At 38.7% G+C, this 576,716-nt stretch overlaps 14 protein-coding genes and 4 long non-coding RNA genes across 32 annotated transcripts; 7 read left to right on the top strand and 11 right to left on the bottom strand.

Moving 5' to 3' along the window:
- Window positions 1-3,148: 3,148 nt before the first annotated feature.
- Window positions 3,149-24,025, bottom strand: hmgcll1 (3-hydroxymethyl-3-methylglutaryl-CoA lyase like 1). Of its 2 annotated transcripts, XM_067609922.1 has the most exons (9): window positions 23,314-24,025; window positions 20,997-21,074; window positions 19,602-19,709; window positions 19,106-19,201; window positions 18,770-18,918; window positions 12,872-12,935; window positions 11,929-12,117; window positions 5,085-5,210; window positions 3,149-4,681 (listed from the first exon to the last, which is right to left on the bottom strand). In XM_067609922.1, the coding sequence occupies exons 1-9, from the start codon at window positions 23,407-23,409 to the stop codon at window positions 4,577-4,579; spliced, it is 1,011 nt and encodes a 336-aa protein (XP_067466023.1). In that variant the 5' UTR covers window positions 23,410-24,025; the 3' UTR covers window positions 3,149-4,576. The 2 variants fall into 2 exon arrangements, with proteins under 2 accessions (XP_067466023.1, XP_067466024.1); XM_067609923.1 differs by lacking the exons at window positions 3,149-4,681; window positions 5,085-5,210 and adding an exon at window positions 6,213-7,427.
- A 7,759-nt stretch (window positions 24,026-31,784) lies between these two features.
- bmp5 (bone morphogenetic protein 5) lies at window positions 31,785-40,657 on the bottom strand. The gene is made up of 7 exons (XM_067609921.1): window positions 40,131-40,657; window positions 37,342-37,534; window positions 34,698-34,846; window positions 34,171-34,368; window positions 33,339-33,415; window positions 33,076-33,186; window positions 31,785-32,930 (listed from the first exon to the last, which is right to left on the bottom strand). Exons 1-7 carry the CDS (start codon window positions 40,642-40,644, stop codon window positions 32,781-32,783), a joined length of 1,392 nt encoding a protein of 463 aa, XP_067466022.1. The 5' UTR covers window positions 40,645-40,657; the 3' UTR covers window positions 31,785-32,780.
- Window positions 40,658-40,790: 133 nt separating this feature from the next.
- col21a1 (collagen, type XXI, alpha 1) lies at window positions 40,791-70,703 on the bottom strand. Of its 2 annotated transcripts, XM_067609919.1 has the most exons (29): window positions 70,476-70,701; window positions 64,786-64,913; window positions 64,040-64,600; window positions 63,700-63,865; window positions 63,392-63,620; window positions 60,535-60,708; window positions 58,854-58,931; window positions 57,838-57,921; window positions 56,429-56,491; window positions 55,967-56,020; window positions 55,812-55,865; window positions 55,663-55,716; window positions 51,264-51,317; window positions 51,112-51,165; window positions 50,975-51,028; window positions 50,365-50,418; window positions 48,562-48,606; window positions 48,391-48,444; window positions 48,243-48,296; window positions 47,061-47,114; window positions 46,811-46,882; window positions 46,361-46,396; window positions 45,506-45,550; window positions 44,462-44,494; window positions 44,225-44,371; window positions 44,060-44,114; window positions 43,782-43,973; window positions 43,625-43,702; window positions 40,791-43,461 (listed from the first exon to the last, which is right to left on the bottom strand). In XM_067609919.1, the coding sequence occupies exons 2-29, from the start codon at window positions 64,880-64,882 to the stop codon at window positions 43,274-43,276; spliced, it is 2,883 nt and encodes a 960-aa protein (XP_067466020.1). In that variant the 5' UTR covers window positions 64,883-64,913; window positions 70,476-70,701; the 3' UTR covers window positions 40,791-43,273. The 2 variants fall into 2 exon arrangements, with proteins under 2 accessions (XP_067466020.1, XP_067466021.1); XM_067609920.1 differs by lacking the exons at window positions 40,791-43,461; window positions 43,625-43,702 and having other exon boundaries at window positions 43,804-43,973; window positions 44,225-44,367; window positions 70,476-70,703.
- Window positions 70,704-74,820: 4,117 nt separating this feature from the next.
- On the bottom strand, window positions 74,821-91,157 carry zmp:0000000760 (collagen alpha-1(IX) chain). Its single transcript, XM_067609918.1, has 27 exons — window positions 91,028-91,157; window positions 90,419-90,530; window positions 89,101-89,224; window positions 88,069-88,462; window positions 87,897-87,974; window positions 87,708-87,803; window positions 87,568-87,621; window positions 84,993-85,046; window positions 84,845-84,898; window positions 84,711-84,764; window positions 84,488-84,541; window positions 84,347-84,400; window positions 84,208-84,261; window positions 83,779-83,832; window positions 83,575-83,619; window positions 83,422-83,475; window positions 83,281-83,334; window positions 83,136-83,189; window positions 82,921-82,992; window positions 82,800-82,835; window positions 81,179-81,223; window positions 81,057-81,089; window positions 79,843-79,989; window positions 79,179-79,355; window positions 78,291-78,381; window positions 75,673-75,750; window positions 74,821-75,360 (listed from the first exon to the last, which is right to left on the bottom strand). The coding sequence occupies exons 2-27, from the start codon at window positions 90,495-90,497 to the stop codon at window positions 75,158-75,160; spliced, it is 2,292 nt and encodes a 763-aa protein (XP_067466019.1). The 5' UTR covers window positions 90,498-90,530; window positions 91,028-91,157; the 3' UTR covers window positions 74,821-75,157.
- Window positions 91,158-92,334: 1,177 nt separating this feature from the next.
- On the bottom strand, window positions 92,335-200,207 carry dst (dystonin). 5 transcript variants are annotated; one of them, XM_067609903.1, is made up of 105 exons: window positions 199,886-200,207; window positions 199,539-199,570; window positions 198,030-198,218; window positions 193,870-194,083; window positions 178,149-178,210; window positions 175,223-175,312; window positions 172,945-173,043; window positions 170,941-171,018; window positions 169,536-169,628; window positions 163,802-163,968; window positions 163,466-163,578; window positions 163,175-163,281; window positions 162,967-163,086; window positions 162,464-162,559; window positions 162,221-162,348; window positions 160,709-160,802; window positions 160,445-160,599; window positions 159,911-160,355; window positions 159,697-159,825; window positions 159,451-159,528; window positions 159,202-159,363; window positions 158,790-158,894; window positions 158,473-158,568; window positions 158,264-158,389; window positions 158,011-158,163; window positions 157,740-157,894; window positions 157,477-157,603; window positions 157,185-157,368; window positions 156,308-156,465; window positions 156,039-156,217; window positions 155,791-155,929; window positions 155,510-155,703; window positions 155,230-155,392; window positions 155,062-155,145; window positions 154,728-154,835; window positions 154,534-154,632; window positions 148,086-148,232; window positions 146,377-146,465; window positions 146,181-146,289; window positions 141,236-145,549; window positions 140,995-141,141; window positions 140,685-140,900; window positions 140,459-140,602; window positions 140,121-140,357; window positions 138,982-139,134; window positions 138,619-138,852; window positions 138,187-138,468; window positions 136,981-137,529; window positions 136,546-136,722; window positions 135,267-135,390; window positions 134,486-134,694; window positions 134,038-134,355; window positions 133,348-133,514; window positions 133,080-133,236; window positions 132,441-132,567; window positions 132,211-132,261; window positions 131,451-131,686; window positions 131,184-131,313; window positions 130,629-130,828; window positions 130,023-130,521; window positions 128,172-129,640; window positions 120,242-120,403; window positions 119,880-120,050; window positions 119,428-119,594; window positions 118,367-118,526; window positions 117,814-118,140; window positions 117,565-117,649; window positions 116,852-117,093; window positions 116,470-116,676; window positions 116,169-116,288; window positions 115,938-116,045; window positions 115,631-115,849; window positions 115,330-115,533; window positions 114,325-114,556; window positions 113,814-114,040; window positions 113,590-113,712; window positions 113,346-113,447; window positions 112,682-112,783; window positions 112,116-112,289; window positions 111,489-111,644; window positions 110,970-111,167; window positions 110,154-110,282; window positions 109,383-109,553; window positions 108,098-108,253; window positions 107,472-107,678; window positions 107,082-107,201; window positions 106,275-106,444; window positions 106,005-106,164; window positions 103,136-103,330; window positions 102,932-103,060; window positions 102,424-102,567; window positions 102,007-102,195; window positions 101,718-101,847; window positions 101,364-101,527; window positions 101,092-101,254; window positions 100,843-100,997; window positions 100,679-100,753; window positions 100,446-100,463; window positions 99,499-99,615; window positions 97,715-97,832; window positions 96,742-96,855; window positions 95,689-95,879; window positions 95,365-95,475; window positions 94,679-94,805; window positions 92,335-93,427 (listed from the first exon to the last, which is right to left on the bottom strand). In XM_067609903.1, exons 1-105 carry the CDS (start codon window positions 200,067-200,069, stop codon window positions 93,171-93,173), a joined length of 22,386 nt encoding a protein of 7,461 aa, XP_067466004.1. In that variant the 5' UTR covers window positions 200,070-200,207; the 3' UTR covers window positions 92,335-93,170. The 5 variants fall into 5 exon arrangements, with proteins under 5 accessions (XP_067466004.1, XP_067466005.1, XP_067466006.1 ...); XM_067609904.1 differs by lacking the exons at window positions 140,121-140,357; window positions 140,459-140,602; window positions 140,685-140,900; window positions 140,995-141,141; window positions 141,236-145,549 and having other exon boundaries at window positions 199,886-200,182; XM_067609905.1 differs by lacking the exons at window positions 95,365-95,475; window positions 99,499-99,615; window positions 172,945-173,043; ... (2 more) ...; window positions 199,539-199,570; window positions 199,886-200,207 and adding an exon at window positions 192,558-192,731 and having other exon boundaries at window positions 96,790-96,855.
- On the bottom strand, window positions 148,239-154,515 carry LOC137196920 (desmoplakin-like). The gene is made up of 2 exons (XM_067609908.1): window positions 150,798-154,515; window positions 148,239-150,626 (listed from the first exon to the last, which is right to left on the bottom strand). Exons 1-2 carry the CDS (start codon window positions 153,618-153,620, stop codon window positions 148,563-148,565), a joined length of 4,887 nt encoding a protein of 1,628 aa, XP_067466009.1. The 5' UTR covers window positions 153,621-154,515; the 3' UTR covers window positions 148,239-148,562.
- Window positions 200,208-202,211: 2,004 nt separating the features above from the next.
- Window positions 202,212-211,270, top strand: znf451 (zinc finger protein 451). 4 transcript variants are annotated; one of them, XM_067609910.1, is made up of 13 exons: window positions 202,212-202,302; window positions 203,477-203,540; window positions 203,962-204,045; window positions 204,165-204,278; window positions 206,050-206,161; window positions 206,353-206,503; window positions 206,607-206,733; window positions 206,849-207,008; window positions 207,502-207,649; window positions 207,767-209,274; window positions 209,354-209,425; window positions 209,779-209,841; window positions 210,565-211,270. In XM_067609910.1, exons 2-13 carry the CDS (start codon window positions 203,481-203,483, stop codon window positions 210,603-210,605), a joined length of 2,640 nt encoding a protein of 879 aa, XP_067466011.1. In that variant the 5' UTR covers window positions 202,212-202,302; window positions 203,477-203,480; the 3' UTR covers window positions 210,606-211,270. The 4 variants fall into 4 exon arrangements, with proteins under 4 accessions (XP_067466011.1, XP_067466013.1, XP_067466012.1 ...); XM_067609912.1 differs by lacking the exon at window positions 202,212-202,302 and adding an exon at window positions 202,857-202,879; XM_067609911.1 differs by lacking the exon at window positions 202,212-202,302 and adding an exon at window positions 202,889-202,957.
- Window positions 211,271-212,129: 859 nt separating this feature from the next.
- On the top strand, window positions 212,130-215,169 carry bag2 (BCL2 associated athanogene 2). The gene is made up of 3 exons (XM_067609916.1): window positions 212,130-212,386; window positions 212,961-213,070; window positions 214,124-215,169. Exons 1-3 carry the CDS (start codon window positions 212,265-212,267, stop codon window positions 214,516-214,518), a joined length of 627 nt encoding a protein of 208 aa, XP_067466017.1. The 5' UTR covers window positions 212,130-212,264; the 3' UTR covers window positions 214,519-215,169.
- A 568-nt stretch (window positions 215,170-215,737) lies between these two features.
- Window positions 215,738-223,123, bottom strand: rab23 (RAB23, member RAS oncogene family). 2 transcript variants are annotated; one of them, XM_067609914.1, is made up of 7 exons: window positions 222,989-223,123; window positions 219,851-220,084; window positions 219,360-219,445; window positions 218,934-219,090; window positions 218,692-218,774; window positions 218,501-218,593; window positions 215,738-218,417 (listed from the first exon to the last, which is right to left on the bottom strand). In XM_067609914.1, the coding sequence occupies exons 2-7, from the start codon at window positions 220,003-220,005 to the stop codon at window positions 218,284-218,286; spliced, it is 708 nt and encodes a 235-aa protein (XP_067466015.1). In that variant the 5' UTR covers window positions 220,006-220,084; window positions 222,989-223,123; the 3' UTR covers window positions 215,738-218,283. The 2 variants fall into 2 exon arrangements, with proteins under 2 accessions (XP_067466015.1, XP_067466016.1); XM_067609915.1 differs by lacking the exon at window positions 222,989-223,123 and adding an exon at window positions 222,347-222,608.
- LOC137196924 (uncharacterized) lies at window positions 223,022-229,005 on the top strand. 3 transcript variants are annotated; one of them, XR_010931335.1, is made up of 6 exons: window positions 223,022-223,144; window positions 223,990-224,093; window positions 227,379-227,528; window positions 227,663-227,775; window positions 228,679-228,773; window positions 228,866-229,005. It is a non-coding gene; the product is annotated as an uncharacterized lncRNA (long non-coding RNA). The 3 variants fall into 3 exon arrangements; XR_010931334.1 differs by lacking the exons at window positions 223,022-223,144; window positions 223,990-224,093 and adding an exon at window positions 226,202-226,353 and having other exon boundaries at window positions 228,866-229,004; XR_010931336.1 differs by lacking the exons at window positions 223,022-223,144; window positions 223,990-224,093 and adding an exon at window positions 226,440-226,457 and having other exon boundaries at window positions 228,866-229,004.
- Window positions 229,006-231,411: 2,406 nt separating this feature from the next.
- prim2 (DNA primase subunit 2) lies at window positions 231,412-257,867 on the top strand. Of its 2 annotated transcripts, none has more exons than XM_067609901.1 (14): window positions 231,412-231,562; window positions 232,588-232,737; window positions 232,872-232,984; window positions 233,888-233,982; window positions 234,075-234,195; window positions 235,241-235,336; window positions 236,228-236,365; window positions 240,767-240,834; window positions 241,973-242,045; window positions 242,400-242,585; window positions 252,222-252,348; window positions 252,611-252,693; window positions 254,241-254,309; window positions 257,110-257,867. In XM_067609901.1, exons 2-14 carry the CDS (start codon window positions 232,593-232,595, stop codon window positions 257,335-257,337), a joined length of 1,542 nt encoding a protein of 513 aa, XP_067466002.1. In that variant the 5' UTR covers window positions 231,412-231,562; window positions 232,588-232,592; the 3' UTR covers window positions 257,338-257,867. The 2 variants fall into 2 exon arrangements, with proteins under 2 accessions (XP_067466002.1, XP_067466003.1); XM_067609902.1 differs by lacking the exon at window positions 231,412-231,562 and adding an exon at window positions 231,649-231,666.
- Window positions 257,868-273,689: 15,822 nt separating this feature from the next.
- LOC137197616 (uncharacterized) lies at window positions 273,690-276,744 on the bottom strand. Its single transcript, XR_010931483.1, has 3 exons — window positions 276,692-276,744; window positions 274,896-274,979; window positions 273,690-273,757 (listed from the first exon to the last, which is right to left on the bottom strand). It is a non-coding gene; the product is annotated as an uncharacterized lncRNA (long non-coding RNA).
- A 985-nt stretch (window positions 276,745-277,729) lies between these two features.
- On the bottom strand, window positions 277,730-348,010 carry khdrbs2 (KH domain containing, RNA binding, signal transduction associated 2). The gene is made up of 9 exons (XM_067609900.1): window positions 346,968-348,010; window positions 327,502-327,629; window positions 309,684-309,800; window positions 304,142-304,288; window positions 295,472-295,599; window positions 293,629-293,812; window positions 281,572-281,654; window positions 280,897-280,955; window positions 277,730-279,229 (listed from the first exon to the last, which is right to left on the bottom strand). The coding sequence occupies exons 1-9, from the start codon at window positions 347,056-347,058 to the stop codon at window positions 279,135-279,137; spliced, it is 1,032 nt and encodes a 343-aa protein (XP_067466001.1). The 5' UTR covers window positions 347,059-348,010; the 3' UTR covers window positions 277,730-279,134.
- Window positions 348,011-351,639: 3,629 nt separating this feature from the next.
- si:dkey-103j14.5 (isoaspartyl peptidase/L-asparaginase) lies at window positions 351,640-358,963 on the top strand. Its single transcript, XM_067609899.1, has 7 exons — window positions 351,640-351,773; window positions 352,679-352,875; window positions 354,174-354,316; window positions 354,721-354,884; window positions 355,459-355,577; window positions 356,247-356,357; window positions 356,547-358,963. Exons 2-7 carry the CDS (start codon window positions 352,689-352,691, stop codon window positions 356,753-356,755), a joined length of 933 nt encoding a protein of 310 aa, XP_067466000.1. The 5' UTR covers window positions 351,640-351,773; window positions 352,679-352,688; the 3' UTR covers window positions 356,756-358,963.
- A 237-nt stretch (window positions 358,964-359,200) lies between these two features.
- phf3 (PHD finger protein 3) lies at window positions 359,201-375,296 on the top strand. The gene is made up of 16 exons (XM_067609898.1): window positions 359,201-359,342; window positions 360,637-360,887; window positions 361,572-361,688; window positions 361,795-363,112; window positions 363,900-364,176; window positions 364,608-364,659; window positions 365,501-365,621; window positions 365,736-365,892; window positions 366,010-366,126; window positions 369,370-369,492; window positions 369,589-369,733; window positions 369,830-370,016; window positions 370,104-370,251; window positions 370,358-370,447; window positions 372,089-372,284; window positions 372,374-375,296. The coding sequence occupies exons 2-16, from the start codon at window positions 360,653-360,655 to the stop codon at window positions 374,161-374,163; spliced, it is 5,073 nt and encodes a 1,690-aa protein (XP_067465999.1). The 5' UTR covers window positions 359,201-359,342; window positions 360,637-360,652; the 3' UTR covers window positions 374,164-375,296.
- Window positions 375,297-375,375: 79 nt separating this feature from the next.
- eys (eyes shut homolog) lies at window positions 375,376-545,714 on the bottom strand. Of its 2 annotated transcripts, XM_067609895.1 has the most exons (52): window positions 545,199-545,714; window positions 537,494-538,390; window positions 536,838-536,954; window positions 530,514-530,707; window positions 529,548-529,675; window positions 527,988-528,102; window positions 524,905-525,064; window positions 519,901-520,005; window positions 516,281-516,420; window positions 514,345-514,508; window positions 513,936-514,189; window positions 512,244-512,348; window positions 508,578-508,700; window positions 506,369-506,482; window positions 504,058-504,180; window positions 502,889-503,002; window positions 501,394-501,627; window positions 499,666-499,788; window positions 499,463-499,576; window positions 496,029-496,142; window positions 494,694-494,807; window positions 487,541-487,552; window positions 486,257-486,454; window positions 481,439-481,560; window positions 474,959-475,080; window positions 473,832-474,091; window positions 454,169-454,265; window positions 453,545-453,652; window positions 451,929-452,074; window positions 444,961-445,132; window positions 444,515-444,593; window positions 443,853-444,052; window positions 439,460-439,584; window positions 438,728-438,852; window positions 437,986-438,199; window positions 432,601-432,791; window positions 432,413-432,504; window positions 429,690-429,840; window positions 429,377-429,489; window positions 428,707-428,948; window positions 421,067-421,243; window positions 411,240-411,390; window positions 401,659-401,767; window positions 396,983-397,206; window positions 387,298-387,470; window positions 383,119-383,301; window positions 381,945-382,111; window positions 380,776-380,920; window positions 378,616-378,790; window positions 378,181-378,353; window positions 377,909-378,070; window positions 375,376-376,917 (listed from the first exon to the last, which is right to left on the bottom strand). In XM_067609895.1, exons 2-52 carry the CDS (start codon window positions 538,242-538,244, stop codon window positions 375,725-375,727), a joined length of 9,207 nt encoding a protein of 3,068 aa, XP_067465996.1. In that variant the 5' UTR covers window positions 538,245-538,390; window positions 545,199-545,714; the 3' UTR covers window positions 375,376-375,724. The 2 variants fall into 2 exon arrangements, with proteins under 2 accessions (XP_067465996.1, XP_067465997.1); XM_067609896.1 differs by lacking the exon at window positions 487,541-487,552.
- A 7,614-nt stretch (window positions 545,715-553,328) lies between these two features.
- On the bottom strand, window positions 553,329-553,763 carry LOC137197615 (uncharacterized). The gene is made up of 2 exons (XR_010931482.1): window positions 553,682-553,763; window positions 553,329-553,583 (listed from the first exon to the last, which is right to left on the bottom strand). It is a non-coding gene; the product is annotated as an uncharacterized lncRNA (long non-coding RNA).
- Window positions 553,764-553,824: 61 nt separating this feature from the next.
- Window positions 553,825-558,165, top strand: LOC137197614 (uncharacterized). Its single transcript, XR_010931481.1, has 3 exons — window positions 553,825-553,983; window positions 556,902-556,975; window positions 557,460-558,165. It is a non-coding gene; the product is annotated as an uncharacterized lncRNA (long non-coding RNA).
- Window positions 558,166-576,716: the final 18,551 nt, after the last annotated feature.

Raw genomic sequence — 576,716 nt, 5'->3', positions numbered from 1 at the left:
AGAAGTTTGCTATTTTTATCTTGTATTGTTAACATTGATTATAGACCGTAAATTGCCAGTATTAAGTGCTTTAATGAACAGGTAGCGTTTTCTTCTTCATGCTAATATCTGAGAGCTAACATCACTATAACAGGAAGACCTGAGTGAAATCAATCGACAGGACTGTGTTTCAAGTGTATAGAACTGAATTCAGATCTGCATAATTATTGATACTGATTATAACCAACTGATTAAAACTTGATCAACTTTATTTTTGTAATCATGTTTGTATTATCCATACTGGTTAACCTGATTTATGTTTATTCGTGTGTACTTTAGATACAGTAGATGTGATTGGAGGAGAGTATTACCCATAGAGTCCATTAGAAGGGTCCACCTGTGCTTATAGAACTAAATTTACAATATTGTAACCTTTGTTTTTAACTAGCCTGGAAAATAACCTTCATATTAAATGTACACCAAGTGTAGCACATTTAGGTATGTGCCTGCTAGCCAAATAAGTGATGCATATCTTAGTATATGTGGAAAAAAAGAAAGGAATCAGAGCAGGTCACTGCTATAATTACTAAAAAAGTAAATGAGCAGTTAATTGTATTATCTGTATTGTATTGTCTGTATAAAGTACTAACAACTTGAATTTGAACAAACTATTATCAGTATTTACAAGAATGCAGGTGAAGTTGAACTGGCTTCACAGCTTTTCTAAATGTGCTGTTTAGATTCAACTTTTGACCTGAGTGGCTTGTCTGGACTGTGGGAGGCAGCTGCAGCAGAGGAAACCCACACAGACACAAGGAGAGACCGTGACTGTAAGTGAACATACACCACATACAAACACATGCTATCTGCACACAGAAAGACCTGCATTGGTTGGAAGCCAGGACATTCCTGCTGTGAGGCCACCACAATGCTAAACACTGAGCTGAGCATGGTGACGAGGGAAGAAGATGTCAATATAGAAGAGGAAGAGTTTAAGGGGTAGTAGCTTTGCTGCTGAACCTTTTTCCTCTTCTCCTTCATCCTCTTTGTGTAGTGAGTTCTTGAGTTCTTCTGAGGAAGTCCCTTGTCTTCTATTTGAGTAATCCAACAAACCAATAAATCAAAAGCAAAACAATCTGAAGGCAATGTACCTAAAGCTGAGTGTAAGCGATTGAGGAGTCCCTTCCATCTACTTCTGTTTCTCCTCTTGCTTTAGATTCTTTTTCTTCCTCTCATCTGTCTCTCCATATTCTGCACCAACTCTACTTTTTATGAGATTTTAAGGTTGGTGGTTTCTGATAGCCTTCACACAGTTTTTGAATATCCTTGTGATCACTGAACAACTTTCTCTTATTTCTTATATCTGATAAGTTGAACCCTATTAGGGTGAACCTGCCCGTCTCCTGCTACTTCTTGACACTTTCAAAGTCACTCGGGGCTTTGCTCCCTCTGACACTAGAGTTTCCTAGGAGGGCCTCAGAGGTACCACTGAGCTCTTTGTTGGTCTGTCCCACATTTTTACTCCCAGAGGGTCATGTTCAGAGGCCACATTATTGCTCTCTCAGCTTTAACTGAAAAAGTATTTTTTCTAAGTGCCTACAGGACTGAACTGGAAGTCTCCCACTATCTTGCATCACTTGTTTCTGCCATAAGTGCTGCTGGCAGCTTGTGTGTCCATTTTTATTTTATGGCCTTTGGGCAGAAAAACAGAAATATTCAAGTGGTCTTTTGCTAGTCCAGCCTGGACAATTGATGTAATTATTACACTTGGAAACTTTGCACATATTTACACAACTTAATGAAATGTAGCTTTTCAGCCATGCTAGCAGAGTGGCTCTAGCGATGGCAATGATGGTCAGTCGTTCCACCACTTCAGTTCAAAATGAATTATTTCAACAACTACTGGATGGGTTGACAAGGAATTTGGTATAGATATCCATGGTTATCAGAGAATGAATCCTAATCACTTGGTGATTCCCTAACTTTTAATCCAGCACAGCCAGCAGGTGAAAGTTTTCACTTATCTAGTGAAATATTTTAAAATCTATCAGATGCACTGGTACCAAAATTTGGTACATATATCTATGTCCCCTCAGTATAAACTGTTATAACTCTGGTGACTTTTCATATAGGGCCATCCTCAGGTCAAGTTTTAAATTTGTCCAATACTTATAATCAAATACCTGCTAAATCACACCTCCAGTGATCTGTTTTATCCCAGTGAGGAAGTAGTTTCTTCATTTCCATATCAATCTGAACACCAATGTGGAGAATTTAGTGTCAAAATGCTATCCTTGCATCTCCCAAAAAAGATAAAAGTGCATGAACTTTTAAAAAACTTCCCAATACAGCAGACAGGAAATCAAAACCCTTTGACTCCACAAATGACTCCACATTGAATCACTATTGCATTATAGCGTAGCAATCAGCAACTGAGAAGTAAATAGGCAAGTTCTATAAAATTGCTGCAGATTTTAACTGCATTACCAGTAAGAAAGGGTATTTTAAGTGCCTTATCCTTCAAATTATTCATTCTACTGAATCTTCGATCTTGCAAAGTTTCACTCACAAGATTGCTCATTATGTGATTGCTATCATCTAATTTCCCTTTGTCTACCAGCAGATCTGTGTAAACACCATTTGTAAAGTGACGGGGGGCAAGTGGAGAGGCAAAACTTTCCCCAAAACATTTTTCTGAACATGTGTGACTGCACTCGAATGCATAATTTTTTGATGGATAGTTGTTTGCATATGTGATGAAGATGGGCCATTGTGGGAAGGCAATTATCACATGTTAATACATTTATGCAAATGTACAGTTTCCTCCTAAATATGTTCATTAGAGTGGAGATGTTTTCAGTCCCAATTCGCACCCAAAGTCCTGCCAGCTTTCACTCCGGTATTCTAATTAGTTTGGTTTACAATTGGGATATATGGTGAATGCAATTGATGACAATTAACTAACTTGATAGAGCAACAGATGTACCTTGAATGCTGAGGACAAGATTGGAGACAGGTACAATAGATGGTCTCTCTTTTGGTCTTTTTCTTTCTTTTGGATTTTCTTAGTCCTACAGTATACGTGAACATAAAAGTCATATATTTTTCCCAAGCACAATTTCTGTGCTTATTTGCTTCAGATAAAATGAAAAAACTCAGTGACACAAACCAGTTTCATTGTTTTTATTTGACATTATACAGCACAGTAGATTGTAAACAGTAGAGGCAGGAGAGAAAAGCAACCACATTTGACAGTACTCGCACAGATGATCCTCCCAGAACACTTCTATATACAGACACTGAATCAGTAGCTTATGTCATGGTGAAGGTTTTTTGTCATGGCAAAAAACTATCAAGGGGCACTTTTTAAACGATCTTTGGCAATCCTGAGAGCAAATGGCTGCTGTGTTATTTTTGTAGTTTTGTAGGTTTTCGAGAGGAACCTTCTTTGAAATTCCTTTTCATACATGGTCTAGCCAGGTAGGAAAAGCTGAAAAGGTCTTCGGAGAAGTAAATGCTTTGAGAGAATTTCCAGGGCAGCAGGAGGGAGTTTTTTCTTTTGCAGTTTGTCCTCTCTATTTATACAAATCAAACACCTGTGGTGATAGTAAATTGAGTTCAGCAAGTAGCCAAAGCAGACTAAATTCTTATTCTGTTGCTTTATTTTTATAAGGCCACTGAGCTATGCAAAGTTGAAAAGTAATAAGAGTGGCTGACCTTTTCTTGTTGTAAAGTTGTAAAATAAAAATGAATACTCATCTTGATAGAATTAGTCATTTGCGTCTAGTCATTTTCCAGCTGATCTGTCCTTGCTCCTTCGTACTGTCGAACCATACCAACCAAAAAAATACACAACTCAGAATATCACACCTGAATTAGGTGATTCAGTGGATCATAATGGTCCTTCAAATCCTAACAGCCTCCATGTGGGAAAATGACATTGAAAGAGGTGGTTTGGAAACAGAATCTTTCTCATGATATTATTTAGTTGAGATACCTCTGACATTTCCAGCAGAAATATAAACAAGGAAAAATGTACTTCAAATACAGTAGCATAGGCAACAACTCTAAAGGCAGCAACAACAGGGAAAGCACTTGAAAGTAATAATCTCAAAGATTTTCATTTACATAAATGTCTGTTAAGTCACTCCCTATCGCCGAATGAGGTAACACTATAGTGATTGAGCCTATGGCTCACTGATGAAAGCCATTGCATTTGCAGTATTATGAGTATTACGAACTGGGTGTCGGTGGTGACATTCAAGCAGCGCATACTTAGTGATGCGTTTTCCATCACCCAGCAGTGGTTGGTCTGCCAAAGAGGGTAAGCGGAGCTAACACGACAGACTCGCTCTTCAACTCATTTGTGTGTGAAGCGGCATACTGTTTTTTCCGGTCTCTGCTAGCACTGTGAATAAACAGTTACTGACGTCACACAGGCGACACTGTTCCCTGGGAAGTAAGGTCCAAAAACACACCTGCAATTACCGTTTATCGCCATAGGTGTCAGCAAAGAGAACGAAACAGAGATCTTCGAGATTGTTACTTTAAAGGGAACAGAGTCAAATATTTAAATTTATTTCTTTGCTGAAACACATCACAGTGTCCTGCTACTTGCCTGGGCAACCCTGGAGTTTGTCTTGCAACATAAAGCCCTGCAGATGAAGTCACCAGCCTCTATAACTTTGGCAAGGTTTACTCCCTGAAAAAAAAAAGCAATATCAATTCATTTCAAAATGTAATTTCTATGAGGTGATTTTGCCTGTTTGCAATATAATGAGGATCAAAAAGAGGCAACCAAATATCCTCAGGGTGTCAGAAATAGATGTGTGCAACAGGTGATGTAGTGAAATGGTTCCACCAGCAGGGGTAGGGATTGTTAAATAAATTGTTCCTGGGTCAGGACATGCAATAATGTGGGCTCAGGCAAGCTGTGTTAAACCACTGATATTATAAAATAAACATTCACAGAGCAGTATGTTTGCAGAACGAACTGTTTATGTTAATGAGCTCTGAAAGATTGTATGAGTTGGTTTGATGAGATGGGATTATTAAGACATAAACTACAGCAGCTCTGTCCAAGTGCACTGTGAAGACATACTTACAGTTTCAATGCCCATGCCATGGAGCATGTAGAGTACATCCTCTGTTGAAACATTGCCAGATGAACCCTGAGCATACGGGCAACCTCCCAGGCCAGCTACTGCAGAATCCACCACACAGACCCCCATCTGCAAGGACAAACAGCACACAGAGACATTCAGCGCCTCCACACATGCTTCAACCTCAGGTAAAATCCAGGAACAAAGATCCTTGTTCTGTTAGATTGTTCTGCGTGGTGCAGTGTGCCTTGCCAGGCCTGTGGTCGTGTTTTACAGCTGTTTAGGAGAACTGTAGGCTTATGTCTTGAAGATGAGTGGGCACAGAATGTCCCACAGTATGGCTTAGTCATCCTCTTTGTCAGCTTAAACCACCAGCACCACATAATTATGGCCTTGTTCATATGAGAGGAACATTATAAATGCTGAACAGAACATTTCATATGTTTCTGATTCTCCTGGTTACTCATGTTTTTACAGCACTACTCTGCCCTTAACCATGGGGATTCACTTTCTTGCCACATTGAGAAGACATTTTTTCCTCGGCTGGATGGTGTCTTTTTACACTGTGCCAACAATACAGGAACTGTAACATTAATACACAAATGCGCAGTTGCTGCAAACTATTATCATTAGTGTCATAATGATGTCTTTGGTTAAAATGTTCTATTATGTTTTATGGGGGTCTTTGTACTAGGCTGTCTTTGTACAAAGACATACAAACTCATGTTATATTTACACCTGCAAGAGATACATTTTAAGTGTTTACTTTGTGCATGTTTGGCTCATATGGCTGTTTACAGTCAACATAATTGTTATATTTTGTGGGGAAATGTTCTTTTTTTATTACTTACAATAAAGAAAAGTGTCTGGCGTTTTCAGTTGTTTTTCCGAATATCAATGCTTTTGTTGGACATCTTACAAACATCCAAAAATGCTGCTTAGCAAATATTAGGACACTGATTTTATTTTGATGCAAGAAGAATTCATAGTAATATATAATATTTTACAGTTTCTAAGAATGAATGTATTACATAAAGAGACAAACCTTCACTGCTTGCCGTGTAAGCGTATACTTAACTATGAGTATAACCTTTGTTTTCACACCAAAAAATGACGAAGCCAGACCTTCAGTTTTCAAAGTCATTACTGATGAAGGTCTCGGGATGTTTTCCACATGTCCCTGGGATTGTCATGAGAATATTAAAGATGTTTTCCAGCTTCCGTGGCAGAGCCAGATGTCAGAGGATCCCACAGTGAGAGAAAATTAACACGCTGATCCTCTCAGTGGCATTGGGTCATGAAGGACTTTCACCCTGTGGAGCAAGACCAAGCAAGCAAAATTAAAAGAATCTCTATTGCTTTTTTTTTAACAATGCTACTAATTGGTTGCTTTTCCTCCAGACAAGAACCTACTTCTTTCAGGGGCTGTCTGAGCCAGCCGTAATTGCTGTTTGTGTTGGCAAGGAGAGAGGAGGAGGTGGGGTAGAAGGAGGAGATCTACTCCGGTGTGTGCAGTGCACGAGATTTCCAGACCTTGGTCAAAGCCAGAGCAGGATATTGTACTAGGCAGAATTTTTTTGTTGTATAAACACAGAGTTGTAATCTACCATGCCAATCCTCTCGCTTTCAGCTGCTAACCGTGTAAGGCCAGGGGTCTTCAGCATACTGTTTCCGAGAGAAACAAAACGAACCCTTCAGCAGCATGCCCTGTTTCTCTGGACACTAATCACGCAGGAATTGGTGGTCAGCAGCTTGAGCTTGCCAGCGCTCAGTTAGGTTCACACTGCCCAGAAACCAGATGTGCACTTAGTGTTAAAAAGCCATATTCAGTGAGCTGTGGCTATATAAAAACAATACATTCCTGTATAAAGACACAGTGCATTTTGAAACTTGCATGATTTGGGATAAGCTTGTTGACATTCTACACTCTTAGTGGACGAGGCTGAAGATGGACATGCTCCCATTTTGGTTTTATAACTGCGTCAGAGAGAGAGAGAAAGAGAGAGAGTGTATTCACTGAAGGATATGAAGCAGTGATGCTTTACCCACTGCTACATAAACTGGGAAGCTGACAGAAACTGTCACAGATCCACTGCTGACACATATATCACCTCTTTACAAGAACACACAAATACGCTTGCCATGGGAAAGCAATTCCCAGATATTGGTGGGCAGCTAGGTGATAGACAAAACAAACCTATAAAGAATAAATAAATGACATTTTTACTTCATGGTTTATTTAAATGTAGAAATTCTGAACTATATAATCAATCCATTCACCTTCTGTACCTTTGTTGCATGTCTCTCTCTGTCTCTCTCATTTCCTGACATCTCTCTTCTGACTGTCTGAAATAAAGGTTTAAAAGGTTTAAAAAAAAACAAAACAAAACAAAAAATTCATTAATTTAATAAGAGGTGGCAAAAATACACAAATATAAAAAAACTATCCATGGACTATCCATTTAAAAAAATATATGTATAATAACTACTAATCGGCTGACAAAGGCAACACGAACCGTACTGAATGCACCTGTTTATACTGTATGCTTATTGACTCTGAGTCTTAGATTTAGTAAAAATATCCACAAAAAGGGGCCTTATTGGGAACACTGTCGTAGTGCCAACTACAGTTATTATTCATTCACCTGCAAAACCTTCTACAATTTTGCCACTGTAAAAAGACCAGAAAGATTTTAACTATGAAAAGCAGCACATATCTTGGATAACGTCATAATACTCTAATAATCTGATATATAATATACTGTGCATGTACAGTGCCAGTCAAAAGTTTGGACACACCTTCCCATTCACTTGAATGCAAAAGTATATCCAGACTTTTGACTGGTACTGTATGTGTGTGTTCATCTTTTTAAAACAGCTTTTAATGTTTGATTTATGTCCTGTTTTATTTAAACATTCAGCACTTGCATTGTGTTTTAGCTTTTTAGGGGTTTTTTTGTAAAAGCATCTTTGAGTATCTATAAAATGGCTCTGAAATAAAATGTTTTACTTATTATTACTATTAATATGTAATTTGATTCCATCATTGTTTATTTAAGCATTATGATTATTTATTATTGGCTTTGATGCTGTGGGTTTTTCTTCTGAAGAACAGCACTTCACCACTGACCAAAAAGTGACAACTGTCAGAGGTGATGATGACTATAATGACAATCATGGTGATGGTGATGATGAAGATCATGATGGTGATGATATAATAATAAATAATAAATTTGAAAGATAACATCATCATCATCATCTCAGCGTCTGTCAATTATCAATCAAGGAATTTCACAAAATCTGGCCAACGTAAAGGGTAACATACAATGAAACGATCAATACACTAGTCCACATTAGAGAAGATCTCAGCATATTAGTTACACAGTTACAGTCCTGGTCAAACAGGGTATCTGCTGTTCAACTACAAAAAGCTCTTCATGGAAAGACACAAAAGAAAAAAACTGCAAATGAATGTTATTGTTGGTGGAGAGCTCAAGTGTGAGCACATACAGGTTATACTGTATTCCCCAGCTGCAGCAGTACACAATACACTGAAATTGCGGGTAAGAATAAATAATTTTCCTTGCCAAGCCTGTGAAATCTAAGTACATACATTGTCATTGTGTGACCTGCCAGGAGTAGGTTTTTAACAAAGCCCCCCCAGACCTCCTAGAAAAAAAAGAAAAGGTACAAAGACAGAGGAATGTCTTTATCAAGAACAAAAGAGGTGACTCAGGGCTGACAGCGTCGGGGGAATTCATTTCTCTCCCAGTTGGTGGTGTGGACTTCTGGCACACAGTAATGAAAAGCTATGATAAAATCTTTCATTTCCATCTTGTTTATGGGTGAGCAAATGGTAGGCTAAATATCCCTGGCTGCTATTATTTTCTGTGGCCACGGGGCAGCTGTGATGAATCATTCTAAATATAATCCACATAGGAATTCCACCATCCCTCTGCGCTTTTTCACTACAGCATCCAAAATCAAGGTTAACCTTAAAAATATTTGTTACCTTACACATGGATACTATTGAGCTTTTTCTGCAGCACTGTGCTGCAGTGTTGAGGATACAGATGAACAGCACAGAAGATGACGCTCAGAAAAGCATCGATTTAGACTGTAAAATAATGACATTCTCACACTAGTTTTGTTGTAACTGACACAAACTAAAAGTCACAAGGAATAATTATCTTCTGCACACCAGATATTTGTCCTGTAAAACAAAAGTGCTACTGAAGTTTCACTCTGCTTCAGAGTTGGGGCTGCAGCTGCAGGACCGTTCATCACATGCACAGCAGAGAGCGACTGAAAGGATCGTTTTCCACCGGCCTTTAAGCACAGCATTGTCAGAGAGTTCAACAGCCAAGCGACAGATGAGTTAGGAGCCCCCCAGGGCCCTTCTATCCACCTAGCTCTCAGTTGCTTTGTCCAACAGATACTGAATAGGTGAGCCTTTGTACAGACCCCTTCACATCTGTTGACCCACCCAGCCCCCAATGAGCTTCCTACCCCACAATGACAATGTGCCCCAGAGAACTGATACAGCCATACCTGCATTACCTCTGTTTTATGTTTGGATTTATGTCAGTTTAACGTTTGCTAAGGGCAAGTGCTGAAAAACAACCCGACGAGACCTCCTCCACAGAGCTTTACAACCTAATTATATTTTTGTGAGCTGTGAGTATTTTACTATAATAGTACATGGAGTTTTTTTTTTCTTCACTACAATGCATGTGTACTCTGAAGGGAGGGTCCACTGGAAATATCTTGTGTTCATTAAGATTCTGGGATTTTTTTTTTCAGTGGGCAGTTTGTGAATCATCTCGCTTTGTGGGGAGGCTTAGATCATGTTTCTTAATGCCCCTCTTCCTTGTTGACTGATGGTTCCTGGTTTTCTGTGTGTCCCATTGTGACCTACACATTTGTTTTGTGCCTTCTCAATACTCGCCAAACAGAGGATACATTCATAATTTCGTAAACTGACACATTATCATTAAATATTCAGGTTTACAGTGAGTTTCAGAAACATTTAGGCGACATGTTGTTTTATACTTAAGCTCCACACTGACTTTTTTGGATGTAAAATGTTTAAGAGGGGACTGTCAGCTGTAATTTGAGATTTATATTACATGGACATTTATTTTATGTGATTATATTCTATTAAGGTCAAAGATAGCTTGAACTTGATTTCAAACTACCTTAAAAGGCCATAGGCCTAGATATTGATGGGAACCTGCTTTTGCCTGATTCCAGTGGAAGATAAACACTACTAATCCTTTGTTCTTTGTAAAAACTGCACAAAATATATTTTAATGTAACTCAGAGTGCCTTGAAATTTGTCTAAAAAGATGTATTGAGAGCAGCTTAACATGTCATTATCCGCAGCAGGAATAATGATTTAAAGCCTCAGAAAAGACTTGTGATCTCCACAATGTTGGCAGTCAGTCAAGGAAGTTGAAAGATATCCTGGAACAAGTATTGCCACCTCAACTTTGCTTCCACATCTGGTTGCTTGTCTTCATGTCATCATGAGTAACATCGCTGATTTATGCAAAGGTCGGGAATATATCCACAATCGGCCTTCGGTTTCTCCAAAAGAATATTCATATTCATCAAAAGGAGAAGGATGCATGTGAAGGCGAAGGTGTCCAAAACAATCCTTGCCAAGCCAGTGGGAAAGCAGAAAGTAAAGCTGTCAAACACTTTAACATGAGAGGCTGTGAGGATCAAGAGGATGATGCAACCCCATCTTGTTCTTGTACAGAGGAGACTCAACACTTAAAATTCTGAGGTAAATGGGCCTCATCTTCACCAGTATTGGCAAACCCTACACAGACTTTTGCAAGAGCCATTTTTCACATCTATCACACAAAGATCAGGATGTTTAATCATACCTTTCTCCCCTGGAAGACAGGTGTGAATGAAAGGTGTGAGTGACCTCCACTAGTTATCAGAGCTCCCTTCTTCCTTTTCCTCTAAGAGTCCAGAGAGTTTTTTCAACCTCCCTCCCTTTTTGACATCCTGCATTACTCCATCAAGGCAGAGATGTCAGGTCTCACCATCACTCTGTTTTCAAAGATGTCTGATATCTGCCAGGTTCAGAGAATTTTCAAGCTCCGTCCCAGAATCTACAAGTCTCTCCATCCAACGTTTAGAGCAATCTTGTCCTCTCCTTCATTTCAAGAACTCCCAGAAATTCAAGCAGCCTTCAGTGATGCTTCCCCAGAGTAAAGCAGCATTCTCCAGCCATGGAGAGCAACACTCATAAAACTTTACAACAGTTTCTTTTAGACAACTAGATAGAAAGAATACTTATTATAATTTTGGATTTCATATTTTTTATTTTGTTATCTTTTTGTCCTTCAGTTTTTCTTTGGCTTTAATTTTTAATGTTCATGTATTTTGTGTCTCAGGAAACTCTTAAAAACAAGATGGAGCATAACCAGGGGTGTATCTTTGAATTTTTAAGTACATTGATAATGGATATTTTTGGGTGTGTTCATCTTCATTTTTACTATTGTCTTTTGCATTGTAAAAGTGCGTACACAAACAACTATCAGGATACAGAGGGTCAAAGTTGATTTGTTGTAGTTGTAGTTTTTTTTTGCAAAATGCAGTAAATGTTTTTAATGGATGATAAAAACCAATGTCTGTTTTTGTTGTCAAAACCATGAAATATAACTTCTAATAGGTGGAAAATATTTTCTGTTGCTATTTCTACTACTAAAGTGCTACCTAAAAGCACTATTTACTCTACTAATGGTGATAATAATCATAGTAATAATAATGATTATAACATAATCATTCATTATGGTGAGTAGTCTTGGGATGACTGGTCAGTTCTTACCTGAAGTGCAGTAAGGATGTTCGGCAGTGCTTGCCCATAGGTGTCATGGCAGTGAACTGCTAGAGCGCTGGTGGGCACCTCCTTCATCACACTCTGCAGCATCTTAAACATGGAACCTGGAGTGCCAACGCCGATGGTGTCCCCGAGAGAAACCTCATAGCATCCCATTTCATATAACCTCTTTGCCACCTAAAGAATAGTGAAATATACAGTAAAATGAGCTGATGACATTGAGAGAAAGACATAAAGGGAAGAGACTACTAACTCTAATCAAATATGCAAGAATCATTACAACTTTTGTTCAGCATTGAAATAGCAAAGACATTTCAATTTGACAATTCTTTTATCCCTATTTTTTATAATAAATGACAGTCCAATCTGTTGCTACAGTGGCAACTTGATCATAGTGCTTGAAAACAAAAGGCCTCAACTCAACTCAGTGATGCACGTAGGATGCTGGGGCAGTAAATTGACAATAACCATGGAGTGGACTTTTGAGCTGAAACATATTTACCCAAAGCTTTTGTATCAAAATGAAGATTTATTAATGCTAAAGAAAACAAAAAACAAAAACCACCTAATCCCCAGACAATTATAAATGCTGCTGAGAAGAAAGGATGCTTTCCTGGAGTCTTTTTTTAAATGAGCATAATCTTGTAAATTCATGAAGGTGAGAAAATATGCAATCACACTATGACGGATTACAAAGAAGAGGCATGATTAGAAACTGGCAGTAGTAGTACTTAACTTTAACTAATATCACCTTCCATTGTTTATTGTCTAGAAAACCTATATTTAGTAAATGTTAATTATAGTTATGTCACTGACAGTATCAACATCTTCAATAACTGTTGTCAGCAATAACATTTCAAGATGACTCTATTAATTGCAGTCTTACTGAATGTTTTAGAAAATATGAAAGGATCCATAAGATTGATCTCACCTCAGCAACTTTGGAAGGTTCAATGTGTCCCTCATGTGGGCATCCGACAACACAAGAAACATATCTGTAAAAGGACAATTCTGTTTTAATGTGTTCATGAAAAATAAGATTGTTTTGGATGTTGAAGAAAAAACGAAAGTTATGATATTGTAACCCTAGTTCTATAAGCACAGGTGGAGCCCTCTACTGGACTCTATAGATTCTATGGGTAATACTCTCCTCCAATCACACACACGTAATTGCCCACTGAAATTTGCATGTACGTAGCCAGCCAATCAGGGCTAACCTACTGATTACATGTGTCTCAGTATATAAGACAGTGTCTTGCTGCTGCTTACTATCCAGAAACCGCCTCAGCGGACTGTGTAGGAGCGGCAGGGTCCATGGGTAGAGGGCTCCGCCTGTGCTTATAGAACATAACCTTCATTCTATCTCACACAGGCCTGATGAATGTTCACCCCACCGCAACATGTCATCAGACAGCCTCACTGAGCCCGACCAGAAGTTAGTCGATGCAGCCAACCTACTATGTTATAATCCAAGCCACTTAAGCAGAGCAGTAGGGTGCCCAACCCAGCCCAGTTAACATGAACATTAAGTGGGTGAAAACATGGCCTAACCTCGCAGGGGTCACAGATCATACAACAGACACCCTGCACACCTCATTCCCCAAGTCATCTTAGATCACAGGAGAATGCAGGTGTATCATCCAGATTCTGACACTCAGACTACCCTTTTAACAAGTCCTGAGTCGCTCCTGAAAACAAAAACCTTGAAAAGGAGCCTGACATGTCCAAGAGACAAAACCTTATGAACGGACAAGGCAAAGACCAAGACACTGCCGTGCACATGTCCTTGACACTCACCCCACTGAACAAGGCTGTTGCTACGCCATGTGTGGAATTCACTTGGACCATGGTGGGGGGCGTCCTTACCCACCTGCCTGTAGGCTTGGGAGATGCATTCACAAAGCCAACTAGCTAGGTGCTTCTTGGATAGGCTTTACCAGCCACTCCCTCTCCATAGCACACGAACAGCTGTTCAGTGCGCCGAAAGGGGGCCGTTTGTTCAACATAACATGCCAACGCATGTACTGAGCACAAGAAATTCAGTTTTGCCTCCCTAGCATCTCCATGAGGTGGAGGACAAAATGCCTCAAGCTGAATAGTTCTCGACCTAAATGAAGTCCTTATATTCTTAAGAACAAGGGGTTCGGTCTGAGAGTAGCACCTCTGTGGTCACCATGAAGCAGCAAACAGCTGAGGTGAACCGACAGGTGCACAATTCAGACATGCATCACTGGGCGTTGTCTCCTAACCCCCTGTAAGAAATGTTTCATGAGGGGACAGGCGAAGACAGGTCTGCCGCCAAAGCCCTCAGGAAGACAGGAAGAAACAGAAGCTGCATACACTTTAACAGTGGCATGAGACAGCCCCTTTTCCACCAGATATTGTAGAATGTCAGGGGGTCACATGTCAGGGGGTCTAATCTCCTTTACTAGCACCAGTGTTGGAATCCCAACCACTTTGCTTTGTAGCAAGCAATGGTGGATCCTGCTCTGTCTGCTTGGATGGTCTGCACCACCTGTGCAGACAGTCCAGCCCACATCAGCCTGTCCCTCTCAAGAGCCAGGACTGGAGAGAGGTTGGCCCAACATGGCCAGCATGCCTATTAAGCCCGCCTCCTGGGCCAGAGCCCCCAACATTTGAGGAATGGTCCTGGGCTGGGCCACCAACATCTGGGTCATCTCTGCATGCCATGGTGCCAAACGGCGGTCTGAGGCTATCAGGATGACCAACAATCACTCCTGTCTCACTCTCTCCAGCAGAGGGAGTGTGAGACGAAGAGAAGGAAAGGTGTAAAGCAGCCTATTTGGCCATGGCGCATGTGCAAATGCGTCCACTCCCAGGGATAGATCATCTTGCGGCATCAGGGAGAAACAGAGCAGGTAGTGGATGCTGCTTTGACTGGCGAACAGGTCCATTTCCGCTTTGACGAACCAGGTCCACCTCGGCACCCATTCGTCTGCCAGAGACCCGCCCCTTGACATGAGGTCAGCACCCCTGTTTTCTGGACCTGGAATGTGAAGGGCTGTCAGAGACAGATGTTCTGAGGCCCACAACAACAGGTTCTCTGCCATCTTCAATAGGACAGCGGACCGAACTCCACCCTGCCTGTTGATGTAGGTGGCTGTGGTGCGGTTGTCTGTTCTCACCAACACATGTTTCACCAGAACTAGTCAGGAAGTTTTGGAGAACAAAGAGCAATGCCTGAAGTTCGAGGAGGTTGTTGTGTCAGTTTTCCCCTGAAGGCCACATACCACTTATCACTCTCCCCAGACAGGTGTCTGCATGCATCTGTGAACATCGCTATGTAGGAAGTCACTTGACCCAGCGGTGTCTCCATCGACAGATGCTGTGGGGACCCCCAATAACGCAGGTCCTCTTGCCTGGGATCCAAGCACAGGCTGGCGAACCACCTCTTCAGGCAGCACTTGCGCAGGAATTCCAGTGGAACCACTGGATGGCCCACCGCAATGAGCCCCAACACCTACATGACACACTTGCTGAATGTGTGGAGAGCCAGGGAGTAGCCAAATGATAGCCTATTGTACTTGTACGCTATCCCCTGAAAGACGAAATGCAGGAACTTCCTGTGTTTTGGTGCCACCTCAACAAGAAAGTATGCATCTTTCAGGTCGATGGTGGTGAACAAGTTGCCCGGTTTAATCAGTTCCAGCAAACTCCTGATGGTTAGTATGCGGAACGTCTCTCAGGCAATGCACTGCCTCAGGATGCAGAGATCCAAAATTGGTCTGAAACCTCCCATCTTCTTAGGAACCAGGAAGTACACAGAGTAAAACCTCCTCTGTCGTGAATGGGAACAATCGAGATAGCCTGTTTCAGCAACAGGCCCTGCATCTCCTTGGAGAGAGAATCTGTCTCCTCCTGGGAGGATAGATTATCTCCTTGATGCCCAAAAATGGTGGAGGAACACAGCAGAACTGGAGTGAACAACTCAGTCTCTGTGCTTTATCCATCCACTCCGTCAACACACAGCTGTGATGCCATGCCTTGTAAAACTGTGTCAGAGGGCAACCAGCCAGCTGGGGAGCAGCCGATATCGAAAGGGCCTCAACACAGCGTTAGATGTTGTGTCCGTGTGTCTGTTTTTGACAGCCATGCTATCATTAACCCGAGAGACAAGTTATGCATGCTGATCCTGTGAAGGATAGTGGCAAAAACAGCAGGAGACAGTGTTGACACTAAGCAGACATGAAGTGTCCTTTCCCCAGCCAGTGTGTGAGCACGAGGCGTTATTCCTCAGTGAGAAAATAATGCCACTCGCTGCATCACCGTCAGCTGCAGAGGCAAGTTGTGCTGGCTGGTCCAATAGATAACAGTACCAGTGAGCACGGTGAGAGACAGATCTTCTCTGTGTTGCTATGTCGGGTGGGATGTGTTTCTTTCTCACCACATTGCGCCTAACATAGCTCTCATGAGGGGGCTCAGTGCTGAGCTTTTTTCAGCTAGCACAGCCTGCAGCTGAATGAGGCCGCCCGCCATCTGTTTCCCTAACTAAGGGAAGAGAGGCAGGGGCGCTAGCTGAGTGAGTGCATACTGCAGTATCAGCCTCTGTGAGCAGCTGGATGAAACGGGCTGGGCCGCTGTCATCACAGCGTCAAGGAGGGCTGGAGAGGTGGAAGAGGGGAGGGTGGAGGATTTTCCTCTTCGGTGGAAAATGTAACTTGTTTTTATTAAAACATTTTCAACACACAGTGAGTTTTTCAACCCAGCATGGGAGGGCCAGTGCTGCGGTGTCTCCTTCAAGATGGTCTGGGAGGAGGCTGATGCGGTGGGGGCTGGCAATGCTCTGTCCTTCCTGTGCGCTCTTCTCCTCACTGCCTTTGACCTTAAAAGCCTGTCCAAAGCTATGGGATCTCCCAGGATGTCTTACCTGTCCTTTCTCTGTATGGCGGTTAGTCCCAGCCACACATGACGTGAGCCCACCGTGGCAAGCGATATCACATGCCCTGCAGCAGTAGCAACACCCAGACTTATTAGTCTGGCCGATGATGCAGCCCAGAAAATCGACCTGTTCTGCTGTGGGGGGAGGCACGTAACAGTGTATTAGCTGCGTGCCCAGTCAGAATATTTTTCCTGAAATATTCCAGCATGTCCCTATCCTCCTCCAGTGGAAGCTGCGGCTTCCTGCTTGCTGACCAGAGAGCTGAGTGAGGAATTGGGAGGGCTGCGAGGGCCTCTTCCAGGGGGGCACACCGGGACAGCCTGTCTCCGTGTGGCCCTCTACTCTCAGGAAGGAAATCAGTCCCATGACTGGTGACTTTGTTTTCCTTCCAGGACATTTCGACACACTGCCAAATGTCCAGGAGAGGAGGCGAAACAAAGGCAGATTGAGCTGGATGAGCCAGGCTGTAAATGCCTTCACATAGTTGACTAACCGGATTGGGCGGGACAGACAGGGGCAGTGAGAGCCCTATGCGCTCTGCCACCAGGGCCATAACCTTCAGAAGACAGAGGTGGATTTCCAAAGGTCAGCAATGATGTCAACACAGATGAGAGGTTGTCATCATCGTTCATTGATGAAGCTGCCAAGACAGCCTTAGCCGAGGTGTCTGACGGCGGCAGAACTCCAGACGATGCAGGGGACTCATAATCGATGCGGTACTCTGGGTTGCTCTCAACGCAGTGGAGCTGAAAATGGTCCCACCATTGCTGGCGTTGAATCAAAGGAAGTCTTCGGCAGTGAACGCAGGGCAGTGGATGCATCAAGCCGCTCTGTGCATGGTCCCGTCCAAAGTACTCGAAGCTGAAGAGATGCCTGTTGACAGCAGCACGACGGCAGAAATGAGCTTGCTGGAGCGGCGAGTCCTTCCATGGAGAGGTAAGATCACTGAGCAGATTCGTCGTCGCTGAAGTGAGAAGGATAGTGAACAGCAACAAGACACTGCCTTATATACTGTGTGAGACACACATAATCAGCAGGTGTGTCCTGATTTGCCAGCTACAGTACGTACATGCAAATTTCAGTGGGTGATTGCATGCATGTAATTGGAGAAGAGAATCACCCATAGAGTCCATAGAGTCCACAGAGTCCACTAGAGGGCGGAGCCTGTGTGACATAGAACTGAGCAACTGCTGTGGATGTAGAAGCAATTCACTGTAACATAGAGAACTTAACTGTGCTTTTGGTCTTGTGGTGTCTGTACTTTTAACAGCTTTATATGTAGGATATACTCAGTGAAACAGAGAGCCACTCTGTTTTTGTTGCTACTCGGTGGAAGAGTATATAAATTACAGTGTATAAGAAACTTCTGGACACGTCAGTGCTGTTTTGGCTGTTCATCTGTATCTCTTTGTCAGCTGGATATCTCAAAGGCTTCCAGAAAGATCCACATTAGATTTGGTTAACATATCTGTGATTAGAGTTTGGTGGTGATCCAGACCTAAATTCTAAGCCATTTGTTAATCATTATCAAACAGCATTTGGCACATGGAGCAATGTTTCCACTAATCCACTGCTGTTCTGGTTCTGTGTTTATCTTTAACCAGATTTAAACCTTTATGTACAGTGAAATGTTGATCTAATCTAATCTAAGTAAACATGCATTGCCATTGCAGTGGCTCGTATTTCCATATATGATAAAAGGCGCAACTACTGTATATCCAGTATATTAAACTGTTTGGTTTGCTTTAATGTACATCCAGACTTGTGGTTTACTAATGCATTGATATAACCTAGTGACCATCTGGAACTTTTGTGTAAAGGTATCATTACCTTTAGTAACAAATAAATGTGACAAAATCTGAGTGAATAAAATGCTTTGTGTGTGTTTTCTCTCATTCTAAGTGACAATTTAATATATAGAATACTAACCCACGGACTGGAATTTGTCGCTCTTTGGCAGCGTTAATGACTTCCTCAAACCTCAGCATGCTTTCATCAATAGAGCAGTTAATATTTTTTTTACTGAAGCTTTCAGACGCTGACCCAAACACCGCCACTTCTGTAGCGCCAGCTGCAACCTTAAACAGGGGAGAAAAATGAACTTGTAAAACCACTTTGAACACTGTGTTGGAGTCACACTTACGTAAGTGCAGGAATCATCTGGCATAAAAAAATGTGGTGCCAACAATTAACTCAAATTGACAAGCATGGGTAATTATGGTTTTCAGCAGGGATCATTATGCTGAATTGAAAATTAATGCTTACAGCATCCTGGAAGCCCTGCATGTTAGGTGTCAAAACCGGGTACTGAACATGAGGTGCTCTCTGGATTCCTCTGAGCACATCAGTGTGGTCCGCCATCTAAATGACGAGGAGGAAAACATATGATGTAGAAAAATAAACCTTTAACTTCAATCTGAACATGTTGCTAAGAATACATCACCCTCCATCAATGTTTTCACATAGGCAGCACACAATCCATAAAGGACAGAATTACTTTTTCATGTCATGTTTTTTCAGATTAAACAAAACATGGGGCTTGAACATGTTTGCTCCCACTCGTGAAGTAAATAAATACAATTTATGACAGGTAATGAAAGGTCAACTTCATGAAGAATATTTAAAAATATTCCTTAAAAAACATCTGTGGGACCAACAAGGATGCTGGAGGAGCAGACTTCCTCAGTAGTTGTGCAGACAAGAAAGAGAGCTTAATAAATCACTCAGCACTCTTTTTCTGTGCACAAAGAAGAGTTATTACCTGCGGTACCCACTTTGAAGACACAAAGCTGGTGGCCTCGATCACAGGCAGGCCTGTTCCTGAGAGCATGTCTATCAGCTGGATTTTCACCCGTGTCGGAACAATTTCCTAGGGAACAATGAAACTGAAACAGCTCTTTCTGGATTTGATTCCTCTCAAGATGGGAGGTACAACAAGTACATATCTGGCTGTAGGCACACTGGGCCTCATTCACTAATATGTGCGCAGAAATGTTCTTACTTTGCACACAAAATACCGTCCGTCATGATGTGCACACCGACATATTTTGTTCTTACCACTGTACGTATGTTAGTGAATCAGACTCATTCTAAATTGACAGGCACGTGCACGCTATCGGTAATTAGCATACTACCACACCCCCATTTCTCTATATAAGGAAAGCTCTGTTGGAGCAGTGGAACAGTGGCGAGAGCTGTCACTCAAAGAGGGCCATGATGGTAAAAATGTAGAGAAACTTTACTGCACATCGTGTTTCGTCTCTTTCCACAACAGGCCATGATGTAGCGAAAGCATAGCGCCCCTCACTGTGCTAATACTGAACGGAACAGGCTGCTGGTTAACAAGCTGCATGTATCACGGCCAAATCTGATGGGGAAATTAATCGAGGTCACATTCCAATATGGAAATTACAGTATATAAGCTATTTTCAACTAAAAGTGGGAACAGGAAAATTTTAATATATTAATAATTTCATTACATTTGTGATGATGATTTATGGATTACTACGTCTTAGCTATTCATTTTATAATTAGTAAATAAGTTGTGTATAATTAGCAATTTCAACTTTTAAATGTTGTATATTTGGGTCCAATCATTTTTTAAATAATACGCATGATCTAAGGCATTTCTAAATTTGTTCACAGAGTGAGAACAAATTCAAGTAAGAACATGTTAATGAATCCTGGATTTGTGCTTAAAACATTCATTCGGTTTAAGCAAAGATTTGTGTGTGCACACTGTTTGTGAATGAGGCCCATTGCTATCTACATTCACATGCTGAACCTTGCACCTGCTGGATATTTTGAGATCTCTCAAAATATAAAATATCTCTTATCACACATTGTGGTAAATAAAATGATCTCTGCATCCAGTGCAGTCTGTAAAACCACTGGCGTGCAATAAGGAAATGATACAGCTGTGACATGCTAAGAAGAGTAAACTGAGCCAGAAGCCGTGTCATCTTTTCTGTTGAATTTCAAAGAAAATGTAAAACATATGCTCCTGGCAATTACGGCACACAACCCATATGTTATTGCTTTATGTATGAAAGATACAGGAAAAAATGGGTTTTCCAGGGATGATCATGTATGTTTAGTAGTACAAAACAAGGGTGCATATGAATATAAATGAAATTTGTGACTGAAATGACAGTACCTTTTCATTTTGAAGTCCATCTCTAGGACCAACTTCAACTATTTTAACAAACTCAGGATACTCATGTCCTGTAATGGTCTGGAAAGATAAACAGAGCAGAGAATAAATAGAGGAATACCACTCAAGAAGACATTCAACACAAACACTCAAGTCATCCTTTCAGCCAGGACATGTTATTTCTAACATGAACGACTCTGTATACCTCAAAGCTAGATGATACCTGATAACCAAAACATAAGCCTGTCGTGCAATTAGGATGTAAACCCAAGAGATGTGTCATAGAGACAAGACTGGGAAAGAAGGGAAGGGTAACTCCACAACAACCACAAGGGATATTCTGAGGATCAGGTTATTTTTATGGCTTGAACCAGATAATAATTATAGAGAAAAAAAATCCTTGTTGAACTTTAATGTACAACCTCCAAAGACATTAAAGATTGTAGAATTTATAAACATCTTTATCCTTAACTCCTAAAAGAAGTATATGTGTCTCTGGTGCCATGCCATTGGTCCAACGGCTCATTATTCCGAAACCCCAATAGTTCTAAAAACATCCCATTGGACCAAAAGCCCATTAGTCCGACAGCCCGTTACTCCAAAAACAAAAGCCCACTTCTCCAAAGGCCTGTTGCTCCGAAAATATACACTCTCCCTGGAGTTTTTTGCCCTTAATATCTTAGTGTATAAATAATGGTAATGCGTCCGTCACCCCCCACCGCCCCCACCACCACCACCATGGACAGGGCCAGCAGTTACTGAACTCCAACAACTCTAGAGTGTGTATTTTCAGAGCAATGGGCCTTTGGAGTAATGGGCATTTGTTTTCGGGATAACGAACCATCAGACTAATGGGCTTTCGGTCCAATTGGACATTTTTCAAACTATTGGGGTTTCGGAATAATGGGCCTTTGGACCAATGCAATTCAATTCAATTTTATTTATATAGTACCAAATCGCAACAAAAGTCATCTCCGGGCACTTTTCACATACAGCATGTATAGCACATACTCTTTAATTTACAGAGACCCAACAATTCCCCCATGAGCAAGCGCTACAGTGGTAAGGAAAAACTCCCCTTTAACAGGAAGAAACCATTTGACTGTCTTCACCAACTGGATGCTAACCTTTACTTTTGGAGCTGAGCAGTTAACTGTTAGCTAGATGACAGTAACCATTAGTTAAGCATTGGTGGAATGTAGCTGACGTTAATTAGCTAACAGCTAAGCTAGGTTAAGTGCATTTAGCAAATGGTTACTTAGATAGCTACTTAGTGTATGTTGCTGTTCATTTTATGAAAATTTCTACTCTGCCTCACTACATTTCAGGGAGAAAATAATACTTTTTAAGACACATTCATTTAGAAAAGATGATGTATTGTCCTAGATTAACTACCCAAGAGTATATAAAGTGGTTAAGACTACTGTAAGCTAACTCCATTAAATATAATGCTATCATTTAAAATTATGCTAACGAGTTAATGCATCAGTAATACAATTATAATTCATTAATATAATATATGATAACACAATAGGCTATTTTACAGCATAATAATACTTAAACCTCTGATACCTAAAGTACATTTTGCTTATAGTACTCAGAATCAGAAACAGGTTTATTGAATGTGCAGACCTACTTGGCAATAAATTGTACAAAATGTACTTTAATTATCAGAGGTATTATTATGCTAGTTATGTACTTTTGTGTAATATTTGCAATGCATGATTCTTACTTGTAATGAGTAAGGGAGTATTATAATAGGAGTATTTTTACATAGTGTTTCTTGCTACTTTTTGAGCATAACAATTGAAAATAAAAGGAAACAATGAGTTACAAGAGGCCAAAAATATCTATAGATGCTTCTTGTGTCATTCAATTCCATTTAAATATCACATCTATTATTTAATTCAAGCTTAGTACATGATCAATGTATTTGAATGTAAAGAACCACTACAGTTAGCGCATCAGTCCATTTTCAATAAACAAATATTCTTCTTATCAAATTACTAAATAATCCTGTTGAAGTATCCTTGTGGAGAGACACAACACAGACAAAGCTAAATTTAGTCTGCGTATTTTGTCACATATAGTCAGTTCAGAGAGCTGGAAACATTTTTTATTTAGAGAGAATAACCTCCATTCTCAAAATTACAGTAATATGTGAAAGAGGAATAGAATTTGAATTGAAGAGGACCATTATATAAGCACCATGCAGTATCAGCGCTGTCATCAGTGGCTGGCTGCTGTGTAGTCTCTGTGTCATGAGAGTCATGTGGCAGAGCATGTGCAGCAGATTAGAAACAAGTAAAAGGACGCCCACCTTTTCCTCCAGCAGCCAGCGTCTCAGCCATGGGTAGTCCTGGATGACTTGTTCATAGCTCAAGCAGTGCTTCACTGTTGTGGGTACGTTACCCATCCGAAGGGCTGCTGTTCAGCCTGCCGCACCTCTGTGTCCTCTGGGACTCACCTGCTCACACCGCTGCAACAAATGTAGCAAATTGAAGCGTCAAATCAATATTCTAATGCAGGCCTGGATGATGGAGGGCCTTGCTGCAGGAGGAGATAGGATTAGAGGACGGCTGCAGACGGTAGAGTATGACTCAGCAGTTGCCATGGCACCCACATCCCTGGCAGGGAGGGGATCAAAACAGAGACGGACGGGGGAGATGGAGACTGCGCGAGGAAATGGTGTGAAGCAAAGTGGGAAATGGAGCGATATGGGAGATTAGAGCTGCACTTTGGACTGGAATTCTTGTGGAAGCATTTTGAGGAAAGATATAATTTGTGCATCCAAAAAAGGGAATGCAGGTGCAGAGCAGGAAAACTGAACAATAAGGGAAGAAGAGTTTGTACAGCCACAAATCAGCTCCAAATGGTTTATTCACAGGCTGAATACTGAGTGCTTGCTTTATAGTAGAAGCATTTAACAGTATTCACTAAAAATCTCACAGCTGATATTTTTTAGATTCAGCAACTAGATTAGATGAATATTCACCTCCCTCTTCGAGTGAGAATTGAAGGCTTCAGGGAAACAGGCTGCTTTGATTGATCTCCTGTGACCTAAACAGTTGAGGGGTTTCCATTGCCAGACGTGCCACTGCTGCCAATGTCAACTGCATGGTGTAATAAAATCCCTTGTTAAGCCAGGGCAACATTTACCAGAGAAAGAGCCATTCTTCTGAACCCAGATGTTAACAATAGAGGGGCTTAATGAAGTCCTCGCATTCAACCATCTCACCACGCTAAACTGCTCTGTGATGAGAGACCTCTGCCCCTCTCTCAGGGGACGGAGGCGACTCATATGATCAGCCCTTTGTAGCAGACTTCAAGGTTGATGTCTATCAGTTGCCACCCCCTAAAATTTAAAATGCCTTTTTTTGGTGTATTGCCTCTAACTGCTTATTCATGGACCTCCAAGGCACAGAAAAACAAGAGGCAGTTATTGAACTTTGAAGTTATATGACTTTAAATTGAAAAATTCAAACTTAAAATTAAACATTTTATTTATCTTTTACACATCAAACCAAATCTGTGCTGATTCTTATTTGTGCCAATATGAATAAAGTCAAAATAAATGATTTCATGGTTTTAGAGGTTTGTTGGGTTTTAAATTATTTTCAGATGTGCTGTAAATCTGGGCTTTAAAGCAGAGACAGGAAGTAAGGATATCAGAGAAGCACTAAATTAGTGCAAATTATTGCTGTCATAATTCTGCTACTTATGCAAAGCACATATTGTTTGTTTTATATATGTAGAACCTTTTAAATAAATATGTTATGGAACTAAATATATTGTAATAAATCTTTGTATTATGACAAAGTATGGTTGAGAAATCTGTTTTCATTAACACTAAAACACATGTAATCCATCATTTGCATTGTCAGGAAAATGTTTCTGACTTTAGAAGGAAAAGTTTCTTTGACTCTGTCGATGATAACTGCATCAATCACTTAACCCTAACTGGCCTTTTAACATTTCTATTTTCAAGGAAACTGCAGCGGTGGTTTATCTTGACAAATACCAGCTGCAGAGAGTAACTTAAAAGAACTGGCCTTCAGGGGCTTTCCTGCTTTTAGGTATCAATGTAATGCAGGTGAGGAGAAACTTTAAAGTTTAAGATGGTATGGAAGTAGAGGAGGTTTTGACATATAATAAAATCAAAAATAGTTTTTTAACGATATTAGAAAAATGTTAAGAGTTGGATGTGGTCAGTAATATAGGTGAACAGCGATATGCAAAACAAGGACAATAAACTTTTCATGTAGTACATATATTTATAAGGTATAAATTGTATTAGAATAGCACAAATTTCAGCTTACAATTATTTGGTCTCACTTTTTCAAAATCCTCTTTAATAAAAGGGATGCAGCAATTTTGATTAAATTATGTAAATTCCTTTTATTTAAGTAGACATAGGATGGAGGATTATCTGTGTCAGAGTTTCGCATTTCGCACAATCAAATCAAATGTTAGATTTTTGTAGGATAACATCATTAACAAATTAGCCCAATGGTTCAAGACCTCTAAATCGCTGCACACATGTTTAGATTTCCTCAGCAATTTAAACAGAAAGGAGTAATGAAGTTAAACAAAATGGCAGTTCAGTCTAATCATCAGTCATAGACACAACTGAACAAACTGTACAAACTTAAGAAATTTCCTACTAGATTAAACTCTACTGCAAAGGGACAATACTTTTTTAGATTAGGCAAACAGATATGCCTTGACAGGAAAAGGGATGTCTCTGTGCTAGTTTGTAAGCTGCCTCCTGAGAACAATATGTTTTACACATGAGGATTTTGGAGACCATGAATGGCTCTAAATATTAAATAAAAATCAAACAGTGCAAATGTCTCAACATGTTTTTGAACTGGAAAAAGTTGCAAAAAAGAAAGGGGCTATTTTTTTGTACTAAGAAAGAAACAGATGTGAAAAACAGCACTTTATAGAGTACAGGTTTCGGCATGACATGAAGGAAGTTTTAAGCTCTCAGATATATACTGAAAACAAAGTGGAAGAAAGAAAAACAGGAACCAGATTAAATCAATTTTCATCCTCCATCCGTCTTCAATTTCAACATCATGGATTTAACTGAACTGTAACAACATGAGAGTCCTGGTGCTGAGCGAGTAGCACATTATGATCACCCTGAAAGCAATAATCATGACATACTGTAGTCTTTCATACCTGAGGAAAATGGAAGGATACAAGGTATGATTACATCCACAACAGACCACTTGCTGTTGTATAATTGAACTTGAATGTTGCATAACAGATGCTGCACAGAAACAGCAAACATTGATTTAGAATAAATCCATTTGTGTCAGGAAGAACATCAATATCCCACTGCATTTCCATTATATTCAACTATATACCAAAAGAAAAAAATAGACCACAAACACTTTTATGAATAAAATATAAAGCCTTCATAAAAATAGCAGCCTACCTTACAGTTCTTTCAGGAAGGCTAGCCGCTCTGAGCCAACTTTCCACAGCTCCCCTTAGAGACAGCATGTGTGTTAAAGATTATCCTCACAGTAATCACACTGAAGAGCGCCCTGTGGCTTTTAGTCACAAAAGCCACTGACCTGTGTTGGGTTTGTGTCCACACATGATCATATACAGGACTGTTGAGTGTTGATTTATAAAACACAATTTCTCTTGCTCTGCACATGCCGCTTATGATGTGCGCCCTGTTTGTTCAGAATGAAGAACAGCAGCATATTTGATAAGGAGAATGATCAAAAACACGCAAATCCTCTCCTGTTAATAATGAATTGGCTACAAAAACTATACAATAGATACTGACATGCTAAAAATCTCTTGGGTTTTTTTTTTGTTTTGTTTTTTCAAAGGCTCTATTTAACACAGTGTTTTGCACGGATACCTCCCAAGCGGATGTTTCTAGGCAGCCAGATATTTCCTTAAGTATATCCATATTGTTGGTGAGAGAAATTGAATTTCACAGCAAAAAATACAACAGTCAAAATACACATGAACTGGGTTAAGTGGTGGCTGTTGACATCTCTGTTTTCTTTCTAAATAGGCACAGTAGCACGTTTAGTTCATTATTTTTATGGTGGTGTGAGGAGATGACAGGACAGATAAACCATCCTGGTAAAGTTAAATGCATTTTGATCATGAGACTACCAGAGCTAGGTATCGTTTTTTATAATATAGAAACTTTTTTTTATATATGTTACTTTTTTTGAAGAATACAAACATATTTTCAATAAAATCCTGTTTTTCATTTAACCAAAGAGTTCTCAAATGTACAGACTTGTTTCAACACAAGCTATCATACAACGAATAAAATAGTATAAAATTGTTTTCAAATCAGAAACTGTTTATTCAAAAAAACAAGAAAGCAAGATTTTGCATCTGAGCTATAAATACATTTCAGTGGGTACCAAAAAATATTACAACTTAGAAAATACTTGACTGAAGGTAATAACATGAATCTACACTGTAAGTATGAAAATCTGTATGGCTGTGGACAATGTGTGTGTGTGCCATCCTTCCAATCACCTTTTTCCTGACATTAGTTCAGTGTACTGTGCAAAAAAGACCAAAAAAAAAAAAAAAAAACCTGAAAAATGACCTTCAAATAAACCAGAATATTGGCTCACATATGGGTTCTTAATCATGAGCAATTTATGATTATCTTTGTGTGACATCTACCCAATTTAAGACCCTACATGGAAGCAAAGAATGATTGCTTTTAATATTGAAACTCTTGGACTATATAAGAGGTTTTCAAATAACCATCCAAAAGCAATTGAATCAAGAGGTTCTTGAAAGAATAGTGAAAGATGTGCTATTGTCTTTTCTTTAATCAACTGCGGAGAGGTTGCTAAGATACACTTGTAGTTGCAGTTCTGCTGAGGAAATTACCTCCAATCTACAGTATAAACACAACTAGATACATTTAATTGTCTTGGCTACTACAGTGATGATGATTAACTCAGGGCATGTCAATACCTTTAAAGCATTTGAAGCCTTGGACAAAAATGCTTTTTTGGAGTGTTTTCATTTTGGAGACAATGGGCCAGCAGGTTTTGATAGAAGAGTTTATAGAGTAAATTGTGTTTTTTCTTACTTGCTTACATTGTTTCTTTCTTTTTGTTCTTTAGTTCATAATTGTGCCCAGATAAGCAATTCTAGTGTACCCTGTTTTGGCAGCGTATTAAACATTGGTTTGAAAACTCGGTGATAAAGTAAATCAGAATGATTAATACAGGATAGAGACATCTTTGGCCTTAGAAACAGGTTAATATCCTGCACATCTGCTTTGGTTTGTATTTTTCTTTTAAACCTTTTTTTTAATCTTTTTTTTATGTGTTTTTTGACATAAATTGTACAGTGGATGGGCAACAGGAGGACATAAGTAACCTCTTTAACTAGAGAATAACAACATGGAACCTGGACAAAAAAAGAAGAGAGCGGACATTGTTAGCATATTATGTCAGAAGCTTTTATTGCTACTGAGACAAAACCACAAAAGAATCTTAAAATGTTTTTCTGGATTCTCATGGAAAATATTTTTCATAATGTTGCATGCAATATAAAAAAAATAAAAAAGAATCAAATGGAAAGCCTGATCAGAATAAAAACAACTGTGTGTAAATTCATTATATATAGTTATGTAAAATAAATAGGTTTAAGTTTATGTTTCTAGTATATTTGTTAAATGGGCTTAAAACAGCACTGCTCAGACAGTTTCATGCACAGGTGCCACCTTTAATGGTAATGGGAAGTGACAGTTGAGCTCACAAACAGTCTGTTGTAACTCTGAGAACCCATAACCCTCTTTTCTTGGGAAGCTAATGTGCATATGTGAATAACAAGCAAACATAACTGTGTTTCTGCGTTGCCCTCTGTGAGGACACATTCCTAGCTGGTCCTGCTGCAGCCTTGTCATACCAAACAACATGTAAAAATGTGACCCATATGGTCTCCCTTTTCAAGAGGGACTGATTGAGCTGTATGGAAGTCAGAGCCCACCCACAGAATACAAATAAGGAGAACCATATGTGTGGAGATGAATTAGGTAAACTGCACAACATTTTTATTAGATACAATTTCACTTGCCTTGTGGATGGACTGCAAGGTGACACTTTGAAAATAAACTTTGAGCCACAGAAAGAAAAAGACCTCTGGTTAACAGAGTGTAAATCGATAAAACCAGGAATTACTAAACCATATGAACAAAAACAGTATGCTTTCCAGTTTTATTGGGTTGACCAAAATATGATAAAAATAAGCATCATGTTCGGCATTATGGAACTGCCTGCTTTAGAGGTGGCTGTATCAGTGAATGAGCATATTAACGATAATCAGAGTCACAAATATTTCTCACACTAGAAGTGTGGCCTACCTGATTTATTAAACTCCACTAAGAACTTGAACAAATGTTTAGTTTCACAGTTTATGGATGTGTTTGTGTAAAATCTAACTTTTCTTTCATGGATGACAGACCACATTTGATTTTAATTTCAACACACAAATGTTCTCATTCAGAACACTTGTTTACAAAACGGATAACTGCTCAAAATACTTTAAATACACTCTTTAACTATACACCAAATCCTGCAAACAAACAAGTTAATATCCTTAAATAAATCATTAAAGTAACAATGCCCAACAAGGCTGTAGAGTTTTTAAGAGGTTTAGGAGCCATTGACATAGAAAAATACACATTATGTTGAAAATATGAAGTGAGGTTATTATTCTTGGTTGCCCATACAAAATAAGGAAAAGATACTTTTCCCTTTCCATATTTCTAAAACTGTTTTTGAAATATGCTTTCACATACTTAGAAACTGTTGTTGATTATCTTAGTTTGTTTGTAGTTTATTGACTTTAATGTGGATGGCTAAGTCTGAGCTTTTATCAATAACAGACAATAAATCATGCTATTACACACTGCACACTGCAGCTTCTGTGATTTAATCTGTGATTCTCATATTCTTAGAGGCTGCCTTTGCATTTTCTGTACACCTCTGTGGTTGGTCCGACAAGATCAGTGACTTGTTAAGTCAGCATTATGTTATTGTTTTGCAACATTTGACAATGAAGTACTTCCTGCTGGTGATGGTTTAGATTAGATTTAAAAAAAAAAAAAAAAATGACCAGAATCATAAAGCATTTTCAACTTCTGACAGACAGCCAGTCCCAGCCCGCTAAGAGCTTCAAGATGATCTCTCTCCACTAAATATATCACATTTGCTGAACAAAAGAGCATATTCTTAACAGCCTCTCACGTGGACATGTCTGTTTTCTCAATCAGGCTAAGGGAATAAACATGTTTGTGGTAGAAGAAAACTTAATATCAGCACCTGGAAAGACATCTTGACATTATCGAACTGTGTTTATGTAAACCCAACAGTATGTTGTGACTTATCCTATAAACCTAACAGCATGATGCATGAATAATTTTAAAAAACCCTTCATGAAAAGTAAGCTGCGATGGGTGGTGACCTTCTACCAGCGTGTTTCAGAAGTGGCCACTACAAGTGACCACTGATCTGATGAATGTCAAAGCACCTCTGACTCACTGCAGGCTGTTTGTAACCGCGGGGGTCTCAGAGGAAAAGGGGCCACTATATTAATCTGCCTTGAGTATGGCAATTGTTACCTTTTCCTTTCATGTGGTCAGGAGGTTGCTGTCGAGAGGGCTGTTTAGTTTTGGAGGACTTAAAGAGGAGCTCATTCATAGCAGGTCCTGCGTTACAGAAAAGGAAGAAATGTAGTTGTATTGGAAAGAATCCATGATATTAAACAGTAGATGGGATTGTGAAGTGCTAGGAGTAATCATGCCAGGCAACAGGCCGCAGGAATGCAAATCACCCCTCAAGCCAAGAGTTAAGTTAGCAGGTGGCCTCTTCTATTCACTGAATGTCAACACTCCTTTTAGATGGAGTCCACATAACATCTGGGCAGGCCAGCCACTGCTTTTAATTAAGTGAAATACAGTCACTCAATGTTCTGCCATGTCAGAGAAAAAAATGTTATAAAAGTGGGAGAGTGGGAGGAGAAAAAGTGCAACAGTACATATCCTGTGTTCAGTGAAGGTCAACACAGTTGTGTAAATAAATATTAATCCTTAACCTAATCCCTACATTTCCAAGACCATTGAAAATCCCTGCGTAACCAGAGTACTTCTCTGGAAATAGCACGTTCTCTTGCACTTTTCTGGAAGTTCTGCTTATCCTGAGGGAAATGCAACAACACTGGCTCGGTTTAGTTTACGGTCTCCACTTTGTTTCCAAAGGTGAATTCTGAGCTCTGAGCAGATGATAGCTTCCAAAATATTATTTTACAGAATGCAAGTAAGCAAAGATCTGCCATACAGTACATATCACATAAATCAACGTGATGTATGTTATCTTTCCCGCATAATTGGAAGGAATTGCTTAAAAAAATGATCTGCTGGCAGCCTCATGATAATCACCCTGGCTGGCTTTGGAGGTCACAGCACTGCTTTACTGCAGGCACTGTACCACTAGAGTTACCACTCCCCAAGACCATGTCAACAGCCTCCATGGGTGGACCCCTAGTTTATATCATACTTGTCAAACATTTATAAATCTCAGACGGTAGTCCGGCAACAGTGTGTAAAACATCCGTAGCTTTCCAAAAACAAATACAAAAGGACAACTTGAATTTGAAGGGCTGGAGGACTTGCAGCTGTAGGAGGGGGAAAAGATTGAATGTATTTCTGCATATAGTTTAGGTTGATGAATGGAGAAAAAAAACTTTAAAGGTCAAGTAAAGGCAAAGCAAAAGATAAGAGTTTTCAAGTGGTACATTTATTAAAATACACAACACTCTACATTAAGATATACTTTCCCCAAACGTAAACTAGAATTAGTGTGGAGAGAGATGTTTGCAGCTATGATAAAGTCCACAGAGGAATGAGAAACAGTGTTTATGGGAGGGATTTGCATAAACATTGTGTAGAAATGACATAATTTGCAAAGCATTCATATGTGAACACTCAACATTGTAAGGATTTAATTCCACACTGACATAATCCCCTTCTGAGAAAACACTCTCTTATATAAAAAACCAAACAAAACAACTAAACAAAAAAAGTTGACGTGGAAAAGGTGAAACCATATCAGAGCTGAAAGATGGTGACAGCTTTGGGCAGCTTGGTTTATATTAGACAATAGTCATATTTTTTTTCCTTCCAGTGATCCAATTTGATTTAGAATATTTCCAACAGCCTGTTCAAGTTGTGATGTTAGTCCTAATGGCATCACCTACATTTTTCATTAAATTAATAAGTGACATTGGAATATATTTCTTGTATATCAGTAATTCATAATTGTTGGTCCATTACAGGAACAAATTAATCACAAAATTAGCACAGAAGAAAAAAATACACTCAGTTCCAAGTATAATGCTACACAGTTCAGTAAACATTTATAGCACATTTTATAGTGTATTGGAAAGGGAAAAACAAGCAGAGGGGGAAGCAATCTTATGTATCATGATGACTCCAGTGAATAGTTTACTCATAAAAGTTATACAGACGTAACTAAGAGGGAGTATATGCCAATGGACACAAACGTTAAGTAATAGCTGACATAAGGTAAAACCGACATTTTTCCTAATCATTTAAATATCACAATATTCAGTGCTATTAAAAAAAAACAAAAGAAAATAAATTAGGTAATAAAGCTTTATATACATAATACTGTACATCACATCACACCTGCAGCAGATGTGTTTTCCAGCGATTCCTTTACCAGATAGCATAAATTAAAGTTAGCCAGGCCACTAATGGCAGCCACAAGACCGAACTACCATATTTCTATATTTCTTAAGGATAACGTTTGAGCTGTCATCAAAGTAAAGAACTGATATTGCGTTCAGCTTGGTTGGGGCACAGCATGGCTTTGGCACATTGTCAGGAAACATTAAATGGACCTATAAATGAGAGCATAAAGCAGGTTTAAAAGAGGCACAAAAGTAGTGAGTTTCAAATGAATTATAACTGCTAGGAACATTATGGTAGCTTATAACATGATTTTACTGCAGTACACATATGCAATACACTCCAGTGAATACTTACCAGGGTTTGCACAATTGCATGATTCGTTGCGTTCATGTGCGCATTGAGTGGAAACGAGCATTCTCCGTCACAGTAAAAAGCAGCATAGCCCTCAGGTGCGATGATCCAATCCTTGACCAAAAGAGGACAATTAACTGCCTTTATTTATGACATATGGTGAAAGGTTTTCTTAGTGTCTCAGACCAATCTGATTACAAAATGTATCATTCATTGTGATCTTTCCATTAATGTTTTGTTCAATAAATATATATAATTTGTCTTACCTGCCAACCCAAATCTCGAAAGCTGACATAAAGTTCGTGTTTCTTGCAGGCTTGCTTCTGTTCACTTGTGTTATAATCTGAAAAGTAAAAGGTTATTCTTATTATGGGAGTAGAAAGTAATGCTTGTTCATATCTGGCTGTTTGCTTACTGCAGACACTAAAGAACTTGAAAACAATTACAGTGCATATATACAGTGTGTTTTTTATTTTTTTTATGCTGATTTGTTTGAGCTAGTCCCAGTGCATTGTTGATCAGTAAATTATCACGCTAAATAGAAAATATTTCCAATAAATCTACTATTAACAAACATAAATGGTAAAAAAAAAAAAGATGTTGAACTGTGGTTATTACTTTCCCACATCAGGGTGAGCCACTTTCAGGGCCATAAATCTTCATTACTGGCAAATTAACCATGTAGATGTAACAGTAATGCATCCAAAAGCCTTTGCTGGATCATCAATTATCCCTTGAAATAATTCATAATAATGATAAGAGCATTACCGTATATGACAGAGCTGCTATTCATTATATTTTACAGTCACTCCCCTAAATCAGTGCTAATGTAGTTGCAGTAATGTTATTCCAGTGTAATACAATTGACATGCAGATCAGAACATAAAGAAGAATCTGACCTTTTTCAAATAACAGATTTAACAAAATGTTGTTTTTAAATCTACACTTAAGAAAATTTTGCAGGAGTTATATAACAAATTATTTTTAGTTTCATGGCAATCTGGCCTGTAGCTGACCACACACACACAACCAAAGCCCCATTCATTAGAAGGACAAAAAGCTGTGAATTGTTTTACTACATACTAAGAGCACACTGACCTCCACTTTTTGGTGCACGAGATGATTCTTGTTGATTAGCAGATTTATTGCGATTGTGATTCTTTTTCTTCCCACCAGCGGCCCTGACAGAGCGAAGCAACACCCCACTGGCCTTGAAGAAAGCAACCAGGAACGGCTGCTTGGACTGGGCCCCATTCCTTCCAACGATTCCAGCAGATTTTATGTTGATACTTCGTCCTTCGACAAAAGGTAAATAAAGAAGACATAATTTTCATTGCAAAACTAAAGCAGCTTGTAAATATAAAGAAGAAGAAATAGATCAGTTTATTATTTTATGATTGCTTTCAAGGTGAGTGTGAAGGCCAGCGTCTTTACCAATACAAAGAATAGTTCAAGCCATTAATCTTTTGTGTGGCTTTATGGCTGTTATTTGTTGGTGGTAAACAATCACAGTTTACAGATTATCAGATATACAAGTCACATTTGTCCTGAGTCCCTAAAAAAATAAGGTTGCAACTAAAAAACAAATGTCAGGTTATTAGTAAAGAAAACTGAGCTTCACTTGCCATCTATAGTCTCCACACAGAGCTGCAGGCCCAAGTTCTGCTGCGGGTTCATCACCCAGTGATTACTGGTGGCTGTGATGTCAAACACTAGCCAACCACCATCAGATGCCTGGACCTTTTTGGAGTCGAGCAAGAACGTCTCTGCATCTCTGAAGGTAAAAGCAAACAATGAAAAAAACACCTGCATTACACCAACGCACTGAAAAGAAATGCTTTAATACAGCCGGTACACACACAGTATACACAACAAAAACACGTCTTCTAATAATTCAGAATACTTTATCATTCAGTGAAAATTCATTTAAATTTTGGTCTCTGCGGTTGAGTTGGTTTTCAAGATTACTACTCCAGCTTTTCAGGCGGTGAAATGAATGCGGCCACTTTAACGCTGCATTACAAACAAATTACAAACCTCCAGTGCCTGCTACGGTGCTTTAAGCTCTAGAACAAACAAAAACTGTCTGCACACCTAAACGTTGCAAAATCTCAGTGGAACACAGAAAAGAAACCATATGGCTCTTTGACAGCATTTTCGATCCTGAATCCAAGAGGTCTTAAACAGTTAGAACAGATAAACGAGGTATCGCTGACTGATCACTAATGGATGGAGTGGCTTTTATTAGTTTCTTTATCTCTGCCACTTTTACTGTATCCTTGTCTAAACCAAACATTCTCCCCTAAAAAGACCTTCAATAAAGAGTCATGTGGTTGCTTTTGTATGCTTTGTACTGCAAATAAAAAGAAAGCAACGTCGCTATTGTCGAGCAAGCTGTGACTCCTAATAAAGTGCTTGGCAGTGTGGTAAAACATGTGCCAAGATTTCAGCTATTTGATGGGCAAAACATTTCAGGAGTTATGAATCATGTATATCAGCCCTTGTATATTTTTAACATGAGCCTGACATAAGGCATCAATCAAGCCAAAGTTGAAAAAGTCCCGCTTTGCAATTTGCATTGGATTCCTTTCAAGGGACAGATCGGATAAGGCAGCGCCTGTTCAGCTTTTGTGGTTACATGGTGCTGGTCAGACGGAAACAAGATTTTCCATGTGGCCCCAATAGTGTTTATTACAGGTGTAATAAAACTTAAACATGTGGAATTCCACATGAGGTTAATCCTTATGAGTGACATACCGCTGAACTTCCTCTTTGAAATGAACAGTATTAAACTTCTGTCCTGTGATAATTTAGTTTGTGTAGGTAAGAATTCACTATTCTCATAGCCATATCCAAGAGGAAAAATGTTTATCCTGACCCTTAATCTGTGATATTGCAGGATGTACTGTTCCCCAGAAAATGAGTTAAAGGAGGAAAATACCATGAATAGAGGTAGTTTGTCTGTCTTCTAAATTATGTTCATATGTCACTATTCTCCATTAGCAATGTATGTTCAATGGCAAAGTTCAGTACCAGTGCAATACGTAGTATGATATTAAAATGGTGGAGTGAGAAGTAAGCCTCTGGAGGTCGGCTTCAACACAAGCATCACCAGCAAGTCCAGTCTCATACTAGAAGTGAGTGTTGAAAGTTATTTTACAATGACCACACCCTTTACTGAACCCTAAAAAAGTGGTTTTAATTGACTACTGAACCATACCATAACCTTTTCTTTTGGTTGTTGCACACATGGATTTTTTTTGGAATAACCAACCAAAAAACATTTTGGAGATGCGTGCAATAATAGCATTCTGTCTGATAAGTTGAAGAAAAACATAAAAGGACATGTATGTAGAATATGGTTTACTAACTAATAGTGCTCATATATGAATTCATTATGGCTTTTTACATTCAGAAAAAAATGGTGTACGCCTTTTTTCACTGTCAGTTTGTTCTATGGTTGTTTTAAAATCACATATTCCAACATCGTTTGTAAGATTTCTAGCATTGGGAAAGAATTGTTTGTGAAAACCAAACTAAAACAAACTACTCCCTATGAAAAAGTATGTGAAAACTTGCAGTCGAGCAGTCTTCCCCTTTAAGATGGCAGAGTCCATTGACTTGGACCTTTTCAAAGCCCAGGAGGGCCATATCTCCCCTTCAATCACCCACACACATTTTTGGCAAGCAAATGTGGGGCCACTTCTGAGTACACCCTTGTGTATTCAGCTATGTCATGCTTTAAACTTCCGGAATATTGTTAAGACAGGCAGGTGGTGGGCATAACAGTGACCACGGGAGCACCCAAGGGAGCCCCCTCCCCCTGATATGGGCCCTCATGGTTTCATCTGGGCTGCAGCCAGCTTGGCAAGCAACACAAGACGAGTGATAACTGATGGACCTTCCAAGCTTCATAAGTGGCCAACTTGCTAATGGAGTTCTCTTTATCCGAGAACTATATTTGTAAGGCAGACATGGTGCGAATGAAGGAGAACAGAGTCGGCGACAGAAGGACGTTCTGCGCGAGTGGAAAGTTTCAGCAGCACAAGACAATAGCTGTGAAATAAGATTACTGCAAATGCAACACATTTGTTTAGTTTCACCTTTATTATAGTGAAGTAACAACTATTTTTATTTTCTTTCCATAAATTTGCAATTGCAAACAGGGAAGGTGTTGATGATAGCTCGACTGCATGCATACCAAAGCATCCTGAATAAATGGCAGTAATATATCTTTTAATGTTTGGATTTGCTTGATTAGGTACTTACTTGTTTTGATATTCCTTGATGACTTGATATATGGTGACCTTCAGAGTAATATTGTCATAGCGGGCATGACTGCGGTCCTTATAGATGCGAAACTCTGCTGCAGTCACTGCTTCACCATCTGGGATCTGAGTCAGATCAAACCGGAACTCCTTGTAGTGTCTTCGTTGGTGAGAAAAATCTTTATCTTTCTCCACTGGGAAAGAAAATATTTTATGATGAATTTCATTTTTACTGGCAGCAGTTTCATTTTTACATTCACCAATCACAAAATATGACTTCACCTCCTGAACCGCTGCGTGTGTTGCTCAAATGAGAAAACATGCCAGCATGCACGCACAGAAAAAGAGTAATTTATCACATCTTCTTTTACATTCCAGGTCCAATCCAAACATTTTGACTACCAACAAAAGCACTTTCCAGTTCATTAAATCAGTCAACTGAATACAGGTAGCAGTTCCCAGACAGGCCCTCTACTGTGTGCCTAACTGCATTCTCTGGCCATGATGAATGGGCTGTCAGTTAAGAAAAACAGGCTGATTTCAATTAAAGACACTTTCGTCTGCTCCTCAAGTGAGAGAAAAGACCAGACAGGATTCTTCAACGTCATGTGAGCGTCTACTCTGACCTCATTTCCGACCTTGTACTGACCTCCTGTAGGTTTCATACAATACGCTAAGAGTTTTTAATGACCCTTAACCTTTAAAACTAAGTATTTGTACTATAATGAGTAACATGAGATATATATTTTAGATGTATGATTTTTTTTAAAGTTAATCAAATTAGAATGCATTAATTTTTCTGCATGTATATTAATAAAAGATGAATAGCTCTTGATTTTCCAAGAGGTTAACATGTATTATTGAGGATAAAATAAAGCCCCTCATTGCAGCAGCTTTATTAATAGCCTCAAAGACTCCGTATCAACCGTATCAACATTATGAACAACTGACAAAACTTTGATGCTGCTAAAAAAGTGACCGCCAACTGTCTCACACCCCTGCTTGGCCGCAGAAAAGGGCCATGTGGCTGAGGTTAGTAGATTTTCTGACATCCGTGGTGATATCATGCAGTGCATTTTCCCTGATATTTTATCGAGAGAGAGCGCCTGTAGTTACTTAGCACAAACAGGTCAGAGGTCAGGTCTGACTTTTACCCACTGAGCGTGTTCCATTATATTAGCCACAGGCAGTAATCTGAAGCAGAAGTGCCACTGACAGCATAGAGCATTTAACTTTTAAATAGCTAAAGATTAAATAATAATGACTTTACTTGCTGGTTAGGGTGAGCCATGTGCATTCTTGATGTGATGCATATTAATTGAATTATCTTCTGCCAGGACAGTTTCCATATTTTGTTATTAATATTAATACATAACTGTTGTGTTTCATTGTTACATATTTACTCCTTTTACACTCATATATTTTGATTTTCAACAGCTGACTTATCATTTATGCATATAAAGTTCAAATGGTTACAGTAAGCATATTAAACTGCACAAAATACCTCATAGCTGTTTTTAAAACAGTTGAGATCAGTAGCTGTATTTGAGTGTACTGTAATAAAGACAGAGACCCGTTGAACACTTCACTGACAGTCCCCAGAATGAGAGCTGAGCTTTCAAGGCTGACAGTGTACATGCCCTGGTATAGTGGTAAGTGGAAACAGATGGGCTCAGGCCAAGGTGAGGGATTATACTTCCAGCCAACTCTACACAAATTCACTTTTACATGTTTTGCTCTATAATTTAAAAAATGAAACTCTTAGCACTACAGTAACAATGTTTTGTAATGTCTTTTATGGTGATTTTTATCATTCATTTACCGCTACCATATTCCATTTTTTAGTAACTTTCCATGTGGAATGCTTAGTATTTTAATTTTTGATAAAGAACAATTAATTCTATAAATAACACAAGTATGTAGAACAGGGCTACTGCTTTCTCTTATAGTGACACAACCTCAAGAAATATCACTGCCCTTTTAACAACAGGAAATAATTTAGACCAATTTTCTCAAGGTCAGACAGTCATCTGATAAGTTGCTCTGAACTGCTGGGTCAAGGGTCGCGGCTACTGAACAAACACAATCATTATACACATCAGCTGCTTTTTAATGGAGAGCAGCACAAATTGATGAGGTCAAAATGTTGGGCTTTATTCTGTTAAATGCGAAATATTTCACACGAGGCCAAAGCTGCTGAACACTTCAGGCCTGATGACTGATGTCGAAATATATGACATTAACATTTAGACGTAGAAATTCCAAAAGAAAAAAATAGCTAAATAAAAGGAAGAAAACAACTCAATAACTAAACTTAGATGTTCAGCGCTATTTAGGGTTTTTTAGGAACATAATAGATTATTTAAAGATAACCTACATGTGTCAAATTTTACAAAATTGATAACTGCGTGTCATGATTGCAACACATCCGACATGCCCAGCCTAGATCATGAATTTAAATAATTTTAATCTTGAAAAACATGAAAAAGCCTTACATCTCTTTAAATGTCCTTCTCTACGTCGTCTAGAAAATTGCACTAAATGTGGAAAGTATTAGACCTTTCATTGAGTACACAGATAAAGTGAATCCAGGTAAAAACCCTTATTAATTTTCCTTTATAGGCAATGAAGATTAATGAAAACATGAGTTGGGGAGGGATTCTTAAACGTTAAGATGTAGATTTTGCAACTATATTTCTGCACCTGCAGGCTAATTTCGATTAGACATAATTAATCATTTTCGATTTAATAAAACCTGTTGATGAATGAGCCTGCTTTAAAGCCACTTACCTAAATTGACAAAACTCATAACCATGTCTGCATCATTGAGAAAGTTGGTGTCGTGCGCTGAGGTGAGTGCGGGGCTGTGGCCTAACAGAGGGGCCGCTCGGTAAGGCTGTGCCACACGGGAGTACCCAACATGCTGGGGGCTGTAGTAACCTTTCCTGGAGTGCCCTTGAGCCTTGGCACTGAAGCTCTTCCCTGCGCCCTGCTGCTGCTGCGCTCCCACTTCCTCCTCCTCCTCATCTTCCTCCACGGCCATGGCGTTGTACAGGTCGAGCATGAACAGCGGGGCGGAGGATGCCTGCTTCCCGGGAGAGAAGGGCCTCGGACGGTGAGGCAAGCCCAGGATGGAGAGGATCTCTCTCTGGATCTCCCTGCGTTCGTGATTGCGCAACCTCCTGTAAATAAAACTGGAGTGCACATGGTTGTCACTTAACCCACAATGAGCGCAGGATAGAAAACTCAAGCAGCTCCACGCAAGTCCAAGTACAGCACGGTTCAAAGGTGTAAGCGCTGTCATCTTGACAAATAGCTCACTTTGGGGTGTGAAGTTGAACTACATCGCACTCTGTGGAAAAAATATAATAATATATATCTCTGCCAATACGGAATCATAGACTCTCCATATTAGCCAGAGGCACCACAACTTTCACGGTGGTAACAGAGGAGGGTTTTTTTTTTTTTTTTTTTTTTTTTTTTAAACCAGTCAGCCCTTCTACAAATGAGGTATCAACTTGCAGTAAAGTCGGCGCTCCCGTCCTGTGTGCGAGTGGTCCTGGTTCCTCCAGCAAGTATTTACTCCTCCAGGGTCCATCCAAATTCTCGGCTACACCAAGTATTTATGGAGTTATGACCCCTTCCCTCACCTCACTCCTCTGTGATGAAAAAACACGTAGGTACGCCCATAACGTCGAGGGATAACCCGGAGTTTCCAGTGGATGAAAAGTGTTGAACTGTGTTAAAAAAGAGCAGAGAAGAGCACTCGACTCATGCCCCGGCGCGCATTTTTTCCCCCCTTCTCAGAGAGTGTATTGGGGCTAGTTGCCCTCTGAGTCCATCCCACACTCAACTTTTTGTTTTTGCATCCACCTCTAGCGGCCGCAATAAAACTTCAGCCCGGTCCCATGATGAATGTGGCGGCTCAGGAGTGTAAAAGGAGACACTTGAAATCCGAGAGCCCGTCTTAACGAGTGAAAGAATAATGACAGAGCCTTTTAATCACCTCAAGTTATTGAAGTCTGCGTGTTTGGAGGAGAGGGCTCCAGCTTCATTCACCGACAACAAAAAGGATCCTGTTTTTGCACTACATTGGCTTAAACACGATCCACAGAGATGCTGTAATTTTTTTTTTTAAATACACCAACAAACAAAGCTGTAAGTGAACCAGTCTGCAAATTATACTTTAAAACAGTAACACCATAATTCCCATATAGGAACATTGAGATTGCAAGAGGTATATACATATATACCACAAAGATTGATAAGCACATGGCAAAGTCACTACACTTCTGTGCAGGCTACAATGATTTCCATCTGCTTAATTATCTGAATTCCTTTAAGAGCAAAAACTGACTTTGAGTATATGAAAAGTTAATTTAAAGCAAAGAGCCTTAATGCAGAAAGCTCCATTCTCAAAGGAGCAGTGAGTAAACAATATGTTGAAGTATGGATGCTGGGATAATTAAAAACATAAATAGTCAGAGGTTTCCATGGGATGGATGGCTGCTGTCCAAAATGAAAAAAGGAGGCCTTCTTCCTTGGTAAAGCAACTCCTGCTCCTACCACATGGCGCCATCTAGTGTACTATGATTGAATTGTTATTTCTGAGGTCTCACACTCTCTCTCTCTCTCTCTCTCTCTCTCTCTCTCTCTCTCTCACACACACACACACACAAACACACACACACAAACACACTGTCTACAGACACTTTCTAGCACTTGTATCCAAATTTCCTAGTGCTGTGCCCTTTGTGTGAAGACCCAGGTGATGATCTCTCTTTTTTTTTGTTCCATCACACATCGTCCTTTTTTTGACACTTCAGTCAAATTGGAAATGTTCACAGCACACACACCACACCCAAAACTTCCAGTGGAAAGAGGAGACAGATGATGTGATGGAGTCCTGGAATAAACCAGAAACTTTGAAAGTCTGAAGCACAAAAAACAAAAATAACTTCAATCAATAAATCATTAAGATGTTTTAATTCTAGTAAAAAAAAAAAAAAAAAAAAAAAGGAAAAAAAAAGAGTCATACAAATGTCACCTTAACACAAAATAATAAAATTACAAAAGCTGTTTAAAACATGTCAATGCTAAAATACACAGTTATGACTCAGTTTCATAAATAACAATAAAATAACTGCTACAGTAATGAAAGGTAAGCCTTTTAGGGGACATAAAGGACATAATTTAAAACTGAAATCAGTGGCTTCTTGACGCTAAAACATTTTATTTACTAACTGGAAAAAAATTGGATGAATGGGTATTGTGATAGATGATTAGTTTAATCATTTATCTTGGGTGATACATAACATTAGCTGTGGTAAAAAGTTTTCATAGAGAATTAAGTCAAACATTGCTTTAGGAACAGGCTTACTGCAGCTCATAATCAGCTACAGGAAATCAAACAGTTTTGTGCTGAAACATGCCAATTTCAGATATAATTTAAGGTGAAATTATTCACTGAACATGGAATTTATAGATTACAGATGTTGTATCTTTACTGAACCTACTCAATGTACAGTGAAAATTTAGAGAGCGACATGCAACGAAGCAACACCAGGGGGCAATATGGGAAAATGTACCAGCCACACTGCCCAGAGAGAGATCCAAACCACATACATGTACTGTAGTAGATGAGTTCATGGTGATCAGATGAGAGGTATTAAATGGAACCAATGATGAATTCTCTTAACACCACTAAAAACTCAGAGCTTGTTCAAAGACATTTGGATAACAATACAAAATAACAACAGAGACAATGTGATAGGATGTAGCTCTGCTGATTGTCTGAGATCACATGAAACGTGTTAAAAGAGGTCTGTTTTGTTTCCGCGACAGAGAGAAACTGTAAAGATGAGATCTTCCTGAGAATGGCTGTTTGTTCCACATCAGCTTTAGACTGGTGCCTGCACTGATGTTGCATGACGTCAATAGCTTGGGCCTTTGCTGTAAGGATCCCGCCTCATCATGCTACCATAGCACATGGATGGATCACACACCCCAGGCTGGCCAGGGATGCCAGGATTACCACTTTTACCATCTGCTCCATTTAGACCAGGGGATCCAGGAGTACCTGGATTACCTGGCTTGCCGTATCCCTGGGGACCCATTGGACCTGTAGAAAGAAAAGCCATGATCAGTTCAAAAGAACAATATAGTAAAAGGTGACATTGAATATGAGACATCTTTTTATATACCTCAGCCAATTAGAATCCATGTGGCTTTCTGTAAATTAAGCAAAAGATTGATTAAACTGAATAAAAAGTCTAATTGTTCACCTGGAGGCCCAGCTGGCCCTTGGTCTCCAATCGTGGTTCGACCAAGACTCCCCTTCTCACCCTTGAAACCTGGATCTCCTACAAACATAAGTGTCATTGTACGAATATCCTGCAAAATAGCTTTGGTAACATATTGATGACTTGACGCTGACTTTACCTTTCATCCCATTAATACCAGGGTGCCCCGGCCTACCAGGAAGGCCTGGCTGTCCTCTGGACCCAGACAGGCCAGGAAAACCCCTGAGGCCCTGGGGCCCAGTTGGACCTGGTAGACCAGGTGATCCAGGACGACTTTGGCATCTGGTACAGCTACTCTGCTGGTGGCTCAGCATCAGTAAAGGCAGCTCAGCTAGGATGATTGACAATAAAAAAATATTTCAGATATGTTTTGAGAACACAGATAAACAGATTATGAGTCAGTCACAAGATACTCACACTGAATAATCTCCCTGCAAATTTGACGAATGTGCACCTCAGACATTTCACTTGCCTGTAATAAAAAGTGATGGATTGTATGGATTTCCACTGAATGCCATAATCAGTCAATATCAGATATAAAAATGCTTTAAAAAGAATAATAGTCTTCTGTATGACACATACAGATCTTCCTTCAGGTCCAGGTGGGCCAGGAAGACCAGTTTCCCCCCGCAGCCCCTGGGGGCCGGATGGGCCTGTTTGGCCTGGCTGTCCAGGCCGTCCCATTTGACCTTCTTGACCTCTCTGACCCATATCCCCTGTTGTCCCTTTCTGGCAAAAATACAAGCCCAGTGTTAGCAGTACATACAATATTTCAGTTTGGCTGGAGGTTCATGGAATGATGCATTAAGCTTGACATACCTCTCCTTTTAGTCCAGCTGGACCAGTTGCACCCTGTCAATCAAAATCAGGACAATCAGGATAAGACTCCTCAGTATGTGTTATTTTGATTATATAAAATTTGCCTCAAAATGCACAGTGGTAGATGATCATACAGATGTTTGAAGAATGGCTAAATGCTATTAAACGACTAGGGACAGTAACGCAGTCAGACATAACTCATCCCTTAAAACCAATGTGTTTCGACCATCTATAAATATTTGATTTTGCTGTGGCACCACCAATAGGCTAAACAGGATACAGTTGTAAAATGTGTTGAAAAATGATTGTAATTTGAGTCAAATAGGCTGTGCCTTCAAGAACTTGGCAGCAAGTTGTGGGAAAGGGTATGAAACATTGATTATAAATATGTACCAAATCTGGTGAAGATTAGATGAAATTTGAAGGAAGATGTTTTGCAATAAAAAATAAATGATAGAAAATCACTGTAAATGAAAATGGTTATGGAATAGGTGAATAGATTAAATATCAATCGTTCCAAGGAATCCAGGAGAAAGTTATGTCATTTAAGTCTCACTGTACAAGAGTTATGTGTGAAAATTTGAAGTGCTTCATAATTGGCCACATGGTGGCGCTAACCACATTTAAGACCAATAAGTTCTTGTTTGGCCCATGACCTGACTTTTCACCAAGTTCCATTGAAATTGCTGATATCTAACAGACAAATAGAAAGATAAGTGAAGTTAAGCCAAATCTTATATCTTCAATCTTTGCTTTGGAAAAGGTTTGTACAATGTGACACCCATGTTTTAAAATGTATTTCTCAATCTCTTCCTTTATGAACTGCAAACTTGCACATAATTAAAGAAAAGGTGCATTTTTATTTCAAAGCAGTAGAATATTTATTGGCAATATCTTAGTGATTCAGTTTTTTGTTTGTTTGTTTTTGCTTTTTTAGTACCCAAACGTGTCAAAGGAAGCATGAGAGACATACTGTATATTTTCACTGGTTCCCATGTTTTGTAAGTTTTCAACATAAAACAGAACACATTAAATTAAACTCACGTGATCCCCCGGCCAACCATGCTCTCCTTTTTCACCTTTCATTCCCTGGTGAGAAAATAATCAGATTAACCTCATGAAAGCACACAAAATCAGTGTTTCAGACTCTATATTATACTTTATGTGCAGTATATCCTACAGGAGATATACTGTAGATTGGAACATGGACTCAAAGCATGACATAACTGGCATTTAAAGCAGAGTGCACTTTTAAAACACATAACACATTGATGCCCAATTACTGTGATTTCATGATATGAAAACCAATCCAGGTTTAATTCTCTGAATACCACAGTAGATTTTGTTTTCATGTTATAAAATTAATCCAATAAATGGGGCAAACCATGTTGGAAGCCTGTAGAACAGCAAATATCCAGTTATACTTCCAAAAGGAACAATAACATGCGATTGTGATAAATGAGGGTTTATTGTCACTGTATTTAAAAAAATATTTCTTAGTCAAATGAGATAAAGACAATGTATTTCCCCACCAACAGAGGTACATTACTTACAGACTCATTACTTACAATGTCGAATATAATCTTACAACAATTATTGGATTATTGGAAGTTTCACACTGTGAATCACAGACCAATCATAGTGATTAGTTTTTGTCAGTATGTAGCTGGATATGCTTTTCCATGTGCTTCTGACTTTTCTGTTGCCAAACCAAAATCTAACTCTCAGTAATCCAACACCCAATGGTAATAAATTACACTCATGTTGATTCAAATATACTCTCAGTCCTTTGAGTTATTATTTTATATTAGCATTACAGATGTCAAAAGGATCATAGCATGATCTGCTTATGTGACTAATTAAGTGGTGACGGCAGTGTAATTTTGTCTCCAACCTTACCATCTCTCCTCTTTCACCTGAATATCCTCTTTGCCCCTGATAAAAAAAGACATGGATTATACCTCAAACACAAGGTCCAAATGATTTACTGAAAATAAAATAGAGTCAGAATATGTTGTTATGCTTGGTGTTACAGAGAAGATTTAACTCACTTCTGCCTTGTTTAAGTGTCTTTTATACAAATCCTCAAAATAATATTCAATGATGACATTGCCTAGAAAACAACTACAATTCTTGTCTTATAAACATTGAGTCATTATTGGAGGAGATGAGTCTGTAAATAAATATAAATGCACATTGGTCATCTAATTGTTTAACCCTGCCTTGTAAACAATGACAAATAATACATGTTTATGATCAATAATCATATATCTGTAAATATGTCAACTGGATGCAGCTGAAGAAACAATGGTGTCACAGTACTGGCCAAAAAAATTACAGAGGAAATACCTTGCTGCCCTTCAGGCCTGGCATGCCTGGGTGCCCTGGCTGACCTGCTTGCCCTGGTTCCCCTGCTCTTCCCTGTAAAATAATTCAGTTAAACATTAAAATCAAGAACACACTTTACTTTCACTGTAGGGTACCATTACGGATAAACACTAGTTGAATATTCACTTGCAGCTTTAATGAAATAGTAAATGATTACAGTATTTTGAATTAGAGATAATGCTGCCAAGTTCACATTAAATAAAAAACATACCGCAGGCCCTGGTGTCCCCTGTATTCCTGGACTTCCATTTTCACCCTGATTCCCCTTGATTAGGAAATAAAACATGTCTTATGTTACAGAAAACATACAATGAAATAAAATCCAAACCATATTATATTACTGACTGGAGTGCAGTTGGAATTTTCACTCACTTATCATAATTCATTTTCTCTGATGCATGCAATAACCATACTTTTGTGAGCTTTTGGTGTATTACAGCTTAAAGTTTAATTGTGTCTAGTCATATGCTTTCTTTTCCAGTTGAGCAAGCCTCAGTAATTGCAGTCTGAAGCTCAGCCATAAAATCAAAATATTGCCTGCCTGTCCATAAACTAGGTTTTCACTTGTGTGCCATTCACCAATACACATTGGCTTGTTAAAGGCAGATCAGCTAATGAAAAGTGATTAGGAGACAGCGCGTCCAGACCAAACAAGTGCAGACTGCTTACATTTCCACCAAAATTCCACTGACGAAAGCAATAAGACCGGATCATCGCTTAATTTAGCACTGTCGCTATGGCCAAGAGATCGTCACTTTTGCTGAAATGTCTTTTTGAATAACTGACCAAACAAAACATGTAATTTTGCTGATCCAAGAAGCTTTCTTTATGTTTCTTTAGTAAGAAAGCTTCAACAATTTAACCTTATCCAAACTAATGTCATTCTGTATTGTAATGCATTTGGTATAAGCTGGATGATATACTGTAAGGCTTTGGAAAGGGATGGCGTGTGATGTCATGCTGTGCAGCTCCGCAGCAAATGTTGGCAGCTGGTTAACTTAAATCATGACATGGCTCGGCCTGCAACTTGTTGGTTGCTGATGCCAGCTTGTGTGGACTGATCTGTACAGTTGACTTTTTTGGGCTGCAGTTTCAGCCAGTGCAACTAAACAAGGTGGTCAGTCTGATGTGACAAATAAACTGGATAAAATAAGTCACATGGCCAGCCATTTTCTCTCACAGCCCCAGTGATGGAAAGTGTATAAACCCACATTTTTATTTAGTGTTTACCCAGTTTACCCATTTTAAGGCTGTGCTACATCTTATTTATGTCTGTTGGTAAGATGAAAGTCAGCCAGTGTTTCTGCAAACATTATGTACAGTAGCTATGCATCACTAACACAGCAATTTGAATAAGCTGGAAGTGACTTTTTAAAAAGGCATAAATGATTACCTTGGGTCCAGTTGCTCCTTTTAAACCAGGTGCACCAGGTAAACCCATCTCACCCTGCAGGAGAGTGAGAAAATAATTTTTGTTCAGTATTAACATTTCAATGTGCATTGAACCTATTAACAAATTGTCATAATAGCTATGAACTCACAGGTGGTCCGGTCAATCCTTTGAAGCCCCTTAGTCCAGGCAAACCAACCTCCCCCTTAGATAAGAAACATATCGGTCAAACATAATCTCAAAGAGTGATGCAAAAATCATTGATCAGTTTCTCTTATACATATACAGTATTAAGGAGTTTGTTACCAAGACAGGGGCTCACCTTTTGTCCACTCGCACCTGCTGCTCCTGGCAAGCCAGGCATACCCTAGTAACAAGGAAAGAGATTCACTGTATTGCAGATCATCACTATATTTAAGAATGGCAAAAAATGACAAAAAAAAACCAAAAAAAAACACAACCAATATGCTAAATTTAGGTACAGTATATAATTAAGATCATGGAAATTTAATTGTTTGTAATGTTTTTTCCTTTTCTATAAAGAAGATCTGTATAATGTCTTCATATTTTGAGCCTGGTCTACTGTATGCGCTCAAATTATTTACAGTCAGAGATTTAAATGATATAACAGAAATAGCATTTTTAATGCAGTGCTGCTGAATTGAATCTAAAAACAGTGTGAAGTACTAGAGGTTCCAATTTACTTTCTGTCACAGAAGTGAGACAATGACTTTACTGTGTCAGTGACAATTATAGCCAAATGCTCTATAGAAACAACTGACTGGACTAAGATTGGCTAGTTGTACACGGGAAGAGTGGAGAAACATGGTTTTCAGTTTTTCAGGCTAAATTCAATGATACATTTGCAAATGTAGGTTATATAAAAAATAATGTTTCATTTCATTCCTTTGAACTACAAGGATTTGTACAATAGTAGAGCACTGTCTAAGGTTTCATTTCCATGTCATATGATATGATCTTAAAATGTTGCAAGTGGGCTTTGCAAACATATTTTAATTGCTGGTACATGCAATAAGAAAGGTAGTTGCTATTTAAAATGCACTGAGGAAAAAAAAAGCATATACAAATTTATTTTTAAAAAAACATGTAATACATTGGAAGTCAACACGTGCAGCAAAATTACCCTGGAAAGCCTCTTTAGTTTTTTTGTTTGAGTTATTTTCTTCTGACATAAATGCTTGCAGATGCTTAGTGGTTGCCTCAGACTGAAGTTTTTTGTAACACATGAGCAAAGTGAACAGACTGGTTAGGCAGACAGACAGATAGAGCCACCTGAACATGTACACTCAACATATAGGTGAAGAAATCCTTACACTGATGTGTTAACTGCTCTTGTTTTAACTTGAGGAAGTGCAGTACTAATCCTGTCTCCTTTGACACATTGCTAACTCTATTGTTCTTGTGAGGGAAAATAGCTTACAGCCTTGTGGAGCAACTGAGTCATCTTTTGTAGACCCATCACAAACTTTTGGACGACACTTAACACAATCATGATCAGTGGGGTGGTTGCCCAGTTGAAACACTTTCTTCCTAAAACAGATTTGCCAAAGCACCACAACATTCCCTCGATGAGTTAGTTTCACTGCCTTAGATTATGGCCTGAGTCTGCTTGTTGCATAACAGGGTTACCCTGGGATGAACTACAGGGGAAATACCCTTAAATTTCTGGCTACCAGGAGTGCTCTGTGTACTCGTGACAGTATGTTAACACACTGCAGTACTTACTACAGTAAAAGCATAATGCATGCAAATCTGTGTGATCTATCAAATCAACTCTTCTATTTGTCTATTTCACTCTTCTGTTACATATTAATTTATGTTAACTACAATTTGTATGCATTTGACTGTGAAGAACTTTAAACCATATCACTCTAAGTACCACACACACAAAAGTTCCTCTTCTTGCTGCAAAATGCTTTGCTCAGAAGTTCTAATCTTAACAAGGCCATATATTGTAGTAATTGATTGCACATTTCACTTGATATTACACATCAGAACCTCACTTTCTTGGAGTCCATGTAAAGATGTAAGCCAATGCCTGAAGCACAAGAAATCTACAAAATACCAAACATGTTTAATGAGTACTGTCTGTGTTATGACTCACAGGATGGCCTGCCCTTCCATCAGCACCAGGGATACCACTGGCCCCAGCTTCTCCCTTAATACATTGGAGAAAAAAAAATGGTGAAGTGACAGATGATGAGCTATAAATAGAAGAGACACATGAGCAGGAAAACACAAGTAATAATGACCTCAAAGCCAGATAATTATGTAATACCCAAAACACAAACAGCAAAACTAAAAGCATATTAAATAGACCAGCTCAATGGCTTTTACATGAAAAACACATTTTATTTTCATCCAAATTGATAGTTATGAGATCTAAATTTGACATGAAGGCACCATTGTCTCATATATTTTACATTTCGTGTTGAGTTAGACATCTATCTAAAAAATGAAGAACACTTTATTTTTTAAGTTGAAGAACTTTTATGTTTACGAAAGCTGTCAGATAGAATTTGGAAAAAGACAAGGGGGACACCAGCTCTGTATGACTACATTTGCATGGTTGCCAAACATCAAAAACAGAACTTTTGGGAACAGTAAAGTCTTTTAAGAATGTGCACGCTTATCCAACTTCATTCCTCTATTATTCCCCTAATCCCTGAATGAGTTTTGTAACATACTGTTCTGTATTGTCACAACAAACAGACCTTTTGACCAGGTTGCCCTGGAAATCCATCCTTTCCATCTCTCCCAGGTAGACCCTGAAAGGACAGAAAGGGGTTTTTACTCACTATTATAATGACACATGAGGTCTGGCTTTGGTTACAAATTGTTTGATACCTACGGGTTTTCCTGGATAACCTGATGGCCCAGGAGGTCCCAAACTTCCTTTTTCTCCCTGGAAATAACATGCCATCCAATTAAAATAACTATATTTCTTGCGTCATGATCAGTGACTCAGTAGTGTTTCGCCATTAGGATCGTCTAAATTCTCACCACTTGGCCATCTTTTCCCGGCAACCCTGCCATCCCTGGGGATCCTGTTGAGCCCTGAGAACAGTAAAAATGTTTAGAGAGACCATGAGAAGTGATGTAAAAATAGCTTTTGTATATCATTCTATTTCTAAGCTGACCTTGCTTATTTCAACTTTCCAGTTGTGATCACAATGTATTAGAATCTTGTCACTCATTTGACAATATCCTGGTTTTAAATATACAGTAAGTAGTTAGCCAAAATCTTAAACAAGTCTTTGTCAGTCAGAACAGGAGACAAGTGTAGGACAAGAGCACTTCACAGACAGTCTACCCTTTCATAAATGTGCAGTCAGTGCTTGATGTTAGTCAGCAATGGTCTTGTTTTTCTGGGATAGACAATCCATTTAAGCATTTGGACTGAAACGTAAGGTACATGTTTCATTGCATCATTCTGGCATTTTCAGAGTTGCACTGGTTGACCTAAAAGAGAGTGCTGGTTAAGTGCTGTATCTGTAGAATTTTGCCAAAATATGGAGGAATGATGCACTGCATTTTCACATTTTTGGGAGGGAAAAAAAACATAGATTTGGAAACAGCTGGGACATTACTTCATCTGCTTTCACAGATTCTACATGCCATCATTCAAAATTATATTAATCACCTCATGAGGGAAAAATTATATGATGTATTTATTACTGATTTGCTCAGGGATTTTTGTGGGTGACATTTTTACTATGGACTTGACTGTAGGATGCATTCCCCCAAAAAACTGTATTAAAAAAGAGAATGAAGTCAAAGTATAATTCAATCAGCAGTGAACAAACAGGTCCTTTGTATTCATGCTCCATTGCTTTTAACAGCACATCCTTATCTTACCAAGAATCTACACCTATGCTATTGGCTCTGTGAGGCTGTACTAAGGTTCAATGGTGCTTTAAGCTAAATGCTAACGTCGCCATGCTAACATGTTTATAATGGCAATTTTAATATGCTGACGTTAAGCAGGTATAATGTCTAATATGTTCACCGCTTTAGATTAGTATGCTAACATTTGCTAATTAGCATAAAAAGTAGGCTACAACAGAGGCTGGTGAAAAATGTCACTAGTTTTGCAGGTATTTGGCAATAAACTAAAATATTTGACTAAGTGAAAACTTGGCTTGGTGATTGCATTTAATGAAAAGTCAAATCCAAATATAGCTGTTGAGACATCTTGGAACCATGAAAGTTAAAACTTAGTACCAATCCATCTAGTAGATGCTGAGATATTTAACAGAATAAGTGATGGCAATGATGACAAATCAGGGATCACCAAAGTTATTGGGCACCATAAATGTCTGTGCAGGATTTTATGGTAATCCATCTGAGTTGTTATCAGTTTGGACCAAAGTGGTGGACTGACCAATCCCTAGAGTTATGCATCTAGCATGGCTAAAAATATTTCAGAGCATGACAGAAAAACTTGGACCTCTGTCATGGAAAGCAAAGTCACACGGCTTCTCTGTTGATGAAAGCCAAGGAGGTAATTATAGTGTTAATGAACTACATAGATCGATAGCACAGACTGGATACCCACATAATTAGCAGTGAAATGTTCCTTCAAAGATGATGAATGACTGTGATCATGATCACGTATTGCAGACTGAATACACAAACATAGCCACTTTTTTGGAAGCTGCTAACAGTCTTTCTTCCTTCTGTGTCCTTGAATCATGTTCTTCTGACTTAATACAGCAGACATCTCATGTTTCCATTCGCCAGATCATGTGCCAGGAAAATAAAACTTCTGCACACCCATGGGTGGTCTTTCAATATTGGAAAAATTTGGAAAGGTAGATGTAAATTTGTTTTGTATGTGTGGAGAGAAGGTAGTGTGAATTCTCTCTAACTTTAAGTGAATCTTAAGCGGCTATCTGCTGGTCGAAGTCATCTTTGTCCTTGGAAAGTGTTTTGTGTTGCATGAAGGACCTTTGACTTTCCTTGAGAGCAAACACCTCTTGACTCAGACATGAGGGAAATTACCCAGTCTAAAGTTTTGGAGTCTTTTCACTTGGCCTCAACAAGAAATAATTTAGACGTTTAATGCCAAATGGATACAGTTTGAATGTGAGCAAAAGGCATCTGAGCCCTTTACTGTTTCATATAAAAGTGGTGCTTTACATACACAGCATTTTAGATATGTAGAAGGTACTTTTACTGATCCATTTATTGCTGTTATTCAAGTTGTTTTTGGATCAGACATGCTGGCTTAATGTGGCAGTGATGTGTAAAAACTGATTCTGTGTTAGTAGAAGTTGAGATCAAGCACTATTTCTGTGTATCGTGTGTGTCTATGTGTGTGACATATCTTGCATTACTGTAGAAGTATTTCACTGATGTATTGACGTAATGTCTTGAAATCACCCTTGTTTGGTTTGCATAAGAGGAAACACAGCCTCTAAAAGATGATGGTTTAACAGTTAGATTACAGGTAATTCTGAGCTCAATTTGACTACATTTAACAAGTTATAGGAAAATATTGACCTTTTTATATACCATGATCACATCAAATGGGATCTACAAATAGGTAAAATTATCTTTTTTATGTTATTCACTTTATGCAAAAGTTCTGTATAAATGGAAATGAGATAGATACAGTAAATCCTCTTGATCATTAGCAGATCAGGCCCCTACAATATTCGCCTCTTTGTGTTTTTGTATGGCCAAAATCCAAAGTATTTAACCTAATCAAAGAAAGTTGAGAAGACAGTCCAAGCACTAGTAAAAACTTAATTTGATACATCCTGGATTTGTGAGTGAAACAGTTGGGGTAGATGGTACAGCAGACTTTGCTCCAGGTGCAGACATGTGTCTGTGTCCAGCTGAGACAATTTTCAAAATGACATTAACTGCTTCAATTGTTCTCCACTTCAGCCAACTGGCAGGGGATGTTAATTGCAAGGTAGGATGATATGACAGATGTGATGCAGTTTAGAGAGGGTGCATTACATCACTGCACTTCAAAATAACGCTAAAAGCAAAAAGTTGTTTAGACAAACATCAAAGTGATCAGAGCAAAAAAAATTCTAGACAAAGCTGTAGGACTGTCAGGCTTCTGCTCGAGTGCTGTGCCTGTGGTTGATGTCTTTCTACTACTGTTGGATCGCTTAGGCAATGCTTACTTTTATTTGACACTGCCTTTTTCCAGGGAATACTGGCAGATTCCCTTAAAGAGTCTCCATTTTGTATGGTTTATTGTATCAGTTTGACCTGATTTGAGCTGCTGACACATTTCAGCTCACAGGTGCTTTCTCTTTGTGGCTCACATGGGTATGGCTTCTTTGACATTGTTAAATATCATGACAACTAATACTAACATGTGGCACTAACTGTATTCAGTCTAATCATGTATATATATTTTCTAGTCTGTGTGACTGAACAGTGGAAGGGGCAGTTCTTAAGGCAACACTCACTGTGGGTTGATCTGACTTCAGATAGTGTACTAATTTCTTAACATCTCAATACTTTGGAGTAGTTTTGTTGTCACCTAAGGCTTCTGTGTAGAGATTCTCACCCTAGCGTTGAATGTGAAAGAGATTGAGCTGACAGGTTTTAAAACGGTAAGAAAAGATTAATCCAAGATGTGCCTGCTATATAAAAGAACAAGGTTTTATTTCAAACTGATGGCCTCCAAGGTGGAACATATTATATGATCCCCTCTGTGATAAGTAATTTATATGTATCTGAGGATATCACAATGTAGTGGTGACTAAAAAAGAATTATACATGTTGCCTTGATTCCTCTATCTTCACATCTTGTCTTTGGATCTGCACCTCATATTTGAACTGGGAACCTAAGGAGTAGAGATGGATGCAAGTGAGGGTGAAAATACAACTAAAAGTGAAAAGAGATACACCTCTGGCTCCCTAAAAATAGAGAAGACTGTTTAAGCTTTCTAACGAAAGGGCAGAAATGAAGTCAGGAAATATGAACACTTTTAAAAAGTCTCTGATGGCCCTCATGCTCTCTTTGCAAAGTGCTCTTGTCCCACAGTATAGAAGTTGTATTTTTTACCCTCTCGAGGGAGCTGGCTTTATATTCATAACATATGGTTACCAGAGTGATTGATGCAACGATGTTCAAACGGTTCAAGTTGATGTGTCTAGCAGGGATTTCCTGTTAATCCTACAGTTTATCTCATAAAAAGAAGATTTACTCTTGGTAATTCAGTGTGGGTTTTGTACTTTTTAACTATCACTCGTTTGTTCTACAGAAATCATTCTCTTTCATTCATTCTCATTTTGACTCATCTTTCATGCCTTAATTTAAGTAATATCTTTGATAATGTGAAAAAACATCTAAAATATGAACATTTTGACAAAGACATTGTTTTATTGAGCAAAAACACAAGTGTCATATTTGAATAATTAATATCCCCACCTTCTCTCCTGGTTGTCCAGGTGCTCCTGGTAATCCAGGAATACCTCTGTCACCCTGAATGAACAGAAATGCATAACAAAATATGTTTTTAGTGGTCATAATTTAGTGCTATCGATTGTGCCACAAATTGTGCTTTTTGACCTTCCTACCGAAACACCGGGACTCCCTTGCTCCCCCTTGTACCCATCGGGCCCACGTGGACCCTGGCAGAAGGAAGAGGGAAAAAAAACAGCTTTAAAATTTCCACATTTGATGCTCATTAGTGAATTTAATGATACAGTAGATGAAATAATAATCACTTTACCTCTACTCCTGGCGGACCTGGCACCCCTGGACTTCCTCTACTGCCAGGGATACCCTTAATTGTTAAAAAAAAAAAAGATGGGAGATACACAAACTTGGTTAAACATTTGAATCCCCTCAACTGTGTGCATGTTGTCTGAATAAGTCTAGGCTATGTGGTTCACTTTTAAACCATCCAAAAATCATCGCCCAGATAATCACTGTGCTGCCACCATTAGTATAATCAAACATGTTATTTTTTTACCCATTGGAAAAATAAGTACATATGTATATTTACCACTATGTTTGAGCATTCTGAGGCAATCTTGACCACATGCAATTAACAAGCATGAATTGTCATAACCTAATGGCTACATGAACTCAAACAGGTTTTGACATTTTCTGAGATGCTGTTGTTGGATATGCTGTGACAGTGTAGCAGTTATGTTCTGTATGTTTGTATATTGAACTATGTAGTACTCACAGGCTTACCATCAGCACCAACAGGTCCATGCTGACCAGGTTTGCCAGCATTTCCTTGTTCCCCCTAAAGAAAACAGAATGAGGTAATTGAATCATGTGTAACTCAAACAAGTTGTTTTTATGTCTTTGTCAGTCGTATACAGGCGCCAACCTCAAAGCAGCATAAATGGATAAATCGAAAACATGGTAACAATATGCCTTCTCAGGGGTAGAGTGTTGATTTAATTTATCTATAAACTGTGCCGAGCGAGCTAGTTTTCCTAATCTAAGAGCACTATGTGGGGTTATAAGGACCATCTGCAAGCCAGCAACAGTCCCAACATTTTGGATCTATTAGTAAATGTAGTAAAAGCATAGTGGTGACCTTATAAACACAAACATGCCCGAAACCATGTAGGTTTTATTAACAAAGAGTTTTGTTGCTAAGGTAATATCTCTCTGAGGTACTTGTATAAAGGCTTTTATGACCTGCGTTGCCATTTTTGGTTAATACCCTGTGATCAATAAAGACGGACATGCAGGTTTTATTCCCTTTCAGTAAATTTCCATTTTAACCAGTATTTATCTAAGGCAGTGGTCTGGTTTGCTTTAGCAAACAGTACAGTCCAACAGGATCTAACAGGACTAACCACAACTTACGCACAATGGCAAGCCTCAATTTGCCTTACTGGAGAAAAGAGGCTTTTTGCCGCATCCGTAATTCATTAAACAGTAAGCAGATCAGCAGGTACCTGTGTATATTTGGGTTGGAAAAGAGATAAAAGTGCTAAAACCTCCCACACAGCACAAAGGAAATCTGTGTTTACAGGCTGTGATGATTGTACTTGGTTTTGACCTATTGGTAAAGTGCAACCTCATGTGCTCATCACATAATGATCCGACACGGACAGCAGCATTCGGACATCACCGGGGAATTCAGCACACATCTCCTCAAGGCTAGGCCATAAGAGGGAGAAAGTTTGTGCTCTGGCTCCCAACAGAAGCTGATTAGTGTCTTTGTCATTTCTAAGTTTACACATAGTTAGTTATCTTCTCTTATTTAATCTCCATCACTGTTTAAAGTAAATATTTAACCAACTGTCTGAACATTGGGGAGCTGGATGACATAGAGCTCTGTGCTGAAGCAATAACAGACTCATTGTTAGCACAGAGTGTGTTGTTGTGTTGGAATTTATATTAGTCACATTGTGGGGATATTAGTCACCTTATAGGGACTTCCCTCCTATTTAGGCACAGCAAGGTGGTTCCCATAATTAACCTTTACATTTTACAGCTAAGCAGGTATGTAGTGGTTACTATTTAACGTCAGGTTAGTCTCCAGGTTACACCTGTACGTCAATTTGCCAAAGTGTGTAAGGAAAATTTTGCTTGTGACATGAGACAACAGAGAAAAAAAATGGAATAACTGACCTTTGTGCCTGGAAGTCCAGGGGCTCCAGGAGGACAAACACAAGGTTCTTGAGTTGGTTCAGTATAATCAGGGCTGTTGGAGCACTGTATGAACAAAACAAGACTCTTATTCAGTAGGCAAGACATTACGTGCACATACAGAATTATGCATATAGTGTACAAAAGGATTTACTTTTATCCAACACAGCGATTTCCAAGCCATACCTCTCTCTTTTATCAATCTAATGTTAAATAAATTTCACAAAATCTAATAAGATACCTGAAACCCTGTTAATAGATTAAAAAAAAGAAATATAGCGACCAATTTAACATTTTTTAAATCTGTATTTAGTTCTGAATATGTTCAGATCTTTTTGGTAAAATGTACATCGTAAAATGGATACCCTTTTGCTTTGAAATCAAATGCTATGAGATTTTTCCAGAAAGTTATCTGATCCTCCATTCAAAAGGAAATTGATAACTGAACTTGGATATTTTATTATAAATAAAGCCTTGAGATGCGGACAGAGAGAGAGAGGGGAGAAGCAGTGGTACTTGGCAAACATCTTGTCTCTTTTGATATTTTTATCCAAGAGCTTTGCATTAAAAACAGTAATTTGGCTCTGGCTTTGCGGTTACAGCGATTTCCAAGCCAACATAACAATGGGCCACTGCTTCACAAACACAGTCAGAGCCAGCAGATAATAAAAAAAATATACTGAGTGCAAAATGTTTGAAGCGGAGCCATGGGTCCTCCTCCAACATATTATTTTATTCATAAACAGATGTGATTTCAAATGAATTTCTGCTGAGTTTACACTTTCACAACAAAATACCACAGTGCACTGTACTGATGAAATATAAGACAAAAGATCATTTTATGCCATGCAGTAATAAGGTGTGGAGTTAACTGATGATGACATTGTGCAGTGTGTTTCAGAGTGGAAACAGATGTAGTTGGACAAGGTGAGAAGAAGTTTATCTATGTTGCTTTTGGACTGAAAAACATCCAGAGTCAAGCAGGATCTTGTACTTACAACTCCAGGTATTTCACATGCAGTCTCTCGGTTATTCTGCTCGGGGTCACAGTAGATGCGCAGTTTCTGAATTTCAAACTGAACAAAATTTAAAAAATCATGAAAATCATGTTAAAGAGAAAACTTCCTCTGTTGGAGATTCCAAGCAAGCTAACAAAGCAACAATTGGTAATATGGGGGTAATTTATAACATTTACTTCAGCTTTATCAGTACTTTGTTAATTTATTGAAATTGCTATTGCATAACTGCCAAACTAAAAGAAAAGATAAGTGCCCCAGTTGGGCACTGAGCTACACGTTGCCAGACCTCCCTCAGTATTTGGAAGTGTTCTGAAGCGACATGGCACTATTCTTCCATTAGAAAATCTTTATTTGGTATTTTGTTGATGTTGGTGTTAAAATGGCTCCAGAATGTCCCAAAGACTGTTTTACTTCAGTTACCATGTGAGCAGAAAGATGATGAAAGATGATTTATATTGTTTCCAGCCTCATGAAAACATTAGTGCGTCTGTGTGGCTGGGAGCACTGATCAACTTAAAACAATAGCATCTACATTTTGTTAATAATAACACCAACTTGTATTTAGGTTTAAACATGATTGAAGATGGTCTGATGGTTCATGTTAATTAATGTAAAAGTATTTAAAATTGCATTATACCCCATTCTGGTGTGCTTTTAGGGGTCCAATAACAAAAATTTGTTTCCACTTACAAGTGTTTATCCAGAGATGATACTGACTTACAAGTACATTCAGTTTGTTAAATGGCACAGAATTACATGATCCTTGGAACAGGGGATCAGTAAACACCATAACATTCACTGCCAAGCTGTGGTTCAGGTTAATATCCACACCTACAATAATGTGTCAACATTCTTTTCAATTAAAGGATTTTCTGCACAGACCTTCTCATATTATCTCTGCTGTTTGTGAATAAATCATACTTTTCTTTCTTTATCATGTGCGGCTTGTTGTACCAAGGATCTTTGTTTTAAAAAGTGACTATTATTTTCTTTTATTTTAAATTAATTTTATTCCATTGGCTATAATTATGGCCACAAATGCAGTAATGCCCAACCTGCCTAATTGCTTACATATGTGTATAACGCATGTTGAATGGTCAGTTTATGCTATTGTTTCATAATAAAATGTGTTACATCAAATTGACAATTAGTATAAAAGGATGTATTGTGCAAAAAGCAGTTATTCCTCTTTTCCATAACTTTATTACATAAAAATATTTAATTATGTTTGCAGGGATGCCTTTGCATCAATGTTCAAGAAAAAGCACATTATATAATCTTCTGCAAAGAAAATTATAACGTAGCACAATTATGATTTATTACAAATACAGCATTTTGGCACAGATAGTGCCAACTGAGACAAATAAAACAAAGACTAATAAGACCTTGTGGATGAAAATGCTCATTTTTGCCAGAGATTTATTATCCACAGAGTTAAGCATGTCTCTAAGGAGGCAGCAATAAACTATGTTTTGCTGTGTGATGCTGTTAAAGACATACTGTATATCAGTAATGAGCTCAACTGCTCATTAAACAAATTGTTCCCTCTTTCTATAGTTAGGTTGACTTACTTTTGTATTTTTCTCCCACATGCCTGAATAAATGAAGTAACCAAACGACGTGTACTTTCTGACAATAGGGTCGTTGATGTTGAACTTACTGGCGCTGTTGTTTCTTTACTGACATATTTTCCAACTTGGGTTTTTCCATTGATGAAAATGCCGACAGGGGGATCCAAGGACAGAGTTTCAATTTCCAGGTCATCAACATAAAGTGTAACATCTTCCTCAGTGACCAGCAGGCGCAGCTGGTGCCATGTCTCATCAAAGAGTTTCTTTTGTCATAAAAAAAAAAACAGGAAATAGTCATTAATGTGATGGTACTGGCAGTGTACTGATAAAAGATAAAAGACAGAGAGAACAATAGTCTGTCCTCTTGGAGTAAGTAACGTGTATAGTGCTATATCTTGTTCCACAGCAGGAAGCAGGATGGACCACTATGTATCTGACTGGGGCAGTGTTATACTGTAAGTTTGAACCTGGGCAATACACACTAATCAGAGTTACATTTTATGAAGCATTTATCACAAAATATTATGGACTTTTTAAGGCAAAACCACCCCTGACTCAGAAAAAGCTACACTGATCACACTCACTGTCACAGTTTGCAATCTGATCACATGACTGATGCATATATATATATATATATATATATATATATATATATATATATATATATATATATATATATATATATACAATGGATAATATACAGTCATCTGGCTTGGGACTGTCAGGAAACAGTGACAGAAAAACTGCCACACAAGCCAATAGGAAATAACTTTAAATGATGTCTGTGAAAGGGAATCCTGATTTTGTAATACTATGTAAGCCCACTTTGATTCATTTTTCACCTGTTCTTGCTACATCTATATACATTTCTGGTAGAGATGGGGTTCGACAGTATTTTGGCAAAATCAAATCCAATATCAAATCTGAATCCTTTTGAATCTTTTATTGAATCTTATTAGATTTACCTTTCAACATTTGCAAGTAACTAAAGGCTAAAATATTTGGGACTGTTAATCATGTGTATACCACATATTGAAGAGCTGTAGACCACTGTACTTAAAGGTGCAATAAATGACACTGAGCCTCACTGGATGTCAATTTTGCAAATAACTATTTGCTATGTAAAGATATAGTGGAGTAATGGCAACCTGAGCAGTGAATGAAGTCACACTCTCTCTGTGTGTGTTATTATCTGAGCTTCTCTGTTCTTTGTTTCGGTAGCTGCACCAGCTGCCATGCATGTTAGTGCATGTGAGTCCCTCCATGTCCTCCACGTCTGTTTCCAAGATGGCGACTGCGTCACAAACTTTCTCAAATTACAGCTAAAAGTACACTAAAATAGTGTGACATCTAGTGGCTGAATGTTGTTTATTGCAATTTTAACTACTTTACTTACAGGTTCCTGATTCAGAACTATTGAGTAGATCAGATTAATCAAATTTTAACTGGAAAATTCTTAAATTGATGTATGGTGATCAGGGATTAATTTCTCTAGACAAGAGTCAAACTCTGTTGGTCCCTATTGAACTACAAAAACACACTATCTAGTCATGGTTGCACATTGGTGTCACAGAGTGATGTGTCTTTTCAATCATGAATAATCCTTGGCTGGATACAGCGACCAGAGAACAGTCATTTTCATTTGGCAACATTTAGGTTTTCTATTGCTCTTTGCCAATAAAAAAAGAGTGAGGAGAGATGAAAGTTTTGATACGAGATTTGTTGAGATTAGCAAAATGTCACTTTGAGATTTCATTTGACCTAATGTTGAGAGTTACAGTCATCATGGTCTTACAAATGACGCATACTTTTGCGTTGCTGCAATTTTTGAATTATTTACTAAGACTACCGATGTAAATGAGCCCAGCCGAAATTCATTTGATGAAGTGTACTGTACATGTCTGGAAAGGAATGGCATGCAAACGAAAGTGTTTTCTGCTGATTTTCCACCTTTTTTTCCAAGACATTAAAATTCAGACGCAATTTCCTCTGCACAGTGGCTATTTATGAATTCCCATTCTCTCCTCCCATTGTTTATGCTTCTAAACAGGAACGCCTTAAAATACATATTGTATGAGCCCAAATACACCATTTTCAGCGCCTTCAGTAAATGAGGAGAAACACAATTCTGGGTTTAAGTGCCTCAAAAAAGGCCGCAAAAGTCAAAGTCTTTTGTTTCCTACAAACAACTTTTTATATACCTGCTGCAACTATTAAATAAACTTCACTGCAAATCTCTTTTTAGTCTGTCTGAAACGGTTCAGTTTTATGGTGGTGCTACTTTTTCGGGGGCAGGGACATAATCTGCTATTCGCTCTGACTTGTACGTGTAAAGGTTACTGCAGGTTTACACATGCCATGTGAGAATAAGAGGATTATGGGTGAGTGGTTATATAACAAGTATTGTATGTGTGGCTTAAAGAAAAATTCTTAAACCTTGAAGGTGCATTGCTTTAAAACAGTTTTGCCAGAGTTGTCACTTATACAAAATAATAATGATAAGAAACAGGGAACTATTGTACCCTGATGTGGCCAGCTTATCCTCCAACATGTATTTAGAGTCTGCAGGTTTTCCCTTGAACAGGCAATGAGCAATAACATTGAGAATTTTGTTGTATACATAGTGTATGTACAGACCATTAAATGTGTACTCCGGCAATTTAGTATTGCACTTTCATAAAGATGGCCAATTCATAAGAGATAGATTAAAAACAGAAAATTGAAGCAGCAGAGGCTGAGATATCCTGACTTGTAGTCTCTAGTATCCTAGTATCTAGTCTAGAATCCTGGATCCTACATTTCCCACAAAGTGACTAACTCAACTTCCACAACCCCAGTTTGTAACGACTTGTCCCTGTTCAAAATGTAAAGAAATCATTACACAAATGTTATCATAGACCGTAAAGTAAGACCCTCTCAAACTGATAATACAGAGTGTTAACATACCCTTGCTGTCTGTTGTGAAAATGCGACAGTTTGAGTTCCACTTGGTGCTTCACTGGTTGTGGTGAACTTGACGGTGCGGTCCATTCCATTTAGAGTCACCGCCATCTGAGGTCTCCCTTCAGGTGTCTGTATTCTCCACAAGTCCCAGTCCTCCATTACCAGTGATCCCTTATACCTCAGCGTGGCCACAAACACATACGATGGAGGCAGGCCATCAGGAAAAAGGTTCCTGTATGTCCAAATATGAAAGTCAGTCAACTCTGTATACAGTGATGATGAAGAGGAAAGAATAAAAGCAAGATGATTACCTTGTAGCTTCACTCAAGTCGACACGAGGTGTCACCTCATAGGCCTTAGTGCCATAAAATGCCCCCTGTGTCTTCTTCGCTTTTTTTGCCAAATTTAAATGTACAAGAATATCGAAGCCCTTCTCATCACGGGAATCTACAGGAATTCTTGCTGAGCAGACAATCTCTGCAAACGACAAACATAGCAAAACAGAAAAAGTGATATTTGATCTCATAATATTTGAGCTCATTATCAACCATAACTTTACACCTGCAGCTTTTTCCTTCTAACTCCTAATCTTGTCAACAAAACTCAATACGGCTTGAAAAATCAAGCAACATTTGATCAGTAGCTGCTTACCTTCACACAGTTTCTGTCGTATGACCTGTATGATCTTGGAAATAGCTTTGTAGTCTTCAACAGAGAAGACATAAGTCGAAAATGGCTTGTTTGCAATTTCCTTCAACTCGGCCTCCTCTGTCTGTGACCCAACACCAATTGCAAACAGAATTACTCCTTTTTTCCTTGCTGCCTCTGCTGCTTTCAAAACCTCATCTTGAGACTTCCCATCTGTGAGGACAACAGCTATTCTGGATATGCCCTTTGGGCCACGCTCAGAGAGGCCAAACAGTTTGTCTAGAGCAAACTTAATGGCGGTCCCTGTCCTTGTGTTTCCCCCCATGTATTCAATGGATTCCATCGCTTTGATGAGTTCTTTATTAGAGTTGTACTTCCCCAGAGGTATTTCTAAAACAGGGTCATCGCTGTATTGGACAACTCCAACCTGGGTAAACTTCTGTCCGATATTGAAGCTTTCAGTTATATTGACAAGCCATCGCTTCACTATTTCAAAATTGACATCCTCAACACTCCAAGAGCCATCTAGAATAAAGACCAAATCAGATGGTGCAGTCCTACAACCTGAAGCAGACAGAAAATAAAACATTAGTGGTGTCAAATAATTGGTTATATAAATGATATCTAGTTTGGTGGAAGACATTTACAGTGCATGAATTCACCTTTGCCAGTTGAATGCATTTGACAGTTTAATGTATGGACAACAAGCATAACAAAGTGTGAGAAAATGAAGACAGAAGCATTCTTACTTCTTAGGTCTTCATCTTGTGCTGCATTAAACAAATGGAGAAGCATGAAGCACAGACATCTTAAGAGACAATGCAGGGATGTCGCTTTGTAACCCATTATGCAGCAGTACCAAGTTCCAATTGTGCACCTATAGGGAAAAGGAGAAACATGCTTTGTATTGCAATGAAAAAGAAAAGGACAATGGGAGCATTTGTGACCTGTGTTATTCTTGCCTTGACAGAAGTGAATACCTGAGACTTTTTTCCATTATTGAGATGGCTGGTTGCCATTTTTCTGCCTCTGTCTCATTCCTTCCATAGGTTTTAAGATCAAAAACTGTTTTAAGATCAAAACCTGCAACACAAATCTACCCTACTACTGACAGTTTCACACATTTAGAAAGGGTGTATGTTACCTTGAGTGATATGTATTTTTTGTGTCTACTGTTTGTGACCATGCTCTCAACTAGGCTCTTCAAACTGTGCATTAGTTCAAAAGACCAATGATTCAAGTAATTCGTAGACCCTGTTCATGTTGTCTCTTTAGATGATGCATCAATAATGAACCAAGTGTGAGATGTAGATGCCAGCTTTGTTAGTGACTCAAGGCATGGCAGCAGAAAGTCTGTGCATACATGCACACTGTAAGCATGTATGTATATATGTATGTAACCATTTAACTTTGTGACATTTTTAGCATTCATGTTAAAGTTACTAGATTTTGTTGGTTAGGTTTCAAGACTCCACAGTGCATGTCCTGACTGAGGTAGTTGATACGATTTATATAAATTATATAGTGCAGAGATTTGTTGTTTTACAGTGGGAATGGATAGAAGTGTTATAGACATACAGTGTTGCTGGTGGACATTCACCCTCAAGTGTGATTTTTTTAGAAGGCAGAGAGTATCTTTAAGATTGAATTAATGCAGAGGAGTGTGCACATACAAGCTTACTTGGTGCATCTTTGCAAATCATGGCACTTGCCAAGTCAAGCACAAGACAAACAGGACAGTCTGTTCATTGTTTGTGACCATAGTGACTGATGTTTGTTTAAAGATTTAAGAAAATCCTGAAAAAGGCTTACAGGACTAAAATAATGGAGAAAGATATAGTATAGTTTGACTTTTTTGACAGAAAATGTGAATTTCTTCCTTAAATTCCTACCATTTTAAAAAAAATAATAGCACAGACATACAGTATATAGCATAAATTATTTGTATAAACTTTATTATACCATACCATTATATATTGATCGATTGTGAGTTTTGGTACGTCACTGGGGTTATCAAGTGCATTTCCCAGTAACAGCCACCAACTACCTCCCACTGCTCAGACATTACTGCCAACAAATCCCTAATTCACTTACTTGTACCACTAAGTGTATCCATCCTTCATCTTTCCAATGCTGCTGCTCAGCTTCTACGGCCTTAGTACACCAAAGCATTTTCCTTTCAAGCCTCATCTACCACATCCTCACATGGCACTGTTAGCTTTACTAAGTAAACAATTCACTGGACCCCTGGCCACAACTGCCCTTAAACTAGTGCTCACTATTTCCTGTGGGATTATCAGCTGTTTCCTCAAATCTGTTGCCTTTTGCCAATCTCTGCCCACCCTTGGCTCAGCTACAATATGCCTGCCCAGAAAAGCTTCATTTCCCACTCATGGATAAAACCTATTGTAATATCTTCCTTCCCATCAACAGATTTTTAACCAGTTACTTTCAAATGATGCTACAGCAGTTATAGTAGTAGTGGCACCAGGTGTGTCATTGGAGTAGGATTATTTTACACCAAAGTGTAGGCATGCCTGAACATACGGTATGGGAAACTGATATTTTGGGAAGATGTTAGCTTAACAGTTTGGTTTGTATCCATATTCCCTCCAGCTCTTCTTTTATATTTTTCTAATTCATTCACTGTGCCAGCTCTGCTAAGACAGCCTCCACTGTGCTGATGTTTTGCCCTACAACCATCTGTCTTTTACCTTACTAATTGACTCAATCCGTAGTCATTTCACTGTGCCCAGCCTTAAGGCTCCTCACTCTACACCACCACAAACAGTATCACTACCGTATGGCTGAGTGCCAAGTTTTGAAATGCTTTATGATGGGTTGAGTTTTAGGCTGCTAATACAGAAAGCGCTATACTCCTATTCCTGACTCTAGACTGTAAGTGTCATCTAAAATAATTTTTTCACATATGTATGGGGAAGTGACTTCAGATCTACCTATAGGTCCAAAATGACTTTCCCATACAAAGCCACTCTCCTGGGACTCGACTCAAAACAAACAGATTTCCAAATATAAGAGTTAGTGTGCTAATCTAATCTTTACTTTAGGTGGTTGTCAGATTTGAATAATGGTACTTTGAAGCCCTTGATGTATATTAGCTATCTGATATAGATATCCTACAAGTTCATACACAGAAACAACACAATAGGTCTTCTGTCAATGCATTCCACAACAGCCTACATTTTCCTAATCTCGTACCCAATCGATGCAATGAAGACACATTAGCTGTACTTTGTTTTTTAAATTTAGAATCTGAAACAACTTCGTATAAGGCTAGGTAAAGCATGAGGTTCTGGTTAAAAAAAACCAATATTAAATGTTAGGAAGAGGCAGGATGCGAACCATGGTCTCGAGTGTCAAAGTCAGATACTTTTTATATCCCTCTTTTCATTGTGTTTTAAGAAAGTCATGCATTGCTACATAGGTTTGAGAAAATTACCAGTATTGCAGTTTTTAGCCATGTTAGCAGTGTGGCTATATGGCAATGTCAGTCAATCAATCAATTGGTCCAAACTGAATTATCTCAAAAACTATAATAACAGCAGGTCACAATTTTACTTTCACCAATACTTTGGTTTATGACCAAATTCTTTATGCCAATTTTCAAATGTTAGCATGCTAACACATGAAACTGTGATGATGAGCATGATGAATTTTACCTCCTGAACATCAGCATGTTAGCATTGTCATTTTGACCATGTTAGCATACTGATGTTAGCATTTAGCTCTGTTGTGCCTAAGTACAGTTTCATGGAGCTGCTAGTGTGGCTGTAGCCTCTTAAATTCTGTTATGAAGAAGACAATCAATTGTGCATGACGAATAGATCACTTGTCAAAACATAGTCATGGGTCATTTTAAGCAATAAATGCTGTTGTTTTTCTGGTGAGGACTCAGATACTCTTGGATATCAAGATGTTAAAATTGCCACCAACTCAGAAATGGCAAACAAATCCCAATGAAGCAATGTCAAGGCAAGTGTAACACATGACAAAATGCTGGGTTTGTCCTTTAACATCAGTTAATGTCAAATACAAAACAATGATATGTTACATAAATGCATGCGGTTTATCAAATGAATTTCAGTAATATTTAAACTCCAATATCATCGCATGTGCTGCAAGCAAGATGTAGCAGAATATTGCGGTTTAATGATGTCCATGCTCATGAAATTAGAGATGAAATGAGATTTTAAGTACCGAGTAAAACAATGAATAGAGTCATATTTACATTTGGCGATAATCGGCTAGTGAGCTCCATGTGAGCAGACGGCATTTGATTGTATGTTGTTTCTGTGGCCGCTCTATTAAATTATCTTTTACAGTGGTTTCCAACACGTGAAAGAAAGAAACTGCTGACATCCTAAAAGGAAGCAGTTGCAAATGAGGACCAGATATTCCTCATATACTGTAAGAAGCAGGACTTGTGGAAGGAATTTGATAGGAAGGAACTGACCATACACCTTATTCTTAGCTGTTTCGGACACATAAAGGTCAACAAAACAGTCGCCAGGATGTAACCCTTGGCCTTCCCCAAGTGCCTTTATTCCTGTGCAGCCAAAGAGGGGTCACGACTTTGACATGACAGCATTTTTCCACCATGTTAACTCTGCGTTGAAGTAACACAGTTGAACGAGGCGCTAAGCCGTCGCAGTTGTGCAAGCCATTCCATTTTCTTCAGAATTTTCCCCACTAGAGAGCTGGAGGAGGTTGCTGGAAAACCCCCTCATTGGCAAGGTCCAGCAAGGATGACTTTCCCCTCGACTGACTTTCTCCAAACTGAGTATTTCTACACCTCTGCTTGAGCCACATGGAATTCATTTACACCATCAGACAGTGAAATTCCGGCTGTGGACAGTGACCAAACACATGTAGTCATGATGAAGGGAAGCAACTTTCATCCAGGAATAAAAACGCAACATTACACGTGCTGTGCTATAATGCCTAGAGTCGGACTGCATGCATAATGTAGTAAAACTAACAGGTGCGCTTGTCTTGCATGTTAGTACCAGACTCCACTGATGTCTGATGTCATTAGGGTAAATACTTTGTAGCTCCAGGTTTCGGTCACGATGACTGAAACCTGGAGCAGAACTGTAACATTCGCATGCAAAGTATCAAACAAAACCTACTTCAAAATTTTAAGGAAGACATTCTTGCTCTGAACACAACTACAACATGACATGAATTCTGCATTGAGTATTGTAAAGCCTGTTTGCTGCAATACTTTGCAAACTTGATCAGATTTATGTGAGTCTTCGGTTAGTGGCAGTTTGGTTCCAGCTGAACATGATGTTCAGGAAGTTGCTGAATAAATGATTTCTCACATTTCACCAGATAATATTTCAGCTGTTGAAGGTGGGCGACTGAGTCATTATTCAGATTTTGTCCACAGTATCAGACCACAGATTAAAATTTGACATTTTTTTTTGCAGAAACTGTAATACATTGTTTGAATTATTGGACTCAGAAAGAAAAACATGTTTCTTATGTTTAGTGTCTGCAGTTTATGAAATGCAACTGCAGGCTTCAACTCCACTTGCACTGGTGAAGTTATAGTTATCTGCTGTAAATTTGGCAAAAGGAAGTTGTTCCATTCCAGAAACAACAACTGCTGTTCAGCGTGAACAGCAGTTGCCAAGATCAGGGGAATTTATTACTGCCAAATTCTTCAAGCAACAAGGGAAAGCCAAGCCCTATCAGTTGTTCCCCCGGAGAAAACTGTTCAACTAATCCAAAGAGTTAAATAATGTCTTGTAAACCGCCAGCTGAAGGGGTCTTGTCACTTTTCAGCCAACATGTCCACTTTTAGATTCTTTAATATTTCCTGCTCTTTTCACAAAGATTATTGTTCTTCATATACTGCACATATAATGCTTACATCTGTCAAAATTGTATGAGTACAATACATACACTGTGGTGCACTAGACATATGCCTGCACAGATTCAAAAAATGCGAAAGAAAAATCCATTTACGAGAAGTGAAATGGCCAGGAAAAAATCTTGAGATGATTCCATTCATTCTTTGCATGACAGTAGCACAAACAAGGGACTGATAACTGCACTTAATGTCTTCAATATGCAACTGCTGCAGCACAGAGTAAAGGACACTAAAGTCAATGTTGAAGTAGTGCTGGATTATTACAAATCTCAACAGTGTTACTGCATCGTAACACACTGCACACTGAAAAATAAATTATATACACTAAAATCAGTCTAACAGCTTTTGCACTTGAATGAGCAAAAACAGCTTCCATAGAATTTAATACTCTAATATTTGCTGTCTGATGATAAAAGACATGATATATGTATCTTCATGCATAAAAACACCAAACATGTGTAACTGCAAAACAGCATGTGTTAATATCAGAAATACAGTAAGCTTTCTCACAAAAGTGACACAAAGTAAGCAAAAAGTTACCGGTAAGCGTCCAAGCCCTTGTGTGAATTTCCGTTAATCCTCTCATTGAGAGCCAGTGATCAATACTGTTCACAGCCCTGGGTTTACAGAAACTGAATTTGGGGAGAGGTGCACATGTTTCTCTGGTGAATGAAAGCCTGCCCTTTCCAGCAGCTCCCTCTGTCTCCTCTGTTTCTGTCCTTCTTCTTCCTCTCCACCCCCCTCACTCCGGACTTTTACTGGCCTACAGCCACCTTCAATTACCATGGGTGGAAAGAGAAGCAGATAAGGAGAGCATGAAATAGTGAAACAGACAGCCCATCTCTGACAGTCCAAAAGGAAAATAATAGTAATGAGCACAACCTCCTTCCAAGTGTTGAGGGTTTGGATCGTGTGTGGGTTGCTATGGGCATAACCAGAGAACATGGAGTTTTCTGGATCCAGGACAAGAACTGGATCAGCGACAAGTTTTAGTATACTGAGACACACATAATGTACACTGTACCTTCAACAGGACCTGAAGTGCTCTTTGAATTTCTCCACCATGCCACATTTAAAAACCCATTCCACTTTATCACCAAATGGACAGCAGATTATGGTCTACAAGTCAGCAATGAACAAGGTGCGAAAAAGCTACTGCAGTCCTTTCTCTGCACGAACAGCTGGAAGTCGTTAGAAATGCAGAGCTGAATCTGTTATCTGCAGAGCAGGCAGATCTCAGTTTGATCCACTCTAACAAGTTTTATCATGTTTATACTTGGTGGTAGGCTGCTCTGCATCAACTGACAACAGCCTCACTGTTTGCAGGCTCTCCTCGAGTGTCTAGAAAGCACAACAGTGTTCTGCAGACTGTGAAACTTATTTATTCACTTTAAAATGAAAACAAGGTTATATAGTTGTAATTTTGTTGCAGGCTGTGAGTTGTGTTGCTACATTATCATATAGTATAGTAGAGTGTATGAGATTAATATTGTAATGTTGTTGTAAAGTCATCTAAAACATTGCAAAAGAAGCCGTGGGGGGTACTAATTTTGACAAGTCATGGTGTCATTGAACAGGTGCTGATGTCATCAGACGTCATCCTATGCTGAGATGGAGCAGCAGTGGTTTTTCTGATCACGGCCTGGTTGACCCTGAGCCTCAGCACACTCTGCTGGATCGCACATGCAAATACTGAGCTGGTGTTTGGAGCCTGGGAGTGGCCAACCTGCTGATGAGACTAGACTTTCCAATGCTGAGTAATCCTCAGTCTCTAGACTGGTGTCTGGTTTGTAACCAACAGGAGGTGCACAGCGATCAAAACCCTGGGGCAGAAAATCTGTGTCCTTATTTTGTGTGTCCTTCAAGAAGCAACAGTATTTCAGTGAATTCTGTTGTCTTCTGGGGATTATTGACAAATATGACCATGGGTGGTGGCCATATTTGGAAATGTGACATTGATTATATTTAGCAATGAGATGATTAGGGTTACATAATAAATTTGTTTGAGGTAGGATAAGAGGGCACACTGGTTTTATTGCTATATATCAAATTGCACCGAAAACAACTGCAGCAAATTTGATGTAATTAAAATAAATTGCCACAATACAATCAAGTAAATAAAACTGCGTGCCAAGTGGGTAAAGTCAGTTTGAAACAAAACATTGGGCACGGTTTATTACATCAAATTGTGGGAATAGGTGAAATAATTTGTTTACAGAAATTATGTAATTGTGTGCTTAAAATAATGAAAGTGAGGGAACTATTCACATCTAAACAAGGGCATGAGATCTATTAAATGTGCACACAACATCACATGTGCAGTTGTGGCTTCTAAAATATTTTCTATCCTTCAGTTGCTGCTGGACCCTGTTATACAGTGGTGGCCCACAGCCGTGCTCCCAGACCTTTCATGCTTGTGACCCCTTAATACAAAGCAACGTGTTACCCCTTTTGTCAGGACATTATATTAGTTTATGCATACCACATGCTTTTGTGTGTGTGACATATAAACTGTGCACTCCTCTGGCATAACACTCAAATAGTTATGTTCAGAGACAGGATGTTAAAGAGCTCTGGGTGTTGCCAGAAACCCACGCACCTGATAACTACAAACTTTTGACTTCCATATAGATAACAAATTGGCCCTCAGGCAATCTTATGAGAAAAAGGCAGATCAAAGATGCTCAAATGTCAGTTAAAGGCCTCCTCTCTACTTGGCTATTCATAACTGCAAGTTGATAACTGCTCCCATGGTATTGCCCCGCAGCCTCAAACAAAAGGAATAAAGACCTTTTAAAAGATTCTTGCATTGCCCTTTAACTCTTTTCCCCTCATGATCATCAGGGGACCTGTTTTGTGCCAGAATTTTTAACATTTGTGGAAAAAAAGCAGAGCAAATATGAATTCCAGTCTCATGTCACTTTTGCAAAAGAGTGAAATCATTTTGAAGCCATTTAATAAGCTGAATTTTTAAAACAAACATGCAATTGGTTTGCACAAATGCTAAAAATTGTGCATACAAATAATGAGGACGCAAATGAACCAGAATGAGGTTTATCTGCCCACACAGCAGCTTCTCATTCTGCCAATTATGTTACAATGTGTGAATGTGGTAAAAACTTCTGTCAGTAGACTTAATGAAATCTAGAGTTGGACCTAACAGCACTCTGCTCACTTTCACTTTTACATAACACAATAACACATTTGGCTTATTAACTATCAACTACAATTTAGTGTCTGGCAGTTCTCTGAAACTTTTTAAATAACTGTGTTAGGACAACATAAAACCTCTCTCTCTCTAATAACCTCTGATTCTGTGCCATCACTTTGAAGCTAAACTGTACTGGGTCTTTTAATCAACTCACATGCATTAAAGCGTATTTATCGTGATCACATGTATGGTTTGCCACAGAAATAAATAGTGAGCTTGTCTCAGGCAAGTGGTTAAGCCCAGAAAGAACATTTCGGAGGATAATCATGGATTAGTAATAGTTTCCATGACAGAGGTGGCCATAGCATCCTTTGATGGAACAAAACAGAGCAGGGAATGGCACACATGATGCTGCAGTCGCAGAGGAGGTGGAGGATGACGATCTACAGTCGATGGGCTTCTCAGAGGAAACAAACATGAGCCAGGAAAGACACTAAGAAGAGCTACATGCTGAGCTCCTCCTGTGTTTCCCCCTTAAACGTGTTTCTCCATTAGATTTTAGTTGTGGAAAACACTCATTCATTATATTTTCACCTCATTAAGTCCTTTTGTGTGCTGCAGGATGGGTGGAGCTTTCCCCAGGGTACATTGATCACAAAGCAGGGAAATCCCCCAGACAGCGTCAGTCTATTGCAGGGCTAATACAGATAGATAAACATGGCACCTCATACCTAAAACAATTTGGAGTCTCAATTCCACTTGACCAGCACATTTTTGGGCTGGAAAGTCCACACAGGAAAGCTCAGGCCAGCTCTTTGTTGCTGTGAAGCAACAGTGCCACAACAATATCCGAAGAGTCACCATATTGGAAATGTTGCTATTTGTGACATTGTTTGTTCTCATTGCTACAACAACCTCGTGTCAGCATGGAGAGTACTGTAGGTCATTAACTTTTCCGTTAACAGCCAAACTCATGTTGTAATCACTGAAGTCAAAGGAAATATAATTAAGATTTGGAAAACACTTTTTTGCAACCAAGAATAAGTAGAGGTTGGATTTCTAATCATTGGGAACAACATCTTTACAGCACTACAGTACTCCTAAAATCTGGACAGATTTTAAAGCCACTATGAGCAAAATTTCAATGTGATTATAGCATTTTTGCCATTTGGATTGCATTAGTTTTGGTCCATAGAAAATTGAGACCATATATAAACTGGTGCCACCATGTTCCATTCTCAGTGTCTCCCGTTCAGATTATGTGGGGGGGGCAGCAAATGTCAAAAGCACTGCCACAGTGTCTTTTTTGATATAACCACTGGGATGTGGTTATATCAAGTTGGACATTTTCCAATCCTGTAAATAGAGGCTTTAAGGAATATATGGATTTCTATATACAACATCTGTACTGTGTAACATCCAGGTTATGATGAATGTTTTAATTTTAATAAATGCTCAAGTGTCTTATAAAATCTGTCACAATACAATCAGTAGGACTACAGACAACTCTAAGCTGTACTATTCTTGATACTTTTAAATATTCTACCATTTTGTCCTCATCTGAAAAACTACCATATCAGGTAAACAAACACATTACCATCGTTTTTCCTGCCTTTGCTCCAGTAATTACACTGACTCTCAATGTGCATGACAGATATGGCTGTGATCATGAGTCTGAACCATTGACTCACTCATGAATTTCTAAAAAAAAAAGCATTAGTCTGATCACAAAAGTTGATACCATTTTTTGGGTTTTATTATAAAGAACAGATGTTTAAAGAAAATTCAGACTTGTGAAATCATTTTAAATAAAACTATCACATAAAGATGGTATTTTTGTACAAATATATACTGTTACCGCTCTCTGTAGGTGTTGTTTGCGGTAACCTGCTTTGTTGATCCTAGAAGTTCAAATTTTGTATTTGCGTTTCGTCAGGTTTCAGTTGGAATGCATATTTACATAGAAAATTCAATTTATTTGGCCAAACACATATTAACAAAACAATCAATTCAGCACCTTTTACTCCTTTAAACTCAATATTCAACCGTCCACATAGACTTTTTTTTCCCTCTATGGGCGATTCCTCAACCTCCGGGGTGCTGGCTGAGGTGTCCCAGTGGTGGCGTTGAGCTGAGCACACCCAGAAGTGACGCAGACACCTGGTGGTCCTCTGAGACCTGGGTGGCCCCTGAGTCCTGGCCGGCCTACATGTCCCCTCTCACCCTGCTTCCCTGGCTGGCCGTTAAAGGCCCTTCCAGAACGTCCACGCTGACCTGTGATTGAGGCAAAAATGTTGTTTAGTCTTTGCGCCTCCCAGTCTGCTCAGCTATCTGTTTTCACAGATTCCAAGAACTGTACATTTACAGAGAAAAATCATTTCTTTTTTGGCAACAACACATCCCTCTTACAGTAAGGCAACACCACCCCCCTTTTCCTGGGATTTGAAGCACAGACTCAGCTGAATACAATTTTTACGCACAGGCACAGATGTGGACATCAACTGAACTTTTCAAAAAGAAAAAAAAAACCCATCTAATTTGAACCAAGTCACCAAACAACATTAAAATTTTGGAAGATTAACTTACCCTTTGGTCCCTGGTCTCCAGTGTAACCAGGTAGACCGTAACCCTTGGCTCCTTTATCACCTTGTTCCCCTCTGTCACCTGGACACCAGACACACACACACTTTTTTCTTAGGAGGAATGACAGCAGACAGGCCAAAATACTATTCTCCCAGGAATGAGCTGTACTCAAGAACACGCCGTTCATGTTGATTAAAGACCATATGTGTTACTGAGATCATTGTTAAATAAATGTTTAAAATACCTTGTAAATATTCTTCGATTTCATTGGCTTGGCATGGGAATATACCATCAGTATGACATCATGCTAGGGCCTCTAACCATGAATTAGAGCTGAGAACGTACATGTTAGCCTACAAGTTTTACAACGCTGTACTGTACTTAATTCAGCAGTTTTACACAGAGTGGTTCTTAATGAATGGTGGTCAAGTGTTTTTTACCAATGATGGAAAGTATCGAGGTATATTTATTCATGTAGTGTACTTAAAGGTGCAGTGTGTAAGATTTAGTGGCATCTAGCAGTGAGGTTGCAGATTGCAACCAACTGAACACCCAAACCTCTCCCTCTCCAAGCGTGTAGGAGAATCTATGGTGGCCGCGAAAAACGCGAAAGCCCCCCTCTAGAGCCAGTGTTTGGTTTGTCCATTCTGGGCTACTGTAGAAACATGGCGGTGCAACATGGCAGGCTCCATGTAAGAGGACCCGCTCCCTCTGTAGATATAAAGTGCACAGTCTAAGGTAGTGAAAACACAATGATTCTTATTTTCAGGTGATTATACACTTATTAAAACACACTTATGGATATTATATTCCATTTCTGCCAAATCCGTTGCACTAGATGCCACTAAGTTCTACACACTTCGCCTTTAAGTCCAATGTTGAGGCATTATACTTGAGTATTTCCATTTTACACTACTTAATATTTTCAGTCCAACACAGTTCAGAGGGAAATATGTACTCTTACTCCAATACATTTATTTGACTATTAGTTACTAGTTTCTTTTGTTGTTAATATTTTACGCACAAAATATGATGAGCTGTATTCCAGCGATTTAATATTGTTCTTCCATAAAGTTGAGGGACTTGTGAGAGACAGATTTTAAAAAATAAAGGTCAAAATTGACGCAGCAACGGCTAATGTATCCTGACTGTTAGTCTCAACTACTAACCCAGCTCCCAAAATCCTGGAAACTACACTACCCATAATTCAACCTGATGACATTTTTCATGAAAACCTTCCTGCCTGGTACATGCCCACATCTTTCAAATTCCACACCCCAGTTTTTAACACAGGCTTTCTGTTAAAATGTTTTAACAAATGATTTTAACAGGCTGAGTTTTACTTTCTTTGAAAAAGTAACCTGAACAATTTGGAATTTTTTTTAATGCATAAATACATGCTTTTACTTGTGATGTAGTATTTCTACTTGGTGGTATTGATCATAGTTAAACACATCCCACGACTCTCTAAATCCGGTGCTTGGACGTTGTGCTCATAAGTTTACATACCCTGGTAGAATTTGTGAAATATTGGCCATTTTTTGGAAAATATGACTGATGATGCTGAATTTTTCTTTTTTTATTTAGGGATAGTTGTCAGGTGAAGCCATTTATTTTCACATAATTGTGTTTGCCCTTTTTAAATCATAATGATAACTGAAATCACCAAAATGGCCCTGATCAAAAGTTTACAAACCCTTGAATGTTTGGCCTGATAATAAACACACAAGTCGACACACACAGGTTTAAATGGCTATGAACGGTAAGTTTCCACACCTGTGAGAGACCCTGCACATTTCATCCAGGGCTGCTCTGACTTTCCTGGATAGTGAGCCATGAGGTAAGCAAAAGAACTGTCAAGGACCTCCGAGAAAAGGGAGTTGAACTTTATAAATCAGGAAAAGGATATAAAAACATATCCAAAGATTTGAAAATGCCAATCAGTAGTGTTCAAGCTCTGATGAAGAAGTGGAAAATTAATGGTTCTGTTGATACCAAGCCACAGTCAGGTGGAACAACAAAGATTTCAGCCACAATTGCCAGGAAAATTGTTCAGATTGCAAAGAAAAACCAACATGCAACTTCAGCTGAAAGTTGCATGTGGCTGTTTCAAGATGCACAGTTCCCAGAAAAAAGCCGTTACTGCACCAGTGCCACAAAACAGCCCACTTACAATATGCCAAACAGCACCTAGACAAGCCTCAAAACTTGTGGAACAAAGTTATTTGGAGTGATGAGACCAAAATTGAGTTTTATGGTCACAACTATAGACACTATGAATGCTAAATGTCTTGCAGATTCTGCCAGGGTACGTAAACTTATGAGCACAACTCTATGCAACACCACCTTTTTCCAACAAAGTCCCATCTACGTCAAACCAGTGAGAAAAACACAAATATAGAAATCTGTCATGTGAAAAAAACAAAACCATTTTAACTTTGGCAGAAAGTTTTGTGTTCAGATTGGACGCCATCAATCATAGTAAGAAGATGATTAAGAAAAGAAGTTTTCAGGGCCCTCAAGTAAAGAGTCTTGTTCTCCCTAAAACAAGCACAGGTGAATTATAGTTATGACGACAATCACATTCATAAATGTAATCCATCAGTTTTGTTTTTCCACACCTGTTTCTCCTTGTCGGCCCGGATCTCCAGCTTCTCCGTAGAATCCCTGCTGGCCCACTTCTCCATCAACACCATCATTACCAGGGTCACCCTGACAACATCATCAATAGGAAAAATATATTGTTAATCTTTTCTATGTTTTCAGTGAAAACCTTGCAATGTTTTTTTCTTCTTAGATGCTTTTTCAAGTCATGAATTAAGGTTCCACTCTCCTCGGACCAGCGCTGTGCACAAAAACTGGAAAGATTTATTGGGCTGATCACTCATACTCTGCTTGGAAAACACTGTACAGTACTGGTACATCACTACTCTTGGTTTGGCATTAAAAACCACAACATGAGGCTTACTAACCATAATCTAATATAGTGGAATATTTTTTATATAGTCATGGCTTCAAGATCATTTATCAGCATGAGAGTCATTGTGATTAAAGAAGTTGTGGAACATGAACCGCTTCTACACTGCATAATAATGTGAAAAAGCCTTTCCAATCCAAGGCCAGACTTGATACTCTCCAAAAACCATTCAACACAGACCAAGTGTCTAGTCTGTGACTCCTTATTTGTCCTCATGGAGACGTGGAAAATCGTAATGTTTTCATTCCAAGCTGTTCTGCCAAATACTTCAGCTCGCTTAGTCCAGTCCAGACCCTTGCAATGTGTTTGCATTTTACTTAGCCAGAGAGACAGAAACAAACAATGTATGGAGAATAGACTGTGCTCCAGCTGTACCACTATCTAGAGATCAAACTGATAATACTGTAAAACAAAAACAAAAAACAAACATACGTACACACACACACACACACACACACATACACACAAAAGAGTGTGTCTATAGACTGGTGTATTATAGTTTGATCATGATCAATGGAAAACCCAAACTCACAGGAGGTCCAGGTGGTCCTTTCTGTCCAGGTGGACCTGGAGGACCCATAGGCACATCCCCATAGAGAGGACAAACAGCAGCACACGTCCTTTTCACTGAGTTGGCAAAGGTGGACATCTGCTCCAGGACCACTTTCTTACAGACCTCAATCACGTGTTGAGCGGGAAGGGTCGGGCCCTGTGTAACAAATCATTACCACATCCATCACTGGAAGTGACCCAACTCTGGGACATGTAATATGGAATATTGCAGGACAGGACATGCTGAAGCAATGGCAGCCCCTCAGAGGAAATGCAGCGAACAAATGAAGCCAAGAATATTTCCTTAGGCTCATTATGGATTTATAGCCACACTAAATGAAACCCTTGCTGTGAGTCACAACTAACTACAGGCTAATGAGAAGCTGTTTAAATGTGTTCTTGACACCAAAGTTGTTACCAAACTCTGCGTGTGTGCCAGTCAGTCAAATTACTTGTACAAATGATTACTTTGCTGTTACTGTGCTATCATTCATATAGATGAAGTGCTAGTTATAGTAGAGACTGAAGAGCCATGCTTTGCATCATGATTACAGTGTTGATTACATCAAATACTATACTGTAGCACTATAAAGTTTGTGGTATGAGCCAAAAAACAAAAATTCAGATGCTTGTATTTTACTTACTGGTGGGCCTGGGGGCCCCTGAAAGCCATCTGGTCCTCCTTCACCTCGAACTCCTTTGACTCCAATGGGACCTGAACGTCCAGGTGGGCCAGCCGGGCCGCGCTTACCCCGTCCTCCCTGAGGACCCTGCTCACCCCTGTCTCCAGCCTACAGAACAGATTAACAATATTGGTCATATCAAGTGCATCCATCAGAAAAAAAATGAGAAATAGGTCATGTGCGCAAGGGCACAAACTTTATGGACAGCAGTAACAACTCAAAAAGCTAATTATATCATAGTAACTAACAGTAACACAGTAAACAAACAACAGTGACATTCTGCAAACTAGCAAGTAACCAAATGCCAGTGGTTTAAGTAAATATTAGCAGACATGCAAAGTGCTAGCAAAATTTTAAATGTGGAAATACACAAAAAATACAATAGAGGCATAATATATTATTGAATAAACTCTCTGGAGAGTTTCATTTAAATGTCAGAATGAGATTAAAACATGACCGAGAACTATGTTTGATGTTGAAATGAGGAGGATTCAGTTTTGTACAATTCTGGGTGATACCACTCTTCTCCTATCTTAATGGTCCAGTGTTTAGAATTTAGAATATAATATTCATAAGTATGTTTTAATTAGTGTATAATCACCTGAAAATAAGAATTGTTGTGTTTTTGTTAGCTAAGAATGAGCCCTTTATATCTTCCACGGAGCCTGCCATGTTGCACCGCCATGTTTCTACAGTAGCCCAGAACGGACAAACAAAACATTGGCCCTAGAGAGGGCATTTTGCATTTTTCGAGTTTCATGGCCACCCTAAGTTCTTCTGCATGCTTGGAAGGGGAGTGAACAGGGGTCGTAATCTGCAACCTCACCGCTAGATGCAACTAAATCTTACACGCTGGTTCTTTAATATGTTGGTAATGTTTTGAATGTTATTCAATGGACTGATTATACTTTTCAAGCCAGTAAAGGTTATGTAATCTTGCAGCAATACCAAATTCATTCAGGTGTTCTCATCAGTGGAAACTGGTCATGATCTCTCTTTTAATTAAATTGGAGGACTGGAGTGGAATTTTAGTGAAGTATATGGGGTATACCAAAACTCTTAAGTAGTAGTTAAGTGCTTTTTTCAGTTGTTACTGTTATTAGTTAATTATAACACCTTTTAAATACAAGCACATTTTCTGTAACTGAAACTCTAACAACAAAATCACACCTCACCTTTCCTTTTGGGCCCTTTACTGCTTTTTCTCCCTGTAAAAAAAGAACTAATTAATGTAATGAAGAAAAACATGTGGAGGTGTATAAAGATGAGCAGACAGGATAAATATTTAAGGCAGTACCTGTGCACCTTTAACTCCTTGGATTCCCTGGATTCCTGTGCTACCCTTTACAAGGCAAATGAAAAATAAAACATTTTTAGAAGCTTGCAAATATTTGAAATATGTGAATTTTTAAATTGACCAGTCAACAAGAGCATCTGTCAAACTGCCACAGTGATTGTAAAAGTAATATCAGGATTATAAGTATAGCTTTAAGCTGTATAGTTTTTTTGTCTGTTTATTTCTTCTAGTTTGTTGTGTGTGTTATGGCTGATGACATGTCCAAATAAGATCAAATTTAGATTTCGGCATGCAATGTTGTCTGTCCATGTGACTTTTTTTGGCACCACCAAATCCTATACATAGGGGCTTTAAAATTGTACATTTTGTTAGTCAACTTTAGGTGTTTTAGAGTTCAGTCTCTCTAATCTGTTTATTTGCTTCTTCATCTCGTGCTGTATTTTGATAACTACATTCTATATGTATGATTTATCGATTCTATATGTTAATTAATGTTTTGGAGTGGTGGATTATGGTGCACGCGTGATTTTTGTTTTGATGCATTTTTTCTCAGTGACTTTGGCTCATTGTTGAAATCCATTATAACTGCTGTAAGTCCCAGCTCATTGTAGCTGCCATCCTCTACAAAAAAGTATGTTACAAACATTTCATTTTTAAAGCCCCCTTTCAAGTCTACATGGGTAAGTGCTTATTACTCGTACTGTAGGTTTTCAATGAAGAATTTAGGTCCTGTGTGGGATTCTTAGACCAAACCTGATGATGTACAATATCCTAAATAATTGACACAACAATTAATAATTAGGACAAGGTGACATTGCCTATTCTGTGTTCAGCAAATTAATCATTTCTCCTACATCAACCCTGTTTCATTCATCATCACACATAAAAGTCTACGTGAGTCATAAGACAAAGGCCTTCCCTTTCACACTAATGTTCATCCAACATCAGCTGTGGGTTAACAGCTTGGTGTGGAGGAGGTATCAGAGATGAGGGCTAAAAGGAAATCTGGTAAATATTTCAGTATACTGTACCTCAAACATGATTTCTTATTTTCTTAATTTCCCTCACTAGATAATAACCCTGGGAACTGTCATATTCAATTTTTCTACAAATTAAAATGCTTCTGAACATTGCGAACATTTGTTTGCTTTATGGCATGCCACAAAAACATAAACAGCTGAAAAGCGGTTTCTGCAGAAATATCTGTCTCTGTAATTGGCGTGGAATGTTCTGTAAACACAAAGACCAGGTCCTGAGGGGGAGTTTAGCGCTGGTCATGACCTTCTGTCCAGATGGGGAGAATAGGACACACTCAGCCAATATCCTACAAGAGAAAGCACTCTGGATATCTAACTGAATTACTTGCTGAATTGCTTGTTCTGTCTTCTCATGGTTTTTTTTTCAATTATTTATCATGAGTTTTGTGATTGATATGGCGATCAAACCTTTCTAACAGGTCTGCCCTAAAAGGGTGCAGGAATTTGAGGAATGGATTTGTAATACAAAACTTTCACAAATTGTTTAACCCAGAAAATACTTCCTGAATGGCTGATGGCAGCATTAAACAGTAATTTTACCTTCATTTTCTATTTCTAATGGGAAATGGATGAGGATGTATTACCTTGGTTCCTGGTTTTCCAGGCACACCCACGTGTCCCTGTGAAGATATGCCATGGTTTAATGGCTCGAGGAAAATGAACTAGTATTTGGAGGAGTTTAGAAAATTCATCTGGAGTACTTACAGTAGGTCCCGGTGGGCCGATAAATCCAGGTCTTCCTGGCTTCCCTGCAGAACCCTTGTAACCTCTTGGGCCCTCAAGAATAAAACATTTATTAAACCGACCTAAGGGACTGCTTTATTCTTTGTCGTTTTCCTTTAAGATGGTAAACTACTTTACCTACAAAATGTATTATGTGCTTGTCTTCAGTGATTGAAATGCCTGAAAAAGTGACTTACAGTTTGGCCTTGGGGACCCATTTCTCCTGCTGCCCCCAGGGTGCCTTTCTCTCCCTGTAAAAGACACAAACCGCAACAAATAAATCTTCCAAAAACAACACAATTGTACATTTATTTACAAAACCAAACAAGATCAGTCATTTACCTTTGCTCCACTTCGTCCGAGTTTTCCACTGAGGCCTTGTGGTCCTTGATAAGCCTGTGTAGAAACGATGACACTTAGAAATACAAGTGGATTGCTTCCATAATTCATCATTAAGATATCAATGTCAACAGTATACGATACCTCTATTCCCGGGTCACCATCTCTGCCTGTTAACCCCGGATCTCCAATAATGCCCTGAGGAAACACTATCGTTAGTATAAAACAGTCAAATTATTTTGGTAGTGTAAGTGAGCGTTCAGGTGTGAGGTTGTGGGTGTGTCCGCAGTGAATTACCTTTGGTCCAATGGTGCCAGCTCTGCCCACAGGTCCTTGGACCCCCTAGTTTTCACAAGTTCAGACAAAAAACATATCCATCAACTTTAAAATGCAAATAATTCACTTTCAGATATTTGTGATGTTTGAAATATTGGTGGAAAACAAAGCAAACAGAAGGGAAACATCATGATCATACTATTGCAATCAATTTGTGATACATACAGGCTTCCCTTTCTCTCCAGGAGTTCCCCTCTCTCCAGGATCTCCCACAATACCCTGTTAAACACCATTTGAAACAAAAATTACATTTATGCACCCCATTTCATCCAAGAAGCAACATGGTGTACCAAGGAGCCCTCCTTCATATACAATAGAGTAGGTGATCGTTGCGGTTGAGGTTCCTCTTTCAGTGACTCACCAGTTTATGTTGATATAGTTCAGGCCCTCAGATCTCAGCCAGAATCCAGCCACATGAACTAATGTTGTTTATGGAGACGGCACATAAACCAAAAACATAGCTCTATTCCAGTGTATTACCACATTAAAAATGATTTACTGGCTCTCCGTGCACGCATGAGGGGATTTTGAAGGTAGACAAAGAATTAAGAGTGTCTTATTATGGATCATGGAACAGGGAATCCCACAACCCACCTGCTTTCCTTGGGGCCCAGAGCGCCCAGCTGCACCAGTGGTCCCTTTTTCTCCCTACAAATTAAATAAAACCATGATGTCAACAAATCATAATATCTAGATGATAAAAAACAGACAAATGGGAAGGAAAGATCAATACCTTAACTCCTTGAAACCCAGGAATTCCTTCGTATCCTATTTCACCTTTAGCGCCCTTCAAGGAGGCCAAAATGTTAATTATACAGCAATTACATGATCACTTGCAAAAGAGCTCACCGCTGTGTCTGAAAGGTTAACGTACAACTTCTCCTGGTTTCCCAGTCTCTCCAATGTCTCCAGGTGGCCCCCGAACTCCCTTTAATTACAGGCAGAATGTCAAGCCTTTGAGTTATCTATAAAGTTGTACAACTGCAACAACAAACTGCACAAAAATCCAATGAAAAGTCTGTAACTTCATTAGCTGGCTGCAGAATGCATCATTAAAGTCGTCCAATTAAAGCTTTAAACCCAGCAGAGGAGTTTACCTTGAAGCCTGCTGCCCCTTTTAATCCTTTCAGTCCCTTAGGGCCTCTGTCTCCCTGTTAATACAACATCTCGTTAATATAGATTTGCAACATTTCAGGGTAAAGAAAATAATCATCTGAGAGTAATAAATTACCACTTGGCCCCAGAGTCCTCTCATTCCTTTCTCGCCTTTGATTCCCTCTTCACCCTGAGGATGTGTGTGTGTGAGGTTTCATTAATGGATATTGAGAACAGGCCAAACTGAAGTGTAATCCTGATACGAGCATATAAACAGATCTTACCTTTGGGCCTGGCTCACCAACGTTGCCATAGTCTCCTGTGTTTCCCCTGATCCCCTGTAATACAAGTTTGACTTAATCACAAGTGAGACTTGTTGCACTGCAACTATCAGTTTATGAATCAACTAGCTTGAGAAATAGAGCGTAAAATGTGAACATGATGAACTGTTTCCACTGAGAGACGTCTCTAATAAGTTATGGGAAATTAAACTTTGGACGCATCAGCCACACAAACTGTTTAGTTATGACAGCATTTGCTCCTTAATTAAACACATGGGAAGTAGCAGCTGACTTTTCTGGGAAACTACTGACCCAGCATTTCACCTGTGCTGTGACGTGGTCATTTGTTTGTTTCTGTTTTAACAGAAGTGTGTATTTTGTTTAAAGCATCCAAGTAGGGCTAATTGAACTGTCCTGTCTAAACTTCAAGCTGATACTATAGGCACCAAAGATGTATAGCCTACAGCTGGTCTTTCTTGCCAAATGCAATTAGGATGCTGGATTCAAGGCTGCTTTGAATTTCACTTCTCCCATTTTGTTTTATCATAATGTATTTTCTACTGTATTTATGTATTTTAATATTTCTTCCCATCACTTGTACTGTATTGTCAATCATTTTGTATTTTTTTAACGCTATGTGGTGAAGCCAAAGATAATCTTCCATAACATGGACATTAAAGTTGCTAACTAACTAATAGTTTGACGTTTTGGGAAATACACATTTACTTTCTTGCTGAGAGTTAGAGGAAAAGATCAAAACCATTTTTATTTCTCATTTCTCATCTAACTCTGGGCAAGAATGGGGAAGTGTGTTTCTCAAAATGTTGAACTATTCCTTTTGCATAAGCTTTAAAGCTCATATTACAAATAAAGGCTATATAAAGGTTCATATAAGCTTATTACAAGACAAGTATTGCATTCGATAAATTTCAGTCAAACTCAAATTAGCCACATTAGTGGAAAATTTATACATGCATATTCAGCAGGATTTAGGAAATATTACTCATAAATATAACAAAATGGACAACTATCATTTGCACAGATGCTGACTTCCTCAGTAGTAGAAAGAAAACTGTTTTCCACTTGGCTCCGTTTCACTGAGTCAACAAACACGTTAAACAAGGCCAGGATGCCTTTGTGTTGTCGGTTTATTTGATCATCTCACCTAAGACTGTTTTTAAGCAAAGTCAGCTGGGCGGAGGTTAACCTCAGAGATGGCCGACAGAACGGCGAGAGTCATGAGCGTGAACTTTACGACATTTCTAGGGCGGTATAGCTCCGACAAACGAAGGACCACACATGAGATGGACAGTTCATATATCTGTGCCAGGAAATGCCCTCCTCAGATGCCAGCAGGGGAAGAGATAAACATGTTGAGGCTCTTATGATTCACAAGCTGGCAAGAGGTCAAAACTCTAACGAGTCACACAAGACAGATGTTTACTCCCAGATGAGCTACAGCTGCAATCCAGGACATGAATATGTAGCATGAACAGCTCTGGAATTGTGCTCTGTGTGTACGTGTGTCTACCGGTGGACATATGTCTGTGCAGGCAGCATGGGGGATTTCCTTGAGTGCAAAGGGCATGTTAAACGCCAAACCATCACATAAGTATATAAAAAAAACACTCCTTCTTTAAACACATGTTCTCTGGACTTTGTTTAACAGACACTCAGATCTGCTCCAACATAACAGTGACTGCTAAGCATCAAAGAGATTAACAAATCGTAAATTTAAAGTGGAAATAATCACGTCTGCAGCTCCCTGAAGAATATGAATGTGAGTGTATTTGTTCATTCACTGATCCATGTGTAGCTGGCTCCTGCAGCAGAACACTTTTCTTCTTCTTCATTATCATTTTCAACCCTCTTCCTCTCTTTCCTAATATGGTCTTCCGGTGGTGAACAGGGTTAGCCTTATCCACAAAAATAAAGCATTTACAAAAGAAAACATTTGACAAATTTCACACAGCAGTTACGCAGACTAATGCCACTCATTACAGACACTTGGAGGGTGGTTATTGCTCAACTGCCTGTTTTTCCTGTGTGTGTGGGATTCATTACATTTGGCTCCGTTTCTTCCAAATGGAAAAGCAAAACCATTAGGAATCTTGTGATCTTTTGCCAGTTAAATCCTATATTCTAAAGCAAAAGGGCCTGTGTTTTAAGATGCAAATGGCTATTTCAGAACAACGAAAACAAATTTATTGTCACATCCGTATTGGTTCGTGTTTATCTTGGCTTCCCTCTAAATCTTTAGCAAAGCAGACATGAGTTTTGAAACTATGAAAGGAGCCCCTGTGTTTACTATCGCTAAGCGCTTCTGCTTCCAGATCTGTTTCCATCCTGTCGTGTCTCAGTTGTGCTTCTATTGCCATTTTCCACAGCTTTGCTGCTGTCTCACGAATGAGTTTTACAATGTCATTTACCCACAATTCAGTTTAACTCTTTCTTGTGCAGCCAGAGGAAGCGGGTGCTGCTCACGCAAAGAACACAATGACTAAACACACCAGAGCACTCACGTATCCAGTGTGACATAACTTTTTATCACTGAGAGACATATTGTACATTTATTTACCCAGTTTCCTTGTCTTCCCTGGTCTCCGGTGTTTCCTGGAAGACCTTCGTGACCCTGCAGAAGAATTTTTAAAAAGTCAACATGTCTCAACTTGCCTTATTAATATGTTCAGCCAATTTTCACTGCATATGTGCACTCACCTTTGGCCCCGGAGGGCCCTGAATTCCAGGTTGTCCATGCATACATTTGCAAGACGCTCTTCCAGCTGTCAGGCCAATCTCTGCGTACCCTCCACACTGCCACAGTGAGAAAGGTGAGAGAATGGTTTTAAACTAGAAAAACATCTCTAACAGAGGGAATGAATATCTGCCAAATGGGAGCTGACTCACCACGTTGGAGAGCTCACAGCAGCCCTCTGAATAGGCCTGCTCTGGGTCACATGACACCTCCATCTGCTGGAGGTCCACCTGCAATGAGGTTGGAGATAATACAAGAAATTAAAGTTGCATCCTCAGTTGCAATATTAATTTAGAAATAGAGAAATCCGAGCTGTGAACGTACAGACACTGAGCGGTCTCCTGCAGCCCGCTTGACGATGGAGGTGTATCCTCGGCGGATGACTGGCCTCGGCTCATCAATGGACTCCACACTGACCTCTTCACAGTCTATCAGCAGCTTCACCTGGCTGCCCTTCACACTCAGCGCCAACTTGTGCCACTCGCCATCAAACAGCTTTTCCACACCATGGAAGGTCCTCAGCATCTGGCTCCCACGGGGGCTGGTGTAGAAGAAGTCCAAGGAGTGCGTGTCACCCTGGAAATGCAGGCCGACTTGCTCTCGTCCCTCGGGGTCACTGACCTGCCACAGGTTCCAGGATTTCTTAGCCGTGTCCTTGGTCACTTTAAACGTTGCGATGACGGAGTAGTCGGAGGGAAGACCATCTGGGTACACATCACTGTGACGCAAGAGTGAGGTTTAGAGGGATGGAAAACACCAAACTGTAGCTGCTTTCTTCACAAAACAACAATTAAAGGCTTTCTGTGGGAAGGGTTTTATTTATAGTAAGTAGAAACAGAGCTTTTTTAACTTTATGCTTAAATTCCACATTAGCATATGACTTGGTACATTAGTTTCAACACCCACATTTCTGTGTGACAATTTTTTGATGATGCACTGCTTAGAAAACCCTTCTTTGTGTCTTTAATTTGACCAAAGTACATTGTTACTGAACTCAAAAGGCAATGCTGCATTGATTACCAAGCAAGAAGGGTTAAAAAAAAAAAAAAAAACCCAAAACTTAGAGTCTACAGCCATGCTAGCTGCTCTGTGAGGCTGTACTTAGGCAGTGCTTTGCGTATAGCTAAATGCAAATGCCAGCATGCAAACATCCGTGCGATGCTACCACGCTGATGTACATCAGGGTACCATGACATCACTGCTGCATGAACACTACAGGGTGTGGTCAGAGGTGAGACAGACTTTAGAGTTTCAACCAGAGAGGGCAGTAAAACGCTCCATTATGATTTTAAGTTACTCTGTGATCATATTCAGCTTCATTGAAATGAACCTGGCTCATTGAGACCAGTACTGTACCTCATGGTCCTGCGTAGATGGATGGAGGGATTGACGCGGTAGGCCACCGCCTCAGGTTTAGAGCCATCCACTCGCCTCACTCCTCTCGACTCAGGCACATGAAACTCCTCCAGGAGATCAAAACCTCAAACACACACACACACCAAGCTTAGTCTGACGTCACACTGATTCAGCATCAAAGGTGCTGGATTACTTCTAAATCTTACGTCAGCGCTGATATCACTGATGTTTTAAATAGTCACATTACTCATTTTCATTAATAATACCATCTCCTCACAGGTACGATGAGATCATTTATTAAACCCATTAACACGAGGAGGCACACGGGTGGATTTGGTGACTAAATTCTAAACACTGGAAGTTTTGTGCTGCAATGAGATCAGTATGGATGAGGTGTTTTTTTGTGAAGTTAAATGTGTAGATGAAATCTGATTCCAAAAGTAATGACTCCAGTAGAAAAAAAGGTAAAAATTTGCATGAAACAAGACATAGTGGCATCTTCACATGATATCTTTAGTTGAAACCCTCAGGCTCTTGGTGAATAGCAAGAAAGGAAGACTGGTGTGTGATCGATATGTGTTGATTTTGTTTTTAATCATGTAGCCATGGCAATAAATACCAGAGCATCAGGAGATTTTAGTTTCACCCCTTGTTTGTTTTGGCATATATAATAAATTTGCGTGCAGTCAGTCAGTAGACCTACAGTATATATTAAATTTGACATAAGAATGAAAATAAGTAGTTGGAATGATTATTATTATTATTTATTTCACATATTTAGGAGTCAGTTTCTGCTTGCACATGAAGGAAAGATGTCTAATCTGTTTCGCATTTGACATAAAACATTGTGTGAACTGGTTTATGTGCTGTAGCGGGAAACTCAGTCGCAGAGTTTCAAAGGCTTATATACACAACTTAACCCCAGTGTGACCTCTTGACCTGTGAGTATCCACATAGGCACTGAGAGCAGGAAATATGACACCTCGTCCACTGCTGTGAAGCCAAATATGGACTACGAACTGACAAACACTGACATCTGCTGGTCATGATGTGGTAGGAAAGTGTTCAACCCAGAGAATTACAGTAAGAGCAGGTAAATAAATTATATTATATGAATATATATTAACTTTATTTGACCAGAAAATGCCTTGCTAAGATTAAAAACCTCCTTTTAAAGGAATGTACCAGCTAACACGTCCACCACTGGACAACTATACACAACCAGCGCATTATATTGGTGACGATTCAGTGTTAGTGTTCATTTTTATGCAGTAGTATATTCTAGTCATCAAATAAGCATGCAAAAAGTAAAACTTACTTGGCAACTTTTGACTTTGGGTGAATCCCGAGATGGCAAAGAGTGCTGCAAACACCAGCATATCTTTGTAGGCTGGCATTTTCAAATTTTGAAAGTCAGAGGCTATAAGTGCCTGCAGTAAAGCAATCAGATGAATGGATATATGAGTATAAGTTGTTAATTAGGAGTCAGTCCTCTTGCATTTATTTCGTTCCAATACCATCAACCTGTACACTTAATTGTTAAAGATTTTGGCAGATAACAATAATGATAATTAGTAAACAGGAAAAAAAAAATCAAAACATAGTATTAAAGTTCTAGGCCTGACCTATATGAATATAAAATCAAAATTGGTTAACAAATTTCCCCTAAACTCCCAATAAGATTTAAAGATTTAACAGGATTATCTTTCTACTTCATTGCTTTGTCCATGAAAACCTTTTTAAGATTCAACAAACTGGAGGACACAATTATCACTAAATACTAAATCAGATTCAGTACTGATCAAACAACTTTGTCCTGTTTCATTCTCTGAATCATCAGCAACCTCTACTTATTTCATTCACCTCCATAAAAACTACTTGCAATAAAAGATCAAATAAAATATCAGCGAATATTGTAGTTACTCACATATTCCTGAAAAACAAGGTGACAGGGCTCCTGCAGATGGGTCTATTCCAGTCCCTTGTGTGAGGATATATCCCCTCTAAAGTGCCATGCCCAGGCCAGACTTTGAGCTGAACAGGAGGACCATTCAAACTAGAAGCTCTGGGTCTCAGAGGAGCCTGACCCCTGTGCTCCACTCCACCTTTGGTCCCAAGGGGATCTGTCTTCTCTCATAGGCCAGTTAGATATTCAGTCACCACGAGGTAACACCGTCCGGCAAACAGAGTCATCATGTGAAGGAAATGTAGGTGAACATACCAGGAGTCTTCATGTGGGTTAAAGCTATTGTGAAAGGGGACAATAACAGAAGTATTGAAGGATATATATGTTGTTTGAGTAGGCCATGTTTACTCATCATAGCTCTCCAAGAAAGCTTTGTAGTGTTTCTGTAAATGTAAAAAAAACTGTTTATCGTACTTTTACAAATCCACCAACACAATTAGAAAGTGGACTTTTGTAGGAACATAGCCAATAATTGCTTTAGAAAACAGTCACAGGGGTTTAGTGTGTGTTCACCCAAGACAGTGTTTCACCATCTGCAGTCTCTCTGAGATACAGATGTAGTATGTCACAGCCAAACACAAGATGCTCTGCAAACATTCCACCAAGAGGAGACCGCAACTTCAGTCTAAACCACCACACTGCATCCAACAGATAGGCTGCAGGGAAAGACTGCTGATAAACACAAATGAACAGTCAATGAATATGATGAATGTGATCATAAGGGGGAAAATGTACAAAATATTCCAAGTAAAGTGTTGAAATTCACGCCAATAACGCCAATGCAAATTGTTTTGTTTTGTAAGAGCTATTGATTCTATTCATCCAGTAACTGCTTTAGGGCCGCAACTAACTATTTTTTTTCATTATGATTAATCTACTGATTATTTTCTTGATTAATCATTTTGTCTATAAATTAAAATTATAAATCAGAATATAGTGACAATTGCCAATCATATTTTCCTTAAGCCCAAGGTGATGTCTTCAAATTGCTGAATTTGTCCAACAACAGTACAAAACTGTATGAGATCAAGTTTATTATCACAAAAGACAAAGAAAAGCAGCAAATCCTAACAATCAATAAGTTGTGAACTAGGCAATGTTTGCTTAAACAAATTAATCAATTATTGGAGATAATTGCAGCTCGTAATTCCTTACAACTTTCTTAAACTTAACCTTTCGTGAATATTAAACTACTTTAATGCAGCAGTATGAAAGAGAGAAGGAGTCGTGAGAGAAAGATGAAGAGAGAAAGTGAGCAGGGACACCTCTGTGGTCCACACCAGTCTCTGGTGGCTTTCTGCAAGCAGGTTTATTACAAAGTAATGTTACAGTAACAATTTCAGCTCTACCGAAATTAACCATACATTGACATGGATGCACAAGAGAATGTCTACATGAGGTGGCACCTCTTCAAGGCCAATGCACACACCGCTGTGAGGTGGTCAAAAAAAACAAGGACTGCAGCTGCTGACATACAAACAGGACTTGAAAGCTTCATTATCACGAGATTTCTGCTACTTGTCTTAAATAGTGTTTTCAAAGGTTTCTGCAGTGCTCACTGGGGTTTATTGTAGTTATATTGCATTGCCCTTTAAATGCATGTTGACAGTATATCATAGCACTTAAATAGATAATTGCAGTGCCTCAAATGGTGCCATAATGCACCATCTACTCCAAACATCAGCATACATAAATTACAGTACATTCAGTAACTCTCAGAGCGCAATCCTGCGTGTTGTCCTTCATTAGTGTGTAGAAATGTTAGTTCACCATACAACGTTGTCATTCCCAGGTTTTTCTAGTGTTCATCAAACCTCTAAAGGTTTTGCCTCAATAAAATAAAATACAATAAAAACAATTTGACATTTTTCACAAAAAATAAAATACATTAAAAACAAATACACAAGGCCATTAACATTCCATTCTCACATAATATTAAACCATATTGCCTCTCAACAGAATATTTTACATCTTGCAACAATTTAAATAACACTCAACACATTAGCAGTCTTTAAGTTAGATATCTTCAGTGTCCATTACGTGTTCGGGGTGCAACTAGCTTCTGGGTTGTTTTTTTTGTTGTTGTTGTTTTCAAGGCCACTGACTATCGCTTGGATCCCTTGGCCAGTTTGCTTGTGGGAGTGGTTCTTCTCTGAGGAGTGGGGATCTTGGAGGGTTTTCCTCTGTGTTGGCGGGACGCAGAGCGCGGCGTCGCTCGGGCAGAGTCGCCGACCGTCTCGGACATGTCTGAGCACACAGACTGGATGTCTGAGATGTCGAAGTCGGAGGCGTCGCTTCCCCTGCGGCTGCTCCCTCGGCTGCCAGCTTTACTTCCAGGTCGGCTTGAGCTTCTCCTCGATTCTAGGACCAAACAATTACAGACAATATTTAATTAACTACTAAAGAAAAAGCCCAACCCTGCTGGTACAGCTGCGTATCAGTTGCTTTTTAACTGACATTGTTACAAACACCATTTTGTCAGATATGTGACCAAACAAATATTGACAGCCATCTTTTTCCTACTTCTCAAATACCCTTTCTGGACCATTATCTGTATAAACTTATGTTCTTATATCTATTTTGTGACTGCTGTTTGTAATTTGCAGGATGGAAAATGTTACTAATTTAGTCTATTATGTGAATCTAGTTTTCTTGTGACTATACAAACTTCTTTTTCCAGTTGCTTTGGAAAATTGTATCTTTTGTCTATGGTGTCTTTCTTCTGATTTGTAATTACTATACTATACTATTGAAGTTTTGTTTTATATAACAACATTTATTGGATACTGCATTTTGGGGGCAGAAGAAGAAAAGACAGAACTTCTATTGTCCTCATCCCACATTAGCTCTACCCTGTTTTCGTAGATTTGGACTTTTTGGTTTCAGTATCTGTACAAATGGCAGGAAGCTGTAAACCCAACTCCTGGCTTCAAACAGACTACAACTACTACAGACTAGAATTCAATCTTTAAAGATCCCCTCCAGATATATTTTAAGACATAAGAATACTGAGCTTTGAATGATAATTTGTACCTGATGTGTTTTTCCATGAAAAAAAGAGCAATTGCCTGGTTAGAAGTTCATAAAAATGAATCTACTCCTTCCAACTAGTTAAAAATCCAGAATCTATGAATATGCAAATACTTTTAATTTCAAAAGTTTAACTGGGGGACTCAAGATTTCTCTTATGTCATTGTAAAGTCCATTCTCAGTGTATGTGTACTGGAGGCTTCACATTTTTACATCACACTTGTGTAAGTTGCACATTGGACCAGGACTGGCTTCCAAACGCACCGTTTTGATGTCACAAATAATGCTCTTAAGGGTACATGTCTTAAACTCAAGTTTTCTGTGAGCAGAGAGAGACTTTCCAGCCTTTTAGTGTCAAACTCTGCACATAATCATTCTGCACAGTGAAGGTCAAACATTCAAGTAAAGAAACAATGAGCAAAACACATTTTTGAGCGTAGTGGGACTTAAAACCCAGAAAAAGCTTACTGCAATGAAACTATTTTCATTCCTTTAATTCTCTCTGAGTCACACACTTGTGAGGAAACAACAGTAAAACAGTCCTCTTCAAAATATACAGAAAGCAGGTGGCTCTCCACTCACCACCTAGTGTCTGTGCTCGGGCCTTGAGCACAGCAGCACTGATCAACGTTCCCTCCTCACCAGACTGGAAGCCTTTGCCTGACAAGTATCCAGGAAGACGCAATTTGCTGCCTTGAACTGGTGTACTCTGTAATAGACAGAATTTCAATTACTGTCATTTGTAATCAACAGTTGTTGCACTGCATATTAGGACAGTCTTCATCAAGTTATACATAAGTTGCACCAAACTTCTTCATTTATATCATTAAGTTAGTTTTAATTTTTTTTAAAAATGTGTTAAAATTTCCACAGCAACTTTGGCACTCTGCTATTAGCGGTTAGTGTTTGAATTATATGTTTAAACTTGTACAGTTATAGGCAATCACACTTGCATTTATTACAAGTGGAGCTGATCATATTGTAGTGACATTAATCAGGCAACCATTAACTGTTCAGCACATTAGTAAATAAAGAAGCTTACAGACCCAACTGAAATATCAAAGTTTCAGGTTTCTCATCACAGAACTGAAATCAGTACGATCACAAATATATAATGATAAAATAATAAAAATACATCTTTTATAAACTAGGAGCTTTATTTAGGCCCACTGGTAATACATTTTCATTGTCTCTGTTTTCATAAATATGTAATAGATTTCAGTTGGGTCAGAAATGTGAAGCGTTCCACATCATGTTTGTGACTATACCTCTGAAGATGACCCTTGGCTCCCAAAGGAGTCGGATGATTTAAGAGGAGTGGAGGGTTTGCTGTTTGTAAGCCATGGCTTATCATAATTGCGGGTTATGTGTTGGCAAGTCTGGGAAACAATGGCAAATCAAAAACACAAACATGGATTCACAAATCAAAAACTACGAGGAATACTAGATGGAAGAGGAGAAAAACAACAGGAAATAAACAACAAAATGATCAAATAATGCAAAACAAATAAACAAGAGAAGGAAATCATGATGGGGAGTGATCAACCTACGGCATGACAGACAACTACAGACTAGTGTGTTAGAGCTCTCACCTTGGGTGTGCCGGTCACTGCTGGGCCTGTTGGGATGGCACAGCTCTGACTGGAGGTGGATCTGTTGGGAGACGCTCCTCTAGACGACGGCCGAGATCTGCGGCCTCTGTAGCGGAAACTGGCCATCACCTGAGTGGTGCCCTCTGGGAGGATGAACTTCTCTCGCAGCTCCATGTTGGTCCTGCCTTTCGCTAAAAAAAAAACCCCACACACTCCCAATGAGTTGCTCTGCATAGCTGCATAGATACACTCATGATTTGTGATTGTGCTGATGGTCATGACTGTCTGCTTTTAAATATTTAAAATGAATCAACATAAAAGTTGTGGATGAATGAAAATAAAGTACGATGGCAACATAAAATCTCATGCGGTTTCACACAGAAGTCCAAAGACTGCTGCAACAGTAGTGGAATTAAGTGATTTTTAACCAAACAAATAGTGCTTCTGTTTGGTTGAACGCTAAACAAATGTTGAAAAGAATGTATGCTTAAACTCTCTTGCACAATTTATAAGAATAACAAAATAGAGAAAACAAACTGCATTGAATAAACCAAACAGTGCTTGCACCAGTTGTGTTAAAACAAACTTACATGCAGTTTTAATCACTAAACCACATCGTCAAACAACGTAAACAAATTCTGTTTCAGTTTTGTTGAGTTTTTTTTTCAAAAGGCCCATGGAGACAACGCGTCACTTTCCCCAATAACCTGGTTAGAAAGTTTTATGTTTAATCTCTTAAACCTTTTACACGGTTTCCAAAAATACTTGTTTGTTTGATTGTCAAGCAAACCTGAAAACTGCAAAAGAAGCTCGGCTCAGAAGTGCTTTGCTACATGCTGAGAGAGACAAAGAGCTAATTTAGAGCCTCAGAGAAAAGTAAGAGCAGCTGATGTGACTCACACGAACTCCTGCATGCATGAAAACCAGCCGGAGCTGAATTGTGAGTGGGAGCCGGTTTATGAGAATGCCATTCATGATGAGTGCTCAACACAGCTGGTACACACACCAGGACCAACACAAGCGTCACACACTCAGATGTGCAGACACACATACCACTGGTGGGTTCATGGAGCAAGGTGAGAAAGTTTGAGATTTGCCAACCTATAGGAGACTGAGTAATCGAAGAGTTTGATTCCGAGCGCAACATTTTGCTCCCGTGGTGATGAACTAGAAGAAATGATATCATGTTCAGCAGGAGGAAAGAAACTGATAATTGATACAGAAGACAGAAGAAACAAGCAGAGCACATCGAGCTTTAGCAGTAGACGTGGGCACAGAAAGGAAGAGTTCATATTGATATATGCTTGTAGGCGGCAGATCTTCAATTTTGCACACTAATTTTTAAATTTTTATTTGTTAATCTGATTCTTGCTGCGTTATACTGTACCTGTCATGTTTGCGGAGCTCTGTGTCGTGTTAAGATGACAAACACAGACTTTAACTAGAAAGTAAATATTATAACATTATGTTTAAAAATACTGATATTCAACATCATCAGTAATGTACGTAAGTTCATGTGTAGTTACAGGAGCACAAACTAAAACCTTTCATTGTCTATTGAAATGCCATTAAGTTTTCTTATTTCTAATCAGTCCACATTAAATAGTAATTGGACAGTTTTATTTACTGCGGTAAGGCCTGTAATAGCCTGGATGCATTATTTTCACTCTGTCTCACTGTTAGAAAAATATAATGATAGTAAAATAATCTTTATCAGGAGTAAATATCACTACGTGTACAAGTAGTAAATGGAAATGTTTTGTGAATAAACTGGACAAACAAAATAGGATTGTTGGACGCCTCAGCAATATTCACCTCCCTGAAACTCATAAAAATGGGTAATGATTGTAGCTGTACACATTCGATTTATCCTCTTTTAGTACCAAACTGTTTTACCCCACTTTAAAAAAACAGAACAAATTAATACTAATTTGGACATTTAACAATATTGGATGTAGTAAAAATTGGATGTGCAACTTTTTCAGTATTTTCAAGCTGACTTGTTGTGATGAACTTTTGAACTCACCTCGACAGGGGTCGTTCTTCACCAGAAACTCATCCAGAGCCATCCAGCCTCCTCCCACCCGCACCATCACAGTGCTGCGTAAAATGCGGACGAGGCGAAGCTGTTGAGAGTCTCCAAACTACAGCGGGAGGAGGGGGGGAAGGAAAACAGAGAGAGGATGTGTGAAAACACTGAACCTCGTATGTATAAGCAGTTTCTCACTGCAGGCTTTAACCTGAGCAACACTGGAAACCAGACTGGTTAGCAGAATCAAACTTATTCCAAAGAACTTATTTATTTTTGTGTGAATTTAGATTGTTTTGGTCATTTTTTTCAATTAAGTGCAAAAATGAAACATCCATTAAAATTCCTTTTTGTCTACTCCAGAGCTGATTTTCCTTTTCATGTTGCACAGGTTTACACAAACAGGATTTTGACGCACCAACATTGATTTTCAACAAAGACACAAATTACACAAAGGTCAATCCAACTGGTTTTCTCCCATTAGTGTGTGCTGGTGTGTGTGATTCAATTTCAGTATTTGTGATTGTTATGAGGTAATTTAAATCAAAGTGGTTATCCTTAGATGTAGAGCCTGATTGATTTATTGCAGGGTCAAAATTACTAGCTAGTATTGGCTTACTGCAGATGTATTAGTGTTAGTGTATATTTTTTAGCCAGTAAGAATAAAGAAAAATGAATTTGAGATTGTTGAGATCATTTTGAAACGGTGTCATCATCACATATTGTAGTTTGATGCACCTCTGACTCTTTGCAACATTTTAGTGCCCAAGTTAACAATCAGCTGATATTTCATCATCTAATATCATACAGTTAATATTTAGTTTCAGCCAAACAACTCCTGTATCAGTCAGGCTCTATATTAATGTCTGTTAAAGCAAAATAATGAATGAATTTTTATGAACTACTATATTGCAATATAAAGCAGCAGCACAAATGTGTTTTCTGCAGTGATGACATTATCAGTTTTATAAACTGGTGGCAGTAAACAGCAAGATCAGCAAAGAACTTTTCATTCAAATAATATTTCAGCTAATTTGCTGTTTTCAGACTTTAATGATTATATTCTATCGCTGTCCGGCTTCAGTTTGCTGCCATTACTGCAGGTTGAGCCTGTAAAAAAGAAATTAACTGAAGGCACATCATCACACCACCAGGAGGCACTGCTGTATAATAATTTGCCTTCATCTGACCGACCACACATACCAAACATCAGGACACTGAAAGTCAAGCTTTGTGATGAGCCTGATATGGAGGTGAATGGTTTCAAGCTTTATGAGGAGATGTGAGCCAGAAGTCAGCCAGTTGGATGTGACCGTGACAGCATTAGCACAATAATTCACAAAGGACAACCACAGCCGCATGCTTCTTGATCAAAAACAATTTCACATCATAGTCAGACGGACAAACAGCAATCTCCTGTAATCGAGCACTTTGTTGCACTTTCTACAACTACAACTCAGGATGCATTGACACCGATGCAGAACCAATGCAGCTATCTCTGACGACACACTGAGAACAACATGAGGAATGGTTCAAATCATTTCTGTCTAATCCACCACGGTGTAGCACGCAGACATGACCAAACACTGATGACCCTCCACTAAGTGCCTGTCACATTATATTATCTCTCAAACTGGTACAAATCTTGCAGTCTGTATGATAATCTGAATGATTCAATGCCACTGGTGATTTTAGTGATCAGATACATTAAAGGTGATGGAGTTTGAATAATGATCTGGAGGAAAAAAGGCACAAGAAACACTTTAAGAATAACCATTTACCAGAATACAGCTTTCCAAAACTGCAACGTGTAGGTGAGGGGTAAGATTTTGATTTTCCCTGTTTGCTATTGTCTCATCGCCGATTAAGGAGTCATGTAAGCAGTGAACCAGACCAAACTGTCAAAAGAATTATTTCAATTCATTGTTGTGTGATACATCAATACAAACTGTAAACCACCACTATCCCATCTCACTTGCACTTCCCGTTATTCATCTTTAAGCCAACAAGCTTCAGAAAGCATGTGGCGTGTGAACCCATATCAGTAATAACGTTTACATTGCAACATGCACTTTTTCAAGACATATTAACTTAGTAGGCAAAATGAAATGCAAAGAATTCATTGAAACCATCAAGGTTGCCCAGCTATGAAAATAAATTAATAAACAGTGTCAGTTACACAAAAAGTATGTCAGCCAATGTTGTAAATCATTCCCATGATACTGAAGCGCCAAAGGCAAGCACACATAAAGCATTATTCTCCAAACTGCCCAGCAGATGAATTTATGCCTGTGGACCAATAAAAAATATGGGCTGGAATGGTATTGGCACATTAATACTGTATTTTCTGAAACTCAAAAGCAGACATATAGACAGATTTTAGGTTTTCTATGGACAAAAACTTATCAGAATAATTTGAAAAATGCTCATATTACATAAAATGTCTACTGTACACACTAAAACTAATTTTAATTCTGATAATTTCCATCTACCATTGATTTTACTGAAACATAGTTTGTTGTATCAAAAGCACATTAACTTTGATTTTAATAAGAAAAGGCCACAGATCTTTATTTCTTTCTACTTCTGAGTTCCAGTCTGTAAACATCAGCCAGGGATCTGGGCAGAGTGTTAATTGGAAAGCAAACATGGTAAATGAAAAAGCACATAAGGCTTGATAAGGCACAGAAACAGAAAAATAGAAAAGGAAGAGTTCGTTCATATGTACCTGGTTTCCAAGGTAGAACTGGTGATGTGAGGAACAATAAAAATATATAAAGGTTAGCATGTTTGGCAAGGACTGACTGTGACACTTTTTGCAGCACATTCAAACACTTACCTTCCACTGGATCTGCCCATGAAATTAAACTTCAGTGTTTAAAATATTTTATAATCATGGCATTTGTTCAAACATATGAGTTGTCTCTTTTCTCTTAATAATACAGGTTAAAATCTGCTTACCCGGTATTTGTTGGCACCGATTTGCTCCACTTGGAATCGTTTTGGACATTTGCATTTCGCCACTTGACGTGTCACCTACAAACAGATTTTATTTAACCATAATTCTATAAACATATTTTTCCACGTTGAGAATTTGGAATTCAGGGCATGATTGTTCGTATTACCTCATCTTCAATTTTGTCTGCATCTGTTAGTGGTTTGTAAGCATCCTTGTTGGGATGAAGAGCAGCAACAAACTCATAGTAGTCGATGTAGCCATCACCGTCTCTGTCAAATATGTCTGCCACAGCGCTCATCTCCAGACGACTGGTAGGGAATTCTAGGGAGGAAACCATTAAGTGTTAAAAAAAATGAGTGTTTTCCTGGCTGGAGTACATGCTGTTCAGTTGTGTTTTTGTACAGTGGACACTTACTGGAGGAGAGAATGCCCTCTATGAACTCCTGTCGGGTCACCTTGCCATCCTGATCTTTGTCGATGCGGCGGAAGAAGTCCATGACACGAGACTTTTTATGGTTCATCCAGCGCATGTAGCGCTTCCGCCACACATCAAAGTCAAAGTTGGCAAATTCCTTCAGCTGGACATATATATAAAGATGTTATAGTTGGACAGAAAAGCAGAAGTTTGTGGAGAAAATGTGTGAAAACCTGTATGCAGTTTTGAATTAAATGTGAGAGTTGCATTACCTCCTCCAGCCTGTCCAAAGCATCATTGAGTTTCCTCCTCCTGTCCAGAGCCAGCAGCCACACGTGCTGCCACTTTGTGACCAGCAGGTTAACCCGGGGGTTCTTGGTTTCAATGGGAGCTTGTGTTGCTGATGCGTACATCGTTTGTGTGGGAGAACGTTTTCCTGTAAGTGAAAGACAAAAACCTTCAAAATGTTTTTTTAACCACCAAACCCAAAGGAACAGATTGGCAATGACATCATTCCAGGTGCTAAAATGCCCAAGATGAGGATGTCGCGTCACCCTGCAGTGACTCAACACTTGGCCAGATGGCTCGGGTCACGCTCTGCAAGGGAGTATTTGTGGGATACATACTTCCAGCTCTTCCTTTGTCGAGCACAGGGATCTGAGACTGGATTTGGGGTTCCACTGCAGCCTTCCTTTTGTGTGTCTTTGTGATTTTGTCAACATCTGGTTGCTTCCTGGTCATTTCCTCCATGAATGCCTGCGGGGTAAAGCAACAAGCATGTTTCTAGTTTGCATCATGTACTCTGAAGGCATTACTACTGTGGTATAGTTTGTTAATCTAAAAATAAAAACCAAACATCTTCCATTATTGTAAAATAACTATGCCAGAATTATGTTCAGCTGTAATTTTATTTACCTGGTGTTCAGCTATGAGGCTTTTGACCTCCTCGATCTCCTGCGGCAGTGACTCCTTGTCCTTTTCGTTGAGGTTGGACTCGGCCCACTGCAGCCAGGTCAGCAGATTCTCCAGCAGTTCCTGAGTGGCTAACAGCTCACTGAGGGCCGCAGCCAGTCGCTGCTGGTGCTGTCTGGCCCAAGCTTGCACCTGCAACAGCAACATTACACACATTACTCATATTAAATATAGACAGAACATTTCCTTTTGTGTGATCATGCACACACATATGATCACAAGAGAGAGAGAAAGAGAGAAGAGGAGAGTCTTCTATGTTGTGTAGCTTTAAACATACTGTGTAACTGTGCTCTGTCATTCCTGTGGATATGACAGAGCAGAAAGGCATGTACGTATACTGGCAGGCAGCTGCTAACTGACCTCTTCAAACCGGGCTTTAATGATGGTGTTCCAGTGTTTGATGGTTGTGATAGAGTCTGGATGGCAGATAGTCAGAATAGCCTCCCCCATACTGGTTGCTTTATTTAAAGCCACTCGCTTTTCCTCCAGTTTCTTCATGAACTCCTTAAAATAGAACACAGAAAAGAGTTTAGATATGCAATTGGAATATCTTCAGAAAACATAAAAATAAAATGTTGCTCATAAGGTGGTTTTAATATTGGAGCTATAGAGCTGTTTCAACCAGATGAAATCATTCTTCAGTTTGGCATGTAAGATAACACGGCATTACACTGCTTGCAGACATGCTGCATTTACAGATTTAGGATAAAGTGGATCTTTACTGTTTACTCAATCAGAAGGCTTAATCAGAGAAGAATGTAAGCATGTTTCATTTCTATATTGAAATCTAAACTGCCAAAATATTCTGTTTAAGTGTAAACTGATAGGTGATCTTAAGATAAGAAATATAAATATCTGCATTGCTTGCCTTGTGTTGGTCGATAAGTGCACGCAGTGCCTCCTCATCATCAGGCAGGCTGCCATGGAAACGCAAACTCTGCTCTGCCTCAGCCAGCCACTCCAGCAGGATGTGAACTGTAGAGTGAAACTCCTCAGCCTAGAGCCAGAGGACACACATCAGTCAGACTCATTGACTCAGTTTAACATAGTTACTGTAGGGGCTACACAGTACCTGACACAGGGCCTGCTCCAGACGGGCCTGCTTGGACACTGAGAGGTTGCACACCGTCTCCCATCGAGTGCTCAGCTCCTGCATCTGGACTTTGACCCAGGAGGAGTCATCATGACTGCTCTCAATCAACTCCTTGGCTGAGCGTTTAAGGGCCTGAACACTGACCGTCCTCTTTCCCAACTCCTTCTGGAAAACCTGCAGAGCACAGTCAGTGACGGACACGGTCAAAAACAACAATAACCCACATACAGTCCAGCATACTGAACTGAGTTTTATATCAAACGATATCCATTATCCAGATGCTTTGAAAATTACTTAAATAAATAACAAAAACTTTTTCTTTTGTCAGTTTTTCCTAGTGATGATGATTAGATTAAGTAGAAATGGTTGCTTTTTTTTCCATCATGTATGATTTTTCTTAACCTTTATTTATTCTTTATTTATTTATTCATTCAGTTTGCGACTTCCCTATCGATGCTATAAATAAAAATGAATAAGGTAAAAATAGAACGACAAATAAGATAAAATAGCAATAGAGTGGCAATAAAGTAACAAACAGTATAACAGTATGAACAGTGACTGGCAGTAGTACAGTAAGTAGTGCAATAACTCAGATGTGCAATGCAGCAACAGAACCCATACAGTACGGAAAAGTAGCAATGTAGCAATTAAGTAACAAACAGTCTAAACAGTCTGCACAGTATAAACAGAATATAACAGTATAAATAGTGTGCCAAAACCAAAGCAGAATGGAAATGTAGATATAGTTTTCATAAAAACACTGTATGGGTGAATGTATTAGTCCTTGTACACTGAGGTTATTAATTACAGCAGCTGTCACTGTGTTGTATATACAGATATTGGACACAATATACAGACAGTAACACAGAATGGATGAGTGGACTCCTGTGTACCATATAGCTTATTTGGTGGCATAGTGTAATATATGTGTGTGTATGTGAAGTCAGTTGTGCCAGACAATAATGCGGGCAGTCAGACAGATTATGGGGGGTATTTAGTGGACTGATTTAGAGCAGTTATAGCTCTGTGGAAAAAGCTATTTCTCAGTCTGGAGGTGCGGGTGTAGAAGCCCTTATAACGTCTGCCAGATGGAAGGAGTTCAAACAGATGATGGCATGGGTGTGTGGAGTCCTTACAGATGCTGGTAGCCTTCCTGAGGCAGCATGAGCTGTAGATGTCCTCCAGGGCTGGGAGCTGTATCACAATGATCTTCTGTGCACTGGAGACGACCCGCTTAAAAGCTTTCCTATCATCTGCTGTGCAGCTGAGATACCACACAGACATGCAGTATGTTAGGATGTTCTCTGTGGTGCAGCGGTAGAAAGTCACCAGTATCTGTTGGGGCAGACCAGTTTTCTTCAGCGTCCTCAGGAAAAACAGCCATTGTTGTGCTTTCTTGACCAGTGCAGTGGTGTTAGTGGACCATGTGAGGTCCTCTGAGATGTGTATGCCCAGAAACCTGAAGCTGGACACTCTGTCCACTCTGTCTCCTTCCAAAGTTGATGATTAGTTCCTTGGTCTTTTCTGTATTAAGGGAAAGGTTGTTCTCTGAGCACCAGCTCGCCAAGCTCTGCATCTCTGCTCTGCAGGCTGATTTATTGCTGTTGGAGATCAGCCCGATCACCATTGTGTCATATGCAAATGATGGTGTTAGTTGCGAATGCAGGAACACATTCGTGTGTGAAGAGGGAGTTTAGGATAGGGCTCAGTACACATCCATGTGGTGTGCCAGTACTCAGACTTATAGTGGGGGACAGGAAATTAAGGATCCAGTTGGGTAGTGATGAGCTGAGGCCTAGCTGGTGGAGTTTGAAGGTGAGCTTGCTGGGGATAACAGTATTGAAAGCAGAGCTGTAGTCTACAAATAGCAACCTCACGTATGTGCCCTGTCTCTCCAGGTGAGCCATGACAGTGTGAAGAGCCAGAGAGATGGCGTCCTCTGTGGACCTGTCAGCTCTGTAAGCGAAGTGGTCTGAGTCCAGTGAGGCAGGGATGATGCTTTTGATGTGGGAGAGGAGCAACCTTTCAAAGCACTTCATTATTGTTGGTGTGAGGGGAACCTGACGATAGTCGTTCAGATTGATGATGTTTGTTTTTTTCGGTACCGACACTATGATGGCTGACTTGCCAGAGATAGAAACAGGTTGAAGATTCTTGTCTGTTAAACTAAGTTACTAAGTTAAGTTTTGTGAAATTTTATTGAAGATTTAAAATGTATAATAATTAAAAAAAACATAGTATGTTAAATGACAATTACAGTATTTAGCTTTTTGTCTTTAAGAACTGAATGATTGGTTTTTTATTGTGATAAATGACAAAGGGCTTAATAATTGTCATTTACCATAATGTTTTTATGACACAGTAAATGCATACATTTTAAGGAAATACATACTACAATGTTTATTGTATTTCACTTTATGTCATACTTTGATTTGTTTGTATGTAGGCATTTTAAATCTTCCATAAAATCTTAGCATATTTCTGCTATTCATAATTTCAATGAACAATGTACAAAGGCAATTTTTTTATTGTAGAGTAAAAAAATACATTCAACTTTAACAGACTCTCAGCTGTAAGTGCAACAAAGAAAAATTTGTTCTGTTGCTGATATTGTGCAGTGATTAATGATAATAACATTGGAAATAAGTGAACATAGCATCAGTTTTCCAGTCATCCTAGCTAGACAGAGAGCTTCAAAGAACAGGGACTCTTAATATAAAGGTATTACAATTCTGGTCCTTTTGTTGCTGTATTTCTAATCCACCCCTGGTGTATTTTAAGTGTCCAGGAATTCACTAGCAGACAAACAAAGGTGGGACATTGTGTGTGGTCTGGTGGTGTTTTCTACCTTGTGGTTGTCTATCAGGTTGAGAACCAGATCTATGTCTCCATGAACTGGCTGGTCCTCAGCCAGCTGAGGTTCCACTCTGTACAGCCAGTCGATGAGAGCCTGGAGAGCGTCTGTAAACTGGCCGGAGAACAAGAGGGCCTCCTCAAGCTTGTTTTGTCTGCAGAGGAGCACATATCAATGACAGTGAATGAAGAGGTCCTCAGAAGTACTGCCACGTCTAGTTATTGAGGTGAAAACAGGAACAAACATGGGGATATGTATCCTTACCTTTCTATTGACTTTCCACAGACAGTGTCCCATTTGTCCCTCAGTTCGCTCAGCATGTCGTCCAGCTTCTGCTTATCATCCTGAAGAGAGGTCTTGTCTTTTAGGGCGCGTCCTGTTCGAACGGTGGTGTCATACACTGAGTGTTTGCTCCCCAGAGCTTTCTGGAACTCCTGCATATGAAAATATTGTCATCAGAAAGCTCATCGTATTTATTGACCATCTGCATGAAGAATACTAATATATATGTATAATTGTACAATAAGTTCAGTAGACTGTCTATATCTTTGGATGTACAGGGTTACAGGGATTTTCTTCTTACTGTTGGCATGTCAGATAGTATCCTAATCTGTGTGTGTGTGTTTTGTGATTAAGAAGACATAATTCTGCGAGGGAAACAAAAAAACGGGTCAAAACTCAAGAGCCACTACTCTACAGAGATTAAAAGTATCCAAAAGCAAGGTCACCCCTAATACATTTGGCCCATCCCGGGATTATGATAGGATTAGTACAATCTCCCTTAACAACACTGCAGAGACAACAAGAGGGGAGTGGGTAGCCTGTGACGCAAGCAAAAGCACGACTAATGCATTCTGCATACTGTAATTCTTATTAATAGCTTTCACTGTTGCCTGCTTCCACCCTTCATTCATTACAAGTAAAGGCGAAAATATGGTTCCTTAAATGGCTGTCTCATAGTCCAGATTAATGAAAAAATGGTTTGGATGCAGCCATTGTTAAACTCTGCTGTAGATAGTTTAAACTTTCCTTCTCTGTCCAATAAGCTGTGATAAGTCGATGCTCCCTCACCTTGTGCTGCGACAGCTGTGTCTTGATTTTGTCTGGATCGTTGGCAATTTCCACCTCGGAGTCCAGACTCTTCTCAGACTCTTCCAACCATTCCATCAGTTTATTCCAAGTTTCATGGAACTAATGAAGGATAAAGAAATAAACACAGTGTAGAATGTTTTGAAAAAGGTATGATTTCACTTGATTTATCGCCCAGTCCTGTTTAACGTTCACATGATTAGGTTTTAGAGGCTCACACGAATGAAAATGCTATAATAGGCTGCACACAGAATATGAAACAGGCTTAATATACTATTTCCAGAGCAGTCCAATGATAATAAAAAGCCCCAACAGTGGTGAAACAATGCCTATTTGACTCATTTTACTATAAAATATGGACACATGCAGTACCTGTTTCGCCCTCTTCCTGGCGTCATCCAGCAGACGACCTCGCTCAACGGACCGTTGCACCAGCTTCTCCCAGCGGCCTTGCACGCTGAGCAGCAGGTTCTTGATCAGCACTACATCCTGTTTCTGGCTGAAGTACTTCAAATGTGTGCCAGTCTTGTCCAGTTCAATGATGTGATCCCTGTGGGAGTTCACCTCCGTCACAAACATCTGCACGCACACAAAGGAGAGGTGCGAGTCAGATCAAAAGGCAACATCACCATCATCAGTGATCATCAGCAGAGGTAATGTAATTCATGTGATCAACGTGCTAATGAGCTTCTGAATGAGAAACAGGTGGACGCATTATGTTGTTGGTGGCTTGATGACAAGCTGGATGGTGAGATATTAAACAACATTGTATACATAATACTGACATTTATAATTACTCACTGAATGAAGAAATTAAACACAATCATAGCAGCTGAATACAACAAAAGTTGCATGAAAACGCTTCTGCTTGGAATCTTAAACAGTTTTTTTTTCTAATCATGTACAAACATAAATAAATAGGCATGTTTCTTGCCATCAGCATTTCATTTCACTTCACTTCAGACGCTGCGTGGCCCTCTTCTCTGTACAAATATTACCTTATGCTCATCAATCTGGAACATGATGGTCTCCAGTATGAGGGAAGCAGGGGAAACCATGTTGAGCGTCTGCTCCGCTTGGGTTAACCAGTTAATGAAGTCCTGCAGAGAGTTGTGGAAATCTGTGGCCAGTGTCAAGGCTTCTTCTAGTTTCCCCTGTGGACACAAAACATCAATGTTTAGCGAAGAAAATAATCCTGTTTTCTTTTTCTCTCTGCATTATATGACCGTACTATTTCTACACTTTAATTGGACGGTGAAACCAGAGTTCTATTATAACCTGTATCGTACCAGACAATGCTGAAAACAAACCGCTTGGTTGCTACAACACAAGATAAAGAGGGAAAAAAAAACAATTACACTTCACTTGTGCCAAACATGACCTCTATTTAAACAGAGGAAGTTAACATCTCTGGAGAGGCTGATGGTGAAGCAGAAATGGAATGATGAGCTTTTAATTGAATGACAGAAACATCCACAGAAGCTCCGTCGCTGAAAAACATCCGTTTGCCAAAGCCAGTGATGCAAGCTCATCACATGAAATTACAAACCTAATGAGAGTTATGGTTTATAATGTGTTCCCCTCATATATTGTCGGGGACCTTGCTGAAAATGAAATCATAGTATAATTGTGAGTACCTCTTTTTTTATTATTAGAATACTGCTTTCTGCTTGAAAGATTAGAGAAGTGTCACAATGCTGCATAGTGTTTGGCCACCAGCTGTAACTCTGTGCAGCTCTAAGATTCACCAGACACTGAAGTTCTGGGAACAGGACCAAAGTAAATAGGAAGCAAAATGTTACAGCAAAACCAAGCAGCCAGAATGAGGAGCTCCATATCTGGAGTGAGAGTGGCAAGGGAGAGAGGATTTATCTTTCCGTCATGTGAGATGATGTTTATTCATCGGAAGTGACAAAAGTGAGAAAATATTGTTCCAACGGATGCAGTAAATAAAGATTTTAAAAGTGGCTCAATTATTACTTTAGCTTTGTTATTTATTTTATGCACTTGCCAACTGTTTGCGATGTCAATGTGAGAGACACAGTTGTTCCTTGCTGACTCAGACAGCAACGCGCCCGCTGTGTTCTACAGTGTAACCACATCCTGTATGTCCTTGCCAGCACTCTGTCTTTACACCATTCATTATCGGCACTGGGATTAGAGGCTTACACATACAGAGTCATGGCTCAAGTGCATGTCAGCGATCTCTCACTGGCACCTAGGACTGAATCACTAACCCTAGAACAGTGAAAGCTATTCGGTGTATGTCTACCAACTCCATACCTTTCTTTCAGCCACCTTTGCCTGCACCCCTTCCCATTTCTCCTTCAGGTTGGCGAGGTCCTGCTCTGTGTTGCTGTCAGGACCCTCAGGCGTCAAGATGAGGAGCTGCTGACCCTTGTTCATCAGCTCCTTATACAGCTCCTCCTTCCCCTCGAAGGCAGAACACAACTCCTGCAAGAAAACAGAAACAGTGACAATGAGGAGAGTGATGCCCCCGTCAAACAGTTAAAAACAGCTTTACTTTAGTTTTTCTGTAATATTTTTAGAGTCTGAATTGTCTAAAGTGTATGCAGTGAATTTGTCATTCGATAGTCCAAATCTCGTCCAAAAATGGTGAAAGAATGATGATGGTGACACAGGCTGAGACTCAATGGCATGTTCCCACGAACATTTAAACAGTATAATGTTACTAAAAAAAATGAATGATAAAAGTTATTGCTTTCAAGTAATCATTCTATTTTTGGTTCCATAAAAATGTCACTACTGGTGCTGCTTCGGGGGCAAGCATGCTGTGAAAGTGCCTTCACTTTCTCCATTAGAGAAAGAGAAAACAAAAGAAAAAAAACATTCCTAGATTCATTATAGTCAGACATGGCTGAATCAATTTGAAACACTTTCAAGGTTTTTTGTCATTTTCTGCAGGGGGATGCAAGTAGTGTATTTTGCAGTGTCATTTAATTTTCACGCTTGAGATAAAACACAGAAAAGACATAGTGGTCTCCTTACAAGCCTGCCATCTGTATGCGGCCTTTCATATTGTTAAACACATACCAGATGGGCGTTAAGCTGCTCCCGGGCCGTGTCTGGTAAGCCTCCCACAGCCTTTGATGCCAACAGCTGACGTTCTGTGTCTTTCAGCCATTGCTGCATATCTTCTATCTCACCATGGAAACCTTGAGCCTACAACACAATACAACCTGAGTCAGGACAAAAGGTGTCATACACACTCATTGTTAGAACCTATGGCTCAGAGAGGAGGATGTCAGAGTTATTAATTCCTTGGATTCATTTAACTACCAAAATTTGGTGTCCAACATATTTAACAGTATACATGAAAAAGCCAGAAATTTAATTAATTAATTGATTGATAATCATTCAGTAGTTTTTGTTTTCATTTAACTGTTAGAATTGAGCTTTTTAAATTCACTGGGTATCAAAATGAAAAATGAACCTGTGTAGGATTGTAGGATTGGATCTTTTGCCCCTACCCCCCAAAAAATTGGGACTTTTTTCCTTTAAAATACTCCTGACTCTCATCGACGAAAACCTCTCTCAACTGGGACGGATTATGTGTTTGAAGAAACTCTTCAAAGATTTCTTGAATAAAAATCTATATCCAGGAGATTTTTATGTTCCTTAAATCCCGCTCACATCAAAGCACCCCCTTAAATGTCAAAGCTATGAATAGAAACTTGACAGGATGCATAAGGAGTGAGGAGGGGGGAGAGATAGGAATCAGTCCTCCAAAAGAACTTTATGACTTTGACATAACATACCTGCTCCCCTTGGAGAGGAGAATCAATCACAGCTTCAACCAGCAATACTAAACAATAAGGAATAACTTGTGTTGATTTTTTTTTTTCATACCTGAATCAGAGCACTTTCCAGCTGCTGCTTCCTCTGCGCTGCCTTCTCCTGGATGGCTTTCCATCGCTGGTTCAGGTTCTCCAGCTTGCTCTGCAGAGCAGAGGCTTCCTCTCCAGCGCTGGATTCCACCAGATCATTACCTGCTTTGTTCACGGTCTCAACTGTCGATTTATGAGCCAGCACATCAATTTGGAGAACCTGAAGAGATGATAACGACAGAAAAGTTGAGATGTTGGGTTGATAGATCTGAAGCACAAAGGACAAAACTGAATCTACATAGATGTGCTAGAAACATGATAAAACAGATGACAATCCTAACCGTTTTAAGTTGTTATATACTGATTAATACTTAAGGTTGAGTAAAAGCTCATATTGGAATAACTGATACAACAAGGGAGGATGAATCTGCTCCGTTCTTGTTCTATTTTCAAGGATTAAATTATGAAGTGTGGTCAGATGCTCATTTGGGATTAGAGTGAGAGGAAAGCAACAACTGAGGTGAGAAAAGGTTTGTCGTACATGGTGCTTGGCGAGCTCTATCTCGATGGCTTTGGGGTCTCCTCCAGTCTTCCTCTGCTCATTGAGCAGCTCCTCGGTGTGGCTCATCCAGGCCAGCAGTTCATCCAGTGCGTGCTGGAACTGGCCCAGAGCCAGAAGGCCTCCCTCCAGTTTGTGCTGGATTAATGACAGATTAAACCATTAGATGTTGCAGAGAGGGAAATCACTTGACATGCACACAGCACAACACATCCAACAGCCTTTTTGAGTCTCTGTTGATGTTTTTGTTTTGAATGTTAGTTTTTTTTTAAAATTAGAAATAAACTGCAGTGGTGGGTAAGGGTTATTATATACTGTATTTAAAATAAATGTGACCAAATTGTATTTGAAATGATCAAATGTATTTTTTTCATAATGTTTAGTTTGTAGAAATGTAAATAAAAGTGCAGTCAGCTGTAAAAAAAAAAATTAAAAAAGGACATTGGCATCCACAGAGGAAAATGATATTAAGATGAACTTAATAACAACTTTTTAATAACACTTAACTATCAGCATATTCTTACTGTGAATACTTCATGTGATCACAAAACATTTAAATATCTCATTTTTGGAGTGAAACTTTCCCACTGTGTGTCATCTTTGTCTGACCTGTCGGCTGATAATCTTTTCATCCAGGTTGTCCCAAAGCATTTTGAGTTCAGACATGGGCTCCTGGATGGTGCAGCGATCGGCCTCCTCTGTCACCTTCTTCAGCAGGAGGCCCGCCTGGTGGTTCAGACGCTCCATCTCGATCTGCAGCTGGTACGCCTCTCCTTTGAACTCCTAACACACCAGCACATACACATGTACATGCATGTACACCCAATCAGTCAACATAAATACAAAGTCATACAGACAATATATCTGACCCTACCAGCTACGTCTTTTCTGCACAATATTTGTCTTATTGTACATCAAAGCAACTTTGACTACCCTGTGAAGCTATTTTTAATAGAGCTTTTGTACTTGCACAAAACAGGCCGCCTAGGCCAGTTTCTGCACTAAGCACTCAATGTAAACACAGCTGTTATTCGACACAGTAGATACTGCAGTAAAGTAGATGAATAATTCAGAGCAGAAGTTAATTGTCATGTCTTAAGTATATACTGAAAGAAGATTCTGCTTCTGCATGTAAGCTGTGTTACGGTTATACAGAAATAAATACAAGACTGTACCTTGAGTTCTACAATCTGCTGCTTGACAGTTTCCAGGTCTGTACCCACAGGTGACATTGAATCCAGTTTGCCGTCCAGAATATCCACCCAGTCAAACATACCCTGCGTACAAGGCGGGGAAACCATTGTTACAGGGACAAAACAATGCTTAGTGCACAGGGAGTCGTGTTTCACATTTTTAGTGTCATGTTATCTTCCAAGTGGTCTGCGGTAAATCCAAGATTTATTAAAGGGATTCTTAAAGTTTAAGCAGCTATATAGATGAGAGAAGATTTTAGAAACACTTTACACACATGAGTTAAAGTTAAATCCAAATATAGCAAAGTACTGTGGCTGGTGTTTATTGTTTCAAAATGAATAGGTCTCTCATAAAACACTGCATCACTTCAGTCAACTGCAATAAAAGGCACCGTAATCTGTGTTTAATTTCAAGGCCTTAAAAAAATGTCTGACTCATTTTTGTGTGTGTGTTTAACTTTTAAATGCATTAGCACCTCTCAGTTAACAAGTGTGTTCTCCTATAAGTCATGCATTAAAATAAGTAAAACATAACTATAATTTAAAAAGTCTGTTGTTTAGGTCTGTTCACCACCTTGTGGTTTTTAAACTTTAAAAGCATCTTATTATGTGACCATTTGTCATTGTGTTTAGATGATTATTTCACCTGCAGGCCATCCTGGAACTGCACAGCAGCCTGCATGGCTTCTTCCAGTCTCTCTACCCTCTCCTTCCATGTCTTGTTAAGATTTTCCCACGCTGAGTTCACCTGGAAAAGTAACAGTAGTGCCTCGCCATGAGTCACATGCAGTATGAACACTCAAAAGAATTCAGCCAGTAAAACCTTTGCAAAGGACCACATGAAGAAAAAAAAAGTCTTTGTAAAGATGATTTTAAATGTAATCAGTTACCTCATCAATGCTTTTCTTTATCACAGGTTTATCAGGTTCTCCACAGGCAGTCATAAGCTCTTCTCCCTGGTTTCGAACTGCATCAAGCTCCTCCTGAAGCCCGTCAATCTCCTCCTTAAAACCCTGCAGAGATAAAAGGCAGTTTTAAACCTGCAAAATGCTCACAGTCATTCTCAATTATCCATTAGCTGGTTTGATTATTTCATCTTTGGAATCTATCTGACCTCCACAAACTCTTGCTGCTGTTTGACCACTGAAGGATCGACTCCAGGTTCCTCCAGCTCCCTCAGCAGGTCCTGGCTGTCTTTGATGGTGGCGATAAGAGCGCAGTGGTCACACCAGAACTTGTCGGCCAGGTCCATCACATCCAGAAGCTTCGCCTCCCGTTCCTCCAGCAAGGCCTGGATGTCGTTCCAGAGGAAGACCATCTGGTCCAGTTTGTCTTGTACGGCTTGTGGGTAAAAGGAACAGTGACAGTTACTATGAATACATAATAAATCAAACACACTTCTCACACACTTACATTGACAGGTTTAATGGGAAAACATGTGTTCTATTTCTTTTGATTCTTTCTTGTACCTGGAAAAAAGAAAAGCTTTCCCTTAAAAGCTGGTGCAATTCAGTGCAGGAAAACTGAATTCAAGATCAGAATTTAAGATCTTGATAATTGCTTTATTGTATAAAAAAAGGAAAGAAAATGAAATAAAATTAAACAAATAAAATGACAATATGTACCTTTGGCAGATATGTCCTTGTCTGCACCTTCAGATCGTGCGATCATCTCTTCACCTCGCTGCCTCAGCATCTCATAAGAAGGCTGCAGTTTCTCCAAGTCCACAGACACGGCCTTATTTTCAGTGATCTGCTCCTTGATTTTGTCCACCTCCACTGAGATGGAGGGAGGCTGACGCAGGCGCTCAGCGATACGCTCCAGGGATTCCAGCATCGGGTGAATTTTATCATGGAACTGGCGGGGAACGAGAAAAGGAAATATCTCAGTTTGTAGTTATATATAGTAACATGTTTAAAGAAAGCTGGAAAAATGTTTGTCTCTCCTGTTACTCGAAGACCCCCAGGTAGCAGATGTACTGTATCTATAATACGACACAATCCTATCAAACTAGTTTGTGAAATCTAATCAGAGAGACATCCTTTCTCAAACAAATTCCTGTATGCAAAGCAGAGCTGAAACGATTAGTTGAATAATCTATTAGATGATCGACTGAAAATTATCTTACTGTTTACAAAGATAATTTCCCACAACATGAAAAATGAAGTTACTAACTAACTTACTGCCTAAAAAACTAACATTGTTCAAGCCTTCTGTTTCTAGTCTCTTAAATGTGAAGATTTGCTGTGTTTTTCTGATTTATATCATTCTAAATTTTATAGGACAAAACAATTTTCAACAAGAAAATAATTGCTAAAGAATGAATGAGATTCATTGATAATAACAATACACATTAGTGGCCTTAGTTATCACTGAATTAATTTTAGTAGTTAGTAAATTAGTATTTTTCAAAAAATTGCAAAAAGGTTGAATTTTATCAGACAAATTTAGTTTATGGAAGATGTATTTCTCTAAAATGTTATTATGGATGGACAAGGCACTGAACACTGTCAGGAAGCACCAATTTCTTTAAACTTTATTATAACATTCATTGAAAATATATATTTTTTAAAACTATTAAAAATTGCCAAGATGAATAAAATATGTCCTAGTAAAGAACTGCTCCACACCTGAGTGGATTTGGAGATGGCTTCGTCCAGTGTCGCAGCTCTCTGCTTGACGTCGGCCTTCAGTTGGGTGTAAAGCTGGTCAGTAACCGTGTACTTCTCTCTGATGGGCTCTCCCTCCACTGGGCTCAGTTCCAGTAACTGAGGCCCAGTCTTATTCATCTTGTCAATGTGCGGCTTGTGCTCGGCAATCAGTTCTCGCATTTGCTGTAGAGGACACGACACATTCAGTTTCTCATAAGTTGCTGCCAAAGCTTTTGAATAAAGGTGTTGAACTGAGCGTCTGCTCCTGTTGGCTTCTTACCCGGAGCTCCTCCTGCTGCTGTCTGAGTGTCTCGTACTCGATGGCAGGTGGGGGCAGCTGACTGAAGGTGCTTAAGGTTTCTTGAAGCCATGGCGACAACTCTTCATAGGTCTCCCAGAACTGGCTTGCCAGAGACTGAGCGCGCTCCAGCTGCAGACAGCGCTCTGAGTTCAGCTGACTGACGACACCGTATTTCTCCAAGAGAGTCTGGGTCTTGGCCTGATAGAAAACCAAGAAGATATTTCAACTTAAGGGATGGTATTAACTAAATAGCCAAACATCAAATTTGAAATACATCTTTTTTCACCTTCACGACTTCTTTTTCCTCTGGGTTTTTGATGTTCATGATGGCCTTTCCTGTTTTCACGATTTCATCCACAGCATCTTTGTGCCTCATGATATCCATAGAGAAGATCTGGAAAACCGGTAGAGTGAGATTGGCTGGTCATTACAAAACAAGTTGCTCTATTTACTATGCTTTGTTTGAATGGAGGCCTGTGTGTATCCATACACACATAGTATTGTATGACGAGCTAACCTTCTGTGCTTGGAGTTGGGCTGTGGTTTGGTCTTGCTCCAGCCTGATCTCACCCACCGACAGCAACTTCTTCTCAGCATCAGTCAGCCAAGCCAGTTCGGTATCTGCAGCCTGTTCAAACTGGAAACAGACAAAAACACTTGGTCACTGATGTTTTCCATTTTTGAAAACCTAGTTTAGTGTGAGTTATGCAGAATGATTTCTAATTAGGAAATATCTCCATTTAAGCAGAGAAAGGATACATAACAAAACAGAGAAAAGCCAAACGAGAAAAAGCTGTTTATTTATGTATCTGGTTCACCTGCTGTGACTTGAGTATGTCGGCGTTGATCTGGTCAACCTGCTGGGTGATGGAGTCACAGACGGCTCTGTACTGCTCATTATCTTCTGTCACCAGCTTGTCCAGACCCTCTCGAGTGTGCCAGGGGATGAGATCCAAGAGAGAACTGCTCAACTCATTCAGCTTGTCTATCACAGGTTTTTGGTCTTTGGTCTCTTTCAACAAGGCCTGGACAAGATTGTACAACACGCAGAGGGCACAAATTTCAGCATAATGGATGTGGATGCTAATCACTCTATGTTAGTGGTAGGATTTGTTAAGCATCACATTTGATATTTTTTTTTTAGTACAAATACAGTCTGCATGGCATTCTTCACTTTTCTTCTTCACTATGAACTCTTACCTTCTGCCTGTTTTGTGCCTGAATGAGCTGCTCGCCGACTGGCTCCTGATCAGCAAAAGCAGAAATCTCAGCATCTGCTTTCTCTAGCCAGGATCTCAGCTCCTCGTGGGTATTCTGCAGCTTCGTAGAGAGACTCAAAACCCGCTCCAGTGTGTTCAAAACGTTGTTACTCATAGAATTGATCTCGGCGTACTTTGTTTTTATTCCATCTAGTTTGCCTTGGATAACAACCACCTCGTCACCTACAAAAAGAGAGTGAATTATGATACATTAAATAAAGGTAGAGTTTTATTTCTGCTTTAAAATAAGTATAGTATGCTGCTAACTTGGCTGTACATAGAGACCAAGAGAACATGCGTCATATAAACAAATAAGTTGGCATCCTGTACAATTCTGTCAGTGATGAGACATGTTACTCCCTAAGAGGACAAAACTGTGTTTGAGATTACACATTTCCGCACCACATGGACTTTGCAAATAAGAGTGAATGAAAGTTTCTAAACTGATTTTAACAAATGATACACTTTGTGTCCAATTATGAATCCTTTGACAGGAAAATGGGTTGCCGCTTTCTGAAAATTAGATTTCAGCAAATTTTGTCATTTGCTCCCTAAATAAGAGCTAGACATCTTATGATGTGTATTACAGAGCCAGAATTGTATGCTGAGATTCTTCTTTGTGCTGTGATAAGAAGATCATAAAGTCAAACATGCCTGTTGTTTGCTTCAGTAGCTCCATCCCATTAGAGATGGCTTGGTCAACATTCTTCTTCCTCAACTCAATATCACTTTGTAGCGCCTGAAAAGGAAAACCACAACCTTAAAAAGTCATAGAAAGTGAAAAACTTTCCACTGTAAACAAAGCATGACATGGACAGCAAATCACTAAAATCAACTGAAACATGATTGATGCAACTTAAATGGAAGGACAACATAATGATAGGCCTGAGGAGGAGTGTGTACCCGTTGTTCTGCCAGCTGATTTTCAAGAATGTCTATTTTGTAGTCCTCCACGGACACTTCATTCAGCCGTGTGTGTGCCTCGTTGAGCCAGTTCATGAGGGCCACTTCATCCTCTCCAAACAGCTGGGCGTTCACCAGAGCTTGCTGCAGCATCTCAGCTTTCCTCCTGCAGCGCTCCTGGAGCTCTATGTAACTGGCCTGGGTGGCGTCCAGCTTAGACTGGACAAAGTCCTTATTGTCCACTGAGCTCACAGTTTTGAGCATTTGACCCAGACTGACAACCTGAAACAGGTCTTTACTGTGATTCATAATCTCCTCCTCTAAGGCCTGACCACAGGGGATGGGAAACAAACCAAGGAAAAACGACACACAACAGAAAAGACAAACATAAAACAAAAAATATGAAACAGAAATTAATGAAAAACGGAATGGGAAATAATGAAAAGCAAAAACTGGAAATCACAAGCAGGATGAATAAAACTGAATTCAGCTGAACGTAATTAATGAAAAGATCTGAAAGCATATGGTAATGATATAAGATGATGGATATTACCTTATGTTGAGAGATCTGATCTTCCAGCTTAGACGTCTCTGTGCCAATTGGTTCGGAGTTGGAAAGGTGTTTCTCTGTGGCAGCGAGCCACTCGCTCAGGGGCTCCAGGGTCTCGTGGAACTGCTGAGTGACCACTAAAATGCTCTCTAGTTGCTTGTGCCTGACACATTTATGAGGATAACATCAGTAGTGAGTTAGGAACAAAGTACAGTCATCACCTTTTAATGGACAGACTGACAAGAAAGTTTATTTCAACCAAACATAAAAATATGTTATGCAGCCTCATTTACTGGATACAAATATCGCTTTAAAACCCTAATATTTGTCTATTTTCATCATTAAGTGTCATAATGTTGTTTGCAGTGAGAGAACGTGCAACTTGTGTGAAAATATTCTAGACTTTGATCTCCTTGCTGTGCACTATGGACCTACCAACTTTGAAGGAATAGTTTGACATTTTGGGAAATATGCTTATTTACTTTCTTACCAACAGTTAGATAAGAACTTTAACACCACTCTCGTGTCTGTAGGAAGCTACCGCTAGCAGCTGGTTAACTTAGCTTAGCACAAAGACTGGAAACAGGGGGGAACTGCTAGCCTGCCTCTTTCCAAAGTTAACAAAATCTGCCTACCAAGCACCTCTAAAGCTCGCAAATGAACATCTTATACTGTACCATGGTTGTTTCATCAGTACAGAAAGCGAAGTGTATGTGCTAAGCTAAGCAAACCGGCTGCTGGCTTTAGCTTCATATTTATTGTACAGACATGAGAATAGCATCAATCTTTTCATCTAACTCTGGGCAAGAAAGCGAATAAGTATATGTCCCAAAATGTCAAACTATTCCTATAAGCTTTACCAGGAGGAAAGTAGAAGTGAATTTGGGAGTTTTACCTACGTTTTAAATATTTCCACATCAAAATCCAGGCAAATACACAGCATTTGATTAGGTGAAACAAATCACAATGCGTTAGATCTTTAGCAAACTTTTCAATAGCGACATTTAAGCGCAGTGAAGCAGTGCATTTAGAAGGGTGTTTAACATTACAGTATTTATACAGACCTGTTTTCAGCCTTCTTGAGCAGAGTGTCCCACCTCTGCCCCAGGCATTCGATCTCTTTTGCAACCTTCTCCTTATCCACAGACTCTGCCAGTTCTGCAACCTTCCCTCCCTCTTTTTTTATCAGCTCCACCGTCGGCTTACGGTCATCCAGCAGTCTCTGTAAGAGCTGTCAAAGGCAAACAATTTATTTGGCGCCTTTAACGTGCTCTCACTGCGAGCGTTGCTTGGTGGCGAAAAACAGTAAATCTAACAGCCGCAAATTGAGTAACCATTAATCTCAAAGCTTTGTGTACCACATTCATGTTTCACAATGGGTGCCAATTAAATAAGATGAATGGTGAAGTCATAAGGTCTTGTGAATTTTGTAGTGTTGAAGTGGAAAGACAAAAATAGAATTACTGGTGTGTTTTATGCACGTGTTTATGTCTTTTTACCACATGATATGGCTTACTTTCTGCTCTTGTATCTGTGCCTTGACCACTTTGAACTCTGCAGAGGGAGGTTTTTGATTGGCAATGAGCTCCTCCGTGTCGGTCAACCAGCTGAGCAGTGACTCCAGAGCATCCTGGAACCTCCCACAATGCAATAGGGCTTCGTGCAGCTGGGCTGAACGCTCAGCGATCTGCAGACCACATGGTAAATATAGATGTCACCTGTTTTAAAGCCAACTTAAACTCCTCAAAGAATAACAATAAAACAAATAGCAAGAATGAATGACTCATCATACTGCCACTCCTTCTTTGTATTTTTACTAATGAGCTCTACTCAAAAGTAAACATCAACCAGTTGGACTGGTAGTGTATTACAAATAACCTTTTTATTGAGGGTATTCCACTTTGTGTTGACATCCTCCAGGTCATCCTCAAGCTTCTTAGTGTTGGTGCCCTTGGCAGCGTTTTGGATCAGGCCTTGGCCTAGGGAGCTGATGTCTTGAAGTTGTGTCTGCAATGGATCAATCTCCTCTTTCTGGAAAGCCTACAATCAACAAATCAGAACAAATATTGTATAAGTGCTCAACTTTCAATATAATCAGTCTTATTTTGAGGTATTTTTTTGCAAGTTGGAAATGATTGTTCAAAAATTAAGGATTGCTTTTGTTATTAGATTTTTTAAAACTGGGCGGAATTAAGTATTTGAAACAATGTGTTGAATTACAACATCTCTCACTGTCATGATTGTATAATCTAAAAATTTATTTTTGTGTATTTTTAGATCTAGATTTCAAAAGTTATGCCAGGAAGTCCCAGTTCCTGAGAGACAACTGCCATGACATCACCTCAGGTTTACTGTTCACATACAGCTGACATTAACACCTTGCTGACCTGTCAGAATCTTTTTTAAGAGCAGAGCACATCTAACAGTTAAACACAGTTGTACATGCTCGCACAGTCAGACTTCCAGGCAGGCTAGTGAGCAAAACCGAATTTACTCATGTAATCAGATATGTAAAATAAATACCAAGCCAGCAGCCAGGAAAAGCTCATCTAAAGAGGCGTTTCATCTAGTGAAACATGTGATCCACCGGCTAATGAGCAAAAACTTGGAAATGAAGGAAGAGGCTATTTTTGGGCACCTGTGGGGCAAAATAACCCAAAGGGTCCATTTCAGGACATGCAGTGATGGCATTCAGAAAGGCCTCTATCTCGTGCGCTCCTGCATGTTGGAATGCCTGTAAATTTTTAGGCAGACAGGCCTCCACCGATTGCAGAAACTCCTCCAGCTCCTCCATGTTGTATTTGGATGCTCCTTGTTGCACAGTACATGGTTTAGTGTGTTGGCGGCAATCTATGGGTAGAGTTACAGAGTTTCCATATGTCTCAGGCTGTGTCACCACCACACTAACCAACTCGCAGTCCTCCTGAGATGACACATCCTCTAACAGCTCAGCTGTGGACAGCTCATCATAGTCTGTTAATGTCCTAGAACGCCATCCAGAGCTCTCATTTTGAGTCCTAGATGCTGACCCTAAAGATGACCTCCCTGTGGAGTATTTGTATTCTCCGTTGCTCAGGGTATCCTTTTCATTCAGGTCCACCACACCAGACTGTGCCTGTCGCCGCTCCTGGACCAGGCTGCTACTGTGGTAAAGAGACCGGTTATCCCGAGCAGGTGAGAAGGGGAACTCTTCCTGCCCTGAGCTAAGAGATCGCCCTGTTTTCAGGTCCCCGGACATATGCATCGCCTCTGAAGATGAGAGGCTTCTTGTTCCGGGGCCTCCTCTCTTGTGGGATCGATGGGCGTGACGCTCCCTCTCCACAGTGGGGCTGTAAAGACCTGAATCCTCCTCAGACGTCAGTGAGCTGGTCATACTCTGTCCTCTCCTGCCATTGATCAACCCTGGCCTCTCCACACTCCCGGAGCACAAAGTTCCACTGCGGCTGGCGTACTCGCCCAGATGTGTGGGGGCAAAAGTCCGCCATGAGCGTCGATGATGAGGATGCTCCCTCTTCTCTCCTCCCTGCAGACGTGACTTAGGCAGCACTGTATCAGTCGCTCTGATTATGTTCCCATTGAGTTTCAGTCCATCAAAGACGGCGCGCTCATCCAGCATGGCAGGTTTTCGGGTTTGGAACTCAAATGAACTGGAAGTGGAGAGAACCCCGTTTCCACACAGGCTGCTGAGGTCCAACGTGCGGTGTGTGTAAGGAAGGGTGCTTGTGAAGTGCCGGGAAGAAAGGCTGCCTTTAGAGCCTGAATCTATCTGCTCGTTGAGCCTGACAGTGTCATAAATGGATCTCTGGGGCACATAGCAGTCATCAATGTTCAGGTCCTCCTCCTCCCCCTTCCCCACACAGGAAGGGTTTTGTCTGAGGCAATCTGGTCTGCTCAGCGGTTTCCCCATGCTAAAACAATTGTCTCTATTTACTACAAAGAAAAGACTAAGATTGTGGTGAAATGCTTTGAGGTATACGTTGCTTTAGTGCACGCCAATTACTGAAAAAAAGAAAAAAGTGGTGAACCATTTACACAAGGAGCAACTGTGTGCAAAATAATAGTTTTTCTCCTCCCTTAAATGAGAAGTTAACAAATAAATACTGAAAATGTTTCACTTATGCAAAATAAAATCTCTAATTGCTCCTGGTAATTTTCTCTTATATATTATGGTGCATGATTAACAAGTCACATAAAAAAATTAAAGGCTTCAGAAATACAAATATGTCAAACAATATAAAAAATCCCAAAGAAATTTTAGGACTGTCTAGCAGCTTCAAAGTCAGCATCAGGAATGAAAATTCAGTCTTTCAATACAGTCACCTATCCCAACAATATTCCTCCAGGCTCTTCTCCTTGCATTGCCAAAACTTAATCACATTTCCTCTGGTCCAAAGTGCTTCTTTTTCCCTGAAATCCTTGCAGCATCCATGCGAGCTAAAGGACAATGTTCAGTGCAAAGTAGTAAAATATCCACAGACAAATCCGGCAGGCTCCGCAAAAACTGGGCAGTACTGAAGAGAGCTGGTACTCCTAGATAAACAAAAAAGCCTACCCTTTCTCTCTCATTGCTCCCCTCGCAATGACAGACACCCTCCTGGCAGAGGGTTTCATGCCCCGCCCCCGCTCATTATTCAGACAACATCTGCCACAACTCCATTTGTGCTTAGAGCCGCTCCGGCACATGTTGATTGGTAGACACATGACCCCCCCCCCCATCCCCCCCTTCTAATTCCCCCTTATGTCTGCATGGTCCATATGACTTCACTTCTAAGCCATCTTCTGCATCCTGACACAATCACTCACTTTTCCTCTTTTTTTTTTTCTTTCAGTGACTGAGGGAATGGGGAGGGGAAGTGATACATACTACTTCACAGAAAAAAAAAAAAAAAAACATAGACCAGCAGGCAGCAGCAGCTCCCACTCTGATGACATCACACTGTGCTGAAATAGATACATATTTTTCCTTTTTTTCCCCCTTTTTGTCCTCTGTTTTCTTCCTGCGGATGGTTGCTGTGGACCCTGCAGATATTCTTAATTACTGTGGAATGCTGCGGGAGGCACAGGTCCCAGGTAATTTAACACCAAGGGCTCTGCCAAGTGCATGAAGGGGCTTTTTATGTCCAGTGACCGGAGTAGGAGAAGAAAGGCGAATAGAGGAGATAATGAAAGGAATTTATTTTTGTTTCCTGGATTGCCTACACCGCAGTAGCTCGGTAAGGAGCTGAACAATCCCAACTTCTTTGTCCAGTTCTGCACGCATGACTGGAGACGGAAAGAGGACGTTGGCAGAGATAAATAAGCAGTTAAGATCTGGTGGGATTTAAAAAAAGGATGTTCAGCCACTGAAACCCATACTTTTTAAATATTCTGGCTTTTGAATGAATCTCCGGGCTGCTGCAGGTCCTTTTGTCCGCACTGCCCCATCTCTGATACTTTCTGAACTTATAAATGATAAAATCTGCATTTCGTTTTAGACCAAGGACTGAAAAGAATACACCCTTTTCAGTTAAACAAGTGACTAAAGTTCTTTGAACAGCAGCACTCATCAGCCTCCCCAAACCATCAAGGACAGAGGAACTTCTATGACAGTGCAGACAGTCAAGAACCAAACTCAAATCAGGCAAAGGGAAGAACTTCTTCCTGCACCTTCACCAGTGATAAATAATATATATATATATATATATATATATTTTATTTTCTCTTTTACAATTTTGTTTGTATTGAGCTGTAACTTTTAATAAAATGAAGTAAAACTTGGAGGAGAACTCTTCTGGATTATTGACTAAAATACAAAAACGTTTGTCACCATGTAGACCAGGCCTGCAACTAATTAATTATCAATAAATGCCAATTATTTTCTTTATTAAAAATATCCATTACAAATTCCCAGAGACCATGTCAACATATTTAAATTGCTTGCTAAATTGCAAAGTTGTTAAGTTTACTATCATAGAATACCAAGAAAACCAGCAAATTATTAACATTTGCGAAGCTAAAACCAGAGAATTTGGGGCAGTTTTGCTTAAAAAAGTGACTTAAATGATTAATTGATTGTGACATTTTCTGCAGATCCACAAATCGGAATCATTTCATCTCTAACAGATAATACCGGTTATGATTGTGACAACACAAACAGGCTGACTCTGTTGTATCCACTATAAACAATGTGAAGTCAGCTAATTAACTGTTCTGAAACAGCATTCAACTGCTAGTTATTGGATGTTTTATGTCACTGCCATAAATGTAGTGTGGGAGTGTCTAAAGTATTGTTTGGCCTCCTGGTATTAAGGTTCATTTGAAGATTGCTTTAACAGTTAAGATGTAAGCCTACATCGAACACAAAGGCTAAAAACCTTTGATGAATTGAAAACTCAACATAATCACCTAAGAGCAAAACAATGTGAACTCCTTCACCTGTATAGCAACCAGCTCACAGGAGTTTCATGTTTCACTTTAAGAAGAGCGTATTCTTGTTATGTGGCAGTGAGTGAGCAATACTACGTGGTCCAAGTGACACTTTTTTACCATCAAGCATGTTAGCTACAGTATGATTCAGAAGGTAGAAATTCCATTTTGACTTTCAAGAGGCACTGATGTAATGTCTGAACAGTGAGAAAAGACACCCACGCCAACCCCCAGTGGTGTTGAGTCACTGATCTGTCCTTTAGGGTACACGTAAAGATATACATGCACCAGGACTTACTTCTTCAGTAAAGCTTCCACCAATCTCATGTGAAAAACAAGAGTAAACACACGAAGTCAGGCGTGTCTCTTTCAAAACTTGACCTAAAATGGTAACAGCACATGAAAGAGACAAACCCAAGCGCTTGTCTTTCTCTGTTTATTTCTTTCTCACCGGCTGCCAATAAAGCCCACTTACCTACAGTCAAGTATGACACAATCATGTAATGTTTTCTTGGCGTTAAAACTGCTGCAACTAAATAAAGAAACAACACGAGTTCCAACACGGACTTGCTGTTTTTGACTATCCCTCCCTTGATGAAGTATTGGTACGCATTAATACAAAGGGGATTTTCCACTAGCAGCTGAGGCCGTACATGCCCTCTCAACCCGGAATGGTGACAAGACTAAGAGGGGGTAAAAACATGCACCATGACAACGCTGCTCAGCAACAATTTGAATCAATCACTTCTTTAATAGTTATCCTGCAGGGCCTTTAGACTAAACTCCACACAAAATACTAACACCCCCTACTCCTGCCACCCCGGATATATTAATCCATGTAACTCAACTGAAGGTTTGAGTTGAGGTTCACATGAGTGCAGCACCCCCTTAATTGAAAAAAAAAAAAATCCCTTGACCTACATCTCTAGACAGATCTGTGTCGATTGCTTATACACATCTGTTTACATTGTTTTATTGTGAAGAAGTGTTTCAGAATTTCACCTCTGAATATAGGTTAATCCTCTTTTGAAAAACTCCACAGGAGGCTTTTAAAATATTTTGCATCTGTCTGTAAATCTTGCTAATGGTTACCTCTTGTTTTATCCCTCACTGATACCAATAAAGACCTCTACGATTTTATAGACTATATAGAGAGGCAGATGAATTGACAATGGACCATTAGGACAATTAGGAAGCTGTTCAGTGTGTCTATAGTACCGCATATGTGATTATCTGTATGAAATCTGCATATTTAGCCAATATATTTGTAATACAATAAAGGAGTAACAGCTCTTGGGATTATTATCAATCAATTATGGGCAATAAAATGTACTACTAGTGTCTACAACATTTTCAAAAATGCACAAAGAAGCCATAAAGGCAGTTTTACACAGCAGCTATAGTTGTTTATTTAAACCATCAGACTGCATTTTGCTTGTTCAATGATATATAATCACCATGAACGAATGAAAACGAAATGGTAGGCTAAATAATGCAGTGTGTACAACATTCACATCCTTCTTACACTGCATTTAGAATGACCTGACTTCATCTTAGAAAAAGCCATAATTTACCAAATACTGCAGGGTTTGAGGCCATTTGAAAGCTCACTAACCATCACTTCACTGATTGGTGTCTGAGTCAGAAAAGCCAAATTAACACAGACCTACTCTAAGCATAGAGTTAGAGATAATTCCAGGCTGCGAAGGTTCAAAAGTGCCCAAATGTTAATGTTAAGACATCAGGATACAGGCCCAGCTCCATCATTGGGAGCATTGAATCAAGCGACGCCCTGCTGGCAACCACCTGGCTGTGACGGTCCTTCCCTCTTGCACCATCACTGCATATGGGCCGCAGCTCTTTTGTTAACACCAGATGCCCCGAATGAACCGGCAGTCCCTAGAGGATTGCCATGTTTGTAGCAAGTGTGTTCAGTATAGAGCCTGCTGGTAATCTCTGCTCCACTGCAAGGTTTTGTGGAAATTATTTGTAAATTTGTGAAATTTTGGAAACATTTTAGAGATTTTATATGAACCTAGGATATATAAAGCTTTTAGATAATTCATAGTAACAATAAAAGACGCATTTCTCTGTTATTGCCATAGTGACCAGCAAGGGAGGCATTTAATCCACTGGTGACAATGTTTGCACTGAGAAAGATGTTACTTAAAGATCAAACTTATGTGCATGTTGCACCGTTTATTATCTTATTTTATCCATTTGTTTCAACTTTGCTATGCTGTACTGTATGTGAACAAATTAAATAGTGAAAAGTGTTAATTATTGTATCTGTGCATGTTTTGCCAAAGAAGGTATTACTATAAAGAAATATTCAACAAATATCTGAGATTTCTACTATCCTAACTACAATCATCTGCTAATTATCTTAAATCTGGTAATGTTTTGTCGGTAATGTTTCACAATTTAGCATTTATGAGCAGCATGCAAATGTTTAATTAATAGTTTACACACACTATAATGTAGTTGCTAGCAGATATAAGCATTCGTTTCTGTATTTATGGACATCTATACCTCTTCCTGTGGTCACTCATAAGTGGAGGCTGGTGTAACTCCTTAATGACTGAAAATACTGTAAAATCCAGTTGTAATAATATGAAATATGCCCTCATAGGAGGAACTATAATTGTTGACAAATACTGTACATGAATTTACATTTAAAATGTCCTTATATCGGCTTATAACTACATTATATTGTTCTATCAACCTTTTAATAAACGTTTGTGTGATGCTTACAAATGCTAACTTCAAGTAGTGTTACCATTGGGCCAGTTAAAAAAGGGATAGCAGTGTCACATAGCTGTTATATGTACAAAAATATAGTTCAGGCAAAAACAGCTAACACAAAGGTAGCACAGTGAATGTTACTCTACACACTCGCCTGGGACAAATGACAAATATCAAATACGTACCCTATTGCCACAGATACAATACATGCTGTAGCTACACTGTGGAACTGTGTAAGTTTAAGCCCTGAGGGTTAAATAAATTCAAGCCCTGAGGATTATTATACACTAAAATTGTACCAAATTGATGTACACAATAATGTTTTGGGACGACAGCACCAGTACAGCTCATGATCACAGGTTCATGTAGCAGACAAATGAAACAAGACTTGCTGTATGAAGATGTACACAGTCCCTTTGGAACAATAGCATCAAGTTCACCACTGTAGCAATGCAAACTGATCCCCTAAGATCACAAAACAGTGCAAATATCACATGGAGCAAGCCAACAACTTAGGACTACTGGACAGTGTCTGCTACAGTGATTTCACATACACTCAATCATTCATCTTAATCACTTCTCACTGTTTAACCTGAGGAATGAAAATAAAGTTATCTGAAGTTCTGTATTTGTGCCTATAAAACAAGATAAAAGTTACCTTAAAGGACTCCAGCTGTTGATTGATGATGTCTGTCTCCATGCCGACCGCCTCTTGGGACGCCTCCTTTTCCACAGCTCTGCAAAGTTTATCTTCCACTTGGTGAAGTTTACCGTACAGCTCCTCTAGTTTGGTGAGAGTGCTCTGCACCTGTGTCTCCCTGCCTTTAGCTCTGTCCATCAGTTTGCCACACTGCTTACTTAGAGTATCCAGATCTCTCTTCAGGCCTAGCAGGTCCGGTGAGGATTCTGTCTCTAGCATCTTCTTACAGCTGTCCCCGGCGTTGGCCGTGTTGGCCATCAGCTCTTGCAACTTTGTAACAAAGCTCTCAATGCTGTCCTGCTGCTCCTTAAGAACAGCCAAGTCGAGATCCACTGGAGCCATGCTGTCCAACTCGTCATCCAGGTCTGTGAATCTGCTGAACATCTCACGAATGTTGTTTTGAAACTGCCCGATACCCTGCAGTTTACCCTCCAGGACTTGGCATGTCTTCTCTAGTTTATTGTTGAGGGTGCTGTAGTCTTTTTCTATGCTGTCAGCTTGCAGTAAGAGGTCTGTCACTCCATCAGCATCTGGAACATCTACTACAAGGTCCTTAGCTAAACTTTTCAAGTGTTCTACTTGGTTCTGCACTCCCTCTAAACTCTTATGTTGGGCTTTCATGTTGGTTAAGTTCTTATTGCTGTGTGCCTGCACTCCCTGTGATTCATAAGCATCCACTTGCTTTTTCGCTCCCTCTAGCTGACCCTTTGCCTCTTTGTAGGCATCATTAAATTCCTTAATTGTATGTGAGATCTTCTCCAGTGATTCCCTTTTGTTCTGCAGACCCTCCACTACATTATCCACTCTTTTGCCAATGATATCCTTCTCCTCTTTTATAGCTTCAGTGTCTGTATTGGCCACATCCAGAAGGCTATCTGCAGCTGTGTTGAGCTGTTCCATCATCCCTCTGTGCTTGTCAACATCCTTCTGAAGAGCTTTCACCTGAGAAATGGAGCTCTCCACGGCAACGGGATCAACAGTGAGTTTGACTCGGCCCTCGCTGGCTTCACACTCCTGAATCCAGGTGTTGAGCTTTTCTGCGTGCTCCTGATACTTCTGAGATCTCTGCAGAGCAGTCTGAAGTTTGTCAGCCTGTTCCACCGAGTTCTTCTTCACCTCCTGCCAGTTAGATGAGAGGGTATTGAGCTGCCCCTGTAGTGCCAACTTTTCTGCACCGTCAGTGTTCTGCAGAAGTGTCTCCCCTTCCCCAATGATTGTGTTATAAGCCTCCTCATGTTCATTAAGAGCCTTCTGGAGTTTACTGTGCTCCTCCACAGCCTGTTGTAGGGTCTCCACTTTGGCAGAGATAGATTGAGGCTTAGACTGGTCCTGGAGCTTCTCACCCAGCCATGACTGGAAGTCTTTGGAGGTCTGATGGAACTGCTGAGAGCTGGCAAAGGTGGAGCTCAGCTGCTCGATCTGTTTTGCTACAATATCAAAAAAAAAAATTGTTAGTGAGTTAAATGCTGCAACATTAATTATGTTAAAAGTGGAGCCTAAAGGTAGGCGGGAAAATGGATGCAGATGACTTTTTAAATCATTCTACATTTCTGATGTAATTTAGTCTCAAAACAGCATTTCTAGATGCCAAATAAAGAATTGTTGTAAAAATCTTGACCCTTCATCAAACATAGAACAGAATTTTGAACAGAGTTTATATTTCAGTCTTGATACTCTACTGCAATTTAGCCAGATGGGAAGCTGTTGTCATAGAATAAATATGTTCCACAATGATTCAACACAAACAGAATGGTTCCTTCTTTCCAAACATTACAACCTTACATTATTAAGTTAAATTAAAAGACAAACCTGCTTTCTCTTCCAGCTGTTTGAAAGGCTTGCTGACACTCTCCAGCTGTCTGGCTAAGTCTGCTTTGAGATAGTCCTCAGTCACCATTGCTGTGAGTTCTGCATTGATGGTCTCAGCCTCCTTCAGCTTCTTCCTCTCCTCTCTCAGCTGAGCTGAGATGTTCTGGACATCCTCCAACTGTTTCTTCACAGCGTCGGGCTGGGTACTATGGGCCTGATGGTTGGTGAGTTGATTCTCCAGCTGAGTGGCGGTCTGGCTGAGACTCCTCAGTAACCCCTGAAACTGCCCTGTCTTCACCATGGCCTGGTCAATGAGGCTGTCTCGCTGGTCTAGCTGCCCTGTAAGGCCTTGCCACTTCTGAGTGACAGCAGTGAGCTGCTCTCTCACGAGCTTCCCGTCTGAGGGGTCCTGGTTGCCTGAGGAGCTTAGGATGGCAGAGGCAGCTTCATCAAGTTGCTCATATTGAGGTTTTCGGCTCTTGAATTCGTTCTGGAGGATCTGGAGGGAAGAAATCAGTCAAGATGAACATTTCATTACAAAACCAGAGGAAATACATCTCCTAAAGAAAGCAGCAAACTTCAATTTTTTCCCAACATCATGCTTACCTGAACTTGTTGCTTCTGCATTTTAAGCATGTTTGGGTCTATCGAGAGGGGTCCAAGGACACTCATCATCAGCTCTTTCTCTGAGAGCCACTGGCCAAGCTGCAGCTCAGTGGTTTGGAAGATGTCCAGGTTTTTGTTGGACTGCTCCAGGTGCTGCTTCCTCTCCTCGACAGAGCCACTGATATCTGCCCAAGCAGCATCTAAGCAGGAGATCAAATCACACCAGTTTGCATTAGTCAGCACCTTTCTATCCACTGTCCTACTGTTCTGCTGAAAACCACCAACTGCGCGGGACTTGGCACTATGAATGTGTTAAATTAACTGGAGTAGCAGAGTGCAGGTACTGTGACAGACTCATACTCTGTTTACATGCGTGTGTGTGGTAGGTAGATTACTAGAACGACATCAGTAAAATAGTTGGTTTATGCCATTTTGTAAAAGCCTTTATTCAAAGGCCAGTGCAGTAATGAGATCAGAGCCATTTAACATACTTCTGACAGTTTTCAGTGACATAAATTACCCAGGGCCATCTGGAAACAGCACCTTGGTGCATACCTATTTCTGCCAGCATCTGCTTCCATTTTGCTGCCTCTGGGGAGTTTGGATGAGCCTCAATCAAGTTGAGGAGCTTCTCTCTTAGCTTCTGGAGCTGCTCTTGCTTTTGCTTCATGTCATCTTCAAAGGCCTGAAAGAAGGAAACAAATTATGAATGCTGAATCCTTTGATTTTCAAACTTGAATGTCATGACTATCTCATTTACAATGGTAGTTTTGTGCAGTTTTAGAACAGCCCATTTGGTGAGTGACAGCAACACTTTTGTACCTTCTGCTGTTCAAGCTGTGTTTTCACAGAATCTTTCTCTGTAGTGGCATTGTTCCAGGACGCTGCTGTCTTTTTCATGTCCTTCAGCCATGTCTTCATGTCATCAACTTCCTTTTGGGCCCCTTTCACCTCTTCCACTGAACTACTCAACTCTGCTGCTCGATTCTTCAGCGTTTCCCCCAGGCTTGTGTATCCCTCATTGACGAATGACATGTTCTGCTGAATTACCATCAGCTCTGAGGACATCAAAACATATTTTATCAAGTCTCCTCTGTTTTTATAGTTGCAATGTCATTATGAGGTTACAGTATGCTCACAATATGGCATTATTAATATAGTAGCCTTATGGTACAATATGTTCAGAATATGAGTGAGGAAAATATAACCAAACACATTAAAATGATGAATTCAGTGGCGTATACTTCCCATATCATCTTATCATATGTCCCCCTGTGTGTTTGAAAGGAACTTAGAGCCTTTAAATTTTGAGAAAAGTTTCTGTTCAGTTTGGTTGATGCTTAATCGCCTACTTTGGGCATTAACAAAAATGTACAAATAAACTGAACTTACACTCACACACAACACTGAAATCTCTCTCTTTGTTGCTCAAAATCTGAACATACTGTTAAAATGATTTTCAAAAGTTGCTATTTGTCTGGCATAGAGCCACATAGCAGTGTTTTGAAAACCAACAATAGTAATGACACAGCAGACCGCAAACAGTGTGTTTACACAGCAGCATCCACACACACTTGATTACCTTTATTGGTTAGGTAGGAATGGCTCGCTGGACCACCACCATTAGTAAGAGCTGATGCAAAGACATAAGACAAAGCTTGTGTAAAGGACAGGCAGACTGTCTGGGATTGTTGGCACAAGATCTTTCCATGATCTCTAACGGTTAGTGATTATACAATACTCTGAAGTGCACCCAAACACCATGCTTCCCATTCCTTTGAATGATTCAGACGTATACGGTTAAGTGTTTACCTGACTTGTTAGGGGTCTTTGTTTTGGCAGGGGATGTGAGGAAAGTGATGAGGCTGCATAGTGATGACCCTTTACTGTTCAGGTCTTGGACAGCAGGGCCTTTGGATGTCCATTCTTCTAATAATCCCTGATGAAAGAAGACTCAGTCAGATAAATTATACATATTGTAGGATATATGACAGCTAGCATTCATAACACGTGTCTGAAATGTTATTTGAGAAATGGGATACGTAAAGAAATGAATGAATTCTATTCATTTTCGCTTTCAGAGTGATTTTTACATTTTAGGATCTTCCTATTTCTGTGATCTTTTCAGTAAGATCCTATGAAGAAAAATGTGTCTCCACTGGACATTGTAGTCTTGGACTCCCTGATCTGTCCTGTGGAAACACTTTCCATTCATCTTTCATTAGTTGGCAGAGAAAGCATGATGAGATGTCAGGGAGTTTGGGGAGGATGGGCTGTGAGCTATTAAAACACATTTACATCTATCTATTGCAAAACACTTAAGCTCCAAACTGCAGTGTCAGATGTAAAATATCAGTGGCTTCTGTTCCAACACTTTAAGTGCAGTTAGATAAAACATGTATGGGAATAACACTGTCTACATACAGACTTTCTATTTATCTGATGACTCACAGTGACTATCTGCAGGTCCTTCTCCAGACTTTTCTCACTGCTACTTGGCTGAATCACAGGTACTTTCTCAGTGGTCTCCTCCAGCCACTTGGTGAGGGCGTTGGCTGCAGACCTGAACTCACCCAGCTGGTCCTGGCAGGCTGATACCTCCTCTTCCCTGCAGTAAACAAGAATATCACGAATACATCTGTACATTGCCAACATCATATTGACAGATTTTTTGTAAATTAAGAAATCTTTTTCCTACCTACAGAAAGTCCCAACTTACTTTTCTTTGACAGTGTCTTTGAAGGTGGTAAAAATATTCAAAAGATTGTCCATCTTGCTCTGAATCTGGGCTTTATTCCCATCAGGGCTTAATTCAGACAGCTCCTTGGACAAAGTCTGCAGCTTCTCCAAATCACTGGCATGTTCAGCCATCTCAGCTTTAGTGTTCTAAATCACAATCATAACAGTCTGTCATTCTTTGCACTCTAAAATTATGTTTTTGATTTAAAGGACCAGTGTATAAGATGTAGGGGGATCAATTGGCAGAAATGGAATATAATATTCAAAGTATTTTTTAACTAGTGCATAATTACCTGAAAATAAGGATTGTTGTGTTTTTGTTACCTTAAAATGAGCCCTTTATATCTACATAGGGATCGGGTCCTCTTCCACGGAGCCCGCCATGTTGCACCACAATGTTTCTACAGTAGCCCAGAATGGACAAACCAAATACTGGCTCCAGACAGGGCCTGTCATGTTTTTTTGTGGGTTTTGCAGCCACCATAGGTTTTCCTACATGCTTGAAAGGGAGGGTTTGAGGGGTGGCGTATTCAGTTTGTTGCAATCTGCAACCTCACCACTAGATGCCACTAAATCCTACACAATGGTCCTTTAAAAACACTAAAAAATATTACTGAAAGACACCAAGATGTACATTTATGGTAGTAAATACCACTAGTAGTATACTTACCTCCATTAGCTGAGACAGTTCATTGAATGTTTTCCCTGGCCCGTCTGTCTCATGTAGATCTTGTGAACGCTTCACAACAAACTGCTGAACTTTATCGGCGACATTCTCAAACTCTTCCACCTTCTCCTTCAGCTGCTCCAGTTGGGATACTTTTTGCTTATGCTTGTCACAGGCATCAGAGAAGCGCTGTGAGAGAGCATCCATCTTAGATTGGAGAAGTGCTGCAGCAGAGGGATCTGCTGTCTCCACAAACTTCTTCACTTTGGCCTTCATGGCTGAAATGCTGCTCTGGCGACTTGCTATGTCCTGCTCTAAGGCCTTAAAAAACACAAAATGGACAACAGCAAAGATTTAATAGCTAAACAGAGTGAGCAAAAGGTTGGTAAGAAGCAAAACTAACCATTAACAGCGTATCATGGAGAGTATAGTTATTAGAATGAACACTCACTGCTTCTTTGCTGAGAATATCTCCAATGGATGCAGAGTCTAGGAGTATTTGTCCTTTCTCTTTCACACTGGCCTCCACTCCCTCCATCCATCCCATCATCTCATCCAAACCATCCTGGACACTCATGGAGCGTGTCAGGGTGATCTGCAGTTTCTCATTTCGATCACTTACAGACTTGGACACGTTGTCATACCGCTCCACTATGTCATCTGCGATGCATGGAAACAAATCAGGTTATGTTTAAAACTCTCTAGTTGCTTAAGACAAGTCAAGTAAACATTTCAAACCAAAGCAGAAATTTATTCTGCATTTATGAGTTTATCAGTTTGTTAAGGCTACACTTCTGGCAAAGGACTGCAGTCCTACAGTTCTGGTATAATAAAAGCTTTGAAAAATGTAAACCAAAAAAAAGGGGGAACACAAATAAGAAATCCAACAGCCATATTTCACTTTAGATAACTTTTTGTAAATTTTAGAAAAGGAATGATGGACACTACTATGTTGATATCTTTTCGTTGCTTCTATCTATTTTTCAGGACTGTGAAGTTAAGAAATTTCAGGCTGAACTTTCAATTAATTAATTTTAAGTGTAGTAAAAGTGTATTTCAACATGTCAAAACATTTCACATGAATTTCAATGCCCAACATCTAGCATATTTAGCATATTTAAAGGCCTAAATTCTAATCCCATTATTTGAGTGTCAGTGAGGACACATAATTTAAATCCGAAAATATGAGTAAACAGCACAAAACCTCGACCCTGGTTCGTTTTTTCTCTCACCTACTGTCTCCTGGATCTCATCTGGGTTGCTCAACAGGTCTCCTTCAGATGTTATCAAAGACTCAGTTGTTTTACAAAGCGTGTCAACAGCAGTCTGGTGTCCAGTCATCTGACCTTGTAAAGTCTGTGGATCAATAAGTGTAAGTCAGAAAATAGAAATGGACTGCACTTATTTTATATTCACCCATTCACACACACACACACACACACACACACACACACACACACCAATGGTAGCTGGTCTGACCATTGGAAGGAATTTGGTGTTCAGTGTGCTGCTCAAGAACATTTCAACATGTGGACAGAAGGTGCCGGGGATCGAACCACCAACCATGTGATAAGTGGACAACCTGCTCTACCTTCTGAGTGCGTGTATACAAACACATACATGTCCTCTCTCTACATATACTGAACTGTACATACTGTCATTCTACCAGTGTGGTGAAGAGAAGATAAAAACAAAGAAATGATGATGTGCAAGACTGTCTGGATGTAATATTGGGTCATTCCATAGATATAATTAAGTATGTACCAGTCTTTCCTTACTGCTATACTCATAGAAGAGATTAGGATTTATGCAATGATTTGTAACCAAAGCCAAAAGTACAGTGTTCCTTGGTTGGCTCACAGGCGCCTCTTATCTTGGCATATCTATGCTGTAAGTCACTTCCTCCCTAAAGAGAAATGTTCAGCTCGCTGCAGCCAAAAGCTCTGACAGAGACAGTTCTGTCAGCCTTGTTTCTTATCCTCTTGTAGGAGTACGTAAGCTACAAATAACCAGGGTTAAACTATTCACATGTGGGTTTGAATTTGGAACACAAGAGCTAAAAATAACTATGTTGTACTTAAGTCAGTGGAAACACTGTATATGGTAAGGCAGGTCTATTGAGGCACAACCTTGTTGTAACTCAGGCAATGCTCCAAGTGCTGCATGAAGCTTTTTTTCTTCACTTTCTTTTCAAAATTAGGACCAAACATCCATGATAGTTTGCAGAGTTGATGAAGGTTAACAGACAAATTCATTGTTAGTCTCACTGGCTCAGGCTATACCGGACTTTTTGAACTTTAACTGTAAAAATTAATTTTCATCAATATGTTATGCATTACATGGGAAGAATGATCAAAGGGGCATTTTCATATGACTCCATGTCGGCGTCAAGAATTAAGAGGCCAAGACACCAAGATAAAAAAAGACTTTGAGCTTTTTTAAACAAAATTCTGAGGTTGGTTTTGATACTAGACTATGCTTAAACCAAGCCTGGCTTGCAGTGTTTCTTGCCTTGGTCTCCTCCAGCTGTTTCTGCAGTGTTTGTGGGTCAGCTGCGATGGCCTCTGATTGCTGCTTTCTGGCCTCCTCCTCAGAGCTGTTGAGCCACTTCAAAAGACTAGCACTGGAGTCTTCATACTTCTTGTACTTGTCTACCACATCTTTGAGGTTGTTGCCAAGCTGATTGCACTGAAACAATTAAAAAGAGAAATTATACTGTGTGAAACACAGAAACCAGATAATTAACAGCACAGGCTCAACAGATGAAAAAAAAATTGAATCAGAAGATGCACACGTCACTTTCTCTGACATTTTCACAATGCTTACAGAGGATAGTGTAATACTATTATGTGGCATTACACAGCTTTTCTATGAAGACAAATGCTTCCACCTAGTGGACAGAATAAGTCATTGCAACCTGTGTCTGCTCAGGGACAGATTTAATACCTGTGAGTGCAGTGTTTTGTATCGACTGGCTGCTGAGTCCAATTTATCCTTGACAGCAGAGCAGGTTCCTGAGGTATCCACATGCAGAGGGGCATTTTTAGCCGCAGGGTCGGCCAATCCACAGGCTTTAGCCACATCCAGTACCTTCTGACCTGAAATGGTGATGAAGCGAAGGTCCCCTTTGTGAGAGATCACATCCTCTGAGAAGCTCTTCTGTCGCTGGAGTTTATCACTGAGAATATTGAGGGAGGCTGCAGGAGCCCCCAGCTCCTCCATCTCTCCCTCCGCCTGTTTTAACCAGCCCTCAAACTCCTCACAATCATCCTGGAACTTCTTCAGCTCCTCCTGGACACACTGAACCTGCTTCATCTGCTGTTCAGCCTGCGTCAGAGAGGCTTCATAGCGCCCCTTCAGTTCTTGGATATTCTTCTGCAGTTTTTCCTTCTCCTCTGGAGAGAGCACATTGGCTTGCTTGTCCAGCAGAGCCTGGGCTGACTGGGTGGCCATGATCAGATCCTCCTGCTGGGAGAGAATCTTCTGATGATAAGCCTGTGGGAAAAATAAAGAGTAGAGGGCACAATATCAATAGCAATGGCAATTTTTTAAACATTTAAACATTACTTATGCTCATTTTCTCTTTGCTATTTCTTACTTTTTCTCTTTATTGGCTTTAGATACTGTTCTGCAAGTATTTAAACAAGGATTAGCTTTAAGATTTCCCCCTTTCTGTTTCTTTAAACTCTAATCTTAAATTTGATTGATACTGTTAGTATTATATTCTTATCTTTGTTTTGACATACGTGACACATTTTACAAGATAATCCATCTATTCACTGACACAGAATTTATGTGTTTAGAAAATGTGCACATAATGACATGTTTCATGCCAAAAGTAATCTCATAAATGTCATTTTTAATTTTAGTCAAATCTAAACTGAACATTTTCCATATAACAAGATCAAATTAACCATTGACCATTTGACTTTTTTGACATTGGAGCTTTTATAGTTGTTGGCACTATTCTTTACACAGATCATTTTATTTGTACTTTAAATATTTCTGCAAATCTCATTACTCCTTGTGTCTTAAAACCTTAGAGTTTACCACGATGATCTGCCTCAACTAATGCAATGTGGAGAAAAGAGACCCCAAAGATCCTACATGAAAGTATAAAATACTGTTGAACATTTTTGCAGCAAACTATACCTTGACTCTGTCATACTGTTTATCCAGGTCTAGGGAGGCGTCGTTCTTCCCGTCGGTCTCCCTTCCAAAATCACTTTCAGTGGTCTGTAAAGCGTTTCCATTGGCATCGTCATCCTCTATCAGTCCCTTGGCTGATTTTTCCTCTGGCAGGTTTCCATTCTCTTTGCTTATACGGTCAGTTTGATCAAGACCAGTCTCGTTTTCATTCCCTATGTTGGATATCCAGTCCAGGAGATCTTCAATTTTGTTTTTGCTTTCTTCAAGCCGCTCAACAGCTGCTGCCTGAACAGACCACACATAAAAACAAAGATGAATACCAAACAAAATTAATAGAATGTGCTGAAATTAAGTTTTGCATTGCAACTAATAATTTCAATTTTGATGCATTTCATAGCTTCTCCAGAAACATATGGAGGTGATCTGAACTCTAACCTTTTCACTCTCCTGTTTTATGGCTGTGGTCACAACCTTCTCCAAGTCTTTCCTGGACTCCTCAGCTCGCTGGTTGATGAGCTTGGCTTTGCTTTTCGCCTCTTCCAACTTACTCTCGATGCTGGCAACTTGATCTGGCGTCAGCTTGCTCCGATTTTCTTCCAGAAACTTTTTAGTACTGGTGATGACCTCATTCAAGGCACTGGCGTTTGTCAATACGTCTTTTTGCAGAGCCTGGAGATCAGACAGCAATAAATAGGGAGGAACAGCGGGGTCATGGAATAAAACAGATTTTAATTGATACAAATCTGATTGGACACATACTGTTTGTCTGATAAAGCCAAGAAAACTAGTCTGACAAACCTGATGCTCCTGCTGGTACTGCTGCAGGTCTGTGACGCACTCTGCATTGTCAGCCTGTTGCTGATGACCAATCAGACGGTTCTCTGTCAGAGTGAGATTATCACACACTTCCTCCAACTTCTCTGTAAACTCCTTGTGTCTCTCCAATAAAGACTGACAGAAAGAATAAACAACACCAAGTTAAAACTATTACTTTACAGCACATTCACATTTACATTCAATAAAACACACATGAAACAAACCTCCAAACCTTAGGGTTATTCCTAAAATCTGAAAAGTTCAGTGAACATTTGGGAACATGGACATAGAAAAACAAGCAAGCTCAAATAGGTAACATGCAAATTCTCTTTTAGGATAGATTTCCTTTGACATAACAATAGCGTAAAAATCCGGTATGCTGTAAACATGCTAGCCATTCACCACTTTGGTCTTATGATGGTAATAAGGACAGGGGGACATTATGTATAGTGCGTTAGTGCATTTGTTGTGTGTGAAAGTGTTCCAACAGAGAAGGTGCATTTGTCCACTGTTAAATTTTCACTGGTGTCTTGAGGCCTGTAGAACACAACCAGCACAAAGGTTAGTCTGCAGCAGTGATCGAGCATGCAATGCTGTTACTGGGAAAGGAATCCATAAATTCAAATAGAATATACTGAACATAACACACTGAAATATTGGGGTAAAAATGCTGCATACAGTTGAATATTCCTTAAATTCACATAAAAACAACAGAGAATTTCAATATTTGTACATATTAAACTCTATTTTTGCAGTGAAACTACTCGTCTAGTCATTCATTCATTTTTCTGATGCTTGACGTTCAGATGTCTTATTCCAAAGTAAAAATATGTGTTCCAAGTAATGTAAATCCAAATAAATTATACAGTGTACTTGCCTGTATTAAATGTTTTTGTTGTTGACTCTCACAATATAGCATTTTGCCATAATATGCTCAATAACTATTAGGTTGTTGTAGGTAGTGTGTGGGCTAATCTACTTTTAAGTCTGTTTCTGCATGTTTTAATTTGTACAACATAGCTTACACAACCTACCTACACACACTATAAACATTCACTATCAACACTGTTGTTTTATCAGGAAAGCATCTGTGATATTTTATGGCATATCCGTAGGCAGACCTTCTTCTGGTTTTCCTTCTCTCTGGTGTCCAGTAGGACATCTAAGGTGCATCTCTGGGTAACAAGTCTCTCTGTCTGGTCTCTGAATGCTCGCTGAGTGGTACTGAGGTACTTGAGGAGGTAGCTGCTCTGAGCTGGACTCAGGAACTGAGCGTGCTCAGAAATGAAACACTGGATATCAAATGTGACATCCTCTAACTTGAGCCTGGCCTCTTTAAGCAGCTGGTTCTCCATGTCCTGGAACAAGAACAATAAAATATAGGAAAAGTACTGTAAGTATGTTTCCGTAACTGTAGATACTGAATATTTTTTTTTAACTTTTTTTAATTTTAGGGTACCTTGTTTCGCTGAATCAAATGTTTCAATGTCTCAACATCACATGTGTTCACATCCACGTCCCACATTTCAGAGTTATTTTGCATGAGGCCTGCTAGTTCATCAAGATCACTGAGATGCTTCTGGTATGTTGATTCCAAATGTACCTACAATCACATCAAAAACATTTAATTATGCTGATGCAGCTGTCACATCATTGTATTTTAATTACAAGCTATAAACACTGACCTTTTCTGTTTCCATTGCTTGAAGCAGGGAGTGATTCCTTTCTGCACACATTTGGGAAACAGCAGTAAAATTTGGCTCCAACTCCAGATATGTTGAAGCCAGATCTTGGTGGATTTGTATGGGAATGTTCTCATCAGCAGAGTTTACGAGCTGTTTGGCTTTCTCCAAATCTGCTGTCAGAGCAACAGCCAGTCGGGAAAGTTGGGACTCCAGTGACTGGAAAAAAGTAGATTTAGTCAGGAAACTAATGCATACATGTAGTATATTGTGCAAAAATGAAGTTTTAAGCATTGATTTATTGATTTCTAACCTGACATTCCTCTACTTGGATCTGCAGTTCTTCCATGGTGTTGCCCATGGGTGCCTGAGTTAAAAGGTCTTTTCTGACATCATCTAAAACATCAGCGTGATCCTGCAGTCTTCCGACACACTCCAAGTAATCCTGGATGGAGAACAGCTGCAGGAAAATAAAACAACAGTTGAGCAGATGTTCGTTATGACAAAAGTAAAGGGAGGGGGTTATCCCAACACTGAAACAATGGAAAAATTACCATATTTTTGACCTCCTCAACTTTGCAGACATCTGAGTTGGCAGACAACTGAGGAGATGATCGGTGACTGCCTCCAGGAGAGTGACAGTGACCCAAGTCATCTCCTGTTAACCCCTCATCCTCTCCCTCTGAACTCTCCTCTTTGATGCTTTCAAGGGTGTGTTGCCGCTGCTCCTCCGGAGAGTCGCCCCCCAGAGCACTGTTCAGGGTGTCCATCACTTCCTGAAGCATTGAAAGGTCTTCGCTTGAAGAAACGGTCTTAAGAACCTGCAGCAGTTGCAGCTGGATATTTGGAGCATCAGACTGCTCTGTCTTTTCATGGACTTTTTCCTCTTGTAGTATCAGTTCTGGGGTTTCTATGTCTTTGTTGTTCAAACTGAGGGTGTTTTGCCTCATTACATCTATGAGAAGATCTGGGTGACTGCTCTCTATAAGTCCATGAGGAGTGTCACTCTCATGAAAAACACCTTTGTCTGAGGGTCGTGAAGTATTCTGATCTTCAGTAACAACTCTGCTTTCAGCGTCTTGAGTTTCTGCCTTTTCTAAACCTCTGACATCAGCCCCCACTCTCATCACTTCCTCCTGACCATCTACATGTGTCCCTACAGCATTAGAAAACACTGATGGAGCTGAAGAGGCAACATCAGATGCAATGCCGCTGTGTGGCAGGAAATCAGTATCTACTTGGGTATTTTCATTCTCATACACATCCAATCCATTTCTGCCTGGCTGAATATGAAAGTCTGACCCTTCTCTCATTCTACTTTCAGACTGCCCTGAGTTAATTTCTGATGCAGAGGACGGATTTGAACAGGGTACCTTTCCAACAATATCTCCATTTTGTTTATCACTTGTCTCTAATGTCTGTGCATTACTTGACACAGAGATCTGCTCAGTATCTCTGCTGTCTTTGAAAATCTCCCCGTGTTGCCTCTCTGGGGAAATCCTCTCTGTGCTTAATGCACCGTCATCTGCTGCACTGTGCTTTGAACCTGACAAATCTTTATCAGTCATTGCTGGATCTGGAGAAACTCTGATGGCTGTTGGAGTATAATATTCTAAATCTTCCACATCATAGCTCTCATGATTGACAGTATTTGTTGCAGTGTCTTCATAGGAAGCATCAGGCAAAGGAGAGGAGGGGTTCGACTGTTGCGTCTGTCTCTCATCAACAAGCATACTCTGACCATTTTGAGAGTGTCTAGGCTCTGATTCAGCACTAAAATCACTTTCTGAAAGAAGCACTGCTTGCTGAGGTAATGTAATTCTGCTGCCATCTTCTGTAATGTTTTTGTCATAGTTACCATTAGGACCGGAAACTGAGGTAATTGCACTTTCAACTAAATCTCTGGACGGTGAGTAATCTATACTCGGAGTTGGCTGACTGTCCAAAGGTGACTGAACAGCACTTGTGTCATTCTTCATTCTCGTTTCCTCAGGCAACACATCGCGATGCGATGAGAACATGTCTAATTCACTCTCACTCTCTGCTTGATTTCCCACTTGGGTGTCAAATCCAGTGATGAAAAAATCAATGGGTGAGCTGTCAGTTTTATAAGAGTGATGAGCAGACGTAGTATATTGAGTTTGGCTTTCTAGCTCAGGACTGCTGTCAAACGTTCTGTCACTCAGACTAGATGGACGTGACTGGATAGTTGGAGCAGCAATTTCTATCACAGCACTGGATAATTTGGCTGTATCTGTCAGCTGGCTATTGATTACGCCCTGTGCGTCATCAGTCAGTAAAGATGATTCGTCCGTGTGATGAATACACTCTGCTATAACCTGATTCCTTGGGGAGGGTGAGATCATCAGAGGCTCATGACCACTAACTGAGGGAGGGGAATGACGCAGATAATCACTCATCTCTGTCTTACAATCTCCCGCTGCACCTTCATTCTCATTTTCTATCCATATCTTGTCATCCTCCTCATCTGTGAGATCAAGCACCATGACAGCAATCTTCCTCTCATCTGGCTGCTGCTGCGTGTTTTCTGCTTCATCGATGTTAATAAAACCAAGATTGCAATCATCAGGGATGGAGTGGCTGTAAATTTCCTCTTGATAAATGGTGACTGTGGGGTCCAAATTCAGGATTTTATCATCATCAATAAGTACTCCAGACTGAAATGATTCACTCATACTGATGGTGCAAGCAGACTGGAACTGGCTCTGCTGTTGCATTTCACACAGAGGAGTACTTGAGGATATGGATCCATCTGACACTGCCAGTTCTAAAACAGACATTGTGTCATCCTCATCTCCAGGGGCACTTTTTTCATCTAGCTGTAGAGCAAGCAGCTCCAGACCTGTCTTATCATCTAATAGGCCCCCTCTGAGAGCTGCCTCCGGGTCGTAATGTCTCCCAGAGGTCACATCCAAAATGTCCCCTTCCTCTACTTGGGCTTTCAGAAGATGAACTGCATAGTCTCCCTCACACAAGTCCTTTGAACAGAGACCCTCAGATGGGGGAATATCAATATGTCTTGATGCACTAAACAGTGACTCAGCATTTAAGTGTGGCTGTGGCTGATTGCTAGATTTTACTGAACAGTGAGACTCGGACATCCTTGATGGTGAGTCAACATTTGTCCTGTTCACAGAAAATATTGCAGGAAGTACTGGGATCCCTGGAAAATCAAGATCTCCACTACAAGCACCTCCAACTGCAAAATGGAAACTGTTTCCACAAGGTCTTTCCTCAAATTCACCTGACTCGGTGCAATTTGTGGTGTTTTGAAACACGTCTTGCTCAGCTACAACAGGCTCTGTGTTATCCCAAGCTATATTAACATATTCTGAAAACATCTCGTCAGGGTCTTGCTTTAGAGCCTTGTCATTTACATCTGTTTTGTCATCAAAAGTAATTCTCTCATTGACAGAGGAAACAAAATGATGAGGATCAAGTGTGTGTTGCATGTTTTTCATAAACTCTTTTGTTTCCTCACTTATGTGCAACGGTGACTCTAAATCATCCTGTGCTGAAAGGTCACCAACATTTAAACTCAGGTAAGTCATATTTTGCTGAGTGTTTCCAGAAAATACTGGATCTTCAAGAAAAAATTTAATCATTTTAGTCAACTGTCTATCGAGTATTAGGACCCTCTGTTCTGACTGGGGATCGATGTAACTGTTCATCATTAGGTAGGAAATGAATAACTGCGTTGCCTCTGTGGGAGTAGGGATGTTAACTTCTAAGTCATCTGCAGCATCGTGGTATCCGTCAACTCTGAGTTTTTTATACATAAGCCAAGATGAAAACTTTTCACTTAGGTGATCAACATCAAGAAACACATCAGAAATTTCTACAGATTTCAAAACCTCAGCTGTGTGAGTGTCAATCAAACCATTTTGAATGGCAGTATTGATGTCTACTACCTCTGAATTTTCTGGAATGTAAAAAGCTGCTATTTTTTCACAATTACTGAACAGACTGCTGCTAAACTTGTTGGTGATGATCTCTTGATCATACTGCGATGATTTGGACACAGTTTGGATTTCCCCAGAGTCAGGCAACACAAGTCCCATAAACTGCTGCTGATTTCCAAGCACAACAAGTGAACTGCTGGAGCTCATCAAATCACACTGAACACCTGCATCCACCTTTAGCCTATCTCCACTTTGGAGGTTCTCAATGCTACTCATAACATCCCCTGCATTTTGACTTTCTCCTTTTGATGAGGTCTCCTGATCACTTAAATCATCATAGAAAGACTTCAGAGTATTAACATCCCTCCCTGGTGTTTGTGATTTATTCCTGCTAAGGCATTTTAATATCAGTCTACTGACCTCACAAGTTTCTCCCCCCTGCACAGGCTCTAAGAGTGACACATTTTCAGCAGTGCTGTGATCTAGAATATCCTGACAGTTCTTTTGCCTCTGAAGAATCTCGACATAGACAGCAGCAGGAATTAAACCACACTGAAATGCCCTCTCTAGGGTCAGTGTATCTCCTGTGTAGCCCACATTCAATCCATCACTGACTGGTTTGACCTCTATCATCTTGATGACCAGGTCTTCATGTGTGGACCCTTCCCTTGCTGCTGCTATGTCAGAGAGGGACAGAGATGAAACAGGTGAACTCAGTATGAGCTTGCTTGCTTCATTCAGCCTCAGCAAGTGGCTCAGTGTGGATTTATGAACTGGATCTTGTTTGAGAGCATCATCCTCGTCCATAGAGATATGTGGCTCAGACTGAGAGAGGTCGGAGATCATGAGTTGGGCCTCTGGGAGACTGACTCCAGCTGTCTGATCAATCAGGCCACCCATGGTTCCAGTCTGAATCCCGTGAATGCCATCAATGGATTTGAAATCCTACAGAAAATTGAAATATCACAAATTACCAAACTGGTTTCCTTTTCAAAATCTGTATCAAAGTCTGTATTGTCTATGTCAAATTTGCAATTAAAAGTATTCAAAAGCAAGACAAAATGCATACTCACCACCAGACAAACATGTGCATGTTAAAACATCATGTGCACAAGTGCATGACTGCTTCAGAGTTGCAGCAGGAAAGTGACGGACAACACATTGAAAGCTATCATGCATCTGGGAATAAAATATCCAGCATCTTGCAAAAAGAGGGTAGTTAGTCACATGACATACAGTATGTAAAGGGTTATGCGTCATATCTGTTATCCTGTTGAACTCTTAAAGGACACGAGCACATTGACGATGGTGGAATGTCAGACCAAAGCTGGGCACAACTAAGCATGTTTACAGCATACTGATTTTCTGAGTCAATTTTCTTTTTCAAGAAACTTTCCCTAATGATCCAGTGTAAGAGGATAACTAAGAGTGATGCAAGAGCAGTCTGCTCACACTGTGCTAGGGATAAGAGGAAAAAGGTTAGTCATGCAATTGAACATCAGGTGGCACTCTTTTCTAACACATTATAAGACACAAATGCAATCCTCTCAAGAGGAGAAATAGCACAATGTCCGACCTCTTCTTCAGAGGTCGTCTGCTCTGAACAATGCTGGGAGAGTTCATTGTAGGCCTGATTGAGTGCCTTCATCTGCTCCTGGGCCTTTTCTCTTTCCTCTTCTGTCATCCTGTAAGACAGAATACAACGAATGAGACTTAGATCTTAAAGAATGGAAAAAGTCTTTTGCATGTTGCTTTAGGACAACTCAACTTACTTTTCACTGTGTTTGTTCAGCATCATTTGTGTGGCCCTCAGTGCTTCTGCAATTTGTTCCTTCTTTGTTACCATTTCCTCAACTGATGCCTAGAACATCAAATAGTAATGTGTCAATATTTTATATGCAGTACAATGACTACTCAAAGAGTACATGTATAGTTAACAGGGACACAAAGCACACAAATACTCACACACATGCACACACTGGAATTATTTGAAAGATGAAATGACTTATTTATATAAAATATATCAATTAATGAATTAGGAAATACACTGCAGGGACAAGAATGTTTTTTTTTAATATATATTGTGAGAATACCCTGTACAAAATAATGCAATCCAATAAAACAACTGTGCAATAAATATCTTTGTAAAACTAACAATGTTCAATTTTTGTTGAGGACTTGATTAAATTCTATGGTCATTTCTGAGGACATAATTTCTGATATTGTGGTACTGGAGTGCACTGTGTCTACAGTAATTATTTATTCACTCCCTTACATGGAGGGGTGACAATTTAGAAACACTTCTCCATACAACGTAGTGACTGAGATGGCTTCATAATTTGACAAATACATAAATAAATAAAACATGAAAATAGGACGGTCAAAGTTGCCATTATCCCGTTGTAACTGTTGAATTTTAATTTCATTTCTACTTTAATTTACTATACAAAAAATTTGACAAGAAATTATTTTGTTCCAAATCCATGATGGTTGCCAAAATAAACCAGTCCTTATTGACGTGTTTTCTATATGTATTAAAATAATAACAATTCATAATTATTAATAATGTACAGGAATCAAATATTTCATAATAAAAATAAAAATAAATGTCCACATCCAGTATTCATGGTGCAGATGGCAGGACTTGATCGTTAACATTTATTAAAAGGATTATGTAAATACTTTTACAATGTATACATATTAGTTTAATTCATAAACTGGCAGCAAAGAAGCAAACCAACCTCTACGTATATAAAGAGTAAAATGTAAAATAGATCAGCGCTTTAATATTACATTTTTGGCAGGTGATCATAGTACATGTTAATGATACTCTGAACTCCTTAAATGCATCTATCCGTTCAGTTTTCTAATATTTTATATTGGATAGATTGAATTCTGTCAAACCACCAACGAAAATCTGTTCTTTCAGGATCATCAACTGTGTCCCATCTAGCACTACTTTACCACAATTGCAATGCCATTGTGATATACTGCATGTTAAACTCATAAAAAATAAAATTGCAATTTGATTTTTGATTAATTTCAATTTCAGTGAAATAATGGCAGCTTTGGAATGTATGTATAGTGCACCATATGTTTTTTGAGACACACAGGGACAAAAATCTGAAATGTGAACCTGCAGGGCTGATGTCATTTATTACTAATTGTGGTTATAATGTGTGCTTGTGCAACAGATATATTTGGTTTTGGTGTTTCTGATTCACCTGAGAGCAAAGTGAACGGGAGATGTGATAAACTAATCATAACTACCACTTATAGTGTAAAATGTATGGATTAAATGGATCAGAAAGTAGGTACTGTATTTTTATTAGAAATCATACACTGTGACAGTAAAAGGCTGTCGAATTAAAAAGTACTCTTCACCAATAAAGCAAAGCATTATCTCACAAACAAAAAATCTGTGGCAGCATATAAAAAATAAGACACACCACAAACATAAAAAACAATACACATTAGTTACCTGGGGCTTATTAGAAGCGTCTGTGTTGGCATTACTATCTTTCAGAACATTCCCATCATTGTTCAGGTTCTGTTTCACATTGGACACCCAGTGCAATAGTTTGCTAACTTTATCACCATGCTCTCTCTTCTCCTCATCAACAGATCTCTAGAATCAGAACAGATGGGGTTTCAACAAGATTGTTACTTTGTCTTAAAAGATATAGACTAAAACACTTGAATCATAAAAAAGGGTGCCCATGTAATCAGACTGAAAACACCTTAACTCCACAAATCTGTATCAATTGCATCAACTTGTAATAAAGCACGGTAGCAACACATTTAAGTAAACCAAAAACAATGTTACACAGTGGAATAAAGATTACCTCACAGGTAAGAAATAAATACCTGATGTGCTATAAAGCAAAACACAAAACCAAAAGAAATCCGATTTTCAGGTTTTGTTTTTTTATATGAACAAGCATATATTTATGAAGGTTTATTGCTTATATGCCCAAACATAATGGAATCCAAAACCATGAACTTTTGTAGCCTCCAGTAACCTTAACCCAGTGTGGCAATCATAAACACTTCTTTCAAGCGCCTCTCTGAATGTGATTCTTCTCTTAGTCTTTGGGCAGGTGAGACTTTTGCTCTGGAATTTCTCATCTTTGAGAACAGAAGCAGTGGCTTTGTCAACAAGGCCGCTCTGGATGACTTCCTCAAGTGAGACTCTATCATGAGTGTCAGGGTTTATAAATCCCCCAGTCAGAAGCTGGAACTCAATACAGCGAAAACCGGCATCCTTCGGGAACAGACATTCCTGAACAGCCTGGGGAATAGACAAAGTCTTTGCTGTCTTGGGGTGACTTATGCCATTAAACGCTTGCTCAAACTGCTGGAGCTTCTGAGCCAATGCCTCATCTAAAAGACCTCTTTTGAGAGCATTTGTGACTGTAACTTTCTCCCCAGAAGAGGGGTCACAAATACCTCCAGTGCAGGCCTGGGCCTCCAACAATCTTAAGGCAGTATCCCTATCAGTAAAGCCCTGTTGAATACCCTGAAGAACCGACAGCCGCTTTCTCTGAGTGATGTCCCAGAGACCAGCTATGGGACTGTTAACATCCTCCACTACAACCATTCTTGAAAATATGATGTCTGCAATTTCATAGATGCTAAGAAGCCCACTGCTGTAGCTTTCAAGTTCGGATATTTCAAGGAACCTCTGACTCAGAGCGGACTCTAGACAAAGCTGTCGGCCACTTTTGACATCAGTGATGATGTGACGAGGACTTCCACTGGTGTCAACTATGGACTTTTCCTGCCAGTCACATTCCTGCTGTGACAGAAACAGATATGTTCTCTTGTCAATGAGTTTCCCCTTGAATGCTTCGTATGCTGACATTTCGATGCCACAGCTGCTGCTGACAACAGACACTCTATGAGAACTTGTGGGAGAAGTATTCGTTAGATGTCTGTCACCAAATGGGAAGAGAAAGACACCGCCATCGATATCAAAAAGGCATGTCCTCAGTATTTCAGAGTAGTATGCCTTCTGTCCAGTGTCAGGGTTGTGGAAACCTTTGGGGTTACTGGTTGGATCGTACAGACTCTGTAGAGTCTCCCTGTTCAAAAGACCCTGATCGACAGCAATGCTAGCCGGCACCCTGACACCAATCTCTGGGTTGATCAGTCCTCCGGTGGCCACCTGGACCTCAAGTATCTTCTTGCCTTTAAATCTATCAAGAATCCTTTCCTCAATTGCCTGAAACACAGACAGCTTTTTGCCAGCGTGGATGTAGCCACTAACAGCTTTCTCAGCCTCCAGCAGTTTATCTTTCATGCCTGTTTCTATTATACCTCTCTCAAGAGCCTCAAGAACTGAGTATGTTTTTCCTGTGCCCAGATCTGTGAGGCTTCCTGTTGCAGCCTGAGTCTCCAGGAACTCAAGAGCATACGTCTTTGCTAAGAAGCCCTTCTCAGCAGCTTCTAAGAAGGATATCTTCTCTTTACTAGACTCCACATAAACGCCAGCAATAGCAGTTGGTTTGCTGACATATTGAGCAAGCGATGCTTGCACCTCTTCCATTGTGATAAGACCCATTTCCAACTTGCGCAAAATCTCTTCATCCAAGAGCTTAAACTTGATTAAGTTTTGAATATTTGTGCTGCTTTTGAGATCAGTGAGCTTTAGTGAAGTTGAATATATCACACTCAGGTTCCCGCCTCTGTCTGTTGTACTCCTCTCTGATGTGTTTTCAGTTTCACAAGTTTCTGTGATCTGATGCGTTCCTGTCTTAGAGAAGCTATGTTTTTCATTTGGTATTTTCTCTGTTAGTCCACACAGAGCCATGTATCCCTGTGTTGTCATGGTCATAAACTCATCAGGTTTGATCTGGCTCTTGTCTTTTTGTAGGAGCATGTGAGCTTGATAAGTAGAACTATTCAAAGTTTTCTTTGTTGGTGAATCAAGCTGAAGGCCTTGACTGTGAATGACTTCCATTTTATCTTGTTTCACTTGTTTGAGTCCTTCAAGAATGTTTTCTTTCTCTGTTGTTGTGATCTGTAGATGTGACATTGGGAGAACCTTTAAGTTACGAATGACTACAGTTCAGTTTCAGATATTTTACAGATATAAAAGAACAACGTATTAATAAAATGAATAGATTAAAATAAAGTATATTTGTTAATAAATATGACTATTTTAATAATATTAAACTGACTTCATCCATACCTCTGAGGACCCTTTCATTTTGAGAATCTCGTCCTCCATGCTGCATTTTGCATTTTCATATGAGGGCATGACCTTCTGCATCACTCTAACTTCTGTCTTCAACAAAGCAGCTTCGCTGTCTTTCACATACTGCCGACTGCTTTCACTGATTTCCTGTTTGTTCATCCTCTGGATTTCAGTCTTCCTGAACCCCTGTGTCAAAAGCTTTTCCTGAAGACTTTTAACCTCTTTAATATATGACTCTATTTGCTCATGAAGAGATCTCGATTCATTTTCCTTTAGTGTCAGTTTCCACTCACTTTCTGTCAACAGCTGTTTAAACTTAGTTAAGTCCTTTGACTGCTCATTGCAAAGGCTTTGTAAAGCACTTATTTTTGAGTTAAGTTTAAGTTTGTCTTCCTCAAGTTGAGCATTTTGCGATTTTGTCTTTGACAATTCTTGTCCAAGCTTTGTCTTTTCGTGCTGCAATTTGTCCATTTTGATCTGCAGCTGTTGGTCCATTTGTTGCTTTGGTCCCACTAATAACAACTGCCTCTCATAGCCTTCTTTCTGAAGTTCTAGTTTACGTTTCAACTCCTCTAGCATTTTCTTGCACTTCTCAAGTTGTTCTTCCATCTGCTGGGACCTCACCTTAAGGACAGCGTTTTCTTTTTGCTTTTGTTCAGCTTCTGTTTGGGCACGCTGCAGCTTTTCTTTCAGCATTCTGATTTCAGATCCCAACGAGATGCTTTTCTCCATTGCCTCAGCTTTCTCCCTCTTAAGGATCGTATTTTCATGTTGTAGATTTGATCGGGATTTGTCTGAACTAGACACGACTTCTTTCATTGTTACTTTATTTTTCTGAAGCTCAGTCTCTAGCTGCCTTATTTTTGACTCTTTGACATTTTTTTCTCTGGTATCTTTAGCCAATTCATCTTTTGCTCTTTGCAGGGATGAACTTAACTCAGAAAGTTTAACATTCAGGTTTTCGACATTCTTGTCTGCAGCTTTCTTGTCATTCTGAAGAGCATGAATCTCTAGCTTTAAATTTCCGGTTATTTTCTCTGAGTTGCTAGTTAATACTGTAATATTTTGCTTACATTTGAAAAGCTCATCTTCTAATGCATTGACTTTATCGAGATGTTTTTTAATCTCAGCAGATTCTTTTTGCAGTTCTGCATTTTTTGTCTTCAGCATCACATTCAAATTGTTAATTTCAGCATTTTGCATGTGGACCTTCTGATCTGCTAAATTCTTCTCAGCAAACGCTGACCTCAGCTCTGATTTCAGAGTCGTTATTTCTCTCTGATCATGTTCAATATTTGAGTTAAGTGTTTTGTTTTTCTGCTTTAGTTCAGTCAATTTCCTCACTTCCTCGCTGTAATCCTGTAATTTAATTTGAAGCTCATGGGAGGTCTGGGATTTCTTATTTAGTTCCTCCTCAATAATTCTGACCTGTGATTTGGTGCCCTCCACCTGACACTTGAAGATTTTAATTTGCTGATCCTTGCTGTCCATTTCCATCGTCACCTGATCAAGTTTAGCTCTTGCGTTCCTCAAATTCTTTTCCACCTCCATATTTATTTGTTTTAACTCATCTACTTCCTTCTGCAATTGAGAAGCAACTAATTCACTTTTTTGAATCTCTGTTTCTAGGTTTTTACATTTGAGTTGTGATGCCTGCTCAGATCTCTTCATTAAGGTATGTTCCTCCTTAGCTGTTTGAAGCTGCTGTTTCCAGCTCTCTATCTCACTCTTTAGAGACTTGATCTTCTGTTCAGAGAATGATCTCTCTTTTTCAAGTGACTCTGTATGGATCTGAAGACCTCTAATGTCACTGTCAGACAACACATTTACTCTTGTAAGCTCATCGCATTTAAACTTCAGCTGATCTATTACTGCCTGCTTGGATGCTACGTCTTCCTCTAAATTGTTAAGCTTAAAAATGTTGTCCTGCTCCATGGAGCTCTTCTTGAGCAGTTCTCCTTGAGAGATCCTCAACTGCTCTTTAAGGCCTTCAACCTCGGTGTTGTGGAAAAACACATTTTGTTCCAGTGAGGATTTTGCCCTTTGGAGAGATCTGATTTCCTCCTGAAGTTCATTGATGGATTTCTTCATGGTCTGTGTTTCCTGCTGAAGATCCTCTGATTTCTGTCTCATGTTGATCCTTTCAGTTTCCATTTCCATCTGAACTTTTGTCAGTCTGTTATTGCTGTCATCCAACAGCTTTTTATAACTTTGTGCTTTCTCCTCAGCCATTTCTGCTCTTTCCTGGACCATGACCAGTTCCTCAAGTTTCTGCTTTAGGACATCCACTTCTTCCACCAATTCTCTAACTGCAGATGACTGTGGCTCACTGTCAACTGTCAACTGACTGTCATTTGCCAAAGGCTCCTGAGCTAGATCATCTTCCTTAGCCTCAACTTGACTTTCCAACTCTTCCTCAGTATCTTCCTCCACCTTTATTTTTCTCTGAAGTTTGGGACTTTGTTTCGTAAGATCTTGGCTATCATTTGTTTGCTTTAATAGGTCCTCTAGTTTCTTCTGAGCCAAAGACCACTTGGCCTCTGACTGCTCAATTAACTGTTTTGTGTGACTTAATTCCTGCTCGCCAGCAGCTCTGTCTTTTACTGCTATCTCTAATTTGGTGCGATACTGATGAACGTCATGCTCAAGCTGTGATTTCTGAAAGATTAGATCATCAATTGTCTTCTGTCGTGTTTCTACTTCTCCTTCCAACTTTTCCAACTGTGTTTGTCTTTCAACCAGCAAGGCCTCCTGTTCATGGACCTGTTGCTTAAGTTGACTAATCTCTACTTCCCCTGCAGCTTTTTGGAGCTCCATGCTCTCTGTCCTTTTGGCATTCTCTGCTCTTTCAAAAGCCTTTCTGCTCTAAAATGCAAAACAATAAGTCATCCACCAATTCATGTTTATTTAGAAATTATAAAATTAATTGCATTGATATTTTTCCTCTTACCAGAGTGCTTGTGCAATGTTAAGCAATCTCTCCAGGAATTTGCAATTTCAAGACTACATGTTTTGTTTTTTCATATAAAAAATTTGCCAGGATTATTGGGAAGGATTAAAAAGTTTTACATTCACCACATTTTTCACCAACAACTGTTATTTTTAACATTTAAAGTGGTGAAAAAAAGAACTTATCACTGACTTGATCACTGCACCTTTGCCCTTTGATCCCCAACTTGTAACACTCAAGTTTTCTAGCTCCAATAATCGTAAACCACTAAACAAACTCCTGGAGAGGCTTTATTTTCCCCAGAAAGGCCAACACAAGAAGAAGTGTCTGTCAAAGAATAAAACAGCCAGCTCCTCCCAGCAAGTCACCATCACCAGCAACAAGGAGTTATCGTATATGCAGACATGCACTGCATTTCCACATTTCCTTTGCTTCTTTTGAGCACTGAAGCAAATATTTTCATTCACGAAGAGCTGAAAATACTGAAAAAATACAAACCTTGGTAGAAGCCATGAACACAAAAAGAGGTAAGGTGTAATAAATGTAGGTGTTTTTGTCTGTTTATATTGACTTATATACTACTTTTTGGAGTGAGGTAGTAAAATATGTTGATGCAAAATCAGAAGACCTAGAAAACATGCAAACATACAGTAAGAAAGTAAAGGTTGTGCAGCTTTATAGGGTCAAGCTACCACATAGCCCCAAATGTCTAAACTGCTAGTGCTGCATAAGCTATCGTATATGTAGAAAGCCAAAGAGTTTTAAAATATGATCTCTCACCTCCTCTTCTTCAGTTCTCTTCAGTGTTTCACTGGCAAACTTCACATACTGTGTCATGAGAGTCACAAGAGCAGTGTAGCGAGTTCGAAGATCCATAAACTGTTTGAAATTAAACAAAGAAAAACAAGTATAGTTGTGATTGAGATGTACTGCACATAATTTCCTCTAGTTCAAAAGTTAAATCATAGGTTTACCTCCTGTTGGATGGCATCAGAGGAGCTCTGCATCCTCCGTTTCTTGAGAGGAGATTTGTGTTGGGAGTCAACCATCGCTCTGAAGGTCATCAGCTGAAGTTCATAATCCTAAAAAAGGGATTTATGTGTTAAGAAACAAGGTTGTTGTTTTTTTCTTTTCAAACACAGCAATTTTCAGTTTAGATCATTGCTCAGTCCCTGCCCAACAAAGCTGGGATGAAAGTGAAACCAACTGTTAATTTCATAAATCAGAAAATCCTGCAAATTATTTACATAACAGAATTCAGAAGTTAAATTTGAACTGTTTAAAAGGAAATGAAATAAATTAGCTTACCTTGATGGCAGATGAGTACTGCTCTGAGTACTTCTGGCACTCATCAATGCTGCTCTGTTTTTGTTCAATTTCAGCAACAAGGACCTGAAAAACAAAAATGTTTCAAATATACAGTATATCTCTACATCTCTACTATTTTTATCTTATTGTGAGGACATCTGTTCTTACCTTCTGCTTGTTTAACAGTTCAGCGAGTGCCTTGCTGTCTTCGGGTTTGTTTTCTTGGGCTTTTAGCTGTGCTGCTTCCATTTCTGTAACCCATTCATCAAGACTACTATAAGAGTCTCTGTAGTGTTTCAGAGATTTGCTGATACCATCCAGGTCCCGAAGCCTGAAATTGAATGGATAACATTAATGAACATTACTTACACTTACAATGTTTGCACAGAAATATTGTAATTTTATTCTTACAGTGCAAAAAAAAATAAAAATCTGAAACAACACTAACCTGCTATCAACCTGGGAGTGAATGTTATGCCACCTCTCATTCAGTTGATCAGCCTTCTCCTTGTGCCAGTCTAGGTCAAAGTCACGCTCGTTGTGGGCCTTAAACATGCGGTCACTGATGACTCGTGCTTTCTGCAGCTCATCCTCCATGTCATGGAACACCTCTTGTTTCTCATCAATCTCTGTCCGCCATTGCTACGATCAGAGGGAGCGATACTTACTCAAGATGAACTAAAAATGTTGTCAATGTAGGCAAAATGTTGAATCCAAATTATGTCTTACCTTGAGTGTAGATATGACTGTTTCAATGGACTTGAGGTCAGAGTTCATAGCATCTTCCTCGTAGAGTTTAGATTCGTAGGCCTTCACCAGTGCCTCTGCACTCTGGCTGTGCTTCACCACTAAGCTCAATGTTTTCAGTCTGTAAGAAAGACGAAACATGTCTTGAATTCAGGTACTTTTATCGCTATTGCTAATATCCATCTAGATGCCACCATGATTACTGCAAGACAATGATGGGAATGTCTTACTTGTCCATATAAATTGAAGACATGGAGTACACTTGGCTCATGCTCTGAACGAGGACGGTGAGTTCAGAGGAAAGGGTCGGCGCAGATGGAGAACCTGTGGCCTGTCTGAGGAACAGCTCACACTTCTCCTTCATGACATCAAGGTCCTCCTTCAATTTATTCAGCTCTGCTGTCTTCTTCTGCAGCGGCACATGGAAAACCATGATTAAAATAAAAACACCAATAAGTTCTTCAATATGTTTGAATATTTCAGACACTCAGATGTGTACCTCATGCTCTGTGATGCGCTGGAGACTCTGCTCCAGGTCGTCTCTCTCCAGTGGCGTGCGGATTTGCCTGATCAGGTGTTCTTCATGGGCCTCCAGATGCATCCGGAAGTTGCGTATTTCTGAGATGTAATTATTGTACACAGACTCCTCGTGTTCCTCTGTTTACCAGACAAATATAAATAATAAGAGCATAAAATATGTGTAAGTTTCAAACACTAAAGTTTTGTTTTGTTGCATTTTTTGAAACACACTTTCAGCATTTTCAATGAAAAAATGCAAAAATTAAAAGTTTACTTTCATTTTAGAATTAAAACTATGCAATTCTACACAATAAAATTAAAGTATGTTTAACCTGCACACTCTGAAACATTCACTGAAAGCACTTAAAAGCACCTCTAGGTGGCATTATTATTACATTATAAGGCCAAGTAGGACCTGTTGCAATGCAGCTAAATCAATGACACTCTGTAGACTGTGAACTGGAAGTCATAGCCTACAAAAATTAGGAAAATGCTCTCAATAAGATTAAGAAACTTATTTTAAATGGTTTTGGTTACATGTATGTAGATTAATGTGTATACATGTGTATATGGAACCCTGTTTATCTACACAGTCCTATGAAACATTCTGTATATTTTTTATTCTGACATTACACCTTGTTTAAAACCCACAGTCATACCAGTGTTTATGTTTTTCACTAACAGCAAAGCTATCCACCTCTTAATTCAGTTTGAAAAAAAAAGAAAACATAATTCCGAAAGGCATTAACGTAAGGCTTAAAAGGCTTATGGAGCCATGTGTTTCCCTCGCGGTATGGTGTTGAATGTACACCAGCAGCTCTCTGTTGGTGGGGCCTGGAAGGGAAGTTGAGCCTTGCCTCTTTCTGCAGATCTGAGTAGTTCCTGGTAGTATTCCTTGCAGGCCTCAACGTCTCTCTCTAACTGGGCACAGTCTGCTACTGTGAATACCTCAGACTCTTCACTGTCTTCCAAGAATTCATCAAAGTGGGACTGCAGGTTGCTCAAGACCTGCTGATGCTCACCCGGTAGCATGGTCTTTATCTGCAGTGGTTAGAGAAATAAAGAAACAGAATGATCATCAGAACTGAAATTATCATGATTATCAGCTGGTGTTGTTTAGTGTGATCAATAATGATAACTCAAACATACTGAGGCCACATTCCAGTTGCGGATGGCTCGTATGTCAGCCATTAGATAATGCCACGACACCACACTCTTCATGTTGATGTGGGAGTGGTGCCACAGTGCCAGGACATTCTGGTATAACTGCTCAATTCTGCAGGAAAAGAAAGTCAGGTCAGGTCACCAGAGCTCATGCATTCCTTGTTTGAACAAGAATACTTTTTATTTTCAGTGAATGTTTAAGTGCAGTGTAGGAAAATCCAGACACAAAATAAATCCTGTCTTCTCACCTTGTAGCCATATCAACAGCCTCTTTGTTGGGTGGAGGTACAGTGAAACAGACAGAGGGCACCATGGCTTCATTCCCTGCTGGGTTGATGACTTTCCATTTGGCCCTGTGAGAGTTACTGGCCAGTACGCACTCATCGTCTTTATAAATAGTTATCTGAAAGAGTTGTGATATAAACATGGCACAGATTTACTATAAAACCTTCAAAACATTTATAAATTTTAGTATAAACTGGAATTAAATGTGGTGAAATTTGGCATAGTGAACAATACCTCAATCTGTCTATAATCACAGATGGCTTTTACAGGGATGGAGGATCTCACAGGGCTGTCAGGGTTTCTGGGTTTGAGCTGCACAATATTTTTGGCCCTGCCCACTAACCCGGCTACAGTGCTTCGGTACTGAAGAAGCTGCTCTTTCTCATCCTGGAGACACACAACACCAATACAATGTTGTTATCCTCTTTGTTTTTATTCACAACTACCTCCACATGCACACACACTTCACATTTTCACATCAGTGTACCATGGACTCTTGGATGAGATCCTCCAGTCTGTGCAGGCTGCTCGTTCGATCACAGCTGTACTTCCTTTGAATGGTATCTTGCAGGCTCTTAAGGTAGTCCATAGACTCTTTGGCATCACTGAAAAACTGCAAAAGGGAAAAGAATGAGACATTAGCAATGACCAAGCGATACATTTGCTGTAGTGATTGAAAAATAAGTAGAAATTCACCTCAAAATAAACAGCATTTTCCTTAAGATGCTGTTCTACACATGAGCAGAGCTGTAAAATCCAGCTCCACTGCGTCTGCATGGCAGCCTTGTATGCCTGGAAGTGAAACAACACAGGAATGAAACACACAATATTCAGGTATAATAGCTGGAAAAGAACAAGCTGAAACAGCACTCCTAAATCTCTTAATAATTGTGGCAGGTGAATGCAGGGTGGAGACACTACTGCTATTCCAAATTTTGGAATCATATCAAATGTCATACTGACTGCAGAACTGAGTATACAGAAAAAAGACACAGTCAATCATCTGGGCTTACTTCAATAGTTAGCCTGGCTGGGTGGTTCTTGAGCAGGAGGCGTTCTGCCTTGTCCTGCACAGACTTGATGACTTCCTCCTTTTCATCCAGCTCTCTCATCAGATCCTGTTTAAAAGACATTAAGCTGAGTATTCCTGGCTTTCAGCCAAGGCAAAAGACCAGTCACTCCATCCTCTCACACAATCTCACATCCTGTCTCACAATGCTGAGTATTCATTTGTGCCACAATACACACACATCCCTTCACTGAAATTATTGTTTTATCAAATGAATAAGGTTGTAAGAAAGCCAAACCTGTAAGACCTAAAGAACTGCCTGAACAAGCCGCTGTTATTCTGTCTGCATTTACAGCATTACAGATGTAACAGAAGTTACAGTTGACTTAAAAGGCTGTTGAAACAAAACAACTTACAGCATGGTAGTCTCTTTTCTTGGATACGTTGCTGTTGCGATCACTCCAGTCAAAGGCAACCTCTTCTTCCTCCTTCTCATTCAGCCAGATAAGCTCCTGAGTTGCCAGTGACACAAAGTCGTGCAGGCTTTCCAGATGGCTTTGTCGCTCCCTTGAACAGCTCTGAAAAGAGCAAGCATTCATAAATTCAGATGACAAAGCAGATAAATAATTTATAGCCTTCAAAGCTGCACAGTTTCAGACTCTTACCAATAGCCTTTCATACTGCTTCTCTAGTTTGTTCAGTTTTTCTGAGTAACTTATTTTCAGGGGTATGTTCATCTGAATCTGTGAAAAATCAGCACAAAACACAAAACAGCTATTTAACGAGTGAATGATGTTAATGCAGGCAACTGTAGCAGCATTTCAGACATTTAGATGGCTGATTATCTAGGATTGTTGATGTTTCCAGATTAAGATTATAAACAAGACAGAGTGAAACTCCAAAACACTTACCTCACTAAGTTTGGCCTCTTTAAGACTCATTTGAAATTCTTCAATAGCTCTATGTACAGTTTTGTGGTTCTCTAAATGCATTTCCACACTTGGCAAATCAGATCCCCACTCTGAACGGTCCAATTGCAACTTTAAAACAGAAAAAAAGCAAAAATTCAGATATTCAGTTATCTTATGCATAATTAAAGCTGTGTGATATGCTGTGACTGCTTACCTGCATCTCTTCTACCCAGTTCAAAAGGTCCTGAACAAATTTCATGTTGACCTCTTCTTCTGTCATGTTGGGGTCTGCCAGTGAGGATTTCTGTAAGGGCTTGCGGATCTGCATGTGTTTCAAATGCTTGAGGCTGCCTGGGTCTATGCCACCCACGTAGGCCTGTGGACCGGGGGTCAAGGCAGGGGTCAAGGACGGGGTCAGGCACGGTGTAAGGCTAGAGGTGAATGTGGACCCAGGGGTACCTAACCCTCCTGGGGTGAGTGCAGGGGTAAGGGCTGGTGTGAGGCTAGTGTTTATGTTCTGGGAGAAGCCAGAGTTCAGGCTTTGTGTGATGCCTGAGATCATCATTTTGGTTTGTTCTGTTGTCAAGGTGCGACCTTTGCTGTACACTGAAGAACACTCGGCTCTCAGGGCTAGAAGGTCATCCCGCAGTTTTGACACCCTGTATTCAAAAAGGAACAACAACATGAGATGACTTAATATGTGAGAAAATTCAGTGTGTCATTATTTGTAAGATTATCTGCTTTGTACCTTTGTACCAGTTGATCTGCAAAGGGGAATTTTCCATCCAGAAGAATTTGGATATCCACCACTTGTTGTCTGAGGATATTCTCACACTCCAAAAGGTAGCCAGCAATCTCAGCTTCGTTTAGGAACTGAATACCGGACTCAAGACGCTTTGCATCCTTAGCGGAGAGAAAAAAAAGAGACTTACGACCCAAGACAAAGAATGTATAATCAATGTTGTTTTAACACAAATTACATTAAGTCAAACAGAGCTTGCACAAAACTTACAGACTGTAGGGAAGTTCTTGCTAATGCCAGCTTGTCCTCCCCGTTGACACAGTCCCGTTGGACCCTGTTGGCAATCTGCTGCAACATCTCAAGCCTACAAAAACAAAATGATCATGTTGTTAACACTTCAATAAAACTAAAAAAGGCTTCACAAAACCCAGCATGCACACTGTAATCTCACCTGGATCCATAAGCAATGCTGTTATTGAGAAAGACTGAGCTGTTAATTTGTAAAGGTTCCGATCCGGTGAGGACAATGTCACTGGAACCAAAGCTGGTGACACTACTATTGCTAACAGATGAGAACCCTCTCAAATATGCCATGTTACTTTGCATGGTAGACCGTTACTTCCATTCCCACATCACGGTAACATTTCTCATCCTAATCATCCTCTGTAAGGATCCCAGCCTCGACCTAACCTTGAAAGTTTGACGGCAAGCATTCGCAGACCCAACTGATGGAACGGCTTTCAACTTGCTCATATTTATAGTGCTAAAGCCAGGTGAGGAGTGTGTAAAATGAAACCCACCCTGACATAATATGCTGCCTTTAGGGGATAAAAATTAAAGAGCAGGTTGAGACAGTGCACTTTCATAAGAACTGCGACTGTATAAAGCACTGCCAATCTGTTATAATTACTGTTCCAGAAAGTTTTTTACCACACCCAAGATTAATGCGGTAAATATTGTTGTGTTTACAGACCATGAAGGCAGGAATGGATGTGTCAACTTGTCTAAACCACTGTCAACAAAATTTTTAAGCACAAAAAGAGTTTCCAGAGTTGAGATCCACTCTGCAAACAAACACTGATGGAAAAAGAACGCCAGATAAAGCTCTAAAGCTTGACTGAACTTGCCATCAAAAGCAGTCACTGCACAATATTATCAGAACATATCTTAACTGACATTAAACATAAATTCTATCTCTTTATCCTCTTAACATTTGCAAACATTTGGAAGTTTAGCCATAATTTACTGGAGAACATAAAGCCTTTATGATCTGCGGTTTATGTAAAGATTCATTGGTTTCCTTTTAATTTTGCAAATCACTGGATCATCTGTTAAAGCACAACAAAATTCAACCTCATAGTGCACAGTGCACTTTGGCTGCAGTGAATTTGGTCAAGAGTGCAATGGTTTAGCAAGGGAATTTCTACTTCAATAAAGAAAATGAAACCCTGACATTAAACACACTGGCTCTCAGTGTAAAGACATCAGTGTGCTTGCAATATGATGCTGGAGCATTTTGCCTGTACAAACCCAAGAGACTGTTATGCTGACTCATGCAGCATCTTTGCTCCTTTGAAAAACTGAAAAGCAGCAACTCAAACAGCCATGAATTTTGTCGTATCAAACACCAGCTATCTCTTAAACAGTGTTAAATACTTAAAATTGTGATAAGACATGACTTTGGCTGACAATTAATCCATAATATTAGATTAAAAAGAATATAAAGATTAAACTTTAATCCAGGCCAGTCAAAGTATTAATACGCTTAGTGCCTCCACATACCTTTCCACTTCAGGCCTCAGACTCTTCTCTCTTTCGAGCATGGCGACAATTAATTTACCCCATTCCTTCTCCACATCATTCGGGTGATGACCCGGGGGTAACTGAATACGTCCAAATTCGATCCACATCTGTCAGATACACCACAAACACACACACAGATATATTATCCCTGCAATATGTAGGACTAGAAATACTGCAGCATGTGATCATATTCATGCACTGTGCTCTTTTGCACGTGTGTACCTCAAGCATTTTGTAGAGATTTTTGATTTTTGTCTTCTCGTTTTCTTTCAGTGGGATTTCATGTTCCTTAAACTGTAGATATTGTGTATAAAGTGCCTGTAAAAGAAAGCAGAATAAAATGTAGTCTTTCTACACATAACATGCAGCAAAGCATCAAAACAAAGATTAACCTGCAGAATGATCTTTAAGCTTTTGTCCATACTCTCTACATGTCTTTAAAAAACTGCATGAAAGTGCCTTCCCTATTAGAGGCCATCGACTTGCAGCAAATGGATGCTGCTGCTCTCTTATATCCATCAATATCATTTTCAGAATCAGTTACAGCAGATACACACTACATGTAGGATATTTGAAGCAGGCAATTATCCTTTATAATCAGATTCTATACACTATGCAGATCTGAAGCACTCTGTTAAATGAGACAGCTGGAGTTATGCCAGGTAAAAAGCTAATAAGAAAGACTAAAATCTTCAAAGTGACGTTTACTCGTTGTAGTACGATACCTTGAGTTCCACAGGGTTGTTGGGGAATGATCTATCTGACATTACGACCACATTATGTTTGATCCACTGGCTGAGGTATTTGATCATGTTCTGGTACTCCACCCATTTGATATCAACATCCTGTTCAGAGGAAACGAATCATCAGCAATACAGCAATTTTTTATTGGGATTGAGTGGAGTTACTGGTGGACCGATGCCACTGACTTACATTTGGACTGATTCCATCAACACCGTCGGGTACTTTGGGGAAGGCATCATACAGTGTTGAGACATACGTGATGACTGATTTTTCATCAGGAGACTGAACGTCGACGTCTGGTGAGGGAAGGGAAAACCAAAAGGTCAGAAACGCAACAGATGAAAATGAGCTGAACTCAGTGGAATTATTCCCTGAAGCCAAAATCTTCACTCGGCATGATTTACAGCACAAAGTGTTCAGATGGTTTTTTTTTTTTTTTTTTAGAGTCAAATCCATCATGACAGTGTGTATGGATCTCACCCTCGGGATCCAGCAGTCTGGCCACCCCCAGTTGTTCAGCTACACCAAACGCGTTCTCTAAATTTGATCGGTTGGTCTGTGTCGACACACGGCTCATGTCAACCAGGTCTGGTCTGTAATAGAGTGAGAGAAAGAAAGAATAGATACTTATAAAATAAACAGAAACAACAGAGCATTACAGCTAAAAAGAACAAAAATTAAATCAGGATATAAAGCCAATAAAATCAACATTTATTATTTCATCAGAGCAAATAGTCACAAAATACCACTAAACCCACCTGCATTCTTAATTGCTAATGAGCTAAAAAAAGAGCACTTCTTTGTGTGTTACGCTACCTGTATTTATGAATGATGGCGTTAAATAGCCTCCCATCCCTCCAGGAGGTTGTGAAGTTGTCACATCTTACACCTACGTAGCCCTCTGTTATCTGCTTTGACCAGAGCAGCAGCCTCTCCTTGGCTGTCATGTCCTCGGACTCCCCTGTCACGTGGATCTCCGAGATCTGTAACATAAGGAAAAAGAAAAATCATTTTTAAATTGTCGCTAAATTGTTAAATGTGCAGTTGAGGATATGTGGTTCAGCAACACAGAAAATCCCTCCCACAAACCTGTGAAAAAAAACTCTTTGACACTAAAGCTTCATCACTACTCATATCTCTATTTTATAATATAATAAAACAAGATATGCAGGACTGGTAACAATAACAGCAACACCACAATCAAATGCAACAACACCACATTACAGATTTAAAAAACACTGCCGTAAATCAACACCTTTTTGGCTTCACAAAGACTGAACATTTTAAGCTTCAAGATATTATTTATTGTACAGAGAGGATGCTCCTGTAAATAACAAAAAACACATATTTTATTTCATATTCGACAACAACCAAGTACAAAGTGTGAATGAGTCAAAGGTTTCCTTATCTAGCTCATTAAAAGAATTTTAGACACGGAAACTCTCAGCAGACGAGCAGTAGAAGATAGAGTTGGGTAATAAATTACTCAATAGTTTTATAACACAAAATACAGAAGAGCATGATGACCAACAGGTAAAACAAACCCTGTCATTTCATAGGTTGAGTTCCACTGTACTGCTGCCACACCAGCTTTAAACACATTTATGATATGTGAACAAGAGTTTCAATCTACAGTTCACACACAGTCATAACAATCATCTTGCATCAGTTTGCCTCAGAAAAGGCGAACATTTTCAAAGGAGTTTCTATTTTACATGACAATTTTAGCTGACAACATACCATATCACCACAATATCAAACATTACCAGTTGTTCTGATCACTAACTAGGATAATGCAAACAATAAAGGCACAAGCCATGTTCTAAATGCACTCAACAAAACTGAAGCTACAACAACAAAACTAAAAACACAAGAGGCTGCTATAGCTCCAAAATGGAAAACCATAGTTTTTGTTTTTCTCTGTTAAACTGCTGTTAAACATCTATATCATCAATTATGATCAACTGTGAAGAACCAAATACTGTTTTTTTGTGAATACAGATTTAGTTTATATGTTCACCCAGTACTGATACCACTGATGGGCAGATATTTCAGTGTCAGCATACTGTACTTGTCTTTACAAACATATGAGCAAAACTAATGGCAACACTAGTTTTAAAAAGTGCTAATTTAATAGGTGTCTGCTCTAAATACAACATTTCATTCGTGAATAGTTGTAGAACTTCTGTGTTTACAAGGATGTCTGCTAACAATGACAGAAAGATACCACAGTGATGACACAGAGCTCTACAGTCTAAACCATAGACCACACTGAAATGATAAACAATGACGTGATGACATAACAAAATAAATCAATGCTGCTCTAAAGAACTATTTTATTTAAGCATATATTTCACTGTATTTCTCAGGCAAGTCCATCATCTAAAGATCACCTTGGCAATGTTCACGTTACATTATAGCCCAATCAAAGAACCCCCTTATTAATCCACCATAAATGACACCACATTGACTATAAATAACATGTTCTTGTTTACCTCGTGTTGGGTAGAAACACATTTGGCAGGAGCTGGAAGATGTTCTACGTAACCAGAGCAGGTGTAGGCCCTCCGTCTCCTCCTCCTGTGTGCTTGAGAGCCCCATACAATCTTGGCAAACGTTTCCTCACTCCCAGGTCTGTCATTACCCCTCAGAGTCCGTAACATGTGCTCCACTGCTCCAAAGCTAACAGCCCTTCTTAACTGTCGCTGAATTAGCTTCTTAACAAGCAGACCATCCTTAGCTGAGACGCCTCCAGAAGTTGAGTTAATGCAACGAAGCTTTGTATCTACAGCGGACCTGCTTCTATCACCATCTACCTGGTCTGTAGGAAACCTTCCGAACTTGCAAGCTAACTTCTTTCCAAGAGATTGATTAGAGGGATTTCTGGGAATAAAAACAGGCACTTCTCCAACATAGACACCTGTGCTGATGCTGCCTTGCCTGGATCGATGTTCCTCCACCTCCAAAGGTTTATCCAGCCCTGCATGGTTCTCTGTGTCCCCATCTGGGCTGTCCTGGAGCTCTGCATTACCACAGATTCCCCCACTTGCAATGACCTCACTTACAGGACTCCTGAGAGATCCAACAGGCTGAAATTCCTGTGATTTCCTCTTCTTTCTCTGAAAATAGCGACGACCTTTGAGCTCTTTGGATTCAGGGCTCAGTGGGGCTTTCTTAGGGTCAACATAATATTCCTCTTTTGGGCCCCGGACACAGCCACAGATGTTTCCCATGGCTTTCAGTTATACAGTATCCTCCCCATCGACAGTGTTGAGCTCCCAACAGTGAGCTGGTTTCAAGCAAAGTATCCAGTGAGCCACGCTTGATCTGAAGAGCCACTATCCCACCGACGGAAAGCCATTTTCACGCTGGGCAACTGGCAAACAATAAGCGGTGACAGACAACCTGGCAGCCTGACATAAATCTCGCTCCACTCTGAGCAGAGTTAACTTTTCCTTTCATTGACTCCCAGAGACTCATCTGAGAACTGGTCAGCCTCTCTCTCTCTCTCTCTCTGTCTGTCTCTCTCTCTCTCTCTCTCTCTCTCTCTCACTCTGCATGTCTCTCCTGCTCTCTTGCTCTCTCCTCTGACACTGGAATCCTTTCCGACCTTTGAAACATTTCTCTGGCTTTGCTAATCCAGTGCAAACGCCATAAATGCACACACAGACATGGCCCACGTGCTTGTAGCTCTCAGCTGAGCAAGAATGGAAAGAGACTTGTGCACAGACCTGTTTTGGGCTGGTTGGTCTACTTCGTCTGCACAGTAAACATATACACATCACAGCTGCCTCTTGGGTTTCCTAATATTTGTGTAACGAGGCCACATATAAGGGTGAAGGGTGGACAAGGTTTAAACTGCAAGAGGATGCCAGCTGATGGCCACCTATTATGTTGTGAGAAATTTTGGCTCAGCAAGTTTGTCTGCTCGGACAGGCAGCATGAGCCAGACAGAGTCCCAGCCGCTCAGAAAGGCTTTGAAAAACAGACCAGCGTAGGTCAACGAGAGCAGCAGAGGCAAATCCGAGCTGGACAACAAAGTGCTTTCACTTTGTCTATTAATCAAGCTACGTACAATGGCAGAGCCAGAGGTGGGGCTTCAGCCCAATGGTTTAAACAAACACTATTATCTGAACAGATCACCACCATGGCAGTTCACAAGGGGGCATATGCTCTGACTAGGACGTGATTCACTATATAAAACCATTGCAACAATTATAAGGTAATACTGGAATAAAAACCCACTGTAGAGGAATCTATTCATATGATTATTATGGAGCAAAAACAGAAATAAGAAGCATGTGAAAGAGTAAATATAATGTCACCACACAGCTCGACTAAAAATAACTCTGTGCCACTGTGTGCTTACAATATCTGAACGCCAGTGAAGTTTCCCTGAAGGTCAAAGTCACCTGACAGCCAACACAGTTCAGACTACAAAGTACTCATTTCTCCTGCTACTACTCATGGGCAGCTTAAGGTCAAACTATTACGCATGATTATGTGTATCATTTCATTAGCAAGTTATTTTTTAGTAAATTATTTTTTATGACATTAAATATACTTATAGGCTCAGTCGTTATTGTGTTGTCTTTGTTTGTGTTCAGTAACTCACAGACAGCATTTTGGACAACACACATACAGATAGTGAGAGTCAATCAGGGCAAAACAAACCAGCTAGCAACACCTGATAACAGTGTATACACAAACAAATATTACAGTGTAGGTTGGCCCAGGTCAAAATACAGTGTAGTCCCAATTGTGAAGAATACAATAGCGGCAGCCGTGTGTGATGAAATCAACTTCTTATCTGCACAAACTTGATTACACAATGGATAGTGTCTGGAATACCTTAACAAAACCTCAGTAGTGAAACAGTAAACCACCTATGAGCAGGAAAGTTGAGGTAAACCTAAGATGACACAAACTCTATCAATATTCACAGTTTATACATGTTTATAAAAAAAAATAGCCTACAGCAATAAGAAAAGCACGTACAGCATGTCCCCAAATCAACCTCTGTCCTTTAGACAGGAACTGATCCTGGATACTTAAGGCAAAAACAGCCATACAAAAGCATTTACTATAAAAACAAAGTCGGGTCCACACATGTCAGTCTGCTGTCAGCAATGCTTTTATAATAAAGTGTATACTTTGACTGAAGCTCTACATTTTCTCCTGAAGTGCCTTGCTATCCTTCTAAATCAAGAAGAAACAGGCCCATTGCTGCTGGATAGACTGCTCAAGGGCTTGCGTGAGACTGACAGCAGCAGGTGTTGGAATCATCACCGACGCTACCTGTCAGCATGTTTGAGTCCAGGCAAAATTATATTACCTAATTATTTCACTAATGGCATTAGTCAGACAGATGCATGCTTGTTCTAAAATCATATACTAACTTGCTTACATCTCAATTAAAGCTGTGTGTTTTGCTTTTACAATATTCCTGCCCCTAACCAACTGAATCCTGAGACATGTGCCAAAGATATTAATAATCCAACCCAAGACAGTCAGAGAGAAGGAGAGAGGGAGAGTTGGAAAGAGAGTGAGTGAGAAGTAGTCAAATTTTGAAGTTTCTGGATGCTATTGGATTTTGGACAGTTCTACTGGACATCTGGATTCCTGGCATGCACCCACAGACTAACTCATTTTGACATGATTTGTGTCACACCAGCAATAAAAATGATAAGTATTCCCCAAGAGAACATTTTTGAGAACATCAAGGGAGAAATATAAAATCAGCATAGAGCGCACAAGAAGCTTAAAAACTATCACAACTCTCCAAATTGGGAAGCTTTCTCTAAGTGTAACTGCACACTAATGCTTTGTGCACAGGCACAAATATTCACAAGGTAATGAACTGAAACAGATGTTTTGACCTGTGAAAAAACTAGACCAAGTATATTTGAGGACATAAGAAATTACACATCACACAATACTTTTCTTTTGTTGAAAATGTATGGGTTGCCAGTTTCTCTCTATTTAGACACAGATTTGAGATACTAGAAGCTACCTGAGGTTTACTTGTCAAGTTACAACTTGAGCTGAATTAAACATGACCTAGAGTAAACCACATGAATATGAGTTTCATCTATTACATTGTAATCTGCAATGAGTAAGATATTCAGCATGATATGTGCTTCACAGCTTTGACACCTTGTGGTCAAAAGTAGAAACATCTATGTTGTGGGTGTGAACACATCTGAAAAGTATTAATCTGGAGGGCATTTGACAAGCTACTATATAACTCAATCCCAAAACAGGAAACATGCCAGTTTCCCTATTGCATTAATATATCTTTAAACTATATATAGATGAAAGACACTCTGCTGAAAATACATTGCATTAAAAATGTCTTAAGTATACAACAGATCAAGATGTTATGGTTCATACAGGCTTAAAATTAACACTCATTATCGGTGTGAACTCCTCTGTTACATCTAACACAAGGAAGTCAAAGTACGTAATAATCAGTTATCACGGTAATAAATCTTAATTACTTGACTACTGAATATATGAATTAATAAACCATAAAATAATAAAAACTGACCTGAAAGTGCAGTATTATGGTCCAGATCAATCCCAGGGTCAGTTTTGGGTTGCCATCTGTGATGTCGTCATTCCTGATATTTACAAGTTTGACCTGATGACAAGAAATATCTGATCAATATACAGTATTGCATATTTAAAATATCTCAATGTGTTCAAAAGCTGTTCTTGAAATTCTTAATGATGATATTTACTGTTAGATTTATGTGGTTTACTTATCAAATAAAAAATATGAGCCCATGGTGTCTCATTTCTCAGGCACCACAAGGTGGCACAATAGTCATTACATTATGTGAAGAAACACTGTTAACGTAATCACAGTGTGGACTAAGGTGACAGAGAAAATAATTACATCCTGCTGGGACTGTTTTAACAACCATATATCGGAGTGAAAAAAAATTAATGATTTCCTTGAAACATGAAGCAGAGAGCAGAGTCTAGACACCGTCTTGGTTTAATACAGCTGTAATCCAGAAGCATTTCTTCCTCCATTGCCCCCTTGATCATCTTTAATAATTGTGATCAATCAGCCACATGTGGAGATTTTAGGAAGTTTAAACTGTTCAAATCATTTTTAATATATACAGAGGGACCATAGATGTGTGTAGCATGTAGATAAAACAATAGAACAGCTCATCTGTGAGCATCTATGCGTCCTTTGTCTCAAGTCTTACGTCACATCTGGCTTGAGCTCAGCCAGGCTGTGTTCTTCATCATATCCTGACTCTGGTGGGGGAAGGGAGGGCAATCACAGCTCTTTGAAACCCTGCTGATGGGATTTGTAGTCAACCGCTCCTTTAAATGCTGCCATTACTGTTTGTGGCAACTGAATTGTAATTTTCATTCAGAAAGATAGACAAAGCCACGAGTAGTTACCACTGAGAGTGGCCGTCCCACACAATGCACAACACTGTGTCTATATCAATATATATGTATGTGTAAATTAATTCAATTAATTCAAATCCCACTACAATTATATGCCTTTGCTTGCATTTGTCTGGATAAGTGGTAACGAATGAATAAATCTCTGTTAATGTAATGCAACTGCCAAGACAAAACGCAACTGCATACATGAACTGAAACATAAATATAACTCAACTGTAACTTTTTATATATTTTGCAGACCTTGTGCTTCAAAGTGTGCAGGTTCCTAAATATTTATGTGGGTTTTTAGCTAGTAACTGTAATGCTATGAATGCTATGAGAGAACAGAAGAGGCAGAAAAGTGTCTTTTTGTGTTTTTGCATCACTGCATGATGGATTTTGTCTCCAGGCTGATTTCCAGTAACTTAATCCAGTAGTTTAAACTTGAAAAGGTTTATACCAGTGTGTCAGCTTTTTCCTGTACTGAATCAAAAGTGTGACATAACAAGAGTTTGAAAATTGTACCTGGATTGATTTCTTACCTGCCGCCTCTTTAAATAATCCAGTGCTATTTGTACATTCTGGAGTCTGTGGAAGCGCATCCTTCCTCTCTCCCGAGGCTGCGGACATAAAGAGGGAAGAGGAGTCTTGTATGGTAATCAGATTCTCCTCAATATCAGCGGGCAAACTAATGAAATGTTTAGTAGCATGTAGGACACAGGACATGCTTCCAGACTCTTACCCGCTGATGTGGTGAGGCAAAGGCATAAAATAACACACAAAAAACTACCCATGACAAGAGCAGCCATTTCAAGTCCACTCAAAATCTGTGCATACTATCCATATAGGCTACATATACAGAACATTTTCCATCATTTCCACCTCTAGGAATGTGCTCTTAACGTGAAATAAGTAACCATGTAATCCTGACAGTTAACCCACTCTTACAGCCAAAGGTGCACCTACATATATTCAGTTCGCTGTGGTGTCAACACTAAATGTAAATATTAGCAGAATGCAGTTTTTTGCAAGCAAGTATCCAATCCCTTGTGGCAAATGTGTGACATGGACATTCAGGGGCCACGGCATGAGGTAATGAAATGGAAAATGCGATGAAGCCAAGATGCAGCAATAGCATAAAACTTGTGCTGCATTCAGCCATCTTTCAGCTGACAATAGTGAGATCCTGCTTATCTCAGTGGCAAAGCAACATTTAATAAACCCATCTCCTACAACTTTCATTTAGTGAATCTTATTCAGCAGTGAAAAATGTCCTGATCCTCACACAGGTTTGGAATGTTTTGATTGTAATGATGCACAAAGCTAGTGAAATGGATATAAAGACCCAAGCTTTATGGCGATATCCTTCATAATTTATTTCATCATTTTAATGTATTCGCAGGGTCAATGTGCCAAATGTTTTATTAGGTCCTTTCTCTTTGTCTTGCATATACTGTATGTCAGAGGTGGAAACTAAATAAGTACATTTACTCAAGTTCTGTACTTAAGCACAATTTTGAGGTACTTCTACTATTCCCATTTTTTGCTACTTTATAATTCCACTCCACTACATTTAAAAGGGAAATATTGTACTTTCTGCTCCACTACATTTATTTGACAGCTTTAGTAACTTTTCAGATGAAGATTTGACACAATGGATAAAATAACAAGCTTTCAAAATACAACACATTGTTAAAGATGAAACCAGTGGTTTCCAAACTTTTTGGCTTTTGATGTTTTACAAAAATCAGTGTGTAGTCGGGGTCACATTTCAAATGTCTATGAGTTGTTAACAGCTCCACTAAATAGTAATTTTTCTCTCTAAACTTCTATCATGGTTTATCATGGGGACCCTGGTCTGACCCCTAGGTTGGGAACCACTGGACTAAACTAGCTAACTGTATATAAAGTAGTTCAAACTAGCTCCACCTAAAGCAGCTTCAACAGTAACATGCTGCTCTAACACTGATGCTTCAGTATTAATAATCTAATGATGTCATACATAATAATATATCAGTCAGAGGGACCAAACCACTACTTTTACTGCAATACTTTAAGTACAGTTTGCTGCTAATACATATGTAATTTTACTTAAGTAGGATTTTTCATGCAGGACTTTTACTTGTAATGGAGTATCTTTACATTGTGATATTGGTACTTTTACTTAAGTGAAGGATCTGAATACTTTTTCCACCACTGCTGTATGTTGAAAAAGGAAAATCTGAGCATGAAGCTGGGTCTTTGGATCATGTGCACATTTCTCTACATCAGCAGTATGATTGGTTGAAAACAAGGATTCTGATTTCTGATCACAAAACTATTTAACTAGTGTTGCACAGAAATAATTAAGGTTGGGAAAGGGGAAAACAATACTCTATAAGCATGTAGAAAAACTACAATATCTGCTAACGCAATCATGTAAGACTACAATAAGACAAATCATACAGTGATTTTTTTTGTATGATTCCCACTGTATGCCTGGTAACTGGCCACAGCACGCTTTAAATTAGTTTGTTACAAGGGGGTGGGGCGCAATCCACACGTACCCCCTTATCATCATCCAACGTGTCTCCATGCTGCTCAACTGCACATGCTTCTGTCCCACTCACCAACCGCAATGTCTTCAGAAAATCACGTTCCCTTGGCTTATCACCGAAAAGGCAACACATGGGGAAGAAAGGAAGACATGGACACACACACACACACATACAGCGGGCAAATCAAAGGAAGTAGGACAATGGACAGAAACCAATCAAAGAGTGGAGAACAGAGGAGGAGGAGGAAAGTAGAAGGGAAACACAATGTAAACAGAAAATAGATAGCCACTCAGAGGATGACAGCTAGTCACACTGGAGGGGGAGTAACTGCTGTGGGGCACCTTGCACAGGAATACATGCAGTTTAAATATACAGTGAGGCACATCACAGCATGATAACATTATGTAACTCAGGGCTGCACAAAGACTGTATCAATACACTTTGATATAAGATGAAAGAATGACAACACTGCTGACAACACTGACAGAAATGAAACACTGCTGTAAATAGTCTGCTTGCTTCAGTAGCCCTGCATTTAGGACAAAGAAACTACATCTAAATACATTAGTCTTCAGCTACATTACACATTTTCTATATGTTTTATATGTAAGGTTTTACACATCCAGCATACTGAACTATAAAAAAAAGTAAGTAAGTCAAACTGGCCTTCCCATGATCAATTTGTATAAATATTATTATAGCAAAGCCACATACCAAAGACTGAAAAATCACCTATTTTTAGTTAAAACCACTTATGATTTGGCTTAATAATAGTATAGTATAGTATATAATAGTATTCCTTTACACTTCATGTAAATGTAGCAGTGTTGTGTTGCAAACTATGTGGTCCCTCAGGAAGTTTCACAGGTTCCTGCTCCTTGCATTTGGTTTCATACATTTTTTTCTTTGTTTTCATAATATAATGCATTTAATTATTTTATGAAAATGGACCTTCAATTCTGTTTCACACTTATACAAATGAAATTTGACATATACTGTATAGCATTGACCTATGACATATAGCACAATCTCCACAATCCTTATTTTTTAGGATGTGAACAATTACGTTAAGTTGTTGTGTTTAGGGATTAACACATTACAATTGATAACCATGACTATAAACTCATTTTAATTGCTATATGTCAAAGCTATTAGTTACTCAGAGTGTACAGAACTTGTCTGGGGCTGTAAAGAATCAACTTGTCTGTCATTTCCTGGTCCAGGATTTGTCTCACATTGGAAATCAATTACACAACCTGTTACTGTGATCACTCCAGTTAATCACCATAACAGCACAGGTTCCTGTACTCGAAAGAAACGCTGCTCGCTGATGACTGTAATATTACTCCATCACAATATAATTTTATAGAAACAAAGTTAACATTTTCATGCTGGCTGGGTTTCAAGTGCAGTGATGTTTATCCTCTGAGTCGGGTCAGGAGTTCAAAGAGGTCAGAGCCGTCTCATTACTAGCAGAGAAATCATGTGATCTTGGTGTACAGAAGTTTAAACAACTGCTCATATTATTGTGGTACTTGAATAAAGGGTCTGGGCAGGTCTGTAGACCAGCAATTGGATTATTATGTCTTGTACAAACTGATACATTGTTCCTGTTTTTACATAAATATACCGCACTACTCAGTGAAATGTAATAACTTACTTAAAGGTATTGTAGCCTTTGGCAGTTAGTGAGTTAAAAAAGCTAGTTAGGAAGTTAAACTTTGTTAATTACTGGGAAAGAACTTGCTGCAAACAAAGCTGGTTTTCCACTTGCTAGCTTTCCCCTGATGTGTTTAGGTTTTGTTATCTGAGAGACAGCAAGTGATGACCACATCAATCAGTTTCTTATAGATATCCCGAAAGGGAAAAATAAAAAGAAACTCCCTTGCGATATATTGGAAACTTGCATACAATTGACCAAAAATGCTATCAACAAAAAAACCTTAACTTTCTACTTCAAGAGCAGATTATTGTGGACGCAGAATCAATGTAGATCTGATTACAGGAAATCAAATCCCAGAGGAAGGGGGAAGAGCAGGTGCATCAGTTATGCAGAGGCGTGACCGACTCCACAGGAACAAGAAATGTTCTCTCACTTTCTTTATTCATGTCTAATGACAATCTAAAGGTATTGTGATTTCTTGAAATTTCTCTGAGAACTCAATAGGATTATGAAACTTGCCCAGTTCCACATGTACCAAAAAAAATCAGTATTTCATAACTATGCTTGTATTATCTCTTTTAGAAACATCATAAATATTAAAATAACAGAAAAATGTTAACTCACCAGTGTGTCTCCAGACAAGACCTCCAGCAGCGAGATCAGGTTATGTCCATCTCGCAAGTCTTCATACAGGTCATTTATATGTTTCCGTACCTGTGGACACAGAGGCAAGCAAATTATGAGCAAACTACTAATATCATGTTGTTATAACACACCTGTTCAGTGATGGTTATAACACAACTACTGTAAATGAAATCAAAAATGGCTTCTGACCATTATTGAACCATCATAACCTCAATTTCCAAAGAACAGATCTTCCTCTTTGAGGATTATACCAGACAGGCACAACATTCTCCCACATTATCACACTTGGTATAACTATCATTAAACCTTTGATGTTTCTTCCGAATGCCATTCAATCAACTTGGTGTTCAGTTTCAGCAGAAGCAAAACCTCTTTTGTTCATATTTTACAACAAACTTGTTTTTGTTTCTTGCATTTCTCACTAAACTGGAATAATTGTAGCATAAAACATTGAATAATAGCATCATCAGCACACTGTATCATTGTGACACCTTATCAACAGTCCACTAAGCACTTGAGCTAGGCACTTAACAACTACAGTCCGAGGCCTTCTCCTTCCAGCAGGCCCATCTCTCCTTCCTGTCCTAAATACCGCGCCTCTGAAATCACCCTCCTGCCCGTTGACCTGCTTTGACACGGGGCTTTCAGCACTGTAATCCCAGATAGCTGCCACAGCTGTGAAGCCAAAATAGACCTGCACACTTATGTTATTGGGTCAGCCAAGCAGATTCCCAACTATTACTCAGCACCTCTGATTTCTAATGGACCATGTGTAATGCCAGCTGTAAAAGAAATGACAATTTGCTAAAAGGGGCGACTGACTCTTCTGTGATCAATTCAAATATCTAAAATCAAATAAAATGCAAAGGTTCCAATTAAATCATTACCACAAGTTTAGCTGGTTCAAAAAAAGAAAGTACACAGTCTTAATATACCTTACATGTTGCTGTTTGTCTCTGAAGCTTCACTGCATGTGCCACGTCTTATTTCAGTAAAATAGATAAAATATTATTTCTTTCCTTCATCTGCCAAGATTGTAACAGAGTTTTCATAATGTTTCTCTCACGAGACAGAGTAAGCAAGAGCTGGCGTTTCCTCAGGGCAAAACTGGAAGTAGAAGCTCCTTAGGGCCTCGTTCTTCCCTCAAATGATTTTCCAACTGAAAACAATAACTATATTTTATGTTTGAAAACATCACATGCAAGTGAACATAAAACCAGTCTTCAGCACTGATCCACGAGCAGCCCATACCCCATCAAGTAAGGACTGATCTTATTGGCAGAGACCCTTGAATTGACCCTCCAGGGCAGGTTTTTGTCACACACAACACTTAGAAGATGACGATCACAGAAAACACTCCCTCGATAAATACAACATGGTAGGAGAAGAGTGGGAGTGTGAGAGTGGACCACCAATCATGTAATCATAAACAATATGTTAAAGGGGTGGGTATGCTTCAAACAAAGTGCTTATTGGATCAACAAACAGCATCTTACATTGTCTCACCCCACACCTTTCTGATGTCAGAATTTGGATTGCTGCAATTTTTGTAGCTAAAACAGGAAACCTGGCAAGCTTGCTGACTTCACACTGCGATTGCCAGCCAGATGTGTGGTGGTGAGGCAGGGTTTGCACTTCTCTCTCAAGCTCTATTTTCGCACTCTTCAAACAACTATTTCCGTCACTTTCCAGTATGTGTGCGTGACCGAGCAATAGTATGAATGCATGCAGGAAAGATTGTCCTCAAGTGTGCACAGTTAGATCTACTGAAACAAACAATTACCACATCTCAGCCTCAATGCTTTTCAACTCACTTGTGTGTGTGGTTGTTCAGTGCAGCTATAAACACTTATGTCAAACACTGTGGCCTTTCCTTCATGTTGAGGAAGCAAAATAAGGGGGTAGCTACTATACAATTATGTTACCGGTTACGTTACTAGTTGCAGTTTTGCACATTCACATTACCGCAGGCATACCATTACCTTTAGACTGATTTGCTTCCTTACATTCACGTCAATATGGTATGAAAATCTACTTGCACATACAAGTCTGGCTTGAGATACGAAATTTAATGTCAGTGTTTTCAGCAGAATTACTGTCACAGTTTCTGAGAACTCCTTGTTGGTACATTAAGGAATTTTACTTTGATTTGTGGGACTTGTGCAAAAACATCCAAACTTATGTTATTGCTTTTCATATTTATATGGCAAACCACTGACTCCCTACAAGGTCTCCGTTTCACAGGACTACCAGCATCAACTTATGCATCTATATCAGTACCAGTTAGTTGCTCATACCATCTCATGTCAGAAAATGTTGTTTTTCTTTTTATGCACTTAATAATATTGAAGTAAATGAATTATTTTTCCCTTAATTTCCATATCAGAGGACAGAGAAATTAGTGTAATTTTTAGTGATGGTCGTTATTAGCATAGCACTGCTGCATGAACCCTATAAAATATAATATTCCATATGATTCGTAGGTAGTGATTCGTTTTAACAAAGGCACATTAGATGAGACATGCCAGCGCTTGTCTGTCTGCTAAAGTGTTTCATTAAATTCCACAGACAGATGAAATGCCACAGTAGGCGACTCACATTCCTGAGTCCACAAAAGACAGCCTGTTACAACAGCAGTGCAACAGGGCATGTCATGCTAAATGACTTTTAACAAGTGTTAATAATATCTGGGGAGGAATCTATGCATGTTAGGACCCAACATGGAGAGTGCTGATTAATATTATTGCTAATATCTCTGTAGCAGAGTGTCTATGTTAGAGGAAAATTGTTGGCTGGCCACTGTGGGAAAAAACTGTCAGAATTCAAACTATTATTTATGTTTCATACCTGCATGAAAACAGAAAGAGCAAACACTGGCGAGCAAATGTCACAAATTAGTTCTTACCTTCAGCAGATGCTGATTTATCCATTTTGTAAACGTCTTCTTCTGCACTCTGTCTCTTTCATCTGAAGAAGAGAAAAAAAATACATCAGTGATTTTTTTTTTTTCACATTACAAAGCAATCGCCACAGAGATGTTCAGGCAACACAGATGTCTTTTGAAGACAGCTGTCATTAGACCAGCCTAAATCTGCTTTGTATGAGCCTGTTTCGTTGCCTATTAGGTTGCATTAATGGTAACTGAGAACAGAAACGAATGCTGGGCAAATTACACTGTGCCTGGCCTCAAATAAAAAGTCTTGAAAGACATGTAGAGAGACAGGAAACCGCAGTGTTCTTTTCTGAATTTTTAAGCATTTAGCAATTCATTTTTGTAGCTTAATATTCTGCTTCCTGATGCACACAGTCAATTTGTAAGGATATTTTTGGATTTACAGTTTCAGTGAAAGTGATGCAGAAAAGAAAGAACATATGAAGACCAAAAGTTCCAGTGGCTGAAAAGAAGGATGTCATTTTCCCAGAGACTGAAACTGCATCACTCTCTACCGCTGACCACATGTTTTTTTGTTTCCCATCTCCATAGCAACTAGACTTCCAGCAGCCGGTGAGATATGTGAGACCGGGACACAACCGGATGCAAATAAAAAGGGAAAGGAAACAGATTTTTTGTTTTTTTCCATTGCTTGTAGTATTACAAGGAAAAAGAAAATCAACTCTCGCCTTATTATGTTTTTGCAAAATGAACACCTTGTATTTTTTCATTGCTGTGTTTTTCCTATCCTGTGTCAGAGCCAGTCACCACAGCTGGAACTCATTTCACTGCTTCCAGTTTGCCAGTCACAACCGCACTAGCCTACATTTTCCTCACAAAAAAAGCTCACATGCACTGATGATAACACGTGAAACAAGTACAATCAATGACTTCAAAACAGCGTCTTCCCGACAGCTCACATTCAGTCCTCCGCTAACAACAACACTGCAGATGATAATCAGCATTTTCCTGAACATTGACCACAGGACTGACAACACAGATAACCTCCTCCCTTTGATAATCGTTAGTGTGGATTACAAAATACGTTTTCGCTCGAGGACATCCTACCTACGATTAGTCAGGAGCAAGCACAGACATGACTAAACGTGGAAGGAAATAACAAGTAGCATTAAGAGAAATACTGACCCATGCAGCACATTAGAGCTATCAGGTGAGCTGAATGCTCCCTCTCGGTCTTAAGCGGGTACTTCATCCTGTTTATGAGCTCCTGAGGACCGTCAAGAAGATCGTGGTCAGGTAGATGAATGCCATGTGAATGAGAATCTGTAGAAGCAGTACAGTCTCCTTCTTCTTGCCTTGCCTGCCTACCAGCCTCTAGGGCAGCCGTGACTCCCTTTCTAACGAGTCCTATCAGGTTTTCCATGGCTACTCGCTATATTTTGAGTTCTGTTCAGTGTTTATCTAGCGGCAGCACTCAACCACAGAAGAAATTAGACCTTCTTATAAAAAGAGAGAGAAAAAAAAAGAAGAGAAGTTCCTTGTTAACATGCTCCGGGATGGTTACAGTGGCAGGATACAGCCAGTTTATTTTTTAGTGCAGTAATTTAAGAGCAATGTACCATCATTTTCTGCTGACTGCATGCGTCACTTGATTATTGCACATATCTTATCAAATATACCTTGACCATAAATGTGTTCAGGTAATCAATCATCTTTCTAGTGTGCAGCTGCCTCGACTCACCACAGAAACAAATGAGAACACATTCAAGCAAATGACAATCAACACCTTTCATGATGCAGTCTTTCCATGAAAGATGTTCAGTTCAGAGCTTTTAGTGGAATTTCACGTGTTTTCTGATTGTATTGAGCATAGCAGTTACATAAGATAGTTACATAATGTAGTAACAAAAAGAAAATAAAGGACAAACTACACTCAGATAACATTAGTTCCACTTTCAGTTTAACTACATTATTTTCATTTGAAGGTAGTAGCATAAAAAAGCTGATGGTTGTCATTCTTACATACTGTAGGCTTTTTTTTTAAAGCCTGAAACACAAATTTCCAAGATATTGGAGGTACCTTAAGAGCCCTATGACTGTACTCTGCAGATTCTTACATTTAGTTCATCTAAAAATAGTGCACATGTAAAAGCTTCCGAGAATTAGAAACTGGGTTAATGTGGTAATTATTTTGTATGATGGTCTACATACATCCAGATCAAGGCATCAAATACAGGAAGGAACACATCAGTCCATCACATCAGTTTTAGACTAAAATGAGCCAATAAATCAATGAAATAATCCTAAGAATTAAGAAAAATAGTGTGTTAATATAGGTAATACAGGAAGTGTGATGCAGTGGGAGACTTTTGCCGACAAAGCTGCTGTGTCATTGATGATGTATTTGTCCTTGTGACTCCACAGCTGAATCACAAAGAAATAAAGTGGTGCCGCCTGCAGCAGGACACCATTTTGGATTTTAATGCCCATGTCTAGGGCTCTTTGATGCATAATATATAAACCTTTCACGAAAAAACTCATTAATATAGATTGGGTGGGCAAGTATTCCGGGAAACTCTCCGGCTCAGAGCAAAGGACAAGCTGAAACGATCAACCAGCTATTGGACATGGTCAGGCTACTGTACTGCACATATTATTACACAGATTACTGATAACAGACAAGATAATACAGTCTCAGATAAACGTCATCCACTGTCACATGGTGTCAAAAACACTTTTCATCATATTTGCCCTTCAGGTTAAAGTGCTTTAATATTAGAAACATGAGCAGAAACACAACTAAAGGAAGCAAACCTCAATATACTCTGGTAAAGTGGTAATTATGTACCTGTGCTGCAAAATTTGAGAGTGTAATATTATGGTGCCCTCTTGAGGATCTTATGAGGAAAAACAATATGCATGTACTACTGATCTCAGTCCAAAAGACACTGAATTTTCCAAACCTTTAAAACAGTAGTTGGATATTACTTAGAGATGATATGAATGAACACAGAGGTAAATAATAGTAAAGATCAGAGGGTGGAGGCTCTCTTTTCCTCCGTCCAAAACTCTGCCATTTCGATCAGCTGACAGTTTGCTGACTTGACCAGCTGACTTCGCTACAAACCGATTGGCTGTTGAAACAGGTGACGTGCCTTACGTTCTAAAATCAGCCACTGGCGACTTGACAAGCTGAATCGCAGGTGACGCCATCTGCCGGTTTCAGTCGAGCTGAGACGGGCCAGTTCACACCGCTGTAACTTTTCCCTGCAATGTTCTGAAACTTTTCAAATCTAATAAATTGTTTTATTTTACTTTCACAGCATTTGTCCGTTTCACTCCATATCTGATTATTCTCAGCTATATGTCCGATTCCTACAATACTGTTGATTTTTGAGAAGTTGTATTCAGTAACTTGTTTCATTATTTACATTTATTTCATACACCTACTAAATACATTTCTCATACAGCCACATCAGAGTTCTCATCCTATTTCATCGACAAGCAAAAACAACATGGTTGTGAAGTTATTTCTGGCAGTTAACTGTGAATTTAACACAAAAACACATAATTGTAAGACAAAAATTAACCTCAAAACTTGTAAGGCCCAAATACAAAGTTCAGCTACTATCATTAGCAAGTTTGATATCTCAGGTCAGAAGGTTTGAAGGGAAAATCCCACGATAAAACAAATCACATGACTTTTCTTGCATTAACAGTAGATTCATTTACATAAAAAAGCCTCTTAAAAAACCCCTCAAACAAAGACAGGAGAGGTTCCTTTACGGTCACTGAACAGTTTGATCTATTAATAATATTAAAAAACAATCTCACACTTAATAACAGTAAAAATATAATGTTCATTTTATTGTAAAAGTTTTCTTATACCATAAAAAACCTCCAAATCGTAATCATTTGGAAAACTTGCATTAATTTCCTTATTAGACAACAACTACAGCCATATACAATATGTGATTTCGCTGAAAACACAAATTTATTCACCGATAGTGCTTGAAGTATTTATGAATAACCTGTATATTTTCTTTTTGGTGTTTCAATGTCCTCACTTTAAAATCAGGTGGTTAAATGGTAAATATCTACCAGAGGTCTGGGAACAGTTTAGAAATGTGCTAACCAAAAGCTTGTGACCTCTGACTTTAATGGGTTGATGTTTAAAGGAGCACGATAGCCTGACTAACTACCTCTCTCTCACATTACAGTTGAACTTCTTGACATTTAAAACAAACCTTGAGTGCTGCCTAGAAAAAGTTGTCATTAAAGCCTTCTTCAGAAGTGTAAATTTACACTGATAATTACATGCAGTAGCCAGTGTTATATAAATGTAGACAGTCTGCAGGTTCGCTGTCTACAGTCTGAGCCCTGCTAGCCAAGAATCCACCACAGCCTTCACACAGACAGCCATAGAGCTCCTGAGACACGTATTTGTAGACCTCAGCAAAGCACATGTGCATGGCTATAAATAGCTACAACCCTAAACCATGCTGCCCCTGCAACTGCAGGCCACATAATCTGTGCCACTAAGGTGACGTCCTTCATTCCCTGTATGCAATGAAGATGATTTGAAGAAAATGCTTGTAGTAGAGCTGAAAGAAGTTTTATGTATTTATGAGTCAGACTTGAAGTCTGTTTCCTACTTTGATCCTGTGTTTTCTGAATCTGATTTATCCAAAGGAAAGTTTAATAGATGTCATGATATCCTGCCCAGGATTTATTTATACTCAAAAACTAGAGATTTAAGACATGACTACGTCTGTGCAAGTGATAGTTACTGAACTGTTTCCAACAACATGAACTTCAGACTCTTGGGAATTCAACCAGCAGCAGGACCGTCTCCAGCACTTCACACTAGCCTTTCACTTCTACATTTTCACAAGCTTCTTTGAGCAGAAGAATGCATAAATAGTTGTTTTCCCGAGAATGTCCGACACAGGGGGCCTGTGACACCCTTTGGCATCTTGTTACGTCAGTGTGCTTAAAATATCCCCATATTCTGAGCTGGGCAGAGTCAAAAAGTCCTAGCAATCAAAATCCAGCTTACATAATCCTCTTGACCTCATATCAGAGGGAAATCAAAACAGACATAGAAGCTAAACTGCAAAGCCCTCAACCCTCCAACCCACAAGGACTCGCCAAACATTCTTGCTAAACAGCTCTCATTTCACATATCATGTGTCCCAACCAGCTCAGTAAGCAAAGGCATATGTATCTTAGCTTTGTTTTGAGTACAAGGCTGTGTGTTGAGTAGCAGACATTTTGAAATATAGGTCTTTGTCACTGTGTAGTTCATCCGAAGTTAACATCTTGTACCTCTAATTTAAAAGGATGCACTTAAAAAGAATAATACAATTCTGAAAATGCACCTTAAAGGGGACATATTATGCTTTTTGTGGTTATCTGTTATTTATATACTGTTAAGATGTTTGATATCTATGTTAAACATGGTAAAAGTTCCAAATCTTGAGGTTAATGTATGTAGAAATGATCTCTGCAAGTCAAAAGCCCAGGCTTCAAACTGCCTTCGAACGCTTTGTTTGCAAAGTTTTTTTCTACCTTGCAGATGAGCTGATGTCAGTTCGCCAGCATGCCCATAAACGGCTGTCCATTCCATAGCCTTGGTTGCTAAGGTTGTTGCTAAGGTTTTTCCAAGTATTGTTTACGTTGTCCACTCTCATATTTTGTCTCCAATACTGGCTCAAACATGTACAGATGTATTTGAGAAGTTGATATTTCGGGTAAAGAACAAGAAAAAGTAGTGAAATCCTATTACTATAGTTTGTTTAATGGTTTGTTGACGTAGCCTCCTGAGCAGCTAGAGGTTGGCTGTGACTCAGCTTCTGGAAGCTAACCAATCACAACAGAGTGGGCTCATTGGGAGGGGGGCCTTAAAGAGACAGGAACTAAAACTGCTTGTTGTTTCAGACAGAGGCTGAACTGAGAGGCTACATAAAGGGTCAGTATAAGATAAATAAGGAGTGTTCTGAATTGTAAATCATGCAAAGATATTCCAGTAGAGCCCAAGAATAAAAATGTAGAGCTGAAAATGTGCATAATATGTCCCCTTTAAAAAACAACAATGACAGGATATGAACCTGCACAGTAGTGCAATTTAGCCTGATCTTGGTCACACACAGAATGACAAAAGGTTTGCTGTACCCTAAAGCTCAGTTCTAGACCCACTTAATGCTTCATGATTAGGATAAACAACAGGTCCCAACATGTGTAGTTGGCTCTTCCAGTACATACATTTGCTTTTGTAAAGTGGGTACAGTTCGTGTGTGACAAGCCTTCTTTATTTAGGACTCATATTGTTTTTTTAAAAATGCTTTGTTGCTAAAAGCAATTACAACAGAGGCCCGCTGAAATGATGACTCAGCTCAAGATGGCTACCTTCTTCCACAGCACTTTAGTAGGCATGTCACCTGGAGGTGGTAAACAAAAATACAAGTGAGACGATGGTGGAGGTGGTGGTGGTGGGAGGGGGTGGAGGGGTGCTTGAGGAAGCATTTTTGTCATTCTTTGTAAGTGAGACTACTACAGCCAGTCTTCACAGAAGGGCAGGGTAGCATCTGAAATATGTGACTGGAACAGCTCAGTATCTGAAACAAGTTGCCAAGCCTTCAAAGCAGCTCTTCCAGTCAGTCTCTACTTTACTCTCCAGACTTAAAAGCAGATCCAAGACAAAGACAGGAAGGAACAGAGATCGTTATTATCTTGTCTACAGCTCTTCTCTGAAAAGCGCTATTGAGAAGATGTAAGCAGAGTATACATGGAAGAGGTAGGAGACACTGCTGCACACGGTTATCAACATTCTTATTGTCCATATTTTCATCTTAAAGCACATTAGGCAGCCAATTATGGCTTATGGCTAATAAAATAAATAAATCAGCACAATAACCAGGCCTTAGTGTGCAGTACAATCGAGTGGTGTCTTCTTAATTAATGATATTACTGATATTTGTAACATTAGGTTTCAGGTATGTAAAGCTACCTACTACTGAAGTTGAAACATTGTATGACCCATCATGAAAAGTAAATGCAAGATGTGATGGTAAAGTTGGCAAAGTGCCATCAGGCATGAGCAATCACTGCAGAAGCACTCAGCAAAGTCAAGTAGAGGGAAGGAGGAAGCATTAATGACGGCAGCTAATGGAGCATACATACACATTGATATGAACACACACATACACATTTACTTAGGTCACATTAGATAGTCTTACATTCATTTCCTGGAGACTTACCCTAACCCTAACCATAAGCACTACTTGCCTCACGCTAACCCTTACCCTAACCTTAACCTAACCACTGACCCAAAAAATTTGCTTTTCTCTAATTGGGGATACGGCTTTTGTCCCCAGTTGGACAAGCCATCCCCAATTAACTGGTCTGAAGTCTGAAATTTGTCCCCAAAAGCAGGCTATGGCAGACACACACACACACACAAACACACGCACACACACAGAGTTGCTAATTCTCCAATATAAGCCTCCATATGTGCAACAGCTGCAACTGTCACATTTAAGTGAGAGTATTTGTGCATGTGGGGAAATCTGTTTTCCTCCCCAGACTCTCCCTCAGATTATGGAGAATCCTGATTAAGACTAATGACTAAAGACAATCCTGTGACATTTTCATCTATATAAACTCTTAGTTGTGCCACATTTACCCTGATTGATGTGATTTAACACATGCAAAGCTCATTTCAAGTTGAAGTATGAAGTAATGATTGCTTAGACATTTCATTGTCAGCCACTTTTCATATAAAAGAAGTGAAGGCTTATGACTTTTTTTCACTGTCATCCTAGATTAAGGTACACTTTTCTGTCATATTGCATTATTTTGGATAGCGCTTAAACAGTTGATCGATTAGTTGATCAATAGAAAGCTTTTCTGTGTTTTATATAATCATAAACTGAATATATTTGAGTTTTTGACTGTTGGTCGGACAAAACAACACATCTGAGGATGTTACCTTGGGTTTAAGGAAAATGTGATGGGTCTTTGTCACTATTTTCTAACATTTCATTGACCACTGAATTAAATTGAGATAGTAATTAGCAGACTAATTGATAACCAAAATAATTATTAGTTGCAGCCTTAATTTTCACTCTCTAACCAGAAAAGACTCCTATGCATAGATTCTCAGAGTCTCTGTGGCACCACTGAAGGGATCAAAAAACATTATTCCAAAAGCTATTCCATCATTGGGTGTTTTGTTTTGATGATTATTGGGTGGTACAAAACCACTGTGTAACAAGTTGTTCCAAAATCTACCACTGGTGGTTAACTGGGTTTCGATCTGGTGACTGCTGAGGCCAGAGTTCATGATTTACATAATTTTCCTCAAACCAATAGGAGGCACCTGCATTTGTTGTGTTTTATTTTTCCTTTAATTCGTCACTGGTCTGTATCTTCACACTGTTCCTCGCTGATTCTGCTCTCAACTGCAGACAAGTTCACCTTGTGATTTGTCATGTATTTCACAAGTTGTGTCTGATATAAGACAATTCATCTGAGTATAGCAATAGTTTTTTTTAAAAAATAGCTAGAGTTAACACAAAAATAGAGGGAATTGCTCATGCCTTGGCCACCTATGAAACAAAAGAGAAAGGAAATGTGTTTCATCCTGTGATGATGGAATTGCTTTCCAGCATCTGCTGCATTTGGGGGAAAAGGGTGGTGCTGCTGGAGTGGGAGCGGCATGGCTACAGAGCCTGAATCAGGGGTGGGACAGAGACTCAAAAGATGATCTCATGTAAGAGGAGCTAAGCACAGCAATGGAATGAGGTTCAGTCATTCTGGTCTTCCCATCACCATGACAGCATATAAATACAACATTTGGAAATAAAACAGCAAGCAGGCATAACACTCAGACACAGAGGTAATGCAACTGCATGGGACTGCATGAAAGGCATATTTCATATAACTTCATATCAATATGAAGAATATTAATCAAATGTATTCCAGAAGCATAATGTGTGTATATCTATAAATGGCAGACCTTGGAATATATAATTAAAATTTTAATATTTTATAGACACAAAAAATGCAGACATGATTTCCTAACCACAGACAGATGGAGCAGTAAAATCTCTCTAAGAGCTCTGCTGGTTTGGATTAAACCACCCATTTTAAATGAAGTCTATTGATTAGATCAATGAAAGGCTTGGCCAGAAAACAACAATGTCATGCTTTCAAGTACATACAGCGTATGTACAGCGTGTATTTACTGTGGTATGTTTTCTTGTTTTCCCCATAAAACCTTTTCAAACAGATGGACAATAACAACAAACGATCAGATATTACATTTCTGATAGCAGATGTGATCTCACATACTGATCTGAGAACATATCTTGGTGAAACCTGTAAAATGAAAGCACAAGGACCCGTATTAATGGGTTCAAAGCAGTTCCTGTTAGATGTTACTGTGAGAGCACTATGTTGAGCTTGAAACTGATCCCAAAATCTAATGCACTTAATTAGCCATTAGCACTTAGCACTTAGGATTTTGGGTGCAGCAGCTGTGAAATGGCCCTTCATAATTAGATAGCTCAGTGATCTAAATCGTATTTGTTCACATATTTGCTAAACTGAATCCACTGTAGGTTACTTTCAAGAAGTTAGTTCCAATTGTCCTGCTATCAGATAGATGATAAGCAGATGCCAAGCCAAATCTTATTTTTCCTCAAAATCACCTAGTATGGAAATTTTTTAAAAAGAAATCGCCCTTGCTTTAAAATAGTTCATTTTATTGGAAAATGATTGGTTTGCAAGCATGCAAGTGTATATACTCCATGTTATATGTTTGTGTATTCTCTCTCTTCTCTCACCATGATTCACAGATCTGGAAAACTAAGTTCAATTTAGACCGATGAAGTACAGTATGTTCCTATTGTGTGTGAACAAGATAAGTTAGTGGGTCAGTGCTCAGTTTTTGGGAAGCTACAAAAGCCCTCTGTGCACACACAAATTTCAGTAACGGGATGTTAATCTGTTGAAGTTAGACGGGTAGAGACCACCTTCAAAGTGTGGCTCCTCAACATTTAAATCTCAATGAAAAGCCAAAAAGAGTGTCACGACACCATCAGCTTGACACATGAACAAGTCTCTGGAACTTGGATGCTGCTCCCATAAAAACAAAGTGTCTTTTGTACAGTAGCAGACAGTCTCCATAGAGGGAGTTGTGTGTTTGAGCTGTGTGTGTGTGGGCCACTAGGCCATTTGAATGTGATGAGTGGGCTGTCGACATAGAGCCGAGGGGTTGGGCTGGGCATGGCCCAGGAGGATGGACAAAGGCAGTGACTGTGCAAAAAACACAATGCTCCCTCACTCATTGCTGTGTGATAATATAAAGTAATACATGTACAAAATGCAGATTTTACAAATAATAGTAAGGTATTCCTTAATGGATCTACAGAAATCCTGCCCATAATAAGAGATTTAGTCATGATGCAGCCTGCATGAGTCACAGACAGAAATGTCAGACAGACTCTGACAGACCACACCCTCCAATAGCACAAATGTACAGCTGTAGCCGGCATCCTAAAGACTGCTTATGCGCTGTACACGTCAGTCTTTTTATTTTCCTTGAAGAAATAAAATCCTTAACATTCAATAAGTTGTATATGTCTATGATTTGATCAGTGAAAAAAACTATACTTTTTTCAAGGAAGACCTCAAATTTAGCAGCAGTCTGGCAAAAAGCATGATATCTATCACATTACATTCAGGACATTATCTTAATGAATGTTTTGATGATAGTGTAAATGTATTTTTTGGTGCACCTTCAATATTTTTTCACATTTAGCTTGTAAGAAACTGGCATACTACTAGAGCCAATAAGTCAATTAATCAATTAGTTGCCCTCTTTAAATTAATTGCCACCTATTTTGATAATTGATTAATCATTTTGAGTCATTTTTTAAGAAAAGAAACTCTGATCCCAGTTTCTCAAATGTGAATATTTTCTGTTTTTTTTTGTAGTCTTCTATGACAGTAAATTAAAATATCTTTGCGTTGTGAACTGTTAGTTGGGACAAAAGAAGAAATCCGAGGATATCACCTTGGACTTTGGGAAACAACAGTCGATATTTTTCATGATTTTCTGACATGTTATTGACCAAACATCTAATCGATTGATCGAAAAAATAATTGACAGATTAACTGATAATGAAAACAATGGTTAGTTGCAGCCCCACATGGTACCCTATTCAATCAAATTTTAGTGTACACTTTGATCTTCTAGTAGTCTTTATTAAGAACACCACTCAAAAATGTATTTGGCCACGAATAAAAAAGCACAGAAAAGCAAGTCACCGACTTGGAAAACAACATGTTTCTCCTGCTTGAATTAAAAATTTCCAGGTGTTTTCCACAAGACAGTCGGTACTCTCAGGAAGCAAAACATGTTCAATCGGGTTCAGCTTTAGAAAAATACTGTCCTTCCAATCTAATGAAACCATTTACACCATATGGCATCTTGAAAACGAAATGAACTGCAGGAAGAGCTGACTGGACCACCAAATGTTTAATCCATTAAATCTTTCCTGATGTCAGAGGATGATCAACTGTCGGGTGACTAAAACGGCCCCTTCATGCTGACGGCCTGTCAAGCAGGCTTTGCTAGAACAGTGTGATCCTATACAGCCACTGCCCTGTGCCATTAGTGTTGTTGTGTGTGTCTAAGAAACCACGTCTTTAGTTCATTCCTCAAGTTTACAGTCTTTTGTAAAGCCTGCGTTGAATTTCAGCCCAACTCAAAGCAATTCCACCGTTAAGTGTATTATTAACTCTAATACCTAATTAGTGTGGCATTCTTACTGGAGCAGTGAGAACTACATGCACGCTCCCAGTCGATGGGGTTTGTTATGCTTAGTCACAAATAAATCCTTAACTCGTATTTCTCTCACAGATCAGAACTTCATACAGTATTTCCCTTGTTCTTGAAAACTGTCAATTTATTATTTAGGTGTTCACTAAACTTCACTAATCACTCAATGAAGCTTGTACATCTTTTTCTCCAGTTTATCTCTTCTCTGAAATTGGTGACTGACATTATGTTAGAGGTGTTTGATGAATCTGGAATCAAGCCAGACAACAAGTGACAAGCGCTAACATAAACATACACTCAACAGCATTCAAATGTGGTTAATTATGTATGTACAATTGCTTAAATGTGCAGTTAAATATGAAAATGATCTTGATTTGCAGAGACAAAGAAACATTGTTTGCTACTTTACAGTTGGCCCACTGGCTGTTCTGTTTTTGGTTCTGTTTGGTTGTGTTTATTTGGTTACTGTTGATGATTTTGCTATGAAAATGTGTCCCTTTGATACTCTATTCATCACATGGGGAGAGGCCTGAGGCTCTGGCTGATCACATCAACTGCAAATAAAAATAAATAAGAAATGATAAAGGGATTTTTCAAGCACTTGGCCAGCGCCCTAAAGAAAAAAAATTATCAATTGTGGAAGAGCAAACAAACTTTTGATGGAAATAATAAATACAGTTTTAAGCTATTTTCAAGGCTGGGGGATTGAATTTATGTTGAGAACTGAACTGTTTTGAGTAGACGGTATTTGGTACTGATGATAAAGATACATTTCTCAGCCTTATCATTCACTCATATATACTCAAATACATTGCTTACTATGGTACTGTATATAATAAATTCTCCATCAGAAGATCTAAAGCCTAATATAAAGCTTAATAAGTTTTATTAGATTCATTTTTTGTAGATCTTAAGATGTGAAAATGTTCATTATCTGACTCATCACTTGCCACCATTTTCAGAGACAAGCAGTCGACAACATTGCAAAGAAATTATGATTACATTATGTTTATAAACTTAAAGCCTGCCGTCTCTCTGTTTAACTGAATCTGCTTAAAAAAGTAAATGTTGATAAAGTCTTGCTGCTTCAAAAGTCCAAGCTGGAACATTTTTTTTCTGCAATGAAGAGAGTGATGTAAACAAAGCTGATGGGAACAGGGTTGTGAGTGACTTTGCTACAAGTAATGATTAGCTCACCGGTCCGATTTCAAGTTTCTACCTGAATCATGGCATGGTCACACATTTCTTTGCAGACTATTAATGATAAGCCACAAAATACACTGAATTCGGTCAATTTTACTTAAAAAACATATAATGTGATGAACTGATTCAATTAAGACTTTTTGTAGCCTCAAAACATTAGCATTATTTTGAGGCTACAAAACTCACATAAACTTGAAACTTGTTGGTAAAATTATCAAATAAAAACACGTCTTACCCTTTCTTGATAAGTTCATTGTTCATGCAAAAACTGGCAGGGAGTCAAATACCCCCCAAAAACCAATGTGCAACATGCAAAAACTGATCACCAAGTGGTAGTTATTGATAGCAGGAAATACAGGAAATAAGTAAGCTCATTGTCTGTCTCAGCTCCTCTGCCTCAGAACAACAGCAACAGATTCCTAATGATGCTACATCATATGATCCCATTAGAGTCAAGTCAGGGCGTTTAAGCCTTAATACCACAGCTGACTGGCCCTGCTGGCTACAATACTCAACAGCTGAGAGAACACATACAATAGTGCACACTGTATGTTATTTATTGTTCTGCTGTTTTACTGTGGTAGCTTGTGTGGAGAGGACACACAGGGGTTAAAACCGCTGCTGTCAGTTTGAATTCAGCTCCACCGGATCCTCCACAGGCCTGGCCCGACAACGCATGTGTATGATTTTGTCAACGAGCTCTAGCTGTCACACAGACACTCAATGATATAGACCTCTCTCCACAGATGTGTGATGGATTTGCTCTAATTAGTCACATAGACCCAAACGGAGCAGCTACATGAAAGGACTTGAACCACTGATATGAGCTAACGCCTCATCCTGCTATGTCATTGTCCTGTCTGCCTCGAGACACCACACAGGTCACCTCAGCACCATTCGATCAATGATATTTCCACAGGTGATCGCATTAAAAGCATACAAATAGATATTTTACGCTGTGAAAGTATGATTTACTCAAATCACACACTGTTTAGACCTTTGAATTTGACAATAAACAATGTCGACACTGTGATCGCCTGTCTTGATTAAATGTTTTCCTAACATATTCCAAGCTGAATATTTCCATCTAACAGCTAAACAAAAGAAATAATCCTCTAATCTAATAATCAACTGAGATCATAAAAACCCTTATAATAAAGCCTTTGTCTTAGCTACTAAAATTTAGCCTAAATGTGATGTCATGCAGGAAATATTCCCACTTTTCCACAGCAGGGATAAAGACACCAAGACCAGCCAGTGACTAGAGAGAAAGGGGGCAGGCTGACATTTATTGAACTGTCAAGCAGCAATCGGGGCAATATCTTCATCGTCCCGAAGCCTAAATATTATCCAATCAGCATTGATCCTACCTTTGTATTTTTCCAAAACATCCTCATAGGCTTGGAGATATTCCTGTTCGTCCGAGAGCACATAAGCCTGCGGTGCGTACTGAGCCATAACCCGGGCTCCACAAACTGGACATTCACCAGCGGCTGACAGGGACACAGCGTGTGTGTGTGTGTATGTATGTGTGTGTTTGAGTGCATGTGTGTGTATGTGTGTGTGCTGAGAGTGATCGGCGCTGTTGTTGCACTAAAGGAAACGCCCTACATCCCTCCCTTGTCTAAGGTCTGTCCAATAAGAGACACTTCCTCTCCGGAGCTCACTAGATTGATAGGAAGCACTGCCGGACCTGCTGCGCTGCAAAAAATGTCGCTCTTAACAAGTCAATTAGTCCAAGACTGAATCTTCAGTGCGATTACAATACAATCAAAATCCTATTTTCTTAACCCATGAGGTTAAATCTCTCCTAGTCTCACCTGATTTGCACGAATCCGCTTTAACAGGCCTAAGTAAAATAAGATGTTAAAACCAGACTGGATGAAATGTTTATTTTTTGCAGTGTAAAATTATAAACACTTTCCTTGTCAGGCGTCTCTGTACCGGTTCGTAACATGGTGCACGTTACTTCATTGTTGTCCACCTGCCAAAGACTTACAATGGCTTTGACAGAGTTACAAAACCGTTTGAAGTTATGTTTGGGTAGTATTTGCTTTCAGTAAACAATAAGTTGTCACTGTCACACAGATTCCTGTAAATTTCACCCACAACAGTCCACATATCGATTAAAGGATACCTGATCCGGCACACTGTATCTGACAGGGATTTTACAATGTCAAATAGTGCCAAAGTACCATTATAAAACGTTATAGTGCTGTAAAACCTTTTGATAACAGTGTCATCAAGTGTGAAACAAACAAGAGAACATGACAGAAGCATCTACGTGTTTTGGCCTGTTATTTCATGTCTGACCCTGAATAACATCATTAAACTTTTCCGCGTATGTAAGCGATGTTTACGAAATAATTTACATTTAAATTTAAATAATATCTTTTTTAAGTTCAATTATTTAATTAAAAGTAACGTAAAGTGAGACGCCACATCCGATCACCCTCACAGCTATTCTGAATGAGACAAAAATACCATCACGTGCAACAACACCACTGCACGGACCCTGATGTCCACAAATAAAACGAGGGTACCAGAATAACATACGCCCTAATAAACCATTATTAACACATGAGGACTGTAGTCCTTATATGCACCGTATATTCCAGCACATTCACGCATTCTACATCATTATGTGATGACTGTCTGGACAACAAGGGGGCTGTCTCTCACCTGCGATCCTGAGCACGGCTCTCTCCGCTGGATCCAGCACGGATCCACCCTGGATTTTCCTCTTAGATCTCTCATGTCTGGGCAGGTTCCAGGGTAAAGTGTCCCCGGGTGCCGGTGATGCCGATCCAGATTTAACACTGTAATCATCCTCGTCCGAGAAATCCGCCGAGGAAGACATGGAGCAGTGTAGGGAAGGGTTCCCCGAACTGGAGCTCTGGGAGACAAAAGAAAACGGGGATAAAAAAAAAAACAATGCTATTCTTGATCTCACACACACACACAACCAAAATGAATGAGAACACATCACAGCAACGCTGGCGGCGAATAACACGCATATATCACATTATTTCTCACCATCGCGGGTCAAAGTGCGTAATGTGAGCGCATGTTAGGTGTGAGCAGTCACCCTGATATCAGCCACCAGCTCGCAATGATCCATAACAAAAGATTAAGCCAAATGAAGGCAATGTGAAATCGATAGTATCTGGCTCCCCCGCCAGGTCAACAATAAGACTTACCACTGTATACATGGAGACCTGTCAGCTGAGGGATAAAAAAAAAACAATCCTGTTTGCTCGTTATTAGCTTCCACCCTTCAGTCACACATTTCTTGCGTCAATTTCAAAGGGTGCCACGCCCTTTGAAGGATGCTCCGGCCACGAGTTTATCCCTTTCCGAGCATTAAGGATGCGAGGTGATGTCAGATCTCCAGAGGGCTTGATGGGATGGTACGCTGTGTGCTGTCGAGGCAGAGGTGGACTGTGATGGGAGAGCAGACTGCATGCGTCTCCGCGTCATACCCGGTAGCCAACAACAGCATCAGCTCCGACAGCGACGGTGGTGTTAGAGCGCCATCCCTGCACAAAAGGTGCTGGGTGGCAACAAATACCTCAAAAGCGGGGATAACAAGAGAACACTGGCTCCCACAGACTCTCATGGCAATGATCCCACAACACATGCACACTAGATCACCCTGCTGAGAGGACTTTGTACACAATTACACAACTGCCTACGCTGTAGATAGGGTGTTAACCACAGAGGGTACAATGAGAGCATTCACATCCATTGTGCTTATTACCTGGGAGGATGGAGAGGACCCATAGGTGCACAGAAAAGTATTGCTCTTTGTTGTCAGTTTAAATTTGAACCAGGCTAAACCTATTCAGCCAGAAAAAAAATCTATAAAAGCATCTTTGCCAGGATTATCTCTGATTTCCTGAACCTTTGCAGACATTTTCTTAATCTAACTAAAACTGCTAATAGAGACAGTTATGGATGTTGCAATTTCCTGCTGCACTCTGACACACCTGAGATTGAGCAACAGAAGAACAAATGCTGGTTAAGACGTGTTGACATTACCTGATGGAAGCAGAAAAGGGAAAAAAGGTGTGGCTACATAAAATACCTGTATGATGAGGCTTAAGTTACTTGATGATAAAACAGTACTTAAAGGGGAAATGCAACCTCAAACAGACCTGCTGTGATCCTGAAGAGTTCAGTAAAGATTTGTCAACATTTTAGAGGGAGTCTCTGCTCTTAAAGGAGCAAGAAAGACATGATTGGCCTAGTATTATCACAAGGTCAACCTGGAGCCGCTGTAAATATGGAGAACTAACTTTGAGGTCTCTGACAGTGTTTTTACACAGATACAGACATGATTTCTGGTTTAAAATAGTTGTTATGGGAATCTATTCTTAGCGCTGGGTCGGTGTTAAATAAGCAGAGCTGATAAAAATAACATGCTGTTAATATTAGCAGCCTTTTCATCATTGCATCACTTTTCATCAGGATAAAACTCAGTGCTGAAAAGGCAGCTTAGTGTTGCAGTTTTTATCAGCATAAATCCTCTCACTAAAAGGGGAAAAAAGATCCATGAAACGAGGAAAGTTAAAGCTCAATATTATGAAATAATTATTAGTTGGGCTGCTATAGGAATAAGTATATGTCATCCTGAGTCAGTCTTAACCACTCTCTTTCATGTAAGGAGCAAACTGCACAGGGGATAAGAATAGATTGGAGGTCCTTCCCACATCATAGGTTTATCCTCTCCATTCACTCTTTATTAATACCCAATATTCTTGGCTTGGGAGCTGTTACTGTTAAAAAAAAAAAAATCTTTATTTCTTGTTTAAAACGCCTTCTTCTGTCAGTAAAATGTGCAGTTACTGTAAAAGTGAGAGAGGACCACACATCAAGATGCATGTATATAATATTGCTTTCAAAACCAGATTCATGTGGGCATTCAGTACTTATGATGCCAAATGCTTCCATCTTTCTTGTTGTGGTGTTCATACAATAAAAACAGCAGTTACTTGGTAACCTGTTAATAGAATCTGTGAAGTCATTAGTTCCCTTAGTTTAGAGATTTTCTGTTAAAAACACACAAAAGCATGGCTTCACAAATACCAGGCATACATTCTGGATTATTCATTTTGCACAGTTTAGTGTCAGCTGTTCATGCAAAAATATTAAGGATGCATTGTGAGCAGATATAGGCCTGAACTAGTTTATGTTGATCTATTACATATTAAAGACTACTCCCTAATAGGAGATTTCGAAGGTGAAATAATTTAATAAGCCTCCAAATTTGTAAAGTCTGTCTGCCTTTTGTGTTATTACAATGGCAGTATTATCAAAAACAGGTTGTCTTTTGCTCACTCAGCTGCATACCAAACACTGTATCAATAAAATTTGAAACACTGAGTGTATTTTCTTTTATCCATGCCGACAAAATATGATTTAGAGGTATCAGAAACAATATGTAACATATTGATATAACTCTGTGGCTCTGGTCAAGTTGATATGTAGTTGTTTTTCATGCTTGTCAATAAGAAAAAAACAATAAACTGTGTCTGTTATCTACGTTATTGCAACACAGCTAATGGAGGCAGGAAGTTGCAATAGCTCAGCAAAGATCAATTGATTCCTGTGAACATAGTCAATCTCAATATCAGTGTCATGTCAGGTCTTGTACTACATTTTGTATTTTATACAGCAGTAACAGTGACAGCCAGAGACATTTTCAGTAGGGATAGAAGTTGCCAAAGATCATCCAGGGACTTGGGGATTTGATTAATATGATACTGTGTCTCTTCAGCTCTATGTTCCTGCAGTCTTATGTTCCCCTCCATTAAAAAAAATCAATATATAGGTTTTAAACTGATAAAAAAAAATACTGTAGGATGTTGAGCACACTGTCATTTTGAAGCAGTGCTGTGTGCTAATTCGAGAGGTAAAATAAAGATGCAGAAATGAGAAGCTGAAGGAACATGTAGTGTCTAAAACAGTCAACAAAGAGCTTAGCAGTTAATCCATATGAAGACATATATTATGTTCCCATGCCAAAATGGTAAATTGTTAACAGATTTAGAATGGATTAGAAACAACATGTAGCAGCGTGCCAAGACAAACTGAATATAAATCATTGAACCTGTTAAAAATGAGAGATCATCGTTTAAAATTCAAACTCAAAATCAGTCATTAACAGCAAAGTAGTGTGAAAGATGCACAGATTAATGATTTTTTAAATAAGTTAAACGCTCTGTGATTTGTGTGTGTAAGATATTTATTACAGCTTTTTTTTTTTTAACATCGAGGCTGCAGCACCTTTTGAAATGTTAATGTAGAAAAACTAGTGGAGCACTGTGGTCCACTTAAAATAGATTTTAATATCAGAGGAGTTCATTGTTTCCTTTGTTCATCAACAAATTGTCCTTATAAGACAAATTTTGTATTAGCTTAACATAGTTTAATTGATTCTGTTTAACTAATCAAGGCAAAATTAGATCAGTTGGGCTAATATCTGCTGTTAAGGGTCCGTGGTGAGCAGATCCTACCTTCTTTTGTGCTCAACCTGTAGGTGAGTGTATGATCACATGTGAATGCATTTGTAGTCCATATTTGTCATCTAATGATCAATAAACAAACAATACAACCTGGAACAATACAAGGTAACAAGACAGTAACTTTTCATTTCATGAGACTGATCAAGAGACCATGCTTCAGCAGCACGCCCTGGGTTCAAGCCCTGTAGATAAACATTTGCCCTGTGTGACTGAATCCTTACCAGGTAGATAGGCACCCTTGTGTCCCTGTGGAGGGAAGAAAGTATCACCTTATCATCAGTATTAATCATGACTACAGCTAAATGGAATACCTACAGGTTTGCGTGTAGGGGTGACTTGTACAGACTGGTAAAATTCAGGCAGAACTCTCTTCTTCACTTTGCGTTTTCTTAGAGTGGATGATGAATCTGGATCGCTCTCAGGAACCTCAACCAGATTGGGCTTTTCCTCTGCTGCTCGAGCATGTATGCTCCTTCTTGCGTGACGTGGACTGTGTCTGAAGCCCTGTGAAACATGAATAAATGTCAAGCAAGCTGACAGCAGATTCAGGCAGTAGCAGATTTAGCAGGAGGAATGAAAAAAAAAGCTTTGTCATCATATCAATTTTATTGGATTTGGGGGGTTTTAAGCTGGGGAGGCGCTGTTGTGTTTTGCTGACCTATATAGGTGAACATGTGGATTTCAAAATCTACGAGACCAAACAAAGAGGGTGACCGAGTTTGAGAGATGATACAGCAACTCAAAATCATTGCACTAGAAGAAAAGCAAACCTTGCGCTGTAGGATTTTTCCACCTTCTTTAGTCTCTATCAAGGAGTTTTTTCAGCCATTTATTGTTGGACTGGATTTGTTTTAAAGTATAGGAAGACTGCTGTTCAACATTAAAGCTGTAGTGTCCTTGAAAATGATATTGAATCCCTACCAGCTACAGTGCTGAGCTGCCTGATGGGGATTCAGTGTCCTGTCGTTCAATAACATAACCTGCTATGAGAGGCAAACAAGAGACTGTCTGCTTTTCTTTTGGAGATTCAAAACTATGGAGACTCACAAAAGCTAAAAGGAATGAAATGTAATTAGTCTACAGTACATGCACATTACTACAGCCTAGTTCAATCTTACAGCATGATTAAGCAACAATGTTAGAAAGAGAAATATATTTAGCTACTTATAACTTATAGAGTATTGACTTATTTTAACTTTTGGACAAAATGATTTTATTTATAAACACCAGAGAATGAAATAAAATGCAATCTAACAATAAAATGTGACATTCTCCAAAAATTGCGCAAAAACATGATGTATTAGAAATAGACCTACTTTTCACCAACCTTTGTTGATGGTGGTGGTTTTTACATTGTTTTCATGCATTTTGTTTCATTTCAAAAGCGTTTTTAAAACGTTGAAAACAAAGTCCGTAAAACGGAAACAGACTGAAGCTCTGCTGGACGCTTTAAACATGATGACACAGCTCATAAATTATAGAGGTTTCTTACGATTCTTCGGACTTCACTTTTAATTCATGCATGTCTGAGAATACAGAGTAATAAGCTTTAACCTTCTTCAAAGAATGAAACTGCAAAATCACCTACATTATTTATTGATGACACATGCGCACTGCGCACAATATGGTCCTTAAAATAGTCATGCAGTCCTCTATAATAAAGTCAAGGAAATAGGATTTTGGGTGAAGCATTTGTCAAATTATAGGCCTACTTGGAAAAATCCGAAGGGCTGCATAAAGCTTGCACACATTTAACTCCTGGTTGATCCTTCTGTTAGATATTACTGACTGACTCAAACCCATAATGAAAAAAGTTCATCCTACCTCTGATCGAAAATGATGCGTTCGGAGGCCAACTACAGGACAGATAACAGATGTTAGAATGAGATATTAGGATCTAACATTTATTGGTAAGCATGACATGTCAAATATCAGCTGTTTATCCATTTAAAAGACTAATAATAATATAATTCAGGCTGCACTCAGCCTGATTTGTCTTTACACACATTAACACCTTCATGAGTCAAGTGTTAGTTTCTTCTTACAGCCCATACTGCAGATGTGCTGACTTTATTTCTAGCTAAAACAAATAAAAACAGACTATGAATAACATGCAGTATACAGACATGAGCTGACAGGATGAGGAGAGGCGGCTGGCCTGCGCTACTCACCGCGGCTCTTGGAGCGTCCAGAGAGCACAGATTTCATAGGATGCTTTCCATTACGAAGCCTGCGATGCCAGCAGCAAAAAAACAAAATTGTCGCAATAGTCCCGAGCAAAAGCAACAATAATAGCAGCACACATTGAATACTGTACGGCTTTAACAGCACCAAAAACGCCGCAGCGATCATCATAGAGCGATATGTAGGACAGTTTCCCGCAGCCGCAGACAGCTGGCTCCTCTCCCGCAGTTACACCGCTGAGAGCTCAAGATGCGAATAAAGACAGTGGCTGACATACGTGAATCGTTGCAGAACTGCCACGTTTAAGCCTCTGGGTACAAAGTGGACAGCCCAGACTATTTCTATCATTGTTGTGAGGTATAATGCATGACTCAGCAGACACGCAAGTTTTATTTATTTATTTCTTTTTCCTAACAGGGGCAGGGAGAGTCAGCAGATTCATCTGAGCATCGCAGTAATCTGCTGCGGAGTCTGCTGCCTCAACGAATGGTGGTGTAATAGTAACAGTAGTATAAAGGAGTCATACAGGCTATGATGTTATTTTACATTTGTATCCAATGATATCCATGCAATGTTACTTTAACATTATTAGTGATACAACATATCGATCTGTTATAGGTTATTAAAGGTAATAGGCTATTTTGCTGTATACTTACTTGTTAGGTGGCTCTTTTACTGACAGGCATTGAAATGAGACATCATGCACAGACATGTTCAGGAGTAAACAACCTCAAACCTAATCCAACCATGATTACGTAATTTTGGATGTACTGATATCATTCAGAGCTTTTCTTGAGTCAGATGAAAGAAGAGTCACGCAAGGCAATATGAGGAAAGAAAGGGGTTTTATTTGAAACTTTACAAGGTAACATAGGACAAAAAAAATCTCACAGAAATAAAGCTTGTCAAACCATATGATCACATCTGTATGCACCTATACACTACATTCTTAATCTTGGGATGTATACTGTGTACTTTATCTGAAAAGGAAAAGAACCTACATGATTAATACCCCATACAGTGCTCATAGAAGCAATAGCCAGTTATTGTAAGTGCATGTCAAAAAGTGTCAATTTATGCTGTAAATCTATATAGCATATATTGCATGTGTCACTATGTATTTTTACATGATGGATAAATAGTTATTTTATGTCATATATAAATTAAATGAAGGTTTTTGTTATGGTAAGGAAGGCTACTCTAAAATACCATATATTCAGTACAATTAATGCACATAAAGTATATTTTCATACAAACAGTAAACAAATACTATGTATGTATCTTAGTATGAATACTTACAGTCTATGTGGTAGACCTATTATTCATATATGTCAACAAATTTTCAGTTAAGGAATATATATAGTAATTAAATTCCAACTTTTACACTACACAAATAATTGCCATTTATGGTTTTGAGTATGTCAACATATGTAGGCCTACTTATGTGCAAAAAATATAGAAATGTTTACTTTACATGTCAACATATGTTAATGAAAGAGATGTATGTTTATAGCCATTGCAATAAATGTAAAATAAGCTTGCATAAATGGTATTTGTATACTCACATCTCCAGAGGCAATCCGCTACATGCATGGGGTTGAAATGTTTGGCACCAATGCCCCCTTGAAGAAGCTGTTGCCCTGGGTTGTACACTAGTCATTTCTGAATCTTCCTGTGTACACACTGGTTACAACCCATAGTCCAAAACTAAAAAAATTACATATACCTATGAATGTTTTGACTAAAGTATATATTTACAGCATATATCCATATAAGAACAATACATTAAACATTTTTGCACATATAGTGATTACTCCAGCATGTTCACACATTTTTGTTGTGTTTTTGTGTTATATTCTGTGCATATAACTGTACATTGTCATCATGTCAATGTCACGTATGCATTTACCAATAATTTCAAATATGCAACAAATGATTGCACTTTCCCATATTATAGCTGATAACGTTGATAAATATGCATGTCCTTTCTAATGCATACATATTCTGCCTTCCACATGAGTAGCAGAGCCCCCCCTGTGCACGCCACAGCTGCTGTTTACTCATCTTGGTATGAATAATTCAACAAGCATATCTGTGAACTTGTAAGTTATAATCAATTCATCTTGTGAATGATGGGAATCATCATATAAGTATACATATGAATCCGACTGAGGAAATAGCGATGGAGTGATAGTTTCACATTTTCAACCCGTGGAGAGTGAGCAGAGCAGACGGGCGGAGTTCATTCTAGTTCTCTCCCAACAGCGATAAACTCCGCACCGGCGGCACACTCCGCGTGAAAAAGGAGCGCTTCAGATTTGCACATGACGTTGCAGACGTTTCGGGATGCCGTAGCTAAAAACAGGAAAGAGCAGAAGTCAACTGAGGGGTGAAGAACGAGCAGGTAATATGACGCTCAGCTTCATTCGTGTGTTGACTCCAACCCTACGTGATTGACAGCAAACCATGCCCAACGTAAAGCGTATTTACATTGCATTCGTTTCGCGACTAATGCCCGTTGCACCCGCAAACACAGAGCTAGTTAGCTTAACGTTACTTTTAGCTTGAGGTTAAGGGGTGTGTCTTGGACTGCAACCCAAGCGAAGCAACATGTTCACGATTTTGGTGCTAATTAAGTTGCATTACGGACAACGGTTGATGTTACGAACCCATCTGATGGCTGGTGAACTTCTCAGTGACAAACTGGGAGACTTCTGGTCTATGTCAAGTTTGTTTAAAGTACCTAAAATACAATTTAAACCAGCGGACTGCAGGCAAGTGCCTTTTACAAAATAACCCAAAATCTCTGTATGGCGCGTAAATCAGTTTCTTCTTCGCTCAACTATTAAAGCTCTGCTCCGCCGCTCAGTGCTGCCACCGGTGGACGGGAGCTATACTGCAGCAACACAACAGTGCTAAAGCATAGTTCACTGCAATCCAACTTCCACCCATCGGTGGCAGCACAGAGGAGAGGCTCTCTGGTAGGTGAGCGATGAAGAAATTATACTTTGCATGGTTTGCATTGAGTTTAGTGGGTTTGAGTTGAACTCCACCGGAGAGTAAGTCGTGTTTTTGTTGCTTTAGACACGCCTGGCATCGACGTGAATGCTGCTGAACAGTTTGTAAATATTTCAGCTGCTCTCCGATGTGTTTTACAACATTTTAACGTTAGTCCGTTATGAAACTTTACCAACGTTAGCACCGAGTATATGAGAGCTGTACGAGGAGAGCTACTCAAGCCGATATATCACAGTAACTGTCTCATTTTTATTGATATATTACAACTACTGTAACTAAATAATAATGAGCAGTTTGCGTGCTGTTAGTTAGCTAACAGCTGAACCATCATTTCACACGTAAGAGACGTATTGAAGAAACGGTTACGGTTGTTAATTTCTTAATTTCGACTAATCTCGAGTTAGCAGGCCTAAAGCTAAAGTTAAAATTGGAGGCGCTTTACAGTTAAGGCACATGTCTGTCTGGTGTATGTTTACTGGTGCACACCCCCTCCCCTACATGAATGTTCAAAGTTAGAGCTGCAGCTGCAAAAGTTACATTAGCTTGTTGTTTTTCCTCAGATAAATGTCTTCTCCAATTCAAGCAGACGAAGATGAGGTGGAGGAAGAAGTGGAATTTGTATCAGTAAGTCATGTGTAGGCTTATATATCTATTAAAAAATCAATAGGTTCAAAGGATAAGATAACCAGTACACACAGCATTGTCAATGACACTGCTTACTTTATCCTTTGGTATTGACTGGACTCTGGTTATTCAATGCATTAACATCTTGACCAAGAATCAGACTGAGTTGCCATTTAGATTCACTTCAGTCATAAGTATATAAATTTTGTATCACTACGCAAGCAGCATCCCCAAGAAAAATCTATATTTTAGAGGGTCTTCATATACTACTCTGCCAAAGCTAGAAAATGGTGTGTCGAATAGCTATGGATTATTTTTCATCACTGTTTCAATTGGTATATTAAAATTAAGTAATCACTTTTTAAAGGTTATGCAGGAATTGCAATCTTTTATAACACTAATGACACGATGTCTTGTACAGGAGGCTCCTCTCAGACCAGTATTGGACTGTATTGATCTGCTGAGCGATAGTGAGGATGAGGGATGTTCATCATATGCAGACACGGTGAGAGGCTAAACAGAGCAGCACTAACTAGTAATCCTATAAATTTCTAATTTCTGTTAGATAAAATGGATACTTGTCTAGAATTTTCATAAATTGCTGTGATTTTTCTTTTCCCGTAGCTGGAAGATAAAATCGACCGACATAAAGCGCATGTTACATCTACTCTGGATAGACTCGCACAGCAGGTGGCCCAAGAGAAACGGGCAAGAGAAGACAAATGTAAAGCTTTCAAGGTAAGTTAACTTTAATTAAAATGACCCTCTTTCGTTTTGTTGCTTGTCAGACTTTCATTCCTATTTCACTTAGTGCCAGTATCATCTGTAATCTTTCTCATTAGTCTCCATTTACAAGCAAAATGACTTGTGCTTCCTCCCAAGGGCACTTTTTGTTACACTAAATAATACTAAACTTAATTGTCTGTCACATAGTAACAGAAATTCCTCTTTGACACGGCTCAATCAAAAACAACGGTAGACAAATGTAACATAAACAAAGTAGAAACAGTAAAACATCACAGTAAAACTATGTTATGAATGTTTACATGCTAACAGTACTGTTAAAGGACGAGTTTAGATATGAATATCTATGTGCAAAAAAAGTTGTGATGCATATTTGATAGTTCTGACTAAATATAAAATATATTTGGTAGTGAGACACACTTCATTCTAATAGTGTTTCTATTGAAACACTCACATTTATGCATCTATAACAGCAAAGGAAAATAGACAATTCCTCATCTATTCTGTGGAATTTCTAGCCTACCTTGACTCAAAACTATACAGTAACATGAGTAGTATAGATAAAGTATGGTGTGACAATAATGTGATAATTGATACGCTTAAACTAGAGACAGAGCGCAAAATGTCATTGAAAACTACGCCCACCAGAGTGGAAAACAGTCAGCGTCATAATATGCAACCAAGGACTGCAACGTTAACAGAATGTCTGTATCTAGCTAAAACATTAGATTTCAGCATGCCAGAGGACTATTTTAGCACCATATGTCTACCAGAGAGGAAAAGTTATATTGACAATGATAAACTCAATATTGTCTGTCTGTCTGTCTCAGTGTCCCTTCTCCTTACCTTGCTTTTCTTGGAGAAATAATCCCACTGAATGGTAAACTCAAACATAATACTGCATAGCTTACTGATTTATCCACAATCCACTATAACACAAGTTGAATACTGTCAAAATGCTTTAGCTGAACTTACAGAAATATAGTTAGCCTAAAACTGACATTTGGATGTTTGACTTACCAGTGACAAAATGCTGGCTGCACATATAGGGATCCCGAGTGTCAGGATCCCAGTTTTCCCATTCGTCCTGCAGATGCCTCACATCGTATTGCCTGTATCCACTTATGCCTTCTTAAAGGCTCAGTTTTCCGGTTCGGTAGCTTATAAAAACTTAGTTATGGGTTCTTTACCCTGTTGGTAGTGCATCCCACCACACAGCAGCTTTTAGGCATTTTTCTGTTATTTGCTAGCAGACTTAATTGGACTTAATTGCACTCTGTCTCTATCATATACTTTGCAAAAATTTAGTTGGTATTCATTCATAGCAGAAAAATCCAAAGGATGCTGGTACAATCTCATCTTTGAACAGCTGTTAATGGAGATTTTTTCTTTTTCTTTTCTTTTTTTTTTTTCAAATTTAGGGATAACATTCCAACACAACGCTCAGGAGGAATTTTCTTTGTGTATTGTGTTGGTATGCACAGATGCACACAGTATATGTGGGGTCAGTTAAGGTCATTTGTAGCAGCAACAGTGCCACCCTGTGGGCAGAATGGAAATAACTGTAGCAACTTATTAAAATGAGTAGTGACTCAACACAACAACATAATACTGTTCATCATTTAGGAAATTAACATTATTACCGTCTGTTGGTTTCCACTCACATCTAGCTTACCTTTTTGTAATTAATTGCGAGGCAGGTTTAAAAATTATGGTTTAAAGATTATTTTCTATTATTGTTGATCTCTTCATGTCTCTCTTTCAGGAGAAACAAATCTTACAAAAAGCACATGGACAGCAGGAGCTGGCTTTCAGTTCCACAAATGGAAGCCATCAGGAAGCAAAGCGTTGTGTAGATATGTGGTTAAAGATGCCAGGTACGTTTGTAATATGAATTAGAAGTCAGTTGTATTATAACACTCACATGTTAAACCTGCAATGATTGAGTTCAATCAAGTGTTGTTCTGTTGTATGTATTGCCCCTGTACTATAACTTTTTTGGGGGGTGGGGGGGTTGTCAGCTGACTGACTGTGCAACTTATTGTACTTTGTCTCTATGTTTACTGAGGTCTTAAACCTGGAGTGATCAGTGCTGGTTCTGGACGGAGACACAGACCTGCTCCTTTCCCCCTAAATACTTCAACTAAACACACTTGTCCAGTTATCAACTGTGGTCGAGTGTATGACCATGCGTCTCTCCTCGACGGTCACTTAAAAAGGTAATTCTTTTCTGTTCATGTCCAGTGCAAGTGTAGTGCTTTAAACCATTTTCCTGAGCACCAATGGGCATATTTTTCAGTAAAATATATATCATGTGTTTAGATTTGACCACTCCCCTTGCGATCCAACCGTCAATCTTAAAGGAAGTCCATCTGAGCTCTTTGCCTGTGAGGCCTGTGGTCAGTATTTTCAGACTAAAGAAGCGTGGAGGAAACATCTTGAATCTAAGGTTTTTGCCCTTTTCCAACTGTTTAATTAAATAGTCCTGCTCTTTTAATATTTCATTAATTAGTTGATTTATTTGTGAAGAGAAACGTTTTGCATCATGTTGTTTCGATTCCTAGGTGTCCTCATCTAGTGCTGAGGGTCACAGCATCACACAGACCTATCAGCGGATTGTGTGTTTCGCCTGTCCTGCATGCTACCTCCTCTTCAACCTCCGGGATGAGTGTCTTCAGCACATGTCAGCCAAAAACCACTTCACAGAGTCGCTCACAATGAGTGGTAAGGATTATTGCAACTGAACTGTGCCTTGTCTGTTGATTATACATTTCAGACCATAATGACATCTGAATAATGTCATATTTTTTGTATGAGGGGAATATTTTGTGTGGTTATGTACACATTTTCATCAGAACCTCACTTACCCGAATCTCCAAAATTAATGTTCATAGAGAAGTGAAAATGTTGTTATTAACCATCAATATTTAACAATTTTCTAATTAATTTGTGTAATTATACAAATTTCTTGTGCAGGAGACTCCTTACTGTAGTATGAACACTTTAATACCCAAACTTGTCCAAAAAGTGACAACAACCTGTCCCTGAAGGAGCTGGATATGTAGGTTTCCTGTGCATATTAGATAGGGGAAATATTCTAAATAACTTGGTTGTCATTTTAGGGTTATTATACATAAGGCTGTCTTAAAGAAAGTGCTGATTAGGTGTTGTATTGACATAATTGAGATTACTTTTCTACTTTTCTCTTCTTGTAAAGAACCCAGAGGAAGAGCACTGCCAGTTCCCGTCCCACAACGTGCTAAGAATCGTCTCATCACTTTGTGCAAGGATACAGCGTTCAATGTCCGGTGCTCTTTATGTCACAAAGTACTTACCTCACATCAGGCTGCTCAAGCTCACTTTAAGTAAGTTTCATTATGACTGCTCTGCAATTAATGTATTAATATATATTGATATTACTGCTGATGCTGCTTTTGTTCAAATTTTCATGGAACTGGTTTTTCCTTTCTTTTCTCCTTCAGTGTGCACTGCAGACAGGGCTGTGCGGTAGCCAAGGCTGATAAAACCATAGTGCAGGTAATGAAACAGCTGCAAGTGCGAGGGCAGTGCTCCCTCTGCTGTAAAATCTTCCTCAGCCAAGCTGAAATGGAGAAACACAAAGAATCGACCCAGCATGACGTGGAGGTCAACAAAACAATGGTGAGAGCACTTCTTCAGTTCTGCAGGTTTAGTGAAATTCAACGCACCCAGAGGGCTAAAGAGACTCAGGAGAAGAGGCAGTCCGCTGGCTTTGAAACAGCTTTTCAAAAGAGAAACAAGAAGAGGAGTGAGTTTGAAGAATTTCCAGCCAAACGGCAGAGACTAGGTTTGAACGGCATCACCAGCAGAAACTCAACAACAGCATGGTACTGCGAGTGTGGTCTGCAGTTCTCAGAGGAAGCCACAGCCAGCAAGCATCTCTTGGCCGTGAACCAGATTTTCCATCAGTGCGGTGTGTGCGGCAAACACATGGGAGAGTCTTCAATTACCCGCCTGCATATGAGTCGCTTTCACGGGGGGGCTCATCTGTCCAACTTCCTTTTCTACTGCCGCAAGTGCAAAGTGGAAATGCCTCGTTACGAAGATATCCTCTCGCACGTGTCGCAAGTGCACAGCGGACACACCTTCTTCACCGAACAAGAAGTTCCCGAGGAGCTCACCACCGTCATCGACGACAAGCCGTCCACCAGCGGCGAAGTCACCCTGCACTCATCCTCTAAGACAACGGTTCAACCTGACACAGTAGAGGCACGTCCCTCAACAGCAGCTAAGACTTGGATGTGCAGGATGTGCGAGGACATCTTTGACTCGGAAGCAGCCGTCCGGAAACACTGCAGAGACGTGAGCAGTCACAGCTTTCAGAGATTCATCTGCGGCCACTGCCCACAGAAGTTCTTTAAAGAGTCCACCGTACGCAGACATTGTACGAATGAACACGACGGGCAGATAAAGAGCTCCCACTTCTGCGGCCTCTGCGACAGCATGCAGTTCGAATCGGAAGGTGAGTTCTTGGAGCACTACAAGAGTCTTCACAGTAAGGACTACTACTGCATGGATGACGCCGAAGTCGTTCAGCCTACTGTCGCTGAAAGCAGCAGTCAGCCTACTTGCTCGTGCCCATGCATGGGTTCAGAGAAGAGCAAAGAAGAAATGAAAGCTATGTATACACAGTGTATGAGGAATCTGGCCGCTGATGGAAGATGTCAGTATGTGTGCGCTCCTTGTAGTCTATCTGTGCCCTCCTACGCGCAGATGAAGACTCACGTCCACACAAAACACACAGCCTTAAACCTGGACAAGACCTTCGATGTAGAATGCAAAACTTGCCAGGAGAGTTTTACAGACGTTCCAAGTTTCCATAAACACTATCACTCCCGACACTGTACGCTGGAACCTTGCATGAGCTCCAGGACCTGCAGGAAAGACATGAAAGCAGAACCCACTGCTGTCAAAATACTCAACGCTGTGGAGATCAAACCAGAAACTAATGGTAAATCAGTTCAAATCTTGACATTTATTATCTACTTTCGCTTGCAGCATTTAATTCTGTTTTCACATTGTTATTGCAGAGATTGAAGACGAAACACTGGTGAAGTTTTTGAACATGGAGCAGGAAGAGAAAGAGAGTGAAGCCAATGAAAGTAGGCTATATTCTGTATATAGCCCTCGTGTAACTTGCGCCTTGTAGAAAAATAGATACTGTAGTTTTTACAGGTACTATATTAAATTTTAGTCTGTGTGTTTTCATTCTTTTTTTTTAAAGCTGGAAAATTGATGCCATCTGGAAAATTGTAATCATTTTGTCAAAGACTAATCTGCTTAATTGTCAGTAAAATTAAAACTTGGCATACTGTAGAGCTGTAATTTGATTGTTTATGAAATACGTTCTATAAACAGTACAAAAAATAGTATTTAATATGTTTGAGTGTCTAATTATCTTATTGCTTATTACTAATTTTAATGAACCAGCTCTTCATTCATTATTCCATTACAGATGAGTCTAATGACGAGATGGATCAGGCACTGGCTGTGAGTGCAGAGGAAAGAGAGTCAGCAGGTATGTGTGTATGTGGATGCACATGTAGTTAAGGTCAGCAGCTAGAAGAGTGATTGCATTTTCACAATGTATGCAGTATTTTAAAGATGGTCTAGTTTGTTCCCAGAGGTAATGTTGACTGTGCGCCTGTGCTGTGTTCTTCTCTCCTTTGCTGAATCTTTATCCATTTGTGTATTTTTTTACTGACAGTGAAGTATTCTGCAGTAATTGAGTCTGATAAACATTCACTGTGTGTGTTTAGTCTTGGTAGTTGGGTGGCTGTTATGAAGTTTTCAAAGCAACTGTTGAGTTTCCCACAAAAGCACAATATTTGAAACAGAGTTGGTTCCATGCAAATAAAGAATGTCTGTCACGTTTTGCTTTGCAGGTAACAAAAAATAAAGATGAAAATGTGTTTTAAGATGAGGTTAGATTTGGAGATAATGCTAATGAATAATAAAATTAAAGACAGTAGGTTTGTTTGCAGTGACAATATATACCTGGATATTAAAGCTGTAAGATAACGTAACTGAAGATGTTAGAGGGGATTTAATTGTGCTTTATAAGATGGATCAAAAGTAATAAAATAAAAAATCAAATGTGAACAAATGGATAAAAACTAACACATAGATTATATATATATATTATATAAGTTAGTATAAGTTGTCTCCTAGTATGCATTTGATTGTCTTGCAGTTTGCAGTGTAAGCTGGATCCTAATATTCCCTTTTTCATCATTTACAGAGTTGGAAGAAGCTCTTAAAAGAAGCCTTTTGGAATTCTGAGGATATGAAAAGATTGTTTTTTTGTTGTTTTTTTTGTGACACAGTGTTCATCAGATATTAATAGTAAGATTTATGTTGAGAATATGTTAAATAAATGTTACTCGTTATTTTACTTCTTTTGCTGTGATTTTAATCATTTTAAAATCAACACAGGAGATCACCACTGGTCAGAGTCGGAAGTTCTCATGTTTTGGAAGGCTAGTTTGTGGCTGTTGCTTACACACTGTCCTCTCTTGTGAAGACTCGACACTTCAGTGTGTCGACACATGTGCTATAGATGGCACTGATGACACTGCAAGATGCCGTAGCTGAACTAGTGACACCACGCTGCTAACTGCGTCTCCGGTTACCTTCTCTGTTCCATTGCAGACTTGAAATCCAATGTATTGTACGCACCTTAAGGAGTAGTTCTAACTATGTGGCCCAAGGAAAGTTTCAGTGTTTGCTGGACTGCTGCAATCCCAGTCCTCAACTGTATATGATGGAATATTCAACCGTTTCCCTAAAATGAAAACCATAAAGTGTTAATTGTGTTGTTCAGGACTCGACAGTATCAAAAGGGACATTATTGATCTGTGCTACAGAAATATGGTATAACACCTTGGAGCTCAGAGTACACAGCACACTTACACTCATCTGGATGAAAATAAAAGAAACTAAAGAGACATTCTACCGGGGGTCTGCTTTGTGCTTTTTACACCAAACTGATTTTGTGAACTGGCTTGGATATAAACAGTTATCCAACTGAAGTCATGTCTAATTACAGCTACAATACTGGCAACACCTCTGTTAGTTTCCTCATGTTGCTTTGAAAACATTAGCAGGTGACTGACAGATTCCAGTGGGTACTGCAAATTGGCATTCAATTATTTTGTGTGTGTTTCTGCCTTTGTAACAGATATATTATAACCTTCAGCAGGTTGAATAGAGCATGGAAGTTGGATCTGGAAACATTTATAATAATTTACTCTTTGGTAGAGGCACTCTAGCATTTTAAGAGCAAGAGTTTTGAGCCCTATCACTAGGCCAGCCATTTAATCTAGAGGCACTAAAAAGTTTGACTTTATGAACCCTTTATGAACCCTTGACCCAGCTTTACACTGATGTTTGAACAGGTGCATACATTCTATGTATCCATGAACTCTGTTATGCTGCCGTTATGCCATTGACCTCACATATCTGTTTTTTTCAGGTATCTTTGTCAGGTTCTTTTTTTGCCAACTATATTAAAAATTAAACAAGTCAAAAAGAAAACCCAGCCATCTAAGCCAGGGTTTGTTGAAAATGTAATGAGTGCTAAAATATTTTAGGCTACAAAAGCCTCACCTGCAGATATGTTGAATGTAGTACAATAATAATAAGTGACATGAAGTAAAACTGATATTTGAAGGGCTCAAAATGTGTAGAGAATGAAATTATTCTGGGGATCCACTGGACCTTCTCAGCGACCTCTCTTGGGTCCTCGGACCAGACTTTGGGAACCCATGCTCTAGACTCCTCGGGAAACTTCTGTGAGGACTGAGGAAAGGAAGTTGCAGCCCATGTTTGGAAATGTTCTCCCTGGGGCGCCGCTGCTACAGCCAGAGGGGAGACAGTCACACTGTTGATCGCACAGGATTTCTCTCCGGGACGAGATCTAAACATTAATCCTTCACCAGTATGGCTCAAGCAAAAATACAGTCGAAAATGAACGAACCTCCCTGCAGCAAGTTCAGCAGGACACTGTCCATGGCAGACCGCTCCGGGCGACTGCTTGAGCATTTGGATCAGCTGGAAATAAGGTACAGTAAGGTTACAGGCCTTACCATGTGCGCTACACTGTACATTTTATGATCAGTACATTCAATGGCTGCTCACATTCTTTATGGTAAAGAGAATCTATTTTTAATCGACTAACCAGCTGTTTAATAATCCTAAATAAGAGTGAGAGAAAGTGGTTTCACCCGATTAGAAGGAAGAAAATACATGAAGTGGGTGTAGTTTTGTATCTTATTCATTATGCAGTATTCAACATGTGGATTGAATATGGTTTAGTCAGTTTATTACAACAACTCGTGATTTTTTTTTTGTGAAAGGAAGTGTCTGTAAATGGATGGGAGTGGTCATGTATTGCAGTGGTTCCCCTAAACTGACACAAACGAGACCACGGACCCCCAGTTTGATAAGATTAAGTCCCGTAGCCCCCCATCTGATAAGTTTTCTGCTTTTAGATGTTTTATGATAGAAAGTGTATGAAATCCACAACCACAACAGTCACATTCTGTCATTGTGTTATTATCTTATTGATAGAATTATAGTGAAAATAAATGATTGCTTTGAGAACCACTGATGTTTTGTTGTCTCTGTGTCTGTCAGGGTGGAGTCTTTGCGAGAAGCAGCATCAGCCTTGGAGCAGGAAAGGGAGTGCATCCTGGAAATGATTCAGTCCACTCTAAATAGCCAAGAAATACTCAACATCTGTGCTGGTGAGACAATGTTACTGAGCTTGTAACAGCAAACTTTGTTTCCTGACAATGACTTTACAGAAAAAAGCCACAGTATGTCTGATACATCTGGTTTGTCTGTATAGGAATCAGTGCTGTGTCTTTGTAGCTTTAACATTGTGATCTAGTGAGGTTATTCTCTGAGTGATACGTTGTGGTTGGCTGGTGGTGCTCAAGAAACTCAGGGGATTTGAAAAAGAACCAGGCAACATGATAGTTTTTGTACTCCACCCAGCTGCAAGTTTACAGCAGACTCACAGTATTCATTCTGCCACAGGCAATTTAGTTGTCCTGTATAATATACTGTAGAATAAGATAAAGATATTTAATTAAAATCATCATACAGTCTTTATCTGATTACATGCATCCCAATTTCCTGATTTCGCCATAAATTATCCCTAAAAATAAAACCTTAAAAGTAGGCTGAATTATACATTAATACATAGCCTATGACTATAACAGGTGGTTATAGGTGGTTGGAAAGAACTTGAACACTGTGTACACTTTGTACAGTCCATTACAAAAATTAATATTATGTGTAATGTATCACTTATATAAAAAATATCAATTTTGTAGCAACTGTAGTTTGTGTTGAATGTATTGCTACATTACATTATATTGTAAGGCAATTGTGTTATTTTTCACCTGCTGGACAAAGTAACAAATCTGTAAGTTGACCCAAAATTGCAGATTTAAAATGAAGTTAAATCAATACCTCTGTGACACAGTCGTAAAAATGAACTTTAAAAGCTTCACAAGTGCAGTTTTTATTGCAGGGCTGTTTTATTGGATTACATTGCATTAAATTAGGCTTTATCCTACCTACTCTAGTACCCCACCATGCTTTAGGACAATGCTATTCACCTGAGCTGTGTGTCTTTTGATGGTGGAAGGAAACTGGAGCATAAAGAAGAAACACACACGGAGAACAGAGTCAAAATTCTGCCACTTACAGTAGAGTTTATTAATGTTCTACTGCATTTATGTCATTGAAGATGCAGCATTGATTTCTTTAATTTTTTTTGTATCTTCTAGGAGAGAGAGAAGAGTTAACTTTAACTGCGAACCGTCTAATGGGGCGTACACTGTGTGTGGAGGTCTCTGTTGGTACAATTAGAAACTCCCAGCAGGAGGAGGCTCTGCGCAAGGCCACATCTATGATAGACGAAATTGTTAAGAAGTTAATGGATAACATGGACGGCGCAAGACACCAGCTGCTGGCCCTGCACTCGGCCTGTGTGACCGAGGCACCGCCTGTCCCCATCGACCAGAAGTTTCAGGCCATAGTGATCAGCTGCGCTCTGGAGGACCAGAAGAAGATCAAGCGGAGGCTGGAGACTTTGATGAGGAATGTTGAAAATGCTGAAAAGAACATCAAGATCCTGGATCACCAAAAACTGGAGGACCCAAAAGCCAACGGCAGTCAATAAGACTCATCACAGAAGCATGAAATGCGTCTTAAAAACCACTAAACTCACTAAGAACTGTTCTAATCCTGTACTAACTGAAGAAGGACTCTACATGTTGCAGCAAGACCAGTCCCTATGGGAAGATTACCTTACCTTAGGGTCAAAAATAGAGTAAAGAACAAAAATTCACTGATACTAAATGTGTGGTCACATATGCACAAAGGTGAGACAGAAAAAGATACCGCCACAAAGGTATAGTGCTCATTGGTTGCAGATTTATTAGAGGGCCAGTGCTGACAATCAACTCATAATAAAGTCACTATAATGCATCAATAGATAGTCTACCAAGGTTTACGTAATAAAACAGTGTAAAACCTGACTGAACGTCTGCACTATACACAAATAAAGACAGAATAAGGTCAGGAAATTGGCTCAAACTATTAAGGTTTCTCCAATTTGACACTCAATCCAATGTTTATGTATCTTTTCCTGTTTCACCGTCTCACTTTTTAAATCAGTCACTTAGGATTTTGGATGTGCACACACTACCTCTTTGTGTGAAGGCAACACAAATCACATTAAGCTCTGGATTTCAGCTCGTATTTGCACAAAGCTATTTTTACGACAGATTATGTGAAATAAGTAAATAAAAAACACACTGTGTAACAAGCATTTGGTAGAGAAGTTCGTGAGTAGGTTACGGCCTGTTGCTGTAACATCATAACTTTCACAGCAGCAGATCAGGTTGGTTTTCAGGGGATTTATTGACTTAAGTTTTAAGAGCCTGAAGAAAAGCTTGTTTCTTGGGTTTTTTTTTTTTCTTCACCATCCTCAACCACACACATTCACTCACTGACACACCAACTTACACACAAATACACTATGGTAAATAAAGCAGGTATCTTTATTTATTTATTGCTAGACTGCACTGCACAAACACTGTGGTTGAAAGTTCTGGAAAAAACTAGTAATTAGACCATGAGTTAAGATTTCCTTGTCGAACGACTGTTTCCAAAGTCAAGAATGAACACCAATCTTGGTAAGATAATTACTGTTTATGTGAAGACTGTCATGGGTGAACACAACACTATCTTTTAGAAAGTAGTTTTGAGATTGTATCTGGTCTCTATTAGCATTGTAAACACACTGAACAACTACAGAAAATGTTTTTTAATTCTAGATTGTGGGTAAAGATCATATTAGCAGAAGAGTACTGTCAGTTGAAATCACACGCTGCAAGCCCAAGAAAAAAAGTAAACTTTTATTTCAGATAACCACCAACTTTCTCCCAACCGTAACATATCAGGTGCACAGCTGTGTGGCACACTTCAAGTCATGATATATTTGTAAGTGTTAAAACAAAAATCCAACAATGACTGTTGTTTTTGTCAGAGGCCGAAAGCACACATATGTTGTTTTTTTTTAATGAATGTGTGAAACTAGTTTATGAAGTCATGTGAAAATTAGAAAGTCAATAAGACACAATGATTATTATTACAACACCTGAGTGACAGCACATAAGTATGGTCAGTTTTAACTTATGGTTCTTTAAGATTATATGCCATCTTACTGATAAAGTGCGCTAAATCCATTCAGTCAAAAAGCAAAAAAGGCAAAAAATAAAAACACAATGTTACAAATAAGAGAAGGTTCAAGAAATCATTATTTACAAAGTTACCATGCAAGCAAATTCAAACAGACAGCAAGAGGCAATAAAATGCTTACTGGTGATCAATGGAGGAGAATGTAAACAGGGACAAGGCATTGTGGCATTGCAACCATGATTCAACATTCACTGATATGGAGAAGGAAAAAAAAAAGGGCTTGCATGCAATACAGTTATACCACACTTCCTTTTTTTTTCTTTCGATACAGCACTGTCTACTTACAACCAAATGAAAAATCTGAAACAATCTTAGTACCAATGGTATGACTGTGGAGAAAAGCACCTGTTACGATTTTCACATCAGACTATGAGATGGAAAAAAAAAATGTAAGTCACCATTTAGTTCAGTACAACTTTTTCCATCTCTTCATAAAGTTCATTTGAATGGGTGAACAACTGCTACCACAGATCTGAGAATCAGTTACAAAATGTTTTTAAAAGACTAAAACATGCATGTATTCCTAAATGTCCTCTGTATTCTATTTCCATGTAAAATATTTAGATCTGTGACTATTAATAAGGACGTTTAATAATAATAATTTCACACAGGAGATTTAATATAAGACTTTTCCACATCACCATGTACTTCTTTGTGCTTGGTAGACCGTTGTGTAATTCAGTTTTTGGAATCTATTCTACATTTTAAAAAAAAAGCTTGATGCAGACAAGACGTTAACATACAGCACACAGCTAGCTGTATCGAGGAATGAGCATCAGTTTAGATCTTTTCCGGAGTACCATCATGTAATTAGAACAAATTGAATTTTCTTGCATAATCAGGCACACAACGGCAAACATCCGGTCCTGACTGACGGTCGACTTTTTGCAGCACACCTTCAGATACTGAGGGTTTACATCCTGCTTAAGACTCCATATCACAGGGAGACACTGCTGAACTTTTTTTTTTTTTTTGGGAGGTCAAAAAGGAGCAGGATGATATTTACAAAATAGAAAATGATAAGTTAATACGAGAGCAAAACTAAGAAGGTCAAAACCAAAACCTTGTACCATGATTAGTGTTTGGTAGGTTACAAATATAGTGAAATCTGAAACTCAAAGTTGTACCAAAGTTAAAGAAAAGCACAGTTAAATATGACGCTATGTAAATAACTGCAATCAAAACATAAACCTATAGCTGATTGTGATTTGAGGTACTATGACTCAAAGAGCAGAGTATCATTATCTAAACTCATGTTTTACATCACAGAGTCCTAGAATTTGGTTAACAAATCTGCAAGTGGAGTGTAAGCAGACATATAGAAGACTATGCCAATGGTTACTGATATTTGGTTATACATAAGGACACATTCTATTAATTTCATGTTACATCCAAATCACTGCAGTGTTAGTATTTCACTACAGTTCGGAAAGAAGAAATTTGGCACTATGTCAACATTAAGGTGTTAACACTTCTGTGAAATTACCACTCAACACTTGATTTGTACAAAAATACTTCTGCACAGAGAATTCACTCTGAATTCAATAGTATTTTATCCACGATAAACAGTGTAGTTTGAACCATATTCTGTCGAAAGTTAGAAAAATATGGTACAAAATAATCTGTGTATCTTCTACAATACATACAAACATATTGCACAGTTGAAATGTAAAGCACACGGGAACAGGGTGACGGTAAAAATCATGTACACGAGCAAATGTTTTCAAAGAGCCAGAGTGCAAACTTTGCTGTTACATATTTTGTTGAGAGGATTGTGTGTCAAGTCATAATGGAAAAAAAACAAATATTCAGCCATGATGAGACAATATCACTACTTTTTTTTTTTTTTTTGGAAACATTAAGTTCATGACATACTGTAGCTGCAGCTGTTAGTGTTACTTAAGGCAACCACAAGGAGGACCCAGGAGTGTACAGGTGTTGACAGGTATTATGTGCACAATATTATGGAGATCCAAGGCTGAATCAAAGAAAATTCAACCATGAGTGTGGGGAAACAACTTAGGATTTATAGATTAAACATCAGGTTATCAAAGTAGTACAGAGTAGTATTTCCCAGTCTTTATGGGCTTTGGTCTCTAAATGTGGCTACCTCCATTAGAATACAACAATGACCATCTAGTCTTAAGAGCAATAGTCAGTCGCTAAAATGAAATGATTTTATCTAGAGCAGGCTGCAGCTTCCGAAGGGATTTTTACTCTTCTTGGTCCTTTGTTTGTTAGGTCGCAGAGTGATGACTTCTCTGCCATTGCTGGAGCTCTGGTTGCAGACATTACTACTTGTAGTATTAAAAACACCTTTGGAAAAATAAGATTAGAAGTGATGTCAGAAAACTTTAAAATGTGTCATAAAAGAAGTGATGTGCAGACAGATTCCTCACCTATTTTATTGCTTGTTGTATGGACCACCTCCGTCTCCTCTGCTGTTTGCTGTTTGAGTCGCTGAAGATACTTCTCAGCCAAGTACTTAAAAACTGACCAAAGAGAGAAACCGCAGAAATGTTATGACAGCAATATCCAGAATGAGACTGTTTGACTTGCATTGGATCATTTCACATTTTCAGTGACTCACCCTCGTTGACGTTAAGGTCCTCCTTCACCGAAGCTCGGTAAAATCTCAGCTTAAGCCTTTTAGCCAAAGACTCTGCCTCCTCGCTGCAATGCAAAGTTAAGGAAATACTCAATTACTACAATTCACGGCAAATTATACTGCTTTACTATTTAGTTATCACACTTTGTTCTTAACATTATACTGATTTACTGCTATAATGTTAATTTGCAAAAAAAAAAAAAAAAAGAGAAACAGTTACTTACTTTTTAATAACAGTCTCTTCCAGTAGGTCAATTTTGTTCTGCACTAGAACCGTGGGAATATCTCCGACCTCTGCTTCAACCTTCTCCCTCCAGCTGTCGATGGCCTGAAACGACTCCCTGTCTGTGGTGGAGAAGACTAGCACACATGCTTGGGCACCTGCGATGAAAAACAACACACCAGTGAATATGATACATAATTAATTTGCCTCAATGTTGTAAAAACACTGGATCAACTTCACAACAGGCACACAGGAGAGTCACTTTTTAGATGAGAGTCGTGTCAGCAGGGCTACACGTGTAACAGTGTGTGCTTTGCTACGCTGACCATTAAATCTATGATAAATAAAAAAACGTAACCTCAGAGGTCATGGAGGTCAGTGTCCAAAAGGCAGCAGTGTTATATTTGTCACATTAGTAGGGTCTTACCACGGTAGTAGGCCTTGGTAATAGCGTCAAACTCCTCCTGCCCAGCAGTGTCCCACAGCATTAGTCGGACCTCTTCGTCATTGACACTGAAACAATGAGCAGGTTTTAATAGTTTGTCTTCAGTCAGTGTAACAATGTCCTACAAGGCACATTCTACTAGTTTTATGGTAATATTATTAAAGTGAGGAAAACACAGGTGCTACCTGTAACATTTGTTTCACCAACAGAAATTATCCTGAAATATCACTGACATCAGGATCATTCATTTCATAGAGAATGTCATATTCATCAGTAAGCTCAGATTATGCATCTAATGAGATTTTTATTATTGTACACCAAAAAATCTTTTAAATGTATGAAGTTCAAGTTGTATAAATGTTGTCAGTAAACTTTGCAATAAGATGAGGAAAAATTAGTCGCACCCCAGAGCCCTGCAGTGTCTTTAAATAGAGGCTATAATTAAGAAAACATCTGTGAAACAGGTTGCTTACAATATTTGCCTTTCGAGAAAGTCCACTCCGATGGTCTTTTTGTAGTCTTTAGTGAAGATGCCCTTGCAATAGCGTTGGATCATACTGGACTTGCCAACTGCTCCGTTGCCCACCACGACCACCTTGATGGCCACTTCCATGTCCTCCTCCAACATGGTGGTGACGTCTGGTTGGTTGTCTCAGTGCCACTGATCCTGGGTACTTTTAGTGATGTGACGCAAGCACATATACCTCCTAAAAGCATAAAATAAATATACTGTAAACAGACTGTGACGGTCATGTGTGACACATGGTAAGAGAGGGAAACTGTGACTTTAAACATGCTTAACTTGAAGCTTGTTACTGTATGATGGCTCAAATGAGGATCAACAGCTGTCATTGAAAGAAGGCTGTTAAATCATAAGTGAATACTGGAGTTGCACCCAAAAGGTGGTAAGACAGATGACTCATGTTGCCGTTTCTGCTCAAGAAGAGTTGTAAACTTTAAAACACATTTGCCTTAAGAACTTAATATCAAGGCTTGTTGCTGTGAGTTTGTTTTATAATCAACCTTCTGCCCTCTAGTTGTATAAAATCACTTAATGCATATTTTTTAAAAGAAAATAAGCACTCAGCTGTGAATAGATAGCATATCCTCTCCACTGATCTATAACATTATTTTACTACAGATAGCAGTTGTCCAGTCAATCAAGTCAAGTCAATTTTTATTTGTGTAGTCCAATATCACAAATCACAAATAATCTACCTCAGGGGGATTTATAATCTGTACAGCAATACAACATCCTCTATCCTTAGACCCTCAATTCAAATAAGGAAAAACCTTTAACAGGTGAACAGACAAAAGATCTCTCCCCCAGGACAGACAGACATGCAACAGATATGAGTACAGAATAGACCAAGCAAGCTAAATTACAGAAATACAGCATAAACAAAGAAGATGACAAAATTATAGATTGATTGATAACATATATTAGCCATGAAGGAAACCATTCTTTACGGCTAAGGACACAGCATTTCTCCACCTAAAAGTAGTTCTAAAGAAACTAAATAAAGTAGTAAACTTTTATTAAACAATATATTGGAAACTAAATCTGTCGGATGTAGTGATGACATGAGACACTTTTTTCTTATCTAATACAACTAAAAATTGTAGAACCTGTCAGTTCATCTAATTTTTTAATTAATATGTTTGTATATGTGGAAATTGTGACAAATCATTTCAATTTACCAGACTGAGAAGCCTAAAGCAATTTCTTCCAATACCAATTTGCATGGCTTGTAAAATGTAATTAATTTTAGCACTACAGGTTAACACAAGAATTTAATTGAGGAGGGAGTGCACTCTAATAAATGGTCATACACACGTAGCTGTAATTGACCGACTATTATGTCCGCTTATGTTGAACTAACTGTTGTAAATTTTACAGGGAACTTGTTTGGAGAAGCTGTGCGATGTGTTTATTCTTCCATTAGCAGCAGTGGACTCCACATAGCAACTTGGTCTTCCACAGCTACGACGTATGCGTGTAGCTGCTGAGTGCGAGGCTAAACAACATATTGTGGGAAAGCTGTTCCCAGTGGACACTGACAACCTACTGTGTGACTGTGCCGTCCAACAGCCTGTCAGGATTTGACTCACAATATGTATCACACTAGAAGATATTTATTTATCAGCTATAATTGTAATGCATGACGCAGTAGTTGTTAAACAAGCAGGCAAAATAGGGATTACAAATTTTTTTAAAAGTGCCCTTAATTTCTGCACTCTTTGATGTTTTACACTAGTTTACACTTCAGTTTTCCACTCATCTCTGTGTTATTTACAGATGTGTGGTTCAACTCTGTTCTGGGGTCACAGAAACTGAGTCAGAGTGGGGGGTCATGAAGCTGGCTACACACTCGCAGCAGGCTGTAGCTTTGTGTCAGCACCTGTAAACCACAGGACAACATGATTTCTGTTTGGAGACTAGTGCGAGACTGTTTTCTCACACTGAATGAGTGAATTTAAAATATTATGCTGAATAACACAGCGATTTATCAGGATTGATCTGGATGTTATGATATGGCTGTTATCATGTTTAATATCTTTTATTGACTATACAAATGCTGTACAACCTAACAAAACAAAGCAGTTACTAAAACAGATTTCTCCCACACTGACTAAAATACTTGAGAATGACAGTTCCTGTTTGACTCCCCATTACCATCAACTCCAGTGTGGTAAACATCAATTAGACAACTGGTAATTTTCCATACTTACACATAACTACATGATCTCATCTACAGAGGGTCTTTGGATTAACATGCTTTTCCATTTTTAGTGTGATCATTACCCCATTCAGACCACACAGACAAGATGTGACAGATAACCTGAAATAAATACCAGTTTTAAACAGCAGATTTTCTTGTGGTGGGCCTTATAATGCACATATAACGTCACATAAACTCAGTTCAAGCATACAAATGAACTTGGTTAAGATAAGACACTCCCCTCACCTTCATACCAGACTGACCATCAGGCCTCAAGGCGCGGCACCGTTAACGCGAATATTTTTGGGGCACAGAGAGAATAAAAATATTATAACGCCATGAGATGGAACTTCCGCTTTCTCTCGCTGTTTACTCTTGGTGTGTATAGTAACTACTGCCAAAGTCTATGAGGGGAATAAAGTTTTAGTCAACTTTTCGTCCGTTTTATTCTCCCACATCAGACTCCCTCGCCTTGGTCAAGACATGACCTGTTGAACGGTCTTGTCTAGATGGTAACCCCAGAAACTCTCGCGAGATTGATCATTTTAACCCAAACCATGATCTTTCACTAACCCTAACCAAGTGTTTTTTTACGTGCCTAAACCTAACCAGACCTTAACCACGGTGTTGTCACATCATAAAATATAATTATTTTGTACACTGACAAACAAAGAACACGATGAAGAAACAATGCATACAAGTCTCGCGAGAGTTTCGCAAATCTTGTGTGTCCATCTAGACACATCCCTGTTGAATAGCTGGCAGGAGGGTGTCTAAGTACAGAGCAGCTGGTGGTGCAGTAGTCCATTAAAAGGCTGAGCGGAGCAAACAGTGCTGTTCAAGAAGGATAAAAAGCTAGAAAACCCATACAACTGTTAAATTTCTTACCTGTTAAATACCGTTACAACTTATCCAGTGTCCGCCAACATTAGATGAGCTAACCAGCCAGCTAACCCGCAATCACATATCTCCAATCTGCCTCTGTTCTTCACTGAGGCAAGAGGAGACGCTAGTGGACTCGGGGGCTAAGGATACCGAGCTAAGGTTAGCTCCTTTTCCCAGAGAGAAGAACCTTCAGCTCCACCCGTTAACAGTGTCCAGCGAATGACCGCACAGGCCGAATATGCCCCGCTTCACAAAGGCAGATAAAGTTTCATAGCGTCGACAACTGATTAAAATATGTTACATTTGCAGGATGAAAATACATCGCTGTCTATGCCGCGACCCTGCGTTGCAGCTAACTACGTTGCGCATGAGAGTAGCTGAGCTAACCAGCTCGCTAATGTTTGTTGCCTAGCAGCAGAGTCAAAGAGAGTACGAGGCAAGATAGTTACTGTTGATACAAGCGTCTTCGCTCAGGACTCTTGGGTACATCTGTAGTTTCAAAGTCACAACTGAGAAGAATGTTGAAGTTATTCAATTTCATTGCGTCTATAATAACTCCTTGCTGATATCGATCATTTCATCAACAACTATCATATCTTTTATTATTGTTTTATCTCAGTGGCTGATGGACCAAATCGACCAGTAAATATGCATTCACTTATGAACATGAAACCATTGTAGCTAGACCTATAATTCCACACCATAGCACATTTTACAGAGATATGCATTTTTCTGTGCAATTATAGCCCATAAACACTGTTCTTTGCTCAGTGAAGTTATGCCTATATTTACCTGTCTATACCGATTTGGTACAACTTGATTTGGTCAGACAACATACTAACATATATACATATAAGCTATTATTAGATTCAGAAGGTGAGCATAAAACTATAAGCAATGTTTTTGCACCCTTCTGCATGCATGCATAATCTCTGCTGTTGTGAAATACACTATGGTAAATCCTGACTTTTTATTTGCCATGTCATCTTTTAATGTTACTGCAGTGCCGAAGACCATTGAGAATCTGGGAGTGAAACAGTCAGACCAGTACAAAAAGAAACTGGAGGCTGAGTCTAAAAACTTCAACTTTCCTTACAGACCAGAGGCTGTGAGTATGTTTAGCATTACATGCATCTCAACACTTTTAAGATTTAGCAATGCTGCATTTTCAAACAGTTATGAATTACCATGTAGCGAAACACCAATATTTAAACTTTCTCACACAGTGATTTCACACTGACTATATACCAGGTGTTAGCTTTCAGAAGAGCATACAGGGCTTGGGAACATGTCATCATGTTATTTTAACCTGTTACAATGTTTGTTTGTTTTTTTTTTGCATCGTCCCTGACAAAAAAACTAATAAATAAAATGTAGAAAAATATGAATGAAATGACCAGTAAAATAGAAACACTTGTGCAAAATAATAAAATCTTTGTAAAATTTAGAGTTACATATTTGTTCGTGGAGTTTTGGAGTCGTTTGATAAATCTTTACATGGAGACTGTGTCTATACTTTGTTCAATAAAGGTATGATTATGTTTATCTGTCCATACCGATTTGTTATCATTTGATTTGGTCAAACAACATACTAATATATAGGATACTGAAGGTGAGCATAAAACTATAAGCAGTGCTTTTTGCACCCCTCTGCACGCATATATTTCCTCAACACAGACTGTAGATGTGATGTCTTAAAGCCTGTGAGGGTCCATTCCTCATTGGGATTTGATTAACACAAGGCCTATAGGGGGCCAGAAAGGTTCAGGTTCACCTTTTGGCATTTATGGTGATTTGATTAATTACACATTCGTTTGCCAGTACTGCCAGGGGTTAAGGTGACAGCTGCATTATTCCATCATCCTGAGGCCCCATCTCGTACAGGGGCCCTGGGTTACAATCTATATTAAAGCTGTCATTATTTCAGTTTATCTTGTGCTTATATGTCACATATTCCTAAATTAATTTATGATTATAATAAGCTAATTAACAATGCTCAGTCAGTGGGAGAAATGAGGGTCAACAGGGGCCCACAGCCCATTTTTGTGCTGCACATCCAGACGGTTAATCGAGCCTTGGGTTAATTTTAATTACCAAACATTGAACTGAAATGTCCCTATCTTCAGTGGAGGAAGAAGTTCCGTATCCTTTACTTAAATAAAAGTACCAATATAACATTCCTGTACAAATAGTCCTTCATTCATACATTATCAATAAAAATGTCCTTGAAGTATCAAAGTTATTCTAGAGAAAAATGGCCCATGTAAGTGATAATTATACGTTAGATCATTAGAATGTTAATTCTGATGCATCAATGTGTAAGATGCATTTTAATGTGGTATTTGGTTGGGGTGAAGCTGCTGTAATTTAAACTGTAAATGCACTGTGTATACGTATGTTTGAGCTATATCAATGCATTGTATTTTATAAGCTCGTTATGTTTTTTTATGTAAAATCTTAAAAAACGAGAATGAGAAGTATGTCTGATAAGTGGAGTAACAAATACAATATTCCCTTCTGAAATATAGTGGAGTAGAAGCAGCATAAAATGTAAATACTCAAGTAAAGTACTTCAATTGGACTGTAATACAGTACTTGAGTACACTCATCACAGAACAACTAGGATAATAGTTTTCCAATGTCTGTATTAACTTCTATCTATCTTCTCGAAAAGAAAATCAGCATCTCAATCTATAAGGCAAGGCAACCCATGCGTTCTGGGTGCGTTTGATATGTGTTACAGACAACCCTGTAAGTCCCTGTTGTATCCAGCCAGGTCGACGGTAAAAAAAAAAAAAAAAAAAAAAAAAAAAGGATATTAAAAAGGCCATGGCTCATTTTCAAGCGGAACGTCTTCGGCTACACGTCTCAAATGGAAAAAAAAGTTAAGTCTCTTCTTGTCCCCGCAGAGGTCATGTAGATGTAGATACGGCGGATCGGGCGGAACAACAAATCGAACGCCCACACATTATGACAGCCAGCCGGTCGTGTCAAGATGATAACCCTAGATTTGGGAAAGATCTCGCGAGATTGATCATTTTCACCCAAACCATGCTCTTTCCTTAACCCTAACCAAGTTTTTTTCTGTGCCTAAACCTACCCAGACCTTAACCATTGTCACATCATAAAACATAATTATTTTTGTACAGTGACAAACAACGCACACAGTGAAGGAACGATGCGTGCAAATCTCGCGAGATCGTTTCGCAAATCTAGGGTTACCATCTAGACACGACCATGCGAGGCGGATATACAATCTGTTTCCCTTCCTGAGATAGCTGAAACGTCATCTTTTACCCGCGTTTGTTGAACGACCCACTTTGTTTGGCGGGCTTCAGCTGACAAGGAGCGACTCCATCGTCTAATAGGTAATGTAAATATGATAAATACGGTTTAGTTGTTATCTCGGTTACACATTTTAGCTCTTTCTATAACTTTCCGCCGAGCTTGTCGAGCGATGTGTGCTGCTAAAGTAACTGCTAACCAACATACAAAGCTTGCTATTCAATGTTTGTGTCATGTATTGTTGACTGACGTTATTGAGCTACGACGACACTGACGTTATACTTAGCAAAACCGTCTCAGTTCAACGCCGAATTAAGTCTCCGTCGGAGGTTTATTAGCTTGCTTTCTAGACGAAAAGAGCGAAACTGGTGCTGTGCTAAAATCTCTATGGGAATCATTTCCACCTTTTATCAAATGTAAAGACACAGGACAAGGAGAAAACTTAAAAAATTACTTCCCTCTCCATACTTCACACAGTTTGGAGTATAATGAAATGTTCTTAAAAGTATACAAATAATAACTTAAGAGTCCTATTTAGTGAATGCTGCTTTTTAGCCCCTGTTATGGCAAATTAACCCATTTTGACAAGATGAGAATCAATTCAGACTGCCTATTAATGGTTTGTGGGCTGTTTACACATTCTTAACAAGTTTAGTGAGACGACACTTGTTGCCTATGTTATGAGGGCCTCAAGTTATGCAGGCAGCTACCTACACATAATCTTAATGGCATAAATTAAGTAACACAAGGTAAAGAGGCAGTAATTGTTTCTGTGAAGAAGGTCACAGCACCCTCTGATATGTCATTGGGTGGCTACTTGTTGGCAGTGCCACCTTAACTCCATGAAAACATAACAAGGCACACAGTTCTTCTCCAATAGATCATGTTATATTACACAGATGTCCCTGCTGATGGCAAGGTTGTGGACACCACTTGTGGAATTAAGCATGGTATAGAGAGGAGTTTGGTGCCTTGGTTCATTTTGATGCAGCTGCATCGAAACAAATACTGGTCTGCACCTAACTGTGTGAGATTGTTAGCGCAGTGACTACTGCCCTGTTATCTGGAACTGGAAGTAGTGTTAATATACTTTTCGCTTCACCATCAGGCACCATGCAGTTTATCAGCAGGAGAAAGAAGTTCAATACCAACCCTCAGGCGGAGCTCTATGGACTTCCTCTACAGTTCTACGGGCAGCCTCCTCTTGAGAACATCTCTCTCAACGAATTTGAGACGTTTGCCGTGGAGAGACTGAAATGTAAGACCTTGGTCTCATGCCAATCTTATGATTTTGAAATAATTTAATTTGCATATTTTTATCTGCTGTTGTGAAATACACTGTGGTAAATCCTGACTTTTTATTTGCTATGTCATCTTTTAATGTCACTGCAGTGTTGAAGACCACTGAGAATTTGGGAGTGAGCTATGTGAAACAGTCAGACCAGTACACAAATAAAATGGAGAGTGAGTTAAGAAACCTCAACTTTCCTTACAGATCAGATGCGGTGAGTATGTTTTGCACGACATGCATCACAAGTTTTATGCTGCATTTCCAAACAGTGATTTCACACAGACGTATTTACCAGGTGTTGGCTTTCAGAAGATCATTAAGGGCTTGGGAAACATGTCGTCATATAATGCCACTTTGCGCTGGATGTATGGATTGATTTGCAGTTTTCTGACTTGTAGTTGGAGCTTGTACAGACAAAAAAGTCTTTTGTGTGAAGGTTCAACTGCATAAATGAGAGGTGTTTTAACAGGTGGCCACCAGTGCAGGCATGAAGAGAGGGCTAAAGGCATGTATTAGGTCCTGCTGACACAAAATTCCTAGTTAACATCTTTGTAAAAGGGTCGGTGCCTCCATTTTCTACATGTGTAACAGTAATTGTTTCTTAATATTTATAACTTGTAAACATAGCTGATGTAAAGCCTACAATTATATGCTCCTATCTCGTATAGAGAGGAAGTCACTGAACATCCTTTAAAAGTCTTGAATCCATCCAGAGATGTTAGTAGATTCTGGTGAATTCAGCATTAAAGAGAAAACATTAAGTTTAAGTTGATTTTAAGAAACACTTGAAATATGTTTTAATGTCTTACAGTTTGTCATTGTTACTGTTCTTCCTTGCCTGAATGCCAGCCTTTCCTTGGCATTTAAGTTTATCCCAGTATGGTACCTCCTCTTGCGATTGTTCGCTAGTCATTTTTCAAATAGCAGGTTAGAGTGCAGCCTGACATGATATTATATTCCGAGCCCTTGTCACACTGCTAGATAGAATATAAACACATTACACATGTTCAAGTTTGGTCCACAATTACCAAAAAGCCCTATGATAACAAAATCTGAGATGAAGCTGTTAGAAATGTAAACTAACGTCATTAAAAAATACTTATTTGAACTTGTTAAGGATGACAGAAAAGTTGTGCAAGGACCAACTGAATACGAGAAACGAAGAAAGGACCATATCTCTCACTTCATTCTCAGACTCGCCTACTGCCAAACGTAAGTGGAGTTTGTCATTTGTTGCGTTGTAATTAATGGGTGTGTTTCAAATGCAACTAAAAAAAATGTTTATTTCCCATGGAATGTCAAAGGGAGGATCTAAGGAGATGGTTTATACAACAGGAAGTTGATCTGTTTCGCCACCGCTTCAATGACCTGCAAGCACCACAAAAGCTTGAATTTCTGCACAGAAATAATCTGCAATATGATACGGTAAGGATGAAATTGTTTAGATGTTTTGCTACACTTTTAATTTTAATGTAGCATTTTTTGCCCCTTCAGTCATTTTCCAGTCAAAAAATGTATTAATTATACAACACAATATAACAATAATAATAATAACAATATACACAATTATAGTTTTTTCAGTGACAATAACTTTATATAATTTTTTACCAGTCATTTCTACCTGTTCACTACTGTCCACATTTGTGACTAATCTGAACAGTAGAATAAGGATTTTCATGTTTACTTGTAAACATGAACAGAGGGGACTGTGTTTAAACGTTAAAAATAGCAAATAGAGTCTAGATTCTATATCACACTCTTTAGTAATTAAAGAATAATTCCCAAGAAGACTTGCAGAGACAGAAATGTATTAGTGCATATTAGGAGAGAAAAGTGGAACAAGTTGATGAGGTTGTAATTGAAAAAGGCGCCTCTACTCTCTGCTTTTAATTATATTGTGCATTACATTTCCAACTCAAGTGCTCATTATGTATTGAGACAAGAAGCTGCACAAGCTGACATGCTCACTAGATGGTGCTGTTTGATCATAATAACAGGGCTTATGAATGTTTCTGGAAATAGGAGTTCCCCTCAAGAGTGATTATAGTTTTAAATGTTTAAAGATGTTTTTGCCCACAATATTAACGTTTTTTTTTTAAAAATAAAAGACTTTGTTGAACAAATGATATATCAGAGTTGACGTTCATTTTTATAGTTGGTACACTGTAGACTATGTAGATTAAACTGTATGTGTATTTGGTTTGTGTTTGGTCAAACAACATACTAATATATAGGATACTGAAGGTGAGCATAAAACTATAAGCAGTGCTTTTTGCACCCCTCTGCACGCATATATTTCCTCAACACAGACTGTAGATGTGATGTCTTAAAGCCTGTGAGGGTCCATTCCTCATTGGGATTTGATTAACACAAGGCCTATAGGGGGCCAGAAAGGTTCAGGTTCACCTTTTGGCATTTATGGTGATTTGATTAATTACACATTCGTTTGCCAGTACTGCCAGGGGTTAAGGTGACAGCTGCATTATTCCATCATCCTGAGGCCCCATCTCGTACAGGGGCCCTGGGTTACAATCTATATTAAAGCTGTCATTATTTCAGTTTATCTTGTGCTTATATGTCACATATTCCTAAATTAATTTATGATTATAATAAGCTAATTAACAATGCTCAGTCAGTGGGAGAAATGAGGGTCAACAGGGGCCCACAGCCCATTTTTGTGCTGCACATCCAGACGGTTAATCGAGCCTTGGGTTAATTTTAATTACCAAACATTGAACTGAAATGTCCCTATCTTCAGTGGAGGAAGAAGTTCCGTATCCTTTACTTAAATAAAAGTACCAATATAACATTCCTGTACAAATAGTCCTTCATTCATACATTATCAATAAAAATGTCCTTGAAGTATCAAAGTTATTCTAGAGAAAAATGGCCCATGTAAGTGATAATTATACGTTAGATCATTAGAATGTTAATTCTGATGCATCAATGTGTAAGATGCATTTTAATGTGGTATTTGGTTGGGGTGAAGCTGCTGTAATTTAAACTGTAAATGCACTGTGTATACGTATGTTTGAGCTATATCAATGCATTGTATTTTATAAGCTCGTTATGTTTTTTTATGTAAAATCTTAAAAAACGAGAATGAGAAGTATGTCTGATAAGTGGAGTAACAAATACAATATTCCCTTCTGAAATATAGTGGAGTAGAAGCAGCATAAAATGTAAATACTCAAGTAAAGTACTTCAATTGGACTGTAATACAGTACTTGAGTACACTCATCACAGAACAACTAGGATAATAGTTTTCCAATGTCTGTATTAACTTCTATCTATCTTCTCGAAAAGAAAATCAGCATCTCAATCTATAAGGCAAGGCAACCCATGCGTTCTGGGTGCGTTTGATATGTGTTACAGACAACCCTGTAAGTCCCTGTTGTATCCAGCCAGGTCGACGGTAAAAAAAAAAAAAAAAAAAAAAAAAAAAAGGATATTAAAAAGGCCATGGCTCATTTTCAAGCGGAACGTCTTCGGCTACACGTCTCAAATGGAAAAAAAAGTTAAGTCTCTTCTTGTCCCCGCAGAGGTCATGTAGATGTAGATACGGCGGATCGGGCGGAACAACAAATCGAACGCCCACACATTATGACAGCCAGCCGGTCGTGTCAAGATGATAACCCTAGATTTGGGAAAGATCTCGCGAGATTGATCATTTTCACCCAAACCATGCTCTTTCCTTAACCCTAACCAAGTTTTTTTCTGTGCCTAAACCTACCCAGACCTTAACCATTGTCACATCATAAAACATAATTATTTTTGTACAGTGACAAACAACGCACACAGTGAAGGAACGATGCGTGCAAATCTCGCGAGATCGTTTCGCAAATCTAGGGTTACCATCTAGACACGACCATGCGAGGCGGATATACAATCTGTTTCCCTTCCTGAGATAGCTGAAACGTCATCTTTTACCCGCGTTTGTTGAACGACCCACTTTGTTTGGCGGGCTTCAGCTGACAAGGAGCGACTCCATCGTCTAATAGGTAATGTAAATATGATAAATACGGTTTAGTTGTTATCTCGGTTACACATTTTAGCTCTTTCTATAACTTTCCGCCGAGCTTGTCGAGCGATGTGTGCTGCTAAAGTAACTGCTAACCAACATACAAAGCTTGCTATTCAATGTTTGTGTCATGTATTGTTGACTGACGTTATTGAGCTACGACGACACTGACGTTATACTTAGCAAAACCGTCTCAGTTCAACGCCGAATTAAGTCTCCGTCGGAGGTTTATTAGCTTGCTTTCTAGACGAAAAGAGCGAAACTGGTGCTGTGCTAAAATCTCTATGGGAATCATTTCCACCTTTTATCAAATGTAAAGACACAGGACAAGGAGAAAACTTAAAAAATTACTTCCCTCTCCATACTTCACACAGTTTGGAGTATAATGAAATGTTCTTAAAAGTATACAAATAATAACTTAAGAGTCCTATTTAGTGAATGCTGCTTTTTAGCCCCTGTTATGGCAAATTAACCCATTTTGACAAGATGAGAATCAATTCAGACTGCCTATTAATGGTTTGTGGGCTGTTTACACATTCTTAACAAGTTTAGTGAGACGACACTTGTTGCCTATGTTATGAGGGCCTCAAGTTATGCAGGCAGCTACCTACACATAATCTTAATGGCATAAATTAAGTAACACAAGGTAAAGAGGCAGTAATTGTTTCTGTGAAGAAGGTCACAGCACCCTCTGATATGTCATTGGGTGGCTACTTGTTGGCAGTGCCACCTTAACTCCATGAAAACATAACAAGGCACACAGTTCTTCTCCAATAGATCATGTTATATTACACAGATGTCCCTGCTGATGGCAAGGTTGTGGACACCACTTGTGGAATTAAGCATGGTATAGAGAGGAGTTTGGTGCCTTGGTTCATTTTGATGCAGCTGCATCGAAACAAATACTGGTCTGCACCTAACTGTGTGAGATTGTTAGCGCAGTGACTACTGCCCTGTTATCTGGAACTGGAAGTAGTGTTAATATACTTTTCGCTTCACCATCAGGCACCATGCAGTTTATCAGCAGGAGAAAGAAGTTCAATACCAACCCTCAGGCGGAGCTCTATGGACTTCCTCTACAGTTCTACGGGCAGCCTCCTCTTGAGAACATCTCTCTCAACGAATTTGAGACGTTTGCCGTGGAGAGACTGAAATGTAAGACCTTGGTCTCATGCCAATCTTATGATTTTGAAATAATTTAATTTGCATATTTTTATCTGCTGTTGTGAAATACACTGTGGTAAATCCTGACTTTTTATTTGCTATGTCATCTTTTAATGTCACTGCAGTGTTGAAGACCACTGAGAATTTGGGAGTGAGCTATGTGAAACAGTCAGACCAGTACACAAATAAAATGGAGAGTGAGTTAAGAAACCTCAACTTTCCTTACAGATCAGATGCGGTGAGTATGTTTTGCACGACATGCATCACAAGTTTTATGCTGCATTTCCAAACAGTGATTTCACACAGACGTATTTACCAGGTGTTGGCTTTCAGAAGATCATTAAGGGCTTGGGAAACATGTCGTCATATAATGCCACTTTGCGCTGGATGTATGGATTGATTTGCAGTTTTCTGACTTGTAGTTGGAGCTTGTACAGACAAAAAAGTCTTTTGTGTGAAGGTTCAACTGCATAAATGAGAGGTGTTTTAACAGGTGGCCACCAGTGCAGGCATGAAGAGAGGGCTAAAGGCATGTATTAGGTCCTGCTGACACAAAATTCCTAGTTAACATCTTTGTAAAAGGGTCGGTGCCTCCATTTTCTACATGTGTAACAGTAATTGTTTCTTAATATTTATAACTTGTAAACATAGCTGATGTAAAGCCTACAATTATATGCTCCTATCTCGTATAGAGAGGAAGTCACTGAACATCCTTTAAAAGTCTTGAATCCATCCAGAGATGTTAGTAGATTCTGGTGAATTCAGCATTAAAGAGAAAACATTAAGTTTAAGTTGATTTTAAGAAACACTTGAAATATGTTTTAATGTCTTACAGTTTGTCATTGTTACTGTTCTTCCTTGCCTGAATGCCAGCCTTTCCTTGGCATTTAAGTTTATCCCAGTATGGTACCTCCTCTTGCGATTGTTCGCTAGTCATTTTTCAAATAGCAGGTTAGAGTGCAGCCTGACATGATATTATATTCCGAGCCCTTGTCACACTGCTAGATAGAATATAAACACATTACACATGTTCAAGTTTGGTCCACAATTACCAAAAAGCCCTATGATAACAAAATCTGAGATGAAGCTGTTAGAAATGTAAACTAACGTCATTAAAAAATACTTATTTGAACTTGTTAAGGATGACAGAAAAGTTGTGCAAGGACCAACTGAATACGAGAAACGAAGAAAGGACCATATCTCTCACTTCATTCTCAGACTCGCCTACTGCCAAACGTAAGTGGAGTTTGTCATTTGTTGCGTTGTAATTAATGGGTGTGTTTCAAATGCAACTAAAAAAAATGTTTATTTCCCATGGAATGTCAAAGGGAGGATCTAAGGAGATGGTTTATACAACAGGAAGTTGATCTGTTTCGCCACCGCTTCAATGACCTGCAAGCACCACAAAAGCTTGAATTTCTGCACAGAAATAATCTGCAATATGATACGGTAAGGATGAAATTGTTTAGATGTTTTGCTACACTTTTAATTTTAATGTAGCATTTTTTGCCCCTTCAGTCATTTTCCAGTCAAAAAATGTATTAATTATACAACACAATATAACAATAATAATAATAACAATATACACAATTATAGTTTTTTCAGTGACAATAACTTTATATAATTTTTTACCAGTCATTTCTACCTGTTCACTACTGTCCACATTTGTGACTAATCTGAACAGTAGAATAAGGATTTTCATGTTTACTTGTAAACATGAACAGAGGGGACTGTGTTTAAACGTTAAAAATAGCAAATAGAGTCTAGATTCTATATCACACTCTTTAGTAATTAAAGAATAATTCCCAAGAAGACTTGCAGAGACAGAAATGTATTAGTGCATATTAGGAGAGAAAAGTGGAACAAGTTGATGAGGTTGTAATTGAAAAAGGCGCCTCTACTCTCTGCTTTTAATTATATTGTGCATTACATTTCCAACTCAAGTGCTCATTATGTATTGAGACAAGAAGCTGCACAAGCTGACATGCTCACTAGATGGTGCTGTTTGATCATAATAACAGGGCTTATGAATGTTTCTGGAAATAGGAGTTCCCCTCAAGAGTGATTATAGTTTTAAATGTTTAAAGATGTTTTTGCCCACAATATTAACGTTTTTTTTTTAAAAATAAAAGACTTTGTTGAACAAATGATATATCAGAGTTGACGTTCATTTTTATAGTTGGTACACTGTAGACTATGTAGATTAAACTGTATGTGTATTTGGTTTGTGTTTTACTTGTGTGTCCTTAGACCTACATAAGGAAACCACTGTTGCAGGTTTTCATTGAATGGAGATGAATACTTAAAGGAAAAATTGAGAAACTATTTAAGTAAATAAATAAGGTATCTAAATAATAACAGAGCATTCATTTGATATCTTTATCTTCCCCTGGACCAAAACCATCTATGTATTAACACAGTATTTGTATGTATCAACAGTTGTGCCTTTGCAGCTCTTGACTGAAATTCATCATCCTCATCAATAACTTTTCAGACTAGTGTCGAAGAGAAGACGGCTCTGAAGCGTGAACTTCTCAACTCCAGTAACACCGTCAGTGGAATCACTGTGGAGGGTCAGGACTTCTACAAAGTGAGTTACTCATCTCTCTCTCTCTCTCTCTCTCTCTCTCTATCACTTGCTGTTAAGCTCTTATGCCTCTATAAAATATTTTCTCATGTTAACCTTTCAAAGTGTGCCAGTCAACTCTCTTTTTGACAATAAAACATTGATTACAGTGAAGTAAACCACAGATTTGTCGGCTCAGTTCTATTTTTAATTCAGCTCCTCTACCTCCGGGCCAATATTTTGCCAGATAGAGACAGAGCATCTTATGATGTGAAATAAATTAGCAAATATTCATCCCTGAGGCTGTTTGAATCAACTTATTGGAGAATTCATGCTCTCAGAAACGTACAACTTCTACTCGCCGTCTTCTTGGCAATGCATTGACATAGTCGAGTGGTTAGTGAACTTGAGCATCTATTTTATCAGTTAGCTGTGGTGCATTTTATTATTTGACAGCAATATCCTTTTCTGGTGACCACAAGTTAATGTGGAATCTCTTTAAATCTGTGTGGATGGAGGGCTCGAAAAAATTATTGGCTGATTGATAGATCACCGTCATAACCTTTCACAGTTGAATGGATTTAGGTCTATAGTTTTCCCATTCACGAAAATGAAAAGGAATGGGGGAAAATGTCATGGCCTTCTACTTGGCTGTAAATTTACATTTTAGGAATGTTGCTGACAGTCTATTCATCAAGAGAATGCAAATCATCACATTTGCTATATTGAACATCACGAGAATAAATGTAAATCATTGGGTCACCTTAAAATTTTAAGCAGCCAAAACTACAAAGGGCAAAGGGTTGGCCTTAACATCCTGACACTCACCAGGCATGCAAGTGGAATATTAGCATACATCTTTTTAAATGCATTAATTATTCAAAACTTTCTTCCATTCTTGTTTTTATTTTAAAGGTTCCTTTTCAAGATGCCCTGGATCTAGTGCGAACAAGAAAAGTGTACCTCAAAGCAGGCTATGTGTACATCCCACACCAGGACATCGTCACGATTGTTCTCAATGATTTCCGTACAAGACTGTCTAAAGCACTTGCAGTAAGTGTTTGTTACTCTTCGCTGTTACAGAGAGGATGAACATGGAGGTTATGCACCTGAGATCCTGTATTTGAGAGGAACATGACAGCATTCAGGCGTACTTTGCTACAGTTCACGACACACTTAAACATATAGCACAAGTTTACCACTACATATATATAGTATGTGAATGTACAGGACTTTAAATCAATAATGGAAGCAACTTAAAGTATAATGCAATCCAATACAACAACAACAACTATGAGCAAAAAAATAATCACACTTTTCTGACTCAACATAGCTTCACATCGCATTTTATAGTACATGTTTCTGCTGTTGTGTCCACTCACTGTGCATGTGGCTTAAGTTAATATACTGCATGTAGCAAATTATTAAACTTCAGCTGTGGTTGTTCCCATCAGTGCCTTGAGCGATACTGGAGAAATGCAGGGTTCAAACGAGGGAAACAAGTATGCACATATGACATAAAATGTCTGCAGGGAAGACTAGGGACAGCTAGTATGAAAGTACTTATTATCCCTCAGGGCATAATATGTTTTTTTTAAAGCTGTGGTAAGGGGTCTGTGAAGGCGCAATATTGGAATACTTGTGCACCGCATTGAATGCCCCGAGGAACATGGAACATGATGTTTTGGGAAACCAGAGGCATCCTTTATAATACATGTGAGGAGACATCCAAGGTTCGGTTACACAATGGTTAAGGGTCCTTACTGGGGCACAGGCACAAACGTGTTTAACAACCATAGGAAAGATGCGCTGTATGGTTTAAGAATAGACTTCGTCTATTAGCACGGTGCAAGAAATCTCTAATAAAGGTGACTTATAGCTGGAGGTATAATTGTCTAGATTGAAAATGCAGGATTTTAATAAAGTTTGATCCTGTGTAATCTTCTGATTGCATGTGTTAATAGCTAGTATAACGTATTAATTCTGTACCTGAAGTAACTGTGTTTAGATTGCGCTTTACTTTGTGATGAGTGGTAACAATGGTGGCAAAGAGAAGGTTTGCTTTGGCAAAACGGTTGTATACTGTATACGCATTATTCTAGTATTCATAGATCTCTGAAGAAAGTCATGAAACTGCTTTTGAGTTTGTCTACTATGGTGGAGAAAATGTGGGATCAATATGAGAGATAAGTATCTACATAACTGTGTCCAACTTCTGATGAAAACATGCCTCATAATTCCTTACTGTTATAGCGTTCATTCACTTTCTTAAATATCACAATACAAATATATAAAACAACTTAACATTGTCAAATAAAAACATAATTTCCAAACAGTATTCCATACACAATACAATCCTGTCAACACATCAATAAAAATAACATTATTAACTTTACCCAACAACATGCCAGTACAGAGAGTTCAAGGTTTTGTTTTATTTTTTATTTGCCATAAAAACGTGGAAATTATAGCACACTTCTCATATTTTAATCAACCAACACTGATTACAAAAACATAGAGGACAAATACACATAAAATGAAACAAGGTAAAAAAAAAAAAAAAAAAGTATTATATAACTAAGATTAAATTTGGATTCTAATTAGTTTACGACATTAGACCCGATGGCCATTGACTTATCATTCCAGATCCTCAGTCGGCAACAGACGGTCTTTTTCAAAAGTGAACCTGTCTGCTATAAAGAAAGTATATCAGATTTAATTACTTATGTATTGGTCATGAATGTGTTTAATTCAGTGCCTAGGGATTTTTACTTAAGAGAGCACCAGTCTCGTAAATTACAGTTTTGAAAATGTTCTCAGGAACCACAGACTATGTGCAAGTATTTAACCTTCTTCACATTGGTTTTGAATAAATGCCCATAATCCTATATACATGTTTACATAAGTATTCCTATCAATTTCTTGTAATAGACCCTACAATGGGCCAATCAAGGGTCAGATACTGTAGCGTTAGCGTTGCAGCCGGCCTTGGTTCCATAACAACCAGAAACTCTATATGCTCCAGTATGGAATAGCTACCACCAACTATTACTTTTCCTCACTCTGGTATTTGTTGTCACAGACTTTCATCTATCCATGTACACATACCTTTGCACATATATGCCAAGTGTCCTCCTTTAAGTGTTTGTTTTTTCCAACTAAGAAGCACTTTGTCAAAGAAAACACCAGACACAATGCCTCACCAAAGCAGCTGTTTGAGTCTCTTTGGAGCTCAGTCCTCATGGCTTTGTGCATATAAATTGCATTGGCAGTTTGAACAAGGGTCTGTTTCTGTGTAGTGGTTGTGTTACATTGTCCTCCTCTTGTACTTAACGGAGTAGTCACTTTCAATCAAGTGCACTTCCACATAATGCCTGTGTTCATGACAAAGAGCGAGCTGTGCTTAGCCAGTGATCTGAAATGCATATTGGCAAATTGAAGGACTTATTTAAAACTTACTAGCATACTAGAATGTGTACGACTATCAGAATTATGCAATAGTGATTTCTGAGAGGAGATTTGATGTGCTTCACTAGTCTCAGAATGCACAAGAAGTAACTTGTGCCTGTCCTTTCTCAGAAATGGTAAACAATTTGTCCTGTGCAAGTTAAGAGAGAAGTTGGAAAACTGGTTTGTATGCGGCTGAGTACTAGCTTTCTAATCATGAATGTATGTTGTACCTATTGCAGAAAGTCATTGGCATAGTGGGCAACATGTACTTGGTTTGGTTTAAACTGAACATGTGTCCTCCATCATGGGACAGGCTTGCCATATTTTCCTGTTTGGGGGGAAAAACAAATAAAAAGAACAACTTGGTCCAGTTCAGTCATTCCCACCCATTTCCTGGTAATTATCCGGACCGCTAACTGTTGGAATGGAGTAATGCTCCAAAACAATTTTTCTTGTAACTGTGCCATTGTGGCTGTGTCTGTGTTACTATAATGTTTATTCTCCTCCGCTGGCTACAGCTAAGGGACATCGCAGAGAAAAGATGTATCATTAAAAAGGCATGAAATTGAAAGCTGCTTCTCCATATGACAGCCGTTATTGGTTGGATGTTCACTTGAACAGACAGAAATGTTGCATATTAAGCTTTTTGTGTTTGTGTAAAGCAAATGGTTTAGACTCTCTGTGTTGGTGATTTGAATTGTGTTTATGAAGCAATTAGTGGACAAGTATTATTAAATCTTTCTCTTAGGGAGGGATGTGCATACATCTGAAAGTTTAAGTATAAAATTCAATCCTGTAGCACTCTTGAGGGACATGCAAACCATGCTTTGGGTCTAGACAGTATTGAGAGAAATCACCTGACAAAAAAGGCCCATTATAATTTTGTAGAGCTCAAGGTGATGTCTTCAAATGTCTTGTTTTGTCTGATCAACAGTCCCAGATCCAAAGATATTCAGTTTACTATCATGTCTAACACAGAAAAGCATCAAATCCTTGAGAAGCTGCAACCAGCAAAGCTTTGACTAAAACTATTATTCAATCATCAAAATACAGTCGTTGCTGATTAATTTTCTGCTGATTGATTTAACCTTTCATGCTCTGGTTGTTTCATATGTTACAGATGTTTCAGGATGATGTAGGGCTGTGTGATATGACGGACCGACTATTTATTCATTGAATTAAATAAAATGTGCTATATTGGGATAGGTATTGTTATCAGGATATGAGATTTTGGTCATATCGCTCCACCCCAGGCTAACGTAATAATGTATGAATTCAATAAGTTGTAGTCCTGTTCTCACAAGTTGAAGCAAGATCAATAGACTTGCAGCTGAGGGAATTTCAAGGCAGAGGTCTCAACATGATCCCTTTTAAGATCCCTCACACACCAAGCTGACGGCTGGCTTTTGGGTACCACCAGCAGAAATTCAATAACATAATTTCAGATAGGAGAAACTAACTGAGATAATTATTAAGAAACAAATATATTAAATATATTTTACACAATAGAGAAAGTTTAGGAGATATGGGAGGAGTCTTAAGCAATCAGGGGTTACAGCTGTACTCACACCATAAGCATGAAAACATATCCTTGTGATGCATTTAATGGTAGTAAATGTTGTGAATACTCACAGCTTTAACAAGTGACCAATTAATTACCAACTGTGGAAAATTACACCATACATTAAGCTACTCATGATAAAGCTGATTCCCAATAGATATGACTGTGTATTTACCCATTTTGTCAAAGTTTCCATGTTTCTGATGAATTTGGATAACTTTTGAGTCTTTATTAACTGATTGTGTAAGCTTCCTCAAGTTTTATGTGCTTTAAAGTTACAGCTTCATACTACCTGCTTAAATTACAAAGCCATGGCCTCGTTTTTTAATTATTGTTCTGTGTAGCATTCAATCTTTGCACTGATCTTGCAGTGTGTTCGGCTGTTGTAAGCCTTTGACCTGCACTATTTACCATTACTCATGTGATGCCCATCTCCTCTGCAGTTGACGGCCCGCTCACTACCAGCAGTGCATTCTGATGAACGGCTCCAACCTCTCCTTAACCACCTCAGGTAAGCAGCAGGATTAATAACTTTAGCTGCCATTTTGCCAGGACGCTGTTGAAAAAGAGATTTTGCAGGATTGATCTTTGGCACTGAGAAGGGTCTGGGGCTTCTGGCTGGTCTGAGGTGACCTCAGTCTGTCCCTGCAGACAAGTCCAGATGTTTTGCACACACATATAGAGCCTAGCTAAGTTTGCAGCATCAACTTTTACTGTTGTTGAAGTTACTCAGTCCTGAAGTAATTAGGTCTATGCAAGTGTAGCCTGGTTGTAGACCTACGATTCACTTGAAACATTATTCATTTGAATTACTGATAAAATAGAGGTGAAATGAAACGGCAAGGCTTGTGCGTGGCATGTACATTATTTCTCAAACTGTATGGATAGGAAATATTAGTTGTTGAATTGTGGGGGTCTCGTTTCACCCCATTCCTCCCTTTGCAGTATTTAAAACGTATCCACCAACCAAAAAGCACCTAAAATATAGTTATTACGTCTTATCGAACAGTAGCACAGCCTCTAAACTGTGTATCAAAGGCTTCACCTCCTGTAGGTGCCCAAAAATTAAAACCTTCCACTCGTTCACCAATAAAACACTTTTGATGTGAATTAGCAGCAGACTTCATTGCAGCTTCAATAGCAAAGTAGAGCGGCTCAGAACACAGTGAGGGTGTTATCAGTTAGATAAAAGGAAGAACATTAATCTAAGGGTGGAAGAAGTCATGTTGCCTGATTGTTGATGGGGATTAGTGGGCAGGTTGTTGAGATTAGTGGGCAGGAAGCTAATCTCTCTGGTAGGGGGAACACAATGTGATGTAAAGCACTGCCACATGGGACTTGCCAAAGTCATCAGACTCAAAAATCTACTGATAGCAGCTCAGTGGCTTTAGGTTTGTTTGGCTACAGGGGATGTATTATATACACGTTTTTAAACTACAGTCAAATTTTCATTATTTTAGCTGTGTCTGATCTTTAATTTAATCATATTGTCTATCAATTTGACTTGATTACATTGATGAAACATGTCTCAGAAAACATGATCAGTTTTCATGGCAGCCTTCATTGCTCCTAATATGATTAATATTGCTAAAGAATTAATTCTTATTTATCATTTTTCTGATATTTTTTCCTATTTTCTTTCTTATTAGTCATGCCTATGTGGGACAAGATTACAGCATCCAGAAGAATGTTGGAAAAATCTCCTTGGAACAAATTGATTCAGTAAGTTTCATCGAATCTCCTCTTGAAATGTCAAATTCAAGGTGCTATTTTGCTTGTGATGGGTGGTTAAAGGGGAGTAATTAGATTTGTATAGCAATTCTGGTGGCCGAGAGCTAGGAATTAATATAAAAATATGTTAAATGCCAGATTAGGTTTTAATCAGTCAGTTCACATTATGATGGACACATGACCCTAAGGGGGAAAAAAGGGATAAAACACAAGAAGAGAAAGATAAAAGTATAAAAATAAGAAATTTACAGGCATAGAGACTGATAATGTATCACAACCAGTGTATGGGTTAAGCTAAAACATTCCATATCTGTATGTTAGTCATTAATTATTGTCTGCTTCCAGCTTTCAGGGAAGTCGTACCCACTGTGTATGAGGCAGCTCCACCAGGCCCTGAGAGAGAACCACCATCTCCGCCACGGTGGCCGTATGCAGTACGGCCTCTTCCTCAAAGGTATCGGCCTCTCTCTGGAGCAGGCGCTGCAGTTCTGGAGGTCGGAGTTCGTGAGGGGAAAAGTGGATGCAGACAAGGTAATGTTGGCAACATTAGTACTGTGGTATTTTTACTTTTTTGAGTTGCAAGAATTCATTCAAATTCATTTATATAATAAAATCTTTGTTTATATATGCACTTAACTGAATTCAACAATATATATAAACTGAAATGGCCACATTATACTGTAATTGCACTAAAAGCATTTAAAATGTATTAAAAAAAAACAGTGTTTTTAACAGTTGGAACACATTTCCTCTCCAGAGAGCTGCTCAGCACTCTAATGGGTAGTGCCGTTTTATTGGTGATGTAGCGACCCCATCAAAGCTGTATTGATTAAAAGAAAGTTCACTGCTATCATTATTTGCGTGCAGTGCTGTGATGAGGCTAATGGAGACTTAAGCGGTTGTGGGTCCATTTATTGTCTCTCAATAGAAGACACATTTCAGAGACACAGTAAAGACACAGAAATTTTTTTGCATGAGAACAACAACACTCTTCATCTGAATAAGTTACAGGAGACTCAACATGACGTCCTTTTTGATGTTTCTCTAAAGTAACCTAGGAAATATGGCAGCCATATTTTAATATAAAAGTTAAAGTTACTATAAACAAACCAGGATTCACCAACATCTATTTAACAGACCGACACTATTTGCGTTTCAGTAATTAAAGCTATAATATGTAACTATTCCGCATTAAAATGTCTAAAAACTAGACCTATGTTATATATTTTGTTGAGTTGTGTACTTGCATTATCCCAAATGTTTCCAACAATTTTCAAGCCCAGAGAAATCTGTAATTTTAATCAAGGTAACGGTCCGTTTCATTTGGTCACCTGTCAATGGCATCATACCCCTCTACCAAAGAGTATACGTGCACAAGATGCATGCGTCGGCATTGTGTTTGTCCACTACAATTGTGTCTACCACCTACATTGTGGCTGTTTGCCTTAATGGCGTCTAACAAAGATCATATGCCTCCAAGATAATTTGTCGGCGTTGTGGTTGTTCAACAGAAACTGTTGTAAATGGGCTTTTATTCAGTTTTAAGCCACATTTTAATGATAAACTTTAGATCTTGTTTGTTTTTAACTATATCTTTTGACCAGATGAAGGATTTTAGTCATCGGACGTCTGGATCTTAAGTTATCAGAGAAACAAGCTGAGCAAACGTTAGCAGCGGCTCAGCTAACAGCCCCCACTGGACATCCGGTACCACCCAAACATCGTCAGAGAAACGCTGATTTTTTTTTTTAAACATGAAATTGTTTTATTCAGTGTTTTTACCCGTTTAATCACTGGGTCTGTTTGTTCTGGAGATGAGGAGACCTCTGCGGATATTTTGGCTCCCGGTAAAAACATCCTGAACAATGAATACTGGAGTAATCCTAACCCGAAGAAGCTGGTTGTTAAACAATGAAGACAACAACTGCCATGATCCCTTCCATGATATTGTGCGTTTAACAGCTACAGCATGATGTTTTATTTACTCAATTAGATCGTTAAATAGCTGCAAATACATTGTTTCAAGAAAATAGGCAGAAAATATCTGCCTGTTAAATTGATAACTGCTTGGATTGCATTGATTTTACTTTAGCAGATACAACTATACACTAAAGGCTCTTTTAACATCCCATTGGCCTCTCCCTCTGGAAGTGAGATATGGCCAATTCAGACACAGACTTCTCTGTTATTTTAAATATGTTTTTTATGTATTATTGAGATACTAATACTCACATAAGAGATACTCATATAAGAGAGACTCCTTAGTTCATTAAACATGAAAATGAGATTACATTTCAAGTGAGTCTGGTGTCATGGTCTATTGTGGTAGAAGCTATAAATTGCATTAAAAAGTAAAATCCATCTACAATTTATGGATTGTGACTTCAACTAAAAATGGTTTGCATGTGCATTTTTCAGCCAAACTCTTTAATATTTCAGTGATCTTGCTCTCAATGGATCCCTGAATACAAATCAAAAACAACCCAATGAATTTTGTTTTAAAAATTTATAAGACAAGTACAATATGGATGGTCACATCTAGGGCTGTGATAATTCTCATTATCGATTTATCTACCGATTATTTTTTTTTGATTAATCGTTTTGTCTGTGAAATGTCAGAAAGTAGAGAAAAATGCCTGTTATAATTTCTTAATGGTCAAAATGACATTTTCACATCTTGTATTGCCAGACCAACAGTCTAAAATCTAAAGACATTCATTTTACTATCATTTATGACACAGAAAAGATTCAAATTTCCACCTTTTAAGAAATTTACACCACTAAATATTTGGAATTTTTGCTTAAAAAAAAAAGACTAAAACGATTAGTTGATTATTGAAGTATTTGTTGATTTAATTTCTGTTGATTGATAACCAATTGATTAATTAACTAACCATTACATCTCTAGTCACATCCCACATGGAGCAGTTTGGACTGAAAATAAAATTCAGTCAGATATGTAATGTATTGTCTTAAAAGCATCTAAAGTATAAAAAAGTACTATGTATTGTTTACTGAAGTTACAATCTCTCGAATTTTTTTTCACCCACTCCTACCCCACAGCAGGGGTATTCTTTAACCTGTATTCAAAATATCAAATAATATTTTACTTATTTTAAATGCCTAACTATCTGACCATGTTTGATGTATCATTTATTCACCTGAGCTACAGCCACCTGATTGATTTTTTTTTTTTTTTTTAAATCATACAACTGCACCTATAGATGGAGTTATAAAGATGCAACACTATTATTGTTATATGATTGTTTGCTGCCCAACCCCAGCGAAAAAGTACTGGACAGGTACTATAGATCAAACCAGCATAGTCTGATTTCACCATGACACATGAGAAAATTGTCTTATCAGCCAGCCTGGTGAGCTCTTTTGACATGTTTGTGATAATTTTGTAATTGAAAGCTTCAAAAATACTGTCCCTATGCCTCAGACCCATGCTGATAAACACCCATACACAGCTTAATCTCACACTCAAGTGCATTTCTGAGTGCTCATCAAAAGACGAGGTATTACCAGCGTGTAAGATGAGTGCCAGGAAATCATTTAATTGTGCTGAGTTGAATAGACACCCAGTGCAGCAATCTGGCACAGCAGTGCACGTGGAGGGGCCTTGATCCCCAAGCTGTGTTGTCTTTGAATAATGATTTGTAGTAGTTGATCACATGGCTGGCATCCCCACCATGTCACTCCAGGTTGCTTGTAACCTTTCCAGTCTCGTGAGACGTATTGCATCGGCCAGACATACAGACAATACATCCGAACATTTTATGGGAATATCTAGAACCTCGGTTTCTGTCCATTGCCATAGTTTTAGTAGTAATAAGGAGACAAATTAAAGACAATGCAGTATATTCTGGCCAGACTCTGATGCACAAAGATACGCAGAAAATCCTTTATGTTGTTATTTTGAAATTTAGATACTATGGTATTTGTGAGGTTGTTCCCATCTCTTTACAGGAGGCATAAGAACAGCTTTGTATAGAGAAATAGGGAAAATAAAAGTGTGTAAATGTGTACTTAAGAGACGAATGAAATTTCTGCAATACTGATGTGAAGGACAAAAAGGTTAAGATATTGAAAGCACTTGTGTACAACCTAAGCCATGCCCAAAATCCTCAGTGAACATGGTGTGAATAGGAACAAATTCAGGAGTTTGGTATCACCATTTTTTTAATATTAAGAATTTTAGCAAGTCTAATGTGTAAACTCAACAAAACACACACAAAATGGAAATTAAACTAGGTGATGGATATTGAAAAAAATGTATCTAAATGGTATCTAATTTAAATCTTTTTCCTTTCACAACTTTTAATTCAATTCAATTTACATAATAACATAACGTGTTTAATATTTAAAGACAACACATAGGGCTCGTAAAAATCAGCATCCTGCTGTTTTAGTTATTGTTAGTTTGCACCTGCGTTAATCTAATACTGGTGGTAGGAACAATACAGAGAACTAACAAGGTTGCATAACTCACCAGAGATTAACAGTGAACAGAAATATCACCAGTAGTTTGTTTAGCTCTGACATAGTTTTGCACTGCAGCACCAGAAGTCAGGACATCTATTTGTGAGTTGTGGTTTTCCCCACTTCCTAAAGATTTAATTCAGTATGAGTGCCTACACTTAAAAACATATTATTCTCAGTTGAGTTTAGAGCTGCGGTGATTAGTCAACTAATCAATTTGAGTCATTTTTTGAAGAAAATGTCCAAATTCTCTGCTTCTCCGCTTCTCAAATATGAATGAATGAATGAACGTTCTGGTTTATTTAGTCTTCTATGATGGTGAACTGAATATCTTTGGGTTGTGGTCTGTTGGCTGGCACAAAACAAGACGTTTGTGGATGTCACCTTTTGGAAACATAGGTCAAAATTTTCCTCCGTTTTCGGACATTTTATAGACCAAGCAACTAATCAATTAATCAAGAATATGATCAACAGATTAATCGATAATGAAAATAATTGTTAGTTGCAGCCCTAGTTGAGTTATCCAAAGATTTCCTATCATCTTTTTAAGGAATGCAACTAACAATTATTTTCATTATCGATTAATCTGACGGTTATTTTCTCTATTAATCGATTAGTTTAGTATATATAATGTCCAAAAATGGTGATCACCGTCTCCCAAAGCCCAAGGTGCAACCCAAAATGTCTGTTTTGTTTTGACCAACAGTCAAAGATATTCAGTTTACTGTCATAGAGGACTAAAGAAACCAGAAAATATTGACATTTGAGAAGCTTGAATCATAGAATTCGTACGCTTTTCTCTTAAAGAACAACTCCAAACAATTAATTGATTATCAAAATAGTTGCCAATTAATTTAATAGTTGGCAACTAATCGATTAATCAACCAATTGTTGCAGCTTTAACCTTTTTGTGTTGTTACAAAAACACAACAACTTATTCTACCGTCTCCCCTGTTCTAGTATATGTCACTGGCCCTCAGTATGAGCCTCATGGTAGCTATATATTATACTGCGTTCATGTTACAGCACTCTTTGGTGCCCCATTTCCGAGGTGGCTCAGTTCCCAAGTACAAGCTCCCATGGAAAGTGTGCTGGGCTACGCACAAAGTCCAGCTCTTGTTCCACAGCAGCGGCAGCACAATGGTGCTGACCACACCGCAGCTCTCACAGTGATGTATGTGTTGTGTCAGGGACTGCACTTTGTGGCAGGCTGCACAAAGCCTGCTCATTAGTATGCGACAGGCACAGAGAAAAAGATGGGAGCCAGCGATGCCGAAAGGGAGGCCTGGAGGAAGAGGCAATGTAATATTAGACTAGAGGGAGAGAGAAAATTGATGAAATCAAGTTGATCTATCCATTTTTCTTGCCACCGAAGTCAGCCTATTCATTGGGAAGAGTGTCTGTTTGTACCACATTTTGCTGCGTTGTATTGCCTTGGGGCAGGACTGCGTTTCAATTGCTTGTTTTACAGATGTTAACTTCAAGTTAATTAATTTCCACTAACTGACACCATTTCTCACATCTTAGGTATGGTTTTCTCTGAGGTCTTTTTCCAACTGTGGAAAAGATTCACTAGATGACATTTCATATTCACCGCAGTTAAAGTTTGGTTACAAATGTAGCTATACCATATTTTTAATACTTGTATTTTCAGTACACTGACATTTCAAAATTAGCCCCTAGACCTTTCTTTATGAGCCCTAGACAACATATATGAATGAAGCCAGAATCTTAGTTATGTTTTAGCTCTGCCTTTCTTTAGAAAAATACCTCTTGTAGAGATCCTAGAGGGACAATTATTTTGTCAGCGATTTCTCCCTCCCCCCCTTTTTCTTGTAAGTCTTGTACAAGTCAGCAACCTTCAATTAGATAGTAGGGCCATTCTTTCATTTAGGATGTAGGAGTTCATTATAGAGCCGCAACAATTAGTCGATAAACAGCAAATTCATAGTCAACTATGTTTGAAATCGAAGAGTAGTTTTAGTGATACCTTAAACAAAAATGCCAACAATTTGCTATTTCTAGCTTCTCGGACGATACAATTTGAGGCTTTTCTGTGTCATACATGATAGTAAACTGAATGTCTTTTGGACTGTTGATCAGACAAAACATAACATTTGAAAACATCACCAGGAGCTCGATGAAAGTTTAACAGGCATTTTTTACTATTTTCTGATATTTTATAGACAAATCGATTAATTGAGAAAATAATCTACAGATTATTCGATAACATAAATAATCGTCAGTTGCAGCCCTATTTTACGCTTACTAAAATAAAGTAATACATCCCATCTTTTATGGTTTGTAAAGTTTATCTTACCAAATAAGTGCTACTTTTACAACAGCTTGACACATATGATCCCTCAGCTTCAGAAACAGACTGATATCATTTTGTCCTGTGTGATATGACGATATATATCATGTGATGAGAGAAAAACGTCTATTGTGTCATATTATGCTCTATCGTTTATTTTGACCATCTTTTGTGTGGATTACATTGATAAATTACTCCTCTTGGCTTTTTATTCACAAAGCTTTTATTGCACTTACAGTAATGTAACGAGTGTCTTCAACTCTCCAACTCTATACTGTCAGTCTCTCCTCTGCTGCGCTGCACACACACGGAGGGCACGGCCGCGCCCACGCTGAGAAAGATCAGAGAAGCAGTGAGACGGTGACCATGAATGACAGCAAAATGCAGTAGAGACTGTGTTTATATATTTAGTTATGTACTAAATTTGTGTGCACCTGTTTAATTTCAGCCCAGTGTGAGAGTCTCTGCTGCATTTTGCTATCATTTATGTTCGCACTACCCTCTTCTGCTCTCTATGGTTCACCACGGGCGGGGCTGAGCCCTCCGTGCATGTGCTGCACACACAGGAGAGACTTTGAACCAGGTGAGGTACTCATGTTGACAACAACTACACTTGTTACGTTACTGTAAGTACAATAAAAGCCTTGGTAGTAAAAAAAAACAGGGTGAGTAATTTAATTTAATTTGCACAAATGATGGACAGACACCTTGGGGGCACGGACCAACTATTTATTCATTGAATTAAAATGTGCTGTATTGGGATATGAAATGACCTGTATCGGCATATGAGATTTTGGTCATATCGCCCAGCCCTAATATCATGAAATTCTAATCTTTTTTAAAAAGTCTTGAATTGCACTTTTACAGCACATGTTGAGTGTACAAGTCATCTTTCTGCTTTTGATTTATGAAAAAAAAAACAATGTGGGACAAAAACAGGTTTTCTTTTTTCCACCAAAATGGGGCCAGAGAATTTAAAAGCATATACTGTATGTTTTGTAATTGTGTAACAACAATTAAAATTTACAGAGCAAAAATGTGAATTAAATTATCAGAATGTTGTATTCATTTTTTGCAGTAACATTTGGCTGTTTTACAGAGTGTGACTGAAAAACGTCAGCAGCTAGGGGATTTGCAGCAAGTCTTCCAGCGTTTAGCCTTGTTTCTATGTTGTCGGGACTTTGCAGTTCTAGTTTGTCGCCATTGCCTTTTACTTTAAAACCTTCTTTGTGCATTGTGTACAAATGACCTTTTTAAATAGCGGTCAGTTTCTTCTCTCTGCAACATCAAACTTCCTAACTTTTGTGCACTTGTAGTGTTTTACAGTCCCTCACCTTTTTATTGTTTCAGAGTGTGAAAAGGCCTGTAGTGCAGATTAAAAAGGAAAGTATTTTAATGGTATTGCATATAAGAGGGATTGGAGCTACAGGCACATCAGTCACTGTGGACTGAGCTTAAGAAGCCATGCCAAGTTTACACACACACATACGTACTTAATCCCTTTGATTGTGTCCTATTTCTCTGTCTCCACTGCCGCAGGTTTTTGTGAATGTGTCCTAGAGTGTGGGGGGAAGTTACAGTGATGTAGCCTCATGAGCCAAAATGTGCACTAGAAGAGCTGTGGCTCTTTTTCTTTTAATGCATCTTTTGTACTTAGATTTTCTGAATTCCCTCAGTTTGGAGGTCAGCTGTATTAAGGAGGATCCAGGATTATCTAAAGTGTAGGTTGAAGTATAGAAACACAGTTGGCGATTAAAAGAAACACTCAAAATATGTTATTAAGCCCAAACTGCACTGTATGACAGAATCCGACTTGTTTTTAAGGCAGTCAAATGCAATCTTGTCTTGAGAAAACACCATGTCAAAAAAACTCTAATCTGTTTAAGGTTTAGCTTTGGGCTGTTTGTGGTTAATCTCAGGAAGAAAGAGCTAGTTTAAAATCTGTTGTTCATGTGAAGATGCTGCATATCTTTCTTTTAGAAAAAACTTCAGACCTCAGTCTTACCTGGAAGTAGTAAAAGTTTAATGTCATATCATTTCAAAGTCTTTGTATCACTTTTTTTGACCACAGGATCTTTTTTATGTCCTAATTATTTCACATAATACATATTAAACACACTTTAGTGCCAATGGAGTTCCAGAGTTCGTTTTAATAGAGTTGGGGGGGTTGGGGGGGGTCTTAAAACTGGAAACGGCTTCTTGAATCCTCAGAAGCTCTCCATAATTAATATTTCATTTATTGTACTTAAAGAAGATTTTATGGGTTTTTAAATTGCTACTGCAGCTTGTCACATTAGCAAGTTCAAGGGTTTTATTGCAACATTAATGTGTTATGATGGGTGCAGTCATGCCGAATGTATTCTGCCACTGTTGAAGCACACTGTGTATTTTATTGTTTGATTTTCAGAGGCAGGGAACGCGTAATTCATTTTTAAAGGTTGCACCAAAGTACTGTACATATAAAAGGAGTTCACTGTGGAGACTGTAGACTCAACCCCATCAAAGAGTGTGAAGGGGTTTCTGGTCAGAAGATGTGAAGTGGGTTTGCAGAAGTCTTACACTTATTGATACATTTCATTTGTGTCCTGGTTTTTAATGTTTTGCTTTTTTTTCCAGATATTAAATCAGGGATTCTCATTGTTTGATAGAATTCAAATCCCATTTTTGATTAATTGTTAAGTGTTACAATAGTGACAACAGTCCACAACCCAAAGATACTCAAATTACTATCACATAAGAGAAAAAACAGCAAACACTCACAAGTAAAAGGCTGTAACAAGGTATAGTTTAGCATTTTTACTGTAAAAAAAATAGTTGTTGGTTAAGTTAGTTGAGTGTATCATTGATTAATCTACCTCTATACAACCCCATATTAATACAGCTCTTATACACACCCATACACATTTAACAGTGACCCATGAATATTGAATTGCTACATTTTTATGTAGTGGACACACACCTTTATCGCACTGAATACCACTATATTGTATTGGGATTTCCCACATCTAGGTTTTGTCATTGCACATTTCATAAATAAATAAATATGTTTTCTTTATAAAGAACCAAAAAAAAACCATACTATTCCTCATGTTGTATCAAAGAACTCTTGAGGACAAAGGGCAAAAGCAATGAGAGGGAAAGCTGGCCATATTACGGTATCCATAATTCAGCTATCTGGAGTGTGGCGACACCTCTACAGCAGGTTCTCTCTAATAGCTCTATATTTCATTGAGGAAAACTCCCTGTCAAAACTGACATGATGTATGACAATGTCTCTTTTCACCCCAACCTTGTCCCTCTTACACTCTCATCCTAACTAATGCCTTCCTCTCCCTTCTTCTCCGTTCTCCCTCTCTTTCTCTCTGTAGTTTGACAAAGCATATGCCTACAGCATCCGCCACATGTTTGGCAAAGAAGGCAAGCGAACAGACTACACCCCCTACAGTTGCATGAAGGTGATTTTGTCAAACGCACCCAGCCAAGGCGACCATCATGGTGAGTTGACGGCTGTTTAAAGAAGCTATTATGCATGTGATAAGCCACTCAGCTGTCATTATCAGGTTTTTTTAGACTAAGTACTTTGCTCTGAAACAGTAACGTGACTGTGGACGTTTTCATTACCAAATTCCCTGCATATATATTTTTCACATGGTTAATATATTAATGAGTCTTTATATCAGTGCAGCAAATCATACTTATTTTAATGTAGATATTGAATGTATTTTTATTACACTTAATATTCATTTCATGTTTGCAGGATGTCCGTTCCGTCACAGTGACCCAGAGCTGATGAAGCAGAAGCTTCAGTTCTACAAGGTGTCTCCCAGTGGAATCAGTCAGGTGGGTGCCGTCCACAATGGTCTCATAATCCTCAAGCCACCAGTGCCTGCTAACTGGCAACATTTCCTCCATTATATGTCTCCCCTGATCTCATGAAATTCGGCAAATTTAAAAAAAAAAAAAAAAAAAAAAAAGAATTCAGAAACAGTCTTAGTCATCACACCCTCAGAAATATGTCATATACAGTATCTCTGTAAGCGCAAAATACGTAAGCACTGGAGAACAGAGGGCACACACCAACCTATGACTGACGTCTTCTTACAATATACATGCAACAGAATGCTGACAATGGTTTTGTCATACAAAATACAGCCTAAAATGACAAAGAGTCTGCTGCCATGCTAGCAGCTCTGTGAAGCTGCACTTATTCACCATGGTGCTTTGAGCTTAATAATCACATGCATACAAAGTAACATGCTCATAATAAGGGGAAGATGTTATTTGATGATATTTCACTGAATAAGTGAGAACGTATGAAGATAGATGAAAAGTCAGGAGATCAACAAAGTCATTAGTTTTCATTCTCTGGATGAACTGAATTTCATGGCAGTACATCAAATAATACAGAAAAAAATTGCCAAAAAACATGTCAACCTTATGGTGGTGCTTCACACAATAGTTATTTTTTCTAAAGGATCTGAATTGTAAAGATACACTACAGTAGTAAAGTCAGTTATTGTATGATCAGGGACTTACAGATGTTTCTCTAATCCCCTTGGAAACTTCTAGAGTAAAGCTCACTGATAGGAAGTTGAAGTACTAATGTCACATCAGTGTGATTTTTGCACTTTCATATGAGCAAAAAATGGAAATAAAACTAACAGCAGCTAGTACCAGTCTTTTTGTTTTCCTTATGTTTCACTGAACAAAATAAAACTGTAATAAAAACAGCAATCTCTGGCTGAAACCAAGCACCGCTCCTTACTGATCTAATGCCAACACCAGTGTTGAGCATGCTGGTGGCAGTATCACGCTGGAGGCGGCCTCCAGGAACATAAGGAATAATGAAGGAGCCAAATTCACATTCCTCAGAAGAGTCTCTCTTAGTGAATGGTGAAGACCTTGGATTTATTTTTCAGTAGGTCAGTTACCCGGAGTACGCCATCACGCTAACACTACAGCAGTTTTAGTATAAGAACGTCAGAGTCCTCATGTGACCTGACCAAAGCTCGAACTTTGAAATATCTGCTCCCTTTTTCAACTTTAGAAAACCAGAAAGGGTTTTTTTTCTTTCTACAAAGAGATGACTACAGGCATGAGTATTTAAATTAGCCCAAATAATCATGTGATCTGTTTTCATTATGTTTGCAAAGATTTTTTGAAGGATGTGTTCACTGTTGCTGTTATGATTTATGAGGGATTTTTGTGTAGGTTGTTGATTTTGAATGGAGGGTTGCAACACCACAAAATGTTGACAGTATCTTCTGTAAATGTACTGTGTCAGTATCTACTGAACAGTTTGAAAAAAAAAGGGAAATTTGTCATGTAAAGTATGATAACTTATCTTTCTATCCTATAATTATGGAATTTCTTCCTTTTTCTTGTAGATCCTGGAGCTGGTTAAAGGGATGCACTATCAGCTGGCGTGCCAGAAGTACTTTGAGCTGACACACAATGTAAGTGCAGATTTCATTTCAGCCTGGAGGTAACTGGGGCCACCTGTGTCAGAGGAAGGGGTTTGTCCTCACATCTCACGCATAAAGGCTCAGGAGAGACCCAGAACTGTCATCACATCCATCCATTAGTTGGCTGTCAGAGCCACTTTTTATTTTTACAGGGTTATTGTCGCATTTGGATCTTTTTTTGGCCCCTGTTGATACTTATTTAATTTAATCTGTTTCAGTGTGGATGCTTGAGTCATCATCCCTTTCAGTCACACTCAAGGTCCTCGTTTTAAAGAAAAGCAGTGGAAAAAAAACATCTTAAACTCTCAACATATTTTGACTAGGAATGCATGTTGCTCAGCTGGGTTTGGCACACACATGCATGCACACTAATCAGTTAAACACATGCTGTGGTCTTTATTTTACTTCGCTTCATCACATTCACACGTCTTGGTGTATAGGTGGCTGTTAACTGTTCAATCTCAAGAGTAAAGCATCTGTGGAATCAATTTAGGAAGAATTCATAATATTTTAGCTTTAGTAAAGTAGAAATATTGCTAGAGATGGAGTTCATATCCTTGATATTTCAAAGACAGGGACTGAATACAAAGAATTCTTACAACATGAAGAATACTTCACTTGTCACAGTGTTTGGCCTTTCGCATCAGTTGTTCATTCTACCCCACAATATTAACCTCTTCCACTCCTCAAGGACGCCGGTGTCTGCGGGTGACATTACTGTATTTCAGAGGCTGTAGCAGGCTCAGTTTTAATGCTACATTGAAGATACTGCTATCATACGAAACTAGATGACCTACCAATGGTACCAACCATGTCATGCTAGCTTGTCGGTAAGGGAGCTAAGTAACGCTCCAGAGTGAAGCTAAATTTTGGCAAGGGAGAAACTGGCATGGCCATTTTCAAAGGGGTCCCTTGACCTCTCACCTCTAGATATCTGAATGAAAATGGGTTCTTTGGGTACCCACGAGTCACCCCTTCACAGACATGCCGGACTTTATGCTAATCCCATGCTGTTTTGGGCAAAAACCTTGCAGTTTTTTGCATGCAGTATAAATGTATTATTTTCTAAAGAAGGTGTATTTGAATATTTCTGCATACTGGGGTCCCTAAACAGTCTTGAAATTGCATAAATTTGGTATGAATGAAAAGCTCAGACTCTTGTGGATTCAATGAGCCCAATTGTATTCGTGTGTGATAATGTTAGTCCCCATAGTAGCCATTTCATTGTAATGAGACCATTTTTTCAAACTTGACCTCACTCTATAAAATGACCTATTGTGACCTCTAGGATAATCACAGCCTCATGAAACTTTACAACCACAAACTAGAGATGTAGAGCATTCAGAGGATGTATGGCTTCCCTAGGTGTATTGACTGTAAGTGGGTGTCTGAGCAATTTTCAGAACAGAAGTGCTTGTAATCCAATTGCCGAAAAATGCAATTCTTACAGAAATCTCCAAATGTCAAAAGTTTTTGATACCAAATCACAGCATGAATTTTTCTATGGTGTTCCTCAAGGTCTTGGTGTCTTAATGCGGTATTTTGGAGGGATTTTTGACCATTTTTATCAATTCTTGAGTGGTCAAAAATAGTTATATTTTGCACCAAATCTGTGGAACAAATGGTATCAAGCCAAAAATTGCTGCAACAACTTATGAGACGTAATTGAGTAAGGGGACGGACATCATATACTCATAATGTTCCAAGCCCTTACACACACACACAAAATGGGCCTTTGATAGGGGGGAAGGAGTGGAAAAGGTTAAAGCAATATAACAAAAACACATAATACCATCATGTTACTCTGATTGCTTTGAAAATCTACAAAGTGTATGTGCTGTCACAACTGAGTTTAACGGTTCAATACGTTTTGATAAGACTGTGATCCATGTCACTAGTTGAACATCTGCTTTGAGCTAGTCTATAGAGGACATGCTGTAGTAACGCTAGGCTTCTTGACTCACAAGTTAATGAGTTTAATGAAAAATAATCCCACTCATGTATTTTGCTTACAGTCATTATTTGAACATTTATTTAGTTCATGCAAACAATTGAAGAAGAAGAAAAAAAACAAAGATGTTTTGTTCTGCAGTCTTGTGTAAAATTAATTGACTTGCTTTGCAGGACAATTCATAATAAGCATTAAATTCACATTGTTGAAATAGTAATCGGGAAGTGACCAGAGCTTATCAACAACCCTTCCACTCCCTGGCTGATATCTTATATCAGATATTTTCTTTTTAATGAAGCAGTAAAATCCCCTTTTTAAAGTATATATTGCTTAAAAACATATACAGGTGTAATAGAAAAGTGAGTTGTCTTCTTACTTAGCTTAATTTGGTATTTGGAAGTCAATGATGCTGTTGTGTATAAATCTGTTATAGTAATATTAGAGGCTGTGAAAGCATATATCACAATTACATAATTATTGTTTAAAAAAAACATGGAAAAGGTCACTCGAACTTCACCTGTTAATTGATTCTTACTGTAAGTTTTTACTCATCATGAGTGATTTTGACATTTTATTTTCCTGAAAGGGCATTTCATCTTTCCACTGTCTTCTGACGGGATAGTTTGCTGGTGATATAGCTCACTAATGTGGCCATGAGAGCCTGCTGTCATCATTATTGTTAATAAATTGTTAAATAAGCATTCCACATCAACCCCAACAAAGGAGTTGTTACAAGATCATCTTGTAAACGGAGAAAACTTTGAATCAGTGTAACCAATATGCCGTCTATATTTTCTCTTGACCTTCCTTTCCCTGTCTTTTCCTGTTTTGTGATACCAGATTGAGGACTCCAATTTCTCGCTCAGTCACCCCAACCAGTACTTTGTAGAGAGCCAGAGAATTTTGGGCGGAGGCAAGGACATAAAGCGAGAGACGGACACTCCGAAGAGGCCGCAGGAAAACTCTGTTGCCAAAGGATCCACCGCAGCTCGCGAGACATCAGCAAACGCCTCCCAGGATTTGCCTGAGATGCAAGAGGATCTAGACTCTTTCTTTCAAGATGCCTAATTTTTTTTATTTTTTTTTTTAAATACTTTTGTACATGTAGAAATAAATGTATGTTTGTTTTTTCTATGGGGGGCTGAAGCTGGGGAATCGTCCATATTCTGAGTTTTTAAAGCTATCTGGCATGACTGATAACTATTAAAGTTGCCTATCAGTAATCTCGTAATGATTTGTTAGTCTGTTCTCAATATAGACTGAGTTAACCTTGATGGAACATTATTCTAACCTCAACATCAGACCAAAGCTGAGTTTTCTACCTTATAAAATTCTTTGTTAATATGTGACACTGCATGATTCATTTTGCTGTTTAACCCAGGTGTTAAAAGTTCCCTGTCTTTGTTTTCACTCCGATCTGAACTCACACAGCTTATACCCAGTCTCAGAGCACAGTGTTTTGGCAAGGATGTGGTTTTGGGCTGATGACTAGAACATTTCCCAGCTGTCTCAGAAACAATGTCATTGTATTAGCTGGCAGGAGTGTGGATAAATGGTGGCAGGAGGGTGGATGAAAATAAACAATTTTCACAGTTGTATTATGCTGCTTTGGAATATTGCCTCAATGTGCACAATGCAATTTATCCACAGCATACGTGGTCAGGAGACATTTTCTCTCTTCTCTCAAAACGTCTGTCTGCTCAATAATTTGTGGAAAAATGGTAGCTGTCTGAAAGGCAAGAACCTTTTTGTACTGCAGAGTATCTGTGGCATTGGCCACACGGGTTGTTCCTCTAATCTTGCCTCTTCAGGAAGTAGTTTTGTGCTCCTATCTCCTCTCTGACGATGCATTCTGACAAGATTACTAACTTCAGATCCAATTAGAGGCACAGAAGAGTCAGCCCTTAATTATATGAAGACAAATAGCAGGAGGCCAAAGGAAAGAAGTAGTGACTTGAATGATTGATCAATTGAAGGCTTGATGATTTTTGAATTTTAAATTCAATTTGCTGGCCTACATGGTGTTAAAAAAATCACAGCATTTATGCACATTTTCTCTACAGGCTTCTCTGTTTCAAGACTTTTTGACATATTCAGAAAACAGTTGATCACTGTCTCACTCCTGTAACATCAGTGCACAAACACACGGCCTGCACCAAGGCTGCAAAGGGCTGGAATTAAATTAGGGTTTAAAATCCAGGCATGGTGGTTGACATAGAGAGGATTTATTCAATATAATAAGGCAACTGGATAACCGTGCACAGCCGGGCTGCTGTCAGCAAGAGAACCTTGATGTTTAATATTTGGTAGAGCATGAATGCGTTTGACAAAGCTGGCACTTTCTTAGACTGTGGGCAGGCAGTTGACTATAGACAGTGTTGATCTCTTCCGAATGGATTTACAATCATTAGTCATGAACTTGCTTGCTTTGGTCGTGCGATTTGTTCGCTTCCTGTATTCATTACATGGACGAGAGGTGTTCTGGGGAATGGCGCATTATCCGAGAGAGTGAGAAATATAATCCAGGACGTAAGCACATTGGTTTCATGAGCCTCGTATGGAAGCTGACATACGTAGTGAATGTGCAGTATAGCTGAAGTAAAGCTGCAACAAAAAGATGACATTCTCAAGCAGCATTTTGTCTATAGAGGAATATTCAGTGAAATATTTCTTAAAAATCAGGGTGTAATATAGAAAAGTTGAAAGTTTACACTACTTTGCTGCCTTTTGATGTGAAAGTGCAGTAAAATAAAACAGTTCATCAGCAAGATTCAATACTCAACATTGACTCTATTTTACATTTCTATTCTTTCTATTCATCTTTGTCTTCTTGCTAATATAATTTCTCCCAGGGGACCAAATGTGCAGCAGTTTGATTTGTTTTCTTTTTATATGCTTCACAAGTGGCAGCTTTAATTTGGGGGTTAGTGAGTGTGTTTTGTCTTCTATTTGTTTTTAAGGATTAGATAACGTACTTCTACAGAACTTCTCCAGTCTTGTCTCTCAAGCTTTAAATATGAGCACAATTTATTTGATAACTGACTCATTCCAGATCTCATGAAGTGTTCTGTAGTTATGATGGAGTATTAGCTTTTCAGTGGGAGGATGAACAGATTATATTGGGTGTTTAGTTGATTCTTCTCAAATTAGCTGTACAGCACACCGACTTCATTCTCACTGGCGTCGCTGCCTGCCACACTTGGAAGAAATTAATCTTTTTATTTCAAGATTAAAAAAAAAAGTTTGAGCAGATCTGAGGCAAAGCTTGATGAAGGTTACATAAATTGTATTAGGAATACATTTCTGTAGAGCTTGGAATTATATATGTTGCTTTTTTTATTTGTATTATTATTATTATGGGTGGTGTGGGGAAAACATAACTGTCCATTGAAAAAATAAATCTATAGTCCTTGAAACAAACAAAAACTTAGTCTGAAACCTGGGAATTTCATCATTAATCTTGAAAGATCTGAACAATTAGGCAAACTCATCTGCTGATGAAAACATGCGTTTAAAAGTTCACAAAAAAGCAAGATAACCTTGAAATGGCTCTGACAAAATTCAAAGTTGCTGCGTTGCACAATAATATTGAATCACAAGAGGAAATCATGCACAATTACATTCAACTGTTAAATGCTTTAAATATGTTTTGGAGTCATAGAATTCTAAAATAATGCACATTCAGGTCATCTGTTTACTTTAGGGTTGAATTTTCTACTCACTGGTGATTTAAGGTGTAAATGTGGTCAAAGGCATCAGATTTAAGATGTGAGTTGACAGGAGATATTTGATATTTAAAATGTTAATAATTGTAAGATATTTAAAACATTTCTTCCAAGCATTTTGATGAATAAGGGTAAATGCGCAAACAGTCTGACCAACTGAAAACAATGATCTGAAATTAAAATGTCTTAAAGTTGTTTTGTTGTATTAAATGCTCCACTTAAATGCATCTATGTTTAAACGGCAAGAGGGTGACATTTCATTCCTTTATTCTTCATATACACTCAAATGTCATGCGTTAGTATATTCCATATATTCTGAGTCAACTCTGCACCCCAAAGTCCCATTGGGATGCATTAAACACAACTCTTGGATGTTTACTTTGCCGACAAAGAAGGCAGGATAAAAACAATTTTACCATGTAAAATGCTGCTCCTATCTGCTAACAGCAGCCTGAAGAGTGTACTCAGACAAATATGGAAAATAACAATTCTGCTGTCTAATACACCAGCAGACCCTTTAGAAAAGTATTGTTCAATTTCAATTTCCCCAGAGCAGACATGACTCACAAAAAATGTGACATTTATTAGAGAACTTAGCAAAGGTGAACATAAGAATAGTGTGACTGTATCTTGGCAGGTTGCAAAACTGATAATGACATTTGTATTAAAAGTCTTTTTTAGTGTGAAGCACTGTTGCTAAGACCAAGGCCCTTGGTTACCATTTTGCTTTGATTTTTTCTATACACTGGCATCCAGCTGAAGTAAAAATAATTGCATTTTATTGTGTCATAAAACATCTGAAACTCATGAAAAGCATCAATTTAAGAACTCACATACATTTGTTTGGCACTGATTTCTGCTGAGCTGATTCTCCTTTGACTGATATTACTTTAATTGTTGTCTAAATATATGACTTGTACAAATAGAACCATGAAACATCAGAGATGAACATGCATGAGGCAAGAAACTATTTTTTTGTTCTTGCTGCAGGGAAACATTGATGCTGCTCCTATAAATGGTAGTGGGTGTGTTCCCCACTGCATTTAAGCAAGCTCGGATCACCCTGCTGCTCAAAAAACCTACACTCAATAGACAATCAGCTGCGTCGTAAACGTAATTGTTCATATACTTGCCTATGTACTTTGCACGTTACTGGAGGATTCCACTAGAGGGCACACCAGAGAACTAAATATATCTTATATCTAATATCTTATAAATAGAACTTCTGGATTTGCATAGTGTAAAATCTGCAAGAAGAAGAAGCATGATGTAAAACATAAACATGGTGACACTCAAGGAGATTACTACTTTGATAATTCAAGCATATTTGTCACTGTGCAACGGCAATGACACATCGTACAGATGTGGGTAATTGCACGCTTTGTCTATCAACTTTTTTTTATATATACTCTATTTTTATTGCTTTTCCATTACAGAAAGATCACATATACACAAAAACTCAAGAAAAAGAACAAACCAACAAACAACAACAACAACAACAAAGGGTGGGGGGGGGATCTGGATTGCCCTGTCTCCACAGAACCTATTTATTCCTGTGACATGTTCAGTAATTCATTCTCCTATCTTGTCGTTGACGTGTAAACATCGTCCCTTTCTCCCATTTCTCTCGACATTGTTCCTCTTGTACCCTTATCCTATGAGTAAACATTTCCATACCATATATTTCATTCACAATTTTCAGCCATTCATCTAGTGTTGGTGTTTCCGCCTTGTACCATCTCTTCATAATAGCCTTTTTACAAGCTGCCAACAAAACTTTCAGCAAATATCTGTCTTCTCTTAACATAATATATCCTGTCATATTACCAAAGTACAGTACTATACATGACCTTGGTGTATCATAGCCCAGAATTTTGATAATAGCCATATGAACATTTTCCTAAAACTGTACAATTTGAGGACACAGCCAAAATACATGGGAATGATCTACATTTATTGCCCCAAGTTGTCTCCAACATGGGTGTTCTATAGACAGAAGTATTTGCTCTTAATTTTGGGTGTAATAAAGAATCTAATTACATTCTTCCAATAATGTTCTCTCCAAGTACGTGAGGATGTTGTGTTCTCCCAATATTCAACCAATCATCCTCTGTAATATTGAGACATAGTTCTTTTTCCCATTTCAGCTTTACATATCCTCTTCTCTCCATTAGGTGCTGTTATAGATATTATTCTATATTTCTTTGACTTGTAAACTCCAATTATGGTTCTAATTATTCCATTTTCATCTTATTAACTTGTCTTTAAAACTTTCCACAATTGTCTCTGCTTTCATGCCTACTGACCCCTGACCCAGTCACATTACCATATTGCCCTTAAACTGCTCCCACTGGTCATGTGTGTGTTGCATCTTGCAGACGCAGGGCATTAATTTCTGAGGACATGCACAGCCAACACTCCAAATGGACACAGGATACATGAGGCAGCCATCATGCACACACAAACGCATAGTTAAAAGCATGTATATTTCTGGCCTAAGTCACTAGCCAGACTCTTCTGTAGTCCCCTGGTGGTGGAACGAGTTACCAAACTCCATTTGACCTGCAGAGTCCCTCTCGAGTTTTAAGGAAAAGTCCAGCTCTTTTGCAAAAACACCTCCACACCTGATGGGCTTTAAAAAAAGGGGAGCAGAGGAGGGTCCTCCACAGGGCGGGATCTCCTACATCAATTTAATGTACTTCATTTTTTTTCATGCTAATCTGTTATTAGCCAAGACACGTAAAATGATGCTCTAAGGGAGGACGTCTTCCCTAACCAATTAACAACCAGAATGCAATATTGACAGTGCGTTGTTTCAACGACAGTTTCATCTTCAACTCTCTACCACTGTAACGTACATGAGTGTAATGAACTGGTAAAAGAAGACCGGAAAGATATAGATAAATTGATAGAGTAGCGTATTAAAAAATAAATAACGCAAATTGTGAACTATATGTTTAAACACATCAGTAAAACATTACATCTTATTTAGGCCCTTTCAACAACCAAATGTCGTTTTAGAGAGTTAGAGATTACGTTTCACTTCTTTTATCGAGCAGTAGAAAGCTGCTTCCGTTAGTCAACAGTTAGCTTGTTGTAGCAGCCTGAAGGAGTCTTTATACATCCATGGAAGGACTGTTGTTAAGCTAACGGGAGAATGGATTTGGACTGTGCGGTGCAGCAGTGGCAGGATGCCACCGAGGAGGCTGGAGAGAGAAGCAACCGGAGAAACAACCAGGAGAGTTACCTTGTTTGTCTTTGTTACTAATGATATCAGACTGGTTAACCAGCAGCCAGACAAAGTTCTGTTAACTAACAAACAAGATGACCAACAGCGACAAATGGACGTTATGACATGGATACTTCATCTCCATGAAAGACATCAGATAATGTGAGTCAGATACACCTTCTCTCTCTCAGTCTCTTTGGTCACTAATTTCTTCTCTGATGGTTAATGTCTTGTGGCTGTTTTATGAATTTATCTCCTTAACAAGAATGCAGCAGAGATCATATAATGTGTTGTGGGTAGTTGAAGTTACAGTGAGCTATCTGGACTCACTAATTCATTTAGAATTGATCCAATTTTAATTGAGTGGTTGTTCAGTCACCTGTTGATGTTGTATGATTAGTGAATGAGTGTGCAGGAGATCTGGCTGCTTGCTTGTGACAATTTCTTCAGTTGGTTTTTAAGCTGAGTTGTATATTGAGTAATAAGCTTAAAATAACTAGAATAACAAGTGTTAACATGTCAGCTTTGTAGACTATATTTTGTATGTGGTGCATATAGATAACACCAGACGGGTGCATCAGTTACACTCCCATCAGCAATTTTGTCCAATTCATGTCAAATCTGGCAGTTCTTGTTATGAAGCAGAGTGTGATGTCAGTGTATTCTTAAAAAAAAAAAAAGCATCCATGTTGTCAAACAAAACATTCATCATCGAGTCCTCTCTCTAAACACAAAATTAGCCGTGAGATGTGACAACCCTGTTGATTGTAAAATTGGAGGCAACCTTCCTGCAGCTGTATGTAAACTCATTATTACTCCCCCGGGTGTTGTCTCATTAACCTGACAGATGTGTGAGCTGCTGCTCGTGTGATTAACTTCTCTCACAAACTCTTCACTGTCTCTAACTGCAGCCATACTGTCGCATCGTATTAAACTTTATGTCGGACAAAAGCTGTGAAAGAGGAGAGTTAGCTGTTAAAACACCCCTGCTTCTACTCGCTTTGGTAAACAGGTTTTAATCCCTTCAGCACACATGCAGGTTGGTTTTGCCCTTCTTCACATTGTTGTGGATCAAATTACTGAAGTAAACTCTGACCACTTGAGTCCTATATAGAGTTTCCCTGACTGAGGAAGCTTATACATACATCTTTCTCTCAAAAATTATTTTCCCCCATGAGTTATCTGAGCTTTGAAGGCAGGATTTAACAAGATCACATTTATATCCACATTTGATTTGAAAAATGAATGCTGCATCTACTAACTGTGTTTACTCTCCCTCCTCATTGCTTGTGTGGACTTGGTGGTTGGATTACTGTACGCCCAGACTGTGGAAATGATCAGTCTGATCAAGTCAAGTCTGACTACATTTAATTCTCAAGACCCATTTTGTTTACATTCAAAGTCTTTCAATGAGGTGATGTCAGAGAAAGTAAATCAAATACAGATCTTTAACATCCAGAGTTAACGTAAACATGGTTTAATACCTAGGCTACTTGATTGTGAATGAAATCCCAAAAAAATATGAAAAGAATAGTACCAACTTGGAGCTCTGTGTTAAGCAGAGACGTCTCTGGCTAGCTGGCCTTACAGCTGCCAAGCAACTAATAGCCTGTAGATGGAAAGCTCCCCGTTCTGTCAATATACAAAGATGGCTTCTTGACTTCATAGACATAGCAAGAGTGGAACACTGGGCTGCTAACATGCATACAGAAAATATTTCACACTGGAAACAAGCAATTACTACTATAAAAATCTTTAATATAATTGATCTGCTTGTTCCTAGGATCCAGAGTGGGTGGAAGGGAGGGATATGGGGGGGGGGGGGGGGGGGGGGGGGGGTGTAAAACAGATTCTCTTATTTCTAGATTTTTGTCTGTTTGTCAATCTTATTTTGGATAATGCATGGACATTTATGATCACATTAATTTACTTTCTTCGTGGTCTATCAAACTTGTAACTCCAGCCCTATATAATTAAGCTTAAATACCAATAAAAAATGTATTACAAAAAAGAATACATTTTGGGAAATACACCAAGGCTATTCGATGTCCTGCCAAGAGAAGAACGATACGACTTTCGTGATTGTGAATCGAATGATGGTAAATATGAAGCTACCGCCAGCAGCCGATTAGCTTGGCTTACTGTAGCATCTGCCCCCCTTCTAAAGCTCACTAATTATGTCCTGTTTGTTTAATCTGTACAGAAACCAAAGTAAAAAAAAAAGATAAATTACAGTTTAATGGTCATGACAAGACTCCAGGAAGTACACCTGGCCAAGAAACAGTCCAGCGCAAATCCCTAAAACCATATCTTGTTTTTATAGTTCTATTTCTGTACTGATTCAACAAAAAACATGTTAATAAGTGTGATTTAGATGTGCTGGTAGGGAGCAGGTAGATTTTAAAAACTTCTACAGAGCCAGGCTGTACTGGCTAGTTTCATATTTAACAGACAGGTACAGTATGAGAGTGGTATCCATCTTCTTATCTAATTATCAGGAGGAAAGCGAATAAGTGTATTTACTGAAATGTCAAACTGTTCTTTTAAGTAAAAACACAGAAGATCTGTTGAGGGCTGGTTTATTCAGATTGTCCCGTCTGTGCGCAACACACTGTTGATTATATGGATTAATGGCTGTCATTCTGGTGATGATTCATCTATAATTAGTTGTGGATTAAAGTAACACTTAGCAACTAGACTAGAATGTGAAATAAATGACGGGTCTTGAATGGCTGCTGTTGCTCCACAGTCCTCTCACTTCCTCTCACTACCAGTTAAGTGGATTCTGTCACACATATTAAAAACAAATCTGCAGCAGAGTGTGACACATCAAAGGGGAAATGGAAAGCAAACCCCCTTGTTAATGGAGGGAATTGTGGAAGCAGGGGACTGTGGGATGTTGGGAGGACATAATGGCCCTGACAATCAACCAGCTGAGTGCCCGTCCTTTTTCCCTGCAGGGGGTGTTGGGGAGACAGAGCGCTAGAGCTTGCTGATGCGTCATGAGCTGACACAGAGTTAGCGGTCTGAACAGACGAGAGATAAGAATCCGAAAGATGGTATTGAGGAACCAGAGTTAAGAGCAATCCCCTGGATTTCCTCTTTGACTTTGATAGATTGATGAGCCGGAGCTTGCAGCAGTCCACCAGATTGCCCCCTTGAGATTGATGGATATAAAATAAGTTTTTCCCTCTTATTTTTCCATGTTGATACCCTCCTAAAGGAGTACATCTTGGTGAGTTTCAGCCAGATAAAAGGCTGTGAAAGTGCAGTTTGTTTCACACCATCCATTCCCTTTTGAAGTAAATGTAAATCATATCCTCTTTTGGTTGGAGCTTAGAAGTTATTACTAGTACTAGAGCCTGTGTGGCTGCTTCAGTTTCATGCTGTTGCTTCATCCCTGTCATGTCTGTAGACTGATAAAAGGTGATGCAATAACAAAGGAATGTAATACTCATTTTTATAGGTATAACCATGAGGCATGCTTAATGACAAAAACATGTCATAAAATGAAATATCAATGTTTTGTTAGACACATTTGTTTCTGAGCTTCTTTGCTTCAAAAGCGTTGAAATTATCGTTGCGAGAACAGCCTGTCCTTTGGGCCCTTCAAATTGACACAAATTATTTGCTCCATTAAATCACACCTGTCACTGAACATTTATTAAAAAATGAATCATTTTAGAAATGATCTGTTTGAGAGGGAGAGTGGGGGAGAACAAGGAGCTCACCTCTCTCACACAGCTGCATTGGTTAATCTCCTCTTCTTGTGGTTCATAGCTTCAGCACCCCTCAGGGAGCAGGGATTTTTCACTACAGACATGCATTTTTCATCTTCACAGGGTCTCCAGCAGCTCTCGCTATAGAATTGCAGTTTTCCCAAGCCCAATAATTGTCTGTAGTTTGATGTCTTAGCTGCGGTACGCTGCACACGTGTACTGCTTTGAGCCAGTGACTTCAGAGCAAGCTGCAAAAAGACTTTCTTTGACTTGCTTTCGGAATTACATCAGAGTGACCCCACAGCATAATGTCAACACCTAACAGGTCTTAGATGGTTTACACACTGACAAATGAGTTCATATTTTTCATAACCGTGTTTCATAAAGGGTTGCCACCAAACCACAGAATATACTTTTGGCCTTTATAAAGTGAAGAATTTGTAGAAGATAATCAAATAAGACAAAAAGAGACCTGAAAAAATTGACCTTTTAAAATAATCCATCAAGCGATTGTATTCATATCAAAATATATTTCCTCTTAAAGGTCCATTAACATTTTCCTCACATTCACATAATCACATCATGGTCATCATGGTCAAAACTAAGTCTGAAGTGAGGGACTGAGAAGAGTGTCCATCAGAAAATGTCAAAGTGACTCTGTATGCAGTTCTTGCATCGTTTCCTTTTATTCGATCCTGAAAACGATGTGGACTTCTTTCACTTGAGACAAAGCACTAATACAGCCCCACGGGTTGCCACACTGATAAGGTTAGGTCAGTGTAAGCTCGTAATCGACTTCAACAGCTTACTGCTGCAGCCCTTCGGGGCATTTTACCAGAGAAACAAAGCAGCAGTGAAGAAATAATTCAGTAATATTTAAACTGTGGCTGCGGACTGTTGACGCTGTTAACGATTCTATCAAAGGTATGGTTACTGTGGAATCCTAAAACTGAAAGATTATCAGAGAAATCAAAAGAATTTAATTGAATATGATACTATTGTTAATGTAATAATTAAAATGGAGTATGAAAAGAAATATAAAGCTATACATTTGCTTTGACTTCCAATCAGCTGGTAAAAAAAAACAAAAACATTATTGAAACATTATTTTGTCCTTTACTACCAATAAGTTAATAAAATAAATTAAAACTTTGCTTCTCTATTTATCGTTAAGTAGTTAATTTTATTGTTCAACTTTTTTTTTTCTTTTTTGGGCAGCACTAATCATTTATAAACTGTATATCTCTGCAACTGTTTAGCTTGCTAACACTAGTTAGAAGTTTTTAGTTTAGTTTGTTTGATATTATGAGAAAAGAAACATTCAATCCTCCAATTTAGATACTTGAACTTCAAGCATTCTCCTATTACATGTACTCACACGCTGAATGTGAAAGAGATAACACATGAACTCATTTGAGCATTCAATGATTATTCACTGTTGCTCTACTGTTGACACTGAAATCATTCCTGTTTGCTTATATTATGTTAGCATAAAGTACCCATTACTGTCAGTCATTCATGTGAACCACTGGCTGTTCTTTGTGGAGGTGTGACAGGTCTAACTGTTTTCACTCGTTTGGTTGCAAAGAATTCCTTATAGAAAGTGCGGACTCTTGTCATATGCTCTTCATAAAAGTACCAAGGGACAAAGACTCCAACATGACCTTGACTGACAATCAACCTCTGAATCAATAGTCAGCTGCTCTTGTGTGGGCTAGATGGACCACCTTGCCCTCTGAGCAATAGCTGCTGTTGGTGCTGTTGTCATCCAGATCAAATACAACAACCGTGTATTATTTCCTCGGCTGTGCAACAAAATACAATCCAGGCAAAACAAAAAAGGTTTCATTGGGGACGTCTGTGACTCTTGACAGCTACATCACAGTCTCACTTGTCGGAGGTATTTATTTATCTGACATGTCATTGCATTGTGCTCATGGGGGCACATACAGCATAAAAGAGCTGAAAAACAGACTACTGAAACCTCTTCTACAGCAATATTACATGCAGTTTGAAAGCTGATTGGACTGTTGGATTTCCATGATTGGAACAGCTCACCTGAAATAATAACTTGAATTTAGTTTAACAGGCGGCAGTGAATTAGACGGAAACGGCATACAGAATATGAAGAGCATGTAATAGTGAACAACTGCTGAAGATTGAAGTGAGACTCAGTTATTTAGTGAAGCCATGACAATTTAGAGAGCATACAGATAAAAAGGGAGAACAATAACACATTTTTTGTGGTTTAGAGATGAAAAAAAAACTTCTGCAACTTCCTCTATTAGAAGCAGCAGGTTTTTTTTTTCTTTTTAATTTTACAGTAGATGTTCAAAACAAGCATAACATTTCACAGCTGGTTTTATGTTGACCCAGGGTGAACTACTTCACATAGACGGCGGTTATGAGTGAGAGGTAGCGACAATGAGGAAAAGGCTGTTTGAGTACACTTGACTAAATATAATTTAGATACACTAGAGGTATAATAAAGAGAATTGTAGCTACAAGCTCTCATTGAACCTGTCAAATGTGTATTATCAAAATGAGTGGTTTTGTTTGAATCTATAAGATGTATTTTGTACGCTGTTGACAGCATCACAGAGATGAGCTTTAGTGTAGGATGAGAATAAATAAACAGCCTCTATGTAACCTTAATATTACTCTAAATCCTATTTAGATTTGGTATTACATATACATATATTTGTGTTGCTGTTTTGGTGGAAAACATACCTTCATTAGCCAGCATACTGAGGCATATTAACACCTCATCCTCTTTACCTCTGCATTTTGTGGTTCACTGAAGCCCCGGTTGCCAAGGAAATATTATGTTTATTCATAAATAGCTATTTGTAATCTGAATATGGAGATGTATTAGCAGCTTGTATTTGCATTATGCATGAAAACACTCTCATTGGGAAGAGATTCAGTCTCCACTGTTTGTTTGAAGACATTATTCAGGGGGAATTGGTTTAGGTTTCATTGAGAAAGCCCTGTGCAGGTTCACACCTTGAGCATTAACCGTTAAAACCACAATAATAGATGCAGATTTTGTTTTTATTGGGTGGAATATTATATTTCATAGCGTTTATTTGCTCCGTACCGAAAAAATATCTTGTGCATCAGACCAGCACTTTATTAGTAAAGATGTTTTGTGTACTAGATGACTTCATCACTAGAAAACATAGTAAACCCAGTGTACTTGCTGCTTAGTGCAACACAACATGTCAAAACTCATCACTCCAAAAATATCTCTAATGAGCTGAGGGGGTAGGCAAAAGGGAACTAAGATCAGATATAGTAGTCACAACTTTGCACACAACTTCCAAAAAATTGCAGCTCAAGCTATACATCCTCACCTTCTGTCACCTGGCTTAGATCCCAGCCTGCTGTCGCAAGGGAAACAACATGAAAATCATCAAAACACGTCAAGGACTCTGACTCTACACACCGTTTCATCACAAGAGCAACACTGGTGAAGAGGCCCTTTCAGACTCGGGTGATTATAAGCCCTCGTTTTCTATTCTGGCTCATCAAGCAGCTGTCTAAACAGAGCTGAGTTTGCTCAGGTACTCGTCCCTGGCTGGGGGGGGGAAACGCTGTGTGTTAGAGTTATTACCATGCACTGTTTTGCATCATTCAACATTTCTGGGTACTCGCCTAGATCCTGACCCACTTTGGTGTCTTTGTGTTTCCAATATTTAGATCAAGTGATATCGAGGAAGATAAATGCCATGCTGTCTGACAGGCTGTGCAGGGTGTATGTCACGGAGCAAATGAATTAAACAAACGCCAGAATCAGGGGTGGATGTTTTGATGAAATGAGTGTGCCATACAATTGAGCAGATTCATGAAAGCCCTTTCCATCCAAGAAGATAAGAAACGGATAATCTTCTGCATCAAATCTGACTTGTTTGCAGTGCAAGCATTTCAAGTTGAACATCATGCGAGAAACTGCGATGTGATGTGCCTGGTTTACAATGATATCGATTTATTGTTTTGTAAATCGAATACAAACAAACTAAATTCAGAAAGAAGACATTCGTGAACATTTTATTTGAACAGCGTCCATATTGCTTCTATCAATCTCAAGCGTTAATCACTGCGTGCCATATGTAGAGCTGCAGACGGCACCATTCATTATGACTACCACTCAGAAAATGACACAAGGTGTGAGCTGTGACCGGCTGCTGAAATATATTCCGGCAGCAGTGACGGGTTGGGCTCGTAAAGTAGCTGTGACATTTGGCCAGAACGCCAGCAGTGGGCCCGACTTGCTTAATGAACTAACATGTTCATGTTGGCAGCACTAAGTGAACCATTTATTAGTGATCTGGGAACAGACGCAGGGTGTACTCAGGTTGGTAATGACAGCAGCCGCCAGATGATACCACCTCTCAGCGCGGTTAAAATAAGGTTTAGTTGTGTTGTGATTTTCTTACATGTTGAGTTACTTTTACTTTAAGCCACAAGAATGGCCAAATAAAATATATTTCTATGATAAAACTGAGCAGAAAGAACGTTACTCTAAAACATTTCTATTGCATGGTAAAAACCCAAGGACTTCGGCAGCAGGATGAATCATCTTGTGTAAATTTTGGTTGAAATGATCATTTGCTAACCAGAGGACAGAAAACAAAAAGAAAACACCATCTTGCTTTGGCTTTACGAGTTTTATTGTCCACCAGAAATTCAATTTAGTGTTTGGTTTGCTGGTCTTCATAGCAACCTGCAACACAGAAAACAGAAGAGACAAAACAAACATTGCATACTGAAAGTCAAAAAATAAATGCAAATTTGAACAGTTTGACATTTTAGGAAATGTGCTTATTCGCTTTCTTGCTTGGATGAGAAGATTGAAACCACATTTACACATGAGACTGGTATCGATCTTCTCATCTTTACTCTCGACAAGAAAGTGAATAAGTGTATTTCCCAATCTAATCTGAAGAGCTATTCATGTGAAAAGTACATCCTCATCTGTCTAAATTGATTCTATAAATGTATGACAAATGACACTTGTGTCCTTGCTGCGCAGTAGTTTCTATATGCAGCAGGCCTTTGAGCCCTCACTCTGACATTTTGGCTGGTTGTGCATCAAATGCGGTACGGCAATTCTCCTCGATCCACTGGCTGTCTCTTTATGAATCCCGCAGTTATAATCTGTCAACATGCGTCTGACATCCAGGGTGATGCTCTGTATGGAAATGCAGCTTTTAGCAAGAGACAATCAGCTCGTCCTTGAGATAGAGATGGAAAGAGATTGACCTCCTCTCTCCCACCTCAACCTTTTCAAATGAGCTTTTATTGTCTCGTTAAGGACAAATAGGTGCAATTATTCAAGAAAATAAGGCACTAAGCATGACAATTGGCATGAGTGAACAAGCAGCCATCATTTATTTGTTCACACATCCCTTGACTGAATTAGTGAGTACAGCATGCTGCATATCTGAGGATGTCTCTCTCTCTCTCTCAGCCAATTTTGAACATAAGCAGATGGTATCATTACGTCACCGCAGGATGCGTGTTGGTAACTCAAGATGTACAACATGTATATTCAGACATACATGTATACATACATATGTATATGTATGTGTGTAAATATTTATGCATTCTTTTTCTTTTCCCGTCTCATTACTAAGTCGGTGACACCAGCAGAGAAAGATTTAGGACACTTTCGTGGGAATAGTTTGACATTTGGTGAAATGTGGTTACTTGCTTTCTCACCCAGAGTAGATGAGAAGAGCAATACCACTTTTTATATCTGTATTGCAAATATGAAGATACTGCCAGCAGCTTCTGACTAGTTCATGCCAACGTCCAAGTTGCAATTATGACTTTCTGAGAGCTCCGATATATATCTGATTTGGAGCTTCATAATACAGAAAAAATCAAGCAAAGAGGGACACCTCGCATCAGCCTCATGTCAGCCAAAGTTCTTTATATAAGTTGATTGAATGTAAATTTACAGTATTTTTAACCCTCACTCAATCAACTCTGTAATCACACAACTACCTTGGGCTGTCTGATGACATGAACGTTCACAAGTCGTAAACATGGGAATTTTTCCTATCTATTCTATGATCTTTACTATGATCTTTACGGCATAAGCACAAAGACCAGACACATGAAGAGACAGCTAGCCTGGCTCTGTCCAAATGTAACATAATCTGATTAAAAAGGTTAGGTGTTTCCCCTTGTTTCCTGTGTTTGTGCTAAGCTAAAGCTAACTGGCTACTGCGGCTTTAGCTTCATATTTACTTTACAAACCTAAAAGAGTATTTACCAAAATATTTAACTATTCCTTTAAATAAAAGTTCTGGTTTTGAAAACCTTTTGGCCAATGTTAACCCCAGTTAGCATAGGAATTGTAAGAATGGTGAACACAAGCTCTGCTGGAACACATTTCTAATGTATGAGGTTAAGGAAATAGTATCCCAAATGGGTTTTAAACAGTCCAAACATTATTTGATGGCCTTAATGAATGATGCCATTAACTGTTTGATGGTCCAAAACTAAGCAAAGAAAGTGCTTTTGATCTTGAAAGAACTTGTTCATGGCTTTATTTCTTTAACCACGCTGGTCTGGATGATAACTGTTTCCAGCAGAGTGCTCAAGTATTTTTGCAAAAACAAGAGCCAGACTTTAAATACAGAACAAATAAAATGCAAATTCATAGTCAAAGATTAATTGTGCGAAGGTTTTTCTAATGGTGAAAAGTAACAGCTGACACACACAATCACCTGCTTACCTGTGAGTAATCTTTCCCATCATGTTTCATGTTTCATCATCTTTTCTCTCCAAGTCCAAATTTATCTCTGTGTGCAATAAATAACCGTTGATATAAACACAATGTAGTTTTCACAGAAACAGATGCATAATCAGAGAGTGTTCACTAAATAGACTAATATGTATTCTATTAAGAAAGTTGTGGATGCATAAACAATGTTGCCAAAGGTGATAAACTTGGCAAACCAACAAAACAAACAGCTGCCACTTTTTTTTTTTATGATGCCCGAGGCTGCGGCCCAAGACTGCTTAATGGACAAGAATCACTGTGGATTCATGTGTGGATTAACGGCAAAGAGATGTGAAGACAGCTGCAAAGTCTTTAAGCACCTTAGACTCCATTCTTTGTGCAAAACAAGAAAAAAGTACAATGAGTAATGATCCTTTTTTATGAAATCCTTTTTTGTAATCTCGTAATGTGAGGGGAGTTATATCAGTGGCATTCACTTTAAGAAATGCATCAACATCCATAGCAGGCTTTGGGATTTTGGCTGTTCTTGGCTGGATTCGAGCTGGCGACGGGCTTGTTATGAAAATGGATCTGAAAATGCCTTTGGCAGAGGCTGCTTGAACATCACTGGCACACACCGAGTTTCCAGCAACACTGATGACTTCCAACTCATAGGTGCAAGTAAACACGAGAGTTAGTCATAAACAACAAGTCACAGAGCAAACTTAGGAGGGAAAGTGGGGTTGAAAATAGGGAATTTACATTTATTTAATTATAGCTGTTAAACCATAATGCAACACTGAAATTTCCACAACTAGACATACAATATTTTTTAGTTCTTTGGCAGTTTTATAACCTCTCCAGGTATAACAAAACTGGACATGGATTTGTTCAATAACCATCCAGGAATGACTAAATCTGTCTGAACTGCTGAAAAGACGCCTCAGAACATGTTGTTTCCTGTAGATTCTTTAAATAAATAGCACATTGCTGAAACTCCCCACAGATTAAGCCTTGAGAAACATATTACAATGTGATCATTTTGTCATATTACACAGTATCTATTGTCTGCCTTCACTTGATTGTCAAACTGGAAACATCTTGTTCGTTTTGGATCGAGATGACACAATAATTCTTCATGTAACCTCAAGAACTAAACGTTTCCAACTCGGTGCTGTGGAAAAATGGCTTGATGGAGAACAATCTGAGATACGTACCGAGCTGCTCTCCAGACTGACGGCGGAGCTGAAGATGTCTTACAGTCTTCAGTCCTCTGGGAGCAGATTCGTGCGCCTTCTGCTCTGAAAAGAAGCCCGAGTAGAAAGTAAGTAGAAAATTGGAAAAAGGCAACGGAAGCATGATGTGTTACAGTACAGCACAGCCGAATGAGAATATATATCGCAACGAGTCTAGTAATTGTACAATACCACTAAACAGCAGTTCAGCACAGTATCATTTACACAACACTTGTAGCATCGTATAAATAAGCCAAACACTTTCAATTCCTATTATTTTGGTCACCATTTGGGAGGTTCAGTAGAAGCCAATAACTTACTGAGACACCAAATTTAAGATACAGTAAAATGCTAATTGCAATAGTTCATGCTGCCTTCATCTAAAGTTTGCACAAGCTGTTGTTCAGGCAACTGGCCTGTCACTGCATGATAACATGGTGTGTGAAAGAGAAAGGTGCAGCTTTTCATTAAGTCTTCAGTTTTCAGCCAAAAACAGAATGTTCCTGCTGAACTTCATTGATTAGGAGGATGTTAGGAGGATGTGGAAAAATGAGCTCTACTTGTTTCACGAGGTGTCAAAGCTGAGAATAACTACTGCTCGTGACTGACTTTGTTCTTGATTAAACATTATAATGTATCTAAAGCCTGCTGTAACAAGGACATTTGACTAATTTCTTTATTATGAAAGCTGATCCAATTACATTGTTTGAAAAGAAATTCTCTCAGCTCTGGAGATTTGCTCTGTCTGTTTCCATCCATTCATGAAGATGCTTTTAAATATTAATTGAGTGTGATACAAACTTGTGGGCTTTTTGATTAAAATCAACAAATTTGCTGTAGCATATTTCATTTTAGGAAAAAAATTATGACAATATTGTGAGCAAAGGGAACATCACAGCTTATTGTAGCCTTATAGGAGAAATCTAACATAATTCTGCAACACCGAACAACTAATGATGTTGTATATTGCATTTGTGGGCCAATTTTGTTCACAAATCTAGTTATGTATTATCAGCGCAAGTGTGCAATTAAGTCAGCAGGTATCTGTCCGTAGGGATTATGTGTAATTGTATTTAAACAGATTGGAGAGTGTAACACACATACTCAGTGATAAAATAAACAAAGTTCTTCAGTTTAGTTCTCTATATTAATCTCAAATTGCGGCCTCTTGAAGCCAACCTCATATAGCCACTACTCTGCTGTTCTACTTATCGGATGATTAATGATTTCTAATCACATTGCAGTTTTAGTAAGATTTTGTTTCCTTTATCCCTCTTGTTTCCATTATTTTAATTGCATGCTTTGCTGTTTTTTTAATGAGCTGTCAGAGTTATAAAAACTGCGCGCTGTAACATTTTGTAAATGGTGTTAATTGTGAATTCATGAGAATGCGCAGCGAGATGGAAATTACGTTTTAATCCTTTATGAACAGTACGCACACACAGTGAGTCACAAAGAATGTTACTCTTAATCGTAAAACACAAATGGACACATTCAGTATGATTGAGCACTCAGTTGCAAACTTACTCCTTCACATAGACTGCAGCTGGAGGTTTATTCTGTTAGAAACTGTTTGCTATGAGTGAAATTCTGTTTGGAAAATAAAGTCAGCCATGGAGGCCAAACGCACTAAACCTACTGATTTTCTGTTAATTGTGTCTCATTTAAATGCTACTGGAAAGTACATGTAAGTCACTACTGACCACTGATAAATAATTCTCTTTTTTTTGTGAAGCCGTCACAGTGTTACTACATTCCTGGTGAATATATCCACTCACCTGTTTCATTCCTCTCTGCTTTGACCAGATCACACTACAGTGCTTCTATATCTATAAGGAAAAACAAGACAGTATGATAAAGAAAATGTCAATCTCATGTTGCATCAGTAATAAACAGACTAAATTACAAACTGCATGCCATATATGTAGTCATTACATTTCATCACTGTGAAAAAAGTAAACCAATTCAAGGTAAATTTCATGAAATTTTATGCAGGAGTTTGAACAAATTTGGGGATTTTATTCATATCACTGATTAGTTTAGCTCGCCGAACATTATTTTAGTGTCGTTTATTGAAATTTATTATTTCTTTTATAATAATTTAGCTGAATTCTTTCTGGAGTATCTAGTTAGAGATACTAAGGGGTTTTTAAATCATCAGTGCATTTATTTGGGGTTAAACAGGGCAGGTTTACTTTTTTTTAAGTGGAAGTTAGATTTGAGTATTAAATTAGTATTATTATTATTGTTACCTGCTTAGTGTTTAGTCTTCCTTTGAGTCCCATGATCTACACTCTTAATGAGAGCCAGGCTTCAGGTGTACTAATCACAAAAGAGAATTCAAATTGCTAAATGGACTTCAGCTTTGATGTTTAAAGCACGTAAAATTACAGTGCATATACAGCTCTCTCAGGTTAAATGACAGGAATGCAAAAAGAGGTTAGCAGAGACATTGATGAGTTGCAGATAAAAGACACTGCACAAAGTGCGCTGTTTTTCCACTCAGCAATAACACACTACCAAGAGGGTGAATAACGACAATGTCGACATCCTGTATGGCTCCATTATGCTCTGCACGAGCCGACTTCAAACTCTGAGTGTATTTAAGGCATTATGATGGTAATATATGAGGATTTCTTACCTCTTTTAACTCCATATCATTCTCAGACTCAATCAGAGTGTCTGTTTAATGATGTAAAACTTCAGAGGATGGATTAAGAAAAGAAATTTATTAGTTTCTAAATAAGAAATTCAAGGACGATTGAGCAGGAATATAAATTGTTTAACAAATGATTCATTTGGGACAGGCTGGCGGGCTTTCTTTATGAAACGAGTTAGCTGTGACCTGAAATCATGCAGATGTTAAGTTTTAAAAACAAGAACGGTAAATGGTCGTGGTGACAGTTACGTTAACACACTGCAGAAAAAATACAAATTTAAGGCTCCATAGCAACCTATTTAGAGAGTCTTACACATGGTGTTGTGGTTTATGCTGTTTTTATTAAATGCTTTATGTACAAATACAGATTACACACAAGAACAAAGCACTCATTATAAATTACACACTGTACATTGCTGATTGCTTTCAACCCAAAAAAAAAAAAAAAAAAAAATGTTTTGCACGAGTACGATCTCACATCTTAGAATATTTAAAATCACGTTACGCTAACTTTAGTCTGCGTTATCAACTCAGTTTTAACATGATGTCATCAGAGTTTCATATAGCAATTGTGGGGAAACTTGAAGATTGATTTAGTTTACTGAACATTAAACATTTTTTGGAGAGATGTGTTGGTCCGTTAGTCACTTTGTATTCAGGTCTTCAATTCTGGGAAATGTAAGGTTTCCATCTGTTGCCTTTAATGGAGTTCATGAGTTCATTTGTGTTCAGAGCAGTGTGTGGTTCCTCTTTTTGCAAAACCATGCAACAAGTTAACGCCACCACTGGAGTTATACAAAGCTAAGCTTCTCAGACCGATCTGCGGAAGCTTCAAGCCACAAATTAACCACACACCTGCCCTTGATTTATTTTCACTGGGCAAAATAATGAATACATTTACGGAGAGAAATTTGACGTGTAGAAGCCAGTCAGAATCTCATGAGGTTACCTTTTCGCTCTGAGGTATTAGTCTGGAAAACATCCACTTAAAACTGTCTGAGCCCCAAAGCCAAACCAATCAGCGAACTGCAGGGAAAGGGGATTGAGGTTGAAAACCGATGATTTTAAATTTTAAATGAGCGCCACATTTGCTCACCACGAAGGCAAAAATATTGTGTAGTCTGATCCCGGCATTATGGTGGTTGGCTTGTAAACTTTGATTATTGTGGCATTAAAGGCAATAAATGGAAATAGTTTTAAAATAACTAACAGGAGAAAAAAAATCTGCAGTTTAATGTCAAAAAACTGAAATGACCACAGTTTTTTGGGCAGACAGCGGTGGAATGAATGGCATTTAGACAACCAATTTTAAGGACATCCTTCCCGTTTCTTTTCATTTCCTCTCTGTACAGTATTTTTCCAAAAAATTACTCCATCTGTCATAAATAAAAAACATACTGCAACAATGCTAAATTTTGTGGATTTATGTGCTTTATGGGGTTATTTTTTTGTTTCAGTTTCTAAGGGAGACGGGCAAAAAAATGCTGTTACAACATTTTATGAGTAATTTAAAAAAAAATTATAAATAGTCTGAAATCGGAGGTCACATATGTGGAGCACCTTCAGTATCTACCATAGGGATGTTTTCTGTAGCCCCCTCTTGTCAGCCGTAGAATTGGGGCTTTGAGACTGGGTCGGGTAGTTGGCCACTCCTCCTCTGCAAACACAATATAAAAAAAACACACACACACATTGCAGAAAGCTGCATTCACTGCACTGAGAAAGCTGATGTCACAATGTCAAACTGAGAGCACAGCTATTGTATACTATCCTCCCACAATCCATTTAACCAAAGACAAGAAAATTCAGGGAAGTAAATTCCATCTCAGGTACTACAGAGGCTTCTCTCCACAGAAAATTAATTTTATAAGCTCTTTGCCCTCTGTTGGACCAATACTGAGATCTGACTGTCAGCAGCACCTTCCTCAGAGCCAAATTACATAAAGATGGCCACCTCTGCTGCATGGCACATTGCACCGCGTCCAAATAAGAAAGTGTTTATGGAGCAGAAAATCAAATCATTGCCCTCTTGGTTTTGGTTTGGTCCGACCTCAACACCTCAGTGCACAATTCATTGTGCTGAAAATGAATGAGCCTGCAAACCCACACTGGCAACCAGCTTATTGCCGCTATCATGTGACAACATAGTAACTCCACTTTTGGTGATTTTAATGTTTTTGCTTAAGTTGAATGGTTTAAAAAAGGGCTGACGACTCATCGGCTTATGAAATCCGTTAAAAAAAGTCTTACCATTAAAAAAATAATGTTAAAATGAAGCAATTTGAGCAGCTGGTGTTATGGGGATACCGTTTTTTTTTTTTTTTTACCTGACAGCAGTGTTGTGTGCACAGCAGAGGTTACTCAGCCAATAGTAACAGCTTTTCTGGACTAAGCCTATGAGGGCACATATCCAAAAGGCAAAACACACACAAAAAAAAACACCTTTACAATGGGCAACGGTTAGTCCCCTGAGCTTCTACTGGCACATTTACTGTTCTAGTCAAATGCAGCTTGTAGCCAGGAAGGTAGGAGGGGTGATGCATGCAGGAGTGGCTCCCTGGGCGAGGATGATTAGAAGTGGGCCGGAACCACAAGGCTTTTCCTTTATTCCTCTGCTGTGAAACATCTTTTAAATATCAGCACAGCAGCAGCAGCAAGGATTGTGTGGCCAAGACTTTTTTTTCTTTGTCAGGAATGAATCAAAACAAGGTCCAAAGATGTTTGTTAATAAGTTATTTTTAAAATCTTACACCGTGTCCATGAATTCAGCTAATTACCTTTAAAATAATAGAGGCAAATAACTGTTGGGCTTTTTTTGAAATATCACTGGCTTAAACTGAAGTGCAAGGATAGCCGTGGAATACATTTCAGCAGAGGAGTTGTTATTACACAGTGAATGTGTTGAAGATCTGACTGTGACAGTAATTAGATGCAAATGAACTGTAATGATGCCATAGATATTGCACAACCTAATGCTGGACTCTCTTAAAGAGCGTGTAAGGCTGCAACCAACTATTATTTTCATTATCGATTCATCTTGTCTGGTCTAGAAAAAAAAATCAAGATATCTTACAATCACAATTTCATAAAGTCCAAGGTAACATCTTCAAAATGCTTGTTTTGTCTGACCAACAGCCCAAAAATCCAAAGATATTAATTTTATTTTTTTTTATATAAAACAGAGAAAAGCAGAAAGCGTTTTGATACATTAGACAGTTTAGACAATTTGTTTCACAAGAAAGAGTGTGAGTCACATTTGGATCAGTTATGTTTGTAGTAGCTCCGAACAACAGTTGGCAACTCATTAAAACAGGTTGTACTTACCATAGTTGTTGTAGGATTCATCACTGGTTCCATGTCCATACTCATAATATTCTGAAATGCTAAATCAGACAGAGTGGAAATATCACAGTCAAAATAAAGAATGTATTTAGATATTTTTGTTTCTGTTGGATGTGGAAAGTTAATTCCACATCCAACTCAACTTCTCTACCCTGTCTCTGGCTTTCAGCTCAACTTTACTTAAGATGTAATACTTTAAAAACAGGATACAAATACATACTTTTGTTTCTAAAAAAAAATGCTAAGTAATTTCCTAAAACATCTGGGCACTGTAGCTTTTAGCAAAGGTTTCTCAAACAAGAGTAAATAGTACATTTGCTGGGGACTATTTTCAGCAGCAGATTAATACACATCTACTGCGCTAGTGAGTATTTATAGCAGCAGGACAGTGTATGTGGGGCTGACTAAAAAAAAATTACAGTGCCCATGTTCATCATAATGAAGGAACATGTCACCCTGTGCAGCGGTGTGACTCATTGATGTGTTTTTAATAGTTTTTGGACAACACTGGAGTTTTATGGCACACAGAGTGATGACCCGTAAGACAGTTATTGACAGTGGATCTTTCACAGGCTAAATAACAGTAGACGAATGGTGACTGAAAAAGCTTTTTTTGTTTATCCAGCATTTGTGTGTTTGCATGTGTGTAAACATCACCTTTTTGATGGATTGCTGTAGTTATCTTCATAGGCTTCGTAACTCTCATCATCATATTCTCCACCGTATCCATCATCGTAGCCCTGCGAGGGAGGAACGCTGTAAGCATTAAAGTTGCCTTGTCTCCTCATCTCTATCCAGTCGGACTGGTTAGAGATTAATATAAAAACAATCAATACTTAGTTCCACAAGCAAAGTCCATTACTTTGTGTCCATAACAGGAGAGGAAACGGGGAAAAATTCATGTCCAACAGAGATTATTGATTAAGGTTTGCAGGGGAACATGTCTCACTAGTGGAGCCTAATGGACACCTTCTGAGTCTTAAACTGCGATATGGATCTCAACTATTGATAAGTAGCTACTCAGGAAACAGGCACAAAAATCCAGCAAGTAACTACAGTAATGTTCAATAAAAATAAAGACAGCATATAGTAAAGACTTCTTAAATGTATATACAGTACAATAGTGTAGTTCAAAAATTAAAAAAGCCCATTCTGTTGTAAAGCAGGTAAAACATAATACTCTTGTTTGTATATTTCTCATAAACACATAGCAAGCACTGCTCTCCTCTTCGAACACAGATCCTTCCGAGAAAGGCCTCTATTGTGAGGAAAACACCAGCATGAGGAAACTGATAGTGTCAGGATTTCATTTACAATGACATTATGCAATGTAATGTAATTATGTAATGACAATAAGCTGTCAAAATGTAATTTTTTTCTTGTCAAAGGTACAAAAATCTCTGCAGTGAAGAGGCTACTCCTATTACAAATCTCTGTGTTGAGCCTCAGCCTCTTTCCTCCACTTTGTTAATCCAGTTAGTGACAGTTTATATCTACAGAGGACTCTGTTCTCAACCTAGTTATGCAAGTAACCTCATTTTGGATCAATTCAAGTAAACATCATAACTCAGTTAGAAGAACAAACCACAGGAGAGCTGGCTAAGAAGCCTCTAATATTAAATACTCTGATATTAAATGGGTTACTGGGGCATGTGAACATCTAACTTCAGTACGTTGTCATCTGCAAAAACCCTCCAGTGTTCATATAATATTTCACAGATTAGCAGATTAGCAAAATGATCATCAATTCCTTCTTGTGTTTTAAACATAGCTGGACACTCAGAGGCTTGTTGCAAGTGGACTGATCTATCTGACAAAGTACTCCACATAATATTCTGTTAAATGGTTTAGCCATAACAGCTTAACCTAAATAAAATGTTACCTGGAGTAAGGCCAAAGTGTGTGTTGAACAGTAAATTTAGCTTTTGTCTGGTCTGTTTAATTGTTCGATCTTGCTCATTCAGAAGAGATTTAGTGAGGTTTAAAGGACGGGTTCACAATTTTTCAAGTCTGTCTTAAAATAACAGTCAGGTTAATGAACATCGAAATAGGTTTTAGGTTAGTAAATAGGTTAATCTTTCTATAATCATTCCCCCTGTTCAAACTGACCATTAGAAGATCCCTTCATAATGCACTTACAATGTAAGAGATAGGGGCCAAAATTCACAAGACTCCTTCTGCGAAAAAATGTATTTAAAAGTTTATCTGAAGCTAATATGAAGTTTCAGCGTCCAAATTAGTCAAATCAAGTAGATATCTTTCAACATTACAGTCTTTTTAGTGCTTAAGTCCCTCTTTTTATTACAATACTTCCAGCACAGCTCAACAGGGAAACATTGTCCAACGAAACACAAAGAAGTAATTTTATGCTAAAAAGACTGCAAATGTGGCAGATATCCACTTGATAGGACTAACTCAGACTGCTGAAGCCTCATATAAGCTTCAGATAAACTTTTAAATGCCTTTTTGCAGAAAATGACAGTTTGGACACATTGTGGATTTTTTTCTCTGGATTTTGGATCCCATCACTTACATTGAAAGCACATTTGAAGGGGATATTTTAATAGCCAGTATGAACAGGAGGAATGATTACGGCGAGGAAAAACTTCCTTCAGTGTTCATGTGGGCACCTGACTGACCTGAAAAACCATGAAACTATCCTTTAAAGTGCAGGTTTTTCATCATGATCCAAAAGCTTCTACGCCTTTCCAATTTCAAATCAAGCTCTACTATGACATGTTTCTTCTACTCATCAAATGCATTTCAAAGCAGCAGGATACATTTAAAGCCTCTCTGAAGGTGATTTATGCCAGACATGGTCTCAACAATGCATTGCTCTGCCATGTCTGCCTGTAACAATTGACTAATATCATCTTGCATTAGGTGTGGCTGCTTTTGGTAATGCTTTGTGACACAAAAGCAGACACATCAGTGTGAAGGACATCAAGTGCAGCAACGCATTACAAAATCATTTAAGGCACTAACACACTCTCCTGTCGGGTAATGCTGATTCAAACAGCTCTGGTTCCTGTGTAGCTTTATTTGTGCAAGCATGAATTTGACTAAATTAAAGTTAGGGATTATGTCAAGGATTAAGTTGTTCAGGGGATCCAATACTCCTTCTTTTCATACACGAGTCTTTCCCCACAAAGGCAGAGTCAGAGACCTGCGTATCTCAGTAATTGACCATTTTGTTGGCAATCCCATATGACAGAACTCTCCACACTGGCCCATAACAGTAAAGCAATCAGTGGATTAATTTCAGTAATGTTTTATGAAAATAAAACCTCCCTACATTAGAAAAAATTATAGGAATGTGAAGGTACAGTATGTAATATTTCAGTTATTTCCACTGTATTTATTAAAGGAGGGATGTCAACCAATGGACCTTAATATTTGAATACCTTCGAGCATACAAAAAATACCAGTGTTGTTCTTGGTGAATTGAATATACAAAATAAATAACTGTTCAAACGATAACAAGGCTGAATTCATCTGAACACATCAGAGCCCAGTTTACAGTTGTTGGTTGTTTACTGGAAAGATATGTGTGTGCTCATCTCACTGTGAGGCAGCAGGCTATTGATAAAGTTATCTTGGTGTCATGCTGCTGTTTACATTTCCTAACACAGCAATTGTATGTCTAGTTTGTGCTTTTTCACCTAGAAATGTTTTTTTTTAAACATAGTCTCTAAAAAATATTCTCCTTGACTGGTGCTCTGGGTCATCACTTACTGTTAATTGACTGCTCTGTAAACCCCTCCCGCTGTCCAATCATAGCTCAGCAGCCGTAACTATGCTAGAGGCAAACTAGGGTGTTTTGCTATTTATACTTGGTGAGGCAGCTGATATACAAAATAGACCTCAGAGTCCGAACTGAACTTCAAATCAAAGCAGACACACACAAGCTAAAGCAGAAAAAAGTTTTTAGGCACAATATGTGTTGAAAAGATCACCAATATTAACATAATATGCCAACAAGCATCTATGTGATGTTGTGTTCAACACAAAAAAGGCCGGTGTCTTTTTTTTTTGTCTTTCCAAAAACTAAAACCCAAGGAAGAATAAGTAAGGAATACATTAAACAGTGTGTTTGTCTGCTCTTATGTGGCTTTACAAATGTTAGCATGCCCAGCTAACTATCTTACGCTTGCAGTGATGACCTAGTGTAACTTCCAAAGGAGCATATTTTTAGCTAACTGTGTTATTTTGTAGGGTTACATGATATGTTAGAACAAAAAACACATACAGGGTCGACAAAGCCATATCAAAAATACAATTCAATTCAATACAATTCAATTTTATTTATATAGCGCCAAATCACAACAAAAGTCATCTCAGGGCACTTTTCACATGGAGCAGGTCTAGACCGTACTCTTTATATTTATAAATACAGAGTAAACCAAATCCAAGTTTGAATTTGCTAGCTAGAGCTGATAACATCTGCTAGCGCCATTTGTAACTTCAGCTGACAAAATTGATGGCCGTCACCTAGAAATGAGAACCCTCAGCTCTGTGTGAAATGAATTTCAAGTGCTACATCTGCTATTGTAAACTGTGTGAAAGACTGGAAAGCTTGGCAGGCATAGAAGTAACAAGGGGGCATGGAGCTTATGAATGTCTGCTTGCTTTTATAGGCTGCAGTACTTTTTGAACAAAAAATGGCTAATAGAGCCAAAATCCAGGCATCATGTCCAGGCAAGCATCTGTTAAAAAAAAAAAAAAAAAAAAATCTTCCTGGTGTTAACTGTCCATATTCTAAGACAAACTGGCATTCACTACAGCAACATACCTTCATGATTTTAATGAGTTAAGTTAAATGATTACTTTTTGAGCATACAACTCCCATGAAAATTTACCAGCATGGCAGCGTGGGCACTTAAATCATTATAACTTGGTTGCGTCTATACCCATAAAGTTCACCAAAAGTCTCTTCTCAGGTAATTTCCCCGACTTTTTCGCTGTAAAATCTGCTATACATGTACGGTTCTAACTGACAGGATTTGTATAGCAATACCGAAATGTTCATGACATTAATCATTACTCTGACTTATCTGTAAGCTGACCTCAGTGTTAGTTTGATACACAAAACAAGCTGTGTTCAGATTAGACAAGGTAGTATGTGTATATATTCCAGCCCCTAATTAATGAGGCTTGATTCTTCCAGTTTGACACTCGTCTGTAAAAACAATTAACACTGGTCCTTCTTAACAAGGCAGAGGAAATAAATCAAATGTTAACACAAGGGTGGAGAGTCCTCGCTCAGTGTAATTAGGACAGCAAGAACCTAAAGGCCCTTAGCACTGTGCTTCATTATCAATTGACAAGCTGTATGTCCCTTGACAGTGACGGATCTTCATAGGGAGCTGCCTGTGAATGCCTCTCCACACAGCAGAATGGGGAGGAAAATGAGATTTGCAGCCTTTTGTCTCAATGAATAGATGCCTGCTCTTCATTGTATTCTACCTTTGCAAATTTAATCAGCGTGCACCTTTTTGTTGTAGGTTATAGTCTTAATTTATGAGTTTACCTTTGAATATATTTAGTCAAATTGTGTCATGGTTACTCACCAAAAAAACCTTGGTTTCATTCAAGATTAATGGCATCATACAATATTGTTGTATTGGTTGAAGAGACATTAAAAACTAGAAATGAGATATGTATTTCTGATTCTAAATGTTATTGTACTTGTGCTTGTAGAGTTTAACATTAGATGTAGCTGCATCTGTGTGATTCTGCCCTCACAGGCAGCTTCAGTCCCTGATGATACAGCTGGAGCCATTATGCATTCAACCTGAGTTTTTCTTCTATTAAATAATCAAGTGGAAGTAGTGGAAGTGTGTGTGTCATACATCTGTTTTAATAAACAGGAAAGTTCTGCTTGGAGAATTTCCATAATTAATCTAACAAATGTGAACTCAGCAGTGTATCCGAACCTATTGTTACAAAGCAATTACAGCAGATATGCATGTCGTCCTTAAAGGTGGCCTGAGAAACTGCTCTCCTTCCAGAAATATACAGAACTTCACGAATCTCACGCATCTTTTATGCTCATGAAAAAGATGATATGGGAAGATTTTTTTTCCCCGTTTCAAAAGGGTGTCCTTTTGCTTTTTCCACAGTAGATAGATTAGACTTTTTTTTTTTCTTCAAAGCCTCCCAAAGCTCTGTGTTTAATCACATTATGGCATTTCCCGCACAGCCTTGGTATGGTTGCAGGGCTCAGGTTTTAAAAAAACCAAGCTATGCGTTTCAAATTTTACCAGCCATTTGTACAATTCATGGTCTGCTGTCAGGGACAGAATCCTGTATCACTCTCAGATTCCTCTCTTCTATCATCAGCTCTGACATTAAAAGATAAGATTTGATCCAGATGGGATTTGATCTTTAACATTAAACTGAGGCCATGGTCCCAGTCTATACAAAATGCCATCAATCACTCTTTAATCTCCCTCTGCTCTCATTTTGCACTTTTCACACGGAGGAACTTACACTGATTACAGTGAAAGGTCTTGCTTCTGCTCTTTCTACGGGGATCAGAAACATTCATTCGTTATTGCTCGTTTAAAAAGTCACAAAATCATGGTTATTAGTGGTAATTTCAGTACACATTATATCACATACTGTAAGAGCCCAGTAGTAAGAACAATTTTATGATAGATTTAATAAAAAATTTTTAAACTGAAGACATCGGCTGCACACAGAAAAAGTGGATAACTTATCACTGGAAAACAGGCCTCTTTTGACTGGATAAGAAATCTGTATTTTAAGCTCTTTCACATTATAGTACAGATGGAGGATTCATTTTGCAGCTTAATGCAGATGGGTGGCTGATTGCTCAGTTTCTTGATGTGATAAGTATGACAAATAATTGCCAAAGAATATAAAAATTCCAGCCCATCATTAACTGTTTGAATTTTCAGTTATGCTTGGCTCAAAATGTGTTTAGCAAATGTGCCTAAAGCCATTTGAGAGCACAGTGGGATGACTTTACCCAAAGGAAAACATATAAGGAATGAAAAAAACCTTGTTAAGGCTGACCACCAAATATTTGGGAGTGTATCTGATGTGCTGTCAATGTGCATATAGGGGATCAAATGATGAAATGAAGAAATATTACACTTCCCCTTTATAGGACCAGACTGGACTTTTTGTCAAACTGGCCCATTGGCCAATCGATCCTTTATGGATTTCTGAATTAATGAAGGGTGTATCAAATTTAGTGACACTTAAAGGACAACACTGGCAATTTTCTGCATTTTTCTTATTGTCAACAAATTTCATGTGCAGAGCCAAACCAACAATGAATTGATCCTACTTACAGATATTGTGTGTGTATCCAAAGCCTGATATATCTTATTCTTTAGTACTGAAGATCTATGAGAAATTTACACTTTAGTACAATGAAGTTGTACATCTTTAGTCAAGAGGTTGAGATATGTAGCACAACAAGCCAGTGAATCTCTGTAAACAGAAACATGTTCCTGTGCACACACAGTGGCGTCTGCCTTACACGGAACTACTCTCTGGAGACCGAAAACGTGATCACTGTTATTAGTCTTTGGAGCTTTTTCTAAACAAGCTACCATCACCATACTCTTTGTAATAAAGGACCATGTCACCCACTGCAACAATGTGGCTCATTGACATGTTTTTAATGGCTTTTAGACAACAACTGAGGTCTACGGCACAGAGGAATACAATCTATATCAGACTTTGGATACACACACAATTAAAATACTTACAATACTTGTAAGTTGGATCAGTTAATTGCTGATCTGGCTCTGCAGATAAGATTTGTTGACAATAAAAAAAATACAGAAAATTGCCAGTCATATCCCTAAATGTATACTAATACATTAGCATACAAACTAGACAGATAAATCCACCAGACAAACAACAGATGATATGGTGGCACTTCTGCTGTAATATCTTTCAAGCAAAATGGACAGCCTGACAATCATCAATCCTGGGAGGATTTCATATGACAACACGTGAAGAATCTGCTACAAAACTGTGTGAAGAATGATGAAACACATCAGTGCTGACTTGAACATGTAAAGGCATTTGTAGCTCAATGCATGGATGCTTAAATTTATGCAGACTAACCCCACCCCCCCGCCCCTTCAACCCGCCACCACGGTGAAGCACTGCAATCCACTTCACTTCTGAATCGTTGTTATCCTTTAAGAGGTACAATAATGGTCACTGTCACTGTATTAGTTTTATGACACTGACAGCATGACAGGGTCCATTAATCACTATAGTCTCGAGAGGAATCCCTGGTGCATGATGACCTGCTCCACAGCAGAAACACAGGAACTATTTGCAGGAACTCACCCCAAATAGAGGAGAAAAACAAAGGTGTGTCATTTATTCACTAAACAGAATGACTGTAAACTACAGGATGCATGCATAACTACATGTGTACGTGCTGGTTATGAATAAGCAATCATATGCAAATTGGTTTCTGCCAGAAGATTGTGCAGTGGTGTTAATAACTTAGCATTAAAGGATGAGGGACGATGCAAATAAGAAATGCTGTGATGCAGGAAACAAAACAATGGCTGCATTAAGGATTTAGGCGTGTGATTGACAGATCTCTGTAATACTGTGTTGTTGTTTTTTTCCATTTTATTTGAATTTACCCTTATATATTTATGAAGGCTCATAGTAAAATAGTATCCCTAACTGTAACACATTGTAACAGAGAGATTTTTAAAAATGTATTCCTAATGTAAATCTCCAAGTGTCGGAAATAATATTGGCATGTCATGTAAGTGATGGAAAATCTCATTACAGAAAATTTCTCGCCCAATTTACAGACTAACAACAGCATATTTGGATTCATGCAAAAAACATATTTACTGGTATTCAATCAGTGTGCTTGTACAATATTTTAATAAAACTGGATTTACCTTAACAACTTAACCTTAATACCATACTTAACTGTGATTCTGTCACATTGAACAGGTAGCTTGTTTTGTCAAGAAGTTCAAAATAAAGAGCAGAACCGACTATACTGACTTTACTAATCTGTTTTTTAATACTTTGTGACTTCCCTTCCCTGCAGCCCTGTAGTCCCAAGCCCATACTGAAAATGAAAATCTTTAAACAAGGGTCACAACTATATCGTTTCACTTTTAAAAAAGGCTAAATAAGCTGGGCACTGCAGTTTTTCACAATTGTTTTTCAAACTGGAGTAAACAGCACATTTGAGGGACTATTTTTCAGCTGAGGATTAATACACATTTGGCACTCCAGTAGTATTTACGGCAGCAGAACAGTGTATGTAGGGTGCACTAAAATAAACTACAGTGCCCATGTTCATCTTAATAAAGGAACACGTCACCCAGTGCAGCGGCAAAGCTTAGTAATGTGCTTTTAATAGTTTTAAAACAACAATGGAGGTCTATGGCACAGAGGAATAAGCTACAGTATATCAGGCTTTGGATACACACATACAACACTTGTAAACAGGATCAAATCATTGTTGGTTTTGGTCTATTCATGGGATTTGTGTACTGTTAGACAAATATGAAATATTAGCAGCCTTAACCTTTAACATCCTGAATAAAACGAGAGATCTCAGTCAATTTGGCCTCAAATTCCTTCACAGAATAACATTCAAACAATACTAAACTATGCCAATCTATTTTTGCTTTTGGCAGGCCTTCTTTATATGGTGTCAGTGAGTGATGGGAAAGTGAGGTATCACAGCATTCTTGTACACCTGACTAGCAAAAGCGAACACAAGCTTTTGTACAAAGAGCTGTAATCTGGGAGGAACAAAGAAAATGGAGTTGTAGTGTAAAGGATACAGCAAGATGAGATTTGTGGGAGAAAGATAAAGAGAAAATGTTGAGTTCATCAATTATAAAGCAAACAATGATACATGATAACCACCAGCTTCCTCACGCTTTCTACTAACGTTTTAAATCAATACCACCCTCGATTAGGTACAATTATGGACATTCTCACAGTATCACTTTTATGAGACAGACTGACAGTTTGACAGAGTCCATCAATCCACAGTCTCAGGAGACATCTACACGATACCCATACATAAAATGGTGCATGTCTTCCCAAAGACAAACACAGGATGCAGCAACAAAGATGCATCTACAGCTGCTGTGTTTCATTAGATTGTATTGTGCAGGATTCTTGTAGTGGAATGACAACAAGCATTACAGCATCTTGTATAGTCAGTGATTGAAAAAACAAACAAACAGCTAAACAAACCTGGACCTTTGTATAAAGAGGTCTTGCTACATTCTGGAAACATGCTCAAAGAAAATTGTGTAATGTAGTAGAAAAAATTGCAAAGTGAGATATGAGGGAAGAAAATGTTCAGGACAAACTCATCTTTCCATAATCCCCTAGTCTCTGTGCTCCCACCCTCCTTTCCAACCTCCAATTACAAAGAGAAGAAATGCCTCGCCTTTTCACTCCTCAGAAATACACAGGCTCTACATCAGAACTCAATTTGGTTTGGTAATGAGACTGCGCTTGTGCATTTCCCCATGCAGACAGCCCAATCTTCAACTGCCAACACACATGGGGGCTTTGCTTAGCAGGAAGGCTCTGAGGAAATAGACTGGTAAAAGTGTTGCCTTTTTCATTTGGATGAAACTTAGAGCTCACCTAGTGTAGTCTTTCAAAATGACCTTGAGAAATTTCCAAGATCTGAAGACAAACATACTTTTAACCAGGGCTTTGAAAATGTTTACAGTCGAATCCCTGCCCTATTTTGAGTGATGTGAGAAAAGATTTTACCGACCATTGGTCAAGGACTTGCCTACACCTCTGAGTGGAATGGTGCAGCTATTCACAATGTATGGACTTGAAGTAACATCAAATTTATAACCAATTATTTTTTATCTCAAGGTCACCTGTTAGCGCATGTTACCTATAGCACATGTTATATGTCCATGTCTAATAGTATATCTGTTTCAGGGAATAGTGTAACATTTTGGGAAATATGCATATTTGCTTCATTGCCAAGTTAGAGGAAAATATCAATACCACTTTCATATCTGTCCTTTCAACATAAGCCTACAGCAAGAAGTCAGTTACCTTAGCTAAGAACAATGACTGTTCCTTTATTCTTTCTTTTCGGGGAGCCATTGGTTTCCATTCATTTTGCTGCAGAATGAAAATGTACTTGAAACGTGCTTGAAACAGGTAATCCATCACAGAGGATAAGTTGTTACCTTTTTTTAATTAACTTTGCTAAGGGTTGTGTGTTCTGTTGCTGCAAGCAGGCACTGATTTGGAAAAAAAAACTCTCCCCAGGCTTTGACATCTGAGGACATTGTGCAATGCACAAATAACAAAATCACATTATACTTTTCACAAAGTCCAAGTTTGCTCTTCATTTTAACCATGAGGATGTCTGACATTATAATGTGATTATTTGTGGTCAACTCCAAACTTCTTCTTTGGATTGGAATTTAAAAGTTAAGGCTAGCATGATTTTATATTTTTCTTATTGTCAACAAATCCCAAGAAAAGACCAAAACCAACAATGTGTTAGTCCGTCTCTAAATACCTTCCAATTAGTCTAAAGCCCATTTGTTCCTGAAGACATAAATCTATAAAAACAGGTCACAGACATGTAGTTTGATTTTTTAAAAAGGCAAAATTGTTTCCTAAAATGGCTGAGCACTGTAGTTTTAACAAATGTTACTCAAAAAAGGGGTGCATATGTTGGGGGACTATTTCAAGCTGCGGATTAATACACTTTTAGTGCTTTAGGCCACATTCACACCAAAACAGGCAGTGAAAAAATGAAGCCCTCCCATTTATTTGAATGGGGGCATTGCATTTATGCAGTGGGGGGCACATTCCTGGTGGATTACTTTGTAACGTGAATGCCATGTTCAAGCATTTACCTCACGATCGTCTTGACAAAAGATAAAACATTTGCCGCCATGATAACTTTCCAGAGTTGTAAAATCCTGTCTGTGAGTATTACAAACCGCTTTGAAGTTTTTTGGCTTCTGATAAGTCCTTAAACGCAATTAATCTGTAACTCCCAACTCGACTTCCTGGATCGTATTTCATTGTCTCACCGGTACCTCAAACAACATGCCCCCACCACCATAGACTCCTGCACCGTAGTGCCACACGGCTGGTTTCGCTCTGAATGCAGCCTTGGTGTTTACAGCAGCAGGATGGGGAATGTGGGATTAACTCAAAATAAACTACAGTGCTCATGTTTATGGTAATGAAGGAATATGTCACCCAGTGCAACGGTGTGGCTTATTGATGTGTTTTTAATTTTTTGAACAATGGAGCTCTATGGCACACAATAATAATATCTGCTTGCATTCGACACAGTGATACCTAACTTAATAACAATAGATAAAGGTGATTATTTATTCTAAGAAACTTCTAATTTAAGCAAGTTGATTTTTAATATTCTGCTGATACAAATGGAAACCCAGGAGCTGCCAAGAAGATGCAAAATCATTCTTGAATTATATTTTGCTTTTAAAAAGTTGTAGTTAATATAAAAAAAATGTTGTTTGTAATAATTTCCTGCCTGCCCTAATTTTTCAAACATGTCTCTGTTTGCCCTACCTCTCCATGTGAAGCAAGACTCATCCAGATCACATGAAAAGGGATTAAACCCAGTCTGATTTACACACAGTTCAAGTAAAATTACTATCAGCTATACTTTCCACTGTGTGCAAAGAGGATTGGACTTACATAGTCGTCGTATGATTCATGTGTGACTGCTAACAGCGGGGGCCTGTATCCAGCACTCCCTGCTGCCCCCCTGGCTCTCGGAGCTTGTACTTCCCTCGTTAAAACAGTCGTGGGAAGTTTGCCGTGCGTCGCCGCCGCTGTCCCCCGAGGCGCTCCTGCACTCCTTCCTGTGCCTCTGTGGCCCCTGGTAAAGCAAAAAAGTGGACAAACATGACAACAATTTGCCTTAGGAATCTCACTCCACAAGTTCTGCAAATAAGCTGTACAGATTTCAGTGAAATCAGTTAAACCCTTCTTATCGCCGCAAATGCGCAGGCTGCCTCAGTTGGTGGTTGTTGTACAGTATACGCCTGGGTGAAACACAAGATAAGCATAACCTCCGCTGGCACTGAGGTAGATCTTGTAATGATCACAGAGCTGAAAAGTGTCACTTTGTGTCTTTTTTCTCCTCAGCAAACATGCCTGTGGGACACGGCATGGTTATTTCAATAACACGATGGAGCAGTGCTATGCCTGTGTTTGTACAAAATCACATCTCCATCTGCCTGAAGCTGCTGAAAACACTCAGGTTGTAGGCTTACCTGCACTAAGGCAGGTACGGTTTTTAAAGGGGAGCAAGGAGTGATTTGGCTTAAGGGGCCGATTGTTGCTTGCCACTGTCCAGCAGCAGGACTACAGGAACACCGCAGGGATTGCAGGGTGGATTTAACATCGCAAAGCCGTCTATTGTCTGCTAACTTACATTTTAACAGCGGCATGATGTAGGTGGGCTAGGATACCCTTTCTTCCTCTGGCACATCCCTCGCTAGGGAGCAGCCTATTGTGATCCAAAAATACAGACACTCAAACGGGAATTACTGGTGCATATTTTTCATGGAGATTTACAATAATCGCTTATCGGGGTGCCATAAGGAGGAAATCTGGGAAGTGGTGGTGGTGACTTTAAATTGGGAGCATCCCGTGTTACTGCTGGAATTAGCTCATCTACATGGGCTGCCTGAATTAGGCCAGGCTGTCATGGCAAACTGTACCTGCTTACTCCTGTGGGAACGCCACGGCTCAGGTAGATTATGGACAATTTGTTCTAAAAACGAAGTTAAAAGGAGACCAGAGAGGCAGGCGTTTCACACAAGTAGCTGCATGTATGGCTAAGCCAAACAAATGCTCTGTAATATGAAGTTTTTCTGTAGCTGGTTGGTCTACATCCTAAAGTTCCCTTGAGCTGTATTTGAGTTTGTAAGACAACAACCATAAGTGAAAAAAAACAAGGGAAAATACTGCTTCAAATTATTAACTCCAACCTGAGGAAGAGATGCAAGTATGTTTATATGAAAATATATAATATGTTTGCAAGTAAACCAATTAATCAGAAAATTCACCGTGGAGATGGTTATTCCATTTTCATTATGAATATATTAATTTGACATCCACTACCCAATATATGGCACTGAATAATAAGATGCGTATAAAGTGAAAGCTTTGGGGCTTCTGCACAGTTGAATTAAGTTTTCTCATTATGTTTATGTCATGTGCAGCAGAAAACTACCTGTAGGAGGAAATTTCCAATCATCTGTGTACAAAATAAAAACCAGTTTAATACTATTTATAATCTTTCGATTTAACTATAGAACCAACATAGCTTAGGAGAGAATGTGGGCTTTCACAGCAGAAGTGTTTTGAAGATTGTCACTGTGCTTTCAGAAATCTTTCATGAAAAAAGAAAATACTAACCTTCGAATTTTCCAAACATCAAGAAGCCTTGATTATTGCACTGACACAAACAAACACTCAACTTCTTTCAGAGACCTTGTCTTTTTTTACACACTCATAATTAGCACTTTACCTTGTGGATGCTGTGGTTGCCGGTCGCGTGCTCCTTCCCTGCGCACTCCTCCCTCTGCTCGACTCGTCAGAGCCGTTCAACAGGGAGAGCTCTCTCAGCTGCTCCTGTCTGATCTCGTCATTGTAGTCCTGCGGGAACAAAATGCGGCATGCCTCATATATTAAAAAAAAAAAGGAAAAAAAAGAGAAAAACAAGAGCATTTGTCTTACGACTGCAACAGATGCTGGCAACAGCAGCAAAATGTCATCAAATTAAAATTATCTTGACACACACAGGAAACACATGGCGTGGCTCAGCATTGAATACTCAATGAAGAATGTGATGTTTTTGGATACAAAATGCAGAGGAGGGATTACTAAAGTAGAAAATAAATATTTCACAAAAGAGCTGTGGATTCATTGTTAGCGGTACGATTAAGAAAAGAGGAAAGGAGACCAATTATTATTTTTTTCTGTTAAGGGTTTACAGAAGTGTGCAGTTTTGCTTCCAAATGGGCTTCTGAATGGCAGGCAGACCCACAAAATCAGGACAAGATTTCTAAATAATTTCACAAACCTGTACAGAAGAGGTAGGACATAAAAAAGGAAATTAAACCAAGGAAACTCCTCTTCTTCTCACTGAAAAAGTTCCTTATTTTGTCAGCACACACAACCTGTAATTGACAGTCTCAACAACTTTTTGTGGAATATGGTTATCTTGTCATTCTGAACCACTTTTCTCAACCCATATCAAACATGATATGGATCATTACACAGCAGATAAGGGAGTGGACAAAGCAGTATTCATTATCTTGTCATTGCTGATAGATAAACAGGCTTATTTCCAAGAAACACTTACACCAAACCCACAAGACTTGGCACCCCAGGCAAAATGTTTTTGCAATGACGACAAACCGGTGGAGGAAGCAACCTATTTCTTTGGCTGGCTGTGTGTTTTTGACACACGTTACATATGTTTTTGCTAAACTTTGTTTCGTCTTTCTGACTGTATATGTGTCACGCACTGAAAGCAGAGCACAAAATCCCCCCAAAAAACTTCTGTCAGCTAGAGCAAAATTTGAAAATAAATGGAGGTTGTTACAAACATATTAAAATGATGTCAACTTTGACCCAGTTTGCTCTTGGAATGTCATAAATGTGATACAATATTAGAGTTGAAAATCATTTCTCCTGGTCTACATTAATCATCACTCTTAAGCCATTTTATAATCTTTATAACAGCAGAGTCAATGACATCTTTGTGAGCATTAATCCAACCAGTAAATTAACTGCACATTGATATATGAGATATGATTCTGTCCAGAGCGCATAGATAACTAAAGGACTGGATAACATTAATGGGTGTGCAAGCTCTGTGCAAGTTAGATTACAGCTCACACATATAATCTAATATTCTGCTTTTTTATTTTTTTTACATCCTACTTTGTGTATTTCTTCTTCTTATATATATAAACCCACCTACACCACACTTAGTCATGAGGATATCACAGCAGATGTCTTTAGATGTATTTGCCCACTCTGTACAGTAATTTGCATTTGTTTTAACACCGAATATAATCAGAACTACAAAAAAACTATTATTGGATTAAAATGATTCTGTGTGAACACCCAAAAATTCAGAAAATAATTTATTTTCTAAATGTGTGAAAACTTGTAGACTCCTTATTAGATGTCACCTTTAGAAGCATTCACACTGTAACAATTTTCTCTCTTTTTCTTTACAGCTCAATAACATTCGTGGGATTTTTTTTTAGACTAGATTATACCATCTTCAGTCATCCAGTTATTGATTTTTGCATGTGTGTTTCAGGTCATTCTGTTGTTGCTGTTGTTGCTTCATGACCAAAGATGATTTGATATTCCCAAATACAGAGCAGAATCATGGTTCAATGATAGCAAAGTATTCAGAACCTGATGCAGCAACGCGTCACCAAACATCATGAATTCACCTGCTTATACTTTGACAAACATGAGCATTTCTTATTTGTACTCTTTAAACTTTGTTACATCAAACTTCTGTGTCATTTTTCTCTCATGTGTCATACAGGGACCATATGACGAACAGATTTTTGACACTAACATGTCATGGAAGAAGGAAAAAAAAAAACTTCTCGCGGTAGATTTCCAAAACATTTGACACACCGCACACGTGTGCTTCTCTTGTTAATGAATTAATGTGGCCAACAGCGTTCTGTTGGTTTGAAGGAGACTGGCAGAGCTTTTAATTGGAAAGCTGGCAGCTGATCCAAAGCACAATAAATCTGCCAGAGCTTGTAAAAGTTGACTGTTGACAGAGGTGTTAGCATGAGTATACAGAGATAAACCCATGCTGTGGCTTCTCTGGTCAGACTGTTTGCTCACTGAGATTTATTCTGACCATGCGTGACCTTGTACACACGACGCCCTTCACAGAGCTGAAGTTTGATTGTTAAGGGGTCAACATGTGAAGCATGGTGCTGCCAATCACGTTTAGTTAACACAATAAGATGGCTTTTATAATCTGAAGCGCTAGGCTGGTTATGCTCAGATCTATCTGCTATTGTCACTAGCTGTTTCCAATACTGCAACTCCTGCTGTTCTAGTTTCTTATGACCATACTTGGTGATGGCATATCTTGCCTTGTGTATTTTGTCTATCTTATATCTCGGTGATATGAGCTTGGCTAAGGGAGCATTTATGAAAGAACTGATGCTTGGACATGTCTCTGGCAAACAATACACATAAAATCAATTCTGTATTGTCGAATAATAAAACTCGAGCTGGCCTTCCTTTGAGGCCTTGAGGCATCAAGTGATATAGTTTTACTTAGTAAATACTTTTCTCCAACAGAAACAAAATATTAAAGAGATGAACAAGCAAATAAAACAAATCAACCACAGCTTTGAAATAAATCTTGTGGTCTGTATTGAATTACTAACATGGTGTAAGATTGTTGTATTCCCTTATATGGGGCATTTTGGGTAAACTACCAGTAGCTACAGGGACTATTTCATCTATACTAACTTTTTAGATGGCTATTATCACAGATGAAGATGTCAGATGTATGTATGTCAGAATATATGTTGGTTTCTTTGCATGAAAGAGTTAAAAAGTCAGTGGTAATCAGAAGGGAACCCTCTGGGCCTTCAAGGTAATCAGAGAAGGAAAAGAAAAAATGTTGAAAAAGTGTTTGTACTCCTAATAATTTTTTTTTTTTAATTATTCTTATTCACTGAAATAATAGTAATAATTTCTAGATTATCATTATTAACTTGGGCTAATATGTCTTGGCAAACAGTGGGTTAATATAACAGAACGATAAATGGACCAATCACAATTTTTTCTTCTGATGGTATCTGGGTGAATCAGTGACTCCCCCCCGCCAGGACCTTCAGTAGCTGTAATGAATGTCTGTGCAATTGAAGTCAATGTGGGCATGAATTTGATATTGACAGCTGTCTCAGCCAATCATATTTTGTTGAGTTGTTGGCGGGACAATATCCCGACATCTTCCGGGCATTTGCGAATACTTAGTGGATAAGCGACCCATGAAAGTAGCCAGTGAGTGAGCGAGGGGGAAAAAGAGACGACAGAATGAGAAGGAATGGTAACTCAGTAACCCAGTAACTCCCGGTTCAATCTCTCTGCTGAATGAAAAACATGAATTTACTTGTTGCCTTAATCTGGGCAAAATGTGACAAGAACACTGCAGAATATTTGGTTGAAGATGTTTCTGAAAATATCTGCTCCAAAACTCCAAACTGGCCATGATGGCTTCACTTAGGAAGCAAAAAGTCATTGATTGCTTTATGGGCACAAGTTGCTGGTTGGTAACTGGTCTCATGGTGAGCATTGTCAATCTGTGGGCATTTGGATGGTTAAAACTGTAACTCTGAAATTGTTCAATTTTGTGTCTTAAATTTTGCTGTGTTTGAATTTTAGTTAGGTACTGCATGCAGTGTTCAGGCACAGAAGTCAACTAGCCTGCAGTCAAGACACATTTCAGTGAGAAATAAACAAATTCATTTTTATCATTTTTTATCTCTTATGATAATCGCCATTTTCTATGCTAGTTGTAAGAAGTATATGTAAACCTACAATTTGCATCTCTAGTTAGTAAATGGTTTAATTCAGGCCAGTGAAAAATGGCTGAGCATAGTTTACAAAGAGCTTGTACCTTTTCCCATTTCACCTCAGGAGGTGTTGGCTGGTCAGTATGACACATTTAACTTGTTTGTATGGCATTACTGCCTTTACATCTGGCAGAGAGATATTAAATCTACATTGAAATTCAAGTAAAACACAAAAACATTGGATTAGCATTGGATCCATCTTTAGTTGTTGAACAGTAACTAATGATTATTCTAGATATTTTACTTTCATTCCAGCTAAACAAATATATGAGATAAATCAATATGATTTTCTTGTTTCATGTATTTTCACAAAGTTTGATTTTTTTTGCCACATGTGGTCCTGTTGAAGGCCCAGGATCGAGGGTCCAAGGCCACAGTTTGCCACTTGTGGTAATATCCTGTTTATGAAGTGACAGAGCAGATTTATGGCACATGGTGATGTTGAATGGGCCACATAAATGTGTGTATCTTGTGTTAGATCAGCTGATGCAAAGGAATCACACCATCATCATCCATCCAGATGACCTCACAACCCTCCCATTTCTCAGACAGTTCAGGCCGTGTCGTGTCCACCGTGCTGGATGGGCAGAATTTGTTTGGGTGCCTGATTCATCATGTTCCAAACAGAAGGAACACAAGTCAACATCAACATGCAGTACAGTTTCACAAACGTGGACTCATATTGCAAAAAAATGGCACTCTGAGAAGATGAATGTGTCTCATTCTTTAAAAACGATTTTCTCTGTGGCAATGCCGAAATACATCCCATTGTTTCTGACCAATATTATCACAGGAAACAATTTATTTATACTATTTCAAAGCAGTAGGAGGGGTGATCTCAAGAAAGAGCAGCACACAACGAGTGGATTGTTTATAGGATGTAGTTTGCAATAAAATCTATAGAAAATCTGATTTTACTTTTAAATCAAGCTCATTCAAAGTGCACCTCTCTCATTTCCACAGAAAAATTGGCGCCACATGGTAAAGAACACCTGCAAAATGTGGGTCTGTGCTCAGGATACGATAGATAGATGACATAGATGATGTGCATAAGTGCTCGCCTCTGCAACCAGTCTTCAGTGTTGCAGCTACTGTCCCTGCTCCTTCACTGAGATCATATGGATCAAAGAAATTACATTAAAATAAAACACGAATAGGCCTGTGTGTGTTTTAATACCAGTCAAATATTTTGTTTGACTTCACATTTGATTTTTATGCAAACAACAAACCACTACCACATATCTTGTTCAAGCATCTGTGCCACCCTCTTTTTTTTGCCAAAATGCTCCCCGCTGCAGTTTGGCCCGAGATGAAGGCCACACGCTCATCCAGCTGAGAGCAGGATCGCCTGTCCTTCCCCACCGCTTCTCACTCTCAGCCAGTATATACTTATCTAGTCCACTGATTAGGTTCCTGTTTGCATTTCTTTCCTTATCCAGGGTGCATACAGTAACTCTGAGCTGACAGCACTGACAGCATTTCTGTAGTCAGATTTTGCTTCACGGCAGATCTAAGGCTCCAGTGAAGACAAGCTTTCTCCTCCCAATCGCTTTAAAGACTGCTAAAACTCTCAGTCTGACAAACTGTACTTCTTGGTGGCCTGCGTGTTCTATTTCTGCTCAGGGCTACACGAATGAAAACATATACAGTAATTATATACACTCATCTGTTAATTACGGACATGGTCATGCAGCTTGTTCATTTGAATGTAATTTCTGAATAACTGTGATTTAAACGGAAAAAAAGTGTGGAGGGTTTTTCATATCAGATGAAAAGAATGTGTATTCTTTTTTTTCCTGTTTTGTGGATGAGAGCTCAGTGGGGAGCAGGCTTTGTTAAATAAATAGATAAGAACGGAGAACGTTCATGTCTTTGTTCGAAGACGGGTGAGAGAAAAGAAGAGAAGGTGAGTAGGAAGAAAGGAATGACTGAAGTGCTGCACAAGTCACTCGGCTCAGCTCACTTGCTCTGATTCATACCTAGATTTTCAGCTGCAACCGGCAGTTTAAGCCACTTAACTACACATGTGGCAGTGTGGGAAACAGCTACATGTCTCTGCTGCATCACTTGGAGTTCAGTTTGGTTTGTGAAGCTTAATGTCACACCAGCAGGAATAGATTGGCCACTGGAGCAGTGGGAGTTTTCCTGGTTCGCTAGCAGAGAGAAAGAATAGTGTTGCACACCAGCTGGCTGGATACAGCCATGTTTGTAGCAAGATCATACATTCAGTCCATCTTTCCTCCTGAGCCAACGTTCCTTCAGTAAATCTCACCTTTTTCATGCTGAGCTGAAAACAAACTGATGTGTTGTGTTTTCCAACCGAAGAAAAAAAAAACAGAATTAAGTTAAGAGACAGACTTAACAATAACAAGTGGTTGCTGATTATTAACATCAAACCGATGCCCACTTCAGCACTTCACATGAAGTGACACTCTAACAACACACTAGCAATCACTCTTAATGCATAGTGCAGCATCATAAAAAACCCCAAAAGGTTAACAGCAGGACGCACTTGCCACTCTGCACCAGAGGCAGGAAACATCCGTCACCATAGATACTGACAGATGCCTGTTGTGTTACATTATGTGCTGTTTATCTGAAAATCCATAGCATTGCTTGAAACAGAAAGCGTGCACTAGAAAATATATAGTTTCTATTTCTCTGCTCTTTACTTTGATGTTTTTACTGATGTGTGGATGTTGTACAAGCCGAATTAAGGGTCAAGGTGACATTTTCCCTTTCTTAACCTAACAAAATGTTCTGTGATTTTGCCCAAACCCACCATGGGAAGACAAATTCGAAAGGAAATGTAAGTTCTGATTAGGCTTCAAGATATAACTCAAATTATTATGATGTTTTGTTCACATAAATATGGCAAACCCTGCATCCTCATCCTCACTGATTATTTTTAGCCTCTGTGTCACTCATTAAAATCTCACTGAATTGGTTCCTCCCTGTTTACCCTGCATCGTTAGTTCTGCTGGCAGATTTTCATAAAACATTCAAACAACCTAAACTATCTTATTGAATGTGTGCACCTATTTAAAAAGAAATTTATTACAGGCAATCTTGTGTGTACACTATTAAAAAACCAGGCTTCATTTCTTTACATATATTTGGTAACACTTTATAATACAGCCCATGATTTACAGTGTCATTTTGTTGTATAAATAAAGTATAAAATACGTTTTGATTTCTGAGGCACAAGTATTTTATTTGTACTTGATTCATACATTGAATTTACACTGTAAATTCTGGGCTGTATTATAAAGTGTTACCTACCTCGTCTTTTCACAAGGTACCGCAACAAAGCGAGAGCTGAGACTCTGTCGGCTTTATATTTACAGTCTTGGAAAGAATCTGTATGGAAATAAAGCATCAAACTCAGTGCAGTTTATACTGTGAACCCAAAAATACATAAAAGCCCCCGCTGATGTGAGAGGAGCAAGAGAAGCCCGCTGACCCTTTTATTATCAGAACAGGCTGGTGTGGATCGCACAGCGCAAAGTACAGCCAGGCACAAATGTGACACTGAAGCAAATGAGAATTTCTGTACTCAGTGTAGATGAAAAAGGATATTACACAACTTGTTTTAACATACTAACACGTTAATAGACTCATATGTGAACTAGATGCATATGCTATAGCAGGTACCGGCTCATTATGAGGCCTCATTGTTCATACAGATTACTCCAACAAATACCAACTCAAGTGGTCACAAGTTGATGTAAAGAGGAGCAGGAAGGCATTGAGGGATGGAAACAAGAATGAGGCAAACTCTGATGGTGTCATCACTGTCGGCACCAGTCGTACCAGCTACTGATAACTAGGAAACAGACCGCAAACAAGCAAACAAAAGCATCCAGCTCCACCAGGACTTCCCATGATACATAGATATAAGTTATTATATAGAGTATTTTAAATATTTTGACATTGTGACAGTTCTGTGTCTGTTTTGAGACAGAAAAAAATAATAACTCTGTATTTCTTTTCTTTTTTTTTTTCTATTTTGGCTGATGCTCTTTAGTAATCATTTGTATTTGGAAGGATATGAACTGCTCGGTACAGCTGCGGTATCATCATCCTCCTGGCTCAGTGAGCAGACATGCTCGTAAGAACATCGGCCTCGGTGTAGGAAAAAGCATGAACTACATAAAGCAGACTCATGCAGCACGACTCCTCCATTAAGCTTATCACATTTGCAAAGCTTGATTAATATTTACAGCTTATACTCAGCAAGAGTACACAACATGCACATTAATTATTGCTAATTTGCAGAGTTCTGCAGGCTATACAGTGCTAGAGACTTGCAAGTTGTTCCATACTGCACTTTAATTGCTGAATACATTATTTTTTATTCGTAAGGGCATGTAGTGTGGGGCAGTGAGTGTAATGCAGAGGAAAACTTCACACTTATATCTTACTTTTATGTAAATAACCTGTAAGCTCAGAAACAGATTGTTTTGTGTTCATTAGCCTGGTAGAGAAATGATCAAGTCAGCTGTGGTGACTGACGACTTCTACAAGGAATAAAGATTAGGTTGAAAAAATAAACTTACCGGAACTAGGAATTTTTTAATCTCCTCTAAGGCATGACTCATGCGGGAATAGGCCTCTCCAGGTGGGGCAAAGACTTCAATTAAAACATGAAGATCATTACTCAGATGGGCGTATTTGGCTTCGCCACTTTTCCTCAATTCTTCTTCCTGTTAAAAAAAAAGAGAGCAGGTTCAGGTATTCAGACTTAGATTAAACTTGTTTGTACAAATGCATCATAAAGGTATAAACTAAACGGATTGACAAAGCACAAGAGGTAAAATGTGCTAATATTGAGTGAAAAGAAGATGGATAAAACATACTTTTGTAATTTAATTGCATGTATACCTGATTATTTTATTGATCAGAGATGTTTTTGGAAAGATTTGGGTTTTAGAAGTAGCAGTCCCTTCCCAAAATGCTCCACCTGTCAAAGGTTCCCACTGAAGACACTTAAATGAAGCTACTTCTGCTCAAACATGGTTAAGAGAATGAAAAGTCTTTGAAAAGTTGGAGCTGTGACACACAAACTCCAACTTTTCCCTCTTCTCATCATAAGCATCTCTTGGACATGCAGGCTACAATCTACAGTCACATTTATGATTTTGTTTCAAGGTGAAGAGACACTTGAGCAATCACTACATTCATCAGCAGGAAGACACTTGTATCATGTAAAAAAAACATTTCTCAATGATATGTGGCCTTTTCCTCTCTTGTGCAAGGAATAACAACTTCTAGAGAATAATTACTTCTCATCTAACAACCACACAAAAAAGTAAAGCGGAGTAGAGTTAATAGTGGAGCTTGTAGAGTCATAGATTCTGGCACCAGGGATGCTCTTAGTGAATGTTTTTCCGATAGCATCTTGTGATTTGTTGATGTTGGGGAAAATGCTCTGTGGGCCCAGCTCCAAAAGAGCTCCAGGAAACGTTTAAATGGATTGAGATCCTGTGACCCAGACATGGAATATAGTTCAAGTCGTCTTGATGGTCTGTAAATGATTGGGTGACTGCTTGTGTCAAATGGATGTGAGGATCTTTAAGAAAAAAAAAATCAAGGAGAAAAAGACAGACAGGCTGCACAGACAGGGGACACCTAAGGAAATTGACATCATAAACATCTGTTCAGACAGGCTCTGAGTCACCAACGGGCAAGAAAAAAATCAAGCAAACAGTAAGAGACGGAAAAAGCTGAAAACACACAGGGAGGCAGGAAAAGAGGAAATGTAACAGTAACAAAACAGAAGCTCAGGCAACCTGACAAGATAAAGTGAAAGTGTCAACCATATGTACAAAAAAAAATTAATGAGGGAACGAGGTGCAGCTGGAGTGGCAGGAGACTGATTTGCGAGACTGTCCTCTCAAGAGAAATGACAGCATCAGTCGTTAAAGCAAATTCCTAAAAATGACACGTTTACGTTCAAGTGACAAAGCCCTCTATCTGATGTAGTAATTATCACTCTTTGCCGTCTGGAGCAAAGGAGGAAGTAGTGTGATGTTGTTATAAAGCCACATAGTCTTCAGAGGGAGGAGATGGTGATAAGAAGATGAAGAATAGGTGTGCAGGGCAGGGAGACTCACTGAGGACGCCTGGTGGGCAGGTGCGTGCGTGCGTGTTTTTCATCTACAGAGTGAGAGGGGGTGAGGGAGAGGGACATGATGCAGACATGACCATGACGATACCAAATATATTAAAGCAGCGGGTGCGGTGAAATCTCTTTGTCAAATTAAAAATTTCCATAATTGTCACCACAAATGGTGCTAAACAAGTGCTTTCAGTAAGTATACGAAATGTCCAGTTATAATATATCTATGAAGTTGATAAAGAAGCATTCATTATTACTTTTGGGCCACTTGGAGTGAGCAGGAACAGTTGTAAACACAACAATTACATATTATTAACTTAACAAAGATTTGCCTGCACATCCAGCACCTGGGGAGCAAAATAAACACGAATTTTTAGTCATGTCTCTGTCCTCCTGATGAATGTAATTCAAATATTCACTCTCTTTTTAGATTTGTTTTTGTCTCCACTGACTTCTGAGGGATGTATCTGGCTCTTTAGCTGCTAACTACCCCACTATGATCACCAACTAATTATCACTAAGTTTGTCTGTCTGCTGTTTGGTGATAGCAGGTAGCATACAGTGGATTTATCAGAGCTATCTCACTGAAAACAGCTGCCTGCTGCATTTGGAAACGTGGTGGATGAGAGAGCTGAGAATGAACCAACAAGTTAAGTTGCAGACCAGAAACCCCAAACAATGAGCTGAGGAGTGAACTGCAGAATCTATGAGTGACCCCTTTCAGATTGCATATAGTATTGCACAACTGATCCATTGTAAATGTCAAAATATTGACTAGTGCATCTTTAACAAGAGAGGGCTTTAACAAAAACGAGAGGGCTCCACAAGACAAATAAAAAAGCACAAGCAAAAAAAAGCGTCTGTAAGAAGGTGCTGAAGTAAACAGAAGATATCAGTCCAGGGTCCTTAATGCAAACTGCTCCAAACTCTGATGAGGAGAAAAACCCAATCACCTTTTAGTCTTAAGCCAGGCCCAGAGGGCCCCTGCCTGAGGCTGCATTAAGGCCTTAAAGGCTTAAAAGATCTGTAATATAGCTTGGGGCTAGTCCTAACGGTGTTTTAAAAGGAATCTGCTAAATCATAAAATCAATTTGACACTGAACAAATAATCAGAAAAGATGCTAGACCAAGAGTGGAGGCATTTTGTCTGCTTGTACCAGTTAAAAATGCAACACAATCTAGGGATGATTCTCTTATGCCCCAAAACAGAGATAGTTCAGGAGTTTCTTCACCCTTCATTCATCCAACACTGCAACAGGTGGCTCTTAAGAGCTTCATTCAAGGACACCTTGATGGTGGCTATTAAGAGAGAAGAGTGCCACTCACACACACTTTACTCACTCATGCAGCCAAGATTCAAACTTTCGTCCTTGCATCACAGGCCTGTTCCCTGCCCTCTGTGAGAAGTCAGCTCTAATTAAAAGATCCCTCCTAAAATTTCAGCTGGCTTCACATTTTCTGTCAGCGAGCCAAGGTCATTAAAGATGAGATCAAAAACGTGCATGTAGGCAGATCCTGTCTCTGAGTTGGTTGTAACATCCGACACTTTGTCTGTGAAATGTTCCTACAGAGCAGCTGGACACTTTGAGAGGCTGGTTTACAAAAGGAGGAGCATACACAGAGCTATACACGAGATACCGTGACTGCAGTACGGCTGTGTCATTATCAATCAGTGTATGTTGCTCTACTATAAGGAATTTGGGATGTCAGTGATTAAATTCTCTCTAACCATGCTGTGAGTCAGAGAGGTGAAGTGTGGCCTCTCTGTGACTCAGCACAGTGTTAACCAGGCTAATCTGAGGGCACATAGTGTATTATTGGCCATATGGTCTAATATGAGTGGGTGGGCTGCTCTGCTGAGAATTTCAAACCTGAGATATTACCTTTGTGCCGAGCTGATGCACCCTACCTGGGGAACTGGATGAGATGGCAGAAATGTGTGACGACAAAGTGCTTCAGCGTGTAATGGGACTTTGGTTATGTCTGCACCACACTGCCTTATGCTTAGGTGCCTCAATTGGCAGTCAGTCTTTCAGACGTGACCTTTAGGCTGATCACAGAGTCCTTCAGAGTATTGCAGACTGTACACAAAATCAATATCACAAACACAAAACACCAAGCTAAATCTGCATAGCCTAACCCTAACCTTTTGGTAAGAGACAGTGTATTATTTTTTTCCACCATGAATCTGCCTCAGACTGAAAATCCAGGTAAAACAAACAAACAATATTGAAACTTATGCATTGGATGCATATTTGTGAACAAATTACGTTTTGCTCATGCCTGTTATTAACATTTTAGCGCCTCTTTACTTAATTCAACACTCTGACAACAAGTTAATGCAGCACATGAGTAAACAGAATGGACTTGGTGGCAGGAAGCCAACATTTTAAATGAACTATTGCACCGGCCAAGGCACATCCAAAAATGGGACAGCAATGAAACGTCTCAGTGCCTTCAGTCTTTGTCAGAGTGAAGACTTTGCCTCGCAATCAGGCATGACTGGAATTCCCTATGAAAGGTATTAGTTTCTAATTATAAAGCCATGAAATTACTGAGGAGTTTTGAGTTTTATTTAGTTAACTTGTCTGAAAGCTTGGTCCTCCTCCACAATACTACTGATTAAAATTGCACCTTGTTACAGGCACATACAGTAATTAACAGGATTGGATGTTGGGTAGGATTTCACCACTACAGTATTTTAAGTATGAATGTTCACTTATAAATATAAATAAACTAAATAACTGCTGCTTCCTGCTGTTGAAACTAACATGGACAAGAAGTCTTTAAACTTTTGAACTTTGAACATTTCCATTTGAACATTTTCTTTTTTTCCCCATTTCCATGTGAACTAGGCAACTCCATCTGCTGAGGAAGATAATATGATATAGTCGAAAGGTCCAGAATAGCTCAGAAATTATCTTTGAATTTCAAGGTCCTCCTGATGTTGTTCATTAAGTAAAACAATGTTTGTTATTTTTTGAAAAAAATGATCAATTTTGTTTTTGTTTCCATTTACTAATGAAGATAATGTGATGGTTGAAAGCCCCAGAACAGCTACTAAATGTGGTGAGATTGCTTTTCAATCAATCAATCAATCACATTTTTGTGCAGAATCACCATGTAGCATGGTCCCAATACACTTTACAGTTAAAAAGAATACATAGGACAAAACATACAGCAACCAATTTACAGTAATAAAAATTAAAAATGAAACAACCGCATTAAAAACATCAATGTTAAATGGATGTTAAAAGGTGATGGGCCTGGATATGTTTTAGGAGAGGCTGTAATGAAGTGAGTAAAGGTAGGTTTACAGTCTTGATTTAAAGATTTCAACTGAACGTGCTTCTTTAATATAATTTGTTGTTAACTTTTTGTTTTCAGCTAAATCAACTAATATGTACAGATAACTAGAGCCAACCTAATATGTTTAAAGCATTTTACCTTCACCTTGTTCTTGATGTATTAAAATTCAGTGCAAGTTTCATTAGAGAGGTGGTAAGACTGCAAGTCTTTTGTCATGTCTTGATGTCTGAATCGCAGGCTACAGTAATAATAGCGATGTAACTCTACAGCAGCACACTGAGAGCTGTTATGAGCATGAATAGCAGATCCAGTAGGCTGTCTGTGTTCACGCTCGGATAAGTTTGGCTCCGGGGGACCACAAGTCAGCAGGATAAATGACTTTGGCAAAGAGATTCATTACTTTGCATCCATAATTGACTATTACAGAATACGCTATTAAACAACACACAGAAAAACATTCCCATTTTCTCCTACATATGTTTGTCAACTGCAAAACGATTAATTTGACACTTGGTGTTATTCATCTCAGTTACTGTTCAGATGCTGTTTGGTTAGAATATTCTTCTGTGCTTTGTTTGAATTTTAAGCACTTTGTTTCTGTAAATATTTCCATTTGATCAATATCTTAGACCGGCCAAACAGCCATATTTCAACACAAATTGATTTCTTACCTTGCCTTTATCCCTCATGGACCCTTTGCCGAGGATGGACATCTTCACTCCTGTTTCCTCTTGTAATCGTTTCATGGAATTTCCCCGCGGTCCCAGCAGCTTTCCAACAAAATTAAACTGTGACACAGCAGTTTAAAAAAAAGAAATTAGACACCTTATCAATGCTTGTAACATATATTACAAGATGACAAATACTGAAAAAGCTATTAGTTTCATGATCTATATATGAGAACAAATATTTCTGTGCTTTGAGGTAAAAGGAATTTGATCCATTTGGGGAAAAGGTTAACCATAAACGATGTTTGCCAGCCATTAGTCATCTGTTATCAATATAATCTCACATTCCATTCACCATTTATCATATGAGAAAAAACTGTAATATAACCTGTAATAAATCAATATAGTTGTGCTTTGTGTGTAGAATATTAAAGGTGAATGGGACTCTCATCTGTGGCCCAGTATAAAGTATGCAGATATCCTTTGCTTCAACTGTTCCCTCGCTAGTCATGTATCTTATTGGCGTTTATGGTCATCCGTGTCATGCAGGGGTAAAAAAAAAAAAAAAAAAAAGGTGAGGGTTGGGGGGGAATATAAAGTCAGAAATAATGAGGTTTCTTCCCAGTGGGAAATTAAGTAATACTATCCAGATGACAAACTATCAGATTCAAGCCTCAGGGCTCTGACTATCATTTCCCTCTTGCTGTGCACCAGCCAGTGTTCATGTTGAGAAAAGTAGCTCAGGGTTGTTGCAGGCACAACACTGCTGAGATTAGTGGTGATTAATCCGAGAGCTGAAACTCACATCACAACTGTAGTCAAGTGGGTAATTTTGGGAGAAAATATGAGCAGAGGATCAATTAGAAAATTAGAAAAAAGGACAATTAATCTTTTCATTCTTTAAACAACCCCATGAAAGGCTCATTATAATTTACACACTAGTTTTTTAAAAAATTGTAACAAATGATTCGACCTTCAAATGTTTGCTGTTGGATGAGATGATAAGAGACCACCTCCAGAGCTGAACAGGTGGTCAGCCGCCCACCACAACATACTCTGGCCAACCCTAAAATGATATTAACCTTTTCGCAAAGCAGCTTCTCCTACTGTGGCTGAGCTACTAATAACTTCACTGCCAGCTGTGTGGCTGCTGCAACTCAACTCCGACAAATGCACACTCAGCTTATTTCATGAACATCATTATTATCATGAGTGAACGCTACATTTCAGGTTAGGAAGGCGCCAGGGGGCGCATAGATGAAATCATCTTTAAAAAAAAAACAAAAAAAACATCCCTACTGTCCTTGCCTGTCCTCTGCTCTGAATGATTAAGGCACCTTTGTGGATGCCTTTCTTCACAGGGGTTGCTTTGACAGGACTATCCTATAGCTGGCAGGGAGCTTGAGAGCAGATGGTAGTTGCAGCTACGTCGAGAACACGCTCTCTGGGCGGTGGAAGAAGAGTGGCCTGTTTTCATTAAGCTAATGAATGTCTGGAGCCACTATGCTGCTCCATGGCGAGCAATTTAGGCTTTAGAAAGGGGCATGGTTTGGTGTTAAATGAGGTTTGAAATGATGCAATGTGCCCCCTGTTGTCTCAACATTGATAGCTATGCAGATATTAGAGGGAAGGGTGTTGTGAATGCAACAATTATGCACAAAGACATTTTAGACATTAAACAAAATTCAGTGACAAAATGGGCATGTTGATATACTTATTTGTATTTCACAAACATGACCGACAAATATTTAATTTGGAGCTCTTGTGCAAGATGAACTAACATATGAATTTCCATGTTAATTCAGAAAAGTCACACAGGAGGTGCAGTTTGGGTCGCACTAATGTGAATCTGCAAATCATTTTCTACAAGAACCTCAGTGACTGAGGCCTGGTCTCACCCCTACTTTTGAGCAAAATAATTTCTAAAAATCTTCTGACAAGATCTGTCACATGGTACAGTTAAGTCCTGTGTAGCTATATGTCATCCAAATGTAGATTCTTTATAAAAAAGAATGGTTTCATAAGACAGTCTCCCAAACTTTTTAATCTTGTGGTGACAGGCAGCAGTGACATTGAGTGTTACAGGTGAACTATTTAAAGATTTTGGCACAACTCTTGTAAACTTATGTAAAAAAGAAAAAGTAATATTTTCAAAGTTCTGTCCTCACTGCTTGTGGAATCTGACATTAGCTGCAACTGAGACTGATTTGGGTCTCGCTGCACAGTAGCTGGCACAAAGATATGTAATCTCAGGCATAAAAATGTGTTTTCTACAATGGGAAAACCTAAACACGACTAAGACAAAACATGTACAACTTGTTGGGAACAACAGTGACTGATGGGTACTGTTGAGATCCTCCTGAGCCCAAATTTTTTTTTTTTATAAATGATACAGTGTAATATAATGTTCCTGAGCTTAATACTGTAAATGGACAGTAGTTCTTTTCAGAGGCATGACAGTGGAAAATTTATGGAGGAAAAGATTTTTGCACCTGTAATGCAACACAACATCCCTGGACATGAAGTTGTTTTTTTTTAATTGGAATAAAATAACCACTGTCCTGTATAAAATGACACGATTTCTGTTAATCTCATACCATGTCACTGGTGTCCCCTACAAGGCCTATAAACACACAATAACATCCCAGCTCAGTGTCAGAGTAGATGGAGAGTCAGGCAGCACACAGGAAGATACACAAATATACAGTATTTTGCCATGAATTCATAATAATGTTTGTTTGAGAAGTATTTTACACTTTCATGACCTTGATTTTTTAATGCAGCCATAAAAAACAGCCCAGTTAAAATGTGATAGTCATTAAAGCAAGGCTTTAAAGCAAGCTCAGGATGATTTTATGTACAGAAACAGCATTTTTCTAGGCTTTAGTATGAGGCCAGTTCCATGTAAAGTATAAAAATATTGAAATTTAACAACTCACAAGGTGCTGTCTCACTGCCGATCTAATGACAAAAAAAAACTTTTCAGCTTTTAGGTTGGAAAATTGTGCATGGTGGGCGCCCTTTAATGCAGTGCACCGGAGCCAGTTAAGATTTGCAGATGTCCTGAGGCATTTACTGCCAGGTTAGCGAGCTGTGCTATTGGGGAAATCCAGGTTGTGTCAGATAGGAGGATTAAAGCCTTAGGTAGAGGTTATGCTTTAATGACAGCCAGGGATGAACGGGCTGTGAGCGTGTCAGAGGAGTGTGTCCTATCAGCCCCACAGACATTAAAGAAAGCAGATGAGTGGTTGTTTGGTGTGTGTATGTGTGTGTGTGTGTGTGTGTGTGTGTGTGTGTGTGTGTGTGTGTGTGTGTGTGTGTGTGTGACAGACAGAGGGGATTTACTGTTCACCTGGTGAGCTTTTCAGAGAGGGATCCAAATTATCTGAATGTCTGAAGAGAGGTTGTCTGTCAATGTTAATGCCTAATAGTATCAATCATCAAGTTATGAATTCACTGTACAACTGTTTTCGTAGTAGAGGAACAAGGGCATAAGTTTGGTTTTAACTTTGGTAGGGACATTTTTTTTATGTGCACTTGCTCTCTATCTTTCTTTTCTCTTTCATATGCACACATGCTCACACACATAAAGAGCCTGATTAGAAAATTTTTACTTTATTGAATATGTATTTGCGGCATTGCCTGAAACCAGACCTGTATCGTGAATTTTTCACACATTTTATTTTATTGATATAAACCTGAGACCAAAATTAATATTTAAAATTGACATTTCATAGACCGTCAAAATAAAAGTTACAAAAGTAAATGTATAAGAGCCTGTAGGTAATGTGTTACTCTGTTTAAACCAACTATCTGCTGCAAGGTTTTCAAACCTCACCTGAGATTCTGTAGCTCCGTCCTTCTTTCAGTTTGTTGACTGATATCTTTGAATCATCTCCTAAACTTCTATTTGTATTATTTTTCATTCAACTCCTGAACTTATGGCTAGTTCATGTCACACAGGCTTTGCCCTCTACTGGACTCTGTGGGTAATACTCTCCTCCAATCACATGCATGCAATCGCTCACTGAAATTTGCATGTATGTAGCCAGCCAACTAGGACGTGCCTACCGATTACATGTGTCTCACACAGTAAATAAGGCAGCGTCACTACCGCTTTCATCCTTCTCACTTCAGTGACAACGATCTGCTCACTGATCTTACCTGTCCATGGAAGGAGTCGCTGCTACAAGCTCATTCCTGCCTGTCATGCCCCGGCCTCATTGCCGCCGCTGGTGCCGCCGGGCATCTCTTCTGCTTTGAGTGCCTTGGACAGGACCACGCAGAGAGTGGCATGATGCAGCCACTACCCTAGGTTCACTGCAGAGGACTTCCTATGACTCAACGCTGGCAATGGTGGGACCATTTTTGGTTGTGTGACGTCTCACTCCACTGCAATGAGAGTGACCCGGAGCTTGAGATAGATCCCTGCATCAATGAGTCTCCCGCTTCATCCGGTGCCCTGCCGCTGCAGCCGCTGCTGCCAGACGCCAAGGCTGTCTCAGTACCTTTGCTAACGGATGATGAAGACAACATCTCGTCTGTGTCTACAAAATCGCTGACCTTCGGGAATCCACCTCTTACTTCAGTTCGCCATGATTCCCCAAAGGTTATGGCCATGGCTGTGGAACATGTAGGGCTCTCTTTGCCATCTATATCCCGCCTGGACATTTGACAGCGTGTCGAAGTGTCCTGGAAGGAGCCGCTGAAAATGAAGTCACCAGTGGGGGGACTGGTTTCCTTCCTGAGAGTGCAGAGCCACACGGGGACAGGCTGTCCTGGTGTGCCCCCCTTGGAAGAGGTCCTTGCAACCCTCGTGATTCCTCACTCAGCTGAGTGGGCAGTGAGCAGGATGCTGCAGCCTCTGCTGATGCAGGATATAGACATGCTGGAATATTTTGAGGCTGGCCACGCAGCTGGCCGCAGCAGCAAACAACATGGGAGTGTAAACCGCTAGACGTCCCCTGCACAGTGGAACAGGCCAACTTTCTGGACCGTGCCATCAGCCAGATGAATAACCTGATTCTGAGTGCTGTTACTGCTGCAGGGCATGTGATGTTGATTGCCACAGTGGGCTCACATCACGTGTGGCTGGAACTTGCCCTACAGAGGAAGGACAGAGAAGACCTCCTGGGAGCTCCCATAGCTTCAGACGGGCTTCTCGGGTCCATTTTCTCTTTCACTCAGTGCTTTAAGAGGCGTTTAAAAGGCGTTATCATTCAAGACAGCTTTGCTGCTTCCACTGACTTCAGCTAAGATAGTGAGCGAGCTGTGTGTCCTGTTGGTTCAACCCAATTGTTTGCTGCTTCGTGGTGACCACAGTGGTGCTACTCTTGGACCGAACCCCTACTTTGTTGCTAAGAACATAAGGAGTTCTTTTAGGTCAGGAATTATTCAGCCAGAGGCATTATGTCCTCCACCCCATGGGGACATCAGGAAGGAAAAATTGCATCTATTGTGCCCATTGCATGCATTGGCATGTTATGTTGCCCCCTTTTGGTGCACTGAACCGCTGTTGTGCTATGGAGAGGGAGTGGCCGGTAAAGCCCTATCCAAGAAGTGCCTAGCTGGTTGGCTTTGTGAGAGCATCTCCCAAGCCTACTGGCAGGTGGGTAAGGACCCTCCTGCAGTGGACCGAGCATATTCCACACGTGGTGTAGCAGCATCAACGACCTTACTCAGTGGGGTGAGTGTTGAGAACATATGCATGGCAGCGCCCTGGTCTATGCCTTGTCCATTCATAAGGTTCTATCTCTTGGACATGACGGGCTCCTTTTCAAGGTCTGTGCTCACAGGGGCAACTCAGGACATGTGAAAAGGGTGGTGTGAGTGCCAGCTGTGGAACACCTAATGACCCCTGGGCAATATACGCCTGCATTCTCCCATGATCCAAGAGGACTCGGGGAATGAGGTGTGCAGGGTGTCTTTTTTATGGTTTTTGACCCCTGCGAGGTTAGGCCATGGTTACAAACTGGCTTGGGCCCCCTACAGCTCTACTGAAGCAGCTGGGATTATAAAGTAGTAGGAGGGCTGCGGTGACTAACCCATGGCTGGTTGGGCTAAGTGAGGCAGTCTGATGACCTGTTGTGGCAGGGCAAACATTCATCGAGCTACTGTGCCCATAGAGTCTGGCAGAGGGCAAAGCCTGTGTGAGATAGAATGAAGGTTACGATATTGTAAACCTAGCTCTATAAGCACAGGTGGAACCCTCTAACTATGGACCCTGCTGCTCCTATGCTGTCTGCTGAAGTGGTTTCAGGATAGGAGCTGCAGCAAGACACCGCCTTTTATACTGTGTGGGACACATGTAATCAGTAGGTGCGTCCTCAATGGCCGACCACGTACATGCAAATTTCAGTGGGCAATCGCGTGTGTGTGATTGGAAGAGAATATTACCCATAGAGTCCAGTAGAGGACTCCGCCTGTGCTTATAGAACTAGGGTTACAATATCGTAACCTTCGATCTTTCACTATGACATCAGAGCTCAGCTGGGAGGCTGCAGCTCACCTGTCTGTGTGTCTCTGTGCTGCTCAGGCTGCTGCTGACAGGATTTTCATAAGAAAATGATGTCTGACTGTCACAAACAGATCAGTTGGACAAGCTGTGACTAATTTAATTTTATAAATAGTTTTCATGACATACATAATAACTCTGCTCCTGATCAACTCTTTCAAAAGGGATGGATGGTATTAATTAGTTAATATCTCCCACTAATTTAAAATAAGATTAATGTTTGGATTAAATACAGAACAATTTTATTAGCCAAGCGCAGCTGTCATTGACACTTTAGTCCCTCTTTAAAAAGGACCTGAAATCACTTTGAGAGGCATTTTCACCCACAGTAATTGACTTGTTTAATTTAATGACATGTCTGTGCAAAGATCACAAATGAGCTCACACTTAACACCTGAAATTTAAATATGATATCAACTGACTGATGTTAGTTTTGTCCAGTGAAGTCATTTTCAATTCTGTGAGGTTTGAAAATGTAAATACTAACTATTTTAGATTCTATACCTCACTGACTCCACTACTGCTGCTGCTGCCGGGCTAGTCGACAATGTGTAACTCAGTTTGAAGTTGATGGTTGCCAGGTAATCAAGTCAAATATCCCGTCTTTCACTTGGGGGTGATCTCCAAACAATTCTTCTCTGAGTAGAATCACTTGCTCCAGCCTGCTGCCGCATGCATGCATTTTATCTAGTCTGTTTCTACACTGCATTCAGACTCAGAGAAAATAAACAGGTACGTTGATGCTGAAAACCTGTGTAGGCCTACTTTTTTTCCACACAGAAAATTGATCAGGAACCAACAAGGGAATTGAAAAAGAATTGGGCCAATAAGCAGAATCGATAATTGCACTGGTATCAATAAAATCTTATCAATTCCCATCCCTACACAGGTCTTACCGTTAACATTATGTGGAGTGAAAATGGCAAGATGGTTCTACATCGGTAGAAATATTGGTTGGGACAATTCAGCTACACCTTGACATTGGTAGGGACACGCCCCTACCCTTCATCCCAAATCAACGCCCATGTTGAGGAAGGTGACAAAATGACCTTAGTTACTGTATAAACATCATCACAAAACATGAGAATTTTGTAATAGAAATAAAACATTTCTAATTAATATGTAAACCCTGAACTGTTGCCCAGATGGTCTACTCACACAGATGACAAAAAAACATGATTCTTGTAAAATCTAATAGGTGACAAACAACTTGAGCCAAGATCAATACAGACAAGCAGCCAGCGATGCCAAAGTGACGCAGCGCAACAAAAGCTGTTTAAGACCATAAAACTGTTCCAGACAGGCTGTGTTTTGCTGTCAGAGCAGCAGCTACATTGCTTTCCTGGTAGAGCAAAAAAAAAAAATCAATTCATACAATCTGAGCTCTGTTCTTGCAAGTCTCTAACAAGCCAAACTTTTTTTTTTTATTTTTTTTTTTTTACAATGAATCTCTTTTCAGTTTTTTTAAAAACAAATGGAGAATCTGAGCCTTATAATTCCTGCTCAAAATGAAATAAAAGTGAAGTAAAAGTCAACACCAATGGAGGCTGGTCCATAGAGGCAGAGGAGGTTGATCCTCTATTTTTTGAGAGGCAAAAGGGAGATCAAAATATAAAAGAATATTTGGTTGAAATAAACCATCACAAATCTCAGTATCTCCTCTCAGCGGGAGGAGAAAGGGCAGTGTGTGAAGTGGTGGTGGTGGTGGGGTGGGGGTGGGGTGGAGGACGGTTGCCTGCTGTCCTCCGCAGGGCGGGATCTCTTACATTGGACTTAATGTATTTCATTTTTTTTCATGCTAATCTGTGATTGGCCATGACACGTAAAATGACGCTCCAAGGGAGGCTGTCCTCCCTTACCAATCAACAACCAGAATGCAATATTGACATCGAGTTGGTCCAATGATAGTTTCCAGATTTCATCTTCAATTCTCTCCACTGTAAGGCAGAGTAGCAGCAGTAGATAGCTTCTTGCGTTAGCCAATGCAACAGCTGGCTTGTTGTAGCAGCCTGAAGAACTCTTTATACATCCATGGAAGGACTATTAAGGACTGTTGTTAAGCTAATGGGAGAAATTATCTGGACTGGGCAGTGCAGCAGCAGCAGGACGCTGCCGGGGAGGCTGGAGAGAGAAGCAACTGGAGAAACAACCAGGAGAGTTAGCTTGTTTGTCATTGTTGCTAATGATATCAGACTGGTTAAGCAGCAGCCATATAGTTCTGTTAACTAACAAACAAGATGACAAACAGTCACAAATGGATGTTATAACATGGATACTTCATCTCCATGAAAGAAAGAAGAAGACGTCAGATACAGCTTCTCTCTCTCTGTCTCTTTGGTTGCTAATTTCATCTCTGATGGTTAAATGTCTCTGTGTGGCTGTTGTGTGAATTTATCTCCTTAACAAGAATGCAGCAGAGATCATATAATGTGTTGTGGGTAACGTTAGTTTGCTTGTTGAAGTTACAGTGAGCTGTATGGACTCACTCACTCATTTGTTTTTAATTGAGTGGTTGTTCAGTCACCTGATGATTAGTGAATGAGTGCAAGAGGTCTGGCTGCTTGCTTCTGACAGTTTCTTTAGTTCAATTTTAAGCTGAGCCATATATTGAGTAATAAGCTTAAAGTAACTAGAATAACAAGTGTTAACTAGTGGTGTAACAGATTGTAGTTGATCCGTGATCCGTACGGATCTCCCCCCACGGTTCGGCAGGCATATGAACTGCGGATTAATTGCAAAATTTAATGTCTCATTTAAGACAAAGTAAACAAATTGCTGTAAGTACAAGTCATGGGCAGACAGCATGTCGCTAACATTAACAGGGATTTTGAAGAGCAACGATCAAACCAGCATCTAACGGTTCTGAAGTGACATTTGAGTTATGTTTACCTGCTGTTTAATGTGCTGCAGCTGAGCAACTTATTAGCATCTAGCTGCTAACTGACGTTAGTGGTGAATGTTTGTTATCAAGTTTTGATGATGTGGACAGAGGCTGTTTCACTCACTGTTTAAAAGAGGAAGGTATCATGCCTCATATTGCAATAACTGAGCATTGAATATTTTATATATTTTATTTTATTTAAACTTTGGACATCTTAAATGTTGTTTTCATTTAAGACCATGGGCAAAAGTTCCTTGCTGTTTCTGGCTGTAAGTGTGTCATAGAATAAATGGAAAACAAAGTTTTATTTGTCTCCCTCTTTTTTTCGCTGATCCTAATAATGATCTGATCCGTGACTCAAATCCGTGATACGATCTGAACTGTGAGTTTTGTGTTCATATTAACACCCCTAGTATTAACATGTCAGCTTTGTAGACTATATTTTGTATGTCGTGCACATAGATAAGAGTGTGTAAGTCAAGTATTTGATACATGCATTAATACTTTCTGATGTGAACCTATACTTTTAGATCTGTGAGTATTTTTAGTGTTCAATCTTTCTAGTATTCAGCACTGATCTGAACCTGTATCACATTATAAGCTTTGTGCTACTTTATATATTACTGTATACTGAGGAAATATAAAGGAAACACGTGTAAATCATGTGATATGTTGTCTGTTTTTGATGAGAACATAAATTTGTTTTCACAATAAAACAATACTATAAATTTGAATTTCACTTTGTTGGTAAAATGACACATTTGAATCACTCCATGGCTAAAATGAGCACTTCTTTGTTTAGAGACAATATTTACATGCTAAATGTCTTTAAAGAAGCAGCCTTTTCACCACTCAAGCAAATTGTTTTATTGGCATATAAAATTGCCCCCCACCCCTCCAATTTCATCAGGTGGGACAATGATATAGTTTGATGCGGTTTGTTGTAAGATTCCATGTTGGTTTTCCTCCTGTCCTCCCCAATTTTTTGAGTCACCAGCTGCCACTGGTTAACACTATTAGTGTCTTAATTTCACACTTCATGCTAATGCTACACATTTTTGTAGCACACTGTTGTGGCAGTTTGTAAACAGTACAAGAAATGAATGCACTTTATAGTTTTGCTCTAAAAATACATAAGTTAGTATGTACAGATATATGTCAATCTTACTGTGAATGAAAAAAGCCACTTCTTCAAATTTGGAAAATTAACTGGGCTTTTTTTTTGGCCACTTGGGGGCAGCAGAACAAGCTGTGAACACAACAGTGCCACATTATTATCTTATAAAATTGATATAGCAAACATATTAGTGAACAATTTCCTATTTACCAGTGGCGTGGTGTGATTTTTCCACTAGGTGGGGCTATAGCCCTAGATAGCTCTGTGTATTTTGGCTGTGAACATGTGCCATACAATGTAGCATGGGGCCAGCTGCTGGTGGCTAGTGGCTAGGCTAGCGGTTTCTAAAAGTTTAAAAAAGTATCTTTTGGTGGCCACTTAGCAACTGCTTTCAATTTACAATTATCACCACAGTACCACAATGATCCATGTATGTTTTTCCTGCCTTTAAGGGGTAAATGTTATCTAATCAGGAAGCAGCAATTGGGCGTAAAAATTTTCACCCCACATCCAGTTATTTTCGGCATGTGGTGTCAACTAATCAGGGGCCACCATGACGCGCCGAACATATTACAAACCTACCGCCGTCAACTGGGGAAAAGTACGCCCTTCAGCACACAGACAAAGATTGTGGGCAGTGTTTTTTCATTAGTCATCACCGTTTCTGTAATTATGTATGATTTATGTGAGAGTAACAACTGAAATGCACCCTTAATGGACCACATACTCCTGCTATATTTACACATCCTGCAGATACAAAGCAACATTAGCATTCATTTTGAATTATGTTTGTGTCCACTGGATGAATGTAAATCTAGTATTCACTCTTCTTCTAGCTCTTTTTTTGGTCACTACCAACTCCTGGCTCCAAGCTATCTTTGTTTGTTGTTTGTTGTTTGCTGCGCATGTACTGTACAGTGGATTTATCAGGACCTTTCAGCTGAAAACAGCTGCCTGTTGCTGCTGGATATGAGGTTGATGAGAGTGGTTAGAGAGAAACAAAACAGTTAAGTTGCTGTAAAAAACAAATGCATTTGTCTCTATGAGTGACACCTCTCATATTACTCGTAGTTGTTTGATATTTGAATATAAAAATAATGATCAGAGCAATTTTAAACCTGCATTGAATAGTTTGGTTTGGGGCAGCGGAAACAGACTGTGAACACAATATTGTCATATCATCAACTTTTAAGGTAATATGTTGAACTTGTTAGCAAACAATTGCTTATTTAAACATCCAGCAGTTACAGGCTACATTAGCAGTTATTTGGAGTTGTGTTTCTGTCCACCTATGTGTAGTCCAATATTCATTCTCTTTTAGCTCTGTCTGTGGCCTCTATCAACTCCTGAGAGAAATATTTTTACACTTTAGCAGCTTGATAATTCTCTGTAGGTTCATCACTATGAGAGATGGCTCTGACATTGCTATTTTACACATTGTTATTAAAAGATATTGACTGTAGCTGCTTTAAAGACAAACCAAAATGCGTGTCTAAGTATTTATATTTTATTTTTATTTTCCCAGGTCTTCTTGGAGCTGTCTCACCATTAGTTGCAATTTGCTTGAATTTTTTTTCCAGCTGTGAGCAGCTACACAATTTTTGTGAAGTGCTGCATTGTGGGACAATAGTGTCAATCAGCAACATACTCAAAAAAATCAAGTGAATGTAGTCCGCATACTGACATATTACTTGATTCCTGAGTGACTGCACTACATACTGAAAATTTGTTTTCAGTATAGAGTTGGATCATTGTATATGTGGGAAGGTTTTTAACATTTGGAGGCAATTTATCTTTATTATATCTCATGAGCAGCATTGTGGCAGACAAAGTCATACAAACACTAACTCAGTGGGATCCCAAAGTGGGACTGTGATGCTATCGTACAAGTGCTTAATTTTAATTCACACTCTGTACGCCTCTACTATATTCAGCACTTATCTAAGCAAAACACCTTTCCACATGATAGGCCTTTCTTTGGGACACTGACATCTCTGGGTGGACAAAAAATTGAATTTCTCTATGGGCAGAGCACAGCCGCAGCACTATTTAAAGGTCACAATAACCTAAGACTGATAAGCTCAAAATTGTGGTGCCCACAAGGACAAAATACAATTGAATGTGTTGTGGGTTGTGTATGTACCTGCAGAATAGTTAAAACAATCACTCTGCCGAGGTAAAACTAGCTAGTCAATGTTTGACAAGACCAGAAACGTGTCCATGTTGTTTTTAAATAAATCAAATTTATTCAGTAAGAGGCCACCAATCATTTTGGTAACATTCTCACATGCAGACATGCAGAATAGTCCCAGCACTATACTAACAGACAGCATCCACCATTGAAAATCCATTTCATGCCCCAAGGTTATGAGATGCTAATCAAGCTGTCTCATTAAACAGTAGAATATAAATTCTAGTTAAGCGATAATTAAAATGACTTTGCTGATTATCTTAATCATATTTTTTGCTGAGTAAATAGTGATTTCTGCATACAATTTCAAAACTTCCGTTAGAGCCCTGTTGTTTGCATGTCAAAACAGGACAGGTACAGATGTACCTCCTCTTCTCCCATTAACCAAGGTCAACCCTGTTTTCAAGGTTTCATCACTTTTTCAGAGATCAAAGATAAAAAGTGATGGTAAGGTTATTGGAGGAAGGCCTCAAGGGCAAATTCCTTTATCTTGTCAGGCTGTAAAATGACAGCAAACTAATGTAGATTTTACAGTGGTGCACAAAACACACAAGTCCTCGCATATGAATGATATATACAGCCAGGGCCAGTCTGTAACAAGATGCATTATCCCTCCAGGTTTTATCCAAATAGAACAGCAGTGTAGCAGCTGCAGCTTTCCCAAGTTTGAAATTTAAACCAATTACAGAACCCTGTAAGCCAAACTCAAACAGCGTGCACACCGCCAAAGCATATCTTTGATTACAGTTTCATGAAATTTAACTCAAAAGTTTCTTTACTTACATATGTACTGATATATAGAAGTTGGGGTAAAATAATCCTACGGTTTTACTGACAGCAGCAAGGTTGCAAATGCATGAATCCTATTTTTTGAGCAAATATGTTTCTTTGTCAGCTCTCCAGCATTTCAGATGCTGACATTAAAATGTATAGCCCAATCTATGAGTTTGGTTTACAGATTGGTTTGGGGTGGTCGATATAACAATATATACTGTGATATAATTTATCTAGTCAGAGATTTTGCCATACCTATATCTATCTCTTTAACAGAGGTATTAAGGTAGGGCTGTAGGTAAAATGTTTTATTATTATGCCAATTATATTTTCAATTAATTGGTTAATTGTTTAGTCTATAAGATGTCAGAAAATAGTTAAATAATGGTCACCATAATTTTCCAGAGCTCAAATGGTTGGTTTTGTCCAACCAATAGTCCAAAACCAAAAGATAATCAAACTTTACTATATCATAATATATATCAATATCATGACATACATGTATATATACTGTGATAAAGGACATATTTCATATATCATATTTCTAATTAAACATAGAAAAAGACAAAACAGCCTTATTCACAGTAGATATTTAGACTTGTCATAGCAGGAGAAGCACAGGTGGAACAAATAACATTAATGATGGCTGTTTTCTCTTTTCTTTTCATTAAGGCAGTGGCTCTCAAAGTGGGGTCCAGCGACCTACAGGGGTCCTTGATGTGAAAAAGTTTGAGAACCACTGTATTAAGGAGTGTCAGTGAGCCAGCATGCACAATAGGCCTTTTTCACAACAGACATTTTGATTTGTCATAGCAGGAGAAGCACAGCTGGAACTGATAACATTAACGATGGCTCAGTTCCATTCCAACACGTCCTCATAATTAAACGACCACATAGGTCGATTGTACCTGCACCCCAGAACAACCCATAGGAGCATTTTCAGAACAACCCATAGGAGCGTAATATGCTGCTTTCCAAAACCGTTACAAGTCACTGTTAAAAAATAATTATATAAATAATTATTTAATGTGTGAAAATGCTATGGTTAAGGTCTGGTTAGGTTTAGGCACAAAAACCACTTGGTTAGGGTTGGGAAAAGATCATAGTTTGGGTTAAAATGATCACTTGAAACGTTGTTTCTGGAATTCAGTCATAATTAATTATTATTATTCATTAATTGCATCTGTGCCTTTCCTGCTTTAACATGTCAAAATTTCTGCAGTGAAAACGGCTTACAATGTGTGTCTGTCAGTACACTATATAGAATGATTTCATCAGCACTGGTTGTTTCACTGTTAGATGACATTAATCTTCCAAGCGTCACTTCGTCAAATCTGAAACCGTCCAGAAGAATTCTCCCAAGTAATAATTTAATTACTTTGCATTTAATCACTTTCCAGCATGATGGCAGCTGTAAGCACGAATGAGCACTGTTAGCCTGCTGAAATGTGAAAGAGCAGATTAATAATGTTTCATACTTTATTCTGCCACCAGTGATGGAAAAAAAGACATTATTGAATACTAGACATGAGAAAACAGCTGTGACAAAAAATGAGGTTCCAGTGTGAAACAAAATAAAACCAGTTAGTTTGAGTCTCTTGGTAGGACCACATGTCATCGGAATAAAAAGTCAAATATATTGATCAGTGAAAAGTGGCAGGAATTAATGCCTGTGGAGCCACAGTGTACATAACATTTTTCATAGCAGTAAAGCCAATATTGATATGTTGTATTTGATTGTTTATCTCTGATGAAGCCCTAAACAAGTGTATTTCTTTGTACAAAAGCTTAAAGAAGGAAAACTGAAATAACAATTAATGTGTTCTCTAATTTCTCGTGCAACTGTTCCCGTCTGAAAACTTTTAGTTGTATGTTGTGTGAATCATCTTTAATTTCATCTTTATCAAGTCTGCATTATGTTTTGTTTTTCCTCATCCTTCACTGGGCATGCTCTTGATCAAAGAGTTGCTTCATGTGGCTAATTATCATTAACTGAAAGTGCAGTGTTACCAAGATGTTTAAGATAGTGACACTGCAGTCCTGTGGGGTGCTGACTGTGCAATTAGGTCACAAAGGCTGTTGTTGGACAACCGCTCTGTCCCTCTGGACTGCACTGCTTTGCTTACTTTGCAGGGCTGGCCCTATTATGTTCATTATCCAGAACCAGGTTCCTGAGGCTCTGTATTGTACCTGTGATTTTATTTGTTTATGATCATAATGTGGTTTCACACTATATTTTATATCTCATTTATCTACCTCAGTAGATAATACTGATACTGTTCTCAGTACTGGCCCTTTCTTTATCTTTATTATTCACATTACAAACCGTATCTTTGCTGCAAATTCAATGTTCAGTACTTTTTAATAAGAAATTCTACAACAAACGGACAGAAAAAATGCAATTTAATGAGGAAAGAAGAGAAAGATGTCCCTGAGTCATTGTAGGTTTTCTGTTCTCTGGCTCAATTGGTATTTTTTATAGATTTGAAATCAATTTAATAGAGTGAGGAGTTCCTGAACACAGCTGAATTACTTTCTCAACACTGATCCCGAGAAGGAAACAGCAAATTGATTTCTATGGAGTGTCCTGAGGGGCTCACTGGACTAAAGTACATCGCCTGGGCTCCTGAGGTGAAGTTAAATGTTCCTCTATACCTCCTGACATCCTCTGTTCTCTAGTCCTTCTCTAATAACACAGACAATAAAGTAAACTAAATGTGGAGCTGCTTTGAGATCATGAAACAGGATGTTGGGATAGAACTTGACCTGAGAGTATGCAGGACAAAGACTGAAAAATGGACACTGACAGTGTTTTGTTGGGGATCAATCATTAACCCGCTTTACTATGAACACTCACACCAGCAGTGACAACAAGAGACAAAGTGACAAAGTGACCAGAAGTGATTCATTATAAATGAGCGCTTGAGGGAGTGTCAGAAAGTGAAGAGACTGTGTGGAGCAATGGTTGAACATATATGTTTGAGCTCTTTGGAGAGGGGACCGCTGATGATGGAATTAATGTTGCAAAGTGACAGTGAAGTACACACATATTTGATAGTGTTGGTTTAAAGAAGAAAGGAGCCTGCAGGCTTTATGTGATGGGAGGCTTTGGCTTTGTCACTCCAAAAGCTATGATCAGATTTTGTGGAAGGAAGTTGAGTTTGCACCACTCAAAACAAGGTGCACCAGCCAGATTCGTGAGATCACAACATCACGCTAGAATCCATCTTGTCAGGCTTCAAGTTATGTGCTTGTGTCTTGTGAACTACCAGAGCATTTTTGTGTGATCTCACGATCTTGCAAATCCAGCTGCCTCGCAAGGTAAGACGGTGATAGACGGTGATAGACAGATGGTTCATCCAATTACCTGCCAAGTATATTTTGAAAGTACCTGCCCTTTTCCAAACAGTTTCCAAGGACAACTTCTCAGATGGTTCCGTGTAACAAACCATCTGGCGCGTCAGGTTATAGTGAAATGTTTAACCCAGGGAATGGCATTTTTGTTTTATGGAATCTTAATATTTAGCTCTTACTGTATATCATCATGGGTGTTATGAATGATGGCATTTGTTATCAAAATGGAAGTTGTATTGTTAAAAGAAAAAAAAATGATAAAGACAGTAAAGCACAGGGGGAAAAAATACTTACAAAAATGTTACCTACTCACTAAATGCATGTACCAGTGATCTGATACTTGAATTGATCTGTGTTTGTTTACAGATAGTATATAAAATGTATATATACTGTACTTGAAGAGCAGAACAAATAATCAATATAGTATTGAAATATACTCTTCTGCACTCTATACTGCTATATTGACACCACTATTGTTAGCCGCCTGTTGCATGAATGTGTTGATGTCAGTGGAGCAGTTTTCCTTGATTACAGTGGCAGTAAAGCCTTCAGGTTCACCACGAGCAGCTGTGTGTTGCCGCCTCATTAGGCTACATTTCAAACTCTGTCAGTACTGACATTGCATAACTCAGAATAGTGAGTACTGTGTCATACAATGATTTATGGTCATTGTTCTTTACTGTACCCTTGAGTGCTTTAATGCACTAAAAACTTTGTTTTTTGATGACTACATCAAAATAAACAGACACTGCCCAATGACTTTCTATTAGCCTGCTTGAGCTCAGTGGGATTGTTAGTGCCAGAAGTATATGTGCAAAGGGTGAAGCAAGCCCAGACTAGGAAGCCCCATTCACCGCCTGACAGCTAAAATTAATGAAACAATGTCTCTCAGTGTCCATTGTCCATTCTCATGTCTCAACAATGTCCATTTTTCAGGAAATAATACCCAAAAGAGGTGCAGTGTGATTGGTTAGGGCTGCTGCGTCTTACCTTTGGATACTGTTGGACTGGAATGAGAACTCTTTCAGAGAGCTTGATATTTTTATTGCTGATGATATCTAGGTATTTCTTCACGTCACCATCTTTTCTCGATTCATCGCCCTCATACTTTTCAATTTCTGCAGCAAAACAAAATAAAAAAAGATAAAACAGATCATTAGTTAATTATGTAACTTTGTAAAAAGAGCATCAGTCAACATTTTCTAGTCTGATTTGCAGCCAACTGCAGCATGACAACCAAATAGTCTGAGGCTGGGGACACATTATGAGAAACTTAACTATGCATTGCATCACACAATGAATATTCTGCTGATTAATTTGTGTCTCAGCTGTAAATATGCTCAAATTGCAAACTTGATGATATGAGATTATCCCACTGACTCCTGATACGTCCTTACATCAGGCCCTGTAATCTCATGATCCAATAATTCCAATCAAAATAACAACAGAGGCAAACAGTCACACTCAGCTCTCTGAGCCTCACTTCACTGCAAACAGAGCTCTCATGGGCTGTTAGCAGTCTCTGATCCCTGCACAGCACAGGATTTACGCTGATGTCGGATTAAACATACAGTATAAAACGCCTGATGTTATCGGGGAAGAGTCATTTGGGGTGGTTAAGATTAGATCTGTGAACTCTCACATTAAGATCATATTTGCAGATGACTGGTTCCAATTAAACCGCAGTATGTCTTTTTACAATTTGCAGGATGGGCAAATCTTGTGCAAATTGGCCCAATAGTCCTCTCATGTGTCCCCAGCCTTATTGAAATAAGATGAGAGATGAGAGGTGGATATTAACTGTCTAGTTCAGCGTACTGTATCAGCAGGACAAGAGCAACACAGTCCCAGAACACCCTGAACAGTGATATTTCATGAATGGTGCATTTTATAGCACTTGAGCAAGAACACACAATACATTTAAGGGTCGAGAGACGAAGCTATGTGTTGTTCACCTCAGACGGGTGTTGCTAATTAATACTCAGTGGATTTACAGTTATCGGCCTTGTAACACACTTGCTGGGCAATAAAACTCAAACCTGAACAAGACTGAGAATAAGTCACTGACCACTCCTTAGTCCCTATATTGAAACTCAAGAGTTCATTTAGACTGGAGCACTTCACCCTTTTTTGAGCTGTCAACAGTGTAGTGGACAAAGCTGTGCGGTTAAAACCAGCTCTGGCCAGTTGGACATTTCATTATAGAGCAGAGGGCCAGACAAAGAAATTACTTAAAGGATATGGCTGGTGATTTTTTTTTTGCAGTAGACTACCGATGTTGTCCAAAAACTATTAAAAACACGTCATTCAGCCAAACTATTGCACTGGTTGACATGTTCTTTGACCATGAAGATTATGGGTCTCATTAGTTTATTTAGAAATGGCTCTAAAGACCAATAATAGTGATCACAGTTTCAGTCTCAAAGTAGTTCCTTGTAAGGCAGAGTGTGCATGAGCGCGTTCCATTTACAGAGCTTCGCTAGCTTGTTATATAGCATATCACAACCTCTTGACTTTGGATTATATTGTACATCATAAAGAACTTTAGAATAAAGTCAAGAGGTTGTGATATGTAGCACAACAAGCTAGCAAAGCTCTGTAAATGGAACCACGTTCCTGTGCATGCGCAGTGGCGTCTGTCTTACATGGAACAGCTCTTAGAGACTTAAAACATGATCACTGTTTCTAAACAAAGTACTGTGACCGTAATCTTTGGGGCCAAGGAATATGTTACCCAGTGCAACAATGTGGCACATTTTTTAATAGTTTTTGGACACAGAGGAATAAGATATATCAGGCTTTGGATACACAAAGAACACTTGCAAGTTCATTGTTGGTTTGGCTCTGTATATGAGATTTGTTGACAATAAGAAAAATATAGAAAGTTTTAAGTACCAAGAAAGATTTTATTTTGCCCTCCCTGTGCAGCATTTCTCTCTTCTTGCCAGTTTTGACAAAGGAAGGAATTGGACTAATGACTGAAAGCTCTAAAGAATGAATGCACCTCAAAATCCATGTTAAAAGTATCTGAATTTGACCATTTAACAGTTTCTGTGAGGAAATTGTATTGCCATGATGGAATAATGTTCTGGTTTATTTTCCCAGTTAAGAGTCCTTCTGAGACTGTTCCTCAGCATGATCTTCTGGACATCCATAACTCCAGCTTAATGATCCCTTTGTTCCAAGCTGTTCCAGCATTCACTCATTACAATTTCTAATGGCCAGTGGTTTTAGTTTTACACAGAAAATGTGAGAATGTCATTTGTTCGATATTGCTGTTGTCTGTTAAATCACACAAGTTACTCCAAAAGCCTGAAATGCACTGATTTCTACCAGCCTGACACAATCTCTCTGATTGTGCCTGATAGTCCGAGAAAGATCATTTAAATTGGGACACGCTTTCCCTGCTTTTTTCGCAGTTTGTCTCAGATGACTCACATTAAAGCTACAAAGTTGTCTCAAAATTAGAGGTCGTCTAAATGAAAGAGTGCAAATGAATGTTTCAAAATGTCACTGAGGTTATTAAGCAAACTGTATGTGAGATTGTATGTCAGCGCCAGATGGAAGAATCAATCAGATCAAATCAGACACCATATTATACATATCGTTTAGACTCATGTCAAAAACATTCACAAGTGTATTTTTCCCAGTCAAGTTGTAATAGAAAGGATTGTATCATTTAAACCCAGTGAAATCTGTGAACAGGTAAAGCTTACTCACAACAACATCGCCTACCACTGTGTACAGGCTGTGCCTGAAAACCTCTTGCTGAAACCACAAGTAAACAGATTGAACCCCTTTAACCTCTTATTCCAGTCAACACGGCTGAGTCATGCCTCCTTATGTGACACTTTACACAAGAGGGGTCCCAGGATAGCAGGAGCTTACAAAATATGCCTGTTAAAAATAGCATTTATGTGGCTTGCCTGAGGTGATTAATCAAACACAACCTGTCTTGTGCAAACACATGCATATTTTGAACTAGCTGTGCTTTACAGTATATACAGTAGACAGGGTACAGTACAATGACAATGACAATATGAAATATAAAGTATACATATGGAGGAGAATATCCTGTGAAATATGTTTACACTGAAATGATGGATTGGCACAAAATTTTTTACAGACATTCTTGATTCCCAGATGATTAATTCTACTGACTTTGGTGATCCCCTTTACTTTTCCGCTAGCACCAACATAAGGTTGAAATTTTTGGTCCAGAGTCAATATTTCTACAATTATTGGATGGATTGCCATGACATTTGGTACAGACATTAAAGTCCAACTGAAATCACATTCAATCACCCCTCTTTGCAGTCAAAAATAACGTCAACATGTTTTTTAAATGTATTGTTAATAGTTTTGTATTAATAGCCTGGCAGCCTAACAGTATTACTCCAAACTGAATGGAGACAGAGTAAACAAACAGCTGTAAATACAAGTCATGGGCAGACAGTGTGTTGCTAACAGGGATTTTGAAGTGCAATGACCAAACCAGTATCTAACTGGACCAAAGTGACATTTTCAGGTATGTTAACATGCTGTTTACTGTGATGCAGCTGAGCAGCTAATTAGCTGTCTAGTCTGCTAACTGACATTAGTACTGCACTTTTCCCCAGTGAATATTTGTTTGGTGGCTTGTTCAACAAGCTGAGGTGCAGAACAAGGTGTGTGTTCATGTTTTTAAGTTAGATAAGGACACTTTAGCAGGAAAGCTAATGTGGGTTGTTGTTCAGAGTCTGTGGCTCTTGTGTTGTGTAGCAGGAAGCTATCAGGCTCAGTGTGACCGTCTGCCTATTATCAAACGCCATGTTATCGCTTTATTCAAGACTTGATTTGTTGTATCAAAAAAAAAAGGACTCCAGCTGTGCATGTGGATGGCGGAACAGTATTTCATCAAAATAATGTAAAACTATGGGGTACAATCATTAAATCAAATCATTTAAAATATAAATTTCTCTCTTTTGGTTTCTGATTTTTTTCTCAAAGGAGAACACAGTACATGTGATTTACAGAGCAGATATGTGTGCTGTAGTAGACATAAAGAGTCGTTTAATGAAAAGTTTAATTTCAGTTTGACTTAAATGCTACCCTCAGGGTGAATTGTAACTTTGGTGATCCCCTTGACTGTTCATCTAGTGCCACCATCAGGTCAAAATGTCGGTTTCTCCAATACTTTATGACCAAATGCAAACCAATGACATTCCCATCAGCTTCATCTCTATTTTGTGTTTAGTGCTAATTAGCAAATGTTCACATGATAACAAGCTAAATTAAGATATTGAACATGGTAAACATTATAACTGTTAAACATCAGCATGTTACCATGCATACCATTGTGAGCATGTTGCCATGCTGATGTATAAAAGTACATTTTCATGTGTATTTGGTAAAGTCATACCACATCAAATAAAGCTCATCTGGATTTAAATGTGCTTTTCATGCTTGTAGTAGATTCTCAGTCCCAGCTAGCTTTCATCAAGGATTTGTTTCTTGATATCTTCACAGATTAGTTCTGGTCTTTTGCATGTGGAAGAGAATTTGTCTTGGGTTATGTTTTCATTGTGTTTCACTTTCCAACGGGCATAGTGTTCATTTCATTTGTATAAAGTAATGATGTTTTTATGTACCATGAGGATGATTATCCTCTGGAACAGTGTATAATGGGAAACACCTTTATTCTGGTCCGCAGCCTGCCAGTGAACTCAGAAGAAGATTGTGTTTGTGTGACAGAGAGAGAAGGAGGGGGGGAAAGGGAGAGGAAAAGGAGCTTACAATGTATGAATGCTGAGAAACGTTCACACTAGCATCATCTTTGTCAGATATGTGGTAGGGAGTGACAGGAGCCTAAAGATCAGAGACACAAGAATGTGCTTTGAAGGTCACTGCTTTCAGTCCTCACACAGGATGAAAAAAATCTCACTGGGCGAAGTGAATGAGTAAAACACACTCAGCGACTATTCTGGTGCTCTTGATCCCCTCTGTTGCTCTGCCCAAACTGCTTCGGCGGAGCTGCTCAGAAGCCAAGGATGAAAAAAGAAAACTGTGGTTTAGCTGGGCAGCTACCAGATAAATGTGTGCAACTGTTCAAGTCAGAGGACAAGGTTTTTGCTGAAAAAGAGAAAAAGTGCTCAGTCAGCCTACCATAGCTTAAGGTTAAATACATCTGCTTTGGGTCTGTATGCAGCAACACAGAGCATTAACACAAACTGAGGAACAGTTTGAAGTTCATTTATCCTGGATACCATTAAAAATTCAATAAGTTTACTATTTTAAATTGTGACAAAACTGTATTCATAATTAAATAAGCACTGGCTTCTATTAGAAAATATTAGAAATTCCGACATCAGATTTTTTAGCATTACAACTAACTGAGATGTTTCTTCGAGCCCCCCCTTTGTACATTCAGGTACTGAAGAAAAAATGTATTTTTCCAGCAATCCAAAAATTATTAGAAACTCTGCCATAGTTATCTGAAAAGAAAATATCAAAAGCGTAATCCGACATTGTTTGAGCCACTGTCATTAAAAAGTAGCATGTATGCAATTCAATAGCATGTTGTTTCATATAAAACTCTTAAACGGGAGCTGCCTCTATTTGTTGAGATAATATGTTTACTATTCGGCTGTTTCCTTTGAACTGTTTATCCTCACATCATTGCTTTATTGGATTTCAGTTGTTGTTTGCTATTAAAGTCTGCACTACTAAAGCATGCAGTCTGTTCTGCTTCTTAATAAGAGTGGTTTGTAAAATGTGTGTGCTTTCAAGACATCTCATTTTCTCCATACAGTACTAAAATGCTGAGGTTATTATTTTTTTCCTAGTCAACAGAGAAACATCAATCAAAAGAAAACTTCACATTGAAATACAGCAACACATTTTATCATCATGAACCCAATCAAAAAATTAATTTCCTTACCCAACATGCTGTAGGTTTCATTAATCTCCTGTCCAGCTCCACAGACATTTGATTTGATAAAAACAGAGCACATCATAACACCAGACAGAGCTGGATGTCCTAGAATCTGACATGTGCTTTGTGTCGACAAATAATGCACACAGTAAGCATCCCTCCCTTTTAACTCTGCTCAGTTTTTGTTTTGCAAAGCTGGCTGACAGACCAGAAATCTTGAATAACCTGCAAAACCAGCGAACGAACATTACAGAATAACTGCAGATACCAAATTACTGGATAAAATAACTTCAAACTTCTGCTAGTTTAAGATGCAGGTAGGAGCTGACATACAAATAAAAAAGGTCTACATTAAACAAAAATGACACAGCAGTCACCATTTCATATTAATATTAGTGATGCACCGATTGCAATTTTCTTGGCTGATTCTGATTTCCAATTTTTTAAAAGTTTGACCTACCGATTCCGATTCTGATTTTCTTTCTTTATAAGAATTAAATATGAGGGTTTTTTTTATTTTTGGACTTTTATTTTTGCCACTGTGTGCGTGACATGAACCATAGTGAAGAAAATTTGACAATATATATAATATTTGGCAATATATGACACAGATCTGCCAGTCACAGATGTCCGATTAGCTGAAAACTGTCCGTTTTAGATTAGTGGATGATCAATCAGTGCATCTCTAATTGATATAGCTAATATCTTATGCCAAATTAGAAGGGCCTATTACCAAAGAACTAACAAAAACAAACAAACAAACAAAACTTTTACTTCTTTATCAATTAACAAGCCTGAGTCCTTGTCTCCAACTTCCAGGTCCGTATGCAGTTGATACTTGAGTCCAAGTCCGAGTCCCAGTCATCATTGCTCAAGTCCGAGTTGAGTCACAAGTCCTGAAAATCAGGACTTGAGTCAGACTCGAGTCCGAGTCCTGGACTCAAGCACTACAACACTGCGTTATGCATTGCTGCCAGGTCTCTCCCTGTTCTGTCATATAGAGCCTTCTCTCTTTGCTTTTGTGTCTCCATTACCCTGCAAACCTCCTTGTTCGTCTTGTGTATCCTTGGCAAAAGATGTCTCTCCCAACATATGTATGAATTAGGGCTGTAGTCAACCAAAGAAAATCTTGGTCGACTAAAATCGTACATAATCTTCAACTAATCGATAAGTTGTTCCCACTCACTATGCAAACATACTACGCAATGCCGTATTACTTACCAGAGTTACGCTACCAATACTTTTCCAGGCAACGACACAGAGGTTGACTCACATACCGAACAAGGCTGCACAGAGGCTCCCGAACACTAATGATTTCCAAATGAATGGATATTTGGCGTTAATTCTGGCATTAAAAAATATTTTTTTGGCCTGACGGGGGTTCTCAATGTTATACTTGTGAGAGAAACACTGATTCAGCAAACGTTCAGTGCGTTCAGTAAACGTTTGGTAAACGTTGAGTACAGTTTGACCCAGCAGTCTCCATTAGTTTGGGCGAGTTCAAAGTTATGAAAACAACGGGGAGGACAACGCTGCAGGAAATAATGGATTAATCCTAGAAAGCTATTGATGTAGCACTTTCTCATTATGAAAGTAACACGGAGATTATTCGACCAATGAGAATTTAGTCGGACGAGAGCATATCGACCAACTAATCAACTAGTCGACCAAGAGACTACAACCCTAGTATGAATGACTTCAAATATCTGCCCATTACCATCTGAGCAGGTGATCCACAGTCTCCTATGGGTGAGTTACGATACTCCAGAAATCCCACATATGGGTCTGAGCCATCCGTCCATCCATCAAAGTCTGTTCTGTTCAGTATTCTTTTGATTGTTTGCATACTCTTCTCTACAAGTCCATTTGACTGAGCATGTCTCGGGGACACAGTTTTATGCTTAAAGTTCCATTCTTGGCTGCATTTCTTGTACTCTTGTGAGTATTGGGGTCCATTGTCTGATTTGATCTCATCTGGGATTCCATGTCTGGCCAATATAGACTTTGTGAATCGAATCACAGTGGCTGCCTTTGTGTCTGGTAGCTGTGCCATCTCCCAGTATTGAGAGTAGTAATCTGTCGCAATCAGAAAATCATGTCCGGGCCATAAGAACAAGTCTGTCCCCAGAATCTGTCACGGTCTTTGCAGTGTTTCATGTGGAATGAGTGTGTCTTTCTGCTGTGTGTTTCTGTGAAGAAATAGGAGCTCCCTAGCCCAGAGTTTTCATTTTTCAATGCCAAAATGACCAGCGTGAATTGCCTTCAGCACGTCTCTCCTTAGTGTTTGTGGTACTGTTATCTCAACACTTTTCATCATGATGCCCCCCCTTTCACACAACTCTTCTCTATAGTTTCAGTACTCCCTGATTTGTGCTGGAGCATCCTTTCTCTCCCCAGGCCAGCCCTGTTTTAGCATTGTTCTCAGTGCTGATAGCATGGTGTCCCTCTGTGTTACTTTGTATATTGTCTCCATTTTGTTTTCACTCACCGGTAGTTGACTCATGTTGTGGTGTACTTGAGCTTCCTCCTCCAGTTTGTCACCAGGGTCTGAGTCATCATCTGTGACTAAGGTGCGCCCTGGAAAGTGTGTCGGCCACGTACATTTCTTTTTCTGGCTTGTGTATGACATTTAGCTGGTAGGGTTGTAGTTTCAGAAGGATTCTCTGTATCCTTGGTGAGGCACTTCCAGTTGGTTTCTTGAATATGGACACTAGTGGCTTGTGATCTGTTTTAACCTCTGTTATTTTGACATATATGAACTGGTGGCATCCAAACACAATAGCAAGCGTTTCCTCAATTTGAACATAGTTGACTTGCGCCTTGGTCAATGCTTTTGAAGCATATGTGACTGCTGTGCCATTCTGCATTAGCAAATCACCTAGCCTTGATGCGTCGACCAATAGTTTCACTGGCTGCCTGACATCATAGTTTCTGATTGATGTTTGTCCCCTATTCATAAGAGTCTCTTTGATGTTGTTCATTGCTTCTTCATGCCTTTCCGTTCCAGTGTCATACCGCCTCTTTCCGCAGCAGTTCTCTCAGTGGTTCAGTAAGTGTTGAGAGGTGTGGTATGAATTTTGTTATGGTATGTTACCATACCCAGAAACCTCTCCAGTGCAGGTCTGTCTTCTGGTGTCTCCATCTTCGTGGCAGCCTGTACTTAGCTGGGGTCAGGTTTGATTCTGTCTTGGTTTAGAATGTGATCCAGGTATTTCATTTCCTGGATGCCTATCTGGCTCTTCTCCCTGTTGAACCTCGGGTTTATTTTTCTGGCTCTCTCCAGCACTTGTCTTAGTCTCCTGTCATATTTATCTTTGTCGCAAGTTTCTCTATCTTCCAAATGGCGTGATGAAGGTGGTTAGATATGACGAGTCCTCTGTGAGTGGTATTTGCCAGTATCCACAACTGTCTCCATATGGCAGTACTTTGCTCTTTTGGGTCCACACAGGTTCGTAGGCTGCCATTGGGTTTTTCCATCATTATCATGGAATTCATCCACTCTGTTGGTTTGTCTACTTTTGCAATGACTTCCATCTTTGTGGGTGACACAGATATCTTCCTTGGGGAATATATGACAGGGGTAGCATCTGGTTTGATTTCTATGTGGTATGGTTCTTTCAGGCATCCTGGGCCATTGAATACATCCTGATACTCCACCAGAATGGCATGGCTGCTGTCTGTCATCCCCACACTCCTTATCAGTTTCACTAGATTCAGTCCTTAAGGCCCAGTATATGCTCTGTGACTGGTAGGTTCACATTTGAGAATTCACACATGCATTTGCCTGCTACGGGTATTTGTCAAACAGATCCAAGAGCGAATGGCAGATGCCAAGTGGACTCACTGTTTCTTACATAGGGAAAAACTAGCAACAAAGCAGCTGTCACCAGAACTGCATGAAGTCATGAACGTGACTGTGAAAACGGTGAACTATATTAACAAAAATGCACTCAACTCAAGGTGTTCTGCTGTTTTGTGTGAAAGACTTGATGCAGTTCATTTGCAGCACCACAGTGAAGTGAGATGACTTTTAAGAGGATGTGTGCTTAATTGCCCTTTGGAACTGAGAAAAGAAGTGCACACATTTCTGGAAGAGCAGCACTCCCCTCTTGCTGAGCATTACACTGATGGCAACTTTTGTGCAAAACTGGCCTACTTATCAGATATATTTGACCAGTTAAATCAGCTCAATATATCAATGCATGGCAGCAACAGCACAGTGTTTTTGATTTCAAACAAGATTGAGGGCTTCAAGAAAAAACGTATCTTTTGGAACAGGAAAGTCAAGGAGGGACGATTTGACATGTTTTCACTCCTAAGTGAATCTTTGGAGGCCTCCTCATGTCAACATATCCAGTGCTATAACCCAGCATTTGACTCAGTTGTCACAAAAGTTTGCAGACTACTTTCCAGAGGACCCACAACATGGAAACCTTTGGATTTTGGACCCTTTCTCCGTTGATCTTGCTTCAGAAGACATGCCTCTGTCCGCTGTGTTGGAAAATGAACTGATGGAGCTATCAGCAGACAGCAGCCTGAAGCTTCAGCTCACTCAAGTTGACCTTGCATCATTCTGGATACTGGCTGTAAGTCAATATCCCTCTCTGTCAAAACGAGCAATCAAATTTCTGTTGCCTTTCACCACCACCTATTTATGTGAGTCAGGGTTTTCCATTGTGACTGTCACAAAATCCAAGGCAAGGAACAAACTGAAAGCAACTTTGACTGCTACACTGCATGTCAGCCTCTCACCCATCCCACCATGACTTGATCTCATTATTTCCCAAAAGCAAGCCCAAGTGTCTCACTGAGGGTAAGCAGAATATTTATTTTGGTCATTACAGCTGGCAGTGATAAAACAAATATTTACAGCCCAGTTTATTTTTTCTCCTTTTTTGTCACGTTATGTTTTTTTCTCATTTATTTGGGAAGTTGGTCCTCGGAAATTTTTTAACAATCAGAGGTGGGCCTTAAAGTAATAATCTCGAAGATTTTCATTTAAATAAATGTCTGTTAAGTCACTATATATTGCCAAATGAGGTAACACGATGGTGATTGAGCCTATGGCCTACTGATGAAAGCCCCTCCATTTGTAGTATTACGAACTGGTGTTGGTGGAGACATTCCCAGGAAAAATCACAAGTGGCGCACAGTCAGTGACGCATTTTCCATCACCCAGCAGTGGTTGGTCTGCCAGAGAGGGTAGGCGGAGCTAATGCACCAGATTTGCGCGTCTTCAACTCATGTCAACACATGTCACTACTATCCATACCCAAATCTGCGCCCATGTTGAGAACCCCTGCTTTATTGCACTGTAGGCATTTACATCAACTGCAGTAAAGGGACAAAAAACAAAGCCTTTGTCGAGTGATGCCATTAGCCCGTAGACAGCTTAATTATTCATTTAATTTCTTCTACCTACTGAATAGTATATCTATAATAATGGCTTCACAATGGGAGCAAAAATTAATCCATCTAATTACTCTCCGATAACTGATTGTTTGTTCACATCAAACACAGAGAGAGGTAATGGCACTCTGCTCTGCATAGTGAACCTGGTGGGGGAATGGACTGTGAGACGTGCAATTAGCTTTAGCCTTTTCCACTCTGGACTGATGAATGTAAATGCGTGAGGTTGGAAATATGTGCCACTGTTTGGCCACATGCTGTTTGTGTGTTTTTAACCAAGCTGCACTGAAGCAAACTGCATTCAGCTGTTGAAACTGTGATAAAGTATTAAATCTTAAATCTAATTATAATGCTGTCTTCAAATACTCTGCTTAATGTGTGATGAAAAGTGAAGTGAAAACGTAATTAGTATTCATACCAATTACATATTAAAAATCAAGCAAATTATACACATTTTAATCATGATGGTGTTTCAATAATCATATTTATTAAAGTTACTTACAGTCCAAACAGGGAGAAAACATCCACCAAAAATTCAGCTATGGTAGACAACATGGTCCTTACCTGATAGATGTCATATACATACAGTAATACTTTATAGGTTCAGTTTCTCTTTTATATATACATTATAACTGTAAAAATATACATATAATATACTAATCTAACACACCTATATTATAATAGTGTAGGGGGACAAAACTCAGGAATAGAGGAAAAGTTTAATTCTTTCAAAAACATTATGATTCCTTTTGGCCTAACAGTCTGTCAGTGTAGGTGCAGGGCGCACACACACACAAACACACACACAAACACACACACACACAGACCCAATGACCTCTGACCTAAAAGCATAAGGATGTCAAGGAAACATTGGACAGAACTAAAAACCGAGCCTTCTCACCACCACTCATGGAGAGAAAATTGAATTGGAAATTAACAACTTCGCTTTTCTTTTCAGATACAAACAGACTGCCCAAACCTGGATGGGCCACCGTTTCTTCCTCTGCTATCTAACTATCTCTTAGGTTGTAAATTTTGGGAGGAGCCATAATCCTTTGAGTGGCTCTCTCTCCTCCTCTCCTTTTTCCTTAATGCACAGTAAATGTCTGAATTGGTCAGAAATGCCACTAAATGTGTAAAAATATGTAACTGAACTTATCTAACCAATGCTCACTTTTACTGTATTTTAGAACTATTAATTAGATTGATTGAAGTTGAAGTTGATTGAAATTTAAACTCTGCTTCAAAATGTGTTAATTATAAGTCACATATATTATTGCATTGGATTTATTTGATATTAACCGGTGTGTGTTATTTAGATATGGTTTGCTTGCTGGGATAATGCAGATTTAATTACAGATTAGGAAATTAAGGTTTATTGGTTTTATTCTGTATTTTATGTGGTTAATCAATACTGCAACTTCTCAGTGTTTCCTCATTGGTTCATGACGTGTTGATGAGATTGGCATTGGCAACAGAAATGAGTGAATGTTCAATTTATAAGCGCATAATTTTCAGATATTCGATAGGAATAAAATTATCTCCCTTTTTTTTAAAGGTCAGTTTTTCTCTACACACAAAGGAATTAATTAGTAATCAATGTGGTCCCTCAAAAGAGCGCCAAGGATCCTTATGACTGAAAGCTGAAAGCTCCAGAAAGAGGCTCAACTAAGAAGCAAAAGACTGTAAAGATGCCTAAGCTACAAGCCATGCCACACCGTTTTCCATTTGAATGTATATTATCTTAATAATCTCCTATTTTTATCTTGTAGTTAAACTTTTATAGACTTTTCCGAGGACGCTTCTGATTAATCCATGTATCCAACTCTGCAGCCTGCCACTGAATGCACCGAGACCAGGACAACTCCCTGCTGTGTGTGTCTACTATGTGGCCTCAACTAAGTCTGAGACTGGATTCACCCTCCTGAAAGCAGTGAACCAAAGTGCTTCACTTAACCTGCTGCAGCTTTCTCATCTGGCTGTCACTCTGGCAACCCAAGGATCCCCAAGTCTGCTTCGCCTTGTTCAGCGCTTTCGGGGAAGTTCGTCTCCCCATCAGCCATTCATCACCACAGAAACAGTAGGAAAACTATCTACTATGGTTCTGTCTCAGAGTTGATGCAAGAGCTATTTAAAAATTAAATTTTTATAGCTAGTATAGATAGAGTCTTGGCCCATCATTGCAATTTTGACTCATTATTGATAACATTCATGTTAATTCAGTCATTCTGTCAGCAATAACTTGTTTATTTACCCATTCATTCATGTATCCATCCATTCATTCATTTTAGTTGTATATATGTATATATGTGAAGTTATTTATGCTTAGTTTTCCCCATTAATCCCTCTTCCTTGGTTGTTAATTTTGATTTATAGCCAAGTCGTTGTATTTGTCTTTTCCTTTATATCAGAAATGGAGATCACTGTATTTAGAGTTCATGACAGAGTGCATGTTTTATATGTAATATGTTGACTTGTGGTCCAATTTTGGCCCATTGTCATTATACAGAAGCACAGTTACTACTACTTCTACATATTTTCTTACATTTTGATGAGGAAGAATTGACATTGATTAGAGGTGGATGGAGGGACAGGAAGGATATATCTTAAAAACCAGGAGATCAACTGATATTTAAATGATAGACGAGCAGAGTGCCTCCCAGAAAAAGGACAGAGGCATTGTTGCAGTTTCAAGCTTTCGGGACCAAGTAAAGGTGTCAGGAAACAACAGCAAATAAATACCACGAGTGCCAGCTGATTGCTTTATATTTTTGCATTCTTGGCCCTTTTTCTGTTTAATTTTCTTGAAGAAAATTTAATAAAAAGATTTCATTTTGGGTGCAAAAAAAGAACCATTTTAAGCTTTTTATTATAGACAGTGGAGGGAAGACAGGAAATGATTGAGAAAGAGATGCAAGAACAGTCCCTGGCTGAACTCAAATGGGGATGTTGTGGTTCATGGTCAGTGTGTTAACCCTTAAGCTTCAAGCGCAGCCCATAAAAAGATTTTAAAAGAAAGAGAACATGGATCATCACAATTAAATGGGTAGTTTTTGTAGTTGCCCCCCACCCCAATATGTTGAGTGTAGTTGTGATGTTTTGTTGCATTAAAGGATCAAATATACTGGAGGTCACTTCAAATTTGCACCTAACAACTGAATTGAAAGTGATTTACCAAATATATTCCAATGAACCCACAGAATATGAAAAGGCTTGTATAATGAACATCATAAAGATAATAATTTAACTCCTTTCTGAAATACCTGATGCCACTGTTACTCCTGTATTTGTCTCTGATTTTGCTTATTTTGAAAATCCCATTTCTGTCTATCTAATATTTCTTTATTTAGAACTTCCCTATTATATGTGAACATTCAAGAGGCACAGAAATATAATCTGATATCTAATATCTTTTGTCTGAGTGCTGCGGCTATGGCTCAGCCACTCATTTCTATTGCTCGAAATGCTTGTGACCTTGGAATTTAATTGTATTCGACCCATGCACTCATTGTAAGTCACTCTTGATAAGAGTCTTGGCGAAACGCTGAAAATGTAATGCAACGTCTCACTTTCCTGAAATGTAATTTTTGTGTCCTTTTGATAGGTCGTACCACATGGGGTGGTGTTTATCTGTCGCTACGAGTTGAGTCATTGCCGGGTACTGAGCAGGCCATTCTATAATGGACAAGATGGAAATGTGATCAACAATTTATAAACAAGAGAGAGAGATTAAGTCGAAATCAATTCTTAGAGTTTAGGGAGGGTGAAGCACCATCCAGATCAAATTTATGAATAAAAGGTAAGACATGCTTCTTTTTTTAAAGTTATATTTTCAGATTTGGCTGACAAACACTGAGCAGGCTACTTGTGTGTGTCTGATTATGTGTTCAGGAAAGCCTGTGCTCTTGCAATATGTATTTGACATTAATTGTATTCTGTACCGTGCAAAAAGCAGCAACCCAAGTCTCACATATTCACAGTATGAGTACAACTGCTATCACCTTCACAGTAGGGCTGCAACTAACAATTATTATCATTAACGATTTGTCGTTTGGTGTATAAAATGTCAGAAAATGGTGAAAAATGTCGATCAATGTTTCCCAAAGCTCAAGGTGCAAACTAAAATGTCTTGTTTTGTCCCCACCAACAGTCCACAACCCAAAGATATTCAGTTTACTACAACAGAAGCCTAAATAAACCTGGAAATATTCACATTTAAGAAGCTGCAATCAGAGGATTTCAGTATTTTTCCCTAACAAATGACTCAAAATGATTCATTGATTATCAAAATGATTAATTTTGTCAACTGGCTAATTGATTACTCAACTAATCGTTGCATCTCTACATTATAGTCTCTCATTGAAGCTTACCATTTCAATATCTAATTATATCTCTCCATTACTGACTGAGTATAACTAAAACTGTGACAGTACATTGCACAGGTTTCTGCATTACCTCATTTATTTTAATCACTGTTAAGTGAAAGGGTCAAGTGAAAGGATTTGAGCATCAGTGTCACAGAATTAACTTTATTCTAGTCTAATCTGTTATATTCTTGTCTAGCATAGACTATACTAGGTAAAGAAAATAACCTAATTTGTTTATTGGTCCATTCACATGTAAAGTAGTGGGTGAAATATTGATATACAATTCATGCAGGCAGAATATTCTCATTAACTGCTGCTTACCTCACCTTTTCTAAGGATGTGTCCTCCCTGTGTAAACATGACAACCACAGGAAAGTGTAGCTCAGTGTTTAAGTGTTAGTTTGAGTGTTCAACAGAAGAATGACTAAATGTAGGGAGAGAACAAGCATGACGGTTCCAAAGATGTGGTGTTTCACATCAAAGTCAGTTTAAGCTGAGATCCAAAGGACATTAAACTGGCAAAATCATCAAATCCCTTGAAGTTAAAACACTGTAGTAAAGTTAATAGATGAAAGGCGTTTCTAATGCTCTTGCTTTCTTATGCTTTACCTGAAATGTGCCATGATGTTGGTTCTCCGTATATACTCATTTTTATTCAGAGATGCCTATCATGCAGATTTATTTGTATTGTTATTGTGTCTGCCATTTCTGAGGGCACAATGAGCAAAAATGTCATCCTCACCCTGAAAATCAGAATAGCACACTTGCCAAATTGGATTAATGTTCCCCTCCTTGTCCATCAATTGCCTCCACTCTCTCTGTCTGCTTTGCTTTTTACCTTATTAGAAATTCCTTTGGTTGTCTGGGCAGGACTGGGCTATTTGGCATGTAGGCGAACATCTCAGAAAGAAAACCACTGGGATCTGTTAAAGGGTTCCTTTTCTTGTCTCCAACTTCAACCTGCTTTTTAAACAACTACGCTTTTCTTCAGTCACAGGCGAAGTAAAGAAACACATGAAGGAGCTGACTTTCATCTGTTAATCTGAGCAAATGGGTTCATATGTAATTTAAATGAGCCTACTTAGTGTCCAATAAGGAACAGTTTTGGGTGGATCATATGATTGCCTTAAGGGAAAACTGGTTGACAGCTAAAGTTATATCAATTTTGTTTGAATGTATTTGACTAAAGTTCACTATTACTATTACTTTCACTTTAAAATAAAACAAGACGCTTACAGTCCCATCTAAAAAATCATTTTCCTCAGCCACCCTCTTGTGTCCAAGGAAAGAGCTTTGTCCCAAACAGCTTTAAATCTGCTCAAATAAAGAGACACACAAATTTTAGAGGCAACATCATTTAAATACCTAAGTAATTCATTTCATAAATATGGAGCTGATAACTGAGACTGCAGTAAATCCATGCTATGCTGTTTACGATTGTGCGCGATGTGAATAATGCAGGATTACATGCTGTGCTATTCAGTGATAAATCGCTGTGAATCTATAAATCTGCAAATGCAGTTTATCTTGCTGTCCACTGATATGCATGATTGTGCATTATCCATGGGCATAGACTGACAAAACGATAACAAAAGTGGATAAAATTATGAACATTATTTCACATGCTGCCCACGGCTGATTATGTTGAACATTTTCAGTGTTGACATTATGACACTGACAGTTTATTATACTGATTGTCCCCTGTTGTGTGTGATGCATACAATGTTCTGTCTTGACTTTGCAAAGTGAATTCTTTTCACAGATACAGACGTTAATCTATTGTAGTGTATTACAGTGTATTATACTGTATTGTTGACTGCGCTGTATTGTATATTATGGGGAACTGTAAGTGAGGTGAACACCCAACTATGCATAAAATGAACCATACGCAACCTAAATCTGGATAATATCTGTTATCAATCTATAACAATTCACTAAAAACTGCTTTAACTGACTGAAATAAACAAATAAATAACAAAACATGACAGTAAGCGAATAAATGCGTAACACCATTTTACACACTAATTGCCGTACACTCTGCCAGGTATGATAAGGACATCATTTTTGTTTGTATCCTGGCTATGTGAGTCGGCCTTCAGTAAATTTGGCACTAGTGCACCGTGTGACAGATGATTCCATTTGCATCACAGTTAGCGACAAGAGCAGAACTGTCAGGTGTCTCATCAACACATTTCAACAGGAAATTGGACACTTCCATTCAGTCCCAGAGGAGGACCGAAAGTGTTAACTTGTCTGTGTGAAATGCTCTTTATATTTTACTGTCCAAATAATCATGATATTTGAGTTAAGCTCTGCTCATGATGATATATGTAGAGTACATGTTAACATACTGTACAGACTTAACGTTTTTCTTGAAGGCTTACAGTCAACATATAGAAGAAATGTATGTTTAATACATTTAATTGTACGTTCAAATGTACGTAAGTTTATACTTTGTTTTGACACATGGATTGGCTTGCCTGTATGTGAGCTGAGCAGCTTTGCGTGTATGGTGACAGCAAGTATTTATTCATTCATTCATTCACCAAAGTGAAATGTTACGCAAACCTTTATTGGTGCTACTTTAGGATTATTTCTACCCACCATGTGCAATCAGGGCATAAAAGAGGAAAAATTGTGAATTTACACTGGTGAGTGCAGAAGGTACATCCTCATTCTGAATAAGCCGAGCTGAGCTCTTGTGTTCTCTTCACAATGACAAGTTCCCCATCAAAAGTCACACATTCTCAGTATGTGAATGAGACCAAGGCTACCTGCAGTATGAAGAAGTACTTTAAATGCTGCACGCTCAAGCTGATTACACAGCCCTGCAAGACATAACGTTAAGTCAGAGGAACGACTGTAGAACATCTGTCTCCGTGGCATTTAGTCCCTTCTGTGTTCTTCATGACAGTTATCAGCTTATTGATGTAGAGAGGAGATTCTGATGCTTAACTATGGTTATCTAAATACTGTATTAAACAGATTTCTTAAGCATACTAGAATCTTTGACTCCTGCTATAAAATTCCTTACATGTCAGCCTGCACTGCATCTCTCAGAGGGACTTGTAAAAATATCAACTGTTTATGATATTTGATTATTATGCTTCATTTATGATGAAGAAAAGTCATGGAGGATGTCAAGTTTGCCAGAAAACAAGTCCTTTCTGACAATATGCAGTTTGTTTTAATCTGATAAGGAGATGAAACTACACTCATCTGATATGAAGTAACAGTGTTTACAAATAGACAACAGCTGGCAGGGCTATTTATCTAACAGCACAGTGTAAAACTAATCAATCATACAATTAGGGCAATTAGTGCTTTCACCATTTTCATCCTGAGGCCATACAGCACTGCTCTGTGAACATTTCCAATTTGTTTTATGTGTGTAGCGTGCCAATGCTTGACCTTGGAGGGCAGTGGGGGTTAGGAGCCACAGAGGAGGGGGGAAGATGTCTCTATGAATTTACCCACACTTTACTTCCTGTGCCCACTATATAGTAAAGGTCCACACTTGATGGTGAAAAAGTTCTACACAGGAGCCAAAAGGCAATTCACCCATTAAACAAGGCACAGTGTATTCACTGCCACCCAGCAAGCGTTAGGAGTCAAGGACAATGTTTCAAAATAAGCTTTCACTATAGGTCATTGTACTTCCCCAATAGGCTAGGCAATAGTGTTTTTGTTCGCAGGGAATATGGTGAATCACTGGTAAACAAATATTTAACGCTCAGAGTAGATTTGCTTTAGAAAAAGATACTTACCTTCTGCAAGCAGGCGCACCGCATGCACAAAGGAGGGGTCCAAGCTGTTTTTCTCGGCCACCAGTTCAGGTAAGTGCTTATCTGGATGCATTATTATTAATACAGCGGACCTCTTCACCGGCCGTGCAGGTGAGACGACAGGAGTGCTGAGCGTCGGAATGCAACTATGAACCTTCCCGCTCCTGCTGTCGGTTTGCTGTAGTCTACCAGTCCTTATGAGCACCACGAGCAAAGCCCCTCAAAAAAAAAGAAAGAAAGAAAAAAAAAAAAGAAAACTAGTCGTCCCAGGTCTCCAAGATGCTTGAGTGGAGGTTGAGTTGTGGTTCAGAGGTGTGAGCCCATCTCTGCCACCGCTGCCTGCTGCCTCTCCTCGGCACCCCGCCAGACTGGGTCTGCAGACCGCGCTGCTCCCCGCCCCACAGCAACATTATTGGCCATGCTCTGGGACTGGCGCTGCTGGAAATCAAAGAGGCTCCCCGCCGAGCGCATACCAATCAAACCACGTGCTTGGAGGGAATGAATAAAAAAAAAGTTAAGGTTACACCTGTCAGGGCTCTGTTGTAGATTCAATTGATTTTATGAAAGTATTATGCAGCTTATGTTTCAAACACTCCCTTATGAGAAAATACATGTTAGACTCCTACAATAAGCAATAGCAGTGAGTATAAGTATTGTATGTTACATCCTAGCTATATAAGTCACTGTAGTCACACTATAAGTCCCTTAAAGAGCATACTATAAGGCTATCATTTTAGTTACGGGGTTTTATAGGCTGTCAGCAGAGCTTGAATTATAGCTGACTTTGATAAGATATAGTTTAATTATAGCTAAATAAGTAATGTCATACCAGTAAAGAGATAACACCTTATCAGCAGCAAACGTTTCTTATCCAATTATTTTCTCAAGGCAAACTATAATGTAATGTTGTTGCCTGTGAGTTCCTTGAATCCCAGAGTTTTCAAAGTTCATCACAGTGTAACTTGTTCTTCTGGCAAACTGTGAAAAAATGTTTTATATATACATCTGCAGTGGAGCCTGCGGGACAGAAACGCTGTCCAGCTTTCTGTGTCGCTGTCCATGGTACTGAACCCTGCCTACGTGCCTGAGATATACTGTAGGCCTATATATCTGCATGATGGTGCATACGTGTTCATTTCTGAAGCTCAAGATATTGTTTTTTCATTACATGTGGCCTAGATTAAAGTGAACAATGAAGATAAACAACATAAAATATCTTATTTCTATTATCTATTTCCCCAACATATCTGTTTAACAGTCCAAAAATAAGTTATATGTGCCTTTTTGAATGATGTATGGGAAGGGAGGGATACAATGTCAGTGCTTTCATTTCTTGTTTCCTGTTTGCTGTGGATTGTACTTTGGTTAATATATGAGTATTTGAGTTTTTACTCATTTGTTTTGTCTCAGTGTGTCTTTGTAACCCAATCCCAATTATTGTTGAATTATTTGGTACCATACAGTCGCAGCATTGTGTGCTCCTCTGAGACAATGAAGTCTATTTTATCTTATCAATTTAGTTTTAAATCTCAATTTAAAAAAAAAAAAACAACACAAAAGACAGTTGTTTTTTTTCCCCAAATGTTGCATCATGGCTTTATTTTTTATTTTTTATTTTTATCCCTAAGCAAATATGTATACTATAGCTATACAGAGTATTTTGATACAAGAAGATTTATTCAACTTACCTTATTATTTGTTGGCTAATAAAAGAGCAGAGCTGCAGCTCCTGATAACATTAAACAACACTGAGTCCCAGACAGCATGAGAGACAGGATAATGTTTTAAGATAAGATTATCAACTCCTGTCCTCTAAATTAAGTGGGATGGTCTAATTGAGGTTAAATGGGGTCAAGTTTTTTCTTGCTTGTAAAGTGAATAACATGACAGTAACTTTGGAAGCAATGCCAGTGGTGTCAGAAATGTAAGCGTGGACACTTTCGGAGACAGCATCTCATATGAACTGCCTCTCTTATACACTAGCTATAATATTGACTTGAGCCCTAAAGCAATATGCAGCGCAGCATGCGGGCTGCTTTACAAACTCACAAATGAGTTTTGAGCAGAAGAGGCTGGCAAATGACCAATTCTAGTCTATTTGACCTTTAGAGTCGATACCGGCTGCACTGATCAGAATCATAAAGACTGTGGCTGAATTACAGACACTGGTGTTAACTGAATAAAAAATCATTATGATATTATGTGGGTTCATTTTTTCTTTATATGCACTAATTTGTTAGAATGATTTATGGTTCAAAATACAAATCTTTAAAGTCATTGTCCAGTAATAAGACACAATTATATTTGTCTGTAAATATTGTTCTTTTAGAGGTGTTCAACACAGTAAGAACTGATCATAAACAGGAGAATTATATAATTTCAAAATTTGCTATGGATGTGCGTAGAACTTTATTCATTCTAAATGTAATTGTAGCTGTCTTTCATTCAACCCATAAGGTGTCATGGGATTAAAGATGAGTATTAAGTATTACATTAGTTTGTTTGGGAGATTAAAAGAGACCTTTTCTCTGTACATCTGTACACATATTTAGAAAACATTATTATCTGATTTGATGCTGTAGCTTTTGCTAATTGCTGTTGCTGCCTATTTCTGAAATACCAAGCAGGACTATATTGATTATAGTCCTGCTTGATTGTAGTGTCTTCATCACTTTTTTGATTGGCAATTTATGTCTTTCTCAAATGAGAAACAACTTTATTTTTCTTCCGCTTGATAGCCTAAAACAACGATTAGGCTATTGGTGGCCTGTACTGTCTGTGCATTTCATGCTTGCTGAACCTTCACTGATTTAATTCTGTCCCATGAAATGATTTATGACGATGATGATGATAATCCTGCTGCTGTTACAGAGGCTACTAATGGTGATGATGACTGTTAATGTGTTTTAATCTTGCATTCATGTGTGGCTGTATCTTTAAAGTAAAGCATGCAGACTGAAATAAACCAACATACAAACACATATAAACCATGGCATTGAAGAAATTCAAGAGTCATATATAGCTACATATATATAAACAGTGAGAAAAAATACTTTTGTCATAGCTGAGAGCAGAAGACTTCAATAAGAAACAGACTATTGTAAACACATATAAAATACTGAAACTATTTTCCAGGTGTTGCAGTTGATTTGATAGATTCTTACTGCTCTCTAGTGGTCAAAGTGCAGCAGTGCACATTTCACTGCTGTTTTTCAAGGATATCATTTCTAATAGTGAAAAAATAGTGAAATTCCAGTTTGATAGGCCCACTTTATTTAAAATGTGTGTTCCTTTCATTTGTAATACTTAAGTTAGAGTTTAAAAGGGATGTTATTTTACATGTATACACATTTGTTTGCATTATTCTTTGTGAAGTAACATTGAGGGTGATGATGATGACTGTTGATTTATTTATTGTTTACACAATTAAGGAGTTAGTTTGCATTGTCCACCCCTGTTTGTGTGTACTAAGGTTTGTATCTTTGAAAAACATCTTTTTTCTGTCTAACACTCCTTTTTTACGCCAGTCAGCTGTTCTGCCAGAAGCCCCACTGTCAGATCAATGATTAACAAGATCAGCAATAAGGTTAGGCATTCATAAATCATTAATGATGTATTTATTATTTACAGATGACTTGAAGGTGGGGGAAACCTGCCACTATGCACTTTGTGATTGCTCAGATAGAAACAGAAAACAAAGCTCAGAAAACATTGATAATGGCTGAATACCATGTTGTTTTTCCATGCTGTTTATGAACTCTGTGGACACTTGAATGGAAGTGAGTCATTGTTATTATTTCCACCAGTGCATTTCTGCTTCAACAAATCAAAATATCTGATATGACAAGGGTCAATTGTTTACTCTGCCCTCTTTTTGACCCCTTTTAGCTCCCCCTTCGTCAAGCACATTAAAAATAATCATAAACTATGTTTCCAAACTAAGTGTTCAGAATAAAACACACACACACACACGGTACAAAGGAAAAACAAAAAGGTTTTTGTTTGTTTATGTTTTTAGCACCCTTCAATGCTCATAAAGACAATAAATGATAGTAAATGAAATGTCCTCTGGTTACCTGACACTACAATGCACGGTTATCTATTTTGGTGATGCATATTTGTCACACATTCAGAAAATGGACAATAGTGACTCTTGAACTTGGACAAGAAGGGGAAAATCATTGTAATTATCTAATGGTTAACTTTTCCCCTCTTTCAAAACATAGACATCTTGTTTTGACGTCACTTCCGTTGTGTACTTGCAGCCTGTACGATGAACACTTGATCGATATCAACCGTTTTTAAGCACTTTCATCTTGAACTATACAATATCCAAAGCTGAATGTCTGAATATTCGGAATGTTTAATAAAGAAGTTTAAAAAACCTTTATTTCAAGATTTTAATTATCATTGTTCAGGCTTTTATTTTGAAAGGTTTTACCGGACGTACTTGATATGAGTTTGTGGCATGGATGGTTCGCGGGCGCGTGAGGCTTTGTCAATACATCCAGGGGCTTTGCTTAGGTGGCGAAGTCTTGACCCGCCCTGCTCTGCCTCTGATTCGCTAGTACTTGTTGCCTTCGTTGGTGTGATTGGTTAGGGTTAGGCTAAGAATATCGGGGTAAGCCAATCAGAGGCAGAGTAGAGTGAGCCATGACTTCGCCATTCTAGGAAAAAAAAAAAAGTTGGCGAAGTGTACACTTGTCTAACTTCCATGAATCACGTGACTATGGCGAGGACATTCTCCCACGGGAAGACGTGATTATCAGTAGAAGATCAGTGAGAAAGGTAAGACCATATTTCATCCCCATCAATACATGTTGATTCAAACAGGTGTATAACATGAATAACAGACAGCTGCGGTGTGGTTCACATGTATGCAGTCTGATCAGTTTAATACACAGTTTAAAAAGTGTGTTTATGTATTACTGAGTGAGAGAGGCAGAGCAGGGGAGAGTTACCAAAGTATTCTTTACCATGACAAGTTAATTATGAGGGCTTGAAAAGACGCAATGCCTTTTGATGGGAATAAAGTGGAAGGGGAGAGAAAAACTATAATGGTAAGTAATACAGTAATAGTAGGTTAATTGGAGAGAATTATGAAGGTGTTCATTTTGCAGAGGAAAACAATGATGGGACAATAAAGGTATGATTCAAAGTAATCAAATAAAAGCACTTTGATGACTTCTTGTCCATGTTAGCTTAAAAGTTTTTAAAAATGAATTCCTGACCTTGGAAACAGTAGCTGACAAAACAGTCTCACCTCAATGTCCATTAAGTAGCTCCCACTCTGGAGCTTTTGATCAGATTTTGCTATCTTGATCTTGAAGTGTGAGTCTGTTTCCATGGTGAAGAATAGAGTCTGAGTTAAACTATAACTGACACACATGGCACAAAATTACCATTAAAAATCATTCAACCTTACCCCTGAGACAAAGGCACAGAGGTTTTATCATTATCTTATAAAGGCTTTCCACATTCATTCCTACAATCATTAAAAATGACTCATTTTGAATTACCAGTACAGTTTTGAATTAAATATTTGACATGAAATGGAACACTACAAATTGAAGGTCTTGGACAAGTGTAACTAAACCTGGAAGACACAGAAAATATTGTGTAGATATCAGTAAACCCAGTTTGTCTTTTCGAATGAACTTGTGTCCATAACCTGCTTTGCCTTTTTCTTGCAGGAATGTAAAGATGACAGCCGTCATAGTTGTACACGGTGGAGCTTGGGCCATACCGGATCATCTCGCCAAGGCCTCCGTTGATGGTGTGAAGGCTGCAGCATGTGAAGGGTTTTCTGTGCTGAAAAGAGGAGGAAGTGCACTGGATGCTGTTGAGACAGGCGTGAAGGCGCTGGAAGACAACGCTGTGTTTAATGCAGGTATACACAATTATTCTGTCTGAATAGCAGCAACTTTCTGTTTCACTCCGATAAATGAAGGAAACATTCTGCTGTCCACACGGCAGCCAATCACCAGCCTTTTTTGTAATGAATTAAATAAACTTAATATGCAGCACACTGTCTCCATCTCCTGGTGCTGACGCAAAACTCTGCACACCACCACCCACCTCTGGGTGAGGGGAGGTTATGTTGCTGACTTAATATGGGACTCATCCTCGTAATCTGGTATTATCCCAGATGGAGTCTGCACTAAAATCTAATCTACATTTTAGATTATGTCTGGAAACTATGCTGCCCTGCCCCAACTGTATTTCCTCCCTAAACAACATTTTCCCTAGACATGAACAACCTGAACTGTTGAACAAAATAACACACTGCTGGTGTTTTAATTAATGTTTGATCTTTTGGGGATGAGTCCAAAAGCCTGCATGTGGCTTTTTCTGCCTGAGTCCAGGACTGACAAAGACAACAACATAATTACAGAGTCCATGTATCCCACCCCCATCTCAAATAAACGACCTCTTGGCAAAAGTTAATCCCTCGCCCACATGTCACAACAGGCTAAAATAAGTTAAAAGTTGAACCTAAAATAAAGTATGTATGAGCCTTAAATATTTTTCAGTCAAGGTTTTTTCTTTACTAATACTTTACATAGTGATACATACCCTCCCCCTAACAAATACAGTTATGTCAGTGCAAATACAAAACAAATACTGTCAACATTCACCAACCTGAGTGTTAAAATATTAAATAAAACTTACTACATTTTTAGAAAATTAAGCTTCCTGAGAACTACAACATGATATATTACATAATCAGAAACTACCCACATCCCAAGTACTGTGCTGTGTTGCTGCTTCAGTATTGTTTTGTCACCACCCTGTGGACTTGTGAGGATGTATGCATGCAGCATACAATTGAATACATGGAAAGTGAGGAAAAGTTAGAATGTGATACATTTTTAAAGCGTTTTTGGCCATTTTAAGCCTTTATTACAGACAGTGGACAGAGGAGAATAAGACATACAACAAAGATCCCCTGGCCAGACTGGAAACAGGGTGGTTGCATGTTTGGTGGTTCAACCCCTGAGCTACGATGGCACCCTCCCAAAAAATGTGACTAATTGTGGCAAAGGTTTGCACTCCATCATGTGTCTTACAGTTCACAGTGGTTCTAAACACTTTACTGGCTCCAACAGCTGCACACTGAATAACTGTATCAAACATTAGTCTGAGCTGTTGTTTAAGTTAGTGACTAAATGTGACATGTAATTACAGGGCATGGAGCAGCACTAAATATGGAGGGGGAAGTGGAGCTGGATGCCATCATCATGGATGGAAAGACACTTGCCAGTGGTGCTGTGTCGTCAGTGAAGAACATTGCCAACCCTGTGTCACTGGCACGGGCAGTGATGGAAAAGGTGTTGTCTTAAATAATTGACTTTTGTCTCTATTTAAAAGAAACATTAGTAGATTACTAATGGTTAGAAAGGAAGTGATATGGATCATTTTTATAAATGTTTATAATGGCCAACAGTATTTGAATCCAACAGTCCGTTTACCATTCATAAAAGAAATCTTAATTCCATAGACCATTGTACTTTCACTAAGAAAATGAAATTGTTGTGTATCAAAAATTACCAAAAAAGTAATTATTTTTTTATCTGAAAAATATGTTATGTTTATGGATCTTAAACTGAATTGAATCTTAGGGGAACTGTGTGGCAGAGAAAAATAGCAAAGTCTCATTGATTCTTGTTATTTGAAGAGTTATATTATCTGTTCTAATTTTCCCTCACATATTTGCTGCCATGGAAAATCTCAGACTCACCACAGCATGCTGACAAGCAGAGGTGCAAACCTGTTTGCAGAGGGCATCGGCGTGGTCACAGTTCCCACTGATACGCTGGTTACCGAGTATGAGAGAAAAGAATGGGAGAAGCATGAGAGTTATGTTACTGGCGTGTTGGAAGATTTCAACTCTAAGTGGTAGGTTGTGACTTTATTTTGACCTGTTCCTGCCTGCACTTAAATTTCTTCATAAATCTCAAGACAACACCCTTTCAGCCTGAATAGTGTTGACAATATCCTGAAATATATAAACTCACTCCCTTTTCAGAGAATGCAGTGGGTGTATAAAAAACATGATTACATGTGGTCCTCTTCAAACCAGATGAACTGGATTTTTATGTTTACTTTGCCCAAAATCACACAATGTTACAATGTGACTTTGACACTATTAGGCTGATAATGACTTCTAGGTAAATGCCTGCTCAATTTTAAACAGCCCCTGTATTCTGAAAAGCTTGATGCTTTTATATTGAGCCATAGTGAATGAGAGGACCTATCAGCTACAGTAGTAATAAAATATATCCACTTGTAGTTTACAGCATTGCATCCCTTCCTGACAGTCTATCACTCTGTTCCTTAAAGTTGATATAGAAAAGGTGCATTGTCTAGTTAAAATGCTCATTTTATAACGTAACCTATGTACACGTCAAACATGGTGGATGTACATATATGTGCATTCTGTATTTGATAATATAACCTTTCTTCATTCCAGGGCACATGATACTGTTGGTGCAGTTGCTGTGGATTGTGATGGAAATGTTGCATGTGCTACATCAACTGGAGGGATCCGAAATAAAATGGTCGGCAGAGTAGGAGACTCTCCGATTATCGGTATGATTTAATTCACTTGCACTTATTGGACTCTTAAACACGTCTCTACAAAAGTTTTTGTGGGATGAATGTATCTGTCATACCATCTTATCTGTCATTTCTCTGTCGTCTATCTGTCATCACTCCCTGCCACCGTGTGGCCATTCAGAATGAATGATACTACTAACCACATCAATACATCTGAAAGAACAGCTGCTACATAGCTGTTATGTGAGAAGGTTATTGATCAACTAACATTTGGAAGAACTGTTGAACATCATCAATGGTAGGTGACTGTTTTTAGCAGTTTAGAAAAATGCATTAATTGAAGCCAGAGAACTGTGATGAATGTTGCAGGGCCAGTTGCCATTTAAGTTATGTTGAATAATAAATACTGACACACCAGTGATAACTTAAATGAAAAATGAAAAACAGAGTTGTGATAATACACAGAGCTTACTAAATAATGGGCTTAACTTTTTATGAATCAGATCACATTTTATGAAGTCATAAATTGCTTATTAAAACAGGTTAAGATTAAATTTATCAATTGAATTATCTCTCAACTCTGTTATCATTCAATGTTTGTTGAGTTTCACTCCGTTAGAGGATAATAATGTGTGAAAATTCCTTATACAGATTAAAAATAGTTGATTTAATGTCCTTTTCATGTTCTCTCTTGTGAATAAGGCTCTGGAGGATACGCAGACAACTTGAGTGGTGCAGTGTCTTGTACCGGCCATGGAGAGTCCATCCTTAAAATCACACTGGCCAGACTCATTCTTTCACATATTGAACAAGGTTAAGTATCACATTTGGTGAATTTCTTCTGAATATTTAACCACATGTACAGTCTTTGGGGTTATTTCACTGCTTTTGCCAAATGAAATGATCTTGAGGTTTTTAGAATATCATGACATGCCCACATATTCACTTTCTAAATGTCATTTGTTAGTTGACTATTTCATATTTCCATTTCCCCCTGCTCAGGTAAATCAGTTGCAGATGCTTCACAGTTGTCTCTGAGCTACATGGGAGACCGCGTCAAAGGTGCAGGAGGAGCTATCGTAGTTTCTCCATCAGGGCAGTGGGCAGCCACGTTTTCAACAGAGCGAATGGCTTGGGCAGCTGTGGAACAAGATGTTCTGTGGTATGGATTAGACCAAAATGAAAGATTTAAAGAGCAGCTGTCCCAGTAACCATTTTAACAGTCTTTATCCTTATCAGTCATAGTATTGATCCATGCAATAGAGAAACATAAATCAAATAATGCCCATTTTCTTCTTTCTAATTTGTGATATCCAAGCTTCATGTGTTTAGTGACACATACATTGTAAAAGATGGAGATCATGAATGTTACACTATACAAGTCTCAACATCTGAGTCATGTTAACATTTAGTCTATACAATTGATAGCTGAATTCTGATTGCATATGACATATGCACATAGGTAAAATCAGAGCAAAGAACTGCAGCATTGGTGGATCACTCTTTAGAGACTGTATTAAAGGTACATTATATAAGATCAGACTGTGAACAATATAATTGAATGAAAGTAATCAGAAATGTATCTGTAAAAGTTATTTCTCAAATTTGATAGACTGTTAATTTATGTCAGTATTCAAAGTCCTTGTATGAAGTTGATTCTGGTCATATTGTACCTTCTTAAATTCAACTTAAAGAACTTCTATGATTCGTGTTTTTTAATTCTGAGCCTTGGAATGAAGAAGTCTACTAGTTTTCAGTGCTGCCGTATGCTGAAAGCAGTTAACTAGTGGATAGGATAGAAAACCAGCTGTCATCCTGAGAGACGCTCCCGTTTTTAGTAATTATTTATTTGATTAGTTGGCATTCAATAACAAACACTGAGTTTAAAGCTGAGCCAATTAATTGATACTGTGTGTCTGTGAAATGTGTCTGAGGGTTTTTCTCACCAAATGTTTTTCAGTGTCATAAATAGCTGTTTTTGATGCTCTTCAAGCACCTTTAGTGAAATGGACTGTTACCGGGTTGTTAACATAACAATGGCCTTATTCATCAGCCTCTACTTCATTTGGCCTGCAGTATTGTTGGCCTCGCTTCATCCTTTGAAACAATGGCTGCTCAACTAGGAACAAAACTCTTGCTGTTAACGAATGTGATTCAGAATTATAATTAGATAGGATGATCATTTGCTCCCATTGTGACTGAAGATAGAGGGGCAGCTCTGAATGACTGAGCTGCCCCTTTATTTAAAAACTAGTCAAAGAGAAAAGTACCAGTTTCATGTTTTTATAACACTGACAGTGATGTCACATCCTAAACTGGACAGTTTATTTTTTGTAGAATTTGTAGTAACATTTTCATCAATATAGCATAAAAATAATATAGGTAAACACAAAAATAATGTACATAGACACTAACAACATTATCAGAACCTTGATTTGGTTCATTAATTATTGTTATCTGGAGAAATTTAACATGAAATTCCATCAGCAACAGTTGTCTTTTATGAATCTATTGTTCTTCCCATGCAATATTTAGAAAATATATCCTAATCTTACTTAAGAAAGAATATTTTTCTATTTTCTTAGGAGGGTGAGGTATGATGTAACCTTAAGGGGAAGATTAATATTGGTCTGAAAACAACAAACAGTTTACGAAAAAAAAAATGCTATAAATCTGTGTTCTGTTGACAGTAGCTTCAAGGGATAAAAAACAATTTCAATCCTCATTCTTTTTGGTTCTCAGAGTAGGCTGAGTTATTTCTGTTGCTCATATTGTCACAGAATCCTTTATGTAAAATTAATTCACGTGCATGTACAATTTTAGTGATGGTACTGTATTCTGTGTAACTGAAAAAATGTCTGATTGTGTGATTTCCTAAAATGATAATAAAGGATAAGTAAGTCAGATAGTCAGGTGCTCATGTAAACGTTGAAACTCGTTTCCTCGTTTTGAGCAAAAGTGTATTTAGAAGTTTATCTGAAGCTAATATGAGGCTTCAGCTGTCTGAGTGAGTCAGATAAAGTGGAAATCCTCCACATTTGCAGACTTTTTAGTGAAACTGCAGATGTACAGGGTTTTCCTGTTCAGCTGCAGTGGAAGGATTGTAACAAAAAGAGGGAATTTGGCACAAAAAAGTCTAACTTTAAAAGATATTGAACAGGACGAACAATGATTGGCCAGTATGAACAGGACGAATGATTATGATCGGAAAAGCATGTGTCAATTTGTACACCTTAGTTATTTTAGGATGGACTTGGAAAACTGTGAACCTATACCATATTTGTCTTATTTTACATGAGGGGGAGAAATTACAGTAGTATTTTGAACAATGTAGAAATGATTTAACTCCAGGCAAGAAAATGTTAAATGTTTCTCCTTATTTCACTTTGTCACGGAAATAAACTCAACAGTTGAGCACACAGGGAGCCTCTTCTTTGTCAGTGTGTGAGCGTTTTCTCCCATATGGTCATTTCCAGGTGATGAATGCTTTTGAAAAGTGGACCAAAAACAACACATTTTGCCCTTAAATACAATAAACCTCCCTGAAGTCTTTCTACAAAGGTGTAAAGATTGAAAATCCTAATGTATATGTGTGTGTCGTGTGTTTTTGTGTGTGTATGTGTCTACAATCAGTTGCTGTGCTACCTATAAACACTAGCCACGTGACAAGCAGCGCTGCCTGTCAGGGGCTTTGCAGCAGCGGGGCGAATGACGGCAGAGTTAGGGGAAGTTACTGGGAGCTGCTGTGCTAGTATGTAACCTTACATGAACTGGATACAGCGTTGCAGTGAGAAAGAGGTAAGAGACTTATACATATGAAAGCTCGTAAATATCCATACAGCAAAAGTTAGAGCATATGCATGTGGGCGTGATCATCTAACTAGCAGCAACCAGGCTACAAGCAAACTTGGTATCTAAGGCCTGTGCTAACGCGAGCTAGCCAGCCTGGCTGACAGATTTAACACCGAGCTGTCTTGACTTCATATTTAACGCATTTTATGCAACATATTTCAGCGTTTCTGGCACACGTATTTGTTGTGTATATATAGAAACAGAGCTAACGTAGTCTGTTTAGGTGTAGAGTTGCCTTGGGTGGTAACTTCCTCCACAAGTTACCGTTAGCCTGCTAACATATGAGCGTGTTGTTGTTAGCCGTGCAACGTTAGCAAGCTAACCAGCAAACAACTCTCTGGCACCAGCAGAAACTGGTCGCTTCTATATGGACATGAAGTAATATAAGGTGATATTAAATTGTGCCGTCAAGTGACCTGTACTAGACTAAATTAATATAGTGTAGGTTGTTTTTATGCACTATTCACTTCTGGCCTGTTTCAGGTTGTGCAACTTATTTGATCAGCAAATGTTACACTGCGGGTCATTTAACATGAAGTTGGCAAAAAAGAAGAATTCACTAGCACTTATAAAAACAGATGTTTGGCAGTGCTCAAATTTCTACTAAACCTTGTTGTCTGACGGAAATTGTTCAAACTGTGATGCTGTCAACGTTGTTTTAACGTTGCAGGAGGTCAGTAAACCATTTAGCATATGGAGCTGATGCGGGAAGCCCAGAAGAGAAGTTTTTAGCTTTAAGTCAAGCTATGTTTAACAACTGTAACATATACTTAATGCACAGATATTTAATCTAATGTGACAGCTATCCTCTACAGATGATACACAGACACTTGTTGTAACTTAATTAACGCTGTAACATTATTAATACTGTATGCTTCACTGTAGTTCACACTGTTTCTTGAACAGTAGTTTTGCCTCAGATACAATAGAAGCACACAGTGGTCCCCTGAGCCCAGTGAAGTGCACTCTGTGCTGCTGGGATGATGGTACATAGTAGCTTGTAGTCTTGAAGCATTAAAAAAAAAAAAGGTTATTAGAGCCTGCTTCTCATGCAGTCACGCTCAGTAGTTTCACCTGTTTATAAACATTTCTTGTTTATCTTTCTGAGGATTGTTGTGTTGTGCTGTGTTCGAATACACTAAGAGAAACTAAACCGGAGTCACATTCCTTGTATGCGTAAACATACTCGGCCAGTAAAGATTGTTGTGATTCTGATTCTGCCTGTGTTGTTTCCATACAGGAAGGCAGCAGCATTCATGGATATTGTGGACACCTTTAACCATTTAATACCCAGTGACCAGTTGGATGACTCCCTGATAATAGGCCAGAACTTGGAATGTGAAGCCAGTAATGAGTTTGGGCCAGGACTCGGACTGGAAGATTCACTGAAGAACATGCTCAGTGACAAAGATCCCATGTTTGGATGTGCAAGCGCTCAATTCAATCTGCTGGACAATGAGGACTCCACTTTTCCAATTGCTAGCTCAACAGGTATGTCTGCAGACAGCAGTGTGTAAAAATAACACACATGTGGTTTCAAATCAGGACTAAATTCAAAAGCAAAGTAACATATTCTATCATGTAAGACTTTATTATAAAAAGCTATTCATAATGAACTGGTATAAAAAGCATATACAGCTAGTGTTGGGCGTGAAATGGCTCATTCATTCTTCAGCAGTGATGGTTTTCTGTGATGTTTGTGCTTAGTTTTCAATTTTACTTTTTAGGTGGTTGAAAAAGAAAACCATGTAGGTCACCTAGGTCTCCTTAGATTTAGATATGCAGGCAAAATCCTGACCTTGTTATAAATGCCTGTATGTACACAACCATTTTAATTTCATTGTAAAGAAATAAAACCACAGTTAGATATTACAAAATTTAAACAGTGTTTGTTTTACTTGAGCATTTGTGTTTTTAAAAAATCATGACACTGGTTCTTGGTCAATATATTTTGTATTGCTGAAGGATGAAACAGCTGAGGGAAATTCTATTCTAATAATTAGTTTGTTGATTTTTGTTTTTTTAATGAGTTTTTTATGTGCCAGTGTCAGTCAAATTACTTGTCAACCGTTGTAATTGACTATTGCTGTTGAAGAATGTTTTTGAGTTGATAATTTTGCCCTTACACTGATACATTAAAAGATAAACTTCATTTATTTGTTTTTGTCGTGGCAGGTCTTGATGACGGTTCAGCATCCACAGGCCTCAGCAGTGAACTGACAGTTGCAGAGACCACAAAAGTCAAGCGGCCTGTCGGCAGGCCGAAGAAACGTCCTTGTAATTTAGAATTAGGTAAGCCTGTGCTCATCTAGATCTCTATTTCCACCATATGACACCTTTTTAAATTAGATATGAAGTGACACATTTTTCTATGTTTTGCTTCCTCTTGTTAAAACAGAAAATAGTGGCGGTCCACAACCTGCTAACACACCCGCCAACATCATGACCAGAGGACGACCAGGAAGGAAACCAGCCAACAGGCTACAGAGGTCTTTTCTGATCGAGAAAGGAGTTAAAGGCGCCCAGCTGAAGAAAGAATTAAATCTGGGAGGGCGTATCAATGTTAATGATCTTGATGGTGGATTATGGCTAAAGCCTTCAGTTGTATTAAGACGATTGACTGTTACAATTGGAGGATTTAAGATCGAGTTACTTCCAGGACCCTCTTACACACAAAATATTGATGTAAGCTTTGAGGATGGTTTGACGTACGGTGGGGACATTGGATACGCCGTGTTGCCTGATGATACTGTCAACGTTCAGAATCCCGTACCGGAGAATGCGGCAGAGACGGATGTAAGTGAGAAGAGCTCTGCTGATGATGCACCTCTTGGGCTGGGCCCGTATGTGAATCCTAATGACGTGCAGACAGCCAACGGGACTGTAACGGGGAGCGGCTGCACGCAAGAGACAACACTTGACAGTCAGAGTGTGTCTGAAAAGCACAATCCAGCCAATAAAGAAAAAGATGGCATCAAACCACCACAAAACAATGAGAACAATGGAACTACTGTTAGTAATGAGATGGATGTTAAGGAAAAGCAACAGACTGTGGACAAAAATCTGCTTAAGTCTAAACAAGGACTGACTTCTAATAAGAACAAGAGCTTGGTTTCATGTAAACCAAGCAACGCGATTAAGGGATCTAAAGTTTCCCAAAATATGCCATCCAAAGTTATCCAAAGAGGAGATCTGCACAAAATTAAATCTCTGAAGGAAAAGAAAAGCATTGCACCTTTAAAAAGGCCTGGAGATAACACACAAAGTGAGCCTGCTACTAAAGTGCAAAAGATACAAGGCACAGGAGATCTTAAAGTGAAGCCAAAGTTGCCAAGTACCCCCAGTCCCACAGGCAAGAAGATCCCATCAGCTGTCAACCGTGTTAATGATCAGCAGGGTCCAACCAAACCTGCTCATTCTCACAACAGCGCCAAAGTTGAGACCGCTCAGCCGACACACGGCCGTCCAGGCCATTCTTTAAAAACACCTGAAGAAGGAGGGCAGGAAAAAGCTAAAATGAAAAAGCCAGAAAAGATCCTTCAAAGACAAAAAAGTAAAAACGCAAGAAGCATCTCTGTGGACGAGCCGCAGCTGTTTATTCCGGATAATGCCCCTGTTGTGAAGAGGGAAAGTGCTGATGAGCAACCTGCTAACAGTGAGACTGTATGGGATGGAAACAACTGCTGTGGTCTGTGCAAGAAACACCATAACAACATGTAAGTGTTGCACTTCACCTAAATATACAGAAGTACATATTGTAGGTTTAACTTGACAGAAAAAGATATTTAATTTGACAGCTGTTTTTTTTCTTTCTGTTTGTAACAAAACTGAACAACACTGAGTTACATTTTCTCATGGCAGCATCGAATATTTGAGCGGTTTTAAGAATTAAGACAAAAGATGTGATTAAAGCTGAAACTAAAAATGATTTTCATTATCAGTTAATCTGCAGGTTACTTCCCTGATTAAAGGGTTAATCATTTTGTCTGTAAAACATCAGGAAACTGAAAAATACCCATTACAATTTCTTAAAATTGCTTTGTTGATGTGACAAACACTTCAAAACCTAAAGATTTTCATGTAAGACACGGAAAAGTGTCACATTTAAGAAGCAATAACCGTGCAACGTTTTGCATTTTGTGCTTGAAAAATTACATAAACGATTAATTAAGCATCAGAATACTAAACAGATTAATTTTCTGTTTATCAACTAATCAGTGAATTGCAGCTCTAATGATGATAATGACGATGAAGGGGAAGTGAAAGCCAGTGAGCCACAGCATTTACACAACGGAGGAGGAAATCTCTTTTTATTAAACAAAGACCATGGGAATGCGTTACAGTCAAATGCTCTGTTGTCTGGTTAAAACAAGCAGCTGTTTGAATAAACAAAAAAGGAATTTAAATATCGCTCTCAGTTTTGGTTCTATGGCAGAGTGCACTCAGGTGCTCACAACGATCATTTGCAAACACACCTTTTTACAATGGAACGGCTCTTTCTAGGTTCATGGTAGGCTGCGGTCGCTGTGACGACTGGTTCCACGGTGACTGCGTTGGCCTCGACCTGACGAAAGTACGTGAAATGGAGGAGGAGGACCAGATGTACGTGTGCTTGAAGTGCTGCGAGGAGGAAAGCAAAAAAGTGGAGCCCGAGGCCCAGAGCGCAGCCAAGCCAGAAATAAAGACTGAAGTACAGGATCATAAGCTGCCACCCAAGCCCAAGCCCAAGCCAGGACCCCCCCAGACACTCACATCAGGGGGGGTCAGACCAGTAAGAAAGGTAAGTCATGTCATTTTTTTTTTTTTTTAATAAAGCTGTTTGATTGTGTATTAAATAAATGTAAATCTTTTATTCATAAAGGATATGTTGTTATTTGTTTCCCCCAGCTAATTCATCCTCTGATATTAATCATAGCCAGTGTTACCAGTACATAAGGGTTTGTTGTGTTTTTTGCTTTTTGCTCTGCCCGCACACAAGGCTTACACAATGGTGTGTGGTTAACATGGTGTACTCACTAAGCTTATGTTCTCACGTAAAACTCACTTGTTTTCCTAAGATCTCATTCTGGGTTGTTTTTTTTTAACTTTGGCAGTGAGGTATTGACAATTCATATGTAATATTTTCATGTTATCATTTTTGTTTATAATATGCTTTCTAAATATGTGGCAGTATTAATAATTGGGCCTTTTTTAATTTCTTTCCTAAAATAGGAATCTGATAGAAGGCAGTCCATGGACCTGAAAGAAGCAGCTCATAAAACAGGTATTTTTTGTAAGGGTTTTAAATGTAAATAATTACATAATTCATATTTTTGTTTTTTTCTAATACCCTGAGGTGGCTTAATGGCCAGACTGAGTATACTGGTCTCATGGTTCAATGTTGCTACGATATGATAAACAAAATCAGAATGAAGACAAAATATGACTAAAAATTGTTTTGTTTTTTAAGAGTACACATAAGGTTGCTATAGGTGTCTGTTACTTAGCTTGGAAACTTTTGAAGACCTTTTTATAGCGGCAGTTCAGATAAGACATATGACAAATTTCCTCATCAAACATGCCTCAAGACTACAGTTAATTATACAGTGTATCTGCACATGATTGGAAAAGAAGAACATAAACTACATTTCTGAAACCAGTGTAATCATTTGTTGGTGACAGGTTTGAAACTTGACACAGTCTGATTTTGTCATAACCTCCCCAAAACCTTGACACTGTTGATATTTTGAAATATAACACAGTTCACAGAAAATGGCAACAGAGAGTGAGGAGGACATTTTCAGACTTTGAAATACTGTTGGACATAATTAAAAAACATAAATAAATAAGGGAGTGTGTCTGTAGGGTCTCTTAAAATAGCTGTAATCTATGTTGTGTCAGTTCTGTTGTTCTGTTTTAGTTGTGATGAACCCCACCTGCAACTTGATTTGTTCACATTCTTTGTTCAATTCAGAATAATAAAAAATACCAATGTCCTTTTGTTAGAGATTAGAAAACAGCAGAAAATTCAAACATCTCAACCATATATGTCACATGTGTGTGTGTCATGGAATAACTCTGCATTGAAACTCAATACTGAATCTCAGTACATATTGTCTTCTCAGGTGTTCACATGAAACTAGAGACAAGAAGTAAGACTCCATCTTCAGCTTCAAAGAAACCTGCATCTGTGGAAGAAATCAGGCGGAGTGTGCGTGAATCTCTCAAAGAAATCCTTATTCAGAGGTAAGAATGATTTAACATTGTTCGAATGCTAAAATGTACATTTGCCTTTTTATTCTAAAGCTTTACAAATAATTACCCAAGCATACCAAATATGTGATGCTTTCTACTTTTTAGGTTGAAGGAGTCTGATTTGAATGTCTCAGTGGAGAGGGCCTCTGAAGTTGCCAAGAAGACAGAGAGAGAGCTTTTTCACTTGTATAAAGACACTGAAAACAAATACAAGAACAAGTATAGAAGCTTAATGTTTAACCTCAAAGATACTAAAAATAATGTAAGTACAGTTTTGTACTATTTCCATGCAAAATCAGTTTCTCAGTGTTGCATTTCAAATTCAATACAAAGTACTCACACTTGTTTTGCCTTTATTTATTTTAATTGTATTGTTTAGGTCCTGTTTAAGAGGGTTCTCAAGGGGGAGATATCTCCTGCTAATCTAATCCGAATGAGTCCTGAGGAACTGGCCTCAAAGGAGCTGGCTGCCTGGCGACAAAGAGAGAACCGACATGTGAGTAATGTTCAAATCATTTCTGTAGTTTTCTTCCAATTCTGTTTCAGAAATTCACCACAATAGCTCACAATGGGCCTCATTCACTAATATGTGCGTAGAAATGTTCTTACTTTGCGCGCAAAATAAGAGTCCATGCGAAATTACCGTCAGATTCAAGACACGTCGACAGGTGCTCGCCCGCAATTTGCAATCAGCATACTGCTACGCCCCCATTTCTCGATATAAGGAAATACATTTGCTTGGTGTATCATAGAGGAAGTGGTGAAGTTGTTGTTAAAGAGAAGCATGGCTCCCAAAGCAAAAAAGCAGAAGAATTTTACGACTGAAGAAATTTAAACAATAGTGTCTGAGATGGAAGCCAGAACAGGTACACTTTTCTAAATTGTTTCCTTGAGAGTGATGATGATAAAAAAAACAACAACAATGCGGTTTAGGCTGCAATAACCGAGGTGGTGAATGTTGTGTCCCCTGAGATACGCACTGTGGCTCAGGTAAAAAAAGAAATGGTTTGACATTAAAGTTGATGCGAAAAAAAGAATAATAAACCAGAAGAAAAGAAGCAAACAGCCGGAGGACAAGGACCACCTGATCTGTCAGCCCGAGATGAGACTCACTGTAATTATTGGACAGACATCCATAAGTGGGATACTTCCAAGAAATGAGGGTGAAAGTGATGACATGCACCACAGACTTTCACCCAGAGGTTATTTATTTCATAAATAAAATAAGATATTTGCAATTGACTGTTTTTGTAAATAGCAAGTACAATGCTATCAGGATAACATTTCCATTTTAGTCAAATGAAAACAGCAATGCAAACAAAACTTCAAATTTGAATTGTAGTCCCAGATGATGCTGGAGTGTAGGATGACGTGCCGTCAACATCTCACTCCCAGCTGCCAGCCACACAGTCCACTTCCCAAAGCATGCCTCAGGAATCTCGTCGGCATGCCAGCGTCCTGACTACCAGCTGTCCACAACCAGCAGGCTCTCCTGGATGCCGTAGCGTCAGGCATGAAAGACATCATGAAACATTGGAACAATTATTGGATGTCCTCACTTATAAATAAGTGCATATTTTGAAGTGTTGTGTGTTTCATCTGCTTCAGAAAAATGTAGATATGCTTAAGATACAGTATGGTATCCTACGTGTTTGTGTCCAACATGGAAAAGCCAGTTATTTCGTAACAGTATTACTCAGTTTGCCATTTTAAAATTAGGCTTTTTAACTTACCATCATTAGAGATGCTGCATTAAGTCATGGTGAGCCTGAACTGGAGCCCTGCGGGGAGATCCCACATTTGGTTGTGCGTCATGTGGCCTGCAGTCTAGTTGCGGCTCTCATCCAGGTGATAGGGGAACGCCATGAGCCATTGCAATGTTGTGAAGGACACAGCATGCCAGAATGATCCCGTACACCTTCTCTGGGGTATAAAGGAGCTTGCCCCAGCTGTGTCCAAACACATCTGACGGCCCACGGGCAGCCCAAAGGTGCGCTCTATTACAGCGTGTGTGGAGGGGCCTGCACATGGCACCTCTTGAGGGGTTAAGGGATTGGCAAATGGGGTCATCGGCCATGTTTTTAGGCCATAGTCACAGTCACCTAAACAATATAAAATATTTTAACATAAAGAGTGTTTAGATTTAATAGCCTACATAAAAGATGCTCACCAACAAGCCATCACATCGTTTCTCACAGCTCCTGCCTCCAAATACATTCCTTCTGTGCTGTTGTGTAAAATGAAGGAGTCATGGGTACCTCCTGGCTAGTGGGCCTCAGCGTTGAGTATGGGGCAGTCAGCATCACAGATTACCTGCACGTTGATGGAATGGTAATTTTTACGGTTCATAAATTGGATGGAGTTGGTAGCTTTGATGCGCTCGTGGGTGCAGTCTATTGCTCCAGTAGTGTTTGGCATTCCAGCAGTGCCATGGAACCCCCTCTCCACACTACTCTTGATATTGTTCATCATAAGGGAATTTAACATGGTTGGGCATTAGCCTTATGATGGGTTGGCACAGCTCAGAGAAGGTTGTGAAATCCCACCCTGATCTGCTGTTTCCCTCTGAAATGTCCCTGTAGCCAGAAAACGGATAGTGGACTTGAACCTAAGAAGGTAAGAGCGGTGTGTCTGATGACTTAGATGCTGCTCCAGGGCAGCTGCAGCAAAACTTGTCTCAGCAGTTGGAAACGGCTGATAAGCCATTTGTCACTCCCTTCAAACTTGTGTCGGTCTCTGAAGATGCGCTCTCTCCTGAAGGCAGGGGCTGTAATATCTTCCAGCAAGGCTAGATATGCCATCTTAAAGGCTTTTACACCGGGGGTGTGACGAATAAACGACACAGAAATGCAAAATACTCACCTGCAAATATTTGCATCAAAACTAATCACACCAGCAGTGATATAAATTTGTGACAGAAACACAAATCAGCGACAGCTCATTCTTCTGTCAGTCAGCCTGGTGAAGGCAGTTTGTCCGGCCGCTGTCCTCTCAGCTCCCCAAGAGCTGCACCTGACAGACGGCTGCTTCTGTGGACAGAGACACTGAACGCAGATCGGAGTTGGTGTGGATTGAACAGATATAATGCTCTCTTCTTCTTTTGTCATGAGGAGGAGGAGGAGGACAAGATCATCATCACTGGATGATGTCAGCATTGATGATCCAATTGGTGGGAGTAGCTGATCATTTAAGGCCAACTCAGTAAAAACGATGAAAACCAAAACTGTTACATTTCAATATGGACATTCTCATATACTCTATTGTAAGCTAGGACTGGGGCACTCAGTTTTTATAGTTGAATATTTTGAATTATGACAATAATTGATGAGGATGAAAGGGCATCAATTTCATGGTTATTTAATGCATTCGCAGTTTAATATGCTATGCATTTAGTTAAAAGGTCTGTGTTTACATTTTCTAAGACAGCTAGGTTTCATCATTTTTGCATACACATGGTCTGAGGCAGTTCTAAATTCAGGTGAGAAAATATTGATGAATCCCAGATTTGTGAGTAAAATGTTCATACGCATGATGTTTGTGAATGAGGCCCAATAATTCTGAAGTGAAAGTTAAGATCAAGTTACTTGCCCTTTTAAGTTCTTAGTAAACAAAAAAATGAAATATTTTACTTCAATATCTTTCCTGTTGTTGATATTATTGTTAAAATGGATGCCTGTATTTTGAAATGGAAACATTTTAGTGGCCCTCAAAAAAACAAATTTTGTTTTTCATTTTACAGACTATTGAAATGATTGAAAAAGAGCAAAGAGAGGCAGAGAGACGGCCGATCACTAAGATCACACACAAAGGGGAAATTGAAATTGAGAGCCAAGAACCAGTGAAAGCACCTGAGCCTGCAGAGGTAAGACTAAACATGAACACTGCATTATATTTACACAGAAAAGTAAAGGAGGATGAGGTGTCTAATTGAATTTCTTTTTTTCCCCCCTTTTTCCAGCTTGAGCCTCCCCCCAAAGCGACAGAAGTCTCAGCAGAACCTCCAAAAACCCCAGAGAAGAAAGAAGAGAGTACCAAGACAGAGAAAGACACTACCAACCAACACAAATCTCACTTATTTGACCTACACTGCAAAATCTGCACAGGTATAAACCTGATCTCAGTCACTAAGCTCCTCTTTAATGCCATGTCATTACCTTCAGTTACCGACTTGCTGCATCTTTTAAAATTATCCTTATAAGGTCGTATGGCACCCCCTGTGGAAGAATCACCAACCAAAGTGGTCAAAGTTGCTACTACTGTGGTTAGGAGGCAGTCCACCAAAGCAGACGAGACAAAGAGCACAAATCCACCTGCAATCGACGACGACCTGCACCTCACCGTTTTAGAGGAGAGCTTCCGGAGTGCTCAATCAGGCTACGACGGAAGGTAAGCAGTCATTTCTGACACTTTGTATGGTTCTTGTGTGCCACTTATTTTTGGACAGATGCTTCATTGCTGCTATAATCGTCACAGATCGGATCATAAAGCCGGAAGAGATGAAGAGGCTGCTTTCCTTTCCAACTTGAAGTCCCTATGGCGAGGTTTCATTCATATGCACGCTGTGGCAAAGCTTGTGACCAAAGCTTTCCCTGTATCAGGCATTCTGGACAACTTGACTCAGGTAAGGTGGACACAATTGAACAAGTTTAGAGTTTGAACAGCTGCTGCAAAGTATTGTACATCATAAGTATGTAAGTAAGTAAAGTTTGTTTTCAATTTTTCAATAGGACCTTCCAGACAGCATTCAAGTTGGCGGGAGGATAAGTCCACAGACAGTGTGGGACTACTTGGAGAAGATCCGTGCAACTGGAACTAAAGTGAGTTTTTGGCAGCTTTCTTTTTGAAGGGATTATCCACCCAACTGTAATTAGGACTGTGCGATATGACGATATACAGACGGGTGACAAATTAAAGGAAACGCCAACATAAAGTGTCTTAGTAAGGTGTTGGGCCACCACGTGCCACCAGAACAGCTTCAGAGCACCTTGGCATTGATTCTACAAGTCTCTGAACACTACTGGAGGGATGAGCACCATTGTTCCAAAAGATATTCCCTCATTTGGTGTTTTGATGATGGTGGTGGAGAGTTCAATTGGGTTCAGATCTGGTGACTGTGAAGGTCATAGCATATGATTCACATCATTTTCATACTCATCAAACCATTCAGTGACCCCTCGCGCCCTATGGATGGGGGGCATTGTCATCTTGGAAGAGACCACTCCCATCAGGATAGAAATGTTTCATCATAGGATAAAGGTGATCACTCAGAACATTTTTGTATTGATTTGCAGTGACCCTTCCCTCTAAGGGGACAAGTGGACCAAAACCATGCCAGCAAAATGCCCCCCACAAAATAATAGACCCACCAGATCCCCTCACTGTAGGGGTCGAAAAGAGTTGCTCTTCTGTTTTTCCCTACATATCACACTAATGCATGAGCAGTACATTCATCAAATGTGTGCTGTCAACCACAATTTCCCTATTTACTGATGTCTTTCCCATAGATATAAATACAGATGTGAATTTAGTCACTGTTCGTATTGAAACACAACAGCCAGTTGAACAGTCTTTATGATCGCAGCTCCTTCCATCCATGCCCCAACAATGAACCCTCTTTCAATGTCACTTAGATCTTATCCTCTTGCCATCTTGATACAATATCAGAATCAACTGGGCCTGCTCAGCATTTTTATACATGCCACAGAGCATGATTGGATGTTAATAGCTTAATTGTACCATGCAGTTCACCTGTGTGGAAGCATCTGCATTTGTTATGTTTCTTCAGTCATTTATTCAGGTTTTTCCTTTAATTTGTCATCCGTCTCTATATCGTGTGACGACACAAAAACATCTATTGTTTCATATTATGCTCTATTGTTTTCGTTGTATCGCAAGTTACTCTCTTTACGGCAATATTTTCATCATTTGGACTTACAGTAACATAACCAGTGTAGTCGTCTTCAACTCTCCACTGCTTACTGTCTCTCCTCCACTCCGCTGAGCCCACTGAGCCCCTCCCGAGGTGGAACAGAGAGCAGATGTTAACTAACACAACCATAAATGATGCAGTAGAGACTATGTTTACTTGTTATTTACCTAATTTATGTGCACTCCTTTCATTTTAGCTTAGTGCTAGAGTTTCTACTTCATTTCTACGTCATTTATGATCACGCTACTCACCTCCGTGCTCTGTGGTTCAGCAAGGGCGGGGCTGCTCCTCCACACACATACCATGTGCACACTCTTGGTGGGCACAGACTAGAAACTATTTATTCATTGAATTCACAGAAAGTGTGCTGTATCATGATATGCATCTGTAATGCAATGTAATCGTAATGTAGAATTCAGATATTAAATGCTTTCATCTATAATTATATATGATTTTTTACTATAACTATTAAAACTCTTCTCCATAGAGAACTATTTTTACTGACACTATGCTTTTTCTTTTATTAAAGGAGGTGTGCCTGATTCGCTTCGCCCCTGAGACAGAGGAAGATGAGATCTCTTACACTCTTCTATATGCCTACTTCAGCAGTCGTAGGCGTTTTGGGGTGGTGTCCAACAACTTGAAACAAGTGAAGGACATGTATCTCATTCCCTTAGGTGCCACTGAAAAAGTACCACACCAGCTTGTTCCCTTTGATGGGCCAGGTAACCTGAACTCTCGTCTCTTATAATTACTTTCTCTCTGTGAATTAAACATTTCTGATCTTTCAAATTTAAATCTTATGATTTGACAGGTTTGGAAAACAACCGTGCCAACCTTCTCCTCGGACTGATCATTCGCCAGAGACCGAAAAGGGATTTCCTTCCTGTGGAAATAAACAAAACTGCAAGGAGTATTCCTGAAATCACACCAATCACTGTTTCCACAAAAGATACACAAGTGACGGAGGAGGAGGATGAGAAATTTTACCTCACTTCCTTGACAGCTGCACATAAAAAAGAGAAGGACAAACCACTTAACACTACTGAAGATGTCGATGAGCCAATTACAGAGTCTTTTGAAGAACCATCTGCATCAGAGGAGACCAACAGTCAGGAAGCCCAAAAACCTTTGCGCTTTCTTCCTGGTGTGTTAGTTGGTTGGGGTGGGGAATTACCACTTCCACCAGATGTCGGAGGAAAGCCTCCAACAACAGGAGATGACACCCAGAAAACCCAACCAGCTCCAAAAACAGAAGCATCCACTGGTGGGAACTCGAAAAGTACAACAGCTGCTGCACCACGAGAGCGCTTTGTCATTAAGAAGAAAGAAGCTAAACCTGTTAAAGCTGAACCGGAGCTCTCCATCCAGACTGATACATCTGCTGCTAACAAGCCATCAGGAAAAGACGCTGCAGCGGCGCCACACAGCGCGTCCGTCTCTCTGAAAGATAAGCCTCCAGATGTATCGACTGAAGCATTCCTGGCAAGCTTGTCAACAGCTCCAAGTGGGACTGAAACTAGTAGCAGTGCTGCAGCAAACAAAGGTGACTCCTGCCTTTTGTCTGAAACTGAAAAAGGAACGACTGAAGGGAATTCTTTGTTGCAGGCAGATTCCCAGACTGCTTCAGATAACACAAATAGGTCAAAACCCCCTTTAAGTGGAATATTGAAAAAATCTTCTGCTTATTCCAGTGTGAATGAAGATAAAACAATGGTGCTACAAAAGGATAAAACCAGCCACCCAGCTCCTTTGAGTCCTAAACCTGTTCCTGTGTTGAGCAGCAGCAGACATGATCCAGTTACACCATTTCACCAAGGATTTTTACAGATTTCTCAGGCAGAGAAAAAACCTGAGCAACAAAACCAAACTATTCGATCATTCCTGAGTGAGAAGGAAGATCCTGGCATGTCTCAATCTGGTGCTATGGTAACTCCGACTGTATACCCTCCCACAGTCCAAGGACCACAAACAGTGTGTTACCCAGAAGCCTCTCAGCTCCAACATAACTCAATAACAGAACCAGCTCTCCCAGTATACAACAGCGCTGCACCTTTCCCACTGCAGCAGCAACAGCCTCAGGTACCTGGCAGCTATAATTACCCATCTGGTCCTCCTCCTAACACTTTCTCCACCACACAACCCCAGGATCAGAACCATGGTACACCGTGGGCTCAGGATAGCGCTTCACATGCTCTTCCTGGACCTGAGTCACAGTACCCCGAGAGTTACCCCGAACCATCTGGCCGACCTCCCTCCCTGGCCAAAGTCAACAAGCGTCTAGAGGAGCGATACAGTGACCCGTGGGAGAGGCCACGAAGCACAGAGGACAGAGACCATGGGAGGCACAGCCACCACAGAGACTCCCATCACGGGAAAAAGAGCAGACACCACGACCGGGAGAAAAAACACGACCGCAGCCACAACGACAAGTACAGAGAGAGGAGTAGGCATCACGGACACTCAGACGACCGCTACGGTGAGAAGAGGAAAGAGAGGCACCACAGCGACGACTATAGCAGCCGTCACAAGGACAGACACAGACATCGACGGGACTCTGATTATGAGAATGGACGGAGAAGTTCAAAAGACAGTTACTCATAATTATGTTTTTTTTTTTTTTTTAAGTCCTGCTAGAGAGTGTTCGGAGCTCTAAGAAAGAGACTTTCAGCTTGTTGATCACTTGGCTGGTTCAAACCACTTCAGCTACTTGGGTTGCTAGTGGAGTTTTTTTGTTGTTTTATTCACCGATCTGCAGCTTATATGCCATTTCCCTCATAGAAGTTCCATTTTATGTTATTTACAGTGCAGCCAAAATGAGCTATCATTTCAGTGGGATTATGAAGATCATTATGTTCTCTTCAGACCAACTCAATATTGGAACATTTTCAATTTCAAATTTTTAACCTTTTTATTGTATATATCGTGTTCATATTGAGCTGCTGCACTGACCACAGATGATCAGTTAATGTTTTCAGTCTCATGGTAACATACAACTCAAGTGTGGATCATTTGGTGAAAAGTTTTAAGTTCAGACATTTGGCATGAATGTAACACATAAAACTTTTAAAGGACCAGTGTGTAGGCTTTAGTGGCATCTAGTGGTGAGGTTGCAGATTGCAACCAACTGAATACCCTTTCCCCCCTCAACCCCTCCCCTTCAAAGTGTGTAGGAGAACCAACGGTGGCTGTGAAAAACGCCAAAGGCCCTCTCTAGAACCAGTGTTTGGTTTGTCCGTTCTGGGCTACTGTAGAAACATGGCGGTGCAACATGGCAGGCTCAGTGGAAGAGAACCTGCTCTCTATGTCGATAAAAAGGGCTCATTCTAAGGTAACGAAAACACAATGATTCTTATTTTCAGGTGATTATACACTAATTAAAACATACTTATGAATATTATATTTCATTTCTGCCAAGTCTGTTCCGCTGCCACTAAATCTTACACACTGCACCTTTAACTGAGGACAGAGATCTAAACAGTAGCTTTGTTTTTTTTTTCAAACTGAGTTTGTTTTAAATTGCTTAAATATTTTATTTTATTTTACTTACTTTCTATTGAAGAGGTATGTATATTTTGGCTTGTAATATACATTAGAAATGAAGTGTGCCTTTGCACTGTGTGTTTATGTACAGTTCGTAATAAAGCTAATCTTTTTTTATTGTTGATTATAAAAAAAACACTTCTCATATTTCTTTGTACAGTAAATGTATTAAAGATAAAACCCTCTGAATACTGGATTTACTTTGTACTATTCTAATGATTTTTAGACTGTAAAGTCAATATCTTCTAAAACAGACAATCAGAGCACAGAGACATGAATTTGTGTCAGATGACATGTTTGTGAAATGTGTCCATTCACATTGAACTAGTGAGTGACTCTTTGGGATTTTGTGTTTGAGATATTATATCCAAATGATTGTATTTTATGCAGCTCCGACTGTCACTGTGATCCTTCAGAAAGTCACAAATTGACTGAGCTATACAGTGTAAAAACAATTAGTGAAATATGTTTTAGAGTGAACTTTCCCTTAAAAAACTACTGCCAAGTGTTAAAACACCTCAAAGACTAGTTTGACATCATAAAACACAACTAATAAGTTTTAGATCAAGTCACAAAGGAACTTTTCAAGTATTACAGCTGAAATGATTTACATTTTCTTCTACTATTCATTGCCTTCATAAACATTAAAGCCCTCACTATTTTTAAGAAACAGCAGTGGCCTGGTATCTTCAAACAAATAAACATTTCTGAGATTTCCTTCGAAACCTTTTGAAAAAATCCCAGATGTCACTATCGATACATTTCTGTACAGTTCAAATCCTCCAAAGTAAAGCTGCCCCCCATAGTTTAGGGCTACGTATCGCTCGAACGGGTCCACGTCTTCAATAAGGATCCTCTTATTGTTCACGAAAACCTGCATAATTGTGCTGTTAAAAGATATGGTGACGTCATGCCACATGTTGCAGCATAGAGTCAGATTTCTGAACATTAACGGGAGGGTAAGTCTCTCTCCGAGATTGACTGCAATTTTGAGGTGGCCTCTCTCAAGTCCAACTGCGAGGTAGTCGTCATCTTCCTGTTCTGCCTTTCCCATCCACGTGATCAAACTGTCATTTGTGCTCGTGCGAAAGCTGAAAGAAACCCGTGTGTATTTCAAATTTCTCATGTTGTATCTTGGGTCCCAGTATTTCACATATGAGTTTCCCACAAACTTGAGAATATCTGTGGGTATTTCAGTGTCACAGTATCTCCCTCCCCATCCTAAGGGACATATGCAGCTGTATGATGTCACATTAGATGCAGCGCATAAGGAACCGTGTTTGCAGATGTTGCTCACACAGTTTACAGACTGGTTACACACAGGGCCGGTCCATGATGGTGGACATATACATGTGAATGAGTCACTTCCTGTTGCCCTGCAGCGACCTCCCTTTTGGCACACCTTGTATCCGCAGGCAGTTCCGTCCCAATCCCCTATGTTTGCTCCGCTTACAGCCCCCTTCTCATTTAACTCAAACTCTTTCCCGTTGAGAATCAGTTCTCTAAGGCCGCCAGTGAAGCCCACCGGCTCCCCTTCAGTTGCGTCTGTGGAGACTGAGCTCAGAGTGGACACGCCCCCGACAAAGATGTCTGTAGCAACATCGAGGGTGGTCATCCCCTCAGTCACGTTCTGTCTGGCCTCCTTGTTGTCCAGACTTAGGAAGCCTCTGTGACCAATACGGCCGGCCTTCACTGTGTGCCAGGTCCCGCCGCGCGAGTCCACTCTCTCAGCAGACTGCAGGACATGGGTGCCGTCCCCCAGATTGTATCGCAGCTGCACAAACCCAGACGTCAAGGAGAGGCAGAAGAAGTCTCCTGTAGGAAGAAAATAAAACAGCATTGCAGTAATGCATTTTATTAGTAAAAGTATTTTTACAGGGTTGGTTCGCACCTTATTTCTTCAGTAGAAAGTATAAAACTGTTGACAGCAGGGTCTGAATTATCAGAAAAACCATTACTTCTTGTTACTGTTTTTTTTTTTTTTTTTTTTTTACAAATTGTAAATGCAATGACAATTACGAACAAATCCCTACTGCAGAACCTGGAGAAATAAAATCAGGTTGAATATGTCTGTGAGTTGTGATTTTCTCCACTAAAGCTCTCAGATTGTTTCATTTGAATAACTGTTAAAGGCCTAAAGAGGTAAAACTGTCTGTTTTACAAGGATTAAGCAAAGATTAGAGAAAATGTTCTTAAAAAAATCTAAATTTGATGATCAAAACAATATTTTTTCATCTCGATAGCCCTCATATTTATCTTTGAATGCTCAGACTCTTTAATTTTACTTGATGTTGGCATCATTTTTTATGTCTGTCAGTAGAATACTGCCTGACGTTTACTATAATCCCTGTAAACAACACACATTACATTAAGTTATGCTAATGAGGTCAACGCAGATCCAGTATCAATTACAAAATAATTTTAAGTCGACATATTACTGTAGTCTTCACCTGACATACTGGTGCTATTAATGCACAACTTACTGTACAGTTTCATGCCTTTCAGCATGAAATAGATACAATTTAAAGAATAATTTTCCAATGAATGTACAGATTTCTGAAAGCTGCTCCAACTTTGCATCACATCATCTACTTTTTTTTGAGTCACTGTGTCTGAACAAAGAAGCCACCGGGGTTACATTTTGTGACTTGATTGTTCTGTATAACATGTACCATGGTGGCAGGACAGGGAGAGATGATGGTGACACTGGTACTTCCATTTCAACACATTGACATTCTGCACACTGAACACAATATTTTATTTATTCAAACATAGCTGCCTCCAGATATGGAACTGAATGTCCTACCAGCTCTGGCACCGAGATGCTGTGCGGCGTAGACGAGGATGCCATCAGGTGATAAAGGCTGGAACTGCATCTGCACAACAGTCCTGTGTCTGATATTCATAGGTGAGAATGACATCCAGGAGGACTGGTTTCCACTGAAGAATGGATCACTGATGGTCACAGCTGAGCGGGGGAAACAATATAGCAGTTAAATAATTGAATAGTGAAAGTCTTGTCTTATCAAATAAAAAAAAAAAACATTTAATGATACAGTTTGAGTTCAACTATGTGACCTTTCTCGCAGTAGAGTCCCACTGTCCCCAGGGGGCACTGGCAGGTATATCCATTCGGGAGAGGGATGCAGGTGGAGCCGTGGGCGCACAGAGGAGGGGGACTGTGCTCCACATCACACACAGACACGGTCTCAGAACAGAGCGCTCCCTTCCATCCAAATGGGCACTGGCAACTGCAGACAGACACGGTCAGACGCTGGGAAAAAGCTTGTAAACACTGTCATTTCCTTTCGCTGCACTTGCACTGTGTAACTGATTTCCCAGAGGTTATGAGTGCGTGGTCACAATACATGCAACACATTTTTATAATGCAACATAGTCGGGTGCATTCAGCTCAACAATAAGGCCCGTGTGTGTATTTCATGAGTGGAATCATAACACCAGAAAATAAGAAAATAAAAAAAATCCAGAAAATGGTTATTTTTTTTCACTTACTACACAGATGAGCCAGAGTCTACGCATGTTCCTCCGTTCTTGCAGTGAACATGAACACACGGCGTGACTCCGCATTGACCCACGCTGCGCCCGAAGGCTGGATGTCCCGCAGGCTGTCCCAGCGCTTGGAACTTTCTGTCTCTTCCTGTTCGAAACTGCACATCAAAAATGCACCCTTTGAATAAGAACAAACAGACATATAAAATGCATGTTAGAGGCAAACCTTTCATTTCACTGTTAGAGGATTATCAGAGGAAACACAAAATGCTTTATTTTACCCTGTATGAAGATCAATGGTGCGTAAATTAAAACGTGATTAAAATCTGAATCGTGCTCAAATTAAACTGAAAACACCTCTTGGAATGTGTTCAGTGATTGAAATGAATTTCTTTGATGGTTATTTATTTTAATCACATGACAACAGATGGTTTCCTATCAAGCATTACACACCTAAATCCGCACATCTTTATTAAAAAGTAGGTCTTGAATTGGATGTACTAAAAACTCTGCAGTCTCTCCAGTTCACACCCAAGATGTCCGAGTTTTAAAATCCAGGTTTTGTTCCCTCTGTCATCATGCATCTCCCTCATCGTGTTTGCTTTTTTGCTTTTGTAATTCAATTTCATCAAGACAATATTTGCTTTGGCCTGTACCTGCAGAGCACAGGGCCTTCTATAAATATAATGCCTCATAGTCATCTGCACATGCAGACTCCCTTCTCTCTGCCGCCTTAGTCATTGGCATAAACAGGATGCAGGGGGAAAACATCATGCTCGTTCATGAATATTCATGGCATGATGCTGTCTACTTGGCAGACTCAAGTGATGGTTGCGGTACTGCAAACATAGACCCGCCGAAAAGCGAGGCAGATTCATAAGGAAGATTATAAAAGGTTGGTTATTTGTGTGTTTGCTGCACTCGCTGACTCTTCTAGCAGAGCCAAGAAACCTGAGAAGTTATGTAGCAATAAACCTTCCTCAGAAAAAAAAAAGCTGAAAGTAAAATTTGCAGTAGTTTTTGCAGCAAACCTTTTCTTATAATACTGTCAAATCGTTTTAGAGTAAATTATCTGAAGAGTTATTGTGCTAATCTTAACATATAAAAGAAATAGTGGGGTTCAAATGGAAGTGAATGAGCCGAAGTCTGATAAAAAAATGTCTGACTCAAAGCAACATGACATCATAGCTTTTAATAGACAAGCTCCTCAGACACAAACTTCCTCCATTTCTTGTTATTTGATCAACAGCTTAAATTGAGACTGATTTTTTTCAGCAGCCACAGTACCTCCTCTGCCACCTTTCCACAGGGGAGTGTGGATCTGTTGATAACTGGGAGTGAAGTGCATTATCAGTGTGTTCACTGCCAGCCATCATGATTAGGGCTCGAGGAAGGTCACACAGATCTGATTAGACGCTCATGAGTTCTCATTACATCCTGAGCAGAAAGGTTATGGTTCCGCCAGTGTCGCCTGGCTCAGATAGTGCTTACCAATACTGGGGGGGGGGGGACTGTGACGGTCTGAAACAGCATGGACAAACTGATGCTTTACCATTGCTGATTTGATTTTGGAAGCTTTATTTGGTAGGATGAAAAATAAATTATATGATCATGAATAAGAATACACAAAATCGCTCCAGTCCTTAGACATAAAAAGGCTCTTGTTCACCTCAAATGGATCTGCCATGACATTTTATAATAACAAGCCTCATTGCTATAGTGGAGAGACTGCTGAATATGGTTATGATGATATTCATAGCTGTTGTCATCATTACTGTTATGGCAATTTTGTCCCACAGCTCCGCACATTAGCAGGCACGATGAATGCTCTCACGGGGTCACCTGAGAGAAAGCATAAATGATGTTGATGATGACAAAGATTATTTGCATGGCACCCTCGTTCGACTGACTTATCAGCAGTGGAATGGATTCGCAGACAGCGCACAACTGGGGTGTGAAGTGATTATTAAGGGAACAGATACAATCAGCCTCAAAGCTCCGTTCTGGCCTCATACACACTTAGTCCAGGCCTGTAACTCCCTTTTTATTACGCACCTCCCCTCTGCTTACAAAGACAAAGAGATCCTGGGAGAAACTCCAAGCTCCAACGCTCTTAAATGCAGACAGCAGTGTTGGGTTGTAATGAAGCCATAGCAGTCTTACCCTGAAAGCCATGACGGAACCTGGAGCCAAGTGGCAGTAGCTCAGGGGTGTACTCATTATATCCACCTACAAAGAGATGGTTGAAAACATTGAGGCCCACCAGGGGTCCTGGGGATGAGCCTGTCCTGTTGCGTTGTCCGTCAACCTGAGGAAGACAAGCGAAAATGTCAATACTCAAGCAACAGTCTTACATCTGTAGGTGTCAGTTGTGGGAGCACAATTTATTTAAAGACTTGCCAAAGCTGACAAAACACATGACCTCGAATTGCTCAGTGTCCACTTATTAGCGACGCTAGCAACTATAGTCTCATGTTTTTGCCTCAGAACAGATTAAATTTTTCGAGGCATCAATTCCGCAGAGATCCTGGCCCTCATTGACTTGATATCGTCTCACTGTTCCAGCAGATTTTTCAGCCGCACTTAGATGATGCGAACGTCCTGTTATACTTGATCACTGGACCGAAATAATGTGTTGGAGCCTGATGTGCTCCAAGAAAACATTCACATCATTTTAACACCATTTATTGGCCTACACCACTGACACCAGGCAGGATAAATCTATAGATATACATTGTTCTTACTGTTCACTACATGTGGATATAGTATAAAATGGGTGTGAATGAAAGGAAAAGGCAGAATAAATAAGTGGAAAAACAATGAGCGCATAGAGGTAATGGGGAGTCACTGATTAGTTTGAAAATGACCTTTTTGACCCCTTAAAATGAAGCAATGTCTTACTTGTGACATCTCATTACAGGTTATATCATTAGTGTGGACGTGAGCTTGAGCAGTTCAACCAAAAAGTTCAATTTCCCTCTTGGATAGTTTCATTTGAAGGATTTCTGAAGTCCTAAACAGGCAAAATTGTCCAGTTTTTCACAAGAAAAGGGCAAAGTATAGATAAAAGATACACATAACTTTGTGTAGCAGAACTTTTTCTTATCTTTTTAATCATCTGGGATCAATTATTTTAAAAGAATTGCCGTGTTCCAGAGACTTAAAACATTTTGCCAAGGAGCACCAAAGCTGTTCTGATGGTTTGTGGTTCCTAACACTTGTTTTTTCCTTTAAAGTGTCACCCATCTGTATATACAGTATATACAGTATGAAGTTATATGTATAGTAACCTAATTTCTAAAAATGATAATAATTTATGATAATCAAATCACCTTCAGCCATCCTGTTCTTTTGGATCTTCCAAATGCAACAGTGTGGATGTCGATCTGGTGGTTCAGTCGATCACTGACTATGGTTGCTACACCCGATCCAAGGTTGAATTTATGCACAACTCTCCCGCTGCGTACTCCCAAAACCAGGAAGTCATCGCCATCATTGCCTGAAAAATATTTTGCCGTGAACAAAGTTAAGCCAACACTCTAGATATATAATAGATAACATTTCCTGCTAAACATGAACCTGATCTCCAAGAGAAAAAAACTTCTACTTAACTGCATAAACACATTAATAACACACATCTTGAATAAATGATACATGTGTTTTCCTAGAGATGGATTTTAGGTTGTGTTTCGTGTTTTATTATATATTTTGCCTCTGTACTTGTTGAATTTTGTGCAACTTGATCAATGTCATCAAACTGTGCTCCATTCCTCGGTGATGGTAATCAAAGATGACACTTCATTAGACCAATTATCATGTGAACTCTTCGTATTTCATCTATTCTCCTATTTTGCCTTTGAATTTGTGCAATTTCCAACAGTGCTGCTCACTCTCCTGACAAGTATTTCAGTACTCATATTGCTCTTGTTTTGCTTTTCTTCCACCTTGATGAATTGTACTCTCAAGAGAAAACAAGTGCAGAAGATCCACATGATCTTGTGTTGTTGTTTTTTTTTTCTTCTCTTGATGAAATATGCGGGTGACAATGGCAGGATGGTTACCTGCTACCAAATCTGACCCCACAGAAAGAAGATCCTAATTTAATGTGACGGATGCTGACAGCATCACAGTGCACCTACAACTCAAAGTCTGTTTAATGAAACTAACATTAATGCTTTTGAGATGCTTGGTTCACATGTTCATTTTACACTAGCAAAGCCAACAAGCTCCTTTTGAAAGTCATGAATAATACCAGTTTATCTGCCAAGAAAGAAATCCTTAGGGAATCCTCTTGATTAGAGGATCTCAGAGGAAAGTGGAAATCTATTAGATAGCACATTATCATACACAGTGAGTGAATCCTCTGAAAATGGCAGTAGCATTTCTATAAAAACGCCCTAATGGAATTTGACAACTAAAATGCAACCAAGGAGACACCTCAATGTTATTTAACGTGACTGTAAGAATCACTTTAAATTGCTGCACAGCTTCTAAGATTGAGCTCACCTTGTCCTTTATGTCCGACAAACATAATCAAGTTGTCTTTCACTGCAGATGAGTTACTGGCGAGTGTGAACTTCAACTTGAACTCGTAGAAGAAACTGAGGCTCGGGATGGAGGAATAAGCCACAAAGGAAGTATAACCAAACTCATCACTTCCGCTGAATCTTGCACGAGTTATATTGATGGCTGCAAAACAAACGCATTCACAACACATTTTTTTTAAAAAAAAGATCATATTCATGTTAAAATATGACTTGTGTCGGCTGTGCTGTGTCATTTGTATCCATCTTGCAGGAGTCAGGAGAGAACAGGTCTGATTCATCATGCTCTCTCATCACTGCTCACCACTAGGTTACCAAAAGATGGCACTATTGCCACACAATACATAGCAGGAGCTGGTGAAATATTTTCTTTTCTGAATGCTATTAGATGATGACCTGTTTTCAAATACTATTACCTCTTCAGTCCCATTCTATTTTCATTAGTAGCTGTTTAGGAAAGATTTTGGCAAGCAAGCATTGCTTCATACCCAGTGTTCACAAGGGTAGCACAATAATCTCAGTGATATTCAATTACAACCTCAAGTTTACTTATTCAGAACGCATGGTTGATTCAATAATGCTCTCTCTCGTATTCAATCTCAGCACACCCATCTACTTGATTTTACACTAGGGACTCAATGTAAATTTCCCCACGCTCACTCAAAATTACACGCCGCTGTGTGTGTGTGTGTTTTTTTTTGTTTTTTTTTTAACAGCAGTGAAGATTCAAACACAAAACTGCTCTTCTTTACTGGAGACACCTTGCATATTCTTCTGCAGCCCCAGGCGATGGCTAAGAGGAGTTCAGAGCTCCCCTCTGCGACTGCCCTCAGCTCTGTTTGGCTGCTAAATTATTAATAAAGCTGGAAATGCCTCTGTTATCATCTCTAGTCTGCTAGAGCTGTATTTGCCTATTGTCTCAGTGAATGGCCTCAGTGTTGCAGCTACAGCTATTTTATTTTTAAGCTGCAGTGTGTTTAAATTGATCCCATTTTACATGATGATCCTTTTGCCCTCACTCAATAACAACTGAGCTCTGCCTCTGCTCTAGTACCTATTCAGACCACACACAAACATGTCAGCCATAATTGCAAAATTAAATTACCTTTAGTTTGTTTATGGTGGCCTTACCCTTGACTCTATTGTGTTATTAAATTAGACATTTAATGATATAAACTAATATTAGCAAATTTCAGATAGCAAGGAATTATTACAAATGTGACTGCAACTATTCTGTTGATCAGTAATTGTTGTTGTACTACACAATATTTGATCTTGTTATTATATACTTTTATCTGATTTTCTTGCATGGCTACGGCTTGAGTGGCTACTAACATTTCATCACTTTAACATCATAGCATTTTCTATTTTTGAAATGAAAATTGAAAAGAATGACCAGCATGTCTCTTTAAACAAGGAGTAGGCATAATACGGTATGAACTGTACAATCCCATCCCAAGAGAGTCATAGATGTGTTCAGGCCATAGTTTGTAATGTTATATTGAATTTAATTACATTGTAAGGGACAAAATATAGTTAAATCAACATCTCTTTGACATAGTCTTTATAAAGACTGAACATTATAAGCTTCACAAAGGTTATATTGTATTATATTACATTAGATTTTGCATGTTGTGTTGATTTTGTGTTCATCTATAATTCACTGGACACTGAAAACTTTGAAGCTCCATATTTTGCAGCCATCCTGCAGGCAGGTTTAATCTTATACAGTAACTGTGAGCCTACAGTATGAAGTTGACTTTACTATCAGTTACCTTTGGGTGTGCTTAACAGGATACACTCATATGATAAGGGAGGTAGTAGTGTAGTAGTGAGTAAATCTTTAGGTTTCTGTTACTCATTTTGCTCAATCAACCACTACACAGACAGCGATTGAGCAGTGTATTTGATACTGTTTGTACAGGCAATTCGAAAAGAAATCATTGAAGTTTATTGGTGTACAGTAATGCGTTCCCGCTTTGTGGTTTGTGTTAGCTAAGCTTTCATTGCACAACACTGAGAAATACTGTGCACTGGCAGGGTCAAGGCAACTGTTGGTTACTAACAAAGAAGCTTATAGACTGCATGAAACGCATTGTTTTCAATTGGGTTTTTTTCTCTGTGTTCATTCTTAACATGAATCTTTAACAGGAAGCACGGGTAACTTGTGTACAAAGGTAGACCATTAATAATTCTGAGTGAAGTCATCTTAAATATCCATTAATGTTTCACGAACTCGACTCTTGAGGCATTCCAGCACTTCCTCGTCTTCCCTTTCCTCCATTTCCTGCTTGTTCACAGACTAACCTTATCAATTAAAGTGCACATGGGAACAAAAGTGAAAATATTACATTCAGAGAAAAGAAAACATATACCGTTTTTCTCACCTTTTCTCAAATAGAGACAAAGAGGAAAAGTACCAAAATATCACTCTCAGTATTTTGCTGATGACGCCACATGAGGAAAAATTCTACAGGTCTCATGTACAAATAAGCCCCAAGAGGCAGGGAGAACTCAGGAGTGATCAGTTTTGACTGTAATCTTATCTGATGTTATCAGGATTAAAATTCAAATGTCAGCCATATACGTGGTGTGACACTAGAAGGTTAGATTACTCTGTTTGGCATGTGGGTGCTGAGAGTCTGTCAGGGGCTGTGGCATGGCTGAGCGACTTTATATGCCAAACACCCTGCTGCTCCAACAGTCAGTTTAGTCAAGCAAATCCCTTTGTTTCTGAGAACCATGACCTAACGAGCCTCCTTTTTATGATACTACTGTTTTTACAATTTTAAATGAACAAGACAGCCATACTAGCAGCTCTGTGATGCTGTAACAGTGCTTTGAGCTAACACTGTTAGTGTTAGCTGTGTTTTAGCATGCTAATGTGCTCAATAACAATACTAACATGGTGATGTGTGTAGCAGGTGTAATGTTTACCATGTTAACCATTTTAGTTTAACACATTAGCATGCTAACATTTGGTAATTAGCACTAAACACAAACTACAGCTGAGGGTGTAAGAAATGTCTTCTTTTTTTTTGCAGATATTTGGTATAAATCAAAGTATGAGACAAAGTATGACCGGATGATGGCATGAGAAATGTTTATTTATTTGTTGGTTTATTTAACAGGGACAGCGCACATTAAATGCTGTAAATGCGCCAGAGTTAGCCAAGAGGCTATTTTTCATCTGTATAGTCCCTGGACAGATGTTACAAAGTGATCACCGGTCAGTAAAATTCATCCTCTGGGGATCATAAATGTCTGAGCAGAATTTCTTGGCAATCCATCCAGTGGTTGTTGAGATACACTACTTCAGTATGTACAGCATGTTTTTACGGTCAAATGCAACAAGAATCCAGTATATAGGAAGAAGTATTCTGTTAATTCCACTGTCGATGCTTCAATAACTGGCACTTGGCTGTTTTTGTGTTTCAGTTTATCATTTAACACAATACAGGTGTTGGATGACCGACATGTCTTTCTGTTTCTGTTGTTAGGATGACTTATGAGCTACTACTGTCATGAGCTGATTTGATGAAAGGTCAAACTGTAAAAAGCTCAGAAAACATACTAATTATCGTTAGTCTTGGTTAGCCAGTCGGCTTTTAATGAACCCTGATCAAATCATTTTTATAGCTCTGATAGAAATAGAAAGTTATTGTACGCCAGGGTATTGTGTTACACAGAAGCCAATAATAAAATGGAAAATAAGTGACCACAGACGGGCAGAAGTGACAGCTAGCCTATTAACATTGTTGGTAATGTGAGAACACATCAACACCTTGCTATGGTGCAGCAGAAATCTGACAATTTAAGAAAAAAAATCTTCAGAAAAGTTACTTTGCTGAAACTGTAGTTGTAGGAAAATAAGTTCCAATGAACTAAAAAGAGTCAAAGCAGCCATGAGTTTTGCCTTGAATATCTGACTATTGTTGGAGGAAGACATTTCTACATCTTCTGCAGAATTTAGTTTCCTTTCATTACTTTAGTTTCATTAATTGTTAATTACTTAACAATAGAATCTCATTCGAACAACTATTCAAGGCTCTCATTCACAAACTGTTTGCAGATCAGCCCCTTAATAAAGCTGGTGAATCTACAGTGCATTGATCTATGTGGAGCTGTTTGTAACACTTACGTTCGTCACACAGTAGACCTTGTCTTCCGTAGGGGCAGAGACATACGGCCTCCAATGGCGACTTCGGGATGCACGTGGCTCCATGACCACAGGGGTTGCGCTCGCAGGCAGTGAACTGGCACAGCCGGCCTGTGTAGAGCGGGGGGCACTCACAGAACCAGTCCTCAGCATCACTAAACGTGTAGACATAGAGGGGGACATCATTAGGCTAGAGGTGAAAATGGACCATGACATTGTAGCAACATGTCCAGATGCTTTACAAGCTCACACAGTGGCCTACAGAACACACAGGGAGAGGAGTGACTGCAAAACAACCAACCCCGTAATAGGTGAAAGATTCAAAAAGATGTTAAGAGTACATGTTTCCAGCTTGGTGTAATACAGGATATATGAGATCTGCTGAAGCTTTTGCGTGAATATACTGCGATGGGAAAATGATCTTGTTATGGATTTATTCATCTAAGTAGGACCAGCAGGATAAATCTGGGTGGGGAAACCTGGGTGGGTCCACCACTGAGGTGCCCTTGAGCATGTTCCTTAACCCCAACTGCTCCAGTAGAGCTGCACAGTGGCTAGCAGATCAGACTGCGGTTTTACTGGACAGCTTCCAGGTGTGAATGTGTAACTGTGTGAATGTGGTCAGGGTGTTCCTGTAAAAGAGAGCATTGCTCTCAGTGAAACTCCCCCCTGAATTAATAAAAGGTGAAAAAAAAAGTAGCTACTGCAGAGGCAGAGTTTACTTCACATTTCTATTGGTAAAGGTAAACACATTCACACCCTGAAAAATAACAGCAGAAAGCAGATAATTAGTAGTGTGTCAGAAAACTTAAAATCAGAAATTGTACATAATTTTCTATGTCTTCTTTCCTGGATTCATATGCGTGTGCTTCCTCTCTTGGCAAGGAGAGGAGGGTGATCTAGCATGCAAAGTAATATCCAGACAGGGACTTTAGAAAATGCTCTAAAGATGTGCACAACTTTGAAAGGTAAAATATCAGATAGAGGAAGCATTGGTGGGGTTTCAAAACTATAAATTAATAATGTGTTTTGAGCAGCAGCACTGCAGGATGTATTTTGCTCCTTGAGAAACTGGCTCCTTGAAATTAAATATTTACATTCTGTCACCGGAGTTGAGCATTGTTAGATATGACTGTACTGAAGTACAAAAGGATGTTGTATAATGCAGTAAAAACTTCTAGTGTATGATTATTAACAGGCTGCTAATGTCAGTTTTGAGACATTTTAAGACACAATGGTACACAGCTACACACTGTCGCTGCCAATTGTGCCCATTATTTTTAAAATAACAGTCACAGATGGAAATTGTCATGTGGGTAAATTTGATGTTGAACAGAACAGGTAGTGTTATTTGTATAATGTTTGACAGGCTCCAAGAGCAAGAATCAAATATTTAATGGAGCACCTCCTGGTATAGTCTCCATTTTTCAACGCTTTGAGTGCTGCTAATTTGTCCCTTGCATTGTCAGTTAGTGTTTATATTTAAATGTTGGTGACACACAAATTGCGTGGGTTTCCTCCAGATGCTCCAGTTTCCACCCATAGTCCAAAAACATGCAGGTGAGGTGAACGGCTCTAAATTGTTTCTAAGTATGTGCGTGTGAATATTTTTGTCTGTCTGTGTGTTTTAGCTGTGACAGACTGGAAGCTTAGTTCAGGGTGTACCATGCCTTGTACCCAAAGCACATTGTAACAGACTGCAGCCCACACAAGCCTGCACAGGATAACATTACAGTACATTCATTTGGCAGACGCTTTTGCCCAGTGCGACTTACAAAAAGGGCATTCAAATTCAATAGAAACCTCCACTTCTATGCACTCTATGCATTGCCTCTGTGCACTGCCTGTTGGCACCTACATCCTATCGGACTTGAACTTAGCTTAACTTACTCCCCTGACTAGATCCCTGCATGTGTTGTATTAACTCACTACATCGCTTTGCATAAAAGCATCTGCTAAATGAAACCGTAACATTGTAACAAGGATGTCATCAAAAGTACAAAATGCACAGATGGACAGGTTTTGTTATCGTTTATGTCTTTTGTACATGTAATTTGAGTCAAATATCTCTTTACACACAGCAAGGCTAATATAGAATAGAAATACAAAAAAGATGGTTCATGAGGAATCACACAACACAAAGCAAAAATACCAACCTTGAAACAATTCACTATACCTTCATTGGATAAACAATTCTCTTCAGGCGCGTCGAAAGCAATAACAGTTTGGTGGAAGTCAAAATCAGACTAATCTTTGTGCCCTAAGAAAACAATTTTCATCTTTAAAAGCATAAAAAGCTAAAGAATCAAGAAGGCTGACCACATGTAAAATTTATGGGAAAAAAACAATGATAAATAAAACGTCACATGATTTGAATGGAGCACCAAAAAAATAAGCAGCAGATATCTCTGGCTCCAAAAAGGTAAAGTGTAGGTAGAAGAGGGGAAGGAGCACGGTTGAAAACACTTGAGTTTTAATTGGCCTAATCAAAAACTTGATGTGTGAGGTGACAAAAGGTTGTTTTAATTTCCCTGAGGCAATCCTTTTGATTACCAAATTGTAGTAATGTTTGCAGACTAATTTGAATATGTTAATCACAAATGCATAAAGTTGGTCTTCGCCACTTCTCACGCCATTCAAAGACTGCCCCGCTACAGCACACAATGTCTAAATTATTAAGGAAGACTATGTTTCTAATCTAATGAGTACCATATAAAGTGATGAATAATTGACCAGCTAGCTTATGATATCCCCGTCAGCTAGAACAATAAGCTGTGCGTCCATATGTATTTCTCAAAATTCGTCCCTTGTAAGCTATTTACGGAACGCTTCTTTTCAAGTGCTTGTTGGTATGCAAATGCTCTTCTACAGTAAGTCACTGATGAGGCTCTGCTGCCATGGTAGTCTTTAGTTCTCGGGATGAAAGCATTTAGCCCACTTCATCCTTTGTTAAAATAAAAAGGACCACTGGTTTCAGAAGATATTATTTATAGAGAAGAACTGCTTTGGTACTGAAACACCATTTGCTTTCCAGTGTTAAAACAGCCAACTGGACACCATTACACCACTGTGATTCTTGGTGGGAGAGAGGAAAAATCATTTGAACGTCGACTAGTCCTTCACTCAATTATTTGTTATCTGAATTTTAATATCAGCGAAGGGATGAAGTGGAATTTACACATGGCATTCACCTGACGTACTCAGGCTCCTGTTTGAGCAGACGGCTGTTCGATATTTTCCTGACCTCTTCCAGCCACCCTTGCAAACATTTCCTTGGCGGTGAAGAAGGGTGATGTCTGTTAAGTCTCCATCACAGAGTCTTTTGAAACATACTGCCACAGAAAAAAAGCATACTTTAGATGATACTTGAAACAAAATCCTTATAGAAAAGAGGCATAAAGTGTAAGGGAACTTTTCTCAAGAGATCAGACAATATTCCTCCAGCCCAACCTAGAACACAGAGCACTATGCAAAAAACTGCACTTTTCTGCAACACTTTTGAAGTATACTCATGTTTAAACTCTACTCTTTCCAAATGCTGTCATATTATATTACATTTCTAAACTCCTGATACACTGACTGAAAAGGAGAAAACTTAAAACACCTTATAGAACACTGTCCTCTAATAAACCAAATCCTCAATGTCTCACAAATAAAGCTGTAACTTCATGAATGAATCGATACAAGATGATATGTCAGCTTCAGACTTGAGTAAGGATCGCCTGTGTTTGGCAGTCATCTGTCAGTTTTACCAGCAACATTATGTGTAAGGTTTTCTCTTTCAACACAAAATTTCTACAGTACTAGAACTGCATGCTGTGATGTAGCACAATCACTGTTCTTTTCTCACACCAGCCCATAGCTTGTAAATAGCAACCTGTCATCAGGCCAAATCATGTGAAGTTCTACCTACTTGTATGAAACCGACGTAGCACTGCCAAGAAAAAAATAAAGCAAAAATATTGAGCTTGCAATGTTGTTGGAACCCCAAACTGAAGCAGTCTTTAAAAGAAGGAAGGTGACAAAAAAAAAAGCTCAAACTATGACTGACATGCGAAAAAGGTAAGGGAAAAAAAAAAAAGGTTTGGATAAAAAGGGAGCGCCACCGTTAAGTGAAAAATGGGGAGCTCACCGAGACTATCTTGCGTTGGATGAATAAAATAATAATAAAATAACAACCTAACACATACCTTTAAGTGAAGAGCACAATGTTTTCCACAAAAGCCGTCTGCAGATGATGGCTTAATGCACATGTGGCTGCGCACATACACATTTATTCAATTTCCTCAAATCTATGACACATTCCTCTACGAAGGTTGTACGGTTCACCGGTGTAAAGAATAATTATTTTGCCCTTAATGTCTAATTTCATCACTTATATTGGTGTAAAGAAAGATTTGATTCCTGCAGATTGTTGCACTGTATGTCTACTGATTACATACTGTATAATTACCATTACAGAGTTTTACACATATTTACAATAATTACAAGGTAACTTCCTGGGTTATACTGAGGTCAAAATAATTATTTTGTATCTACAAATAAATGTAAACAACTATGACGGATGTTCTTGTCTGAGACCTTATGAATCCAGATAAACCTTTACTTACTGTACTCATCTGCTTGCTTACAATTTACAGGATCAGGCTGGTGATGCTCTTCATTTTTCTTACTGTCAACAAATCTCATGAAAAGGCCAAATTCAAAGTGATCCTAGTCACAAGTATTGTCTTTGTAGCCTCATATGGATTACTCCTTGTATCTTAGACCTACAGTTTATTATTGTGCAAAATCTAGTAAAAACACATCAATTAGCCACACTGTTGCAACGGTTGACATGTTCCTTCATTATGATGACCAGGTCACTATACTTTACCCAAACACACTATCCTGCTGATGCTGGAGCCCCAAAAGTATATTAATCTGCAGCTGAAAGTAGTCCCTGACAAATGCCCAATTTACTGCTTTTCGAGTAACATTTGCTGAAAACTACTGTGCTCAGCTGTTTTAGGAAATTAATTGACCTTTTTAACAATCAAACTATATATTTGTGACCTGTTCTCAAAGATTCATCTTTTTAGTAGGAACCAATGGGCTGCAGGTTGAGTGCCAAAGACAGGATAGGGAAATCGGAAAATACTGAGAGATGGACACACATTGTAGGTTTTGGTCTTTTCATGGAATTTGTTGAGAATAAGAAAAATAAAGAATAACGAAAACCTGATTCCTTACAAGTACTCTCATTCAGAACGCCATGATTATTATTTTCAGTTACTATTATTTTAACTCATTACTGTTTATATGAGACAGTTCAGAACGTTCATGAGTGGAAACTGAACTTTCCCAAGATGTCAGAATAACATACCGAGGAACTAAAAGTCTAAAGTTTGAGTAATCTGAGACTTGTCCCCACATCATTTTAATAATTATACAATTATTTTCAGTCACACTGAAGCATGTCAAGGTTACATAGAAACTTTTTATACAAGAACACATCGATGTATAAAATAACCAATTTGGCCAAAAAAACAACAACATTGCACCGTTGTTTTGAATGCACTTGTCCTCCAAAATTCAAAGACACAATGCAATAAACACTGTAATGAGCAAGTTTTCTTAAGGGATTGCAACTGCACACAGGATGATAGCGATTTGTTTGTTTCTCGTGCTGAATTAAAATAATTGTTTCTTGGACCTTGAGTTATTTTATAGGTACTTTGAAACAAGTATAGCTGGAACTCTGGTTAAAGATACAATTGGTTTCAGTGTCTTTGTGAGGAACACTTGCAAGCAGTAAAATGGAGCATCAGGAGACTTCCCTGTTAAGTGGAGGTTCGTGTGCCACTGAACCCGGACCATCACAGAGCGAGTCAGGCATCGTCTCTGCTACAGCCAATTAGCAAGAAATAATTCTGTCTACATTAGTTCTGCTCTGTGTGTGTGAGAGCACACAGTATGCCCGTCCCTCTACTCAGTTACATATATGGATTTATTTATGTAATCTTTGTCTGTTCTGTTTTACTTCAGTGAGGTCACAAGAGGTCACATTAAAGGCGTCAAAATTTTTTATATTAACGATGGATGGAGATTCTGTGCATGTCCCTCAGCTCTATGGAGCATTTTAACTTCTTTCAGCTCATTGTTTTGGTTTAATGGCTCTGAGACATCCACTGTATCAGCACCAAACAGCAAACAGACAAAGTTAGTGACTATAGCAAGTAAACATTTAGCAGCTAAAGAGCCAGATATTTTTGTCATGAGTTGGTGGAGAACAAAAACAGAGCTAAAAGGAGAATATTGGACTTACATTTGCCAGGTGGCCAGAAACCCCACTTCAAATGATGCTAACATTGCTCTATATCTACTGGATGTGTAAACAGACAACTGTTTGCGAACAAGTTTGTCATATGAACTGACACGCATAGATTCACATTTTGGGAAATATGTTTAATCACTTTCTTGCTGAGATTTAGATCTGAAGAGACAAAGACTGGAAACAGGCAGAAACTGTTAGCCTGGCTCTGTCCAAAGGTAACAAAATTCATCTGCCAGCAACTCATAAGATCAGTAATTAAAATGTTACGTCTTGTTTGTTTAATCCGTACAAAACCCCAAGTGTTAAAAAGATACCTTGTGGTTTTACGGGGAGGTTATGTGGCGTACTATTGGCTAGGCAAAATCATTACCTGGAGTCTTGCTGCGTACCTGTGAGGTCACCAGGCAACCGGCAGAGAATTAATTAATTTATGTGTGGATCATAGACCCTAAACCATAATCCTTACCATGTAATTAATACATTAATATTACATAAAACACACCGGTAAACATAAAAATATTTTGAAAGTGCTGTGTTTGCTTATTTCTATGCTAGTGATCTTCCTTCTATCTCATTGAAAATGTGAATATAATACATATCAAGCATACTGTAGTGTCTTCTTAATTTTGAAAAAAATCAAAGTCTAAAATTTTTAATGCTTACACAAAATATAAATAAACAATAAGGTGAACATTGCTGGGTGCAGCATACATGATCTCAAATCAAAGCCCCCATGCCCTAACCACAGACGCCCTGCAGGGTGCTGCCACCTGCTCCCACAAAATGCTCATTGCAGGCCCACACAAAGGCACGCAGGGATGATTTCAACAGCAGCACCCCACCAGGACATCCACTGACACGGAACAGGGGATCCAGGTGCAAGTGTCCTCACACTGCAACCACAGGTTACAAGTCAAGTACGTCTGCATGTGGATTACATGGTAGGGACTTTGTGATCACATTTTACATATGAAGAATGTGCAGTTGTATATATGCATCTAATTGTTTAATCAAGACGATGACGTGATGCGTTTTAATAACTGTCTGACTGTATACTGTATGTGCAGGTGTGTTTTTTTATAGTGTTCTTTTCTTATGTGCGTGTACTTCTTGGAAACCATTTCTCTTCTAATATCTGCTGTATGTATGGTAAATCTTCTGATATGGTCTGTGCAAAATGCAGCTTATTAATGACACAGATATCAGGCATCACAGATCTGGCACTGAAGAATACAAAAGCCATGGTGCTTAGGTGCTGATTGCCTGGCTTTTCACATTGATGTCACTTAAATACTTAATATGTATGTATCGCTGCCCAACCGCAAACCATTATCCTCTCAGGTTTAATATTGATATTTATACATGCGTAGGTGAACAGAAAACCACATGAAAGGGGGAGAGTGCAGAAATCCCCCCAATTGAACCCACAATCAAAAGAATCCCTATTCATCCTATTATACTGTGGCAGTGAAATCCAGGGCAACTAACTGAGCGAGCAGAGTCCTGTGAACTTCTGATGACCCCTGCATGCTGTGTGGTTCAAGAGGCTACTACATTAACGTGTATTCATCACGCAGATAATTGCAAGGCCCACTCTTCCGCACATGACAAGTCAATGTGACCACAATGCCACTGGCTCTTAATTGGTATTCTTGGAGCCATTCATATTCCAATATTCATAGTGCCCTTTTTCATTTCCTGTTTAATAAATGCAACTGTTAATTGATAGTGTCATAACACAATGAAGAAGCCATTTAGAGCAGCTATTTTCTGGATTACCCAAGGTGAAAGAGCATCTATGTAGTTAATGCATACTTAAAAAGACAGGCAAAATTGCTGGTAAGTGGGGTGTGATGGCGGTCTGATGAGCTGTGCTAGATAAAGATGAAGGAGGAACGGATAATCACATATTTGGCCCAGCATGAGGGATTAATTTTTCCCCAGGGATTACTGTAACAAAACTACTGTTACTGTTGTGACAAAACTACTTCTTTACATCTTTAAAGTATGGTAACTTTTGTCAGTATCTGTTTTGCTATTCTTTAGCCTCAGTAGACCATCTAGATGTTTAAGTTAACACTGCATTACTTCACATTTCTGTGTGCTGTTAAACTAATGAGAGACTACAAATCATAATCACAAATTGTGAATCCTCTGTCAATCTGTGTTTAATCATTTAACTTCTGATATGGAGAAATTATGTGACACGAACAATAATATTAAAGTTAAAAGTAAGATTATTTAAAGATTTAGTTCCTCTGTTGGAAGCATTGACCTGGCAATTCATTCACTCTATGTTAATGTAATACAATATCTCTTCTGCCAGAACACTGCTGAAGGACATTTTGGCAAGATGGTTTGTTATCTGTATTAAATGTCATATAATGTCAAAGCCCAAATCAGAATTCATTAGCAGGAGGTGGACTGACAAAATTTGGACTGAGCAGAAAGTTTGAGAAAAGCAGGACATGGTCAACAACGAGCTGACCTCTCTCATTGTGTTGACTCTTAACAGAAGTGTTGCTGGACTGAGGGAGAGCAGGCGCCAATACAGACCTTCAACAACACTGAAATATTAACCAACCTTTGAAACAGTTGTTATCGTCAATCTAAAAAATGAGTTTTACTGCAAAAATTGCATGCAAGTTTCAAACTTCACCACCAACTGTTCCAGCTTGTGATGACTGCTATACCTAGAGATGCCCCAATCAAATGTTCACCCTTCTATTTGATTAATAATCACTTAATATTGATTATCTGTTGATACAGAGTTAATATTTCACAGTGCACAGTTAGCTTAAAGTACGCCTACATTCAAATTAGTACAGCGAGTCCAATATAAATAAAATAAGCTTGACAATTTTGAGGAGTTCTGCATGAGGGAATGATTGGTGTAGGGTAGTGCAGCTGTCATTTCACTAGCTGGCTGACTGGCTTAGTGTGTGTTCAAAGCTCCCACTGCACAGCAACATTTCTATTTATGTTTTTTAGAGATTGGGAAAACAATTTAAACTGGAATATAAATACCTGCATCGGATACACAACCCTGCTTCATACCAGGTAACACGGGCATGAGAAACAGCAGGTCTAACGTGTAGATATAACATTAGACCTGCGTTTGCTCCTGAACTGAGATGTTTACAGCACAAGCATATCCAGTAAACACACATGTGTCCGTATCACTAGGTCTATTCAGCTGCAGTTCACCCCATTTCTGGGGCAATTTCTTGCATGCTATGTAATATTATTGGAGAAAGAAAATGTATTAGAGAAAGTTCTTAATGGCTTCTTAGTGGCTTTCAAGTTCAAAGGTAGTTTAGTCATTTTTAATTAGTGTAAGAGGTGACCTACCTGACACAAGTTCCTCCATTACGACAGGGAAGGTGTTGGCAGACAGGCGGGTCACAGTTCTTGATGTTTCTCCCTCTCACTGCCTCACCCACCAGGTAAATCTCTTTTGAGTTGACCTGAAGTTCCCTGATACAGCCAATGAATCTCCGTGCTCCCTTTGCACTCCCGTCATGCGTCTCCCAGTGGGACGAGACATCTCCAAGAAAAATGGGCCCAAAGGTTCCCTGTAAAAAATGGTGGAGAGCCAGTGATCAACACTATCGTTTACTAAATCACACTAAATCATACAATATATATGTCCCCCTTCACGTACAAGCTTTGCAGCTACTGTAAAAACATATTTTCAGTATCAGTGGGTGCGAATATATCAAGATTAACAGTAGTGAGACCTCACTGTATATTAAGATTAACAAGATTAATACCAACAGCTACCTGCTTTAGCTTGATGCAGTTTTAGAATAACTTAAGACAATAAACTGGAGTGATATCTTTTCTTTTTCATTCCTACTGAGAGAGAGGGGTAAAATATCTGGAAAAAATGTTGCAAGCTTTCTTTGATGTGAAGGTAATTGGGTAGAATTAATGCAGATAAATTCTGTGAACTTGCAGCTTATCCTACCATAACAGTCAATTTAACAAGTAAGACTGCATTCACACCAGATCAGACATTGCAGCACCTTCCTGCAGGGTTGTGCAGAGGTGTGCAGAGGTGTGGGTGTGTTTATTTGTGCTTTAGAACATGACTGCCGTGAAACAATCAGCAAATAATGTTTTATTTCTCTCATTTACTGGCCTTGTTCTCTCTACCGCTGCTCACTCTCTGCATTCACTTTCTAGTTCGCTCTACCACCGCTGCGCTCTCCCTCTCTTTCTCTCATCAGGAAGCCGACAGCAAAGCCTAACTTTACTTTTAACGTTATCAAATGAAGAGAGAAATGTCCTCCCCTCGTCCTAGTAATGTCTTTGTCCTCCCTCATGGCAGGTTGTACAGCTCCGATCAGTCTGATCGCTTACGTGATTGACCACCGCAGCGTGACGTTGGGTTGCATTTCTGCAAAAGTTGATTGCGGTCCAACTTCTTCCTGAAGGGCTGCTGCTGGTTTTTTGTGGCACTCCTGCAGCCTAAACGCACTACCCCCATTCAAATGAATGGGAGGACTGGCATTTTTGCCTGATATGGTGTGAATGCAGCCTAAGGTGGAATTGTGTCTGCTACCAACCAACTTTATTTTACACATACAACTTTTAAAATGATGTTCAGTGGAAACAAAGACCTTTCCTGTTTCTATGCTTCAGTCTATTCCACGAAACTTCATGATGAAGCAACTTCAGCCTTAAGCTAGGTTGTGTCCATAATTATGTGGATACATTTGAAAATTCAGTTGACCATCCCTATTGGATTGTCAGATGGTTTTCTAAAGGTTTATCATTTTAACAGAAATAACAAAACAATAGAAAACACTCCCTCTTCTATTTTGACAGTTTCCAACAACTCCAGCTTGTTAATATGAATACTTGTGTTTTATCACATTGGTCATGGCAGATATGAGTGCTGCTTTGCATGCTACTTTTTCATACTCATTACATTTAATACCTCACTTTAAAAATGCTGGCCTCTCATGTCATGTATTAAAATGGTTGAAGTTTTATCTGACAAGACATGATTCTGTTGCTATGGGAGGCTGTGTGTCACAAACTATAAATCTTACAGATGGGGGCCTTTGAGGCTCAGTTCTTGCTTGTTTCTCAACATACTTCCTTTAGGAAAAAGAGGATTTTGGTGTAAATTTTCAAAGTTATGCTGATGATAACCATCTTTCTACATCTAAATAATATACTGTAGAGAATGTGATTTTTAAAATAGCGCTGTGATCAAATTACACTGAATCTGACGTTTCTAATTTCATATCAGTCTGAACAGTTATAGCAGAATTTATGTGACTTTGATGTCCCTCCAATGTAACATGCGTCATGACTCCATGCTGGCGCCTGAGGAGAGGTGTTGGACAGCTGCAGTGGAGGTGTTCATCGGAGGGACAGTGAGGTGTTAGACCACATTATCATTTGTGATGTTGGCTTAATGCGATCTGAGCTTTAAATGACATAACTGACGCATATTTGAAAGCATATAAAAAGAAACCGGCAACAGGGTTCACAGGAACGTGTGTGTAATGTCAATGCAAAGTCAAGAGCACTAAATCTAGCTTTAACAAAGCTGGAGATTCAAATAAAATATGTAGCTGGATACTTTTACAATGAGCTAGACCTTATTTTATGTGATACAACCAGCTATGAGCCATTGGAGCTGCATGATAACTGTGGACTGATAAGTAATGACTTCATACACTTTATGGTGTCCTCAAGTGTGTTTATCATGTTTAAGAGAAGAGTTCATTTGAAGGATTCACTGATGTAATATTCATGACTTTGTGAGTGGACTCACAGCACTGAGTTCTTGAGTGCTGGATACTGATTTTTGAGTTCTATTTAAAAGCAGCACCAGTCAATGTGGTCTCTGTTTCATTAATATATTTCAACATGTTGTTTTCACTCATGTGTACCAGTTCAGATGAGTGACTTGTCACCAGGCAAACAGTGGATCTGTGTAGTTAATTGGAATCAGGAACCAAAACCTCAGTTAAAATGCAGCAGCAAAACTTTCAAAGTAAGAAAAGTAATATGGCCATATTTCTCTAGTTTAAACATATTTTGATTTTAAAACTCTCTATCTTTGCTTACAGATTGAGTTGCTAAACACTAAACACTGACTCATTTTACAGACTTCAAGCCTTCCTATAATTACTTACAATTTGACATATGCCAACTTATTTTAGTAACAGATGTGAGTTTCACTGACATATGCTAAACAGTGATGAGACTCCACAGTCTAGATTGGAAACAGACAGTAACTAACTTCATGATTCCTCTAATGTTTGCCGCCAGGCCAAACTGTCTCAAGTTCCTCTGTGGGTTCACGATGTCAAGTCAGTTTTATTTAAACAGCTGAAAAACCACAAATGACAAATCACAGATTTGCCTCAAAGGGCTTTACAATCTGTACTGTGACTCCCTCAATTCTTACATCCCTTCAAACACTGTAGCCTGTCAGTGCTTTTTTCATTGTTATATTCCAGTTGCTGCCAGCAAATCTAATCCTTTGTGTAATCTTATTTTGTTTAATTTAACTGAAACTGAAATGAAAACCCAATTCATATCCCACTATATCTCTAAACCCCTGTAATACATTAGAGCTGCATGAAAGCTGGCATAAGTTAACAACCAATCAATGTGGCAAACTAGTACTGGTGTAATGAATGTGTTATTAACAAAAAAAAACCTTGGCCATCTCAAATTAGAAAACTATAAATCACATTGAGGAAGGGGAGGCATGTTGAGCCTGTGGGAAGGTTGAGCCCCTTTCTCCGTCTTTGAAACTGGAAAAAAAGAATTATTAATTTAATAGCAAATACAGGTGTTGTTAATCAAACTAATGAGCCAGAGTGAAAAGACTTGCCCGTGATTAACAAGTGAAAACTAGTTTAGTGCTACTTACATGCTTGCCAAGTGTGATCGTCATGGCAAATAATGTAACAGGTGCACATGTTTTTGATGGAGGCTCCTGTGCCTCATTCATTAAACAAACTGCTGTTAGTTACAGAGGGCAAAGCTGACTTTGATAACATCCAACTAATCTGCTCATGATGTATTTGTCATGACTTTTATAAGTGTTTAAGTGCAATAATAAATAAACTCATTAAACCTATGGTTTGACTGCATATCTACAGGCAGCAGCTCTCAGGCAGAGCTTTTAGCTAATATAAACTACCAAACTGACTAGATGTTGTTAGGATTGAATATTGTTTGAAATCCTTTGATACTAGTGCGAATATGATGCCTGAGCTTTTGGTGCTGATAACAAAACATTTTTTCACTACCTTTCTTTTGAGTGAACATACTATTCACATTTTTTCATTGAACAAAAGCCAAACTTCTCAAAAGTTAAAGGTTGTCTAATCACAAGCAGCTCAATAAGAACTTAACTACGATTTAAATCAGAGGTTGTTGAATCAAAGAATATATAATAAAGATATTCTGTGCTATTTCAGTTGAGAACAAAAAAATGTATTTTGTATTTTGAAGTTCAACACTCAGCCCTTTATGTATGCAGATTTTAAATGTAGCTGAATCATGAACCATAATTGCAAAACATTAGCAAACTTCCCAGTTAAAACAACATACTAAACTGAACAAGAGCACTAATTCATACGGCATCTGATCTCAGAAAAGTTATACTAAATGAGTGAATAGAGTGATAAACATGTTCCCCAGCATGAGGAAAAACACTAATACAAAAACTGTGATAAGTCTGCAGAATTTTCTTCAAATTATTGATATTCATGAACATATCAGTATAACTGTTATAATGATTCTCTGCGAAAAACATACAGTACGTGAATAAAGGACACCTGATGCATTAGCTTTAATAGTTTGCACGCGGATACTGTGGATACTGCATGCTAAAACATATTGCTGTTTTAATTAAAATTTTGATATGTGTAGGTATACTGCACTGTAAAGGGAAGGATGCACCAAAGACATGATTATGGGGTAGAAATGCAAATTTAAGATAGTGGTTGTACATGGGGTTGTTCTGACTGCATGACAGGTCAGGTTACCTCGGACGCGGGGTGTGAAACATCCTCCTGGAGACGCTGAGCTGTGCCATTATCTACAGCTATTTCAATCATACATGACCCTCCTTGTTTGCCAACAGGCAGATTGTATCTGTTGAGAGAGAATAGACACAGACCAGTTACACATGATGCTCCCCACAATATTTGACACTCACAATAAATCCAGCAAAGCATGAAAAATATTCCGATGGAGACAGAGACAGAGCAGTCACAGTAATGGAGCTGCTAATGCGACCGTTGAGACTATACTATAAACTGACTGTGTATGACTACGTATACATTACACACTATTTTATGAGAAACTTTATGCACTGGTAGATTGGGTTGGAAGCAATGGTGCATTTTGTGCCCCACAAAGCACCCAGAACCCAGGAGAGACAACAAAAATAGCGAACGGCTTCCACAGCTGGATTTAAATAATAAGGCTAGAAATAGGTTTCTGCTCAGTGCTATGGTGGTTTTCTTTAAGTTGTTGTGTTTCTCAGCAGATATGAAATTCCCATAATCATGCCTGTAAATACATTAAAGATAAACCATGGAGCAAGATAACCAGTCAGAACCAATATCCATGATAATGCTCCAAATAAAGCATATAATAAAGATTATAAAAATAAATAAACAATAATAATAATAATGAAAAAAAAAATCCCAGCAAAAACATGATCATGAGTGTAAGTGCCCATTATGTCATTCAGGATTAATTAATGATAAAAATGAGGGCACAAACTAGATATACATTATAAACCTAATGAGTAGGAAGACAATTTTATCATTTGACCCTCTCTGTCTCTCTTGGGAAATATACAATTGTACTAGTCATTAATGTTGCAGCCATAATGTTAAGTAGCTGGTCTACTTGTGTCATATTCCAGCTTTGGCAAAGTCAAGTGATTCCCTCTCTCCAATTCATCATTGGCTTTACATCTGCAGCATACAATAGCAGCCTCTTTACAGGACTGTACATTATGCAAAAGGTTGCACACACCATGCCAAACACACGTAAAGACGCTTCTGTTAAGGAGTAATCCATATAATGCACTTTTGTTCCAAAGGTTTATTCTCTGTTTGCCTGTAGACTTGTAAAACGAGTGATATGGTTTTTTATTTGCGAATCTGCAAAAGTCATTCATCCATTCTTTGTGACTGTATCACTGTTGATGAGGAAAAAACCCTCAAATGTCTGCTTTAATGGCCAGATGGAAACAATCAGGGCAATCGCCCTCCTGCTAATTTGAAACAGCCTTCTAGGACGCCTCCCTGAGGCAATCACACGCATGCAACTTCAGGTAGGACTAATTACAGGTATGGAAATCATGAGAGCTGTTTTGTCCACACACACACAGACACACACACACACACACACACACACACAGATAAATTAAGGCAAATTTAAGACTGCAAACGTGAAATGCAACCTAATGTCCAGACGAGACATCTATCCTCTGGGTGCTGGGTGTGTGACTGAGGTCATTCTCCTGACATTAGCATAAGCCTACGTGATCAGTGAGTGATTTCAGAATATTACATTTCCCCGCTGTTTATTTTCAAGTCACAAGAACATAACAAGATCCAAATGAAAAGACTGAAATATCGCAATCCATGTGTTTGTGCAAAAAAACAAAAAAAGGAACTGTTTGGTGAGGTATGAAACATCACAATATTGTTGCAAAACTCCCTCTTGCCGAGGGCAGTTGGACCACATTTTGGTGCTTACTACAGTAGGTTTTTATTTGGTCTGCTAATGCTGCAAAGACTGGCGCTGTGAGACACGAAGAGCATGCTCACTAAGCAAACAGGATGATGTTACTTGATGAGCTCTCGTGAGCATAGCGAATGCTCCACCAGGCTAATTTACATTGGTCTTGCTCTAAGGCAAAGATGACTATTTATGAAGATGACTATGACTTCTTTACTTAGTCTAGTAGCTAGATAGCTAGGAATATGCCCCGCAGGCCCACATCGTCATCGCCACCACACACACAGACATACAGACAGAAAATAACCACAATGGATTCTATAACACAAACAAACATGTGAGTGAATTAGAAGAGAAAGAGGTCGGGATTTGTCTGATACAGAGATGAAACACTGCTGTGTGTAATTTCTTATTGGGCTCCCAGTGCACCATTCAGTGCTGGGTCTCAAAGGACCAACAACAGCAAATTCTCAACTTGAGGTAAACAAACAAAAAATGTATGAATATTTCATTTTTTCTCCAAATACACAAAACCACAATATGGCTGCGATGACTTTTACGTACTCAATCATCATTTATGCATTTCTTCATCTGGCTAATGCTCTAATCATAAGTGATTTGTCATCCCTAACATCCTCATTTAGACTGTCTGCTGTGTGACTAATTCAGTGCAACTGCATGACTACAACTTTCCTGAGGATCACCACTGAAATATTACCGACAATGTTAAGGGACCTTGCAAATATTTTCAGCACAGCACCTTTACACAACGGTATTTGTTATACCTGATGGTAGGTGTTTGTCTTTACAATCCTACTTGAACGTGCCTCCTTCATGATACCCAGCAGAAAATTAATAAAGGGGAAGGGGGGTGGTGGTGGTGGTGGTGGAGGTGGGGTGGGGGATGGGGGAGGGGTCATCATTAAAATATTACTATTGCATAAAACATCTGAAAGTATTGGCAACAGATGGCAGTAAAACATCATGCACTGGGCTGTTGCTCTTGCAACAGTTTTCACCAGATGATAGGCGAGATGTAATTTTTTTTTTTTAAAATGGCTTATTATTCTAATCATATTTCAGAATCTTACAGTACAAAAAGCTAATGATAATGTAGAGCATGTTATGTGGTGAATTTATAATTTGGGAGTCATTTAGTGATTTAGAGTCAAGAGTCTATTAGTTCTGCAACTAGGGACTATATGCTCTGCAGTGTTTTATACCTGCGAGCAGATATTGAGTGCAGAATGTAAATGGGTCACACATATTGCATAGATAAGGAAGACTGGTGCCACCTGTTACTTTGATATTCTTTTTAGCATAACAGATTAATAGATTAATACATCAGAAATGACTGAAAAGAGAGAAAATAAACTCCCATATGCTTAATTATCATGTATTACTACAGTATAAAATGTCATATCACACCAGAGCACCTACTGCACAATATGTCAGGAAGGATCTGTTGGTGCAACAAACCCCGTATCAGAACATAATCTACACCTACATTGACTGTAATGCCTGCTCTGGCTCTGGTGCAGTGACTTTCTCACACGCAGCACTGCAGCATTTGCTGCATAATTTGTGCTGTGACTGGCAAGCCTCAATTAATTTGGGTAGCCTGTGCTCTATCATTAGCCTATATCTCCGGCAATACAATTAGACAGCACACAGCAAGGCTCTTGGCATTGTGGGGCTTCACAAAAGAAATTCCAAGTGAGCAGGCAGGGCAGCTGCTTGCTTCTTCAATGAATGTTTTATGGGAGTAATACAGTGCCGAATACAGTGTGATTGAAACACATACACTGCCTTGGATTTGGCATTGTGTCAAGAGCATGAGGATTTAAGAACAAAATGCTCAATATGAAGACCTCACTTCTCACCCAGTTGCACATGAGACATGACACTTCCCCAAAATAAATGGTTTTCCCAAATCAATCTTCCAGCGATTGAAACCCAGTGGGAAAGTGCTAAGGATGGGTTCTGTCCACTGTTGGTGTAGTTCAGAAAATGTAATCAATTGCTGTTTACTAAGTTCTTTTCAAAATTGCAAAGGGAATACTTTGCCCGGTATTCAGATAAACACTAATTACAGCAGTGATTACTTTATGTTTGAGTTACCTAAAACCCTTCACGCACTGGGTACCCATGTGTGTGCTAAAATGCAAAGTGAAAGAATGAACACTAAACAGTCGTGTCAGTGCTTCATTAAGTGAGCATGTTGGTGGGCAAGTTGACAGAGGGGAACAGCGAGGTGTTTCAGGCGTGGACAGAACTTGAATTCGGAGTTTCTTAATTTTCTGTGACAGAAAGTGAAAGCACTCAGACCCCTTCAGCCATTCTGAAATTTGCTACAATGAAATTCTTCTCAGCGTCTCGCCTCACAGCACTTGTCTGTTTTCTTGCTTTTACAACAGCTGTTGCTAGGCAACAATTTCACACCCACATGTGCATTTTTATATCAAAACAATATTCAACGGTTGGTATTAAATATAGATTTTAAAAGCATCATAAAATAACTAATAGCATTTCACATGCAATGCATATAATGGCATTTTCACTACTTTTGCCCTTTTCACTGAAAGTTCTTTTTTTTTCATTTTGTGTTGTACAAGAATTATATAGTTGTGAAAAGTCACCCACACCACTAGCAGTTTGTTTTAGATGTGCTATTCTGTGTTATGTGTAGAGTTTAGCTTTTAAAGCTAGAACACATTGCTTCAGGAGATCTGGATGAGACTTTAAGCAGGGGAGACTGGCTGACTCAATGATGTAACTAACAGGAAAATATTGGTTACAAACCTTATAAGAATACAGATTTGACTGTAGGAATGAAATGGCAGGACTGACTAAAAATTAGCGATGGCTGGAATTTTTTTAACTATGAATGTCAACTTAAAGGCACCCGGTTGAGTTTTTGAGCAATGATTTTACAATTATTTTGTTTGTTGATCAACAGTTGGCAGCAGTGACTCATACAGAAATGTGATTATCCGTCAAAAAAAGTAAGGGAGAAGAAGACTGCAAGCTAGCAAACATTGACGTAAAAAATGCTTTAAAATATTTTTAAAAACAGCTTTGGAAATGTTAAATGCATTCATCATGTTTGTTGGGCCTTAATGATACCCACAATGCATTTTGGTGAGTAACACTGAATGTAAACAGCTGTTTACAAGAAAACACAGTACACATTTTAGCTTATTTGTACATAATAATGGAATTATCAAAGATGTGGGGTGACTTTAGCTAATTTGGTGAATAAAGTGTTCGGGCCATTATTTGTACAGTGGATGGTTTGGCTCCTGCTGTCCATATGTTGAAGCATCCTTGAGCCAGACACTGAACCCCACATTGCTCCTGTTGTATGTGTAACTCACTCTGGACAATAATGTTTGCTAACTGAATTTAATGTTTTCAAGTAACTAGGAAATTAATAATCAAATAAAATAAAAAAATAAATAAACATGAGATAAATATCTCGTTATGATGTACTCTATATTGTTTTGTTTGATGATGTTTGCATTTCTGTAGGACTAGAGTTCTGCTACAAAGGCTTTTTTGATGGAATGGAAGTACTTTCAACAGACATCCATTTGGCAAAAAGCAATTCAAGTCTGAATTATAAAAATATATACAACAACACTCTGACGCATCACCTGTGCCAAACATACTGGCAAGGTATTTTGGGTCCTTTTTTTCTGTGATCAAGCTTTACATTGACATTTCCACAGCATCCAACAAAGAAATTCAGAAAAATTGTGGGAAAATTGCAGATGTGATGGCAAGGTTATCATGCACAGCTCCTACAGAAATGGATTATTTAGTGCATTTTGAACCCAAATAACATGATGGTCTATAAAAACATCAACATGAACATCAAAACCTATGAGATGCTAAACACAAAATCCTCAGTCTGTCATAAAGAAAAGAATATTCCCAGTAAGTCAGAACCATACTTGAGAGTTAGACACAATTTCTTTGACTGGAGAGAAAAAAGCACCCACAAAAGTGGCATAAATTTGAATAATCATATCTGCCAGGGACTTTGAGTTCACAAGTGACAAGAAAAGAAATGTGATGCCTCAGAAAACTACGTGTCATCCTCGTTGATCTTTGACTGTGTGTGAATGAAAATTACTCCAATAGTGAATGCTCCACAGAACACGATTCAACCAATAATGTGCGCACAGCTGCTCACAAATGACCAGGGGAACATTTGGAGTCTGCCACTCTCAAACTTTAATCGTAGCAGTACTGCCCCAAAAATCCCTGAAGGAAAACTTACCAACATCAAAAACCTAGCCAACAACAAACATGTCCTCCCCAAATGAAAAATGACACAGCTTCCCCCCTGCACACTCCCCGTTGTGAAATTTTAAGGCAGCACAGGGCATTTTGTTAGTGGATTTTTGTCTTGCCAGCTTTTAAAGTTTCTATTGGTGCCCATTTGTGTTAAGAGTTAAAAATATTACAATTAAATATTTCCAGAGACAGAAAATATTCTTCAACTTTGCTATGTTATGTTAATATTGTGTATATTTCACATCTACTATCAATCTGCCTGTCCATTATGCATTCTTTCACTGGGAGACATAATGCACCGTAACACCATTACATCCAAAAAATCTGCATAGCAACTGAAATAAATATACATCAAATATATAAATATACATCACACCAAACTTTGTGTTTCTACACAGTCTGCAGTTTCAAACAGATTATAAAGTAAATTAAATGCAAGCCCATTTTTAAAGAAAGGTCTACTTACACTATGTTTCGTGTATTTAGCAGCCTATTTGGATTGTTCTGATCCTTTTAGTGCAATCTTGCTCTACAAAAGCGGCTCTACAAAAGGAAAATGTGATTCATTCAATAAAGTTTAATGTCAGAACAGGCTACTAAATTCTTGATTAAATATTCACAATCTCTTTCATCCCTTTTGTGGGGATGATTAGCATGATGGAATGGTGTAAGACTGTTGAACAGTGGTACTCTGTGGATCCAAGAGAATTGCAAACAGGGGTAGGTCAGAAAAAATCCTTCACAGGGTTTAATGCTGATTTTTTGGAATGTACATATATATTTTCAGTATATTAAGATATATCACCTAAGTTGTGTTGATATTGAAGTGAACAATATCTAAGCAGCAGCAACAGCTATATAGACCACCCACTCGAGGTCTTTTAATGTCATTTAAATAAACCCTCCACATTGTTTAATGCGTTGTTTTGCACTCATCCTTCCAACTACTTGTGGCAGCAATTATGTCATCATAAAAACTGCAGCGCATAACAGCCCAGAGTGGATAAACATCAAAGAAAGTCTTTTTTTCCCACAGTACATTACTGTATATTGAGCAGAGGTGTCATACCATCTTTTAATTTCATCAATGTTGCATCACTGCAAAAGGCAGCCAGCTATGTGTATTACATGAACAAGCTGTGTAACCCTATTCATAAGAAAGCAAAAGGCAAATGTTTTCTTTTTCTGATGTTCTGTGTGTCAGCAGAACAGTGCTTGAGATGACAATAAGATAGGTGGGTTAAAAATAAGATGGTGGGTGAACGATACAATAGGAAAGCATATTGAAAAAAAAAAAAAGAGGGAGATGAGCCTGTGTTACAGCGACATCAGGCAATTTGGATCTTCCCTGTTTGGTCATTGGACCTTGGATTATTTATAGTTAAATACAACCACTGCCCTGCACCACAGATATGCTGACAACAGCAAGTTCAAGCAGATTCATTCAGTGTTGCCAACTATCATCCAAGGAAAGTAGATATTCACTGCTCAGACATCACTAGATGATGTCATGCTCTCATTTGCATATGAATAAAATTGCTGAACCGATCAAGAATAAATAGAGGCAGAGCTCAGCAGCAGGCCCTCTCTCATTTCTCCCACTGGCTCACTCTGCCCCACAGTGCCTGAGCTGTACGCCTGCGTGTGCACTACGGAGACAGAAGATCAGCTATGCATGGTGAAGCACTGTGATCAGACCTATTTGGATGAGACAAGAAAGTAGTGAAAATGCATGTGGATCAGGTTCAGCATTTGGTACTAAATCTATTACCAGATGCTTAGGACTGAAGTAATTGGTTTTATATTATTAGATTGTTATTTAACTAAGCTAGCTCTACCATGTACTCCAGCTATTGCAACTGCATGCACGTCATGTATGCAGGTCATGTATACCATTTCCCTGTTCCTCAACATAAAAGCATTTCATTTTATGTGTTGTACTATGATGTGCATTCTTTTTGTACCGTATTATGCATTAAATATAAAGCTGTAATGTGCGGAAAGGAATTGTGCAACTTTTAATTTAGTTAGTGAGCTTTGATCAGATTGATGTGAAATTATTCTTAGTAAAGTCAGAATTTTATACAAGAATCAACATTCATAGAGAGAAATAACTTTCATAATTTGGCCAGATATGCAGTGTCATGAGCTCACTGACAGGTCACTGAGCTTGACTTGCTCTACAAGGCCTTTCATCATGAGTGAGAGATTTTTATTTTGATTTAAATAAGATTGTATTTAGAAGTAAATGTGTGTTGTGTACCACATTGGACCAATTTCTAAATAAATACTGTATAAGACAGTGCTTGTCTAGTGGTTTGTCTACTGTATGTAGTCATGATTAAGTCTCAGTCATTTACAGGAAAACGGTCAACAGCCATTTGCTGAAATGGCCAATTTACTCAGCAGAGTGAATGTTTTGTCCCTTTTTGCAGGGTGAAAAACAATACACACTGTAGTAGAGCTTGATGAAAAATGTAACATGCAGTCTGACATACAGTAAGCTATACAGTTTTTGCTATTAATAATATACCTGTTTACTTGTGCTAACTTAAATAATGCAGAAAGTAATACTATTTATTCATGCATCATGAGATTCACATGATGGAATACAATGAATAAATTGTCTCTCATTGTTTCTGGTTACGATTTATTAAAAAACATTTCAGAAAAAATGAATATGTGATTGCAATCTCTGTTAATAATTTTTGTAGTGGAAGCAGTTGGCTGCTAGCACTGTTCATGCCAAAACCAAGACTGCCAGTACACTGGACAGCAGTTGTCTTTGTTTATGTGACTTCGACATTTTGACACATGACAGGGATTGCACTGTTGCTGAGCTGAGCACAGAGATCCAGGGCACGAAGGTTGGGATTTTTCTGATGGAGTGAGCTTTCATTGCAATTCTGTATTACTGTAAAATCAATTCTCTGATCAACACTGATGTGGACAGCTACTGGACAGACAAGCTTTCACAGGGTTTCATCAAAGGGACGATGGCATGCTGGCTACCTAGTCAGAATCCCATTGAACATCATTAAATAGGGAGCACTATAAATTTAGCACTATAAAATAAGTAAACATGAAAAATTAAAAACATGAATTGTGTTTGTAGTCTGTAGATTCTTAATTTCTCGATTACTTTCTCCTCTTTTGCTTTGCTTTGAAAAAGTGGGAATTAAATAGCAATTTTGTCATTTTATATTGACAATAGTATAAAAATTCGACGAGTGAAATTGATTCGGTTTTGTTCTTTCTTTCAAGGTCTTTTTAACATAGACTTTCATGTTTTTCAACATTTAGTTTCATGGCTTTGTGATATTGGATTGTTGTGATGCAAAGATCAACCCTTCAAATCTGACAAATTAAGGAGACAGGAGGAGTTTAAAACGTTAATCAATCTAGTGTTTAAATCTGTCCAAAACACATTCTGATTCATGAAGACTATTAGTTTCTACCTTTAAAAACAGCGAATAAATGAAATCTGTTCAAAGGTGATTAACAATATGACTTCGGCATTAAAATGTTAGAAAACAGAGAGGGAAATAGGAGATGCATATCGTACCGGATTGTGATTGGCATCCATCTGTTATTGTTGATGTTCTGGCCTGCAGCTGCATTCAAAACATGACTGCCACCACAGCCGAGTTTAGCAACGGGGCTTCCATCTTGAAGGAACACATGAAGGAAGTTATCCCCATGGTGCTGTTCCTGGGCTGAAAAGGTAAGGAAATGTGGTTAGTCTCTTTTTCTGTATTCAATACATTATGTAACATTTGGCATTACTTCAGGCTTTACTCTGAACTGAATACAGAAATTGAGTCCCTGCTGCATGTGTGAGGTTTAAAACTGAAATAAAAATGTGTCTACAAGAAGATGATGGAGACATGGTTGGTTTGACATGAACACACAGTAGTGGTAGGTAATTATTGTCAGGGTGGTGGATGGAGAGAAAGAACTGCTTATGCCTTCAACATACTCAAACATATGGATGACTCTTCATGATGATCTGTAAATCCCAATCCATCTTTCCTGCCAAGCAGCAAACAGAGGTGGCATACTCTACCAATGTAAGCAAGTAGAACTCTTCTAGAACCTAGACAAGGTTCTAGAAGAACCTAATAAATGGCCATACATATGATCACAAGGCCATACATATGATCAACACCCTGCATACGAAAACCACAGGGAGGATGCCTGCCTGTCAACAAATCCACTCCACAGCCGACGGGTATGCTTTTCTTTAGACAGGAGTTTACCAAGAACCTACTGTAGCTGGCATTGCCGTGTGCTCCACATAATATGCCAATAAACACACATGGTGCAAACAGTGCAATATTTGCTCCTTCTAAGAAGAAATGTAATTGTACTGTCCCAGACCTGATCTATTTACAGGTTTTGTCTGCATGTAATACTACTGTAACTTTCTCTTAAAGCATTCAGCTTGGATGGACCAAATGGCACCCAAGTCAGTCACTCTTAGCTGAGGTAAACGTAGCAGGATAACAGAAACCAGATAAATCCACCCAAAGGGCTTTAACAGCTCCTTTGAAAGGGTTAGGGGCCCTGCTATCACTTCTTACTGAGAGACAGAAGACCTTTCTACCTGATACTTCCACCTTAAACTTTGTAGAGAAAATGTTTCAGAATACACAAGAGAAAAGATTTGTTTAAAAATCTTTCTCAACTGAAACCCTGTGTGACAAGAGATGACTCTTGCATACACTTTCATATTAAAATACAAGACTCTGTGTGTAAGAAAGTGTAAATGAAACCCATCCAATTGGCCTTTTAAACAAAAATGATGTATCTTGGTATCAAATAATCCTTGAGTCAAAGCTTCAAAAGGCTTTCCCAGTCTGGGCATCAAACAAAGAACTGTCCACCTGTGATAATGCTTCACAGTACAACTTACTAAGACTGCACCAATACAAGCTGAGTCATCTATGCAAGTGACAAGCAAGAAATTGTCCTCCTCTGATCCCACATGGCTACCAAGAAGGTGGTCACCAAGTCCTGTTTGTGATGTTGCAGGTCCAATCACAGCCTGCTAAAAGTCCAAAGAGTTTAATTTGTTTCCTCTTTAAAAAATGAGTGTGGCAAAAGGAATGTTGGCAAAGACTTGCATCTCATTCCCGCCTTGTCCATTCTAGGGCTGAGCAGGGTCTCTGGGAAAACAGCTTCTCCACATGAAAGTGGGTGCATTAGGTCTCACTTTTCTCTGAGCTCATTTGGTTGTGAAACAAGAGTATGACCATGGCCTGATGGTTAAGCCCAGAAACAGTTCCTGTTTACTGATAATGCAGGTTTTGAGACCATCATCAGTTTTGCCACTTTCCAGCCTTCAGTATATTATACCACAATAGGAGTTTCTATTGGACTTTCACAAAATCTCTTGCCAGTGAGACAGCACAGTGGGGGAGCAACAGACAGCAGCAGCATTAATCCTCCCACACAGGCGAGCAGGGTCTACAAGAAGGTGGCGGAAAGAAAGCGCACACCAGTCCTGCACTGCTGTCTAAGAAGATGAGCATTGGGTAAGCAACATAAGAATGTAGCTCTTTGAGGGAGACAGAGATAGAGAGATAGCCTGCCACTCTTGTGCCATAGTTAGGGAAGACATGTAGCAGGGCAGAGGACAGAGCAGGAATACTGTCCACTTAGAGAGACCTAAAATGTTTCAGTGATTCCAACAAGGCACATTTCAGCTGAATTGCAGAGAGAGTGACAGGAGGCTTAGAATCCACAGGGTGCTGCTGAGTAGAAGCGACACAAGCAGGGTTGACCACTTGGATTTCACAATGACAATGATAACAATTGAGCAAGGGTATCGTCAGAAAAGGGGCAGGCTGGTATAATTTGCCGGGCTAGGACAGGCAAAAGGTGTGTGGGCTGCAGAGACGGTCCTATGTCTATAATATCTGTGCCAGTTGTCATGAAGTAATGGCATGGGTGGAGGACTTGGACACTAGAGGAAATGGTGCAAAAGCTAAGCTTGTTGTTTCATGGCTGCATGGCAACTGATATGAAAGCTCTGAACAATTCCTCCAGGGTAAGAAGGCCATCCAGAAAATCCCCATCTCTTTGTCGCAGGGAGGCTATGCTTAGCTTAATATGCTGCACTCTGATAATGCATTTTCTAAGCCGACTTGGAGGTCTTCCTTGTCATAAGGCTCGACAGGGGTGCACTTAACAGTGCCATATTATTAACCGCTGTTGCCGAATGGACCACAGGAGGAATATCTTGTTCAGATAATCCACTGTTTCCTTATCCTTGTTCTGCAGAAGGACTCCTACTCACTGACAAAGTAGCAAGACTGGAGACAACTTAGGCAGCCAATGTGTTATTCATTAGGCTAAAATAAAAATAAGTAATATAAAATATTATAAACATTTTTAATTGCCTGAGAGCACTGATTTAATTTGCATCCTACTTGAAGAAAAAAAAATAAAAATTGCATGCCTGTGTGTGTTCTCCGCTATTTCGCTGGCACATGCTGCCAGTGGGCTGTATGTCTGCACAGACACATTCGTTATTATAATTATCCTGGTGACACTTAGTTGCACGTAGTGTATTTCTGTCTCAAATCTTTTGTCCAACAGTTTCTTGCAACTGAACAACAACCTCTCATTCTCTTCAAGTGCCACAAAGGCAAGAAACCTGGGTGTTATTGTTAATGTTGATCTCACATGCCAGAGTCAGAGGCTTCTTGTCACATACAGACGCAGAAAAATCTCTAATTGCAACAGCTAGATACCTAAAAAGACTGCGTGCTGTTTTAACAAGAAAGAGAAAACTTGATCACATCTCACCAGTCTTAAGATCTCTGCACTGACTTCCTGTTCATTTTAGAACTCATTATAAAACGTAACTTTTTGTCTGCAAAACCTTGCATGACCTTGCTCGACAGTAAATCATGCTTGTCATTATGAGGGACTGGACAGGACTGTAAGGTTATCTGGTACAATTCCCTGGGTTTTTCCAAGCATTCAGAAACTAACAGAGCTCCTACGCAACAATTTTCCTTGTGTTCATCATCATTGTTTTTATTTGTTGGTTTTGAATATCACTTATTAACGTATTATGTATACATGTCTGCATGTATATGTACACTTTGAATGTTCTTTGCTGTTTTACAAAGCATACTATATTGTTTACAATCCTATATCAACTACAAGTGTCACAACAGACACACCAACAAATGCCTGTAGAGCAGAATTAGGCAGACACCCACTGATAATTAACGTTCAAAAGAGAGTGCTCAATTTTTTTTAATCACCTTAAATCAAGTTCCTTAGACACCCTCCATTCCAAAGCCCTCCAAACCCAAGAGCTCAGCCCAGAAGAGTCCCCTATGTCAATTTGGTGCTGAGACTAACTTCAACGTCTCAGACACACTTTGACCAGTCTCACACCAACACTGCTTTCCAAACACCAATCAGAGTAAACCAAATTATAACGCGATGTAAAAAAAAAACTATTTGGAACACTGGAGAGAAGAAACTAAAAGCCAAAGTAGATTAGACGGCTATCTGGCCCTAAAAAGAGATTATGAATTGGCAGAATATCTATCTACTGTCAGAGATGGAAAACAGGGACAGATCCTAACCAAATGCAGGCTCAGTGACCACAAACTGGCAATCGAAAAAGGACGACACAAAAAATCATGGCAACCAAAAGAAAAACAGAATATGTGGTCACTGTTTGACAGGTGAGGCTGAGCCAGAGATGCACTTCCTCCTACAATGTAAAACATTCAATGAAATAAAGAACATTTACTTTAACAAGTTCAACTCTGTAATTTCACATTTCAAAGAGCTTAATGACCTCTCAAAATGACCTTAATGAAATGAGCTTAATGAAAAATACTCCTAGGAGAGGGAGACGAAACATATCTTGCTGCCCAATATATATCACAACCTGATGGACAGTGAATGACCTACACACATACACACACACATATACATGCATACCCTGCATATATATAATTAATATATATCAATCTTAATGTATAAATGTTCAAATTATTGTTATTTTGTACTGTCCAAATATTTGGACAAATTGTATTTTGATGTTTTGGCAGCATTGTCCTCAAAACTTTCATGCCAGTAAAGCCCCTTTGAACTGAATTGAATTGAGGTTTATTTCACGTATTTCTCCTTTGATATCTCAATGTTTACCCTCTTAGTTACAGACGTAATTACTCTTTTGCATGTTTCTGGCAATTTGTCATCTTTTTTGAAGCTTGCATTGGTAAAAGCAAGAGTTACTGAAAATTTCTCATGTTTTTCTCTTGCCATTAAATCTTTCGTGTGCGGCATGAAAACCAGGACATCTACTAATTCAAAGAAACAATGCTGTATATCACAACCTTGAGTTCCCTGTCTCAAACAATTATGTTTTGATAAAATAGTTTTTTTTAGATATGATGGGAGCTTTTTGAGGAAAACTTGAAAATGTAATGGAAATATACATCGAGTGTTGTGTTATAAATAAATATAGGTATATATATATAAATATAAATATTACAGCTTGCTAGGGACTCTTTCTAGCAGTGCTTAAATTTCTTGGGGCTTTAAGAAGGCAAAACTTGAAATGTAACTCGAGGTAACAAACAAGCAAAGATGCAGTGCTTTCATTTGATGCTTATTTTCAGTGAAGAAGGATTATGACTGTCAAGCAAGCAGCATCTTGCTGTTGGTGACACTGGTAGGAATGGAGCGGCAGTGGGAGAGACTGAAATGGTCAACAGGTTTTTTCAATTATTGCACCTCATATCACAAATTGACAGAAATGTTGAACTTCACTGCACAAAATTCTTTAACTAATGAGAAAAAAAGCCAATGGCTGGTATTTGTTTTGCTTTTTAAAATACATTTTCTGTACATTTGATATTCAGAAATTATCTTAAATTCATAAAAAAGCAAAAAAATGAAAATAAATAACTGATATAATCACAAAAGCATGTCTGTGTGGCTAAATTACAAGTAAAAACATAATTATTCTTGTCACATAATCATTATTGCCACAATACAGATTCAGTGGAGACTCTAATTTTCACAGCGGCAAAGAGACTATACAGACGCAACTTCCTTCTGCAACAATGAGCCTTTGTCTCCACTCAAAGCAGTTGTTTTCGCTTAGCACCATTACTCATTCACTGACAAATATTGTTTACTATAGATGTTAATGTTGCCCCATCTTTTATTTTTCTATTTTTCCTCTGTAAGGATATTGTTCCCTATTGTCCCTATGGCCCTGTTACTCTGCACCGAGCCTAACAGAGCGTTCGTCCTTTTGTCAGTGCCTGTCACCTGTTCTCTCTCTAGCTCTCTCTCTCTTTATCTTTCTCTCTCCCTCACCCCACCTCCTTGCATTTCTCTTCTCGAGCTGACAATTGAAGTCCAGGGGGAGACTCGCGTGTTTGCTTCGGGGAGAGGTGTAAAAAGGGGAGCGGAGAATAAGGAGCAGGTCTGGTGAAGAGATTCTCCGCATCTCAATGCATGTCTTTTGGTTCTCTTCTGATTAACTTTGTCTGTTTGATCTCTGGAGTTTTCTTTTCAGTTCCTATCCTCTGATGTGAAAAAAAAGATGGTGCACTATGAGCCAGGAAACATTACTAGATAAAAGGCACTGTGCCCTCTGCTTTCTGAACATTCATCTCTCTTCATGACAAGACTCACAGTCTGCTTTCTGGCTTCTAAGTGCTGCAGCAGTGAAATATTGTAAATATGACTAAGAATAAAGAACTGAATAGACACTTATTAAACACAACTAATTAACTTAAAATGATGATTACGTTTTGTCTTTTACTGCAGTGTTCACATCTGATCTTGAGAGTGGTGAAAGCTGGTTAGGAGTGAGGAAATGATGGCATTGTGTTGTCACAGCAGTCATTATTTTTCAAACTAATCTACAGAGTAAATCTGTGAAGACTTGGACAAGCAGTGACTTAAGATCAACGCGGCCAGATAACTGGTGGCAGTGGATATACGAGGCAACTAAAATGATGGGGTGGAGGTGAAACGATTTTGCTAGCTTGACATCAAGCACAATCTAATTCACTTGACACACATCACATCTGATGACTTGAGGCATTCTTCCGATGTGATCCTCCTCTACCTACCTAGCTCCACTGAGATGTTCTTCATCTGTCCCTGGTGAGTTATATATATATATTTCCATCTTTTCATATCCGAAATAAAAATTCCATGTGCATATATCCCACAGGTTCTGTTTTTATTATTTCTTATTTAAAAAAAATCTAAAAAATCATTTTAAAAACACATTTTAATACAGAAATGTATTGATAATGTTTGAAATGCAAACTCGTTCTCTGTCCTTTGCTATTCATAGTGTTCACTGCACAAAGAGGGAAATACTAATCAGAATACTGAGAGAACATTTTTTAATTATTGTATTGTTTGAGCGCAATTTCTTTGGTGTGTTTACCATGTTTATGAATGCAAGTCTTTTGTATAAAGTGTGTGGCTTTTGCCAATTTTAAAAATATCCTCAATCAAGTATTGAAAAGCTTCCAGGGAAAAAAAAAAAAAAAAACATGACTGAAATATATACACCTTAGTTCCCTACAGCTGTGTTCTTTTTGTTCATGCAATGTGCTGTTTTCTAAAAAGACAACCCAAAAAACAAGCATTAATTCAAGTATGGGGTAGCATTCTAAATTGCTTTGCAATTATCTTGCTGCTCTGTTCTCAAACCTATCATTGGACTGTTTCAAATGTTTTCTAAATAATGTCTCCTAAACTTTCCAAAACTCAAACCACTCAATTCAACACCAAATGATTAATTGGCTAGTGCAAACACACACACAGGACACAATTATATGTGAATGGAAAACTGCTGCTATTTTTCAATTTATTGAAAAACATCTAATTGGAAATGTGTTAATTGGAAATGTGTGAACACTGTGTCAGACAACATGCTGTATATTTGTCTTCAAACACTACCATTGTCTACGTGCATTTAAGGCTTAGCTGGTTGACCTTTCAAGTGCACCAACCTTTAATAAAGCACCAATTTAGAGTCCTAATAGGTTCTGAAGGCCAGCTAATTAATAGCTCCTTAAATACAAAGATTTAAGTCTTTGGTGCAACACTACGGCACTCAGAAACATCATGGGAGTCCAATGTCAGCTCAGAGAGGGAAAAGTCAAGCTATTATTACTCTAAGGAATGGAAGACTTTTAAGTATCTTCATGCACCATGGCTTACACCATTACAAGGCCTTAAGAAACCAGAATGAATACTTAACAGATTTTTCCATTTACTGTATGATTTACTGTATGTGAAGAAGATGTAGAAGGTACTAGCATCAATTGTAAAAGAATATATTACAAGATATAATACTAACATCACATACTTTGCGTAGGGACACTATGAAGCCTGGATTTGAGCTTACATCTCAATGCCATTTTTGTCTGTCACTGAATTTTGATCAAAGGAGAGGAAGCGTGGGTGAGCCCTGTCGTCTACTGCAATGCGCAATAAGTCTGTAAATGTAAATGAGAGGCCATGAACCTGTCGATGATGTCACAGATAAGGGGTTAATCTAGGTTATGCCAGCAAGATAAATGCTGTGATGTCTGTGCCCGCTTGGTGCAGAATCAATCACCGGTGATCACCACACAATCCATGGCTCCACTGATACTCTTCTCTTGTGTCTATTAGAGAATGTAAAGCTCAAGGCATTGGCTTCACCCCTTACTTTAGGTGGCAGGTACATAATATATTGCATGTATACATACTTCCAACATAAATTAAACAAAGTTCTCATGGCTCAGCTGTCTCAACCCCTTAAAAAATGACCACCAATCTACCGACTCCTTTCCTTCTCCAAAAACAATGCTCTATTGTTATGAGGGTCTACTCAGTGGCTGTCTGGCCTACCTATCAGAATCTCTTTCTGTAACAAAAGAGAGTGTGTGTGCAGGTGTGGGAACAAAAGAGCTAGCAGGAGGTAGACGTACAATGTAGAGCTCACGGTTGATGTAAAGGGTCAGCCCAATCCTCACTCCCCATGCTAGCAACCAGCTCTTGCCTTCTGATGAGGATTCTTTTGTTCGCTATCAGGTTATAGCTCAGATCGTCAACAGTGAGACAACAAAACAGACTGCAGTAGCTCACAGCCGTCCACCAAAAGCAAATCTGTTCTTGTCCTTCACCGAAGACCCGCATGCTTCTCTTTTCCTATATCTTTTCTAATCACATGACCTCCTTATACATCTGGAGACTTTGTTTGAGGTTGAAAGCTTTTTTACGGTTAGGAATATGTCTAAATAAATAAAATGACCCGCATATATCTTAGTGGCAGCTGTGAGCAGAGCTGGTCAAATTCTCTTCAAGAAAAATAAGTCTTAGTGCTTCCTTGCCTCTCTCCTGTATCCTTGGAAACATGTACATCTTTGTGTCCCACAATTCCCTGCAACAGCAATAGATGAGTCATGGTGCCAGTGTCCCCAAGCGACTTCTTTTTATCAGTCCAGTGATTTTTAATATTAATATTAAGGATGGATAACAATACATGTGTTTCGTAAAAATGAAACACCACAGGCGATTGATTTAATCCTCCCCTTTACTCGTCTCTTGTGTAATCGTCTTCAACATTGTGAGTATGTTATTGAACTTAGATCCATTCAGATTTCATTTAATATTTCCTTGTTTGTTGCTGGCTTTTCTATGACATCATAGTCGTATTTTCTAAGTCTCAATGCAATCAGTGGCTGATAATCAAAGCACAGACTGGCAAATCATTTCTGAATTATTAGTGATCTAAAGACCGAAGAGGTTGAGAGCAATAATGGTAGTGATAAGCAATAACAAGGGGGCAAGTTTTTCAGTCAAGTAAATGCCCCCTATTCAAAACATGTCTAGACAGCATCCAGAGCTCACAGAATAGACTGGCTCTTCTCTTTTGAGGGGCTCACATCACAACAGAAATGCTTTAAATCACATTTTTGTTTTCTGTGAGTAAACTCTACTGTAGCTGCACTGGAATAGAAGGAATAGTTTGAGTAAGTTATAAGTTGCATGATAGCGATATTGCCAGGTTAGATTCTAACAACTACAGTATAAATCTACTGTATATCTGTTGCATATTGGTCACTGACAAAAATACAGATGCAAAATGCACATTTATCCTTCATACAAGGCAAAGCAGCATCATATCAGCCACTAAAACAACATTATTTAAAGCACTAGATGATGGCATGCACTTTGGAATATAACAAACAACCTTCTGCACTCACAAGGACATTCAACATAATGGGCATATAAATATGAATATACATATTTTTCTAAGCAGTATCTATACATGCTTTCACAGTGTTGAAGTGCTCTAAAACCGTTGTGATAAAAAGAGATTGTACTCACTGTAGAGGATGGTGCCCTGTGTAGACCTTGTTTTCACTGTCAAATAGAGAATAACAGTGGTGTCCTTGACAGTAGCAGGTAGATTATTGCTGTCATCAGAAGACTGGAGAAAGGATGCAAGAGGCTGCAGCTCCAAATAAGATGTGCCATCGAATGATGGGATATATACTGTGGTATCTAGAAATATAAAACAAACACAAATATATGAATTAAATGCATTTAAATTGAGTGAAAAAATGAGTAGAACCATAATATTCCTTAGAAACATTTTTACACTTTTGTACTTGAGATATAATACAATTCCACTGATATCTACCAAATGAGGTATGACATATCTTGTTAGAGCAATGCCCTACAGCGCTTGCATTAGTAAACAGAACAGCAAGAATTGGCCGGTCGGTGCCTTTGCAGCACTGATAGCTCGCCTGTGAGCAGAGTCAGCAGGGCCCTGTCAGGGCTACATGCTGGTGTGTTATTTCCCACCGGATGACAAAGGGGTATGACTTTAAGGAGAGGTGGAGGAGGTACCCTCTCAAGTCATCAACTCCACAAGTCAGTGATGCTTTTCCACAAAGGACACTGTATGGTGGATAGCTTGCTGTTCAGGTGCATGACAGTCAATTCAAAATAGGCCACCCCGGCCTCCGCTCAGAGGATTCTGCCTTCAGAGTCCAGCTCTCAAGGAAAACTGCAGTTTATTCTCAGTTGAGAACTCATGATGTACAGTATGAGTAGGGCTCAAAAAATGACTTTTTATTGTAAGAGTGACAGGAATATCCTGTCCTGTGTTCACTTTTTTGGTGCTTTGATGTTGGATCAAATGGATTTTTAAAGGAGACCTGGAATGATTGACAACATTTAGAACAGAATAGAGAGTAAAAGAAAAGCAACACAAAGAGTGAGAAGTGTCATATACAGTATATTTAGCATAGTACTGTTGTGGCCTCAAGGTTGGGAGTTTCCATGATTAGCTAGTACGGATGGTACAGACAAGCTGATGTTCAATCATTTACATGCAGGAAGAACTTACTCAAGTAACCTTTAGGATGTTACTAGAACACATGTAAATTTTACAATTAAGTGTATATGTTTATAGACTCAAATTGAAATCAGGTTAAAGCTTATTCCAATATGAAACGGGCTACTGGGACAAACATAGAAATATCCGCCAGCGATCCTTCCTCTGCTGCCTTTCCTGAGGTTTCTTCCAATTTTTCCCTGTTAAAGGATTTTTTTTCAAGGAGTTTGTCTTTGAATTGAAGGTCTAAGGATAGAGGATGTTGTGTTGCTGTACAGATTGTAAAGCCCCTGAGGAAAATTTGTAAATGGTGATACTGGGCTATACAAATAAAATTGACTTGACAAGCATCTGATGACAAATACCTTCCACTATTTACTGGAAAATTCAAATTTGCACTCCCTTACATAGCATTGCTTCAAGATTAAGAAAAACAATACACACTTTTGTGATCATTTCTCTCCAATGTGTTGCCTACTATTGAATAGTCATGGAGCAGATAAGTATGTGGCTGCTGCTCTTTTTCATAATTTACCGGTGGACAGCTTGATCTATGAGTAAGACACTGGTGGACAGAAATATTCTTGCAACAGGTTTATTCATAGCAGCAGGGATAACGTAATTCCTGGGTATCAGTCACTCATGTCAACAACCCATCCTGAAAATGGTCTTAACGAGGCTGTGAAAAGGAGCCGTTATATAATAAGTGAAAATATCAGCAAGGTCAATTGCAGGGTTTGACAATAAGGACTGCTCAGTGGCCTGTGGGCCAGTAAGAAGCTAACTTGGTCCAGTTTAATGATCAATCACCAGACCAACACCAGAGAAGGTTGGTCTGGTTGTACCATTTCTCAAATGGTCATAATCATGTTATCTCTGCTTGTGTGCTCTGCCACTTTCCCACTCTTGCTCTTTTTGTGGCCAATTTGAGTGGATGACTGTCCTGAGTTGTGCAGAAAATTACGTGGAGAGAGACATGACAGCCAATTCTTCAAATTACAAAGAGAAAATAAAATACTGTGTTTCTTTTGTTTCGGAAGGTTTCCTTGGGCTGAAATGATGAATCAATCCTGTAATGTTTGTTGGCAATTTCTGAGTAAGGCAGATTGTGCTGGCTCATTTTTAAAGGCGCCAGCAATTACAACAATAACACACTGATGCCCACAAAAAAGAGCTGGCAGCACCTAGCCAGTGTGTTGGCAAAGCAGGAAGCTGACAACGCCACATCAGGTCCCATTAATGTCAGACACAAGAATAGAGAGGCAACACTGTAAAAAGACTTGTGTTTGCTTTTTAAAATTAATTGATTATTTCTCCTGAACATGTTTACACGAAAGATTCTATCTGGGCCTGATTTATGAAGATATTACCTGCACTGAGGACCAATTCATTATATATAATTTGATTTTCTTTTTTTCTTACACATCAAATTCATTTAAATTCAGTTGAATATTATATTAAAATGCACAAATAAAAATAAACCTTATTTTGTTTTAAAAGAATATGGGTTACTAGTAGTAGGGATGATGTGGTATATGTGAAACAAGAATTAACACATGAATGAAGACAGAAATCTGCTAAATTTACCATATTTTATAGGAAATCTGTTCTTTCAAAGATGAAGGGAAAAGGTAAAAGCTAAATATTGTTCTGAAATATTTTACAAATGACACAAGGAACATTAAAAAAAAACATGCGTAGTCTTATTTGGATGAATGTCGTGGTTAGCTGTTAGTTGTTGAAAGGACATAGATGGGACAAAACTGTGCTCTCAACCTTCATTTTATTATTCCTCTCTGGCCAACATCCTACATCACAGCTTCAAATATATGAGAAATAAGGACATAAAGTAATGAGCTGTAGAAGGAGGTCATGATCAATACAGACCAAGTCTGAATAATTTCCTGCCTCAATGGTTTCGTCTTTTATGCCTACTTCCTTACCTTAAGCAGCCATTTACTCCATAACTAATTTTTGTGATCACTTAGCTTTCAACTGAATGCTTGCATACCTGACAGATTGTCTTTGGCAAGGTCTACGACCTACTGTGCCGTCTTTGAAGAGACAATTTATCATAGCTTAAGACTCTGACATGACCAGATGAACTGGCTTCATCTTGACAAAACCTGTCTTATGGTTGGCTACTTGATATCAAACACTCACTAAACCACAAGTCAGTGGCCTGGATTACGGTACAGCCTACCAGAGGTACAGCCTCGGGTCCAAACATTAGAGAGCGAGACTCAGAGCTCATATATGTTGAGCCTCTTATGTGCAGGCTGCACGTATAATACAGACTGAAAAATAAGTCTGACAGTCACTTTGGAAAAACACATCATAGTAGTGATACAGTTGATAGAGTGAAAGTGTAAAGTTGTAGTCTTAATCTTGCACTGACTAGAAAATGTAGGATTCACTGGTCATCTATGTTTACATTAAATATAAATATAAACATATACATACTATATACTGTATACTATACTGCTGTTTTGATCTTGAATGTAGTTGTTTCAATCTGAATTTAAAAACCTAACCAGACACGGAGGCTGCAAATGAGCTTCAGCCAGAAGCCGAATATACTGATAAATATATATTTCATCAATTGCATTTCTTCTTCCTCTGCCACAATATTTATCTGTGTCGTGCCTGCTCAATAAACAAATATAATATGCACTTTTATAACATTGGCATTCAAAACACTGTGACACTTGTTCTTGAAGAAAACAACTAATTTTTGTATTAAATTAGCTGTGTATCTCTAAATATGATTTCTTATCTGTATAGCCTACAGTAAGTAGTCGATATGTGCTTCATTATATATAAAGACATGTCAAAGAATCAACAGTTTCATTTGAAAACATGTATTACTGACATTAATCTGCTTTAACAATAATAGAAGAGGCAGCAGAGCCTCATGCACATCCTAATATTTCCCTTAGATACATACAGTATGACATGTGAGCTTTTCATCTAGGACACAAACAAGTCCACGTCATCAGTTGCTTGGGTGGGATGACATATCTATAAACAACTCAGAGCAGGGGTGACTTGCTATATCCTTCTCTTGTGGCTATTACTTAATTCAACAAGATGTGAGGACAAGGTTGTCACCAAGCAAAGTTGCCGCAGCAATACACATTCACAGACTTTGTCAACTTGTAAACAGCCTCTGGACTTCTTCTGTGGGCGATCAGAACTAGTGTTGCAAAGCACATCAGTGGATGAGTGCTCATGTGAGATTGCACTCTGTTAAACCTGAGAGACTGAACTGCTTTTGAGGAGAAATTCCTCAAACTCAGCAGAAATGAATCTAAAAGGCCACTGCCGGTGTTTAAAGGGAAGTTTATGAGTGTAAGAAGTTGAGGGATGAGCAGGAAATTACTTTATGGTCATGGAGGGAAAAAGCTGAGGATAAATTCCATGATTTTTCCACAACTGATTAGAAAAAAAGTAAAAAATATAATTACATGATCGTGAGAATGTATTATTAAATCAAGCATAAATCTGATTAATTATATATACATACTGCATTAATTTCCAATTAGTGAGAATAGCCTTAAGATCACACATTGTCATGCAGGCAACATATTCAAGCTGCAGTCACATGTGACGATATCCTGTGGTACACTAAAGCTGACAGCTGCAACAGGGAAAATAAATGAATGAGTGAATCAATGGATGAATCATATTCCTTTTTCTCTGCTGGCCGTTTAATAGTTGGCCAGGACATTTTAATAATTGGCTTAGAAAAGCACCATCTCTGTCATGTAAGCTTTCCTCGATGTACCTGTCTCCCAAGGGAAAACAAATGAGAGTGAAGTCATAAAAATAGCATCATTTTTGTTACAGAGCCTGGAGAGACAAATAACATTTCAGTAGATGACTTAAACACCTGTAAATTAGCAGTTTTGGAACACATGGCAGAGGTGTCAAATAAGGGTGTCAGGTGCACACAGCCTGCTCAAGCCATGTAAATGATTGTTAACATTAGCTTTAAGCGACATTCTGTCAGATTTCCATGTTTACCGTAAATACAAAATTATGCTCTCAGCTTAAATCATGTATCAGGGTTACCAAGGTGAAGATCAATCCAGATTCCATTATTGAAACCCTTTACGATGGTAATAAGACTTTCCATCGCTTGAAATATTCCCCAGGCTTAAAATGTACAGCAGCACGTATGGCATTTGGTGGCCACTGTTATCCAAAGCTCCTTATTCAAACCCCATGAGTGAAAGCATTGTAAGCATATGTAGTGCAATGCTCTGATATGAGTTGCAGAGTAATTGGGTTTTACATGAGGGATCATGCATGGGCCACCCCCCTTTGTTACTGTTGCTACACCTGTAAAGCTTGAAACAATGGGTTCCTGACTTCAGACGGAGGTAAACAATAGCAGTCTTCTCCTCTCTAGCCGGCAACTGTTCATTTCACCACATGAAATGACAGCTGTTGGCAGAATTCATCAAACGTTGTGTCTGGCTGATGGATAATGTTTTCTGCTAACTTGTTTTAAAATGACAATCTTCTAAAAAGTGTGCATGGATGGCTAGAAATAGCACAGCATTGTGGTGTAGAGCTAATTAGTCCATGATGTACAGTACATGTAAGGAGAAATGATCAGACTGTTATCTTCATTCCTAAATAACCCTGTTTGGCTGATTTGCTTACAGACTTATTCGTAGTTTCAAAGAATTTGTTTCACTACAAGAGAGAAGGCTTTTAGGGTACAGATTACAGACATGTTTGGCAAATGTAACATTATATAGGTGTAATACGTTTGGCTGGGATTGCTGAAGTGTAAACTTCCCCAAATCAAAAAAAGCTCTGGTAGATTGTGGTACCTGCTTCCATACTGTGGGGAAATACCTACAGTGTAGAGTTGAAACCATCAGATGATTAATTGATTAGTCAATTGTTAGAAAATTAATCGGCAACTATTTTTGATAATTCAGTAATTGTTTTAGTCATTTTTAAGGAAAAATGCCAAACATTTTCTGGTTGCAGCTTCTCAATTGTGAGGATTTGAAACTTTTATGTGTCATACAGGATAGCAAACAAAATATCTTGAATTTTAGACTGTAGATCAGAAAAAAGAGATTTGAGGATGTCATCATGGGCTTTAAGAAATTATAAAGGGCTTTTTTTTAAAACTGTTTTCTGACATTTTATAGAGAAAATTATCAATTGAGTAAATACCACCTTTGCTTTTAAATGTAACCTGTAAATCCAGAAATGAATGATGTGTTCCTTAGCTTTAAAAGTAACAATTGGTTACTACTGTAGGTAGCAGCTGGACATGCTAACAATTGCAGCTTAGGTTTGAGTAGACAAGCAGATAGTTTTATCCATTCCTAACACTTTTGCTATTGTATTTTGGTTTTGGGAAGGCAAAATACCATGACCTGGATAACTGAGAATCTTCACAGACACACTGCTACGCATTATGGGATGAACACCCTTAGAGAGGTGCAGGGGAATGACCAGAAAACTTGCAAGCTATAGGAATCCACCTATGCTTCAGCTTGAGATGCTTTTGGACAAAAAAAACAAGACTTCACACTCCAAACTCTTTAAATGCTTAGTATCACTCTTACTTACATCCCCATGCACACCGCTTTGGCATGTGGAGAAATCCAAAGCTTGACAGGCCTGCTGTGCCTAGTTATGAATGCTAAACTATGATTGAAAAATCAAATCATTGAACAAACAGTCGGTTTGAGATCATTTGCTTTCCAGTCATTATTGCCTGTACCTAAATCCTCCTCTATAGAAACCATAGCTGATTTAACACATGTAATTAGCTAGCAACACATTTAATCTATCTATTTAGTGGGACCTTTTAAATCCATGTTGGAGAGTAAATTGTGTAGCTACAGTGTAGAGCAGGAAAATGAACATAGCTATCATAACACGTATCTGAAAAGTCCTTCATCTGTGAGCAGCTTAGCTTTCCTTATCAAGCAGACACAATTAAATCACAAATCTAGTGTTAATGCCGTCGTCACTGACAGAAAATGACTACAATAGCAGAACACAGGATGCTTTTTTACACACTGTCAGAGCATATCATGCAAAGCAAGGAAAGTAAAAAAGGAACATACATCACAAGAACACTGAAAAGAAATCTGCTAAGGAAAAACTTGTTAATATGTGCGTCTAGTACTGCTGTCTCCTTAGTATCAGTGGTTGGTACAAAATAAATATTTCTGGTGGGGACAGGGGTTGAGAGCTTTAGCTGAAGCTTGAGCAAGCGCTGCAAGGTCACGTTCTCATTCTCAATGAGCATTGGAGGTGAACATGGACACACGGTGATGGTTCAAGCTGCTCGTATGGATCTTTCATTTCATTAATCATATCCTGAATAATTCACATCACTCAAAATTCTGACTTTATTCTCCCTCATAGTGAAACCTATTAGCCAAAGAGGCTCAGCATATATTAACTGACATAATTTGTTGGCTGGCTCTTGATGATACCACTGTGGAGGTCACAGTGTAGTAGGTTTTTAAGCTTTTTAGTATGTGTGTGTGTGTGTGTGTGTGTGTGTATGTGTGCTACAGCATTAAAAAAAACTGGGAAACACTGTCAGCGAATAAAAAACAAAAATTCCCAAGCCTACCTTTCTCACAAAAAGTTCCAGTAAAATGAAGAGGACAGTGACAGGAAGGCAGAGCTACTCCAGGCAGCTGTGGCTGATGACATGTTCCTCCGTTGCGGCAAAGACCATCACGGCAAGGTTCGTGCAGAGAATGTTTTGGCGTTTGTGTGGGAGCTGCCACTGTTGTTGTGTGAGAGGTGGTTGATTGAGTTGTCAGACTTGGGGAAGTTGTTGTGGAGGCTTCTATGGCATACAAAGTATCTCTGAAAGATTGACCAAAAGTCTCAATGGTTAAAATGGACAACAATCCAATGTAGCTTAATTTATGCATTATTTGCTTTTAGGTAGAAATATTTTTGAGCACCATCCCGGCCAGAGAGGAAAACCGGATTGCTATTTGTCATAATAAGTGGTCAAATTTTCCCCAATACATCAGACCAAGCAAAATATGATTACCGGTGCTTGTGCTATACTAAATGATCTAACTGTCAAAAGACAAACACACAAACATAAGAAGGAGACACAGTAGTTTTTAACTGATCCTTGGTATTGGAAAGTTTTTGAAGTGATTTTTCTTTAGTGAATTTTAGTGCATTTGCCAAGTACAACTCAAAACAAGTTAAGCAGCAAGCAGCAACAAATACTGGGTGTAAATTAAATGAAAAGAGGAGATCATGTTGTTTGACTTTACCTGCATTGGTCTACGTTGCTGCTGGCGATGGCATCGGATGTATAGAAACTCCTTAGTCTATTAATTTCAATTATTTCAATGCAGCCGGTATAGTTGATAAAAGGTTTCGCTTTCTGAGGGAAAAAAACAATCTTTTATTTAGACATTTGATTCGCTTATAGCAGTTCTTTCCCTATCTTGCACTGTTTTTTATTATGATGCAATTTTAGCAACACATGATGAAATAATCCTCTAACTTTTATGCATGTAGCCTATGTCTTATAGCTCCATGTGATTTCAGTAGGTTGGTGAGAAACCACACCACAAGTCTTACCTGATTGGGCAGATAATGTTGAGGCAGACCACCTATGAAGATGTGGTTTGTTCTTTGTATCATGTGTCCCAACCAGTAATTATTGGCTGTACTTTTGATTTTCTCATGACCAGAAAGAGTTATCTCCACTTCACAAGGGGTCAAGTGTTGTCTGTGGAATAAGAACACTTCAGGTCAGATGTAAAATAGACACAGATACAGGAGTTGTTTTTTTCCAAATTAAAAGATATGGCTGGTAATATTTAATATTTTTCTTAATGTCAACAAATCTCAGATGCAGAGCCCAACCAACAAATGATGCGACAGATCTCATGGAAATAAAAATTCCCATACATTTTAAACAGGGCCATGACTTTTGTAGCCTTGCTGAGAAAATAATTTAATGGAACCTCTTTTATCACCTTTCAAGATTTATAGCTCTAGCTGACATCATGACTAAAAAAAATCCTATGCAAAAAGTTGATAATAAGGGAAGTCAGAGGGAAGTTTTCTACAGCTGAAAAACTATTTTCAAACTCTAACAACAGGCAAAATGCCTCTGAAATGACCTTACTGTTGCATCGACTGGCAGGTTTCTTGCAAATAATATAATCAACCATTAACCATTAATCACCAATCATTACATATTAATCTCACGTGTGTTTTGACAGTAAAAAATGTAAGTCTGTGTTTAAAAGCACCTGGCCATGCGAAGTTCAGGAATTCTTATAATTGTCTGAGAAGCAGAGTGAAATATCGAATACTGGAAAAAAAACTGTGGTCAATATGTCTAATTGTTTTGTTTACTCTGCTGATACATTAATTAATCACAGTACTTTTCTAAGGTGCTCCTTTTTGTTTTCTCTAGGTGCCTTATGCACTATTTTGGAACCACCCCACAGCCATTCATAGATTTCAAAAACCAATTCTCCACTTTGAAACAACAGGGGAGAGCAGATAATTACCGAAGTGCAGATTCTGGACTAACCATCTGCAGCTTGAGGGTACTCAGGCCACAGATGCACAGTCTCCTCTCCAGCGTCTCCTGATACTCCTTGTTCCCCGAGTGGAAGTTAGGAGGTCCACGAAGCAATCAAGTCTGATTTGTTAAGCCTGTACTTTGCAGGCTGTTGCATATGCCGGCTAAACACTTGGGGCACTAACTCCAAGCTGCATAAGTCCTTCCTCTTGAGCCAGCGTGGAGAAGCGGTTAATTTAGAAGCAGTCTGCCAGAGCGGCCTGGCTAGCAGCCAGAGGGCACTGTGCTCACTGTCCTTGAGAAGTCAGCCCCACTGGGTTTCTATTTAACATATTGAAAAGCGTCTTTGACGGGAAGATATATTAAAAGTCTATAATGAGTTAGGTGGTGACGTTGAGGATGGCCATGGTGTTGTAGCTCTGGGTCAAATTAGACAAAGATGGACGGACTCGGCCATCAGACAATTACAAAGAATTTGCTTTGTGACACCAGAAACCATTTTTCCATACTCCCAACCCTCTAGTTATGACAGCTCTTTTTCTCGCAATGTCTCCAAGGGGTTGGTACAGAACATTATGATTGATTCCATCTGCTGTTGTATTTTTCTTGCAGAGAAAAAAAAAAAAAAACAGGGGTGGAGCCTTGTAGCCTTGATTGGCCTTTCCAGATGCACTTACATATTTGGGGCAGTGCTGCTTTCTGCCAAGAAACACGAGGCAACCTTCCCAGGCTGCTTCACTTCAACAGGAAATCATTTGTTCACCTCTGGCACAGTATGCTCATAATTACCTCCATTACCTCACCTTTTATGTCTTTTTGTATTTTAAGATTTTAAAATTCAGAAAACCTAACTTCAATTCCTTTTCAATTTCTCAATCTCAGACTTTTAAATTAATCTAACAATAAAGGAACAAACAGAACTTCTGAGGAAGAAAGAAAGAAAGAAAAAGAAATGGCCTCTTTGTGCAATGCTAATGAAGTCTCTATAGTGTGTCCTTAAATGCAAAATAAACTGATTGGATATGAGTTGAACATTAGCCGCTTTGTTTCAGCTTCCAGCTCATATATAATAAACTTTGTGTCTTGAAACTAAACCACAATCTCTCTCATGTCAGAGTATAATGGAGAGGGCTGACAGCAAGATTTCACATGGGCTTAGCAACAATATAACTAAAGGGGCCGCAGCCTCACTTTAAATCATTTAAACATTGATTTTGTGCTCAGCTCTTGCTTGTTAATCTTTTCGTAATGAAAAACTGCAAATGAAGACTTTAGAACAGCCAATAAAACATGGTCAGTGATCACTAATGCATTTTAATAGGCACATTCTGACGTTTGTTTTAGTTCTTTAAAATGTAAGCCCATTTGCCCATTCGTAATAAAATCTAAATTCTCAGTCTGGTGATTCCTGTCAATTATATGTGTCTCTCCCTCCGGTATTAGTAACAGCCATTCTCTAAAGAAATTCTGTCACACTTGAAATGAATGGATAACTATGGATCAAGTTAATACCACCTGAGGTGCTAACACTATTTAAAAAAACATTGTATATTACTAAAACCTAAGAAGCTTATGGTTGTGAATATGCCTCTTTTTTCATGTATTCTTGCCTGAAGCAGATTCCTAACATTTTGTGTCTGTTTTGTTAATACAACCAGTAAATTAAAAACTAAATTAAAATGGCAACTTATTTACTTTTGATATAACATGTTTTTTTTTTTATTCTCAATGCAGCAAGGTTAAAGTAACACAAAAAAGAACATACCTGATGTTAACAATGTGTACTTTGCCATCATCAACATGAATTAATGTACTGATCCGTGTAACTTCCTCTTCTTCATTACAGCAAAAGGCATACTGAAACATAAGAGTGAGAGTTGAAAGTTATTGCTCCATGAACTACAAACCTAACAAATAATCAAGCTTTAACAACTATTTGAGGTGAGTTTTTACCTGCAAAATCCCGTCCAAGACAAAGAGTTTCATGAAAAAGAAATCCCCGTTAGCTGGTCCTTGGTCCACATATAGTATAGTTCCCTGGGCCACTTGAGTTTGAAATCTCACAGTAATGTTGTTGAGTGTGCTGAGGTCAATACCCTCAAACTCCAGGTATGAATTCCCAAAGTACTGAACAAAGCTTGAATCTAGGAGATAAAAAAATATAGACAGCTGAAACGGGGGGAAAGGGTAAACAAAAGCAAGACAGACTGCAGTTTATGTATCTTTACTGTAAATTCTGCTGAGATTCTCTATTGATCCCTGAAAGAGGAATTCAACTTTTCACTCGTTTTCTCCACAGGGAGGTCAGAGCACAGGGTGAGATACAGAACAGCACCTTCAGAATTATTAAAGACTGAATGTCTGGCTAAGGACACCTCATCAAATAACCTTGGCAACATGGATAGAATGCAGCTAAAAAGCTGCAGTGCACAGTGCAAGGCAATGTGGTGTGGGAAGTAGAGGCAGAAAGTAGATAATTATTATTATGAAAGCAGAAGAAAAGGCTTGAAGGACTTTCGCTAGCATCACAATTTTTCCTTTTACTCACTGTACAGGCATACTGTAAATAGTCTTATTTGCCAAAAAGCTGTGAAGCATGCAAATGGCAATATATTAGGCGAGAGAAGAGTCTTGGCTGAAATGAACGTATTCATACAAGTTTATTACATGCCTCATTTTATAGTGGAATAACTTGGCTTATATCATCCATGAGAATGGGCAATTATGGGATATTTCAGTAAAAGTCCCACTGCCCGCAAGCTTATTGGGGGTAGTGACGCAGACAAACTTAAAAGACTGACTCAGACTGCAATTGGAGGCAAGCATTAGTGGTACTCATGCTCAATATATTTCTCATTTGAAGGAAGTAGTGCGATTTGTTGCAGAAAAGTCAAACTAGAGAGCCTGTTAAAATGAAAAGCATTCCTGGTTGCACCTGTCTCATGCTCTATCTGTTCTTATCTGGAAAAAAAATCAAATCATTACACTAGAGAAATCAGCAAAGCTCCTTCAAAGTTGTTGCCATGATTAATCGAGCAACTCGCAAGTGAGACCTTTATCAATTTTTGTTCCACATCGAGTCCTAATAGGCCAGACCCCCTTTGATCTGACAGTGGGGCCCCTCAGGGCATTTGGCATTTGGCAAACAAGCTAACCAAAATACCCCCATTTTCTCTGGAGAGCAATATGACCAAGACCCAGAGGAAAATCCCCAGACAAAAAAAAGAAGTGAGAATTATCAGGAGCAGACCTACTGTGATCTGTGAATTAATGAGGATAAATGCACGCAGCAACAATGCTGTGCTGTCTTCTGCTTCACTCCTGACAATGGGGTTTGCCAATGCTGATGATGGAAAATTACCCCTCAGAGACAAAGCTATTCATTAATTTTAAAGCCTTGTTTAGTCTGATGTAGTCTTTGATGCAGTCTGAGGCTGCTGCCAGGAGGCAGCATCGTGCCTCATTAGCTGTTAGCTTCAGTCTCTCCTTCAAAGGTCTCCTGTTTTTACCACTACATTCTCAGACCAGATTGTTCATCCACACGTCTCAAGAAACTAGTCGGACTTAATCTAAATTGTAAATGTGTACAATTTAAATCATATACTTAAAAAAAAAAGTTTTCAATATTTTGTTATGCACAGTATCTGTATTTTTTCTTTACTGATGTCACATTAACAGGTAAAAAAAAGGAGGGTTAACATAATGCTGACCAAGGAGTTTGTCACTACTGTGCTCTGTTCAAAAGCCTTTACTTAAATGTTTCAACAGGGGGGAAAGAAGTTGTCTCAGTGGGAATATTCCATCATATAAATCTTTTAGATCTGATTTAATTAGGGCCAGTCCTAATACATGTCCATAAAAGAGGTGAGAAAATTGATATGAGTCATATTTAATGTAACTTAGAAAGGTGGAAGGTGATGTTGCAGTGCAGACTGCATGTGAATGTCAGACAGGTTAAAGCACAAGATATTCCACTAGAAAAATATATTTGGAGAAATGTGAAGTTAAGATCAATTAACGTGAGGATAGACTTTGGGCAGTGACATTTAATTGATATAGACTTAATGTCCCATTTATTAAAAAGAAAAAGCCAGGATGTAAGTCCTGTTTTGTCCCTGATTTATTGGGTACGGTAATAGACTGACTGATTGAACTTGTCACAGGACAGAGATAAAATACTGCTGAGGACCATTCTTGGACCCTTGCAATTTCTGAGCCCTGGGGGAAGGCAAAAGGTCATTCCTTACCTACAAAATTGGCAGAAAAAGATGTCGTGTACTCAAGATATGTGATGTAAGAAGATTCAGTTGAAAATTATTATACTGCTGATATACACGGAGGAGTTGAATCCTAAATATAATATGGCTTTTTTTGAAAGCTAGTATCTAATTATATCTTTGTTGTCGAGCTTTAAAAATAACTGATGAAATTATTCCCAATTCACAGGTGATCCAACGCACAGCACTGACAGTTACTGTACAGGAGCACACGGGCCATAAACTGCAGCTGAAATGACAAATTTAGACGCTGCTTTTTTCATCTTACTGAGCCTTTCTTCCATGAATATTCATAATGGTGCACGTATCATGCGAATGTCATCATGACACACTGGCAAAGTTGTGCCACTGAATATATTAAAATGGTTACAGGTGCAACAACCAGGTGCCGCCAATGCAATTATAAACATGCTAAAATAAACTAGTGCTGCGTAGAACAAATGCATTCATGTTAAACTGAAGGTTAACAAGGTGACTGTCTGACAGAGGGAAGCACAAAGACATAGTGCCTGTTTTAAATGACCCTGAGGCTAACTTCTTACTCATCAAGTTGATTTTTGAGGAGCGTACAGTAGGTAATTTCATTTCTGCTACACTTGGCTGCAAGATAACAGCTTCACCTTTGCTGCGGCGATCACTCCAAGTTGTGGCTTAGCCGCCGTAAGCCTCCCTCCACCGGCGGTGTCCTTTCTAGATTCCCATCAACTCTCATACCGTAGAGCTAAAATACTGTGAAGCTCAGCATTGCATGTACAGTGATGAAGAAAAGGGGAACACACAAGACAGTCATCTGTGTCCTTGGAATAAAGCTCCTTTTTTGTTCCTAGTTTGGACTTTTAAATGAAAAATTGACAAGAAAAATCAAGATTCTGACCAAATTCCCATGTTGTTTAGTTGTTTACACCAGTGTGACACAATAATTAGTATCCTATACAGTCAGTGTACCATATTAACTCCCCTCTGTATGTTTAAATTCCCATTGACTTCGTATATATCAAAGGTTGTGGAGCAGTCTTAGGTTGTCTGAGTCTATTTCAAGCAGCACCAAGGGCACTGCATGCTTTTAGATGGTGACCTAGTTAGATAAACTCATGAGTTTCTGGGTCCTCTTTACTTTAAAACTTATTTACTTTGATTATGCACTTATGTGTAAAAGAGTAAAGAGATGCTTTGGTGTGTCGATGCCGGGGTTTGTTTTTCTTTACCAGTGTCTTGTCTGTACATAATACAATGCACTGGATGAGGGCTGGATCAGGTGCAGCAGGGAGGACTCCATTATGTTTGGCCCACAGTGATTTTCGGAGTGTCGCACTGAATTGGTTCAAGCTCGTCTGTGTTCAATAGGTCTGTTTTACAGCTCTGTGAGCAGTTTCAAAGGTAGACAGACCTCATCTGTCAAGAAGTAACAATCTGCCCAGTCCTCTGAATTCCTCCTCTCACATAGATGACTGAATCCAATACCAGTAATGTATAACATATTGTGTTCTGTGTCTTTCATTTGAGTGTTAAAGGATATAGCTCAAATAATGATTGGACTTATCACTCTTTGAGATTATTGTTCTCAAATAGAAATATAAAAGCCATTTTAGTGGCAAATCCAAAACTAGAGTTTAACAGGATTTTTTCCCCCCCACCACAGCTGTGCAAACTATGACAATCTCTCAATCAAACCTAATATATCATCACCTGCTATGTGCCAAAAGCTCTGAAATCACATTTGGAGTATAAACTCAGTGGGAGGCTCCTCTCAACTGAAACTGGCAAATCTTGTGCAGCAAAAATGATTGGTGGGAAGGACAGGGGAAGGATAGCTTGTAATTTGTTTAAAAAAAAAAAAAAAAAAAAAATCCTGGACCACACAGAGTACAAATTGATTGTTGTAATGGCTTAGCTGAAATAATTTAGTGGCACTTCTTTGCACACATAATGTTAATGGAAGTAATAGCAAAGTAATGGGAGATATGACTTGATTGAGAAATGTTAATTTAAATTGACACACTGCCATATTTAAGGAACTGATCTATCAAAGGTTACAGGCTTCATTCTTAGTAGCGAACAACTGTCCCTGAAACAGATTCTCCATCTATAAGTCATGAGTCAGTGTTTTATAAAAATAATATAATTAATAATAACCTTATTGATCCAATTTCTTTTCTCATACAAGAAAGTTAACATTAAAGAAATAGCTCAACATTTGGGGACATTTTCAGTCATTTTATGCATTTACAAAAAAACAAGGTGTAAAGTGTTAATTAGTGAGCCAGAAGTGGCATCAGAAGTGCTTGTCAGATGATCGAATAGCTTTGGAAACCCTCTCTCCCCGCACCTTTCCAGTGTCGGATTGGGGGGTGTGTGAAACTTTCCGAAAACTGACAATCTGACATTCACACCGCTTTATGCCATGACTGGCCAGCTGTGCAGAGGTGAGAATGGAGCCGGGGTTTGAACGTCTCTGTCTAGCTTTCTTTTTCCATTCTTGAATCAACTATTTCTGTCACTTTTCATGTATGAGTACCACATTATGAATGCCTTCCAGGATAATGTGCCTGATAATGTGTGCCATTATCCCAGTTTTTAAACAATATCACGTCTGTTTTCACTCCACCATTGAGTGTGGCCATTCAAAACAACTAAGTCCTGTGGTTGTTACCTTTGGACAGAGCCAGGCCAACGGTCCGGTTTCCTGTCTTTGTGTAAAGCTAAGCTAAGCTAAGCTAACTGGCCGCTGGCTAGAGCTAAGTATTTACCATACAGACATAAGAGTGCATTGATCTTCTCATCTAACTCTAAAGCGAATAAGCACGTTACCCAAAATGTCAAACTATTGCTTTAGAAATACATAGAACCAACTTGAATGCATAAACAAGTTGAAAAAAAGTAATTTAAACTTAAACAAAAGTGAAACTCCTTGAAAGTATGCAGCCTTTGAAGTTGGACATGTCTTTCACAATTAGGAATTAGAAACTAAAGTAAACCACATTTACATCTGTTTAAAAGAGAGCATAAGGATACCGCAGCAGACTTGGACCTACACTACATGCAGGCACAGTGTGGTTTATACCTGTGGATTGCTCAGCTGTTGGTGCTAGGCTGAGTGTTGGCGTCGGCACTCTGGGTGTAGAGCCGTGAGTGATGTTCTTGACTACAGTCGCCAAGGGAACAGTATCCGTAACGGGAGCAAGGCAGGTGACCTTGTTGATGCCATCTAAACAGGAATATGCTTCTGGACATGGATTCAACAGGCAATCATCATAGTTGTGCTCACAGTTATTCCCCTGTGTATGAAAAATAAACAGCCTGTAGATGTTTTGTGTAACTCTGGGATGAAATGCTAAATGGGACATAACATTTACAGCTTGAATAATAAAGTTCACATTAAGGAGGGTATATGGCATTACGTAACAAAAGCTAGGCATTTTTAACTTATAAACAAACCATCTGTAACCATCCATAAACCATCTGATTACTGATTATTCAAATTCAGATTCATTTTTGTATGTAGAACATTCAAACTCAAATACGTAACATTTCTCTAAAGCAGAAGTAGTAGTAACAATATTTTTTTAAGTCACACATTGTCCTTTTATCTGTACAAGAAAGGCATCTGACTTCCCAGTTTTGAAGTTATGATGATTTGACTATAAACAACAAAGAAAAAGACTATCACAAAATGTTAACAATTCAATAAACTACACACTCAGTGGTATATACTCAAGAGATGAAGGTGCAAGAGGGTAAAGGTTAAGTTAAAAAAAAAAAAAAAAAAAAAAGATGGAGAGGGAGAAATAGGTGGGGAGTCTCACCACAAATCCAGGACGACAGAAACAGGTGTAGCCATAGCCTGGATCATTCTGAATGCATATCCCCTGGTTGCAGGGCTGTGGAAGGCACTCATTAATGTCATCCTCACAGTGAAGGCCTGTCCAACCTGCCAGGAACAAAAGCCCACAGAGTCCCGTGGTGAGCCCAGGCTCTCCCACTTCCACCCTCTGAAGTGAATATCAATCAGATTCTCCTACATTGATTTGCTTCTTTTTGGGTTCACACACATACACAGACAAGAAAAGGCTTTCACTAAAGAGTAAGATGCCACATACATTTTAATGAGCCGAAGCAGTATCGTCTTTTTATCACTGTCTTTTTTAGTACTGTATGACTACAAATTTCTCCCTGGAGAAAAGAGGATGACTTTTGAATGGCTTTGAGGCAAAGAAGCTATGCAGGCATTATGGTAACCTTTTGTGACACTTTATATGGCCCCTTTCAATCAAATATGGGTGTGCTGTAAGTATTAAGATGGTTTACCTATGGCAAACTGTGCTCTACCACATCTGGGGCGCAGTAAGAGAATGCAGCTTTCTTGTTAACTTCAAGTACTGTTTTGCCATCAAGGCTATGTCTTAGTAATCATGTTCATGAGAAACAAAGGTTTCCTGTAACAGGCCTTATAAAGGGAGAAAAAAAAACAACAAAACAACTAATTTGCCTCATTTCAAAGTAAATTGAAAAGCTCACAGGATGTCTGAGTGACTCACCTGACCTGCAGTGGCAGACGTAGCTATTAATAAGATCTTGGCAAATGGCACCGTTGTGGCAGGGAGCTGAGCAACATTCGTTAACTTCCACTTCACAGAAATCCCCCATGAAACCTGGTGGACAGCTAAGAAAACATATCATACTTTAAAACTGTGAGGCTGTCTGCCAGCGCTGTCACTTCCTTCTTTCCTTCTTGCGGGTCTGACACACTGCATCCAAGAGCTGCTTGTTTTCATTTTGTCAAAACTTCAAAAAAGTTTGTGGCAGCTTCTTATTTAGGATTATATTATTTTAAACAGATGGAAATCAACATTTATGGAATTTTAAGAAACACAGCAGTGGGATCAGTGGGACTGATTGAAGCCAATAAGCTCCCATTTACCTACAGTAAGTATACTGAAAAATATAATGTGGGGAACACAGGGAATCAATAAAACATCCCACTTACCCTTCAAATTGGCTCATTCATGCAGTATTATCTCTAAAATTTCCTGTTTAAAGAATTCAGTTTTCTCATACATAAGAAACTCATACATTCATTATTATATCAGTAAAACATGTGGATTAGAATTTAATTTTACTCATCTACAGTAACCTGTAGCCTTGATAGCTGCATTATCCACCCAGAGATGTAAAAAAGGAGGATTTGGGGTAAACATTCACAAAAGTTTCTTATAATCATTCTATGGGGACATTTCTATGGGGAAATGTGTCTTGTAACGCATATCAGTGTATCTAATGCACAGTGATCTTTTAATGACATTATAGTTCTATAGAATATTCATGTTTCTGCAACTGGGTGTTGAATTTATAGTGAGTGATTACTGATCACACACACACACACAGTGGGGTCCAAAAGTCTGAGACCACTTTCCCATTCAAATAATGAATGTTTATTGCATTATGCTTTACCTGAACAACTCAAGTCAGTAATGCACCAGTGGAACTTGCACACTATCAGCAAAATATTCATAATAAACCCACATCAACAGTCACGCACACATGTGGCAAAGTACTTTGCTCTCTCTGATACTAACAGGACATTTTCATTCAAGCTGAATGACATTCTGAGAAAACAGTGTTCTGCGTAGTTATCAGATGATTTTGCCATTGCACTGCACTCCACAGAGGGCCCTGGGTGTTCAGAAACTATTGACTAAATTAACACGGTGCTCTGCGCGTTATTGGCATCAGTGTTAATTAAATTAATTACAAAAATCAGCCTAAATGTTTGGCATGCTAAACAATACAACAAAACAACACTTGAAGGATTATTTTGGGTGTGCATAAAAACCCCATTCAAACACGGTGGTGGTTTTGAAGTGAGGAACAACTACGCTTTGAGCAAAGAGAGATACCACTTGATTCTGCAGATGCCATCCCCAGTGGCTTTAAGTTTTGTGGAAGAGAAGGCATTTTCCAGATGGACAATGAGCCTGATCATGCATCAAAGCTACCTTAGGCCACAGAGACCAAGCTCTGCTGACTTGCATGGATTTCTAATTCACACTCACCAGACCTCAAACCCACTGAACCTCTTTGGGAATATTTCAGAAAGGTACAGAAAATGCAAATTCTCACATCTACCAACGCCTGAATAAAATTCATGTTTCAGTAAGTGCTAACAAACTCTTGTTATATTCATGAAGCTCAAATTCCTCCTTGGGATTTTGACTTGTGTTGAAAACTTTGAGGTGCTGTTGATTTAATCACGTACAGTAACACCAAAACATCAGAAAACGGGCAAAAGGTTCCATGCATAATAACCTCTTAGCTGACCACCATTACAGAGAGGGAATGTGAGTGCTTTTGAGGCCATTTGCTGAACAGGTGCAGAATTGAAAGTGTACCACTTCACACATACTATGCTGATAAAACAACACTTTGTATTTCATGTTGTTTGGCCAAGAAATGGCATGACTGATTTTATATTTTAGCCCATTTGTGAGTGTACTAGACTGACCAAACCGCTTCCAAAAATGTGTGGATGCACAAAACATTCTTGCTTCTCAAAAAAAATCTTCTAATGTGATTTTAAAGTAGTCACAGTCCATGTTGTAAATTTATGAAAGAGGCTTCTGCAGCAAAAACACAAAATTGGAAGCTGCTGTCACTCAGAAATTGACAGTCAAGTCTTTTCACTAACACTAGATGGACTAGCACTGGACTGGAGCTAAATCTGTATTAATATTTTCTGGTGGTGTATAATGTTTTATACATCAGCGGTGTGCACAATATATCCACACTGAAATAAAGTGCAAAATTACTGGCTTTCCAGCTGTACCTCAAAGTCTTTAATTATGTCTGTGAATAAACATCAAATCAAACAACTGATTAATAATTCTACTAAATGAGGCCAACAAGCAGTTAATAATGCAACAAAACATTTATACAATATCCAGAACTGATCCCAATTCATTAAAAGCAATCTTCTGTTGTGGTGGAAAATGCACACAGTGCACAATCATCCTACTGCAGATCAGCCTAAAGGACATACTTAACAAGAAAATGTGTGTATGTGTGCAAATTTGTCCTCAGTGTGCACATTTATCTGTAAACGCACAGCATCCACCATATTGCCTCTATGTAATATATACACACAAATAAGCCTACAATGAAGTGAATGCCATAAAAAATGCTGTGCTGAGGCAGTAGGCAGTCCACTACATCAATTTATAATGCTGTAAAGAGCAGCAACCTATTTGGAGTTGTGGAAGTCTTGGCGACATTAAACCACAACACTGATCATATAGCAGCACATCAGCATAAGGTTAGACAATGTAATTAACTGTAAGGCATCCAGGGGAGCTGCTGTGTCAAATCTGCACACTCTTACTACATACACCTTGTATTCAGATGCACTTCATCACTCAAGGGAGAACATGTCTGCAATTAAAAAGTCATGATGCACTTGCAACCAACCTGGGGGACTGCTACTGTATATGAGTGCACAGATATAGGATACTGCAGCACTACTCTTGTGAGAGAGGATAAATTTTTAATTAGGGATGAGCAAAATTCCAAGGACACCAACACTTATTTTAAGAGAGGAAGATACAAATTCAGATTTTCAAATACTACAAAACTACCTGCGATTCTGCAGCCACACTTAGCTCTGGCCCCCTTAGTTACTGCTGCTTTCCAGTCTTAAACATAACATATGCTTTTGTATGTTTACAAAAATAACAGTGGTGCATTTCTTTGTAAATTTTGAAACAATGGGCCCTTGATTTCACACAGAAATAGACAAAAGCTAGTTTCTCATTTAGAGCCATGACTGTTGATTTTGTCAGCTTAAAGAATGACTGTTGCTGGCAGAAATGATCAGCTGTAGCTAGCTTGTCAATTAAGCTACGATTAAAGGATAGGATCATAATTTTTCAAGTCTGTCTTAAAACAATAGTGAGGTGCCCAAATGAACATCAACACATGTTTTTCCTGCTGTAATCATTCCTCCTGTTCATACTGAACAAAGATCCCCTCAAAATGTGCTTACAGTGCAAGTGATGGGGGACAAAATCCACAGTCCTCGATTTGAAAAAAGAAAACAAAAAAGTATTTACAAGTTTTGAAGATAATATGAAGATTCATCAGTCTGAGTTTGTCAAATAAAGTGGATATTTTCCACAGTTATAGACTTTTTTGTAAACATTTTTTTCTTTGTATCTTGACTTATAATGTTTTCCTGTTCAGCTGCAGTGGAAGGATAGTACAAAAAAGAGGAAAGTTGGCACTGAAATGACTAACTTTGAAAGATATTGACTTGATTTGACTAATTTGGACAGCTGAAGCTTCATATTGGCTTCGGATAAACTTTTAAATACATTTCTGCAGGGAAGGAGGGCTACACTGTATTGCAAGTACATTATGAAGGGTTCTCTTAATGGCCAGCATGAACAGGAGGAATGATTACAACAAGAAAAACAATTTTCATTTGGGCACCTGACTGTTGATTTAAGACAGACTTTGTGAATCTATCCTTTGACATCTGCTCCATAATCTAATTTAAAACTCTGATATAGCAGCATCCAGTACCAGCTTCCACACAGTGAGGAAATACTAATGGATGTGCTTGATGCAAATGGGCCTATTTTTTCAGTAATTTTAGTTTATTATGTGCTTCTTGGCCTTTGAAGTAACGCTTGGTTACCACTGTAGGTAGTAAGCTAGATAGCCAGATACCGTTCAATGTTCAGGGGAGGGGTCTAGTTTATGGTCAATTGGGAAATCAAACTGACAATATGTGGTGCCTTAACATTTAAACTATCTGTCCAGGCAACAACCACATATGTCGTTTGAGTCAGATCATATTACTATGACTTCATCTAGGGACAATCTTTCAGTTCCATTTCATCAAAACAATAAAAGACTTTCAATAATGGACCAACTCACCTGCATGTAAAGTTTGATCCTTCACCGTCAAGGCAGGTTGCTCCATTGAAACACAGCGAGACGTTAAAAGCGGCCTCTTTGCAGACATCTATGTCATTCTCACAGCTTTTCCCAGTGTAGCCGTCCTGACAGAAGCATGCGTATTTATCAGTGAGATCCACACATGAGCCTCCGTTCAAACAGGGACTGGAAGCACAGTCCTGTAAATGAAGAGACATCAAATATACAGCAGTGAGCCGGTGTACCAAAAATATAGAACACTGTGACGACAAGAACAACAAAATGTATGATTTTACCATCTATAAATGTGGTTTTAAAAAAGGAGAATAATTTTGGATTAGAATGAATTATTAGTAGTTAAAAAGCAGATAACCAGATTATACATTCAACTAAATGCTCAAAGAAACCTTGTAAGCAACTCAATGTTTTATCTCTAGAGTGCAGCTGAAGCTGTTCTGGGTTTAAATCAATTAGGCATTAGACTAAGCAATTTCTTTTAATCAGGTATTTGTACAATGCTTACATGATCCTAGTAGTTCAATTGACTTATCTTCAAGAAAAATCAATAGAGTTAGTGATACCAAAGGCCACACAAAGATTACAAAACTCTCCTGACATTCCTCTTGAACACACAGCAGGTTTATTAATTAACCTCAACTCACATCAATGTTTGTTTCACATCTGATGCCGGTCCATCCCGGTTCACAGAGACAGAGGTATGAATATATTCCATCCTCACAGCTAAGAAGGACAAAACAGATTTGATTAATCAAACTGACTCATCTGAATCAACACTCAAAAATCATACTGTATAATATGAACTAAAAAGCATTAATACATGCAGGTCTTTTGCTGTACAGTCTATGCAAAATCCTTAGTGAGATATGTAATCTTTTGAATGAATGAATATTTTCCCCTTCAACAGAATTAATGACTATAATTTAGAGACCACTGAGACAACCTGTAAGTGCATCACATTAGCTTCTTACAACATGTGACATATGTCTTCACTCAATGTGCTGGCAAGGAGTGTAATTAAAAATAATTCCTTGCCGTTTCTGCACAATTTACAGTGTTTCTGTCTTAAATGACGGAGAAAAACATGTACCTCCCATGAAGACAAGGTGCTGACAAGCAATCATCAATGTTGGTCTCGCAGTTGAGCCCAATGAAGCCATCAGGACACAAGCAGTGGTATCGATTAGGTGCATCGATACATCTCCCACTATTTTGGCATGGGTTTGAAATGCACTCATCAATGTTAACCTCACACCATGCCCCTAGGAAATGAAGCATATTTTAGTAAGACATTACATATTTAACAACTTAATAGGGTAATTTTACTACTTCAGTGCTCAAACACTTTATTAAGAGACAGATTAAAAAAAACTATTAAGGGAAGGCAAGTTTATTTGTACAGCACGTTTCTACAACAAGGCAATTCAAAGTGCTTTAAAACATAGAAGGCATCAAGATAAAATGCAAAAGATTATAATGGGACGTATAGCTGCTGCTGGACAATGTTTGGTTCCTCTGTCAGGTTTCCTCTGTCAAACTAAACAAACAACACGAGCATCTAACTGAGAGTAACTTCACTATGAAACAACACTGCAACTCTATTTTGGATCTCTGGAGATATCACTGCGCATGCTCAGGGACATGGTCCCATGTTTACACTGCTTTGTTAGTTTGACAAGCAGAAAGGAATAAACAACTGTTTACTGCATTGAGGGAATATGGTGACAAAATGTGTCAGCATGGCACTTTTATGTGTTTTTAATAGTTTTTTGGATGCAATGGAGTTAGTTCTATGGCACAGATATTTTACACTGTGGCTACACAGACTTGTAAATTCATAGTTGTTTTGTGTCTTTTTAATGGGGTTTGTTGATAAAAAAAAGATCACAAAACGCCAGCTTTATCCTTTAACAGTAACCATGGGATATATATATGCCCTTGTCAAGCTAGGTAATGATTATCTGCAAAACTGTATATCCCATCGACGATGTAAACTGCTTTGTCAGCATCATTCGTTATTTTCAATAGATCTAAAGAAAGTGTTTCACATCCAGGTCACACTGCTTACTAGGCAACTGTTTTTCAACCATTCATTCTTTTTGCTATCAGTATGGTTTTTTTTTTAAAACTGCATTGTAACTATGACCTTCACCATAAGTAATTCAGATTCTTAAGCCAGGAATATCATACTGCAGCTTTGGTGTCTTCAAGCTATCTTGATTCATTTGAAGCTGCACAAGGACATATTTTTTATGTTAAAAAAAGTCACAAATCTGGTTGCATTAAAGAGTATCCCATCCATTCAAACCGAGATCCTTTTTGTCCTGTTAAAGGAAATCCAGGTGTCTGGTCTCTACATTTTTATTTTTTATATCTGATTTATTTATGGAATTTTCAACAAAGATTTTCACACACATACCCTCGTATATATGACCGAATGATGGAGTAAAAATTAACAGAGGTAGTAATGATACTACGACACAAGGGGAATATCAGCAATAATAATAAACATTTAAAAAAACACAAATAATAAAAACAAAACATAAGAATACATCAAATCTACAAGACATTTTGGAGACAACCTACTAGACATACTGTGTTCTCCTTGCATGTGATAGGTCTGTACAGTTTTCTATCCACATAGAGTGATGAATCAAAACTTAAGGGACAATCCTGGTTTTAGTCCAGTAACTACAAACAGTGAAATCTTTACATTATTTCCAACCATTTCCCAAATGATATACTGGAAAACATACAATAATATGATATGAAATGCAAAGACTGCGCTCCACAGTGAATTATCAACACTTTCATGAGAAATACTGTGTGATTCTAGCATGATCTGACTTATAATAACTGGTTATTATTTGTCAAAAAGTATTGCATTGATCTAGTCAGCAAACTGAATCCAAGGGGCAAATAATAGGCAAACCTGACTGTTGTGAAAATGATAATGTGAATTAATTTCTTAGTGGTTGCTGTTCAGCAGATGAGTTTTTTGTAGATGGATTGCTATCTCAAGTTAGTTTCAAATTGCTGCAAAATAACTCAAAAAGAAAAACTTGCAGTTGATAGACTCTAAATTGCAAAACCACCAGTATGGTCCTGTAAGAGCAAGATACTGTCTCCCTAACAGCAGCAAGCACACTGTCCAGATAAAGCTGCCTCACCAGCATGACATGTTTTTCCTCTCTGGTCTCTTTAGTAACCTTTGATATAAAGTGATCACAGACTCACATGAGTGTGTTGTGTGCAGTCCAGCGGCATTTCGTTAAAGGATTTTTGGCTTCTGTAGCTCCAGTTGAACCTAAAGTTACTTCTTGCTCACATAATATTGTTCTATTACTGGCAACATATCTGGGTTGTTTCCAATGAAAAAGATTTGCTATGAGACACATAATGCAAAGTGGCGTTCACTTGTGTCTCACGAATCTGTTTGACATTTCATTAGTTATTACACACAGAAACAATCTTTAGGTTCTTGCCAGACATTTTATTGGCAAAAGTTGACAGTTGGGAAATTGAAAAAATAATTGAAAGATTAATCACCAATGAAAATAATATTTAGTTATTTTTTCACATTATTTTTAAGACTTATTTAGACATCTTCAGTCTAAATCTGTAATAACAGTAAAAACTAGTCTGCCTTTAATTGATAACTGATAAGAGCTGATAAGAAAAACAAACTTATGAGAGGCAAGTTATTGTATAAATAATAATGATTATGAAATTGAATTGCTCCTACAGTATATATCAAAATGACTGAAACAAATATTAATATAAAGATGTATGACATGTCCGGGTCAGTTTACCCAAATTCTGAAATTTCTCTCTCCATACCAACATACTGGAGGTGAAGAAATTTCAATAAACAGTTATCCTGGTTATGTTGAATAATCCACAAAAAACGCTGTCAGCAGTTTTCATAGGGATTACAATATGTCTTCAACCTGTTCAGTGAGCTCTGTGGATTTTGCCTCTTGAAATACTTTATAATTTTTGTAATTTTTCACTGCTGTGAGCGCCACAAACAAAATTCCAGTCACCTCCACACTGGGATGAAGGCAGAAAACTCACAGATGGAAGTCTGAAAACCTGTCCAAATAAAACCAGAGCTATTTGCCTAGCTATGCACCAGTGAAGCAAAGTTTGAAAACATGTTTTTTTTCGTAATTTGGGTGAATTGACACTTCAAACTTTTAAATCACTTTAAACGTATCTAAAAAAAACAAAAAAACAAAAAACAATTAACAAGATTAATTATTGATCACAAATAGCAAGCTGGAAAAAGTGTGTAATGCATTAATTACATGTACAAGTATATATACTGTATATACTGTAGACAGCTCACTAAAAGAATGTACAGTAGAGTATGCTGCAACATCAGTTGGCCCTTCTAATTTTCCTAAAAGGGCTCAGTGACATGAAGCACTAAATTGATGGAAAAGTGTGTCACATACTGCAAGTACTGTAGCTACTTACAGCTGTATACATTGCCATGTATACTTAGGCACAATCCTGCATGCAAGTTGTACTGCACTAGTGAATTATACTCAAAACAACTTATATCTTCACTGCCCATCAGAAGCATTTACGATCAGTCTGAAGATTCTCTAAGTAAGTCAGCTTTTTGATGATATTCATTATTTATGCAGACCTCACAAAAATAGCAACAAGATCACAGAAAAAAATGAAGGGGAGGAGAGAGATCAAGCTGTGAAGGAAATACCAGATAACAGAAACTGTCAAAATGAGTCTCCCTCCTGCCAACAAATCAGAACACAAGTTCTGATTCAACACACTGATGACTGTTTATAATAGTTTAAATTATAGCAGGTACTGCATCAGTGAGATCAATAGAAATCATTACTTTTGCAGAGGAATTAAAAATAAATGAATGGGTGATAGTTAATTCTTCAACAGGGCATTGTTGAGATGGTTTTTTAACCAAAGTGGTAAAAAGATTATTTACTAACCCCAAAAATCTGACACTTCCAGGAAGCTAGAGAGATGAAAAATGATGACTGACCCATATCATTTGGTTAGCTTTACGTCTGTGGGCTGCGACAGATGTAAACTAACACAGTGACAACGGGAGCAAGAATTTATTTATTGCCTCCTCTGTTTTATCATGAAAGAGGATCAATAAACTGTCTTAAGTGTACAGAACATCTATCATGCTCTCTCATTATAGGAACTAAAGTGATTCCTTTCTTGTGTCAAGCTGATAACTTGTTTTTATTTAGCCAAAAGGAAAACTATACAGACACTGAGAAATTCACAGTTTATGACCACAAAGGTTGCAAAAAATCCTTGATACACAAAGTTACGATACAGGGTTGCAATAAAAAAATGAACCATGGATAATGTAAGTAATAAGTGAAAAATTATAGTATTGTTTAAAAAGGAAAATATGTTGTTCCCTCACATTTCTATTTCACATCATCTATACACTGATGCTGACAATAAAATACACTCATGTATCTAGATGTTATTTAAGTCACAAGAGACTTCAGGATGTGGGCTGGTGTTTTACATGTTATGAGGATGGTACATAAATGGAACTTCAAAAAGCTTTAAAAATCCTTACACTTACTAAGATGAACAAAACACCATTAATATTGCATAATATGAATGACTGCAAAGAATCCTGCTTGTTCAATATAAATAAATGACAGATTAGTGAGAGAAGAAACCAAGAGAACTGAATTGTGACAAGTCCTTCAAACATAAACTGTTATCTTGACACATGCTGATACTGTACTTCAGTTTCTGAAAATATAATTTATAAATTACAAGTAGTAAGCCCTAATAACACATGTATTATTCATTCTGTCTCACAAAAGCGACAACTGCCTTGAACCTCAATCGATCCACTTAAAAAAAAAAAAATCAATTGAATATATGAAAACATTAAAACAAAATATACGCTACATTCCTAAAGCAACAGACCTCTACAGATGCTCAGTGGAAAAGCTGAAAATAATCACTAAATTTTATTTATCAAGTTGACCGAGCAAAAGGCAGAAACAGCACTGCGAAGGCCAGAACATCATCATCCAACAATGTGCTGACTGAGGCCACTGCAACAATGTGCTGATTGCACTGTACTATCACTCAAGGGAACATGCTCCTTAATGATGGGTGAAGAAGAGAAAACAGAAGGTGACGAATCGTGTGCTTAAACCGTGATTTATATAAACAAGATCACCCATTAATCATGTCAGTGTAATGACTTCTGACCTCAGTGCAGAACACAGCTCCTGTGTACTGTATAGCTAAATAATACATTGCAGGGCCGTTTAAACAAAACACCCTAAATAATGATCAGACAGCTGAGATCTACACAGCTGCCAAGACTGTCTTACAGTGTGAGATAAACAATTTTTATAGTGCCAATATGACACATGGAGAACAAAATGCATACCAAAAACACAAAGCAAAATTATATCCGATTAGGTGAGGGTCATAACTTCAGACTGTTATTGAACACCTGACTTGCTATGAAGTGAGGAGCAAGATAAAAAGATAAAGCACAAGATACAAAAATGTGCTTGTTTAATCTTAATATCTACCCTCTAAATGGGTCGTACAGACTTATAAAAGGTACAAAATGATGATAAAAGCTGTCGGACGTGTCGGAAATACGAATGAAACATTCAACCGTTTAATGCTTAAACATGTTACATTGTAAAAAGCTTAAAAATATCCATCAATTTAGAAAAGAGAGGGTCATATTCAGAGCCTTTAGACAACGTTTTAGCTGCTGTTAGAAGGGCTGTATGAAGACACACAGAAACCTGCAGATTTAGTGAAAGAGCAGAACATAAAGATGCACAGGCTGACTCACTAACCAACAACCAGGGGAAAAAAAATCCAATATGGAGGTGGAAATGAAGTGTCATTATAGCTCAATCACATCCACGAGAGTAAGCAGATATAGCACTGGACTGATTTATTAGTAAGCAGCTTCAACTGTTACAGTCAGAATGAGTTTTGGCATTCGATATGCAAAAAACCCCCCCAAAAAAACCTTGACTTCCCTCATGGCTGAAGCAAATAATATGATAATACCATCGAGTGACACAACGAGTTACAGTATTTCGGTGATAGAAGAGATGACACGTCATACCATCAAAGCAGAATAACATTTCAATCAGTTCCAATCAGACTGCAAATACATGATGTGATGAATCACCCTAAGATGACAAATTCAGTATTAAACCAGAAAATATCAAGAAAATACACACAGCTAGTAGAACTCTGTAGCCATTTGTGTTTTTGTGAAAAGTTTCAATGCTGTTACACGTGTTCCTACAGCAAATATTTTGTATGAGTTCTAGTTGGTTTGAGCCAATCCAAACTGTATTCTCTGGCCGCTTGCTCTCTTGGGGAACCCTGTTTCCTCAGATGAGCTTAGAGCAACAGAAAAAGTAATGACTTGTACTATGCTGTGCGTAGGCCTAATAATAAAAGCTGCTTCTGTGGGAATTGGGCCATGCGTGTCAGGTTCTGCTCTCCAGAGTAGCAATACCTCAGAGATTTCCCCCCTCTCTCAACTGGGGAAGGATAAATTGATGATACAGTGTGGAAGACAAATGAAATTAATCTTCCCAGTACCTGACAGGCATCGGCTTTAGATAGTGCATACACACACACACACACACACACACAAGCACACACACACAGACGCGCACTAAAATAGCTCGATACCCGTCTGGGTGGAAAATAAGACAAATGGAGTGAAGTAAAACAACAATAGCGTTCTGAGACTAAAGAGGCTGACGAAATGAAATAAAGGCAACTAACAGACACTGAGAAGTTTTCATCAGATAAAACAGGTGACATGAATTTATCTCTTGTTAGCTTTACTGAAAAGCAGGCACTGTATCTTGCAGAGGCAGGTGGGCTAATTAAAAGCAAGCATTGTGGAGCAGTTTTTTACACTAAGCCAGATCTGTGTCAGAGTTGCCTCAATAGCGAGCGGCCGCAGCAGTCATGATAAGCTTTTTAGACTCTCATATTGATCTTCATGTCACCTAAGGGCAAAAGAGCTACCTGAGTATCCAGGGCGACAGACACACTTGAAGCCCCCGGGCTTGTTGATACAGATGCCCTCGTGTAAGCAAGGTGAAACTTCACACTCATTCACATCCAGGTCACAGAGCGTTCCAAAATAACCAGGAGGGCAAACGCAGTGGAACCTGAGGAAGATGTGATAACACTCAATCAGTAAGGAATAAGGCGAAATCCAGTAAAGACCAATGTGACAAACAGTAATTACAGCAGACTTTTAAGCTTAGTTCTCCACCTTTAAAATAAACAGAATGATTTTTTTTTTCCATGCACACATTTTTCACACTCTTGCAGAAACAATGTTCGGTTGAATTAATTGGGGAAAACGGCGCTCGAGACAAACTGAAGCGCAAGTTCTCAAACTGACCGACAGCTCCTTACACAAAGTTTAACAATATGACGGCAATTAAGTTTCCCACTGTGTAACTTAATTTGAATTATGTTTGATGACTTATTACTGAGGGTAGGAGCCTAGTATGTCCAATAATGTGGTTTACTCAGTTCAAATCCGTCTCCCCCGGCTGCCGTTGGGTCTAATATCCCTCGACCACACACCTTTGAGGAGATGCTTATCCTGTTTATAGGCAAACATGTAATTAGACACCTTTTTGCTAAAATCCAAATTATATTTTTAATAAGTAAAGCATCATTTTTCATCAGTAAACCAGTAACATTACATCTAATGTGGCATGTGGCATAACAGAACTGTGCTGCCTAATTATGTAAATTCTAAAGGCTTGACTGTGTGAGACATTATTGTGACAAAAATTAACCCTTTCTTTATTGCAATCTAGTACAGTCCATCTATGCCTACTATCACTCTGCTAGTGAGCTAATTAAAACTTAGAACCAGATCAGATGTATTATATTCCACAAAGCCTCTATATACATTGATGAGAGGACACTGTGTGACCCTTTTATAAATAACTTAAGTGAAAGGATGAGTGCATATAAGGCAGCAAGGGCTCAGTGAGTATACTGTCTGATTCATCACCATAGTACAGATGGACTTGTTCAGCTTGTTGGGTCAGGGAGATGGAGATAGCGGCACATGTAGTGCTTGTGGTGAGCAGCGAGGTTAAAACACACCTGATGTGAACTCCCTGGACTGTGCAATCAGGGGAACGCTCTGAGCAGGGCCAGGTCACATGAGAGCGAAATCATGACGGGAGACAAACTGGAGACAAACCATTTAGGACTCAAATTGGCCCTGGGACTTCTCTACCCATCTGTCCGACTAAGCCTAGAAGCCCCGGGGCTCCCATTAAGCACAGCAGAGAGAAGCACCAGTGGAGTAAAGCCCAATCTAGATACATGATGTGTTCCTGCTGAATTTGCTCTCTGTCTTTAGAATAGCAGCTTATGTGTGTCAAGGATGAAGACAGGCTTGTTATATAAACTGGAACACTTTGAAGAAGAACACCACAACCTTGTGTGTTTTCTTTAGAGAACGATTTTGTTCATTCGCCTTTCAAAACAAACTCGGGAAATTAAGTCTGCCTGGCCTTTACTGATATGTGCCATTTTTAGTAAAGTGCACAGTGAATAAAGGCTAAGGTGCAAAAGTGAAGCAAAAAAGGAGTTTTATTCATTCTTACTTGTTCACAAGGTCTTGACAAACACCACTGTGGAGGCAAGGGTTTGAGGCGCACTCATTGATGTCTTCCTCGCAGCGAAGGCCAGAAAATCCCATCTTACAATCACAGCTGGAAGAGAAAAATCATTAATATTGATATTTTGCCTCACATGGAAAATAGAAGATCTATCTGTTTCCTACTGGCACACGAACAGAGTGAAAAAAAAATCAATAGGAATTTAATGATATTAATTACACATCATTTAGTCTGATTGCACATACAGTACAGTACCATAGGTCTGTTTAACTGAAGCTAAAGCCAGAATGTGTAATGCATGACGGGAGCAATTAAGGCAGATTTTTTTTTTCCTTTTTGGAGACTGTTAACAGTTTTTCAACATGAAATGGTACATAACTAAATCCATAAAATAAATTTGGAGACGGGGCATGAGCTCAGAACAAATCTATTATCTCAGGCTAATCTGCTATCAAAATTACAGTAGAATGACCTGAAACCTGTGCAGGAATGAAGGCTGCTGGTACTGATATTTTGGATTCACTAATATTTAGAATCCAGAGCAAGAAAGTCAGACATTTTCCTGCCTCTTAAGAAATGAAAAGCTGGTTATGGATAACACTCTTTTACCTGTAACTGTTGACCCCGTCCACACAGTCACCCTGGTTTTGGCATGGATTTGAGCTGCACTCATTGGTGTCAATTTCACACCAACTTCCTTCAAATCCTGAAAGATAGATGAGATGGTCATGGATCAGCAAGCCCCACTACATCCTGAAAACGTCAGGACCGATGATAACAAAGGCCCCAGTGAATGCCATTTTAATGGAACTAGTAGCCCCTGTAGCATATCTCATCTTCCAGCTCTCAGCACTCACTGTTTCCCCTCTGAGAGTGTGTAAGTCTAATAATACTTTAGTGCCACAGACAGATTGGGCTGAGGGTTAGTGGTTTGGGGTTTGGGAGGTGTGTGTCTGTGTGCGCGACTGTGTGTATGTGTCTGTGTGTGTGAGAGAAAGGGAGTGAGTAGGGGGACATCTTGTTAAGTTACGGTAAGAGAGAGAGGCTAAGCCCAAGAGCTCTTTTGCCCTTGTTCATTAGGGGGTTGAGGGGCAGGATGGCTAAGCAGATCAGCATGGATGTTTTGTTGTACTTTTGAAGGCAGCCTGGGAGCTTGTAATGTTCTGCCTGTCGAACGTATTCCTCTGGTGCTTGGTCTTGGTCTGGTCCATAAGATGGGTTTTTCTGTCAAACTACATGACTTATATTTATGATACACACATTAATGAATGAAAAATAATCAATAAACCCCTGATGTACCATTGAGTTCCAGTCTTCAGTGACTGTTTCTGCCATTCCAGTTGTCATGGTATGAGCAATGACACAGCGACACCATTTAGTGTATAATACTACCATCAAACTCCTTTCAAACTCTAAACACAGTCTACTACTGCGTTGTCCCCGCAGAGCACCATCTGCCACGCATAATTAAAAGGGATACAAACCTGTTCCAAAGGGTTAATAAAAGTAGTTTATAATGAGCATTAGTGCTGCTATTGTTTTCCTTGTCTCATTATGTTACTCCTGCTGCTTCAAGTTAGAGTTATATATTTTTGAACTACAGTTTAAAGGGTTTTGCTTCGTCTAGCTGTTAATTCAGAGATGCAAGATGTTTAACACAAAATGTGGTAGCTGAAAATGATGTCTGAGACAAGCAGTCTCATGCAGTTAAATCTTGCAAATGTGAAACCTTTCGAAGTGGTTCAATGTGAAGAAATATATAGAAAATAATATTACATACTTACTTTTTAAGGTATTTGTACCATGTATTAGTCATTATTAATTTTTTCCTGTTTCTTAAGGTAACTATAGAAGTATGAGGTTCACCTGTATGTAATGCTACAAAGAATCAGTATATAAAACTCTGTAAAAGCAACAGCAATTTTTATCATTTCAGTGCTTTCAATATCTAGTGTGCAGAACAGATGGCAGACAATTATATAGATAATAAATCTAAATGCACAAAGATGCAATTGTTATTTAGTGAGATGAAGCTCGGCTGGTGACTGATTGTTAAGTATTGTTGAATAGCAAATGTCTATAAATGAAGCACTCCATCACTGCACGTTTTTAATCAGCTGAATAAACTGTATTGTATATCATTATGTTTAAAATGAAGAATGACATTTTTAAATACAACTGGAGCGATGATATTGGAAAAAAAAAGGTACGACAGTGACAATGACACAGCTTTGTGCATCTTGGGACGTAAGAATGAGAGGGAATCCATAAGACCACAGAGAGCACAGAGCATGTGGTGAATTATGGGACAGCACAGGTTTCCCAAGCTGGGCTGTCAGTCAAAGCAATGGTGGAGCACCTCGGGGACTATTTCGAATGTCACCGCAATGTAATGTATCTTCTGCCACTGAGCAGTGACTGGAGGCTTCTCTTTGACAGAGTACAGAGAGGGATACCCAAGGCGCGAGCTCACGTAGTCATTCCATCATCTGGCAGGAGCTACAGTATGTGATCACTGCTCCTGCCAGTGAATGTCTCCAAGGAGAAGAAATTGTGGGTAATCCCCAGTGGATAGTGAACTAACTTTGATGGACGCTTCAATTGAAATATGAGTGATGTCTTCATTTTGAGAATGCGAATTTGATTTGGACTGCTACATTTGTGGCTGTAGTCTCCTTATCAAAGTTGCTGTCAGTCTGATATAACAGTTGCTAAAAGGGGATTCATTTGAAATTCTATTGCCTACTGCTTGTGTAATATCGATTATGGTCTTTGTCTGTGGTGTCATCTGTGTGCTGTCATACATCAAGTCTCAGACATCACTGATTGGTGAATGTGTGGATTATTTTCATGCTGAAACCAAAATGCATCACCATTCCAGGTGTCTGTCAGCAACTTGACGTTGCTTTCTGAACTTCGAAGATACATTTTGATATTTACGGTAATTGCTGTGGGTCTATCTGGCCAATCAGTGCATTATTTTAAATTACACAACATAGTGCACAAATGCAACTTACCACTTCTTTAAAGTTGGACTGTAGGTGTGTCTCTGACCTCTACTGTAATCATAACACCATCATCAGGACAATCAGTGTCCTTTTTTTCAAATCAAGCACTCAAAAATCAAACTACAGTTAACATGCAGTATCACACACAGGTCCCCCCCCCCCCCCCCCCCCCAACTCTTACTATTCAGTAGTTTGATTGATAGTAGAACTCAGTACAATTTATACCTATTCAGCTTACAGTTTTGTAACCTGTACCTTCTGCCCGAAGGCATCAGCTCATTGTGAAGGATTTGGTTTGGGTCACAGATGATTTTAAGGCCCTGCCTCCTCACTGTCTCCTCAAATATCTGGAGAGAAGATGGGGGTAGCATGCAAATGATTTTTCCAGCCCTTCCAGCCCCAGGTTTTGGAGTTATGATTTGAGTTTAACGGACAGGTGCCAAACCATGTTGTGATGCCATAACAAATAATAGATTCAATGGCTGCCCTTTAGAACAATAACATAATGATTTTATCCACTCCATGGACCCTGAGCCTTTGCAGAAAATGCAGACGCTAACTGATTTGTGAACAAACATACTCCATTTAATGAGCCCATTGTAACTGAGAATCAAAGAGAATAACGAAGTACTTGAATGTTGTTACCTCCTCAACTCTCTCCCCTTTGATTAAAACTGGGCTGTGGTCACCAAAAGACCTGGGATCGAAGACCATTTCTTTAGTTTTTTTGGTGTTCACACCACTGCACAAGCACTTCTATTTCTGACTATAAATGTCTGAATCTGTTAGTAAACTGAATATGGCTGTATCATCATAAAACTTGATAATGTAGTTGTTTGTGTACTGGTTTCTACAATCATTTGTATATGATGTGAAAAGAAGGGGGGAGCTTACGCAGCCTTGAGGAACTCCAGTACTAATAACCTGTATGTCAGAGAGAGTTGAGTTGACCTGGTACCATCTGATTAAACACGCGTTCCCATCTGTTTCAGCTTGTTTAACAGGGTCTTGAGGAGTATAGTATTGATTGCTGAGCTAGTCCATAAACATAAGTCTAGCAGGGCTGTAGGATTTTCAAGGTACTTTAGAATAAAGTGAGTTGTGATGTTTAGAGCATCATCCGTGCCTCTACCATCTTTATAAGAAAATTGGTAGGGGTCTGAGAGATTTGTACCATACAGTAGGTTCTCTACATATTGTAGGAATAGTACATGTATCAACCAAGAGCTGGAACAGAGGGCTCTAGGCTGGGGTCAACTCTTCAGCAAAAATTTTAAAGGACCAGTGTGTAGGATTTAGTGGCATCTAGCAGTGAGGTTGCAGATTGCAACCAACTGAATACTCCTCCTCTCACCCTCCCCTTCCAAGCATGTAGGAGAAACTATGGTGGTCTCGAAACATGCAAAAAACACGAAAGGCCCTCTCTAGTGTTTGGTTTGTCCATTCTGGGCTACTGTAGAAACATGGTAGTGCAACATGGTGGCCTCCATGGAGGAGGACCCGCTCCTTATGTGGATATAAAGGGCTCATTCTAAGGTAGTGAAAATGCAACAATTATTATTTCCATGTGATTATACACTAATTAAAACATACTTATGAATATTGTATTCTATTTCTGCCAAGTCCATTCCTCTAGGTACCACTAAATTTTACACACTGCACCTTTAAGAAGAGGGGCCAAAATACCATCTAGCCCACTGGCCTTCCTAGTGTGCAGCTTTTTAAAAACCTTGGCCACAGCACTTTGATCAGTTACTATTCTATTCTGTGTTGGATCACATGTCAATGTAACTGACAGGTTTTTACATTCATCAATACAATCACTCCCTTCAGAGGCAAAACGTTTATAGAAATTGTTGAGTTCATTTGCTTTTTCCAGTTCAGTACATGCATTTCTCTATTGTCAGAGTTCAGGTTGGTCATTTCTTTCAGAGTCCCACAGTCTTATATTGTGCTACCCTTTAGCCATATTGTCCATAATTCACATGTAGTCTTCTCAAAATGCAGCAGCGTGGATGGCAACAAAATAAAGTTTTGTGTAAGATTGTATTGGCTGAAAATGAACTATGTAATATAGCTGTCAAAAAGGTTTATCTACTCCAGAATTTTTGGTCTACAAAAATGGACACGGCCCTGGCACAGGCAGGCACAAGGCAATTAAATTAAATATATACGTATATAGGTGAATCAGATATCAAACTAGGGATCATAGCTGTGTTTCTCATAATCAGGCAGTACATCAAGCTTGTGAGTCCTTCACATGTGCTGGTCAAAAACTGGGTTACTTGAGTGAGTGGGTTAAGAATAGAAATCTCTTGCATGTAAACACAACCCATGCAGCCAATTTATCCCACTGTTACACACCTGCACCACCTCTTCAGCACCGCTAATGAAGGCACAAAATGATTAAATACTGAGTTTATTTAAAATGTGTTTACTATACAGCTGTTATAGACCTAGGTCTATTTTTATACATTAGGTATAAATGAAGCCACTAACCTCTTTCTCACAGTGGTGTGCAAGTATTTAACCACAGGTACACTCTGTCTTGAACAATGCTCACAGTAAAACCCTGATGTTTCTCTTTTTTCTCCAGTTTTAGTCATTTAAAACTACTAAGTTAACTCATTTACAAACACAGAGCTTTACCAGTTGCTATGTTTACTTGTACTAGGCTTGATATAACATAGTTGCTGCCAATGTTTGATACCGTGCTTTTGAAAATATTCCAATAACACATCTGTGTTATTTTGTCCCCCCCCCTCCTTATTCCAGCTCTGACAGTCTCTCTGACAATCCACTGTTCATCCATGTCCATTTGTAAAAGCACACATACTGTAAAACCAGAAATCTGCTAAATGTACAAAGGGAGGGCAGTGAAAGGAATGAGCCATGTGGAACAGCCTGGGGGCGTGTGTTGGCTCAGAGGTCTGCTCTAAATGCAACCACCTCCATTTAATGAAATAAAATAATGAAAATAAATGAGTTGGCTCCAATTATGTGCCTGTATTATATGTCATAACCATGTCACTGTAACTCCTCCTGTACAAACTGTGCTGTATGACAAAAGAAACATTAAACTATGCTGTATCTGTAAAGCTCAATTAGGGGACCGATTATGCTCATTTCTAGCTCTATATTTTTATTTTTTGGACTCCACCAGAATAACATGATTCACAGTTCAAAATACTCCTTATTTATCTTATACTGGCCCTTTATGCAGCCCCTCAGTTCAGCCTCTGTTTCTTAACAGGCAGTCTTAGCTCCTGTCTCTTTGAAGCCCCTCTCCCATGAGCCCCCTCTGTTCTGATTGGCCAGCTTTCTGGAAGCCTGCCAAGAGGAGCCATATCAGAGTCGTGTTAAATTACTGTTGATGCAAACTCAATATTTCCTGCTTTACCGCTTCAAATTAAAAGCTTTTAAATTACTAAATGACAGGAGACTTTTATTATGAAGAATTTACAGGAAATTAATTGTGTAAACGCACTCAAGACGCATTGAGGACGGATTGGGATCCGATCACTCAGACCACATTCGGAGGTGGTCAGGGCCGTGTATGGCCACATTCTTTTAGTAGTGTAAACGCAAATGCGTCTTGGGCCACACTGAAGTACCGCCTACTCAGCTGACGTCCTCTATTTTCTGGCAGACTAGACACAGGACCCTCCGTCCAAAGCTGTTCAACTTGTTTGATAACAGGATAAACAAATTATTTTGTTTTTCATTTGAATTTAAAACGTTATCCACCCCCCATTTTTTCCTGTTTTTCTTGTTCCCCTAACCGGTTTCCCTCTTCAAATCGACAGTTAGAATAGAAATTAAACCATTAATTTTTCGCTTTTCTGTCTAAAAAAATATTTCAGAAGCTAAACGTAGCTGGATAGTTTCCTCTGTCCTGTCAAGTTGATAACTACAGTTTTTAGTTTTACTGCACTGCTCGACATAATGGAGCTCAGGATCTATCAGGAGGACGGCTGCTTTACTCCAAACAGTTTCACTGTATGAACCTGAACTGTGTGTGTAACAGCTGAACTATTGGATGTAGAAGAACACAGAACATTAATTAACATTAGATCCTGACCGATCCTGTCGGAGATTTAAATAATCAATGAAGTTATGCTGCTGTATCTTATGCTTAAATGCACACAGTGTCTCTGAATGGAGAGATGCAGGTGCGGGGAGATCATTGCATCTCTCTCTCTCTCTCTCTCTCCCAACGTGGAATATTCATTTATATCCTGAATATTTATCCTGTTATCAAACAAGTTGAACACAGCTTTGGACAAATAGCGAACGACTTTGGTCTTTGAAAACAGAAATGATGTCCGTGTTTATTTGCATATAGAGCGGGGAAGTGAGATCCGATCACATGCGGTCACTCAGGACGCATGTGGAGAAGCATGTTAATGCCAGGTGTAAAAAGACGCACTTAAAGCTGTCCACTTGTGATCAGATCACCCGAGACGCATGTTAATACCAGGTGTAAACAGGGCCGATGTGTCCTTCCTTGATTCGTCACGCCCCTATCACGTGATGATTCCCAATCTATGTTTTCTGCCACCTTGACTGCTTTATACTCATGTGTAACTTTCAGTAACAGATCCACCTCGTCGTCGGTTCAAGCAAAGACTTTGGTCTTACTTTTCGCTATTTGCTGTTCATCCTCTGTAGTATTTTCTGCAACTAAGCAACCAAGCGCAGAGTAGACAATCTGCTTCCTGTTTACACCAGCACGTGTATGCCCAGTGTAATGTGAATGGTCATGTGATAGGTGTCTCAGGCGTGTTATTATGGATGGAGATTTTTTCTGAAACGGTGCTAAAACGCTTGTGTGGATTGAGATCGTTTTTGTTTGAAAATGCTGTTTTAAAATGAAAACGTATTGGTGTGGACGTAGTCTGAGAATCAACCCCAATGCATCAAAGCCTGTACTTCTTTGCAGTTGTTTACTCTTTGTTTTTTTTATCTGTCCATTTGTTTGACTCTGGTTCTCGCCGTATGACACAGAAAGTCTAAGATGTTTTTTTTAGAAGTTCTAAGAACAAACCAGGGCTAGTGACTGAAGAGTGGGCTTGTGTTTGACCAGTGACAAGAACAGAGGACTCCAAAGTGGATTCCCATGCTACTCTGTTTCTACATACAGTATAGTACAGTTCTTGTTGTGGGTAAGTTTGTTTTTCAGTCTTTTCCTGCTTAAAGAGGGCACAAACTGTTTAATGCAGCTTTAGCTAGTTACCATAATTTAACATTTCAAGAAGGAGAGAAAATGAGATTGTAACTTACTATAACATCACTAACATCAGTAAAACTGATAAATATTGGCTATGCTTGAGGGTATAATTTCCACTGGGAACAGTGCAGAACATGTTCTTGACACTTTTCAAAATCCCAGATTTCTTTACAGTTGCAATTTGATGTAAACCACTACATCCTCTTTCAACAGTGTTCTCTACTGCCCAGCTGTCATAGTCCAAATGAGGGAATACTCTGACTTGATACAAATGCAGATGCACCCATCTAGGTTGCCTTTGGCTGTTAGCCTATGCTTACAGCAATGAGCTTCATGAGATGTAGTGAGCACTTTGGTGACTGTTTTTGCTGTGAGTTTTGCCTCTCAGGCTACACACAGGCTGCCCTTAGCCATTTGATTGGTGGAGCTTGCTGGGGCTCTACGCAGCCCGGCAGCTGTGCCAAGAGCAGACACTAATCACGGGGGACATTTTTTTTTTTTCAAGACTATTCTATTTACATATATTTTAATTTACAGGTGACAATGTATTTTTAATACGCATTATGTGTATTATAAAATATTTCCTAATAAGACAAACACAACTGAACATAAATATGAGACAAGTACTTATATATACTGGTTAAAAAAATCTCAGGTCTCCATCCCAGAAACTATGCATTCACATAGACCCCGAGATTTCACTGTGTCCCGTCACATTTGAAACAAAACCTTTGCCATTGGCTATGCTACAAAAATGTACTCTATTACCACTGTGGCCATTTTCCACATTTGGATAATTTGACCTGCTGTGATGCATTCAGGGGTTAAACACCAATATGCTAGAAGCTACTAATGACTGACGATTTTTATTAAGAGAAAACCCCTGATACCACAATGTGCTCATTGAAGCTTTGTTCTGCTTTTTTTTTGATGCAGCTGTTGTTCAGGCTGGAAACAGAGGTCTCGAAGCTAAAATGAAAGAAAAGAATCACCTTTTGCCCTCAGCAATGGAATATCACCGCCGTGCTGAGACCTTTGCTCATTGAGGGGGCACGCTCTCATACTGAGACTGAACACCTGCTACATTTTAATATTTTCTTTCCTCTCTGTGTGCCGTCACTTTCAAAATATTAGACTAATATTAGTTCCCCAAATGGAGCATTGAGTTACATGCTATGAACTTTGTTTTGTTATGGTCCATTATTCTGTGAAAGGAAAGTCTTTGACATATATTTGATCTCAATAATTGTAATATTGGGTGGAATAGTGATTGTGGAGGCTCAATGTTACGGTAGATTGGTTTAGTTACTGTACATTAAGTACATTAACTGATGAGTCAAAATACAACACATTTTATCTATTTCATTCGTGTGTCAGATGTTATGTAACTCCTATGTTCAATGTTTTCTTGCTATACTGTCTTGGCCAGGACACTACTGTAAAATATGTTTTTCTTTGTTGATTTAATCTCAGTGAGGCACTTTCCTCATTAAATAGGGTTATTATTATTTAAGGATTTTAGGATTATTATTTAACAATCCTATGAACAAATACATTGACAGTAAATGTGGTTTGCCATATTTATATGATGAAATACATACAGATTATAAGATAACTCAGTCTATGCATTTAGTAGTGTAAGCCCAAAGGTAAAAGTCCTATATGTTCTATACCACTATACTGGCAGAAGAAAAAGGTCAGTGACATTCACATATATCTGCCAGGGCATTTAGTTTATAAATTGATATACATCCACTATTGTATCGGCTGTGTCGTCTATAAAACAGAATTATCAATTAAAATGAATGCAATGAGGACAGACTTTTTCCAACATGTCTTTGGCAATACATATTTTCAGCACATCTTTTTCAATATCATATTAGATATGTGTCAGTTCTTTTGTTGACACAGCCTCACAGTAGCTCATTAACCAACTGTTTGGTAGGACACAATCTCAATCTTGTAGAAGGTGAAGGCTAGTGTAGCATGCCATGCAAATAAAGGGGTTTGTTCTCCATCTGGCCAGGAACACCTCTGGGGATATTCTCAGCCATGGAGACCAAATGGTTTTTGCATGTAAGGGGACCACACAATGCTTCTGCATTAATTCACTTCACTATAGTTTACTGCAAAAATCATATTTCTGCCACCTCAGGCAAACCAATTGTCCCCCTGCCTCACTTTAAACACTAAATAATGACGCTGCATATTAATTGAAAAGCACAATAATACAGATGAAAATTAATCATGAAGACTTAATGAATGTAAAACATTAAGTGCTATAGTAACACAATGTTCTTTCTATTGTGCAAATACAAAAATGTGAGACATTATTGGATCTATTTTAGCTGCACAAGCACAACAACAAATGCAAAGAGATAGGTCTTGACCGCATAAACTGTGTGAGCACTGAAACAGCTGCGCAAATCACAGTAAAGCATAACAACAAGTGGCACAAATGGAAAGATGCTTCTTTTGGAAATCATTGTTGTCTGGAAGGTGCAGAGCGTTGCGATGTGGAAACACATAATCACAAAGCCAGAAGTAGGTGGTGTGCAATGCAACGCAATTCCTTCTGTATCTCATGTCATTAATGTTCACATTATGTTGGAGTTGATATGACACAAAAGCATTTTCAACATGATGCATTTAAGGAATAAAACCTGCAACTTCACTTCTTTAAAGAAAAGTTGAAAGGAAAGGAAGCAGTAATGAATGAGGCCTGGTAATCTGAGTTCTCCTACATAAGCAGGAAGAATACAGACCAGTCTGATGTGTGTAAGCGTGTGAGGTTATTTTACAGCAGCATGTTGTCACTTGCACTTGATTTAATCAATGTAAACACATAGTGGTCGGCCGTGCGTAATGGCACTGCATTCTGACGTGGCACATTGGAGACTGCAGATTTATAAACATATCTGTCCTGCTGCCTTCAGCTGCTGCAGGGATTTAATGAACTGAAGGAGAAGCTTTTCATATAGTATTACGCTGCTGTGGATAACACACTGTAAGAATCACCCATTTTAATTTATATATAAATGCAGACTGATTCACAGACATTCCTGCTTTAACCACATTAAACATTATTGTTTGATGCCAATTTAAATGCATCAACTAGTTTGGGAGTGTTTAATTAAAATAGTTAATTTGCATTAATGCTGCACATTTGTTGAGATTATTTAGTTTTCTCTTGCTGTTAAAATCACCAAAGTGTCAGCAGAGTGACTTTGTGCCAGAAATAGACGTAGATTTAGACATCTACTCTCAGCGCAACTTCTACGACCCTGTTTCAACCAAAAGACCAACAGCTCCCTTTGCGCTGCCCTATTTTAATTAACCTCCCACCTTATTGCGCCTCTCCTCCCACCTGTGTGCTGTGCACACAGCACCGGGCATCAAAATAATACACAGATGGGCAAAGAGAATTTCAAGGTCAGGAAAATACCAAACTGTCTGAGCACTGCTGGCTGGTTGTTGTGAGTGCCACAAAATTAGGGCCCAATGACTTTTAGTTTTAAAACCAAACAACATTTAAAACAACTCTGTAAATGAAAAAGATTTAGGAAACTGAAATTGACACTTTGTTATTGCTTCTCTGCAAACCAACATTGTTACTAATCCTTAAAATATTAATTATTAATGACCAATCTAAGTTGTTACAATCTTACTCAAAGGTTATGAGATGTCTTCTGTGCATGTCTCAATTCAGTGTAGTTATCAGCTCTACAGGCCAACTGATGTTTTGGTTCATTACTTCAACTACATAATAGTACAAATAACAACATGACATTTCATCTCCGTCCTTTCAAAAAATAAATGAATAATTAAACTGTTAATGATTAAAAGTTTAGCAGATTACATAGAGAAACTATTTTCTTTGTGGACTGTAGATACATTTTGAACAATCAGATATAATCACTGTTCAAAAATAACTGCTTGGATTGTACTTGACTGTGAACTAATGGCATCTAACATGTTTTAACAAAGGTCTTTGTTCAACAGTCTAAGTAAACATATTGTATTACATGCCATTACGCTCAGATTAGATACTGATCTGACTGTTTAACATGTTCAAAGTTCAGATTCAAACCTCTATAGTAAATTAAACCCTATATTTATTTGGGGCTTTTTGCCTTTTAGACAGGGATGAGTGGATGCATCCTGGACAGACTGGAAAACAACGTTGGAGGACATGGAACGAAGGTCCCAGATCAGATTTAGACCCAGGATGTTGCCATTTATATATGCAAACTGTTATCTGTACAAATCCCCCTGCAAACTGAGCAAAGACATTGAAGCCTATAGATTGTGTACAAGATTCAGAATCTGATGATACTTGGCCTTGTACCGTAATCTGTGTTGAGTGATGCTATGCATGTTTGTTTCATTTGTTGTGGTTGTCGGCCAGTAACCCTCAACCTAACCTCTACCCGAACTCTCATTTTCAGGTTGCTCTTCTATCAGGTCTGGCACTCCCTGCTGAGGCTCCCTCATTAAGAGGAAAGTGGAACATCTGTGCTGGACAGGCAAGATGATTTAGGCCTCCTGGCCAGTGCCTCAGTGGAGAGTCACTGCTACAGAGAACAAAAACTTTGTACTCTCCACAATTAAGAGAGGATAACTGCTTTCCTTGTATTTTCTTTAAAGAAAATTCTTCCACCTAGCTCTGGTTTTATTCGGGCCTCCAGGTTCTCACAGTACACCTTTGTAGACAAAACTCATTTCCACTGGGGCTGTGTTTTACAAATCCTTTTAATGCTACTCCCAGTAGGCACATCCTAATGGCTGCCTTTTAGTTCCTGTTGAACTGACTAACACCAAAATTACCACATCACTCTTTTCTGAGACTGATATAGTCTAGTGGGAAAACTATGACCGCGCACTTTGTAACACATTCAGTACAGCAAGTCTGAGAAAGCTGATCATTAAACTGAGTGTTAAAGTGCTTATCTTTAAAAAAAAAAGAAAAAAAAAGACCCTCGTCATCTGCTATCAGAAGTTGTCATAAAACTGGCCAAGAAAAGTTTTACATCTATCGTCTACTGGGTGTCTTTACATAAGATACCAGTGTCCTTTCTGTTATCGATTGGCTAAAAGTAGCATGCAGCCAAAACTTTAACACAGCAGAAAAATCCCATCCAAAAACAGGAAATGACAAAGCTAATTTGTTTCTTACAGTATATGTTGATTTAAATTAACATGTAAGAGTTTTTTACCCCATTAGTGAGAGTAATAAAAATAAGTTATTTGGTTTCCAGTGCTTCTGATGCACCATACTGGAACTGAAACAGAACAACACAACAATCAATATTCATAAATCTCTACACTGATTGGTTGGCTGTATTGCTGACCCACCCCCTTCCACGACATACCCTATCCTAAGATCTGAGGGCTAGATTTGCTAAGGCTTTTGCTCCCATTTTTTCCTGCCAGATTTGACACACTCTGTTTCTCAGTCTCTCTCCTCATTGCATATGCATTTAAGGGAGGAAATAATAAAATAGATAATAACAGATAATAGGAGGATTCATGTTAAAATATGCCTCTAAAGAATAGGTATAAAAATAGCACAAATGGGATTTACAAGAGCCACAAGGAAAGTTGCAGTGGAGAAAAGAAATGTGCACTGCAAATTTGCTTGTATATAAATATTATTTGAAGGAAAAATTAATCAAGGATATTATTAATGAGCATAATATCTGATGACTGTAATGCAACAGATAGTGAAAAAATAGTGGATGTTCATTAAACTTGAATATGAACAGGCTGCAATTGTGTTTTTTTCCTTTGTAAAGACATTAATAGTTAGCATTACCTCAGTATTAATTTATAAAATATGATAATCTATATTAACACCATCTCCAACTCCACCTGCTCTGCTCTGAACTCTTACTGCTGATCACTTAATCAAGATCAAGTGATCTTGATTAAGCGTTTTAATCAAGATCACTACATTACTATTTTTTCCAAGCTTGGTGACCTCATAGAAATCCCACTGCTGAACTGTGCCTGTGAGCTGTCCTTCATTCGCAGTGTGTATCTTGGAGGGCTGTCTCCAGCTGACTGCATAATGAGCTGCTGTCTTAGTAAATCAGACACTGAATACACGCAGATCGTAGCTGCAAACTTAATGAAAACTGCTGCACATATTTGTGCCTTGCCATTTTCTAGATAAATCTGGCCCTGAATGTAAGTACAACCTTTGTTTGTTAACATGAAAACTCCACATGGCAACTTAAACATCTCTAACTGAAAAATATATGCCACGTCAAGACGAATGATGTTTTCCATAAGACTCTCTCTCTTTAACAGCATAACCTTCATGTCTACCCTGAGGCTTTTTTTTTTTATTTTATTTTTTTTAAATGGTGCAGCTGCCACATTGCAATGATTTCCAACTGCAGCCATGTAGAAGATGAGAGCATGTGGACTCAACTGAGCTGCAGTTGGAATGTGGACCATGTGACCTTTGGGCTGTACACCATTTATGGACTGGAGCTAAAAACATTTTTATTTCATTACTCAAGATTCAGTCTCTAAAAGAGATTAAGATTTTGAATTTTGATGCTTATACTGCTGCCATAGTATTTTGTGCCAAGTACACAATCATTTTCTTATATGTACCATCTCATCCCATATCCTTCCGGCGCCATCTCAGGTGGCAGCCCGTCACAACCACTCCTACCCATTTGTATTCATTGGCTATTTATTTTAGCTTTCAGCATCTTTTTAGCATTTTTCTTCTTTTAGTCTTATAAAGAATGCATCTTGCACACTTTTCACACTTTTTTAAAGTTTTCCTGCTGTTCCTACTCATCAGGATACTTTTTTCACCTGGACGATATGCGAGCACATGTCAGGGGGGTTTACACTCCGTAGGAAATTCTCTCATGGCGAACAGTGTCTGCCCCCGAGGAATACCACCAACATATTCTGGGTGAATTAAGGAGGAAATACCATGGCTGCAGAGCAGGGATTTAAGGGCGAATGAAGAAGAGGAGATACAAGGCATATCTCCCTTCCATCACTATAGGAAATGTGAGAAATGTGAGAAATGTGAGATTGCGACAGACGAACTAACAGCACTGGTGAGGAGACAGAGAGAATTTAGGGAGAGCAGTATCATCTGTTTTATGGAGACATTACTCCATGTAGATATGCCGGTCTACAACTCCACCATCACCGGCTTCGAGACAATATGGCCAGAGATTGAAGGATGAGCGGTAAGAAGAAAAAGAAGAAAGGAGGGGGCTTGCCGTTCTCATTAACAACAGATGGCGTAATCCAGGGCATATTACTATTAGGGATAGAGTCTGCAGCCCAGACATTGAACTTTTAGCAGTGGGCCTACGTCCCTATTATTTGCCAAGGGAATTCTCACATGTTATAATGATCGCTGTTTACATTCTGCCATCGGCTGACACGACCGTAGCGTGTTACATCATCCACTCAGTCACAGCGAGGCTCCAGTCATAGCACTCCAGCGCTTTCATCGTGATATTCGGGGACTTCAACCATGTGACTCACTCCTCCACCATGACAAACTAAACCCAGTTTGTTGATTGCCCAACCAGAGACAATAATACCATGGATTTACTGCATGCTGACATTAAGGATGCATACAGCTCCACAGCCCACCGCCCACTTGGCAGATCGGATCACAACCTGGTCGACCTCTCACCCCAGTATAAGCCTCTAGTCCAACAGCAACCTGCAACCACCAGGACATTCAGGAGATGGTCGCATGATGCAAATGAGGCTCTGAGGGGCTGTTTCAAGGCTACAGACTGGGAGGTTCTAACCAAGCCATACGGCGAGGACATCAATGAGCTCACACATTGCATTACAGGTTACATTAACATCTGTGAACACTGTGAGAGTCATGATCTTTGATTTCTCCAGTGCCTTGAACACCATACAGCCTTTTTTGCTGGGAGACAAGCTCAGGTGCATGTGGGTGGACACTCTGCTTGTGACCTTGATAATGGACTACCTGACCAACAGACCACAGTACATGAGACTAGGGAACAGGTTCTCAGAGACAGCGTTGAGCAGCAACAGGGTCCCCCAGGGAACCATCCTCTGTCCCCTCCTGTTCACCCTGTACTCCTCCGACTTCAGATACAACTTGGAGCTAAACGTCAGCAAGACAAAGGAGCTACCGCAGGAATAAGCCTACTCTGACCCTTGTCTCCATGGAGAAGATGTCAAGGTAGTCCACTCCTACAAATATCTTGGAGTACACCTAGACAACAGGTTGGAGTGAACTTAGAACACAGAGGCCCTTTACAAGAAGGACCAGAGCCTTCAACATCTGCAACAAGATGCTTGTATGTTATATCAGTCATTGGTATCCAGTGCCATTTTCTACACAGTGGTGTAGTGTGAAAACTGGGGATGCTAACAGACTGAACAAGCTTGCTAGGAAAGCCAGCTCCATCACGAGAAGTGGAATTAAGCTGGACCTCCTGAGGGTGATGGCAGAGAGGAGGATGCTAACCAAGCTGGTGAGCATTCTAAACAACACCTCCCATCCCCTCCACACAGGCTTGTTAAACAGAAGAGGACCTTCAGCAACAGACCAAATGTTCCACCGAGCAACACAGAAGGTCATTTCTGCCGGCGGCCATAAAACTCTACAACTCCTCCCCTCTCTGCCACAACATGGGATTAGGCTGAGGCTTTCCGTCATGTGCTTTCCCCTTTCTCACAAATAACTCATAACTGGTTAAGAATTGCACTACATAATTATTATAGTTCTGCACAATGTATAATAATAATGTTTCTATTGCACACTGTATAATAATGATAATTCCACTCCTATCAATTTTTTTTTTGTATTTCATTATATACTATGTACATAATCATCACACATGGGTTAATAACTATTTTTTAAATTTTTTTCACTACTCTCATATACTATGTATATAATTACTGCACAATGTGTAATAATGAGCTTCTCTATTTTACTATTAAACTATTTTATTTTATTCTATGTTGTGTGTGATGTGTGCTGGACGGTGCTGTTGTGACACTTTAATTTCTCTCAGGATTGATAAAGTATTTCTTATTTATGTTGATAACCATATCAAACTTCATCTCTTTAATGTGGTTCATTCTAGTACCAAACTCTTCTAGCAAAACACCATGCAAAATAATAAATAATGAAAGCCCAATGGACAAAAAGGCTAATTGGTGTTGATTTTATAACAAGTTAACTTTGATAATGTTTACTATGTGGTGGCCGTCTTGAATGTGTGAGATGAGATTTTCCTATGGCAGTAAATCTGGCAGACATAGGCAGACAAATTCTAATTTAATTAGGCCTGGGAATAATGGAAGGCCTTCAAAATTTCCTTGACAAATAAGCTACACTGAATGGTTGATAACAATTCTGTAAAATTGTTGTACTGGGATCAAGCCATGGGTTGTATAGCAGAGCTGTGTTTGTTGAGTAGTAGCTATGTAGGATGGATTTATGGTGAAAAATAATGGAGAGTAGTGAGTCACAATGCTTGTGTGAAGTGAAAACGACCAAGCCCACGCAAAGCTCTTGGTGTAATGTATGCAGCCAGCACCTAATTTCTTATTCCTCTCCAAGGAAGCCTTCTGAAACTAACCCAGCCACTCTATTTATATCTGGCAACATCTTTTCGTCTCTGCACTGACAGAGCCATTAGGTACAGTACAACACAACCCTATAGCATCGTAACCTGCACACTGATAAATCTGAATGTTAAAACACAATATAATTTACAGTTCCTCAGCTATCAGGAAGCTTACTGATAAACTTCCTAACAGGTCATTCTAACAAAGTAAATGGCCATTTTTATTGCTCCCTGACTAAAATGTGGCTTTTAAATTGAACATGAAATAGACTTCATGTGAGAACTCAAGTCTGAGTGGATGTGTTTGTCTGTGTGCATTTGAAGGAGAAGGAGAACAATCAGTATGTTTTACATGGACAAAATTCAAATGACTAAATAAAAGTAACACTTTCATTTTAAAGCTGTTACATTTGCAGTAATCAGATTTTATCAGTTACCCACATTTACTGATTTTTTATTTTTTATTTTATGGAGATCATGTTAAAGTGATACTCCAACAAAAATCTGTCTCAAACCTGTCTAACGTGCATTTAGCTTTATATTTAATCATAATTGGTAAAATATGCCAGTGCATGCCCATGCTGAGAATATGAATACACAGTGTAAAAGTTAAAAAAAAAAAACAGTCATTTTCAGTTATCTTTTTCACAATGAAAGCTTGTCATTTGAATTCACTGTCACAGACATGAATTCAAGTTGACCGTTTCTGTCAAGGATGAAACTACCACCTTTTGATAGCCAAATTTTAGCTTCACTCAACAGCTTCTGACACATACCTACAAACAATGCACGAGAGGAAAACCTGCTTTGTTTGTCGATTTATGAAGACTCTTTTGCATGTAGGGACATCCTTGAGCAGCATGCAAGAGCAACAATTTACAAAACTCAAAACATAAAATATATCATGCATTTGGACCATGCCCCTGAATCTGTAATGCACCTCTGGATCTGCCTTGCTCACCAGATTGTAAAATGGCAATTAGCTTATGTTAGGTTAGCATCAACAAATGTTTGCTTCTATGATTTGCATTTCAAAATTTGACAATAGTTTGCACTAGTAGCACATACTGTAGTCAGTTTGTGAGTGATATATGGTAAATATGATATTTTTAGTTTGTTATTAAATGGCTTGTTAGTGAAACCTGCTGGTAGAGTTAGCACAAGATTTTCATACATTGAATTTCTGTGACTTAATTAGCTTTTTCCTATTTACAGTTGTAACGCATTGTTGAGTGGTAACACTGACTGCTCCTTATGACAGTGTGTTCGCTGTGACCACAACATGCTAAATATTAACAGGCATTTTTAAAAGGATTTGTATCTTTTGCCATGGTGATGGGATCTAATGGTCTTACAGATGACTTGTTTGGACAATTAAAAAAAATTTTAAAAAATAAATAAAAATGAGCTACTGCGTTGCAGAAAGGAGGTATAACAATTTAATCAAGGATAGACTGCAACGACATGTCACATGTAGTAAGTGCTGATTAGTACACATTAGGCTAATACAAACTGACCAAAAATAACCCACTTAAGAGTTTTTTGTCTTATAAACTATAATTGACCGATGGCTGATGATTTTCAACTGGGTCTTGTCCCGGTCCTGCAATGCATTGTTTCTATAAATAATCATCATATTAGGGGGCAGTAGACGGTACATACACATTAAGGATACAGCTCAGTATATAGTCCACTAGCAGCTAATTCACTGTAGACTGCAATGAGAACAACTCAGCCACCACTGAGTTTAACTAGTCTTTCTTTACAAACCATTCTTTGCAAAGGGAAAGGTGCAAAAATCCAAAAGTATTGCAATCAATGCATACAATACACCAATTTTCTGGCAAGCCAGATTTGATCATTATGCTTATCATTCTTTGTTACCCATGACCAGCCAACTACCAGATCGTAGCCACACGGACTGTTCATTCCTCTCAAGATGGCAGCACAAAATAAAAATCTTAACTTTATTCTGTATCAGTCAATCATGGTTAGAAAAAAATAGCATTTTATCACTTGAAATCATCCCTGTAGGAAAACCTTTACTGTTGCTGTGAGGCACATCTTTTCAGAGGTGTCAGGACCATGGTTCAACATATGATTTATGCACAAGAAAACAACATTTATTGTCCCTGTTGATACAGTAACTTTTTGGAAAACCTCATACATTTCAGAGAGAAGATACAAACGATGCATGCTCAGCTGTGACGGGAATATTTTTCATCTTCTTGTGAGAACCTTTTGATGTATGATGTGCATATTTAACTTAGGATTTTTTTTGTAATTTTCAAAGTAGTTAAATATAGCTGTGCAGTCTGTCTACGTACAATAACCTATTGAACAAAACGGTGTACTTACACTTGAAAAGTGGGCTAAAAAAAAAAAAAGCACTATTTGTGTAAGGCTGTGGCGGTGTGCTCACTCACCAGCTGGGCATCTGCAGGAGGCTGTTCCATTGGAGCGTGTCAGGCAGGTGGAGTTGTGCAGGCAGGGACTGTGGAGCAGGTCACAGGGGTCATAAGGCTGGTTGCACAAGGGGCCACTGAAGAAGGGGGGACAGGTGCAGAAGAACTCCCCTGGTACATCTGACTCCTGACACTGAGCTCCATTTAGACAGGGCCCAGAATCACACTCATTCACATCCTCAGCACAGTCCACACCTGTCCAGCCTGGTGAGCACAAACACCTTGGATACACCAGAGAGGAGATATGGAACTGTAGAGGTTATTTCAGAATGTATTAAAAATAATCCTGGATAAATAAACACTTATTTAGTAGTTTTGTAAAGGTTAAGTGTTTTTTCCCTCAGGGACACCTGTGCTAAAAACGGATATATCACTCATACTGCAGGGTGCCACAGATAAACTACCACAAGGCATTTTTTCTTTTTTTAAATTCAAATGATCCACTCAACATTCTGTATACAAACACAACGTTACAGTGCATGTATTGGCACTGCATCCCACCTGGATCTTTGTGTGAGACAGAGCGGGGAATTTGCAGGTTAATTGCAATACTGGTCAGAGCAGCTCTTAATTCTGGACAGCTGAATGTAGGACACAGGAGGTTAGAGCACTGAGTGGGGATTAAATGGAAATGTATGCATGTTAGAGGCAGACAGCGAGAGAGACAGGGACAGAGAAATAGAGAGAGAATCAGAGTGTGTGTGAATCTGAAGTATCTGCTCTTAAGGCAGGTGAATATTCCACTTGGTGGCAGTGAGTACCCAAGCACTACCAATCACTCCACCTCGCATTCCTTTCCATCCCCCAGCTTTTCCACCTGAAGCAGTTTTACGTCTCCCCAGTGAGAGGGGCATTAGCTGAAGCAGATACACCAGCTTTTTCCTCCAATGAGTCACAGATCCCCTGAAACCTTTTCATGCTGTGAGCCATAGATTGACTCATTTGTTTTACCTGCCATCTGCAATTCATTATCTCTGCTGCCAGTGGAAGGACATATTGCTATCTCTGAACGGCTTCTTTTTCTGCATTTATTAAGTGACTGATGCACCTCGTGAGGACAGTGCCCTCGAGCTAGCTCGCACACCTACTTGTAGCTGTTGAGAAGGTCTGTGCAGGTGGCGTTGTTTTTGCAGGGCTGTGATAAACATTCATCAATTTCTTGTTGGCAGTTCTCCCCCTCCCAGCCGGAGTGACACACACACTCATAACTCTGGAATACAAAAGAATCAGATAAACACTGAAATATACTGACAGAGTGTAAACATTTTACACCTGCACTTGACCTGGTATAATGATTTAGGTAGTTATAGTCTAGAATTTATAGCAATAGCAATACTCACCATTAAAATATTACTTAGCTGCTATCTGTGTTCAGTAATTCTAACTTATTTATACCTGTTATATTTTAGCATGCAAATGGTACAGTGTTTAATATACTTGATTCAATGCATCTCAATTTTCTTAAAAAATATTGTAGAATAAAACCTCCCACTCGCAAAAAAAAAGATATTTCCTGTGAAAATCTGTTTAAACTGTGGAAGAGTCATGCTTGTCTTAAATTTTCACATTACTGATATGCAGATGTATTCCTTCTACCACCCACCCTCTGGATAAAATGCAAGCCTGTTTTCTTCGTGCCATTCAAGGTATATGGTACAAGCTTTTATCAAGCGCACAATATTACCACTGCATGTTTTGTGTGGAAAGGAATTTTCATAGACAACATGTAAAAGATGTTTGATTGTCAAGATTTCTCTCTGTAACCAATGAAATATGTTGTCTCTACTGTACATTAAGAGACAGTTATATATATATATATATATAACTGTCTATATCTTTCTGCCATTCAGTATAAGAGTATGTGGACCCCATGTCCTTTATTTCATTATTGCAATCTGCATTAGGATAATTAATCATGGCATGGGAGATGAATGGTTTGTTGTCTATTTCTTTCCAAGGTTCCTGTTAAATTTAAATTCCTCTTTGCACACCAGATGAAGGTAGTCATATGGTCTTTTCAGTTTTTCAGGATTCCTCATTGCCAGCGTTCTGTCTAAAGGTCCTGGGTGCTGCTGGTTGAACGCATGCTAATCTGTATTTCATACACTGGAGGGGAGCCGTTAAACTTTGTCTGATATAATTTGTACACTGTGGGCCCTATGGTAGTGGGGGGAAAATGCCGTCATCTCATGATAAATTAGATACCTCCAGGAGACTCCAATTCCTTACCCCTGGCAATAGAACATAATCTCATTTTTGCTGCTAAGTCACCTTCAGGGACCGCAATTCTCCAAAATAAGCTAAAGCTCTGTGGGACACAGTGTTCTAAGAGAGGGATAGCTGCACTGTAAACAAGACTATGTGAAGGGTTTTCCAAAAACTGTCCTTATTTGAATAACAAGACTAGGTCAAAACTTAGCATATGGCTGGACTGTGTATGGTCAATGTTTGAAATTGTGGCCAATTTGTTACAAGGATAGTCAGTGTTAGTGTCTCTGATGTGAATTCCTGGATATTAAATGTTCATCTGCAATTTTCTGTAGCAGTCCCAATTTGCTGGTAAAGTGTACTGAAATAGCATATCACATGACATAGTTAAGCTACGTTTGAGTAAAAAAAAAGGGTATAAATGCAGTTGCAATAACAATACTTTCCACCCACATCTTGGGATGTTTGATTTGAAAGAGATCTTATTTTAATTCTAATTCTAACTATTCTAATTATCTGTTAACTCCCCCTGCTCTTTCATCTGTTTCACTCTGTGGATGTCTCTCGTTTTTCAATCTGTATTGAGTGTTTTGTCAGAGTGATGGTTATTTGGGGTGCTTTAACTCTGCGCTCTAGCTCATGCCTCTATGCATCTTTTTTCTGTCTCTTTCCCAGCCAATGATCATGGAGGCTGTGGTGGAAATTGTAAATGAAAGTTTTGACAGCATTTTGGGTGCAAATTCAGGAGGCTTATATCTGTCCAGTTACAGCAGTTACAGTCAAATCAAGCACACCTGCAGAACGGCCGCCCCACACTAAACTGACGAAACAGCTACATGAGTCGCATGTTTTACCTGCAAGACTTATTTTAATGCTTTTGTTCATCGTTTGTGATGTGAAAACGACAGAGAAATAAAAAAGTTGCATCCTGGTATTAGTTCAGTTATAAAATCCAAACACACCGCGGAGTGTCTCTCCTGCCGGCTGCTGACAGCGCTGTCAGCCAAAGAGTCAATCCCACTGGATGGTAGAGGAGGAGACGGTAGAGACACTGGTACGTGTCTGTTTAAACAGGAGTTTAGCCAACTTCACTTCACACTGGAGCTGAGAGCATCAGAGCTCGGAGCAAGAAACACAGTCACTCAGTGTCACAGTGCTGTCCTCTGCTTCCAACATTTCGTGCCGATTCATTTTGAAAGAGCAACGGCCAACGCGGAATCTCCAACACTTAGCCGGCCGACCAGTGGTGTAACTTCATCACTCACTCAGTCACTCACTCACGGACAACCGCGGTTATAGGGCTGGTCTGTGCCCGGTCCAGCCAATGAGTTGAGGAAAAATATATATTGGTGAAAGAGTGTGACTACAAAAATACTGTATTGGTTGATATTTTATTATATCTTTTGTATCACATCTGATTCCCTTCTTATGTGGTAGAAAAGTTGTGAAAATAACTGAATTCATGCTTATTCTACAAAGACAAAGACTTATTCTAAAATAGCCTCGACAAAATTATTGGTACCCTTTAGAAGTTGTAAGGAATAATTGATTTGCAGTGATACTTTAAGCAGATTATTGTGTTTTAATTAGTATCACAGGTGTTTTCAATCTTATAATCACTCATGCAGCCAGTTTAAAAGGAAAAAAATACTCACTCTGCTGTTTTGTGCCACTGTGTGCATCACATTGAACATGGAAAACAGAAGGAAAACTAGAGAGTGGTCTTAAGACATTAAAAAAAAGTTAATAGTCAAGCATGGTCAATGTAAAGGTTACAAGACCATCTCCAAAGAGCTTGATGTTACTGAGACCACTGTTGCCTATATTATCAAGAAGTTTAAGGCCCATGGAACTGCAGCAACATCTCTGGACATGGTTGCTAGAAGAAAATTGGCCCGAGATTGAACAGAAGGATTGCTTGAATGGTCGAGAAAGAACCAAGGAAAACTTCAATACAGATCCAAGCTGATCTTCAAGCTCAAGGTACAATAGTTTCAAGTCGCAGCATCTGTCGCTGTCTGAATGAAAATGGGCTCCATGGTAGAAGACCCAGGAAGACCCCACTTCTAAGAGGAGACATAAAAAAGCCAGACTGGACTTTGCCAAAATGCATGTTGACAAGCCACAGTCCTTCTGGGAGAATGTGCTTTGGACAGATGAAACAAAACTAGAGCTTTTCGGTAAATCACACCAACCCTATGTTTACAGAAGAAAAAATGAAGCCTTCAAAGAAAAGAACACCATGCCTGCCATGAAACATGAAGGAGGCACAGTGATGTTTTGGGTTTGCTTAGCTGCCTCAGACACTGGCCTTGAATCTGTGCAGGGCACAATGAAATCAGAAGACTATCAAGGCATTTTGGAATAGAACATACAGCCCAGTGTCTTAGTCGCAGGTCATGGGTCTTCCACCAGGATAATGACCCCAAACATACATCAAAAAGCACCCAAGAGTGAATGAGAAGAAAACATTGGACTGTTCTGAGACCTGCTTTGATTCTTGATCTGAATCCCATTGAACATCTGTGGAAAGAGGTGAAACTTGTGGTTGGAAAATGGCACCCATCAAACCTGAGAGAACTGGAGCAATTTGCTCTATATGAGTGGGCCAAACTACCAGTGGAGAAATGTAGAAACCTTATTCAGAGTTACAGAAAGCGCTTGACTGCAGTTATTGCCTCCAAAGGCTGTGCTACAAAATATTAAGTTAAGGGTACCAATATTTTTGGCCATTTTCACTTGTTTTATTATATTAGATAATATGTTAAGTTTTAAATCAAAAGCAAAGTTTCATCTATATTCAATGTGAAATAAAGAATAATGGATACCATATACTTCTATCAGTTTCAACTTAATTCAGAGAAAATTTAGTTGTTGTTTTTTTTTAAAAGGTGGAATGGTACCCAGAAAATTACAATGACATTTTTTAACCAGAATTCTGTGCTGATCTGTTATGTAGGACTAGATGTTAATATCCCTTAATTGCACACGTGAGACATGCTGCTTAGATTCTGTGGAATGGTCAAGTATGTGATGGCATCTTCAGGGTTATCAAGTGGGCGCCCTCTTTCCTCGATGTTTTGCTGATAGACCCACAACACCTCCAGAGGGTTCAACAGTGAATCCTGGCGTCCCGGGCTCTTTCCGTAGATGCCATCTACTCACGTGAGGGCCCATAAATTTGTCATTCATTTTCCTATAACTAGCCTGCAGTCAAGACACATTTCAGTGATAAATAAACAAATTCCTTCATTTTTAATATTTGATAATCGCAGTTTTCTATGCAAGTTGTAAGAAGTATATGTAAACGGACAATTTGCATCTCTAGTTAGTAAATGGCTTAATTAAGGCCAGTGAAAATGGCTGAGCATAGTTTAGAGCTTGTGCTTTTCCCACTTCAACTCAGGTGTTGGCTAGTCAGTCTAAGACATCTGATATCTACATTTAACTTGTTTGTATAGCATTGCCGCCTTTACATCTGGCAGAGAGATATTAAATCTACATTGAAATTCAATTATGTCTAAGCTCAAATAAACACAAAAACATTGGATCCATCCTTAGTTGTTGAAACAGCAGTTAATGATTATTCTAGATATTTTACTTTCATTCCAGCTAAACAAATAAAGGTTTTAAAATACTTGCAAGAGCAAGTTTTTATTTGTTCTTCTCACCATGTGGCCCCTTTGGGACTCACAAACCAAAACAAAACATACATTACATACAGATTTATTTTAAACCCAAACATTAGGTGCGGACCATACACCAGAAATTATCTATCTTTGTCGAAAGAGAGAAAAAAAAACCCCCAAGACTTTCTTATCTATGACACATCTGTTTCACTACTGCAATCTGTTAGCAAATAAGCAGCTGTTGGAAAAAGGCCCCTGGTACTCATTGCACAGTTTGTGAGCAGCATGCGGCTCCCAAGGCCTTTTTTGCAGCTGCAACAGATCAATGTTATTGGCTTAAAAAACACTCAAATAACTACAGAAGTAGAGCTGCGCCTTGCAAAAAAAGTCTTAAAATGTCCTTTAAATTTGAGTGTGTGCATTTGTGGAAACCCATGCATCAGTACAGTGGACCAGCACACTTGGAATAAAATGCACTGACAAGTAATTTAGAAAGTCACTTGATGTTCAATCTACAAACTACAGCCTACATTTCCGAACTCAGTTTTCACTTATTGTTTCAACAAGTATTCACTAAGAATCGACTGAGGCCTGCAGGTAGAAGGCAGACCTGGTATGTCTTGTTTTTTCTCGCTATCCTACTACTGTAGTTCAGTCTAAACTGAGCTACATTAGCTTAGCTTTGACTACAAAAGCTGCAGCTAATGATCTGTAGACATAGCGTATCTTTGAGAAAAGTGGACAAACCGTGCTCCATGAGAACAGCAGACGACTTGGGAGTCACTGAAACTGGCTGGCCACCACAAAAGTGTTTTCCTGGGAGGACTGCACATCATTCCTGTATCCTTTTATTTGTTTATTTATTCATGATGGCTGTGTTTGAGCAGTGGCCATTTTTTACACTTGAGGTGTTTCTTTCAAAGAAGAACCATCTTTGGCCACTAGGTCTTCTCGTCTGCATTTGACATGTCCATTTATAATGTTTTTTCTATGTCTACACATGCTTTACATAGCCAGGAAAGGCAACTACCAATGGAGAACATACTGGACTGTTACAGTGTGAAGTCATTAAATGTCTACACAAAATTATAACAAAAACAACAATCAACATTGGTGCTTTCTATGAGTTTTATGCTCTATATATTAATCCTAAAGATTAGCTTTTTAACAAATAATTGGTCCAAATGACCTAATATGAGTTGTTGTTTTTTTTCGTGTCAAGTGTACTTTGGTAACATTTTGGCCATTTTAGCACATTAAGAGCTCAGACCACAATGATTAAATGGCATAGTAATTTGTCCATTAGATACACTAATAAGGTGCATTTATTAGACATGACCTGTTCTTATCTTATTTCAAATGGACACCAAGTTGAAATATACTTACAATCGCCCAATAAGACTAAAATAGTCTGCTAGTGCTGCTTGCTCTGTCCCATGTAACTATATTTTATTTTTGTTAATAATACATCACTATTGATAGTATTGCACAATTGCTTATATTTTACTGCAACAGACATGCTGTCACACATAAATTGCGAGATAGCCATCAAAGGCAATAAGCTGTAGGTTATGTGATTCAGTTTTGTCAATATTTTATTAAAAAAATTGTTGTGTTTTTCAATGAATTAGCAACTGTAGTGATTAACAGGACACATCTCCATTTTAAAGGCCATTTGAAGGCTATTATATTACTCCATTATACTGCCATACAACAAATCTGTCTACTTACCAGATGGAGGTCCTTACATATTGAGTTGGTACTGCACAAACTGTTCACGCAGTCATCAATGTCTTGCTCACATCTCAGCCCAGCATAACCAGGATTGCAAAGGCAATAATACCCATCGACAACTGGAACAAGATCAGTAGGTTAGTTACAGCACCTTGCATCATAAATTAAATCACTGTGCTTTCAGTAGACCCTTCTGATATATGACATCTCTGCACAGGTAAGTGCTGATTCCATTTTTAATGGATATAACCATTACATAAATGCCTAGGGTTGGGAACCGAAAACCATTTCCAAATTAGAACCAAATCCAAAATGCCAAGAACCGGGTACCTGTTAAAAAAAAATTGAATTTCAGTTCTGCTTATCGGTTCCTAAACGTGACAACCCTCTATTATTGCAAACAAAGGCTACATATCTGCCAGGACCTGTCTACGTCATGCATCAATGCAACAGCGTGTTGAGTTGTTTAGATACAAGCATACATGGCTAACGTCACAACAGTAGTGAAAGACAGACCACGTTAAATGCTCAAAAATGTGGCTTCACTTTATTAAAGAAAACAATAAAGCAATGTGCAATACATGTGGGAAGCTAATCAGCTGTAAGACAGGTTGCACAACAAATTTGACCAAACATTTAAGGTAGCACGGTATTGATTTCCAATAATGTTCAGTGTTTGATGTCTTGCAGTTTCCTAGCATGAGTGTGCGATCATTCAGCGCTAGCACCTCACTAGCACCTCCAGTAGAGCCAGCAAGAGTACCTAGCTGCAGACAAAATGGCAGACATCTTGGACCTCCGCCAGTTGACAGGAAATCATGTGACCTTAGCAGCGGAAGTTGGTTCTCCTCTTGACGTTTTTTTCCCTGTGACATAGAATGTGGATTTAAAAAAATATAAGTTTATTTCTTAGAAATATGTTTTAAAGTTGATTGACTTTCTTAAAGGCTTTATACAATATTTTAAAGTGAGAAGGTTGCAATTAGTACAGATTTTAGAAATCGGCCAATATAAAGTTAATTCAGTAAGTCTTTAAAAAGTCACCAGTTCTTTTACATGTTTTATGTAATGTTTAAATCAAATTTATTTATTAAAAAAATTCTTATAAACAATGTACTAAACAATGTGAATAGGCTATGCCAAATGGAAGACCCTGTGAGCTACTGATGAATGACAGTGACCCTTAGCACTTTTTTTGTAGCCTCTGTTGTCAAAATCAAAATGAACCCAGCTCTTACATTAAAATAAACAGGCATCTTTTATGTTTGGGGTCAAATTGACACCAGCAATTTAAACATACAAGGTACTCTTGTGGAAAAGACAGAAAATCTGTGCTGGGAACCAAAAACCAAACAGGGACATTTGTGTACAACCCTGTATTCCCTATCTCTAAATTCAATGTTGAGTTCAGAGGGGCTTAATTGGCTTTATTTACATGGGAAACATGTGTTTACACTGCCAAAGCAAGTGTGAAATAAAAACAAAAAGACTTATGATTTTGCTCTCTGTTATTTTTTTATTCAAAAAATACAGCTGCAGTTGCACCAATCTGCTGCTGGATGTCGCTGTCCGACCGCTCTGTAGGGGGCATTTAGGGGCGCTGCTGTAGCGTCTGAATCCAGAGAACTGAAAGAAAAGAAGAGAGACACACAGTTAATATGACAAAATGAACAACGAAAATAAAACTACAAAACCTTGATATTCTATACACGTGCGCTATGTTAGTGATCTGTGATAATAGACATCACTGTCTTGAGGAAATTTAGCCGGAAACAGCTCGTAAAAAAAAAAGAAAAAAGAAAGAAAGAAAAAAACGCTACAGCAAACTCAGTCATCATTTTTAAAACATTAGCAACAAACATTCATTACTCGTCTCATATGATGAACATCCATTCAGTCTGGTCATTACAGTCTATTCAGTCTACTGAGAGATTTGGCTACTCTGCAATTCAGCAAAATAGCTTCACTTCGAGTTTTACATCCAGTTAATCAGCGTTTTTACTACAGTCATCTACTGAAACACCATGGAGAACCGCACAGGAGTGAGGCAACTCTTGACAGCTGAAACTGTATTAAATTAATTGCAAATGACATCATTAATATGCCGAATTGAGCAGAATCCCTGATTGATAACATATCTTAAACTTAAACAAAGTGTTGAGGCGTCGTTAAAGTGACATTAACCAGTAACACACACATAGCCTACATTATGAGCTGGTTCCCCAGACAGTGATTAAGCCAGGCCCTACACTACAGATGGTTAGTTGTGGTAATAGACAGTAATGTCAACTGCGTGCTACACTGCAAGCTCTAACGTTAGGTGTTAGAGATTGCAGTGTAGCACTGAGCATCCAAGCATCTAACCTCTGCTGCCCATTAGCGAGTTAATGTAAGATGATTCAAACAGTTCGTACTCAACAGTACTATATCAATTTTAAACTCATTTAAACTCAGGATTTATTATCACAAATATTTTTAAAAAGTGCTTACATGACGTGCAACGAGACAAAATGCTTGGAGCCACTTAGCATTTTCAAATGTATTTTCTCCATAACGGTATACACAAGCTTGCTGGATTCTTCAATATATCAAAGTTTGATAGACAACATTGAATAAAACCTTAGAAAAGTCAACAAACTTTTTAAAAGATCCTTAATAGACTGTATCTTACCGCTGTAAAGTCCTCCCGCCTTCTTGCCTTTTCTGCCACAAGTGGACTACACATTCACATTGCAGGTGTTCACGCAAAAACGACACGAGGAAGACCAACTTCCGCTGCTAGGGTCACGTTGGTTTTCTGTCACCTATGGAGGCGGAAGTCCAAGATGTCTGCCTCTCTGTCCACCATTTTGTCTGCATCCAGGTCCCACTCAAGGCCAGGGATACCAAGCCGCAACACCCCATTCTCTTTGGCAATAAAGAGAAAGATGACCAAAGAGAAAACTGAGGAGCGTCAAATACCACAGCATCCACAAGAAAATGTATGCACTGACTGTGGATCATAGGTTTTTATTGTATTTACTTTGTGAATGTTCACTTAAGACTTTGAATTTACTTATTTTAATGAAACAATAAAAGTCAAAGTAAATGCTTAAAAGAATAAAGATATTTTCGTTATCTAAACATTTGACCTCTTTTTTTTAACCATATTGGAATTGAAATTGGGAGTCGATAAGAAACTGAATCGATAAGCAGAATCGGAATCAATACAATTCAAATGATACCCAACCCTATGAATGCCTTTTACTGTATCAGTCAAACCTGTTGTTGCTAAATTGTTGCTATGTCACATCACCTCCCTCTGCATCAGTCTGACACAATTTGACACTTTAACCATCTTTAAATGAACCCCTTCTGCAATGGCCATTCAGCCCTCTTTTCTGCCACCACTTACCTTGTCTTCCCATCTGTACTTATCCCCCTCTTTCTCAATGAAAGTCTGAAAGCCTTGTCATTTGTTTCTACTAGCACAACACACTTGCAACACAGTGAGTGAGGGGAAAGGAAGTACAACAAAGTGAGAGAGCCCATTTCAAGGCCATTCTTTATTCAGATGTTACAAATGTGCCAATTTCTTCGTTCAGAAGTTAGAATCTCCCACGTCTAATAATCAATTCCTTCCTCTCTTTAATTATTAATGATGTTAAAGAGGGATGCATCATCCTGTTTCTGCAACACACCACTGGTGTACAGGCAGCCAGTGACAGAGGTAATTGCAGTTCTTACAGGAGTGAATTTATTACTTCCCCAGTCAGGGTCCCAGGATTCTTCATTATCCCAAAGATTTACCACGTAATCTATGCTGTCACTCTGTCTTGGTGCGTGTAGCTGCTATTACTCTCATTAAATGCTTTAGGTCCTGGGTGGCAGCAGCATTACTCATCTCAGCCACTGTGGCTATGCAGTGCTCTCCCTGGTGACTGGCTGGCTGCTGCTGAGCGTTGGCCAATAGGTCCTAGAGGCCTGCGTCACTAACCTGAGGTGAACTGGCTGCACTCAAGATTAGTAAAGACAGCTGGCCGAGGTCTACTGTCGCACAGTGAAGGATATGATACCCTTAGATTGTGATCCACTGCCATCACTGTTTTGTTCCGGCATAAGGCAGCTGAAACAACATTGGCAGGATTTCCAAAATGCCATAGACCTTAAAGGTACTACTGCAGCACAAATATTTTGCTACTGAGAAAATCTAATTTGGCTCTGCACAACTGGTGTACAGTAATTATATCTACTCTAAGCAATTCAATATTTCACATAAATGTGTGCAGTTTCAGATTTTTGTCCCTCGCAGTAAAGGTGAAAATAATTTACAGAAACACTTTACAATTATTAACCAACTGGTGATAAAGAATCCTTTTCTTTGAAGTTATTTTTTTGATAAATGAGTACTTTAATCACATATGCTAGACAAGGAATGCATAGGGGTAAAATCTTATCAGCCAGCCACAGGCATAAAAACAATATTATGCCTTTGATTTTATTAATTTTGTCATTTATCATCCATTACTCAAATTACAACACAACATTGATGCTTAATTGATTTTGTTTCACAGTTATGTTAAGGAACTAATCAAGCCTACTCCAGCAGGTAATATCCTAGATCCTCACATCAGGTGGAATAACTCATAGCACCCTTATTAGCTTCAATGGTGACCCAATTGAAAACTGCCTGTCAGACTGTAAGTGAGCAAAACGAAATTTGACATATTCACTGTGTGCGTATGTCTGTCTGTGAGTGTGTGTGTGCGTGTAGAGCTTTGCTTCTGTCTTGAGTGCCTGTCATTAAGCATGTTGGCAAGACAGGCTGTTTCTTACCATCATAGCAGAAGCCGTGAAAACAGGGGTTGGAGCTGCACTCATCCACATTGATTTCACAGCGGGGGCCAGCGAAGCCCCGGCGACAATGACAGCGGAAACCCAAAGGGAAATGGTCCTGATCCAATTCCTCCACACACACTGCCCCATTCTCGCAGGGATTACTGGCCTCACAGGGTAAGAACTCACAATTATGACCTGGAGTGAAAGAAGGAAATACATATAGGAGGACCATCTAGCAGGCATGAATCTGTGTAGAAATACAATGGATGTAAAGAGCTGGGGATTTTTTGAGGAAACCCATATTGTAAGGTTTCCTTGAACCGGACCTCATGGTAGATTACATGACCAAAATGATAAACGCAAGCAAAATATTTGCAGTGATAGATTATGCTCACAGAGATGCAGTAAATCAAACACTTTGGATGCTGTTTAAAATTAATTTTAGAACAGTTAACTTTTTTAAAAATTGGTGAAGCACGACAAACAGGTGATTTAAACGAGATAGACATGAGATGACAGAATATACCACAACAACATACAACATTCCAGAAACAGGAGTTGATGCAGTGCTAACGTTTGTGTAGGGATGTGGTACATATGATAAGGTATTTACTGTCATTTCTTTGTGTGTGTGTGTGTATCATGCAGTCAACTGTGTGTGTGTGTATAGAACTGTTAACTGTTTTTTTTTTCTTAATAAGTTTTTATTTTGTCCATTTCAGCAACTGAACATCAGAGATGAAATGGCCGATGCTGTTATTAAATTCAAAGAAAATGTTTTATGCTTGAGCCAAAACAATTACCAAATGAATAGTCTCCGTCTTCAGTTCTGATTAGCAGTCTTGTTCCGTGCTGATTTAAAACAACTGATAAAAAGCACACATGTGGCTGTGCAGCACCTCATTTGCATTATTAATGTGCAAACTAAAAATAACCATTGGCACTATTAGGATTTTTGTGTCACTCAGCAGTCACTTTGTTTTAGTGAACTGCTAGAACTGTACAGACGGAATGAATGTGCCAGACGTCTCGTCTATTCAGGTCATGCATGAAGCTCAACATCTGGTGAAGAAAATCACTCTTCTCAAGCATAAAAAAGAAAAATATAAAATAGAGACAAAGAGACAAATAGAAAGGCCATGCACATATACAGGAAATATTTCAAAAGCCAATATAGAACACCAATCAGGCCAGGCAATGCATGCCAAATGAGTGAACAAAAAATGTCAAATGCAACATGCAAAATTATACATACAGTAACACAATGATTCTGTTTCCTACCTTGGATAATTTCTGTAAAACAGGGTCACATAAAGAAAACATGAATAAGACATTCCTAAAGAAACTGCTGCAAAAATCATCAGCATCAAACATTTTTATAGGTGAAATCAGTTTCTTATTAGTAGAAGAATTGTAAATATGAATGGGTTCTGCATGCTGTAATCAAATATATATAGCACATTATTGGTACTTTATTTGAGACCCCAACAAGTTCAGAAAAGGTAATCGTTTAGGAAACTGAACGATGACTGTAGAACTGCTCGTCCAGGAGACATGCAACCTTTGCTTCAACACATTCTTACTGCCTGAACCAAAGAGCTCATTCTGAGTACCGTATTTCCCCAAATAGTGGCCTGGGCCTTTATTTACCTCAACTGCAGGGGGTACCAGGCCTTTATTGGATGCAGGCTTATATTATAGAAAGGCCTTTATTTCTAATTCCCTCCGTTTGATAAGTATATCTGTTCATATTTTAGTATGAGTCCTCCTTCTTTTCTGATCTGCTTCTGTTTGCGCTGTTAAATTTTTGTTACTGCATTACCGGTAATCCACTTACTCTGACATGTGGAACAATAATTCTAGCGCCTGAGTTCCACCTGGAACATTTTGGCAGTGCAGCACTTAGCTGTGGTATGTGGGTAGCATGCTCATGGATGTATGCTTGCCAGCTTAGCCAATTTACCATGGTTATCCATGCTCATGTAGTATTGCTGCTGTTATTATTATTAAAATATGCACAATTATTCCCGTATTTAAACAATACTGCATCTCTTCCATCCCCCTCCCCTCTCTGTGATGGTCAGCTAGAGGGCTACACATGTACTCAGAGAACTGGAGTTACATCCAGGTAACTAGTATTTATGCTTGACTGACATGCACATTATATAACCGGCACCAGGAGTTTATCCATCCTTTTATTGATAGTTTCTTAGTATAGATACTTCATGACCAGGCAATAGCCTCTTTCGGCACTATTATTGTCAAATAAAATACACACTGCTTTCAAAATCTAATTAACTGGTCATTGTATAAAAACTTTCTCATTCAAGTGAATGGGACAGAGTGTCCAAACTTTTTACTTTGACTCTTAACTGGTACTGTATATAATATATAATTGAGTCCCAGACTGGAGCTAAGTGGAGTTTCGTCGCTAAGTCACTTATTTTCATATTATTGTGCTTATAATGGGGCTACCCACCACTTAGATAACAAGGTACAATCCATCCAAGGTGCATACATACTTGGAGAAAGAGCCGAATCAGGATTATGTATTACATCAAAGACAAAGCATTTCTATTTGCTGTAGACACACTTTGCTACTCAAATGTGTGATCTATAGCGAGGAAGAGAAGAGAATGAGGTGCTGATTGGGTCTAACAACACAAACTGGCACAAATCAAGGCCTCTGCTTTTGTAAGATGTATGTAGCTCTCTACAAACCTTAGACACGACAGTGAACATCCTGAACTACAAAGTGATTTGGGACTCAAAACTGAGTGAAAATTTTGACGTGGGTTTTAGTTATTGTACTTCTGTTACAGTAATGGTTATTACCATGCATGCAAATTACATACAAGATACACTGTTGCTTCCATTATCTCAAACAAAGAAATCTTCATACACTCTTTATGATTACTGGCAGTCTGAAGGAGATTTTACAGTATCTGTGTTCTTTTTTACTTACAGTTCTGTCTGTGTTTGACTATGAAAAGCAACCTTACATCATGATGCTGCCACTACCATGTGCCACTTAGTAATGGTGTTACATGGGTAATCAACTGTGCCTCATTTCTGTTGTACTCTCTACAGTCCTTTAAATCCTGTAGCTGAAGACTTACATTTTCATTTTCATCAGAGCTCTGAATCTTTGTCTTTATGCTGTCAGCGTCTCTTTGAAGTGCCTTTCTGTAAATTACATGTGCCTTTTTCTCTGCTGTAAAGCCTAAATTTGTGAAGTGCTGCCCTAACTGTTGTTAGATTTCACAGCCAATGCACTCATTAGACTGAGTTTAATCCTAACCATAACTGTCTGACTGATTTATATCAAGATGACGGCTGATGCAACATGGCGTGTTGCGGGTGGTGCGTTCTCTCGAATTAAACCAGGGATATTCAGAACTAATGATGGTAAAGTGATAGTAGAAGATGAACTACTGAACTTTACTGTGGTCAACCCTGAGTCACGATGAAATTGTTTTGCTGGTTACACACAGTTTCAGCTCTGAGCAGATAGAATCCTCAAGGACGATTTTATTTCAGGTCTGTTCTAATACGTCCCAACACTGTGTCTCTCACAAAGGTGCACAAAAGGATATTAACACCATAAAAATGTGCCTGAAAGTGCTAAATGAGTGCGGAGAGGATATACCAAGATTTGTCTCACACTACCTGGATCAGCTCCCTCCTGTGTCATTCAATCACACTGATGTTTCAGCGCTTCTAGGTAGAATTGAACAAATAAATTATGACATTTTCTGTTTGAAAAGAACCCTTGAAACAGATGCCTGCAGCAGTAACTGCTGCCCTTGATGACGGGTTGACTGCTATGGAGAAGCCACATGGCCCTCCTACCATGGACTCTGGCAGTATTAAGGCTGATGGTTGGATGTCAGCAATAACCGGTGAAACCATCAACAATAATCCAGGGCAGCCTACAGCTACAGCTACTGCTTCATTGTACTGGACCTCAGGACAAACACAGTCTCCATGCGGGAGACTGTGGTGAGGGAGGGATGTCATCTGAAGTTGGTGACTGAAAACTCTGCCACTCAACTTAAACCTAGCTTGGCACAAGCTACAATGAAAGATGAGGGAAAGAAGACTGGCATGATTGGAACTGGCACACCTAGTAATATACAAGCCGTCAAAACAAAGATGGTGAGTGTATTTGTTACTAAGTTTGATCTGAGCCTGGATGCTCTCAGTGACTATTTGATAGAGAAACTGGATAGGGAGGTTATGTGTCGAAAGATCGGGTCAGCATACAGCAGATTCAGCTCATTTCATGTCACCACTGAATGTAACGAAGAAGCAGGAATGTATGATCCTCAGCTTTGACCAGCTGGGTCTTTTATCCGGCGCTACTACGAGACACACTGGCCTAGAGGCACTACAGTTGGTGTCTAGCTTGGTCCAGAGGGAAATCCCAGGTCTCAGAACTCTGCCTAGTGATGATGCTCATGTGTGCCTTGAGTCTGTTGGGGCAGTAGATCCCCTCTAGAGGAAAAGTAAGATCCGGGTTGTATCATGCAATGTGTGTGGCCTGCGTGTAGGGCGCAGTGCCTCAGATAAAACAAAACGTTTGGTGGTTGACACATTTTGGAAGAGTGTGACATCCTGTGCCTTCAAGAGATTTGGAAATAGTCTAAGGTAGGATACCTAGTGGAGTGTCAATACTTTGGAATAGCAAATATGACCCACTGATGAAGGTGGTAAGATAGAATGTTGATTGGGCTATTGGGTTAGAGATAAATTATAATAAAAAGAAGTTTATAATCATAAATATCTATATACCTTATGAGTCTTATCATAAGTCTTATCATGTATCTGAGGATACATTTCTGAGCAGATTGGCTTTTGTTGAGGACAGAGGTTCAGCTTGTGTTTTTGTCATTGGGAACTTTAATGCTGACTTGTCAGATAGCAATTCTATATTTGCAGAACACTTGTTGCAGTTCTGTAATGACAGCAATCTTATTTTATCCAGCAAAATGTTCCTGCCTGATAAGAGTTTTGCTTATATTAGTGAAGCTGGGCACACAACCTCTTGGCTTGGTCATTGTATATGTACAGCAGATGCTCATGCCTTTCTGGATAATGCAGAGATATACTATGGGATGGCCAACTCTGATCATATACCAATTGTTATTTTTTTTAAATGTTGAGAATGTGCTAGCCATTACTGGCAATGATGCTAATACAGAGAAGCTGGACTGGACAAATATTAACATATTCCACTGTAACTGACAACTTGTTAAATAATATCGAACTGCAAAGGGATGCTCTGAAGTGTTTCAATATCAACTGTAAAAACCCACATCATAGTATTGAACTATGAGCCATGTATGACAATATTGTGACCACTCTTAATGCCTCTAGTAAGCCCTTTTGTAAACATAAGAACAAGGTGCATAACATTAAACCTGGCTGGAATGATTGGCATCATGCTGCAGCTAGAGAGGCTTTAAAACTCTGATCATAATCAAGAAGACCTAGACAGGGGTCATTGCTTGAACATATAAAAACTTACCAATGCAAGATTTAAATATGCTCTTTGTTTTATTAAAAGAAATGAGAACACAATGAGAGCTGATTCACTTGGCAGGAGGCTGCAGAATAATAACCATTATGACTTCTGGAAAGAGGTCAAAGTTATGAATAACTTTAAAACTTCCTTACCATCCAACATCGAGGGTGCATGTGGCCCAGATAAAATAGTGAATACTGCAGAACACCTAAAGAATGACAGTCATAGGCTCTGTCCTCTGCTTGCCATGTGTTTTACTAGTTTCATAGTTTAGGGTGTCCTTCCAGACTTTATCACCCCTGTATTTTTAGTGTCTGTCATTAAAGGTGCAGTGTGTAGGATTTAGTGGCATCTAGCGGTGAGGTTGCAGATTGCAACAAACTGAATACCCCCACCCCAACCCCACCCCTTGCAAAAAATGCAAAAGGCCCTCTCTAGAGCCAGTGTTTGGTTTGTCTGTTCTGGGCTCATTCTAAGGTAACAAAAACATGATTCACAACATGACTTATTTTCACGTGATTATACACTAGTGAAAACATATTTATGAATATTATATTCCATTTCTGCCAAATTTGTTTTGCTAGATGCCACTAAATTCTACACACTACACCTTTAAGGACAAATCTGGTAAACTAAATAGCATGGATAATTATAGACTTGTTGCCCATGCCAGTATTCTGTCTAAAGTGCTGGAAAGAATCCTGCTAACAAGGTTGGAAATGTTTGTTCTCACCACTGATAAAAGAAAACATGGCACTGATATGTGTATTTATGCTTTAAAAGGAAATAGTTGCTAAATATGGGAGCCAAAATTTCACTGTATTTATGTGTTTTACTGACGCATCCAAGGCCTTTGACGGAATTAATCATGAAAAATTATTTCTGAAATTGCTTGCTAGAGGTGTTCCAAAGTATATACTTAGGATACTAGTCTTCTAGTATGCTCATCAGACAATGCGGGTTAAATGGGGCAACGCTGTATCTGCCCCGTTTCATGTAAATAATGGCTTTCGCCAAGGTGGAATTTTGTCTCCTATTTTGTTCAGTGTGTATATGGATGACCTATTGAAACAATTGAATGGGTGTAACACAGGCTGTCATGTTGGAAACTCTGTTATCAATCATCTTATGTATGCTGATGACCTGGTAATCTTTAGGTCATATAGTGCTGGGCTGCAGCAATTACTGAAGGCGTGTTCACTGTACGGCAAAGATTATGACATTAACTTTAATGCCAAAAAGAGTAATGTCACAATGGTCAGAAGTAGAGAGTATAGGAAATTTTTTTTTCCTGGGCTTCACTTGTGCGACATTCTTCTCATGACATACAAGGAAATAAAATATCTTTTCTGACTGATGATTTGAATGATGACAGAGATATTTATCGACAATGTTGTAAACTATATGCTCAGGCCAATATGTCTCTTCACAAGTTAAGAATGTGTTGTGTCAATGTAAAATGTTCAATATTTAGAGCTTTCTGCACACCTCTGTATACAGCTCATCTTTGGTGTTGCTACAGGAAAAGTAGCATGCAGAGGCTCATAGTGGCTTACAATGATGTTGTGAGGTTGCTGCTTCAGGTTCCCAGTTGGCATAGTGCCAGTCAACTGTTCTCTGGTGTTCCTACATGTGAGGCAATTCTAAGACATCTGATGTACAACTTTGTGTCACTTGGATTAGTCAGAGAAGAGCATCATAGAGGCTTTAACCATCCCTCGAAAGAGCTGCTCTCGGTAATCATCCAGGCTCAGAAAACACAGGCGAGATAGCCTACATATGAACTGTTTTGTTTTAAATTGAATGATGAATTGTTGTGGTTTTACCTTGTATATCTTTATGTTTTATGTTTGTATCTTTATGTCTTTTCTTTTCTCCTTTATATATATATATATATATATATATATATATATATATATATATATATATATATATATATATACACACACACACACATATATATATACACATATATATACACACACACTATGGACCCTATTGTGAGTCAGAAATAAAGTTTGAATTAAATTAAATTAGATCTGTCAGACTGGTCCTTGGGTTTTGACCAAGGCTCTTCATGACTGGTTGCTGGGTTTGTAGGGATGGGTGTGTCTAGGAGGAGTCTGGCTGGCTGGATGAATATTTTTCACATTTATAAATAATGGAGCCTGTTGTGCTCCTGTGAAACCCCAATGCTAGAATTTTATCTGCTGACAGTTTCTTAGACTTCATGGTAGAGTCTCTACCATAACATGCAACGGTGGATCTAAATGACAAACAGCTTTAGTTTCGTTGTCAATCATATTCAGTAAATATTTACCAATATGGGACTCAAACATGCTAAATATATATTTTTTTTTTAAATCATTTTTTAAAATAGAGGTAGAGGTGAAGAAGTAGTTCCAGCAACATCCTAAATCTACTTTCACCACTGTGTAGATCAATTATAACAATTGATAAAATCCTAATTTAATTGATTTTCAATGACAGTATCATGATGAAATTCTATTAAGTATTTCACATATTACTATCCTTTTAAATGTGGATAACCACTTTTGCTCATTTCTTTTTTATGGTCTTTATACAAGAAAAGATATTTCAGAAATGTATGACAGCACTGTAACATGTCATGTACACAACTGAATAATGCACAATTTATTCTCTGTTATTATATATAAACAACTAAATCAGCCAAGCTCTATCTTTTGAATTAATGATTGACATTGGCCACCTACCATGGCTAACATCTCACTAATTACTCAAGCTTTCTTCATTTTAACTACAGGTAGCAAATGAAGATGTACTAATTTTGTTGAGACATGTGAAGTGAGTTCAGACAGGTGAAAATAATAGTATGTGAAGTTAATTAACTTTGCTTTTTGTCCCCATTCCCTCAGTGCTCATTACCTTTAAATGGAGCCACACATTGGCAGAAGTAATTACCAGGCTGGTCAATGCAAGTGGCTCCATTCTTGCAGGGAGATGAAGCACACTCATCAATGTCAAGTTCACACTTGGTACCTTTGACAGAAAAGAACACAGATTGATGAATATGTTATACCGTAGGGTCACTGACATACATGTTAAACAGTTAAAAATCAATCAATATTTAAATAGCAAAACTGCAAGTTTTATCAGAAGACGAGCTTCTCTGTCCCACAAAGGAGAACTTGTACTATTGTCCAGACTACAAGCTTGTTAACATCACTCTGGAAAAACCACAATCTTTCAGTGTTCAAACTAGAGCTGAATGTATTAGAACCTGAAATAATTGGGTCAGTGTCTTTTGCAAAGGACTTATTTGGAAGATGCAGGTCTTAATGGCATTCGCACCGATGATGGGAAAGCTGATGCCAGTGCACTGGAGCGCTAAATACAGTCATAATACCTGAGAGGGTTCCCTACGGTGTTGCAGCAAGGTATGAAACAGCAGAGAACATCCTCACAGCAAGAGCTCCATTTCAGATATAATTTCTGAGCATTCAAGAAAAGTTCTCTTCCAACATATTCACAAAAATTTAAAAAGCTCCTTTGTGCGTTTTATTGTTCATTATGTACATCGAAGACTATTCTGTGGGAATTATACGCAATTATAAGGAGACAGCTAAAATTCCGTTACTGTGTTTGACTTTTCAGGGTGAGAAAACATGATCTTTGTTTTGGTCTACTGTAGCATCATCATTCATCTTTGTACGTTTAATCAGCGGGTATCACAGCACCACACGTAGAGAAATAATTATTCTACAACACTAAAAAATATGTGCAAGTATTAAACTACTCCGCTGTTCTTGAATCATTATGAGGAGCTGCTGATGACTGCTGAATGTGTTAACTAATTGTAAAATACAAAAAAAAACAGATGTAAGTCATGACACATGATTCTGTTACACTTTGCCTACCAGGTGTGAAAAACTTCAAGTGTATACCCTCGCCTGCTAAAAGCTATTGAGTTACTGGGTCACTGAGCAAAAATAGACATTTTGCCTGAAATATTGTTTAATTGTGTCCTCCAACCAATACCTTTGTATGTGTTAAGAGTGTGATGTTTAATATTTGTTGAAACTCTTGAGAAGTGTTTGTTTATTTCTCGGACTGTGCTTTGTGGTATTTTTGTCCTGGAATACAATAGGTAAGGAATCCACGTCAATGGCGCACTACATACAGTATGTACTGTACATTTCGTTCATGTGAAAACATACAAAGACACTCCTCACACAAGTTTTAAAAAAGGCATGCACTAACCTGTGAAGCCAGGCAAACAGATACATCCATAGCCATGAACAAGGTCAACACACGTGGCATTGTGCAGGCAGGGAGAGGATGTGCACTCATCTATGTTTACTTCACAGTAGTCCCCTGTAAAGATGACATTTAACAGAATCAGTGGTCACAAAAGTGCCCTGTTGCAGCATTGATTTTTCACATTTTATGACTCATACATATTCACTTTCCCTCATTGCATATGGCGTTAAGCTTCTACATGTAGAATATTAAATGTGATGGCTGGTGGCACCTTGAATCCCTTAGTAACAGTATTTTAAGACAGCTGTCACAAAAATTAAGACATCCAGATATTTCACATGCACATTTTGCAACATGTAAAATAAACAAATTATTACTGTTATGCTAGCAAAATTTATTTGACACTGACACTTTGTTTATAATATCATGGTGAATTTGCACATCTTTATACTCCTACTCTACCTCATTGCATTTTTTTCAGAGATCATCTATCTCTCTCTCTCTCTCTCTCTCTCTCTCTCTATTCCTACAAACAGGAGCTTTAAATTCAGATGTCCAGATGAAGTTCAAACAACTGCATTGTTCCTCTGAAAAAAAAAGATTTATGTTTATTCCTATATTGTACATAATACAAAGAATAGTTAACTTAAAATACAATATTTATCATTATCTCATTGTTTTTCTCCTCATTTTGTTTCTCTGAAAATACAGAGCTGGTCAACAACATGTTTATCTGCACGTGAACTCAGCCGCAAGAGGATTTTTTTTTTTTTTTTTTTTTTGCACTTTCACTAATTCACACATCTACAGTCTCTGCAAGCTCTGGAAGAGGCTGTTATATAGTGCAAAATGCCGAAGTGAAAACAGGCCTTGGAATAATAGCAAGAGCCCATGTGATTACTGTGTACAGCTTGTGCAGCTCTTGTAACAATATAAAGAATAGAGTTTGTTTTATAACCTTATCGCCTCCCATGTGGCCAGGATGTGGCCTGAGGGTTAGCTCAGTTAACACACTGAGGTCCTCTTAAGAGTTTTTGTCAATACTGATGGTCAATGTGGTCAAAATGTCTCGGTTCCTCTTCAACACTCTGGGGACATCCAAAGATTTTTTATGATATCTCCTATTAGAAAATGCAGTTTCAGCTGACTGATAATTGACTGATAACAAGTGTCTGTCTCACTATTTATTTGTTTATTCTTACATTTTCAGCATTTAATACAGTGATTAAAAAGTAGTTTTACAATTTAACTGTCAGTCTAAACCACCTCTGTTCAGAAAATCCACAATAAAAGTGGGGTGACTTCCTCTACATCATATCATGAGATTTTTTGGCCCATTAGTGAAAAGAGGTAAAATGCAGTTTGGGTGGCCAGTTGGTGGGTCAGTCCATTTTGGTCCAGAGTAAGATGCCTCTCTGACTACTGGCCAGACAACCATGAAATTTGGTACGGACATTCATGGTCCCACATGGATGATTAGTGCTGCATGATTTTACTCTAGTGCCACCATCAGGCAATAAAATATATCGGGCAGTTTAATGGATAAACCTTTTCCTTTTGCCAACTTGAAACTTGTATTGAAAACTGAATTTCCATGAAATTAATGGAGGACTATAATGCAATTTGCTGAGCATATTCTTGCTCCCACAGGGATAAACCCATTTGATTTTAATGACTCCATGGCCTTATTTCTGGTGCCAGCCTAAAGATAAACATTGGATTTTTAAACTAACTATTAGTAGGCACATCCAAGGCCAATCAATGACAAACATTTCAAAAAAGTTGTTCATTCTACCCAACACTGCTGTATTATGGGGTTCAATGAATACTCCAAGTACCACTAACAGAGATTTAGACTACTGGTTCTGTTGATTAGCAATATAAATTTTATGAATCACATAAAAACAATGATAAATCTTAAAATTAATCTGAAAAACACTATTGCTGAATATCGCTGAGAAAAGAAAACTATAAGGGTCGAGAATTCCCAATATATATTGCACTTAATTTGGGCTTTTTCTTTGCAAAACCAACTGTATCACCTATGTAGGTATTTTGTATTTATGATTTAAATTATTTACAGTTGACACACAACATGTATGTTTAACTTAACATGCCTACATGATTGAGCATATCACCTACCACACAGCAGAGACAGTTGTTACTGTCCTCACATAAAAAATATTGCCCTGATGGGATTTCTGTGGCTCCTCCGTAACTCTTCCTCAATAAAAGGTTTCCATTATTGAGAGGCACCAAGGTTGAATGAAATGTAATCAAAAAATTGTCCGCTTACATAACTCCTAAAAATGCACAGTTCGACTGTATTACTTAGAGTGTACACCTTCCCATTCCTCAGATTCATTTGCAGTACCACCTACCACCATGGGCTAAGACAATAAAACATACAGTAACTCGTCAGATCCAGCCCCAAGCATGTAATAAATGTACTTTATAATTTTCATAGTTCAGTTGTGGATCTGAACTTTGATTTTCCTCAAATCTGATCAGGACCGACCCTGTTACAAATCAAACTAACCTCTCTTAAATAAACATATGAGAAGGTTAAATTTTAAAGATTTGACTCACTGCGTGCCCCAGTAGCATACTGGGTAAGACACATGCCACATAACGACAACATCTGCGGTTGGATTCCGGCAGCAGACCTTTGTTGCATGTCACCTTTGTTGCATGTCTCCTTTGTTTCCTGTCCAATCTCTCCACTGTCACTATAATAAAAGCTTAAAATGCCCCTACATATATATATATATAATATATATATATAAAATATATATATATATATATATATATATATATATATATATATATATATATATATATTTTTTTTTTTTTTTTTTTTTTTTTTTACTCACAAATATATAGGGATTGAAGTTCCCTTATGTACAGCATTTGATTTGCATGGAAATAGAAACTGATCAACACTTAGTCCAGCAGAGTGTGAAAGAGGTGTCATGAGCCAGTACGTGCTGAACATGTACTGCTGTTCATGGAGTACAGGGAGGTCTGTATATTAACAGTGTTCAACCGTTATATACTGTATGTATATCACATGACCTAACACAGCATAATTAGAAATGTATAGAACGACATGTTTTTATTGTTGCATTGAGATCAAATTACATGACAAACGGACATATTACATTTTCATCATCACCAATGTTGTCATGATAACCAAGTGTGTAATTTCTGGAAGAAAAAGCTCTTAACGTCAACAACATTTCCTTAAATTCTTTGTATGCTCAGTATGCCTGACCATGCCGTAGTGATGTCAGCACAATCGAATTTTGATCAATTTCAAGCCTGCCAATTAAAGCACACAGGTATGAAGTTGCCTCCCACTCATCACTCATCACATAGAAGTTTGAGCAGTGTTCTGCAAACATAACACAGTCACAGCAAGTATATAAAAATACCTGTGACTCCAAGAGGACACTGACAGCTGAATGAGTTGAGGTCATCAATGCAGGAGCCTCCATTTCTACAAGGCTGGCTGAGACATTCGTTCACTTCAATCTCGCAGTTATTTCCTGAGAAAGCAACATATTGACACATTGCCTCTGTGAATAAAACGTCACTCTAACTCCCAAAAAATAGCTTCAAGATAGCTTTCACTTACCAATAAATCCAGGTGCACAGAAGCAATTGTAGCCATTGAGAGTGTCTTTACAAATACTCAGGACTCCACACGGCTTGTCTTCACAACCATCTATGTTTATCTCACAAAATTGGCCTGTTAAACCTGCAGAGAGAGGACAGGATGTTCAGATGGCGATCCTTTAACATTCCTGTAGGATTTTTCATAATACTACCTACTAAAAAACCCTTAAGGATCACAACTGTAGTATATAGTTAGTCCTCAAGAGTTACTGCTGAACAGCAATGAAAACAACTATAAAAAATGTAAAACTATTTCATAATTGTTCATTACGTCCCTGTCTTTCCTTTTCTAAATTATAAAAATGTACAGTTATTTTATCACTAATTGATGACCTTTTTAAAAGTAAATGTTTCTCTGTCACTCTAGAAATGTATAGTAATCATGTTTGTGTTTGGGTTTGACACAAGTATTTAGAAAAGATACCAAATGATAAAATGCAATGTTTTTGTCCACAAATAGATAGATATTTCCACTGTTACTACATGGACAGTCAGTGGCGGTAGGAATGTACGGCAGGGAAGAGGACTGTTAGCAAACATAGATGCAAACTATGCTGGTTTCAAAATATTCTGAAAATCTGCTCTGCAAATGTTTTATGGGGAAGGAAATACGTTCAACACAAATTCTGGTGTGAAACACTAAATTCAAACGTAACTTTGTTTACAAGAAAACTCCTTAGAGTAACTATAAACTTTTCTTTTTTTTTTTTTTTTTTTTACAAAGCTGCAACTGATGTTTACTGTCACTCTAATACATAATGAAGTTTATTGTACATGGGTGCAGAGTTTGTAATGTCTACAATGATCACATGTTCGGTTACCTAAGTCAAGGAAGTTTTTTATAAACTTCTCCTCTGCTCCAATCTACTGATCTATTGCTTTGCTTCTTTAAATGACATCATTTTTGTTTGTTTAACATGGGTGAATAATGAAAACACTTAATGAAGTACATGCTGTTCACCTAAAGGCTGAGAAGCAACATGGTGAGTAATTATTCGCTTGTGAAATTCAGTGATTATGGGTCTAAAAATGGCAGATACGTGCAGTAAATACTATGCAATAATGCAGTAAGTGGGACTATTTGCTCTATTTTCTTCTTTTCATAAGTATAACAATTATAATTTTTGTTAATTATTACATAATTAACAAAAATTACAAGGGTATTTTGAGATAGGTAATGCCTTGATATTGCAATTATCAAACATATCTTTATTGGAAAAAAACTAAGCTGACATGAACATTATGTGACTCATACTTGCAGTTACCTTAACTGCTGCATGATTCCCAGTAAATACATTATCAGTGAATTACTGCATCTTTTATGATGAAATCCTTTTTTTAAAAATGGAAACTACTTTATTATCACATGGGAAATATTCGGTAAAGTAAAATGCTATGTAATGACAGTATATCCATTTGATAAAATACCAACAGAAGACTATTGGATCCTAAGTGGGCAAACAGACATTCCAAGCATCATCTCTGCTTTGAAGTCAGATCACAACCTGATGAACTGAGCCCTGACTTACACATTTCATAAGGCTGTTACGTGTTGTTGCTTAAGGCCAAAGAGATTACACTCCCACAGAGAAGGAAGCTGAACAAGTGAAAGCATCAAACCGGGAGTGTGCCTGCTATAAGGAATTGCCTCCATTTGAAACAAGTCTCTGCTGGATGGTGAACCTACCTGGCAAACAATCACACTTGAACCCTCTTGATAGATCCACACACACTGAACCATGTTGACACAGGCCATCAACACAGTGCTTTATAGGTGTTCTGCAGTACGGCCCAGTGTACCCATGTTGACACACACATCTATAAGTATTTGCCAGCCCTTCACAGAGCAGAGTCCCCTCAGGGTCGCAAGGATTTGACACACATTGGTTCACAGATGAGGAGCAGTCATTGCCATGGTATCCTGTAAGAGGTGGGATCAAAGAAGTGATTGATGTGCTGTGCTGTGTACAGTATCCTTCTGCTGCCTTCCCACGTCTGGCAGACATCATGGATTGTGATTTCATGTAATGCTGTCATTGCCAGTGTTTTTCCTCCCTGTTGATTTACATATTTTATTCAGCCAGAGCTTGAGCAATAAAACCAAGAGGGGATTTCAGAAGCAGTACACAACCTACAGAAAAAAACAAAAAACTTGCCCATTGTATCATCATCATCATCTCATTTGTGGATTTGTGCTTTCTAATGGGTATTCACACAGAGGTGAAAGCTGTTTGGTGATACAGTAGAAACTGCTTATAGTGATCACGTCTCTTCGAGTCAAATTGATCACTATAAGCGGATGATTATTATATCCAATTTTTTTTTCTTTATTTCTCATGCCGATTACCATCTAATTGACATTTGTATATTTATTACATGAATATAAAGCAATGAAATGCTTTGCTATTTACTGAATTTTACTGACTGTTTAAAAATACAGTACAGCTGTTTCAAACGCTTGTTGTTTCTGCTATATCTCTCTGCAGTTTTGCTGCTGTATCTCATTGGTTCGTTTTTGGCAGTTTGTCATAAGCTTCAAGGAGATTACATTTTTCATTGAGAGAAAATTACTTTTTTTTTTCCCCCATCATGATTTCAATGTGCATGCAGCACCAGCCTCAGGTAACCAGCCGGAAGCAGACGGGTTCCCACGAGGCAATAATGGTGCTGCAACCACGTACATATCATACATGTATCATGGGAGTTTTAGTATTTTACATTTTTTTTCCATATATTGTCATGTATGAAAAGACCCAAAATGAACACTGTAAGCGGACTACTTGGGCAAATTATTTAAACAGCACTTGTATAGGAATAATTCTGTCCTGAGCTTTTTGATCCATATAAGCGGATGATCACTGTAACTGTGATCACTAAGCGGTTTCCCCTGTACCACGGTAATCAACAGCACTAATATATTTTTATATGCATTAAAAGCTGAATTTAGAAAGGTGCTGGTGTAGAATAAACTAAGAAGAGCACATGACACACTGTGGTTTTAATGATTATATGGCTTAGTGTTATTTTTACTAAACACACCATTGCATGTCTACATTACTGGAGTAAAATGACTAAAGAGCATAAGCCAAGCTTGGTTCATATAACAAATTAGAACAGCAAAGATTGATCTTTCCAAAGTCATTACCAATCTACTGTATGCATTTCTTTAGAAGGGAAAATACCTGGAGGGCAAAAACATTGTAATTCTCCTGCTAAGCTGCGGGAACAGGTTCCTCCATTTTTGCAGAATTCAACATCTGATGTGCATGATGAGACAGCAGTCGAGCAATTCTTACCTGGAAGGTAAATATATAAATTTAATAGTACTTCATAATAATGTCACTTGCAACAATGTGTAGTGCGAGTATGCTGTTTATGCTGTATATACTTCATGTCACCTTCAGTAATTTTAATCAACTCCTTACTCATCAATGCTGCACTAGAATTTGCAATATAGACCTTACAATGTCTTACTCTAATCTTTATTTATAATCTAATTCTCTTCATCGTTATTTGACTGTTACATCTTGGAGCCTGCCTGAAGCCTATGGATTTCACTGTCTTATTTCTGTGACAATAAAAAACCAAAGAACTGTGAACCTTGAAATGACTGTTAAATGAGCGCTATCAAGATTAACACAAACTAAGAAAGATCATATCGCCAACATAATGACACATCTCAGTAACCCATCATACAAATGAATTTGACTACACAGAGTAACTCTCATTAACAAGATGTAATAGCGTGATGAGAGGTACAGTGATATATGCCTGTGTTCAGTAATGGAGTCAGTAAAAATGATACTACAGTATATTTGCCGTATCTTTGTACTTTCAGTGTCTAATATGGTTTCCTCACAAAGACAAAAGAACACATAATTTATTTGGTCTAGTTTTCAAGTGGCCTGTAGTGCTACAGTATATAAACAAAAATAAAACCTATGGGGGTGATGGACATATAACACCACAGCAAATATAAAACTAGAGATAAATGAACACGTATCAGTAATGTTCAGCTTGGCATTTTGTCAACATAAATCCGTACTAACATAAATGCTTTTGCGTTGGCTTTAATAAAAGATACAGTACATAATAAATACAGATATAGATTCTTTTAACCAATATATTATCTTAGGATAAACACACATTGCGCTGTGTTCAATGTCTACAGAAGGAGAGACAAATACCGTTTATCTTCATACTCAATCAGACGCAATGACTCTGAAATTGGTGAATGAGCTCTTACAGTACGATAGAACCACTTTTGATGGTTATCACAGCTGAAGAGTCATCAATCCACACTGTATTCATTAAAGCCTAAACTATGAAAATGATGACATAGATAACTCACCAGCAAAGCCCAAAGGACAGATGCACTCATAGTCTGCAACCAGGTCAATACATGTGGAATTATTGGCGCAGTATCCATGAACACATTCATCATAGTTGATTTCACAGTTCAGCCCCCCAAACCCTGGTATGAAGAGAGAAAGAAAAATCTCTTCAGAGATGGCGTGTGAATGTCAGTAAACACCAGACTTGAGAGGATACTAATTAGTATCAAATTACACCCAAGAGCAATTTATTAATGTGAAATTTTACATGACTTTCCAAGGCAAAGCTTATACCGAGTAAACAATCAAATTCTGTGGAGAATACGCTGAGTGACGGTCTGGATTTGAGGAAATAAATTATATATTTCTTCATATTGCGTGTGTCTACTTGATTAACATTTTTTTTCTATATCAGCACATTTGATATTTCAAAAATAAATGGTATATGTCATGAAGTAAAAATGAGTGCTGCCAATTTCTGACATTTTAGTCCCCCATAAATATATTCCTCCACATGGTCACGCTACAAAATGACTATCATTAGCACTGTCACACACAGCAGCTACAGGAGGCCCATGACTAATGCGTGGCTATCAGCACCATCGGTGCAGGTCAAATTCTCATCATTTCTCAAACTGACCATGGAACCAATTTCCACCTCTCTCCATGTCATAAAATTTGACAATTATCTTGACTTCATTAAAAATGTATAGCAGGCTTCACCCGCAATCAACGTTTAATCAGAGGTATGTCTCACAGGTAAGATGTCAACTGGACCAAGACATTATTGGAAAAAATACCTGAGATTTATTCTTTCTAGCTCTAATGATTCAAGTACCAATTTCTGAAAGGAATCAGGCATTTACACGATGGAATGATTTTATGTGATCAGAGAAATCTAAAGCAAATATTTGTTAACCTGACGGGTATTAAAGTGTAATCTAGGAAACTGCAGGAAATGTGTAAATGAAAAGCCTTGTGAATAAAAGTAGCATTATAAAACACCTTTTATTGAGAGTATACAGGTTTTCATTCCAAGCAAAGCAACTGAGCAACTTTAATGTTTAGTTCCTGCTCTTTGGCTCAAGTTGCGCTAATCAGCAAAATCACCTGCGGTGTTTGGTTGGGACTTAATACTGAGAGACCTCTATGGCACATGGTTGTGCAGAGATTAAGATACATTTTTACTGTCGTCAGATCGAGGACATGGAGTTGGGCAGAGCAGAAGATGATAATATTCCGCAATTACATAAAGGTGCGTTTTAATTCAGGACAGAGTCTGCAGATAAGAAATAGTCTATGCTGAATCTAATGTGCGACAAGTGGTCTCTTCATTGGGGAGCAGTAATTTATTAATATTGAATGTAATTTCTTTTTTATTGTTCATATACTGAGGAGATTTTCTTGCCATGGAGAGGACTCTGAGGAATGGTGTTTCAAACCCATTTTCTGCACTGATGAGTTCTTGAGTTGATCATGTTAAGGAAACTAGTATGAGGAAGATCACATTTCTGTGATTTCTATGATTAAAAACCATAGTCCATTATTATAAAGATCTGAGAGGCAAGTCATTTCTTTTTGATTACAAAGAATAAACTTAATGGGATTAATGTCAATTGTAAAAATAAGGTTGAGCTGGTTGGAAGAGTGGATACAGAGAAAACTAATTAGGCAATAATGTTTTTCTCATTTGTTTTCTTGACATTTTTTAAACTATTTGAGAGGTAGACTGGAGATGGGAGTCAATGAGACAAAGTAAGTGACTCTGGGTAGAACGATCATTTTGAAAGTGACTATCGTTATCAGAGAAACAGGAATTGGTACAGGTGATCAAAATATGAAAATAAACTCTGAATGGGATTAGGTTTGTAAAGATTATTAATCTGGGATTTACATATATACATTGTTACCATAGGTGAAATTCATGAGTGTAACTGTGACACAATATTGAGAGTAAATGTGTGAGTCATAGCAGCATTCGTTTTTTGGATACTTTCTAAGATTGGTATTTTCCATGTACGTGAGCACAAATTGGAAGAAAGCCTGCCTTGTTGATTTGAGTTGTGCCTGCAGTGGAAATAACTCACTATCTTTTGATCTCTGTTGGTCCATTTATCCACAGGAATAAGAAATAGACTATACCACATAACAAATTACAGCGAGAAAGAGTGTTAAAGTGTTTTTGAATGGCTTTTTTCATTTAAGCCAGGATCATAACTCCAGGGCTGAAATCAGTTGGTTACACACTTAAAAACAGACACAGGTCTGAATTAGCCACATAATCGCATCATCTCGACTATTGGAAGACCTAACTGCATTGCAACTTACCCTCTGTGCAGAAGCACTGATATAAGTCAATGCCGTCCACACAAATACCACCATTCTGGCATGGCTTTGATTCACACTCATTGAGATTTACTTCACAAAATGACCCTCCAAACCCTGCAGCACATGTTAAAAAAAAAACAAAACAAAAAAAGCAGAGAGTTACTAGAATCCTTTCACTTGGTTTCATTCTTCAGCCAATTAGGATCAGCATGACTTTGTTTTCACAAACAAAAGCTAGTTTTCAAAGCTTGTATTGATTCAAAGAGCTTGCTGGGCACATACAGACTCAGCTCACTGGATCATTTAATCATGTTTAATAAGAGCCAGTCATTGCCCTTCTGATTTATTACATTAAACAAGCCAAATCCAGTGATTTTTAAGATCAAAGTCAATCTATACACAAAGGGGACCACATGAAACAAATAACATGCATGAGTGCATATGTGTAAACGCACACACACACACACACACACACACACACACACACACACACACACTCACACACACAGAGAGACCATTAAAGAGAAGAAGCATGTCAGTGTTTAAGGTGCATAATGGCTGGTGCTACACAGGCTGTATGTGGGTTAACCTAACACTTGTCTACCATAGATCATGTGTTATTATGTGCAAAATGTGAATGTTTCACACAGTCAGCCCAGGATTACTCAGAGCATAAGGGTCCTGAGATGCTCTTTACAATTAGGAATGTGGAAAAAAAAACTGTCATGGAAGCTGTCTCACTGCAGAATAAGCAGTTTCCTGTTAAATAAAACTGTAGTGTTATACAAAAACAAGAACAACAACCTGCTGGATGTCAAAAACTGTCTCTTGCCAAGGAGGGCTTTTGATTAAACAACAGCTTTTGGAGCTCAAATAATTTTATGGCAAAAATAAGTCTTGCACTGCGAAGTTGTTGCTCTGAAATAAATGCTAATGTAAAACAAAAAGATATTACTGTCAAAAATGTTTGGAGGTTATAAAAACACAATTATTGCCCTACAAAATATAAGAGTTTAATCATTTAAAAATCTGGAAGAATTTCCTCCAGCGGTTTTAATAAAAGGCCAGTATTTCCATTTTTTTTAATAACAACTAATACACATGAAATATACACAATCTGACATGCAAAATGCACCTTTCTGAATTCATCCAACATCCTCGCTCCAAGGATATGAAAATACTAAATAGTAGGTCAAAAAATCTGACAGCGTGGGATACACAGTATAAAGAGTGAGGGTATGAGTAACATGTTTTGCAACACATTAAGTTGGCGAGCATTAGATGATATGGATGCCAAGCCAACCGACCTGAAACATCTAGACAAGACAGCATTTCACAGTTTGCCCTTGAGAAGTGATCTGGGGAGAGCAGCTCGCTGCAGGTTGCTTTCATTTACATAAGAAATCACTCACAATCTTTCACTTTGACATGTGCCAGGCATAAGTGCAACAGGAGTAATGAAGTTACGGTTATTGATTGGGTTACATGTACTTCTATGTAATAGCTATTCATCTGAAAAAAGATAGCAGAGCTGGTGTGGAGTAGTGCGGACTGAAGTATGATTGGTTTGGCAGGCAAAATGTTTTTATTTCAAGTACCCAAACTACATCCAGGAATCAGGTGCATGATTTGCTGTATATGTACACACAGTATCACACTGGCACTCACCAGGTACTCACTTACAGGCATATGCAGCCTTGAATTGCAAGACTCTGAAGCCTGGTTACCTCTGGCAAGCTTAGAGTATCTAACAGGTCAAGCCTCTTCCACTTACTCCTGTGTTATCCCTGTCACTGCTGGCAGCTACTGCTGTGATAACACTGTCATCCTTGTGGTGGGAAATCAGAGGGACTTGATTGACACACAAACAAAATGTTTTTGCAGGAATTGTTAAATTAATCAACATAAGAAGTATAAATCAGATTATAAGATCAGTAATGAAGCTTTTAAAAAGATTATGTACTACTGTTCTTTTTTTAAACCAGATGACTTCATTTCACAGCAAGTAGCACTTTGGGATTCTTGTGCAGTCTTGAGCTGATATTAAAAGAGTGGATTTACTTTTTGATATGCAGAGCTTAAGTATAATAAACTTGACTTTGTGCCAGTCAGTAAGCATGCACAAGTTCTCAATCTCACCATCTAGTTACTTCCCACCTGTTCATATACCTGCATGATAAATATAACACCAGTTAACGGTCTTGCTCACCTCTTTCACATGTGCAGGAGACATTCTGTCCATCCTTTGTCTCAGCGCATATTAATGTATGTTCACTGCACATTCCAAATGAGCAAAGGTCAATATCCACTGAGCAATCTTTCCCCTTGAATCCTGAAATGAAAATTGAGTTAAAAAAAAGGAACATTCAGGCACACCTCGGCAAACAACCAGTAAAGACTGAATTCATAAAACGACAGCAACACACATTACGTAACGCATATTTATGTGCCTGTATGTTTTATTAGGTAAAGACACCTTTTCTTTAGCGGATTAATGGGTGTATTGATTCTTCCCCTTGCAATCTACCTGCTATGCAGTATGCTAATTGAGTGAATCATTGACAGAGACCCACCCTACCAAACTGATCTATATCACATTTATCTGCCCCACCAAATGCACGTCTGCATGTCACTGATAGATACCCACATCAATATCTATTGTTGTAAATAAAGCACTGACAGATGGTACGACCGATACTCATTACATGCGTTTGTACATATAAAGATAATTTAAAGGGAACATCCTAAAATAGATTGCTCTGTTTTCTTTTGGGACATCACAGTGTTCAACCCATTAGGTACAATAAGTCCAGATATAATGAAAAACAGCAATTTACATCGTCAATGTCATTGTTGCATTCACAAGGACTAGACAACTGACTTTATAAATTCACCGGATTGGTGTTTTTAAAAGCAAAATGGTTGAAATGCAAAGTCATGCTAACCAAATCTCTTTAAAGCAGAAGTCTCTTAACAGCTAGAATGTGACTATATCTCTGTCAAACAAATCTGGGTGCAGTCTGTGTCTGCAAAGAAGATCTCACTCAGTAGCAGGAGGAGTGAAATATCTCAAATACCGCTTTCTGATGCAAATCCATTTCATTATGACTTGAATATACACATAGGACAACATTTATGTCAGATTATGTAGTTCCTTTAACTGTAACCTGTCTCCACTTTCTTTACAGTGTAACCTGTATCCAGAGTGGTGCACTTTACATCAACACATCTATCTAGATGTTTGATGACCTTCCAACTACCCTTTTCCCATCATATTATGTATTGCCTTGACTGGTTAATGGACAGCTATTGCCTCCAACAGAGTGTTTCAGAAGTGTTTAATAACCAATTGTGCATGCAATTCACTCTGAGGTTAATGTTGCATGAAGGAATGTCACATTTACAGTGTCACCATCACCAAATGGGACTCCCTATTCTATCTGACAGCCAGCTGAACTCTGCTGCAGAAACAGAGGCATAAAAGGGAAACTCATTGTTTGTCATTTAATCTTACAAAACCACAGTAAAAAGCCTTTGCTATGTCGTTTTTGTTACGCACATTAACACCAAGTCCTCATGTACTCATGTTCAGTGGTTAATGATGAGAACTATGGGTCATAACTGTTCCTTGGCTTTGAGAACTGCTGTTCATCAGCATATTTAATTATCTCTCATCAACAGCGTTCTATATGCATCATTGAACTGAAAAAGTGAAAACCATGTTCTTGGATGGAAATCAGCAAATTCAGATGTTACTTCTAAGTCAGTTCAATAAATCTAATGAGACTTACGGTTAAGTACAGTTATGAAACCTGGATTCAGCTTGTGTAGTTCATTACCTCCACCTGTTTGTTCGGAACAGTATTAATAAATTTAGTGAATAGATGAAGGAACAAGTGATTAGTTTTCATTTGCTTAGTGCTCAAGTATTTAATATTATTTTCCTGGTTCAGTTAGTTCAAAAAGAATCTACAGTATTAGTTCAGGCCAGGTTTTTGTCAATTTTGTCTGTTTCCTCATTTAATCTTAACTTAACTTGATATATAAAATATTTGGATGGGTTTCAGGAAAAAAAAGTCAGATGACAATAATATGCCACGACATTTTTCTAGTATTGGTCCCCGAATTTTTTTTTTTTTTTTTAGACATGGCTTATTTGATATGAAATGTTAGAATTGTTCATTGCGTTCTGCATTTGCAACCAAATTTAGATGACATGCATATTTTAACTTAGAGAAATGCAGTAATATTTTGTGGCATCTAGCCTGTACATGGCACCACATTGACATGATGAATTTAAATGGCCATATCTCAGTGGTCATGAGTCTAAGTCAGCCATGACGGGAATTAGACATTCTCCAAAAATCATGGATGCCATCAGTCAATTAGGACGATTGTCACTCACTATGTGAATATTGATGCACATCCAGACGCAGATGAAACGTTTGTATTTTCTGTCATTAAAGTAAAAATATTCTGGTATTTTTCCAGTCATGATAATAATTTCAGAATAAATTCTAGTTGTTGTTTCCAGTACTTCCAAACAGAAGTCGGTGGCAGAAATAGGTCCGAAGTCAAGATTATAAAATAGTTGTAGTGTTTTCTGATTTTTGTCTGATTTTTATGGGGAGAAGAAAGCAAACCTGACAGACCATTTATTTAATTGAGTTTCTGAAAAGATAAGCAGATCAAAGCACCTATCTATAAATCTGTCAATGAAATCAAAACAGTAATGGAAGCTTTACTGACACATCAGTGTTCTGTTTTTGCCCAAATCTAATTAGAGCAAAAGGCAGAAAAGTAATAAGAGAATATTATTTACGGTGATGGATTTGCTCTCTCCGTAATATAATAAAAACACACCATGGAACAGGTGCTGCACATGTTTCAAAGTAGTAAATTCTTTAATGACTTCACCCACATTTATGTTCATTTATTGTCCAGGAAAAGAGAGGCATATTTAGGCAAAGGGAATGGCACAAACAACTAAAACATAATGCACAATGACAACAAAAACGTAGAGATATTGTTTCACTATGACAAATTCGACCAACTTAAGTATGAAGGTAGACTTTTGAAATAATGCAAATGTAAAATATTCAGTAAAATATGTGCAGTTTGTCTGCTTTTGTTGAACATAGTAAGAAAATAATTCACCAAAACAGACACATTTTCCTGTGCCAGAGTCTATTTTGTGTCCTGTCAACACCTATGTTTTGTGGATTCTATTTTTCAAATATTTGTCCTGTAAATCCTGTTCTGTGGATTGTGGCTGTTTACTATTGAATGTGACATTGGACTTGTAATGCCAGGTCGGATGGCAGCAGCAGCATTCTGACTTATGCAATCAAGTGGTGATTAAGTATTTTATTACCAGAAGGCATAGTAAAATCAGCCACTAACTGAGGATTGCAACACCTCCCTCTATTACGCCTGATTATGGATTCTTTGTGGAACACATATAATAAAATGTCTAACACATAAACGTTTGTAAAACACAGTCTCGGTTGATTAAAGGACAATCCTGAAAATGAAATCTGAGTGTTATTATGGAAGTATGGTGTGTTGTTCACGAGTCTGCTGATGTTGATTTTAACCTTGATTCCAAAAAATACAATGTGAAAAACTGCAATAGTTTATCATAAAGACAGATGTATTATTTCTATTTGCTTGGTTGGAGAGTCTTTTATAAATGCCTGTTTTTGCTGGTTTCTAGCCGACATTCAAGCTTTCAATAGTAATAATTTCTGTCTTTGCTATCTTTGAGAATGCATTTTCAACAAAACGTGAAAAATGCTCAAGGAGAACAAACAAATACGTATGAGAAACAAATATTAAAAAACATACTCAATAATACACGAATTTTGATACTTACCAAGAGGACAATGACAAATGTAGTCATTTATCAGATCTTCACACGAGCCTCCATTTAGACAAGGCTGCAACCAACAATCGTTTACATTCTCTGAGCAGGTCCTTCCTGTAGGATAAAGAGAGAGGAACAAATAAAAGTAATGTCACATTGAATACAGCTGAAAATATGTTTTGCTAATAAATACAACTGTCATTCTGCAAATTCTATATAAGAAAGCTGTGAAGCTCTAATATGTGAATAATAATTCAAACCACGACAACGTTCAGAACATACGTAGGACAAATTTCAGTTTTTTTTCCTCAACAATGAGCTATACCTGTAACACAGGACTTCATTTCATGAGGCAGCTGATTACCTCTGATTCTACTGGCTCAAAATATGATTAGAGGATTATGTGTTCAGCATGCTACAGCTTGTATGTATGCATAAATGGTGTTATCTCAATTTTAGTATCCTCTGGGCAAGAGTTAGATATAGAATTGATTCAAGATTTTACTGACAAATTTAAAGCTCCACTAGGTCTGGCCTCTGGCGATAGTTCAGACCTCTTAGTTGTCTATGAGCCGGAGAGCTCATAGAACTAACAGCCTGGCATCCGGCACTGCCTTTCTATCCGCAATGCTGTCTACACCAAAGGTACTTTTGCCATTGTGACCCCATACACTGGGCAAGTGTTTCGTTAATCATGTACTGTACGATACTGGCATAATTAAGGTAGATGCTGAGTATAACTCTAGCCAAAATATACTGTACAAGACATAGTTCATACTACACTCTATGACAGGTATGATTCTAAGCCAGCTCCATATGCCAGCCAATGTTAATTAATTTACCTGCTCACATATCACTGCACCATTTTTCAATTTACACATCTCCATCACACATGGCCAAGAGTGGTAATGATCACATTTTTCTGAATGTCCAAGAAATAGCCAATCCAATCTATTTGAAATATACAAAAGCTCATAAGTAACCACTTTTAACAATTTATATCCATGTGATTTTGGTGTAATTAGATAATATAAAGAGTGACATTTTTACATTATTGAGTCTGCATGCTTAAATACAAACATTACATTAATGTACTGGCAATATTTCCTTGCAAACATGGAATGGATGTTTTAATATTTTTGATTTTTGATAAATGAGTGGAGACCTCATTCAAGCTTTAGTACTCAGTAGAATTCTAAATAATTCTAAAGTCATAAAGGTGAATTATGCTTGTTCAACATATTCATTATTGCAGTGAAATGAGGCAAAGACAAGATTTTTATGTCACTATAAAACTAGTTCTAATGCAGAATAAATTACAGAAGACCACCTTTCAAATATTATCAAAGAGCAATAAGACAATACAAGACTATTTTTTATTCACACTAGTGATACATGCTTGAATTTCAGTCACTTCTGATTGTAAGTTTTCTCATTTTCTCTTTCCTATTGGACATCACATATATTAACATGTGGCAACAATAAATCGGTGGATCCAAGTCAAATTTCAATGTGAAAACTGTACTTAATTTTCAGTAATACTGTGCAAATTCTGATGAACTTCCTGTGTGAATACGGCATATTTTCATTTGAACTAATTATCATTTAAGCACTAAAACCTACTCTAAATCCTGATATTCCTGTGGCTGGCCACAGTAATGGCTGTAGATAGGCTCACATTCACATCAGATGGTCTCATACCCTCAAACCCTGGGGGACAGTGGCACCGATAATCACTGATTAGGTCCACACAGGTGGCACCGCTTGCGCAGGGGAAGCTGTTGCACTCATTTGTTTCCAGTTCACAGAGCGACCCTTCAAATCCAAGCATGCAGCGGCAGGTAAAGTTATACTGCTGGTCCAGGCAAACACCATGTTCAGAGCAGCGGTGGCCAACACAGTAATCAATGTCCTCTTCACAGTAGATGCCTGTGTATCCTCTGGGACAAAGGCAGCTAGTAACAGATTAAAGAGAATATCTTAATACTGTATAGAGTTCGAGGAATCCTCTCAACCCTGAAGGAAGAGAATAGTAAATGTCACGGCTTTTACAATCATTGACATTCTGGTGCCTGGACGGCCCGAAGACAATCAAGATTTGAACACTCACCTGTAACCATCAATCTCATCCACACAAGTGGCTCCATTTTGACACCAGTGTTGAACACAATCATTGACATTTGTGTGACAGCTCTGACCAGACCAACCAGGTGTACAAATACAGGTGTAGCTACTGGCATCATTCAACACACATCGCCCTCCATTGGCACATGGCTGTTGATAGAAGACAAAGCTGTTAGACACATATGCCATGAAACAGAGAGATACACTGCTTCATGTGCAAAAATGAAATCGCTTCATCTTGTATGGTAATATCTGAGATTGGACTGAGCCCATTCTGGTCAAAAATATAACCATTATTGTACAATACCACCCCTAATCATTTCTTGCTCCTGGCTGCCTGAAAATGAGCTTCATTATAGCCACATGACACACTCATGAATACTGATTCATGCTTTATACTGGATTCGCTCAGTATTCCATGTAGCATCTACATCATGTCTTACAAGACAAGATCAATGGTCATTGAGGGCTAAACGTCCTGAGAGTTGTCTGTAACAAAAAAGAAATGCCTGCTAGCTGGTACATGTTTATATTTAGTAGTGAAGAAACAAAGGGGCAGAGGAAAAACTGGCTTGAGGGAAGGTGTATAATGCAGACATCATGGCATTTCTGTAAGGGGGCCAACACAAGCCTTGCTCCACAGTGAGTGTTCATCTCCATCTGTCATCTGAAGAAGCCTCCTCTGTTCAGGTTTGGATGCTTTTTTTGTAAATGCAGAGGGTCGATTCATCCGTACATAAAGAAACCTGAGCGTTCAAAAATACAGACATTGCAAATCTTCTGTAGCAGTCAGGTGGCAGAGGCCTTTTCAATCCTGTAAATGTGTTCTCCTTGTGCATGCCAAAAGCAGAACCTCTGACAAACAATCACACAATTCCAGCTTTGTCTTCTTCCACCATGACCGCTTAAAAATCTGGAGGATATGCAGCCACATTCAAAATAGAAAAGGACAGACAAATGTGCTTCAATGATTTGAATATGCAACATACATACAGTATATACTTAAACCCTGCAGAAACTAACTAGGTGTTTTGTATCTACAGTAGATTCAGGTCAAAGATCACAATTTGTTACTGTACTATGTTTATGTTTCATACTGCACACTTATTTCAATAAAAGTCACAAGGGCGCAGTGAATTCCTTTATTAGTCAGGAATTTTATACAACTTTCTTCCCAAGTAAACCGACATACTGTAACAGCTTCAGCGCCAGCTGATTGCTGTGTTTATGGATTATCGCATTTGCTGTCAATCTTCCTGTGGGACTTATGCTTATTTTTATCCCTGTGTATAACAAAGGATTATCCCACATTTTGTAAATAAGATATGGAATTAATGTTTCATACCTTCTCACTTAAGTTGTCAATGTTATAATTCAGTTTGTTGTGACGGATTGCAGATCTCTTACAGGTTACTAAAAAAAAAAAGCTGTGAATATTTCTTATTTCACATGTGAGCGTTTAGACACAAGTGTTTTCAGCCATAACAGATATACATCAAGCATCTGTATTCAGTAATGGTTTAAGTTCTCATTAAGACACACTACATATTCGGAAATGCATCCATAACATAATCCCCACTTGGCATCAAAGTGATTTCTCTGGTCAGCACCGAAATATAAGTTCTGTGTTCTTATATAATCAAACAGCCAAACAGAGTGAGTAAACACCTCTAAATAGAATAGGTGTGAAAATGACATGAAACAACCTCATTAATTTTCTTGTTATGCTTTCCTGCTGTTGTGATTATGTTGCTGTACTGTTGTAAAGAATGCATTGAAACTGTTTCAAGAGAAATAAACGTTGATGGAATTTTAAATACTCTTTGAATCTGTATGGGGCTCATTTTTTTTAAGATAAATGGTTAACATGTGAATAGATAACAAAATGAGGACAAATAGTCCATGAAGATCTTTTTACCCACTTGGAAGTTTTGAGGGCAGGGTATGCGGCAGGTGTATTTAAGGTCGTCAGGAAGATCCAAACACTGAGTCTTTGGTGGACATGTGTTGTTGGGAAGAGCACAAGCATCTATGTCCACTTCACAGTTCTTTCCCAGAAAACCTGCAAGAAGAGATTTAATACATGTAATCTAACAGATGCAATACTTGACCAGTAGAAAGTGGTTCAGCAATCAGTGCTGCCTCCCTATATGTCGCTGTACCAGACAAGCTCTATACTTAAAGGGGATGTATCATAATTTCCAGGTCTATAGTTATATTCTGGGGCTCTACTGGAAAATATATGCATGATTTACAGTTTAAAAAACTCAGCCTCTGTCTGAAAGGACAGGCTGATTTTGCTCCTGTCTCTTTAAGGCCCCCCTCCCAACAGCCCATGCAGACATTCATTGATGCCGGAGGCTACGTAAACAAACAGTAGTAGTAGGATTTCATTTCTTTTTCTCCTTCTTTACATGAAATAGAAACTTCTCAAATACATCCGTACATGTTCGAGCCAAAATATGTTCCAAAATATGCAAGTGGACAATGTGAACAACCAATGGAACAACCTTAGCAAAACCTTAGCAACAATTGATATAGAACATACAGCCATTTGCGGACATGCACGGAGAATCTGGCATCATCATGGGGAAGAGGTAGAGGTAACATTGCAAATGAAGCGTTCAGAGCATTTCGAACCCCTGGTTCTTGACTTGGGGAGCATTTTTACATACGTTCACCTCAGGCTTTTTGAACTTTGATGATGTTAAACATAAACATCCAACATCATGACATATAAAATATATAAATACAACAGATAATCTCAAAAAGCACAAGTCCCCTTTAATAAACAAGACCAAAATTGGGCCAATCATTGGTTGGCCGGAGGATTGATAGAGCAATTGGAAATAATGTCTGATATTTTGTTCCCATACATGATATGTAGTTGGACAAAAATTCAACATAAGTTAATTCTGTAATCATCTGGACAGTGAGCACTGTGCATTACTTTATCTTTATACATGTACTGTTGTTAAGGAAATGTATTATTGAGTTGGCACAAAATAACATATTCAGCAGCAGGTAGGGCTAGAAAAAAAGAAAGCAGTCATAGGCCAGCAACTTATAATTCCATCCATGCCTTAGGACTTTACAGTGGTCCAGCACTCAGTGGACTATTTTCACTTTGTGGAACTTCACCATGAGAAGATGCAGCAGATGAGGCATATGAGCGGAAGAGGCTTAGGTTTACTGAGATAACAGATGAGATTTAGTAGCAAGGCTGGAAAGCCAGGGTACGCCCTGTGGAATTTCGTTACCATGGATCTGTGGCCACATCTAGTACGAGTTTACTCAGGGAGTTAGGGATTCATGATCAGGGATTACAGCAGGCTGCAAAGGCAGCTCAAAAGAGCAAGCGATGGCTCTGGCTGAAAAGAAAAGGCACCAGCTTGTGTACAAAATATGAATATCTGTCTCATGTGTAAGATAGGAGATACAGCAAATATCAGTGTCAAGTCAGTGGTCAAACAACACTCTCTACACAGTGTATAACAGCTTTACATATCTAAGAGCTTTTTAGATCTGCAATGTGCAATTTGGTTGATTAGGCTGTAGAAACAAGACACTATTGTCTTAGTGAGATAGCCAGTACAGACATTATAAGGACATTTGTGAATCATAGTCCTGAATATACAGACAGGCTAGTGTGGACGGGTACAGCCCTGATCCCTGATCCGTGTCTCGAGCAGGTGTAACGGAGGTGACATATGTTTATCTGTTGAGCCTTCTGGGGATGTTGCGGGTCAAAAAACACTTTTATTGTTTTTTGAATGCTGATATTCAATTTTTTTGCATTGACTGTTCTTGTTGATCAAACAATAAACGTAAGGATCACCACCAGGATCGGCTGATGAAGAAAGTTTTTAAGAGCCCTCTTTTTGAAATGTTTTCCCTACTTTGTAAATTTGTAAATAAAGCAGAATTAAGCCTAATAGAATTAAAGTGAAAGGCTTTATCGTTATCTTTTTCCATTACTAGTCGTAGTGTTGACAAGAGGTTAATACTTTATGGTTGCATTGTTGATTGCTGCACAGTGATTCAGTGGTTAGGACTGTTGCCCCACAGCATGAAGGTCCTGGGTTCAAACTGGCTGGCCTTTAAAAGAGTTCCTGTTCTCCTCGAGTCTGTGAAGGTTTCCTCCCTCCCTCCCTGTCCAAAGACATGCCAGTTAAGTGAACTGGAAACTTGAAATTCCCTGTAGGTATGACTTTGTTTTTCTGTTTGTGTGTTAGCCCTGAGACAGACTGGCAACCTGTCCAGGGTGTGACTCACATTTCACCCAGTGAACACTGGAGAGGGCTCTAGCTCCCCCACAACCCCAGGCAGGATAAGAGGTAAAGAGAATGGATGGATAGATGAGTGAATTATACGTCAACCTATTATTCACAATCTTTTAAAATATGAAGAGTTGCACTTTAGAGATTCAGTTGATGAAAATAAAATGCCGTCCTTTAAATGTCACCTTATATAGTGACTCTACTGAGCCTTGCTTCAGCAACTGATGCGGCAAACGGAGTCTTTGACCCATGTGTCAGTAACATTGATATTGTCCTTTAATGTTTAATTGAACAAGAGTGAACAAACACAATTTTTCATTACCATCACTGTTACGTTTCCCCTAAGAGGAAAACACATTTGCTGAGAATAACTAAAAATAACAGTGGTAAACTCTTTTGAGAAAAACATCACCTGGCCACTAAGATGCTTTGCCCGCAGTGTCTTGGTCTGTATGTGCAGTAAAATGTTCCAGTAAAGCGGGCGCGAGCAATTGCCAGACACACTAACTGTGCCCTGCCAACAACCTGGAGCTCCCGTGAGTGGTCCATCAGTTTACGTTTAGTGAATGTAAATTCAGACTCAGCCGGTGAGGCACAATAAGCAATTACTGGAAAATTATATTAATGGGAGCTTCATAATGTAATATTTGGACAATTTGGTTGCATTATTGAACTCTGGCAATGAGCTTGGTGGTTTTTCTCAGTTGTCAATCACAAGCTAAGTCTGTAAACAGATACTGTGAATGATATGACCAGGACCCTATCTGTGCCTTGTTGCTTCTATTGCACAATAGAGCATGTTGTGATCAGTAGTGTTGTGAGCAAAATGCAATTTATAAGGGCTTATAACTTAATTTCATGGTAAAAGGCATTTCAGAGTTTTTGGTTTCTTTTTTAAACACTGGAAAATAGTAAAAACATAATTTTAAAGATATGAATCAAATAAAAGAAAAATTGAAAAATATTTTAGTAAAAGGGATATAAGTAAAAATATGATTCATGTGATGAATTAAATCATACTGACTTCTCCAGCCTAACTTCCTCAGGCAGGATGTGTCACAGTCTAGGGACCCCGCTGGCAAAGGCTAATCACCTTTGGTTTTCAGTGTACACTGAAATTGGCCAGAGGGGCCCTGGCTGAGGATCTTAAGCCACATTCACTGCATACACATTTAAAAAGGTCTGCAGTACTGCCTGCCACCACAGCTAATACAGATATCAAAGTTATTACAAAGCACTAGTTTGGCCATAACCCAACATACCTGTGGGACATTGGCATTCGTAGTGTCCTACCAAGTCAGAGCATGTGCCATTGTGCCGACAGGGGTTGGACTCACACTCGTTGACCTCAGTTTCACAGTTTGTTCCTGAGAATAGATGTAAAAAGAAAATGTTACAATTAGCAATTAGTTGTATTTGTATTACATCACTGTCCTGACATAGAGCTGTTTATCAGTGAAATAAAGAACATATTACATAGGTCATTACTTGTACATTGCTTTACTAAAATGCCCCTTTCTCCTGCTCATCTGACATATTCATTACAGGAAGTTCAACATTTTGGGAAATACACTTATTCCTTTTTTTGCCAAGAGTTAGATGAGAAGATTGAAACCACTCTCATGTCTGTACAATAAAAATAAAGCCACCACCAGCAGCTGAATAGCTTCGCTTAACATAAAGACTTGAAGGAGGGGGAAACAGCTAGCTCCGCAGTCTTTATGCTAGCTAAGCTAGGCTAAGCTAACTGGCTGCTGGCAGTACAATAGCTTGATATTTAGCATACATAGATGAGAGTAGTATAGAAATTCTTTAAGAGTTGCCTGCAACTGTTTGAACACTTTTTCTCCTGAAACAATAATTAGGCTACAAAAATTCCTTTATACTGCTGCAGGATTCAGATGGTGAGTCCCTGGAAAAGCAAAGAGAGATGTTAGAGAAAATATACCCCTAGTTGGACAGGCTCACTTTCTTGTTAAGAAAATGGACACTTAGCAACCTTGGTCCTGGCTGAAGAGATCAGAGGAGGTGGGGGATGCAGGTTGCTTGATAGAGATTTGTTTGGTGCTCAGCTGCCTCAGCAGCTGCTAGTTCTACCGCCGCGGTTGGGGGGTGGGTGTCTTCCAGTGCAAGTTATTAATTTAAAATGTCCTATCATCAATAACGGAGCACCAATGACACGTAGTGAAAGTCCCTTCTTGACAGCGGCAACCTCATGCTACAGCACAAACACTATGATTGATATCATCTGCACGGTAGTTGCTACAGGTCATTATATACAAAATATGCCATGCTGTGCTGCAGAAAATTATACAAATTTGTCCTACTAAAATCTGTGAAACGCCTATGCTCATTTATCGCTGTGAATAAAATAAATCATGTAGTATTGTCGCCTCTTTTGGGAAACTTTAATAATATGAAGTTTGGTGATTTAGGTTGCTGAATGTTTTACTTCAATGTCTGAGGGAACTGAGTTTTGGCAGAATATTACTTCCTTCTGCACTCATTCATTATTTACCTACAGATACCTTAAACCCAATAGATTCTTATTTGCCAGATAAAGGTTCAAATGCAAAGACCTTATACATTTCATGTGAAGAATTACAAATGGTTTCAGTTTGTCTTTTAACCACACTCGTAGAAACCTTAGGTAGATTTTAAACTTGCATCACATTACTACATGTCTAGTTCCCATGTCTTACAGTTTATTATTATCCACATAATTAAAAGAGAACACGTGTATGAATGAGACCAGCAAAATATATGCCAACAGTTGTTGTTTCGTGAAAAATAAAGCCTTCCAAAATGAAATCCGAATGCCAGGGTTTGAGTAATGTATCCTGAGTTATGATCTATGATTGAGTACAGTGGGGTTTCTGGGCAAAGCTTGAAATTAAATTGGCCTTTCTATGCTGCATGGCTCAGAATTCCAAAGCAAAAATCCCAAGATGCCAGAAAATGATGAATTCTATCAGTCACTAAGACCTGCCGTGGTATAAGAGACAATTTTCCATTACTGAAGTGGCAACAGATTTCAGCTTTGAACAGAGGAAAAAATCTTGCTCATGTAGTGCTATGTAAGGGCTTATCTGACTGACAGGTGAGTGTGTCAGGACTTAAGGCTAGATGGGGAAAAATGCCATAGGCCAAACCCTGAGTACACTGAGGAAGAAAAAAAAAATCATATTCACTGGTTGTTTAAGAAATAGAACAAGAGAAGAACAATCATGTGGCACCATCATAACTCTTATACAGTATAAACAATGTTCAGGATCATAATCTGTGTTGTTCCATACTGTCTGTTCTTGGTCAAATAATGCCTAGAACAGAGAATCTAAAAGAAAAATCATATTTGAGATGTTAATATATTGTATTCAATTGAGGAGGTGCTTCTGCTATAAAAAGGTATAACAGTAACATTATATCTGCCCTTGATAATAGGACAAGTAAAATTCCTCTGGGCTCGTATAAGGCAGATGAATTGTTAAGATAAGCAATGTCCACACATAATTTTGTATTATGGAGGAAAATGGCACAGCTGTGAATGAATGAATGAGCTACAGGCTACAGCATATACCTTATTTATAGCTATGCACTGATATTTATTTCTATGTGGACTAACCACTGTTCTTGCAATAAAAAATATGTTTCTGATTAACTTGTCATTACTAAAATATGACGTAGGACGAATGTAGATTTTTCTCATATTTGTGGCCATGAAATAATGATGCATTTATAGAAATGACACCTGGTTTCTGGTAATTTGTTCAATCTTTTTTAAAGCATGGTATATGAAAAGGGTTACTTTTTTTAATCCCACACTCTGTAATAACCACTTTTGTATTTGTGTCTCTCCCTTGTTCCCCTGTTTTTTTAGAACAGTTGTCACTGATAGCTTAACAAGTTTCAGCCATGTTCTGAGCTGGCAGCTAATTAGGAAGCAGTTTGCCCGAGTGCTTGGATTAAATGCAATCAGCAGCAGGCCTTAGAAATGTCAAGCAGGCAGGTCTAGTGGCACATAAGCATCAAGGTTAAAAAAGAAATCGCTTCATCAAGAGTGCAGGCCTTTGCTTAAAAACTGTGGTGGGCTTGTGATTTGCAAATCACAACTGAAACACAGATTTCTGTCCTGAAATAGTCATTTTTCAATCCACTTACATTTTAAAGACATTAGTTATATCATAGGTTGCTACTTCTCTGTTTAGAAGAAGACAAACTGAATGTGTTTTGTCTTTCAGCTACATTAGATTTCCTCTCTCTAGAGGTTGCCTTTGTAGTAACTCAACTAACAACAACAAATACTGCTAATAATAAAAAAGGTATTGATCATTGTAGGGAGTCTTTGCTTGTCCACCTCATCAGGGTGGTTAGAGGTGGTCAGAGGTTAGAGGTCAGTTACGGAACAGCAGACCTTTAGCTGGTAGTGAATCAGTCTTTTGAGACACTTAATCAGAGTATGCTTGCGAACATGCCAGTTTGAACCTAAACCAGGTGGTTAAAGAGAGGCCTTCCCTCTTACTATGTCACCCCGCTGACCTAAGTGTAATCAATGTACAGTATTAGAGGTCCCAAATGTGATTTCCTCACCCCAATGTGACAGGTTAGACACTGTGGTACCAGGGAACAGGCTGGGTCCAAGTGTACTTTGAGCTATAGATATTAGCAAACACTGCTACAGGAAATTAAATATGGACCCTTTTAGAATGTTTGGTTTTTGTGTTTGTTTGTTTGTTTTTTTTAGCCTCTATCATCTGTCTCTTTAGCTGTTAAATGCTCAACTATGTTCACCATTTGGTGCTGAGCAGGTAGTGTACAGCGGGTTTTCAGAGCCTTTTAGCTGAAAACAGCTGCCTGCTGAGGCTGAAAACAACGCTACAACAGTGGTGAGAGCGAATCAGAACTGTAAAGTTGTGTGCTGGACAGCTTAACAATGAGCTGAAACTCACTATAAAGCTCCATAAAGCCAAGGGGATCTGCAGAGTCGTGATAAACCTCTGTAGGTCCAACACTACAAGCAACAGCTCTTGTATATACTGTACATTGTCATTTGATACATTATCAAAAAAATATTGATTATAGCCACTTTAATGCAGCTCTAAATTTTAAGTTTAATCAGTTACAGTGGGTTAGTTCCACCAGTGAGTTATCTGATAATGCAGTATGAGCCAAGTGGTTTTGCTGCTTTTAGGAAAACATTTATGTTCAAAGAGATAACCTGAGACACAAATACATAAGTATTTACACAGTGGAGGCTGTTGTGGCTTTCTTTGCAGGACACTTTTGCAGAAGTTGGTAGTTGTGTCCAAAAGATGAGTTTGGCATGGTTAAGGCAGCTCTGATTCCCATCCAGGTAGCCACCAGCTACCATCTTTGTTTGGATTAGGAAACAGAGTTGCAACTTGTGAAAAAGGATAAAAAAAAAATCTTTTTAATGGTGCAGCAGACGGAATATTTTTTTCATCCAGATGGTTAGAAGAGCAGGTGAAGATTCTGGAAATAGCTTCAGAACGGAAGTGTTGTTAAAATCTTTTTAGGCATGTGTATCTATTGATACAACACGGTAAGTGTGATTTATGTTACCAATGCAAAATGAAGTATCCCTTTTAAGAAAATAAGTGACAAAGAGGCCAAGAAAGTATTTTCCTTCCATTTAAAATGACATAAAAGTTTAATGGACACCTGCCAGCCAATCAGAAACAAGTATTTTCTGTGACCATAGAATTATAAGTGAATTTATCCGAGCATGCACTTTTAATGGGATACATCAGTTTCTCATGGCTTATTCACATTTTGAGCCATTTTTATGCCATCTGTCTTAAAACACCAACAAAGGCAAAATAGATTCATTCATAATTTAGGGATTGCACTCAGCATGAGAGCTCTGTGTCAAATGTCTTGCATAGAGACTGCAGATTCACCCTCTTAAAATATTCAGAAAATTATTGCCTTCACTGCCTATGTTGCATGTCTGCTCCACAACTTTGCATAACATTGTATATACATAGCATTTACATGATTTCTACATAACAAAACAGTCTGTAAATGTCAGAGTAGAACACAAACATCTACACCATGTAACTGTCAAGATGTGCCAGTTCAATGTCAGATTTTCGACAAACATCAATCAGTCATTCTGTTCCCCTTAACCAACCTTCCCACAAGGGTTTGTGAAAACTGATCCACTTTCTGAGATATCCTGCCAACAGACAGACGCACAGACAGATGGAATGGGGGCAAACACAGATAATAAAGCAAAGTTATCTCACCTGTGAAGCCGTGGGGGCATATGCAGGTGTACTGTGGGGGAGATGATGGTTGACCTGTTGTAATACATGTGGCTCCATTCAAACACCTGTTTGGTTTTATCAGGCAGGCATCGCTTACATATTGACAAAACTCTCCAATCCATCCTGGGGCACAGACACACTGCAGGAAAACAGTACCATATTCATGTGAACCTGGTACAATATACATTATACAACATTTGATAAAGCAATTGGTAGGTATAAGAACTGTGACATCATTGTCATTGTTTTGGCTCCATTCCAGCACACTGGATTTGACATGAAATGACGACAATGAGGTTAAAGTTGCTCACTTTCATCTTTAGGGAGGTTTGTGAGTGTTCACAGTCATATTGGTTGAAAATAGTGCAGGAATCGCAGCATTTTTACCTTGATGAGCATATAGAATAGCATACATAGCCATGCAGTTCTGAGATATCCATCTCTGAGATTTTTGCCACTACCTCAATATGATGGAGGTGAATGGGATTTTATTTCCTTTGCACTGCGAACAGCATTAAAACATTTGTTCAAACCTGCAATAACCGATTTTTTGGCCACTTAGGGGCAACACTGATTATTACCTTTTAGGCTGATGTGGTGAATTTGGTTGCAAATAGATGCCTATTTACACATCCAGCAGACACACAGCAACATTACCATTCATTTGGAGATGTCTTTCTGGCTCCAAGGCAAATCTAAGTCCAATATTCACTCTTCTTTTAGCTCTGTTTTTGGTCTGCATCATAGACTATATATAACGGACGTAGCCACCGTGACGTCACCCATTAGTTTGTGGACTTGCGTTTTGAGGCCTCAAGTCTGGCATTTTGACCAACACCATCTTGGATTTTTGGAGCCAGAAGTGATGAGAAGTGACCATATTTGGACAAAGGGTGGAGCTGGCCCTTACGCTAGCTGCTAGCTTGCTTAGCACGGTGTATTTACAGTCTATGGTTAACTGTAATAATGCTAATGCTAATTTTCGCTTGTGAAAAACATGCTTAAAACCATGAAAACAAAACCTACCAAAAAAACGGAATATCTGACTCCTTAGAGGGCTTTTTAATCACAACCGAACGCTGAACAAGACTTCTTTAGGTGACCAAAATGTTACAATTAACTTTCATGAACTGAAATAGCGACAACTACGCCTACACTCTGTGAATCTGGGGTTACGCTTTGGTTACGTTACCTAACTAACATTGCTGCCGCAGTAGCGACTTGTCAATCACAACGTAGCCACGCCCTAAACCATACCCTGCTTTATTGTCAAATTAAAATTTTTACAAAGTGAACATCATGCTGTATTGCAGAAGACTTGAAACTAGCGATTGAGACCATAAACTCATTAGGAAGCTGTTAACTAAGATGTTAACAGTTGTGAGAAGTGAGAAGTAGGGTCATTTTCTCATAGACCATTCCATACAATCAGACTTCTTTTTGGAGCCAGTGGAGTTGCCCCCTGATGGCCATTGGAGAGAATGCACTTCCGCATTGTTTCACTTTTCAGACCCAGAACTACCCACTTGGTCTGCACCCATGGATGTATTATAAGAGCTCTTATTATACATTCATGTCTGCACTAACTTCTGGCTCTTTTTTGGCTAAATGCTTTACTATAATCTGTCTGCTGTTTGGAGCTGGGCAGGTGGTGTACAGTGGGATTTAGAGCCGAAAGCAATGCCGATTAGAGAGGTGAGAGTGAACCAAAAAATTTAAGTTGTGGGCCAGAAAACTTAGACAATGAACTGAAAGACATTAAGTTTTCTTAGGGACGAATTCTTGTGTAGAAAGTAGTTAAAATGAAAACAGCTGACAATGAGGTGTGTGGATTATCCAGAGTAACCAGGTCATTGTTTCTGGAAATAAAAGTTGCTACAGAATTTTTAAAATAGAATTTCTCAATGCTGTGAGCACCGCAAATGAAATTCTATATACCTTGCCTATATTGGGGTGAAGGCAGAAGTCAGAGAAATTGAAAAACAAGGTAACATATGTACTGTCCCAATGTGCTGGAGTACAGAGCCAAAGCAAAATTGTCCTGCTCTGTAAATCTATCATAAAATCTGTTATATGTGATCTCTAGTTTTATTCCGTCCCTTAAGAGCATCTTAATGATGACTACAGGCATTAAATGAACAGGCTACCCTTAATGAACTACCCAATGGTTTTTCATACTCATAGGAAAACCACCAAAAATATAAATAAAAATAAATGTAAAAAAGAGGAAATGGCCCATTTGCAGGGAGCAACAATTTTTGATTATGTCTGACCCCCATTGAAGGCACACCAACACAAAGTATCTAAAAGGAGGTTTTAGATTAAGCACATTCTCAGTGGTCTAATGGAACAAGACCGATGGAGAATAATTAGGAGCTATGGGGCATTATGGAGCAGTCTCAGGTGTTGTAAAAAAATAAAGACGTTTGAGGACACTGAGCAATAGAGAGGCAAATTAGACCAGAACCTGTCTGTCTGAGCAATGCGTCCACATACTCACAATGATTAATGAGCTAGAATTGGATTACTACTGTCTGTAGCCATATCCCTCCAATGATGTTTTGTTATTCTCTTTGTTTTTTCTATTAATGACAGATTTTTTATGCATAGAAATATGTAGACCAAAGAAAGGAAAGACCTTTTATGCTGTGACATGCAATGCCTTTTTTTTGTTTAAAGCCTGATGTGCTCAAAAGACCATATAGCATCTATTCATTTCCAATGTAATGTTTAATATTGTGCCAGTCTGAAGCATTTGTCAGTAAAAATCAGTTGAATTTACTAATTAATGCATCATTAAAAAACTACAACATACTGAAATAACAATATAGTATATTGACTGATTGTTGCACCACTTAGATAAGATTAGCTGCAATAATATTTAATGGACTTTATTATGCTTTTATTTCAGTGTCAAGTCATAGAAAAACTACGTATCACTGCTCTGCTTTAGAAACATCTTCAGTCTTTGTTCATACTGTAACATCCATTAAGGTGCAGCATGGGTCGTATTTTGTGGGCTTCTGAGTATTTCATTATGACTGAAACATTGAATTACTTACCTGATATCCGCCAATTACACTCAAGCACAATCCCTCATTTAGGCAGTTGATATTGAGCAGCCTGCAGTAGTCAATTACTTCTTCACAATTCTTCCCGGAAAACCCTCGCAGACATCTGTTGAGAGGAGGTCAGTGTCATCAAAATCAATTCACCCTGAGCCTTGAGCACTAACAAGCCATATTTTTCAGTTACAAGATTCATGGGGTTATAATTTTGTTTTCTGCGGGACCAGTTTGTGATATGGACCTGGGTGAAATAGTTTGTGCAATTTATTCTTGCCATACTGTGTATTTTGACCTGGATTGGCACATGGGTGGTTATAACATATCAGAACAAATTACAGATACTACTTTCCTACAACTTTTACAAATATTTTACTGAGGCCTAAAAAATTAAGTCTTATATAGTCCAGAACACAATTTCATATAAATCCCAAGTGTGAATCACACCCCCCCCAAAAACATCTAAAATATCTTGTTTTTTTAGGAAGAGGTGTCACATGGGTGTTGGATGAAAATCTATAGTATTATACAGCCGTATTCATAGGTGTTTTAATCACTATACAAGTTCAGGTTGGATACAGATTTAGTTATGGACAAACATTAGCACTATCTAAGTACTAGCAGGAGTTCCAGTCTGTGTTTAAAACAGGTTTCAGTGTGATGATAAGTATCTAGAGGGCATCAAAGGCAGACTGTAATCTAGTAGAAGCCGGTATCAGCCAAGAGGCTTCATGAAGCAAATGTTTTAATACCAAATGCTTATACTGGTTTAGAGTGGAGCCCCTACAATTATAGATTTATGCTGTGTTGAAAACTATCATTCCAATAAATTTGAATAAGATTATATAATTTTTTTAAATTTAAAGGATAAGGGCTGGCGTTATTGTATATTTTTCATATTATTAATAAATTAAAACACCAAAATCAACACTTTGTTTGTTCGTTTCCTAATATTTTTTGATTTCACTACTATTTCTGTCGCACTCAGACTGGAGCCAATTTGTTCATACTGAAAATGTGAAGCTTTATAAAGCTTCCCTGGCTCTCTATATTGTTTTAATATATGGTTTAATTTTTAAAAAAAGGTTTATTAATTTCGTAATACACCTGGGTACTATAGTTTTTATCAAATTTCACTCAAACAGGGGGATAAAGTGCATTTGCTGCAGATTAAAACAATTTGATGCTCAGCTGAGTGTTTATAGCAGCAGGACAGTTTATGAGGGATCCACTCAAAATAAGTGCCCATGTTTATCGTAATGAAGGAATATGTCACCCGGTGTGGTTCACTGATGTGTTTTTAATAGTTTTTGGACAACAATCGAGCTCTATGGCACGGAGGAATAAGCTACACCTGGCTTTAGCTGCACAGGCACTACTTGTAAGACCAGAGCTTTTAAGTGAAACGTAAATCCTAATCACTTTAAAAGGTGGAGGAAAAAAAAAAAAAATCAATTTTTATTCGTTCTCAGTGGGAGACATATTCACACGACATTCTAGTCATCTAGAAAGGCGACTATGAGAGCAGCCTCTATTAGATCCATGTATATGTTTCACCTGCAGACATAATCATCTCCCTTGGACACACAGGTGGCATTGTTGAGACACGGTGATGGGCTACACAGGTTCTGCTGCCTCCTGCATGCTGGGACCACATTACCATCCGCACAGATACATTCAGAGGCCTGCATATAGAGGCAAAACAAACCAGGTCACCCGTTAGCTTCAGAAGATAAGGTTAGATTCCACAATGGTACAGTATAGCAACAAAATCAATAAAAGAATTATTCACTGTAATTGTAAAATGTGGCTTGATTAATTCACATTATTATTTGTTAACTGATCTCTACAATTATATGTAATTGAATCAAAGTAGTCAAATAATAGGGTTTATTCAAGTTTTAATATGAGTTTCAGAAATGATGAGAAACTAATAAACACTGATGTTCTTGTAATTCATAGTTACAGGGATTTGAATTTCACATTAAGCTTTTATAACAATATCTGTGTCAAGCAGCAGCAATATCAAGCATTATTTTGATAAATGTCCCTTTTAGGCTGGTGTACTCTGGTATTCTTAGGTGGGTTATGAAAATGTGTGGTGCACTCGGCAAACTGTAATGAACAAAACAAACGTTAGAGAAAGACAATTAGAGCATTACTGTATTTTCTCTAGTGTATCCTCTGCAACATTAGAGGTACGACTGCTTTTGCAAAATGTATGACCACAATAACATTTCCAGTGAAAGGTGAAAATTGCAGTAGGCATCCAATTACAAAAAGCTTTTGAAGAGAGCCATTTCAAATTGGCACTTAAATATGCGCTGGGTCATTCAATCAAATTGCTAGAGGAAGCAAACACTCTTTCCCTTAGCTCATCTTCAGGAGGAAAAATTAATTGCTGTTGCAGCCTTCAGAATGAAGCCATCTGATCTTGTTTCAAGACACTATATTAATTTCCATGTGCCATTTCTTGTTTATGTCCCGCTGAGATAAAACAAATAAGGAAAATTAAGTCCTCACGTGCTCCCCTGCAGTGCAAATTTGTTCCTCCTGACATCCATATGACATGCAATCCACATCCACCCTGGAGTCACAGTAGAGGCCCCAAAATCTTTCTGGACAATGACAAACAAATCCTTCGGGGTTCTCTTTGCATATGCCACCATTTCTGCATGGATTTGGATCACAGGTGGCTTTGCTCTCACATGGTGGGCCTGCAAAACAGATAGATTAGTAGATTACTACACTTTTAGTCAGATTGCAGGAAGTATTTACATCTACAAACCATAATGTATAAAAACCTGTCAGCAGCTCAGTGCACATTCACACAATCTACATTAAACTATTAAACCCCAAGTAGCATGGAAACTGGTAACATGGGACAAGTATGAAATCACATCAAAGCAATCTGGCCAAGTTTACGCCAGAAGAGACATGACTGACGTGATTTATAATCCATGGAGCAAGGGCTGATTGACACATTTTATCAATAATTACACAGGACGGAGGCATGTGCTGGACCCTCCCCAGTCACTATGCATGTATAGTGTAAATACAGTTTAAGCAAATATTGTCACAATTAAACTAAAGGCAAGAGAAATTGGTGTCTTTGCTGTCAGAATTTTATCTTGGCTTCTGATTGATGAGCATGTGTGTCAAGCAGAACGCAACTGTCCATTTCATAAACCATCACACTAATTCCAACCAACCAAACCAGTTAGAAAATAATTACAAACACCAATATTTTATTAAGCTAATGGAAACAGTTCTCAGCACTGCATATAAAAGAGAATTGTATTGCCAGTATTTGTGTGCCTGATAGAATAACACTTCATTTTTTTACACATTTCATTTGAGAGAAACTAAATGTGCAGTGAAAAATGTGAGAAATGTCCTAAACGGCTAACACAATGAATGATCAGGTGTGTTTCACATAGAAACTAAAAATGCATGGATTCACTGGAAGCTATAAACTGGTTGTTGGGTTTGTGTGCCCGCCTAGTGTTTTCTCCTGCTTAGTCTTTGTGATGGAGAATCGCCTCCATCTCAGGGTGTTGTATTTCATGCTGTGTGTGTTTGTAGAGGTTTCCTTGGTCTGCAGCTGCCATCCAGTTAAGTCAGGTCAACACATAGCATTAATATAAATGAGCACTTGGGTAGGCACCATAATCACATACGCCAGTTGTCTGTTGTGAGATGGTGCTGTAATACATAAACATAAAGTAATGTGATCAGTGTCACTCATCTGTGTTCTGGTCAGGATTTTGGCTATATCATTTTTGGCTATATTTGCCACTGTGTTTAAGTGGGAGGAGACACTATGCATTTCTTTTTTTTTTTTTTAAGTATTTCCTGAAACTAGGAACCGTACTGATATTTAGCTCAGTAAATGCCAATTGATCTGTGACTATGTATGTACAGACAGGTGACAAATTAAAGGAAAAACCTGAATAAATGAGTGGAGAAACATAATAAATGCAGATGCTTCCACACAGGTGCACTGCATGGTATAATTAAGCAATAACATCCAATCATGCTTTGTTGCATGTATAAATATGTTGAGCAGGCAAAGTTTTGGCCAATTGAACACCTATGGGAGATTTTGGACCAGCGTGTTAGACAGCGCTCTCCACCGCCATCATCAAAACACCAAATGAGGGAATATCTTTTTGAAGAATGGTGTTCATCCCTCCAGTAGAGTTCAGAGACTTGCAGAATCAATGCCAAGACGCATTAAAGCTGTTATGGCGGAACGTAGTGGCCCAACTAAGACATTTTATGTTGGTTTTTCCTTCAATTTGTCACCCGTCTGTATCTTCAGAACCCCCACTGGTGGTTTATACCGCACAAGTTATTCATTTGGGAGGGTATATAAGGTGTGGTATATAAGGACTAAGGACTAAGGAACTAGTAATAGTACTGCTGTTCTGTATGTCGGCACCACAATAGAAGTCCACATAAGCACTGAATTTTCTTTGCCCAAACCTCCTCAATCCTCCTCCATTATGGGCACAGATAATAGAACCAGTGAAGCTGCTTTTAGCCACTATTCTGCCTGACCGAATATTTAAAAACTATGCCTTTGACTTTTATTTATGTCATAATGTAATGCCATTACACGTTTATTTATCTTACTGCATTTAAGGATACCTGTTATTGCACTGCAAATGTATTTATTTATTTTTGTCTATGTTTATTATTTTATTTTATCTTATTTTGTTTATCTGATGTTGTTCTAATACACTCACTCACTTAACTGTATGTGAGGCAGTTTAAATTGCCTCTCTATCTAAAAGGTGCAATATAAATAAACTGAACTTGCCTTGCCTCTCAACATATCTACATGAGCATATAGATAGCCTATCAAATCATAATGTATCATGTCTCAACATGTACAACACCCTTAGTTGTCCCAGAGAAGGCACAGAGTTTTATCTTCTTTGTTATTAAATACGTTTATGCTTCCAGTACAAATATTAAAGAGTTAATTATATTTAATCACAACCTATGCAGCTATTGTTATTGCTGCTGCCACCACATATTAGTATTTGTATTATCAGTTACAGTACATTATCAAACTTATTCATCTGAAGAATATTGTAATTCTCAACAATTATATTATATTTGTTGATCAGATAAACTATGGAGTGAAATAACTATTTAGTGAACTTTAACAAACAAATAGCACATAGATAAATAATAAAAATGTTCTCAACCTGGAAAGTATTTCAATCCTCTATGTTCAGTAAAAAAGTTGATACTTATGTACCAAATCATAAAGATATATAAAGTATTTTCATGGAGGATTTTTCCTAAACTGTTAAGTAGTCAGTGCTGCAGCCCAGTTCATAAGCATTCTCAGAGATAAAGTAATTCTGAACTAAGCTGAAGCCAGTAGTTTTTTAAATACTGCAGTGCCACAACACTTCCACCGGCAGCAGCTTAACCAGAGACAGTGTACTGTAATGCCACAGTGACATTGTATGCAAAGGATAAAATTAGAAGAATGAATTCACTGCAGGTTCAAGGTGAATAAAATTTGATGTAATTCCCTGGTGAGGGTTTTCATTTTTGTGTTCTTCACAAGATGCCTACACATTTATCTTTCCAGTGACTCTTTCTTTGCATATCTTCTTTAATCCCCCTGCTGATACAAGTGCTCGTTTCCCAGAGGCTCCTCATAGCCTCCTCTGTGGGCATCAATCTTACTGTGTACAACTTCAGGGCTTGCTTTTGCTTCAGCTCATTTTCCACTAGAAATTGGGTTTTCATAACTGGTCGGCTAAATGTTGCACCAATACAAACTAGCATATTTCCATCTGTCACATGCAGTATATTTAGACACAGATAATAGCTGTAGCACTCCCTGCACTCAAGAGAGAATTTCATAATCTGGGATGATTATGGTTTAGGTTATGTTTGGTTTAATATATCTGTTTATTTTTAGGATGATTTGTATTTGTGCCAGCATTTATGTCTACCACAGTTCTAGTAATCTTAAATGCCCTAATTATTGCAGTGAATATGAACTGTGGCAATTCAGAAACAACATTATGTCAGTATCTAATTATATTGGTTAACAAGGGTAATGACTGCATATTTAGTTCAAATTAAACTTTAAAAATTTGATATTACTACCAACAAGATTAAAGCAAGATAAAAAACAATTAACACCTCATACCAAATGGAAATGGCCCTCTAAAGATGGTAATACCTTGCAACAAATACCCTTGAGGTAGAGCAGGGGGAGAGTCAAATCAAAAGAAAATCTCATTTGAAACGTCCCATGAGTTTGGCTCATTATTCTGTGCGCATAGACTTTGGCCTATGAGGGCAGCCGGTGCTGGAGCAGCCACTAACTTCCAGTTGATTAATGAGGGAACTGCAGCAGGGAGGTAGAGGAAGCACGAGCTCCACAGAACTCCCAAGAAGCTGATGGGACAGCAGGACACCATGACTATGCGACAGCAGCCAGCGGAGTCTGCTTACTTGAGAAAGCAGCGGCAATTAACACAAATTAGATAAAATCTGTAGAGGCAGAGGGTGCATGTAACTTGCCAATTTGTTTCTGATGTAATTTAAAAGGAATTATCAATTTTTAAACCAGACCAAGCCAGACATTTTTACACTGCCAATAGTTTTGTCCGGTGGTGTTAGTGGTCCAGTTACTTGCAGTACTGCACAAGAAAATAGGCCTATTCTCTTTCTTAGCTGAATGTCTGATAATTACTGACAACTTGGCTTAAATATTCTTTGCATTTAAAGCTAATACATTTTTTTGACATTTTAGTGGCTTCAACAGACAGAGAGTATGAATGTTTTAGGACAACTAAAGAAGAAATCCAAACCATTGGTGTTATGAATTTCAAAGTCCATTGAAAATTACTAAAAGATACAATGGTGTACCCAATCTGATGATCCAATTCATCACATATTCGGCATGGCATTCACCACATACAAGGGGATGAAGGCTGACCAATATCGCTCCCTTACAAAAATTCAAAGAATTGATCTGGACTTTTCATCTTGAATAAATTGAGAGATGTAGTCTGAAATATCTAATACGACCACCCTTCGTGCCCTTAAACTGTACCATGGCCTTAATCTGCTCTTGTAAAATCAGATGCCAGACAATACTGGAAGGAACCTTGAAACCACATCCCCAAAATAATAAGCTGAAAGCATGGGCCCGACTCTAAAAGCAAAGCTATGACACTTCAAGAATGCTGCCAGGACAAATTGTGCTCCACACAATACAATGAATCAGTGTGAAGAGCCACCTGGAGTTTTTTTTTTTTTTTTTTTTTTTTTTTTTTCAACTTGAGAAAGTTCATTGCAGGCTTGTTTTTACAGCAGACAGTGATATCCAGGGCAACTGGAGGAGTATTCAGGTCTCGTAACCCATTTGTGTGTGATACCCATTAACCTAACTGTACGTCACTGGAGCAAATGAGACTCGTTACCTAAATAATGGCTGAAGCGGTAATGTCTCATAAACAAGCTCACCAGATTACAAGTGCCACCCAGTGCCTTAAGATGAATCTTTAGCCCCAGTCCAAATCACAGAGCAAGAAAAACAATTTGGCTGCCAATGAAAACATGTTACAGTTATGTCTTACTCATGAATCATTCATGGAGGGAGGAAGTGGCATACAAACAATGCTTTGATTGAGCTAAATTGGGTATTGTAAGATGATTCGCAAGTTGAAGAGAAAAAAATTATCATCATAAAATGCGGTTATTTATAAGTATAGACATTACATGTTAAACTCACAATAAATTATATTTTTTGATAGGTTTCATCTTCTTGGACTAGGGTAAATTAAATAATGAAACATTAAAAAATGAATAGGTGTTGTTGCACTTTCACTAAGCCTTACTTTTTTCTAGCAGGCAATACCTTTTGAAAGGTCACAGACCTTGACCAGTATCAAAGTTCTGACTTAACATGCTCTGCAGAAACAATATACTATAAATTACCTTTAATTGATTGCTGTAAACCTTTCTTTTATCTTTTATAACTGCGACATGCTCAGTTAGCCAGCAGTTAGCCTTGGCTTTTTACAACCACACGTCACTGGCCAAAACATGAGGTTTTAAAGTATTGGATTTGAAGTGGCCGCTCCATATATTATGATGACAAATATAACATCAAGTGGGATCAAGTTTAAAGGACCAGTGTGTAAGATTTAGGGGGATCTATTGGCAGAAATGGAATATAATATTCATAAATATGTTTTCATTAATGTATAATCACCTGAAAATAAGAATCGTTGTGTTTTCGTTACCTTAGAATGAGCCCTTTATATCTACATAGGGAGCGGGTCCTTTTCCATGGAGCCCGCCATGTTGCACTGCCATGTTTCTACAGTAGCCCAGAACCTACAAACCAGACATTGGCTGTAGAGAGGGCCTTTAGCATTTTTTGTGAGTTTATAGGCCCCCGTAGGTTCTCCTACACACTTGGAGGGAGAGGGTGAGGAGAGTTGTATTCAGTTGCTTTCAATCTACAACCTAACTGCTAGATGCCACTAAATCCTACACACTGGTCCTTTAAAGCCCATAAGGAAATGCTGAACTTTTATAGATAAATAGCTCTTGTAGTTCTCAGCTTTGACCTTTTCCAAAGATAGTTGCCCCCGAGGCAAATGACACAGTTGTGCATATGGAACAAATTTTCCCCCACTGCCTCTGATTAATAGCATCATGAAAAATTGGCTGTGTATGATTCACCTGTCAGGGATGAAAACTGCGCAATTACATTCAAAGATCAGGTTTTGTTGTCATAGTGACTGGCGATCCATCTATATTATACCTGCAAGCAGCTGAATAAGGGTTGCTTACCAGAGAATCCTGTGTCACAGATGCATTTGAAGGAGGAAGATGGCATTTGAATGCATGTCCCATTTTCACAAATTCTGTCACAGTTCTCTTTCCCGATGACTTCAGAGCAGTTAACTCCTAAAAAAAAAAAAAAAAAAACAGCAAATCAGTTGACTTCTTCACAGAAACACAGAGATAAAAAAAAGATATGCCTAGATTGAAGTTTGTGTTCATGCACAGAACCCTGCTGCTATTTATTTGAATTTCCAATTAACTAAAAGAGTGCTGTGAATAATGCTGCTGCAAAGAGTACATGTCGGCAGCAAAGAGATTAAGAAAGAAGTCATTTGGAATTCAGGCTGTTTTAATATTAATTCTGTTTGCCTTACGTGTGAGTGTTGATCTGATAAGGGGCCTAAAATGAATAACTATGTGTCCAATAAATATGTAATTGGAGAAGAAGGCTGGCATTACATTTGAAGTTACATGTAAATTCTTTCAGTTACTTTCAACTAATATGACAGAAATTTCTGTCTTACGTATCAAATAGTGCATTCTTAATAAACAATTCTCTCAAGCAGACATATCAATGGAGTGCAGCAAATGTTTAAATGTATTTAGATGCAGCTCTGAGTTAAGAGAGCTCGACAAATGTGATGAGTGAGATTTGTCCTTACCTGTAAAATGTGGAGGACAAAGACATTTATATGTTCTATGGTTTGGATCTGTGGATCCATTACTTAAACAGACTCCTTTGTTTTCACAAGGGTTGTCCAAACAAACATCAAACTTTTCACAAAACCTCCCGGAGTAGTGGTGGTGGCATCGACAGTAGTATGCACCTTCCCGGTGGCCTGTTTGACAAATACCATTCCCCGAACAAAGTCGAAGCAGAGGAGAAGCCTGACAAAGCTGCGTTTTCACAGACACATTGAGCCTTAAGCCAAACTTGCACAGCTGTGTATCTCCCTCATGCAGAGCGATGAAGTAATGATGACCCGGGCCGAGCCACTTGGCCTCCACTTGCTCACTTCCATTTACATTGTGAGGGAAAAGAAACTGATCTTTCATCTGTCCAGTTATGGAGCAGCTTTCAAAGTCATCTTTTGACACGTTGAGGAGTCTGATGCCATATGACTTCAGCGTTTCATCAGCATCCATCAGCAGTTTGTCTCCATGCTGCAGCTGAAGTGGGCATATCTGAGGAAAGTTGAAAGCTTGCCCGCTCGACTCCTCTCCTCCCTGAGAATCCCAACACTCTGCAACCCTCCTACAGATGTTTCCTACGAGCGTCCAATTTATTTGGACGGACTGTTGTTTAAGGTGCCACTCAAGTGATGCCGGTCTGTTGCAAATTGTTTGGCAGTGAATCATGTGGACAGTGCAGCTCACAAAGACAGCAATCAAATGAAACAAAGATGTCTCCATGTTTCTTCTCTCTTCCTATTTAATCCAAACCGATCGGGAATTGTGTCATCTGGAGAATGGTTGAGGCAAATTATGTGTGTGCTTCATAAGATGCTCATGAGATGATGTTCCAAGTAGTTCAAGAAGTCCACATGATTGGAAGTAACCTGAGGGGAATAAAGATTTAATAATGATTTTGCACAAGGAAGTACATGTCTACAAAACCTATGATGCTTAATAACTTAAAACTTGATGAAAACAACCCTAGGAAGACAATAGGCAGACCGAACACTATTATGAAGATTGTTTTATTGTCACACATGGACTCATGGCTTCAGCAAGTCTAGTATAGCTGTCATAATCATATGCAGTGCTGCTGACCACCTAGTGTGTCACAGCAGCCTCGGCCTCCCTGAGGTTTCTACAGAGAGTGACAATGTCAAATAAAATATTCTCTCTCCCTTGCCGGTGCCTGATACCTCAGTGTCAGGCAGTGAGATGAGTTAAAGCAGACAGCATTGTCTTTTTCCCTCAGGCCCTTTTTTTTTTTTTTTTTTTTTATACATGTGCACGAGATAAAACAACAAAGTATAGAGGCCTCCCTGCAAGAGAAAAACTCTGCTCCTTGATCAGCTCACAAGGGCTGATATGAATAACTGCATGATGATAAGTAATAAAACGCTGAATATGGAACACCAATATCAATAGAAGGGGGAGTGATAAAGTGAATGAGATTGCAAGTATTGTCATGAGGGCTGTGCGGGCACCCAGAAGACTTAATTTACATAAGATGAGTTTGACTATTGTGTTTCATTGAACAAATCAGAAAGCTCTCACCTGATTTTTCAGTAACAGTCACTGAAATTAAACTGAATTAAAATTCAAATCAAAAGGGCATATGTGAAATTTGTTTGTGTACTATTTAGTTTTTGCAGAATACTCAGTAGTTTTCTTTTCATCAACATTTTAATATTTACAATGCATCATATGACTACGTTTAAAGTAAAAGGGGTTACCTGTAGTGTCAAACCTACAAAGAATTTTAACCCAAGTGTGCAGTTCCCCCTTTTTAACATCTCTTAACTCGCTACCTCGTCTTTTTGGCCCCCACTTTCAGCAAAAGAAAGTTTGAAAATTCCCATGAACACAACCTGCCCTACTACACCAAAAGCACAAGACTAACTGGTGAACATTATGGAGCTTTTAGCAACTAAAGAGCCCGATATTTCACTCAGGAGTAGGTGAAAACCAAAACAGAGCTAAAAGGAACGTGAACATTCGATTTATGTTCAGGTGAACAGGCACATTAGTACAAATGAATGCTAATGTTGCTCCGTGTCTTCTGCATGTGTGAACTGACAACTGTTTGCTCGCAATATTAATATTATAAGGTGATACTAAGTCAATGTTGTGTTCACACCTTCTTGTGCTGCCCCTGAGTGGTCAAAGACATAATTATTGCAGGTTCAACCAGGAAAGCCTCCTTTACATTTAATCCAATGTCTTACTCAGTGTCCTGGCCAAGACAGGCAGCAATAACAAGGAGTTATAGACTAACAACTTAAAACAGACAAGATGAAATATGTCGCAAGATCATAATTAAACAAACAAGTAATTACAAAATAAATAACATTGCTAATAAGAGTCATACAAAAGATCACATCCCGGAGACAACCAAAAGACAGTAGTCCAAATGAATAAAAAGATAATTGTAATAAATCTAAAACTATCAAACAAATTAGTAAGATCAACAGACCCAGATTCTAATATGCCCCAGAAACACTGGCAGCCAGAATAGCTTTTGCAGCAGTGACTTGAACTGTAGTGGCAGTAGTGTTGACTGACAGCAGTTGCACATCCTCAACAGTAATGTGATTTAAGAGGGAGGTCATAACTGGTACCGCAGATAGGTAATGGACTTTCATAGTAGCTACAACAATTCAATAATACATATAGTAATACAATGCACTTATTTTCACCTCATCACTAGTCATAACAAGAGCTCCGTTACCACACCAGCAATCCTGTTTCTCCAAGATTCTCTATAATCCAAAGTTGGAGCACAGACACAGACAGCTGGGATAAAAAAGAAGACGCTTTTATATCACCACGCATGTGACAGCAAACTGCCAATGTCTACAAGCAGCATGAGTAATAGATTGATGCTAGAGGAAACACTGTGACCAAGGGGGAAAAAAATGCAGGAGGAAATATTACCATTTTTTCTCCATTTCCACAGATACTGTATGCAGCAAGGACACAAGCTTGCAAAGCCTGGTGGATTATATTTTAGTCAATTTATTTTATCTTAATACTGAATTTTCACACTGACGTCTAATGCACTGCTGCTAATTTGTTTTAGTACAAATCAAAGTGAGATATCTAGAGGCTGTTTCAACCCTACACACTCTGCATGATGAATGCAATTTAGACCCTAAAGCTCATTCATTCTTCTTAACTGTGGCGTGGTTCAAATTAATTAAATTTGAATTACATTCAATACTCATTCATACTTTTACAGAAATCTATATTCTTGGTCAGCACTTGAATAAACAGGTTTTGTGGGATATTAAGATACCTTAAAGGTATTGATCAGTCGGGATTAACCTGTGGGTCAAACAGAGGAGTGGTTCAAATAATAAGGGCCACGGGGTCAGAGGCAAGGTCACGTATGTGGGGGTCAACTAATTGTCTCCCACAGCCTCCTGCTTTCATTACAGCTCAGTTCAACACACATTTTAGGATGCCAATCACGCAAGTGTGAAGAGGGCAATAGATCAAGGGAGCTGTGTAAATCCTCAACTGAGGGAGACAACCGGGAGGACACAACAAATTATCACATCAAACTGGCAGGTCTACATGTCACTTGTTGTTTGTCATACGAGACAAAAACAGGTTATTACAGCTGAAATCGATAAGTCAAGCAACAGGAGATTAATCAATTTTGATAATCAATTGATTGTTTGAGTCATTTTTAACCAATAATTCACTGGTTCAGCTTTTAAATGTGAATATTTGCTGTTTCTTTAAGTCTTCTATGATAGCAAAGTGAAAATCTTAAGGTTTTTGGACAGTTAGTTGAACAAAACAAGTGATTTAAATATGTCAATTTGACAGACTGAATCAATTAATCAAGAAAAATATCAGCAGATTAATCAATATATAAACATCAAGTAGCTACAAAATAAGCATATGTGCCATTTCACATAACAGTTTGATCATAAACTAGGCCACATCTGAAAACATTTGCTTACTTGCCATTTAATGAGAAAAATTACATTTTCTTTTTTTTTGACAGAAGAAGCAAAGTTTGGCTCATTAAATCGTCAGTGTGATGCGGAGACAGCGATGAAGACATTTGCTAGTGAGTGAGGTACAATTGCTAGTTACAATATAATGGTACTCATGCAAGAATGAGGACGCACAGGTGTAAGTTGAGGCAAAAACTGTTGAGATAAATAGTGCAAGCCTCCTTGTATATGGTAATTTCTCATTATGATTTCCTTGATTCAGAACTTCTAAGGCTCTGACAGCTGCAGTGACTGAATGTTGTTGTGTGTTTGTTGTTGTGCTGTATTTATGTGTACTGCACTTGTGTTTGCCTGCTCGGGGACTGGAATGACTTCTTGGGAGGTTATGTTTGTACTGCACATTAAATAAAGGTGAATAAAAATATCAATTCATGCTGTATGCCTCTTACACTGATAAAATCTGCTGCTTTTTTAAATATTCCCTGAAATCATCCACAAAAAAATAATGAATAAATCTCTTCACTTCAATGAAGATGCTGAAATGATTAAATAAGAAGGCAAAAGTAAATCATTGCTTCGGTTATCACGGCAGATGACTCAAGGTATGAGGAAGATGAACTTCATGACAGCATAACAGAGTCTGTGGTCTTTTTTTTTAAACTCACCAATGACTGGTATAGCAGCAGCATTATTTTTCACCAGGATGCCAATCCACTGTAAAAGCCCAGTCCTTTCTCTTTGAAAAATAATACAATCATTGGGAAAATTATTTCACCTGAAAAAGTCTCACTTCAAAGTAAACACACAGGCTTTAAATCAACTTGCACAAAACTCATTTCTCTGTCCACTCACTGTTAAAAAGTCTATTTCTGACATCACTGTGGAGATGGATTTAGTAGATGATGTCCCATTTCAGAGGAGGTTCAAGCAGAAAGAGGTCAACTGCCATCTTCATTAAGTGTGGTGGAATAAAGACGTGTTTTGAACATATTTGCAAATCAAAACCATTTAGACTCAAAAATTTGTGATGATGGATCATTACTTGATCATGCAAAACATAATAACTTTGATATCCTACAGCTAAACTTCAAACCCATAAAAAACTATTCATTTTTCACTGCTCCATCACCAGCAGGATGCCACAGAAAACAGCACTGAGCCATTGATGTCACTCGGAGCCACTGGAGGACTGATTAGCAAAACACCAGCAGGCTGCTGGCCGCAGCCGCTGCCGGACTGATCGCTTGTGCTCCCTGGGCAGCTATCTGGATCATCACTAATCAGTTATAACACTGATGAGCATCCGGGCCCTGCAACCCTGAAAACTAACCCCCACATCAATTTCCCGGCTCTAAGTGCAGTACTTGATGCCAATGGCAAATCCAATTTTAACTCAAATTTCAGCCCCGTTTTGTGAACAGCTAACATTAAATCACTGGGTAATAGCAAAAAGAAAATTGTCATTCTGAATTTCATCTCAGAATAGTTACATGAACATGGAAAGTTACAGTTAACTTGTCTGCTTTACCTATGCAAATATAACCCTTTTTAAAAAAAAAAAAAAAAATCTTTCTTTGTTCTCTACAACCTCAATGAACATTTCAAAGAACTGCAACTGCAGGATTTTTCCAAGACTATAATAAGTCAAAGCAGGTATAACAATGGGTTAAATGAGGCCAGAGCCAGCAGCAGCACAGCTTCGCCAGCATGACTTCACCTCTATGAATTGCTCATTTTTGTTTGAGGCAATACCTTCATCAGTCACTAGCCCCCCTGTAGTATAGTCTACAGTGCTTCCTGTTTATTTGGTGCTCTGGAGGAGAACCTCAATAAAGCAAGGCTGTGCGTCTTTGTTTGTTTGTAACACTTGTGCAGTGCTTAGGGGAATTGTGGTTTATACTCTTTCAGCCACACACAGCCTTAAGAGGTCCGCATAAAGGAAATACAGCAGGTCTATGAGGCAGCATGGGTGCATAATCATGATCCGGTTGTAGGTTAGGAGGATGTACATCCACAGAGCAGAAAATTGCTTTCTGATTTTCTAACAGTGGTGGCCAAATCAATGCATGAATTAAATGTTTTGTTCAGTGATTGTCTTACATTCACCAACACTGTGCTATCTGCACTTTGGAGTTAACGGTGTGGTGGTATGTTCCACTCACTTCAATCAGGCATACGCACCTTCACCAAAACCCCCCCTACCCCTGCTCCTGAAACCTCTAGTGCACTTGTTCAAAAGGTAATCATTCCCTCTTTTGTTAGGATTTTTCTGCACTGATCTTGCTTTTATGTGGACTGAAACTCAACAAACATGGAGCAAAGACCACGAGGAGGCCTACACCTGCCAAATCTGATGAACCTATCTGTGCAAAGTGAAAATAAGATGACAGAAGTGAGGTTATCAGGACGATGTTTAACAGCTTCTCAGGGCTTAGAGATTGATGCACTGTTCATAAGCGTTAAATTCAGTCCCACCACAAAGAGACAAGAATATAGGCAATCCAGCATTTGTACTGTAGATCACAGCTACTGTAACTCACAGATCTCAGTTTAGTTTATGCAGCAAATTAACAGGTAAGTACGCATGTAGGAGTCCTGAAGTGTCTGCTGATTACCTCTGCAAGGGAGGTTAAATTTTCACTCCTGTTCACTTGTTATTTGACAACTGCACAAGTACGCGTTATTTAACAAGTGAACAGAATGTCTCAAAAACCTCTTATCAAATTTCAATTACATTAGGTGAAAGGTTTGGCTGTCAGCTGCAAAACAACTGATTTGTTTTTGGTGCAGATCCAGATCCATTTGTGGATCAGAGAATGTTTTTAAAAATATTTAACACTGTTCAATAGTGCATTTTCATAGCTGTAGCATTTACTTGAATTCAAAATACAAACCTGGATCACCTTATTCACTTTAGTTCCAGATCCACAGTTAATAGATTATGTCAAAACATTTTCAATTATTAAAATTGTAACACATTTTGGGGATTGTGTGCCCTTGGCGGATGTATTTTACCTAATTTCATTTTCAAATCAACCACTACAAATCATATGAATGTCCCCCATAAAAAAAGGCAAATGCTTTTCATGTCTATAACAAGTAGGTCATTTCTCACTGTTGACCCAAATTAGTATCATGTACCGGGCAATATGCAGTGTTTGAATTTTGATCACCCTTGGCAGGAGGAGAAGGCAGCCTCATTCACTCTGTCACTGGGGCCTTTACAACCACCACATGGCCTCGCTGTGTCTGTATTGTAATTCATTAGTATGTGTATGGTGATATGCTAAATACTGTAAAGAATGTGTAATTCTGCTGTAAAAACTGCACAGCAGACTGTCCTTCCAAATGGTCTGAGTAGGCAAGTCTGTTTATCACAGTCAAAGGGAGTTTCAATCAAGTATATGAAGAAGTCCACCTGCCCTGGCCTGTCTGTTAGAGTGAGGGTGAATCTGACAGAGACTGGCCAGTAGCTACAATTGCTTCTCACACATTTAAAGCTGAAGCAGGCCTGCAGACAATAGGTCCGTATTAAATAACAGCTAAGCATTAAACTCAGCCGACGCGTCTATCTGCCCCCATTCTGCAAACGCTAGGCCCGGGATTTAGTATGGACGGGTAATCTGACTAGTATGGTGCACACAAGACCATCTGCTGCTGTATGCAGAACGCTACAGCCACGTCTCTGCTGACTGCTTATATCGTGTGTGTGCTGCATGCTCACCATTAAGTTGAGAAGGTGTTCCGCCCTGGGACGGCGACTTGTAACATCATTTTTAGGCGAGTTTCTTATTCAGAGGTGAGACGCGTTTCTCCCAGGGGAATATGACAGCTGAGCAGCTCAAGCGCACACAGAAGGAAACATGTTGCTAAGGAAATGTGATCAGACGCTGAGAGCTGAAGGCGTGTCTGCCTGCAGAAGAGATGGCCCTCTGGGGCAGGACAGGGCGGGGATTCAGCCTGCCTGATTGATTATTTAATTAGGCTAAACTAGATATTCATCAACCAAACCGAGTCATTATCTTGTGTAAACAACTGAAGCTTACGGAGCACCCCCTGGGGTCAGCTAGGAAAAAAAAAAAAAAAAAAATTGGGAGGAAGTTGCTCACTTAATTTTATATTTCCAAGAATATAGTCTGAAAATTATATAAATATTAAATCATCATTCTGAAAACATAGTCCTCCTCAATTAATATTGAGCCATGTCAACGTTGTGGGCTGGCTGAGGATCATGGGTAATGTAGCCTTTGGGCATGGATTTGTAATTTGAGAGCACTAATTACGGTTTATAAACCGTACGCACAGATTTCTAAACCGCGAGTGATTTACACTCTTGTTGATCTTTTTTTTCACAGCTGACCCTAGGGGGACTCCGTAGGGTGCCATGGCATTGGTTGGACAGCCCATTATTCCAAACCCCAATAGTTCGAAAAACTTCCCACTGGACCAAAAGCCCATTAGTCAAACGGTTCGTTATCCCAAAAACAAAAGCCCACTGCTGAAGGCCTGTTGCCCCGAAAAAATACACTCTCCCTGGAGTTTTTTGTCCTTAATATTTTAGTGTATTTTGACGTGCAAACCCTAACCCTAAATACTAACCTAACCTAACCTCCAGTGATTCAGCACCATGGACAGCGCTGTCAGTCACTGAACTCCAGCAACTCCAGTGTGTATTTTTGGAGCAATGGGCCTTTGGAGCAATTTTGGGATAACAGGCCATTGGATTAATGGGCTTTCGGTCCAGTGAGAGATTTTTTCAACCATTGGGGTTTCGGAATAATGGGCCTTCAGACCAATGGGCAGTCCTCCTCCATAGAGGCTCTCTCGGTGAATGAAAATGATTTTATATAGCACCTGTGGGGTGAAAACAACAAACTAAATTGACTGGACTATCTAATAGCTAGGCTATAATTGGACCATGGCAGATCATGACAGGAAACACATTTCATAAAAACAAAGACCCAAAAATTATATAGCCAGTTTATTCAATTAATTTATGAATGTAGCAATTTCATGCAATACCTAGCAAATAAATACATGACTTTGCTTTGTCAAAGTTAACAAAATCATCCTACCAAGACCCTCAAAGCTCACTAGTTAACATTTTATATCTTTCTTGTTTAATCCGCACAGAAACCGAAACGTAAAAATGGCACGTTGTGGTTGTGATGGGTATTAACAGGTTTGTTTTTTGTACGGATTAAATAAAAAAGATGTAACGTCCCTAAGAAAAGCTTCTCTTCATCGAAGACGTGCAAGGTAGCCTACACTTGTCAAACCAACCAGTTAGTCTCTGTCCTTCAAAATTAGCTAGCTGGCTTGGCTAGCTGTTTCTCCCTATTTCCTGTCTTTATGCTAAGCTAAGCTAAGCTAAGCTAACCGTTCATATTTAACTGACAGATATGTAAGTGGTATCAATCCTCTCACCTAAGTCTTGGCAAGAAAGATAATACACCTATTTTTTCAAAATGTCCTTTAAATGCTGCCTGCTGACCCATAGTTTGGTATCATTTCATAGTTCACTTATTTTTCACATCCTACTGCTACATTACAAACACAGCCAGAGAAAGAGAGAGCGGCCTCATAGTGGTATTGTATTTATATTATATTTAATGTTCATTTGTATGGGGAATGTTTTGACAGCTTGTGCATGAGCGGGTTTTTTTTTTTGGAAAGACCTACATCCTGTTCACTGTACACCTATCACACCAGGGAGCTGCACTGCAATCAGTCTTGTACTGATGGTTGCTGAGCAACAGTATAAGCAAGGGGTTAAGTGCCTTGCTCCAGGGTAATTTGCTGGTAGCTGCCAAGGGAGAGGAGAGTGTTGGTCATTTTCATTCCCAGCCCAGATTCCTCTTGCTGGCTAGGGATCCAACCTGCAAACTGTCCATTCATGAACCTGTGACTGGACTGGTTAGTCAATGGTTTATTTTATTTATTTATTTTTGTTTTAATGAGGGGGACACACATAAAGAAGAGCTGGATTCACAGTAATCCCGAGTGCAGATGAGTGCAATCACACAAGCTTTATATTCATTTGATTAAAAACATGTTTTAAGGTAAAGGCAAAAAAAAGTCTGTTTACTGATAATAGAAACATGTTAAGTTTCAGAAACATATAAAAAAAAATTCTCAAAATTATTATCTGTGCCATTTTACTACAATAAAAATAAGTGTACAGATTTTTATGGGCACATGTCCAAAGCACTGGCATGATTCTTTGACCCACTTTTAAGCGCCCCCTCCCCCCCTACTTGAGGAACACTGTGCAAGATGACTGATGTTTTTATAAAGGTCACTGGCTTCTGTCACACTTTACTTTTCTTGATTGTTTGTTCACAGTAGGATTCACAACACATTTCATTTTTACAAGTCTCTGTGGTTTATGTCCTATACTCACTGCACTCTCTGCAAGCATTCACCCTACAGAAGCTCTGCAAATAATACTCTTGTCAGTAACCAGTTTCAAGTAATTTCTAGATTTTAGGATGACTGTTCTTATCAAAATACATCAGTATGAAGCACCTGCCTGACCTTAAGATTTGACATATTCTATCTTTTGCGCTTATCCTGGTGAAAGACATTTAAGTTCTCGAATTTGGTTTGCTTCCCCACTGTGACTAGATTAACGAGCTGCCCTTTTGCTTGTAGCATTGCCCATATTTCCTGCAGCTTTAGGTATCTTCATTAGATATAGAAATATTGACCTTCAGTGCTTTTTATGAGAATGTATAACAGAGAAAAGCAAGCATTTATCTATATAGCTTTGCAAACTATTCTCATCATTCCATATCTTCTTGTACCGTGCTGAGCCCACCGCTCGTATTTTATATTGTACACTTTGTTCGTATGTGAAGAATTTGTCTTACATCTGACCCCTGCTTTCACCATGTTTGGTCACCTTACAACAATAGTCTGAAAGTGAATATACAACCAGCGTGTTGAATTTGACACAAAAAAGTCACAGCATGGGCATATTTTGTGACTGCATCCACCTCTCTGCATTACTGTCTCTCAAAATCACAAAATCACCAAACAAGAAATGAATGGATAATAGACACTTTATTGTACTCCAATAAAATGCAATGATTTTGTGATTATATGAAGATTTGTTAGTTACAGTTGTGGGGTTCAAATATACCTGAAACAGAGATCAGCTCTGTATATTATTTGATCCAAACTTTAGTATTTCCATTATTCCAACATAACAAGAAATCTTAAGAAAGATTTAGTGAAATTTTAAGTAAAAATTTTAACTGTATATTGAACAAGAGTCGAGGATAATTGATAAGCAGTAATTTCTGATCCTCTTTAACACCTTGCTGTAGGTTAGAAAGTCTGGGCTTGAAGCACTTTATGTGCTGACTCAACAACTTGTTAATCAAGCCTACAGTTATGCACACACAGTCAGCTGCATGGAGTCCTCTGAGAAATACTGAGATCCCTATTGAATATAGATATAATTAGATTGTTGCACAAGATCTCTCCGGCTGAATTATGAACTCAGGCACACACTATATGTTCACCAAACAGTAGGTGGTGAGTGATGCTGCATTGTGCAGTCAAAACAACATGGCTGGAGTATAAAAGTTGAGATTTGACAGAGATTCAGACATTTATACCTGCATTGTGGCTTGTTTTTGAGGTAAAAGGCTGAAAATATGAAATTCCCGAATTTTCAGCTTGTCACACAATATTCTTTTTGGCAGTTTAATCATCTATTAACTCTAACAAGCTGTGCAAATGTAAAAACATACCCGCACAGCCGACACTTTAACAACTTCCAAGAATGTCATATATGAAATTAGGCCCGGAAAAATGAAAATAATGAATATAGACAGACATTAATAAAATGTCACAGTAAAACATTCATAATTGAATTACTGATTCAGAGGCCAAATACAATGTTTAAGCTAATAGAATTAAAATAGTATATTAAACAAATGTTCCAGAGAGTTGTAGAGATTAATAAGCATTTACATGTAGCAGCAGTTTCTCTGCCCCTGAGTTATGTGACCTTTCCTACACTCTTAAACTGCATACTGCAGAACTCAGGGGTAAACATTGTTATACTGCATGTAACTTATGCTTATTTAATACAAATGCAATATATTTTCCAGCAGTTCCCCAAATTGACCTACAAAGAATGTATTCCCATCAGGTTTCGAGGAGAAAACCATGTACAAAATGAGTAATTGTTGCATACGGAGGGAAATGAATCTGTGTTTATGCAGTTAAAGAAAATCTTAATAACCACACAGCAAACACATATAATCACAGATACCACAGAGATGGGTAATGTTGCCTTAAGCATCACTTGGGTTCGGTAAATAGGACAAATGTGCAGACAACATACGATATGACATATGAGAATAACCCCAAACAAAAACCATCATTACCCTGGCAGTTTTGCATTGAAATTGAATCAAATTGTTCTCATTGTATCATAGTCCTTATACAGTACATGTTTGATTTCCATATCCTTTCCATATCCCACTCTAATCAGTCATAGTTATATTGGAGAACATGAATGGTGATTGCAGATTTCGAGTTGCTGTTTGACTGATTACTCTGGACTGAATTGATAGAGTAGAGAGTGCGCTTGAAACAAGGACACCACCATCTTTCTCCCTTTACCTCTGGGATTTAAATATTAAACATAAAGGATGGCAGATTATTATCCCTGTCACCTTGCCTTAAGCAATGATATTCTGTTTTAACAGTGCCATCAAGTACCTGCTGTGTCACATATTAGTGTGATTTCAGGTTCTTTGAAAAAATGTTTACGAGGCAAGTGAGTTAATGGACAAAACACATCTCCATAGAAAGTGATTTCTTCAGTCTCATTATCTGTGGTTACAGTCTGAAATAGTTCAAATGAAGTATAGTTAAATTAATGCTAAAATGTATTTAGGTTCTGATAAAACTCTGCTTACTTGAGTTTAAATCAGATTAAAAATGTCTGCAGTAAAAATGTCCTTGAGCCAGTCATTTATAGCTAATGTAAATGTAAATTGACTCTTTATATCCTTACTTTTCTTGTTGTCCTCGTTTGCAAAGTTACATTTAGATGCTTCCATAATGATCCTCGAGCAACACAAAGCAACAACATAACAGGCTCAGAATCGTGTTCTTTCCCAATTTAATGTATTGCAACAGAAGCTTTATATCAAAAAGCTATTTTAAAGTTCACACCGCAACGTAGAATACAGCAACAAACAAAGGAGCAACGCTGACAGAGAACCCTTTCAGTATTGATGTTAAACCTATTTTTCTCAGCTAAAATTCTCATAGCATTTAATCTCAATAACACAATTCTGTCTTATCCACTTATAATACAGACCTTCTACTATTGAAGTTTGACGGTATTTGAACACTATAGTTTGAAGTCAGTAAAAAGGCAGATTTATCAGTTGCGTGTGTGTACTTGTGTCTTTGATAAAAAACAACATTTACATCAATTATCTATAAACTACTGTACATAAGGAAAATTAACACATGAAAATGCGCTGCTGAAACACAGATGTATTGGTTTCCACCAAACCTCAGCTCTGCCACATAGCTTTGAGAAAGTGACAATAAAATCAATGCTCAGAGGTCAATCTACTTAGAGTCAGTAAAAATTGCTAGTGAGCCCTGGGAATAAAAAGCAAATGCCACATATGGTCACGGTAACTGCACAATGGAAGTACTAACATTTAGAGCATTTACACAAAGACAAGTTCTGCACTGTGCTGCAAGCTCAGTCTGTCCTAAAAAACTGAGAATAGCATGTACCTGCAATTCATACATCTTGAGAAACAACAACTATATTTTCCCAGTTTTGTAAGTCTCACAGTGGGCATTTTTGGCATGCAAGCAGAGTATTTTTCCACCAGGAAGAGCTCATACACATGAACATAGAACACCAATTCTGTTTTCATTGCACTGGCTCCTTGTTTCCTTCAGGATTGACTACAAAGTCCTGCTACTCACATACAAATCCATCAACAGACATGCGCCTCCCTACCTACAGGAACCGATCATACCACACCCCTCCACCCGCACCCTCAGATCTGCCAGCAGCTTGCTCCTCCGGGCTCCCAGCACTAAGCTCTGCACCATGGGGGATGGAGCCTTCTGCTCTGCTGCACCACGCTTGTGGAACAGCCTTCCTAACTATCTGAGGGCAACACAGACCCTAGTCTCTTTTTTTTAAAAAGGCCTAAAAATCTTTCTATTCAGGAAGGCTTTTCCATCTTAACTGGTATTACTATTTTCTGTATGCTCTGTGTTATTAAAACTGTAGCACTTTGAGTTTGACTATGAATGAAAAGTGCGGTTCAAATTAAATGTATTATTATTATTACTTTCTACTTATTTTCAATGGCCAGTTTCCATGACAACATTATCAAAATTCTGTTGCTGCCATAGCTTCACATTACAACAGAGATTGACATGACATACCAGGGTTCATTCAATCCACTCAACGTTTAAATTGAAAACATTCCTTTGTACTGAATACAGATACACAAAATATTCTCACATTCACAATTACTCTACAGAATACTGAAATGTTTCTTTTGAGTTGCTTGTGTGCTTGGGACCAGAAAAAAAATGGTTATCTTAAATTCCACAATAGGATAGGGGAGATATAGTTAGAGACTTGACTTCTGTAGCCATATAGACTAAGATGTGTAATATTCTAAACCACTTCAGCAAAAACTTGTTTTCAACAAACTTTATTCAGCAAGCTGGTGGATGGATTTCACGCTAGTTTAAGGAAAGCTACAGAGTCAGAGGCATGATATTACAAGTATCAAACTTTGTAGTGTCCTAAGAGAGATATGTGAAATCCTCAAAGCCGGCAAAACATAAATCATCACAGAAGCACTAGACATATCAGTTACTGGGCTCTGCACTCACATGAAAGTCTCAGTCCATGCTGGGAAAATCAGTGAAGCAAAAATGTCACTACCTGTCTACACTGGTGTGTTTTCTGGCTGCATCCTCAAAGTCTCTCCATGGCTTCATCTACCCAATCATTTGGATCCGAGCTTCATGACACACACGGGGATGATACTGTACCTCAGTTTCCCCTTACACTGTGTCTTATTTCCTAAGACTCACCCAGAAAGAAGGTTTTTAAGACATAGTGATAATAATAGAAACAGATATTTTAATCACTTAGTATTAAATTAAATTTCTGTGAGATGTTGGTTGCTTTCACAAGGTTTTAATTAAGCAAAATAATTAAGAAATGCATTCCTTATAATGGCTTTTTAGCCCTTTCTACCTTTAATTCCAGTGAACAACCCTTGCAAAAACAACTTTTTTTTGCATCAGCTTTAGCTTATCTTTTAGTTTTGTTCTGTTTTGGCATCAGCTTTACTGTTCAGCAAAAATACTTTATTTAATGGAATTCAATGCAACAGAAGAAGCATGCCAGCAGTCACCCATAGCCCCAAAACCAGCTCTGGGACTGAATTTACATTGGTACAGTAGCTCTATCCTAAGTTGCTGTAGGGGCTATTCTCTCTGCCTTGTGCCCTTGCTTTGCCACATTTCCTCTGCATTGCACTCACACAAGTAAGAAGTAAGTCTGGAGTTTGAACTGCCAAAATATTATTAAATATGCGCTGTAGTGATCCATGACAACCTCCACGTTGTTATCATGGGATACAATTTTTGTGGTTAGCTCTGCCAACATCGTTTATTCATCTTTACTGAGTGGTATGTTGCAGTAAGTGATGCTCTGAGGAGATCATTTATTCAGCTGTGAAGTAGCTCAGATATGCATGTTGGTATCATTTCATCGTCATATGGGGGGCGGAGCAGGTGAACCCAAGTGCAGACAGAGGCGAGACTGGGATATGATAGAAACAAGGTATTTATTTTAAGGCAGGGGAGTGGGAATGGAGGCCTCAGGGAGCTTGGGCTGGTAGCTGGGAAACTGGGGCTGAGACAGGCTGGGGCAAGGGGGCAAATCCAGAGCGGAATCTGCGGAAGCTGGGTAGAACTGGGGTCCAGAACAGGGAAGCAGGGCTGACGAGACAAGGGACCAGAGACAGAGCAGACTGGACTGCAGGGGATAGGAGGCAGGAATGGGGAGACAGAGCAGACAGAACTGCAGGGAACAAGAGACAGGGTCAGGCTTGGGAAAACAGGCGGCAACAACAAGAAAACTGATAAAAGCAGGAGAAATAGCTTGAAGCGTAGACTGACTGGTGCAGAGGCTATGATCTGGCAGGGCTGAGTATAAGAAGAGGTCTTGATTATGGAACGGGTTGCAGCTGGTGGGGCTCTGCTCAGACTCCAGCACACCTGTCTCCACTTACACAATCACACACACAGGAGGGAGAGAGATGAGGAGAGCCACTGGGAAAGCGGAAACAGAGAGGGAGACACTGAGGACTGAGGAAAGAATCGTGACAGTCCTTTAAAATGAACTTGGATGGGTGGGAAATCAAAGAGGAAGAACACATTCTTTTGTGGTGCTGGCCATGCTACATTACATTACAGCAGAGGTTAGTTTTGGGAGGTCACTAAAGGTCACTACTGAGAATCAGAAAGCATAGGGGACCATAGTGAGTTGGCATACTGTTGTTCTGATAGTTACATAAAGGTAACAGTGCAGTGAAAATAATTACTCTAGTCTCCACAAATTGTAAAAGTTTAGGTAATGATTACGATACACTTTCCTGAATCAACTTTTGTGTCGTTCACGCATACTGTAATTGAACATTTGTGGAATATTAAATATTTTTGGGGGAACAGTCTGTCACTTTGATATCAGGATGGGAAAAGTTGATGGAAAATGGAAAGTGAATTCTGATAGTTCACAGAGCGGATGAAAACTTTGCTTCAAACAGACAGTAGGCATTTACATCTTTAACATTTCACCCCGCGATCTTGTCAAAATATAACAGAACAAAGAAGATGTAGGCCATAAAACTTTAATGCCATTGGATTTCATTCCAACTTTGTTATCTGCAGCATAGTCTAAAATCTTACAGATCTGTCAAGAAATCACACTTCTGCATGTCAAGGTTGTACATAACATCTCTTCTTAGATGTACAAATCTAAATGAAGTCCACCTTTGAAGTGTTATATTTATTTAATACCATCCATAAGCAATTATCCCTGACACATTTATCCTGACCTGCACATCCAATATACCAATTCTAGTTCAGACTTTCTTATGAATATTAATTCACGTAACCCATTAGCAAGGAGAACATTTTTTTGATAGCCTTGAGTTGATGAACGCACTTTCTTTTCCCTATAACTGATGATGAAATAGATTTTTTCTTTCTTGCCTTTCTATTAAAAGAGGAAAAAAATAATTGAAGCCAAGTCTTAGCCATAGGAGCAGAGGAAAAGGATCAAGCACATCTTCCTTTTGACCTACTTATCAGACGACCTGGCCTCCCTTCACTGCCTTTTCAACTGAATCATTACATCTGTGGTGTGATCCGCACCAGACGCCACTACTGTCCATTACCCACAGGTGTCTTCAAGTCACTTCTGACTTTGCTCAGTGTAGCTGTGATTCCCTTGATATATTATGGGATGGTAATTGGATGGGGAGTAGCCATGACTCAGAGTGGCCAGAACATGAATCAAGTTGGACAGAGCATATCTTTGTACCCAATGACACCTGAGAGGTCATTGCTCTTGGAGTCCATAAGCACAGGGTTTCGTTTTGATGGGTAACGACACCACTAAAATTTTACTGTGATGCTATTATGACATATATTTTGATTTCCTGTGCTGCATTATCACACTGCTGCTGGCTTAAAAACAAACAGAGTGAAGACAATATGTTCAAAACAATGCAGAGTGATGAATCCAAAGACATTATGTTGTGATTGTCTGTCTCCTTGTGGAAAGCCCTTAATAGAGAAATAATTGATTGATGAGCACTGTTACATCCTGTTTTATTTTGGTGTTTCCTGTTGATCCCTCTAGGTTGATCATCTGTTGGCAGGCACCTGGGCTGATTAGTGGGCTGAGTCTTTTTTATTCAGATCTCTCTCTCTCTCTCTCTCTCTCTCTCTCTCTCTCTCTCCATCCTTCTGTAGCAGAACCTTTGTGGTGCTAGGTATCTGGTCTTCATTTATTCATCCATTTGATTAATTTACTTTAATAGACTCATATGTAGTAATTTGTGTCCATTATTATGTCCGTTGTTTGAGCCAGCCATAACAAGCACATAGATGATTATATGTGTCTCCTTGACACCATGCTCATACTGAATACCACTAAATTGCAACAACAAATACATGTTTTAAATGAAGTGTAACACTTCCTGAATTATGTTTTCTGTGGAAATGAAATGAATTAATGAACACAAAATGATATATTTGAATACTGAATGTATCATTAAAATGTTCACGGTGACAACATATTTCTTTTTTTTTTTATAATAATATTAATATCCACTCTTTCGGTACGTAACATTATAAAACTTCTCTATGGTTATGTTTTGGCACTCACAGCACTTGGTTGAGGTTAAGGAAAGTTTGTGGTCTTAGCTTGACACAAAGTCCACAGTGACTTAAAGTACAAGACACAACATGTTTACTTTATTAACATTTTGCCAAAAACATAAAACGTAGTCTGTGAATATAATTCAGGCAGCGATGAGATTTCTCACCACATTATAATGAGAAACAAGTAGTATATGAACATAATTTCTTCCCAGTTTAATCCTCTTAAACAGCTCAAAAAACATACGTTGTTTTCCTTTACTAATTTTATGATAATTGTTTATAAATATTATCATTAATATTTTTTCACACACCTACGGCAGTGGAGTTTGTGGGACCCTGAACAATTAGGGATTAAATCAATGTCAACAAAACACAAGGGTTGATCGGCACACATATTAAAGATTTTAGATTTTCACATATTGACATCTTCTTATTTAAGTTTGTATGCAAGAATGTAAACGAATATGAGTATCAAAATAGAAGCAAAGTAATAATGAATATCATCCTGTTAACAATATTAGCTTGAAAAGGAAGTGTGTGATCATAACTCTAAAGAGGCTTTGAATCTGAGGTGTGTTGCATTGTCCTGGCTGCATCCAGTTTCCAGCCCTCGGTTATTCAAGCAGGTGCTTGGACCGGATCAATTGTGCCTTTGTGAGGCATGAGAGGCTGTCCGCCTCGGAGGTTCCCTTAGTCAGCAGACTGCTTCCTTAGATGTAATATCCTGTTTCTATACTGTGTGCTGCAGGTTATTTGTTATATTTCCCCTGGTGCTTCATACAATATGTTGTTCAGATGAAGTTGTGTCTGTATAGTAAAATGTTTGCTTATTTTGAATTCGCTATTGCAAAATATTGTATGAAATTAAAAACTAATGGGTTAGGGAATATAATGCTTTACTGATATTTGAATAACATAAGTTTTTGAAATGTCTCTTAACCTTGTGCAGGGTTGGTGTGGGTCTCTTCTACAGCACCGTGATTGGAGTATTTCTGTCTTTCAATTCCCAATGAGCCATGAAAGGTAAGCTTGAAAAAAAGAAAAAATGTGTACATTTTACTCTAGGCCTCAGATGTATTTTTCTACTACATTGTGCTATATTTTGTGCACGATAGTGTAAGTGTCCCCGAAGACATGTTCAGTATCATCAAATGCATGAGTCAACCTCGCAACTGAAGAGTGGATTATTTAATGCATGTCATAATTTCCATATATCAATAACATGGTTTAACTAGTTTACATGCCCCTGAGACTTACAGTATATGGTTAATCAAGAGCCATGAATCTCAATGTCAATATTTTACCCCGCTCAGTAATCATTTTCAGAGCTGTGGGGGTAGAAAAAAATATATAATTTCATAATGTTTTGAAATGCCATCATTTTGATCCATTTACCCATCAGACTTTATTTGCACAGACAGCAACATTCTCTGCATCTGTGCTCGGCGGAAGAGATTTACTCCGCTCATTGCATAATCATTTCTTTCTCTTTGCTTGCTATACTTAGCAAGCAACCTGACATGCCTCACCAACAAGGCCCACAGACACCTCCATCCTCATGTACTCTTTTCCAAGGACTTTTTGCTTTGATGTACGAAGACCTGGCATTGTTAACATCGGGAAGGTGTGCCTAGCATGCAAATACAGGAAATGTTTATTATTTGTACAGGAAAAGCACAGCATTTCTCGGGATTTTTTTCTCCTTGCTGCCTGTGCTGAAGGTTAGTTTCTGAATCTGGCCGTGTTCTGGATGTGTTTATGTTTTTATTTCCCACAAAAAGAAACAGTGTTTACCACAGAATGTGTGCTCCATTATAATATTTAACATATGCATGCTGCCTTATAAATGTTACTTAGAGGCTGTTGTCTTGGCAAAATATTGTCTGGAGGAATACTGGCAATCTATTAATATATTAATTAAATAATATTCTGTTTCATTAGATGCCAGCCTGTCATACCTTCTTGCTTGTTTGATACAGATGAATTATGATTAGCATCCTTTGCCATTTAAATTTATTTGATTAAGACTGACTGGAATCTAGTAGTTTGAATTCTCTAATTGGAAATAGGGACAAATAATAACAGTTTCATCTCACACAATCTATGTATCTTTATTTTTTACTTTTTTAGAACTAACACACATAAAGACATACTTTAGTCAACAAATCTGACACTTCTCACTGCTAATTTATTGTAGATATGCTGAAAGGGCAGGATATGCAGCTTACCTGTTTCACCAAAAACATGTTAAGTATACATGAAAATAAAACATTTTAATCCCTATAGTGAATTGCAGTAATTGACCAAGTGCTATAATGATATCATGTAATAATCGGCAGGCTGCAGGTAGAGCTTCCTAACAGCCTCATAACTCAGAGGCAGAATGATAATGCTCTTTCACTGTGGCAAAGCAAATCGCAATCACACAACAAATAACTATGAGGACTAAATACCCTGAGGCTGAGTATTTTTTTCATAGGCTATCTGCTGCTATGTTTTTTCAAAAATGACATAAGAATTCAAGTAAATATTTCATAACAATTAAATCAAAGCTAATTAAACCAAAGTGAAACAAGGCAAATCAAAACAAATGGTTGTGTATTTGAAGAAAATCCAAATTGTTTATCAGAAAAGCTGGAGGGATAAACATCACTGCTTAAGCTGAACGTCAGACGCTAAGTATTATGTTTAATTTGAATGGATGTCCCCTTTTTGTGATTTGAAAAATGTTCATCAAAACAAAAGGCTATAAACGCTTCTGTGAAGCCAGCAATTGCACCTCTGCGCCATTAATCCCCCTTCCAAGACAAATGTTCTTAAAAAAGCTGCAGATCAATTGACGATTGCTTTATATTACGTATAAATGGAGCGTGAGCAGTTGAGGGGGGACAAGAATGCGAGGCAGTGTGCTGGCACTGCTCCAACAAGGGCCTTTCAAACAGACAGGGAGCTGGCTCTGCCAGGTATGGATGCCACAACGATGTCAACACCTCAATGCGAGCTGGTGATGCAAAACTCAGACTACACAGTTTAAAGTTATGCACTTTCTGTCTTGGCTGGACTCAGGCAGGTGGAGTAGAGGGCTGGAAGGTACTGTCAGATTAACTAAGTTCCAGATGAAATATAAGGTACTTGTGTAAGTAATTGATAGAGTGTCCATGAAACATGGAAAAAGCACCCTTGAACCATTACCATTTTCAGCTGTTTTTCCTGGAAATAATAGTAATATATTAGTATGAAAATAATAGTGCTGTTATGGTCTGATCCTGAATTCTGGCCCCTTTAGTGAGGCAAGTTCAAATGTTATTATCAGGAAATTGCAGAGTGGAAAAATGTTCATGGGAATGGGATTGCATGTTAATATGATTTTTGAGGTTTGTAAAGCAGATAGGGCAAGAGGGTCCCCCTAAATAGATGCTGTAATAGCTAATAGAAAAATGTTCATAGCTAATAGCTTACAGAGCTTCTGAACACTGCTGTGAAAAGTAGAGATGCTGGTAGCCTTTCCAACCCATTACCCAACCTTTTCATTCAATCTGACTCCTGCCATGTATTTAAGCTTTTTAAGGTCAATCTGAGTGGCACAGAAAAGCTGCTGGACGTAGAATTGGTGCAGTGATTAAGATGATTGATTATAGTGAAAATATAATTGACATTACCTTTAATAATGTCATAATGCTTATTTTGCTAAATACAGTGTGTTGCACCATATTACTTACTGCAAAAAGGAAAAGTGTCTCCAGTTTTATTGGGCCGAGTTGTAATGGCTGCTTCACGGCTCTCAGATCACAGTGATTCAACCACAAGGGTGTGTTTTGAAAGCTTTTTCACCCTCCATACTAATGACAGAATGAGCACTCAGACATAGCCACCATCTTATGAAATGCACAGACAGCACACTCCCACTCACTCTGCTCCCAGAGTCTATGTTCTGTAGAAAATATCTGCTGCCCCACGCTGCCAGTTTGAACTGCATCCCATCGGGTTTCTGTCTTTGCCGTACCGAGTGGACTGCAGATAGACAGCCTCATTCCTGCCTCAGGCCATCCGCCACAAAACTAAAGAGGACAACAGCAAAAACCCATGCATCTAATGTAGAAACAGCTTTGCCTGCCTACAAGTACTCTGAATAAATGCACTTACCCTTATGACTGATGCCTTTTTTATCATTGTAGTTCAGCAGCTGTGAAGTAACCTGCCCTTAAAACAACTATGCAGATAAGATGAAATAAACATCTAGTGAAAAGTGAATTGAATTGAAATGAAATGAACTTACTAACAGACCTGGATTGAAGTTAACTGAAATGAACCAAGCTAATGAAAATGAGTTTGTGGTTTAAAATGGGTTTCATTGCCATTCCATAAATGCTAAATGAAGTGTTAATTGAACGATGTGTGAACATGAGCAATTAAGAGATTCGCCTCACCTTACTTATACTATTTCTGACTCAAGATACTGTCTATACTGAAGTTGAATTACACAGTCTGTCTCTGGTTTGAAGGTTCCTGCTGCAGAAAAATCTGCAGCTCAAGGAACCTTGAGAGTTTGTGATGAACTGCACAGTAGCTCTTGACATAGAGATATTCATACTGTCTGTTTTTTCCTGTGTTGGAACATATAGCGTGACTGTACTTTATGTTTAATAGTTAGCAAATGTTAGCATGCTAACACACTAAACTAAGTTGGTGAACATGGCAAACATTGGTTTTAGCTGTTCAGGTGCCACAAAACCTTTTGGTGGCTTGTTTGTTCTTGTTAATTGTCTTTTGTGTCCAATGAAAGATGACTCCTCTACGGCATCACACTGCATTAGGAATTCAGAACAATAAGACATTTAACCCCTGTTGCCTTACACGTTGCTTACAGTGACACAACATAGTTTGGTGTGACAACAATAAAAAATTGCCAGGTTTGCACAGATTCATCATAATGATGTGATCTGTTTGCATGGAGCAGAGAGAGCAGAGGGCACCAAGTGGGCAAGACAGAGTGATTTTATTTTATACACTAATAAAGGTTTTGAACCATAAAATCAAGACGTCCACTGATTAGATGCATTAGGTGATCGGACTGCTTCCATGACTACAATTACGCTCAACAAATGCCCAATTCTGTTTTATATGAAGGTGGCTTGTAGATGAGGTGCTTTTGTTCACTTTAATCTAATTATGGATGATTTTGAAATTGGGTAGAATTACCATTAACAATCTTCAGCATAAAAACATACTTAAATCAAATGCTTCTTCATTTCATGATCGTATACAAGCATGTTACATTTTGAAATTGATAACAAATTTAGTCCAAGATCTGATTTGAGGTTGTGCTTCACTTCCTGATTAATTATTATGAGGACAGGAACTGTGACTGGTTGATAAATATGTGCAAGAATTGGAACAATGTGACCTTTCGCAAATATAAATGTCTCTCACAAGACAGTATAATTGGCTGCACTGAATACCACGGGGAGGACAATTAAAGATAACAAGCAAATATCTTTGTCCCTAAACACTAATGTGATGGAGTGAAAATAAATGATTCAAAGCTGTGTCTCCAGCCTTTTCCTGTTACTTTGCATAGTGTGCATAAGATCACAATAACTCTGCATTTAAAGCAAATGTGCACACTTTGCTAATTACAAGTCATTCTCTTGAAATAGATTAGACATACGGCGTGCTGCAGAGGTTAAGCAGAGTGCTACACGTGCAGGAAATGACAATGTAATTACTGAGATGACTGCAGCATCCTGGAGACCTGCTTTAGCTCAGCACGGAGATGACAACAAACAAGCGCAGCCCCCAAATGTGACTTGTCATGCCTTTGTAGGAGAACCTGCTACACACAGCAGTACATACAAAGCGATCACAGTCAATCAGATGTTTGCACAACATTGTAAAGACATTGTGAGGAACATGATATCTGATTTTAACCTCACCTCTGTTTTCAGGATGAATAATTTTTGACAACCGATAGGACGGCAAGGAAGTTTTGAATGCTGGAGTAGACGCTCTACATATATAGTATGTAACATTTATAAGAAAAGAAGAAGAACACTATAATGTTAATTTATAAATGAGTTTTTGTCTGCTTACTTTTGCTCCTGCGGAGTTTGTGGCGCCCGCGTAGCACTGCTGCAGTATAGCTATGCTTGAGGAGTCTGTTTTTTTTTTTTTTTTGTTGTCAGCAGGTTTTTTTCCCACTCCTACATAATTCATAACCCTGTCCTTCACTTTCATATAGTTCTACTTGAATGCAAGTAAACCCCCTCCGCACAGACACGAAAATAGATTTTAGTTCTGAGCATCCTTTTTCCTGCCACGGTAAACCTACTAACTCACATAAACTTGAAAACTGAAATCTGACTATGGTGCAAAGTGCAACACCATGTAGATTATAATAGAATTTGTATTTGCACTGGTTCGCAGTAAATTAATGGTTTCAATATACTGTACAATGTGTAACAATGTGGCAATCAACTTTTTAAACATGGCATGTCGATTACATTTCAGCATGTAAATGGATCTTTATCAAATCTGATACACATTAAAATGTTGCTTTTGAAGTTGACTCACCTCAAGGCCCATTTAGTGGCTGTTATGGAGCTTTTGATCATATCACACAATCTTCCTCAGCAGATGGAGTTTTCCTAGTTGTTAGAGAATTGCATATATTTAAATTTCCATTTTTCAGAGCATTTCACAACTTCTCGTCTGAGGTGCTTTAAGCCAAAGTGTACTTCTCATCTATGTTGACTTAAAAGTGGAGTTTAAAAGTTCATCTTAGAATCAGTAGTTCACAAAACACCTCAAGGTACATTTATTAGCTGCTCTGGAACAGCATGAGATGAGATGGTTTAGTCAACTGCTGTTTCCCAGGTCAAACATAAACTTTGAAACTCATGTTTTTGAGAGATTTCTTGGAAAAATCACTGTTACTAGTAACCCAGACACCTAAAAACCTCACTTTTACCACAGCATTAACTAAGTTCAAGCTCACACAGCCTAAATAGTAGCCTCCTTCTTATTAATATTGCTTGTGACAATACGGCTCATTCCTCCATCTTAAGAAGTATGATATAGAGCAACTATTCTCTGTGCAATTTGGGGTAAGGATGAGCTCATTTGTAGTTATTTAATCAAGATTCAGTCAAATTTAATTTAAAATTGAGGATTGCATTAATTGACAGAGGAAGGAAACACTAATGGAAAAGTGCACAATTTCAAAGTTTCAGAAAAAAAATGTTTTTGAGTCTATTTTCCAGCAAGAACATCAGCTATTGAGTATTAGTGAGAAAAGGAATTTTAGAAGAAATACCATTTCTTTCTGTTTACTGTTTATCTTGCACCATATGGGGAAACACAATAAGGTCAAAGGTCTATCTAAATGTGTTAACTCCATCATTGCATGGTGCGTGTTTCCAGAATAGGTCAAATGTTGCCATTAATATTTCAAACATGCTAAATGGAAAAAGATGTTCATATGGTTGCAGAGTCCAAATAGCTGTCCCTTTTTCTAATAAGACAATACATAAAAAAGACAATTTCCTAGATCAGATCGGGAAGATGGCCCTATCTATTTCTTGTTGAGTCATTTATCTTACCAACATTGATGAATTCATTATGGTGACAATTCATGTCGCTATAATGAAATGCCACCCAAAGATTGGCCCCTGGTTGAAATGGAGAGCCGAGATATCTACCCCAATTATTGTAAAATTTCACTCCTTGGGAGATCCATCCTTCTCCTCTAGGCTCATATTACACAGTACGCTATTGTGTCTGCCATTGCTGAAGGTCTCTTTGACACCTAAATGAGTTTAGAACATCCCCCTTCAGCAAATCCTTTTCTTTAATTGTGCCCTTTACAGGTTTAGACAAGGATAGGAAACTTTGATTAAAACTCATTATGGACCAAATCTGTATCATAAGTGCCAATTAAGAGTTTTATTACAGTGTATTATGAGGTTAAAATGGCTGTCTTAGATACATGGTTTAAAGTTATGGTTGACAGACAAAAATGTAACATGCTACATTATGTTATCAACGGTCAGTAACTGGATCTCTTTCTAAAATAAGCAGCTGGAGGAAACATTGCTATAATAAAAGAGTTATAGTGCCTTATGATTTTCTTTTATTTAGATTCCAATTAATGTAACCAAGTTTGGTTATGAAACCATCCTGAAGACAGAAGAAATATAAACCCAAAGCCAACCATAATGCGGTATGAATAATGGCTCTCCGGTAGCCAGTTAATATAAGAAAATACTCAATAACAAGGTCTTCTACATAGACACAAGAGCCAATTGGAAATTGTCCTTCAATGTTCTTCTGTTAAGAGGAAAAACATATTGTCCCTGACTTGCTGTTGTCACCCTCCACTGCCCAGTGCTGTAAAAGTTTTGATGGGATGTGTGTCACTGGATTATCTCTCCTACATTCCCCTCAGGCTTTCATTGTAGGTCTGTGACATGGGCACAGGCATTTAGTGGGACTCCCAAGTGTCACTGGCAGCACTGCAGGACCCTGCAAGGCTCCAGGAAACACCATCTATCATTGTCATAAGACCAATCATCCACATCAGCAGGGCCTTTCTTTCAGCAGGAACCATGACACCCATTAAGCGGTCTCACTGACCCTGTTCTGGTATATATTATTTCCCCTTTATCTTGTTTTTTCTGTGATTGATATAATATAAATGTTGTGAATCTGTCTACAAATCATGGTGAAATTTGTTTAGCTTTGCGCTACTTACCAGCTGGAAAATAACACGTTGAATCCGTCACCTTTTGATGAAATTGCTTGTAACCTCAGGGCAGAGTTTAAGTTAAGTGGTAATTGCCTGTTAGATATTAAGTTGGATTTGGGTACTTTATGGTCAGGATAAAAGTTGGGGCCATTTGAAATCGTGATTGTTTGATCATCCTCTTTTGTTCTTCGGCAGATAAGGAACAGTTTGTATGATAAGAGTTATTGGATATTGGAACTTCAATATTTGCCCACCATTTGAAGGGTCTCGCTATAATGAACTCTATGCAACCAGACTCACGACAGGAAATGGAACCCCCCCCCCCCATGAAAAAGGATGTTAATTTCTTCAAAGCAGACAGAGAGAGCACTCTAGTAATGCAGGAGCAGAAAGGAAAATATCTGAGATTTATGGACAGCTCAGGAAGCAGATATAACAAAGAAAAGATGTAAACTGGCAATAAAATTCTCATGCGCTCATTAAAGCTTATAAAATCTCAGCTAAATCAATGCCTGGTTTACAAAAATGTTTAACACCTGCGCTGAAAATCTGTATAAATTACCAACTTATTACTACAACTTGTAATATTTGTTTTTACTAAGCTTTTACAATGGCTTTTTAGAATATTTTTGCTGTATTATATTTTAAGTAGTTTTGAAACATGGTTTGTAATTACGATTGTCTTACTTAGCATGTAGCTTAATTGTGCTATTAATAAAAGACATGTGGTGACTAATGGTCTGAAGAAGACTGACTGTACCTCCATGAATAAAGTGACAGCTGTTGATTTTGTCTTACATTTATGCAGTAAACACTGAACCACACCTCTGCAGCCATTTGGCCGTACAGACAGGGTGATATTCTAAATAAATCACTATAATTCAGATAGCGCTATTAATTTTTAAGATATCTATTCAGTGCCAGAGTCAGCTCTAGCCTCAGGTGTTCACATTTATAAAGAAATAAATGTACATGGTAGACAGACAAATTGAAGCTTTTTAGCACATGTTCCAATTATACAGGTTTATATCATGAGACCTGTAGTCATTCATTTTTCTTCTTTTTTTTCATGATGGTGCAAATCCCACAACATTTCAAGGCTGCTGTGAACAATTATTTAAGGTGAAAATACTTGGCAAGAAAAAAAGTCTGAGTGGTGTTCAAGTTAAAATTCACTAGCTATAGTGCTTAGTGAGCCAAGAAGTTAATTTCAAGCCATGTTGGGAGTACACAAATGAAATGCAGTTTATTTTGGTCAGTTCAAAAGTTTCACGAGCCTATATTCTTTACATTCTTGTATTTCACTTTGCATACCCTGGAGCTCAACCATGAAATCTGACTACAAAATGTAAAATTATGAGTCGATCAAAACTGCATATCCGCAATCTGAATGCACTGACAGTTCTTACAAGACATTCACAAGCCTTATAGCGCTATACATACTGAGCTCTCTGCCCACACTGCTCCCACGTTCCTGCAGCTTGTTAATGCAGATTCCAACACAGAGAACCATAGGCTTTATTCTCTTGGTGCGGATGATGAAAAAGGACGTTAGCTCATTCGGTTTGATGGATCTTACAGCTTTGGCTTACCCAGTGAGATGTTGCCTTTGCCAGTCTCTTTGCAAAGACGAGCTCTGGCTGTACACATCTGGAATATTCCACCTGCACCTCCGGAGAGCGGTTCACTTCAGGGCACGCAGCCATGTTTTAGCTGACCCATGTCAAAACAGCTTAGAAGCAGGATCATGCATCATTTTCTTTGGTTGTCCAAGCAGCAAATGGACAATGTCATCATCTGCGCCAGTCACATAAGCATCCGTGTCCCAGTATTAGAATCTGATTCCATAAACAATGATGGCAAACATTGCCTAATCCCAGGAAATGAATGTTTTGTGGCACATATTTCTTTTTCAGTTTTGCTGCACAAATATTTGCCATCTGATGTTTGCCCTTTATTCTACAATACATAATCATCATTTAGTTGAATATTTGACTGCTGTATACTATACAATGAGTAAAATTAACATTGGTGGATTGTGTACATCAATCATAAATGAGTACATGGCTAAAGAAGACAGCTGCTTTGCCCTGAGCTGCAGAATAACTGCTCTCGCGCTGTCCTTTTGGAAGCATTTGCTGTGAGGGGCTGTGTTGAACAGCAGAGCAAGAAAACATCCTCCAGCCTAACAGCCATAAACAGGATTGATGTCTGCGACCAAGACGTTTGACTTTATCCAGTCGAGCTTGAGAGGGATCATTCGGCTTCATTGAGCTGTACTGAGGTTTTGATGGAATTGTTTTTCCCACAATATTTTCTTTACCTGTTGCCAGCCATTATCACTGGATACCATGTAACAGCAGGATCAAATGAAAGCTAGTATTATTAACTTAGAAGCTATGAGTTTCCCTCTAGCTCAGGGCAGCATTTCTAATAGTATCTGTTATTTGAGTAGATTATAGGTCAAACTCTTGTCTCATTATGGTGAAGTGTAACAATAAGACTTGAAAACTGTGGTAAAATTGAGACATTTAAAACTTGGTTGGACAGATAGATGTCTGCCCACAACTGATATACCCAACTCTAAAGAGATAGTTTGAAAAGTTAAAAAAAAAAAACGTTAAAAATATTATATATATTTGAATTCACTGCAGTTATTTTTCTGTTGTGATGTCTACATTCAGTAATAATACATTTGTTTTGGTACATAAGTCAAAAAAAGTGGCCAAGTGGAGGGAATATGAAATACTTATATATCATGTAACATATGCCATATACCATAGACACATCATGCATACTGAATGTTTCAATATATATACCATATAAAGCCACCTCTTATTGCATGATTGTTACATTCAGGTCAAGTAATGTCAACTGAGCAAATTATTTGATGCAGAAGATTTCAACATGTATTTGAAAACTACGGAAAAAGCTACTAAGTGGACCTTGAGATAGGATTTTTTTTTGTCAGAGTGATATAAAAATGTTTCACTGATATCTAAAGATATAATCTTGATAATTTTAGAAATATTCAATTCCAGTATTCATAGTCTACTTTATCTCACATGACTTTTCAAACTCAGAATGGAGGAAAATTCAGTCAATGGCATAATCCTTTTACAGCAGAGTTGACAGATGTAGGGGGAAGATAAAATAATAGAAATAGCCAACAATAAATGAATCTCAGGCATGTAAGAAGCACAGAGTCTAGCCTTTGCTTTTACAGCAGTAGTAAAACCGAGTGGTGGGAAAGTTTTCTCGCTTTTGGTTAGAAATAAAAATAATATAAATCTACTCCACACTCTGCTTTCCCATGGAGGTTAAATTATGTTTGTGATGAAAGGAATTTGACTTCTTCCTGGTATTCCTAAGTACATTTTGTATTTGTTTAGCAGTGTGCTAGGAGGTATTAGCATCCTGCCATATTGGAACCTAATGAGGGAACATGGTTTGCATCATAGATTGCATCTGGTCCTCTAAAACACAAAAATATTCCTTGGTAGCCGCTAATAATGTATTCATAATGTATCCACTCATGAGACCTATTGTCTCTCATGAGTAGGCTGTCCATACTATGATTGGACCACCATCATGTTAAACAATCTGCAACAGTCATTGCAATTTGAAGGCAATCTTTTATTTTCTCCAGACTGAAGCCCATCTGGATTTACAAAAATGGCTGAAATAAATTCGTCTGACCTTGTTATTTCATTTACTGGCCTTATATACAAGAAATGTGTGTTTGACTAATGTACAATATAATAACTAGCTATCCTAGGTGTCCATCTGTGTATGTGAATTTTCAAACCCATGATTACTTCTTTCTTTTCTGTAATAGATGTTAGATGTTATACAAAGCAGCATCGCTATACTTCAATAAGAAATATACTGAATGAACTATAATTTGTTATTGTCATGATTCTGTCATTAATTTCCTGAGCTAGTTCATGAGCTGTAAAATTGTCACCAGGAGTTTTAATATAATGAGAATGAATGATAATGATTTGAATGAGGCTGTGGTGTAGAAATACTGTGGTTAATGCATAACATAGCACTTGACTGAGTGTGACTTAAGCAAGCAAGCAAAACTTTATTTATATAGCACATTTTATTCCAGGTGGAAGTACAATGTGCTTCACGGAGCGTGAGCTACAGAAGTTACAGCCATAAAACCTATGTGGATAGTGACAGTGAGCATATTTATTGAATTTATTATTTCAGAAAAATGTGAGGCATTAGATTTTGTTGCACTTCCTAATTATTGTTCTGATGTCCTGGTTAATGTGTCACTTTAAAGATCTTAGAAGTGCCAGAGCTAAAAAAAAAAAAAAAAAAAAAAAAAAAATTAAAATGGGACTTCTAATATTCTATCTATGCGACTATCTAATATTCACATCTGCCAACTGAAATGCGTTTGATGTTTGAGTTGAGACAGGTGCAAAGGTTTGGCTGGAGTCCCAATTGATTTTCATCTTTGTAAGCAGCATTTATGCAGTGAGTGTTATAATGTGCAGCCTCCGTCTGGCTCAGTTTCCTCACTGGCAGGCAAACTGTATAACTGTAGTGTGGATGGAAATGAGCTTGTGCTATAATCCGTTGCAGTATCGTCACACATCCTACATTCAGACATCTTCCAGTCTCTGCTTATCCGAAGCTGTTGGTTAAGTGCTACCTGCCACACTCATTCAATACGCATTCGGGACATTGAAAAAAGAAACTGGGATGAACTATTTATCCTAAAACTTCCTCTCAAAAAGAATGAATGAATGAATTTTAAATACATAATTAACCTACATTCTGTTGCATTGCTTCATCGTATTATATCCAGAAGCTGGATGTAACAGAGAAGTATTAATAATAACTTTTTTCTACTTTCCGTGACTCATTACTGTGCCACACGAGCGTGGATTTGTTGAATTGCAAATATCATAAAGGTTCTATTCAAATTTCATTCCACGTGTAGCCTTGCTTGCAGATTTTCTATGAAAATGAGGGCACAAAGCTTTGCCACTTTAAAGCAAAAGAGAAGTAAAATGAGAGAGAGAAAATTAAAATGCAGGCCCCTGTTTCCCAGAGCTCATAGCAACACGTGCATGATAAAGTGTACTGGATAATGCACCTTTAATGTCTGCAGTGTTTGCCAGAACCTTTGCACTCCACATGTTCAACCCATTCATTGAAATTTTGACACCTACAGTCTCGCCAGATGTCTTTCCACACATCTCTCTCTCTCTCTCTTTCTCTCATTACCACATTTTAATTTCACATAGGACCTCACAAATAACAGCTAACAAGTTTTTCTGTCATATAATTGTCATCAGTGCATTGGATAAATAGGCAGAGGAGGCGAGACTTAAAAGCTACTGTATATAATTAAGTAAATGTTATCAATTTCTGTAGTGGCAATTTAACATTGCTGATTCCGTGTCCTGGGTGAATACTTGATTGTAATCAAAGCTGCCTTATCTAATCACTGCATTACAGATTAGACCAAATTATGCCAAATTGGGCTTCGAGCGGGAAGGTTTGAAACAATCTGCCCTGTGCCCAGCAGTGAGTATCATGTTAAGTGTAACAAAACATAATCGATTCGAGGCTGTGACAAGAAGATTTATAAAGATGATCAATGGAAATCCTTGGTGCTAAAGAGACAAACATTAGTTTCAGGGCGATTTTGGGGCAGATTCTTTCCAATATCCTGCCAAGATAAACCTTACACGCAACAATTTATTCTTATGAATAATGAAACATTAGTGGGATGAGTCCTACATTGGGAAGGAATGTACAATGGCCATTTTTATGGTACAGTAATATAAGCACAAATCCACCGCTGCAGTGCTTTGTGTTCTTCACATTCAGTGAGTGATGGCAGAGAGTAGATTAACTGATCATGCAGATCATGCAGAGACACACAGAAGCAATCATACCTCTAACCCACATTGACATGTTTACTCTGAACCTCTGAAGAATCATGTGCACCAGTGTGCTGTAGCAGGAGCTTCCAGTCACTAATGCACCATGTGATGAGAAGGGAATCCTGTTTGGGAAAAAATAGCCTGGGAGGCAATATTAGGCTAATTCTTTAACATAGAGGCTATGTTTGTAATCTGCCTCAGTTTACTGAGCATATTTATCATTACCTAATACTTTAAAGAAATCATGCCCCAAATAGATAAATACAAAAACAAAATTTTGAGTCAGCATTTTCCATTACGCATCAATTGCTGAAAAGATGATGAATAATTAACAGGAGCTCCATTTAATGCTAGAAGAATGCTGATGAAATGCCTACCCACATACCCAAAGAAATTTATACCCTACATTAATATATATTGGAAATGGAGTAGAACACATTAATATAGATTGGTATTTTCTATATGGGTCAGTTTAACTGGTCAAATGTCATTAATGTAACCTGGGTTTATGAACACCACTGCTTAGTTGCAAGACATCTCATGAGTTCTAGCGAGGTCATAGCTTCTTTACAAGAGAAACACAGGATGATCTTATTGTGGAAACATGATACATATCATTGAGAAATAGTGAGAAGTAACTGGCATTTTGTACAGCCTTTTTTTTTTTTTTTTAGTTTTTTAAGGAATTGTTTTTGTTGCAAATGACTACTTTACAAAAGACAAGATGCCATACTCTGAAATGACCACTGGCCACCAAAAATCTCTATAAGTTTTTAAGTGTCACATAACTCAAATCCACATATTATTTATACATTTAAAGTTTCAATTATATCTATTAAGATTGTTTGTCTATGCTGACAGGTTTGTCATTTTGACTTCAAATCATTTTAATTGTAAATTATTTAGAATTTCATTTGGCTTAAAAACTGACATTTTGACCAATAACTATACCAGAATCAGCCTCAAATGTCATGGGTAACATGAAGCACATTTTGATGTCATGACCTCCCAAATTCCCAGAACTATTATTGAGGATATCACCTCTGTGTCCTTAGAGTGAAACTGTGTAATTTTAGAAAAAAATAGCACATTCTTTCTCTTGCAAATTAAAAGCTGAATTCATAAGAGATAAAATGCAATCGTGATCATTTCAACATAGTACTTTTTGCTCACAGCCTTACTCTGTGTGGTATGACCAGTAGTGCATGGTGGTTAATGTTAGCAAACTTTAGATAGATATGTCTGTGTAACTGACATGACTGAGTGAGTTTGCTGAGTTTATGACACACCATACCTCACCATGAGATGTCCTATTCCACTCAGTCAGGTTGCCAAAGCTGAAAGTAACCCAAGAAAGACCCAAGAGAATCTTAAACAAGACTAGTTCAAAACCTAGTATATGGCTGGTATAAAATGCAAGAGGGCTTTTTGAAATGAAGGATACAGGAGATCAATTTAACATAGGATCATTCTCAGTACCAAGTATGCCAAGTTCAGACTTGTGTATTAGCTAGAGTGAACTTGGTAAGTTCAACTCGGGGATAAAAACATTCGAGGATGGCAGGACGTAGTACGATCATTCTGCAAGTGGAACAGCAGCATAGCTGCTGACAGCAGCAGCTCAGCTTCAACACAACTACCTGACTGTACTGTGACAAAATAGTGTCAACTCAAAGCTCCACTAACACTCTTTTTCTTGCAAAAAATAACCTACAGAGAGATACAGTAAATTATGTTATTCAGTCTGTAATGTAGCTATAATAAAAATAAAAAGCTGTTATCTTAATAAAATAAATGAAATTTAATATAGAGTTATCTGTTCATTTTAATACATTTATATTTAGTGAAATATGGTGATATCTGTGCATATAGAGCCCCAGAGGCAGCACTGTTGTTCTGCCCAGTAAAAACATGAAGCTTCACTTTACATTCAAACAAACAAATGTGGCAGCTACAATTGTTAGATTTCATCTGTGAGACTAATATTTATCTTCCAAAAGGAATTATATCAAAATGCTACGGAGACATTAGAGCCAGCGGTAAATTACCAAAGAGCTACATAGATCAGTTTATTCTCCCTGGGATGACGATGGACATTGACTGGCCAATCATCTCAGGAGTTGGGCTATGGCGAGTGGATAGTGGATATTGCCAATTTAAGGACTACCAGATGGAGGAGAAGGAGCAGTCCACCCTTCTGCCGCCAATAGACCGTGTGGAGTTTGATTGGGACTGCAGATGAGGCACCGGTGGCAACGTTAAGGTGATAGCATGGAAGGAACGTCTACTGGCAGCATGACAACAGTGTGTATCATAAATTATGGTCTAAAAATGCACCCACATTTGAACTATGTATGTCAGTTTAAAACCATGTAATACACGTCATCTCCATGTACATCGCCTAGTTAAAATTAGACATGGACATCACCAGCATTTTTAAGATGTTTGTTTTTATGAAAGTTTAAGTTTATTTATTTGTATAGCACTTTTCATACAGTAATTGTAACTGAAGGTGCTGCACACATATGAAAAACATGAAAAATACTTATAATACATTAAAATAACAGAACATTAAGATACATTAAAAATAAGAGAATAAAAATAAGAACATAAAAAATGAAATATTTAAGTGTACAAAGTGCAATGAACATACATACTGTAGGTAGATGTTGGGGATGAAGTTAATTGAAGGCCAGTCTGTACAGGTAAGTTTTTCACTTGACTAAAGGCGCTCGCTGAGGTCACCTCTTAATTTCTGCTGGTAAGGTGTTCCAGATTTTGGGAGTAGACTATATGGTGCTGTTTTAAGAAGGGTTGAGTTATGATTTAGGCTATTTTTTATGTGTTTTATATAATATTTCACTTACCCACAACCTGCAAAAATATAAAACAAAATTACATATTAACAGTCCTACAGTGAAAATCACAACAGCTTAATCTCATCCTTCACTTTGGCGGCCTTCAGCCATCTTCAGCCACCTTTGGCTTCCTTCGGCTGACCAATGGTGTAACTTCATCACTCAGTCACTCACTTATAGGTCTGGCTCTGCTGTGCATTATTTTTTTTCCACCCGCATTCTGCAAACACCTGCCCCTACTCTACCTCTGATTCACTTTGACCCTAATATTCTTACTCTAACCCTAACGACCGCACCATCTCATGCTATGCTACCACCACCATGCCTAAACCTAACCAACCTAACCAATGAAGGCAACGAGTACTCGCCAGTCACATGCCAAGTAGGGCAGGTCTTGGCAGAATGCGGATGGGAAGAAAAATAAGTTGGCTGGACTGCAACAGTGGGGGCCAAAAATTAAGGAAACATGCCATTATCCTATAATCACTTGTGGCCATAGAGGCCGCTGTTCAATACACGTTACATGTTGTCTCGCTTTAATGCTAATAGCTGACATTATAAACAATATAATAATAATAATAAATATATATATAAATATAATAAAATTCACAGTCATTATATTAATTCTTATAATACCATAAGTCCTGATGTTATCATATTTGCTGTGCTGCAAAAGATATTTAATTTTGAAAAGGGATCTTGTAAATATATTCTGTCAACATTTATACATGTCAAGTTGAGATAGAGTTAACATAAAAACATAAATATTGCTTTTTTCTTGGCAGAGTTATAAGAACCTCTACTGTGAGATGCTATATTTAATATGGATATATGAGGACAGAGTGAGAAAGCACAATAGAAATGTGTCTATTCACTATTAGTTACTTCAAAGAGAAGTCTCTGTCGCTGCTGTAGGCTTTTTGGCTGCTTAAGTGGAGGAGACAACTTCCCTTGAAATTCACATTGTTTTTTGACAAATCATGGGTGAATGTCATATGCTTTCAAATTCTGCTTGGCATACAAAGGGAAGAGCTCCAAGCAGGTACACATGGCCGTTGTAATCACCTCAGCAGCAATTCAAAACATTATTAAAGAAAAGAAGAAAGAAAGAAGAAAAGAAACCCTGAAAGACAGTGCTTTGAAATTATTTTAAGAGGAAAATTCCAGCATAGTACTTATGTCACATATACCTGAAAGAGCACTTATTTTGGAGTGGTTTATATTGTTATTTCTGTGTTTGGAATGCCACCAAGGCTATGTCTGGATATTTTGGTGCCCAAGGCAAGACTAGCTCCCCTAATGGGATTGATCTTTGCATTATAATAGTGTATGACAATTAAAATCATATCATAATATTTTAGTATGTAACTTTATTCACCTTCACTCAACTAGACTGTGTCATGTCATCAATATTGTCTGTCAGTTAGCACCTTTAAATGCACACTTGTCCATCTTATGTCATGTTTGTGATATGATATGAAACATGATCTGTTTATTCATATTCCTTTATGAATTGAACATTATCCAGGTTTCTGATGGTTTGTGCAGGTGCATGTTTGCCTCCCCTCACATCACAGACAGTCTCTGCCATGAGGTGCATGTATTATCAGTATCTGACTTTCACATATGGATGTCCTGACCATGTCTTATGATCCAGTATTCATTTTAATTCTATTTTTGACTATGTTTCACCCCAATTATATAAGTGACAGTGCACACTTTGGGCCTGCATTAAAACTGGTGAGATACTTAAGATATATTATAATAATATCCAGGGGAAGATGACATCAGTGTGGATTTGCTGCAGTACAGTCTGGACAGGATTTAGACAGACATGTGTTAACTACAGCATTAACAAAATCCTGAGGTTTAACAAGCAGCACCTTAGAGGCGTGGTTCACCTACAAAATATCATTGAAATAAACACAAAACGACAGCTCTGCGCAGATAGACCACTACTGCTTTCTGTCATATGATAAGATATATGATATGATATCATATGATATGATAAATGAGAGATATAACTGAAACTGACAGCTGTTTTAGCCATGCTAGTGGCATGGCTCTTGGGATGTTAATGCCAGTATATTCGCAGGCCTTTAATTCATTTTCTGTCAGTTTGATACAGAGTTAAATATCTCAGCTACCATTAGATGAAATTTCTCAACAACTAGTCTATAACCATGACATCCCCATCAGCCTTAGCTGTACTTTGTCTTTAGTGCTAATTAGCAAATATTTGCATGCTAACACACTAACAGGGTGAACATGGTAAACAGCACACATCAGTCCTGCAGATGGACACCCTTACTTTAATTCTAATTTCGAGGTGTAATTGTTTATAATTATAGGCTCTGTTACACTTACTGACTTAGTGACTACTGATATGACTGAAGTTGAGGACACAACCGTGCACATATTATCTGTACCCCAGTTATGAGTCTTTATCCTGGTGTGGATCCTATTGGGACGTAAATAATCTGGTTATTCATACACAAATCTTGCACAGCGGTGTGAGCAAATGAACCATGGGGTCACAAAATAAGTGGCTGCCAGAAGTTTAATTAATGCTATGGCAGAGTGTCAGCCTCCAATAGAGTGTTACCCTTTAGTCTGCCCCTCAGTATCAGATGTTTAGTGCAGTGTGCAGTGTTTTAACAGTGAAGTGCATACATTGGACTTTTTTAAAAAAGTAGATTGGGTATCTAGAACGTATTACAAAAGATTTCTTCCTCCTCTCCGGCGCCCCTCCAGCTGGTGATGCCCTAGGCGATCACCTAGCTTGCCTATGCCTAAAAATGGCACTGAAAACCACATGCAAATTCACATTAAATTATTCAGGCATCAAGTACTTAATACTATTTGCCACTCTCCCCCAATGAAAAAAAGCCTGTGAACCACAGTATTGTCCCCATTCTGACTTTATGCTTTTTATCCTCCTTCAACAGGTATTATCTGTTTACGGTTCTCACTCCTGGGACCCAGTAAATATTGTTCCTTTAGCACTCTGCAGCCTCTGAGCTGTTCAACAAGCTTCAGTTTTCATTAGATAAAAGCTAAATGTGTTTGTCTCATTGCTGCCACTGGAATTCAAGGAATGAATTATAAACAAAGAATACAAACCAACCAGCTACACCACAATGTTTACACAACTGCATGTAGAGTCAAGTACACCACTCATCACCTTCTGCCCACAACTATAGGTGGGTTAGTTTACATTAAAAATTAATTGCCCATTATGCCCCCAG

This window comes from Thunnus thynnus, chromosome 14 (genome assembly GCF_963924715.1).
Source record: "Thunnus thynnus chromosome 14, fThuThy2.1, whole genome shotgun sequence".
Lineage (NCBI taxonomy): Eukaryota > Metazoa > Chordata > Actinopteri > Scombriformes > Scombridae > Thunnus > Thunnus thynnus.
Note: the sequence above shows the minus strand (reverse complement) of the source record. Positions and strands in the feature narration are given on the sequence as shown.

Excerpts from the sequence above, each read along its gene's own strand:
- bmp5 (XM_067609921.1), bottom strand. The coding sequence starts at position 40,644 with ATGACAGCGCTTACACCTTTGAACCGTGCTGTACTTGGACTTGCGTGG. Across the intron at positions 34,847-37,341 it reads ATCAAGGAATATCAAAACAA|AGATGCAGAGACGTTCTTGC; the intron begins GTAAGTACCTAA and ends TTTTACCTTCAG. Across the intron at positions 33,187-33,338 it reads TTCGAGATTTGGGTTGGCAG|GATTGGATCATCGCACCTGA; the intron begins GTAAGACAAATT and ends CTTTTGGTCAAG.
- khdrbs2 (XM_067609900.1), bottom strand. The coding sequence starts at position 347,058 with ATGCATCCAGATAAGCACTTACCTGAACTGGTGGCCGAGAAAAACAGC. Across the intron at positions 293,813-295,471 it reads GCAACCACAGCATCCACAAG|GGGCCACAGAGGCACAGGAA; the intron begins GTAAAGTGCTAA and ends TTGCTTTACCAG. Across the intron at positions 280,956-281,571 it reads TACAGCAATCCATCAAAAAG|CATTTCAGAATATTATGAGT; the intron begins GTGATGTTTACA and ends TGTCTGATTTAG.
- col21a1 (XM_067609919.1), bottom strand. The coding sequence starts at position 64,882 with ATGGGTTACAAAGCGACATCCCTGCATTGTCTCTTAAGATGTCTGTGC. Across the intron at positions 47,115-48,242 it reads AAGGAGCAACTGGACCCAAG|GGGAATCAGGGTGAAAATGG; the intron begins GTAATCATTTAT and ends TTCCTAATCAAG. Across the intron at positions 44,495-45,505 it reads ATGGTTGGCCGGGGGATCAC|GGTGCAACTGGTCCAGCTGG; the intron begins GTGAGTTTAATT and ends TTTGATTGACAG.
- rab23 (XM_067609914.1), bottom strand. The coding sequence starts at position 220,005 with ATGTTGGAGGAGGACATGGAAGTGGCCATCAAGGTGGTCGTGGTGGGC. Across the intron at positions 219,446-219,850 it reads TTTCTCGAAAGGCAAATATT|TGTCAATGACGAAGAGGTCC; the intron begins GTAAGCAACCTG and ends TCATTGTTTCAG. Across the intron at positions 218,418-218,500 it reads TACAACAAGCAATAAAATAG|GTGTTTTTAATACTACAAGT; the intron begins GTGAGGAATCTG and ends ATTTTTCCAAAG.
- prim2 (XM_067609901.1), top strand. The coding sequence starts at position 232,593 with ATGCAGTTTATCAGCAGGAGAAAGAAGTTCAATACCAACCCTCAGGCG. Across the intron at positions 232,738-232,871 it reads TGCCGTGGAGAGACTGAAAT|TGTTGAAGACCACTGAGAAT; the intron begins GTAAGACCTTGG and ends ATGTCACTGCAG. Across the intron at positions 240,835-241,972 it reads CCTCTCCTTAACCACCTCAG|TCATGCCTATGTGGGACAAG; the intron begins GTAAGCAGCAGG and ends CTTTCTTATTAG.
- phf3 (XM_067609898.1), top strand. The coding sequence starts at position 360,653 with ATGGATATTGTGGACACCTTTAACCATTTAATACCCAGTGACCAGTTG. Across the intron at positions 364,177-364,607 it reads GGGTCAGACCAGTAAGAAAG|GAATCTGATAGAAGGCAGTC; the intron begins GTAAGTCATGTC and ends TTCCTAAAATAG. Across the intron at positions 369,734-369,829 it reads ACACTGCAAAATCTGCACAG|GTCGTATGGCACCCCCTGTG; the intron begins GTATAAACCTGA and ends TATCCTTATAAG.
- dst (XM_067609903.1), bottom strand. The coding sequence starts at position 200,069 with ATGATGATCGCTGCGGCGTTTTTGGTGCTGTTAAAGCCGTACAGTATT. Across the intron at positions 155,393-155,509 it reads CACTCCCAGGTTGATAGCAG|GCTTCGGGACCTGGATGGTA; the intron begins GTTAGTGTTGTT and ends ATTCAATTTCAG. Across the intron at positions 145,550-146,180 it reads AGACGACCTCTGAAGAAGAG|GATTTCAAATCCATTGATGG; the intron begins GTCGGACATTGT and ends AATTTTCTGTAG.
- hmgcll1 (XM_067609922.1), bottom strand. The coding sequence starts at position 23,409 with ATGGGTAACGTACCCACAACAGTGAAGCACTGCTTGAGCTATGAACAA. Across the intron at positions 19,202-19,601 it reads CTTCAAAGTGGGTACCGCAG|ATGGCGGACCACACTGATGT; the intron begins GTAATAACTCTT and ends CTCGTCATTTAG. Across the intron at positions 12,118-12,871 it reads AACCTTCCAAAGTTGCTGAG|GTGGCAAAGAGGTTATATGA; the intron begins GTGAGATCAATC and ends ACTATTCTTTAG.
- zmp:0000000760 (XM_067609918.1), bottom strand. The coding sequence starts at position 90,497 with ATGCCAGCCTACAAAGATATGCTGGTGTTTGCAGCACTCTTTGCCATC. Across the intron at positions 84,262-84,346 it reads CTGGGTTTCAAGGAGTTAAG|GGAGAAAAAGGGACCACTGG; the intron begins GTATTGATCTTT and ends TTTAATTTGTAG. Across the intron at positions 83,620-83,778 it reads CTGGAGAGAAAGGGAAGCCT|GGGGTCCAAGGACCTGTGGG; the intron begins GTATGTATCACA and ends TGTGAAAACTAG.
- si:dkey-103j14.5 (XM_067609899.1), top strand. The coding sequence starts at position 352,689 with ATGACAGCCGTCATAGTTGTACACGGTGGAGCTTGGGCCATACCGGAT. Across the intron at positions 355,578-356,246 it reads AGGAGACTCTCCGATTATCG|GCTCTGGAGGATACGCAGAC; the intron begins GTATGATTTAAT and ends CTTGTGAATAAG. Across the intron at positions 356,358-356,546 it reads TCTTTCACATATTGAACAAG|GTAAATCAGTTGCAGATGCT; the intron begins GTTAAGTATCAC and ends CCCCCTGCTCAG.
- eys (XM_067609895.1), bottom strand. The coding sequence starts at position 538,244 with ATGGAGACATCTTTGTTTCATTTGATTGCTGTCTTTGTGAGCTGCACT. Across the intron at positions 529,676-530,513 it reads TTTGCACTGCAGGGGAGCAC|GCCTCTGAATGTATCTGTGC; the intron begins GTGAGGACTTAA and ends CTCTATATGCAG. Across the intron at positions 376,918-377,908 it reads GCATCTCGGTGCCAGAGCTG|GAGACTTCTTCTGCCTCTCC; the intron begins GTAGGACATTCA and ends TTCTTCCTACAG.
- LOC137196920 (XM_067609908.1), bottom strand. The coding sequence starts at position 153,620 with ATGGAGCTCCAAAAAGCTGCAGGGGAAGTAGAGATTAGTCAACTTAAG. Across the intron at positions 150,627-150,797 it reads AAATGAAAGGGTCCTCAGAG|ATCACAACAACAGAGAAAGA; the intron begins GTATGGATGAAG and ends TCACATCTACAG.
- znf451 (XM_067609910.1), top strand. The coding sequence starts at position 203,481 with ATGTCTTCTCCAATTCAAGCAGACGAAGATGAGGTGGAGGAAGAAGTG. Across the intron at positions 203,541-203,961 it reads AAGAAGTGGAATTTGTATCA|GAGGCTCCTCTCAGACCAGT; the intron begins GTAAGTCATGTG and ends TGTCTTGTACAG. Across the intron at positions 209,426-209,778 it reads AGAGAGTGAAGCCAATGAAA|ATGAGTCTAATGACGAGATG; the intron begins GTAGGCTATATT and ends ATTCCATTACAG.
- bag2 (XM_067609916.1), top strand. The coding sequence starts at position 212,265 with ATGGCTCAAGCAAAAATACAGTCGAAAATGAACGAACCTCCCTGCAGC. Across the intron at positions 212,387-212,960 it reads TTGGATCAGCTGGAAATAAG|GGTGGAGTCTTTGCGAGAAG; the intron begins GTACAGTAAGGT and ends TGTGTCTGTCAG. Across the intron at positions 213,071-214,123 it reads AATACTCAACATCTGTGCTG|GAGAGAGAGAAGAGTTAACT; the intron begins GTGAGACAATGT and ends TGTATCTTCTAG.